This window comes from Salvia miltiorrhiza, chromosome 7 (assembly GCF_028751815.1).
Source record: "Salvia miltiorrhiza cultivar Shanhuang (shh) chromosome 7, IMPLAD_Smil_shh, whole genome shotgun sequence".
Taxonomy (NCBI): Eukaryota; Viridiplantae; Streptophyta; class Magnoliopsida; order Lamiales; family Lamiaceae; genus Salvia; species Salvia miltiorrhiza.
In genome coordinates, this window is record NC_080393.1 from 3,947,502 (window position 1) to 4,444,903 (window position 497,402).

The 497,402-nt window shown below is 35.3% G+C and overlaps 68 protein-coding genes, 6 long non-coding RNA genes and 3 other non-coding genes across 100 annotated transcripts; 38 read left to right on the forward strand and 39 right to left on the reverse strand.

Annotated features, from left to right (window-relative positions):
- Positions 1 to 29,395: 29,395 nt before the first annotated feature.
- On the forward strand, positions 29,396 to 30,297 carry LOC130991925 (FCS-Like Zinc finger 15). Its single transcript, XM_057916379.1, has 2 exons — positions 29,396 to 29,758; positions 29,843 to 30,297. Exons 1-2 carry the CDS (start codon positions 29,562 to 29,564, stop codon positions 30,042 to 30,044), a joined length of 399 nt encoding a protein of 132 aa, XP_057772362.1. The 5' UTR covers positions 29,396 to 29,561; the 3' UTR covers positions 30,045 to 30,297.
- Positions 30,298 to 32,735: 2,438 nt separating this feature from the next.
- LOC130991931 (uncharacterized) lies at positions 32,736 to 35,636 on the reverse strand. Its single transcript, XM_057916387.1, has 3 exons — positions 35,269 to 35,636; positions 35,089 to 35,194; positions 32,736 to 33,086 (listed from the first exon to the last, which is right to left on the reverse strand). Exons 1-3 carry the CDS (start codon positions 35,434 to 35,436, stop codon positions 33,004 to 33,006), a joined length of 357 nt encoding a protein of 118 aa, XP_057772370.1. The 5' UTR covers positions 35,437 to 35,636; the 3' UTR covers positions 32,736 to 33,003.
- Positions 35,637 to 36,457: 821 nt separating this feature from the next.
- LOC130991756 (uncharacterized) lies at positions 36,458 to 43,641 on the reverse strand. The gene is made up of 13 exons (XM_057916137.1): positions 42,518 to 43,641; positions 42,100 to 42,181; positions 41,464 to 41,655; positions 41,159 to 41,223; positions 40,919 to 41,078; positions 40,415 to 40,660; positions 39,971 to 40,087; positions 39,630 to 39,818; positions 39,468 to 39,549; positions 38,240 to 39,180; positions 37,539 to 38,040; positions 37,260 to 37,450; positions 36,458 to 37,172 (listed from the first exon to the last, which is right to left on the reverse strand). The coding sequence occupies exons 1-13, from the start codon at positions 43,573 to 43,575 to the stop codon at positions 36,654 to 36,656; spliced, it is 4,344 nt and encodes a 1,447-aa protein (XP_057772120.1). The 5' UTR covers positions 43,576 to 43,641; the 3' UTR covers positions 36,458 to 36,653.
- Positions 43,642 to 52,669: 9,028 nt separating this feature from the next.
- On the forward strand, positions 52,670 to 54,712 carry LOC130991854 (uncharacterized). Its single transcript, XM_057916268.1, has one exon. It carries the CDS (start codon positions 53,223 to 53,225, stop codon positions 54,414 to 54,416), a length of 1,194 nt encoding a protein of 397 aa, XP_057772251.1. The 5' UTR covers positions 52,670 to 53,222; the 3' UTR covers positions 54,417 to 54,712.
- A 7,962-nt stretch (positions 54,713 to 62,674) lies between these two features.
- Positions 62,675 to 63,810, reverse strand: LOC130991905 (phylloplanin-like). Its single transcript, XM_057916357.1, has 2 exons — positions 63,557 to 63,810; positions 62,675 to 63,149 (listed from the first exon to the last, which is right to left on the reverse strand). The coding sequence occupies exons 1-2, from the start codon at positions 63,765 to 63,767 to the stop codon at positions 62,869 to 62,871; spliced, it is 492 nt and encodes a 163-aa protein (XP_057772340.1). The 5' UTR covers positions 63,768 to 63,810; the 3' UTR covers positions 62,675 to 62,868.
- A 1,886-nt stretch (positions 63,811 to 65,696) lies between these two features.
- LOC130991918 (phylloplanin-like) lies at positions 65,697 to 66,522 on the reverse strand. Its single transcript, XM_057916371.1, has 2 exons — positions 66,297 to 66,522; positions 65,697 to 66,086 (listed from the first exon to the last, which is right to left on the reverse strand). The coding sequence occupies exons 1-2, from the start codon at positions 66,472 to 66,474 to the stop codon at positions 65,809 to 65,811; spliced, it is 456 nt and encodes a 151-aa protein (XP_057772354.1). The 5' UTR covers positions 66,475 to 66,522; the 3' UTR covers positions 65,697 to 65,808.
- Positions 66,523 to 68,510: 1,988 nt separating this feature from the next.
- LOC130993079 (putative late blight resistance protein homolog R1B-8) lies at positions 68,511 to 69,737 on the forward strand. The gene has a single exon (XM_057917801.1). The coding sequence runs from the start codon at positions 68,511 to 68,513 to the stop codon at positions 69,735 to 69,737; it is 1,227 nt and encodes a 408-aa protein (XP_057773784.1).
- Positions 69,738 to 73,922: 4,185 nt separating this feature from the next.
- LOC130991846 (probable 3-ketoacyl-CoA synthase 21) lies at positions 73,923 to 75,385 on the forward strand. The gene has a single exon (XM_057916260.1). The coding sequence runs from the start codon at positions 73,980 to 73,982 to the stop codon at positions 75,312 to 75,314; it is 1,335 nt and encodes a 444-aa protein (XP_057772243.1). The 5' UTR covers positions 73,923 to 73,979; the 3' UTR covers positions 75,315 to 75,385.
- A 641-nt stretch (positions 75,386 to 76,026) lies between these two features.
- On the reverse strand, positions 76,027 to 79,499 carry LOC130991848 (UDP-glucuronic acid decarboxylase 2-like). Its single transcript, XM_057916263.1, has 8 exons — positions 78,907 to 79,499; positions 77,885 to 78,184; positions 77,327 to 77,473; positions 77,144 to 77,223; positions 76,971 to 77,054; positions 76,687 to 76,761; positions 76,486 to 76,578; positions 76,027 to 76,401 (listed from the first exon to the last, which is right to left on the reverse strand). The coding sequence occupies exons 1-8, from the start codon at positions 79,169 to 79,171 to the stop codon at positions 76,183 to 76,185; spliced, it is 1,263 nt and encodes a 420-aa protein (XP_057772246.1). The 5' UTR covers positions 79,172 to 79,499; the 3' UTR covers positions 76,027 to 76,182.
- Positions 79,500 to 81,987: 2,488 nt separating this feature from the next.
- LOC130991934 (uncharacterized) lies at positions 81,988 to 84,112 on the reverse strand. 2 transcript variants are annotated; one of them, XM_057916392.1, is made up of 4 exons: positions 83,841 to 84,112; positions 83,628 to 83,718; positions 82,298 to 82,448; positions 81,988 to 82,096 (listed from the first exon to the last, which is right to left on the reverse strand). In XM_057916392.1, the coding sequence occupies exons 1-3, from the start codon at positions 83,908 to 83,910 to the stop codon at positions 82,313 to 82,315; spliced, it is 297 nt and encodes a 98-aa protein (XP_057772375.1). In that variant the 5' UTR covers positions 83,911 to 84,112; the 3' UTR covers positions 81,988 to 82,096; positions 82,298 to 82,312. The 2 variants fall into 2 exon arrangements, with proteins under 2 accessions (XP_057772375.1, XP_057772374.1); XM_057916391.1 differs by having other exon boundaries at positions 81,988 to 82,099; positions 83,841 to 84,070.
- An 869-nt stretch (positions 84,113 to 84,981) lies between these two features.
- LOC130991758 (putative E3 ubiquitin-protein ligase LIN-1) lies at positions 84,982 to 91,004 on the reverse strand. Its single transcript, XM_057916139.1, has 16 exons — positions 90,078 to 91,004; positions 89,658 to 89,712; positions 89,378 to 89,569; positions 89,236 to 89,291; positions 87,982 to 89,016; positions 87,767 to 87,908; positions 87,276 to 87,521; positions 86,882 to 87,176; positions 86,687 to 86,808; positions 86,481 to 86,603; positions 86,270 to 86,401; positions 86,055 to 86,177; positions 85,721 to 85,975; positions 85,519 to 85,644; positions 85,304 to 85,420; positions 84,982 to 85,196 (listed from the first exon to the last, which is right to left on the reverse strand). The coding sequence occupies exons 1-16, from the start codon at positions 90,767 to 90,769 to the stop codon at positions 85,179 to 85,181; spliced, it is 3,729 nt and encodes a 1,242-aa protein (XP_057772122.1). The 5' UTR covers positions 90,770 to 91,004; the 3' UTR covers positions 84,982 to 85,178.
- Positions 91,005 to 106,421: 15,417 nt separating this feature from the next.
- LOC130991930 (uncharacterized) lies at positions 106,422 to 107,212 on the forward strand. Its single transcript, XM_057916386.1, has one exon. The coding sequence runs from the start codon at positions 106,612 to 106,614 to the stop codon at positions 106,969 to 106,971; it is 360 nt and encodes a 119-aa protein (XP_057772369.1). The 5' UTR covers positions 106,422 to 106,611; the 3' UTR covers positions 106,972 to 107,212.
- Positions 107,213 to 108,971: 1,759 nt separating this feature from the next.
- Positions 108,972 to 112,501, reverse strand: LOC130991867 (chaperone protein dnaJ 49). The gene is made up of 3 exons (XM_057916288.1): positions 112,326 to 112,501; positions 110,851 to 112,118; positions 108,972 to 109,313 (listed from the first exon to the last, which is right to left on the reverse strand). Exon 2 carries the CDS (start codon positions 111,912 to 111,914, stop codon positions 110,853 to 110,855), a length of 1,062 nt encoding a protein of 353 aa, XP_057772271.1. The 5' UTR covers positions 111,915 to 112,118; positions 112,326 to 112,501; the 3' UTR covers positions 108,972 to 109,313; positions 110,851 to 110,852.
- Positions 112,502 to 113,106: 605 nt separating this feature from the next.
- On the reverse strand, positions 113,107 to 118,741 carry LOC130991757 (uncharacterized). Its single transcript, XM_057916138.1, has 9 exons — positions 117,164 to 118,741; positions 116,182 to 116,889; positions 115,244 to 115,738; positions 115,028 to 115,119; positions 114,862 to 114,949; positions 114,668 to 114,782; positions 114,449 to 114,575; positions 114,188 to 114,362; positions 113,107 to 114,014 (listed from the first exon to the last, which is right to left on the reverse strand). Exons 1-9 carry the CDS (start codon positions 118,628 to 118,630, stop codon positions 113,292 to 113,294), a joined length of 3,990 nt encoding a protein of 1,329 aa, XP_057772121.1. The 5' UTR covers positions 118,631 to 118,741; the 3' UTR covers positions 113,107 to 113,291.
- A 1,133-nt stretch (positions 118,742 to 119,874) lies between these two features.
- LOC130991919 (uncharacterized) lies at positions 119,875 to 120,798 on the reverse strand. Its single transcript, XM_057916372.1, has 2 exons — positions 120,378 to 120,798; positions 119,875 to 120,291 (listed from the first exon to the last, which is right to left on the reverse strand). Exons 1-2 carry the CDS (start codon positions 120,575 to 120,577, stop codon positions 120,054 to 120,056), a joined length of 438 nt encoding a protein of 145 aa, XP_057772355.1. The 5' UTR covers positions 120,578 to 120,798; the 3' UTR covers positions 119,875 to 120,053.
- Positions 120,799 to 121,148: 350 nt separating this feature from the next.
- LOC130991956 (uncharacterized) lies at positions 121,149 to 122,783 on the reverse strand. Its single transcript, XR_009091210.1, has 3 exons — positions 122,618 to 122,783; positions 122,244 to 122,371; positions 121,149 to 122,045 (listed from the first exon to the last, which is right to left on the reverse strand). It is a non-coding gene; the product is annotated as an uncharacterized LOC130991956 (long non-coding RNA).
- A 4,195-nt stretch (positions 122,784 to 126,978) lies between these two features.
- Positions 126,979 to 128,963, forward strand: LOC130991903 (translationally-controlled tumor protein homolog). Its single transcript, XM_057916356.1, has 5 exons — positions 126,979 to 127,182; positions 127,897 to 127,970; positions 128,129 to 128,257; positions 128,338 to 128,495; positions 128,685 to 128,963. Exons 1-5 carry the CDS (start codon positions 127,155 to 127,157, stop codon positions 128,800 to 128,802), a joined length of 507 nt encoding a protein of 168 aa, XP_057772339.1. The 5' UTR covers positions 126,979 to 127,154; the 3' UTR covers positions 128,803 to 128,963.
- A 14,598-nt stretch (positions 128,964 to 143,561) lies between these two features.
- On the forward strand, positions 143,562 to 149,866 carry LOC130991780 (kinesin-like protein KIN-13A). Its single transcript, XM_057916175.1, has 14 exons — positions 143,562 to 143,809; positions 143,916 to 144,044; positions 144,165 to 144,415; positions 144,731 to 144,958; positions 145,057 to 145,245; positions 145,340 to 145,444; positions 145,596 to 145,673; positions 145,973 to 146,054; positions 147,172 to 147,334; positions 147,577 to 147,915; positions 148,223 to 148,441; positions 148,537 to 149,152; positions 149,253 to 149,318; positions 149,457 to 149,866. Exons 3-14 carry the CDS (start codon positions 144,209 to 144,211, stop codon positions 149,637 to 149,639), a joined length of 2,475 nt encoding a protein of 824 aa, XP_057772158.1. The 5' UTR covers positions 143,562 to 143,809; positions 143,916 to 144,044; positions 144,165 to 144,208; the 3' UTR covers positions 149,640 to 149,866.
- Positions 149,867 to 150,526: 660 nt separating this feature from the next.
- LOC130991825 (ubiquitin-like-specific protease ESD4) lies at positions 150,527 to 155,277 on the reverse strand. 2 transcript variants are annotated; one of them, XM_057916233.1, is made up of 9 exons: positions 154,137 to 155,277; positions 153,976 to 154,055; positions 153,801 to 153,894; positions 153,596 to 153,694; positions 153,379 to 153,471; positions 153,155 to 153,274; positions 152,040 to 152,143; positions 151,532 to 151,604; positions 150,527 to 150,844 (listed from the first exon to the last, which is right to left on the reverse strand). In XM_057916233.1, exons 1-9 carry the CDS (start codon positions 154,953 to 154,955, stop codon positions 150,773 to 150,775), a joined length of 1,554 nt encoding a protein of 517 aa, XP_057772216.1. In that variant the 5' UTR covers positions 154,956 to 155,277; the 3' UTR covers positions 150,527 to 150,772. The 2 variants fall into 2 exon arrangements, with proteins under 2 accessions (XP_057772216.1, XP_057772217.1); XM_057916234.1 differs by having other exon boundaries at positions 150,527 to 151,060.
- A 2,312-nt stretch (positions 155,278 to 157,589) lies between these two features.
- On the reverse strand, positions 157,590 to 164,174 carry LOC130991755 (ABC transporter C family member 4-like). The gene is made up of 12 exons (XM_057916135.1): positions 163,978 to 164,174; positions 161,493 to 163,619; positions 161,044 to 161,364; positions 160,850 to 160,936; positions 160,168 to 160,770; positions 159,922 to 160,086; positions 159,526 to 159,820; positions 159,232 to 159,446; positions 158,795 to 159,100; positions 158,369 to 158,432; positions 157,911 to 158,150; positions 157,590 to 157,808 (listed from the first exon to the last, which is right to left on the reverse strand). Exons 2-12 carry the CDS (start codon positions 163,593 to 163,595, stop codon positions 157,708 to 157,710), a joined length of 4,500 nt encoding a protein of 1,499 aa, XP_057772118.1. The 5' UTR covers positions 163,596 to 163,619; positions 163,978 to 164,174; the 3' UTR covers positions 157,590 to 157,707.
- Positions 164,175 to 168,035: 3,861 nt separating this feature from the next.
- Positions 168,036 to 173,983, reverse strand: LOC130991770 (uncharacterized). Of its 3 annotated transcripts, none has more exons than XM_057916161.1 (13): positions 173,510 to 173,983; positions 173,131 to 173,314; positions 172,387 to 172,455; positions 172,208 to 172,306; positions 171,991 to 172,070; positions 171,081 to 171,879; positions 170,065 to 170,759; positions 169,638 to 169,722; positions 169,468 to 169,519; positions 169,324 to 169,373; positions 168,626 to 168,673; positions 168,346 to 168,533; positions 168,036 to 168,268 (listed from the first exon to the last, which is right to left on the reverse strand). In XM_057916161.1, the coding sequence occupies exons 1-12, from the start codon at positions 173,842 to 173,844 to the stop codon at positions 168,357 to 168,359; spliced, it is 2,673 nt and encodes an 890-aa protein (XP_057772144.1). In that variant the 5' UTR covers positions 173,845 to 173,983; the 3' UTR covers positions 168,036 to 168,268; positions 168,346 to 168,356. The 3 variants fall into 3 exon arrangements, 2 of the variants coding, with proteins under 2 accessions (XP_057772144.1, XP_057772145.1); XM_057916162.1 differs by having other exon boundaries at positions 168,036 to 168,262; positions 173,510 to 173,971; XR_009091185.1 differs by lacking the exon at positions 168,036 to 168,268 and having other exon boundaries at positions 168,491 to 168,533; positions 169,468 to 169,514; positions 173,510 to 173,955.
- Positions 173,984 to 175,784: 1,801 nt separating this feature from the next.
- Positions 175,785 to 177,456, forward strand: LOC130991878 (uncharacterized). The gene is made up of 5 exons (XM_057916317.1): positions 175,785 to 176,267; positions 176,369 to 176,475; positions 176,557 to 176,701; positions 176,781 to 176,975; positions 177,067 to 177,456. The coding sequence occupies exons 1-5, from the start codon at positions 176,049 to 176,051 to the stop codon at positions 177,295 to 177,297; spliced, it is 897 nt and encodes a 298-aa protein (XP_057772300.1). The 5' UTR covers positions 175,785 to 176,048; the 3' UTR covers positions 177,298 to 177,456.
- A 61-nt stretch (positions 177,457 to 177,517) lies between these two features.
- On the reverse strand, positions 177,518 to 180,006 carry LOC130991800 (uncharacterized). 2 transcript variants are annotated; one of them, XM_057916205.1, is made up of 4 exons: positions 178,720 to 180,006; positions 178,213 to 178,364; positions 177,931 to 178,125; positions 177,518 to 177,850 (listed from the first exon to the last, which is right to left on the reverse strand). In XM_057916205.1, the coding sequence occupies exons 1-4, from the start codon at positions 179,945 to 179,947 to the stop codon at positions 177,719 to 177,721; spliced, it is 1,707 nt and encodes a 568-aa protein (XP_057772188.1). In that variant the 5' UTR covers positions 179,948 to 180,006; the 3' UTR covers positions 177,518 to 177,718. The 2 variants fall into 2 exon arrangements, with proteins under 2 accessions (XP_057772188.1, XP_057772187.1); XM_057916204.1 differs by having other exon boundaries at positions 178,213 to 178,376; positions 178,720 to 179,977.
- Positions 180,007 to 181,135: 1,129 nt separating this feature from the next.
- Positions 181,136 to 185,207, forward strand: LOC130991759 (translocase of chloroplast 159, chloroplastic). The gene has a single exon (XM_057916140.1). It carries the CDS (start codon positions 181,465 to 181,467, stop codon positions 185,038 to 185,040), a length of 3,576 nt encoding a protein of 1,191 aa, XP_057772123.1. The 5' UTR covers positions 181,136 to 181,464; the 3' UTR covers positions 185,041 to 185,207.
- Positions 185,208 to 185,406: 199 nt separating this feature from the next.
- LOC130991803 (delta(24)-sterol reductase-like) lies at positions 185,407 to 189,094 on the forward strand. 2 transcript variants are annotated; one of them, XM_057916207.1, is made up of 3 exons: positions 185,407 to 185,747; positions 187,109 to 188,373; positions 188,476 to 189,094. In XM_057916207.1, the coding sequence occupies exons 2-3, from the start codon at positions 187,126 to 187,128 to the stop codon at positions 188,917 to 188,919; spliced, it is 1,692 nt and encodes a 563-aa protein (XP_057772190.1). In that variant the 5' UTR covers positions 185,407 to 185,747; positions 187,109 to 187,125; the 3' UTR covers positions 188,920 to 189,094. The 2 variants fall into 2 exon arrangements, with proteins under 2 accessions (XP_057772190.1, XP_057772191.1); XM_057916208.1 differs by lacking the exon at positions 185,407 to 185,747 and adding an exon at positions 185,786 to 186,965.
- Positions 189,095 to 189,297: 203 nt separating this feature from the next.
- On the forward strand, positions 189,298 to 190,419 carry LOC130993080 (putative late blight resistance protein homolog R1A-10). Its single transcript, XM_057917803.1, has 2 exons — positions 189,298 to 190,003; positions 190,115 to 190,419. Exons 1-2 carry the CDS (start codon positions 189,298 to 189,300, stop codon positions 190,417 to 190,419), a joined length of 1,011 nt encoding a protein of 336 aa, XP_057773786.1.
- Positions 190,420 to 190,503: 84 nt separating this feature from the next.
- LOC130993081 (putative late blight resistance protein homolog R1A-3) lies at positions 190,504 to 191,862 on the forward strand. Its single transcript, XM_057917804.1, has one exon. It carries the CDS (start codon positions 190,504 to 190,506, stop codon positions 191,860 to 191,862), a length of 1,359 nt encoding a protein of 452 aa, XP_057773787.1.
- A 1,668-nt stretch (positions 191,863 to 193,530) lies between these two features.
- Positions 193,531 to 198,393, forward strand: LOC130991768 (putative late blight resistance protein homolog R1A-10). Of its 3 annotated transcripts, none has more exons than XM_057916153.1 (2): positions 193,531 to 196,666; positions 197,718 to 198,393. In XM_057916153.1, the coding sequence occupies exons 1-2, from the start codon at positions 194,118 to 194,120 to the stop codon at positions 197,827 to 197,829; spliced, it is 2,661 nt and encodes an 886-aa protein (XP_057772136.1). In that variant the 5' UTR covers positions 193,531 to 194,117; the 3' UTR covers positions 197,830 to 198,393. The 3 variants fall into 3 exon arrangements, with proteins under 3 accessions (XP_057772136.1, XP_057772137.1, XP_057772139.1); XM_057916154.1 differs by having other exon boundaries at positions 193,532 to 196,666; positions 197,725 to 198,393; XM_057916156.1 differs by lacking the exon at positions 197,718 to 198,393 and adding an exon at positions 197,378 to 197,604 and having other exon boundaries at positions 193,533 to 196,666.
- Positions 198,394 to 201,677: 3,284 nt separating this feature from the next.
- Positions 201,678 to 205,913, forward strand: LOC130991776 (putative late blight resistance protein homolog R1A-10). The gene is made up of 2 exons (XM_057916168.1): positions 201,678 to 204,336; positions 205,544 to 205,913. The coding sequence occupies exon 1, from the start codon at positions 201,754 to 201,756 to the stop codon at positions 204,331 to 204,333; it is 2,580 nt and encodes an 859-aa protein (XP_057772151.1). The 5' UTR covers positions 201,678 to 201,753; the 3' UTR covers positions 204,334 to 204,336; positions 205,544 to 205,913.
- Positions 205,914 to 207,820: 1,907 nt separating this feature from the next.
- On the forward strand, positions 207,821 to 211,075 carry LOC130991788 (putative late blight resistance protein homolog R1A-10). The gene is made up of 2 exons (XM_057916187.1): positions 207,821 to 210,533; positions 210,770 to 211,075. The coding sequence occupies exon 1, from the start codon at positions 207,967 to 207,969 to the stop codon at positions 209,926 to 209,928; it is 1,962 nt and encodes a 653-aa protein (XP_057772170.1). The 5' UTR covers positions 207,821 to 207,966; the 3' UTR covers positions 209,929 to 210,533; positions 210,770 to 211,075.
- LOC130993082 (putative late blight resistance protein homolog R1A-3) lies at positions 210,153 to 210,533 on the forward strand. The gene has a single exon (XM_057917805.1). The coding sequence runs from the start codon at positions 210,153 to 210,155 to the stop codon at positions 210,531 to 210,533; it is 381 nt and encodes a 126-aa protein (XP_057773788.1).
- A 936-nt stretch (positions 211,076 to 212,011) lies between the features above and the next one.
- LOC130991767 (isoleucine--tRNA ligase, chloroplastic/mitochondrial) lies at positions 212,012 to 220,317 on the forward strand. 2 transcript variants are annotated; one of them, XM_057916151.1, is made up of 21 exons: positions 212,012 to 212,265; positions 212,861 to 213,059; positions 213,132 to 213,286; positions 213,391 to 213,492; positions 213,694 to 213,763; positions 214,174 to 214,286; positions 214,722 to 214,790; positions 214,970 to 215,077; positions 215,205 to 215,352; positions 215,572 to 216,090; positions 216,207 to 216,343; positions 216,519 to 216,666; positions 216,851 to 216,982; positions 217,400 to 217,528; positions 217,853 to 217,980; positions 218,059 to 218,217; positions 218,439 to 218,564; positions 218,711 to 218,784; positions 219,070 to 219,319; positions 219,551 to 219,730; positions 219,837 to 220,317. In XM_057916151.1, the coding sequence occupies exons 1-21, from the start codon at positions 212,188 to 212,190 to the stop codon at positions 220,074 to 220,076; spliced, it is 3,264 nt and encodes a 1,087-aa protein (XP_057772134.1). In that variant the 5' UTR covers positions 212,012 to 212,187; the 3' UTR covers positions 220,077 to 220,317. The 2 variants fall into 2 exon arrangements, with proteins under 2 accessions (XP_057772134.1, XP_057772135.1); XM_057916152.1 differs by lacking the exons at positions 212,012 to 212,265; positions 212,861 to 213,059; positions 213,132 to 213,286; positions 213,391 to 213,492 and having other exon boundaries at positions 213,697 to 213,763; positions 214,182 to 214,286.
- A 98-nt stretch (positions 220,318 to 220,415) lies between these two features.
- Positions 220,416 to 226,722, reverse strand: LOC130991824 (probable histone-arginine methyltransferase 1.3). Its single transcript, XM_057916232.1, has 15 exons — positions 226,217 to 226,722; positions 225,432 to 225,494; positions 224,991 to 225,093; positions 224,388 to 224,531; positions 224,097 to 224,200; positions 223,916 to 224,014; positions 223,753 to 223,822; positions 223,508 to 223,604; positions 222,965 to 223,019; positions 222,658 to 222,741; positions 221,853 to 221,930; positions 221,586 to 221,689; positions 221,327 to 221,499; positions 221,086 to 221,237; positions 220,416 to 220,704 (listed from the first exon to the last, which is right to left on the reverse strand). The coding sequence occupies exons 1-15, from the start codon at positions 226,388 to 226,390 to the stop codon at positions 220,645 to 220,647; spliced, it is 1,560 nt and encodes a 519-aa protein (XP_057772215.1). The 5' UTR covers positions 226,391 to 226,722; the 3' UTR covers positions 220,416 to 220,644.
- A 2,146-nt stretch (positions 226,723 to 228,868) lies between these two features.
- LOC130991843 (xyloglucan 6-xylosyltransferase 2-like) lies at positions 228,869 to 230,840 on the reverse strand. Its single transcript, XM_057916256.1, has one exon. It carries the CDS (start codon positions 230,499 to 230,501, stop codon positions 229,119 to 229,121), a length of 1,383 nt encoding a protein of 460 aa, XP_057772239.1. The 5' UTR covers positions 230,502 to 230,840; the 3' UTR covers positions 228,869 to 229,118.
- Positions 230,841 to 234,832: 3,992 nt separating this feature from the next.
- Positions 234,833 to 236,846, forward strand: LOC130991936 (heat shock factor-binding protein). Its single transcript, XM_057916394.1, has 5 exons — positions 234,833 to 234,942; positions 235,783 to 235,830; positions 236,109 to 236,132; positions 236,221 to 236,263; positions 236,505 to 236,846. The coding sequence occupies exons 1-5, from the start codon at positions 234,940 to 234,942 to the stop codon at positions 236,642 to 236,644; spliced, it is 258 nt and encodes an 85-aa protein (XP_057772377.1). The 5' UTR covers positions 234,833 to 234,939; the 3' UTR covers positions 236,645 to 236,846.
- A 445-nt stretch (positions 236,847 to 237,291) lies between these two features.
- Positions 237,292 to 239,040, forward strand: LOC130991939 (40S ribosomal protein S21-2). The gene is made up of 4 exons (XM_057916395.1): positions 237,292 to 237,547; positions 237,850 to 237,929; positions 238,172 to 238,304; positions 238,810 to 239,040. Exons 2-4 carry the CDS (start codon positions 237,880 to 237,882, stop codon positions 238,873 to 238,875), a joined length of 249 nt encoding a protein of 82 aa, XP_057772378.1. The 5' UTR covers positions 237,292 to 237,547; positions 237,850 to 237,879; the 3' UTR covers positions 238,876 to 239,040.
- A 3,256-nt stretch (positions 239,041 to 242,296) lies between these two features.
- LOC130991836 (probable protein phosphatase 2C 40) lies at positions 242,297 to 246,261 on the forward strand. The gene is made up of 4 exons (XM_057916246.1): positions 242,297 to 243,051; positions 244,017 to 245,092; positions 245,177 to 245,441; positions 245,948 to 246,261. Exons 2-4 carry the CDS (start codon positions 244,019 to 244,021, stop codon positions 246,076 to 246,078), a joined length of 1,470 nt encoding a protein of 489 aa, XP_057772229.1. The 5' UTR covers positions 242,297 to 243,051; positions 244,017 to 244,018; the 3' UTR covers positions 246,079 to 246,261.
- A 2,510-nt stretch (positions 246,262 to 248,771) lies between these two features.
- Positions 248,772 to 250,341, reverse strand: LOC130991877 (heavy metal-associated isoprenylated plant protein 35-like). The gene is made up of 3 exons (XM_057916316.1): positions 250,072 to 250,341; positions 249,873 to 249,948; positions 248,772 to 249,766 (listed from the first exon to the last, which is right to left on the reverse strand). Exons 1-3 carry the CDS (start codon positions 250,123 to 250,125, stop codon positions 248,970 to 248,972), a joined length of 927 nt encoding a protein of 308 aa, XP_057772299.1. The 5' UTR covers positions 250,126 to 250,341; the 3' UTR covers positions 248,772 to 248,969.
- A 1,846-nt stretch (positions 250,342 to 252,187) lies between these two features.
- LOC130991920 (uncharacterized) lies at positions 252,188 to 254,832 on the reverse strand. 2 transcript variants are annotated; one of them, XM_057916374.1, is made up of 7 exons: positions 254,385 to 254,832; positions 254,233 to 254,271; positions 254,095 to 254,148; positions 253,782 to 253,835; positions 252,710 to 252,763; positions 252,551 to 252,622; positions 252,188 to 252,451 (listed from the first exon to the last, which is right to left on the reverse strand). In XM_057916374.1, the coding sequence occupies exons 1-7, from the start codon at positions 254,427 to 254,429 to the stop codon at positions 252,341 to 252,343; spliced, it is 429 nt and encodes a 142-aa protein (XP_057772357.1). In that variant the 5' UTR covers positions 254,430 to 254,832; the 3' UTR covers positions 252,188 to 252,340. The 2 variants fall into 2 exon arrangements, with proteins under 2 accessions (XP_057772357.1, XP_057772356.1); XM_057916373.1 differs by having other exon boundaries at positions 252,188 to 252,457.
- Positions 254,833 to 257,881: 3,049 nt separating this feature from the next.
- Positions 257,882 to 261,178, forward strand: LOC130991894 (vesicle-associated membrane protein 724). Its single transcript, XM_057916343.1, has 5 exons — positions 257,882 to 258,442; positions 259,798 to 259,939; positions 260,039 to 260,159; positions 260,651 to 260,713; positions 260,834 to 261,178. Exons 1-5 carry the CDS (start codon positions 258,253 to 258,255, stop codon positions 260,975 to 260,977), a joined length of 660 nt encoding a protein of 219 aa, XP_057772326.1. The 5' UTR covers positions 257,882 to 258,252; the 3' UTR covers positions 260,978 to 261,178.
- A 753-nt stretch (positions 261,179 to 261,931) lies between these two features.
- Positions 261,932 to 262,127, forward strand: LOC130996328 (U2 spliceosomal RNA). The gene has a single exon (XR_009092512.1). It is a non-coding gene; the product is annotated as a U2 spliceosomal RNA (small nuclear RNA).
- A 4,885-nt stretch (positions 262,128 to 267,012) lies between these two features.
- Positions 267,013 to 267,798, reverse strand: LOC130991932 (flowering-promoting factor 1-like protein 3). The gene has a single exon (XM_057916388.1). It carries the CDS (start codon positions 267,644 to 267,646, stop codon positions 267,338 to 267,340), a length of 309 nt encoding a protein of 102 aa, XP_057772371.1. The 5' UTR covers positions 267,647 to 267,798; the 3' UTR covers positions 267,013 to 267,337.
- Positions 267,799 to 270,661: 2,863 nt separating this feature from the next.
- On the reverse strand, positions 270,662 to 271,383 carry LOC130991933 (flowering-promoting factor 1-like protein 3). Its single transcript, XM_057916390.1, has one exon. The coding sequence runs from the start codon at positions 271,191 to 271,193 to the stop codon at positions 270,888 to 270,890; it is 306 nt and encodes a 101-aa protein (XP_057772373.1). The 5' UTR covers positions 271,194 to 271,383; the 3' UTR covers positions 270,662 to 270,887.
- An 8,651-nt stretch (positions 271,384 to 280,034) lies between these two features.
- TRNAG-CCC (transfer RNA glycine (anticodon CCC)) lies at positions 280,035 to 280,105 on the forward strand. Its single transcript has one exon. It is a non-coding gene; the product is annotated as a tRNA-Gly (tRNA).
- Positions 280,106 to 281,734: 1,629 nt separating this feature from the next.
- LOC130991900 (uncharacterized) lies at positions 281,735 to 282,728 on the reverse strand. The gene has a single exon (XM_057916353.1). The coding sequence runs from the start codon at positions 282,552 to 282,554 to the stop codon at positions 281,988 to 281,990; it is 567 nt and encodes a 188-aa protein (XP_057772336.1). The 5' UTR covers positions 282,555 to 282,728; the 3' UTR covers positions 281,735 to 281,987.
- Positions 282,729 to 284,860: 2,132 nt separating this feature from the next.
- On the reverse strand, positions 284,861 to 286,454 carry LOC130991863 (protein SRC2-like). Its single transcript, XM_057916281.1, has one exon. It carries the CDS (start codon positions 286,204 to 286,206, stop codon positions 285,073 to 285,075), a length of 1,134 nt encoding a protein of 377 aa, XP_057772264.1. The 5' UTR covers positions 286,207 to 286,454; the 3' UTR covers positions 284,861 to 285,072.
- Positions 286,455 to 290,182: 3,728 nt separating this feature from the next.
- Positions 290,183 to 290,950, reverse strand: LOC130993083 (protein SRC2-like). Its single transcript, XM_057917806.1, has one exon. It carries the CDS (start codon positions 290,948 to 290,950, stop codon positions 290,183 to 290,185), a length of 768 nt encoding a protein of 255 aa, XP_057773789.1.
- Positions 290,951 to 299,181: 8,231 nt separating this feature from the next.
- Positions 299,182 to 303,347, forward strand: LOC130991875 (mitochondrial thiamine diphosphate carrier 2-like). 5 transcript variants are annotated; one of them, XM_057916311.1, is made up of 8 exons: positions 299,182 to 299,415; positions 299,796 to 299,944; positions 300,142 to 300,258; positions 301,322 to 301,433; positions 301,643 to 301,770; positions 302,032 to 302,184; positions 302,268 to 302,411; positions 302,778 to 303,347. In XM_057916311.1, exons 2-8 carry the CDS (start codon positions 299,828 to 299,830, stop codon positions 302,994 to 302,996), a joined length of 990 nt encoding a protein of 329 aa, XP_057772294.1. In that variant the 5' UTR covers positions 299,182 to 299,415; positions 299,796 to 299,827; the 3' UTR covers positions 302,997 to 303,347. The 5 variants fall into 5 exon arrangements, with proteins under 5 accessions (XP_057772294.1, XP_057772295.1, XP_057772297.1 ...); XM_057916314.1 differs by having other exon boundaries at positions 299,253 to 299,415; positions 302,670 to 303,347; XM_057916313.1 differs by having other exon boundaries at positions 299,414 to 299,562.
- Positions 303,348 to 304,454: 1,107 nt separating this feature from the next.
- Positions 304,455 to 307,257, reverse strand: LOC130991947 (uncharacterized). The gene is made up of 3 exons (XR_009091202.1): positions 307,118 to 307,257; positions 305,300 to 305,380; positions 304,455 to 304,700 (listed from the first exon to the last, which is right to left on the reverse strand). It is a non-coding gene; the product is annotated as an uncharacterized LOC130991947 (long non-coding RNA).
- On the forward strand, positions 306,002 to 307,630 carry LOC130991954 (uncharacterized). The gene is made up of 2 exons (XR_009091208.1): positions 306,002 to 307,094; positions 307,129 to 307,630. It is a non-coding gene; the product is annotated as an uncharacterized LOC130991954 (long non-coding RNA).
- Positions 307,631 to 308,911: 1,281 nt separating this feature from the next.
- On the reverse strand, positions 308,912 to 311,776 carry LOC130991946 (uncharacterized). The gene is made up of 3 exons (XR_009091201.1): positions 311,541 to 311,776; positions 309,757 to 309,837; positions 308,912 to 309,157 (listed from the first exon to the last, which is right to left on the reverse strand). It is a non-coding gene; the product is annotated as an uncharacterized LOC130991946 (long non-coding RNA).
- Positions 311,777 to 321,234: 9,458 nt separating this feature from the next.
- On the forward strand, positions 321,235 to 321,827 carry LOC130991916 (nuclear transcription factor Y subunit B-1-like). The gene has a single exon (XM_057916368.1). The coding sequence runs from the start codon at positions 321,253 to 321,255 to the stop codon at positions 321,727 to 321,729; it is 477 nt and encodes a 158-aa protein (XP_057772351.1). The 5' UTR covers positions 321,235 to 321,252; the 3' UTR covers positions 321,730 to 321,827.
- Positions 321,828 to 332,084: 10,257 nt separating this feature from the next.
- Positions 332,085 to 334,613, reverse strand: LOC130993084 (putative late blight resistance protein homolog R1A-10). Its single transcript, XM_057917807.1, has one exon. The coding sequence runs from the start codon at positions 334,611 to 334,613 to the stop codon at positions 332,085 to 332,087; it is 2,529 nt and encodes an 842-aa protein (XP_057773790.1).
- A 1,401-nt stretch (positions 334,614 to 336,014) lies between these two features.
- Positions 336,015 to 339,112, reverse strand: LOC130991774 (putative late blight resistance protein homolog R1A-10). The gene has a single exon (XM_057916165.1). The coding sequence runs from the start codon at positions 338,913 to 338,915 to the stop codon at positions 336,300 to 336,302; it is 2,616 nt and encodes an 871-aa protein (XP_057772148.1). The 5' UTR covers positions 338,916 to 339,112; the 3' UTR covers positions 336,015 to 336,299.
- Positions 339,113 to 343,172: 4,060 nt separating this feature from the next.
- Positions 343,173 to 345,740, reverse strand: LOC130993085 (putative late blight resistance protein homolog R1B-8). The gene has a single exon (XM_057917809.1). The coding sequence runs from the start codon at positions 345,738 to 345,740 to the stop codon at positions 343,467 to 343,469; it is 2,274 nt and encodes a 757-aa protein (XP_057773792.1). The 3' UTR covers positions 343,173 to 343,466.
- A 4,164-nt stretch (positions 345,741 to 349,904) lies between these two features.
- On the forward strand, positions 349,905 to 352,451 carry LOC130993086 (putative late blight resistance protein homolog R1A-10). Its single transcript, XM_057917810.1, has one exon. The coding sequence runs from the start codon at positions 349,905 to 349,907 to the stop codon at positions 352,449 to 352,451; it is 2,547 nt and encodes an 848-aa protein (XP_057773793.1).
- Positions 352,452 to 353,291: 840 nt separating this feature from the next.
- LOC130991839 (F-box/LRR-repeat protein At3g26922-like) lies at positions 353,292 to 355,336 on the forward strand. Its single transcript, XM_057916252.1, has 3 exons — positions 353,292 to 354,389; positions 354,597 to 354,818; positions 355,045 to 355,336. The coding sequence occupies exons 1-3, from the start codon at positions 353,487 to 353,489 to the stop codon at positions 355,327 to 355,329; spliced, it is 1,410 nt and encodes a 469-aa protein (XP_057772235.1). The 5' UTR covers positions 353,292 to 353,486; the 3' UTR covers positions 355,330 to 355,336.
- Positions 355,337 to 355,769: 433 nt separating this feature from the next.
- On the reverse strand, positions 355,770 to 359,964 carry LOC130991779 (putative late blight resistance protein homolog R1A-10). Of its 3 annotated transcripts, none has more exons than XM_057916174.1 (2): positions 357,246 to 359,964; positions 355,770 to 355,993 (listed from the first exon to the last, which is right to left on the reverse strand). In XM_057916174.1, exon 1 carries the CDS (start codon positions 359,766 to 359,768, stop codon positions 357,249 to 357,251), a length of 2,520 nt encoding a protein of 839 aa, XP_057772157.1. In that variant the 5' UTR covers positions 359,769 to 359,964; the 3' UTR covers positions 355,770 to 355,993; positions 357,246 to 357,248. The 3 variants fall into 3 exon arrangements, with proteins under 3 accessions (XP_057772157.1, XP_057772155.1, XP_057772156.1); XM_057916172.1 differs by lacking the exon at positions 355,770 to 355,993 and adding an exon at positions 356,384 to 356,750 and having other exon boundaries at positions 357,246 to 359,925; XM_057916173.1 differs by lacking the exon at positions 355,770 to 355,993 and adding an exon at positions 356,763 to 356,961 and having other exon boundaries at positions 357,246 to 359,925.
- A 4,628-nt stretch (positions 359,965 to 364,592) lies between these two features.
- On the reverse strand, positions 364,593 to 368,418 carry LOC130991778 (putative late blight resistance protein homolog R1A-10). Its single transcript, XM_057916171.1, has 2 exons — positions 365,371 to 368,418; positions 364,593 to 364,800 (listed from the first exon to the last, which is right to left on the reverse strand). Exon 1 carries the CDS (start codon positions 367,909 to 367,911, stop codon positions 365,374 to 365,376), a length of 2,538 nt encoding a protein of 845 aa, XP_057772154.1. The 5' UTR covers positions 367,912 to 368,418; the 3' UTR covers positions 364,593 to 364,800; positions 365,371 to 365,373.
- A 430-nt stretch (positions 368,419 to 368,848) lies between these two features.
- Positions 368,849 to 371,416, reverse strand: LOC130993087 (putative late blight resistance protein homolog R1A-10). Its single transcript, XM_057917811.1, has one exon. It carries the CDS (start codon positions 371,414 to 371,416, stop codon positions 368,849 to 368,851), a length of 2,568 nt encoding a protein of 855 aa, XP_057773794.1.
- Positions 371,417 to 374,094: 2,678 nt separating this feature from the next.
- LOC130991879 (RING-H2 finger protein ATL2-like) lies at positions 374,095 to 375,443 on the forward strand. Its single transcript, XM_057916320.1, has one exon. It carries the CDS (start codon positions 374,272 to 374,274, stop codon positions 375,163 to 375,165), a length of 894 nt encoding a protein of 297 aa, XP_057772303.1. The 5' UTR covers positions 374,095 to 374,271; the 3' UTR covers positions 375,166 to 375,443.
- Positions 375,444 to 376,892: 1,449 nt separating this feature from the next.
- LOC130991821 (pectinesterase-like) lies at positions 376,893 to 379,254 on the reverse strand. The gene is made up of 3 exons (XM_057916225.1): positions 378,672 to 379,254; positions 378,112 to 378,576; positions 376,893 to 377,805 (listed from the first exon to the last, which is right to left on the reverse strand). The coding sequence occupies exons 1-3, from the start codon at positions 379,132 to 379,134 to the stop codon at positions 377,102 to 377,104; spliced, it is 1,632 nt and encodes a 543-aa protein (XP_057772208.1). The 5' UTR covers positions 379,135 to 379,254; the 3' UTR covers positions 376,893 to 377,101.
- An 8,445-nt stretch (positions 379,255 to 387,699) lies between these two features.
- LOC130991813 (pectinesterase-like) lies at positions 387,700 to 389,835 on the reverse strand. Its single transcript, XM_057916218.1, has 3 exons — positions 389,316 to 389,835; positions 388,759 to 389,235; positions 387,700 to 388,660 (listed from the first exon to the last, which is right to left on the reverse strand). Exons 1-3 carry the CDS (start codon positions 389,776 to 389,778, stop codon positions 387,957 to 387,959), a joined length of 1,644 nt encoding a protein of 547 aa, XP_057772201.1. The 5' UTR covers positions 389,779 to 389,835; the 3' UTR covers positions 387,700 to 387,956.
- A 2,604-nt stretch (positions 389,836 to 392,439) lies between these two features.
- LOC130991806 (pectinesterase-like) lies at positions 392,440 to 395,350 on the reverse strand. The gene is made up of 3 exons (XM_057916212.1): positions 394,793 to 395,350; positions 393,796 to 394,284; positions 392,440 to 393,340 (listed from the first exon to the last, which is right to left on the reverse strand). The coding sequence occupies exons 1-3, from the start codon at positions 395,253 to 395,255 to the stop codon at positions 392,637 to 392,639; spliced, it is 1,656 nt and encodes a 551-aa protein (XP_057772195.1). The 5' UTR covers positions 395,256 to 395,350; the 3' UTR covers positions 392,440 to 392,636.
- A 3,370-nt stretch (positions 395,351 to 398,720) lies between these two features.
- Positions 398,721 to 401,592, reverse strand: LOC130991807 (pectinesterase-like). The gene is made up of 3 exons (XM_057916213.1): positions 401,089 to 401,592; positions 400,150 to 400,629; positions 398,721 to 399,628 (listed from the first exon to the last, which is right to left on the reverse strand). Exons 1-3 carry the CDS (start codon positions 401,555 to 401,557, stop codon positions 398,925 to 398,927), a joined length of 1,653 nt encoding a protein of 550 aa, XP_057772196.1. The 5' UTR covers positions 401,558 to 401,592; the 3' UTR covers positions 398,721 to 398,924.
- Positions 401,593 to 407,149: 5,557 nt separating this feature from the next.
- Positions 407,150 to 412,744, forward strand: LOC130991952 (uncharacterized). Its single transcript, XR_009091206.1, has 2 exons — positions 407,150 to 408,055; positions 412,690 to 412,744. It is a non-coding gene; the product is annotated as an uncharacterized LOC130991952 (long non-coding RNA).
- LOC130991941 (uncharacterized) lies at positions 408,064 to 412,130 on the forward strand. 6 transcript variants are annotated; one of them, XR_009091190.1, is made up of 10 exons: positions 408,064 to 408,807; positions 408,881 to 409,021; positions 409,672 to 409,724; positions 409,996 to 410,041; positions 410,217 to 410,338; positions 410,412 to 410,484; positions 410,638 to 410,677; positions 410,861 to 410,966; positions 411,084 to 411,643; positions 411,806 to 412,130. It is a non-coding gene; the product is annotated as an uncharacterized LOC130991941 (long non-coding RNA). The 6 variants fall into 6 exon arrangements; XR_009091189.1 differs by lacking the exon at positions 408,881 to 409,021 and having other exon boundaries at positions 410,638 to 410,966; XR_009091192.1 differs by lacking the exons at positions 408,881 to 409,021; positions 410,412 to 410,484 and having other exon boundaries at positions 410,217 to 410,322.
- Positions 412,745 to 432,489: 19,745 nt separating the features above from the next.
- On the forward strand, positions 432,490 to 434,258 carry LOC130991892 (ethylene-responsive transcription factor RAP2-3-like). The gene is made up of 2 exons (XM_057916341.1): positions 432,490 to 432,812; positions 433,576 to 434,258. Exons 1-2 carry the CDS (start codon positions 432,650 to 432,652, stop codon positions 434,109 to 434,111), a joined length of 699 nt encoding a protein of 232 aa, XP_057772324.1. The 5' UTR covers positions 432,490 to 432,649; the 3' UTR covers positions 434,112 to 434,258.
- A 3,771-nt stretch (positions 434,259 to 438,029) lies between these two features.
- Positions 438,030 to 438,894, reverse strand: LOC130991901 (uncharacterized). The gene has a single exon (XM_057916354.1). It carries the CDS (start codon positions 438,750 to 438,752, stop codon positions 438,186 to 438,188), a length of 567 nt encoding a protein of 188 aa, XP_057772337.1. The 5' UTR covers positions 438,753 to 438,894; the 3' UTR covers positions 438,030 to 438,185.
- Positions 438,895 to 440,764: 1,870 nt separating this feature from the next.
- Positions 440,765 to 442,806, forward strand: LOC130991928 (CST complex subunit TEN1). The gene is made up of 3 exons (XM_057916385.1): positions 440,765 to 441,028; positions 441,956 to 442,106; positions 442,277 to 442,806. The coding sequence occupies exons 1-3, from the start codon at positions 440,925 to 440,927 to the stop codon at positions 442,394 to 442,396; spliced, it is 375 nt and encodes a 124-aa protein (XP_057772368.1). The 5' UTR covers positions 440,765 to 440,924; the 3' UTR covers positions 442,397 to 442,806.
- A 1,514-nt stretch (positions 442,807 to 444,320) lies between these two features.
- LOC130991864 (probable protein phosphatase 2C 34) lies at positions 444,321 to 447,439 on the forward strand. 2 transcript variants are annotated; one of them, XM_057916284.1, is made up of 6 exons: positions 444,321 to 444,635; positions 444,963 to 445,231; positions 445,342 to 445,650; positions 446,033 to 446,150; positions 446,228 to 446,460; positions 447,010 to 447,439. In XM_057916284.1, exons 2-6 carry the CDS (start codon positions 444,989 to 444,991, stop codon positions 447,223 to 447,225), a joined length of 1,119 nt encoding a protein of 372 aa, XP_057772267.1. In that variant the 5' UTR covers positions 444,321 to 444,635; positions 444,963 to 444,988; the 3' UTR covers positions 447,226 to 447,439. The 2 variants fall into 2 exon arrangements, with proteins under 2 accessions (XP_057772267.1, XP_057772266.1); XM_057916283.1 differs by lacking the exon at positions 444,321 to 444,635 and having other exon boundaries at positions 444,649 to 445,231.
- Positions 447,440 to 447,651: 212 nt separating this feature from the next.
- LOC130991791 (uncharacterized) lies at positions 447,652 to 450,926 on the reverse strand. The gene is made up of 7 exons (XM_057916192.1): positions 450,373 to 450,926; positions 449,729 to 449,926; positions 449,377 to 449,649; positions 449,167 to 449,269; positions 448,950 to 449,068; positions 448,661 to 448,837; positions 447,652 to 448,566 (listed from the first exon to the last, which is right to left on the reverse strand). The coding sequence occupies exons 1-7, from the start codon at positions 450,667 to 450,669 to the stop codon at positions 447,814 to 447,816; spliced, it is 1,920 nt and encodes a 639-aa protein (XP_057772175.1). The 5' UTR covers positions 450,670 to 450,926; the 3' UTR covers positions 447,652 to 447,813.
- Positions 450,927 to 452,449: 1,523 nt separating this feature from the next.
- On the forward strand, positions 452,450 to 457,465 carry LOC130991796 (uncharacterized). Of its 2 annotated transcripts, none has more exons than XM_057916200.1 (12): positions 452,450 to 452,750; positions 453,498 to 453,641; positions 453,752 to 453,867; positions 454,247 to 454,401; positions 454,626 to 454,714; positions 454,864 to 455,410; positions 455,622 to 455,726; positions 456,348 to 456,499; positions 456,579 to 456,658; positions 456,806 to 456,911; positions 457,070 to 457,144; positions 457,223 to 457,465. In XM_057916200.1, exons 1-12 carry the CDS (start codon positions 452,661 to 452,663, stop codon positions 457,364 to 457,366), a joined length of 1,803 nt encoding a protein of 600 aa, XP_057772183.1. In that variant the 5' UTR covers positions 452,450 to 452,660; the 3' UTR covers positions 457,367 to 457,465. The 2 variants fall into 2 exon arrangements, with proteins under 2 accessions (XP_057772183.1, XP_057772182.1); XM_057916199.1 differs by having other exon boundaries at positions 452,459 to 452,750; positions 456,791 to 456,911.
- A 183-nt stretch (positions 457,466 to 457,648) lies between these two features.
- LOC130991826 (extensin-2-like) lies at positions 457,649 to 459,585 on the reverse strand. Its single transcript, XM_057916235.1, has 3 exons — positions 459,460 to 459,585; positions 459,282 to 459,366; positions 457,649 to 459,160 (listed from the first exon to the last, which is right to left on the reverse strand). Exons 1-3 carry the CDS (start codon positions 459,574 to 459,576, stop codon positions 457,812 to 457,814), a joined length of 1,551 nt encoding a protein of 516 aa, XP_057772218.1. The 5' UTR covers positions 459,577 to 459,585; the 3' UTR covers positions 457,649 to 457,811.
- An 18,603-nt stretch (positions 459,586 to 478,188) lies between these two features.
- On the forward strand, positions 478,189 to 478,272 carry LOC130996367 (small nucleolar RNA Z161/Z228). The gene has a single exon (XR_009092549.1). It is a non-coding gene; the product is annotated as a small nucleolar RNA Z161/Z228 (small nucleolar RNA).
- Positions 478,273 to 486,405: 8,133 nt separating this feature from the next.
- Positions 486,406 to 486,858, forward strand: LOC130993088 (uncharacterized). Its single transcript, XM_057917812.1, has one exon. It carries the CDS (start codon positions 486,406 to 486,408, stop codon positions 486,856 to 486,858), a length of 453 nt encoding a protein of 150 aa, XP_057773795.1.
- Positions 486,859 to 491,600: 4,742 nt separating this feature from the next.
- Positions 491,601 to 496,511, forward strand: LOC130991805 (fatty acyl-CoA reductase 2, chloroplastic-like). Its single transcript, XM_057916211.1, has 9 exons — positions 491,601 to 491,898; positions 493,355 to 493,455; positions 493,580 to 493,779; positions 493,893 to 493,993; positions 494,174 to 494,378; positions 494,494 to 494,655; positions 494,769 to 494,850; positions 495,550 to 495,941; positions 496,135 to 496,511. Exons 1-9 carry the CDS (start codon positions 491,625 to 491,627, stop codon positions 496,301 to 496,303), a joined length of 1,686 nt encoding a protein of 561 aa, XP_057772194.1. The 5' UTR covers positions 491,601 to 491,624; the 3' UTR covers positions 496,304 to 496,511.
- The last annotated feature ends 891 nt before the right edge of the window (positions 496,512 to 497,402 follow it).

Sequence of the window (497,402 nt, forward strand, 5' to 3'; positions counted from 1 at the left end):
GATGCAGATTCCCCTTTGTGTAGAAACTGAAGCAGTACAAAAGAACATATTCCTTGGAAAATTGAGCAACCGAAAGCTCTTTATATCTTATTCAATGCACATGAGCTACAACATTTTGTGTAAATATCCACTTAATTAACAAGCTCCACATTGTTGAATGAAACAGGTGTCCTCTGAGACTCAAGTCGGGAAAATTAGACCTTTATATACACTCTCATCCGAGAAAGAAAATTCACAATCTAATTACTAAACACAGAACAAGAGAGAGAGAGAGTCTTTCCGTGTTCCTAACTTTCCACATTATGATCCTCCATTGCTTGCTTGTAAAGCGAGTGGTTTCTCTTCTTTGCTTTTAAAATCTCCCCAAAAAAGCCTAGGCTCATGGATATTACCTTAGCAAGTTTATACTTGTAATTCGGAATCCATATCTCTTCTTTACTTTTCAAATCTCCCCCTGACTCTCAAATTTCAATGCTCTAACTAATAAGGGAAATCTAAAACTTCCCCATTTCTGATTCCCCAATCCCACGTATCAACCAAATTTATCCATTGCAGGTTTATCGACTCACAGTGAATCAGAACTCTTTCCTCTTGATTGTCTTTAATAACAGAAATGCATGCTATATCAAACGCTAAAACCAGCAATCATACCACAAATCTCCCCCAAATACTCTGTAACAACACTTAAAATTCAAATTCAGCAACTAAAAAAACACAGACCATAAAGAAGCTGCAATGAATTAGCAAGAACACAGCGACATCAATCGGAATACAGAATTTTAATGCCCAAAATCATCCAAACAGGGATGAAATCATGAAAACTGGAAACAACAAAATTTCAGCTCGCAGTTAAAGATGACGGTTTCCTTTGTAGAAAAATCAAGCTCTCAATTACATTTCATGTTTGAAAAATAAATATGACAATTGCTACCTGAAGAAGAAGAAGAAGAAGACCAGAATTCATCGCATTCGACCGCAGCAAAATTCATGCAGATAAATACAATAACTGGAAATAGAAATTTATGAAATTAAATTGTGCAACTTAATTATGGGCTTATTATTATGTAAAAACTTAAAATGGCCCAAAATTCAAGGCCTAATAGTAAATGCGTTTATACTTTATAGCCCACACGATAATTGTAGCCCAATTGTTTCCCTACCTAAAACTTCTCAGCATTATTACTCCATTCCTCCCACTCCACTTAACCTATTTCCTTTTGACATAATTATTTAAGAAGATAAAATTATAATGTAAAGATATATTGATTCATACTTAATGTTAATATAAACTAATTATCCAAAAAAAATATGCCAAATTAAATGGAACAACTTCAAAATGAATACAAATCAAGTCAAATAAGATGGATAGAGTATATATTATTTTAGTTATTGGGTTCTTTTTTAGTGATTAGAGAAAAGTTGTACATCTTTAAGAACAAAGCTCACGTAGGGACGAATGTACAGTGGGAACGGATAAAACATGATAATACATTTATTTATTTTTTCCGAATAGTTAACATACCAATTATTCTTTAAAAAAGTAAGGACTATTTTGAAAAGAAAAAGTAATAATTTCTCTTCTAAAAAAATTAATATTTTTTTAATTATCAGTAGGGCATGGATCGAGCCGCGTCGGATCCCTAAAAGTAAATGCCTTTTAAAAGTGTACTTTGTAGGATTAGTCTTGATAGATAAAAATAATAAGGTTAATCTCTGGTTTACTTTGATGGATTGAAACTTTGGGATTTTTCAATGCCATTGATTATGTTTATCATTTGAGTCAATTTTGCTTGATTCATATCCCATTGAAACGGTGAATTGAAGAAATCCTACTTTTAATGATAAAAATATTCAATCATATATTTTATCAATTATAAAAAGTAAACGCCCCCTAAAAGTCTTTTGTTAGGAGTAAAATAGCCATGCACATAGATAGGAGTATAGATTAACATAAAAAATGACATGAGTTGTTCCTTAATACTTCCTCCGTCCACCGTCCACAAAAAATAGTTCATTTTTTTGTCATTTTGGGATGTCCACAAAAATTAGTTCCTTTCTACTTTTGAAAACTTTCTATTATATGGTGGACTCATTTCTCCACTCACAATATAATTAATTATTACTATTAACATTATCTTTTAAGTGGGACCCACTTACAATAAACTAAACTATTTTCATAAAATCCGTATCATCCCCTTCTAAGACTATTTTTGGTGAACGGAGGGAGTATCAGATCATAGTAATAATTACTAGTCTCTTCGTCCCACCTCACTTAAACCTAATTCTTTTCGGCACAGTTATTTAGAAAAGTAAGATTGTAGTATAAAGTACGCGGCCCATATTTACTATAGTAAAAATTTATTACTCAAAAAAGAAACGGATCAAGTCGAATGTTTTTGGAATTAAGTCAAGTACTATGAAACGGATGAAGTAAACTTTAATTAGCTAATATTGTGTCGATATTGAGTGCTTGAATTAGGTAAGAGAGTAAAGTCTTTATCGCTGTGAGGGCTAAGTTAACAAGTATATATTAATAGTTCTTTATAATTCAATGTTCATCATGCATCGAAAATTCTATGCACCTAACATTGGTTTTCAATAAAACTTGGATGTGCCAATGAGCCCTTGCTTTAGTGGCAAAGTCAAGGCACTCAAAGACTCTCATTTGTGAGAGGTTTTGGGTTCAATCTCGTCTGCGTGTCGTGATGTTTTTCTATTTTAGGTGGTGTTACGATGTTTTCCCATTTTAAGTGGTGTTGCGGTGATATTTTCCATCGTTTGAATGATGTTGAGGTCTCACCTGCGTACGAATTGCATAATTGATTATATTCAAATACCTCTTGTACTTTCCAAAAAAAAAAAACTTGAATATTATAATAATCTCTTTTCAGATTCTCAAGAATGATTTTAAGATCAAAATTTAAAAAGTCGATTTTCATTTGATTCGATTAAATGACAAAACGATTTCACACACAAAATGCCAACAATTTTACAGATTTATAAGAATGAAAAAGCAAACATAAAATAAAAATGATCGGCACTTAGTAAGAGGTTTAAATTTCTTTGTAATTTTATGTGCATTCGCTACTAACATGCTGAATAATATTATTAATATGAATGTAATTTACTTAATATTACATACAATTTTTAGTATTACTGTTCAAAATACACTGACATTGTTGGAGATTTAGAATCAAATAAAATAACATAAAAGAACACAAACGATATTGCTTCCAATCCCCAACCTACTAGTAGTACTTTTCCTATCATGAAATAATATCCCAAAACTTCATTTTCTCCAACCAAACACGCCCTTTCTGTCATGTCACCCATTAAATGGGCCATTCTAGTAGAGGTCCCCTTCACCATAAACGTGGCCCAAAACATCGCAACACTCCAAAAAGCGGTGAAAGTAGCTGTCACTTTAGCCTTTCAATATTTGGGTCTCGAAAGTGGGCCCCATATTCGAATCAAACAGAAAAGGCCCGAATACATCTGTTTTTTACATTTAGATGAATTTGGGCCGACATTCGGACCCATCTCATCACGCATCCAAATCAAATTTGAAATATTTCGTATTTGCTCCTCATTTCATGCTGCTCTTCTAAATGCTGCCCTTTTCCCCTCTTGTTTGTACAATTGTACTATTCCCTAAAATATTTGGATTCAAAATATTTTTTACATATACAGGGGCCAATATAGAAAAAATTCTTGATATATTCAAGATTTTTGAGCAGACAATTTTCATGCGATTCAATTTGATGAAAGAGACTTTTATATACAATTCGCACAAAATATTGATAATTTTATAAGACCTAATTTTTTTTAGCAGAGGTTAAAGGCTAAAGCCCTATGCCTTCATATGTCGTCTGACACTGCATGTATGAAGTGGTCTCATGAGTCTACGATTGATATAACTATAAAGTTATGTATTGAATCTACATAGATTACTATGTAAAAGAATATATGAATCATACGATATATAATACTTCCTCCGTCTTATTAGAGAGTATCACATATAAGATGACACGAGTTTTAAGAAATAGTTAATAGATAATGTGGGTTGTGGTTGAATTGACTGTGGGGTTATGTAGAAATGAGTGGTTGTGATTAAAAAGAGAAAATTGAGCCATATCCCAAAATGGAACGAAAATGAAAACATGATATTTTATTATGAGACAGAGAGAGTAGATTTTAACCTCACAGATGTAGATGATTTTATTATTTATACTCTATGAGCTCCATTAGGGTTGAAGATTCAACATATTGCAAAGTTGGTTTAAGCTGCTATAGTAGTACCAAATTTTTTATTATTATGTTGCTGAATTTATTATTTATACTCTGCTCAATTAGGGTTGAAGATTCAACATATTGCAAAATTGGTTTAAACTGCTATAATAGTACCAATTTATTATTATATTTATTATTATTATGTTGAATTAGAAAATCAAAACTATTGGATATATTTTTCTTACAAGATATTCTAACTGAGATTTCAAAATTCATTATACTCTCTTCGTCCCGTGAAGCTTGAGCAGTTTCCTTATATGGAAATTTTTTTTCTCTTTATTCATCTTTTCACTTTTTTCATCTATCACAGTCCATATTTAACTCACAAAATACTAACTCCTTGAAACTCGTGCCGAAAAGAAATTGCTCAAGTTTCGCAAGACAGAGGAAGTAACATTGGGAAGCATTTTACCCAACAAACTATTAACTCCCCTGTATATATTAGTATAGGCACAAATTGCAAACTCAAATTAGTTGGCTAGTATATTAGAAAGATATTTATGTGACATTTTATATTATAAGGTAGCTAAAATAATGTCGCGTATATTGTGCTTGCTTCTCAACATTGTACATTTAGAAAAACACAAAATAGTATGATTCTAGAATATAATTGAAAAAAATACAAATGATCAGTAATCATACCTTGATGTGCTTGTGACACTAAACATTGCACACGCTCTATATGAACTTTGTTTCTATACAATATTTAGTGGTCCATACTGGAGAAATAAATTAAACTAGATATATAAGTACTCCTTATTAACATATTTGATTCAAAATATATTTGTAGAGATTTTGAAATCAGCAACTTCATTAATTAGGCGATCCACCTAAAAGAGATATTATATGTTGAAGTGAAAGGGGCGATTGACTATAAATGAGTGTTTGTAGCCATACGAAATGATGGGCACCAAATTATGAATATTAATTATCAAGCATCACATATGCAAAGTTTGTAAGAGGTGCAAAAAAGATAAAACAAAACAAAAAAAAAAAGGAATCTTAATAGGCCCAAAAACGCATTACCATGTCAGCCACTTCAAAAACAAGATAAAAAAGTACATTTCCATTAATTCAATTTGATATAACGTGTTTTTTCATATACTAGTTGAATAGTAGTACTGCCGTGCACGTACAAAATATAAATTTTAATAATAAGTACTTCAATGAAATAAATATTATCATAATTTTTACAAAATTAGATTAAAAAAAATACTTATCTTATCAAAATAAATTAAAATTATGTAAATCCCTTAGGAGGAAATATATCACGTCTAGAACAACCAAAACAATAAATTAAACAATATTTTGTAAGAGAAATCGCAAGAGCTATAATAAGACATAAATTTGGGTACATCATATGCTCATGGCCTACCGAACCCATTCAGACATATTGGGCCAGGTTCTTCTATCCATTTGCATGGGTTACCGGGTCATTTTGTTCGGGATTCGAAACCCGCCTTGATCCGGTTGAGGAGAGCGTCGACTCAAATGTTCGGCCATAGCTTTCAAGTTGGTTCTATGATGGATTGGTCCCCAAACTAGTAGACGGGCCTAAAGCCAAGTGACGAGGTCGGATGGTGATTCGCCCATCTACCGGACCACTTTCCCTTCATGCGACAGGCCCTGAAGCAAAGGACGGGAACGAGCGGTATGATACTCTATTACTCCCCCTCTCTCTGTGTCCGGTAAAATAATCCTAGAAGGGAGCGATATAAAATTTAATAATTATAATTGAGTGTATTTTGAGTAAAGAAATGTACTCATATTAATTGAGCGTATTGTGATTGAATTGATGGATACATAGTAGAATATATAAATATTTTAATATATTAAGAATGACGATAGCGTCTATAAATGGAATATGACTATTTTATGTGGACATCCCAAAATTATTAACTATGATTAGTTTTACAGGATGGATGGAGTATAAGTTATACTCAATTTAACTAACACAAAGTCTCCTAGCGAACGTCCGTATGGTGCAGACCACTCACATATTTTACTCTTTTTTTTGGTAGTAACTCACATGTTCTACTTATAAGTGTTATGTTAGAGTATGTGAGTAGTCTGCGTTGTGTGAACCATGCACAATAGACATCCTCTCTAGGGGTGGATCAGTACGGTATGCCGAAAATTTTCCGGCATACCGTATACCATACCGTAAATTGCGGTATGAGAATTTCCATACCGTTGTCGTACCGTACTTTTCGGTATACCGAAGATCGGCATATCGAAAATTTCGGTATGAGAATTTCCATACCGTTGTCGTACCGATAATGCGGTATACCATACCGAAAGTCGGTATACCGTACCTTACGGTATATCGAAATTATTGGTGTATTAATATCAATATATGTAATATATAATACGTATATAATTTTTTTATTATATATAACATAATATATACGTAACCCTATAACTTTTAAAAATATTTTTAGTACACTATAATTAAGTTAAATTATAAACTTAGATAACAATGAAATTATATATATTATGTATCTAATACTTAATAAATAGTTATATTATTATTTATCTTTTTATGAGATATATTGTTAAATAATGCATTATATTGTTTTTATTTATAATCAAGGATTTAATGAGTATTGAATAATAATTTAATGAAAATATAGCAAGTATTTCATTGTTTGATATTAATTGCTTTTATTTATATTAGAAAAATGACATAATTATATTTTTTCCTTAATTAAATGAATCAAATATTTTTGGTTCAGTTTGGTATTCAATTCAAATTTTTGATATTCAAATACGAAATTTTGTTATTAACTCGAATACAAATATGAATATTTTGTTTGATTTAATTAGTTATCAAATATGATTCAAAAATCATAATGCTCGATTAAGTATTTAAAAATAAAGAATAAAATAGATATAAAGTAAAATAAAGAAAAAAATAATGTTTACTTAAATAAAAATTAATATTAATCAAAGCATTAAAAACATTGATTTCAAATTCAATTCATATGAATGTATTTCATATTTTGAATTAAATAGTAAGAAGTAAAATGAAATAGTAGGAAGTACTATTTCGATTTATAATGTTTAAAATATACTTGTAAACAATTGAAACGGATATTTGATTCGATTCGAATATTCGCGAATCAGTGTACGAATAGAATATGAATAGCAAATAAAATTTGAAAGATATTCGAGTAACCATTGGAATATGAAATTATTTTTACGAATGTGAATCAAATTCAATAATATTCGCTTCAATTCGATTTGTTTACTTTACATCCATAAAATTAACTTATTCTAAAATTATAGTTATAGTCTACATATATAATATAACTATATAGCTCACACTTATATAGTTATATATTATAATTGACTATATATTGATATTCTAGTTTAATCAATAACCTAGTAGATCTTGTAATTATTGCTTGAGTTTTATATTTACTTAATTTATTTACTTTTCAAAATTTACTTATGACTTATTATTATCTATTAGTTAATTTAATATATAACATGAATGTAACTTATTCTAGAGATATAGTTATTCTAGAATTAGAATTATAGTATGTAGACATATAAATATAGATATATATGTAGCTCATACTTGTATAGTTATATAATATACTTGTATATTTTTCAAAGTCCTTTAGTTAAATAACATAGATTCAATTTATTTTATATTTATTCAATTTATTTACATGTTTGTAATTATTAATAAATATATATTTTATAAGTTGTCATTAATTTTTTAGTAATTATGAAAAAACTTTTTAATAATTTACCACTAATTATATATATATATAGATATATATATAATTTATTCTGACGGTAAACGGGTTTTTTCGGTATATACCGATATCACGGTATATATCGTAGCATGGTATATACCGAAACAACGGTATATACCGATTTTTCGGCATATACCGCGGTATCGGTATATATCGGTATACCGCGGTATGGGGAAAATGATACCATTGTCATACCGAAAATTTTCGGTACGGTACAATACCGTACCGAAATTTTCGGTATACCGAAATTTCGGTATTTTCGGTATTTTTTCGGTACGGTAAGTGCGGTATACCGATTTTTCGGTATTTTGCTCCACCCCTAATCCTCTCTAATTAAATATGTATATTTCGCGTGCGAATAGATGATTAAATCTCGAATTCACATAAAAGAAATTAAGATTCTCATCTTAAGAACAGAAAGTTAGACTTAATTATCTCCAAGAATTATGGTTACCCTCCTTCATTTATTTCATCTCACAAAATTTTGTTTCGACAATAAATGACTTCAATAAATAGCAAACTTTGACCTCAAAATTTATATTCATAGGATCCACCATTAACTAACATCTACATCTACTTTTCATGTAGCTGGAGTGAGTAGCAAAAATAACTTCTGCCCCAACTTTTGAACACCGAGTTTCAAAATTTCGAAATTAAATTGCATATTCAATTGTACTAAACTAAAACTATATTAGATGCCAAAGGCTGTTGGAAGTGATTTATTCATGAAGGCATGTATCCTAGTAGCCATTTTGAGGTGGTACCATAAAAGTGTCACATTCTTCTTGTGATTTTTGACTATACCATTTCCAAATTATAGTAAAATATATAATCACAACTTGCCCAATTCCCACATAGATAAAACAAATTAAAATTATTAAACAAGATAAGCCTAGACATGCTTATATATATGCAACTCATTTCAACCTCGTAAATGATATATCAAGCCAAGTCTAGTCGAGATCGAATATCAGAAATGATAGGCACCCCACACCTAAAACTAAATCAAAGAAATATTTCAAAGCAATTAATTAATGATACTATTGATATGTGTGATGGAGATTAATTAGAGCATTGATTAGAAGTACTTCGTCTATTGATTTAGTAAATGCAAAGTAGCACTGCAACCGCCGGCTTTCTTTAGTATTCTTGTACGATCCAATGTTAAAACTGCAAAACAATTGATGAATATTAATTAATTAATTACCTCATTTCGAACCAACATGCTTTTTTTTTCTTCTAATAGTATCTTGTTGAGATTTTAATTTTTGGAAATTAAGAAAAAAGGTTTTAATTTTACATCTAGGGTTTCAGTTAGTGTGGCCCTAGCTGCTCGAAATTTATTAGATGGGACGATGTAAAGTTACTAGAGTTAAATTGGTATAAGATTCAATTCATTAAATATGATTTGTAATAGGTTAGATATTTTGTTGGTTCGAAAAAGATGGTGATAAAATTCGAACACTACGTATTTCGATCATGATTTATGAAGTCTTATCCTAAAATTAGGAGATGGAAAGATTTGGACGTTACAATAATTATATTTTATTCAACTTCATCATGAACATAAACTAGTATAATGTCAATTGTCATCATGTTGTATTTTTAATGTTTGTTTTGCTTTTATAGCACCACCGAAACTCTACCCATATCTAAGAAAAAAAAATTATTATATACTCAATTCGTCCCACGAATCTTAACACGTATTTCCTTTTGGGCCGTCCCACGAATCTTGGCATATTTCCAAATAAGGTAATAATTATTATTTTCTCTTTCTTACTTTATCACTTTTATTACCTTCTCTATCATCCTTTATCATTTTTAATACTTTATTAACTACACACTTAAAACACTAATCTATAACTCCTTAATTCTCGTGCCGAAACTAAACGTGTCAAGATTCGTGGGACGGAGGGAGTATATGTGAGTGAGATTTACTTTTTAAATTTTAACAGATTATGATTTATGTCTATAAATGTATTTTTCATAAAAAAGAAGAGAAAACTCGCACGAATAATATGATATGTGAATTTTATTTTATTTGTAGAAAAAGACAACGAGAACAATAACAACGTGTGATTCCTCTTCCATGAAGTGTCACATTTCTATCTATATGTATATATGACTCCAAAACCTCTGAACCAAAAATTCTCACATTTCAATCCGTCGCCAGAATACCATAAGGTTAGATAAGCCATTTTAACTTTAATTTCGGCATGTAACTAATTTGATCGAACTCTTACTGCGATAACACGTGTAATTTTAATTAGAGGCATTCTCCCGTGCAATTGGTTTTTGAATGATATTATTTCAATATATAAATGACTAGTGTCATTCGAAAATTTCCAAGTGTCATTTTCTGAATTAAGTAGTGTCATTCTGGAAACTAGTTGCACGGTGCAACCGGTTGCACAAGAGTATTTGTGTTTTAATTAGCATTGGCGATACCAACTCAATTATATGTAATTTTAATTAGCATTTGTGATAAAACACGAAAAATATTATTATATTTATATAAAATTGATACCAACTCAATTATTATATATATATATATATATATATAATAAAAAGTTAATTTTAATTGAATATATTTGAGCTGAATATTGAAGAAGAAAAAAAGAATTCACAATAATAAAATATTATATTATGAAAAGGTAAAAACAAAAAGTTCAAAATGAAAATGAAATAGAAATAAAAAAATAATTAAAAAGTAGATTTATTCAAAAAAAAAGATGAGAGAGGAGAAATAATTTTTAAAATTTTAATCTTTAAATAAATATGAATTTTACATTTTAATCAAATATTTACATAAAATATATTAAATTAAAGCTCTTATTGTGATCTTTAAATATTTTAGAAAAAAATAAAATAAAAAATAAGAAGATCAATAAAAAGGAAATATTAATGGCGAAATTGCCACTCAATTTTGAAATCAAATTGAAATTAATTTTAAATTTTTGACTTTTTAATATAGTATATATTTCTTCTAAATGGATTATTTTTAATAGAAATATTAATGGCGAAATTTTTGGCTCAAAACTGTGCGTCTGAATATATATACAAGCAAAAATAATTTATTAAACTTTAAAAAATTGGTACAAAGATCAATCAAAGCAAAACATGAAAACTAAGGATAGATAGGTTCTATCTTCCTTTTTTTTAATGATAAATTTACATTATTAATTAATTAATTAATTAATTAAAAGCCACGTCACAGGGGACTCGAACCCAAGACCTTTGACCTTAGGTATTAACCCTTTACCGCTTAACCAACACACGCACACAAGTTCTATCTTCCTTATGTTCTACTCGGTGCGTCCTATTTAACATGATCCTTTTATTAGTTTTAGTTGTTCCATTACAAATGGTTCATTTCAAAAAAAGAAATTCATTTATCTTACAAAAAATTGTGAGTTTCACTACTTTCTATCGTTTTATCCTTTAAATCGTGCCCGAAAGTAAGGAGTTCTACCTAATGGGATGAAGCGGGTATATTTTTACCCTTTAAAAAGAATATTGTTATGTATTTTTTTCTTTCTTAAATTGCACTTCAAGTCCAGCATCGTAACATTAATCTTGTGACGATATAAAAATGGCATTTTATTCCAAATTTGAAGAAAAGTATCAAATCCTTTAATATTGTTTATTTTTTTTAACCAGGCTTACGAATTTTACTTTTAAATTATATTTTCTTTGATATATTTGCATAACGAAAGAGAACAAAGATCACTATAAAAAAAAAGAAGGAATTCTGAAGTTTTAATTTCCACCGGGAGCTTCTACAATTTTCTTAATAAATTTTTAGGGTTTAGATTTTTGCTTTTTCTTTTCTCTTTTCTCTTTTATAAAATCGTAATTTAATAATTTATGATTGTCAATGATATAAAAAAAATACAGAAATAAAATTATCTATGATTTCTATTATGTAAGTGTGGTTATATAATGAAAATTATATTTTTTGTGAGAACAATGTAACCAATCTTAAAATTATTGCCCTCGAAAAAGAAAAAAAATCGTTTCATCTAGAATTCGAAATTAGATAATACATTTATCGAGCAAGATAATACATTTATTATAAATTTTGATGATGGAATAACTAAAAATAATTTTTTATTTTTATTTTGTATAATAATTTTCTTTTGAACTTCTCCCCTGTATGTATATGCGCATAATGAAACATTGATTTCGGTGAAAATAAACCATATCCATATAAAATTAATACGTATGTTATATACATTGAATGAACTGGGAGCTAACTCAGCAACATAAAGCTAATCTTGATTTTGATAATATAAAATTAATTAGAGATGCCCTACAATCTTTGTTTTATATTATATGTATCATGTATGGATACAAATTGATTAAAAAAAGAAAAATGGAATAGAATTATTGTAATATTAACCATTTAAACGAGAAAGGGAAATGACATATGATTATCTAGTGTATAGCTTTTATTTTATTTGCATTAATCTCATTATTTGATTGTTTTCTAGGCCTAAGTGGCAAAGATGTGTACCAATTTGATGTTACTTGTTAAGGTCACATAATGATGACTTTATTGACTTTTAACAACCTTTTTAATAAGTGAGGTTGAGTTTATCATGTGTTCTTGTATACTTGATTTGAAATTGCATGATGATTAGAACCTTTAATTGATTGTTCAATATATATAAAGAGAATAAATCCAATAAAATTTGAGTATATTTCGTGATAAATGTAAATATATAAATAAATTAATAAAATTATAAATCTAACATGAATAATTTAGTGTAACATGTACACAATGCATTCAACTAATGTGGTTGTTTATATGTTGCATTAATTTATTTATATAGGATTCATAGATTTTACGAATTTGTTTGTGCATAATTTTCATTGAATTACAACTATATATATCAAAAATTACATTGAATTACAACTATATACATCAAATAAAGCATGCCAAGGATGTCTAAGTCATATCAATCAGGTTAATATAGATATTAAAATTGACATAAATAAACATTATATATTTAGATAATTGCTAATTATTTTTTTATTTGTTGCAGGTTAGATTCAATTTTTAAAACGATTAATTTATTTATATTCCTATTTTTTTGCTCTAATTTGAAGTTGGGATTGGCTTCCATCAATCTGAAATCCTAATTCAAAACTAATTGAGGGATTTTGAAGCGACATGTTGTCGTTTTTTTTTTTTTTTTAGGGAAGTCTCTTCTATTGTTGTTTTACTCAATCGCTGGACATTTGATCTCTGAATAAAAAGTGGATATTTTGTCTGTTTAAACTTGATTCAGACGATGAACAATAAAATGTAATTCCTCCGTCCATAAAAAATAATCAATTTTTGCCATTTTGGAATATCCACAAAAATTAGTTATTTTCCATTTTTAGAAATTTTCTATCACATGGTAATAAATTAATTAATATTATTAACACTACATTTTAAACGAGACTATTTCTCCACTTATAATAAATTAAAATATTTTTATTAAAATCCGTGCCATACCCTGATAGGATTATTTTTAATGGACGGAGAGAGTATTATAAAGGAGGACAATTCAGATAAATAAGCTCCGAATTCCTCAATCAGTTTTGAGTTTCGATATTGAGTGGGCATCTAAATTTTACCTCCAAACTCATATAAAAATTAGAAAACGGGGTTGATACAATCGAAATGTTTGAACCTTATTGAAATATTTTTAAATTAGATTTAGTTTACAATAAAATCGAAAGATTTGAGTATTATCGATTATCTCATAACTATTATATACACATTAGAATTTAATTAATATTAGAAGTGTAGAAGATGCGCTATAAAAGAGTAAACTACAAATATAAATTTTTTTTGTGTCCTATTAAAAATTTTCGCAGACTGAAAATCGACGTGAGCTACTTGAGAGCCTACATAAATTTATTAATCTACATGAAAATATGATTGTATTATGACGTGAGGAACGGATGGAACTCGACGTCCACGTAGGATGGGAAATCGAGAGAGGGGTTTTGAGGGGGAAAATAAGAGGGGATCCGAGTCGACGGGAGTGGTGGCAGCTGATGGCGGAGGGAAAAAGGGTTGCTCGATAGAGAAGGAAAGAGTGTTCATGGTACTGCGGTCTGTGGTAATGCGATAGGACTTGGAGGTGGAAACTTTAAAAAAAAAAACAAAAAAAAAAACACACCGGAATAGGTGAGGGGTGAGAGGGATCGATAGGCAGACCCCCAACCAATAGATAAATCATCAACCAGTGTCTCATACAAGACGCTGTCCAAAAGTGACAACGCCCAACAGAATCAATAAGGAGAAACCGAAATCAGACCGAACAAAAACATAAAGAGATGTAACCTAACAATGGCTACATCCAGAAGACAAAAGAAACGAAATCAGAAAGGAAACAAACCAAAGCAAACTAGCTATCAACATGAACACTGAATCTAAAATTAGGATACCCAGGCTGATCCATCCTAACCAGAGCAAGAAACTGCCGAGGAGTAGAAGAGCAGTCAAAAGTAGTCAATGTCCGAACCTGATGCCATCTCCTCGCCATAAAATCCGCAGGCCGGTTTCCCTCACGGGGTTGTGAGTGAAACGGACTCGTCGAATTTGAGTAAGCAGTCGAATCCAAGTAACTGTATGACGAATACTAGCGTGACCATGGCTTGGAGGTGGAGACTTCTCCATTAAAGGTTTCTTCCTCGTCGCTATTGAGGGTTAAGGTTTGCAATCTATCGCCTGCAGGGTGAAGAAATTCTTCTCGTTTTTCTTATTTTTCTGCATTATTTGCTTTAGGATTCTTCTCTATGTCCATTTTTCCTTGTGTGAATGCAATTTATGGATTTGGATCAGATTGCAGAAGAATTCGAATTAAATAGGGAAAAGTTGATAGAAGAGTTGATGAACTTCCTTTCACTTCATCTTTGTCCACTAGCAAAACCTTAAATCAAATAGGGGAAAGCCGATAGAAGAGCTGATGAACTTCCTTTCACTTCATCTTCGTCCACTAGCAAAACCTTGTTAGGGTTCGAAATTTTAGCCGTCGCTGCGTTTTCTACCTTTGTCAAAATTGGGAACTGCCGCCACATCGAAATTGGGGATACTGACACGAGTTCTAAGTGTTGTCAGATTTGGCTTCACTTTTTCTCCAGACTATTCGTGAATTCAATTGAACATGGTGAGTTCTAAGTGTTCTTCGTTAGTTCTGAATCTTCTCTCTAGATTCTTGCTTTGTTTTTTTTTTGGGAACAAGGGTCGGACGATGTCATTTATGATATTTGATCTATTTATTTCAATTTTCTTTTTTTGCATAATATACAATCATTTTTTATGTAGGTCCACGTAGGCAAGCCATGTATGCTCTCCGGTAGTTCAGGTCAATTTTCGGTATCCAAAAATTTTTAATATGACAAACAATATTTTTTTGATAAGCTGAGTATCATTTTGTTAATATCATTAAGTTGAGATATTTTTGAGAATTCACTAAAATGATTAGACATAAAGTGACATTTTTCCTATTATAAATCTATAGGCTCAATTCGTAAAATATAAACAAATACTCCCTTCATCCTTATAAAAAGTATCCATTTAAATGGCACGAGTTAATAAAGTAGTTGAATGTGTTGTAAGTGGAGTAATTAGGGCCCTACTATATTATGAGTGAAAAATTTACAAAAAATAGACTGAATATATTTTATGAGGACAACCGAAATTAACAAATTGATTACTTTTTATGAATACGGATGAAGTAAGAGCTAGACAACAGTCACGATTCGCGAAACCATATCTTTTAATTATTTTCCAAGTTGCACCATTTCAATTTTTAAATTTATTTTCCAAACTGAATCAAACTATAGTTCAAAGAAAATATGGTTGTTTTGCTCTTGGCTCACAATATTTGAATTAGTCAAAACTCTTAGAGCATCTACAACGGTTACACGATAGCAGCCTACACGTGTAAGGTTGCTATCGTGTAACCAATGCAGCCCACATTTACACGAGGGCTACACGTTCTATCGTGTAGCCCTCACAACCTTCGAAAAAAAAAGAAAAATTTGAATATAATGAATTTTAATTAAAACTATCATGTAAGCTATCATATAACCCCAATGCAGCCTCTTTACACTATGTGGTTCCCCCTCATAAAGTAAGCTATCATGTAACACCAATGCGGATGCTCTTAGCTCAAATATTTCGTAGCAAACTATTAGAAATGATGATTAATTAAACTCCTAATCTAGTTATTTGGTCCTGAGCTAGTCTTGTTAAGTGCTTTGATCGTAAATACATTAAATCACTCCCTTTAAAACCTAATATTAGATCACTTTTGGTCAACAAGTCACAAGTCAACACTCTAAAATCACATAATTTAGCTCAAGTCAAAGGCATGTTTAAGTGTTCTATTATATTATTTTGTTATTTTGTTATATGTTGGGTAATTGGGTTTATAGATTTTGAGGCAAAAAAAAAAAAACTGGAATACAATATCTATGCAGTAAAATGCGCGCGCACACACAATCACACATACATGTATGCCAGCAAAATTCAACGTAATAATCATTTAGCTAAAAAGTTGCGGATCTCTCGTATATATTTTCTTAAATCGAATTGTTGATAGCTAGTATATTGTTAAATAATGGCCGTTGATGGATAATAGAAACCTTTTTCAAACAAAAGGATGAGAAAAATCAAAATGAAATCATACCATCAAAATGATCACTTTCATTATTTTAGTCCCAAACCTCATGATAGAAAGTACGAACCCCATAATTAAGGAATTCTTTTATCAATTGGACTAATCAAATCTGCATGACCCCCCACTCCAAAGAGTTTGCAACTGTCAAAATATTAAATTCACAAATGTAAAAAGCCACACACGAAATTCTAATTTCTATATATAAAATTAAATAATCTCCAAATTCTTACATTATGATATTATTATATTGTGCCGTATTATATATTCAACGGCCACGAATATTTTGTGTATATGTAGAACTCTCATACTATATATGTGGATAAATCAAATCACAAAGGGAAAATGCAATTCAAATTGGTACTATAAATTAAATGTCTGGCTTCAAGACAAACCAATCGATCTCACACTATAGAGTGCACTAACCCTGTAACTCTTATATATCATTGTGGTATTTTTTTTGGAAATTGTTATCATTGTGGTATTATTCATGTGATAATTTTTTTTGAAAGTACACATCGATAATACACACAAACCTGAAGTATAATAGACCATAGACAATTGAAACCCAACATAAATAACACTATAATATTTATATCGGACATTAATGAAATTATTCGCCATTAATCCCAAAAGTTCGATCCGTCAATATATATATGGATATCGATGGATTGCCAATGAAAAAATATAGTCAATATTCGTTCGTAGCTATTAAATTTATCAACGATCAGGATGTTTCACTGACGCTTTATTCCAACGTCGTTGGTCGATGATTATATTTCCAACGGTGGCCGAATTCATCGGAATTATTTCTATTCGGTAACATATTTATTATTTCAATAATACTTAAATCATATTTAAGTTCATATCTTGATCAATTTCTTACTTCGACCCATGAGAACGTTCTTTTAAAAAAATTAGACCCACGAGGTTATTTTGACATAAAAAGTACTCCATTTGCTCAATAAAAATAATCATAATTTTAAATAGTTCTATTATATTGATCGATACAATCCCACAATGCATTACTCTTTATATGGAGTATTAACTTATTTATTTATTACTATATCAAATGGTGAGACTCTCTCTCACACTATTTCTCCACTTATCATATACTATTAATTATTTTTATTGAAACTCGAATTATTTTCTCCTATGATTATTTGTATAGGATGCATAGGGTGTTTTTGATTTTTTAATTTTTTTTTTTTCTGCCGAACACTCAATTTTTCCACCGCCTGCTGCCAGCTAGTTGGTTCATTTTCTGACTCTGGCATCTCTATGAGAATTGTGAAGCTCTCGTAAAAGGCTCCAAAATAAAATATCTTTTCATAACTCTCGTAAATGGCAATAATATTTGTGAAGTCTTGAAAAACAAATATTCGTTAAAATGTAGATGTTGGTGCAACAGTTGAGTCGCGAATGAGGATGTAAAGTAGGGTTAATTAATGCGTTACATTTTGTGCAAATTGTGGAGATAATCTTTATTTTTAACCAATAATAACTGATATTTTGATTTGTAGCAAATGAACGCATTCAAATTTTTCCCATGCTTATTTTACTACAAATCAAGATATTATGCTATTCATAAAATATTGTTAATTATCTTGTAAATTTTAAAAATTGTGTCTAAAATTGAAATATAATTTTTCTGAGAGAAAAAATAAAATTTATTAAAAAAATAAGTAAATTGTTTAAAATGTACACCATGCATGAGGTAGGATTACGTTACAAACTATTTTGAAATAGGAACTAATAAAGATAAAAAATACGATGAATTCTTTATAAAATGATGAATTTGATATGAAAAATAATGAATTAAAAAAAATTGCACGCCATGAAATGCGAACAGCGAACCCAAAGCTACAAATTCCTTAATTAATGCGATGAATTTATTATAGATTTTCACAATTTAATAGTTAAAAATAACTTTTAATTTATATTTTAAATTAATTTTTCTTCTTTGCAATCCCTTAGAGCATCCGCATTGGGACCTCCTTGATAGCCTACTTGATAGTGTTTGTGTTATTGAGTAGGTAGTGCTGCATTGGGGTTCCTTGATAGCCTATTTGATAATATTAGTTTTGATTTTATGTTTTTCATTTAAATTTTATTGCATAATTTAAATTGCATATTTAAATACTGGATTAAACATAAAATTTAAAATTACTTAAAACATAAAAAAAAATACATAAAAATTTAAAAACACCAAAAAAAAAACATAAAAATTTAAAAAACCTAAAACATCATTAAAATCACATAATTAAAAGCCTAGGATAGACCACGACGCCTGAGCACGTCGGCGACCATGGACGCGTGCAATGCACGTTGTGCGTCCGTCATGTGCGTCGTATCCGTGTTCAGGAGCTGCATATCGAGCTCCCTCTCCCGGATATCGTTCCTCCGCTGGTACTGGGCGGTGAATACCCTCATCTGCGCGTCGTTCCTATCCAACCTCTCCACAATTTCTGGTGGAGGATCCGAGCTCGTATGCGACGCTGCTGCCTTCCCTTTCGCCGCCGCCTTGGCCGCCGCCTTCGCCGCCTTGTTGCCAATGGGCCGAGCAGAAGAGATCTCCTCGCCCGACGCCGAGGTGGTGAAGCCGCCCTCTTCCGTAGTCTTTGTCCTCTTGGAGGCATGCACGTCTCCAAGGAGGTACATCGACTTGAACTTGGGATTGTTCCTGAGAACTCTCCACGCGTTCCAGAAATTGAAGGAGGCCCTGTGTGGGCTTCGAGCCTTGAAGATGGTTTGAGCCTTTTCACGAATCATATCATCCGAATGACCGGACGGCCAATTGTTGCGCGTCTCCACCCAAACAGCTTCCCAGAGACGCACATCCGCGCTCACCCGGGACCAGTGGCCTTGAAGTTGCTTGATGCCGAGGTCGACGCCGAGGATGGGGTTCACACGTTTGCGGATCCGGCCCCAATATGACTCTCCCTTCTGATCCGTCCCACGGATCGAGTCGTTGGTCTCCTCCGCCCAAATTTGGACGATGAGATCCGTATGCTCTGGAAGGTAAGTATGACGGTAAACTTTTTGTTTGTCGTGCTTCATTTTGGTGGCCTTTTCCTTCCTCCGGCCGCCTTTTCTTTGGTGGGAAGACACTCTGCTGAGCACTGACTTGTTCCTCCTCGGGCGGGCTCTCCTCCAAGTTGATTCCTCCCATATCGGGATGATAATCGGAGGAGAGATCGGGGCACCAATTTGGATTGTAGAAAGGGTTGTGTGGATCCACGACGGAGAAAATTGTAGGAGGAGAAGAGGTGTGAAGAGAAGAAGGAAGAAGGAGAAGAGGTGTGAAGAGAAGAAGGGAGAAGGTGGGGATGTTTTAAAGAAGAGAAGAAGGAGAAAAAAAAAATTAAAACGGTCGGTCAAAGGTGCGGAAACCGAGGAACTGCAGTCAAAATTCGAATATAATTCGAATTTTTGAATTTTTCCTTTTTTTTTTAAAATTGGGCGCGTGCATTGCACGCGCCATCTCCTCCGCCCATTCGAGGATACTCGATAACTCGAGGAGTCCTCGAGGAGCTCCACGCTGCATCGCCCTCCTCGACGCACTCCCTCTCCTCGAGGAGCTCCTCGAGTACCCGCGATGCGGGTGCTCTTACACCGAATTGGTAAGGACTTCTGAAGTCTTTAACTAGAAATCATACGATTTACTCACAAGTAGACCAAATCCTCCGGTAATTAAATTTAATATTCAGATATCAAATTATAGGGATAACTGTTTCAATTACACAAACTTTTACATATTTTAGATTTTGTACATGAACTTAAAATTATGTCTCCAAATACACAATTTTTTTTTTCATTTTTTTTTTGCACATAATGAACATTTTTAACTAATACTCCCTCCGTCCACGAAATGAGTACCCATTTGTGTACGGCACGAGTTTTAAGAAATGTATTGAGTGTAGTGTGAATAGAATAGAGGTCCCACCTTTTTTAGTGTATTAATTAAAGTGTTGTGTGGGGTACACTTACCAAAAAGGGAAATGGGTACTCATTTCGTGGACGGACGAAAATGGAAATATGAGTACTCATTTCGTGGACGGATGGAGTAATTTGTTCATATATTTATTGTTATTGTTGTAATGTTACCTAATGTTCAACTACGTTATATAGGAAGAATACCGTTGAAGCCAAATAAACAATTCGAACTTTTACCTCAACTTTTATTCGTAAAAAAAAATTCATCGTAGGAAATGTACATTTATAAGACCAAATTTTAAATGGGCAAATGGTTTTTAATACCCACTTTTATAATACATCTATCAAATCTACCCACCTATATAAAACATCTATGAAAAATACCCACTTTATTGTGAAATACCATTTCTACCCTTATACTTAAATTCTTTTTATCTCCCATCTTTTGCCTAATTAAGCTTGACTGGTATATCGGCTGGAAACTTTCCTCGTGCCCGATAGGTTACTTCGGTAAACTGGGTCTGGACTGTGAGACAACGCCACGTACTGTTAAGCAAAAATGATTAAAATTGGTTATTGTTCAAATTGATCCCGCGCTTCTCAAAATGGTATCAGAGCTTATAAATAACCCTGATCCTCTACCGCGTGATCTGTCACGAAGCGTAGCTCTCCGTAAGGGTAAACCCCACTCTGATACATGGGTTGCGCCGTAAAAAGTCTAATGACTAAACGAGTCGGGGCTCCCCCCCTGGGGGGTTGGAAGTGCGGCATGTATCGGGTAGGGTTAGCAAGCTGATAGGTATCTTTTGATGTGGCACCCATTCCTGGGCACTGAGTCAAAATGGTATCAGAGCCAGGTTTTTATAGAGGAATTTTATAATTTTTAATTTATTTTATTATTAACCCATGTGGGAGGAGACTCCATTTAAAGTTTATGGATCCGGACGAGTGTCCGAGATGTGTACCATACAGGAATTCTCTACAATATGTGGAGAGTGAAACTACCCGTCTACTTGACGGACTCAACTGGAACAATCGAGCCCTCGTTACCAACCTACGACGAGGAGAAGATGTCGAGAATATTCGTGATATTATCACGAGTATCCAATTCTACCATGAGAATCTCATGGGACTCGCCGCAACCAGAACGGCGATTGAACGAACCATGGAGGAGGCCCATCAGTCCCACGATTGATGGAATCCAAAGACAAGGCGGGAGTAGCTTTTCCAGGCTACCAAAAGATCGAGCCAAGTTCTTCCGACAACGTCAACTTGCGGGAGATCCAAAAGACGGTGAAATATTATGGCGTTAAGCTGTACGATCTACCGATGGAGCTGAGCAGAATATCACTCAAACAAGAGGAAATACTATCTCTCTTGCGTGATATCCAGAAGAGAATGGAGGAGATCGAAAGGCGAAAACCATGTTCCGGAAAAATCCGGAATCAATGGTCCAAAGACCCGACGTCTACATCTCTATTCGATGCAGCACCCAAGGAGTTGCAACCGGAGGACATAATCCGAATCATGAAAGGCAAATATCATGGATAGCCTTGACAGAATCGGATTAGAAGATCTACAAGAGTTAGCAGAATCTTTTGCTAACCTCAATATGGTGGATCTTAAGATGAACCAAGGAGATGAGGTTCCCAAAACAGAGCCTCAAGAAGAATCGTCAAAAAAGGGATCAGCTCAAGACGATGCAAGCCAGTTCCAACGAACCAAGCGACGGAGGCCTCAGATGCAGGATACTCCTGTTGGAAAGGTCACACTAGAACCAATCCATCCATACGGATTGATTCTCAACCTCGACGAAGCCAGTTTCAAAGAATGGGAGGGTCTCATCGACGAATGGGCTTCATCATTGAAAGTCGTGATTGCTACAATTGATTACGACAAAAAAGAATTTGCCAGAGTCTTCGAAGCAAGCTTAGCAGGCATGGCAAAACTATACTGGGAAGGTCTTAAAGTTCCAACCCGGGAAGAGATGTTTAGTAGCACATCCTTATATGACGTCATTAAGGAGATTACTAAACAGATTAAAATCCATTTCTTGGGAATGGGTTTTTTCGAAGGATCCGCAGAGGAGAAGCGCAAGAAATATCAACAGGCACTTTACAATCTAAGATTGATGGTGCTAGAGCCCAAAGCTCTCAATGAATTTCTGCGACTGTACACCCTATATGTCCATATGGGGGAAGTGGAAGATCAAACGGCCATGGACCTTTTCTTTCCAAAGCTTCCAAGTCCATGGAGGGAAATGCTCATCAATGAGTATGTTTCACCAGGAGGATATCCACTTGACAGTGCTTCAAGAAGGATGTCTTATGTTCACAAGAAGCTGTCCGAATGGTGCCAGAAGGCGGCGGACCAGAGGAATCTCAAGAGATTGAGAAGACTCAACAAGAAATCTCCATTGATGTGCGACAACATTGATCTTCCAACAGAGATTGGTGCGGAGTTGCTGTATCAAAGGAAAAGCCGAAAGAAACATAGGTATCAACCCTATGAAAGAAAGTCCAGAAGGAGTTCTTGGAAGCCAAGAACTATGTGGACCCGACAGAAGGCACGCTCCTACAAGTCAGGCCAACGGAGCGGACCATCAAGAAACCGATTCTCAAATCAAAAGAGAATCCCGGCGAGAAAAACTTTCAGGCGCACTCAAGCCAAAGCCAATGAAAGTTTTAAGGATTGCAATTGCTGGTCGTGCGGTGCAAAGGGGCATATTTCAACCAATTGCCCAGACAACGAGAAAAGGCAGATAAGGAGATTCGAATCTACACCGGATATCGAAGACGCTATCTACCACCAGAAATTGATACCCGTGTATCAATTTGAAGATGTATCCTCGGATGAGAGTATATATGAGCAAGAAGAAGTCTTTAGTTCTGAAGATTCGGAGATGTCCAATGGATCAACCGGAGACGAGTCAGACTAAAGAAGAACACGAGGTCCACCACATCCAGAAGGAAGATCAGAATGGATTCACAAGCCATTTTCTGATTCCACAGGAAGAAGTGGTGAAAAAGCTCGTGAAGAAACTCAATAGGGAAACCGGAGAGGTACAGACATACCAAGGGTTTTCCAATGGGAGATTGAATCGAGTTTTTAATAGCTTGATACCATCAAAGAGGAAGCATCATGTCTATTTTGGTGTCACAAACCGAGAAATGGCGCTTCCAATGGAGATTACAAGTAATCAGGTGGAGATCCAGCTGGTTCCTGCTGAAGATATTAGGCAGGATCTTAAGAAAATGAAGCCAGAAGTCGCGAGTACGATGAAATGGATTCATATTGGAGCAATTCAGTTGGTGATCAAATCATCCCTATCCCCAGGGACAGACCAACCAATTGATGTTGCACTATGCGACAAAAGAATCAGAGATACTAGAGCATCAGTTCTGGGAGCCTTTTCAGGCAATCTCTATGCCAAGACGATTATAACCGAGTTCTATCCACAGATCGCTTATAATCTACAGGATTCATCCTTCAGCAGAGCCCTGACCCTCTATCAGGACTACAAAAAGAAGGAGCTGTTAACAGATGGGAATAGGCCATATTCACTGACTTATCAAGTCTCGTATGCCCTATCAAATTCTCATCATACGGAATTATTTCTGGGAAAAGAATTTATTGAGATTCCAGAAATATTCAAGGAGGTAGCCAAGGCAGTCAAACCAAACCGAGTGGAGATTCCTCAGATCGGAGAAATCGACATCGATATTGGAGACAAGACGGTGCTAAGCCATACTCAAAGTCTCAGACTGGGAGCACCGAGGCTATCATTCCAGGGAAATAGACTGACTTCAGGGTCTATTACAAGAAGTTTCTCTCAATCATATGAGAGAATGGCGATCCAGGAAAAACCAGCTCCAGACATGAGGGTTAAACTCAAATGTCCCGAAGGATGGAGACAAGTTTCCACAAAGTTTGATACAACAAGCAGGGAAAATCAGTTTCCTTGTAGTTCGTTGTATTATTTGGCAAATCCAGGTGACAACCGATACATCGGAACTCTGGAGGTTGGAGGTTTTGAAATCCAGACCGAAGGCCAAGCCGGACAAGAAGCAGATGTCCTGATCTTAGGACGAGATTTCCTTGACAAATATAAACCATGGTCATGGAAATCAGGAAGAATGGAGATCACAATCGGGCGTCAAAGGTTGATGATCTAATGACAAGTCCATTCTCAATATACATCTCTGTTGGGATGTTATACGAGAAATTCAAAGCAGAATATTTTGCTGCTTATGTGGATTCGGGAGCAGGAATCTGTACAGCAAAACGAGGAGTCTTTCCAGCAGAAGTGGAAGAAGATCTACCTCGAATTGCAGGAAGGGATTTCTCCAAAAAGATTTTGCTTCTATCAAAGGGAGTAAAGCAAACGGAAATATTGATCGGCGGAGCAGGACAGACACCTTGGTACAAGGTCAAGACTCCACCAATTTATTTCCATGATACCGGAGCAGATATATTATTCGGCAATAATTTTCTGCAAAGCTTCAAGAGGTACATACAGGACAATGAAGCCAGGAGGCTAGTGTTCACAACCAATTGTGATCACAAAATCATTGTGCAAAGGCTCAATGGAGCTTTTCATCGTTCAATGCCAATCAAATTCCGCAGCAAGCGTGGTGATGATGGCAGACTCCGGCGACCCCAAATGAAGGATCAACGGAGATTCGGAGAAGTTTTGCTCAAATGCAGAACTGAGGGATTCCCAAATCTCTCTGAGGAAGAAACTCAAATCCTCAAAGTGTCCCTGATATCACACAAAGATATCAAGGAAGAAGAACAGGTGTCCATTGCCGACGTCAAAAGGAGGATTCAGAAGAGTTACCATGAAAATCCTTTGGCATGGTGGGACAAGAACCAGCTCAGAGCAACCTTGAAAGTTAAAACTGGAAAGGAGCATGAGTTCGTTAGGTTCAGACCTATCCTGATGAACCCTCAAGATCAACAGGATATGAGGAGCATAATCAAGGAACACCTTGATTTGAAGCTAATCGAACCAGGAAGATCACCCTACAGCAGTCCTGGATTTCTGGTAAGAAATCATGGGGAGATCAAGCGAGGAAAACCAAGATTGGTCATTAATTACAAAGGAATTAATGATATTCTTGAGTTTGACGGATATTTCATCCCAAGTAGAGAACACCTTATCAACTGCATCAGAAGTGCAAGGGTATTCTCAAAGTTCGATTGCAAATCAGGATTCTACCAGATTCGCATGGAGGAAGGAAGTAAGAAGTTCACAGCCTTCTCAACTCCTCAGGGACATTACGTCTGGAATGTCATGCCAATGGGGCTAGCCAACGCGCCTCAGATATTCCAAAGAAAGATGGATAATCTCTTCAAAGATTATTCTATGTTTATGTTTGTTTACATTGATGACATTCTTATCGCATCAAAAAACATTCATGAACATGTCAGGCATCTGGAGATCTTTGCGGATGTTTGTCAAAAAGAAGGATTAGTGCTGTCAGAAAAGAAGGCAGTCATAGCCACCCAGAAGATGGAGTTTCTGGGGATCGAGATCGATGAATCAGGGATTATTCTACAAGATCATATTGTGGAAAAGGTCCAGGGTTTCCCGGAGGATCTCAAGGAGAAAAAACAGCTCCAAAGCTTTCTCGGAGTTGTCAACTTCGCAGGGATGTTCATCAAAAACCTTGCGGAACACAGAAAGGTCTTCAGTCCATTACTGAAGAAAGACGTTCCATTCATATGGAAGGAAGAACATCGTGAGGGTATGAAAAAGTTGAAAGAGATTTGTAAAAATCTCCCGAAACTTTCAATACCACAAGACGAGGATGACTTGGTCCTCTACACCGACGCGAGTGATTTTTGGTGGGCAGCTGTGCTTACAAAGATCACCCCTTATGGAGAAGAACCTTGCAGATACTGTAGCGGTCTTTTCTCCGACGACGAGGCTGTGCGATGGCACATCAACGAGAAAGAATTCTTTGCAGTGCGGAAGGCGTTTAAAAAATGGCCGCTTTTCTTACTTGCTAAAAAATTCGTTTTGAAAGTTGATAACACTAACGTTAAAGCTTTCTTAACAAAAAAGTTTGAATCTAAACCTGAAAAGGCTAGATTGATTAGGTGGCAAGCAGAATGCCAATATTATGATTATGATATTGTCGTTTTGAAATCTGATCAGAATGTTCTTGCAGATTTCCTTACAAGGGATGGAGCTCCCTGAAGCGGAGGCCATCGAGGCAATACAGGGGCAGCTCTTTGAAAGTCTAGAGCTGCTACAACAAGAGTGGCACAGATGTGTGCTGCATACTAAACAAGCAGGAAAGATACAAGCGGCTGACGAAGCCAAAGTATCTAGCCAAATTGATGTCTGTTTCATGAAGATGTTCAATCTTCAGGAAGCAACTGAAAAGCCGCTCTTGCGCGCAGTCCGTGAAAATCGGGCTAAAGCAATGCTTTCCGTACAGGGCGGATTACCTGTAGCAGGGGATTCAAGTACCCCTAGCCCAAGTCCTGAGAGAATGGCTTCACAGCCGGACGCTCGAGGAAAAGATGTTGTTAAGGGGTCACTCCCTGAATCAACATGTCAACCCTCCACCTCTGGGGTAAAAGAGGGAGAGATCAGCCTTAGGCCCATGACAGGCCAAGTTAAGGTTGATACTAATCTTATTATTTCTTCTCCTTCTTGGCAAAATTATCAAAACAGGTGGGAGAAACTTCTTACGAGAAGGGGCATTAATCCGGGAAATTGCCGGGTTGATGTTGCAGGAAAATATCCAAGGGTTTGGTTCACGCCAGGAGCCAATCCAAACGATGTTAAAGAATGGTATGAATTTGGGGCATTAGCTTCAGTTTATACCACTTCTCCGGCATTCACCGAAATCAAGGGTCTACCCAAATGGATCCAGAAAACGGTGTTCGACGCATGGGAGAACAACGAGTCCCTCAAAAGGGGAGACGTTCTGGAATTGTACTTCTTCAGTGCAGCTCCAGAGCCAGTTGGCAAAGGAGTCTACGAAGCCTTCCATTTCATCAAGCTTCGGAGACCAGATACAGGAGCCTTGAACCGGATCAAAGTTCCTGAGTTTAATGCCGCAATCGTCTCAACATTTACGGAGGATCAAATCTCCACGAGGCGAGCATGGGGTCTATGGGTCTGTCTTACAGAGATGGACAAAATGAAGTCCAGATTTAAGTTCTTTCAAAGCTCAGATCTGGGAACGTTCCTGGTTAACACAATGACAGGAACAACAACTCAGTTTGCTGAAAATTCTTTCGAGAATAAGAGGCAAACTATTTGGGGAAACAAGATCGCGGGGAGCAAAGAGACTCGTCGCAAATTCTGCAATATGGCTCATGTGAGCCATTGGATCGAGAGAATCTGCGACCAATGTTCGTCGCAGAAGGAGCCAGAATTCGGCAAAGGTTTCCTCCCGAAACCTGATAGAAGAAGGTTCCGGTCTGATGAACATGACGAACGTCAGACACCAAAGGGAAGAACACCTCGGGCACCAAAAAAGTAAGGTGGCCGACAAAGCAGAGTGAATCATGTGATTCACAGCAAGAATCGCACCCACAAAAGAAACGACAAAAGTGGGTGGAAGAACAGGAGGACCACTCACCAAAAGCTTCAGGACAAAAGTGAGTGGAAGGAAAAGTAGCCGGCCCCTACCAGCATTATCACAAGACGATAAGGCGAGGGTCCAGCACCATGTGATGCCACTAACAAGTGTCGGCAATCAAGGCCGACAAAAGAAGGTGGAGGTCATATTCAAGCAAGCTGGCCACGAAGAAGGAATCCGAGGCCAACAACCAAGCAATAATAGAGGGGTTCAAACCTCTATATAAACACAAGTGCTGAAGAGAAGAGATCATCGAAAAATTTCCACAACTTTCTCACACTACACACTCTCTCTTCAGAATCTATCTTTGTAATTTTTTTAAATTCTTGTTTTCAAAGTTTTTCATTTTAGTTTAGTTTCTTTTTTTTATTTTTATGTACACAAGTATTAGCTACTATGAGTAGCTAGACAAGTTAGTCTCCTCCCTTGGGGAGTTTTTTATGAAATAAATTAAATTTTATATAATTCCTCTATAAACACTTTGTTTTTGTCCAACTATTCCGGGTTGAGTAAAAATATTTTCTTTATTTTTCCAACATATTATTTAGTCGGCACTTAGTGAAGGAGAAGGGTTGCAACCATCTCTTGCGAGTGTGTGGTTGGTGCGTGCCGGGTGGGCAGACGAGCCGTAAAACGCAACAAGACCGACTCCTGAAGAAGACCAGTCGACGAAGGTATAATGTTGGTTAAATTTAAGAATTATTTTGAAGTGTTACGGAAGCATGTTGGGCCTGATTAGGTCTGTTTAAGACTTTGTTTAATTTGAACATGAAATGGTTTAATGATGGATTCGTTGAGGATTGGTTGAGGGGTAGTTTTGGCATTAATGATGAGTTGGATATGGTTGATATGTGTTTTGTGGAAATGGGTATTTTTGATAGATAAGTTATGAAGGTGGGTATTTTAAATTTTGACCCATTTTAAATTTATATATAAAATTAAAATATTTAAAATTTCATATATTGAAGCCAATAAAAATTCGTACGACTCAAATTAGTGCAGTAAAGTTGTCACAAACGACAGTAAAAAAAAAACTCGCATCGGACACAAAACGACAAAAAACCAAAATTACAGAACAAAAAATAAACCAAAAGAAAAACAAAAAACTGGAAATGTGCAAGCAGATTGATAGCTATAAGAAGGGTACGTGGCAGTTATCAAGCACTACAAGTTACTGCGCTCTCTCTCTCTCTCTTCAAAACCCCCATCTCCTATTTATTTCCACCATCTTTCCGCCACCTCTCCTCCGCCGCCCTCCGCCGCAGCAACGGGAACATGAGATGGTAGGCCTAAGCGTAATCCTCGAAAACTACAGAGATCTCTCCGAAAAACGAAGCCCCCAAATCCTCAGCAAAGGCGCCATGATCAAACCTTCCTCTCCTTCTCTCTCTAACTACTCTCCTGCTTCTGGATTTCTCGAGAATTGTTTCCTCTGCCGGCACAAACTATTGCCAGGCAAAGACATCTTCATGTACAAGTAGGTTTCTTCTCTCTCTTAATTTTCCTCCTATTATAATCCATGCTACACTACTGATTTATTTTTTTATGTACATATTTGTAGAGGAGATAGGGCATTTTGCAGTGTGGAGTGCAGGTGCAAGCAGATTTTCATGGATGAGGAGGAGAGCTGCGAAAACAGTGGTTGTACGTTGGATTACACCTGTTCAGCGGCTGCCACGTCATCTCCGTCTTCTTCGTCGCCGTCGTCTTCCCGCAGCGGTAAGGGGGCGAGAGCTCGGGCAACAAACGCGTTTGCGTATTGAAGTGTGTTTTTCCGTTTCTGCCCTCGGTGGATAGCGTTTATGGCGTCTGTGCCCCTCCCTTTTTGAGCTCTATCTCGACGCTGCCGAGTGCGGTGCCAGGGACTGGTTTGTCATCTCATGTTAGCCCATGGGTTTTTGGTTTTCCACTGGTTTTTTCGCTGGCGGAGAAATTGGGGTTTTGGAATTTCTCAACTTCAAGGATGTTTTTGGAAGTTCACTTCTTATATATTTGAAAAACATTTTGGTTTGTTTATTTTTTTTTAGACCTAATTAATCCTTTAATTCTTTTACGTGATTGGCTTAATTTTAGTATTTATTTTATCCGTGCACGTTCGAAATTCCACCCCCGCTATGCATACTCTCTCGTGAGTGAAATGAAATACGAAATTGAGAATTGATTTGGTGAATAATTTGATTTAAGAAATTAACACAATGTTGTAATACGATATGGTGAAACTGCAGTCTGATTAGTGAGTTTCTTCCCTATTTTCTTGATTTAGGCGCATACTAGATAAAATTTTACTCCCTCCGTCCCATCACGACACAGTTTCCTTTTTGGTCTGTCCCACGAAGCATGCCACGATTTTAAAAATAGTAGTAAAAAATTTACCATTTATTCATATTTTAACTTTTTCACCTACCACACTTAACACATAAAATATCAATTTCTTAATTTCCGTACCGAAAAGAATTGTGTCATGCTTCATGGGACGTGGGACGGAGAGAGTAATATATGAATGTGTATATATTCGAATGCAAATAGTTATATTTATATTTATTATAATTAATCAAAAAAAATTAGTACTATTATGGAGTTTGCGACATGTGTGTATAAGGACACGTTTGTCGTCATCGTAAAATTGTGTGCTTCCTATTTTGCTTATGTTGTTATTTGTTATTTATTTCAAATTTTAATTCGTAGTATGTTTTGGTTGCCAGGTAATACTTGGTCTTGATGTACGGAGTAACTTATAGTGAAATTTATTGTTACGTTTAATAATTTGTCGAGTATACAATATTCATGCATATCTTATCTAATACTTACAAATGTATGATTCCCCCATAATAAATTGCTGCCATACTATGTTTGTATTATTGTATAAGTCGTGTGTATTTGATATCTTTATATATTATATTTTACTGAATTTGAGATAGCTAGGTTATATATTTTGATTTCTATATTGTTTTTATTTTTTATATTAAGAAATATATGTTCGAAACAGCTCCAAAAATTAATTTTTTATTAGTATTGCCTCAAGGAGTTCACTTTTTGTTATTGGAAAATATCCTTCAAGATGCAACATATATATGACTATTTGTTATTCAATCTTACGCACCTAGATAGAAAAATATAAAATCCGAAATGTAGCTATTGGAAAATATAAACAAAATTCAAATTAATCCACGGTGATCAAATAAACACCACAACAAAATCATTAAAATAAGAGTAATTTAATCATTAAACCACAAAAGTGGCCGTAGGTACTGTCTTGAAAAGAATGAAAGAGTAATATTTTATTACTCAAAGTGGCAATTATTAGCCATTTCCAAATGTTTATACTAGCTTAAACTGACACTTCTGGCTTCAACTCACCATAAATAAAACTCAGACAGACATGATAAGAACTTAATGCGTATCTTTTATTTTATTTAAACTCACGCTTGTGATCAAGGTTGATGTAGATAAAGATCCAATTAGTTTAATTCAAATCGACACTTATTAGTTATTAAGATATAACTAGTGGTTGAGGCACAATCCAATCAACACTGTAGAATTTTGAAGTATTCATAAATATCGCAAAAAAAATCAATTTAAACTCGAAATTTATTTGAATTATACTATTCAAGTTCGAACCCAATTAGATAAAGATAATAGTTTTAGATAAACATAGACCAATTAGAAAACAGAAAAATGAAGCCAAATAGCCAATAAGATGATTGTGAGCAGATGAGGAATTTCACTGGTCAGAAATTTAGAACTTCAAAGCACTATATGACTGTAACTTGGGACCAACTGTGAGATTTCTGTTACCAGAAAAACTTCTACTTTTCTCATACAGTCAAAAAAAATGGTGGAATAAGATTCGATTCTAACCAAAGTTAACCAATCAAAAATTGAAAGAAAAAAAAGTAAAAGAATATGTAAGATTGTCGACTTGAATTTTCCACCAAATTTCAATTCTTAGAATCGATCTAATTTTTATTGTCAATTCAAGAAGTTTTTTATTTTTTTTTTTTGAAATGAAACAAACAAATAAATTTAAAGTTCACACGATAGAAACTCAAATCTAAAAATGTTTGAGAGAAAACACCATTTTCAATTCTTTAAAGAAATGTTGAGAAAAAATGGGAAAGAAAAGAAGTTTAATTTGGTCGAAACCAATAACCACTTCAGTCCAAGCACACACATTCGGTCGTCGGTTCAGTTGAAATTTTCATGAAAAAAAAATGTTACTCTAAAAAAAAAGCTATTCTTGATCAACCCTAAAATGTTAGGTAGCAAACATATATTCTTGAAAACAGAATTTAATTCAAAAACAAGAGATCAATCGGATCGTAGAAGAAACACACAACAGAAAGACAGATCAAGCACACCCCTAGCCATTGCTCAAACCGATCAAACCAAGAATATACGAAGATAAGAAGAGCGCGTAGCATGAACTCTTGCCTGCTACTATACAGAAGCAGAGATTTCTTGTAAATTACTTTTCCCATTCTCATCTTCAAGAACAACGAGCAAACATTGCAAGACGGACAAGAAACCAGTGGGAATGAACGACACCTTAGTGTCAATGCAGTAAGTTCACACAAAATATACAAGAGTTGAGGGAGTTTTCCATGGATAAAGATATGTGAATGATGATACATACAAAAAGCAAGGCGACGGCTATGACATAATCATCTTATGTTCTTCATCATTCGTCATTGTCCGTCTCCATTCAAGTCACTATTGCACGGCTCAGCCAGATTTGAAGAGGAGTACAGCTTTGGAGTCCAAATAGAAGTAGACAAAGTGATTCGTTTCGTGAGTTACATAAGAACCTAAATGGACAAATAGGTGAAGACAAATTAGAGTGCATTTGTCTAAAGATAATACCTAATCCAAAATCATTGTTTCTGTAATATTTTATATGTAAACATATGAGGTGGAAAGATAATACTAGATGCGTAGCAGGTGTAATGACGTAAGAAATGCTGGTAGGTGATCAGGATTTCATCCTATGACATATGGAAAACATCCTGCTGTAACAAACTATACCAGCTTGTTCCATCTGATCTCGATTTTTCTCAGTACCAATGATACAGAAGTAAAATAATTGAGAAATAAAATGAAAGAAATCAAGATACTCATTTTTTCTCGGATCGCTTTCTAGGTAAAAGAGATTCAGAAACCAAGGATGTCTTATTAAAGTTCTGACGAACGATATTCTGACAAGACGAATAACTTGTATGAAAGGACGGTCATGTTATTTACTACTACAGAAAAAAAAAAAAAAAAAAAAAAGTTCCTGTATAACTAAATTATGGATGACTCAATGAAAATTATGGGCACAATTATGCATCTATGGAACCGGTAAAGAAAATGTAAGATATCGTTCTCTGAGGAGTGATGCAAGAAACAAACTCGTACATAATGGTAAGAACTTCAAATATCAAAAACAGCCTTACTCAAGAAACACAAGATGAAGCAAAAGGTCCCATAGTCAATGTGTTAAAGCTATAAGATCAAAAGCAAAAACAAAGACAAAAACGCAGTGCAATTTACAGTTGCTAGGAAGTCTATTCCAATATACAAAAGTGCGGCAGTCTATCTTCTACTTTATTCATACCAATTCAACATATGTTCTAAAGTAACCATGTAATCGATCAATTCCAAAGCTTCCAATTGATATTTCTACACAACATGCTTTCTTGTAAGCAATAGTGCTTTTACGTAAATTAACTAGGGAAATCATCAATTTACTAGTACTATATCCTATACAAGGGGTAATAAGAAATATATAGAGAAGTGAAACCCAAAATTATCTAAGAGGGGTGTTTATGTTGAGTTGGATTTACAAGGATTGAGTAGTTGAATGATTACACAGTCCAACTTGCACAAAATTGTTTGATCAATCAAAGTATGTGATGGAGTAGCCTATATTACTTTTATCTATCCTAACGATCACACAACTACTCCAGCTAGAAAGTGGAATTTGAAGACTTGAGATACACATGCCACAAAATGAAAATAGTACGAAGATCAATAAAATTCCCGAAAGAGGAAGATCAATTCTTCGTCATTTTGATACATGCTTCTTAAGACTCTAGACGATGCTCAAAATGCATTTTTACTAGTCCACTCCTCCAATATAAACAAAGATCTTCGTCAATACACACAAGTCCCATCCATCTACCTCACACGATATCAACTATAAAGTAAAAGAAAGTTTCTTTCCACCACAATTTTCCTTCCGGAAAACAACTGAATCAAGCTTCTTAATGCAAGAAGAATATTGACCGAAATTAGAATACCTAATCAAATTTTCTCCTGCTCGTTGCCAATCACAAACACCTTAACCAAGCTGTCGTTCTTGCATACATCAAATCAACAGATCCAACTCACAAACACCAACATCGAGCTCTAAGACTCTAGCTCAAAAATTAGGCGCAAATGAACATATAACGAAACAGCTTAACAAGTCCCCTTTCCTAAATCAGACTAGTCATAAGATTACAAGAAAAGGGAGCAACTAAAATGCAAAATTTCAACTTTTATCATCTACTCAACGCGATGACTACAGAGGAAATTGTAATCTCGACCTAATTAAACTTTCAAATGTGTAACCGGGGCCCTATGTGAGCCTATACTAGATCCAAAATAAGGTGAAAACACAACCGAAATCAAACAACTCATCAAACCATAGCTGAGCTGAAACAAGCAAATGGAGTATAACAAACAATCAAGCCATTAACAGAAACACTCACGATCATTCTAGAATCTTAATCATTATTCAATGCAATTAAGCAATAAACGAGAGGATAGACAGGCAATTTTGATTACCGAAATTCTTGCCAACGATGCAATGCCAAGTTGGGCCGTATTTTTTGTCGAACATCTTCTTTATGTGCTCCGCCACATCCTTCTCTACACTAAACTTCTCAAACGCCTATGAAAAATTCACCAAAGTTTTACAAGTATGAAAAAAGCACATAGAAGAAGACTAGAGAGAGGAGGGATTACGCCAATGGCAATGTCAACAGCTTCTTTCTGCACGTCCTCCTTCATGTCTGCACTCTTAATGATGACTTTCTTGCTGGGATTCGATCCGGAGGAAGACTTCCGATCCTCGGCGGAGGAGATGAGCGGCGCCGCCGCCCCACCGCCGTTCCTCTTCGTCTCTTCACTCATTTTTTCTTTGGTGGGACTTGACTCCCTCTCCTCAATTGAAGATGAAAAAATCGATCTTCTCCTCAAATTGAAATCTTCAGCAAGAGAGAGAAAGGGTGTGGGTGTGTGGTGTCTGATTTGTATAAAGCTGGTTTTCTTAATCGGCTGACGGGGGTTTTGGTTTTGGAATTTCTGCTTTTTCACTCTTTTTAAGAAATTCAATTTTATTTTATTTTATTTTTCTATTCTTCTTCAATCACGCACTATACGTTTGACTCTCCCTTTGACTCTTGAGCTGACCCTGTTATCCACTTTGACAGTCAAAATGGTCAAACTCTTAGTAAAGGGTCCAAAAAAAAAAAACAAATTCAAACTGAGTTGAAACGAACCATATCATATTGAAATTAGTTCGGGTTTGAAACTTAAAACCGAACTTGAAAAAGAATCAAATCGAAATATATAGGTAAAATAATATTTGAGCATTTTCATATGTACTTAACTATTTATAGGTAAATGGAATATTATTTACATATTTTTCTATTTGAACACTTCTATTTACAAAATAGCCTACACCTACTACATGTTTTTGCCATAAAATCTATTCTTGGGGATACTTTCCCAAGTGGAAGCAACAATTTTACCTAATGCAAAGTAAATTCCACATAAACACATCACTTAAAAGCAAAATAGAACCAGGCGGTGGGCCACATAAGATCCAGAGTGTTGAAAAATATGGAAACGTTGCGTGCTAAGAGCATCCGCAATGGGGTTCCTTGATAGCCTACTTGATAGTGGTTGTGTTATTGAGTATGTAGTGCTGCATTGGAGTTCCTTGATAGCCTACTTGATTTTTTTAGTTTTTAAAAAGGAGAGAGAAATTTTTAAAGAGAAGAAGAGAATTAAAAAAAAAAAAAAAAATTGCACTCGGGCATACTTGATAACTCGAGTAGCACTCACTTGCAACGGCTACTCGAGTGCAATACTCGAGTTTGAGTAAGCTATCGAGGATAGCGTTACTCATGCTCTAATGTACCAAAAATTAAGAAAACGTGACATTATTAGAGAGAGAGAGAAAAATTGAGTATTATAACAAAATAGGTGTTTTTTTCAATATAATAGTATCAATTGTTCTTTACACAGTAGCTCGAGCAGCAACGTTCCTGTTAGTAACTTAGTACAAGAACCTGAAGCATTCCTGCAGCATATACATAATCAGCATTCAAGAAATCTGCATTTTGCTACACTTCTTCATCAGAGTCTTGCACTACTCGGCTCGTCTTCGCCCTCTTTACTTGATGGAGCGCTGCTTCCTCCTCGTCCTTGTCCTCAGAGTCTTGCATTACTGGGCTAGTCTGCGCCCTCTCTACTTGATGGAGCGCTGTTTCCTCCTCGTCCTCGTCCTCACCCTCCGTGTCATCCGCAGCCAAAGGGCTGCCACATTTAGGCGAACCACCATCTCCTTCGTTGCCGCTCCCAGGCTCTTCAGATGATTTGTGTGCAGCAGAATGATCGCGGTCTGCTTCTTCCTGGTTCAGGTTTTGTTCCTCAGGTTCATCATCACGTGGCTCGAGAATCTTGAAGTCCCTAGACGTGCTCCGTTTGGCATGTCTCAACAGATTGACTTTGGTGATTTTGCTAAGCTGGATGAGATACTTCTCGTAGTCTTCGATCTGGAAAATCAAGTCGGGGATGCATCTGTTTTCCCTCTTGATTTTGTTGACTATTCCTTTACTAATGTTGCTGCTCTCTTGTTGATTCTGCAAACAAGAAAGCAACGCACCAAACCATTTGAAAATGTAATTCCCACTAATATTTGCAGACAATTCTGTAATTAATGCACATACCTGCTGCATTTTAGCAACAAAACCATAAATAGGTGCTGTTAATTTCCTACAAGTTGTTTCCACCAGCCTTTGGTACTTGGGACTGGGTAACAGTTGCTTGCACCCCTTGGGAGCAATTCGGAGCTTCGAGATTCGTGCTAGATTCTTGTAAAATTTTGCAGCCAGTTTCAGTAAATATTCTGCTTGAGGGTCTGCAGTTTTTACAGGGAGTTAGAGAAGAAGACAGATCTACAGACAAAACAATTGAGAGTTCGATATCATGAATAGCATTCCACGTACCCTTTAGGTTCATGGCAACGAAATGTGATAGCACTTGCACGACAGCTTCTGCTCTCGAATATAATACCTCTTCCGCTGCTACTTCTGGAGCCTCTTTTCCAGTTTGATATGAAGAAATACCTTTCTGAGTAGCCGTATTGCATGTCTTCAGCCTTATCATAATCCAGTCCATGTCAGCAATGGATGATTCAACAGACTGCAGTATAGTTGTAGAAATTGCAGCACTGGTTGATTTTCTTATGATAGGGAAGGTTTCAGATTTATCTACAGGATCAGTACCCTGAGAGCCTACAACTCGTACGAGCTCTGCAGCCATATTCTCGGCAATAACCAAGTCCGCCGGAGGTGAGGTTAAAGTGAAAGCAATGAAGACCAAAGATTTTGCAACCTTTGAGTTCGATACATCACTTCTCCTGCAGAGTTGTATCGCCAAGGATCCGACAAGGTTCCTCCTTTCTTCGGGCAACTTCTTGCCAATCATCAGCACCATGTCACATAAAATCTGAGAATACAGGCATCTGTTTAATGGTATATAACAAACGTAACAAAGTACTAGAAACACAAACAAATAGCATCTCTTTGAGGAGATGAGCAATTTCATATAATATAGGCTTTTAACCTAGCATCACTCGGGAGTTTCATATAATTAATCTCTTCAACATGGACGGCATAATAAGATAAATAAAGCACAGTGCATTTACCTCAGCTTCACGGGAGAAAGAGAAGTCAAGGAACTCAATAAGTAGTGGCTTTATGCTCTTGAGGAATAACTCTTTGCTTTTTGTGTTCTGGTCATCAATTCCTTCAGCTAGCTTGCATTCATCAGTGCAACAGGCACCCGCAGCAACATTTTCCTCACGCTGAAATGTTGATACCAAGTAATCAATCAAACCTGAATACTTTGTGCTGGACAAACTAACCTCGATTATGTTTTTCAAACAGAGCAAGGCCAAATGAATATTTTCCTTTCTACATTCAACATCTTTTTGTCCCTTTGCTTCTTTCTTGCTAAGATCCATCTCAGACTTTGGCACTGACTTGAGAGAGAAAATTATGTCCAGCAGTGGAGGCCCAAGAAGCTTAATTTCACCATAAATCAACGTCTTGAATGGATCATCTTTTCCCGTGAGAGAGAAGAATTTGAGTTGACGAAAGCACATATGTAATACTCTAGAAAGAATTTTTGAACCAAGAACCCGTGCGTTTCCAGAGGAAGGTTGGCTGTTTCTCTGTGAGGCTGCACCATTCTTAGAATTTTCAAGTTTCCATGACTCTAGTGAAAGTTGCAAGAGAAGATGGATGCTTGAAGTTGCCAAAAGAGGAGTTCGATCTGGAGAATGCTTTGCGCAGCCTAAAGCAAGTTTATCAGCAGCATCACTGGCACTAGGTCGTATCATTGGTTTTTTAGCTCCGCTGCCATGCCTAGAATTAGATGTATATTTATCCACAAACTCATGAATCTCAACAAACTGAGAAAGCTCCGTTTCCAGTTCCACTTTTTGTACATTAACAGCTTTGACCAACTCAGTAACAATATTATTCATCACAACCTCAATAATCCCTAATAAAAGTTTAGCAGAACACTTCCTTTTTTCTTCTTCTATTGGGGTAGAGCCTGAATCTTGTTTCTTGCCCAGCAGACCTAACTAATACAAATTGAAGCGACTTACATAATGAAGAACATTAGCATGGGAGCAAGTCAGGACGTAGAAAACAATTAGAAGCCAGTAAGCAAATAGAACTAGAGAAAAACACCTGCAATTCCAACAATAAAGAATGAAACGACTCGATATTTTCCTTGCAAAAAAGACATGCGCGCTCTTACGGGCATTGGACCAATACAAACCACAAGAAATACACAATTTATTTGATAGCAATAACAACAGACTCATTGACTTGATTACTTGTGATATTGCACCAAAAGAATACCTTCCAAATTCCCATTTCTCAGAAACTTCCGGATCTGTGCTAAAGCATTTGAGAATGACTCTCCAGAAAAATTTCTCCCCGCCTGATAATTGTTGTGCCAATGAATGTCAATTACAAGAAAGAGAACTAGTAATTTAAACCAGTTGAAAGATATTCACTCACCTCATTGTCCTGAGAGATGGAGAAGCCAAAACAAGGGAGTGATTCTGAAGGTTGATCAGATCTATTTTGTGGTTGAAGAAGAAGAATCCAAGAGACACAAAAGAGAAGGCAGTCCAGTGGCTCTTCAATACAAAATTTCCCGTTTTCTAGTTTGACACATTGATCAATGTTCAACTGAAGCTCGTCATTCTAGACAGATATATGTTAACAAATAAAGTCAACTCATGGGACAAGAAAAAGCGATTTTGCCTGAAATCTTGTAGGAAAGTACAAATGGATATTACTCTCAAGAAGGTTTACCAGGATAGCAAGATTACTAGCTATTTCCTGTAGATGAATACCTCTTTGTAAAACCGCTGGAAGTGGGAGAGTAAAAGGTCAAAAATGGTGCCTGCACTTAGAGGATCCACCACAACAAGCTTCATCATACCATGGTAAACATTTTCCCGGACATTTGCCTGGTTACAGGATTAAACAATAATTTAAACTTGGAGGATATGGTGACCCTTTACTTTAGACCGAGATTGGTCATTTTGACAAAACTAAAAAAGGCATGTTGCATCAAACTACACAAATTTAGATGCAAATAGACTGCTAAAAAATCTCAAACAGTTGAATAAATTCACTTGGGAAAAGTACAAAAATTGAAGCTACTTAACATGCCTTCACTTTGGTGGTTGAAGTAATACTACCACTTACATTAGAACACAGAATTGGTTCAGAGTATCTGAAAGAAGGAAAAATAAAGTATCTGAATCAAAACTCAATGAACCATTGAAATGAACCTGCTGATAAAGGCATCGTTGCAGCAAACCACTGAGCTCTTGGAAAAGGTTTGCTCTAGTTGCATGAGGTTTTTCAGCTTGCTGGCTGCAACTGGCCTGGCTGCTTGATTCTTGAAAAGAAAAAAGTCCATCTGGCTTTGATTGTTTCTCTGCTGAAAGAAGGTCAAAAATGGCACTACATGCTGCAAGACGAACTGAATTTTCTCGTCTAAACATAGCCTTCCTTAGAACCAATATAGTGTAATCCTGCATGGTTAGATTACAGATGGAAATTAAATTAGCATTTGTAACATCGATATAAAATTATCAAAGAAAATACATAGGCTTCACTAATCACTAACCCATAATTTTCTAAAAAGCTTATTGAATATGCTAATCTCTACAAATATCTTGTTTCACGATCCACTTAGCAGTTAGCTTTTAGTTACAAGAGTTGAAAATGTGTCTATGTAACATGATAGATGCTGCAGTTTTTGGCTGAACCACATGTTGCAAAATAAGTACCTGAAGATCACGACTAAACTTCATAAGAGGGAGTAGAACAGTAACAAGATTATAGGAAGTCCCGCCATCCATAAATGTGAAATAATCCAGCATTTCTTTCAAATGAGACATGTGTTCCAACATTGGGTGTGGATGAACCTGGACCAAGTATACAAGCAATCTAGAAGTAGTAAAAAGAAAATGAGCTTAAGAGCAAGCAACACAAACCAAAAGGCTGAATATAAAGCTAAGAAGTTTCACCTTGTTATGGGGAAGCATTTTTCAGGTTTCATAGACAGGACATGGTATTTGCATTGCTCAATTATCTGCAAATGTAATTAGCTCAGTATAATGTTCTACTGTGCCGTGCTTATATTAACTTAAAAGTAAATGAATACCATGAATGAATATAGAAAATATTAGCTTGTATATCTCAGAAATCACATTTTCAAAATTTGGTGTTCTGTGAAGATGCTTCGAATCCAGAAAAGCTCCCTATTTAAGAACCAAAAGCAGAAACGGCAGCACCTCATGTCATTGCAGCAATATTACACTAAAACACTAACCTCATTCCTTGACATATCATGCACTTCGAACAAACATTTCAGTACTTGTGTACCTAGCTCCTCTGTACCCAAAAGACCATCAGATTTTGATATTTCTTTCTGGGTTCCCTCTTCTACTCCATGAAGCAATCCAAACCCCAATTGAACTATACTGGGTACGATATGCTCTCTTCCATAGTGGCTTCCATTCACCTACAAAAAGAGGGCATAAAATTGTTAGAAAAGAAGAAATGATTTATACAATATATAGACATCCAGACAAAAAAAAGTCAAAATCATTGCTAAAAAGTAAGAAAATAAAAAGATCATGAGCCTGGTGTCTAGTCCAAAATAATTACTGTTTCAGACAAATATTCTTATTATTTTAGGCATTTAGGCGAGGACCATTCTTCTTACGAAGTCAAAAAAGAAAAGGTGTGCCAAGAACAAATCAGGAATGCACATGAAAGCATGAAGAAGATCTCCAGTAGCTGGATACATATCACAAGAAACTGCTCAAAATATGATTATTTTGTTCATTAAATGGTTCCCCGCATTCATAAGGTTGATTAGACACCAAGTCCAGAAACTTACTCTATGTACAATTGAGGTATTATTTCCCAAAATTAGCATAATATAAAGGCAAAAGTAGCTCACAGCTTTCAGGATAGCCTTTTCTATTGCTCGAGCATTCTCCAGATACTCCTCCTTCAATTCATCTGATAGCCATCTGCAGACTCTGAAGCAAAAAAAAATGGGGCATAGAAATAATTATACAATAATGAGAATCAATCGAAGTTCATCAATCTTGAAAACAATCTACGCATAATATTGATCAGCATTGTTCTGAAGCTGATATGTTCAAACTTGACAGATCCTATCATAATTCTGATAAAATCTTGTATACATCTTACGTCGTTAATGTGTTGATCTACAAGTCTATCTACACTTGGTATTTAAGGTGATACATGAGTGCAAAGATATCAGCATGAAAATATCTATACACTAGAGCAACATCAGAAGCAGAGAGCATATGTAAAGATCATAGAAAGAATAGCAAGAGCTAAACACTCACTTGGCAAACTTATAATCTTTGTAAGCATTAAACAATGCCGTTTTTAGAATGCCAATTGCACTATCGCTGAACCTCCTGATTCTGGCAACAGACAACAAAACTGTAACAGTAAAATGATTGAAAGCCCTAGAATCCGACCTCACCAGCCCCAAAACCTCCAGCCCCAAAGATGGATCCTGCTTAACTGCGAAATTTACATGAAGCAAGACTGTGCCTTCTACTTGCTTCATCACCGAACCGGCCTTATTCGCACCCCCAAAATACAATACAATCCCTTCAATCACCTCCCTCTTCCCAAACCCTTTAGCAGCCAGCACCAGCAACTGATAAACCAGCCCAGGCAAATCCTGCATTTCGACGTCTTCCCTCATTTTCCCAAATATCTTTTGCAGGAAATCTCTCTTCCTAACTTTATCAATAGACGAAGCGAAATCCCGTACAATCTCCACCATTTTGATCAACAAAACATTACTCCAATCACACTCAATCACAGCATCTATAACTGAGCTCACGTACTCTACAGGCTTATCGATTTCACTCGAGATCCTAACCAATTCGATGCACTTCGGCAGGAGAATCAACACCTGTGCATCGTCCAAATCGCTAATTTGGGGGAAATACGATATAACTACATCAACGACTTCGGGAATTTTCTTAACTTCAATGGTGTCGAGGTGCCCCACGAATTGCTGGATAATTGATAAGGAGTTGCGGTCGTGTGGAATTTTGTTAGAAGTGAAGAGAGAGAGATAGGCGTGGAGGACCGCGGGGAGGAGGGAAGATAGTGCGGCGCAGGGGTGGTGTGAGATGAGGGAAATGAGGGAGGAGACGTAGTCGGAGACTGCGGCGGAGGAGTCGCCGGCCACGGCCGCGCGTGAGTGGAGAAAGGAGAGGAGAATTGGGTGTGATGACTCGGCGAGAAGGAAAGGCGGGAGCTGGGAGGAAACGGGATTGAGGTGGTGGTGGTGTTGAGCGAGTGAGATGATTTCGGTGTCTGTCAGTGGTGGCGGTTGCGGCGGAGAGTGGAGAGCGCCGGTGGAGCTTTCCGGCGAGCGCATGGCGACGCGCGGCGTTAGATTTGAGCGGGAAGAGTTGGGGGGGAAATGTGTGAAAATCAGTAGTACTAGTATTTCTTTTTGTTTTTGTGAAATACGTAGTAAATTCAATTAATGAAATTTAACGATAAACTATTGTTAATTAATTGTCGCAATAAAAATAACTGTGAATAGGAGAATCTACCCACTTTTATAACATGTCTTACAAAACTACCCACCCAAACCCAAAGTCAAAAAGTCAAAGCCTGACATGCTTGGTTTTTTGTAATGCGTCCAACTCACGTCACTTTCACAATGGATTTAGTTAAATATGACTCTAAATCTGAGGACACGTTAAAATAATAGCAATTGTTGGATAAAAAATTTATAAAATCATATATTATGAATCAAGAAAACATAATAGAGCTTAAAAATTCACTATTATGTATATTATGCAACAAAAAAATATTATGAAACAAATGGCGTAATTACCCGCCACAAATTCATAGCCGTGAACAGTAGCCGCGCATATTTGGTACCGGCGGCTACTGTTCACGGCTATGAATTTGTGGCGGCTAATCTACCCATTTGCAACAAAAAAATATTATGAAACAAATGGGTAGATTAGCCGCCACAAATTCATAGCCGTGAACAGTAGCCGCCGGTACCAAATATGCGCGGCTACTGTTCACGGCTATGAATTTGTGGCGGGTAATTACGCCATTTGTTTCATAATATTTTTTGTTGCATAATATACATAATAGTGAATTTTTAAGCTCTATTATGTTTTCTTGATTCATAATATATGATTTTATAAATTTTTTATCCAACAATTGCTATTATTTTAACGTGTCCTCAGATTTAGAGTCATAATTAACTAAATCCATTGTGAAAGTGACGTGAGTTGGACGTATTACAAAAAACCAAGCATGTCAGGCTTTGACCTTTTGACTTTGGGTTTGGGTGGGTAGTTTTGTAAGACATGTTATAAAAGTGGGTACTTTAAATTCCGACCCATAAAATAAAATGTTTACAAATTGTCAAATTGATTTCAATAAAAGCTACTCCATAAACAAGCCAAATTTGTTCAGCAGTATTCGAATCGTTAATTCGTTAACAAATTCATAAGTGATTTAATTCCCTAGCTAAACTAGTTTCTTGCAAAGAAAGTTAAGAAACTAACGATTGCGATTGCGACTATATTAATTTTTAATAAAATTATCATTTTTAAAATAATTAATATTTAAAATAAAAATCTGATCTAAAAAAATTGTGTAACTTCAATTAAGTTCGAACAACCTCACAAATTTCAAGATATATTAAGGATATAAAGGTGGCTTTACTATGCTTGAATGCCCGACAATCTTTCTAGGAGGGAAGGGTACAACAAAATTGTTGATTGTATTAAAAATGGTGAATAAAATATTAGTATTAGTTGTGGAGAAATGACCCAAAATAAAAACTAAAATTATTTGAAAGACGGTCCAAAGATAAAAATTAAAAAAATATTTGTGGACGGAGAAAGTATTTTTTATTTAGATGCAATTAAATGCTATAAAAATGAGCTAACTTATTTATGATATGATATCTAAATACTTCCCATTTTTAATTTATAGTATTCATTTAAAAATGGCACACGAGTTTTAAATAAAGGTTTTACCTATAAATTAATGTTAAAATGATTAATTGAATGAATATATATCTTTAATTCTTGATTAATAAATTAGGATATAAATTTTAAAATTAAAATAATTATTTTATTTTAAAACTGATAATAATTTAATTTAAATTTATCATTAAAGTGAATCCCCAAAAAAGCAAACAATCCGATTCCAATTGCCTAAACTCTAATAATGCGAAGGAAGAAATAAAAAATTACATTAAAAATAGCCGCGAGTTTCAAATAATATAGCCTGGGCCTATATTTTGTTCGCAGGCAGGCCTGGGTCTATATTTTGTAATTGGACATTTTGATGTGATAGGTCCGATAATGTGGATATTTTTATTTATTTGTAAATGTGGAAATATATTTTTCATATTAGTATATTACTAACATTTTAGAAGACTGAATAATGAATATAAACGTCAGATTTCATGTTAAAAATTTCAATTCGAGTATAATGACTCCTTAAATTTCAATTCGAAAACAAAAATGGGAATCATATTCGCAACTCACTCAAAATTCATGCTATTTTTGCAATATTTCGAAACTCGGGCTATTTTTATAATTGGATCTAAAGTAAAACTATAAATAATCTAATAAAGAATAGTGAGCAACTCATCATAAAATAAGAGGAAAATAGCACCGTTAGTAGTGATCCATTGAAGTAGGCGTGTGAGCAGGAAACAGTGACAGACAGAATACGCTGCAGCGTCTGCGCAACATATAATCCAAACTCCATTTATTAAGTTATTTTACTGCTATAATTTATTTACGCACACTCTCCCTCCTCAAGGGATTGCTCCAAAGTGAACAACATAAACTGTAATATGCAAAATAAAATGAGTACTCATATTTTTTTTTTTATCGGTGTATCATTTTTTTTGTAAGTGTACCCCACACTATTCAATATTCACTTATAATAAAAGTTAGCTCTTATTGCACTCACACACTTTATCAAATTCTTAAAATTCGTGTCATCATCAAATGAATACCCATTTCATAGACCGATGAAATAATAAAAAATTACACTCTCTATTCCATTACACCTATCTCATTTTTTTTGGACAAAGATTAAAAAATGTGTAAAAAATAGATAAAGTGGGATGGTGATTTTGTTTTTATGAAAATTATTTAAATTTTAGGTATAGAGAAATAATATATTCAAAAATGAAATGAGACATCTCATTATAAGAAGTGAGATATTTGTAATGGAACGAAGAGAGTATTTAATGATGAAATCATGTATAAAAATAATACTTAAAATATTTTAACTATAAAATTGATAGTTGGATCATATACAAAAATAAAAAAAATAAGTAAATTGAGACAAATTTTTAAGAACTCTTCAAACGAGATTGGGGCAATTTTTAGGACGGAGGGAAAACTGTGTTTAAATAGTTGTAAATTAATGTGTGTGTATTCACACAGAATTAGAGAAGGACAAAATTGAGTTTGTCGATCACCAGCTAGCTTATAATTTTTTTTCTTTTTTTCTTTTTTTCTTTTGAGAGAAAGCTTATAAATAATTAAGGTGTCAAGGGGCATATTAGCTCAAGGTTCAAGCCATAAAATTAAGACATCAAATACTCTTTTTTCAAAAGGTCATTGATTTAAATAAAATAAACAATTTGATGATATAATATAGTATATCTTATATATATAAACCCCAAGATCCTTTTGATTTTCCTTTTTATAATTATCTTTTTTTTTTCCTTTTCTTTTGTTGGTGTTATTATGTGGGAGTGTTATTGTATATTAAATCATGAAGAGTAGTGGCAATAAATGTGCACGTCATTAATTTCATTATTCTAATAACATAAATTTCCGTGGGGGTCTGCATATAAATTTCTGTGGGGGTCTGGCCCTTTTTATCGTAAGTTTATATTAATATCTAAAAATTTGAAAGGATTCAAAAAACATAAATCTAAAACGATTTGAGAATGTTGGACTAGACCAATTATGATTATATTCTCTTTCTAAGACAAAACAGAATAAAATTTAACAATTTTTTATGACCTATGTTTGGACTTTAAGGAGTCATTATACTCGTTTTCAAAATAAATGAACTATAAGGCGTCGATCAAATAATAATGTTGGAAGTTTAGGTAAATTATCTAATACTAAAAAAATACTATTCCAAAAATAGCAATGTTCTATTAAAATCTTAAAATAACTTAAATTTCTCTAATTTCGCACAAGACTAGATGTAGAGAACTAGAGATTTATAAAAGTTTTAACCAACTTAGCCAAACGTACTCTATGAGTTACTCTTTCACTTTCAGAGTTGATGGTTAAAATTAAAATAAAAAAAGATAAATGATGCTTATTTTAGCCCACCCCAGAAGTTTTAACAAACTTAGCCAAAAATACTATATATACTATAATTGATAATTTGCTCACTTTTAGAGTTAATAACTAAGAAAAAAAACGATGCTCGTTTTAGCTTAATTACTAAACTATTTGCTAATTTTAGTTGATGTTTGATTTTGATATAGGTTATCAAATATCGAGGTAAAAACTATGTTTTGGATGTTGTGAACTCGTTGAGACAATCTATCGCTAAATTACTAACCTTCCAATGTTTGATTATAATTAATTTCATTAAGTAATTGTATGTCAAACATTTCATTTTATTTTCATTGGAGAAATATGTTACGATAATTACATACTCATCAAATTTACTTTGTTTTCAAATTTAAGAATGACCTCATGGGTCTAGGTTTTTTGTTTTTTAATAAAATTTCTATTTTAGCAAATTTAAGAATGACTTTTAATTTAAGACAGAAAAGTCGTGATGGCAACCCAAAATTTATTCGAACATCATATCTCAAGAAAAGCAATTGTCTTACATATTTCCAATTGCCCAAATGACTTTTCAAACCCCCCCCCCCCCAAAAAAAAAATATCGTCTTAAAACGAAGTCTATTTTTTGTGTATTAATGTCATTATTTAGAGTTTGAGATATTTCTATAATATTGAACACGCTTTTAAGCTAGATATTTATGTTTATACTAACGTGACATTCATTTTTCGTGAAATTTAAATTTATAATTTTTTTTTTGAAGTTACAAAAGGTATCTAAATACAATCACGCTCTGCGTGTGAAACCATAGTACCAAACAATATAATTCAACAACAATTCATCACTACATAAAGTGAGAAAATTGAATCCAAAATCTCTCACAAAATCAAGATCTCTCACAAAGAAGAATTTTTTAATCCTAAATTTATTTACTCATGTTTGGTATGGATTATGTGATAAGGCATGATGTTCCGGTATCTTCGCCTAGCCAGGGTTCACCACTTGGTTTTCGAACCTCCTGTCTTCCCCACTCGTGCTCAAGCACTTAAATCTTCGTCTTATTCTTCTTCTTTAGATCACTGTTCCTCTTCTCCTTCAGTTCAGCTTCACCTTCTTCTTCTTCACCTCAGATCTCTTCTGCTCTTCTCCTTCACTTTATCTGCTCTGCACAAGGAAGGGAGAAAGAAGGCAAGTAAAATGTGATAAAAGAAAGAAAAGGAGGAATGCAGAGTAAAAGAGAAATCAGAGAAGGGGAAAAGGTGTCCTCGGGACACGATGGGGCGCCCCACCGTATTTTTCCCTAGAACTCAGCAACCCTTCCGGCAGCAGTTCGATCAAGACCAATGTGATGGATAATGGAGCAGCTTCTCAGATCTCAGCCCAACAGAGCCACCAACAGCAGGAGCCAAGTACATAACTCCGATGTCTCAGAAAGCTTCTCAGGTAACCACCAAACAGGGCTCTGGTGTACTGGAAGGCCCGGTGATACCACCACTCACACAGGGAATCCCGTACTATCAAAGAAACAACCACAAACTTGAAAGGAATAGCAGAGCCTTTCTCACTTTGATAATACCGGTCATCCCCATTTGAGAGAGCACCAGGGATATAAAGGAGAGCAGCAGGCTAACGGGAGAGAGAATCGCCATTGAAGGCGATGGAGAAACCAAGGAAAATGGCGGTGGGAAGGTGGAGAAGTTGAGGAGTGAGAGAGAGAGGATTAGGGTAAGGGGGAGCGGCGCTGAGTGAAGTGAGAGAGAGTGGGGCTCGGGGTATATCAGATGGGGTAGTGGGCTAAGGTTTTGGGCCTTAAAGTTGGCCCAGACAAAAGAATAAATGAGAAATGGGCCAACCTCACACCTACCAACTGTTCTTTTCTTTTTTCTCTCGTTTGTTTTACGATTTTTTTTCCTTTTACTTTTTCCATATTTTTCTCAAAATCCATTTTTCGTCATTTTTGTACTATTTTTTATTTCTTACTCAAAGTTTCTTATTATATTGTTAGTTTTTCAACACCGTTTGTTTTATAGATCTTTAATTATAGCATATTTAAATGATAAAATTAATGTATTAATTAAAATAAATGTTAAATAAATAAAATATATCATAAATATTAAGTGTGATTTGCCGTTGAGGAAATTTGAGTTTCGAAAAATTATTAATGTAGCGAAAAAATGACAATGATGATGCATACATATTATTATTAATAGACAAAAATGCCTTAAATCTTTAAATTATCAATAATGCTATTTGAACAAAATTTGTTCGGACAAAATATGATTAAATACTTTATAAAATAAATTTCTTTAAAAAATTTGGTTCAAAATAAAATAGGATTTAACTAGTTTTATTGTTTTCTTCATATTGTAATTTTTTTGTAATTTTTTAATAACCTTTTTAATGTACACAAACTACAAATAAAATAATAAAAAATAATAAAAATTGTTAAAAAATTACGAAAAAACAACAATATGAAAAAAAACTAACTAATTCTTTTAAAACTTAAATCAAAATTTATAAATTAATTAATTTTTAAAAGTTTTTAACTTAATTTTTGTCCGGACAAATTTTGTTCAAATAACACTACTCTTAAATTATACGCTCTCCATCCCATAAAAAATGATTCACTTCTTCAACCCCAAAAGATGTTCACACATTTTTAAGAGTTAGATATTGACCTTTGTGAAAATGAGTTATCTTGAATGAGATTATCCTAAATAAAAAAAATACCCCCTCCATCTTGCAAAGCAGAACAATTTAGTATTTTGTGTGTTAAGTGTTGTAGGTGAAAAAGTGAAAATGTTAATAAGAGAAAAAAAATTTAACATATAAGAAAATTGCTTAAATTTTGCGAGACAACTCGAAAAAAATATTGCTCAAATTTCAGAGAACGAAGATAATAAATTGTTTTTAATAGTACGAATGAAGCATACGAAAAATGTCATATATAAACACAGATATATTAATCACCATTGTTGACTCTCTCAACCTAAGTTAATTCAAGGGCCCTCTCGTTGATATCCATTGTGCATTTCTTGTGTGAAGTGGGCAAGGACAGATGAATGAGCAGACATTTATGAATGATGATTCTTATTTAATCAGAACAACCAAACAGAGGACAGTAAAATTCACATTTGCTGCAGCTTTTTCTTTTCCAAAAATCAATAAAACAATCAAATATAAGTTGCTAAATAACTATTGCCTTTCCTTGTCCTACACCTGTCGCCCACAGATTCTTTTTTGTGCAACTCCTTCTCTATCTGTGTTAAAATGGAAAAAGGAAAAGAAAATTAATTATGTGGTGTGTTTGTGTTGCTAAGAGATTCCAAAGATGATGTACCAAAAAGAAAGAACTCGATTAAATCACACCTCGAGGCTCAGCGGGGCTACTTTTGATTGAATAGTAACACACATACTCATATATTCTTGAATAACATAGTACAAGAATATTAAGATTCTTGAACAATAAAAGCATACTTATATGATGTGATGACCAATTTAACTTTGTGATATTCTATATATTCACCAATACAAAAAAATTGATACATATATATATATATATATATGGCAATATCGTATATGAACCATACATGTATGATAATGTCTTGTACAAAATCTTTAGCTTATACATATTCATTATTAATATTATACACACGAATTTGAAATTCTATTTATTGAAATAAAATGAAAAATTGAAAATTATCATCTTATTGGTAGCGGTTACTATATAGATACGGACATTCTGTCGTAACTTTAAAATCCTTCTCATTGATACAAATGAACGTTTTAGAATTCTTATCTTAAATACCAATACCTGTTACTACATAGATGCGTACTTTTTCAATCCAAATTTGAAATCCTACTCACTAAAATGAAGGAAACGTTCAACATTCTTATCTTGAATATTACTAGTCATTGCTCCCCCAATGCATGCTTTTTATCACAATTTTGAAATCCTACTTATCGAAATAAATGAGACTTTCACAAATCTGATCTCGAATAGTAGTAGCCGTTACTCCTAGACGTGCACTTCTTATCGCAACCTTAAAGTCCTACTCATTGAAATGAAAGACAAAATCAAAATTCTTTATCTGCAATATCAGCAGCCGTTATTATACATTTTTTTTAATTCATGGATTTTGTGTGACTTGGAGCGCAAATTTTTTTTTTGAGGAGAAAACCCAGAATTTTATTAACGTAAATCCCGTTGAATCAAGTCTAGGAGCCAAGTCGGGAAAACCGACTCCCAGATCACAACATCATTACACGAAAGAGCATAATGAGCTAAAGAGTGAGCTACAGAATTAGCTCACTCATTGAAATAACAAGTAATTATACAGTTATACTTGGAGCGCAAATTCAAAATACACTCATTAAAATAACAAGTAATTAACAATTTTTATCTTTTAGCATACTCGTAAATTTGTAACAGTTACTCATTCTTAAAATGGTAATTTTATCTTTTAGCATACTCATAACCGTTGCTTATCCCTAAATTTTGTATGAATAGGATTATAAGAGCAAAAATACAGAATCCTACATATTAAAATAAAATAAAAAATCAAATTTTATCTTCTTCTTTTTTTTTGATAAATTTACAATATTAAATAAAAAAATTAAATGACTGCACCACAGGAAACTCGAACCCAAGACCTTTGACCTTAGGCATTAACCCCATTAGAGCATCCGCAATGAGCTTACTTGATAGCCTACTTGATAGTGAGTTGTGTTATTGTGTAAGTAGTGCTGCATTAGAGTTACTTGATAGCCTACTTGATTGTTTTAGTTTTTAAATAGGAGAAAAAGATTTTTAAAGAGGAGAAGAGAATTAAAAAAAAAAGGAAAATTACTCGTGCATACTCGAAGACTCGAGTAACCCACCCCTGCAACGTCCTACTCGAGTGCAACACTCTACTCGAGTAGGCACTCGAGTAGGTGCGTTACTGATGCTCTTACCACTTGACCAACACAAGTACACAAATTTTATCCTTCGCAATCGTAATAGTTGCTAGTTAATCGGGTACATATAACCCAACCTAAAATGTATTGGTAGCTACTAGCATCCAAGACTACAAGAACTTATTACTCCCCCAAATTCACTGCCCCTTTCCCCCTCCATCTCCCATCCCTAATAATGCAGTTGAATTCCAATTTCCAAATTCTGATTTGAAGCGATTTATCTCTCTCTCTTGGTTAAATCTATTAATCTAGATTCTGGAGAGCCCCAAACAAGGCCCAAGAGAGTGGCGCTAAGAACAATTAGGGTTTCGGTTGTCTTGTTCGGTTGTCAGAAGTTAATTGCATAAACAAGTCTGCTTTCCACGTGCTTCTGGGGACTCTCTCCTTCACTCTCCATCCCCCACTTACTTCAATGCCATTCCTTTCATTTCTCTCTCTCTCTACACCTCATCTCCTTTGACCCCTCTCTCTCTCTCTCTCTCCCCATCCATTTCTGTAGTTTCCGAGAGCTCTGAGTAACGTTCAAGCCCAAAGATCAACATCCCAGATAGCAAGATTCGATCTTTCTTCTCTTTCCGTAACAAAGTTTCAAGAATCATATGCAACATCCGATAGAAAAATCAACAACACCCCACGTCGTAAGATTGGATTTTTTTCATCCGGGCTACAAATTCCTGCTGTAAAAACTTCAAAAAAAAAAAAAAAAAAAAAAACACTGCTTTCCCAAGATTCCCTCGAGCTCCAACAATGGTGATGGAGGTGGTGCATGAAGATATGGGGGAAGGCAGCATGCAATGCACGAACCACCCATACAAAAACAGCACTCCAGGTGGGATCTGCGCCTTCTGCCTTCAAGAAAAGCTCGGGAAACTCGTCTCCTCGTCCTTCCCCGTTGCCATCTTCCCTTCCTCCTCGTCTTCCTCCTCCTCTAGATCTGATTTCGGCGCCGCCGCCGTCGGCGACGCTGCCCTCCAGCCCCGCCCCCTGGCCGCCGTCTCCGCCAACGCGTCTGAGAATGCGAGCAGCGGCGAGTGCAACTATTACTCGAGGAGGTCAAGATTGCCCTTTGTCTTGACGCAGAAGAAGAAGAAAAAGAAAGATGGAGGAGGAGTGGCGGTGGGGAGCTCGGATTCCGGCAGCATTGTTTTCAAGAGAAGCAAATCCACCGCAACTCCGAGGAGAGGTATGCATTTCTTGGATGAAAATTTCTCTGACGATTATAGCCCTCATAGGAGGGGTTTTTGGTCATTTCTCTACATGTCAAAGCCTTCTAGTGTTAAAAAGAGTGAGAAAAGCTTGAAAGATTTGAACTTTACAACGCCCACATCTAGTAGCACTGTTGGATCATCTTCTGTTAATGGTGGTGGTGGTGGGAGTGGTGGGATTAGGGCAAGGGAGAAGAAAAGGGAGGATTTTGTGGTGGTGGATGAGAATGGGAGCCCTGATCAAGCTGCATTTGATAGAAAAGTGTCAAGATCCAGATCTGTTGGCTGTGGGAGCAGGAGTTTTTCCGGTGATTTCTTTGAGAGGATTTCAACCGGCTTTGGCGATTGTACCCTCCGCCGTGTTGAGTCACAGAGGGAAGGGAAGCCCAAGGTACAAGCTGGGCATAGGAACAGTGGGATCAATGGCCAAGATTGCATCAAGGAGAGGGTTAGGTGTGGAGGGATCTTTGGTGGATTCATGATCACCTCATCCTCCTCCTCATCCTCGTCTTCCTCGTATTGGATTTCGTCCTCTGCAGAGGATAATGGTGGGAATTCGAAGGCGATTTTGCCGGCAAGGCAGCTCTCCCATGGGAGGAGCAAGAGCTGGGGTTGGGCTCTTGCAAGTCCAATGAGGGCTTTTAGTAAGCCTTCCTCTGTGAAGAGGGATAATGCTAGTAAAAATGTGACTCCTAATTTGACTGCAATTCCTTCTTTACTGGCTGTGAGTGGCTGAGGATAAAGAGAGATGAAAAGGGTTGGATTTACTGAGATAATTAGCTGATATGTTACTATACATTTTCACATTTCAAGATTGGTGTTTCATGTGGTTGCTGCTCTACTCTGTTCATCATGTTGCTGCTGTTTTATTTTTGCCAGTTGTGATATGTTAAATCTTAGTTTATTTTTGTTGTAGTTTTCAGTCATGGAGTGTATTGAATTCTTCTTTGTATATCTAATATGATATTGGTATGATGAGATTTGATGTAAGGTTGGGAAATAAATGGAACCATGTGGAGAGTTTTCTTGATCTTTTTGGGGGGAATTGTCATTCAATATCTTCTTTATTTCCAAGAATTGGTGTACCATGTATTAGATCATGATAAAAAGATGTATGGTGCAATTGGTAGATTGGAATTGTAGTACTAGAAGATTGGTTGACATGATTGGTGACTTTTATGCATGGGATGGCTAAGCAACTTTACATGCAAAAAGATTTGGAAAATGGATTTGGGATTTAGATCTAGTTGTGCTTGTCTCCATCAAGGAGGCTTTCTAGTTAATGTGTTGCCATTTAAGATGTCCAACAAAAAAAATTAAAATAAAAAAAGGTTGGATCACATGTCACTAGCTGAGCATGTGCAAGGCCCCATTTCCTTTGTCTAATCATTGATCAAAACAAACAAACACAAAAGAAAAGAATCATATAGTTGGTTTAGTCAAAGTGTTGCACATGTTTTGGTGAAGATAAAGACACATTTGAAAGGTCTTAATCTACTCCCATGTCCACTCTTAGCTCATCTAATCTACACACACACACAGAATGCAGCTGGTGTACACTTTGTTATATAATGGAAAGCTATTCAAGGCCGCAAAAATTTGGTATTTTGCAACAATAATTTTCGAACACTTTCAATAATGTAATGAAGAGCTATGTCGACTAGAATCACTCACACTTGTCTTTTATTTCTTGTCCCATCCTACTTAAACTAGGAAGGGTTCACACCAATAGAGAGGTAGAAAGAGCAAAAAGACCCTTTTGCCCTTGAGGATCCATGTTTTTTTGGATAGGGTCGGACCCTATCCCCGACCCGATGATAGACGAAGTTCAGTGTTCCATGAATTTGATTGAAAGACAGAGAGAAATAAAAAAAGACCCTTTTGATTCGGAAGATATGTTTTTTAGATATCGGGTCATGCCTGACCTGATGATAGAGGTTGGTTCAATCAAAAATATTAGTGTAAAACTTGATTTAGAAGATATTTATAAGAATTTGAATTAAAAACATTTATTTATAAGACTATGAAGTGACCTTTCCAAGAAATTACTATATATTGAGCATGGTGACGAGTTCTTTGCAAATGAGTAATGTTTCACTTTTGAAAAGATACAAATACATAAATCTCTATGATTTTACAAGACTCTCAACATGTGTAGGATCTTCTTTGTCCGTTGCCTTGAATTCTTGCAATTTGTCCATTCTCATACGGCCGGACCACACCATCTTATTCATCAATATAGTATTTTTATTTACCTAAGTGGGGTAACCATATTTTTATTTGCAAAACTTGTGTTCTTATAATTTTGATTGCACACAAAGTAGGTATCGTAATTACACAAAAATGGTATATGGTAAGTACGTCCACATAATCTGAAAACACATAAAAATATATAAACTTAATTATAATGAAAATAAAAGTAGGGGAGTAATAGTGTGAGACGGTCTCACTGTGAGACATGTCAAGATTCGAATCTAAACTCATATTTGATGACATATTTATAATTAATCTAGATACCATTAAAAATGTAAATTCTTGATCCGTCTCATAGTGAGATATTTCATATAAGTTTTTGTGATGAAAGTGTAAGAACTCAATGAAAAGTATGAAAATTGAAGTCTTACAAAAATATACTCCTAACTTGCGATATTTCAATTTCACAATTGGTTAGACGAGGAGCATAAAACACGATCATGGTTTTCCTCAGAAAAAGATCTATTACTATTTTATAAGTGTACATTCTTACAAATTTTAATTATACTTATAATATACTTAATTTAGTTTTTAAGGATTATTTAATAATTTAATAATCTCGTTCGAAAATCAATTTTGATCATCTATCAATCAAAATCTAAAGACTATATTGGTTTCTAGTTAATTAAAAGGATCGTAACAATTTTGTTTTAATCCTTCTATGGATGAGTTTTGAACTTTTGATAGAACCTTCACTCTAGTACCGTAGAAAATTAGAAAAATCATAATTTTATTGACGATCGATCAATGATCATACAAAGATAGCGGTAAAAATTTAATTATGCATACTATAGGAGATATATGATACTCTTTTATGTATATACCCTACATATATATTTGTACGATTAAGAGATTTATAAGAGAAAATGGAGATGTGGACTTATGAGGGATGGGAATAAGACATAATATGCAAAAAGACATGAAAGAAAAGAGTCAAAAGACTGTTGTGTGATAAAAATCCATTTAGGTGGAGCAGAAGATTATTACACAACGGATCGAAATTTCGAAAAGGACACACACTTTTTGGAACCCACAAAACAGAGATAATATTCATTTTAAGTGAGCATTTTGTGTTTATATATTTCATGTCTAGGCCCCCCTCAATTTTGGGATATTTTTCCTTGTTGGAAGAGATTAGAGAGATTGATAATTGGGTGAAATGTGGTAAATTTTTGGTTGGATTTGGGTGACATTCATTCCATTAAGTGTGACGAAATTTACTCCTACAATTAGGGGTGGAGCAAAATACCGAAAAATCGGTATACCGCACTTACCGTATCGAAAAAATACCGAAAATACCGAAATTTCGGTATACCGAAAATTTCGGTACGGTATTGTGCCGTACCGAAAATTTTCGGTACGGCAACGGTATCAATTTTCCTCATACCGCGGTATACCGATATATACCGATACCGCGGTATATGCCGAAAAATCGGTATATACCGTTGTTCCGGTATATACCGAAAAAACTCGTATACCGTCAAAATAAATTATATATGTATTTAATTAGTGGTAAATTATTAAAAAGTTTTTTTTCATAATTACTAAAAAATTAATGACAACTTATAAAATATATATTTATTAATAATTAAAAACATGTAAATAAATTGAATAAATATAAAATAAATTGCATCTATGTTATTTAACTAAAGGACTTTGAAAAGTACAAGTATATTACATAACTATACAATTATGAGCTACATATATATCTATATTTATATGTCTACATACTATAATTCTAATTCTAGAATAACTATATCTCTAGAATAAGTTACATTCATGTTATAAAAAAATAACTAATAGATAATAATAAGTCATAAGTAAAATTTGAAAAGTAAATAAATTGAGTAAATATAAAACTCAAACAATAATTACAAGCTTTACTAGGTTATTGATGAAACTAGAATATCAATATATAGTCAATTATAATATATAACTATATAAGTGTGAGCTATATAGTTATATTATATATGTAGACTATAAAATATATAACTATATAAGTGTCAATTATTCGAGTTAATCACAAAATTTCGTATTCGAATATCAAAAATTTGAATTTAATACCAAACTAAACCAAAAATATTTGATTCATTTAATTAAGGGAAAAAATATAATTATGTTATTTTTCAAATATAAATAAAAGCAATTAATATCAAACAATGAAATACTTACTATATTTTCATTAAATTATTATTCAATACTCATTAAATCCTTGAATATAAATAAAAACAATATAATGTATTATTTAACAATATATCTCATAAAAAGATAAATAATAATATAACTATTTATTAAGTATTTGATACATAATATATATAATTTCATTGTTATCTAAGTTGATAATTTAACTTAATTATAGTGTACTAAAATATTTTAAAAGTTATAGGGTTACGTATATATTATGTTATATATAATAAAAAACTATATACGTATTATATATTATATATTATATATATTAATATTAATATACCAATAATTTCGATATACCGTATGGTATGGTATACCGACTTTCGGTATGGTATACCGCATTATCGGTACGACAACGGTATGGAAATTGTCATACCGAAATTTTCGGTATGCCGAGCTTCGGTATACCGAAAAGTACGGTACGGTAACGGTATGAAAATTCTCATACCGCAATTTACGGTATGGTATACGGTATGACGAAAAATTTTCGGCATACCGTACCGATCCACCCCTACCTACAATAGAATTACTATAGTGGGTAATATAAAAACGAATTTACATGTTTGGACTTGGACTATTTTGCTCTCTAAATATTAATATATGGTTGAGATATAAACATGCACGATCGAGGGCACATGGTATTCAACCATGTGGATGACACATGAAACAAAATATTGGTAATCTCTTCAATCGAATAACAAATAATGGTCACAATGTGTGCGTATGTTGGTATAGTGATAGTGTGATTAATGTCTAAGGTCGGTGATTTTGGGTTCGAATCCACCATGATGTGGTCCTTATTATTTCTTATTCACTTGTTAATTTATCAAAAAAAAAAAAAAAATCACATTTCTTCCGCCTATACTCACATATCATTCAACTTTATTTTATTAGCTACATAAAATTAATCATACCACAATTTTCCACAAACTTGGCACTTCGGATCAATTTGATCCGAAAAAATTCAGGTCTAGCTTAGAACCCAACTAATTCGTCGGGTCGGGTCGGGTCGGGCTAGGCTACTTCCGAAAAATTTGAGGTCTAAAAATGTCTAGCTCAGAACCCGGCCCGGCTAGTTCGTCGGGCCGGGTCGGGCTACTTCTAAGGACTCTATGCAATCACAATGAATGGTCATATATTTGTGGTTTATTATTTGACATGGATATTTTCATGATAATTTACTCATCACATCAAAATATAAAGATCCATAACCTCATATTCAGCTCTAAGCAACTCAAATCCCAACCGATTTGGGTCCCAAAAAAAATTGTTTAATTTATAGTCATGATATATAGCTGCAAAAGAGAAAAAATTAACACTACCTACAATTTTCATTCATGTTGGTTGAGAGATGGATTGTTTTGGAAGAGCAATATTAACTATTGCATCTGACCTTGTTTGTCTTGAGATATTAAAACTCACAACATTTGCACATGTCATTTCTGAGAGTTGTGTCCGAATGTTTTTCCCTATTATTTTCTTTTCCGATATGTATAACATTATATATGTATTCTTCACAAATGTTGGAAGAAAAAAAAGAAAGTTTAGATTCTTTTTTCCCCCAAATGCAATTTTACATGCCATGTCCCACGTGAGCTGTGGCTTCCACCATTTTATTCTATTTCGATCAACACTATATATGAATCAAGTTTGGACCAAGTGTGATTTACTGTCCTTAAATTTATATACTATTACTTGCAAATTAATGTATATTGGATTTAGCTCAACTTGTTGAAGAGCCATGTAATGTAACTATGGGAGCTTTTGAAAAGGTACCACTGTTACATGAAGGATCAAATTGAAATATCCTACTATTTGTAGAGGCGGAAATGCAAATTACAAAGAGAGCTCAAGATGTCTCATTGATATTTAATAATGATCTGAGTTGGGCCTTTTGGGCCGTTTTGATGTTCAATCTTTCCGAAGCTAGTTTGGGCTAAAGAGAGAGAGTAAGATTGTATTAAGTTTAATTTATAGAGTTTATAAGCCCAACAATTTATTTTTAAAAAAACTTATACTAAAATATACTCCCTCCGTTCCACGAATCTTGACGAATATTTATTACCTTCTCTTTTCTACTTTATCACTTTTATTGCATTCTCTCTCCTACTTTATCACTTTTATATTATATTAACTACACACTTGAAATACTATTATCTACAATTCCTTAATTCTCGTGCCGAAACCAAACGTGTCAAGATTCGTGGAATGGAGGGGTAGTAATCTTTTCAAAGCTTATAGGTTGTTAAACTTATAATAAGTTAGGGAGAATTGTGAGTTCAAGAGCAGCACATGCCACAGCTCATACCAATAAAATGAGAGAGAGGAGAGAGAGTTGGGAGTTAAATAATGTGTTAATGTGTAAAGAATATTATGTCTCAACAAGATGGTTGAGATTAGAGCTATATTAATTCAGATATATAGTTTTTCCAGCAACAATTAAACAATGATGATGCTTCATAAAAATTGGAGATCGGTGATAATTAAAAAGTAACTAGTATGTCCATCCGTACGATGCACGGCGAACATCAAAACTAAACAAAATGTTTAAATAAATAAATGTAGATATTAAATAAAATTAAAATATAAATAAATACAAAATATATTTTAAAAATAAAATAATACCCACATCAATTACTCAATAAAATCGATTTAAAAACGTAAATTTTCAACTTTGTATAAAATGTAATTGAAATTTTAGTTATTAAATAATTTTAAATCATTTGATAAAGGTATTACACGTCATAATATATATATATTAATATATTCATACATAAACATAAATAAAAAGGAGAGAAAATTAAATATATTAATTTTTTTTATAATTTATTCGTTTTAAATTTATTTTTTTATGATTTGATGTCATATTACAAATCTTATCACGAATTTAAATTTAAGATGCATTATAAATCAAATTTGACAATATTTAGAAAAAAATTAAAATAAAAAAATAATGAAAATTTGATGAAAGAAGAGAGAAAAAAAGAGGGAAAAAGTGGAGGGAAGAAACTCCTCTTTTTATGTAGTGTATAGATTATATGACTTATTTTATACTAGATCTCTTTTCTTTTCCATTGTTCGTCAAATTATATTGATCTTAAGATTCTCCTATGATTTTCTAAAATTCATTTTCGTTCCTATATTTGATCTCATAATCTATATATTTTAATTTAATTTTGCCCGCTGTTTTGATGCATATATTATTTTCATACTCAAGAAAAATGACTAGATATATTGAAATCACTATAAATTAAATTGTTGCGTCATATTTTCAATACTATGTTGATTTAACTTTAGTTTTAGTTTTGGTCCTATTCCCTCTTACAATAGGTCAAATTAAATTTATGATTTATACCTGAAATGATGATCACATAATTAAGCTAGTTGCTTGTGGTCTCATCCCTATAAACCAACTAACCCCGCTACATTTCCATGATTTGAGGCAAAACTTTTTCTAAATTATACCCACGTTTGATAGTTACTTACTGGCCCACTAATTCCGGATGGGATCATCTGTCCTATTATTTTGTGTGTACCTGTCTACCACTCTTAATTTATTTGTTTTGTAATTATTTTTTATAAAAATAAAAAATGTTATTATATTATGAACTCTAATTAATATTTATAACTAAAAATTGAAATTTTAAAAAATTATATACCCCCTAACTTTGAATTAATGAACCCAAATAATCAATTATTAATTCAAATAAATATAAAAAAAATAATTATAAACCCTAATTGAATGAGTGAACCCTTGTTAATTAGCCTTTTATAATATTAAAGCATAATAAATTAAAATTGAAGAAACTATAATTAAATATTATAATAAATTAAGATTGGTACACGGTGGTACACACAAAATAGTTGGACAGATGATCTCATGTGCACTAATTTGGTTTCTAAGTCCATCGAAGTGAATGTCACAATTAAAGTACATGAAATTCTTTGTCCCATTTTTAATGTTTTATTTTTATTTTTTTGAAGTTTTATTTATGTTTTAGTATAATTTTAATCTAAGATTTACTAATTCAATTAGAATTTATAATTATTTTCAGTTTTAATAATTGATCATTATGGTTGATTGACCTAAAGATAGAGTATATACTCCATCCGTCCCCCATAAATGTGCATAAGTGTTTCTGACATCGGTTTTAATGAAAAATTGTTTACGGTACTGATAGTAGAGAAAATAATCTCACATTAAAGATATTGTTAAATATATTATGGGTAAATAGTATAAGTTACAAGAATAAAATTATGAAAATTATGTGTGGGACAATGTAAAAAAAAATAGAGTATGCATACATTTAAGAAACAAATCAAAAACAAAAGATATGCATAAATATGGGGGACGAAGAAAGCATAATTTTTTAAAATTTTTATCTTTTAATAAAAAATAATACGAGTTTATTATATAATAAAATTAATAGTGAGAATCAGACACAATAAACTGTGTGACATATAAGATCTCATGCATCCGCAATAAAAAAGCCAATAAAATCAGACACAACAAACTGTGTGACATATGAGGATCTCGTGTGAGAATTATTGGTATAGTGGAACATAACATTACTATATATGTATAGTATAACATGAATACACTTGCATAGCTCAAAAGCCAATAAAATCATAGAAACAAACTTATCACCGATCTAGAATAGAGGATCTCGTGTGAGAATTATTGATATAGTGGAACACAACATTACTATATATGTATAGTGTAACATGGCATGCACCACTAGGGCACATTAATTAGCACTGAACCGGAAACCGGTTGGCCCCATATTGCCTATGTTCAAGAGTCCGGCCACAGTGCTGCCGATGAACTGCAGGTCGGAGACGAGGCCGCCGAGCGAGGGCAAGGTGGCGTTGCACGAGGCGAGGGGCGTGTTCACGGCGAGCTTGCAGCCGGAGAGGAGCGTCGAGAGGAGAAAGTTGATGGGGTCCAACAGCATGGAAAATACACCCGAATTATCTGTTGTAGCAGAAGACACCACGTTTCCACCACACTGCAGCTGCACCAAAGCATCTACAACACAAACCATAATTTAATTAAATATTTGGAATAATTCATTTCAATATAAAATATCATGTGCATGCTATGGTTTGTTTATCAAATATATTTAAATTTAATATATATGTACATATATAGCGATTTTCAGTTTCTTGGAGGTTTTGAGATAAATACATATATTAGGTTTATCATTTATCGTTGGTTATTAATTTTTTGATGAGTGCAATATTGCAATATTACAAATGTCCAAAATAAACCTCGTTACTACATGATCCGTCATCCGTGTTATGCTCTTGTAGTACCACTACACGAAAGATGAAACTTTTCGTGTAATGGCGTTAGATAAAATTTAAAGGGTACGTTCGCCCACTAACACACGTCAGATAAAAAATATTATAATGCATAAACAAATACGAACGTACTAGGGAAAACCGGGGTGGCGGTGGCGTTGGCGCCGGCGTTTCCATTAGGAGTGCAGTAGAGAATGCCTTGGATTCGAAGTAGGCTGAAAAGAGGGCCAAGAAGCCCTCCAAGCCCACCAAGCCCTCCAAGCCCACCAAGCTGCGCTTGAGCGCATGGCAATGCGATGCAGCCAATCAAGAGCCCTAACACAAGAAGAGATTTTAATGCCATTTTTCGATTTGGTTAATTTGGTATTGCAAATGGAGCCCTTTTTGTAGGGGAAAAACAAACGAGGGTCTATTCATCTTGATCACCAAATTCTTGCACGCGTGCATGCACAAGTTGTATCATTATCGTATCGTAACGTATCGAGTTGGGAGATTAGTTGATGCTCATGCAGTTTTGTGACGTGCTAAGTGGGGAAAACATTCTTTTATTTGAAAATTTAGCCACATTTGAGAGCTGCTTGTTGTATTTATTCTACTATATTAGCTTTGCAAAATGGTCCATGTAGCTAGCCATGAATGAATCGTTACCACAATTTTTTTATTTATTAGTCTGCAGAGTTGAATTTTGACATTGGTGTTTGTTCATATATTAGAATATGGTTAAAATTAATTAATTTAGATGTTTTTTTAAGCAGTCTGCATAGTTGAATACATTTGGTTTGAATGAGGAGCTGCAACTATAAGAAAGAAGGAATTAGGCAGTTGCCAAGAATGGGAAAACAAGGCAAGAGAAAACTTTTAGAAATTTTCATTAATTAATTAAGAGTGGCTATAATTCGAATTTCATATATAGATATAGGAAAAAAATTGTTTAAGTACGAAGAAAAAAGAAAACTTGGTTGAAACTCACCCCAACAACCCCTGGCTCCGCTAATAAGACACGATGGTACACACTAAATTGCGAGACAAAGGATCCTATCAGCCGCTACTGACCACGTATACATGCATGGGCGGATTCAGGATTTGCCGATAGGGAGCCAAATTTTTCGGACAGTCCGTACAGTTCAAGTATAATCTTAATGGACTTAGAATTATAGTTTGATCACTAATTATAATGAATATTTGTTTTCTTTTTATTGATTCAATAACAAATATATTGAAAGCATATAAAAAACTATCTCTCTATGTTTTTTTTAAAAATAATCTATCAAGAATAAATTATTTTTTTATTATTATTTTGAATTTTTTTTATCTTTCTCTGAAAATTGGACTGGACTATGAATTGAGCTACATAGATATTAAGCTAAATATATATTAATACATATAAAATAAAATTTTGGGGTTGCACTGAGCTCCCAGTGCAGCCCCAACTAAGATCCGTCCATGCATACATGCAGCTAATTGTGGTATATATGATTTTGTCTTATTGAAATATGAACATGAAATAATGAATGAAAACATAATTAAGCAGGCTTTAAAAAATTAAAACACAATTAAGCTCAGAGAATATTGGCTTCCAAAAACCTATAACTATAATTACGTGAGCTTCATTTTGCGTTTAACACATGTTAACATTATCTTTTTTTGTTTTATACATTTATTTTGATTTTAATACCTTATATATATATATATATAAATTGTTATTGAAATCATTAAATTTATAAATTACATATAAATTAAATCTCAATTTGTTCATTCTTCCTTTAACTTCAAATAATTAAAGATTCTTTATCGAATTTGATTAATATTAGTATAAATTAAGGTATCAAAGAGATAATTTTGTACGTAAGCAATTATAACGACATTATTTTTTTTTTTAAGCAAAGTTAGTTCGATGTGGACTCTAAGATGAAGTCATGTATCTGATGAAACAATGTAATTAACTACACTACTGAAAAGATGATGTTGTAACGGTAAAATTAAGAGACAAGTACGGTTAATTTGTGTCATTCATTGCGATATCTTCAACTTATATTTAATTATCAAAATCCCCTAACTTTCTTAATATTTTGAAAAATATTTCGAAATCGAGAATATTTTGTCGTTGAATTCGCAAAACTTACGTACGGACACAAACGTTTGTGCTACAAAAACTTGTGTGAAAATTACAATTTGAGTAAACGTTATGTTATATTTTCAACAAGTAACCTCTTTTTTTTTTTTGGAGGAATGAACCAATTGAACGTTAATTTGGATATTAGTCGAGATCAAATTAAAGATACTTCAGTTTCATTTCATGTATATGTATTTTAGAAATACAAAATTGAAATTATCAACGCTCCATTTATTTATACGGTGACATTATATATGGATTGCTACGACTACTAATTGACGATCCGGAATCCCGACGGAATGAGATTTTGGATGTTGAGGAAGCCAAGAAGCGTGTTTCCTATAAACTGCAACTCCGAGACGAGGCCGCCTACCGACGGCAAAGTCGCGTTACATGAAGCAAGAGGCGTGTTCACGACAAGCTTGCATCCCGAAATTAGCGTCGACAGAAGAAAATTGACCGGGTTCAGCAGTATCGAGAATAGACCCGACCCGTTTGTCACGGCGGTAGATACTACAGTCCCACCACACTGCAGCTGCACCAGTGCATCTACACCAACAAAAATGAAAATACATTGAGACTAGCACCATGCAAAACCTCAAATTTTCATTTTGTTTTGCTCTTTGCTACCTTATAAATTATAATCATGAAAATTTTCATTTATGTAACTTGCAAATCAGATTATATATTATGGTCAGTGTGCAACATATTGATTCCTATAAACAATGAAGAATTTATTGATGGTGCTAATTAACTTACTAGGAAAAACAGGAGTGGAAGTGCCATTGACACCAATGTTGCCATTAGGAGTGCAATAAAGAATCCCTTGGATTTTAAGTAGGCCCAAAAGAGGGCCTAGAATCCCACCAAGCAATTGTGGTTGAGCAAATGGCAATGCAACTAAGAGGCTAATCAAAACTAGATATTTGAAGCCCATTTTGGTATATTAATTGTAGTTGGTGTGTTGATTTCTTTTACAAACTTGCCTATTTTATAGAGAAATACAAACCAACTTGATCATGCGCGTGCTCACTTGCCCCTTGTGATATAGCTACCCATATAAGCAAAGTCAATGTGATACAAGTTGTGACTTCATTTTCATCCATCATTCTACACTAGAGAGCATCATCAAATATTGCATACATAATATCTCTATTCGTGAAATTTGAGATGTAATATAAAAATATAGACTACATGCAATTGTTTTATGTTTTATCCACCCCTACTAAATATACGAGTAGTAAGATTGGATTCTCTTTTGTTATATTTTAATTGTGTTTTAATTCATCAATATTATAGTATATATTTGTACATTTACTATTATAGTTAGATATAAGACTAATTAGTGACATGCATGTAAGCATGTACGAGAAAATCTCCAAGCGGTCGTTGTAAGCCGTTTTGTTGGATTTCAGCCTATAGCATGTCCATGCTAAGAGGGAAAGCCTTTTGAAAAATTTGCCACATTTGAGAGCAACTTCTTGTATTTATCATAATAAAGAGAAATGGCTACCACAATTCTTTACTTTCTTTTATACATATTACTAGCAGAGATGACGTGCATTCGCACATAAAAAAAAAGAATTATTTTAATAAATAGTTTTTTTATGAATGTAAATTTATAGTATTTCATTTCATTTTATAGTAATATTTATTTTCTTTTAATATATTTTTTTGAACCAATTATTGGGTGAATTTTGAAAAATATAATGTCATAAAACTGAAAATATATATTTGAATTTAGTATAAAAATAATTTTAATTAATTAACCACGCCTAATTTTATCATCATTAGAAAAAACAGACCAAAAAGAAAAGAAGATTATTTTCTAGGTTTCATCTTTACATAATTAATTTTGATTCCAAGGATTCTAATTAGCAAAATTAAACTTCTAATTAAACTATTAAGTATTTTTTTGTATTGTAATTCTAAATTTACACAATAAAGAATAATAACCTATGTGGATGAAGAGTTCTAATTAATACTATACTATTTAAATAAATATTAAAATATTAAACATAAATCATACTCTTTCCATTCTATTACAAATGTCTCAGTACCATTACAAATGTCTCATTTTTTTTCGTCAAATAATTAAGGAATTAATTAACTTAATTAACTAAGGGGCCCACCCACCCTACTCTCTCTACACCTAATTTTACGTACCCTAGTTAATTTCCCCCGAGGTCACATTGATCTCTAACGTACGCCGCATGAGTTTTCACACAAAATATGGTGTGCAAGATGATGAGTATGCTTCCTCAGATATGTCACATGCTCGATCATTTCTACTCTGTATCAAGTTGGATTGGAATTTATGTCTCATGTTATCCACATTAAGCTTGCTTAGGGTGTTGGATTTATTGGAAATGTATATGAAAGAGTTCCCAAGAGAAGTATTACAACTTGTGAACCTACGCTACTTAGCTGTCTGCTGCGATTCATTACCTAGTAATGCAATATCAAGATTGCGTAATTTGCAAACGTTGATTGCTAAGCTACACGATGGCTCTTGCCCAGCTGACTTGTGGGAGATGTCCGAGTTGAGACATCTCATCATGTTGGGTGCATATCTCTGGATAAAAGATGATTACATGAAAAAAAAATTGTTGTGAAGAAGCTGCAGACTATATTGTACGGAGTTTAAAATTATTTAAGGCCATTATCATAGGGCTATTTGCAAAAATAGGCCATTATTTTTCGGACTTGCAAAAATAGACCAATTATTTTAGTTTTTGGCATTTTTAGGCCACATTTGAGCTCAATTCAGCATTTATAGGCCATTTTTTGGGGTCAAAATGTGGCCTAAAATAGCCTGATTGGCCTAAAAATACCAAAAACTAAAATAATTGGCCTATTTTTGCAAGTCCGAAAAATAGTGTCCTATAATGGAAGGATCTTTATGAAGATCCTTCCATTGTTTCTCACTTTGAATATGCTCGTGCTTGGACCACAATCTCACAAGATTACAATATGAAGGCAATTTTATTAGGCCTTATTCGTTGCATAATTGGAAAAGAATGTGACCAACATAATGAAAAGGGAGATGGCGAGTTAAAAGATATCTTGTATAGGCGGTTGTACGGTAGAAGATACATGATTGTATTAGATGATATTTGGAGCACAAGATTCTGGGATGAGATAAGGATGTACTTCCCAGACAACAACAATAGGTGTCGCATTGTGATCACCACCAGGGAATCCAACATGGCCAAATATGCGGACTCGAAGAGTTTGCAACATCAGGTGCAGTTGCTAAACAAGTCTGAGGGTTGGAATCTATTCCGCCGAATTGTGTTTGGAGAAGAGGATGGGCCTCTTCTTGCCATCAGTGTGATTGGAGGGCTGTTGTCAAAGGTGGGAAGATCAAAAGATGTTTGGGAGAATATTGGGAACAACGTAAGAGCTGCGATTGGTGAATCAGACAAGCAGTTCTCAAATATACTATCCTTAAGTTATAACCATTTGCCGCTTCACTTGAAACCATGTTTCGTCTATATGGCAGCATTCCCTGAAGATTATGAGATTAAGCCCTCAAGACTCATTTGTATATGGATAGCTGAAGGATTTGCGAAATTGAATGAAGATAAAAGTTTGGAAGAAGAGGCAGAGGATTATCTCAAGTCACTTATGGAGAGGAATCTAGTTTCGGTTAGAAGTTATCATTGGTATGGAAAAGCAAAGAGGTACAACATGCATGATCTTTTGAGAGATTTATGCATGAAGAAAGTTGTTGATGAGAAGTTTCTACATGTCAAAAATTCCCCCGAGGTCACATTGATCTCTAACGTACGCCGCGTGAGTTTTCACACAAAATATGGTGTGCAAGATGATGAGTATGCTTCCTCAGATATGTCACATGCTAGATCATTTCTACTCTGTATCAAGTTGGATTGGAATTTATGTCTCATGTTATCCACATTAAGCTTGCTTAGGGTGTTGGATTTATTGGAAATGTATATGAAAGAGTTCCCAAGAGAAGTATTACAACTTGTGAACCTACGCTACTTAGCTGTCTGCTGCGATTCATTACCTAGTAATGCAATATCAAGATTGCGTAATTTGCAAACGTTGATTGCTAAGCTACACGATGGCTCTTGCCCAGCTGACTTGTGGGAGATGTCCGAGTTGAGACATCTCATCATGTTGGATGCATATCTCTGGATAAAAGATGATTACATGAAAAAAAAATTGTTGTGAAGAAGCTGCAGACTATATTGTACGGAGTTTAAAATTATTTAAGGCCATTATCTTAGGGCTATTTGCAAAAATAGGCCACTATTTTTCGGACTTGCAAAAACATGACCAATTATTTTAGTTTTTGGCATTTTTAGGCCACATTTGAGCTCAATTCAGCATTTATAGGCCATTTTTTGGGGTCAAAATGTGGCCCAAAATAGTCTGATTGGCCTAAAAATACCAAAAACTAAAATAATTGGCCTATTTTTGCAAGTCCGAAAAATAGTGGCCTATTTTTGCAAATAGCCCTAAGCTAATGGCCTTAAATAAATTTAAACTCATATTGTACGTGAGGCTAAGTCCGTCAGTGATTAGGGGGTGTTTCTTGGAAAGGACTCCAAACATAAAAAGCTTGGGAATCCATTATGAGACTGAATTGAGTGAAGTGGTTGATCTCACACCCATCTTCACAAACTCCAAACACTAAAATGCGATCTTAGACACACATATCTGCGCAGACTCAAATTTCCATCTACTCTCAGAAAATGAAGTCTGGTGTGTTGTCTAGTAACTCTGGCCGCGATGACGGCTCTATGCGCACTACCGAATCTGGAAGTGCTCAAGATACAGGTATGTACATTGGGAAGCAAAAACACATATGATCAAGAGTGGGAAGCAGCAGAAGGAGATGAATTCAAATCGTTGTTGTTTCTACAACTCGATCGTTTACAAGTGGTGCGTTGGAGAGCCGATGAAACCATCTTCCCTAGACTCCGGCATCTCAGTATACAATATGGTTTGGATCTTGAGGAAATCCCCGCCGGCATTGGAGAAATCCCAACGCTCCAATTAATCCAGTTGGTAGTGCGGTGATTCTGTTGTGGCCTCAGCGAAACATATTCAGGAGGAGCAACAAACTGAATACGGAAACTACGATCTCCAAATTCGCATCGAATATTATTAATAGGTCAGGTCAGTCTTATTATCCTACTAAACTCCTAACTATCCAAAACAAAACAAAAGAAAAAAGCTTTTGCCATTCTCTCAAAATATCACGAAACTCTTGATAATGAGGATAAAAATAATCCAAGATTTCAGAAAAATTCCTACTTAATTAGTGCACATGTTGTTGAGTTTCATTAGCATGCCGAATTTTCGTGTGTCGCATAGCTATAGAGAAGGGAACTAAAGTGGCGGCGTCTCCCTCTACTCCAAGTGGCTGGTGGGAGTATAACCATCCTTCCCAACATTCTTGAAATTGATTTGTTTTCTCCTTTCTTTACTCTGTGTTGCTTAACTGTTTGTTTTGGTTTAGACGAGTACTCTTTTCCCCTTTAGTATTTTTTAAACTAGGTTTTCGTTATAAGGGTTTTGATGAAGCTCGGCCCTTGAGTCTTCGGTTTGTACGTATCCAAGGGTTTTGATTGTTTTTTTTTTCTTTCATGTATAATATAATACTGTTATTTTATTCATATATATTTTAACAAAGTTAATTAATTTGGAGCTTCGGGTGAATTATGATCTTAAACATTTTTAATTCTAGTATACTTGGCTAGATTTAAGTTGGTCTTCAACATAAATTTATAAAGTTGGGAACCTTGTTATGTTGAAGTTAGTCGAGAAGTTGAATAGATCTTAATTATATTGATGAACCCACCCATATGCGCCTTGTAGTATCAAGCAGCATCTTTCTTGGGTGATGGATTGTTTCAACGTTTCCTTGCAAACGTTGATCAGGTTTTGAAGCACAGCTTGAAAGTTTGTATGTGTGGACTATACTCCACCACTCTCAATACTAATTAAAACAACTTTTCACCATTTTCTATACATTCAACAATTTTTTTCCACTTTCAATACACTAAACAACTTTTTTTCTTAAAATCCGTGTCACTCCTTCCTAGGAAGTTCTTTCTTGAACGGATGGAGTATTAGTTATGAGAGTGATCATCTTATAGTATTCATGTTGAACACCAATTCTCAAGAAAGCTATAAAATGTTTGCATTTGATATGAGAAAGTGGAGTGCAAGGCATAAAAATAAGAATACTCACTTGTATATATTCGAGTTCTAGCTAGCTCGATCTAAAAAATGTAATATGAATTGAAAACTAAGTACTAATTATTTTTAATTTATGTCAGTACTGACCAACTGACTAACTATTAGGGTAGAGCAAAACCGAATTGGAACCGCCAAACCGAATCAAATCGGGCGGTTTGATTTGGTTTTTATAGATAAAACGGTGCGGTTCGATTTAAAAATTGGGTTAAGTATTAATTTCACCCCTAACGTGGAGGCCCCTAGAACGTTTAGCACCCTATGGCAGGGGTGTGTCAACTAAGCCCCTGAAGTATCTAATTTCCTCCAATTAAGCCCTCCGACTTAACGGAGAGTTAACACCGTTAACTTTTTAATTTTTTTATTTTGTTGGTGGTGGGACCCACACCTTCTACCTCACCAAATTTGCCGGAAACACCCCAGAAACCTAATCATATCCTTGTTAGCCCACTTCTCCTTCTGCCTCTGCCTCTACCAGTCCATCTCCCAACTACTCCTCTCTCTAAATTTCCATGAAATTGATGCTCGTCGCTGAAACAATTCACTATCCAAATCCACCGAGCTCACCGTGATGACCAATGATTCGGCAGAATTAAACGCCATCAACTCGCACACCATCGAAATCTGGCAAGTCGACAAGGACCGATAACCTCTCCATTTGTCTCATTCTCAGGCACCACGGGGCTCAGCTGCTTTAACTTCTCCTGCTTAATTTTCTCAAATTTTTCCAGCCTTATTTGTTCAATTTTATCTTGCCTCGTTTTTTCAAATCCCTCTGAATTCAGAGGCATCAGAGCCTGCCTCCGCTTCTCCACCCGCGTGCCGTACTCCAATTCCTGCGCCATCTTCCACCGTTCCTTCTTCTTGATGTTCAATTCCTTTTGGACATCCAGCCACTCATCCGAAATTAGGTTTTCCGACGAGACATCGGCGTCTTTATTGGTGGTGATGTAAGCGCCGGAGCGCATGAAATTTCTGGTGTTTTCAATAAATGGGTCGTTGAAAATGCCCTCTTCGTAGATGAGGCAGTCACTAATGGCGGGCTCTTCATCGTCTTCGTCCTCGTCTTGTGGTTGAGTTGGTGAAATAGAGCCATAGAGAGGTTGAGAAGAGGAGTTGGGGGGCTTGATGGTGAGATTGTGGTCGAGTCTATGAAATTGGACGGCTGCTTCGTGAACGAATTGTTTAGGAAATCATATCCTTGTTGGTGGTCTGGTATATCTCGCTGCGCTCGAAGCCGTATTTGGCGTCGTCATCCGTGATAAATTTTAAGTTTTCGGTGAGTTTGGTGAAGAAGAAGGTGTGGGTCCCACCACCAACAAATTAAAAAAATTAAAAAGTTAACGCTGTTAACTCTCCGTTAAGTCGGAGGGCTTAATTGGAGGAAATTAGATGTTTCAGGGGTAGTTGACACACCCATGTCCATAGGGTGCTAAACGTTCTAGGGGCATCCACGTTAGGGGTGAAATTGATACTTAACCCTTAAAAATTTTCAAACCGTTCAAGTATGAATTTGAAGTTCTAAATGTTAACAGATCTTGTGGTTGAATTTGTAAATCGATTTCCATAAGTATGAATTTGTTGTTTTGAAGTTCTAAATGTTAACAGATCTTGTGGCTGAATTTGTAAATCGATTTCCATAAGTATGAATTTGTTGTTTCTGGAAATGTTAAGCTTGCTGCCAATAATTACTAACAGATTTTTGATTTAAAAACAAAAAAACAAAAAAATGAAACGGTTTAAGTCAAACTGAACTGAAAATTTACGGTTTGGTTTGGTTCGATTTTGGCAACTGAAACAATTTGAGTTGGTTTGAATTTTTTAAGGCAATTTGAATTCGAGTTTTTTCAGTACGGTTCGGTTTCAACCCGAACCGCCCGAATGCTCTCCCCCTACTAACTAGTATTTATTAAGACTTCGGACTTGTTATAATGCTATTTATTCGTGTTGAAAATTTTGAATTGAACGCTAGTTCCCAAGAAATCTAAAAAATGTTTGCATAATTAAAGAGGAGTTGAGTGCAAGGCATAAAAACCCCTTTCTTGCACAATACCTCCTACAAACAAGCACAAAACGGGTGTCTACTCTCACCATTTTCATGACTTGTAATTCCCCACACCACCCCACCACCCCATAACAATATAAACTCACAAACCACACTTCCACAAAAAATCAATAAATCAAACATTCAACAACTCAAAAGGCAAAATGGCCATATCTCTACTACATAGCCTATATTATCTCACCACCTTCACCAACAACTTGCTAGGGTTGGCCTCAATCCTAGTAGCATCCATGATCTACCTCACACGAAGGAAAAACACGACGGTGCGCCTCCTCGACTACGCGTGCTACAAGCCCCCGCCCTCCTACCGCGCCCCCACGTCCATGTTCGTGGAGCACCTAGAGCACGAGCACGAGCTCGACCAACAAAGCGTTGACTTTCAGGTCAAGATCCTCGAGAAGTCCGGGTTCGGGGAGGAGACTAGCGTCCCCCCGGCCCTCGCCCGCCTCCCCATCGACAAGTCCATCCCCTTCTCCATCGACGAGACCCAGACGGTCGTCTTCACCGCGGTCGAAACCCTACTCCACAAATCGAACACAAACCCTAGAAACATCGACATCCTCATCACAAACTCGAGCATGTTTTGCCCCACACCCTCACTCAGTGCCCTAATCGTCAACAAATTCAAGATGAGGAGCAACATCATGAGCTTCAACCTCTCAGGAATGGGATGCAGTGCAGGAATTGTATCACTAGGTCTAGCCAAAGACCTACTCAAAGTCCACCGGAATTCCCTAGCCCTAATTGTCAGCAGTGAGGCCATGAACCTCAACTGGTACACCGGCAAAAACCGGTCGATGCTGCTCACCAACTGCCTCTTCCGGCTAGGCGGCGCCGCCATACTCATGTCTAGCAGGGACCAAGACAAGGAAAGAGCCAAATACTCATTACAACACTTGGAGAGAACTCACAAAGGGCAAGACAACAAATCATATTCTTGCATCATTCAAGAAGTCGATCAAGACAACAAAGTCGGCGTCTCCATCTCCAAGAACACGGTCAGCGTGGCCGGAGAAGCTCTGAGGGCGAACATGGCGGTGTTGGGACCTAGGGTTTTGCCACTAAAGGAGCAACTAACCTACGCCCTTTTCTTGATGATGAAGAAAACTTACATACCTAAGTTTAGGAACGCATTTGAGCATTTCTGCATTCACCCCGGCGGGAGGGCTGTGATATCGGCGATCCAGAAGAGCCTCGGCATGGAGGAAGGCGACGTGGAAGCTTCTAGAATGACGCTGCACAGATTTGGGAACACTTCGTCGTCGTCGATATGGTATGAGCTGAGCTACATTGAGGCGAAGGGGAAGATGAGGAAAGGTGATAGAGTGTGGCAGCTTGCAGTTGGGAGTGGATTCAAGTGCAACAGCGCGGTGTGGAAGTGTCTCTGCGACGTTCAACGCGGCGACGAGACTAATGTGTGGAGTGATAGGATTCATTCGTATCCAGTGGAAATAGCTGAAACCATCAACATACTTTGATCGATGCAGATATTCATGCATGATGATGATGTGGACAAAAACATTATACTAAATGAAAATATGGGAGTTTTTTCATTGGGATTATTTCTATATAGCCATTGGTCTTGAAGCAAAAATTGATCGATCTCATGTAATCAAATCATTGAGATGAAATGATTCACTGCATTGGAGAATTGTTTTAGAAATATATTGTTTTACTTAGTAACTGGACATTTAATTTTAATTCTTTTTCAGGGGAACATTTAATTTTAAATTAATTGCATGATTAACAAAATATGAACTGAGCTTAAAATTTTAAATTTAAATATATATCTAATATATATATACTGAGCTTAGATTTTTACAGATATCATAGATTAGCATTTGTGATTATAATATATTATGAAAGCTTGAGTTTACACTTGGAAAAAACACTTGAAAAAGTATTTCGATGCATATATAATACTCCCTCCGTCCACTAATTCATGACCTAAGGAGCAAAACACGGGTTTTAAGAAAAAATGTATTTTTATTAGTTGAGTGGAGAAAGGGACCCACAATTAATGTATTGTTTATTAGTTGAGTGGAGAAAAAATGTATTGTTTTGGGACCCACCAATTAAATATAAATAAAAACTTACTAAAAATGGATAGGCCTTGAGTTGGTGGACGTCCCAAAAATGAAAGAAGGCCTTGAATTAGTGGACGGAGGGAGTATGAACAAGAGTAGAAGATGAAATTAACACCATTTTCATATATAGTATAGTTGAAACTATATCCCTCATTCTCACAATTTTTTGTGTGTTCTTTCCCTCCCTTCTGTTTCTGCATAAGATATATTATTGTTGAGCAAGCTAGTACATAACATGAGTTTGGCTTACAAACAGTTTTTAAGCACTAGAGGCGCCTAGGATCTCCTTGTCATCGCCATAGATGCGTTGTCTGAAGTCACTGACCATACGAGGAAGCCCGTCTCTCAGTGACACAGTCGGCTCCCATCCGAGGAGCTCCTTCGCCCTCGAGATGTCCGGTTTCCTCTTGTGTGGATCATCCTCAGTGTTTGGTCTGAACTCTATCTTTGCATTTGGATCTATTGTGTCTTGCACTACCTATTTACATGCACAATCCTTTCCAAATTAGGACATCTTTTCAATCAGCTGTCAAAACAAGCAGATTAATTGTTCTGTTTTTACCTTAGCTAGTTCAAGCATGGTGAATTCACCGGGGTTCCCCAGATTGAAGGGCCCCACGTGGTCGCCTTCCATTAGCCTCATCAACCCTTCCACCTGTCCACATCACAACAAGAGTTCATGTTCTTGCCAGAACTAGTTCAAAAACATATGACAGAATCCAAAGATTCATGTTTGATTTTTTTTTTTATGCTTTGGTTTTACCAGATCAGAAACATATTGGAAGCTCCTAGTTTGCTTTCCATCTCCATATACTGTCAAAGACTCCTTCCTCAAAGCCTGTAAAAACAAAATTCATAAGAATGTAACAAAGAGTAATCTCTCTGATGCTTGAAAACGAGCATTTGATCGATCTTTTTATGCTTTTTCAGGCAAACAACAGCAGCAACAAACTTGTTTTGTGTCTGAACTTCAATTATAGTACCTAGTTTGCCTCAATAAAGATTTTGGAGGAAAAATTGGATGGAAAATGGAGTGTTTGGAGTTACCTGAGCTACAAAGTTGCTAACAACACGACCATCATCAATGCACATACGCGGTCCATAAGTATTGAAAATTCGAGCAATTCTTACCTGAAAAACAATGAGAGATATACTATGTGTGACTTGCTGCATAAACTGCTAATATTGAAGTATGATTTTTTTGTGATAAATCATATAACCTCAAGATTAAGTCCCCTGTGATAATCCATGGTCAAGGTCTCAGCCGTTCTCTTTCCCTCATCGTAACAACTCCTAACACCTAATTATAAAAATCCAAACTTGTTCAAACAAGATTCTTGTAATCTAACATCTCAGATGAGTTTTTTTTTTGCTGTAATATTCTGGAGTTGAAACAAACTTACCAATGGGATTGACGTTGCCCCAATAGGCCTCGGACTGTGGATGCTCCAACGGGTCACCATAGACTTCACTTGTGCTCGTCAGCAGAAAACGCGCTCCAACCCTCTTAGCCAGCCCGAGCATGTTCAACGTTCCCATCACATTCGTCTTGTGAAGAGAGTAAAGTCAAGGATGCTTCCAACATAACAAAACTTTTTAGTGCTCATGGAGTTTAATTCCACATTCTCCTTTTTGCATAAGCAAGAAACAAAATGGGACAATGTTCATTTATTTAGACAACTTATTTCAAGATGTAGCTTGCAAAAAAACCATCATCTCCTTTTTTGCATAAGCAAGAAACCAATGAGACAAATTTCCTTAATTTTAGACAACCTAATTCAGATTCTGCACATAAATTTCCTGCAAAATCCGAAGTGGATGTAGATTCCCCTCAAAAAATCAAGAAATGAAGGCCAACTAGGATAATGCAGCATGTGAGATCACAAACTCATGCAAGAATTCAAGAAACTACAACAAAAATGCAACAAAAACAAAGGATCTAAACAAAGATTGCAAGGATATGATTGTCTTGACAGGGTTGTACTTGTAATGTACAGGAGATGCAGGGCAGGCCAAGTGGTAGATCTGATCCACCTCGAGCAAGATAGGCTCGACTACATCATGCCGGATGAGCTCCATCCTCGGATTTCTGAAATGGTGCAGGAGGTTCTCCTTTCGCCCCGTGAAGAAGTTATCAACGACGATCACACTATCACCACGAGCAACCAAACGGTCCACCAAATGGCTCCCTACGAAACCGGCCCCACCCGTCACCAATACCCTCAAACGTTTCCCTCTCAACCCCAAAGGAACTCTTCCACCTGCATCCATGTATTCGTCAAAAATAGAATGCCATTTCATCATGAAACCAAGGAAGCTCAAACCATCACTTCTTTTTATCAGTGAACTAGTGCACATTTTATCTATGCATTAATCTGTTATTTAGTTCACAAACGTAATTAAAATTATCAACTATCAACAACTCCAAATCTTGGACAATTGCATTGTACCAAAAAAAAAAAAAACTTGCTCTAAAAATATGAGAATTTCTTAAAGATTTTGGGAAGAAATGATGCAATTATAACAAATCTAAAGAGAGTAGTAAATGAGAAAAGAATAACTACGATCCTGATATACTATGCCTTAAAACAGAACAAGAAACAGAGGAAAATGGCTACAACACCAGCCTATAAATCTTGGAAAATTACATTGTACAAAAAACAACTTCCTCTTAAAATGTGAGAAATTCTCAAAGATTATGAGAAAAAATGATGCAATCCGTCATGCTTTAGGCCATAGTATAACAAAACTAAAGAAAGTAAAAAATAAAACATATATATATATATATATATATATATATACATACATATATATAACTAAGATCTTGAATCACTATGGCCTTAAAACAGAACAAGAAACAGAGGAAAATGGCTAAATTACCAACCTATATGTATATACAGAATCAAACACTAAAAAAAATCACAATCTCCATAAAATGAAAAAAGAAGCAAAAACATCAAAACAATTGTGCCTAGAAAAATACCTGCTCTAAAATGACTAATTTGATCATCGTAAGTATACGAAAATTGGCTGAGAATCCGCGTAGACTCATCGGAGATAGAGATCGGCCCCTTCCGCGGCCGTGAAGATGAAGATATAACGGAGAAAACGAGACAGGGGATCGCGATTCCGATCAACAAACACACAAATCTTTGTTCTTGAAGAATATATCGAAAAGGGTAAGCTACAGAAATCTTTCTTTGATGTTTGATGTTGCTCCTTCGCAGCAACTGCTCATCACTTCCCATTTTTCTCCTCTGTTTCCTATGTTTTCCTCTTCTTCTTTTTTTATTTCTTTTAATTTCTTCGTTTATGTCTGAAGATGGTAGGATGGCTGTAATAAAAAGAGCACAAGGAAAACACAGATTTTCGGATTGTGAAAAGATGATTTTTTGAAGGCGGAATAAATGAAGATTTTGGTAAATGGAGAAACAAGAGAAATTCAGGTGGAAAAATCAGATACTAGCGATAAATGCATTTGCATTGCATGCAATATGATATAGATACATTTAAAAAAAAAAAAAAAAAAATTCGGTTTGCTTTTTTGCGTGAGATTGTTTTGTTTGCATGGGAGTGTGTGTTGTGTGTGAAAAACTCAAAGTGAATAGGGAGTGGTGAGATGAGATCTAAAGCTTTTGCATGAAATTTCGGCGTAAGATCGCTGTCCATGGCGTGACTCTTGCTATTTTCTGTTTGCTTTTCTTTTCTTTTTTCTTCTTTTTCTAACAGTAATTTTTTTTAATAATTATTACATTTAATTTTTAATGCATAGTAAATGTAAGAAAATACTTAGCTTCGGTTCGATTTTATTAATCCGATGAAATATTAATGACCAGTAAATTGGAGTGATTGATTGTAGATCAAAGAAAACATAGATAGGTTATAAAGAAAAAAGAAAAAAAAGAAACATAGATAGATATCAACGATGGAAAAGGTAAGAAATCGAAAAGTGATGTATATTTTTATTTATATAGTAAAATCTGATTTCCTACCACCTCCTTAAGAAGTTGATGAAAATGATACCACTTTCCTTTGTGAATTCAAAAAATAATAAGGGTCAATCATGCTTTATGTTCCCATTTTTTAGAATTTTCTCAAAAATATATTCCTTAATTTTCATTTTTTTATTACAAACTCTCAATTTTGTGTCTTTTTCAAAAAATAAAAAATAATGAGTCATTTCGTCGAATTCTTAAAAGTCTTAGGTATTCCTCTTAAGAATCCAGCAAATAACGAGGTATTTGAAAATTGCTGAAATTGAAAATTTTTTAATAGATTATAATAGTTGTGGACATTAATTTTTTAAATTCGCTAAAAATTAAGGATATAAAATATGATTAATCTTAACAACACTAACAACAACAGAAATATATGTAATAAAAGATATATTTGACATCTCTAATCTCCTTGCTGACCGACCATTGAAATTGATCTTGTAGATGTTACATTAGAAAAAGTATATATATATTACATTAATTGCGGTGTGATTATATTGTTATTATAGATATTTGTAAAGTTAGATAGTAAATATCTCAATAAAGAGAATTGAAAATGTAGATCTGTCCAAATGTCATAATTTTGCAATCCGATTATGGGGACATCCGACATAGTAAATCTATAGATATTCCTAAGTTATCGGTTACAACTTCACTTAACTAATGAAGACACTAGAGTTTATATTTTTTTGGGACTATTTTAATTTCCTTATGGCATGGGGTGTGTGCAAACAAAGAAAGTGCTATTTAGCTGTGGGAAATTAATGCTAAAAAAATTGTACAATTATTAAATCATCAAAATTCACAAACATTACACATGCAGCTACATTTACCCTGACAACCTAACTTATAGGCGTAGAAAAGTTTGTCCTAGTACATTTGATTTGTCCCATGCAAATTAAAATTGAATCAATGTTCATTGTGCCGTACAATTTGGTTAATAATTTTCTTTATGATCTCTAGTGTTCAACATAGAGTGATGGGATCCCCAAAATAAATAAATAAAAAATTGGAGTGATAGAAACTAGAAAGCTCTAAAATCAAACATTCCAAGATATTTACTCTGTCCAGACAAGTATTTCATTCTTCATGACACGTACACTAAGAAAATGGATAATTGTATTCCTTTTATACTTAATTATTGTATGGAAAATAAAAAATAGAATAATGTGTTTTGATGATAAGGTACAATAAGAAGTTTTGCATCATTTATTAAGAAATTCTTAAATATGGTACTTATTTGGAAAATAAATCCATCGCCAATCAGAACACATTTATTCGGGGATAGAAGGCAGCATATATAGATATATAGAAGGTTGAATATCGTGAGAATTATATTTTTTACGAGAATGTAAGAATACTGCATCGAACTTATAAAATTACAACATTCGTTGTGAAATTAATTCTATTTGAGAATAATTAGAATTTTTCCTACTCATAGGATTTAAACTCAAATGTTACATCCCTCCATTAAGGTGAAACATTTATCTTTCTCCTTGTCGTCTCAAAAATCGCCATCCAGAAAAAGATATTATCTGATCTTGAAATTTGAATGATTATACAAATAAATCAATTCAAATGTTTTAGGTGAAATAAAATACCAAACCAAATTCAAATTATTTTTCAATTGATTCTATGGATAAATTTTAGTTTTAAATTTCTTGAACTGAACCGAACCTATCGGGCCTCAAAATCTCTTGGCCCGACCCAACCTAAAACAGGGTCGGCCCATCGTGAGTTGCTGGCATTAAATTAAACTGAACCGAACCTAACCTTTTTCGTTAAGACAGAGAGAGAGGTTTTGGATTTCTTTAGCTTCAAAAAAAAAAAAAAAAAAAAAAAAAAAACTCAAAGAACCTAACTTTTTCCAAGAGCTGAGCTGAGGAATAAATTTGAAGAGCATTGATATATCAAAGAGCTAAATTGAGGAATAAATTGAACCAAGAGCATTGATATTTTAAAAAGCTAAATTGTTTCCACCATTACTTCTTCCAACATAAAGTCCTCACATAATCATGGAACTATGTAAGAAGATCTCACACAAAATAGCATATGAAAAAAAAATGTAATAAACCAAGAACAAGGAAGGTTATGCATTATTCCACTACTGTTGAAACTGCAAAGAATATCAGCAGAAGCTCAAAATCCAGCACTAGTTCCCAACCTCAAGCATATCCCCTACTACAACACATCCAAAACTTCGTTAGATGAAGGCGAAAAACAAAAACAAAAACAAAAACACAGTTTCAACTCGGTATTCGAATCCCCTAATGAAAGCAATAATCTTTTCGAGAAAAACTATACACTGGAGCTATGCGCGTCTGCACCAAGTGCTACGACTATCTACTTTGGCATCGGGGTTTATTATAGAATTCTTACTCATCAGCTTCCGATTCAATTCTTGTGTCGGTTTTCATTCAGGTCAAGGAACTTTGCAACTCGTTCTGTTTTTGCTCCTGACTTGTGGTCGTAGTACTCGACAACCGCAGCCCCAGCCAATGCAGCGAGTGTGAGTGCTTGAGCGTGCAACCTGATTGGCAAGTGTTAGTGTTTTAATAGAAACCGGAGATGAAGGACTCTATTCTAATTGTCTATAGACGTTGCAGAGGGAAATACACGACTCAGCAATATGGATCTTTAAGATGCTATGTTACTAAAAATGGACTAGAATGACAGTAAAGCTGATGGCATAGGCATGCCTAACACACCCTATCCCTTTTACCCTCCCCTCTAAAAACGATTAGGGAAGTTAAGAACCCAAAATCGACTTCAGTTTTTGCCCATTGTGAAAGAACCAGATATAAGCATGCTAAGGCATCCCACCCCTTTTACCCTCCCCTCTAAAAACGATAAGGGAAATCAAAAACTCAAAATCGCCTTGAGTTTGCCAATGTGGAAGAAACCGGATATAACCATGCTCCAGATCCCAAAATCGACCCCAGTTTGCCCGGTTTGGAAACAACCAAATACCACCATGCACAGGCACAACAGGGATATATTTCTTGTTATAGAACGGGAATGGATACAACAAAATATTTTACTAAATTGCAAACTGTGTATCTACAAATCAATCTCAATGATCAACCTCCAATATCAAGCAATTGCATTCCTTACAAGTTTTCAATCCTAAATCCACTTTAAAAGCCAAAATCATGTGCCCTGTTGGCATGGCAAGAACCAATGCTAACAATCTAGAAGCAAATTACACGAATGCATCAACATATATTTATACCACACTTCATATTCATGCACTTCAGCCAACAACAAGCAAGAACCATAACTTCAAGTTTTCAATCATCAATCCAACTTTAGAAACCAAAATTACGAACACTATCACCATGGCAAGAACCTCAACAAATTTATACCCCCAATGCTAATAATGGAGGAGCAAATTTACACGAATGCATCTACTGTATACTTCCGAATCACAACAACCACATCAGAAAAAGCAGCAAGCACATGATTCATATACTTATGCCAACAACATTCAAAAACCATAATCCACAACTCATTATAAATCTCCCAGAAACAACCTAATTGCAATTGTAATCATCACAATAACAGCAAAAAACATATACACAAATTGAGCAACGAAAGTCAAAAGGAAAGCAAAAGAAAAAACCCTTTTAGCTACAACTTTCAAACAAGACACTACAATTCCTCAGCTAAATATGAATCCAAGAAAATAAAAATTAAAAGAAAGCAGTACCTAGCATGAATGATCTTGACGCTTGTCTTCATATTAGGCTGAGACCAATTGTATGCCATTGAACCCACAATCCCACTCGCCCACAGAGTCCCTAAAAACAAAATCCAATGAATTGAGAAGCGGCGAAAACACCAATAAAAATCCAATCTTAATAACTAAATAAAAAAAAACCCCATAAAAACAGAAGAAAAACAAGTATGTATTAATCGTTACCAACAGTACGAAGCTTGTGCTCCACAACCCATTCCCTCAAAGCTTGAATCTTGCCTTTTTCTTCTCCCATTTTCTTGATTTTCTCTCAACCTTTTTCTCTTTTCCGCTTCTAAGTTTTTAAATAATGTGTATTAATAAAAAAAGGGTTTTTTTATCAGAAGAGAATTGCAATTTGTAAAGCGCTGCTGCAAAACAGGAATTCCACCAGCACAAGTTATTGCAACGTGTTGGGCCCAATTTTAAGCCCAATATTGGAATTTCAAAAATTGTAAATTCCATCAGAATTAAAACCAAGAACTTAGACTTAATTCCGGTTATAACATGAACTTTTTAATGTTTTCAAATATTTTGGTTAAATGTTATTATTGACCATTATTGATATTTAGAAATATCCAACCATCTTTTCCGATATTTCTGGTCAATAAAGCTAATAATATCTCAAGCTGGTGTTATTTACGTGTCATAATAACTTTTTTAAATTATGTTAGATATAGTGTGACAATTTTTAGGGTGTGTTTATTTTGATAGAAAAAGTTAGAAAAAATATATTTTCTATCATTTTCACATGTTTCTTGTGATGGATAATTTTCTTCGGTCAGGCCCAGGCAGCCCTTTTTCACTCATTTTCTCACAAATGTTGGATAATATTATCCTATTGGGAGGGTGTGAAAATATTTTCCAACATTTCAATTTGTTTATCCATCTATTTCTAACAAAGTAAAAACATGATAAAAAAAAGGAGAAAAAAATAATATTATCTCACATTTTCTTATCCATCATTTTCAAATGAAAATTTTACTACCAAAGTAAACACACCCAATATATCATCGTATCCTCAAATTTCAGAAAGCAAAATTCCAATAGAAAGAAAATTGACTGAGCCCTCAAAAAAAAAAAAAAATTGACTGACCTATTGAATTTTAAGAAATAAAAGAATCTTGAATAATATTGAAAATTCTACAAGTTCTTTGTTGTGACATTTGAATTTTAAATTTAATTATTCTGAATAATATCTCAAAATCATTATCTTTCATGTCAATGTTAGTGTGTTTGATAGAAGAGATTTAGGGAGCTAAATATGTAAAACTCACAACAAAATAAACAAATTTTCTCAAGAAAAAAAAAACTTGAAAAAAATATATATACTCAAGCTTAAAAATATATTGCATATTCTTAAGGTATCCAAACAATTTACGCGGCCAACACCTTACACTACAATCAATTTACATGGACTTCATCTCTATATTAATTTACACCAAAAATTGGATTCTTGGCCAAAATCCAAAAGAATTAGCAAAAAATTATGCAGCTGTCAGCCTGTCACTTGTTCATCTTCCTCTAAAGAGGGATCCATCCCTGTCATTTTAGCATAAAATTCAAGAATTAGTCGAGTGAAACTTGGACATGTGAATTACTTAGAAAAGAAAAATACTAGATAAAAATAATGAACATGAAAAATATACCTTGATTACTCCTTTCTCAGTTCCACAAAGAATCATGTCATTGGCTGAAAGTAGGCTTGTTATCTTGCTCCCTGCTGATAACCTCCCAACTTTTTGCTGTGTCCCTCTCAACCATATCTGTTTTTTTCAGTCAAATTTATCACTACAAGTTTATGCAAATGTATAACAATTGAAAAATCTTGATGAAAATTCAAGAAATCTGTGTGGTTACTTACTTGCAGGCTGCTCATTGATGTGCTGCAGTTTAAGTAGATGAAATCCTCAACAACTTCCATTGCTAGAATGCTTGCTCCTTTCTCCGGCACCAATGACATTTGAGGCCGGCTGCTTCGTCTCCATTCCTACATTACTCATCTCATTAGCTCAATGCAGCTTACATTGATGTTAGTGTGATTCTGCATAATCTTGTTCTTTTACCTTCATCTTTGCGCCCTCAACGGCTAAACTTGCACCATACAACCAATCTTTATACAAAGAAATCGACCTAATGGGCTTGTTCTGCATCCAGCTCTTCGATGGCTCTTTCATCTCTTGCTGCCTGTTGTTGATGATCACCACCTCCACGATGCTTGAATCCATGCACCCCGTGTAGACCTTCCCCTGCGCCACTCTCATGCATTTCACGCGCTTGTTCTTCAACACGTCTCTTGGTTTTCTTGATGCATCAATCACCTGAAAAAGAGCACATCATAAGTTTTGCCACACCTTTTTTTGGCTATTTGTTAACTTGTTATGTTTCTTAACTACTTACCTTCAATTTATGGCTTTGAGTAGTAACAAACATCAATTCCCCTAAAGAATCTATGCTTCTCAGAGATTCCTTTGTAGGTATCACTTCGATGCACTCAAGATTCCTCTGCTGCATATGCCACATCTGCCCAAGAAACACAGATCACGCAACATGAAGTAAAAGAACGCGTCTTTTTCTCACCATCCAAAACAATCTTGATGAGAGGAGATCACTACCTTGATAGTTTTGTCAGCAGAGCAACTTAAGAGGCAGTTCCCCAAATCATAGAGAGCCAAGCACGTCACGGCCTTTCTGTGCTCCTTTCTCTCAACAACAAGCGTCGCTGTTTGCCCCCTCACTTCCCACGCCTGCCATTAGGCCACACACATTATGAACCAAACAAAAATGTAGTAACATAGTATGCAAGAAAAAAGCAAATCAAGAAACCTTAATAGATCCATCAGCATATCCACTGCATAAATAGCCCTTGTAGTAAATGAGGGCAGTCACAGCTGCACTACATTTAGTAGTCCCTGCCTCCAATATCTGGCTATGAACACACGATATTCGCTGCATTCACGGTTTTCCAAAGCTCAGCATCACCACCAGAACATGCAATATCATACAATGCACCAAAAAATAAGGCAACTCACCCACTTATTTGGCTGGAAATAATCAGCCACTTTGAGCAATTCCTCAGCCATCCAAGTCACATTCGACAAACGTCTAAGTGACTCTCTCACACCTTCTGATAGATTGATTATCCTCTTCATCCCTGCAAGATGATCAAATTCAAGCTCACAACAATGAAACGAAACAACACATTTTTGGCAACTTTATTGCTTTACCTCTGCCTGAAGTGTAGTTGTAAATGCACAAGCAGGCCACAAGGCGTTCCTCAAGCTCGAAACCAGGATGCACGAACTGCTCGACGCTATGCAGTAGGATCTCACAAGCAGCATGCCTCAGCTCATCCTGACCTTTCATGAGCTCAAGTCCTAACCAAGCAGTAGCCACCAAACTATCTCTTGAAACTCTCCTTGTCTTGCTCCTCATTCCCTTGTCCAATGCCTCAAAGACACGTGTTCCTAGCTGCAGTATCCGCTGCGCGATCTTGCTGCACCATGAGTCCACTCCACTATCCTTCAAGCACAAAAAAGATCCAATTTTGATGCTGTTATAAACCAGGGGTCTCGACTTTCTTGAATTTCTTGAAATTTAGACATCAGTTTGTGAAGTTACTTGCAAACTTTCATCAAGAAAGTCATAGGTTTTGATCAGATTCCTATGTTGTGATAAGTTTAGGCCAGTTTTCTTCACCAGCCATGCCATTGTGTAGGCTTCTCCTGTCCAAGAGAAAGTCCCACCGAGATTTGCTAGTATGAATGATGAAAGAGCTTGTGTTTGTGGGGATTCTTCGCGTTGCAACGCGTTGAAGAGGGCCTCTGCTGCTTCTTCTCTATACATGGACTTTGTAGATGCATCTTCCTAAAAGAGTGAGGATGAATGCAGTTTGTGAGAAGGGTGATGTGCTAATGGGTAAAACTACTCACACTTGATAGATACCTACTTCTATTAAAACATGTTAAAACTACCTAATTTTAAGTGAACGGACAAAATAGCCTTTGAATTTGACAAAATCTGCGAAGATTTCAGGGACACTCTTACATTGGCTGCTTGAAATATTTTAATCGGACGACAGATCGAGTATTTTATCAAAAAAATTGACTTACAAGAACTTCTAGCTGTAGTAGTAAATTTGCTGCTAGTATTCTGTATTCAGGAGTAGAATTCTGTGTGAGTAGGAAAAGAGCACACAAATTGTTGCTGCTTCCTTGTTCCTGCATCTCTTCCAATAAGGCAATGGCAGATGATCTGGCAAAAAGTGTGACAAATTCGTGAGATCAAGATGAGAAAAAGGTGATGAGTTTTGTGTGATTTTATGTACCGTGGCGTTTTGAGCAGCTCGTTGAAAAACTCGAGAGCAGCAGAGGCAGCTTGTTCTTGGTTGCTCCAAAGGAGGGAAACGAATGGCGCCGTGTCGTGGGAGATTTGGGATATGTATTTCCTGCATTTATCATCGATGCACATACTCTTTGCTAGTACACATGCCAACGAAGCCACCTCGTCGAGGTGGCCCCGCCTCGGGGCCCGGAGGAGGGCAGAGATCACCCTGGGCGGGGTGATCGCAGCCAGGTGGGCGCTGTTCGTCTCAAGGTCGAACGCGGTCACCAGCATCTCTATGATCATCAAGGAGGCAGCTGGAGGGGTGATCACCCCCTCCTCAGCCTCCTCCTTGTGGCTCGTGGAGGTAGTCTGCGTGCAGACTACCTCCACGAGGCAGGGCAGGAGCTCGAGCTCCCTCACCTCCGCGGGTGCCGGATTGATCAGGTGGATCAGGACGGCCGCCTCATGCACGTGGCGTTTGAGGGCCGCGGCCAGGTCGTGTAGCCGCAGCCCTCTCCGTTGCACGTCAACAGCGACGGATCTGTTCGAAGTGATAATGGTGGAGAGTATGCCTAGTGATGTCCTCACTACTATCTCCTCTTCGGAGGTGGAGATCGCTATGAGTAGCTCGTCTAAGATCATGTCTTTTAAAAGAGAGTATTTAAGCCCCGTCTTCGTGCTTAGCACGTCGTAGATCGTGTTCATATCTACCGTGTAGTTCACCTCGGTTTTCTCGAGGTCTTCTGCAAAGCAGAGCTTTAAGATTATTCTCTCAATTACTCCATTTTGTTCGATCAACGAGGTTTCCTCTTGTTGTTGTGTTGCTCTAGAGCTTAGGCTCTTTGCTCGTCTCGAGAAATCGTGAGCATAGTGACATCTTGATCTGAGGCCTAATGCAGTCCTCAGATCTGTGTCGCAAAAGGAAGTGGAGAAACTCCGGTATATGGATTCCGCGGTGGATCCATCGTTTTGCCGTTGTGTTTGAAGTGATTGGGTCCTCTCTAGCCACGTCTGGCCAGAGGGCCTTCGTGCATTCCTGCATTAGATCAAAATTAAGTTAGCTACGCGAATTCTAGTGCTAATTTAAAGTGGCACTCTCTCGTGCAATTGATTTCTGAATTACACTATTTCAACATGTCATTCGAAAATGTTCTAGTGTCATTTTCCAAATGAAGTAGTGGCATTCTGGAAAACAAGTTGCACGGTGCAACTGATTGCACAGGAGTATTTATGTTTAGAGTGTTATAAAAGTTACCAAGATAGTGAAGCAATGGGATTGAAATCTTCTCCTTCTTGATCTTCAATACAACTCTAGTTGAAAAGGATGCAAGAAAATTGATTGATTTTCAGTTATAAAATTGATTGATTTAAGTGATTTATTTATATGTAGAAAATACCTCAACGGATGTATCCTCGTTAGAGGAAATATTGTCTGAAATATCGTCCAAACACGAGGATTTTGGTGTGTCTGGTTGGGATTCTGTTAGAATGTCTTTGAGGCATTTGATGTTTGACGTCGGGGCGCGGCTGACGACGGGCAGTTCGTCCACATCGTCGGCGACGATGCTTTCTTGACGAGTGATAGGTCGCTGCAGCCCGAAAATTAAAACATCACTGTTCAAAACAGATCTATGAAACGACGATCGGGTTCGACGAGAACTCAACACGATCACTTACATTTGGATTAGTCCTCACTCCATTTCTTTGCTCGTACAAGTTTTGAACTCCGCTCCTGAAATAACTCATCTATCAAGCTTTACACCCATTCGTCTTGAAAAAAAAAAACAAAATCTTGAAATCAAAAGTAAATTTAGCCATTTTGCAAATTTGACGGTTTCTAAAAGGGTTGATTGCATCTATTAATATGATTTTCTGCACGTTTTTTGATTTGGAACATAATTTTTAAGTTGTTGCATTAAAAATATACTCTTATAATTTATGCAATTTTCAACAACGATTCATTTTTTTATCGATCGAATCAAACTGATATGGCATAAATTAACATCGACTATCATACCTTAATTTCCAAAATCATGCCATAATAATCTACGAACAAATCTTTTTTGATAGAAGAAGAAAGAAAAAAAAAACACTCACAAAGGTGTAGAAACGGCGTCGCTGCGGCAGGAATCCCCTGCGGACATGATCTGGTAGTACATCAGCCAGGGCTTATATCTTCCCGCCATCCATCTCATCGCATCATCGATCATGCCATCGTCAAACTCATCCAACGGCGCAGACAAGCCGAGGGACTCCCGAACCCCGCGCCTCACAAACAGGGGAGCAACCTCCCGCCAGATTCCCGGCGCGAAATCGCGGCGCACGATCCCCGGACAGATCGAGACCGCCTGAAGAAAATGCGCGGCGGCGCGCCACTCGTTCCCGCGCAGGAACTCGACGGCGGCGAGGCAGAGGTAGGAGGAGCAGACGAGCCGGTCGTTGGGGATTCCCAAGGTGGCGCCGCCGCCGTCCAGGGAGGCGGGAATCTGCAGCATTTTCTCGGAGGCGTCGAGCCTGCTTTCTCTCTCGTCGGCGGAGAGAGAGCCGAGCAGCGCGGCGGCCTCGGCGGCGTTCTCGACGCCCCAGTAGAGGTTCGAGAGGACGGAGTGGTCGGAGAATTCGAAGAATTGCTGGGATTGAATCTTGAGCTTGGAGAGGCATTTCCGTTTTAGGGATTTCTCGGCGAGGATGGCGTGCATGTGGCGGTGGATTACGGCGGCGATGTCGCGCGCGGCGGCGATGTCGGGGTTTTGGGCGGCTGAGGAGGAGGAGGTCGGGTTTGATGGCATTTTGAGGTCATGAAGGTGGAGATATGGTGAAGATAATCAAGAGAGAGAGAGAGAGAGGTATTTATATGTGTGTTTGTGAGTGATAATTTTGCAGCAGCTCGTGACGAATATAGACAACTCCAAACTCCATTTTAGGTGGTCTTTTACGAACATTCATAGAGATTGCTACTGACAAAGTTACGGTTGTTGCTTCCATTAAAGGAAGGGGAGGGGGAGAGAGAGAGAGAGAGAGTGTTTAACTAACACATTCAGGTGAGAGTTATTAAAATAAGAGAATTTTGAAGTGATAATTACGTAATTTAAATACTCCACTATCTATGAAGTGAAAGCAAATAGTCATGAGCTATTAACTAGTTATTAATTTTCGTAATAGAAGATTAATTATGAGTAAAATTTTGAAGAAGCCAAAATGAAGCATAAAACACAATTTATGGCCACACATTGAAAAAACACAAATTTTGGCCATTTTTATTGATTTTGACGTTTTTACCCTTAATGAGGCGGACCGGGTAGGATCAGGCACGCGGGTCGCGTGTCGAGTCGGTGGTTGAAATCGAAGGAGGCGGAGATCAGATCAGATCAGATCTGTCGATGGTTGAAATCGAAGGAGGCGGAGATCAGATCTACCGATGGAGGAGGCGGCGCAACGGTCAGATCAGATCCACCGCCGCCGCCTCATGAGATCAGATCCATCGCCGCCTCATCAGATCAAATCTGCCGCCGCCGCTGCCTCATCCTCATCAGATCAGATCTCCTCCACCGCCGCCGCCTCATCCTCTACTCCGACGAAGTCTGCCCAAGCCGCGAGAGCTCCGACGAATTCTCCAAGCTTGGCGCCGCTGGAGAGAGGGAGGGAGATGAGAAAGAGAGATGAGAGAGAGAGAGAGAGAAGGGTAGAATAGTCATGACATACAAAAAATGGCCAAATTTTATGTTTTTTCAAATGGTGGACAAAATTTGATGTTGTATGTTGAATAGGGCCATTCGGCCCTATTGTTTCATTAATTATTGTATTGGAAATCGATTATTTGTAAACGAGGCTTTATTCATCGAGGCACTCAAAGTCTCTCTTTTGTGAGAGGTCTTGGGTTCATTTTCGCATGTGTGCGGTGTAGTTTTTCACCTTTGTGTGGATAGTAGTTCCGCGCGCATATGGTATATTTTTCCATCTTTGTGTGATGTAGAGGTCTCGCACGGTTTCCCACCTTTGTGTGGATAGTGGTTCTGCACGCAGACGGTTATTTTTCCACCTTTATGTGGTGTAGAGTTTTCGTCTGCATGCGAATTGCTTATTTAATTAGATAATAGATACCTTTTGTAATTCTAAAAAAAAATCATTATCTAATTGACGACGGTAGATTTGTCTCATCAAAAAGTTAGTTAATCAAGATTAATTATCATTAATAAAAGTAGAATAATGTTTTGTAATTTCTTTACAACTTTTAAGATGTTGCAATTATAATAACAAAATCTGTCATTACTATTTCAAAAAACGGGTTAGTTTTATTATTGAAATAATTAATTACAAAAAAAAAAGATGCGTGGTAATTATAAAATTTTAAAAATCGTATGAAAACTTTAGACTAGGATAAACATTGTGATGTTCCTAGCATATACAATGATCAACTCTAATAATAATTGATATTGTCACCCCCTTAGTACTAGATTTTTTTTAAGGGTCACTATATATATAATCTTAGTTAATCTTAGTTAATTAGAAGAACATATATAGTTGGCCCTAATTAGTAGGTTGAATAACAAAGTTCACTTAATGCACACTTTGGTAATAATACCTTAAAAATATATGAAAAATATTGCAAACCCATCTTGTAAAAAGTAAAATATTAGTGAATTAAGCCATCGATCACGTCTAAATGATGTTACTTCATAAATGATTAGGCAATTATTGATGCAATGTACTATGCTTAATTTGTTCTTTATGTCTACACCTTGTTATATAGGACAATTTTTTTAGTATAGATTCCTTATAGTTTGTTAAATAACTAAGCTAAATATATACTGTAAAGTAGAGCGTAATAATTTGAAAGGTGTTTTGCTGTAAATGGCATGTATGGGCAAAATAATTGTATATTTATATTTAATTTGTCTTTGTCAGTCATATTCATAGTGGTGGCAAACAAAAAAATTATTATCCTGGATGAAGCAACTATATGCAGTACTAGGATGTATACAAATAATTTTTTATTCGTAAATAACAATTTCTTAAGAAGATCAATTCAAACTATATTCCATTTAAAAGATTTATATATATTATTGTTACCAAAGATTATTATCTTTTGTCCACTTTACTTTAGGGCAACCATTACCTACGTATCAATCGACACCTATACTGCTTTGCGATTTTGTTGTTTTATAATTTTATCAAATGAGTATATTATCTTTTGATGATTTTTTTTTTCTCGTGTGATTTTAAATGAATTGTCTCAACTAGCTTACATCTCAACATGGTATCAATATTTTCATATAAAATTACACATGCATATTAATATTAATATTACCACACATGCTGCCCTATTGCAGCTTGACCTGTCAGTAAAGAATTATTCAGTTCCGATTAGCTGGCCCCATTTTCAATAGTAAAATTTAAGGCTGATCAAATTTTTCATATTTCAAGAATTTTCTCAAACATGTGATTAATTGCTAAATCAACCCCTCAACCCCAAAACTTCTAACAATATCCAGGAAAAAACAAGAAAAAAAAAATTCCCAGCCACGTTGAAGTAAATTTTTCTGAAAAACCCCCCATCAAAACGTGGCCAAGTATCATCTAGGTACAATATGTGAGGGTTTTCAATGAAAACATGTATGTTTCTGACCCAAATTTAATTGTTTTTTGTTTGGTTTGATGAAATACAGTTCTTGAAATACAAAATGAGGCTGTAATGAAAGTGACTTGACCCCAAACAGAGGCAGAACCCAATGCAGCTGATTGATTTAATCAAGCCCAACTCTTGGACCATTGGTTGAGGGCAAATGAGTAATTTTACAATCTATTACTAGACATTTTTTAGTGGAATAACTATTGAAATAGTAACAAGTAAATTGCTGTGTGTGAGTAGATGAAACGAACCATAAATATAGTATTGGCTATATTCGATGTGAACTTGTCAATATAACCCTATACATAACAAATAGAAACCCTACTATATACTATCATCCATAAAGTCACTTGCTTGCTTTTATTCTATTCTTTGGTTGAAATAATTGATTGAAACTTCAATAGCAACCACTGTATTTATAATGGCAATGGTATGGGCTTGAAGTTAGGCTTGAAATTAATTCGTCTCAAAAAGTGGGGGATCTCTACTTGATTGAACAAGTTTTGTAGAATTCTAGGATAGGACCATATGTTAAACGAATTAATGATATTTACAGATATATTATTATTTAAATAAAGAAAATCATTTCACACAGAGATAACTTTAAGAGAAATATTAAGTCCACCTTGATCCTCAATATTCTCATGTTAAAGGATGAAGCTAGATATATAATTCTCTTAAATAAGTACTCCATATAATTGAAAAATGGAAGAGTACTGAAAGTGATTTCAATTCAAGAATATAGTACAACAATAAATTCAAAAAGAAAGAAAGAAAGAATATACAATAAATCAATTTGAATTCAAATTATTACGAAAGTAAAATGAGAGATAATCGCACGCAATTTACCACTTTTAATTTTTAGCGAATTATATACAAAATGAAATTAATATATAATACATACACATGTAACAAAAAGATATCGAAGGATTGATATGCAAAATCAAATTAAGGTCAATAATAGAATCAAATGTGGGTCTTAAAACACAATGGATTTTGCACAGAAGCAAAATCTTGTCTGTCACGGGCAGAAATCAAATCAATAATGAAAAGAAAACATTTGGTTCTTTATTAAAAGATACCTCAAATAATTTCTAGACTTTGGCCCAAACTCACATGTAAAAATACAAAAATTGATGTGAAAAAGAGAACAAGACAATTTTTCTTTTACATGTTCCATCTCATACAAGTCTATAACTAACTAGAGTTCAAACCGATTTTGTCCAAATATAATCAGAGGCCATTTTTTTTTTATAAATAAAAAGATGCCAAATTAATTATTGCCAATCATAGGGCCAGGATGACAACATGGTTCTTAATTTCATGAACAAAAAGTATTTAGGTTTGGTATTCTATTAGGCAAAACTTAACATTGTATATAAAAAAAAAAAAAAAAAAAAAGTCTACAAGATTACTCTTTTTACTCCTAATATATTATTATGTCACAAAAAATTGAAAAAAGTAAAGAATTTGTATTGAAGACATTGGTATGATGAAAATTTTATCATCATTCTACCGTATAATTCTGAAATGTGACATTTATTCAGAAACAATATTTATCTTTAAATAGAACAATTATTTGAAGACTATTTCATTTTATGAATGTAGTCTTTGAACTGATCTAGTTGTTGAGTTTCACAATGTTATGATTAAAACATCACAAGTTCGAATTATGTGTGCAATGACCGTACACTAATATAATGAAAGAAATTATTATCGATTACCGAAACAAAATGGAACGCAAAATTTGATTATTTTTTCATTTACTAATTACTAGTTAAATTTGAGTCCGTGTACTTTGATTAATACTAAAATTTGGCACTTGTGTATAAAATTGGAGTTTATATATTTGTTATTTATGCTAAAATTAGTTCCTTGTATTGTAACAATGTAGAAGCCCGATTTTAACATAAACGAACGATATATATGTACTTAATTTTTACAGCCGACTAAACTAATTAAACTAAAGATTAACCTAAATGTGCTTCTTCTTCTTTTCCATTTGTTGGATTGTCGAGTTTTTGGCTTTTTGGTGAATGACTATTATCTTGTGAGTTATTGCATCATAAACTCATTTACGTCGTTTGACAGTGTTTTATCAATTTTATATTTATAGAAAGTAATCAATCAACTTTACGTGACGTCCATTAGTAAAAAAGGATGTGTTCTTGAACTATTTTTGGAAGCTTACTACCTAATAATAATTCCCCTATCTCATTATTCATTAATTAGACCAAGACCCCATACTCACAAGACTATACTAAATTTTTTTGATATTTAAACAAAAATTAATTACAATTAGAAAGTGAACTTTCAAATATTGCATTAGTTGGGGTGTTAATTCATATTAAAACAGCAATAATTTTAAAAATAATTCAACAAAATAACAATGTTAATTATGCACTACAAGAAAAATGCAAAAACACTACACCTAAAAGACAAGTGTTTTAACAAAAAACCGTGGTCATAGACTCTAAAAGCGTGGTTGTAGATAAAACCGTGGTCTTTTAGTATTTTTTCATGCTAAAAGACCACGATTTTTTAGTAGCCTAGTCGTTTCAGTGTGGTGGTATTTAATGTATGACATCGGTTTTAAAAAACACATGTTAAAGAGGTCAAATAGTGTAGTCTTATTGAATTAATTTAATTAATAATTAAAAAATACTTCAAATCCCTAATTAATCCTAACACACAAATTAACCGCGCGCGTCTACTCTTCAATCACACTCTCGTCGCTGCGCTCTGCCGCGCCTCCGCGTGCTGCCTGCTCAGCCATCTCCCTCCGCCGCCTGCCTGCGCGCCGCCTGCTTCGCCTGCTCCGCCGTCTGCTTCGCCTGATCCGCCGCCGCCTAATTCGCCTGCTTCCCCTGCTCCGCCGCGCCCTAATTCGCCTGCTCCGCCGCCGCCTGTTTCACCTGCTCCGCCGCCGCCTGCTCCGCCCCCTACCTACCTGCTCCCATAAGCTCAGCCCCTAATTCGAAACCCTAGCCTAAAATCAGGTAATAGCTGAATGCAGGGGCTATCTGTAATCAATTTAAGGAAATTCATATAGTCATTTAACGTATTCGATTAAGGAATAGGAATTCATGGTTGTCTGTAATCAATTTGAATCGATTAAGGAATTCATGGTTGTCTGTAATCAATTTGAAGGTTTAATTATTTGTTAGTACATTTGATTGAGGCACTCTCTCACACAGATTTACTTTTCTACTTCCAGATTTGATCGTGACTGGAAGAAAATTGAGGCTTTTGTTGGCTCAAAGACAGTAATCCAGGTAACAAGTTGATTCTCATCTTTGTTCATGTGCGTATCAAATAATTACTGGAAACTATCAACAAAGCCGAATCTTAGTTTCAAGTAATAGCTCATTGTTTCCTTAGTAAGAGTAATGTACATATGTGATTGCTCTGTGCTTAAATTATCCTAACTTTTAGACATAGGTTCAGCTGAACATATCGTTTGAACAAGTTTTACTTCAGCATATCCTTAGTTTCGGCTTCCTTAGTAAGAGTAATGTACATATGTGATTGCTCTATGTATTGCCTTATGAGTTATGACATGTATTTGTTGCAAAGAGATTTCTTTTGCTTCATTTATATCTCAAACTTTTGTCTGACCAGTAACATTCTTTGTGCTTCTTGTGGGACTTAAGGATTGCATTGCCCATTTGCTTAACTATTTATGCTTAAATTGTCTGATTTTTGTTGATTTTGATTGCAATTAAGTTTAAAAGCCAAATTCTGTCAACTTCGGATTTGGAGTCTATTGCTTTTGTTTTTGATACTGATTAGTATGGAGCTGTTCTTGTCCAAGAAATTATTGAATTTGGCTCAGAACATAGAATGCCTAATGTAACCGTCGTTTTTCCTGAAGAGCAAGTATGTCAAACACCTACTGGCAATCTGTGTAGAATTTACTGATGATCATGGTTGTCTTGTATTGTTGTGCAGCCGGATGTTACTCAACATAGCATGGCATCTTCCGACTTGGTACCGCTTGTTTCTGTTCACTATGGCATCCCATCAACTGCATCAACTCTTGCTTTTGATCCCATACAAGGCCTGTTGGCAGTAGGGACTCTGTAAGTTCGATGTCCGAGTAGATGTTTGATGCATTGGTTTTTCTGTTTTGCGGTGTAGCTAGTGTTCATTTTATGAGGCATACAAACTGGTGTGCAGTGGTTTACGGTTAGCAGTTATTTACTTTCAATAATTTACCTATTTTGTAAGTTCAGTTGTAACGTGCATTTAGTTTCAGTAGTTAATAAGCTACATTCTTTTGCTGTTACCTCATTCCTTCAAGTTTAGCATCATTTTGCTATTCCCACTGCAGTAACTCATCATCTTAAGCTTGCGGGCATTGTTGTTGGCTATTAATTAACTATCATAGCTTTCATTGATCACTCCTTTTTATGTCATGTGATATGGAGTGCAATAGCTGTTTACATGATTGAATGATAGAACATCTGATCACAGTGGGATGCTCTAGCCCTTAAAAATAGTATATCCCGTAGTATTACTAATCATTTATTTTTTTGCATGAGCTGCAGGGATGGCAGGATTAAAGTGGTCGGTGGAGACAACATTGAAGCTCTTCTTATCTCTCCTACAGCTTTACCCTTTAAGTACCTAGAGGTTTGTTACTATAGTCATAAGAAGAATTTTCTCTCAGCCATCTCCCCCTCCATCTATGCATGGACTTAGTTCATCTCTCTTCTTTTACTTCTTTACTATTTCTATTTTATGAGAAAATAGTTGAGTGTGATGGTTCTCAGACGATTGGCTCGTTGCATTCATTGGTATTTGTTTTCAATAAAATTTATTAAGTATTTGGTGGTTGACTATCTCATTGTAATACATATTTTTTACTCACAGTTCGATAAACCAAGTTACTCCAAAGAGGACATTGATGACGTGCGTAAAGAATGGGCGGACTGTGTACAAGATCATATACTTGAGTAAAGAGGTAATGAATGATCTTTATAATTTTGCAATACGTCGTGCATGTGTAGCTATATATTTTTTTGCTACGTGAAGTAATGCATTTTTTCTTTATTTTTGTCCATTTATTTTATGCAGGTATGACGTTGCTAGTTTGGATGCAAAGTGGAAAAATGTCATATACACTTGAAAGTTTTAGTTGACGCTTAGTGAAGAACATTGCTTAGTTGCATATTTTGGTTGGTAGAATTATGTTTAAAGTACAATGCAAAAAATTCTAGTCCGTTGAACTAATTCCCGTTTCTAGATTATTGTACTCTTGAATATTAAACTTTATTTAAATTTATGTGTTTTGATTTGTGTTTATTATTTATGAAATTAGTTGGATATTAATTAATTAGATAATTATTGAAACATGGGAAAAAATGCTAATAGACCACAATTTTAAATCGTGCTAAAAGACCACGGTTTTTAAACTGTATTCTATTTTGCTTGTGTTACGTTAAAAGACCACGGTTTTAAAAGTGTGGTCTGTTAGCGCATGTGATATGATAAAAGACAACAATTTAAAAACCGTAGTGTATTAGGTTGTGCGATATATATACGACCACAGTTTGAAAACCGTGGTCTATTAGCGCCCATCTACCACTACACAACCTACAACAACACTCTTTTTACCCCTACGACTACGGTTTTTAACACTAGTCTATCAGCATTTTTCTTGTAGTGATGGAACAATCCATTCAGATGTATATTGTGAGTTGATATTCAGCTAGTTCAATAATTTTATTTTACATTGTGTTTACAATATTTGACTTGGTGGATGTAAATTACGTTAATTAAATGATCAATTATATATATATGTGTACACTTAAACGTATTAGATAATTACCTAAGGTTGGCCCAAAAATTGTATTTATATGAGCGAATTACGAATAGGCAAGATGATAACCTGCCTATTTGATATGTTCTTTTAAATAATGTAGGCAACCCAAATTTTAATTAATAAACTTTTAAGATAATGCAACTCAAAAATAGTTATGAAAAATCATATATACTGTAAACTTTTTTGTACATTAAGTACTTGATAGATTAATAAACTCTCCCAAATAATTTTTTTTTCTAGTCCCGATTTTGATTAGTTCAAAAAGTATCAATTTAACAAGATAATAAAAGAATTATTTTTTGAATAATCCCTACATACAGGTTCTATCAATATTATAAATTAATAATACTTAAATTTTACAAGTATGAAAATTGTGGTAAATTCTAAAAATGGGAATCTAGTTTTGCCTAATTTCATTTTTCTAGTTGCAATCAGAAGTTGGAATGTAAATTTTTAAAAATTACTATAGTTTGAAAATTTCTCCAACTATGATAAAAGGTTCTTGAATTAAACACTTCTTAGTGGTTAGTACTCTTGATATTGGGCCTTGATGTCCCTATCCGTATTGGGCCTTCATCAAACCCATTAAACTTTAATTGGGTTGAAAATCTTTTCACCGTCTTACATTGTAAGCAAAATTTAATACAGAAAATTTTAATAAAATTTAAGAAATTTAAAGAAGTGGAACACTGAGGAATGTAAAATATTTTGATTTAAATTTTAAATTTAAAATATGTGTGACATTTCTAGTTTAGATTTAAGCGTGAATTTAAAAAATTAAACAAATTCAAACCGTAGTTTTGAAAGCCCTTTTTTTTTTTTCAAATTCTGCCTTGATTGGTTTTTTTATAAATAGTGGCATGATACATGGCTTATTATTCTGATTAATAGTAAAATATAAGTATATAGAATAACTATAATGATTGTTAACTAGAATTTTAGCGATAACCACACTATTTCATGAATCAACGTAAAGATTGATAGTAAAAGAACCATTCGTCACTCTTCCGGTTATAATATATGGTGGATTCTATTATTCTCTCATCCACTTTTATATGCAAATAATCTAAATATTAAAAACATTATTAGAAGAGACTAGAGAGGTGAAGTTAAAATGATGAATGATGTATCGTTGAAATGAATTTGAAATTGATTAAAAGTTGTAATTTACTAATTTTCAATGAGACAAGACTGCTCAAGATGATCTCATGAAAAACTACTACTAGCTTAGAAAATTTGAGTAGTTAAGAGATGCTCTGAGCTCTCTGACTTTATAGTGTTTATAATAGTATTATTTTCCTTCATGCACGCAAAGTTGTTAGATATCCCAAGTCATCACTCATCATCATCACTTGAGATGCTCTCTCAAACAATACATTTGAAATCTGATCATCACCTAATTTGGTGAACGCTATACCATGTTTCAAACTAAATTAGTATAGATTATTAGTAGCATGCACGATATTTTTTTAGTTGTATTACTGTCTGAAGCATATTAATATACAAAAAGGCTTATGTCGGCTCATGTGATGGATCAAGATTCATTGTAAGTACTAAAATTTCATTTTTTTTTTCTTTAATTCATCATTTTCTACTGCGAATTCATCATATGCTAATACTTCATGATTTATATTTTAAAATAAGTTTTTAGTACACTACGAATTTTTTTATTTTTTCGATTGCAGTTAATTTCACGGAGAAAGCAATAATTTTTTTATATTTCAGTGCGTGCTCTCAATTTTTATAATAAAATAATTTTTTAAGTTAACCAACCAAATATATATGTATTGTGTATACATATAAAAAGAGAGAGGAGGAGAGAAGAGCCCTTCTTGATCCCTTCATTGTAATAATATCATCTTCGTGTCCAATGCCACTCCATTAATCATCTCCTTCTCCATGCTTGGAGCAAACCAATTCTTGAAAAAAACCATTCCAATTTCCGTGCAACATCATCACCATTTCTTGCACTGCACATTCATCCTTGTAATAATACTAATATCCCATGTTTCTGCCCAAAAAAGCATCAAAAGGGATTTCCCCACACACTTGAATTTCTTGAGAGGGAGGAAAAAAGTAGTGTGGTGTGCAAATGACCCGGCTGTATGTTCGGATCCGAATACCAACCCGTGGGGCGGACCCACTTGCTGTTTCCAGAGGTATTGCAAGGACATATTGAACGACCCGAACCACTGCGGGTCGTGCGGGCGGGCTTGCGGGTTCGGGTTCGCTTGCTGTGGGGGAGATTGCGTCGATACGAGAAATAATCCTCTGCATTGCGGGGCTTGTTTTGAGGAGTGCCCTGGGCGAAATAGCTGCGCCTATTCGATGTGTGACTATGGAGGGTAAAATGGTAATTCCGCATTTCTTTGTAATATGATTTGTATAAATAAGAAATTTAAAACATAAAAAGTTCATTTTGTTTTTTCATGTTGATTTTATTTGATCTTTTGGAACCAAAGAGTGAATTGTAATGGTTTTGGATAATAATTTTGTGAATTAAAATTTGACAGAGTCGTCTCATCGTGAAATTGATTGTAATTCAAAAGCAGTAAACATATAAGTTTAAATCCATATTTTGACTAATTTTCATGGTGAGATGGTCTCACATAAAGTATTGTATCGAAATATTAGACTTGCGACCATTAATAGCCCAAATTCCATGGCTTATTAATAAGGAATTATTTTTGGATGAAATAATCAAGTATTTAAATCAGTGCAAAAAACATAATCAATATTAATTTAGGCTAGGAGGTCTAGCAAAATTGAGACACCAAAATATTTTCTACTTTAACAATACATAAGTCATTGGTTCAAGTCCCACCGAAAACGTGTGAATTATATTTTTTCAATCAATATCTAGAATTAAGCTGCAGTTCAACACCCTCAATGGTAAGGGGTTAATGCCTAAGGTCAAAGGTTTTAAGTTCGAATCCCCTATAACGCGACCATTTAATTTCTTTATCTAATATTGTAAATTTATCAAAAAAAAAGTTAGATTGAATTCAAAATAATAAAAAAGGCAAGCATTTGGTTTCACGGCCTAATTTTTTTTGGAGCTAATTGTAAAAATAAGACCGTAACTTTTACTATTTTTAAAAAATAGAACTATATGTTACGAAATTTGCAAATGAGAATTTTCACTTTTACATTTACACTCTTATTTAACACATCAAAATATTCTTTTGAAGCTAAAAACAAATTGGGTTCAGATTTGTTAGGAATTGTAAACTTCCCATCTTTTGATTAATTCTAACATGCATGTGAACTATGCTATAATTCAATCATTAATTAGAAAAACTTGGGCATGTCTCATTTTATTTGCATCGAATGCAGTAATGTCGAATGTACAACTAAACCAGACAAATAAAGCTAAAAAAGAACGTATAATCACAAGCTAGGATGAGATATTTATCAAGCACGTTTTTCAATCGGTTAGAAACTAATGCAATATACTCTCTCGAAAAAATAGTCTCTTAGGCGGGTTACACGAATTTTAATAAATAATATTATTTAATATTATATACTGACTTATTCATTAATCTAATATCTCACGTAAAATAGTATTTTCATTAGAATCCAATCATATATATATATATATATATATATATACATCTTCATCTCATTTTTATTTTGGTCCATCCCTAAAATATCTTCATAATTTACTTTTGAAAATAATTACACTCACTATTATTTTTACAATCTTTATTTTTTATCTGATCAATTCTCCACTTATTAAATACACAATTAATTTTTATTAAAATTCATATATCATTTATTTTTAAAAAGATATTTAAAAAATGAAAGATTAAATTTGATTAAAGCTCGTCACCCTCCGACCTCCGTTAATAAGATGCTTACGAGAGGAGAGAGTGACTAAAACAAATATACGGTCCCAACTCCCAATTCCAAATTTCAATAGCATAGAGATCCCAAAGTTGTTTCTTTTTGCCTAAGAAGTGCCATCTGTCCTTAAAAATATTAATTCAGCCCTAAAGAAATATGGACCCCCTAATTTTATGCTACGAATAGGTTCGAGTAATTACTTTTCAGTTTATGTTTATTTAATTTAATTTGTTTATTGATTCCACAATGGGCAGTGAGAGCTTGGAAACTTCCCCTCACCGCGTTGCATCCAACGGAATCGAGAAAGAGGCTTTTTATTTCAAGAAGAGAAATTTCTATGCTAGATCCACTATATCATTCTTTGCATAATACAAATAACATCGACACAAATGCCATATTATATAGTACGATTATAAATAAATTATTTTCTCCACTAAATTGCAAATTCGACACGATATAGTATTCCGATTCACCTTTACACCGATAAATAGTCATGCCCAATAAATTACACAAATAAAACATTCAAATTAAAATTTGGGAAATATACTCATTTAACGTGATAATGATATGGTCAACTCATCGTGTCGACACCAAAAATTTGAGCTTGGATTAAATCTACTTTTTTTCAACTTAGTTTTGGTTGGGTTAAAGATTAAACTACGAGCTTTTATCATGTTAAATGAGTAGATTTTCCCTTGAAACAATACTATAATTAAGACTGTAAATCAGATTGTTGTCACATGTATTCCAAAATTTTCTTAATTTTTAATAATAATTTTTAATAGACAATTATGTTATTTTCCAAAAAAAGAAAAGAAAAAAAGAAGATACTACTCCCTCCGTCCACGAATTAAAGCCCTACTTGCACTTAAATTTTTGTCCACCAATTAAAGCCCTATTGTGCTTTATGTACCTTTTTACTCTTCTTCTTTTCCTATATTTACTACCCTTTGCCACTAATGGACCCACCTTACAACAACTTTATCATTTTTATATTCTATATTTATTACACTTTATCACTAGTGGACCCACCACACAACACCTTTAACACTTTAGTCAACTACTTTATCACTTTAGTCAACTACCCTTATATTTCATCTACAACACCTTTTTAAGCTTTCTTAGTCTCCGTGCCCACCCTCAAACGGGGCTTTAATTCGTGGACGGAGGGAGTACTAGTTTTCTTGTTAATTAAAAAATAATACTCCCTCCGTCCACCAATTAAAGCCCTACTTGCCCTTAAATTTTTGTCCACCAATTAAAGCCCTATTGTGCTTTTTGTACCCTTTTACCCTCTCTCTTTACTTTAAATTACTACCCTTTGTCTAAAAAATTTATTTTCCAGTTTTAAGTTTATTTATTTATTTTCTAAAAAATTTAATTCCAGTTTATTTATTTTCTGAATTTTTAGTTTATTTATTCTCGAATTTTCAGTTTATTTATTTTTCAATTTTCAGTTTATTTATTTATTTATTTTCTGAAAATTTTAATTCCAGTTTATTTATTCATTTATTTATTTTCAGTTTATTTATTTTCTGAATTTTCAGTTTATTTATTTATTTAATTCCATTTTATTTATTTTCTGAATTTTTAGTTTATTTATTTATTTATTTCCTGTTTATTTATTTTCCAAATTTTCAGTTTGTTTATTCATTTATTTTCGAATTTTCAGTTTATTTATTTATTTATTTCCAGTTTATTTATTTTCTAAAAATAATAATTTTCCATATTTTAATTTATTTATTTATTTATTTTCGAATTTTCAGTTTATTTATTTATTTAATTCCAGTTTATTTATTTTCTAAAAATAATAATTTTCCAGATTTTAATTAATTTATTTATTTATTTTCGAATTTTCAGTTTATTTATTTATTTAATTCCAGTTTATTTGTTTTCTAAAAAAAATAATTTTCCAGATTTTAATTAATTAATTTAATTATTTTCGAATTTTCAGTTTATTTATTTATTTAATTCCAGTTTATTTATTTATTTATTTTCAAATTTTCAGTTTATTTATTTATTTATTTATTTATTTCCAGTTTATTTATTTTCTGAATTTTCAGTTTATTTATTTATTTTCGAACTTTAAGTTTATTTATTTTCTAAAAAAATTATTTTCCAGTTTTTAATTTATTTATTTATTTATTTTCGAATTTCAGTTTATTTATTTATTTATTTCCAGTTTATTTATTTTCTGAATTTTCAGTTTGTTTATTCATTTATTTTCGAATTTTCAGTTTATTTATTTATTTAATTCCAGTTTATTTATTTTCTAAAAATAATAATTTTCCAGATTTTAATTAATTTATTTATTTATTTTCGAATTTTCAGTTTATTTATTTATTTAATTCCACTTTATTTATTTTCTAAAAAAAATAATTTTCCAGATTTTAATTAATTAATTTATTTATTTTCGAATTTTCAGTTTATTTATTTATTTAATTCCAGTTTATTTATTTATTTATTTTCAAATTTTCAGTTTATTTATTTATTTATATATTTATTTCCAGTTTATTTATTTTCTTAATTTTCAGTTTATTTATTTATTTTCGAACTTTAAGTTTATTTATTTTCTAAAAAAAATTATTTTCCAGTTTTTAATTTATTTATTTATTTATTTTCGAATTTCAGTTTATTTATTTATTTATTTCCAGTTTATTTATTTTCTGAATTTTCAGTTTGTTTATTCATTTAGTTTAGAATTTTCAGTTTATTTATTTATTTATTTATTTCCAGTTTATTTATTTTCTAAAAATAATAATTTTCCAGATTTTAATTTATTTATTTATTTATTTTCGAATTTTCAGTTTATTTATTTATTTAATTCCAGTTTATTTATTTTTTTAAAAAAATAATTTTCCAGATTTTAATTTATTTATTTATTTATTTTCGAATTTTCAGTTTATTTATTTATTTAATTCCAGTTTATTTATTTTCTGAATTTCAGTTTATTTATTTATTTATTTCCAGTTTTCAGTTTATTTAATTAAAGAGTAAAAAAAGAAAGAAGGAAATAGCTTATAAAATAACCCTACCCTTTTAGTCATTTACACCACTTTTACACCACCTTTTTCAGCTTTCTTAGTTTCCGCGCCGACACTCAAATGGGGCTTTAATTGGTGGACGGAGGGAGTAGTAATACATCGATTTGTTCGCCAATAAAAATTCCGAAGACTAATGAATAATTTCAAAAAGAAGCGCGTACGTCCAAATCCCATATTTCAAAACCCTTTTATTTTCTTTCACCCTTCCAAAAAGAAGCAAACACACAAAAAAGCGAAACACACACACACACACACTACCAAGCAGAGCATAAGCAGAAATCCGATATGATAGAAGAGCGCCGCGCCGGCCCTCCGCACGCCGCCATCCTGGCAGTGGTGGTGGTTCTGGTGATGGTGGTGCCGACATTGCTCGGCGACCAGGGCGAGGCGCTGACGGAGTTCATCGCGGAGCTGCTCAGCCCCGTGGGGCTGCTCCTCCTCCCCATCGTCCTCCTCCTCACCATCCAATTCCTCTCCTCCGACACCGGATCATTCGTCGCCGCCGTCTTCTCCACCGGCGAGCCGAATTCCATCCACCGCGCCAGCGGATCGCCGGTGGGCGTCGCGCTCGTCCTCATCCTCGTCCTCTTCCTGCTCTACAACAGAGTCTCGATCTTCGGCGGCGACGACGATGGCGGCGACTGATGTTCTCCGATCTGAAAACCGCCGCGGGAATGGATATTATTTTCGGTTGATTTTGGGATCTAAATTTTAGTTCTTTTTTTTATTATTATCGCTTTTCTTATTTTTTTGGTGATTTCATAATTTCATTTTTCTTTATGAGTAATATACGTAGTGCTGCTGTACTAACGCAAAGCTAGCTAGCTCGTGTATGATATGAACATGTGCAGTGTTTATGAAATTACGATATTAGCCCTTTTGTTGACTTCTTGATTGCTTGCGGTCGAATGCTTCTATTATCAAAATATTGTATTAAATGGGTTCTTGGGTGATTCTTTATTTGGGATCTCTAATTTTATTTTTATTATAAATATATTTTTATATTAAATTAAATATCTAATTTTATTAAAATTAAATATTATAATATTAATTAGAAAAATGTGTCATTATAATATTTCCAATTTTTTTTATCAAACTTTGTTTATTTTATGTACCATTAAAATAATGTCATTTTACTATTAAAAATTAAAAGATTGTGTTGTGATATGTTTTAAAATTATGTGAAATATATACTTCAATTGCATTCGTCCCATTTTTTTAATAAAATGAATAGTGATTTTTATGTAGTAAATAAAGAGCCCCATCAAAATTTGAAATAAGTTATTGAGATTGATTTAAAGATGAATTTTTTTGGAAATAAAGGGTATTTGAAAAGATAAAAGGTAAGGAAAAAAAATGTAAGGTCGTGTCTTAAAATGGAAAATACTATTTTTGTGAACACTAAAAATAACAAAAATGTCATATTTTTCATGAACGAACGAATATTAAATATGAATTCACATAGCTTTGCACTATAATCTAATGGAGAATAATTTATATATATATAGAGAGAGAGAGATTTTTGTTATGTCGAGTGTCATGCTCGGCAACCCCTCTTGTGAGGATGTGGGCTTGGAATCTATATCGACAGTTTTTATTTTCAATTTCTATTTTTTGTTGCATCTTTCTTTGATCTTCTTCATTGTTACACTCTAGATACCCCTGAACTTCCTCTCATAATATTGAAAACATTGATTTTTAGATCTTGTCCGTGTCTTCATCTCCACGACTCCATCATGAGACAAAAAGAGATTATCTTGATTTTTAATTGTCCTTTTAACTATAGAGTTTGAGTTTGAACTCGAGCTGAGTTTAATTTTAATTAGATATAAAAATACGCTTATCTGATTTAATAGCAATACCTACTTTTTATGTTGTACTAACTAGCTTGCAAATTTGTAATTACATTCATAGCTCAAAATTTGAAAATACACACCGAGGCGAGGACTATCCTGAAATTTGTGTTGCTTGAGAAGGGTATTATCGTCCTTCCATATCCCTGTTAGCGAGTCAACTATTGGTGGCTGAAGCTTCCCTTTCAGATAACACATGCTCCCTCCTCCGTCCCACTACCATTTTCTTGAGCACGAGAATTAAAAAAGATAGAATTTTTTTGTGTAGAAGAAAAAGTGAAAAAAGTGTTTAAAGGATAAAAGTTTTACCCAAAAAAGAAAAAGTCTCACTTATGGTGAGTCATCTAAAATAGAAAGAGTCTCACTTATAGTTGAACGGAGGGAATACAACCTAAACCAGGCTCTTTTTAATTTCCATTTCTGTCCTTCACTATCAACTATACGGAGTATTTTTCTTGTATTATTATACGGAGTATACGTAAATGTATATAATTATACTCCCTCCGTCCCATGAAACAAGACTAAGTTCTTTTCGACACGAAAATTAAGAAATTGGTATTTTGTATGTTAGGTAGGTGAAAAAGTGAAAATGTGAATAAAGAGTAAAATTTTTGCTACTTTTAAAGACTGGTCTTGCTTCGTAAAACAAACCAAAAAGAAAACTTGGTCTTGCTTCATGGGACGGAGGGAGTAGATCACTATCAACTAAAATAAAATTCAGATACTACACGCGATCAAGCTATATCTATAGATATACCGTTATCAATAAACCAAATCCCAAATGAAATGAAATACGAATCAAAAAAGCTCGGAAGCCTCACCTTATTATTGGCTAAAATCGCAGACATCATCAAATAATTTTTCCATCTATCTGAAACGCTAACATTCAGTGTGTGGCAATATTGATAGCAGCAATATAATATACATAAATGAAACGATAACTTTCGCATGGTTCCTTTGCCAAAAAAACCTCCCTCAGACAAGACCCTCGAACGAGCTCATGGCTACGAGGTCGGATTAGAAACGGGAGGAAGCCAGCCTCTGCCGAGTTCTACTGCCAGCGAGGGATTTCCATGGTGGATATGCAACTGATAGTGCCTGAATCTCCGACTGGAGGTCATCAACTTGGATGATCTGCTCAAGCACAGCAAACTATATGGTTAGAACGCATAATGAACAGTCTTCAGTCTTTAACATAAACGTAAGCATAGACGCAATAATTTGCTTGTTGTGGTTTTCTCAGAAGAATCTGGACACCATTTAGGATTAAAAAGAAAGCCAATCAAAACTACAATTATTACACTAAATGTTATATCGTCTTTACAATGTTATTCTTGACCTAATTAATCCAATACCTAATTAAAGCAATTTATAATGTCCTAAAAAAGCAAGAGGAAAAGTAGTTAGGCCTCCATAAACTCCGAAGGAGCTTGCAAAGTCATACCATCATGTTTTCGAGTTTCTTCAAGTCTTTGTTAACAGTTCACGCCTTATGAAATCTGGAAACATTTTGTAAACAATAATCTACAGTACGGAACAAAAGAGAGCAACTAGATGCCCTCTCAGCAATAAAGAAAACAACTTCAATTGATCTTAATGCTGGTTGAAAGTATCAGCCAGAAATGCATCAACTATGTTATTTCCAGGTAAATCTCAATTTCAAATTCATGCACGTGTAAAATACGAACTATTAAAGCATGGTGAATTTGTTGTGTAAAATGTGCTTGTGCTGGACAAGATTTATAAATAGACAATCAACAGATTTTATTTTCTATCATCACCCATAAGCTATCCAGATAAACATGGAAGTTCTTGCTTGCATCGCTGCTTGATTCTATCATTTCCATCTGAACAATAGGGTCAAATGAAGACTAACTAAACACAGGTCAAATCCTTGAGCTTACACATTTTATACAAAGCAGTAACTACATAAATTAACATGCTGACGGACTAATTCCAATCCTCAACTTCTCTTATACAGGGTTCAATCTAATTACAGGAGTAGCTGGATCAATACACTTTATTGCAGCAGTGGTTCACTATAATCAAGTTAATCCACTAGCTATTTAGTAATTAGTTCGTGAATTAATTGAAAGCATGGTGCACTAGCCTCGATGTGTACACCCTTGTGTTCTACTCCCTCTTACAGCCGAGATTAAAGGCTTAACTTACAAGTTACCTTATCCATGCATGTTCAGACAGATGGAGAATTTTGGTCGGGCCCAACCAATCTCTCTCCCTCCAAGCCCCTCGACCCTCTTCCCACGGCTCAATTTGTCATTTAAAAAAGGATAAACGAAAAGGCCTACTAAGGCATTTCTGTTTTTTCTGCTCTAGTAAACATAGTAAATTACAAGTTTACTAAGATACATGAGTTGAAAACCTTTCCATCGAACTCGAAACTACTTTCAAAGTTTAACTATGATTTTAACTTGCACCTACAAACATCAAATGCTCAATCTTTAAACCTCACTTGTTTTGCAATAACAACCTAATCACAATATAAGCATAATCACGTGATACGCACTTTTCATATAATTGGTGCAACATAAGTGATATTCCCACAGTATTGAATCAAACCAGTTCTCTAGTAAAACACACCATTTGAGATTTTGAACCATCATAACACAAAGTGAAGGAACAGCAACATCATGCAAAAACTCGAACTCACCTTCATGCGGCAAAACTTTGAAGCCTATCGCAATGAGGAGTCGGGAAGTGCCTATTCCAGTGACGCCTCTGCATTTCCATGTGACAGTAACGTCCAAGCATATGCTTGTAATCCTTTATCACGTTATTCTCAATTTCATGCCGGCCAGCGGTTCCAGCCGGATAGGTCCTATCAAATTCAGGCGACTTAACAAAGTACTCTACTCCATGTTTCTCTGTCATTTTCTTAAACTGGTAAGAATAGTTCTTCTGCAACGAGTACTCAGGCTCCGAAAATGGAAGATAAGCAAGCAGAATGATTATCAAAAACGGCAGCAGCTGAAGAAGCAGCATAAGACTAGGGCCCGTGTTACCCAAATCTTCCCTTTGATGTGCAGCAGCAGTATGCGTTCTAGTCCTGTAAACATGAGCATTCCTGAAGGCGTCACGTTGGCCAAAAAACGCTCTGAATATCTCATCAGGATCAAATTCATCGTCAAAGAAGTCATTCCCTGTTCTCCTCCGCCTCCTCCTAGTCTGATACTGCTGGTTATGCTCGAACTCGTCCACCAAACCCGTCTGATCATACTGCCTCCTCGACTCATCCTCACTCAAGCACTTGAACGCCTTGCTAACTTTCTTGAAAGCCTCCTCAGAGCCTGGTGCCTTATTCTTATCAGGATGGACTTTCAGCGAAAGCTTCCTATACGCCTTCCTAATCTCCTCTACCGAACAACTCTTCTCCACCCCAAGAATGGCATAGTAATCCTTCTTCGTCTTGATCTGCCTCACCAAGAGCACGTGCTCGTCCGTGTAATTCCTCTCCCCGTTTGAAATCCCATCAGAATTTGCGGCAGCACCCTGATCGGTCTTCACCGTGGAAGCCTTCTTCACATTACTAGATGGGCCGGCAGAAGACGAGGAATCGAGATTCTCACAAGCGGCCAAGAGATCATCCACGGATAAACTCTGGTTAAGGCGGCGAGCAATGCCAATAAATTTCACGGCTCTTTGCTTATTACCTGCTGCAATTGCCTCTTTCGCAATGTTTATACATCTCAACGCCTCATCTTTGTTGCTATCCATCACGAATTTCAGTTGCCCCCAAAAAAAAAACCCTACTCAAACATATAAACAGCCCAGCTCAAGAAAAAAAATCCCAAAATTCAACTTTGGGAGCCAAAACCTAGAAAATCCACAGGCCCACAAAATCATCAATTCAGAAATTCATCCACACCCTACTGCATCAAGTTCACCGTCGATCACCCAAAATACCACAATTTCCCCTAACTGAAACACGCAAACACAAAATCCCAAATCATGATCTTAATCAAATTCAACAATGAAGCACCCTAACTAGTATAATTCAATAAGCACAAACCACAATCAGGGTTCATCAAAATGAAAAACCCATGCGCACGCCAAAATTTTGTTAAGAACTGAGCATCAACCATCCAAAATGCCATAAAAAATTTAAAGAAAGCCATATATTTTTACCTATAAGTATTAGATCCGTAATCCCATGACCGACTGGTCCGACTCGTAGAGAGAGAAAGAGCAAGAGTGAGATGACACGAGAGGAATATGTATAGGTGCAAATATATAGTGCCCTAATTGTCAACCAATTGAAATGTGACAAGTCAATTTGCACACATTGATTTTCCATTTGTCTTACTTTTTTTTTTTAACTTTTCTCGCACTCAAGATATTTATCGCTAATTTTCCACTTTGATATCACCAACGACCAACCCACTGAATGTTATTTTATCATCCATTTATCTCATTATTTTTTTTGAAAAACATATATTTATCTAATTATTTATTTTTTCGAAAATGTAAGGATTATCGGACTTTCATTTCTGAATAAGTGCTATATTTAAAAATAAATATAGTCTTTTAATACAAAAAATATTTTAGAATTTTATAAGAAAAATTATGCGAATTTTTTTAGTTTATTCTTACTTCTTCGTTTAAACATGTAATTTTTCAGGATGAAAAATAAATTATCCATTTTTTTGGAATGTGATATTGGCAAAAGTCACTTTCGAGGAGGGAAGAAATAGTTTAAGAAATATGTATGCTGGAGTATTTTAATATTTTCTCCAAAATACCGTAATTATCCAAAACCGCGTAATTATTAATACGAATTGCACATTTAATCATTTATACCATTATTATAGCCTCTTCAAATTGAATATTAGTGCATGTATTTGGTGACAGAGGAGAAGTCATACAAGTTGAATCAGATCAAAAGAAAAAGAAAACACACACACACACAAAAGGTGCAATTATAGGATCTTGAATCCCTTATAGAGGGGTATAAGATTGTTTAATAAGAATGGACAAAAAATTAAATCTTGATACCCAAAAATCTTGTAATTCAAAACTTCACTACTACATATGTTAAAGAATCAATTTTTTACACTATGTTAGTCTAGTCTACATTAAGAGCAAGAGCAATAATCAATTCTCATCATCAGAATCAAAGAATTGCCTTCTCCTCAGGGACTCGATCACCTCAGCTGGCTTCTCCCCTCCATGGCTAGGCGCCTCCCCTCTCCACGACTTCAGCTTGGGCACGCTCATCGAGCCGAGAGGCGTGGAGGCGCCCGCATGCACCTCCCTGAGCACGGACCGCGCTGTGGCGGCCGCTGCAGCATCAGCCACGGCCGAGGCAACTTTGGAGTTGCTCTGTAGGTTCCGTGGCAGCTTGCTCCTTATCGTGTTGGGATTCGTCGTCTCCTTTGCCTTTGCCACACCGTTGGGGGACTGGAACGCCTCCGACCTCCTCACCGTGGCAACTGCATCAGCGGCCGTGTTCTTGGCCTTCATGGACTCGTACCTCTGCATGTCGTAGACGAGTTCCTTCTGCAGCTGCCGGTCAGCGACCAAGATGTCATCGATCTCGTTCTTGTAGTCCTTCAGCAGGATCCGGAGGCAGTCCATGAGGGCGCCGAGGAGGGGGCTGTTCTTGCTCTCGAGGAGGCGTTTGAGCTCGATGAAGATGGGGATCGCGTTCTGGATTAGGCCTTTCCTCACTGCTTGTGTTATGGCCCTCCCTTTCGAGGCAGAAGTGGATGTTCCTCCTCCATCTCCGCCTTCTTCTTCGATCTCTGCTGCCTCCGATGATGCCCCATGGCTCGACTGGATCCGGATCTCCTTGCTCGAGAGGACTAGGAACGCATCCTAAAGCCATAACAAACCGAATCAAACCAAAAAAGGCTAAAAACAAAACCGAACCGAAGTGACCAAAATTCAACGGTATGGATTCCGTTGTACTCCCCTCTAGCCTATCATAAATTCATAATCATTCATAAAAAGCCTCAATTTTTCAACAGAAATGGAGTAGTGAATGTTACCTGTATAACAGACTGGGCTGTTGTATCCTCTAGAGAAAGCATGCCATCAGACGCAGCAGCAAGAATCTCAGCGCATACTTTGGCGAAGGTGGCCAAGAGGTGCTCCGGAGCCATTTGCTTCAGGAGAGTCGAGTAGATGTGCATCCGTTGAGACCTCGACTGCTCGTCGTTTCCCCTGTGATAGAAACAGTGGTATCGTATTAGCATCCGAAATCATCAATGCCAGCATGAGTTCAGCCAGTTGATCAAAACACGAAATACCTTATAGTGAAGAGACGGTTCTCATTGCGCGAGCTGGTGGAGTTGCTACGCCCGGTGTGAGCGTTGCAGTCGTTCAACACGAAGATGGACTCCACAAAGCTGTTGTAGGCTAAAAGAGGGGCCTTTGCTGGAGAACAAAAGGAAAGATCAGCACGCGAAGGTAAAGAAACAAGATGCGGTTTCTCAAACTGCTGTGCATGATAGTAGTAAATCAGTAACCTTTCAAGATGTTCCCAAAGAGGAAAGCTGCTAGTTGTCGGATTTTCTCCGATTCATCAACTAAACACAACAAAAATCTGAGGAAGAGCAGCCCTCTCCACTTCACATAGTCGCGCTGTATAGAAGAAAAATGTTGCATGAGACAATTCTCGAAAACTGATCCTCTATAACTTGTTCTTGCAATCAACATGTACCTGTAATAGCCTTCCTAGTAGGATAAATGTCTGCCTTCTTACTAGCTCACAAGGATCGCGTAGGCACTTTGTGATCTTTGACATATAACTGTAAGGTTTCGACTCAGATATTAAGAGTCGAATAAGTTCAAGTTTCACAAAGTTTTGAAGGTAGAGTGGAACTCACCAGTCCACCATAGCAGTGTATCGCACACAGAAATCCGCCATCGTCACAACAATGTTGTTGCGAACTGTAGCAGATTCGCTCTTTTCAAGCTCCTGATAAACATAGTTTATGCAGAAGATATTATAAATCGACAGACATAATCCAATCTATACATTAGGTTTTAAGCTGATTTTGATGTTACTTGTTAAGGACCCCAAGCATGAGTTCCAAATGTACCTGCACGAAAAGAGGAATGTAGCGCTTTGCAAGTTTCCCATCGGCTAGACAGATCTTGCCCATAGCCAGCCATGCATGTACATATAAGGAGGGGGCGAGCTGCTTAACAGAAACTGCAAGAGTAGGTAGTTTGCTAGATTTTGGATCAGAATTCCCCGACGTTATGATGGAGTGTACGGTTGGAACGAGATCTTTTAAGCTGGCTGAGGGGCAGATGATAACTAATGATCCAATTGTATAAATGGCAATTATCGCTTGTGCTAATGACTTCGAGTCAGCTGTTTTTGATCCTCTCTGACTTACAGAGGCCTGTGGAGGAGTAAGAAGATTACTTTCTTTATCAGAATTGGAGATTTTCGACATGTACGATTCTAGGACTTGGGAGGCTTTGTATTGGAGTTGATCCACCCATCTCATTACAAGGGTCTCGGCCTCTTCCTGATTTAAGGCCTTCCTTCTGCACAAGGTTCTGAGTGCTTTTATATGAGCATCAACCTGTTACAAGACATTTGAAAAAAAATGAAATTCAAGAATCATAAAAGCACATAAATATAAAAAAAATGAAATAAGATTCTCATTCTAAGAGATGCAATGCAAGGAAAAGCCTTGTTTTGTAGAAAGTTTATCCTTTATAGTTTATTGTTGAGTATGAAAAGGAAATCCTCATATTTCTGTAACTATCATGTACATACATGAACTGTAAATAGCAAGAAACATCGAACATTATTAAATAAAACATTTGGAGGGCATACAAGATGGTATTATCATGATCAAGGGCCATAAGAAATGCATAAAATGCATGCTGCCTTGAGTTTATGAAGCAAGGTTAAACTTTTTTACAAGTTATCTTTAAGACTTCGATGATTGTTAAGCAAAACTATTTTCAGCTGGAATGGCCCGCTTAAGAAGCCAAAACCAGCATATCAAGCTTTATGTACCTCGGTTGGATGCATGTTGAACCTTTCGAGTCTTTTGAGGAAGTTCTGCGCTAGGTCTGCAGCAGGTTCGGGAGGTAGGTCCATGGAGACATTAGAAATTGTCTGCAAAAGATATACTCGATCTCCCATCCAAGTAATTGAATGAGATTCTACATCAACCATTTCTTCATCCATAAATCCACTCCCAATAGGGCTTTGGAGTTCACTAACTGGCTTATTATTGTCAAGAAGCTGCCAATGATGATGAAGGAACTCCCAGTCGACTGCTTTTGGAACGAATGCAGATACCTCGGACAACAAAAACCAGGCACCCTGGGGTGCTGTCCAATTCCCCATTGGCATGGAATCGTGCACCCACTGAGCTTCAGAATCCCTAATGATGTTTTGAAGTGATGTAGCTGTTTGCCGTTGGAGCTTCTTCTTTTTCCCTAGGCTCAAGCAGATCTTTTTTACCCATGGTGAAACTTCTCCATCGCAAAGCTCCTTTAGCAGGCCAAGAACTCTTTCCGTATACACTGACTCAGCATCGATGTTCAAGCTACTATTCTTGCCTTTCTTGTCACAAGCCCTTGATACGCGATCAAGAACCAGTTCAGAGAAAAGGCTCTCACATTCCTCCTGGATGCTGGTTTCATTATCACCTATCAAACGTGTAACAGAATGCATCCACTCTTTGGTCACGAGACGAGTTGAGTATTTCCTAAAGGCCTAAATCAAGAGGGGATAGTAATATAAGAACGAGATTGTAAAAGAACTCATCACAATAAACACAGACAAGAAAAGGAAACTAAACAATAACTAGCGGCAAAAAAACTATGCAGTGTTCATAAGTTTCAATAGAATTGAAGGGACTAAGCAAAGCAAGAACAAAGATCAAAGCACAAGCATGCAAATGGTGCTAACTACAAGCACTCAACCACAACCATATCATTCAAAGTAATGAAGATCATATCGGAAATCACACATAAGCAAGGAAATTCACCTCAGATAGAGCAGATATTGCCACTTTTCTAATACTAACAAGTGGATCGGAGCAAGCCATGCCTACTGTCTTCAGCAGTTCTTCATCAAGTTCGTCTCCCAACAACGACATTGATTTTGATATTAGCAGAAGTGCTGCTTTTCGGACAGCAGCCTTCTCATCTACACAACGTAGCTTGAGAATCTTGCTCATCCCATCGATCCCCTCACCCCCGTGTCCCATCACCTCCTTCAACACTGCCCTACTTCCATCATTTCCAGACAAGGACACCACAACCTGAGCTAGGTTTGTCAAAGCTCTAGCTCTAACCACAGCTGTCGAATCAGAGCAGCGCTGAATCAATGCTTGCAACAGCTTCAAACCCCAAGAATCGTCAACCCTCTCAACCACATCAAATTCAAAAGCACCTTTCAAAGACATCAACAAAACAGGTATCAAATCCACTGACAGAACACGAAACTGCGTCTTCCCCTGGCTCATCCTCACCACATAATCAGCAAACTCAACCTGATGATCACAATCCAAAGCCTTCACAATCTCCATTATCGACTCAACTGCTGAAGCCCTCGGCTCAGTCTTCTCTGGTGCCCTCTGCAGCAAGAACTTAGGCATGTTAGCAACGGCCTTCTTAATCTCATCCGAATCCTCACCCATCTCCACCATCCTATTCACCACAAATCCCAAGCCAAAGCTCCTCACTTGACACTTAGGCAGCAAAATCAACGGCCTCAACGCCTTCAACACCTCCGCCGCAGTACCCCCCAAATCCCCATGCTCACCTCTCAATGCCTCACTCAAAATCCTCGAACACAGCTCACAAAGCCGCCTAAAACTCCCCAAATCCCAAGAATCAGCAGCCGTCATCGGAATCTCAGTCACTGTCTGAACCAAAGCCTTCAAGCAATCGGGAAATCGGTCCAAATGAATCAAGCCCATCACCATTTCGAGCTTCTCAATCAGAAAAAACAAGTCTTTCACATCATAACTCCTCTCTTCCCCTTCATTCTCCACAAAATCCCTAATTTCAACCCTAGCCTGATTCCCTCCATTTTTTCTCTTCCCCTTTTTCTTCGCGCCTGCGCTTCGAGACGCGGAGCCTTCCCTTGGGGCCGAGGAAGGGTTCTTGACGGCCAATCGTATTACGCGGAGAAGAGAGAGGAAAGCCATGGGAGTAAACAGAGTGAAAACAGGGGAATTTGGGGATAACAACAGCGAGAGATACACCTTTGATGCCAGAACTGAATTGCTGGAGCTAACGCCTGAATCCATGGCTGTGGAAATGGCATTTGTGAGTGAATTGAGGGAGAGGTTTCTTGAAGAAAGTTCATTGTAGAAATTCTCGATGTCGATTGTGTCGTTGGTCTTGAGAGTGAAATCCAAGAGGGTGTCTAAATCTCTGAGAAAGGATTGTGAAATTGGTGATTGAGCTTCGAGATCTGCAACTACTCGAGCTATCACTTCATCCATGGCGAAATGTTGAACGATTCTTCACCGCCGTGGGCGTTAATGCAGAAGGCTTTGAATTTTCACATTTCCCGCTTCAAAATTGAGAGGTTTGTGAATATTTGTTGAAGATGGTTTTTTTTTTTTAGGACAAACTAATTGTAGTCAACAGGTTTTATTTATTTGTATTTGTATTTGTATTTTTTTGAGCTAGCGCAACTGTGCAAGTGGTTGGGCATTGTATGCCCAAACTCAATGGTACAGGTTTTATTTATTGTTCCTAAAAAAACAGGCTTTATTTATTTGCCTCAAAAAAAAAAAAAAAAAACAGGTTTTATTTAGTAGTTTTTAGATTCAACCGTTTATGATTACCACCTTAAAAATGGAGTATTATATGATAGAGAAATATAACTACGAGTTTGGTGAATATGAAAAATTCTTCGCTGTCTGTCCTTAACTTTTAGGTATGATATATATGAAATTTTAAGAGATTATAACTTGAATTAAACATTCATATTTTCAAACCTTAATATATAGATTTTAAATTCGGAAAAAAGATTTTCCTCCAAATTCCAATTAAAACCCTAGTTTAAATTCAATTTTTGGTTTTATAATTAATAGTCTTCCTTCGTATAAAAGATCCAGAACTCATTATCCCTTGTAAAAAGTCAATGGATTGGAGTTTATGATTCCATACAATTTCATTCCAGTAGCTATGCAAATCTTAAATTCTTTATATGGAGAGCTGAAATTGAAATCATCTTGGGCTTCAAATGGGTGTTTGCGAAGTTGTGTCCACTTAATAAAGAAGAAGAAGAAAATGTATGTTCTAAATATAAAATAATTTCAATATTTAGCATACTACTATGAAAATCATCGACAAACATAGTGTGCTAAGGTAATAGACAACAAACAAAGCCATTGATTTAGGAATAAATAAGGCAGCTCATGAACTTGATAGTTTTTCTTTACTTTCTGAGGATGTAATGATCTGGAAGTCGGATTTTCCGTCCTGACTTCTTGATATTGTACATTCAGACTTGATTTAATATATATCGTCCTTCCTGTTTCAAAAGAAAAAGTTTAGGAGATGAAAGTTGGATTATTTAGGAATAGTTCTTGTATTTAATTTACATATAATTATTTAGAATTTTGAATGTTTTAAAAATCATAGTTGAACATAACTTAAAAGGGTTTATTAAAGTTTCGCCAAAATTGGTGTGTTATGAACAAAGAAACAAAATATTTTATGAGGCTAAAAATAGTCATGATAAACAAGACCTAAATTTACGGGAAAACTAAGTAAAAAAAATCAAATCAAATGTAACATTACATACTAAGCACAAAATTCATTTTCTTTTTTCATGGTACAAACCCATTGTTACCTAACAACTATTCTAGCACCTGAAAGGATGAAACCTAAATTTGTTTCATGAGTCGAGCGACTCTAATGTTGCTCCTCTTGAGATCGATCCTCACTCGAATTTGTCGTCAGCGAAAGCTCTAAAGACGGATCGCCGTATGACTCGTAAGACAAGAGCGACTCGTATGCCGTCGTATTGGTGTGCACGCTATTTTCTTCTCGTCTTTGGTGGATTAGCTCGCTATCAACTATCGTTGAAGATGGCAAATTGTTACGGAAACGAGTACGATGATAAACTGCTCTAACTTCTCCAGCATTTGGCCTAACAAAAACTCATATGAATCAATACTTCAGCCTACAAGTTTAAATTATATTGTATACAAAAAATAATTACAAAATTTGAAATACCTTGAAATAGATGTGTCTTGCATTACTACGCGATCGACCCTAGTTTGTCGGATGGAGTTGGAACCTTGTGGGCTACCATAAGTCCTTAGCAGTGCATCGGCATTCAAGGAATCGTTGCCATAAACGGCTGAAGTGTTGCCTTCATAATTTGAAGGGAACACTACAGTGTTATGGTGATAGTGCACTGTAGGGGCTATCATTGGTAACCTAAGATCTTGACTACCGATTTGATCCCTATATTATATTTGAAATAATATCTTATTATAATTTGCCATCATATTAGTCTGCACATTTAACCATGGCTTGTTAGTTGCTGCCCTGAAAAAATTAACTATGACTTGTACAATAAATATTTACATTATGATTGCTACATAAAGTTAGAGGGATTTAAAGTGTATCATCTATTATAGCATTTGTGTCAAAATTAGAGCACTCCCATCAGATCACCTAAATGCATCACTAACTCTAAATTTAGGCTAAAACAATTGAAAATGAGATAAAAAAAATGCATCCAGCAGATCCCCTAAATTGGATGAGGCCCACAAAAATTTTTACACCTACCTAAATTCAATCTTAAATTTACACCCACCCAAAATTTATTTTAAGCTTATAATTAGTAGGGCCCACACATAATTATTGTTTTTACGTAGAAATAGGAGATCTGGTGTATGCATTTATAAAATCGAGATCCTAAAATTAAATAGGAAAGCTTTAGGAAGAAATATAGAAACATAATTTTGGGAATTCTGTTGGGAGTGCTCTTACATCCTCATACTAGTTGACAAAAATGCTTTCAAACAAGCTCCTATTTCTTCCCTTTACCAAAAAGAGGTATTGTTAGTACTACATTCGACTAAGAATAAATAAAAGAAAAATACACTAGTTTTGCGCCATAATTTGATTTAGTGAAAGTTTTTAACCTGATTTTTAACTCATTTTTTTAGAATTAACCTGATTTTTTTTATAAATTAACAGTATTAAATAAAAAAAATTAACCTAATTTTGATAAATTAACCTGATTTTTAACTCATTAATACATTATACAAGTCTTTTTTTTGAGGGTTCATTATACAAGTCTTACAAATTGATTTAGTTACAATTTAGCCCATAAGTATTTTTTCGCACCGAAATTCGAAAAATCCAATTTGCCAGATGGATATGCGATATGTTCACCCACATAAATTCAATGATCTGAAAATTTGAGATATTTCATATTATCAAAACGACATCTTTTTACTTATGGAAGAAAAAGAAAAAGGAAAAAAGCGTTATATTAATAACGTGAAACATGTCAATTTTCACACCTAACTATATTTATATGAGTTAAAATGTCACCGGTAAAATTCGGTCACCAATTAAATTTCCAACGCTATAAATTAGTAACAAACCTAAATTGTCACTAAATTACTCCTTAAGACTTAAATAATGCACTATTAATTAAAAAATTAATTAATATTGTCGCTAAATTAATTTATGGAGCTACTATATTAGTATATTTTCTTTAAATAAAACTATGAAATTAAAATCTATATAAAAAAAATCAATATTAAACGGGAAAATGTCAATTTCATCTTAAAGTGAGCTCAGAAGTTTCTATTATGTTACTTGCCTGGAAGTCGAAGAATCACCCCTTCCACCGTGTGAATATATGTGAATTTCAAGACGACGCTGCAATAAAAATAGTTTTTTTTTAAAAAGTAATTAATTAATTAGTCTATTATGCAAATAGAAACACACAGTGTGTCCACCATAATTAAATTCAATCCATAGTTTTTTTATTTAATTTTAATTAGGATATATCCATCTTAATTCAAATTAATTAATTCAATTATAAAGAACACACTGTGCATCTTTACATTGATTTACCTCGCCTACTGAATAGTCTTCGTCATCGTCAAGTTCCACTTCAGGAAAAAGCCATTCACCACTTTCCACCACCCTACAATTTGGGCATTTCATTTCGCTTCTGTAGTTGAATTCTGAACCAATACAATCTATATAAACACAGAAAAATGTATTCATATAATCATATGTGGTAGCAACATTATTTCTTTAAAATTGAATAATTTCATTTTTTTTTTCTAAGAAAACTATAAGTGAAGAAAATATAAGAATTAAGACACAAATATAAGCAAATTTAAATAACAGAAAAATCAAGAAATAGTAAACAATATACAATAAAAAAGAGTGAATAATAATTTTTTGATATAAAAAAAAATCAGATAATAATATATATATACCCAAGTGAAAGAGATGGCCACAAACGAGCTCTGCTTTTCCTCTACTATTATCATCTACAACTGAGTTTAAACATATGGTGCATAACCGCGAACTCATCTCTCTCTATCTCTCTCTCTCTAAAACAATGAGAAATAAAAATAGTGTGGATTAGTATGTATATATAGCCAAAAAATAGCATAAAAAATATTTGAATTAATTCAAATGGTAGGCTAAGCATCTGTGAAACACTGTTTCTGTCCACCACTGCATTAATGATAAATTTGCAGTGTCTCTCGCCATAAATTTACAACAGAGAACCAGCCAAGTAACAGCCAAAAATCCACAATAAATATTATTTTCCTGCAATAGATTTCGAGATTATGTGATGCAATTTGACAACAATAATAAATCTGATTATATATCCACAGTAAATAATATTTTCCACCTATAGGAATTTGAGTGCGTTCACATTGACCAAATATGTCTTTGAATGTGAAATTATAGTAATATGTCTCAATGAATTGATTAGTTTATAAGTTTTTTTTTTGGCAAATCAACAATTAAATTTATAGACCATTCCAACGGTGTACTCAAATTTGAGATAAATCCCCTTCAAAAAAATTTTTTGAGATAAATTAAAAACTATATTAACAAATTAATAATAAACTAATAAAATTTGGACTTGAATTGGAAATTTCTCTGTCACCAGGTCAATATATACGCACAAAATTTAAACTATCCGTATTAATGATTCTTTTAAAGGATCATATTCACGATTTCTGTTGAGGGGATCGTATTAATGATTTAGTGCTCGTTTGGTTCAAGTAGATGAATGTAAAGAGAATGGAATCAAATAAAGGAGTGAAATGGTAACAATAATAATTAATTTTATTGAGCGTTTGGTTTAACAACGAAAATGAATCATTAGTAATAGATTCCATTTTTTCTTGTTTCTCCTCTATTTTGAGGAGTAACAAATTGGATGATTGAATTATCCTCACATAAGGGTAATGGTTAACTCATTATCTAAACAAAACAATAAGTAATTGATTCAATTAATTGAATTCATTTTCAACATCTAAAAATACTCAATCAAACGTAGGTTTAATGGCACGTAGTTGGGGAGTCGAGGTTTTATTTCTTATAACCAATTGATTGCGTGTACGAATTCTACAAATACCTTTTGGGTCATAAATTTTGAAGTGTTGCATTTTAAATAAATTTTGATTTGATTTGTTCGTTTTTTTAAAAAATAATAATAATTAGAAGTTTGAAGCGTTGCATTTTAAATAAATTTTGATTTGTTTGTTCGTTTTTTTTAAAAAACAATTAGGGATGGCATGATTGACTCGTTGGTCCATTTTGCAGCCTTATAAGAAGATGAATATTACTAAATTACAATACTTTGCTATCTGAATACTTATTGTTGGTGTAACTTTTAATCAATATCAATATATATATATATATATATATATATATATATAAATATATAAAAGCACGACCACTTTTAGAAATAGTAAATTATATTTTTCTATTAAAAATTATCTTACTATTTTTGAAAATATTCTTTTAAATTTTATTTATTAGTAGTTTATTTCGTCTATTTTAAATGATACAAATATCTTTTTGTTATCATTTTTTCTACTCATACAATTTATTACATTTTCATGATTTGTAGTTTTTATTTTAAAATGAGTTTGTAGCCTAACTTTACCTTCTATGACCATATTAAATACGTTTTAATTAAATATGTAATAATATATTTTTATCTAATCATAAAATGTTCGGTGTATATATATATATATATATATATATATATATATATAGCGCGCTCCAGTGAGACCCCATAATTTTCGTGAAACACTAGGACAATGAATAAGACATATAATACTAATGAACAAAACGTATATCTAATGAACAAGATGTATATACTGATGAAAAATGAAATTTAAAAAATTCGTAATGAATAAGACATATATACTGATGAACAAGGCCGTATATACTGATGAACAATGCATTATATGCTGATGAATAACAAAATTTAAAATATTCTGCTCCCTCCAGGATTCGAACCTTGTGAAAAAAAATCACCCTCCATACACATTATCAGTCATAGGATTGATAAAATAAACGCACCAGATCGTGCCCTAGATCTCACTAAAATTAGGGGGTCTCATTGGAGCGACCCCCTATATATATATATATATATATATATATATATGTTACTATATAATATAAATAAAATTATCAAAATATTAATATATATAAAATTTATGATTATATATTGATTTTTAACATATGTATTTACTTATCTTTCTTTCATGAATATTTAGTCAACAAGTATAAAAGAAATTTTGAATATTTTAGATTAATCAAGCCACTATAATAACGACAACATATTGTCGTAATTAGTAACTTTTATTTTTAATTATATTTCATACAATATATGTATATATATATATATATATATTAATTTTAATCTACAATAGATAAGATCTTATAGTTTATGAATGTTCATTAATTTAATCTAATACATATCTATATAATAATAGTATAGCAGGTGCAAAAACATCCAAACATTCAAAATTATAATTATTTAAACAAAATAACTAATAATATGAATATTATATGTAATCAAAGTAGTCAACTAAAAGTAATTTGTCACTCGCATATACAAACGTAACAGATTAAATTTTCACCTTTAAAAAATTTGAGGACATTATAGAGCAGCAACTCTCAATCAAGACAAGTGATTTACTACATTTGATACAAATTTTATAATTTTTCAGTAAAATATACGAACTAAGAGGTGATCGGGATTAAAAATTTAGAATAAATCAAATTCGTTATTACAATTTGAACTTATGAAGATGATCATTTTTTTTTTCATGAAGAGTCTATTTCGATATAAAAAGAAAGCAAGAATGTGAAAATGTCAGTTCAAAATAATTTCACCTCATTGAATTTTTTTTAAAAATAATTTACTTTCTTCAAAAATATCTTAAACTTTTATATTATCTTATGTCATTTTCCTCATTCAATTTATTCCATTAAAAAAAATAATTCATATTAGTTTCAAATTTATCTAACAAAAATAATAAATTCCATTGAAATAGAGTATAAATTTTAGTGTGCTCAAAACAATCATTCAACTTTTTCTCATCTCTATTGTCCTGATCCGCATTGATAAAATATAATCTATTATTTTCAATTAAATAGGCTTATTTTTCTTTTCCAAATATCCTAAAATATAGGTTGATTTTCATAAAAGGTAATGCATTTTTAAATTATTTATAAATATATATCTATTTAATTCTTTAATTAACTATTGCATTAATTTATTGTCAAATAATACATATGGGCATATTAGGAAGTTACTTGTATTTTTCTTTTCCAATGATTTTCTTAATCCTTGTGCAAAATTCAATCAGCCTATATATAATTGGAACGAATTAAGTATTTTGAAAATTCAATCAACATATATAATTGGACGAATTAAGTATTTTGAAAAAAGTCTGAGTTGTATAATATGCATCAAAGAATAAAACTTATAGAAAATATTTTTTGCTAATATGCATAAACAAAAAATTTAGAAAATCTTTCTTACTTGGTAGAATATATGAATATTTTGATGGACATTTTAACTAGCTAATAATGATCGTTGATAAAAATATATTGTTAATTAAGATATTAGTCATTGATTTTACTCACATACAACTATAAAAAAGTCACATTTATTTGAACAATTATAGTATTAGTTAGATCTATCTTATATAAACAAAAAAAATTATGAATGTTATCTTTTAAATAATGAAAATATTACTAATTTTATTATAGTTGTATAATATAAAAAAACATTAAACTTAAAAAAATATAAATTATTTATATTTTTTTAATAATTTAATTAAATAACTATTATCGTGGATCGCACGGGAACAAAACTAGTTAGTGAATAAAAATTAGGGGTAAGTGCCTGTAAATCCATAACGTTTACACGGAATTGGTTTTTGCTCCTATGTTGAAAGGTGTGGCCCCTAAATACATAACCTTTTATTTTATCCTGTTTTTATCCCGTCATCGATTTTTTCTTACGCCGACGCCGGAAATTACACGGTGGGCCAACGCATCAATTTCGGCTGCCCACCGTGTAATTTCTGGCGCCGGCGTAAGAAAAAATTGGTGATGGAATAAAAATCAGACAAAATAAAAGGTTATGTATTTAGGTTGTTATGAATTTACAGACAATTATCCCTAAAAATTATTGCTTTGGGCCAGAAGCTAGTAATGATTTTTGGTAATTTTTTTTTTATCAATATTATTGAGACTTCTAGTGCAATCCATTATATAAAGAGGCCCAAGCCCAATGGTAAAGTTAGAAAATGAGATAGAATTGTAAATAAAAGAGAATTCGTGTCTTGTATATTAATTTGAGATTGTCAAAAACCCTCGGCCTCATGTATATATATACGAACTCAGCCTCCATTATTAATTCTCTCATTTCAGTCTCTCTCTAGACTACATTGATTGAGAGCTGAAAATCGTGAAAATTGTGCAATCATGTTGGTTTATCAAGATTTGCTCACCGGTAAATTTTCTTTCTTGTTTTTAATGTATATTTAGTTTTTTATTTGGATTTGAATTTATGTTTCTTTTTATGGTGTTAAGGTTTTCAATGGTTATTGTCGTGTCTAGATCTATTTGTCAGCTGTAATCTTTTTTTTCCTAGTGGGTTTTGGTTACTGCTTAAAACTGATTTTGTTGTTAGGGTGATAGATCTGTTTCTGATTTAATTGAATTTTGCTGTTCGATGTCTTTTGTTGGCTGGTTGGTGGTTTAGGATTAAGGATTGATAAAAAAGATTAGATCTTTCTGTTACATATTAGCTTTGAGATTTGTTTTTATCTGAAGATATAGTATTTCATTATTTTGGCCTTTTCATTATTCGAATTGGGCTTAACTGTTGAAATATGAATTTCGTTGTTACTTTTTAGCTTGGTAAATGCATAATCATTTATAATTGAATGTTTACTGCAGTGTGATGATTCAAAAGCATGAAAGATTGACTTTTGAGTATCGAGATTGTTACTAGTAGGAATTTGTGAACTTCATACATATTTTCTTTATCTCATGCTTCTTTAAGTGTTTGATGAATTTGTTGAGGATATCTTGTTGCTCTATTATATATGGTTGTTACATATGCTATGTAATTTTGTAGGTGATGCTTTGTTTCATGAATTTATAGAGGATATTCTGTTGCTCTATTATATCTGGTTTCTTAAATAGACTATGATATTTGTAGGTGATGAACTCCTCTCCGACTCTTTTCCCTATAAGGAAATCGAGAATGGAGCTCTATGGGAAGTCGAGGGAAAGGTTAGATTTTTTAGTTTGCAACGTGATTTATATGTTTGTAGTTTTTTTTTTTGAGGCGATATACGTTTGTGGTTTTAATCACATTATTATTTTAGTTTCCCTTTATAAGACTGTTGGAGATTTGATTCTTGTGTTGTAAACTTTCTTATGCATCACAGTGGGTAGTTACTGGATCAGTTGATGTCGACATTGGTGCAAATCCTTCTGCCGAAGGTGGTGGGGAGGATGAAGGTGTTGATGACCAAGCAGTCAAAGTTGTTGACATTGTCGACACATTCAGGCTGCAGGTTTGCTTTCTATAATTCTTGTGATATTTATGTTTGACAATGATATTTTTGATTTTGTGGTCTGACCAAATTTTCTTTAGGAGCAACCTCCCTTTGACAAGAAGCAATTCATTGGTTATATCAAGAAGTACATTAAGACGTTGACCCCTAAGCTCGATGCTGAGAAGCAAGACGAGTTTAAGAAGTCCATTGAGGGAGCAACCAAGTATCTGGTCTCTAAAATCAAAGATCTTCAATTGTATGAATTCTCTCCCTATCTTCCGTATAACATTGGAATTGTTGGCTTGATCTCCAATTTATGAAGCAATTATTTCTTTGGTTTTACCTCTTATGTATAGATTCATGCTAAGATTGCAATGTTTGTGCATGTCTTTTCTCGAGTATATTGGCTAGAATGATGAATGTGTACTTTTTTCTCTGGTTTTAGTTTTGTCGGAGAGAGCATGCACGATGATAGCTCCTTGGTGTTTGCCTACTACAAGGAAGGTGCGACCGATCCAACATTTTTGTACTTCGCCCATGGTTTGAAGGAAATCAAGTGTTGAGTGTTTCTTACAGCCACATATTTTTATGTTGTTGTCCTTTGTTATCTCTACTCGTTGAGACATCCTAATTCGTGTGGATTTTAAGTTAAGATTATTTCTAAGGTATTGCAGTTTTGACCTTGAGACATAATGATTTATTGCTTATTTTGGGTTTAAGGTTACTTTGTTGTGAGTTGCAATTTGACCATATCAATTACTTTTGAAATATTTTGTTTTAGAATATGAGCATCTTTGCAGCATATGCTTGTGATCCTCTTTATAGTCTGTAGGCATCGTTCTTTTTCTTTTGCATAAAGGCTCTGCACCAACCTGTTATTATGGCATAAAGTTAGCTTTTTCCCCTTTTTTTTGTTGGCAATGGTTGCTTGGTTTGAAAAGATTTTTGTAATTCTAGATCGTGTGTTACTTTAAAAATTTGTAATTTGTAATTTTTTATTTGGTGGGTTGTTTTCTTTTATATGGAATATTGTGGTATGATGGATCAAATATTTTATTTCATACATACTTCAAAAGCATATTGAGGCAACCAAGATTTTATTGGGCCTCGAATAATCATGAGAAGTCTAAAGCATACTGAATTGCAGTATTATATAGTTCGAGTTAAAGGTATTTAGTGAGATTTAATCTTACTAGTTTTTTCTTTTTTCTTTTTTGAGGAAACTTTTTCTTTTTTTTTTTTTTTGGTCAGAAAAAATTTATTGAAGAACCAAAAGGTACCAGAGGTACCAAAACAAGGTCAACAAAACAAGGGAAAGGAAGAACAGTCGTCGCCAGACGAAAGAGAAAACAACCAAAAACAGGACAAAAATCAGTCCACAAGACTAACTGCATCAAACCAAGATCTGAAATCAGGAGAAGGTGAGCCCAAGTGAAAAGCCTTCTGCCATCCCCACAGGCGAGTTTTGATTTCTGCAACAATTTTTTCTTTGGCCCAACACCCATGGTCAAAAGTGCATCTATTTCTTTGTTTCCAAATGCACCAGATAACACAAATCCAAACACCGGAAAGGAATCTGATATCCTTCTTACGCCCGAGATTAATGAAAGCAAGGAAGTGGTCATTTCTAGTAGAAGGAAGAGTCGACTGAACACCGAGCCAAGAAAGGAGCACATACCAGATTTCAGTGGACTTGGGACAAGAGAAAAAGAGATGCTCCATGTCTTCATCATCAAGGTTGCACAGTTTGCAAACGATCTCCGAGTTCGGGATAGGAACCTGCCTCTTCAGGAGGTTGTCGGTCGTCGCCATTCTTCCACATAACGTCCTCCAAGCAGTAACTTTAGCCTTGTGAGTGGCTGGGGCTTTCCAGATGAAAGAGAAGGCAGGGTTCTTCTGTTGGGGGTTGCTAACCCCATCGCGTATTGCCTTGAGAGCCGACTTAACAGAGAAACAACCATCCGGCGATAGTTTCCATCTCCAGGTATCGGTTTTCCCCATCACCAGCTTAACATTCTTGATAAAAGACAGAAGGATAGAGACTTGGTCTTTCTCTCTATCTAGAAGGGTTCTTCTCCACTGCAAATCCCATTCCCAGGCTCCTTCGTGCCAACTTCCCATACTTTTAATGCTGCCCCCTGGTTGTTACTGAGGCGAAAGAGTCTAGGGAAGCGGTCGCATAGTCTCGTTCTCCCTGTCCAGTGATGATTCCAAAAAGAAGTTGACTCACCATCTCCTAACTGAAAATCCAAATTGTCCATAAACCATCTACCACTTTCCCCCTTGCTCAAACTCAGCACTTTATTCCACCAACAGGAAGGCGAAACCCTTCCCCCTTTCAAGGTGATCCCATCTGTATCCCAAACGATATCTCCCTTAACTGCCCTGACCGCCCGAGCCCATAAGGTCTCTTTTCCGGTGAGAAAACGCCACATCCACTTAGCCATTAAGGCCAAGTTAAATTTCTCCAGGTCAATGATTCCCAGCCCGCCTTTTTCCTTCTCAGCACAGAGATTCTCCCATTTAAACCAATGGATCTTTCTCTGATCCATACCACCTCCCCAAAGAAAATTACCCACCAAAGCTCGGATTTCAGACAGAACACTCTTGGGGAGTAAAAGAAATGAGAGCTGATAGATAGGGATCGAAGAGAGGACTGAGCGAATCAGAGTAATCCTGCCGGCCAGAGAGATCTTACGGTTCTTCCATTTTGTAATTCTGTTTTTGATTTTGTCGACAATATACTTAGAATCTGCTACCCTTGACAGTCGGGTTCCAATCTGAATCCCCAGATAATTAGTCGGGAGGACCCCTGCAGAACAGTTTAATTGATCCGCCATTTCTTTGACAACAGAAATATCAGTCCGTACTCCAAAAATGGTACTTTTATCAAAGTTTACCTTGAGGCCAGAGATCAAAGCGAAGAGTTTGAGGATACATTTAAACGCCCAAGTATTTTCTTTCTTTGCCGGGGCCACAAACATCGTGTCGTCGGCATATTGCAGATGGGAGATATGGCATCCTGAATTTCCTAGCTTAACAGGCTCCAAAAGATTCAAGTGGACTGCTCTTTCGATAAGGAAATTCAGGCCTTCTGCGACGATAAGAAAGAGGAAGGGTGAAATGGGGTCGCCTTGTCTGAGACCGCGCTGAAGAGGAAACTCGCCCGAAGGACTGCCGTTAACCAGAACATTGGCAGTGGCTGAAGTCAGGCATCCCGAAATCCATTGTCGCCATTTAGGACTAAAATTCATCTTCTCCAACATAAGATCGAGGAAGGACCAATCGACAGTGTCATAAGCCTTGGCGAAGTCCACTTTGAACAAAGAAACTCCAATATTCCTTTTCCTAGCATCCTCGATGATTTCGTTCAGCACAATAACGCCATCAAGGATGAACCTTCCTTCCACAAAAGCACTCTGGCAATCAGAAATGATAAAATGCATAACCTGTTTAATTCTTGAAGCCAACACTTTAGCGATCACCTTGTAGAGGCAATTGATAAGAGAAATGGGTCTGTAATCTTTCATCTCAGAAGCCGCCTCTTTCTTTGGGATTAACACGATGAAAGAAGGATTACAACCTCTCGCCAGTTTGCCATTGGAATGGAAATCCTTCAAGACCTCGCACAAATCACGTTTGATGATGCTCCAACACTTCTTCATGAAGAGAAAATTAAAACCGTCGGGCCCCGGGCTTTTGTCCCCTGCACATCCCCAGACAGCTTCCTTGATCTCTATCTCTGAAAAAGGAGAATCAAGCCATTCTCGCGTTTCTTGGGGAATTTTGTTCTTGAAAAGATCATCCGGAATTTTGTTCTTGAAAAGAAACTTTTTCTTTTCATTTACTCTTTAACTTACTAAACTATTTTCAGGGTCATTTCTTTGTATTCTTGTTTGAATCTGAAGTATTTCTGTATAAAGATTTCAAACTAGTAATTGACAAGAAAATTTGACTGAACTTAGATTGTGATTTTATATACTCTTGATTTACATCTAAAAGCAAACATAATACTACTTGATTTAACTTTTATAGTGTGAAGAAAAAAGAAATACTCCATATTGATTTAACTTTTATAGTGACAAGAAAAGGAAAAAGCAAAAAGGCAAAAGTGTAGCCGTCCCCTGCCGACTGCCCGTATCACCGCTCCACCTTAACACCATCTACCGATTTATTTTTTATATTTATAAAATTAAGATTTTTTAATTATTTATCGATTCAATTTTTCGGTTGATGTATTTATAATATCCCGTTAAACTATAGATACATTGAATAAATACTGATTTAGCAGGTACCAACAATCAAGTATTCTCAAAAAAAAAAAAAAAAAATCAAGTTTGAATTTTATTCTATTTGAATTAGATTTAGATATGTGGACAATATAATGATTCTTCTGATATGTTAGTGCTTAATTTAATACTGTGGATTGTGTTATTTCATTTGTGTAGAATTAGCCCGAGAAATCTGTGTAGAGTATTCAAATTATTATGAGATTTGAATAAATTTTTTAATCACAAGGTCATTATTGTACGAAAATAATTATGGGACTTGAATAAATTTTTTAATCACAAGGTCATTATTGTACGATGCAAACATGGATTTAGGTCATTGAAATTGGAGATCTCATGTGTGTCAAATTAGTGTATCGTGTGTAGTATTAGTATGAGTATAAATACGTGTAGAATATTGGGATTTTTATGAAATTCGAATAAGATGCAATTGTAATTATATCGATGCAAATATGAATTTCGGTCATTACACTTGGGAATTGGGATCATGTTATATCCATTTGAGATTTATTTTATGCCTCTCGTGGACTAATTTCATTTTCGACATTAGGTTTGACTTCGACTTTTTCTATTTTGGGATGTTTTGAATGTTTTTATTATTTTGTTAAATTTTACAAAGATATAGGTTTGCTTCTGAAATTATGAAGTACAATATCTGCAGTATATATGATACACCTCCACGTTATAAAAGGTTAAATCAAGAGAGTCACTAGCTAAGAAAATTAAAACATTATATAATCACTCTCAATTATTTGAATATCAGCTGATAAGGATAAAAAACAAATATGTCTACCCATATTATTGGTCCCAAAATTATAATTTAGAGTTATCAGTATGATTATTATTTAAGGATAAAAATAAGAGTTTAGCATCTCACAAATGTACAAACATTTTACAACGAAAAATTACTATGCAAGCTTTTTATACAAATAAAACACACAATTATTTGAGAAATACAATTTACAGAATTGCAATGTCTCTTGGTGGAAACCGACAATTGACATGTCACTCGAAGTATTACTTCAGAAATAGCATCTACAAAATCTCATCATGCCAAACATATCCTACACAAATTAAGCAAAATAATCCTTGAAATTCGAAAGCGAAATGGAAATCAATAAACTCAAATTAAACACTAATAACCTACAACTTCATGGTAATTACAATCCACATTGTTTGTTTAGGCTTGCAAGTCCAATTAAAAGGATGAATTAAAAGGATGAATCAAGAAATAGTTCAGAATCTTTTTGAGGAATTGGCTCCAAAATATATTTTACAGATGATAATACAATATAAAATAAAAAAATATATTATTATCGGGATTGATAGCCATAATTTCATCCGAACTATCCTAGAAAAAATTCAACCACTTCACATGAGGATCTCTTTGTGGAAGACAATTGAGGATTAGCTTTAATAGATTTTTTGATTAAATTATATTATTTTATCAATCATGCACGATAGATTAACATACAAGACTGCATACGCATATGTTACAAAATATTAAATTGAAACGAAATATGAAATTAAGGATGGGATTGCAAATTAATCAAAGGGTTAACCAAGTCATGCAATGTTGGGGACTTGTAGATTGTAGTAATATTTAATAATTAGATACTTTAAGTTAAAGCAAGATTTTAATTAATTAAAAAAAGAAGTGTACTGCAAGGCATGACAAGGTAGGCTGCATCTGACGTGGGCATAACTACTTGATTTTTCTATAATTCAAAATCAATTTCTATTATTTTTAACGTGTTTCCCTTTTTTCTATAGAAGAATAAAGTTTCTTTCAAAGATGATTTGTTATTACTAAATAAATCAATCACTCTTTTAAAGATGATTTGTCATTAAACATAACCATTGGAAGAGGTTTCCTAATCCCAAAGACCGTGTAGATGGATGGGACTAAGAGTTGGCTTTCAAGTGGAATTAAAATTTTAAAACAACTTTCCAAAAATTAAAATGAATATTATATTTGCTGAAGAAAACGACATCAACTTACTAAAATTATTAATTAATATTGGCCAAAAACCTAAGTCCTATTATTAAAATCCATCTAGCAAATTCATGCACATTCCACATGGACAATCCTGATTCCAAAGAAATGGTCTTATCTAATTTCATGATTTTCTTTGCATGTAATTTTCTTTATATTTGGCATATTATGAAAGATTAACAAACGATAGTAAAGTCTGGTAGGGTGAATTTTCGACTTTTTTTACACAATTAAAAGAAATAAAAAAATTATTTTTATTCATTGATCGAATTGCAATCGTATTAAATTTCCAATATAAATACTTCAATCGTTACTTTTTAATTTGTACTATTAGTGATACTCTTATATAGTTGTAGACATGTAGTGCATGAAGAGTTAGGGGATAAACACTTATTAACATATAAAATACGAACTAGATAAAATGTATTAATTTTATGTAGAACACATATGAATTTGTTGTGTAAATATATGAATTACGAAAAATAAATTTTTTGCTATCTATTGGATTCGAAATTGAGACCATGAATTCATCAAATAAGGTGGTGAATCAACAGTAGATCTCTTGATGATTTAAAGGTTGAAAATGATTTTTATTTCACAAAAATTTGGGTGCAACCTGTTGCACCGTATTCAGTTATACAAATGACACTGCCTATAATTGACACCATTCGGTTATACAAATGACACTGTATATATATAATTGACATTATTCGGTTATACAAATGACACTATGACATTTTAAAATGTTATAATATCATTTGTATAATCGAATAGTGTCATTTATATACTCAAATAATGTCATTTACACGGTTAGTATCATTTGTATAACTGAATAGTGTTAATTATACACAATGTCATTTACAATGTTATACTTCCATTTATACGCAATGTCATTTGTATAATTGAATTGTGTCATTTACACGATTTTGGTCAAGATGCAGATCAGGGTGCAACATAATTGTATGGTGCAATCGGTTGCACCCATGACCACCTCTTTTATTTTAATCCACCCCCATAGTGTATATTAGTATATACATACTTGTATATGATTACTTCCAACCATTGAGTTGATCACTAGCTATTTCTTATTTTCTTCATTAACGATGTTTAGAAGTGGATCAAAATAGATCAAGAAGTGTACATACAAATGTATCTTAGAATCTATCAGATTGTGAAATTTAGGTAATTAGTCAAAATCCTATAGAGATCGATGCTTTTGTGAGAAATTGCTGATACCAACTCATGCAGATGTGTTTTTAGTCAGTAGAATAGTAATCGGTACGTAATGCTTACACAATTGTAATTTATTAGGTATCTAATTAACTTATATTATAATTTATTTATTTTATATTTGAGATACTTGCTGCTTATGAATAGGGATGGGAAATTAATGACAATGAATTGAATTTGGACATTCAATTTTTTTTTTGGCTTAGGTCCAGATTCGTCAAATCATAAAAATGAGATCCGGGTTTCGAATTCATAAGATCTACGAATATATGTCCCTAAGAGGACACCAAGCGGTGCAATCTCCTGTTTGTGAACAGTGAGGTCCTGGGTTCAAACCTCACTGCTCCCCCTCCCCAACTCCCCTAAGTCAAGTTTAAAAAAAAAAAATCTACGAATATATAGTTATAGATTCAAATTTATATACGAGTATTTTTTTGAATTTTAAAATTAATCATTAAATGAACTAAAAACATAATAACACTATAATACAATCATTTAAAGGCAAGTCATTACGCAAAAAGAGAAAGCATTATAATCATCCAAAATAAGTCATAAAACCACATACGAAAATATTACAATCATCAAGTGCCAACACGACACAAACATAAGAAATAAGGAAATTGTTGTAAATATATCTAAAATATATATTTCCCTATTAAATGACTTAACCTAAACCCTAACCCTAGCTTTGTATCTCCTATAAATAGAGGCATTTAGTCCTCATAATATGCAGTTCCTACAGATTTATTCTCTCTATGCTCTCTACGCAATTATCTCTTCTACTCCTCTTTTCTCTAGTTTATAACACGTTATCAGCACGAGTCTCTAATCAATTGAGTGAATATTGAAAGTATGCATTTCAAATCAATTGATTTAGATTAGAGGTATGCTCTTGAAAAGAATCGAATCTCTAATCCTGAGTATGGAGATATGCCCTAGGAAAGAATCGTGTCTTTCCATCGAGGTACTATTCGATATTCTAATAAATTTATGTTCTTTGATTTATGAAATTGTTAGAATTGTAAGATTTAATTACTTCTATGTTCGTATGACATTCCATCGAGGAAATCATTTTTTTATCACGACGGCTGCATTTAGATTAAACATTCGATTTTGTAATGGTGTCTCTAATTCACGAGTATTCATGAATTGTGCCTTGTATTTGATAATCGCAAATCATATATCAGAGTGAAACATGATACTTGGAGTAATTGTCAATTAGTAATCCCTAGTTTTGTCTTATACTTAATAGAATTGAAGGCAAATTGTGCATAAGGGATTATTGGGTGCAGACTGTGCAGTAGTGGCAATTATATCTATTTGAATTCACTATTTTAGTCAAATCATATTCTTTTGTCACTCTAATTCCCCTTTTTCCTTTAAATTTTTGCTTGAATATGTATAGATCAGTTTGAATATTATTAAATGTCACGATTATGAAGATCAAGTTCTAAGAGTTCTCTTGTTGATATTGATTATACATTTTGTTAATATAGTGTTTATAACTATTAATATATTTTCATAGTTTCCTGAAGAAACATGAATTTATAATTCTTAATAATCTATGAGATTATTAAAAATAAATCGTTGAAGTCTTTGATGAAAATACAACGATATAGCTTCATATTAAATATGAAATATAATGTGTTCCTGATGAACATGTGAGATAAAATTAATATTCTGAAAGAATATTAAAGTATTGAGATTGAATTTTTATTTTAAGCTTTATTTTGGCATTTCCTTATTATTTAGTATTTAATTTATTATTAAATTGCTTTACTTTATATTGAATTAATATTGATGCTCCCGAAGTAGCACAATTAATATTCCTGAAGAATATTACATGTTCTTGAAGAACAATTTATATTTTAGGTGATATATGTTTATTCTTGATGAAAAATAACATATACACATAATTTAAATATTACAAGCTCTTGAAGAGCAATTGATCTTCTCAATTCAATTGTTTTTGAACTATTATTGAGAATATGAGTTATACAATTAAAAATTGATAATATTTTTGTGTGGGCTCCGGAAGAGCTTCATTGATTTTCCCATGAGAATTGAATAATTATACAAGATCAATTATTTTATCATATAGTCATATCGAGATGAATATCAAATTCATACACCCAAATGATTTTAAAATAACTCAAGACTTGAGTATTTGGGTTGTCTACATTACAATTAGTGCGTGATTAAAATACCTCCTGAAGAGGATTTCTCATCTACTAAACTATTTTATCATCATTCAAATGCACTCATAGCTCTATGAAAATTATATGTATACATTATGAAAAATACATATATAGAGCCAATAATTGAGGATCAATTCATATGTTGTTACTTTGATTTATCCAACTTAAAACTTTTTTCGGCATTAGGGGAAGATATGAATGATGAATTACACAATGCCGTAAATTTCTCGTTGGATTAATTATGTTATATTCACGCATTATGAACTAGAAGTTCAACAAATTATAATTGACTGCCAAATGAGTGAAATCTTATATATATATATATATATATATATATATATATATATATGTCATATTGCACCACAAATAATTTAAGTCCACGAAGGACGAAATTGATTTAATTCTTATTGACGCCAGAAGCGTAAACGACCTATTGGTGCCTAAGATAAAATATCCGCGGATTACAAAATCAAATAAAGAACTCAAATAATTCCGAAACCTCATGAAGAGGATCGTCCTGAAGACGACAATCCCAATACATTTTGCACGTGCACTAAATTATCGTAATATTGGGATTACGAAACAACTAGACCAAATATTATGAAAAATGGTGAAAGTTTGGTTTTACTAAAGTTCCCATGAACTTTGTGAATACGTGAGAATCGTATAATAGAAAAAATTATAGTTGTCGACAACAACTTTTGCCTCAACAAACTGTTAGTTCAACTTGAAGATTATTTGGATCCAAAACAAATTATATTATTGTGCCAGAAGCACTTAAAAATATAGAAGTAATCAATGAGGTAGAGCCGAACTCACTAAATGAAAATAATTAAGCGAGGTTAGTAGCTCAAGGGATTGAGATTCCCAAATATATTCTCATGTTATGAATGACATTATGTTTCGTTATTTATATAACATTTTATGGCAGTACTCATTGATATAAATAACAAATTTATGGACGTTATGGTGTATTATTATATAGGCCATTAAACATAAATATATATGTGAAAGTCCATAATCAACTAAGGAAGTTCTTCCCGAAGAAAGAACATATATGAATACTCAAAACATGAGGAAGTTAACTTATGTCTAAAGATGAGTTTTGAAAAACTTAGTTTAAAACTAAGTATTGTCTTGACTTGTAGATCGAGCATCTTTTCAATAAAGTATTTCAAACTAATTGATTTAATCGACCTACCCGAAGAAGGTTTTTGATGAATATGAATATATCACATTCATTCACCTAGACCAAAAGAAAACAACGAAATTACTTAGGACTCGAAGTTCCTTACTTGTGTGCTATTGAAGCACTACTTTTATCATGCATGATATACAATTCGAAGTTGACTTGCTAGCAAGATTTAATGTTTCTCTAAGAAGGAGAATTTTAAATGATATTAACCATGTTATTGATTATATTCAAAGCAAATTACAATTGGTCTATGTTATGAAAGAAATAGAAATTTAAAGTTGGTGGATGATGTTGATAATTTATTTAATTTCGAAAACTATATTGAACACATTCAAGATTGTTATCTTGAGGGGGAGCAGGGTCTTTTAAATAGTTTTGAAAATTAGACTTTGAAGGTCAATGGCCCTGAAGGCCAAATGGTTGTACTCTTTTTCCTTTACTAAGTTTTTTTCCTACAAGGTTTTCTTAGTTAAGGTTTTTAACGAGGCAACTAGTGTAATATATGAGTAAATATACGTCTTGTACTTTTTTCCTCTACCGAATTTTTCCCATAGGGTTTTTACGGAGAGGTTTTTAACAAGGCATGAACATCTAGACTCTAACATCAAATGAGGAGTTTATTTGAAGTCAAATTGCACGCAACTCAAAGGATACATGAAGATTCGATCAAGCGATAAATTGGTGGACTTATGCACAAAGACATTACCAACATCGACTTTGAAAAAGCTAATACACAAGATCGGCATGCATCGACTCAAAGATATACAATGATCATTTTCAGGGGGAGCAGTTGTACTCTTTTTCCTTAGACTAGGTTTTTGTCACATTGAATTTTTCCTAGCAAGGTTTTAATGAGGCAGCATATTTTTAGGGTTAGTCATTTAAGGGGGAGTGTTGTAAATATATATAAAATATATATTTCCCTATTAAATGACTTAACCTAAACCCTAACCCTAGCTTTGTATCTCCTATAAATAGAGGCATTTAGTCCTCATAATATGCAGCTCCTACAGATTTATTCTCTCTATGCTCTCTACGCAATTATCTCTTCTACTCCTCTTTTCTCTAGTTTATAACAGAAATAGCTATTTCGCAGAATAAATTTCCATAAGAAGGAAATAGGGGGTTAGGATTAGTGTTAAAAATAGCTTTAAGAATTAAATTGAAATAGTTAAAACTAAAAATAATACATATAACAATAAAATAAATAGTTCCACAGGTTGGATATAAATCTTAATCAGAACTCAATTCTGAATTCAAAGTTTTGAAGATCCAAATCCTAAAAAAATATAAATCTACGAATTTGGACTAAGTGTAATTAAGCTCCACTAATACTTCTATTTGTGGGTGGGTACCAAATATATATACCTACATAAAAAAATATTCATAAATATCATATTCATAAGTCATACTTATTAACTATCATATCAATATATCATCACTCTTATCAACTATATACCACTTCATAAGTAAATTCTTATATACTTTAACTACACATATTTGTATAATATCGAACACATTAACAACATACATCTTTCATTAAAATGTATAATAAACTTCTCATTAAATTAATACCATGATAATCCTATCCCCATCGTATATATAGGAGGAAAAATACAAACACACTAAAATCCAGAACATGGGTTCACAAGCCAGAAAAAAATAAATAAGAAAATATACAACTCATACACTTCAGAAAATCAGACAAATCATATCGTTGGCTGTAAAAATTCATCCAAAAAATTGATGATTGAAAAATAAAATAAAAAAAATTAATGATACGAAATTGTGTCCCAATCAGCAGCAGAATCCAATGCGAAAATGTGTTGGGCAAGTGAGAGTAATTATCCCATGCAACTTGGAAAAGGCAGCATTGTCTGCTCACACAACTCCAACTTCTTGGGCTCCGTGCTGAGATTACCATTAAATTCAGGGACCCAACATTAAATATACTCCGTATAATTCAATTACCCAGGGGTGTATTTGTAATTTCGACTTAGGTAAAATAAATAAATACGCTATAAAGTTCCTGGACAATAAGCTTGTGCCTAATTCAGACATGGTCGGCTCCCACGAATTGTTTAAAAGGAATAAATCATTTTTGTCGTTTTATTTTCTTATTTTCACCTTAGTTGCCGCCTCAGCACTATGCAGAAGAAGCACTTAGCCTCTTCAATAATTTATTGGGTAATGTTGGGTATCAATACTTTATGGTAAATATTGTGACATTTTTGAAAACAAACTCACTTCGTCCCAACTTAAATGGTGTGTATTCTTTTTTAAGCCGTCTCAATTAAAATAATGCATTTTTATTTTTTATAATAATTGTACACTATAAATAATGTGGCTCACACTCCTTTATACATTTTTACGCTATAATTTTATTTTTTCTTAAATCTCGTGCCAAAAAGAAGTGCACCATTTAAATTGGAACGGAGGGAGTATTAAACGTTTGGTGAATATAGTATATTTTCCTCAAATATAACATGAACTTGAATAGCACCCATCCTATACACTAATAACTGATAAATATAGTATACTTGTAAATTAAAATTATGTAATCCTATTTATTACATTCAAACAAGTCATCCGATATATCTCATTGTTCTCAAAAAGAAAAAAGAAAATGCATCCTATCTCAATGCATGGTGAAATGATCAATATATTATTAAACTATTAAATATTTTTTTTATTTACAAGTGGCACATAATTATACTATATACTATATTTAGCATTCTTTTGTCGAATACTTGATAGTATTAACACCGCATAACACTCATCAACAAACTATAAATGATTTAACTTCGCATTTTGTTTAAGTATTTTATTTAGATAGTCTAGGACTAAATTGAATTTCCGAAGTATATAAACACAACCAAACTTCTAGAGGTGTAGACCCTTATAATGGTTTTAAATATTATTCCCTCCATCTCGTTTCAAATGACCTTATTTCTATTTTGAGTTGTCCCATTTCAAATGACTCAACCCAAATTTAGAAATACTTAACACTACTTTTTGGATGGTTCCATCACCACTTTACACCTTTATCACACATTTCTTAATCTCCGTGACGAAAAATTTAGGACATGTAACAGAGTAGGATGGAAAAGTTGCCAAAATCAAAAAAATTACAAAGGGAAAGTGAAGTTTGGTGGTGCTAATTATGAAAGAAATGCTAATGTAGTTTGGTTCAAGTAGCTCGAAATGATTGAATATTGCTATTCAATATGATTAGTACCTCTAAATTTTAATCCTACACAACAATTTAAAACCATAAAGTTACAATTAGTATCTACATGTCTAAAAGTCTTATATTGAATGCTGCATGTGACATATATATGATAATACACAAATCTTAATATACAATAGTAATTAGGCCATCCATCTATAAGCTTGTGTTTGGTCTATGTAGTGATACAGGATTAAAAGTCATTGAAGAGTCTATTTAGATCTACAAAATTTAAACTTCACATTTTTCTAAAAATAATACTCCACATATATTATCTTTTCTTTCTTCTTGTTTTTGGATGGAATACAAGGATTTCTTTAGATTTAAAGTTATTGGATTTAAAGAACAAAGGGTGTACACATTTATGATTTTTTAAACATAATATATACTGTGTAAGCAAATTAGGTTATCATAATAAATAGATCTACGTATCATGATTCATTTTCGTTTTTAAAGGTTTAAATTTGACCTATATGCATATTAAAATTTATTTGGCAAACACATTAGATAGTTCGTATACTAGTAGTTTTGTCGAGTAGCTTGCCTATTTCAACCCTAGATAACAATTCAACGATAATTTATCGATAATAGTATTTTTATTGTGGTATATATACACAAACGTATCATACCCCAAAAAGATACCCATTTACAAGTAACAATATAATTTATCTAAAATAAATAAAATGGTGTAGAATAGTTTTTTTTTTTTTTTTATATAAACCAGTTAGTTTGGGCGCTAAATAAAATCTGAATTAATGTATAGTTTTCTTTTTGGTAATCATCCAATTAATTATGATTATTTATTTAATTTGAAGAGAATAGGCAATACGCTTTAAATACTTACCATAAATTTGTTATTATTATTATTATTATTATTATTATTTTGGAGAGGTCGAGATCATTTGGGTGTCTAAAATAAGCTCAAAATAAATGTGATAATTAATGAAGCTTAATCACCTAGTTATTACATACTACATATTACATATTATAATATAAAATGATTTATCCATTGCTTAAAATCGACAGTAATCTATCAAAGGGCATAAATGTCCGATAATTAATTCCCAAAATGAGCCGTTTATTAATCGTTTATTTCAAAAAAATTCACCACCCATTTTTGTGAGATACACTTTTAGCAGGTATAATTGTATACATACAAACTCATATACGTATATCTGTGTATATAATATCCATAAAATGCAATGATGAATAATTTCTCCGCCAACAAAGTAAAAGCAAAACTTGGAAATACACATCAATGTAGATATACATATATACATATAAATAATCATCATATATCTGACGCTCCGTTCCACTCCCTCAAGCAATCTCAGAAATCTGCGGAAAATTTCGCCCAAAATTATTTGTTTTTCTGTTTTTTAATAGAACTCTCAGATCTGCCTGCATTTCATGTTCTATTGATTTTGTTTCAGGTAGGATGCTACGGATTTGTTTATGCCATCGCATTGCTTGAATTTTATGTAATTCTGATTGAAATGCACTTTTGCTCTGGTTTTGTTTCGGTGATGATCTGTGTAGGATATCAATATAGACGTTGGGAATTCAGGAATTTTTGTGCCCGAATTAAGGGGATTGGAATTGGATTGCGGTTTTGCTGGTGCGGAGCGCGTTGATGTGTTGCCTTTTGTTCCGATTTCCCCCCTCTTCGTATGATTTCTGAATTTTGTGTCGTTTTGTTGTTAAATTCGTTTTCTTGGTAATGATTTTGTGGTTGGATCATCGATTGTTATTGATTTCTGAAATTTTGTTGTGTTTGTTTGCTTGAAGTGTGGAAAATTAGATCTTGAAAATTGGCTCCGCAAAAGAGATCGATGCGCCACGTTGCTGGCCAGATGCAGCAGAGCAGCGCGGCGGCGGCCACCGCTCTCTATGATAATGCCGGACCAGGGGTGTCCGGCGGAGATGCGGGGGATGCGGTGATGGCGCGGTGGCTGCAGTCTGCTGGATTGCAGCATCTGGCCTCTCCAATGTCGTCCAATGCAGTCGATCACCGCCTGCTCCCTAACCTCCTGATGCAGGTGAAGATTATTTCCTTGAAAATGTTTGCCTATCTTTGATTGAGCTATGGTTTTCCCCCCATAAGTGCGTGGATATGGATTTAGGAGCTTAGGCATCAGTTGCTTAAAACATGTTTCTGGGATTACTGGCACCATGTGCTTAAGTTGCTTTATAGAATTTTGGATGAATTTCAGTGTCGATTAAAACCATACGATACCACCATCACTCCTTATTGTTAAGGATGCTTCTGGGATTGTGTTAATAATTTATTTATAACATTTGTGTACATTGGGCTTGTGTTTATGATTAATTGGGAGGTCTGGTGGTGTATGAAGGGCTACGGACCGCAATCTGCAGAAGAGAGACAGAGGCTCTCCAAATTAATGAGGAATCTCAACTTCAATGGTGAAACTGTTTCGGAGCCTTATACCCCAACCCCAACTGCCCAGGGCTCAGGTGCATTTACTCCAACAGAGGGTTATTACTCTCCTGAGTTCAGGGGGGATTTTGGAGCTGGACTTTTGGACTTACATTCTATGGACGACACAGAGCTCTTATCTGATGTATGCTACACCTACTATTGACTTTGAAAATTTTATTCTTCCAGTTGTAACTAGAAATATCTACTTAATAGTGAACAATTTCATTTATTTATTTTCAGCATGTTATCTCAGAGCCATTTGAGCCATCTCCTTTCATGCCTGCTGTGACCAAAGCCTTTGAAACTGATATTGTTGGGGTAGCCAACAGGCAGCAAAGGGGACCAATGGATGCAGAAGCCCCTGTTGGGCCTTTTAATGAAAAAGAATTGAGCACAAGGGAAAATAATGTGGCTAAGATTAAAGTTGTGGTATGCTGAGTCTCCCTGGTTATTTTGAATTACCTGCAATTGTGCTATTTGGTGCAATAACTGCACTAACAATCAAGTCAACTTTTATTTTTAGGTTCGTAAGAGGCCATTAAACAAGAAGGAACTTGCTCGCAAAGAGGATGATGTTGTGGCTGTTTATGATGATGCCTATTTAACAGTCCATGAACCCAAGTTGAAGGTTTGGAAATGTTTTTGGCATCTCATTACATTATTATAGTTTTCTTGATGTGTTGATGCTGGTTAGTTAGTGTCCTGGGTTTATTGTTTTTTTCTTTTCTTAATTCTACTTTTTTGACATTGTCAACTCATTTTTGAGAGTTATGATGAAGGTTGACCTGACTGCATATGTAGAGAAGCACGAGTTTTGTTTTGATGCTGTCCTGGATGAGCAAGTGTCAAATGATGAGGTAATAATACATTCTTGGATGAAAACTCTTGCTGGGAGTTGGGATGAAAATTGGTTACATCCACTATATGTGATGTTAGTTTTAATTGTTGCTCTGATATTTTGCCTTCAGTCAGAGGTAAGAAGTAAAATGGCTTTTGTGGTTTTCCACACCCTTCTTCATTACGCATAATTTTCCCTCATTATCTCGGGGTGCTGTCACAGAGATGGGATAGGAGGCAAAGGACTGGGTGGGGATTGGTTAAAAAATATTGTTCTTGTATATGTTCTCACTAAGATTCTTCTTATATGTCTGAGCAGGTATACCGTAAGACTGTCGAGCCAATAATTCCTATCATTTTTCAACGTACCAAAGCAACATGTTTTGCATATGGTCAGACAGGTGTGTGTATTCTCACAGACCTAGGAATGCATCTATACAACTTGGTGATACCTTTTGTGTGATTGTCTAGCCATTTTATCCATTTGCACACTGTTTAGACATTCATCTGGTTGCAGTCTAGCTTAATCACATTTTTTTTTTATGCAAGTCATACTGTATTTTTTTACTGCTGTTCATAAGACCATCTCAAATCATATTGAGCTCTATAATCTCAAGCAGATAATGTAATAATGCTTTTCATAATATTGCATCATTATTGATGCATCTGAATAATAATTGATCGTAGGAAAATGGTTTTAGTGTGAAATCCATTGCCATTGATAATTGGTGCATGTGGAGGATTCAGAATGTAATTGGACATGTTTCACTTAAAGGTCATCTAGTATTGTCTTTGTTTCAACTACATGCCAACAAAGCTGCTAAAGGTTTCAAAATTATGAAACTGGCGAAGGTCCAACAGGCTCCAGCTGTTACTTTTATTGTTTTGGATGAAACATTAGGAAATGCTCTTTTAGTGGGCTAGGGGGAAGGAAGATTTGTTTGGTTGAGTTAGGAAAGAATGCTTTGATGTATAATCATAATTCATAAGAAATATGTTTGGATGAACCAATTACAGACTACTATATTGTCCTAAGATGTCTTATTCACGGAGGGTCCATTTTGCGTCAAGCTCTTGCAGCAATTTTATACTCTGTGACATCAAGATAATTATTAGAAAAGATCTATATGTGTGTATTAAGAAAAGTAGAAAATGAATGAAATATTAACTATATATTATTTCTGCTAGTAATGATTCGTGTATGCAATCATTTATATATATTTGAATCTATATGATGATTGGACAGTAAGATGACAAAAGAGATTTGAGAATGTGCTCGCCAAATGAAACCAAGCATAGAAACAGGTTTTAGATCTATATAGTCATGAAATCTTTTCGTGATAGAGGGAGACAGTAAGAGGATCTTTTCGTGACAAAATCATTGATGGCTTTCTAATTGTGGACAAACTGAACTCTCCGAATATCTTTATGTCTGCTCTGTTGTATGTTTATCTGTTTCTGTAAGTTAGATCCTTTAAATACTGGTAGATAACAAATCTTTGTCCCCCTTTTTACCAGGAAGTGGCAAGACATACACCATGCAGCCATTACCTCTTAGAGCAGCAGAAGACCTTGTGAGATTGCTGCATCAGCCAGTTTATCGTAATCAAAGATTCAAGCTCTGGCTGAGCTATTTTGAGATATATGGAGGAAAACTTTACGATCTTCTGAGCGATAGGAAGTTAATATTCTTACTTGGTATCCCTTGTATTGAAGTAGTGAATCTTTTTAAATTAATATCTGAGAATCTCATTCCTAAATTAACTGTAGTTGAGAAATGAACCTTGGTGAAGTTAGCTTTTTAGCCTCTTAATATCCAAAAAAATGAATTAAGAAAATGATCACCAAGTATGCAAAATCTATCATCATTAGTTGACTTTCTTAAAATAAAATTTTGATTAAATTTGAATTCTTCTTATGTAGGAAACTCTGCATGAGAGAAGATGGCAGACAACAAGTCTGCATTGTTGGACTGCAGGAGTTTGAAGTCTCTGATGTGGCTATTGTAAAAGAATATATTGAGAGGGGAAATTCCTCGAGAAGCACCGGCTCTACGGGTGCTAATGAGGAGTCCTCGAGATCCCATGCTATTCTGCAACTGGTTGTGAAGAAGCACCCTGAGGTGAAAGAATCTAGGAGGAATAATTACAATAATGATGCAAATGAATCCAGGGTTGGGAAGGTTGTTGGCAAGATTTCTTTTATTGATCTTGCTGGTAGTGAAAGGGGTGCTGATACTACGGATAACGATCGACAAACACGGTATTAATTTCTTCTGTTATTGGCAGGTGCTTCTGTGCTTTCTTACATGCACTTGTTTATGTCTGCAAAGTGAATATTTTTCCATTTTCACCGTTGGATTACTCATTTTACATTATCTCTGATGTTCCTTTGGTGAGTGTTTTTGACTTGTTGCATGTCTAGTTAATTTGATAGCCCTACATTTTCACTGACATTTGTTTCGTAGGAAATTTCTTTTTAAGATGATCATCTGGTAATTTTTGGATTCGGTAATAAATCTTTATTCAGATCAGATGGCCAGATGCTATATATCATTGTTTCTGTACAGGATTGAAGGTGCAGAAATCAACAAAAGTTTACTGGCACTCAAGGAATGCATTCGTGCTCTTGACAATGACCAGATTCACATCCCATTCCGAGGAAGCAAGCTTACCGAGGTTCTTCGTGATTCCTTTGTGGGCAACTCAAGGACTGTTATGATCTCTTGCATTTCTCCAAATGCTGGTTCATGCGAGCATACTCTCAATACTTTGAGATATGCCGATAGGTGAGATTTTTTAACCCCGGTCATTTATCTTTTTTTCAGTGTGACCCTGATGTGCTTTTTACATGGTAAGCTAACAAATAGTTGTCATCCGACAGGGTTAAAAGTCTTTCAAAAAGTGGGAACCCGAGGAAGGATCAATCTAGTTCATTGCCATCAAGCGCCAAGGAACCTTCATCAGCTACAACTTCATCTGCCGCTGCTGCTGCTGCTGAGGCAGAGGATTTTTATGAGCAGCATCAAGAATCTAAAGCAATGGATACAAGTAGAAGAGTTTCGGAGAAGGAAACTTCATCTTTCAATTTTTCTACTGAGGAAGAGAAACCGCCTTCTAGTTTCTCTTCCAATTTCAACTTAAATGGCCGTGATGAGAGCGGAATGGCTGCTGTTGGTATGGAAAAGGAACGGTTTGATGTTAAAAATTCTTTGAGGGCCTCTACAAGTCAGAAGACATCTTCTGCTGGATACACTCAGAGTTCGACTGATGTAGAAGAGAAGGTGCAGAAAGTATCTCCACCTCGGCAAAAAGCTTACAGGGAGGATAGGCTCGAAAAGCAGGGGCATGGACTAAGAAGGGATTATGACAATATGGATATAATGTCGCCCACTAGTTATAAGCAACAAAATGCGAACACCTCTAATGCAAATGCCCCTGTTGCTAAGCAGAGCGAACCTGAGCAGCCCCGTGATGGCAGTATCAATGAGATACTTGAGGTCGGTTCTAAACCCTCTTCTCAATACACGAGGAGGATCTTACCTGAAACATCTATAAACTCATCTTTTGATCACGTTGCTAAATATTTTGTGAATGTAGGAAGAAGAGGCCCTCATTGCAGCCCACCGCAAGGAGATTGAAGATACTATGGAGATAGTTCGTGAAGTAATAGCCGTTCTTTATATTTTCTTGTTTACTTGATATCAACCTTCATTCTTTTGAGTTTCAAATTTCTATTAGAAAAATTTCTGTTTTTAAGCAGTGATATCAAGATAGTGAGACTTTGTTTGCTTTCTGTGGCAGGAAATGAAACTATTAGCGGAAGTGGATCAGCCAGGCTCCCATATCGACAACTATGTGACACAACTGAGTTTCGTGCTATCACGCAAAGCAGCTAGCCTCGTCAGCCTTCAAGCTCGCCTCGCCAGGTTCCAGCACCGGCTAAGGGAGCAGGAAATACTGAGTCGAAAAAGGGTACCCCGCTGAAGCAACACTTACCGGAGAGTGACCCGTGAAACTTACGTTACGTTCGTTCTTGTTTATTGTACCGATTATAGCCTACTTTTACTGTCAATTATACATACGAATCGCCCGAGTTGAAGTTTGTATTTGTGAAGCAGAAGAAAGCGACTTAGATAAATATGCTAAGAAATTGTTGAAAGAGAATATTGTGAAACCTGGGAAACTAACGATACTTCGGCATTTTGTCATCACATCTCAGTTTGAAATGTATTTGCTGCAATCGCACATCTAATGCGAAGCAAATTTGCTGCGTCGACAAAATTGGGGAAGCCTTTTCTTTCTCTTTGGGGATTTGTACATTTTCTGATTTCTTGAGGTTTCGACATCTCTAGTCTGAATGTTGTGATTTTGTGGACATCGCACTTTCGCATTTTTTCTGAGCTTCAACAGATGAGTGTCTGAACTTGCTGTGATGTAAGCTTGGCTTAGATCATTAATGAATTCAATGTGTATAATGAAATTCTTTCGGAAATGTATCCTCCTTTTCTTATAATGTATGTGTTTTGCTCTGTGTTTCGTTGTTTCTTTTCAATCCATCTGTTGTAATTTGATGTTTCATCAGCAATCTTCAAAATTTCAATTATTGGATTTTCCACAATGGTGCATTTTTACGTTGCACAGTACTCGGTTCATTGGAATTTATCCACCGCAAAAATAGTACTCCCTCCGTCCCTCCGTCACATTATTCGCGACTTACTTTCCACTTTGGACCATTCCATTGCAAGCAGCTCAGTTTCATAAATAACAAAAATTAGCCCTTGAAAAAATATAAATCTTACCACAGTTTAATCAATTTACACATTTTTCTTAACAATACAGAATTAAAAATTCAAAACTCAAGAGGCAAGTCATGCAAATAGTAAACCAAAAATCTCTATTAACCGCATCAGTTTCAAATAGTCACATTTTGAGTAAACAAAAACACCTGACAAACACATTTTAGAGACTTTACCCCCAAAAAAATTTGAAAAAAAATTCTGATAGCTAGACTGCAAAATTACTATGAACACATCACAGGATATATAAAAACCGTGTCGAATCATATCTTTTCATAATCAACCAGGTGACCATCAGCCGGTGTTGCTCAGCACTCGTATTCATGTACAGTTTCTGTGCTTCTGCTGAATCTTACAAGCAAGAGTGAGGAACAAGGCTGGCAACTCCAGTAACTGCAGAGTTGAACTTGCAATGGATCACCGCGATACAAAACCCATCTTTGTATTATACTGAAAGCACGTCTTATAATATGACATCCAATCTCTTAACATTTTTCATCAACCGATGATTAGTATAGGCAAAAAAAAATCAGATCTCTCTGTTAATCAGTCTGCTTTCAATCTCAAAATCTCCTTGGCTGTCCTCTGCCTAAAATAAGGCATATCATCCTATTGTAAAAAAAAAACTGAATTAAGCTTAAAAATGGAAAAATGATAGAATAATTGTTTTCGAAGTATAGAAGACATCAGTTATTCTTTAATGCCAAATGTTCCCACTCCCATCCAAGAAGGGACATGCCATAATGAGGCGAGCAAGCACTCTACTCATTCCTCGAGGAAGTTCAATCATAGAGGACACTATGCTTAGTAAACCAAGTACGTTTCCACACAAAAATCAAGGTGAACTACTACTACACAGTGGCCGAGCAAATGAAGGAAATATAATGAATTTTATGTTGTTTATCTATAATGGGACGAGAAAACACTTTTTAAAACAAGGGTAAACAATACTAAGCTTACTTCTAGAAAATGGATCTCATGAAAGTCCAATTTGAAGATGCTAGGCGGATGTCAGACACGAATAAGATGAATAGCAAACAAGTACAGAGCCTTTTTGACAAGCTACACTGAAAGTTTTACCTGGCTAAAGCAGAGTCCAATATCCCTGCTATAGAAGTCAGCATACTTAATCATGAACATGCCACAATCAAACCTGTCCAAGGGGTAATTTATCATAATTAAAAGAAGAAATAACTTTTACATGATTCATCAACTAAGAAAAAATTAATCTTTTTTCGTTATCTGTGCATCCACAAAGTTCCAGAATTTTATAAAGCAAAGCTTTTACCCCTTGCCATTTCTACTGCACATTCACCAATCAAATATCTTAGCAGTCTCACTACACCATGCAAAATATAGTCAAAATATTGATAATGAAAAAAACAGAATAACAGATATCTGAGCATATTAATTGATACGGGGACAAGGGAGGACTACGTTTCAGACAGATGAACTCAACAGCTAGTTCAACTCACATTAATTCAGTAAAATCATCTCGTTCTTTCATTTATCAATATAACATTCAACTCTTCACATTCACAAGCACAAAAACTAAGATACTTGGAACTTGGAAGGTTTCACAAGTTACCCATTTAACTGCTCCGGAAGTTCTGTGACAAATTCTTTCTCCCATGAGTTCAGATTGATATCCTTTCCACACTTGTCCTTCACCTCATCCACAAAATACTTGGCCTACATTTAGAACCTCAAAGGGTCATGCAATAGCAAACAACTACAGAAACCAGCAACAATTATGGACAAATCGCATTATGTAACTCTAAATGTCACGTAAACATGGGATGCAATCTTCAGAGATCAACTGAACCTTATTACTCCAAAATAATGATGAAAATGAATAGATGATTTTTTCAGCAAATTTGATTGATAGTTGGATCTTACAAGTACTACCGGAAAAAAAAAGAAAAAAAAAAGGAGATGATTCCTGACTAAATAAAACAATGGGGGAGAGCGACGAGTGAAATTAAGATTGCAAGATTTCTTAATAATTGATACAGTGAATAAATTTATACAGAATATCTGATTTTGTTAATAAGAATTCCCTCCGTCCCATTTATAATGTCGCAATTTCCTTTCTGGGACATCCCATTTATAATGTCTCGACCCAAAAAGGAAATAAATTACTTTATCTACTCTCTCTATTTCTCTCCTCATTTATTTTATCTCTCTTACTTTTTCACTACTCTCTTAATCTCTCTCATAATTTACTTTATCTACATTTTCTTAATTTGCGTGCCCCCAATATTTTTTTTGGGACGTTATAACTGGGACAGAGGGAGTAACATATAAATAATGAGAAAACACAAATATGCATAATAGCTTTCATGAAACATAATCAAGAAATGCAACAACCAAACTTCAATTTTGCAACTCCCATATTTTTGCCAATTGCCACCTTTCATGCATCAATTAATTCATTTGCCCATTCTGCCTCCTTCCTACTTTCTCTTCTTATTTTTCCCAAATTACTACTTACAAAATGTCAAAGCTATTTTGACAGTGATAGCACAGAGATTATTATTAGATACAACTCATACAAGAGAGCAAACAATATCCTTTGTATGCATGGATAATAGATCTAGCACAAAGTGCACAGTACTGAACTTAAGTAGATAAGCTGAAATACACTAAACTAAAATAAAGAAATCACGAAGTTCGGCCAGATTAACAAGGAATTAAGCATACCAGTGCATTCAGAACTTGATTATCACGACCTCCGAGTGAATCAAGATACTGAAATTTTTCATCCTTTTTGTTGATAACTGCCAGACACCAATGGATTTCTTTGTGGATAGGCACAAAAATCTAAGAAAATCAAGCACATCATCAGAATGACTAAATTCAAAGGGATAACTGGAGACTTTGACAAAGAAAAGCTTATAATGAAATTTAAATTCCCAGAAACATACTTTGTCACACTCTAAAAGACTATATCCGAGCTTTTTCTGTGTAGTCCATCTTCGAACTGATTGAAAATTGTAGCCAGCCCGACTACTAATAAGCTGAGAAAGCACCAAGTGACAATACAAAGCTTTAGACAATTAGACTTAGAAGTGCACTTCTAAATGTTAGGGGCAGTAAGTGTTTTATGGTGACAAAGAATGGATCTTTGAGCAATGAAAACACCTTCTTGTAGAAGAAGGTATTAAAGAAATGGCACTTGAGAAACTTCTCTGGCACCCTTTTTTCCCTTTCTTTCAACAATTCAAGATACACATTAATGACCTGCAAAACAAGAATATCTTTATTCACAACCTCCCCACGAAAGATTCAGTATCTCCACCAAATCTTATGAAATTAATGCAAAACAAATACAGAAAAAAAAAATCACCTCATCATTAAGCCATGCTCCAGGCCTCAAACACTGTAATTTTTCTCCAGTAACATCAATGCCAGAATTCGCATGGGCGGCCAAAACTTTTCTCCTGCAAATGTTGAACATAGATAAGATGCAAGCAAAAAAAGTACATCACAGACATCCAGTTCAATCGAAGAGGATTAACAACCTGTGAGAATTAGACAAGGCACGAGAAACCTCAGTCTTTTCCTCATCAGTAAGAGGCACAAAGCATTCCTCAGCCACATCCTACAAAAAATGCAACCAAATTAAAAACACGTGACTAAAAATGCAAATGCACAAAGGATAGAACAGTGAAACCAAAGCCACCTTCTTAATAGGCTCTTCTTTCTTTGGAGGCCGCAATAACTGCAGCCTTTGAACCCGCTTTTCCTGTAAATCTATATCAAAATTTATGTTGGCAATAATAAAATCTCTTTTCTTTGTACTATCATACAAGCTCTTATACGGTGGTCTCCCCGAATCATCAGCCATCGGGTCCGATAACGATAGTCCATTCTTCTCCATATCATGAACCCTTGCAACCGCATTGCTAACATCTGTAACCACCGAAGAATCTAAAGATCGCACTTCTTTCTCCACAGCTCCTTCTCCCCCCTTCCTCCTTCTCCCCACGGAATCCACAATCTCCACTTCTTCTATGCTAGAATCATTAGAGATGGCATCACGATCCTGTTCCTCGCTGTCGCTGCTATCAAGCTCAATCACCTCCTTCTCCTTCTCCTTCTGTTTCCACGGAACGTACCTCAAAGATCTGAATGCTGAATCCTTAAGTCTTTCTAATTGCCGCGAAAAAAAATTATATTTCCCCATTGTATTAGGTGGGGATTCCCTAGAACTAGCAGAAGAAACAGTATTCTTAGCAGAAGAAAAACTTCCCAATCTATGCCTAACTGGGGCGTGAACTACTCTCGGAAGCCCCAATTTCCTATCTGGATACTGAGCAATTCTGGCAACAACCGAATTCGACGCCGCCGCACGATTAGTCTCCGCCGTAGTTTGACTCATAGAAGCTGAAAGCTTCGGTTTTTTCGAAATGTGGCCGTACGATTGGTCAAACGGGGTCGGAGACGTAAGGTTTTTGAAGTAATCGTCTCCTCGCTTCCTGTTGCTGGTTAGAGCCCCCATTATCCAAGCAACTACTCAGGCGAAAACCCTAACCATTGAATTTTCGACATGTTCGGAATTTTGCAGTAAAACTGGCGTGGGGTTTCTCAATTTGGGCAAAAGGGTATGCAGGAGATGAAATTGATCGGAAAATCAAGGCGAATTGGGGTTTCCGACGGAGAGTTGGTTGGCGAGCAACTATTTTTCGAGAATTTGAAAGCAATCGACGAAGGATTGTGCTATGGAAATAGCTGCCAAAGGCGAATTGGAATTATAAACGTGACTGATAATTTCTTTTGAGATTGAAGTCTTTCCTAATATTTGTAGAAAATATATAGTCATTTTTTTTTTTTTAAGAAAATAGAAACATATAGAGTTTTAGAGTAGTGTTTTAGAACTTTTTCCCCTTTTCTTTGGGAAGAAACAATTATTTGTGCGTAAATATATGTATTTTCAGTATTTTTAATTTTATCTTAATTTTTCTTTTGAGTTTAAATATACAAATTTTATTTTATTTAATTTTTTCACGGCGAACAATTTCAATCAAATTGAAATTGACCTGACTTATACATTACATATTAGTATTACTTATATGATGTACGTGTGTCAATACAATTGCTAAGGATGAAACGACGTCCTATTCTTAAGCAGAAAACAATGTCATTTTTTTATGAAATTAAAATAATTCCAAATATATTTTTCATTTAACACGATGATATTTAGATTAAGTAATCGATGTGTCATTTTGAGAATAGGTCGATTCACTTATGTTGGCATATTTGGCAGATACATTAATTTCAATTTGATCAGAATTGTTTGCCATGAGAAAAATCAAATAAACACTAAGTTCTTGTATTTAAATTTAAAAAGAAAAATTCATTAAAAAATATTTAAAAATTATGCAATCACACACAAATTTCAAATTGCTTATTAGTGAATCAAACGTAAATACATAATGGACCACGTTATGGTAATTCGATATGACTTGTTCGATTCATGAAGTGTTTGATGCCATACAAGTTTGAAATCTAAATTTATAATTTTGTTAATAGTTACTTCCTTCGTCCCACGAATCTTGACACATATTTTTTTTTGGACCGTGCCACGAACCTTGACACATTTCTAAATAAGGTAATATCTATATCTTACTTTATCACTTTTATTATCTTCTCTCTCATACTTTATCATTTTTATTATTTTCTCTCTCTTACTTTATCACTTTTATACTTTATTAACTACACACTTAAAATACTAATTTACAACTCTTTAATTCTCGTGCCGAAACTAAACGTGTCAAGATTCGTGGGACGGAGGGAGTAGAAGTTTGCAAGAATTGTTGGTGGTGAAATTTCGTTTTATTTGTTATAGATTGTAAATTTGTAATAGTGGTCATCAGGAAGCCATGCATGAGCTTTTTTGTTTATTCTTTTCCATATTTTCTTCAAGAAAACCCATTGTTTTCGAAATATATAGGCGTGTGACCATTATGAAAGATGCATATATTCGAAGAACTATATATCTATAAAATCTAAATATAATATACTATTAAAAAGTCACATTGTGGATAATCTATTTGTAAAGTCAATATACTTACTTGTAACCAAAAGTATGACCATTTTTATACTTGATTTTCGAGAGGCCACATGTATTTAGCAGCTAAAAAACAAAAGCTATTAAAAAAGCATGTGTATAAAAAACCTCTAGTTGTCGGCTGAGTATGGACTATAGACATCTAAATATTTTGCATCGAGCCGAACCGAATAGTGGTGTGGTCAAGTTTGATTTGTTTAGTATCGAAACGAATCCCAAACTTTACGTACCGAATACTTTGAAGTTCACGAGCGGCTCATGAGTCTAATCGAGTCTATACGAACTTTCTAAATTTATATTCAAAATATTGATTATTTTATTTTAAAAATAAATTATTTTATTCAAAATAATAAATATATTAATTATTTTTTTATAAGAAACAAAATTAATTAGAGATTTAATACAATTATTATTAATTTTAGTGGATAAATATACTAAGTTGTATCTACTAATAATTTATATTTTTCAAGCTGAATCACTTGACGAACATGTTCACGAACTAACGAGCCAAATACTATTAAGCTCAAGTTTGATTTGTTTATTTATCGAGCTTCTCTAAATGAACTTGAACGAGCTTTTTTCGATCCGAGCTCCGAATAGTTCGCGAGCGGCTTGATTTGTTTACAGCCCTGTGCATCTCATTGTGTACCATTTTTCAATCTTTTGTATAATATTTTTATCATTTTTTCATTCCATTTCAATTATTGTGTTTTTGTTTAATTTTGCACTTGTTGATTAGAATTTGTTATACTCAATTGGCATATATAATTATTTTTTAATATTAACTTAAAGTATATTAATTAATAATTAACAATTCAGGTTGATAAATCCATAATTATGTTATATTGTATATGATTTTTTTTAACTTCAGCTTTCTACAAATAAATGTTAATTATGATTCATTATAAGTATTATAATAATTTTTTCGATAATAAATAGTATCAAAACAATAATTTAACCCCGAATCTTCTAATTCTTTTAGAAACAGAAATCTACGTCTATCATCAATGACTATGGTGTATGACACAGAATCGATCTTCAAATTTTTCTAGAAACAAAAAGAAAGAGAAAAATAATATACACTTTCTATTATTTTATTTTTTTATAAATTAACAATATTAACAAAAGAAATTTAAAGGTCGCACCACACCACGGTAGACTTGAATCCAAAAATGACAAACTCTCACAATCCAGATGATCTGTTAGCATACTCTTGAACCAAAGCACCAAACAATGAAGGCCTTTCTAGAAGCTTCGATGGACTGTCGAATTCTTTGGTCAGTCCTGTTAAAACACCAAAAACAAATGCATGTGTAAATTAAGAAACACTAGTCGTTGTCATTTTGGAACTGAGGATCTCATCCGCTTATTATAACGAAAACTAACCGTCGTCTATGACCAAAACACGATCGCTGTCTATGACGGTCGGGATCCTGTGCGCGATGGTGATGACGGTGCATGCGGAGAAGTCTTGGCGAATGATCCGCTGGATGACGGCGTCTGTCTGAGAATCAACGGACGCCGTTGCTTCGTCCATGAAGAGAATCCGGCTGCGTTTCAGCATAACTCTCCCCAAGCATAGGAGTTGCCGTTGTCCCACGCTCCAGTTGTCGCCGGAGTCCGTCACTAAATAGAGAACGACAATGCATTGTTAGCCTCAAAACACACGCGCAAATAACAGGGATGGGTTATAGTGAGAATTACACATGAATAAACACTTAAAATTCATGAATCTGATACGAGCAAATCAATATAACACATGGACAACCGTATTCAATTGTGTTATATACTTACATTCTCGTTTTTCACGAAAAATAGTCATATACTAATTTGATCTGTATTACCTGAAGAGTCTAGCTTTTCAGGTTTTGCTGAGACGACATCTTTCAGTTGGCAGCGTTCAAGGCTCTACAGCAATCAAATATACAAATCACTACAAAATATTCAACTTTCAAGTTGATAGATGAAAAATGGGAATAGTCAATAACTATAAAAATTACTCCACATAATAAATCTGAATTAACATTTTATAATTGAAAATCCAAACTTAAAAAAAATGTACTACCATAATTATAGAATAGTCAATCCTAATAATAAATCATGCACAAACAAATTGAAAATGAAATCCTAAAACATGATTATAAATCCTATTTGGAGATAACAAATACTTATAAAATGAAATTTAAACACACGAAAATGAATTTTAGAAAGAAAAAAAAAACTGAAATAATAGTTGAAGATTTCAACAAGGATGGATCATGGATGCATACCTTCCATATTTCGTCGTCCGAGTGCAACCCAAGAGGGTCAATGTTGCTCCTAATGGTTCCTTCGAACAAGACCGGTTCTTGAGGGATGATTCCGAAACGAGACCTAAGTTGATGCAGTCCGAGGTTGCATATGTTTACTCCATCAATTATTATTTTCCCAGAACAAGGCTCCACAAGCCTAAAGAAGACTTGGATCAAAGTAGACTTGCCACTTCCAGTTCGACCAACTACGCCGATTTTCTCACCTCCGTTGATGCTCAGAGATACTCCCTTCAGCACCAACGGAGTGTTGTCCCGATACCTAACCTGCACGCATCAACATGCCACGCCTCGTTAAAACCTACCTCATGGTCCGTTAATCCAGTTGCAAATAAGGCAGAACTCCTAAAAGTTTGAAAGGTGGTGCTGTAGTTGCGTATTGGGAGAATGGGAAGTACCTGCAAGTCTTTGATGTCAATCTGACCGCGGTCAGGCCAATCGGGAGAGGCCAGAGAGTCGAGCTTCGTCCAAGCTGCTTCGGATGGAATGTTTATGAATTGCTTTATCCTCTCCACAGAGACCATTTTGTTCTCAAGAAGTGACCCGAGGTAGACAGTGTAGTATAGTATAGCATTGAGTGGAAGGCCGTACGAGAGAGCCATTCCAACGTATTCTGTTGGGGGAAAAAATGGAAATCAGAGGTGAGATATCTCTTGCAAAAGTTATTGAAGACTAATGAAGAAGTACAATACCGGGTTGGATGATGCTGCTTGGCAACAAGATCATGAAAACGGTGGAGATGCAAAGGAGAAGGCTTCCGATCATCTCCAAACGGAAACCCAACCACTCGTTCGATGCATTGTTGTGGAAATTCATCCTCAGATTGGAGTTCACTCTATCTAGATTCCCTTGAAGGAACTCATCCTGCTTTGCGAAGCAACGGATGGTTGTGGCGCCCGAGAGTGTCTCCGAGAAATGATGGATGATCGGAGCTTTGGTGATCTGCTCGAGCCTCGTCAGCTCACGAGACGATGTGATGTAATAGCCCTGCAAACCATACAGACGATGTTGTGGAAATTCATCCTCAAATTGGAGTTCACACTACACCAACATATGCACACATAGTTGATGTGTTTTGTTGTGCATACCTGATACCATATGTTGAGCCAAACAAGTGGGATTATCAGGAAAATTGTAGGCCAAGTGTATTGACACATTACCACCAACGAGCCGATCAATGCGATGAGTATAAACAAGGTGATGCTCATGAAGAACGGGATCAGAACATCAACATTCGTCTGATCAGACGACGCCTGCAAGTTCAAAACGGAGGGCGCCATCGTTTAGAAGGCCTTGCAGTTACGATACATGCATCACACGAGAGGAAAACTTACACGGCTCAGCACTCTGCCAGACGGCGTTGTGTCAAAGAACGACATTGGAGCGTGCAGAATGCTGTCCAGTATCTGGTGGAAGAAGCTCTGAGCTGTTTCGAGCCCCAAGAACGCGACGAGCAGTGATCTCACTGCCACGACAATGCACGAAACAACAGCTATGCCTGAGTAGACGCCAACAAACAGAGACGCCACGAAACTACGCCCCTCCGAAGTTTCGTATGTGAGCCAGTAATCACTCGACATCTGAGACAGCTGCCATAATAAAGTGGTGATCACAACACCCGACACTCCCAACCATCCGTATGCCTCCGTGCAGTACTGCTTGTACACACGGAGACTCACTCGGCCAGTTTCTCGCTCTTCATCTTTAATGAGCTTGTTGCCGGCCTTGGATTTCCCCGGCTCAGTTCTAGGCGACGTAGGCGCTTCTCCAAGGGGTGATTCCGGTGTGTGTGCGTCGTCTGCACAAGAGGCAGTTGAGCTGCTTCCGACTAGCTCCATGGAGGTGTCGTGAGCTTCTGCAAGTGTGGTGAAATCAAGTTTGGATTGCCGGAGTTCTTCATACTTTCCGGATTGAACAATCTTTCCATCTCGCATTACCTTAACATAAAATCATCACAGATATATATAAGAGTAAATGAATCAAACAAGGAAAATGGAAATGAAGAATCATAGTTACCAATATCAGATCAGCATTGTGAAGGAAATCGATTTGATGTGTGACGAGTAGAACTGTTTTTCCCTTCAAAGCTCCTCCCACACATTCCTGCAAAAAATCGAGCATTGAGGCGTGCTAGAAACCAACAAATCGTGTGATTGAATCAAGTTTTAAGGCCAAGTTTCAAGAATTTCAATCAAGATTTTTGTATAAACCTTATATATTTCAGCACCAGTGTGAGCATCAACTGCACTGAATATATCATCAAGTAGATAGATGTCACAATCTTGATACACCGCTCTAGCAAGCTGTATACGTTGCTTCTGGCCGCCGCTGAGGTTGATTCCACGCTCTCCAATCTCCGTCTGATCACCATGATCCAAGATCTCCAAATCCTTCTCCAGAGAGCAGACCTTTATCACATTCTTGTATCTCTCACTGTCCATTGGTGATCCGAACAAGATGTTTTCTTGAATCGTCGCGTTCTGTATCCATGCTGTCTGTGCGACATAAGCAGTTGTCCCACGAACTGTCACCTGCATAGAGGCCAAAACTATGTGCATTAGGATCACATAGAATTCGAGAAACAGTTTATAATCATAATCTTGATAAGAAAGGCTATAGATTAGAGCTACGCGATTTCAGAGAGGCGAAAAGCTCGGACCTTTCCTGAGATTTTACGAAGCTCGCCAAGAACAGAAGCCAACAAGGAAGATTTTCCAGATCCAACAGTTCCAACAATGGCAGCAAGCTCTCCTTTCCTGACCTCAAAGCTCAAACCTTCAAGAACTGCTTCATTCCCTTCATCATCCCAAGAAAATGTGCCTTCTCTCACCTCGACTGCAACCTCACCACCACACCCTTCTCCCTTCTCGACACAACCCTCCAGTTCACGGCTAGTCAGGTAGCCGTCAAGCCTCCCCAAAGACACAACAGCTTGAGAAACCGAGATGAGCGTCTGTGGGAAGCTCTGAATCGGCTCCTGCAAGATCTTGAAGACTGAAGTCGCGGTGAAAACTGTTGCAGCATCAAGAGGCACGCGGAGCAATGTGGCAGCTCCGAACGTGATGGCAGTCACACAAAGTGGCACGCTCCACAGCAAGATCAAGTTGCCGGAAATGGTATACATGAATTTAGCGAGCCAACCGTACTCTTTGTCCCTAGCAGATCGAATCTTGTTGTAGAAGTGTTCCTCCCAAGCTTGGAACTTGATCACGCGCATGTTGTTGAGCAGCTCGGTCGTGGCCTTCATCCTCACATCGCGGCTCATCATCAGGTTGAACTGGAACGCATTGGTTCTGTGAGTGATTGAAAGAGTTACGAGCATCACTGCCACGACTGCAACCAACGAGACCACCACGGATACTCCTAAATAGATGTACAGCAGCACCAGCGCGACTCCAACTTGAAACGGCATAAGCCACAACGTGTGCAGCTGATACACTAAATCAGAGAGCTGCTGGCAATCAACAGCCATGTAGTTCACAATCTGGCCTACTCCATGAGCCTGCCTCGAGGAGCTCGACAGCTTGAGCCCTTTCTGATACAGAGCAGTGATCAGAGTCGAGCGGATCAGCATCCCTAGCTTCTGGGACAGGAAATTGAACTGATGGGAACTCAACACTTCGACCGACTTTGCAACAAGTAGTACAAATACTAATAGGAAAGCTTGATCCAAGTTGCTTCTATCTCCGGACGTGAAACTGATGAAACCTTGGATCAAGACTGGCCCAATGTACATGACAGCCAAACGCACAACGCAGAGGAAGCCCGTGAAGGCGAGATCCTTCCAGAAACATCTAAGAAGCATCGTCCTTACAGGATTCTTGGAGCTCTCACTAGGCTTAGGCCAATGCTGTTCGAAGAGCTCAGCCATTTTTTCAGCTTGATGATCAGGTGGGAGCAAAGGTACATCATCCATCTGCAGTGGAGAGATGTACCCTTTCTTCAAGATAGGATTCATCCAGTTCCACATTGCTCGAGAGATCAAGGAAGCCGTAGCATAGCCACTCAAATTATCAGATAAAGAGGATTCTTGTAGTTCTTGTCTCGAGTTTCCATCAACATCTTCTCCATCATCCGTCCTAATCCCGGTTGATCCCTTGATGGCAACGATAAACAAGAAACTGTATAAAGGGAAGCTAACTAAGGAGAGCATGTCATCCACTTCCATATCTTGACCAACATCCTTATTCGAGACTACACGAATGAGAGCCGTGGCAAATATCAAAACAACAAACACAAAGCTGCAGCCCCAATACATCCTAAGGGGCAATGGATGTGAAACAGCTCCAAATTTTCTCTCATGTGCAATGACAACCAAAAGCACTACATTAGCCATTGCTTGAAATAAGTCGAATAAAACCTCTACGCCATTCCATTCGGATCTCACCCCTCGACTTAAGGCCAAAACGCAGACAGCAGCATGGGATAAAGCCAAGAGAGTTATCACAACAATTGTAACTTTAAACCAAAGAGTGACTCTCAATCTCAAACTACAACTATCAGCTCCAAGAAGAGGTTTTTCAAGAAAGTTGGAGCTCGAATCTCGGCCTACTAGGAATCTACGGTACACCCTCTTGAATGCTAGTACTAAAAGGGCTAATACAAGAACAAGATCAATGGCCAAAAACAGAATCCTCTGCGTACACGGTGACAGAAATAGGAACTCTAACCACCTCAGTATCATCGAAAACGAGCTCGAATCAGAAGATTGAGCAGTGGAGATGGAACAATCGGTGGATGTTAGCCATGACAGAGATGACATGATTTTTTGCAAGAAAACTCCTGACTGCATATCAAGAACAATCAAACAGAATTGTCAAGAGACATAATAATCACACAAACACTTACTACTACTACTACAACTTAGTTGAACAATCATTGCAACATTATCCATTGAAATGATGAAGAATTCGGTTTGATGTCATCCCAGAAAAAATAGAATACCAAAGATTGAATCTTGCTCATAAAATAACCGAATAGATTGGGCGGACGGATTTTCTAATACAAAAGGGACAAATGAATCTGCTTAAAATATAATTTTTCTAACTGCTTGTGTGTGAAGTTTAGTAGTGTAGAGAGTTTTGAGGTCGGCATTTGCATTTTCTCTGAAAGAATATTATCCAAGAAAGAATCGGAAAACTTACTTGCAGTATCCCTTTCTGCCGCCTCCTTGTCTGTTTTTCTTCTTGAACAAAACTTTCGTGTTCCAAAATAGATCAGAGAGAGAGAGAGACACTAGAATCTTTTATAATGTAACTTAATCATTAACGAGGCGAAAAGATAATAGATATGATCAGCACTCACATGGGAAAATCTATTATAAATATAGAAAAAATGATAACAGTCAACTCCACATGAAGCATGAATGCACGATGATGAAGCAAGAAAAGGATGGTGTTATTTATTACTCCGCATTAAATATCATTTAAATTTCGAATTATAATGGCATTATAAAATATAGTATTTCGATTTATAAAAAATATTTATTTAAATCTTAAATTATCATCTCTTAAGGTTGCCTCCAACAATGAAGCTAGTTTCTAGTTTTTAAATTGTCACATGCCACATCAGCATTAGAAACTCACCTACATTTTTTTCTAACATCTCCTCCGGCTCCAACAATAAATCAATTTCAAATTTCTTATTTTTTTTAGGGTCCCACCACAATACACATTCTCTTTATATATTTATATATATGTTTCCTTATTAATTTTATTTGCATTATTAATAATATAATATTTATATATTTTGGTTTTATTTAGAATTTAAAATTTTGTATTTTAATTATAATAAATTAAATCGACTTTATAATTATAAATAATTAAAATTACATTGCTAAAATTTAGCCGTTTAACATATTGCAATTGAATCAATTAATCCAATTGAAATTAGCTATTTATTCTTTAATTACAAAGCAAAACAATAAATGAAAAAAAGAAAAAGAAAAAGAAAAAAAAACAAAACAAAACAATTAGGCGAAAGCATTAAACAAATGAAAAGGAAAAACAATTAAATGGTGAAAAGCTATCATTTCGCCGGAAAAAAAGAAAAGGAAAAAGAAAATAAAATGGAAAAAGGTTAAAGAGGGGCCCGCATGTGTCAGTTTGAAGTAGTTCCAAGTTTAAAGAAACTAGAAAAAGGCACGTTGGAGTCACCCTAACTAAAATTTTCTCGTGTTTATTTTTCGACTCCTAAAATACTAAAATAAAGTATTTATTAAAATCTTAAAATATCATTTATTTTCTCGATGTTATCCTATGAACTCTTATCCTATTGTAACTCTTTGATCCACATCCAAAGATAATAGACGAGAATAATATATTTCTAAATCTGTGTTCATCAAGCGGCTGTTTTAACTCAATTATATATATTTCTTTGTAGTAAAAGACCGAAATCTATCGATTTATATAACACAAATTCTCCTCTGCACCTGAGTGCACGGTGCATCCGATTGTACAGTGTCATTTCAATAACATGATAGTGTTATTTAATGTTAGTGTCATTTTAATATAGTGTTAGTATCATTTTGTGACAGTGTTATTTATATAACATGATAGTGTCATTTGTAAAATAAAATAATAGTAGTGTCATTTTCAAAATAGTGTTAGTGTCATTTAATATAAGTATTAGTGGCATTTTGCACCCGGATGCACGGTATACCCGGGTGCACAAGAGACCACCTCTTTATATAATGATGTAACTATTTCAGATTAAAATTGTTATTGGAAGATGTGAGAGCAATAGACTTCTCACATTATTTTATTGCAACTATGAAGTTGGATTAATTTCAACAAAATAATATAAGTTCTTCTACTCCATCTACTAGAAAAATTATATTTGGCGAGCTGGTAGTTCTTTTAAGCTAGAAACCCGTTTCAAATTGTAATCGATTTTATGTGCTGTTAATTATGTTAAATGGTTACTTCTTTCGCTCATAATTTTTTTATTATTATTATTTTGGGATGTCCACAAAAATTGATCAATTTTTATTTTTAAAAACTTTCTATCACATGGTGGATCATTCTCTTCACTCCTAATATAATTAATTGTTATTATTAAACCATTTTTAAATAGAATCCTTTCTATAATTACTATACATTAATTATTTTTATTAAAATTTGCATCCATTTCTTCTAGAACTAATTTTTATTGATGGAGATAATATTATTTTAATGTGACACTGAGTCAACAATGGCAACTACTAAAAAGAAGTGAAGACATCACCCTTCGTCCAAATAAAATAAAAAATAAAAAAAATGGTGTCGCCAAAATAACTAAACCACATCTACTCATATCTCAAATTGTTACTTTAATTTTATTTATTTATTTTTTAATGAGAATTAATAATAGTTTTTTATTTTCATTCTTAATCGCATATTTTAAGTCCATGTTTGATTGGATAATAAGTTAAATCATTATTCTTTTTTTTTTTTAAACGAAAAGTATACTTGATATTAAACCAAATCAGCAACAGCAATATCCGAGAGCCAGTCGGGAAAACCGAACTTCCAGATCATTACATCAGAGACAAAAACAGAATGACGAGCAAGCTCATGAGCTGCTCGATTAGCTTCACGACGAGCATGAAGAAAATCCACAACAACAAAAGTTTGAGCATGAGAAAAAACTTCCCAAAGATCATCACAGAGCGAATCCGAACCATGGTGAGAGTCTTGAAGAACGTGAATGGCGAGCAAGGAATCCGTATAAACAACCACAGGACCTGTATCATTTTCCAAACAAAACCCAATGGCAAGCAGAAGGGCGTGAAGTTCACCAAGCAGGACCGTAGCTGTATGGCCAAATCTCTGACATCCAGCTGCAACAATTTTCCCAAGCGCATCACGAAGAATAAAGCCCATCCCCACTCGTCTACCCGCATCGTGATAGGAGACATCCACATCAAGCCGCAACAATCCTTGAGGGGGAGGCTGCCAAAGGCGGGAACCTTCCCTCGGCAAAAGGTGCTGCTCAATTAAAACTTGTTGACAAGCTTTCTGGAACGTGCTTAACATGCGATCCCCCACCATTAGATCCAGTTCAGAATCGCCAGATTTGTTCTCATGTTTGATTTTTTTTTTTGATCGGGCAAAGTCATGTTAGATGTTAGTAGTTAGTTCCCCATCCACTCCAAGAATCACCTTATCTCTCCATTCACCAAACTCCACCTTATATCTCCAATCACCAATTCGTTCCCAAGAGGGATCGAACCCGGATCACTTCACTTTAGTGAGGACCCGGTGGCCAGTGGGCTAAGCCCCCTGGTTTGTTCTCATGTTTGAGAGATAATCAAAGTGTAATTTCTTTCTTTTGGCGAGGGACAAATGTAGGCAATCCCAAATACATAGCATGGTCGACAGTTTCACTGATCCCAAGAATCTCCATCACCAAATCAATATCTGGGGGCCGCATATTGGGACTGAAAGATATAGTAGACTTCTCATAATTAATGATTTGTTGAGAAGCCTTTGCATTATTCTTACTTGATGCTAATCCAAATATCCAATAACTCAATTTATTATCTCTCAAAATAGAGGAGAAACAAAGAAAAGATAATTCTTTACTAGTGATTCATTTTCATTATTAAACGAAAAAACTCAAAAAAAGTAACAGTTTATTTGATTTCATTCGTCCGTTTTCAATTGTTATTTTAATTATTCTCGCAAACTTCTTCAGGTCGTCGGTCGATATCATTCTTGGTCCTAGCCTGCCACTTATTCTAGTATCTATCAACTTTTACAACATTATTCATAATATTGTCACCTTAATTTCACAATTTCTACGATTCAACTAGGTCTATGGGTCGTAGTCGTGTTCGAGAAATCGTGGTGCCAATGAACGCTTTGTGTGGAAAATAGGAAATAAGACAAAAAGTAAAGACTTTTTTTTTTTTCCCTTTTCTCTAATGTCGCAATCGTGCCACATTTAAAAAGAATAGAATACGAACCACATAAGATTTCGATGATTAAATTTCTTGGGAGTCTTTCGTAAGATTGTATCCCAAACCCAAATCCAAACACCAAGACACTTGACTCGTGACACAATTTCACACAAGTTCTCGTGTTTAACTTTTACAATTTGACCTCTTCTGGCAACTAAGGGCAATACACTAGAATACAAACACAATAAATTACCATACCTCGTACCACAATGAACAACGAATACGACTTTGGAGGATTCACTGTGACTATTCACACCTTAATGGCACCAAGCCAACAACCTTATTTTTTAATTGAATGATATAAGGTGTCCCATCATATATATATACACATAATCCCTCTAACCTCAACAATGTAACTGCACAAGATGTAAGAAAAAATAAAAACTGGCTTACATAAGTCCTCGAGATAATGTCAGGTACTGTATGTGCTCAGCTATAGATGCAACTCTAAGGACAAAAACGAAACTGAACTCGCTCCAGCACTCCACCTGAAACTAGAGACGGAAGATATGTAGTAGCATCCTTAGTGTGGTGAAAATTTCAAGCAATACCATGAGGAGCTAGTAATAACCTTAAGAAGAATCAGATAAGCTGCACTACAGCTGCAACTCGTAGGGTTCCATTCTGGAGTAGATCGCCGAGCTCATCGAATAACAATGCTGTACGCCAGCCCCATCCCTTTGGAGCTTTTGGCAGAAGCGTGCCCGTTTGTTTATAACTCCCAAAAACCATCACCTCTCTCTTCGACGGACATATCAACTGAAAGTTCAAAAAGATAGAAGCAACTAGTAAACAACACGAGCCAGTTAACTAATGGTACAATATCCTTGAAAACAGTCTTGTGACTTCACCTGATATCTAGCAGTAACTTTTTCCCTAGAATCAACGTACATATGAACCTGATATCACAAGACAGATAATACAGTATGAATTACATTGCAAAGACATGTATGGTCAATTTAAGTTACTTAGAGAAGAGAAAAGGAAATTTAAAATGCAATTATGCAAGACGGGTGATATAAAGGTTCAAGGTTATCCAACAATTTTTGCTTGACATTATAATCGGAAAGAGGCATATAAGCTGACACGGTTAAAAAAGTTGGTGGTGACAAAATTTTAAGACGATAAAATATCTGTCTTTTACCGTATCATAAGATTGCATTTATCATAATTGTGATCAGCAGTGACAATGAATTTACTCAATCATGAAATAAGTAAGATACTGGGAAGTGGGAACTCATAAGAATACAACAACAAAGTGTTTATTCAACTTTTCTAAACAGCACATAAGGGAGGATATGGAAGCTCTGAACAATAAGACGCATCTGTCCATGAACATCATTGGTAATTTTTGTTATTGGTGTTTCACGGAATTTAAGGGGATTCCATTTTAGATGTTATTGCCTAAGTTCTTATTAGAACAAGCTTCTCCAAAAATGTTAAAATCACATTTCAGCCAATGACATGGTCCCAGTAATAGAGCACCAAAATGTGTTTTAGTCTTGTGTTTGCAGCCCAAAATGTATCATACAAACATGACTTTGAGTACCTTTCTGAGGGGATCATTGATTTCTGCCTTGCGCCGATGAAGAAACAGGCCTGAGTAACATACAATACAAGAGAGACAGCATTGGAACAAGGCATTCCTTCAAAGATATAATTTAGTCTGATACAAAAGGTCTAAGAAAGGTACCAAGTGTACGACGTCCTTGTGGATCTTCATCACTGAAAGCCTGGACACTAACCTTTGAGATCAAAATGATAACAAAATAAATAAATAAGCAAAAAAATTAAGCATACTAATCGATGAATAATTACAAAGCAATTTTAACAGAATTGAATGAGAAAATGTGTTTGCCATACCTTCCACAGGGAACCTGCATAAAATGCTTCAGGGGAGTGCTTGACTTGGCCATCACAGAGTCTATGCACATCCTGAAATTCGACCCTGAAAAACCGGCAGGCGATGATAAGAAAATATACAATTACTCTATTCCATCAACTATGAAGTATCAGTCATTTAGATATTTCCAAAGTTATACATAAATAAAATAAGTCAAACATGGAAGAAATTTCTTCTACTGTAATGCATAGGTTCATCTTCATTCGAGAAGAAAATTGAAGAGGAATGTATGTCTTCATTTTTCTACAAAGTAAAATTGACACAAAGTAGATAGGGCCAGTGAACCATCATCGACTGTTGAAACATCGGTCAGATTGTATTACCATGAGATGGCAGGGACATTCTTAAAAAAGCAAAATGGATGTGGCAGAACAAGGTATGACTTACGCAAAACGAAGCGGCGGAAAGTGATTCAAAGGTGTCTTCAGGTCCAATGATATAGAACTATCTGCATTCTCCCACTCAATCCCCATGGCATGCTCTGGTGAGTCTATCATTTGCATGGGAATACCACTAGTAGTTGACCCAGGGGTTAAAGATCCCACCTGCCTGCTCTGCTGACCTGTCTCAAATTCTCTTCCTAGTTGCACCTCATGCACGTTATTGACGTCATTTGATCCCATACTGAGCCCAACCAAAACAGTTAACCCATCCCCAGCAAGGTCTACATTGCTGTCAGGTCTGTTATCTGGTCCATCATTGGCAGGAGCTTGCTGACTGTTTCGGTTGCCAATGCCAAATGGAACACGAGAGAAGACATAACGAGTTGGTGGCCAAGTAGCTACAGGCGCAAACGTAGTTCCACGGCCAATGCCTGCCAGCCCATCAATAGGGCCCCTGTCATGTACACGAACTGGCCTAAAGAGGCCGTTTCTTTCCCCTTGAGCAGAACTGTTGAGATAGACATGCCCAATTTCATTTGGGGGAAGATTATTGTGCTCATGGTCTTGCATGTAGTATCCGGGTGCAGTAACTCCAGTTGCGTATCCATATGGCTGTCTGCACATACATGCAATACTCACGCGACAGCAATTTCTGCAGGTATCAGCACCAACTTCTTGCACTCTTTGGCTTAAGAGCATCTACAAAATGCAGACAATAATGAAAAGCAGTTCCTGAATAAATGAAATTGCTTCTAAGAAATTATAAAAAAAATTCAGTACACTGGGAACACAAATAAAATTACCAAAAGTGGGTACCTTAGCAAATTTAAGTTCCAAGGATGCAAAAAGTGTAATAAATGTAGTAAATGTTAAATACTAGCTTAAATAACTGAACAGAATGAGCTGAAGCCAGCTTAGACGGTAAGAGAAACAAGTAAGCCAGAAGTATGGACAGTTCACATTGTCAACTGAGTATAGACTTTATTAAACGACGGTATATGCAGGAAATCAGTAATATACCTGCAGCCATAAACCATCATTGACTGCTTTGCAAGGGAAGCCCATTTCTTCAAGATGTTTTCTTGCATTTAAGAGGGCCTCAAAAGACATGTTACAGTATAAAAGAGAGCCACCTTCAAAAATGTTAACAAAAGAATCATAGTCTTCTCTGCTCATCCCACAGTGTCGTTTTAGGCAACGCTTTACCTCTCTTCTTCCCACAGTCCTACCACCCCATGTCAAAGGTGACATGTTACATCTTTCCCATTCATTAGGCATCAGCATATTACAGGAAGAGTTCAGTGACATGCAGTGTATTTGATTTCCTGGTGGCCAGCTCCTGTTAATTTGGTAGCATGGATCACCATCCGAAGGCCCTTCAGACGCCAAACCACTGCTTGCTAATTCACTCTGTCCAATAGTCGAATAAGAACATGAAGCACTAATGTCATCTGCATAAAGTGTATTGCTTGATGAAGGTTGTTGACTGCTGCAATCATAAGTCGACTCCAAATTAGATTCACCATATAATGTTCGGGCTTCACCAAAGTTGTCGACATTAGAATGAGAATCCACTATGGAGTCAGCAAGCTCCACCAAAATTTTACGAGCAGTGTACTGGCCTTCAACTTCATCTTTTGATTTTCTGCGCCCTTTTTCATTTTCCAGCAAACCATTAGTGCTTTCATCACCCACATATTTTCTGCTTACTCTTGAAGAATCAACACTAGCTATGACCTCAACACCTACACTGTCCTGCTCATGATGTTCTTTGCAAATTGTACCTTTTGCAAGAAGAGTGTGTAGTGCCAGTTCAAACCTTCCCGAATTTTGGAAAAAGGAAAAAGAAAGAAGGAAAGAAAGAAAGAGAAAATTAGAAGATATTCAGCCTTCCTAATAACTTCTAAATTACTTCTGCAGTTCTCCTTACCGTTTCTCTTCATTGGGCACCCATAACTCATCTGAGGTGAGTAAAGCAAGCAATGTTTGAGAAGAAAGTTTTGGGAGGACCTGACACAGATAGGAGAATCTTAGAAGAAGAAAAAAAAGGAAGACAAACTACTACATTCTGACACCACTCATAAGGTAAAAGAAAATAAATCTCTAAAGCTAACAGCATTACAGAATCAGAAGATTGGCACATTTACCTCTTTCAATTCCTGAGCACCACTTTGACAAAGGTAGCCCCAACAAGCATTTCTAACACGTTCCCCATGTGAGCCATAATCTTGGCTCTCGGCAAACACCTACATAACAAAGAATGTGATTCCATTCTAAATGCTTATATCAAAGAGCTGAATGCTATCATAACCAAAAGGATTCAAACCTGATAAGTTAAGAAGTTGGTAGACCACAATTCAGCAATAATGAAGTCTGTGCAAATAGCACATAAATCCTGCACATAAAATGTATTATAAGAAACTATCAAGGCACTGCACATTGTGGTTCTTGATCCAAAATTTACAACCGAACAATGTCAGATCGGCAATCAATATGAGGCTTGCACCAACAATTTATCAGTTACGAATGTGTTTTTCATGATTGTGGTGTAAAATTCTAAAAAATATTAAATCCTTATCTGTTGATTGTTTTCTCTTTTTAAAAGGCATAGGAAGTTCATGTGTACACTTTGGGATGAGTACGTGGGCGAAATAGAAACAACATTATGTTATCGAAATGAGAAATCAAATATCATGAATATTCAAATGTGTTGGGCCAATATGTACAAATCTGAGATTCAAGTTTGCAACTAATGTAAAGTCTCCAAATTTTGGTTGAACAAGGACTTGGCATAAATGAACACTTCTAAACAAAATGAATGAAGCAACATTCCTGTAGAACTAAGCACAAAATTTTACCCAGCTACACAAAGAACAGGACGTATTTGGTTATACAAAGTCAGTCCAACAAAAGAGGTAGATATCCACAGGGGGCAACCATAAATGTTTATCACTCTAAATTCAGCAAGATCATTTGGCATGATCAATGATGAGAGCGATAGTTAGTTGATACCACTCACAGGTCGTAGCCAAATCCTAATTGATTTACACATTTGGTTTCCATTAGTTACCTGAAGGTCAAGAAAAGAAGCAGCAGCTAGAACGCGAAATGCGTTATTGTCATTAAGCTTGGGATAATGACCATACAGGTAGGCCAAAGCTATCTCCATTGCTTCACCATTTACATTGCTATCATCCACATTCAGGGTTAAAACTGGAGCATTGGCCTCTTTCCAAGGGCCCTGGAGCATGTTCCTAAGCGATCAAGTTGAGGTTATTGACAATTAAGGAGAAAACTTGCTAGTGAGCTGAGGAATAATTCACTCTAACAAAACGGGAAAGCAATAAACACAGAACAACTGCAACTTTAATCCGAACCTCAATAATTAATTCAGCTCCGGAATGAAGACATGCTTCAACAGATTACACTTTTCTGGAATGAAGACGTACCGAAAGTAAGAACTCCGGGAGAGTATGAGGCGATGGAGGTGATAGGTGGATCCCATGGCGTTCAGAACGACGTCGGAGAACACGCCGTTATTAAACCCTTCCAATTGGATGTGATCGCAGAGCGACGCCAGGTTACAATCCAGCGCGGCGCGGCGCATCTCGCCTCCGCCGCGCCTCTCCCCGGCGCTGCTGCTCTCGCTAATCTCCGAGTGGGAGTGCTCCTTCGTCATCTCCACCGGCCCGCCGCCCTCGCCGCGGTGGCTGCGGTGGTTGTATCGCCTGACGGAGAAATGCTGCGGTTGCGATGCCAACAATTGAGGTGGCGGAGGCTCCATAACATATGCATACGATGATTTGTATGTACAGATGCAATTTCGGTGGAGAAATTTGGACAGTGAGGATGCATGCGATGCAGAATTGGTTTGCAGATTTTATGCAGTGGGGCATTTGATAGTGTAGACGAAAGCAATTGAGGAAAAGTTGGAATTTGCGGGAAAAGGCTTGAACTTTTGATGTCTTCATGAATGAGCCCATAATTCTTGTTTTGTTACTCATTCAACCCTGCATTTAATTGGCATGAAGGTCATGGTCCATGGAGGTAGGAATTATGGCTTGATTATTAGAGTTGTCAAATATGGTTCGATCCGACGTCACAATTTATATCAATGTGTTAAGCGTATTAAAAAATAACACATTACAAGTGATCAAAAAATATGATAATAACATAAAAGGCAAATAAAATACTACTATGTAATTAATGTTATTATAAATAAGAATATAAAACTTAATTGTTGTTATAATTATCTCGTGTTGTGTCGGGTCTATTTGTAAAAAGTTCGTGTTCTTAATTAAATTATTATGTTTGTCGCGTTAACGTGAAAAAGTTGCATTCGGGTAAGAACACATGATCATCATGTGTGTTAGCACAAAAATTTAATTGAAAACGATAATAAGGATTTTTTTTTTTTTTGAAAATTTGCTATATCGATATAAAATGCGAGACGATTACACAAGTTGCCAACGCTATACAAAATACATTTATTTTCAACATATGTGCAAGTGTGGCTATGTGCAATATAAAGCGCTAGGCTATTATGTACTTCTATTATTCACCAAAAAAATAATTATCTAATCAAGCATAAGTTAATTTGTTTACTAAATAAGATAGAGAATTACATTTATATAGTATTAGTTTTCTAGATGACTTGAAATATCATCTTACTAATTAAAGGATAAACATCTTACTAACATATTGCGCTCTCGTGAATAAAACGCAAATTACATAGCATTGTTAAATAAAGGGGTTTTGGCAAATAAAATCACGAACTATTTCGAATTTGCAATTTTAACGTGACTATTGAAGTGTGGCGAATTAAATCACTACATTTTCAATTTTTGCAATATCCAGCAATTTTATAGAAAATAACATCGTAACATGAATATTGAATTGGAGCTTACGTGAATTAGTAAAGACGACGTCATTTTTGTTAGGCATAAACGATGTCACGATGTCGTTTCGTACAATTTCAATTAAAAATTTCTCCAAATTATAAAGGCATTGTATCCTATATTTGCACCATAATTTTCAATATCCAGCAATTTTATAGAAAATAACATCGTAACATGAATATTATGTGGCAAACTAATCCACGTAAACTCTAACTCAACAATCCGACGACCAAAAAGAAATGAGGGGATGAAATTGCAAAAATTAAAAAGGTAGTGATTTAATTTGCTACACTTCAAAAATCACGTTAAAATCACAAATTCGAAATAGTTCATGATTTTATTTGCCAAAACCCCTTAAATAAAAGCTAATTATTAAGGCCCAAAAATAATCAAAGACAATACCACATTTTTGTAGGACACCATTAAAGGACCTTAACAAAAAGTTTTATTATTAAGTCAACACGTGCATAAAGTATTGAAACTTTAAATCAAATTTGAAAGTTTACGAGACAAATAATAATTCATTCACTTAAAACTTTGGATCATTTTTTAAATTGAATGGCATATAAAAAAAAGACACATAATAGATGGCCTGATCACTGATGTCCTTTGACTGAAATGAAGTAATTTACTGTATAGAATTTAAATTGGAATGTATATGAAATAGTCGCACCCTAAAATTCAATATTTTTCTCCACATTTGCAAAAAGTTTCATTTTTTGAAGAAGGCAATTTGTTTAATTATTTTTTGTTAGACCTTTCTCCTTTCACACAACAAAAACAGTAGATAAATTTGCAATCCTCTTCTCGCTTGTGCGACTTCAATGTTAAAAGACCCAACCGGAGTAAAAGGCACCGCAGAGAACTGGGTATTCTAGAAATGACCGTTGTTTGAAAGCCAAAAATTCAAATTCACAAACGACCGTTACCCAAATCTTTTCACTTTCCTTTTTATTCTTGAAAAGCATTTTCACCTCCAATTTCATCATCTTATATCAGTCATCTCATCCAATCCTTCTCTTCCTCTCACTTCAAAAACTCTCTCTAAAAGGTCGAAACTTTCGAATCATCGAAGAAAATTTCAGAAAAAATGGCACTGAGGCCTCTTGATAACACGCTGCCAATCACTGCCGAAAGGCCTAAAAAGCAAGCGAAGATCGCAATCTCAGCTCAGAAGGAGAAGCAGCAGCCCGATCATGGCGTCAACGATGAAAATATGGTTCCGCTGCCGGTGTCGACGGATGTATCCATCGACTACATTTCCTCTGAAAATCTCAAGCCCTTTCAAGACCCTAATTCCAAAATTGAGGTATTTTCCTGAAAAAATCTCAATTCTTGTGTCGATGAATCCGTGATTTTCTGCAACGGAGCAATGTGATATAGATTTTGAATTTTTGAAACTTTTATTAGGGTTTGATTGGAGGGTTGGAGTCAAAAGATTGGTTGAAGGTGTGTGAGTCACTCAATGATGTTAGGCGATTCGCGCTTTATCACTCTGCTCTTCTGCAGCCAATTCTGTAAGTCTCTCTCTCTCTCTCTCTCTCTCAATCTAACTCTCTCTAGATTGTGCGGTTTGATGAATTGTGTGGTGAATGCAGGGAAAAAGTGGTGCTAGTGATGGTGAAAGCAATCAAGAATCCAAGAAGTGCACTGTGCAAGACTTCAATCATGGCTGCTGCTGATATTTTCAATGCCTTTGGTGAAACCCTACTTGAATCTGCTCCTGATGCTTTTAGCCAATTGGTACAAAATTATACCTTAAGTTAACTCCTTTAACCTTAAAATCTCAATGACTCAACTCTCTCTCTCTCTCTCTCTACAGTTGTTGCAGCTGCTACTGAAAGCTTCACAAGACAAGAAATTTGTGTGTGAAGAAGCAGACAAGGCACTATTGGCTATGGCAAAGTCCATGGCTCCTCTCTCTCTCCTCCATAAGCTCGGTGCATACGTCGGGCACATGAACCTCAGAGTCAGGGCAAAGGCCGCGATTTCTATCTCCAACTGCGTCTCAAACATGGTATGCCACAGAGCAGCAACTTCACCATTTCTTGCATGCACTACAACTGGATAATGTATAGCTAACTTCGTATGAAATGCTCATTAATTAGGATCTGAAAAGCATGGAGGGGTTTGGCTTAGCGGCATTGATTCAGATCGCATCGAAGCTGTTGAATGACAAGCTCCCTGAGGCAAGAGAAGCAGCTAGAGGAATTGTGGTCTCACTGTATGGAGCAATGACAGAAGGTGAAGAAGAGAAGCAGGAGTTTTGGCAAAGCTTTTGCCACTCTAATCTGCCTGCTATTCATGCACAAGCTATGGTCAAACTTGTTTCTTCTTAGTATAGTGATTATGAATTATGATCAAGTAGATTCAGGTCTTTAGTTTCAAGAGTTTTCTTTTAGCTGTGACAGGATAAGATTTGCTTCATGTAAAGATCATTTTTACATGAATGTTAGGATGTTATATAATTTTTATATAATGCTATTATTTGATTCCAATTACTTGCCATCTTTATTTCATTTCTGTTTCATTCACAGAAAAACAGAACATTCAAAGTAGTAAAGAATTCAAAGATTTTGTTATCATTCACAAAAAACTTCTAACACAGTTGTGAATTTGAATCAAATCAAAAATGGAAATAAGCTAGTACAATAATGCTCTTCAAAATCCAAAAACTACTTTCCCAACTCTCAAGAAAACATACAAAAACTACAAAACTCCTTCCGCCATCGTAACATAGTGGGAGGTGCATAGAGCTGTTCAGCCTTGCTCAATCATGGCTCGTAATGCCATCTCAGCATCGGCGAGTGGTTGTCCTGCATAGAGCTGAAGTTTCCCTCTCTTCACGACAAGCGCCCTAAAGGAATGTGATTTCACTGCATCTTTTAGTTCCTGGAAATCGAGCTATATATCTCAGTAATGTGCGACTCATCAAGAAAGTTGAACCACGGGGTGAGATCCAGTTCACTTACTTTGACAGTTAATGGAGCAACATCAGCTTTGAAATCTCCCAAATCCTCAAAGAACGATTCCAGAAGATAACAGAAGTTGGTTGCATCAACCCGATCCTCAAAAGCTACAATGTAAGATACCTGCTCGTCTGTGCTTGAAATGCTTTTCAACGTGTAAAGCCCTTTACCACTGGTGCGTCTTTGCATGAAAATAACCTGAATCGCAAAAGTGGCATTATATACTGTGATGCGAAGTAAGAAAAAATGCAAGAAACTAGCACAGGAAGGTTTCTCAGGACATACTAGAACGAAAGGAAGATTCAACCACCAGAGGCCAGTATCGCTTTTGCTTTTAATTGCTGATTTAGTATTTCCAAATCCTTTGCCTCTAAAAGAACCATTTCCAGTAGACAGCTTATCGGATACCTCTGCAGCGTCGAGATCACTAGCTTTTCCTGATTTCACAGCTTCAATGAGAACACTTTGGTATTTAGATACATGCATATTTTGACTACTATCAAATATCCAGCACATACAGATCACTCATGAAGTAGACTGGGTGTTTAAATAGCATAACCAATTGATTTTTGGGTCCCAATTAGAATAGGTATTCAATACAATCTTTTTAAAGAACTGAAAGCATCCAATGGCTACAATATACTCACATATATAAGCTTCATAACTTTGAAAACAAATGTAGTGTATCCAAAACATCAGAAACAACAGAAACAATATAATTCAAACATCTAACTATAAAACTATAAAAAGCCATCAAAATTCAGATAACATGAGAGTTTCTAAGGGCACTACCATCTACCACCTTGGCTTTTGCGACACCCTTTCTCTTTCCTTGCCTGCTCGTCCCTCTCTCTTTTGTCACCTTACTCCTCGTATTCCTAGTGGATTCGGTTGCTCCTGAAATCCCTTTCTTGTTATCCTCTTCCACTACAAGAACTGCATCAGATCCCTTCGGATCATCATTAGACAGTTCAGCCTGCCTCTCTCCATCATCATCACCATTCCCACTTGTAAATAACTCACTCCTTTCCTTTACATCTCCATTAACTCTACTATCATCTAAACCTACAAAACCTTTAGGTTTCTCCATTGTATCACCAGAAAAATCTTTGTATTTATATTTCTTTTTATATAATAAAGCACCCTTCTCAACCTCATCACCGCCTCTCTTCGTCTCCTCATTTGAATGCACAACCAATGGTGTTTTGAAGCGCGTTTTCCCTAGCTTCTTCTTCAACCTCACCATTGTACAATCTACCTCCTCTGCTATCCCACTCTTGACAATTTTCCCCCCATCAGACCCCTCATCATCCTCACCATCCTCACCATCATTACCATTCCTATTCGACTGCAATCTTTCCTTTTCCCTCGCCTCCCTTGCCATTATCCGAATTTCCTCAATTTTCCTCTCCATCTCCAATTTCTCCACATTAACATTTCCATCTCCAATAACACTATCTCTCAACCCCGTTTTCACACTCGCAGTTTCATCCAAAACAGCCCTCAATTCACCACTTCCATTCACAATTTCCCTTTTATTGTCAGTATCATCCAAACCAACAAACAGAACAGCACAAACTGTCTGGAACACGAAAGCTCCAACAAACCACCACCCATATTTCAAGATTGAATCTTTACCGGCTAGACCAATTCCTCCATCAATCCCAACTCCGGCGGGCGGTGAAACCTCCGCCTCCTTCAGTTCTTGCAATTCTCGAGCTTCTTCGTTTTCAGACTTCTCAAATTCTTTAATTTCCTGATTCAAATCGATCTCTTGAGGTGGGGGTTCAACGGGGACTATCGGGTTTGCAGGCGGTAATTTGGGGATAATGGGATTTTTAAGGGTTTTGAGGATTTTTTGGCGGAGATGGTTTCTTCTTCGGGCTTGTTTAGATGGGAACGAAGCGGAAGAGCTGTAAACGAAGAAAACTGGTTTCACGAGACTGATATTCTCGTGCGTGAATCGACGGCGGTGGAGGGCGGTGGCGGCGGCGGTGGCACCATGGTGCATAGCCGCCATTTTGCCATGGGAATACCGACAGTAACCATTATTTAGATGGAAATATTTGTGTAAAGCGTAAACTGTGGAGTAATTTTTATTTTACTTTCTTTTACCTTTTTACTAATTAATCTCGATATTGATTCAAGCAAAGAATTATGTATTTAATTTTGAAAACCAATAAGTTGTGTGGGTTGGTTTGCATTATCACTAGAATTGAATTTGAAGGAGTAAATTCAAACATCCCTCTAATATATTATAGCACTACCTTTTTGAATTTGAAATCACATTGGAATCATATGGTATTAAACACAAATCCACTACATTTATTAAATAAGACTTAAATATAAAAATTAATGTGCCGAGCCACTATATTGCGCTAGTTTGACTTATTTTGGCACCGTTTTCATGTTGTTCTTAATTTAATTCTACTAGTTGATGTTATGTAATATATTTAGGGCATGTTTGATATTGGCTAATACATTGTATTAGCTAATTTAGTACAGATCAATCTAGTGCTTGGTATTATTTAATAATAATGCGGATGACCCGGTTTAATTCCACGACCCAGTATTATTAATCCAAATTTCTTAGGATTAATAATACCACCTCCCCCAAGGATTAACTTAAACCAAGATATTCTGTATTTAGCCATGATAGCAAACACCAACTCAGTATTAATAATCTGTGATTATCCACGCTAAATATCCTGGTTACAAATTATCCTACATAATCCTTTACTGAAAACCAAACGAGCCCTTATGATAGTGAAAATTAAAATATAATCCAAAAAGATAATTTCATCATATTACCCCGCCCTATTAGGTTAATACTGATTACTGACCCTTATTTATAATTTTAAAATAGTTTTCCATTATATTTCTTGAACTAGGTTTATATTTCCATTATTCCATATATGTTTATTATTGTTCATTGATTGTTTTTTTTCTTCTTGTTCACATTTGTTTTTTACTAAAGTAAAAAAAAAAAAAAGATACTATCTGACCTTATGTAACATATTCTATTTTAAAATTATGTTTCATCTTCTCATTTTAATAATTGATTGCTACATGCGCATTCGATGTTCCTTAATTATCACAGTCCATTTTAAATGAATCATTACTATTTTCCCATTTTCAAAATACAGATAAACAGCAACCAATGTTAATTTAGCTGCAAAAAAACACAAACCTTAATAATAATATCGAAATGATTGAATTGTATGCCGCAAATAAAAACAAGGCGAAAAGGCATCCACGAAGTTCTATCTCCCAAGAGAAAAAAACCAAGAACCTATGCCATGTCCAATCTTTCATGTCGCCACCACAACCACAACCTAAATCAAAACAAAACCCAAATCCTACAAAAACCCTTAAACAAAAGACAAAAACTCCTCCAACAAGAAACACAAACGCAAAAACACCCCACAACACTGACCTACCTAGTTTTCTTCAATATTTCAAAACAAGCCCACATACAAAACAGTTCCAAAACATGCATACAAAACCAGCAAGAGCCTAAAGATTGAAGTTTTCTTAATGGGCTCAAGCATCCATGGCGTCCCTCTTCCGGGAGCACAGATGGGCCGCTCAGACAGCAGCGTTTCAGGTATTAGAGCTCCTCTAACTGTGGATGATTCCGACTTTGAATCTTCTGTTTCGTCCAAGAGTCGTAGTTATTACAGTGGTAGCGAGCTTGAGGATTTTGAGGGCGGTGAGGATATGTTAGAAGTTTCTGGTGTTGTTGAGGAAGATGAGGGGATTGTTGAAGAAACTGATATTGTTAATGAGTTTGTTGTTTCTGGTGATGCGGTGGTTGGATTGAGTGGAGAAGTTGTTGAGGGTAGTAGTAGCAACGAGCGTAAATTTGTTCAAGAAAGTGGTAGTGTAGGTGGGATGGGTGTTTTTAGGCCTCTTTCTAGATACCCAAGTGGGAAAATTTATAAGGGAGTTGGTGATTTTGATGATGACTCTGATGATTCAGGGTCGTTGTTGAGTGAGTCAAGTGATGATGAGCTAGTCGAAAAAGAGAAGAATGGTGCTAAGTTAGGCAGTTCTAGGCCTATTGTGGCTGTAGTGGATGAGGAAGCTGAGGAGGTTGAGGAGGGAGAGTTTACACCAGTTATGGGCACAAGAGTTCTGTCAGCAAGAAAGTTAGCTATTCCGGTTGCCAAGATATCCGGTGACAGCGATGATGACTCTTATGGCAGCGGGGTTTCGGAGGAAGAAGGTTTCTCTGGTGTTGCAAGGGTTCCTGGCATTAAGGTGTTGCATAGGATTGTTAGTGCACCAAAAGTTAGAATGGTGGAGAGTGATGATGAAGGGGATGAGAATGAGTCACAAGGTGAATATGTTGTGGAAATGGAGCTTGTTGGGGACTTGCTAGATGAGAAGGAGCCTATTGTTGTGGAGAACTCTCTTGTTCAATATAATGGTCTTGATTTCAATGAACAAACTATGGCTCACTCGTTGGCTGTGGACAAAGAGTTTAATCCCACATCAGAATCAAGACATAATGGAGGGCTTATTCATATGGATGAGGATATCAAAGAGGTTGATGTTGTTGAGGATAGGAAGGAGTGTTTGGAATTGGTTGGTTTTAGAGAGGCTGCTGACTTTGCTGAGAGCATAGTTTTGCCCGAAATATCTTGTGTTGCTTCGGTTGCAGAAGCTGCAGCTTCCCCAGGCGACATGGATTGCAAGAGCAGTAATAATGGTTTAGAGGATGATTGTATCTTCAATCAAATTTATGAGAGTGAGAATGTGGAAAAAATGAAGCAAGGGATTGAGCAGACAGTTGAGTCCTTTCGCTCTAATGCTGACCACGAAATTAGCTCTGCTCATCAATGCGTTGACATCAATGAAGATGCTAGCTCGATTAGTGCAGTTGCTGCCAGTCAATTTGTGTTTGAAGATTCAAAATTGGAAGAAGAAACTGGGAAAGAAGTTGAAGCCAGTGAACTCTTGCCTAGTGATGTAGAAGAATCGAGCTTCTACTCAGACAATAAGGCTGAAATGGATGTGGTACAAGACTCTACTACTCCTCACACAATAGGGGTTTTACTTGATCATTCAGAAGAGATTGATAGCGAGGTTCTTGAAGATTTTCATGACGAGGTGGATGCAGATGGAGGGATGAGTAATGGGACACGTATGATTGATCCCGCTGTTCTAGCTGCTCTTTTTGAGGCCGTAAGAAGTGCTGCCTCAGATGATGATGTTATCAAAGTTGTATCTATCGATGGTGTGGAGAATTTGTCTCCAGGCATTGCAGCTAGAACACATGGTGTGAATCCTTCCTCGACCAATGTTGAAGCTTTAAGTGAAAGGGAGAAGGTGAGTATCAAGAAAATACAGAACATACGAGTGAAATATCTGCGCCTTCTAGAGAGACTGGGTCGCTCCCCTGAGGATTCTGTAGCTGCGAAGGTTTTACACCAGCTAACACTTGCTGCTGGAAGTTCCCATTCGCTAGAATTCCATCTCGATTCCATCAAGAGTGCAGCCATGGAACTCGAAGCACAAACAAAGGACAATTCGGATTTCCCATTGAGTGTCTTGATTATAGGAAAGACTGGAGTTGGCAAGAGTGCTACTGTGAATTCCATTGTGGGGGAGAGCAGTGCTGTAGTTGACGCGTTTGAGCCTGCAACGGCTTGTGTGAGGGAAATCACTGGCTTGATCAACGGAGTGAAGCTAAAGATCTTTGACACCCCTGGTCTTAGAGCTTCTTTGATAGACCAGTCCATCAACAGGAAGATTTTGTCATCCATCAAGAAAGTGATGAAGAAATCTCCACCTGATGTTGTCCTATACGTAGACCGCCTAGACACCCGAAGAGGGGACCTTGATGATTTACCTCTTCTGAGGTTGGTCACTTCTTGTCTTGGTTCATCAATATGGAGAAAATCCATTGTTACTTTCACACATGGAGCTGCAGTACCTCCGGATGGACCCGATGGATATCCTATAAGCCATGAGGCGTTCGTTGCTCAGCAGTCGCAGGTTGTTCAACGCCTCATTTGCCACTCAGCTGGGGAGGCAGAGCCACTGGTGATGAATTCTGACTCAGTGCTTCCAGTCTGTGTTATTGAAAACGCGGAAAGGAATGGACACGGAGAAACGGTGTTGCACAATGGAGAGAGATGGAGATCTCAGCTGCTGCTATTGTGTTGCTCGATGAAGATTCTATCAGAAGTGAGCTCCGTGGTGGCAACTCGGAGCCCGTTGGACTGTGGGGAGCCATTTGGATTACTGAGCCGTTCGCCTCCTCTATCTCACTACTTGTCTTCATTCTTGAAATCCAATGTTCATCCAGAGCTATCAAGTGATCAAAGTGGTGACATTGTTGGATCAGATGTTGAGCACGATAATCTTGCCCCGTTCAAGCCACTCAACGCCTCACGGATTGCTAAACTCAGCCGGGACCAAAGGGAGGCGTATAGGGAGGGGGAAGATTTAGAATCAGGGGTAGTTCCCTTAGCAGACATGGCACTCCCACCTTCCTTTGATGGAGACGAACCTTCTTTCAGATACCGCGTCTCAGAACCCTCCTCCCGTCTCCTCACAAGGCCGGTTCTCACCCCCCACGGATGGGACCATGACTGCAGCTACAATGGCCTGCTCATTGAAGACAGAATCAACATTGCTAATGGCCTTCCAGCCATTATCTCAGCTCAGCTCACAAGCGACAAGAATGAATTCAAAATCCAGCTGCATTCATCAAAGCATGGAGGTAAAGGATCAATCAAAGGCGAAGCCAAGATCAAGAACTTCAGAAAGCACAGAGCAGCAACCATCAAAGTTGAGGACCGCGTTGCAGTTGGGGAACGAGCATACTGTGTAAACTTGTTCTTCAATCAAGACGAGAGCTCAATGGGAATATCTGCAATGAGATGCGGAGATGAAGTTGTTTATGGCTGCAATGTGAATTCTTGCATCTCTATCAACAGGGGATCCAAGCTAGGCATCACAGCTGCTCTGGACAACAGGCTGAGGGGCAAGATTTGTATCAAGACGAGCTGCTCGGATCAGCTTCAGATCGCGGCTCTGGCTCTCGTTCCAATCGCCAGAGCTGTGATCAAGAGGTTTCTTCGACAGCCCGGTGAGGATTGATGCAGATGTGAAGGTAGTTGAAGTTAGAGAGAGAAGGTGCCACCGGTTCTTGGAAAGAAAAACTAGTGTTTGTTGCAAGTTATTTTTTGCATTTTGATGATATGTGTATATAGTGAAGAGATAAATGTGGCTTAGCTCAATGGGGTGGAAGAAAGCGTTGATGTTCATTTCTGAGTTAACACAGAGTTAGTTTCATATCCTTAATACTCTCTAACAAATAGTATTCATTTTTTCACGTACATTCTCACAAAAATAGTTAGGTTATTGAACTTTTGTTTGATTTAATTGGATCTTTGAACTTTGAATTATGTTGTAATTTGGTTCTTTAACTTATATTCCATTGAGCTCAGCCACATTCATCTCTTCACTGTATACACATATCATCAATTTACGATAACTTAAATTACAATAATTATAACTCTACTCATATAATTTAATTCACATAATTACATCTACATAATTAGACATGTTTATTCACAATAATTCAAGAAATAAAATCAATAGCCCAAAACGGCAAAACGTATAGGTCAGATTTAAGTAAAGATCAATTAAGTCCAAAGAAGTAAAAATAAAATTATAAAATAGTAGTACAACACTAAAAATAAAGAAACCCTGAAATTTAGCCGCTCTTCTTCTTCACGAGATTTCCGCCGCGCCGCTCTTCTTCTTCACGAGATTTATCCTCCAGGCTTTTCTTCTTCATTACGGTATTTCTCTTCCCTTCTCCATTTTTCTAATGCACAAAGATTTGGGACTTGAATGCAATATTTCAGAAATTGAAAAATGTGTTTGCGTTTGGAACAGTAGAATCGCATACTGTTCAAAACCTTATCAGAAACGCAAAATGGGATGTGATTTGCTGTACTGCTTACTGCATTTTGGGATTTGCAGTACAGTTGGAGATGGTCTAATAATTGTGTGATTGTTTGTCATAATTTTTAGAAATTGCACCAGACTTCATTTCTTCTGCCGCAGTTGCTACTGCTGCTGGATGCAATGTGGTCAAATTTATGGCTTCTGATGTTGATTTGGTGTGTTCCTTGTGTTTATGCTCTTGTCTGTGAATAATGAGCTACATCTGTACTTCATTTTGCAGATGTAGTTAGTTCTTCAAGTCACTTGGCTGCTGAATTTCGAAATTCTTCTTTTTGCTAAAGAGCTGAAGCTTTCTGCAAACAACCTGACTGATTAGTGCATCTTTTGTTGTTACTCCTAAGCAATTTTTTTTTACTAAGACACGAAACCAATACAACTTTGTAAAGATTGCTTCTGGGAGTACACACACAAACATGTTACGTACAAAATCGAGTTGCTGTATATTTAATTACCACCGAAGTTTTTGTTGTTCAGTTTGAGGAGATATCATCAGAGTTTTTGTTGGTTGCAAGTTGAGTGTAACTACTATTTGTAGCTCTTGTTTTTGGTAGCTAGGCTAGAGTATCGTCATTTCATGATGTTTGTTGGATTCTAAAAATTGTAGATGATTAGAGGGGCATGTAAATATATATCTCTCTTTGACGTGCACCTTTGCACCAAGATCTAGTCACGTTTGTTGCTGCACATCATGATTGAATTGCTTTCTTGATTTTTAGTGAAAATGTTCTTTTGGCATTTACTTTTTCTAACCGAAACAATGCAAAATAAACTTTGGATGCTTTGATTTTAGTTGAATGGACTCACTATTTACAAAATTTTTGTGGCTTTGGACTGACGTAAGTTGGATCCGATATCCTTTGTTTAATTGTGTATATCCAGTCCCACATAAAATACCTAGTTTCTTTTCTGTTACTCCTCAAAGTTTTTTGTTGGTATACCGTATACAATCTACTGTATTATTGAAGGGACAAACTTGTGAGATCTAGGTGCAGGCTTATAGTAATATTTGGAAAAGGCATTTGCTGCATTCTTCCATTGGAATTGATGCGGTGATTGTGATTGCTGCACCTCATGAAATCTTTATTTGATAAAATTGGTTTCTAAATGCTGCATGGGAACTTACGCTTTTTCATTTCCTGTACAGCATTGTTTCCTATTTTTCTCACTTAAATACTTTTTGCAATATGTGTAGGCCTCTACTTTATCACAATGGCAGATCTAGAGGCCCCCCTACGTCCCAAGAGAAAGAAGATTTGGGTGGACTACTTTGTCCAGTTCCGATGGATAATTGTTATCTTTGTTGTCCTTCCAATTTCATTCACGCTATACTTCCTCACATATCTTGGGGATGTGTGGTCCGAGTCTAAATCATTCAAGAAGCGTCAAAAGGAACATGACGAAAATGTCGAGAAAGTTGTGAAGCGACTCAAGGAGAGGAACCCAAAGAAGGATGGTTTAGTCTGCACAGCCCGTAAGCCATGGATTGCTGTTGGAATGCGCAATGTTGACTACAAGCGTGCTCGCCATTTTGAGGTTGACCTTTCTGCCTTCAGAAATGTTCTGGAGATTGACCAGGAGAGAATGGTAGCTAGAGTTGAACCTTTGGTCAATATGGGTCAGATTTCCAGGGTCACTGTCCCGATGAATCTGTCTCTTGCAGTTGTTGCAGAGCTTGATGATCTTACTGTTGGAGGTCTGATCAATGGCTACGGTATTGAAGGAAGCTCCCATATTTATGGCCTGTTCTCCGATACTGTTGTGGCTTATGAAATTGTTTTGGCAGATGGTCGGTTGGTTAGAGCCACAAAAGACAATGAATACTCCGACCTTTTCTATGCTATCCCATGGTCTCAGGGTACACTTGGACTCCTTGTTGCAGCTGAGATTAAGCTCATCCCTATCAAAGAATATATGAAGGTAACATACAAGCCTTTAGTGGGTAATCTTAAGGAGCTCGCCCAAGGTTATATTGATTCATTCGCACCAAGGGACGGGGATCAGGACAATCCTGACAAGGTACCAGACTTTGTTGAGACGATGATCTACTCTCCAACTGAAGCTGTCTTCATGACAGGTTGGTATGCTTCAAAGGAAGAAGCCAAAAAGAAGGGGAACAAGATCAACAGTGTTGGCTGGTGGTTCAAACCCTGGTTCTACCAGCATGCTCAGTCTGCATTGAAGAAAGGGGAATTTGTCGAGTATATCCCAACGAGAGAATACTACCACAGGCATACTAGGTGCTTGTACTGGGAGGGGAAACTCATTCTTCCCTTTGCTGACCAGTGGTGGTTCAGGTTTCTCTTTGGTTGGTTGATGCCCCCTAAGGTTTCTCTCCTCAAGGCAACTCAAGGCGACGCTATTAGAAACTATTACCATGAGATGCACGTCATTCAGGATATGCTCGTCCCGCTGTACAAGGTGGGAGATGCTCTGGAATGGGTCCACAGAGAGATGGAGGTATATATTCCTATCTTAATATCTATGACAACCATAATAATATGTCTTAGAATTGATGTTCTTAGCTTTTTCAGTTATAGTAACAAGTGAATGTTGTATTAGGTATATCCCATCTGGCTCTGCCCACACAGGCTGTACAAACTCCCAGTGAAAACCATGGTGTATCCTGAGCCAGGATTCGAGCTGCAGCGCAGACAGGGTGATACCCACTATGCTCAAATGTACACTGATGTAGGAGTCTATTACGCCCCCGGACCAGTCTTGAGAGGTGAGGAATTCGACGGATCTGAGGCAGTCCGTAGGATGGAGAGCTGGTTGATTGAGAACCACGGATACCAGCCGCAGTATGCTGTGTCCGAGCTCAGTGAGAAGAACTTCTGGAGAATGTTTGATGCTGGCCTCTACGAGCACGCCAGGAGGAAGTACGGAGCTGTGGGTACCTTCATGAGCTTGTACTATAAATCGAAGAAAGGCAGGAAGACAGAGAAGGAGGTTCAGGAAGCTGAGCAGGCAATCTGCGAAGCGCCTGATACTGAGGCCGACTAGAATGGCAGATGCTGAGGCTGACTAGAACGGTGAATGCCGGTTGTTGTTGTTTACAAACTTTTTCTCAGTTCTGTATTTTCTTTACTTTTTTGCTTATTTATGCATTTATTGAAACATGTAGTTTGCTCAATTTGACTCTGTAGACTTTGATTTGGAGGAAGTGATGTTGAGTCTCGCCTAATTGTTATTAATTTATTATTGTCTGTTTGTTTAGGGCAAAAAAGCTCTATTATAAAAATATGCAAATCCAGGACCGATTCAAGGCATATCATGCAGTCACTACAACCACTTTAATAAAAACATAAACAACTACTCAACCACTCATCACCATCCTACAACAAATCTTGAATCCTTTGTGAGTGAGAAGTGATCAGAAAAATGGCTTACAATCTTCAACCACTCATCACCATCCTACAACAAATCTTGAATCCTGAACAAACACGTTGGGTTGTTGATCACAACAAACCACAACTCGAATCCCTCCTCAAAAAAGCTGTTTCTCTGCAGCAGATTCTTGAAAATTCTTTACTCCCCCAAAACATAGAAAGTTTGGAAAGTCAAATTAGAGAAGCAGCACATAGAGCAGAAGATATCATTGAAGCTCACATGGTTGCTCAAATGCTTTCCATCCAAATGCTTTCCATCCCCGAAGGTGTGAGCTTTACTTTTTCAACGCCAGATCTACAAAAAGTAATGCAACAACTTGATTTCATAATGGAACAAGTGGTGGAGCTTGTGCAGGAGAAGATGATGCCGGGTGGCAGTTCATCGAGTGGCCCTTTTTTGTTGCCAGATCTGAATTTGAAGAGCGTCGAGGTGGGAGTTGATGAAGATCTGATGCAGTTGAAGGATCGACTGATCGGGATGCAGAGCAAGCTGGAGATCCTGCCCATCGTGGGTATGGGTGGTATAGGTAAAACCACTCTTGCTCGAAAACTTTATCAACATCCTTCCATTGTTGATCACTTTAGCTATCTTGCTTGGACCACAATTTCACAAGATTACAACATGCGAGCAATTGTTCTAGGCCTTATTCGTTGCATAGTTGGAAAAGAATGTGACCAACATACGGAAAAGGGAGATAGTGAGTTAAAAGATATTTTGTATCAGAGCTTATACGGTAGAAGATACATGATTGTATTAGATGATATTTGGAGCACCAAATTCTGAGATGAGATACGGATGTACTTCCCAGACAACAACAACTGGAGTCGCATTGTGATTACCACTAGGGAATCAAATGTCGCCAAATATGTAGACTCGAAGAGTGTGCAGCATCAGGTGCAATTGCTAAGCGAGTCTCAAAGTTGGGATCTACTTCGCCAAATTGTGTTTGGAGAGGAGGATTGTCCTCTTGAATTACAAGGGATAGGAGAGAAGATTGCGAGTGACTGTGGTGGGCTTCCTCTTGCCATCAGCGTGATTGGAGGGCTGTTGTTAAAGGTGGAAAGATCAAAAGATGTTTGGGAGAATATTGGGAACAACGTAAGAGCTGCTTAGAATATTGGGAACAAGCAGTTCTCCAATATACTATCCTTAAGTTATAACCATTTGCCGGTTCACCTGAAACCATGTTTCCTGTATATGGGAGCATTTCCGGAAGATTATGAGATTAAGGCCTCCAGACTCATACGTATGTGGGTAGCAGAAGGATTTGTGAAAGTAAATAGAGATAAAAGTTTAAAAGAAGAGGCAGAGGATTACTTAAAGTCACTCGTAGAAAGGAATCTAGTTTCGGTTAGAAGTTATCATTGGCGTGGAAAACCAAAGAGCTACAGCATGCATGACCTTTTGAGAGATTTATGCATCAGGAAAGCTTTTGATGACAAGTTTCTATGTGTGAAGGATGCCCCGGAGGTGACATTCTCTAACATGCGTCGTGTGAGGATTCACACATCATATGGAATGAAAGATGATGATTATGCTTCATCAGGCATGTCACTTGCTCGATCATTTCTACTCTTCATCAAGTTGGATAGTTTTCTATCTCCCATTCTATCTCCCATGTTTTTCACATTAAGCTTGCTTAGGGTGTTGGATTTATTGGAAACATATATCGGCCAGTTTCCAAAAGGAATATTACAACTTGTGAACCTACGCTACTTAGCTATTGACTGCTATTCATTACCAAGTGGAATATCAAGATTGTGTAATTTGCAAACATTGATTGCTAGGCTAGGCGGTGGCCATGCCCCACCTGACTTGTGGGAGATGTCTGAGTTAAGACATCTCATCTCGTTGGGTGCATGTCTCGTTATAAGAGATTATTACCTTAAAAAACCTGTTCTGATGAAGCTGCAGACTATGTGGTATGTGACGCTATGTGCGTCAGAGATTGGGGATTTCTTGGAAAGAATTCCAAATATAGAAAAGTTGCTTTTCTCTGCTGATGGGCCTGAATTGAGTGAAGTAGTTGATTTCACCCATCTTCACAAACTCCAAACATTAAGTTGGAGATCATTCAACAAATTTCTGTGCAGATTCAAATTTCCATCTACTCTTAGAAAATTAAGTCTGATGAGTTGTGTAATAACTCCGGTAGCGATGACGGCTCTATGTGCACTACCCAATCTGGAAGTGTTTAACATATACTATTGTACCTTCAAAAGCAATGAGACAAATGAAGAAGAAGAAGAAGAGTGGGAAATAGCAGAAGGAGATGAATTCAGCTCATTGCAGTTTCTACAACTCTACTGTTTACAATTGGTGCATTGGAGAGCTGATGAAACCAACTTCCCTAGACTCCGCCATCTCCTTATAGAAGATTGTAAAAAGCTAGAGGAAATCCCCGCAGGCATTGGAGAAATCCCAACCCTCCAATTAATCCACTTAGAAGCTTGCAGTGATTCTGCTGTGGCCTCAGCAAAACAGATTCAGGAGGAACAACAATCTGAATACGGGAACTACGACCTCCAACTTCGTATCGTTTCATATGATGATTAGGTCAGTCTTATTATCGCTCTCTGCTACCAACTTATCCAAAAATATAAAAAGATAGATCAGATGCTTTTGAAAAGAAAAAAAACACACACACACACACACCTTTAAAATTGGTTAATTTTGTGTCATTTGGCTTCGAAAATGGTTTGAATTTAATTATAACTTCATTTTCTTCTTCTTCTTCTTCCTTATGTTGTTCCCTTCGAAAATGTGTTTTCTTTGCTTTTTTGCTTATTTGTGTATTTATTGAGACCTGTAGTTTGGCCAATTTGACTATGTAGACTTTGATGGATGGAGTGATGTTGACTCTCACCTAATTGTTGTTATTTCTTTCGAGGCCTCGATTTCATTATGAGTCGAGGTGATTTTGTTTTCTATTTTTAACCTGTTTGTTGAGGGCCAAAAAAGCTCTATTATAAAAATATGCGAATCCTGGATCAATTCAATGCATATCATGCAAACTACAACCACCCTAATAAAAACAGAGCCAACTCCTCAAGACTACTACAGCTGCCTAGTTACAGATTGGATCATTATTGTGATACCTACAAATTTTCCTATCCTTTGTGAGTGAGAAGAGATCAGAAAAATGGCTTACAGTCTTCAACCTCTCATCACCATCCTACAACAAATTTTGAACCCTCAACAATCACGCTGGATTGTTGATCACAACAAACCACAACTCGAATCCCTCCTCCAAAAAGCTGCTTCTCTGCAGCAGATTCTTGAACAATCTTTACTCCCGTAACTCCCCAAACACATAGAAAGTTTGGAAAGTCTAATCCAAGAAGCAGCACATAAAGCAGAAGATATCATTGATTCTCAGATGGTTGCTCAACTGCTTTCCAGTCCCGAAGGCGTGAGATTTACTTTTTCCACGCCAGATCTTCAACAAGTAATACAACAACTTGATTTTGTAATGGAACAATTGGTGAAGCTTGTGCAGGAGAAGATGATGCCGAGTGGCAGTTCATCGAGTGGCGCTTCTTTGTTGCAAGATCCAAGTTCAAAGAGTGTTGTGGTGGGAGTTGATGAAGATATGATGCAGTTGAAGGATCGGCTAACTGGGATGCAGAGCAAGCTGGAGATCGTGCCCATCGTTGGTATAGGTAATACCACTCTTGCTCGAAAACTTTGTGAAGATCCTTGCATTGTTTCTATCTCGGAGCATTCCCCGAAGATTGCGAGATTAAGGCCTCAAGACTCATATGGATGTGGGTGGCAGAAGGATTTGTGAAATCAAATGGAGATAAAAGTTTGGAGGAAGAGGCAGAGGATTATTTAAAGTCACTCGTGGAAAGAAATCTACTTTCGGTTAGACATTACAGAAAAGCAAAGAGGTACAGCATGCATGATCTTTTGAGAGATGTATGCATGAGGAAAGCTGATGATGAGAAGTTTCTACATGTCAAGAAATTAGGACACGAATTGGTGGACGGATGGAGTAATTTTTAAAGTTTTAAATCGATAATTTCAATATTTTATTTTTAAATGGGTAACTTTTATGTTAGATTTCAAGAAACGAACTTTACAACAACTCAATTCACCAAATCAGTTGTGTTTAAATGGCTGATACTAATTATCTCAACAGGGAAGCTTTGTGCTCCATGACGAGCCTCATGCAAATGGTGATTGCCTTGAATAAGATTTTCAAGGATATTATCAACCACTATAAGGTAATTCTGGACTACTCTTTTTCATTGAACCGCCAAGCCAACTATGGAAAATTTGAAAACTAAAATAAACAATAATAAAATTTGGGAGGTGATCAATTAATTGAAAGCTAATAGTTGGGGGTCAAAATTGAAAGATATCATCACCTGAATAAAATAATAAATCCCTAAACCCCCATTTCTCTTGGGCAGTGCATCAATTGTACGCTATGGATAAATCAATAAACCTCCAACACTTGTTTCAAGACCTTAATGGTTGCTTCATATAAAATACTGCAAATCCTGCAAGAGAATATTCAAGTAGAGGACAATCTTTCTTCATTATATATTGTATCCGATTATCAATGCATGAGTAATATATTAGCAAGTTGCATTTTTTCACTATCTGTTCAAACTTGTGCTAATTAAATATCATATCCGATTATCAGTGCATAAAGAATATACTAGCCAGTACAAGTTACATTGTTTCTTTCACTATCCTTTTCAAATTATACATCTTTTGGTAAGTGTTAGTGGAGATTGTATTGTTCTTGTGAGTGCTGCAAGTTTTCGTGTGTTTTGCGAGAGAGAGGGAAGATCAGGAAAATGGCCTACAATCTTCAACCCCTCATCACCATCCTACAACAAATCTTGAATCCTGAACAATCACACTGGATTGTTGATCACAACAAACCACAACTCCAATCCCTCCTCCAAAAAGCTGCTTCTCTGCAGCAGATTCTTGAAAATTCTTCACTCCCCAAAAACATAGAAAGTTTGGAGAACCAAATCCGAGATGCAGCACATCAAGCAGAAGACATCATTGAATCTCAGATGGTTGATCAAATCCTTTCCAGTCCAGAAGGCGAGAGATTTACTTTTTCCACACCAGATCTACAACAAGTAATTCAACAACTTGATTCCGCAATGGAACAAGTGGTGAAGCTCGCGAAGGGGAAGACGATGCCGAGTGGCAGTTCATCGAGTGGCGCTACTCTGTTGCAAGATCCGAGTTCGAAGAGTGTCGTTGTGGGAGTTGATGACGCTTTGTTCCAGTTGAAGGATAGGCTGACCGGGATGCAGAGCAAGCTGGAGATCCTGCCCATAGTAGGTATGGGTGGTATAGGTAAAACCACTCTTGCTCGAAAACTTTATCAAGATCCACTAATTGTTGAGCACTTTAGCTATATTGCTTGGGTTACAATCTCACAAGATTACAACATGAGAGCAATCCTATTAGGCCTTATTCGTTGCATAATTGGAAAAGAATGTGACCAACATAAGGAAAAGGGAGATGGTGAGTTAAAAGATATTTTATATCAGAGCTTGTATGGTAGAAGATACATGATTGTATTAGATGATATTTGGAGCACCAAATTCTGGGATGAGATAAGGATGTACTTCCCAGACAATAATAACAAGAGTCGGATAGTGATCACCACTAGGGAATCAGATGTCGCCAAATATGTTGATTCCAAGAGTCTGCAACATCAGGTGCAATTGCTATGTGAGTCTGAGAGTTGGAATCTATTTCGCCAAATCGTGTTTGGAGAAGAGGATTTCCCTCATGAATTACAAGGGATAGGAGAGAAGATTTCGAGTGACTGTGGTGGGCTTCCTCTTGCCATCAGTGTGATTGGAGGGCTGTTGTCAAAGGTGGAAAGATCAAAAGAAGCTTGGGAGAATATTGGAAATGACGTAGGAGCTGCAATTGGAGAATCTGACCAGCAGTTCTCCAATATACTAACCTTAAGTTACAACCATTTGCCGATTCACTTGAAACCATGTTTTCTGTATGTGGGAGCATTTCCAGAAGATTATGAGATTAAGGCCTCGAGACTCATAAAGATGTGGATAGGGGAAGGATTTGTGAAAACAAATGGAGAAAAAAGTTTGGAAGAAGAGGCAGAAGATTATTTAAAGTCACTCGTCGAGAGGAATGTAGTTTCAGTTAGAAGTTATCATTGGTATAGAAAACCAAAGAGCTACAACATGCATGATCTTTTGAGAGATTTATGCATCAGGAAAGCTGATGATGACAAGTTTCTATGTGTCAAGAATTCCCCTGAGACTAAAGTCAGATTCTCTAACATGCGTCGTGTGAGTATTCAGACATCATATGGAATGGAAGATGTTGATGAGTCTGCTTCATCAGGGATGTCATTTGCTCGATCATTTCTACACTTTATCTACTTTGATAGGAATTTATGTCCCATATTTTTCACATTAAGCCTGCTTAGGGTGTTGGATTTATTGGAAATGCATATCCCTGTTGAGTTCGGAAGAGAAATATTACAACTTGTGAACCTACGCTACTTAGCTATCAACTGCCATTCATTACCTAGAAGTGGAATATCAAGATTGTGTAATTTGCAAACCTTGATTGCTAGGATATGGGATAGCTATTGCCCAACTGAGTTGTGGGAGATGTATGAGTTAAGACATCTCATCACGTTGAGAACATGTCTCATGATGAAAGAAGATTACGTGACAAAAACTGTTCTGAAGAAGCTGCAGACGATACAGACTGTGCATCTAACTCCGTCGATGATTAGTGGGGGTTTCTTGGAAAGCATTCCAAATATAGAAAAGTTGGGAATCTTTTATTATGGGAGTGAAGTAGTTGATCTCACCCATCTTCACAAACTCAAAGCATTAATGTGGTGTTCTGACTACGGTACACTTATTCGCAGATTAAAATATCCATCTACTCTTAGAAAATTAACTCTGAACTGTGGTCTAATGAGTCCGGTGGCGATGACGGCTCTATGTGCACTACCGAATCTGGAAGTGCTTAGGATATTTGGTTGTAGCTTCAAAAGCAATGAGACGGAGGAAGAAGAAGCAAATAAAGAGTGGGAAATGGCAGAAGGAGATGAATTCAGCTCATTGCAGTCTCTACAACTCGATTATTTAAAACTGGTGCGTTGGAGAGCTGATGAAACCAACTTCCCCATACTCCGACATCTCTCTATACGACGTTGTTATGATCTAGAGAAAATCCCCGCCGACATTGGAGAAATCCCAACCCTTCAATTAATCCACTTAGAAGGTTGCAGGGAGTCTGCAGAGGCCTCAGCGAAACAGATTCAGGAGGAGCAGCAATCCGAATGCGGAAACTACGACCTCCAACTTCGTATCGAACAATATGAGAGGTCAGTCTTATTGTCACTACTTTCCGGTACTAAACTCCTACCTATCCTAATATATATATATATATATATATATATATATATATATATATATATCTTTCGCCTTCATTCGTTATCTACACAACTCATTTTCTATCATATATTTTTACTATTTTTCTATTAAAATAAAACAATTATCATGATGTATTGGTATGATATACTCCCTCCATCCCATTAAAAGTGATTTGTATTCTATTTTGGGTCGTCCCGCTATAAGTGGGCTATTTCCCTAAATGGAAAAATTTAACCCTTAAAATGTATAGGTATTACTTTTAACCAATTTACACGTTCTCCTTAATTCCCGTGCTCAAAAGTTTTGGGCCACTTCTAATGGGACGGAGGGAATAATATTTTTTCACCTTATAATGGGACGGAGGGAGAAATATTTTTTCACCTAATGAGGAAAAAAAGGCGGGGTGAACTTTTTTATCTATATGTCTTTAAAGACCTTGGGATATAAAAGATAAAGACCACTCATATGTGATAAAAAAAATTCGTCTTTAATTTTCTTATCTTCGAAAATGTTTTGAATTCATAATTTAATTTTCTTCTTTGTCTTTATGTTGTTTCCTTGGCATGCTGTGAAATCGTATTTTCGTGAACTAGTTGAACCCCGATTTGATTTGTCTATCAAATGCCTCTTAATACTTGTTATGGATTTGAGTCTGATTGCAGAAGGTATTGAGGAATTAGGGCCAGAATGTGAAGTTGGGGATTTGAGCTGAGATGTTTCTAAGAGAAGAGAAGGATCGCGTTTCCTATATAAAAACGTTTTATCATTTATTTGTTATTTTAATTACTTTCTCATGCAACTCCTTTTATTTTGGGACCACATCCCCATATATAGTCCCGCTTGGTTGTATTGGAAGTCAAGAAATGAGAAATGTGTTTTCCTCTCTAAATTTCTCTGTCTATACTTCTCCCCTTTCTAAACAAACTGATTTCACTGTTTCATTAGCAAGTTCACCAAAATTCATAATTTACATAGCTGGCTCCATTACAATTGATATCTCAGAGCACAGGTTTTTGCTTATTTGAGCGAAATTCTGGGCGATCATGGCAGAGGCTACTCGTTTCAAGGATCTGCAAGATACACAGAAGAAATTAGAGCAAATTTTTCAAGCTGAGACGTTAAAGAGGGTTGCTTCTGAGGAAAGAATGAAGGAACAAATCTCTTCAGTTGATTCGAAGATGGTAAACATAGATAAAAAGTGTGAAAACTTAACTGCATTCGAAGCGGGTTGTGGTTATGCGAGGTGTCTTGAAGAAGGAAAGAATGCAGCTGCATTGTTGTGTGATCAAGGGAGGATTGGTCGATTCAAATTTGTTCGTGGCCAATGCTTTGGTAGACTCTACTCTGCCTGCGGGAGTTTGGCAGAAACCGGGAAGTCGTTCGAATTTGGGGCTATACACATCTTATTGAATTTTGAGGTGGTCTCATATGAAATCGGTTTTATGGTGAAATCAACTTCACAATGATACTACTTGTCGACTTCAACATATAAATGATATTTTAACATTTTAAAGTATCATTTCTATATTGAAATAGTGTCATTGTGAAGCCAGTTTCACAATAAAACCGGTTTCACATGAGTTTTTGTGTTGAATTTTAGTGTATTTTTATTTGTCTAGATTTTTACTTATTAAAGTTTTAATTTTGGGAGCTACAAGGGTAAAATAGTACATTCATTAATATTGTTTTATTTTTTAAAAATTAAAGGCTATAGTGAGTAAAATGGATGTTATGTATAAAATCAAAACCAAAATTTAAGTATACTTAATCTATTCATAGCCAATTAGCCCTAAGAGCATCCGCATTGGGACCTCCTTGATAGCCTCCTTGATAGTGTTTGTGTTATTGAGTAGGTAGTGCTGCATTGGGGTTCCTTGATAGCCTCCTTGATAATATTAGTTTTGATTTTATGTTTTTCATTTAAATTTTATTGCATAATTTAAATTGCATATTTAAATACTGGATTAAACATAAAATTTAAAATTACTTAAAACATAAAAAAAATTTAAAATTACTTAAATCATAAAAAAAATACATAAAAATTTAAAAAACCTAAAACATCATTAAAATCACATAATTAAAAGCCTAGGATAGACCACGACGCCTGAGCACGTCGGCGACCATGGACGCGTGCAATGCACGTTGTGCGTCCGTCATGTTCGTCGTATCCGTGTTCAGGAGCTGCATATCGAGCTCCCTCTCCCGGAGATCGTTCCTCCGCTGGTACTGGGCGGTGAATGCCCTCATCTGCGCGTCGTTCCTATCCAACCTCTCCACAATTTCTGGTGGAGGATCCGAGCTCGTATGCGACGCTGCAGCCTTCCCTTTCCCTTTCGCCGCCGCCGTCGCCGCCTTGGCCGCCGCCTTCGCCGCCTTGTTGCCAATGGGCCGAGCAGAAGAGATCTCCTCGCCCGACGCCGAGCTGGTGAAGCCGCCCTCTTCCGTAGTCTTTGTCCTCTTGGAGGCATGCACGTCTCCAAGGAGGTACATCGACTTGAACTTGGGATTGTGCCGGAGAGTTCTCCACGCGTTCCAGAAATTGAAGGAGGCATTGGTTGGGCTTCTAGCCTTGAAGATGGTTTGGGCCTTTTCACGAATCATATCATCCGAATGACCGGACGGCCAATTGTTGCTCGTCTCCACCCAAACAGCTTCCCAGAGACGCACATCCGCGCTCACCCGGGACCAGTGGCCCTGAAGTTGCTTAATGCCGAGGTCGACGCCGATGATGGGGCACACACGTTCGCGGATCCGGCCCCAATATGACTCGCCCTTCTGATCCGTCCCACGGATCGAGTCGTTGGTCTCCTCCGCCCAAACTTGGACGATGAGATCTGTATGATGTGGAAGGTAAGTATGACGGTAAACTTTTGGTTTGTCGTGCTTCATTTTGGTGGCCTTTTCCTTCCTCCGGCCGCCTTTTTTTGGTGGGGAGACACTCTGCTGAGCACTCACCGGTTCCTCCTCGGGCGGGCTCTCCTCCAAGTTGATTCCTCCCATATCGGGATGATAATCGGAGGAGAGATCAGGGCACCAATTTGGATCGTAGAAAGGGTTGTGTGGATCCATGACGGAGAAAATTGTAGGACAAGAACAAGTGTGAAGAGAAGAAGGAAGAAGGATGAAGGAAGAAGGAGAAGAGGTGTGGAGAAGAGAAGAAGAAGATGGGTGTTTTAAAGAAGAAGAAGAAGGGAAAATTAAAAAAAAAAAAAAATAATAATAATAATAAATTCGTCGGTCAAAGGTGCGGAGACCGAGGAGCTGCAGTCAAAAAGTGTATAAAAATTCGAATTTTCGATTTTTTCATTTTTTTTTTTAATTGGGCGCGTGCATTGCACGCGCCATCACCATTTCCTATCGAGGATACTCGATAACTCGAGGAGGCCTCGAGGAGCTCCTCGCCGCATCGCCCTCCTCGAGTGGGATGGTCTCCTCGAGGACCTCCTCGAGTACCCGCGATGCGGGTGCTCTAAATAAATGGAAATCCTAATAAGATAATACCTATCTAATTAATTATTAATTCACAAACAAATAATTAACTACTCCTTCTGTCCCACAAAGCTTGAGCAATATCTTTTCGACACGAGTTTTAAAGAGTTTTTTTTTTTTAGATTCGAGTTTTAAAGAGTTGGTATTTTGTGTGTTAGAGCATCCACTATGGTACTACCCATAGTAATCAACTACCTTATTTTTCAACTACCCCATATTTTCTCCATTATAATACTACTTCATTTTATTTTATATTATATTTTACTTCAATAAAATCACTATAATCATATGAATAAATTGATTTATTTAAATAATAAATTATAATTTTAAAATTATAATTATGCTAAAAAAATGAAAAGGAAAATAAAACAGAATCTTAATTGTAAATAAAAGTAACAAAAAGAGAGGAAATAAAAAATAAAAAAAGGTGACGAGAAATAGAACATAAACTCAAGAAAAAAAACAAAAGGAAAATAGAACAAATTTTGAATTTAAAAACAAAGGTAAAAAAGATAAAATAAAAAATAAAATAAAAACTAACGAAAAAAAATCTGAAAATCAAAACAAAATAAAAAAAACAAACTCAAATACCTGGACAAAAAGAAAGAAGCAAAAAAAGAAAGCAAAAATTTAAAATAAGATACAAAATTATACTACTACTAAAATTACCGTGGGCCCCATTTCTGAGAGAAGGAATCGGGTAGCAAAATCAATTTTTTACCCACCCCCATTTTTCAAGACCTCCACCATGGTACTATCCTCTAAGTATCCAATTACAGTAGTGTGGTAGGTTAATAAATGATTTTTTAAAATAAATTAATAGTATTAAATAAATAAATCAAAGGTCGCGTTACACGGGACTCGAACTCAAGATCTTTGACTTTACGCATTTTCCGTATAAGAAAAGTGCTCAAGCTTTACGGAATGATCCGAAAAAATAATACTGCTCAAACTTCATGTAACAGGAGAAATATTTTGTATCATGCATATATAGGAGCAGATTGTGTGAGAATCTTCGCCAAGCCAACTATGGAAAATTTGAAAACTAAAATGAACAATAATAATTTCAGAGGAGATCAATTAAGTGAAAGCTAATATAAATTGGGAGTCAAAATTCAATTTCCATAAAATTAAAAGGTAAGATCACCTTAATAAAATAATAAATCCCTAAACCCCCATTTCTCTTGGGCAGTGGCCCGCGTACGTAATGAATAAATCAATAAACATCCAACATTAGCTTGTTTTAATATGATGATGGTTGCTTCATGTAAAATAATGCAAATCCTGCAAGAATATTCAAGCAGACGACAATCCTTCTTCATTAGACACATGATTAATATATTAGCAAGTTGCATATTTTCACTATCTGTTCAAACTTGTCCTAATTAAATATATTATCAATGCATGAATTATTATTAGTATGTTACATTGTTTATTTCCCTATCCTTTTCAAATTATACTTCCTTTGGTAAGTATTAGTGGAAATTGTATTATTCTTGTGAGTGCTGCAAGTTTTCGTGTGTTTTGCGAGTGAGGAAAGTTAAGAAAAATGGCTTACAATCTTCAACCACTCATCACCATCTTACAACAAATCTTGAATCCTGAAGAAACACGTTGGGTTGTTGATCACAACAAACCACAACTCCAATCCCTCCTCCAAAAAGCTGCTTCTATGGAGCAGATTCTTGAAAAATCTTCACTCCCCCAAAACATAGAAAGTTTGGAAAGTCAAATTAGAGAGGCAGCACATCAAGCAGAAGATATCATCGAATCTCAGATGGTTGATCAAATGCTTTCCAGCCTTGGAGGCGTGAGATTTACTTTTTCAACGCCTGATCTACAACAAGTAAAGCAACAACTTGATTCTGCAATGGAACAAGTGCTTAAGCTCGCGGAGGGGAAGACGATGCCGAGTGGCATTTCATCCAGCGGCGCTTCTCAGTTGCCAAATCTGAGTTCGAAGAGAGTCGTGGTGGGAGTTGATGAAGCTTTGTTCCAGTTGATGGATCGGCTGACCGGGATGCAGAGCAAGCTGGAGATCGTGCCCATCGTGGGTATGGGTGGTATAGGTAAAACCACTCTTGCTCGTAAACTTTATAAACATCCTTCCATTGTTGATCACTTTAGCTATCTTGCTTGGACCACAATTTCACAACTCTACAATATGCGAGCAATTCTATTCGGCCTTCTATGTTGCATAATTGGAAAAGAATGTGAGCAACATAATGAAAAGGGAGATGGTGAGTTAAAAGATATTTTGTATAAGAGCTTGTATGGTAGAAGATACATGATTGTATTAGATGATATTTGGAGCACCACATTTTGGGATGAGATAAGAATGTACTTTCCAGACAACAATAACAGGAGTCGGATTGTGATCACCACTAGGGAATCAGCTGTTGCGAAATATGCAGACTCGAAGAGTCTGCAGCATCAGGTGCAGCTCCTAAACAAGTCTGACAGTTGGGATCTACTTCGCCAAATTGTGTTTGGAGAAGAGGATTGCCCTCATGAATTACAGAGGATAGGAGAGAAGATTTCAAGTGATTGCGGTGGGCTTCCTCTTGCCATCAGCGTGATTGGAGGGTTGTTGTCAAAAGTGGAAAGATCAAAGGATGTTTGGAAGAATATTGGGAACAATGTAAGAGCTGCAATTGGTGAATTAGACAAGCAGTTCTCCAATATACTATCCTTAAGTTATAACCATTTGCCGGTTCACTTGAAACCATGTTTCCTCTATCTGGGAGCATTCCCCGAAGATTACGAGATTAAGGCCTCGAGACTCGTACGTATGTGGGTAGCTGAAGGATTTTTGAAAACAAATGGAGAAAAAAGTTTGGAGGAAGAGGCAGAGGATTATCTAAAGTCACTCGTAGAAAGGAATCTACTTTTGGTTAGACGTTATAAGTATGGAAGAGCAAAGAGCTACAACATTCATGATCTTTTGAGAGATTTATGCATCAGGAAAGGTGATGATGAGAAGTTTCTATGGGTCAAGAATGCCCCAGAGGCCACATTCTCTAACCTGAGGCGTGTGAGTATTCATACACCATATGGAATGGAAGATGATGAGTATGCTTCATCTGAGATGTCACTTGCTCGATCATTTCTACACTTTGTCGAGTTGGATTGGCATATATCTCCGATGGATAGGAATCTATCTCCCTTTGTTATCACATCAAACTTGCTTAGGGTGTTGGATTTATTGGAAATTTATATGAATGTGTTTCCAAGAGAGATATTACAACTTGTGAACCTACGCTACTTAGCTGTCTATTGTTATTCATTACCTAGAAGCGGAATATCAAGATTGTGTAATTTACAGACGTTGATCGCTATGCTACTCAACGATTACGACCCACCTCATGAGTTTTGGGAGATGTCTGAGTTGAGACATCTCATCGTCTTGTGTGCAAAGCTCGGGATTAAAGATGATTACACGAAAAGAATCGTTCTGCAGAAGATGCAGACGATAAGGTGTGTGAACCTAAGTGACCTAAGTCCTTCAGCTATTAGAGGTTTCTTGGAAAGCATTCCAAATATAAAAAGCTTGGGAATCATTTATGAGCAAGAAGAGTCATGGTTGAGTGAAGTAGCTAATCTCACCCATCTCCGGAAACTCGAAACGTTTAGATGGTGGTCAGATGATGCTGCACTGCCAGCATTCAAATTTCCATCTACTCTTAGAAAATTAAGTCTGGTAGACTGTCTTATAAATCCGGCAGTCTTGAGGACTCTATGTGCAGCACCGAATCTGGAAGTGCTCAAGATACGCAGATGTACCTTCGAAAGCAAAGAGACAAATGAAGAGTGGGAAAAAGCAGCAAATGAAGAGTGGGAAATAGCAGAAGGATATGAATTCAGGTCATTGCAGTTTCTACAACTCAAATATTTAGAACTGGTGCGTTGGAGAGCTGATGAAACCAACTTCCCTCAACTCCGCCATCTCTTTATACGACGTTGTTATGATCTAGAGGAAATCCCTGCCGCCATTGGAGAAATCCCAACCCTCCAATTAATCGAGTTACAATGGTGCAGTGATTCCGTTGTGGCCTCAGCAAAACAGATTCTGGAGCAGCAACAATCTGAATATGAAAACTACGACCTCCAACTTCGTATCGTCTCATAATAGGTCAGTCTTACCTATCCAAAATATACGCTTCCTCCATCCGGCAAAAGTATGTCATTTATCCTTATAAGTACCCATTATTTACAAAAGAACGACCTCTTATTCAATTTCAAATACTCATTTACCACCTCTTATTCAATTTCAACTACTCATTTCAAATAATGATGGGACCCTTTTTCCACTACATAAAAATCACCAACAATTTTATTAATTTCCGTGCCCAGCCAAAGTGACATACTTTTGGCGTCCGGAGGGAGTATATAAAAAATAAATCTTTCGCATTCATTTGTTATCTAGGCAACTCTATTTCTATCACATATTTTTACCATTTTTCTATTAAATTTTCTATTAAGATAAAACGAGTATCATATGATATATTGGTACGATAATATTTTTTTCACTTAGGGTGATTTATTTTGATTGTAAAATTTTTATTAAAAAATGATGGATAAGAAAAGATGAGAAAACATTATATTTTTCTCCTTTTTTTATCATATGTTTATTAGAGATGAATAGATGAGAAAATGTGGAAAATATTTTCACGCCCCTATCTTAGAATAATATTATCCAACATTGAAGAGAAAATGAGTGAAAAGGAACAACCCGAAAAAGTATGCCATCCTGTTTATAGAAAATTAAAATGGGTAAAAATATATTTTTTCTCTTCTTTTCCATCAAAGTAAACACACCCTTAATGTGAAAAAATAAATGGGATAAACTTTTTTTCTCTACCTTAGAGAACTTGGAATATAAAAGGTAGTTATCACTAAAATGTGATGGGATTTTTCCATCTTTAATTTTCTTATTATAAATTTACAATAAACAATAATACATCCTTGAAGTTATTTTTTGTGTCATTTATCTCCGAAAATGCTTTGAATTAATAATTTAATTTTCTTCTTCGTTCTTATGTCATTCCCTTGGCATGCTGTGAAATCAATTATCTTTGCGTGAATTAATTAGTTGATCCCGAATTGATTTGTCTATCAAATGCCTATTAATACTCACTTCTGTATCATAGGTTAATCCAACGTTATAAGTATAAGATGAATTGCAATTATGGAATATATAATACTCTTTCTTATCAATTATGAAATGTAAAATCCATTTAAGTATTAGTACTTCGGTTTTAAGATTTCAGCAAAAATCCTACATAATTATGTTGTTGGGTTATTAACCCGATGAATTTCCTTGTGTTGCATATCTCCAGGAAATAGAAAGTGGAATAGGAAGAGGAGGAAGAGGACTAAAGTGGCGGACTCCCTCTACTCAAAGTGGCCGGCCGGCCGGTGGGAGTATGGCCATCCTTCTCTATGCTGTTCAAAGTTGTAATCTTTCTTGGACCACAATTTCACAAGATTACAATATGCGGGCAATTCTATTAAGCCTTCTTCGCTGCATAAGAATCTGAGGATATATTGAAAAGGGAAATGGTGAGTTAAAAGATGGAGTATCTTGTATAGGAGCTTCTAGTGTAGAAAATACATGATTGTATTAGATGATATTTGGAGCACCACATTCTCGGACGAGATAAGGATGTACTTCTCAGACAATAACAAATAGGAGTCGGATTGTGATCACCACTAGGGAATCAGATGTCGCCAAATATGCAAACTCCAAGAGTCTCAAAGTTGGGATCTTCTTAGCCAAATTGTGTTTGGAGAAGAGGATTGGCCTCATGAATTACAAGGGATAGAAGAGAAAATTGCGAGTAATTGTGGTGGGCTTCCTCTTGCCATCAGCGTGATTGAATTTGATGATATTTTTTCATAAATTAAATTTGATGATATTTAGAAAAGAATTAAAATTATAAGAAATGGAGATATAAAAAATAGTGAAAAAAAGTTCATAAAGGGACACTAAGCCGTGTGAACTCCTTATCTACAAACAGTGAGGTTTAGGGATCAAACCTACCACTCCCCCTCCCCCAAAGTCAGTGGCGGATCTACTGTATGGCTGCACTGGGCTGGAGCCCAATGCAAGCCCAATATTTTCTCTTTATATATTCATAGTATCTACTTAACTAAACCCATATCCCAACCCCCAGCCCAGCCCAACCCAAAAAAGAAGAAGATTTCTTAACATATGTTGCGTGCAGTCAAGTCTTAATTAAAATAAATAGTGCACTATGTTTTAAATAAAATAATCAACAACAATTCTCGTCTCTTTCAATTTTTTGAATTTGACAATTTTTTGTCGTCTCAGCAAGGTATGTAGTTTAAAATTCTAACTTAGAATTAATATTATTATTGAGTTTATTTTTGTTGAATTTAATTTCATGATACTAAACATTGAAATAGAGTAGAATAATTTTTAATTATTTATTCGAAACACTCTTATTTAAATCGACTTCTTGTTGAATTGCAAAAAGATATTTATTATATCAAGTGATTATTAAAAAAATACATAAAAACGTACTGTACGAAATGTCCAAAAAAATTTGGTTCGGGGGCGGGATATGTTCAGAAGTCATAGTTCAACAAGTTCAGCCCCCTAAACATAAATCCTGAATCCACCCCTGCCCAAAGTCCAAAAAAAAAATAGTGAGAAAAATGATAGTAGAAGAAAGAGATAAAAAGAGAGAGAGAGAATAAATAGAGGGAAAAAACTCATATTTATACTCGTTCCGTCGGCAATATCGTTTCCATATTTGTCATTTGGGTTCGTCCGCTTTTCTACTTTTATTTATAGTTATAGGGTCTATATAACACTTTATTCTCTTAATCTTATATTTTCATCAAACAGTGTCTTTGTCATGGGACTCAAATTCCACTTACTACAATATCTACTACCATCCACTATTTTTCTTAAGAGCGGCGTCGTTTATAATGTGGAAACAATATCGCGGATCGAGAGATTATATTATAGATTTAAGAAGGGAACTAGTTATTTTAAAATTTTTATAGTAGTTATTTCTTAAAATTAAATTTTGGGCAAAAAATTCGACATTGGCAAAGCCAAGGGTCCAAAGTGGAAGGTCACTCTCCTCCAGTCGCCATCAATACTTCATTTTATCCTAAAAATGATTTCAAGAAACGAACTTTACAATGACTTAATTCACTAAATCAGTTGTCTATATTCGTGCTTCGTCTCTGTGTTTTTTGCTGAATGAAAGATAAACCAAAGCAGCTGCAGAAATGAAACTCCACCTCTTCACTAAACCCACAACTTTTTCTCCCTCACAAAAATGGCTGCGCAAAATTTTTTTTACATGCTAGGAATATTTAGATTTTTCCAATTAACATGCTTAAATTAATGTGCTCTTTAATCCGACTTGGAGCTTTACTTATCTCTTTATTCTTGCTGTAAAAGTATAACTTGAAGAAAGATATAAAAAAAAAAAAAAAAAAAATGAGCTCTGTTTCCAAGATCGTATATAAAATTGATGCACCAATTTAAAATATGCAAATCCAGGACAGCTTCAAGGCATATCATGCAAACTACAACCACCCTAATAAAAATATAGCCAATTACTCAATATTTTATACTCCTCATTGTTGTGATAGCTACAAATAACAATTTTATTTTATTTGATCAAGGTCAATACTACACCTGCCTAGCTATACAGATTGGATCATTGTTGTGATAGCTACTAATTTTCCCATCCTTTGTGAGTGAAAAGAGATCAGAAAAATGGCTTACAATCTTCAACCCCTCATCACCATCCTACAACAAATCTTGAATCCTGAACAATCATGCTGGATTGTTGATCACAACAAACCACAACTCGAATCCCTCCTCCAAAAAGCTGCTTATCTGCAGCAGATCCTTGAAAAATCTTCACTCCCCAAAAACATAGAAAACTTGGAAAGTCAAATCAGAGATGCAGCACATAGAGCAGAAGATATCATTGAATCTCAGATGGTTGATCAAATTCTTTCCAGCCCCGAAGGCGAGAGGTTCACTTTTTCCACACCAGATCTACAACAAGTAATGCAACTACTTGATTCCGCAATGGAACAAGTGGTGAAACTTGCAGAGGAGAAGACAATGCCGAGTGGTAGTTCATCGAGTGGTGCTTCTCTGTTGCAAGATCCGAGTTTGAAGAGCGTCGTGGTGGGAGTTGATGAAGATCTGATGCAGTTGAAGGATCGGCTGACTGGGATGCAGAGCAAGCTGGAGATAGTGCCCATCGTTGGTATGGGTGGTATAGGTAAAACAACTCTTGCTCGAAAACTTTATGATGATCCTTCCATTGTTATGCACTTTGAATATGCTCGTGCTTGGGCCACAATTTCACAAGATTATAATATGAAGGCAATTCTATTAAGCCTTCTTCGCTGCATAATTGGAAAAGAATGTGACCAACATAATGAAAAGGGAGATGGTGAGTTAAAAGATATCTTGTATAGGAGCTTGTATGGTAGAAGATACATGATTGTATTAGATGATATTTGGAGCACCAAGTTCTGGGATGAGATAAGAATGTACTTCCCAGATAACAATAACAGGAGTCGGATCGTGATCACCACTAGGGAATCAGATGTCGCCAAATATGCTGACTCTAAGAGCGTGCAGCATCAGGTGCAGCTACTAAGCGAGTCTCAAAGTTGGGATCTACTTCGCCAAATTGTGTTTGGAGAAGAGGATTGGCCTCGTGAATTACAAGGGATAGGAGAGAAGATTTCAAGTGATTGTGGTGGGCTTCCTCTTGCCATCAGTGTGATTGGAGGGCTCTTGTCCAAGTTGGAAAGATCAAAAGATGTTTGGGAGAATATTGGGAACAACGTGAGAGCTGCGATTGGTGAATCAGACAAGCAGTTCTCGAATATACTATCCTTAAGCTATAACCATTTGCCGCTTCACTTGAAACCATGTTTCCTATATATGGGAGCTTTCCCTGAAGATTACGAAATTAAGGCCTCGAGACTCATAAAGATGTGGATAGGGGAAGGATTTGTGAAAACAAATGGAGAAAAAAGTTTGGATGAAGAGGCAGAGGATTATCTAAAGTCACTCGTGGAAAGGAATCTACTTTCGGTTAAACGTTGTAATTGGTATGGAAAACCAAAGAGCTACAACATCCATGATCTTTTGAGAGACGTATGCATGAGAAAAGCTGATGATGAGAAGTTTCTATGCGTCAAGAATGCCCCTGAGGTCACGTTCTCTAACCTGCGTCGTATGAGTTTTCACACATCAGATGGAGTGGAAGTTGATGAGTATGCTTCATCCGAGATGTCGCTTGCTCGATCATGTGTGGTCTATGATGCCGCACTGGACTTATCTCCCATGTTTGGCATACTAAGCTTGCTTAGGGTGTTGGATTTGTTGGCAATGGTTTTCAGTGAGTTCCCGGAAGAAATATTACGACTTGTGAACCTACGCTACTTGGCTATCGACTGCTATTCATTACCTAGCAGTGGAATATCAAGATTGTGTAATTTGCAAACTTTGATTGCTACTAATCTATCCGACGACTTGGTCCCAGCTGAGCTGTGGGAGATGTCTGAGTTAAGACATCTCATATTGGATATAGAAGGTGATGATGATCACGTGAAAATAATAGTTCTGAAGAAGCTGCAGACTCTACGGTGTGTGAAGCTAAGTAGTTCAGATATTTGGGTGGTTTCTTGGAAAGAATTCCAAATATAAAAAACTTGGGAATCTTTTTGTGTGATGATGATCCATCGTTGAGTGCAGTTGATCTCACTCATCTTCACAAACTCGAAACATTAAGATTTTGGTCAACAAAAGATACATATTTTGTGAGACTCAACTTTCCTTCAACACTCAGAAAATTAACTCTTAGCTGGTGTCTAATAAATCCGAGAGTCTTGAGGGTTCTATGTGCACTACCAAATCTGGAGGTGCTCAAGATGGGACGCTGTACCTTCAAAACCAAGGAGACGAGTCAAGAGTTAGAAGAAGAAGAAGAAGAAGAAGACGAAGAAGAAGAAGAGTGGGAAATAGAAGAAGGAGATGAGTTCAGCTCATTGCAGTTTCTACAACTCAATTATTTAGATGTGGTGCGTTGGAGAGCTGATGAAACTAACTTCCCTAGACTCCGACATCTCATTTTACGAGGTTGTTATCATCTTGAGGAAATCCCCGCCGGCATTGGAGAAATCCCAACCCTCCAATTAATCGAGTTAGAAGAGTGCAGCGATTCTGCAGTGGCCTCAGCCAAACAGATTCAGGAAGAGCAGCAATCTGAATACGGAAACTACGACCTCCAACTTCGTATCGTCTCATATTAGGTCAGCTTATTATATAGCACTCTTTGCTACTAAACTCTTAACTATCCAAAACAAAAACAAAAAAAAAAATCTTTCGCACTTCTCTCAAAACACACACATCTTCTCTTCAGTTGATTTGAATCGAACATCAATGTTGCATTCAGCGTTTCTAGATTTGAGCAGAAGTTTTAGTTAATTAGTATATACTATGTTGGTTTCGTTTGCCTGATGGATTTCCTTGTGCCGCATATCTACAGAGATCGGAGCAACCAAAGTGACTGTTTCGGATGGATTCATCCTCAAAAGTCAGGCTATATATCGAGGAGAGGGTACTTAACGTGTTATAAACCACATGTCTCAGCCTATACTTAACCGATGTGGAATGGATCATGACACATTCCTCACGTTCGAGGCCAAGATCTGCAGTCATGCAAAGACATATTTTGAATTCATTTACTTGTATTATTTACGAATTTTCATCTCTATGCCATTTTTAATTAAAACCTTATTGTAGTTTTTTAACAATGATTTTATATTGTGTGGTGTATACTTTTTATTTTTTTCATATATATGTTCTTAATTTAGTAATTTATGCTAAGTAAATCAAATTAAAATTTTAAAATGATGAAATTATTTGCATGCATCTTAATAATAGTGACCATATTTATATTTGAAAAATAGTGTCGATGGGATCCTCTGTCTCACTATTTTGTGTGTACCACTCTTAATTAATTAATTAATTTTATAATTGTATTTTATAAAAATAAAAATTATTATTATATTATGAACTCTAATTAATATTTATCACTAAAAATTGAAATTATAAAAAATTATATACCATAACTTTGAATTAATGAACTCAAATATTCAATTATTAATCCAAATAAATATAAAAAAATAATTATAAACTCTAATTGGATGAGTGAACCCTTGTTAATTATCTTTTTATAATATTAAAGCATAATAAATTAAAATTAAGGGTGGTACACACAAAATAATGGAACAGAAGATCTCATATGAAAATAGTGAATCCTAAGAATAATTTTCCCGTAAATAATTTTCCTCGTAAAATTAATTTATATATTTATAATAAAAATTAATTTTAACTTAATATATTTGAGCTGAATATTAAAAAAATGGCTTACAATAATAAAAATTTATATTATGAAAGGAAAAAAAGTTTTAAAAAATGAAAATAAAAAAATAAATTTATTCAAAAAAAGATGAGAGAAGAGAGATTTTTTTTAAAAATTTAATTTTTAAACAAATATAATTTTTATATTTTAAATCAAATATTTACATAAAATATATCAAATTAAAGTCCTTATCGTGATCTTTAATTTGATATGTATATTAAATATTTTATAATTAGTCGAATTTCATAATTTTTAGAAAAAAATATAACAAAAAAAATATTTAAGAAGGTGACTAGTTATTTTTAAATTTTTTTTAGAGTGGTTATTTTTTAAAATTAAATTTTGGGCATTGACAGTGCCAAGGGTCAATCTCCTCCAGTCGCTAACCATCATTTATCCTAAAAAAGATTTCAAGAAACGAACTTTACAAGAACCCAATTCACCAAATCAGTTGTAGATATATTCGTGTTTGTCTCTGTGTTTTTTTTTGCTGAATGGAAGATAAATCAACGTAACTGCAGAAATGAGAGCGAGTAGAAATGGACTCCACCCTCTTCACTAAACCCACAACAATTTACTCCCTCACCAAAATGGCTGTGCAGAATTTTTCTTACAGGGTAGGAATATTTGGATTTTCCAATTAACATGCTTAAATCAATGTGTTCTTTAATCCCATTTGGAGCTTTTGGTATCTATTTATTCATGCTGTAGTTTGGAGTGTAGCGTGTAGTGTGTGTTGTTAATTAAATTTGTTTTAAGGCAGCATGTTTTTGGGGAATAAGCTGTGCAATTTGATTGTAAACGGTTTCCTGAAGAGTAGAAATGGATTGTGCAGAAAAAGGGGATTGATAGAGTTATAGGATTGTATTGGAAATGGAGGAAACGTTGTGTAATGTGTTTTCCTTAGATAGTTGTTGCTGAATTTCTTTTGTAGGTGTAGCTAGGGAAATAGAGTTTTAGCCTTTTAGGTGAAAATCTATTACGTCTTACGTTCTTTCTTTTCAAAATTAATCGCATGCCTAACATTTGATGAAATGCTTCTATGCTTTGGCTTTCTGACTATTTTAGGTGAAATGCTTCTTATAAGTTTTGGTCTGATTGCAAAGTTGATTTTAGATGCATACAAACAGCTTGGCTTTCACTGTGAAATATCAACTGTCAACGCAGTCTTCATAGTTTGATCATCTAATATGGATTCTCTAATTTGCTCAGGCTCCGTTGCTGAAAAATTACTCATATTTTAGTCATACAACTGCTACCAGCAGCCTATTACATTTGCGAAGAAGCTCTTCAGCGAGAATCTTATCCCTCTTAAATGTGACCCGCTATTCTACTTGCTCTGGTCAAGACTACGGCTCGTCCTCAAGGCGAAGATCACGTGGACCTGTCATGGCAGCAAAAAAATCTGAAGGTTGTCTAGAATATATAGGTCATGATTTTCAGGCTAACGTATTGTATTAATATCACAGTTGTTGATGTCCAGGGGAAAAACAGGGAGATGGCAAATACAAGCACACAATCGATCTTCCTAGAACTGCATTTGGTTTAAGAGCGAATTCTGTTGTAAGGGAGCCTGAAATACAAAAATTGTGGGACGAAAATCAGGTGTTTGAGAGGGTTTCCAGCAGGAATACTGGGGTAACTTCCCCTGCATCTTTCTTTATTGCATCTTACTCTTGCCCATTGGATGATCTGGATCTCTAGTAAGTAAAAGCTCTGGCTGATACTAATTATCTCAACAGGGAAGCTTTGTGCTCCATGACGGGCCTCCTTATGCAAATGGGGATTTACATATGGGACATGCCTTGAATAAGATTTTGAAGGATATTATCAACCGCTATAAGGTAATTCTGGATACTCTTTTTCTTTTTAAGTTGAGGCTCATGAACAAAACAGCGAGAGTTTTTTGGGATTTTCTTGAACACTGTATACTTTCGTTTCATGAATGCTTGTAGGCATTTATATGACTGTGTGTACCACTTGTGCTTGAAATTTATGTGCCTAACAAACTTACTCCTCTTTTATTCCTTTTGTTAATTTTCCAGCTTCTTCAGAATTTCCAAGTCAGTTATGTGCCTGGTTGGGATTGCCATGGCTTGCCAATTGAACTGAAAGGCAAGTGTTAGCACTTAGCACCAGTCCTGCTTTTTGAAACCCTTGAATTCTTTTCTGGATGATTCTACTAAAAATGAGTAACCTGAAAATTTTCTAATCCTGAGGTTTGCAGAAATAAAGCCCAAAAAGTTCGCTTTTAAAATCTTAAAGTGTAGAACTGTATGTATAAATTGTTTGTGTGTATATCTAGACAAAGTTTAGAGGCTGATCTCAGATTGCAAGGCATAAGTAGGAATTTAGGTAATTTATGATATGCATGAAACTGACGGCGTTTGCTAGATGCAAATGGGGGCTGAATCTATTCTTTAATTACCAATGTGATTTGCTCATGCACTCATGCTTTAGGTTTGTTTGCTAATAGTAGCTAGGAGTTTTTATCCTGTATGACAAAGCTTGTTGATTTGTTTCAGTTTTGCAGTCTATGGATCAGGATGCTAGAAAGGAGCTCACACCACTAAAATTGAGAGCAAAGGCAGCAAAATTTGCCAAATCAACTGTCAAGAATCAGCTGGCAGCATTTAAGGTTGTATTAGATCAGCAGATGGAAAAGAAAAGTTTCTGCTTCAGTGTTGTGCTTCTTAGCAGGAAATCATACAATTTGCCCATCGAAGCTCAACTATATTCAGTTGGCTGAATTTCATTTGTTGCTCGCACCATTTGCTTACAGGATGTTTATGTCCTGTTTCTTATCCATATATCATGAGTTTCGTTTTAAAGCTATTTATTTTATTCATGCATCTCTATCATAGTTCGTAGATAGAATTACATGGCTAACTGTGGCGGCTAAGCTCTTGGTTTCTATCTAAGTCGAAATGTTCCTGTCTAGCCATCTAGGTCTAAATCCACTTTTGTTATATGTTGGGTAATTTTGGAAGAAATGTGTAGAATACATAATATGGCCCTCCACTTATAGACATAACTTCAATGAGCTGACGGATGTTTATTCCATTGCTTACAGCGGTATGGCATATGGGCAGATTGGGATAATCCATATCTCACTCTTGATCCAGAGTATGAAGCTGCTCAGGTATTTTATGTCCCTATATGAAGTGTCTCATTCATGGATTTTGACGAGTTATGACTATTATTAATGAATCTATATCTGTATTATAAAGCTTAAGTTTCTCTGTGATCTTGAATTCATATTCCTATTGTTTCCAGAGTGGTCTTATCATCTTTCCTTTTTGTCTACACAAATTATACTAGATTGAAGTGTTCGGGAAAATGGCGTTGCAAGGGTATATCTATAGAGGAAGGAAACCAGTACATTGGAGTCCTTCATCTCGAACTGCTCTTGCAGAGGCTGAATTGGAGGTACCGAATCTTTTGTTTTCACTTATATCCCTTATTTTGGTATCTAGCACCGACTAAGTAGAAAAAATTTAGAATTGAGCGAAACTTTCGGCTTTTAAGCTGAAGATTGACTATTTATGGTTTTCAGTATCCTGAGGGGCATGTTTCAAAGAGCATATATGCAATTTTCAAATTAGTCTCTGGCACAACTTCATGTAAACTGCTAGAGGATTTCTTACCCAATTTGGGCTTGGCCATATGGACTACAACTCCGTGGACTATTCCTGCTAATGCTGGTAAGCTTTTATTTCAGCCAGATAATTTCTTCATCTCTCCCACACCCCTCCAAATTGTCATTGTTTTTGTTGCTGTTATTGAAAATGAAAAGTTTGTGTGCATTGTTTTGCAATACCTAAAAAGCTTGTACATGATATATTCTTCTTCACTTGCTTCTTTTTGTATACACTTTATATAGCTAGTAGCTACTGTATAAATGATGTTTTTTCTCCCTTCAGCTGTTGCTGTCAATTCAAAGCTTCAATACGCTGTTGTTGAAGTTCATTCCAATTCTGTGGACCCTACTGCGTCTTCAGCCAGTAAAGAGAAAAAACTTGGAAGAATCTTGAAGGAAAACAACAACCTGCACTTAATTGTTGGATTAGACCTTGTGCCAACTCTAGAAGCAAAATGGGGTGTGAAGCTTACCGTGAAGGCAACAGTGACAGGCACAGATCTAGAGAATTGCAGGTATGTTCATCCTGTAGAGAGCAGAGAATGCCCAGTCGTCATTGGTGGGGATTACATCACGACTGAGTCAGGAACAGGACTTGTTCATACTGCTCCTGGCCATGGACAGGAAGATTATGTGACTGGCCTTAAATATGGTTTGCCTGTCCTCTCCCCGGTGGATGACGAAGGGAAATTTACTGAAGAAGCTGGACAATTTGATGGTCTTGACGTACTTGGTAACGGCAATATTGCTGTTATTAAGTGCTTGGACGAAAACTTATTAATGATTATGGTTGAGCCATATAGTAAGTTTATTCTTGCCTTGGTGATCTGCCTAGTCATTCCTTTCTTCTCCGATCGTATCACAATAATTGAAATTGTAGTTATACGGTCTTCTTCTCCTAACACTTAAAAAATGCAGATCACAAGTACCCATACGATTGGCGAACAAAGAAGCCTACGATTTTCAGGGCAACTGAACAATGGTTTGCTTCAGTGGAAGGATTCCGTAAGGCTGCAATGGATTCGATTAACCAAGTAACTTGGATTCCTCCGCAGGTAATTAATCAGCCTTCATCTATAGTTTCTAGTAGATGACAATGAGTTTCCACTATTTTCCTGTGTTACTTTCTGTTTGTCTCTCGCCACTAAAGGGGGATAATAAGTCTGGGTTGGATTTTTTTTTTTAATCTTGTTGAGTTTCACTGTCATTAAGCTCATATTGTATTAATAGGCAGAAAATCGAATTTCGGCCATGACTTCAAGTCGTTCTGATTGGTGCATCTCCCGGCAAAGAACTTGGGGTGTTCCAATCCCAGTTTTTTATCACGTGGAGTCGAAGGAACCATTGATGAACGAAGAAACTATTGATCATATCAAGTGTAAGGGCTATCAAATGTTTACTTTCTTACATTTATGTGTGTAATTTGGTTATTGCTCGTAACGTTTTTTTGGAATTTAATTATACAACTGCAATTTATATAAAATTTCGGACTCTACTCTCTTCATCAGCACACTGTAAAATATTCTTTTCGCGTACTTATCTACCACTTATTTATTTGGCAGCTATAATATCTCAGAAAGGGAGCGATGCATGGTGGTACATGAAGGTGGAGGAATTGCTTCCAGAAAAGTATCGCGACCAAGCATCAAGCTATGTAAAAGGAACAGATACAATGGATGTCTGGTTTGACTCGGGTATACAACCATTCTGGTGTTTATTTTATTTTTATTTATATATTTATAAATCTTTGACCATTTCTGATGTGCACACTGCAAACTAGACATAGTCCCAGTTAAAGATAGATAAAAAAAAGTAAGATAGTGCTGAACTGCCGACTGGTTTTTAAAGGGTGCATCTTCCTTTTATTCCAGCATTTGAGCAGGATGTCTGCTGAGGCAGATGCACTAGGGACGTTTTTTTAAATGATGATATCTGAATCTAGTATATACTATATTTTTTGCGTGCTATATATTGTTGCTTGAGAGCGTTCAATCATGGATATTTGTGTGCACACAACATTATTGAATCAGCTCAAAAACTACATTTAATTAGTGTAAAGAGTGGTCACCATTCTTTGAAGATTAAATATTAACTACATCGGTTTGTTTTAGGTTCTTCATGGGCTGCAGTACTGGGGAAGAGAAATGGTCTTAGTTATCCTGCAGATTTGTATCTCGAGGGTACAGATCAGCATCGTGGCTGGTTCCAAAGTTCGTTGCTGACAAGTATTGCTACAAATGGTAAGAGATGCACATTTATCTTCAACAATTTTATCTAGTGTGACAAGTTCAATTCGTTGCTAGTTGACTATCTGCCAGTGGTTATAATCTAGTATACCCCTTGTTTAGTCGTACAAAAATGTGATTTTGTAAGTTGAAAGAGTTTGGTGAACCACCATGATCCCCTGCAAGAAGAAAATGAAATTTTAGGTTAAGCAGTTAATTGAAGTGATTTTTATGACAAGGATACTAAATCTAGTCTCTCCGAGGATGTAAGATATGCTTGTTACTTTGTGACACGTTGGAGGCTTATATTCCTAAGAAATGTTATTTTTGATATTGCAGGAAAAGCTCCATATCTTGGTGTCATAACGCATGGATTTGTACTTGACGAAAAGGGCTTCAAGATGAGCAAATCTGTTGGAAATGTTGTTGACCCAAGAACTGTGATTGAAGGAGGGAAAGACCAGAAGGTAGGAATGACCATATGCTGCTCGAGAGTTTTTTTTTTTTTTTCAAACGCTGAAGTTTGCCTTGATCATCTTCCACAGGAGGCTTTCGGTGCAGATGTACTTAGGTTATGGGTCTCCAGTGTAGATTATTCCGGTGATGTCATGATCGGAAATACAGTCCTCCGTCAAATGTCAGACATATACAGGAAACTAAGAGGAACCTTGCGATTTCTTCTGGGCAACTTGCACGATTGGAAAGTATGCCGTCTCTTGAAGCTCGTGTCGTTTGCTTTTAAATGTCTGGCTACTGTCGGTTTAGGTTGTAAACTTTGCAATAGAGTCTCTCTTGCACTTGTCACACACACTACACCCACAATGTTGCCTGGTTGTTTTTTTGGGTGCACAAATACCAATTAGAGATATGTAGTTTCTCATCGACCCTTTCTGATTGCCCTTGTGAATTTTATTGATTTTTGCAGGCTGATTATGCTGTTCCGTATAGTGAGCTCCCGATGATAGATCAATACGCTCTGTTTCAACTTGAAAATGTCGTAAGGAACATCAAAGAGAGCTATGACAATTACCAGTTCTTCAAGATTTTTCAGGTATATTCCGTCATTGCAACTAATAAAAGCCCATGTTGTAAAATTACATCTCTACAAAATATATGTATCACAGTTATATTCAAATTTGAATGATGTAATCCTCAGTTTTTCTTCTTATGTTTCTATTTTATTTTCATCCTTAACAGATCATTCAGCGGTTTGTTGTTGTTGATCTCTCAAGTTTCTACTTGGATGTTGCCAAAGATCGACTTTATGTCGGGTGAGCAGTTATTTCATTTCGGCCATCACCAATATTGATGCCTAGGATGAGATTCATTACAAAATAGTTTCTTGATTTATTCATCAAGACATATTGATGCCTAGGAGGCTAGGGGAAATCATCCATCTAAATTCAAATCGAAAGCGCTCTATTGAGGCTAATCAACTCTTTGTTGGAAAATATATGAAGTAAAATTTGAGTTCTTGAAAAGTTATCTTGATATTCATGAGAATCCTCGAAGGCGTAGTAATTGCCTTTCACTTGATATCTTGTCGATTCTTTCAGGGGAACCACAAGCTGTACAAGGAGGAGTTGTCAAACAGTCCTTGCTGCACAACTGCTTTCTATTTCAAGGGTGCTTTCTCCTATTTTGCCACATTTAGCCGAGGACGTATGGCAGAATCTTCCTTTCCCATTCACTACAGCTGAAGGTCATGTCGCAAATTTCGTCTTCGAGTCAGGATGGCCCGTCTCAAATGAAAGACATCTTGCGTTCCCCGAAGACGATGTCTTCTTTTGGGGGAAGATTCTTGAGGTGGGTTTTTTTAGCGTAAATTTTGACAAGAAAATTACTCCCTTATCCACAAAAAATTTACCAAAAAAACTTTCTGATCCGTCCACGAAAAAATTGTCACTTTCATATATAATAGTAGGGTGCACACAACTCTTACTTCACTAACAACTCCACTCACATTTTATCAATTTTTTTGTGGACGGAGGGAGTATATGATATCGCATTTATCTAAATGCAAGCTGCTTTTCCCAGCTGAGAAATGAGGTGAACAAAGTGCTTGAGGTAGCTCGTACGCAGAAGTTGATCGGTTCTAGTTTAGAGGCGAAGGCCTACCTCTATGCATCCGACGACGGCCTGGTTTCCAAACTGGTTAGCTTGTGCTCGTCAGAGAATGAGGCTGACACGTTGCATCGGATCTTCTTGACATCCCAGGTACGCGATATGTTGCCACAGTTGAACGAGGCCATACCCAATGACAGTAGGGTTCTGTATTCCTGTCCGAGTCCGATAAGAAAATTTAAATGTGCTGAATATGCAGGTTGAAATTCTTCCTACCATAGACAGCGTGAAAGAGGATGATGTATCTTGCACCGGAGAGTACCTTATCGATGACACGAGCAAGGTGTGGATCGGTGTGTCTCGTGCAGACGGTTTGAAATGTGAGAGATGCTGGAATTTCTCACCTCAAGTTGGTAGTTATGACGACCACCCGTCACTTTGTAGCCGGTGTCATGGCGTAGTCTGCCACCCAATTCCTGCTCTTGCTGCAGCTAGTTAGACATTTTGGATAGACGACACAACAACCTTCGGGTCGTGGCAGCGAGCTCTATAGGTAGGCGGGGGAATAATGAGTCGATGGAAGGGTACGCTCATTTTCTGCAACAGATTTATCAGTTTGCTTCAAATTGAAGCTTAATTTTGTCAAATTCTCGATTCTATAGGTTGAGTTTTTCTCATTTGAGAAGTGGAACCTGATATGCCCATGAATATAGCCTATCTGGAACAAAATCTTTTTTTTATTGCACATGTGTTGATGAAATTGCACGAGAATTAGGGAAACTCGTATAAATTCCATCGAGCACACGACGTCAAATCTGATTCCAAATTAAACCGTTACTAAAGTGCTAAAAATACAAATACTCAAAATTTGCCAACTCGATACAAGCCATTATTTCTCAAGTTGATGGGGGATACAAACTAGTAATCCATGTCGAACTATTGAATAGAGCAGCATGCTGAAACAATTACAAGAGACATTATCGGGTACTTGTACGTGCTAAGGCTACCGTGGGCTTACAATAATACGAAACGATCTTTGCATCAGACTGATTATGGATGCAACAAGATCACACAGATTGTTGCAATAGATCCGAGCCCTCCTCATCATGTGATTGTATTTGTAGATCCTGGAACAAGCAAAAGCAAATGCAAATGTTACAGTGATTGAGTTTTAGGCATAATCAAATATAAGTGAAATATATGATGGAATCTGTAACTGTGGGTACAACGTGCTTTCCTTAAACTATGTTACAGTTGATGTTGCGTATTAAAAAACGGTAAGAAAAACCGGACTTATGAAAAGCATTTGTGGAGTAGATTTTACGTCATGTTGTTTATCAGAGTGCAAAACTCTAACAGTGTGTTGCATTTCATTCATACCAACATTCATGTCAGATAGATAATAGATTAAACAACTGAAATAGATTTTGATATATACAAGATTATTATTCATCAAGTGAAAAGTATATTCAAAAACTAAAAATCATAGTATATCATAAGTTGCAAACCTGCGTTTGTAGTAATTGATTTGGTTGTTGATCTTGGGACATAGGATATGCCTGAGGTTGAGACATCCGATAATAAGGCTCTTTAAGATCAAGTTTTCCGGATGACGTCTGGAGTATTCCTCCTTGTTCAGCACCAGGGCCCCACATTTTAGCTATTTAAACAAAAACTAGATAGTTAGTGAAGGAAACTAAACAAGTAGAAAAACTGTGGTAAAGCTGAGAATGAAGTTTTAGAACCCACCAGATAATGTTAGGTTAAGGGTATAACTCTGAGCTTTATGGGCTACCATATGAAGTCGACCTGTTATCTCTTGGCCAGGCATCACATATATAGGTTGGGCCAGAACACAACGGAGCTGGTACCAGTGCGTTGTAGGGGCACCTGGAGCAGTGGTTAGCCACCTTTGTACAGTGCTGCCAATGAAATAAACTGACAAAGTAAGAACACGAGACAGACTCATGACACTGATGTGCACACAAATGCTGCGGCGAACTATTACCTCCCGTCAAATAATACGTCAAACCAACAGGCCAATCCATGCACTCTGGTGCCGGTTGAAGATACAAACCTCAATGGAATGTCAAATTCGTACAAATCTTCCTCCTGTTAATTGGCATTTCAAACATCAGCTTAAATTTTTTTGGCCACGGGAGTACTTCTTTTTCTTTTGTTCGTGGAGGGGTTGTTTCTAGAGAAGATTGCAGGAATGCAGGATTACGTATGCAAAATATGAAGTATAAAAGCAGGTAGAGCCAGTGGCAGTTACCTTAGCAGAAGTGAAATCTATCACATGGGAGATTGCAGGAGCCACCAATAGCCTAGGATCAAAAGCATCCACAACTGGCTGCAATGATCAGAGGAGGCAAAGTAGAATACTATCAGACATATACATATTACATGGATCGATGATGCCTAACTGTTGTGACTCCAAATAGGTGAAAGTACATTGGATGAATGGTAGAAAAGAACAGCAGCATGATTATAATAAGGAAGATACTTTTGCTGTATCACACAGGGAAAGGACGGTTGGTTTTAATAAATTAGTTTTAATAAGTAAAGGAAGCAAGTTGCTTATCTAGCATAACCCTTCCCAGCAGGAACACCCACAAAACCACCACAAATGATTATATCTAGAACATATCAGAAAGTTAATTCTTTCCTTTTTAGTACTTATATTCCTGTGTATCTTTTTAAAAGAAAAATTTGTTATTACTAAAGAAATAAAAGCACACTCACACACTAGCCCTCTAGGTGACTTGAACCCCCAACCTATTGGTTGGAGGGAAGCGTCTTACGACTCTTACCAACAGGTTGCGCTTCATCGTCAATTAGAAACGGAGATTTTATTGATGTAAGAAACAATTCTAGAGAAACAATTCTAGAGAAGAATACCACTTAAGAAATGATATAGAAGCAAAATAGTTCATATTTGAAACATCACAACCTATAGAGAGAATGTCAAGTGGTAGTATTAACATGTCATAAGACACGTGGTTGAACAGACATTAGAAGCTTACATCACTATAAGTAGATGCAGAGAAAAGAAGCAGACAAATGGAATGAGAATGAACCTGTGAGAAGTATCCTTGAAAGGCAGTTCCATGTAAAGGTGTCAAGTTAACACCATAATAATTTTGTTGCTGCCAGAACAAGGCCTGGATTGGGAACAGAAACAATAAATTTGTATCTTATCTGAATATTAAAAAACAATATAGATACAGAAATGATAAACAATTTAGCTTTCATAACATATTCAACCTTCATATATAATAAAAAGTTGTTCAAGATATTTCTTGTTGATCACTATGAAAGGTCAGCATGCCAATCAACCATTTAGGCAGAGAAATATAGACAACCATAGCAGTAAGAAATGCTTACCTTATTTGCAATTTCTATGTATAAATACTCATCGCTAAAAGGTGCCATATGTATTCTACAAGAGCAAATAGTAACAAATATCAGCATAAGAAGGTAATGAAAATATAAATTCAAGGGATTATAAATTTACCCAAATGGTGGTTTAAAGTTAAAACTAAATTGATATTGATCTAGTAGTACTGCAGACACTTGACAAAGTTGCATAGGAGATGAAAATGCAGGCAGGGAGAACCATCTATATTTTGAAATCAGGTCCTCTTCAAATAGAAAGAAAGAAAGAAAGGAAAAAATTTGGTCTAATAGCCAGTCAAACACATCTGAGAACTCTGGAAAGAAGCATCTAAAGTGTAGGTAATATATCTAGGAAACAAGTACATAAGAATAGTTTTCAATGATTTATAAACTAAAGAAATGCATAATGAGGAAGAAGATGGGAAACTTCTGCAGTACAAAATCTCTTCTCTTGAGAAAATGCATGATTATGGAAAACAAAACCCGTAACAACAAAAATTAGCACAAGAAGGTAGGATCTTGGGCAACTACCTTCCTATTGTTGGAAACATTTTCCCTTTCGGAACAAGGAACCTATCTCTTGCAATTATGTATGATTCTAGCATCCTCTCATTTACTAGCAATGTGCCTGCAGAACAGAATCAGTTTTCAGTAAATGTGTTTGGATCACATTCCGAGTAAAGAAAATGCTCCACTAGTGTTTCTAGGTAGCTACATCTCCAATCATCAAGGTGTTATCATAAGATGGATGACAGAAGAACAAGAAATAAGTATACCCATCGGTTCAGATATCAAGATATCTGCTTTCTCAGGTAATTCAACCTCTTCAACTTTACCCTTAATTACCTATCAACAAAAATATGTCGCAGGGAATTGATAAGAGAAGAGGAAAATGGTAGATCTCACAAACAAGTAAAAGCATGACAAAACAACACTTACTGTTATTCTTTCACTGAGTGAAGGGTTTCCAGATATGAGTTTGCGTGCATAATCTGCCATATCTGATGCTTCTACAGCATAAACATGCTTTGCACCAGCCTGAGAAAAGCATATTAAGAGTTATATATTTATGATATTTATGATGCTAAGGTATTCATAAGCATCACGTGTATCACAGAACCTGAGCAGCAAATAAACTCAAGATGCCACTACCAGCCCCGACGTCAACTACTACACGATCGGCGAAATCGTTGCGGTTTTCAAGGACTGCAGCATAATAAGATCCTGGAATAGAAATTTCGACCATGTAACCAAAGGGAGGGTTTCAAATTTACTACAGCTACAAGAAAATGCAACAAGCACTTATATGATATTTTCTTGACAGAAAACGAATAGGCCACAGTTCCCAAAATCTTGGATGTAAAAGACAAATTAAAAAGGTATTGCAGAACAGGTCAAACGAGAGTGTAACCTGTCCTCACATAGTCCTGCAACATATTTTGTTGATGAAGAAGCTGTCCGTAGTAATGGAAGTACATTTTGGCAGAAGATGCCTCTATTTTGTCATCAAACTTGCTTGCAGATGATGACACAATTCCATTTGGCAAAGATGACCCTGCAATAAAGGAATTTACATATGAGCCAGTGCGCTGCAGCTTAATTTTCTACTTCCTCTGCCCCAGTATATAGTCCATTTTGATCTACGTACAATTTATAACTATTTAGGGAAAACAAGCTATTTGACTGAACTTTCTATGTCATCTTATGATACTTGGGGCTTACCATAATTTAATGTACTATGTAAGTTTCATCATGGATAGTCTTACTGTATTATAGTCAAGACATGCAAGATGACCCAGGTGTGAACTATTTTTCTAGGAAATAGCATTGATCACATCTTTACATGAAAAAAACAAACCAGTACATATCAACAGTAGCATAGTGTTTCAATCATGAAATACCAAACAGATAGTGCTGATATTCATCTCAAGCAAACAAGGTAGCAAAATACTTAGAAAATAAATTAAGAGGTGGCATCTGCGATAGCAAACCAACAAAGATATCATATACCAACCTTGAACAACCATTTCCTTCTTCCATTGCTCAAATGCACAATGGAAGGCCTTACTTTCCTCCTCATTTCTAAACTCTATGGTGATTCCCCTGGAATAGCTTTTCTGATTCACAGGACAAAAGCCAACAGCAAACATCTCATTTATATATGATGCAGAAACGGGGAGAAAAAGTTCTCATAATTTAGCAAGTACCAGCAAATATACTGTGATATGTTATTCACTTAGAGGCAAAAAATATTAGAGCAAGCTCCATGCCTCCACATATATAATTGCATCATCTTGGAAAATACTTCATAATTATTTACGTTGATAAAAAAGTTGGAAGTTCAAAGCAGGCATAAGTTTTGACCCTCGAAAGAGAAAAAAACTAGTTCCACCTCCATTTGTAGATAAAGCAGAGACTACTAAATATGATAAACAGACAACGATATATCTCATACCTCCTTATTTGTATCAGAAGCTTCAGACATACACAATGATTGAGCTGGACCAAGCTTGAAAAGCTGGAATAAAAACCAAAACATAATAAAACGGACCATCACAACACATAAAGCAGAAGAAACAGAGATAGCTCGATAACTTCATATGAACTGAACTACTAGTGACTTCAATACGTATAAGTGCAATATTTATCATTTGTAATTAAAGAAAAGGTTTTCCACTACATAAAACCCCCAAAAAAAGGCTCAATAGTGAAGTCCACTCACCATTTTATATAGAAATTTGCCAACATTTTCAAGCACCGTACAAATATCACTTATGCTATATTTTTCTAATAAGTACCACCAAACATGTTCCAGATTCCATTCCCGTACTTAACATGGAGTTCATTTTTTTTCGTTTAATTTTAATCATCTCCCACGAGCTTATGCACTAAACACAACGTAGACAAGGAAAACAACAAACTTTACTTCCATTTTTCCTACACTCTGAAGTCTTGAAAAACTCTAACTTCATTTAAATGTCGAAAATTCTAGTATTTCAATAAAAATCCGTTCAAATACAGATTAAAAAAGAAAACGAAAAATAATCACCATATCATCGACGAAACACACAATGCAATTCAGATAACCGTTAAAACCACCAAACTCAACATAACTACACGCACAAAATACATCCTTCATTTCAGCAGGCTTAGTTTCCACCACCTCGAAATCAAACCAACCAGAAAGCGAACACCTCCGGCCACAAAATTCAATCGCCATAATACAGAAAACAATCGAACCTGGCAGTTGCTGAGATTGAACTGAACCGCGTCGTCCGAATCGGACTCGGAGCCGAATAAAAGCGAGTCGGAGCGGAAGCGCGCCACCACCGGCGCCGAGGCGCTGCCGGAAATCGACAGCTGCGAGATTGAGGCTACCAAAAAGTCCTGCTCCCTCAGCTTATTGTTCTCCATTGCAGCAAGAATAATTCAGCTGATTCTACCTAAAAAAGAATAAAAATCGGAAACAGGAAGCAAGAAATCTACCCGCGTCCAGAAAGAGAAACAGTTAGGGTTTTCACTGAGAGAGTGGGGGGGAGGTTTTAGTGCGCAATGGCTTTTTGCTGCACTGGTTTTTGTTTGGAGGCGTTGATGATGAGGGGTCCCCGTGATCCCCTGCTGCAGGGGAGAGTGCGCCGCGGTGCAACCGGTGACGTGTCGACCTGGGATTGGTGGGAGTGGTTGTACTTGTTTGGTTGCTTAGTTTCTTTTGGATTCGAGAGTGAGAGATGACACAAGTACGAAAGCACACACTCGTGAATTTGACGATTTTCTTTTTTTTTAATTAAAAAAAGAAAAAAAAAAGATTATTCTTTTCTTGTTGAGATAGGTTTTACTATAAATTGAGTTCACTTTGCAAATTCAATTGTTTACAAGATCAAGCGACGGGTAACTTACTGAAAGTAAATTAACAACTGAATTTAGAGTTATTAGAAAATGATTAATTAAAATTCCTTTGCCGTATTAATTAAAATAGTACTCCACTATATAATTTTATTTTATTTTATAAATAATATTGGGGCTTTCGGTTGCTCGAGATTGAATTGTCCGGAGATTACTTGAGATTGAATTGATCCGATATTACACAAGATTATTTTTATCATATGAGTTAGTCCAAAATTCATAAATCATGACTACTCCTACGTGACACTCTTTCAATATTAAGTGGCGAGCTCTATTTATCAAACCATACAAGATATAATATTACTAATCTTATTAACCGAACACCCCTTATAAATTTTAAAGATTAGTCTTTCAATGATCCGCAGTCATACGTGTTTTAGGATTCAGACTCACATAATTTTTGCCACAATCTGGGTCGCTCCACTAAAATAAATTAGCTTATTAATTTATTTGAAATTCTAACTTATTTAATAAATTAAAGAACTTGGTTTATTTGTGTATCGAATCATTTTAATTCTCTATAGGACTCGAACTCAATCCTATTTGTGGAAGGATAAGCATCCAATCAATAAATTGTGCTTTGTCATCTTTGTTTATCGAAACATTAAATTTTATGGTTGTGCTAGTCACTTGTAATAGTATTTATTATTCCATCATAATTCGATGTAATCTCAAACAAATAATTAAAAAAAATAATCGGTATAAAAATCAACGAAGTCGAAGAATAGTTTTAAACGCTTGACAAAAATATAATCAAGTTTAGTGTTTTATTTAGCTCGATTTATTTATTTACGATTCTGTTCCATTTGCCATTTCTTGTGAATTCAACCCTCTGAAACTTGAGATTCAGCTTGCACAATTTTAGGTGGTATTCCACAATGATTGAAACTCACTCATTTCAGTGTTATCACTCTAAATTAGTATCAAATATATATAGTAATGTGACACTACCATATTTATGCGATTATTTATGAACAAGCGTTCAATATTAGGAATCATAGTATAAAGCCATATGATGCCAAAAGCAGCAGCAATTTAAGATTCCAAGTTGAAATGTCAAGTTTGCCCTACTGAAAGAATAGTTCATGTTTGAAGCTATGCTAAAGCAAAAGCATGTGCTTCCCATCTTTTGCCTTTCCCCCTATAAAGTGCCAAAAATAAGATGCTTCATTCAAACTTCCCCATTGCCAACTCGACTCAACCAGAGAGAGAGAGAGATTTTTATGGCTGTGCAAAATGTGCAAAAGCTTCTCTTCCTGTTTGAAGTAGATAAACATATGCAAGTGTGCGATTACTACAAAGTTTAAACAAGAGCAGCAGCCTCTTTAAGTTTATGGGTTAATTGCTAAAAATAGTATAGACATTATTCATCGTATCAAGAACATTTACTTATGAAGATTAACCTATATAAACAAAAATAGTATAAACTAATTCATTATTTACTAAAATAGATTAGGACTTTGGAATAAGACTCTTGATAAAATCTATCATTTGAGATAATTTTACTTGATTCATATCTCATTTAAACAAATAGGATTGAAGAAATACTAATAACAAAAATAAAAATACTCGAGCATTAAAGTAGACACGCCTCCCCTCAGAGTTCAACAAAACAAAAACGAGAGAACCTAAGCACCATTAACAACTAAGGATAGGCAAAGACTTTCTATGTTTACCTCTAATGCAGTGTAAAATGGCTCCACAAACGCAAGCTGCAAAACAACCAAGATTAAACACTCAGCAACTGCAATACATGAAATAGAGAGTTCCACTGCAACAACAAAAGTGTTCTTGTGCAGTAATTTTACTAACTGCCTTAACTGACCTACCAAAGTTCAAGATTCAAATTAAGCAAGCTACCTCAAAGCTAACAACATCAAATGATACACAAAAGATCCAAAACTAGCTAACAACATCAAATGATACACAAAAGATCCAAAACTGCAGAAGTTCATATGCAGTGAAATGTTGAAATGGAGAACACGTGTAGTATAAAGGTCAAGAATTTGATTTGGTCCCTGTCCTTTTCAATCAAGATACACAAAACCTACAAAAGGCAATGTGGAGAAGAACAATCATCACCACGAACGTAAAATTACACTATGTCACAGCACAAATCGCCATAAATGAAGGAATACATCAACGGTAACTCTAAAGATCATGTGATATATAAGTAAAAATGACATGTATCATAACTTAAAAATACAATCCCAGCATCCACTCCCTTCGTATGCACACCTCAAGAAGAGCCCCCGGTCTTCACGGCCTTAAACGAGGGGTGAAGCAAGCCGAGCTCATCCCTCACTTCAAGAGGATTGCTTGTCTCGTTCCTAATCCTCACCACCCTCCTACTCCCAAGTGACTTATGGGTGAAGCCATACATCTGAAGGATCTGGTTATCCCCAAAGTTGAACGCACGGTCCATCTGCTTCAAGCACCTCTCAACGGGGTAATCCCCGAACTTCCCACAAGGCTTGCAACCCACAAAGTGAGTCACAAGAGGCCACCTATGATCACCGAACCCCGGATGGTAGCTCTCAATCATCTCCTCGTATCTATCCACCAAAATCCCCCAATAACCGTGGAGATAGTAGTGATTCTCGAGATACACCTTATCCGCCCACTTCTCCTTCTGCGTCGCCAAGATATACACCATTGCAGACTGATCATCTGCCTCAAACACCGGCCTGCCCTTGAGCGCACTTGTCAGAACCTTCCCTGCATCCTCCCTAACCTTCCCCTTCGGCCCCATTGGCGCCCACGTATCAAGAATGTCCAAAGACCACTGGCAATTCCTCAACAAGAAACTTCCAGTATTCAATCCAATCCAATTCTTTTCATCATAAATCATCTCATTCCACCCGTGCATCACAAAGTTATGATCTTTATACCTCTCCCACGGCACTTCATACGCCATATCGGTGAACATGGCATCACTATCCATCCACCATAGAAACTCCACCTCAGGATGGGAAAGCAGAAGCTTCCTAATCAAGGGCAATTTCGCCCAAAATCCAGCCATTTCAGCATCCAGCAATGCCATATTGTAGAAGATCTCAATCCCATGAACCCTGCAGTAATCAATCTTATTTTTAATCGATTTCAGCAAGTAATGATCCCCCACCGGATTCTCACACGGCTTCGGCGACGAACCCGTCACCAGCAAAACCCTAGGCTTATTATCACCGATGAAATTGGGGTAATCCGGATTGTTTTTCAGCCATTCGGACCTCTGCTCATCCCAATCCGATATTTTCGGGCCGAGAGAGTAAGGCTGCGACAGATCACGCTGGAATTCGGGGACGCCGTCGTCCTCATCCTTCAGGATCTTCTTTATATCGAACTCGGCGTAGTTGTTGCTCCCGCTCTCCGCATTTCCGCTAGATTTCAGCTCGTCGGCGGCCTCCACCAGCACGCGGCGCGGCTCGGCGCGCTTGCGGATGTGGGAGAAGGTCTCGCGGATCTCGTCGAGATCCTTCTCCGGCGTGCCGAACTTCCCGGCGCCGATGTTGGCGCGCAGGACGATCAGCGTGAGGAAGAGGCAGAGCACCGTCAGCTTCGCCTTGCGGAAGACGCGGTGGAGCCGCCGCGCGTTGAGCGGGCCGAGAACCCGATCCAGCATCGCGATTCGGGCTCGTCGATGAGCTGGAAGCGTAGATTCGGACAGTAGAAAGCAGAATTCGCAAAACCCAGAATCCTGAAAATAGGGGTTTTTTTTTCAGTTTGTGCTCTCAGATTTATTGATGAAAAGAGGAGATCGGAATCTGGGAGTTTAGATGGAGGAGAATGAGGATCTCAGATTGGGATGCGGAGGTATATTATTGAATTTAAAAGGGCTTTTGAAGGGGAGGAGGTGTCGGTGGAGAGTGATGAAGTGGTGGAAGGCAAAATGGAGGAGACGAGAAGATGCTTTCAGACAGGATTTTTTTTAATTATTGATTAGAGTTGTTAATTGTGCGTTTAATCAGTTTGTTAAGATGCAATTGCGCGTGGAGATAGCGACTTGTCCGAAGTGGGACCCGCTTTCCGGCTGTCTTTAGTTGTGCTGTTCTTTTTTTCTTTGGGTCGGGTCAAAGGTTTGGACAAGTTTGTAGGATTTTAGGGTTTTTCGGAGGTATGTATTATCTAAAAATAGGATATTATTTGAAATATAAAAAAATTTCACCGGCGGTTTTTTTTTTTTTTTTCTCGAAAAAGTATATATGTTGACGATTATAGTAATATGAATTATGAAATCTTGTGGTTTATATAGTTTAGAGATTGTGGTTGAAATATACTCAATTTATATAGTTTTTTTTTATGTTCCAAGCTAAAAAGTTATTTCGATATTATTAAGAGTTTTTCTTAATTACAAATAGAGATGTCAATTACATTAAGTTATTGAAGTATTAGTATTAGGTTAGATATTCTCAAGCTCGAACTTGTTTAACGAGTATCTAAGTTTATGCAACAAATTTAAGTTTATGCAACATCACCTCCAATTAGTTTAACAAATTGTGTAAATTATACGATTATGTTCAATGTCTTTCAATTAACCTATTTAAAATATTCTTTTGTTCAATATTTATCCAAAATCCAAAAGGAAAAGATAAACACGCGGAAATGTTTTAGGTAATTGTCTGCATCTAGCAATTAGCATCTACTACTTAAGTTGACTTTGTCAACCTTTTATAGGAAAAGATGGTACTTATTATTATGACAAAAAATACATAGAATATTAAATAAATAGGGGAAGAATTAACATCAAATTAATACATTTGCATCATGCATGGCTACAGGGCCGGTCCTGAGAAGAATGAGGCCCCGAGCGAAATTATAAAAATTAGCCCTCAATATATTAGCGCATCAATATATTGAAAAATAAAAAATTTCAATTACTTATAAAAAAATGACTTCATCTAGTATTACTCCCGTGCGATGCACGGTAAAAAAAATTATATTTTTTATAATATTATATTTAGAAAATAAAATTCTATAAGTTAGTCATATTATTATACTCTAATAAAGATAATAGCATTAAAATGAAGATAAAATCATCTTATAATTGGAGGATGTAAAAATGAATGACCAAGATCTTGACAAAACCTTTTTAACTAACGATTATTATTATCTATTTAAAAATTTTCCACCAAAATATCTAGATATTTTTCTTTCAAATTTTCTATTAGTTTTGAAAGGGTTTTTGGAACTTTTAATTACTTCTTACTGATTTGCATTTCATTATATATTTTTTTGAGATGTTAATTGAATGTAAATCCACAAACTATTAGTGAATTTTGCTATTTTTTCAACTATATAAATTTGCAATATAAATACATAAACTTTAGCTCATTCCGGAATTTGCCCTGAATTTTAATTTCGTTCGTACATGACAAAATTAAAGATGATATAATATATACACATTATATTAAAATAACTTATACAAAATTTCTACTGAAATATACATAGTACTAATATTTATATTTAATGAATATATAGTTTAATTTTAAAAATTTTATTTTGATAAAATTAACAAATTCAACCTAGCAAAGATGAAATTTAAAATTTGTCATGATCAAGAATCATAACATTTTAAAATTATTTTATTTTATTTTATTTTTTATATTTTTTCTATATAGTATTATTTTTATATTTATATTTTTTATTATAACAATTTAATGCAGTTACAAAGATTAAACTTATATTTTTTCATTTTAGAACTCTTTAGCTTAAAATATAAATTTGTAGATAAATAATTGTATATATATATATATATTAAAAATAGAATTTCTAATATGATTTACATTTATTAAATTGTTAGTGCGTTTTTGTATGAATTTTATATTATTATTATTATTATTATTATTATTATTATTATTATTATTATTATTATTATTATTATTATTATCTAGAGTAGACGAAATTGATAAAAAAAAATTAGAAAGAAAAATTATTTTCAAAATTAGTAAGGTGATTTTTGGCAGGAAAACATAATTTACTATTTTTGAAAGTGGTTGAGCTTTTATATATGTATATAGATATTGTCAAATCATTCAATCTCTCTAGGGACATTGACGATCTCAAATACGTTTTCAACAATTTTAAATTTGAGAAGCTCCTTTTAGAACAGTAAGTCAGTGACTGACATTGTCAGCATAATTTTATATTTCGATTTGAACTTTAAAGTTTTAATATAATATAAATTTGACAATAAGTTATATTGCCTAATATTTTTTAGTATATATAAAGTCTATAATTAATGAGATATATTTAAATTTTTGGGCCCTCAAAATTATGTTACAGAATTATGATCAAATTAATTTGAAATTGATTTTAAATTGAACTTTGAATTTTTGACAATAAATTATATTATCTAATATTTTTTAGTATACATAAAGCTTATAATTAATGGGATATATTAAAAAATTGGGCCCTCAATTTTTTGGGGCCCTGGACCATCGCCCATGCCCGCCCGCCCTCAGGGCCGGCCCTGCATGGCGACATGTTTTCTTCTTCGGGTTAGAGAAGAGTGGGTGTATACGTTGGAAATATTTGTTTTAAGCCAATCTGGAAATTAATTATTTAATTAAATATTTATTATTTAATTGAAATAATTATTGGATGTTAATCTATGTCTTGAGTAGATGAACATTGTATACTTGATGTCTCAAAATCGATTTTCGGTGAGTGAGATATTGTATGTTAAATATTTGGATGTTGTGTAGGGAAAATAATACTTGAGAAGTGTTATTTGTTATTTCTAATTTGCTTATTTTCTTAATTCTGTTTTAGCTTCATTTGTTTAGTTTGAGTTGTAAAAAGTTCTAGAACGTATACCCGGTTGTAACAGTATAGTGTATTATACATCCAAATACACAATTTTAAATTTGCCAATACTCAAAACATATTTTTCTTCTATTAGCAATATTTGAAGCTCAAAATTTGACTCCATGAATAACTTCATCTTCGCATTATTCATCATCTATTAAAATAAATAGTAAAATTATTAGGTTTTAGTAGAACAACTTATGTATTCGTACAAAACATAAACTCCAACACAAAATGTTAGATTGATATATAGAAATTTACGTATTGTAAGAGGAAATCCGTTTGCATCCAAATGAAAACATTATTTTTAGCTTAATAGAAATTTAAATATTTTTCTTCATAATTTTCCAATTTTATTTGCTTCTAAAAAATACTCATGAGCTATTTGGATCTCATCTCAATAAAAATCCCTTCAAATCCATTTAGCGAAACGCATTAATCAAACAAGTGAAGCTCTAACTTTATAGTTATGGCTTGTTGGCTTGTGAGCAAACTCATTATATGATTTTGCTTTAAAATATAAAATTTTAATTACATACAATGCAACTCACGTTTTATACTGCAAATAGTAATAACTGTATTGACTCTATAATTAACTTATTTGTCATAAGAAACTAATATTTTATGATATTGTGAATAATATAACCATTTTCAAATGAAAGTAACTATCTAAATACATACATATATATAATATAAATTTAGAAAGATCATTTAAGCTGAATTAAATTCATGAACCTTAAAGTATTTAGTAAATAGAACTAGAGACTCGAATCAATAGAAAACAAACTAATTTTAAACAAAATAGGTGTGCATATGTTACTTAGTGGTAGGAGATTAATATCCAAAACTTGAAATTCTGAGTTCGAGTCCTCTGTTTTGTGGTCTTTAAAATTTCTTTATTTACTTATGTAATTTTATATAAAAAAATTAAGCAAAATACTAGTATTTGACTAGGCTCGAGGCGGCTACACCTATACATGCATCCATATTTCAAATATTTCTCTTTGTTTTGATTTGTTTATATCTATGGTTGTTTGGGCTAATTGGACCCAAATAGAGAATTAACCCACACCCATATCGAGGATGACGCCCCAATTTATGGAAAACCGGCCCGGTCCAATAAAGATTAGCTGCTTCAGATTTCAAATTAAAGCTCAGTCACATACTCACATCTCACAATTCAAAATCTCACAAAATTTTCATCTCAATTTCTCTCTCTAGGGCATTTCCAGCGAAGATTTCACTCCCAAAAGATGGTAAATTACTCTACAATCATTCTCTCTTAGATTTTCATCTCGAGTTGTCGATCGTGCGTTTGGTTTCTTGTTTTCGTTTGGTTTTCTCCCCGTGTAGCTTATACATTTTGGATTTCACCGGTTGCTTTGGATGTGATTTATATAGAATTTCTCGATTCAATGAATGATCAAAATGCTATCTCATTTTTACTTTCCAAAATTCGGCTCTTAGATTCGATAATGTGACTTTTGTGGCCATTTTATATTGAAATTTCCGCGGTTGCATGGAGGCAATATGATTTAGCAACTCTAATTTGAATCATCGAATGTTTAAGACCTATTTTTTTGATTGTGGATCTACCTACACTACAGTAGATTGGTGTAATGCAGAAGTGATTATTCATGTTGTTAGAGGATAAGGGTACCTCACAAAATACGCTGATATTCTTATTTTGCAGCTAATGATTCGTATTATTATGTATACTGTTAGGATTTTTTTTGGGGGCGTACCATATAACACTTCTGTGTGATACTGTAAAAGTTGTCTGAGCTTTCTCTTATTTAGTGACTTAGGAATTATGAAAGCCATGATTCATATTATGTGATGCTGATAAATTGTTTCACATAGACATAGTGTGTTATCTAACTTATAGCTTTATAAGATGTTCATAAATTACTCTTGTTCTACCCGTGGATGTTTTGATGTCCGGTTGATAGTTTATTTGAAAGTTTCTTGTTCAAAACCTTTCTGTTCAACATATATGCTTGTTTTTAATTGTTCTACCGCATGAACTTTTCTTTTACTTACTATTTCCGTTTGGGTATTTCTTATTCCTTATAATATTTATACTTTAATTGCAGGATGGTCAAGATGATGCTAAACAAAGCACCGCTGACATGACTGCGTTTGTAAGTTCCCTCACACGAACTAAAATTGATGATTTGTTTTGTCTGTAATTTTCATTCACTTAAGAAAGTAATCAGCTGGGTTTATAATTCTGTTAGTGGTTCCTGTTTTGTTGCCGGTATGAGCCACATTATGTTCTTTGCATATTTTCTTCTATTCTCTTTAACTTTATGCTGAGGAAGAGTGGGTATTTGTTCGTTCTGTTTTACATGTATGTGATTAGATTAATGTCCACTTGCCAATGTTACTTGTGCTAATATTGCATCTTTTGACTGTTTAGGTGCAAAATCTTCTTCAGCAAATGGTGAGTAACTATTGTTATGAAGCTAAGTTTCCATTCATGTATTTTGCTCCTGGATCCTTCATATTCTATTTCGTTTCTTCTTGTGCAGCAATCAAGGTTTCAGACAATGTCAGAATCTATCATCTCTAAAAATATCCTTCAGTACTATACATAATTGCTTTGTTTTATGGATGCTACCTGGTTTTCTTTATGAACATAGAGTAAATAATCAATTGAGTTGGAAATGGGTAATCATAGATCTACACTAATGATATCTCAAACAATTCACTACATCAAACAATGCAACTCGTAAGGTGATTGAACAGTGTATCGTTGTTTTTTCATTCATATTCAATTGATTTGTATTGCTTGAATTCCTTAACAATACTATACTTGATGAGATGGGTAACCGGATTGATGAGTTGGAGCAGAGCATCAACGATCTTAGAGCTGAGATGGGTCAAGAAGGCACTCCATCGCCTTCAGATCCAGTGAAGACTGGAGAAGAACCCAAGTCTGGTGGAGATAGTTAAAGAAATGAGCGTACATATTTCCTGGAGTGTTGCTGATGCTGTTTCTTGCATATTTAGGATTGTTATGACGAGTAATTGTATCATTTTCTATCGTGTCTCAATTACTATTGAGGAGACACAATACAAGTATCACTAGGAGCACAACTTTTTATGGATATTCAATTGTGTTTTCTAATCAGAAATCGTTTTTCATCATGATGCAGATTTGGTCTGCTTTTGATGTTTAAGATTGTTCTTCATTCGCTGTTCATTAAAATGAGCTTTCATTTGGTAAATTTGATGCTTACTGGTGCTTAGACTTGTGATTGTTCAAGTCAGCTTTAGCTTCTTGAGTAGCTTTCAAGCAAGCTCGAGTTCGATCTTGAGAATTATCATAATATGTTGATATGCTAAATTATCATAATATATGCTGAATTATCATCATATGTTTATCGTTTACGTAAAACTATGCAATGACATGTTTTATATGTTTGAAAGAAATTCCATCATTTATAATTCATGTGCAATGGTTGCTCATGACCCTACTCATCTTACAAAATATTAATTGGATTCAAATCATAATCTTTCAGTTGAGAAACTCTCAAGCATTTTTACGAGATATTTAGAATATAGAATTATTTTACTGAATAGAATACAAAATGGTTTTGTTTGTTACGTGCTCTCTCTACACTTTGGGGCCTGGGGCTATTTTTTTGTTGGTAAGTTATAAGTAGATTTAATATTGTAAAATTGGTAATAAAAATCATGATGGGCTCAATTCATAATGCCGAGATCCGGGCCTAAACACTCGGCCCAATCAGTATTCGGGCCTATAAATTGCAGGATTCAAGAAATTAGGTTTTACTCGTCGTTCACCATCCGTTGACTGCTCTGCTCTTCTTCTCCAGCTGAGATATTAATCAGGTAAAGTTCTCGCCCTTGAATTTTAGCAAGTGAGATGCGATGATTGTTGAATGTATTGTTTAGCCATCGGATTCCCCAGGGAATTTATCCATTTGCACTGGCCTTGTTTCTGTTCATATAGAAGTTGAAAATAAGCAAATTAGATTTTAGGTCGATTTTATTGCGTTTAGTTGAAGTTCAATTTCTCGTGGAATAAATTAGAGTATACGTATTTAGAACGACATTGTTTGGAATTTCTCATAATCTGCAAATTTTTCAATTATTCATACGTGTTTATTTTTTAAAATTGTCTGTTTTGATAGTCGACGTAGTGTCCGAAGAGACCTGCCAAAATGCAGAATGAAGAGGGGCAAAATATGGATCTTTACATCCCGCGGAAATGGTATAATGCATGCTTTCACGAAGTACATTGATAGTTTTTTTGTTACAATTGAAATTCTTCATTTCATGTTGTTTGTCTTTTTTGTGGCACACTAATATTATTCCGGTCTGCTCCATAATCTGATGATGCAGTGAATTTATTTGCTTTTTCCTGTCTCATTTTGGAGTGCCAGAAGCAATTTTAGAGTGCCAGTATTGTATGTATTATGACGTGGAGTTGATATTTGTTTGTTATGTTTGTAGTTCTGCTACCAACCGTCTGATTACGTCCAAGGATCATGCTTCGGTGCAGCTTAACATCGGACATGTGGATGAGAAGGGCGTTTACACGGGCCAATTCTCTACGTTTGCCCTATGTGGTTTCATCCGTGCCCAGGTACTTAGTTGAATTATGTGATGTAAATGGCATTGATTTGTAGTCTGACTTGTTCACTGTTGCTACTAGTTGAATAAAATGCTTTTAAATCTTGCTAGTTGTAAGCTCTTGCTCTGCCAAGCATGATTATACTATCTTTTTCTTCTGTATTAGTTCTCTTGCAAGTCCTTTCATCTGTGTCTTGTTATCCTATAGTTCCTGTTATGATTAAGTATAAATTAGCTCGTTAAATCTTCAGTTTAAGTGACTTTTTGAGATGAGTGCTTTATGGATTTGGGTGAATGCTTGTCTTGAGTTCAATATGTCGACTGAACTGGTCTTATATATGTAGCGAAACTAAATTAAGAACTCGGTTTCTGCACAATTTTATGTAATATGCACTCTACCCGTCTCACTTTACTGATTACATTGGCGATGCGATGTCTTCATCTTTCATGCTACGTTTCCAAGATTAAAATTTCAGCACTTTTGGAACTAAACTTGTTCTTGATCACTCTCACCCCAGGGTGATGCTGACAGTGCTTTGGATCGCCTCTGGCAGAAGAAGAAAGTCGAGGCCCGACAACAGTAGACCGTTGTGTCGTTGTGATTCAGTTTTTAATCTAGTTCTGGGTTCAAATACTTATTCTTGGATGTTTCTCTTTTTGCATATTGTGTGTTAGTGACTTTGATGTGGATGCAATTTTGTGCCATTACTCATTGAGGAGTTCTAATATTACAGTCATTTTGGGCCCAACTTATATTGCACAGGTGTTGCCTTTAAATAAACAAATTTTTAATTGTTTTTATTTTTCACATGGTTGTTAATTTCCCTCAAATTAATATTGTTGTGAATGTTTGAACTTTTAAATGTCTATGTAGTTTAAATTACCAATGTGTTAAATGAAGTAGTTGGATTCTACGTCACTTTAGCTAGGCATGAGTTTTATGTTGACATTAATTTATTGAAAATTGTAATTATGTGAAAAATTAGAGTGTTAAGTTCGAGTATACCCACTGTGTTTAAAATATTTGTTAATCGTAGAAAAAGAAGAAAAAATAGTATTGCAACTACAAAAAACTAATTGGTGGTGTTGTAATACCCAATACTCTCAAAGTTGTATGAAAATAAAAATTCAGTATACTATTAGTACGTTCTTTCTGACAATTAGCTTTTTTTTAACAGTTAGTATATTAAAAATTAAAAAATACTCTCTCCGTCCCACTTCAATTGGCATACTTGTTTTTTTTGTTTGTCACACTTCAATTGACACTTTCTTAAAATAGTACGTGGTCTTTACTTTCTATACTCACATAAAATAAATAGATCCTACCTATTTTACATTCTTAACCCTTTATTTTTAATCTTCGTGTTCAACTCAAAAGTGTCAAATTTTATATTCTTGACCCTTTATTTTTAATCTCCGTATCCAACTCAAAAGTGTCAATTAAAGTGGGACGGATAGAGTAATTTTGATGATTTTCTAAGCATCAATTCACATGGGACCTCCTTCATTTACCAGTTGTGAATGGACTTATTGCTAGTTTTGCTATTTGTGTGATGTAATGAGTAGTGGCATCTTACAAATATGCTTATGGCACGTTACATTCTGGCATCATATTGGAAGATTTAAAAATAGTATCATTCTATTAGTGGAGAAAATAGTGAAAAATCAAGTTGATTGGGCGTTGAAAAGTCGGATGTCTTTACTTACAATGGGGCTAAATACATTGTTTTATGAGATGGACAACTCAAACCACACAAAATTCAGGGTGCATCAACGTAATACATTATCTATACAATCATCATTGATGGACACAATCCTACACATTCATACAAATTTATATCAATTTAAGGCACTGCACGTCCCCTATATTCTGTTGTCATTTCTTTGTCGACAAAAAGTTGAATTATTAGTGGACAAAAATCGATTTGGGAGCATTTATTTTGAGTGAGATGATAAATTGATAAAATAATTCAAGTTAATTTATCATTTATTTTGATTATATGATTAAATTTACACTTATTTTATTTAGTCATCTTATTTTCTAAATATTTAATCTTATATTTTATCGATTTATCTAGGTTTTCGTTGATTTTCTTATCCTAACTCAAAGTCCATATTTGTGATAGTTACTTGAAGGTTGATTAAACATGGGCCACAAATAAATGGTATGGACATGCGTTATAGATCTAATTTGGGGCCTCATTTTCTTGGAATATCTTCATTTTTGGTGCCTGGCCCTACTACTTCTATTAGGACTCAAAAAAAAAAGGACTCACTCAAGTTTAAGAAACGGATAAAAAGTACTACTCCCTCCGTCTCACTCTAATATGCTCATTTCTTTTGAGCACGAAGATTAAAAAATTTACTTTTTAGTAGTAAAGTGGTGTGGACCACACCAATTAGGTACAACTTTTTTACCCAAAAAAAAAATGAGTCTATTGGAGTGAGATATCCCAAAAGGGAAAATGAGCCTATTGGAATGGGACAAAGGGAGTACTCGATTTGAGATTATTCGCTAAAATGTTTTTTTAACGGATTTGATGAAATTAAAGTGAATATCGCTTATGTAGTATTGTTAGGCAAGGTGTTTTTAACTCGATTAATTTTATACTCTTTGTAAATTTTGATTTTTTATCAAATAATGAAATAATGTCACTGAAACTATAATCATCGGTAAATAACTTGGGTGGATTTACTAAAGTGTTACAAATGGGATCGAGTCTCAGTCCACTGCAAGTTCAAAACTTTTTCTTATATCCATGTATTATATATTTATATTAAATTAATTTAAAATCACTCCAACTTAGAATGATTAAAACATTTAAATAAATATATTGCAGTTCCACTTTCCGGCTCCTTCAGTCACCACCGTGGATTCTTATTTTTCAAATGACTTTATTATCAAATTTGAGATTCTCCCCTAGTCATGTCTAAGTAGTGTTTTTTTTTTTTTTTCTTTCTTCCAATTACTATGTTACTTAGAGCACTCCCAGTAGATCACCTAAATGCATCACCAACTCTAAATTTAGGCTAAAACAATTGAAAATGAGATAAAAAAATGCATCCAACAGATCCCCTAAATTGGATAGGACCCACAAAAAATTTTACACCCACCTAAATTCAATCTTAAATTTACACCCACCCTAAATTTATTTTAAGCTTATAATTAGTAGGGCCCACACATAATTATTATTTTTATGTAGAAAATAGGAGATCTGGTGTATGCATTTATAAAATCGAGATCTTAAAATTAAATAGGGAAGCTTTAGGGAGGATTATAGGAGCATAATTTTAGGATTTCTGCTGGGAGTGCTCTTAGATGCTTGTTTTAATTTTTTCTTAGACCATTTCGTTTTGAATGATCTTAAGTTATTTTCCTTCTGAACAAATAAACAATCTGATAGTATTCATTACTATTATTACATTAACTGTGTGAAAATAAAATTATTACTTTAAGAAATTAATTAAATATTCCTTCTCTAATTTATTAATTTATTTCATGAACATTACGGCTGTGCGTCCAAAATATATTATACAGTGTTATAAAAAATCCAATAATATTCCATTTCAAAATTAAATACATATTATCCAGACTTTCTTGTTACGAATAAATAATAATGCTAATTTATGACAAATATCGTCTGTCTTTAAACTTCATATTCGTCTTTATCGAATCAAATCCAAAATCCTAAATTCCGAAGAGTCCCTTCATAGCTTGAAAAGCTAGTTATAAACAAACTTGCGAAGTGGAAAATGACTTTCTTTGTATAATTTGTTGAAACAAAAAGTTTCAACACGTTGCTGTTTCTACAATCCAGATGTTTTCATCGAGACAATAGGGCTAAGAACAAAAATGGAATATTTATGGTGGTGCGTAAATTAAATCAAACAAGAAAGATATTTGTCTTTTACCTACGTAGCAATAAATTGTTTACTCCACTTGCACACATTCAAACGTAAGTATACAATTTTTTAATGCATATCCAGCTCCTCATAAATCAGATTAACGCTAATGATTGTCTTAGATGTTAATGGTTACTTAAAGCCCAATAAGAAATTAAAGCTGACTTTTTATTTTGATTTTTTGATATCAAGACTTAAGTTTTATGTTACATTAAACAAAAAAAAAGATTTGATTTTTATAGCCTGTGTTGAACGGACGCCGCTGAAAATAAATTAGCCTCAACAAAAGGAGAGAGGTGAGAGAAAGTGGAGAGAGAGAGAGCGGGGGGAAAAAAGAGTGGAGAGAGTTGATGAGCATCTGGAAAAGAGGGGGAGTTTAACTGAGTCCAAAGAAGAGGAGAAGAAAGAGAGGAGAAAAAAAATTCTTTTGCAAAGAAAAAGGAGGAAATATTTTTCCTAAGGGATTCAGCAAAATTCCCTAATACCCACAAAAGACTGATTCTTGATACCGGTATTGGTGAATCATAGCACATTTTGACCTCTCTCTCCAGCCAGAAACACCACCCTTCAAATTTCCACTATATTTAGCACGCTCCCTCCTCTCCGTCCACCCCTCTCTCTCCCTTTCTCTCTCTTCTTGTGTAGTGCTAATACTTCTAAAAAAGATTTACCTTTGTGCTTTATTGCACTTTCCCACAGTGTGTGTGTGTGCGTGTTGGGGCTACTCACAGTTTTACATATTCATCAACCGCATCCCTTTTCATTTATTGGGAATTCTCGAGAGTGAGAGAGAGAGTTGGCATTCTGAGGTTTGAAGGTTTTTGTGTGGATTCTTGATTGCAAATACAATCAAGAAGGTGAGTTGTGTATTATTTATAAAATTTGAGTTATTTTTGTGGTATGGAGTGATGGGATTGTGTTTATTTATTTTTGTTGAATTTGCTGTTTTTAGTGTTTTGTGTTTAGCCGTTTTGATCTTCTCCTTTAGAGAGTAGTTTGGATTGCGTGAATTTTCATTTGATTGGTTGATTGATTTCAATAGAGAAATTTTATGTTATCAAAGACGTATTCTGTATACGGCTATAAATTGAACATCGTGTGATTTCAGCTGTATATCTGAAAAAATTAGATCTTGTTTTCTCTGGAGAATTTTCAATAAATTTAGAGAAAATATTAGCACAAATTCATGTTTCTTGAGGGTATGTTCCAATTTAGCAATAAGATTCTGATGACCTATACTTATGTAATTCCCAAGATAGTGATAAAGTTGTTATTTTTCGACAATCTTGTTTGCATTTTAATCAGCCTCGTGTACATAATCATGTTTTAGGACTTAATTTAGAGAAATAACAAGATTTGATCTCTATAGTTTCTGGCTTGATTCTCCATTGAATGTTCAGTTGTTCTCGAGAAGATAATTTTCTTTCGGTTATAGTAATAATGAACTCGTTGCTCGTGAAAGTTCCTTGATCTGCTGAAGATCCTATCTTCACTATGTTAAGTGAATATATTCTGCTCAAGTCTTCAAGAAGTGTATTATTTGCCATGTATTTCCATATAGTGCCAATTCGGGCTGCAGGTATTTCGTCAGCATTTTGTTGTCTGAGAAAACCGATTATGAAAAAGTAGATGTCGCTTCTCTATTGAGCGATCAATCACGAAAAAGTAGACATGGCTTCTCTGTAACATCTCCTTAGTATATTTATACAATAAATTCCATCTTTTAAGTGACCTATGGTATAGTTGTGGCATATTTCCCTGCACTTGTATGTTTAAGTTTGAATGCACCGGATAAAGATCTTTGCGTTTTTTTGCTTATTAGCTATGATGATGCATGGTGAAACCATAAGCAATTCTGAAGGAGAGATTAAAGTCAGTTTTGGCTATCATTGCAATGGTGAGAATGATAGTTCTTGGGATAGGCCTAATTATATTGATATCCCGTCTTCTGGTGGACTCCGGAGAGCCAGTAGTTCTTTCTCTTGCCTCTCCGGTGCTGCATTGAGTGCTAATGCTACATTAGCTAACACAAATATCTGCAACGGGCTGATTGCCTCCGAGATACTCCCGACTCTGGACTCTCCCAATTCATTCCGGAGGATACCATCTCTAACGAAGATGGACCTACTGTCGTCTTCTCTCCAGAGCAGCATGTCGATCTTGAGTTTTAGCCCATCCTCACCAAGTGAGACACTTGATTATGATTCCTTTTCACTCAAGTCCATGAGCGCTCCATCTAGAAGCGAAAGCTTTCTCAATGCTATGGAATTGCAAATAGCTGGAGGCGCAGCTGGCGAAGACAGAGTTCAAGCTGTTTGCTCCGAAGAGAATGGTTGGCTCTTTTGCGGTATCTACGACGGCTTTAATGGAAGGGACGCAGCTGATTTTCTGGCAGGGACGTTGTATGAGACAATCACTGCTCACCTTAACTTGCTAGACTGGGATCTGGATCAGGATTTGTCGAAGGGCACTGATTGTTTGTACACGCAAAATGGGGACAGATTGTTCAAGCAGAGCGTGCTTAGCAGCCTTCAACACGCCCTCAATCAAGCGGAAAGTGAGTTTCTGCACATGGTCGAACAGGAAATGGATGACCGTCCCGATTTAGTATCTATAGGATCTTGCGTGTTGCTCGCTCTACTCCACGGGAAAAACTTGTACTTGCTCAATCTTGGTGATAGTCGAGCAGTCTTGGCTACCTATGATAAAGGGAATGACACAAGGGGCAGTGAGGGGCTGCGAGCTGTCCAGCTCACCGATAGCCATACTGTCGACAACGAAGATGAAAGAATCCGACTTCTGAATGAACATCCCGACGACCCTTCTACACTTGTGGCTGGAAAAGTGAAAGGAAAGCTAAAGGTGACAAGGGCCTTTGGGGTTGGTTACTTGAAAAAGGTACGACTTTGGACAACCTAGTTCATTCGTTTAATCGCTTATACTCTTCGTTATATCTTATCATTCGACTCTTGTTTTCTGCAGAAAGACATGAACGATGCTTTGATGGGTATTCTTAGAGTCCGTAATCTCATAAGTCCTCCTTATGTATCTCTCGAACCATCTCTTATCGCACACGAAGTATCGGACTCTGATCACTTCGTTGTGCTGGGGAGTGATGGCTTGTTTGACTTCTTCAGCAATGATGAAGTCGTGAATCTCGTGCATTTGTATATGCTAAAGAACCCCTCTGGTGATCCAGCAAAGTTCCTTGTCGAGCAGCTCGCTGCAAGAGCAGCAGATTCAGCAGGTATGTGATCATCACCTCTATTTTGTTTAATATTTCATTTTGATGTGATTTAGGTTGATGACTCTTGCTTGTAGGTTATTATATTTTTTCATCAAAATGCGGTATGTAATAATTCAAATAATTCGCTGCTTGCAATCATCGCAAAAAATATACTATTCTGCTAATATTTCTTAAGTCGAACTACTCGATTCGCTTATGTCACCTAGACTATTCAATAGTTGTTGCCTCCTGAAAAACGACATCGTCACTTCCTTTTTCGAGTATTGACTTCCTGCTTCAAAATTATATTGTAATGGTTCTACGACAGCAGTATTGTAGGGTAGGCCAGATTAAATTATCATCTTTTCAACTTGCATAATTTATTAGATTTGTTGTCTAGTTTGATATTACATCATCTGCACCAAACAATAATTGAACTAAGCAAAAATCTTGAATAAGTCTCACTTTTCAGTTGCATGACTTTGCTGAAAATATTAAATCTATTATATTATATTATTACACTACAGGTTTTAGCATGGAGGAGCTGATGAGCATCCCTGCTGGCCGAAGGCGGAAATATCATGACGACGTCACAGTCATCGTCATCGTCTTGGGGACGAACAAACGCACCTCGAAGGCGTCAACGCTGTGTCTTTGAAACAGACCAGGTCAAACTTTTTGCAGCTTCTTAGCTTTAGATTCCTTCCTCCTTAGATAAAAGGTTTGCAATAAACTCGGGACGTACATATCTTCTTATAACGTGTTGTTGTTAGTTGCAAAAATCGTTTGTTTGCACGATGATTTTTTTTGTATGTGGAATGAATATGTCTTCATCTGCAAACTGGCCATTCCTTTTTGCTTCTTTTTTTATGCACAGTCAAGAAGCTTGACGATGAAGATGATTGGATTTGTGGAATAATTTTTATGGATATAAATCGCATTTGTAGAAAGGTGGTTCTGTTTCTAGTAATGTGAAGAATCTCTTTGGTTTCTGATATCTCTTATGTACAAGCATAAAACGAGATGCTTTTCGTTTTATGCTCGATTCCTTGTGCCGGTGCGACTTCTCGACCTATTAAGGCTTTGGTGAGAGTGGAATAGAGATTAGAGACCACTCTTTTATATATGCTTTTTATGCCCTTTGTGTTTCATTGGATCATTTAAGATTAGTTTTTTGGGCCCAATTTGAGATATCACCACCTTTTTGTACGGCAAAATGGTTCATGATCTCATTGTAATTGACTTTGTAATGTTCTAAAGTCACTTAGTTCTGAACAATCGAGCGGGAAAACCACGTCGTACGCCACGGGCCCATAGGATGTGTAAGCTTGTGCTCGTATCGTGCAATACTCTAGGGTTGTTCGTGACCCGGTTGCATTCTAGGTTGGCTCTAATATAGTGCAGTTAATTTCATGACGAATACATCAATTTTATACGTTCAGTGCAGTATTTTCACGGAAGCTTTAAGTGGGGCCAACTCTATGGATGTTTGATATATATTTTGTGGGAAATCATAGGTCAAAAAAGAGAAGAGGGTTTTGTTGGAATTTGAGCATTTGCCAACCAGTTGTCATGTTAATGATGTTTATTTTAAGGTTGTTCCAAAAACAAGTTGTGTATAATATGTTGGGTAAAATATAGGGTAGATTGTGAATATTCTGTATTGATTGGCGATGCAGAATTGTTCGTCGCCCATCATCAAGTGCCTGCAAAAGTTTCCCTCACTTTCAATGGAGATATGATTCCTGGGCATAATGTTCCATCTCCTATTTATTTGGTGCATTGCATATCATAACTGATAAGTGACCCGATGCTTTGTTACGGATATTTCAGAGGTCCTAGGCGAAAATGAAAAAAAAAAAAAAAGGCTTTTTGAGAAATAAAACTTCAAATTTTTTATTACTATCATTTAGAAATTGTACATATTGGTCTTACATGCTTGTGTGACTATATAATTTTAATATTAATCAAAAGTGCAAAAAAATTAAAAATATGTGGTCAAATATTATTGAGTTAATTTAGATCGCTTAGTATTTTGAGAAGCAAAATTATCACTAACATCTTCAAGATCACATTTTTCTAATATCTCATTGAAAAAAATTGCCAGCTCATTTAATCTTTTTTGGGATATTGTTGAAAATAAATACTCCGTGATTTTGTCAATTTTAGTGGATTTTTTTGTTGTTGAAGTCACTTAACTATATTCTACTAATAGAAATATTATGTAAAGTACCAAACTAAAAAAAATAACCTATGGATTTTATATCTGATAGTAAATACATTTGTAACACTTACAATAATACATTATAATTAATAAATGAGTTAATTGCTTGTAAAATACTGGACTTTTATCAAATTCTAATTTTGCATACAAACTTTAAAAGGAATCATGGTAATTACTGAACTTACGTCACATCAAACTTTAAAATGTAACATGATAATTAATGATCTATTGATTTAATTTTATTTTACTATCAATCAAGATTTTGAACAAATTTAATGCTAACATGGCATGTTACTTTTTAAAGTTTATATTAATGAAAGTTCAACACTTACCACGATACCCATTATAATTTATTTGAAAAATTAGAATTTGTTAAGAGTTTAGTATTTTATAGACAACTAATCCTTAATAAATTTATTTTTCAAATTTGGAGCCCCGCAAATTTTGGGGGGCCTAGGCTTTTGCCCTATCCTTTTCAATTTTCATGGAAAGGACAACCCTGTATGATATAATGAAGTACGAGATGTCAAAAATTATTTTATCATAAATAATTAATACTCCCTCCGTCCCAAACGAAATGGCCTATTTCTTTTCGGCACGGAGATTAAGAAATGTGTATAAAGTAGATAAAGTGGGTTGGTGGAAATTATTTAAATATTAAGTATAGAGAGAGAGAGTGTATTGCCAAAAAAGGAAATAAGACATTTCGTTTGGGACAGCCCAAAAAAGAAAACAGGACATTTCGTTTGGGACGAAGAGAGTAATTAATTGTGATACAAGAATACAAGAACAAATATTATTCTAGTTGAAAACTTATTAATAGTTTATGTCCATTAAAAAGATAGTAAATGTTGAAGACAACAATAAAGGAAGAAATTTCAAAATGTGAAAATAAAATTTTTATTTTTATATTTATTTTTATTTTTTTGTCATATCATGAAATGAGTTGTTTGTTGTCTGAATTAGAGCTAACCAAAAATAGTCCAGAGTCCAATTAGATTTAGCACGAAGCTGAATGGCAAAAATAACTCTAGTACAATTAAATCAAAAAAAAAAAAAAAAACCAAAACTAAATGGGATGGTCCAATTAGTATATCTACATATAACAATTCAAAATAAAAATATGATTTGTAATAAAAGACTATACCATATATATTGATATATTTCCATATTACATCTAGATAATTTTTAAACTCAAACTCCACTACAAAATGAGCATTAAAATATTTTAATGCAACCTTAGACACTACATATCATTTCAACCACCACATCAAAATTCTCTATATACATTCCAACAAAAGGCAAAAAAAACACATGAAATTTGATCACACGATGCAACATCCATTAGGGTTCTCGTCGCTCAACATCTCGAACGAATCCAACGGCTGCGATTGCGCCGCGTAATCCTCCATCTGCCCATACACGTAGGCGTACGGGGAAGGAGGCACGTAGTACCCCGGCGCACCCGCTACGGTGGGATACGCCGCATTGTAGCTCACCACGTACGCTTGCTGCGGCGCAGCATAAACCGGGTGCGGATAATGATACGCACTCTGTGTTGGAGGGCTGAGATTGATCTGATCAACGGCCTGCGTGAATCCCACCCTCGGAATCTCCAATCCCGTGCCCGACGCCGCACCATTACACGATGGTCCCGCATTGTTCCCACCACTAATGTTATTGTTATTATTACTGTTATTCCCTTTTCGCCCTCGCTTTTTCTTCTTTTTACCGCCGCCGCCTTTGTTCTCCGGCGGCGGGGGTTTCTCCCCGGCGGAGGAATTTCCCGGCGGCTGCTCGACCATGAACTTGACCGTAGCTCCGCCGTTTCCGCCGGCGAGCCTCGGGGAGCTGATCTTGACGTGAAGATTACCGCCGTTAACGTTGCCGTTATCCGGCGTTTGCTCCTCCTCTTCCTCTTCGCTGTTTTCGCCGCTCTTTGGCTCGGTGTCTTTCTCGTTTCCTTTTTCTTTCTTCTTCTCCTTGCCGGCGGCGGGCTTCTCCGGCCAGAGCTCTGCATGCTTGCCGGTTTTCACCAGCTTCTTGATCAGGGTCTGCGCGTCGACGTTGCCGGTCACCGTAACTTTTTGCTGCTGGGATTCAATATTTATTGTATAAACACCTAACAAAACAAAGATTTTTTTTTTTAAGTACCAATTTCCTCAAATCTTTCAAACATGCAAATATTAGGGGAACAAAAAAAGATTAGTAATCACAAACGTTGTAACCTTCGATGCTTTGAAGCACTTTCTTGACTTTCCTTTTGCAGCCTTGACAGTGGATGGAAACTTTCAGAACCCATGTCTGAAAATCGAGAGAGAGAGAGAGAGAGCTTAGAACACATGCTATAACACAAAAAGGTGGCAAGAAAGAAGTGATTATTATTTTATTTTTTTAAATAAAAAAAATCTAGCATGTTGATTTCACCTGGTATTGAAGAGGGGGTTGTGAGGGTTCCTGATCTGCTTGCCCAGACGCCATGAGAGGGGGGAGAGGGGTTGCAGAGAAGTGTTGGATTTTGGAGTGTGATGAATGAAGAAGCGAGTGAGGAATGAGAGTGTAAGAACCAAGGAGAGAGTAGAGAGAGTTACTACTTAATTTGTGTCAATAGATGGAAGTCAAGTGCACTCTAATTTTTGAAAATGACGATACTACCCACGCACCGCCAAAGTCCAAAGACGAGATTTCTATTTAAGAATATTAAGCGATGCTCTTCATCATTCATGTATATCAAATGTTGATAACTATATTACGAGAGAAGGTATATTTGAGTTGAGTATTTGTATATCAAATGTTCCTTCATTTTATGAGTCTTTTATTACGTACTTTAAATATACTTGCATATAATAATATCATAATCTTTTACTCCCTCCGTCCCACTGTAAGTGAGACTCTTTCTATTTTGGGTGTCCCACCATAAGTGAGACTCTTTCCCTTTTTGGTAAAAGTTTTACTCTTTAAACACCTTTTCACTTTTTCACCTACACACAAAATACACTTTTCTTAATTTCCGTGCCCAAAAAAAAGGTCTCACTTACCTTGGGACGGAGGGAGTACCATATTTGTGTTACATCTTAGGCTGCGTTTACTTTGATGGATAAATTTATCCATAAAAAATGATGGATAACAAAAATTTATGCCTTAAAATGTCTCCTTTCTTTTCCAACATTTGACACAAGAGCATTTTTTCTTCCTTATTTTCACTTCAAAGGTAAATAATATTATCACACCAAAAATGGAGGGATAATATTATCCACCTTTGAAGTGAAAATAAGGAAGGAAAAATGTTTTTGTGTCAAATATTGGAAAAGAAAAGAGACATTTAAAGGCATAAATTTTTGTTATCCATCATTTTCCATAGATAAATTTATCCATCAAAGTAAACGCAGCCTTATATTTTACTACTATGTGTGCGGAGTATCATACTCTTATACGCCTATTTAGTAAAATCATGCATATATACATGCTATATATTGGTGAAGTGGAATATGATAATATAATAAGATAAACGTTATAGAATAGCCGAAGCACAATAAAAAGTTAATTACTTATAATTTATTTATTTTTCAAACATAAATCTATCCCACATGCAAAATAAAAGTGGACTATGTGAATATTGAGACGATTTTCACCTCTCTCTTTCTTTTTTTTTGGGGGGGGGGGGGAGGAATTCCTAACCATCTGTATTTAAGTTTGTAGGTGCACTTGTTCAACCCATTTAAGATTTTATCATATCAATACGTAATTCCAAGCTTTCATTCGCATTTCATGATCATAAATAAATGGTGTTATTCACTCAATTATTCAATTTCAATTGGTATTCAAATCGCACAGTACCATGGCCGTGGCAAACGGCGCCACCTATTAACTTAAAAGGCTATTATTACATGGTAAAAATATTGAAGATAAATAGGTTGCTTCTCTATCATTCTTTGGTGACTATTCACTGTTGAGTCACTTGCACCAAGTAAGCCATCGTACACACAATGACACAACCTTTGTACAATTAGATATTGCTGATGAATATAATATCTATAATAAGCTTGCTTTATAAATCAAATTTCTATATATTCAAATTCTCTCAACTTTGGAAATAACTTCTGCCTCTTATTCCAACGCCACCTACTAAATCATCAAAGGCAGGTCAACACACAGCCCCTCCCCTTCTTTAATGTGCTTGTATGTGTGTGTGTGTGTGTGTGTGTGTGTGAGAGAGAGAGAGAGAGAGAGAGGGGTGGGGGCTGGGGGGGTATATCTTATCGTTGTCTCCATCAAAATTTGAATATTGCTTGCCTTTGAAATGTGTGAAAGGGGTCTAGAGCTAATAAATGAATGATTTGTTTACAACTCACAATGCAAAAACAAATGAATTCCGAATAGCAGTAAATGAGGATATTGCCAAACAGAAGCCAATCCATTTTTCCACGCATTGACAACTGTGAGAATTAATCAGCAGAGAAAGGCCAAGAAGAAACAAATTTGCTTGAAAGATACTCCCACCACAATTTCAAATGACTAGAGAAAATGGAAAAAAGAATTCAAATTTAGAAGGATGAAAATATACTAGCATATCACTATTAGTGATAAAGGACTAATGTCACATGATGAAAATTGAGATGAGAGTTCAGAGACATAAAAATCTGGGGTGGCATCCCAATAGTAGTACACAGAAACAATGAAGAAATATTCAATCTGTTCATGAATCATGAGTTGCTTTACCCTCATCTTTTGGTGAACCTTGATCTATAATCTTGCTGATTTCTACGTCACTCGTGCCTCCGACCTCCTTTGCTTCTCCTACATCGTCCTGCAGCTAAGAAAAATTCGAATGAATGGAGTTGAGCGTTTGCAAAAATCTCATAATAAACTAAATAAAGAATCCATGACATGTTGGCATCATACTGACCCCTAGATTTTTTAGGCTGGTTGCGACGTCTTCCTGCTGCTGTTGGAGAGTAGTCCTCAGTTCTTGAAATTCCTTTGTTCATCAAACAAACAAACATGTGATAAGTGCATGTAATTTTACATGTAAGGCACAAGTATGAAGAATAGGAGGGCCACTGACTGTTCGGAGCTGATCAACTTCAGTATTTAGCGACTTCTTGAGCTCTGAGAGCTCCTGCAGGAATAAAGGAAGCAGATTACTGGATCGCATGGAAAATTCAAGTATCAAATTCATCTACCATTAGATGCAAAGAAAGATTCTTATTGCTATGACCAGACAATTTTGTGATTTCTAGGCTGAGACATACAAGCACAACAGCGTAGGAGTTCCAGATCCTCACACCTTTGAACACTTCAAGAACAGCGTAGGAGTCTTTTTTTTTATAAACTAACAATTAAATTAGTAAATTTAAAGACCGAGTCATGGTGGACTCAAACCCAAGACCTTTAGTTTAGGCATTAACCACTCTACTCCTGGGCCAACACACGTAAACACGACGATGAGCACACTAGTGTGCGTGTGTTGGCCTAGCAGTAAGGTGATTAATGCCCAAGGTCTTGGGTTCGAGTCCACCGTTTTACTTTTTTATTTCCTTGTGTAATTTATCCAAAAAAAAAAGATGAGCACACCAATAAAAAATTGGAGTTTTTTCCGGAGGTGGTTATTGCCTTAATGGTACTCAAACACTAATATTTATCACAGGTGGCACAACAACAACATCCACCTTCTTTTGCCTGTTGAGCCATTCACAGAGTTCCACATCACTCTCACGGTCTCCAATCACCCAACACTTATTCTATTGTTTGGACTAACATGTATCTGATTTAAGCTCACCTTCATTGATTGATCATGTAGGTTTCATGTCTTAACATGTACATCACACTTGAGCAAGAGTTAGTCTAATTACATCCTAAGCACTAAAAGGTAGAATCTTTTGTAGTTAGACAATAAGATAAAAACTCATTCTTGACATCATCAAAATGCATGTAGCATAATGTTGCCAGTAACTTCATTCAAACTACCAAATTCTGTTTCATTTTACAACCCCACAAGGAATAGAAACAGCATATGCAATCTTTAAGACTAAGACCATAAGGTCCATAACTAAACTAGAAGGATAGACTACAAACTACAAAGACATAGCAACTCATCAAGATCATGCATTATCTCCAAAAGAACTACTAATACTTACATCACGGTAAACCTTAACTTGAGTGTCCAGCTTCATTCTCCAGTTTTGGAGGTCCTAATTTTTGCAAGAAAAGGAACAAGTTAAGAAATTACTGAACCCAAAATCAAGAAACAGAGCACAACTCGATCACATGTTAATACAAATACCATATCAAACAATTAGTATTAATTCAGTTAACCAGTCCCAAATACTTCATTTACATAAAGTAGGCTTGTTAATTTCTTCACTATGATCCCCAAAACTAAACGAATAATTAAATTAAACTGGAAAGCTAAAAAACGCATCAACGAGCGAAAAATGGTGTGTAGAAAACCTGTTTAAGATTATGTATTCTGCTGACAAGCTCCTGCCGCGATTCAGCCAGTTCCTGCAATTCCCAAATTCAAAAATAATATTCCAACTCAAACACTATCTAAAACCCGAAATAAAAACATAGATTTGCAATCGTTACCGCAATCTTAGGATTCATCGGCGTTACATTCTCCTTTTTCTGAAAAATTAAGGGCACAATGACTAACTAATACAAGCAATTAAGCAAACAAACAAATGGAAAAGAAAAAAAAAAAAAAAAAAAAAGAAGAAGATAGAAATATTGCTTCATACCTCGGAGAGAGGAGCTAGAGGAGGAACGGATTCCGGCTGTTCCATCCGAAAATCTGCTGCTAATCGGAGAAAAATTGAATGGATTTGGATCTGAGGTTTTATGTGGAGGTGATTTTTGTGGTTTAAAGCTGATGTATTCAAAAAGGCTGTAGCAACAATTATTGAAGCAATAGAAAAACCCACTGCCTTAAAAAAATTGAATTTCGAGTTCAAACTTAGGGCGGGCAAATTTATATTCCATTAGCATCAACTATAAATATATAATGAGATTGAATAAAAAATATAAATATATATAATTAGATATAAATTAAATTTACTGTAAACATATCACTGAATGTGAATTATGTTATCATCGAAAATACATAAAATGTCTTGAGCGCTGTTTTATTTAGGTAGTAAATGTAAATATATTAATTTAATGATCTTTTTATCGAATGAGTATGTTGGCATTCTAGCCGTTGAAGTACATGATTTCATTAAATAAGATCTTCAAAGGTACTCCACAAAATAATGATGAGGCGTTTTCAGTGGGCATTGGCCATTTAACTTATTCCATAGCCATTTCACAAAATTGCCTAAGAATAATTATTCTGCCAACTATCTTCTATTAAATGAAAAAAAAAAAAAATCAAGCAAACAAACTAGTAGTAACTTTATTTTAATTATCGTTACTAATTGTTCGCGGGCATATACTTTGAAGGATTAATCTTAATAGATAAAAATTGTAAAGCTAATCAATTATTTACTTTGATGAATTGGAACATTGAGATTATCTCAAAGTTTTTTATTATTTTTATTATTTAAGCTAATTTTATTTTATTTTTATCCTATTGAAAGGGTGAAATTGGATAAATCTTACTCTTGAGGATAAAAATACTTAATCACGCATTTTATCAATCATGCAAAGTAAATATCTCCTTAGAAGTCTAACTTCTAACTTTATTTTTTATGGAAAGGTTTTCTTATTTGGTATAATTAGATTTTGTTTGTGGATTTAATGGTAGTTATGACTTATGAGATACTTCATTCATTCTAAAAAAGTTTGCCCCAATTTTTTTTTTTATGTGTTCCTAAATTTTTTGTCATAATCTACTTATTTATGCCTGCGTGCGGTGATATTTTCCCACTTTATGTGGTGTTGTATTTCAGCCTGCGTACGGTGATATTTTCCCACTTTATATTCAGATTCCTCTTGAAATTATAATTTTAAAAAATACTATTATTTATTTATACTCTTAAATAATTATTTTTAAATTTGAATTGAGTCATTTAAAGTGAGATAACTCAAAATCATAGAAATTTGATCATTTGAAGTGGGATGGAGGGGGGTAGGAAGTAAGAAAATTCTTGTTTCGTGTCTAAACAATACCAATATATCTTGCACCTTCTATTGAGTTGTTGGCCCAATATAATCTGCTTTGATGTTGGACTAACATTTGGGCCTGTTTTGAGTCCTAGCCCAAGAGAAACAATTTTGAGAGAGATTGTGTTGTGGATGTGGCATAGTGGTCATGTGGGGCAAAATCAGTTTATTGTCTCACAATTTTAAGTTTATTTTGTTCCGAAGATAAACAAACAAAAAGTAGTTTTTTGTATTTATTGTTCGTCTTATCAAACCTTCTAAAATTTCAAGATAGAATCCTTCTATTTTATGTTTTACATATATTTGTACTCGATTAATAACTCACAGCATACTTCACTTGGAAGACTTTATCAGACAAAACCTCAATTTTTATCGGTCTTTAGTAAAATAATAAATTATAAAAAAAGTGAAATAAAAACTTGATGAGAAGAGACGTCCTTTTTTTGATAAAATTAAATAAAAATTTAAAAATCGTGCTATACTAGAATTCAAATTTAAGACCTTTGATCTTAGGCATGAATCATTTATCCTTTGGCCAACAGGCCCAAAACGTCCCGAATTTTGATACATCGAGAAAACGTCTATATTATTATTTTATCAACAATCTCAATTCAATTAATTAGTAATATGACATTAGGAGAGCAGATAAAATCGTAATTAAATACTAGTATTAAGTTTGTCGTGTAAAACCTGTTTATAAAGATTGTGCATCATCGTCACATATGATTTTGTAAATTATTGTACAAAAGTAAAATTCTCTATAATGAATTCACCAATAGCGCCAATGGGCTCTAGTGGCAAAACTGATGCACTCAAAAATTCTCATTTGTGATAGGTCTTGGCGTTCTCACCTTTGTGCAGCTCGCCTGCATGCGGTGATGTTTTCCCACCGTTGAGTGGTATTGAGGTCCCGCTTGCGTGCGGGTTGCATAATAAAAATAAAAAAAATCACCAATAGCACACACATATATGATATAACTATTTTATTTTGTTAACATAGTTCGCACATTGGTCAAGGGAGCAACAATATCTCATTTCCTTCACGGTACCCCAAGCTTGAAAAAAAAAAAACTGTTACTTCAGCCGTGTAATAAAATAAAACAAATGAAAAAATATTCTAGATGCAAAAGCAGGCTATAGTCCATTATATTATATTCACATATTTTTACATATAGTGATGTCTCCATCCTCCATAAAATAATGGTCAAAGTTAGGATTCATGGTCAGGAGAAAACACAATTTAATTATTGTAGACAAATCTGTGTCTCAAAATCCAGTCAACAAAATCTTGCTGCAATTATATTAAACAAAAATCTCATGATAGCATATTCAACAGAACGACGCCGTACCGCGTATTTTGAATTGATTCTTTCCCTACTCTACTTTGTCCAATTAAAGAATCGATTTTAAATTTTTAATAAGCTACCTTAATTGCAAAGCAAAAGAATTCTATGTTTCCTACATTACATTACATAAACTATAACATAACACCCGTGCAATATTATTTAAATTAATCATAATTTAAAGTGAAACCAAAATTTTATGCACGAGTGGATAGTATATTATCAATAAACATTGAGAAAAAATGAAATGAGAAAAATAGATAGAAACTAGAAAAAGAATCGAGAGAGAAAGAGGTAAATGACGTGGAAATTAAGAAGATGGGGAAATTGTAAAAAAGGACAGAGAATTTTTTAGCATATAATTGTGCTTGTTAATATAATAATAGAGTATATAATACCTTAAAAAAACTATTGACTACTGAAACTTTATTGTAAAGTGATCAGATTCATATATGAAATTAAATTGATATAATTATCAAAATCTTGCAGCAATCAAGAAATAGTTTATGATTTTGCTGCCCAATAAATATCGAAAAATCGTTTAATTTCGAACCTAAAGTTTATAAATAAAGTACAAAATAGTACTAGATCTTAACTTATAATAAACAAACAATACAAATAAAAGAAATTGTCCTTGATAAATATACTAACACGTTTTCTTCAATCTCGAAGCAATCTTAAATAAAAAGAAAATTAAAGGGAAATGTTATTGAAATACTCCATGTATTTATGGATTCTAGAAATTAGACTCGGACTTCCATTTTTCATCAACTTTTCAAACGTAATCACTCGGCGATTCAAAAAAAGAAATTAAAAACAATTATTTCACTCGGTATTAATGTATTATAATGTGGAAATCATAATTAATATAAACGACATTATAATTATAAAATACCACACCCGTCACCCGTGGTTCATTGATTCTATATAACAAAGTTTACAGCATAGAAAAATAAATAAATACAACAACAAATTTAAAATACATTAAAACGAAAGCAAGAAAGTAATCGAAAAAAACCAGCAGCTGCCAATCAGAAGCAGCCCACCACCGAAAAGCGGCGGTTCAACGTTAAAGAAAGCAACTTTCGACTGCTGCGGCGGTGGGTTTCGTAAAATCGTTGATCAAAATTAGCGCTGCAGGAATCGGTGAGTCGACTCAGCCATGGGCCAGGAATCGTTCATATACAGCTTCGTGGCGCGTGGCACGATGGTGCTGGCGGAGTACACCGAGTTCACCGGCAATTTTCCGGCGATCGCAGCTCAGTGCTTGCAGCGGCTGCCGTCGACCAACAACAAGTTCACATACAACTGTGATCACCACATTTTTAACTTTTTAGTTGAAGATGGATACGGTAAAAATCCTCTCTTTTTTTTTTGTTTTTTTTGCGTAGCATGATTTGGGCTGTCTGAATTTTTTTCTGTTATTGGCTTTGTTGATTGGGGTTGGAATTTAGGGGTATTGGAGATGAACTTGAATTGGGTTTTTCTTGGATCTGAGGCAGGAAGCTGGAATCTTGAGATTTTACTGCTTTCTTTAGCTGGAAGTTACAGTTTCAAGAAAATTCGGTAGTTTGCCAATTTTGGAAATTTCTTGTACCCTTTCTTGGTTTTCGAGATTTGGGTTTTGGATCCGTTAAGGTCTTGACTTTAGACAGGTGAAAATTGTTGACAAATTATAGAGCTAAGATTGATGTTTCTTGATTTTTCATTTGCTATCTTTTGCGTTACCGGAGCTGCTTAAGTTTGATTCTATAGATGCGCAATTGTTTCGGTGTCGAGTTATATGAAAGTTTAAATTGTGGTAAGAAAAACTAGAGCAATACTACATAGGTTGATTTTGCAGATTTCTTGCCAAAAAGGTAAAAGCTTAAGCTTTTTAGAACTGAAAAATCTGTGGTTTGAAGTTTGATAATTTTGGAGTCTGATTTTGTATAGCTAAGGAGGAAAGCGACCGGTATGTATGCCATGGCTGCAGATGTTTCTATGAATAAATTGATAATTGGGAATTAAGTGATTGTTGATTATGTTTCAGCCATTAATGACTGATTGTAGAGGTAATTCAAGATGCCATTTAGGAGTTGGGATGATCTTGAACTGCTCGTAGTGTTGTTGTGATGGTTCAACCGAGACTCGTGTTTGTTAAATCTTGGAAAATTCTAACATCATTAGCTTCTGAATAACTTGCTTTCTGTTCTATCTGAATCACATCAAAGTTATAAATCTTTATTGAGGGATAATACTATAGAGCTGTTGAATGTAAATAAGAAGTTTGATATATATAAGTTGATAAATTACGAGATTTTGCAGTACACTGATGTCTGTTGTTATTAAGTTTTTGTTGGTTTTCATGATTGATGCCTGATTTTGGCCTAAAACATCAGCCTATTTTCTCCAGCATTTAAACGATCTCATGGCGTTTCCCTGCATCATTGCTAATATGCTATGTGTTGAAAAGCTATTTGCTGGTTTTCATTCCTTTTATTCAAATGGTATAAATGTTGAAAAAGAGGCAAATAATATAATGCTATCAAATTCAAGAAACAGATATTAAAGAATTTTGTATTGAGCTCTGAAAATTGACATTTCTCTTACCTCGGCTGGGTGTTTTCTGATGTTTTCTTTAGTTAAAACCTTATTTCTGTTCCATGTCTCTTGCTTGCTTTGTTTATTTTAAGAGTGCTTGACACCATGCCTACCTGTCATGCAGCTTACTGCGTCGTTGCCAAAGAATCCGTAGGGAAACAGATCTCAATCGCACTTTTGGAACGCATTAAAGCCGATTTCAGGAAAAGATATGGCGGTGGTAAGGCCGATACAGCAGTTGCAAAAAGTCTCAACAAAGAATTCGGGTAAAATTCTCACTCCCAAAAGACAAAATATTGATCTTATTTTTTAGTATTTTTCATGAGCATTGGACAAATATATATGTAACTCGAAATGTCATGCAGGCCTCTGATGAAAGAACACATGCAATATATCATCGATCACGCTGATGAGATTGAGAAACTATTGAAAGTTAAAGCTCAAGTTTCCGAAGTCAAAAGTATTATGTTGGAGAATATAGACAAGGTAATCAAAACGAACTGCACTCGACAAATATACGACGTCTCTTCTTTGCTGCTTGTTATGTTACTGCTTTTGCTAAATACAGGCTTAATTCTTCTACCTTTTTCTTTTTAGTGCGGTTCTAAATAGGCTAAATATCTCGCTTCGATCATAATTTGATAACTTGTTTGATTTTCGAGTTTTGTGGCTCCTGTAGTTCACTCACATGCAAACCTTAAACTAACCAAAAATGAGGTGATACTAATTACTATGTTGAATTTCGAACATTTATTCTATCTTCTTATGAATACATTGTGGAATATATTGAGACTTAGAGAGAGTTGGAGTTCTTGTAACACATAATTTATCCCTCCATCTTGATATGATTCTGCATATTGAGTGCTTTTAAGCCGTTCTTCGTTTCAAGTAATAACACACGACACGCTTCATATCTATGTGATCTTGACACGTGCATTTGAGATTTTTCGTGTTCTTACCCTTCATGCATCTTGCAGACAATAGAAAGAGGCCAAAACCTAACTGATCTCAACGACAAGGCTCAAGACCTGCGTGAATCGGTGAGTTGAGCTATTATTCTTCCTTTTTCTTCTTCGCCACACCTTTCTTGAATTCAAGTGCATGAAAAAGGCTCTGTATGGATTGAAACAAGCTCTGAGCCCGTTTCCTCGTCTCTGCAGGCTCAAGTGTTCAAGAAGCAAGGGACGCAAATCCGACGAAAGATGTGGTACCAAAACATGAAAATAAAGTTGGTTGTGCTCGGAATCCTCCTCCTCCTAATCCTCATCATCGTCCTCTCTATTTGCCGGGGTTTTAACTGTTAGTATTCTCAGCTCAGCTCGCCTCGGCTCGGCTGGCTCGATCATATTGGAACTCTTCTTCCCCTTTCTCTTCTTGGGGCCATGTTTTATTCCCATGTAATTGATTCAGCTGTTTTTCCATGTAAAATAGACAGAATATATATATTTTTTTTCTTTTCAGCTTTACTTACATAAGGAATGATAGAGAAGATTTGATAGATACAATTTTGATCTCAAGAACTTATTTGATCCCTTCGGCTAAACCTCAAAGACACCCTCACTCTCACCCTAAAGAAAGCCTTAAAATACATCAAATTTCTTTTGAGTGGACGTGTTTCAATACTCAATTCCTCATTTTCTACTAAAAAACTGAAGGAGTTATGACAAAAAATACATGGATTTACCTAAGTTTGATTTCCGGTGAAATTAAAACTTAATTTATAAGTCGTAAGTTCATACGGAGTATATTTAATTTAATTGTTGAACATGATAAGTTCCTTCCACCTAGCATTGATCAAGATCATGCTTCTGAATATGATAAATAAGTTTTAACTTCGTCAGAAGTCAAATTCGGGTGAAAATTACAATTAAAATATAAATTCATTTATTTTTTGGCTTAGTTGAAAATTTAAGTAAAAATTGCACTTTTCAACAAAATTCGTTTTATAAATACGTTGAAAATCCAACCTTAGCTGTCTCATATATAGCAGGATCGAACTTTATTTTGGTGAATGAACATATAAGATTTTAAAAATCGCATGAATTTTACTATAATTTAGGAACGTGTTTTTAGTAAGCTCCGCTCATATATTCATATGTCGAAAAGATGAATCGAAAAGTTATATAGCGAAAGGTAAATCGTACTAGAATAGTTGCAAGGAGAAGTCTACTTCTTATTGCATCCCACATCGATTAAACGTTGATAGATTGGAAGGGAGAATGAGTATAAATATGTTGGGCCCCTGATGGTAGAAGCTCATACCTTTCTCGGCCTTTTGGCTAAGATCAAGTGTAGTATCTGTTCTTATCAGTTTAATATCTGATATGTGGGCCAATGGCCCACACGATATTAAATTAATTTTTTGAGGGGGAAGGCCCGTTAAGGTAGCTTGCTGCCTGGGCCTTCGCGCGTCGCCCATGCGTTGCACTATTGCACGGGCCTGGCGCACCCCACCAAAACTAGTCTCTAAGTTCTTAGTTGGGAATATTATTATATACTGGTCGCGGGGTGGTTTATTGAAACTTTTACAATTTGACTTGAAAATGTTTATACATGAAATCTCACGATAAGAATTTATGCGGTAACAGTTCGAATGAAGGGTAGAATTTTGTACTTCTTCACCGTTAAAAATGTCTCTTTATCTGTTATTTTAAAAGTGGCTCGTTTATTGTTTTAGCTTGAAAATATGTGGATTTTGTCAATTTTACATCATGTTTATTTAATTTACACCTTAATATTTGATAACATATTCAATTTAACATCTTTTTTTAATATTCGTATCACATCTTCCACTTCTCTTTTTAACCTTATAAGGTAAAAATAAAATATTTTTATCTTTTACAAAGTATTGATAAAATTATACCTATCCTAACACACTATTTAGTAAAATCATCATTCGCCTATATCTTTCCTAAGATAGAAATTAAGCGTACGCGATATAAAGTTTGTATCATAATTAATTTTAGTTTTGTTATGCTATTTTTTTTTCATCCAAAGCAAATACTCCCTCCGTCCACAAAGATTGGGTGCTTATTACTATTTTCGTCCGTCCTAAAAAATGGTGTGCTTATTACTATTTTCGTCCATCCAAAAAGATTATGTATTTTCATTTTTTAGATAATTTAAACCTCATTCACACTCAATATTTACAAAATACCCACTATTTACTTTTATAATTTGGTGGGTTCAATACTACCCTTTAACATTAAAATCATATCTTTCAATTTTTTTTTATTAAACTCGCACCCTCCACTCCACCATACTCTTTGTGGACGGATGGAGTAATATTTATTACTGTCTCCGTCTCAATATTAATGACCTATATATTTTTAAATGTCCCACATATAATAGCATGTTTCCCTTTTGAACTATAATTAGCACTTAATTAAAATTTTTAACTCATTCGACAAATACTATTTCTTTCCACCCTCCTATTTTTTCTGCATCCCGTCCCATTTCTCTCTCTACTCCTCCACCCTCCACCGCCTTCACCACCCTCAACCCTGCGGGCTGCGGCTCCTCCACCATCTTCGTGCCTCCACCACATCCACCCTTAACTTTGCGCATGTCTGAGTGAAACCGTATCTCTCTCTACTTTTCTTCTCGACGACGATGCAAAGGTCCGATGACATGGCAGAATGGAGGTGAAACCCTCTCTCTCTACTCTGCCCTTCTCCGCCTCCCATCATTTCAACATTTCCACCCAGACGAATTTTTGATTTTTGATTTTCGAGCTTCATTCTAACAGTTTTGATTTTTCAAATGTTACTATGAATAAAATTATACGCTATAGAACCAGAGAGTTGGAGGGAAAGGAAATGGTTATACTAATAATAATTTAAGATCAATTAAAAATAATACTCCCTCCGTCCACGAAATGAGTACCCATTTGTGGACGGCACAGGTTTTAAGAAATGTATGGAGTGTAGTATGAATAGTTTAAGGGTCCCACTTTTTGAGTGTATTAATTAAAGAGATGTGTGGGGCACACTTGCCAAAAAGGGAAATGGGTACTCATTTCGTGGACGGACGAAAAAGGAAATATGGGTACTCATTTCGTGGACGGAGGGAGTATTAAATATGTGAATTACACATTTTACCCTTTAATTTTAATCTCTAAATATCCGTGTTAAAAAAAACTGAGTCGTGACTATAGGGACGGAGGATTTACAACGATGAGATTCTAAAATTCTTACAAAATATATAGCTAGAACTTCAAAAAAAGACTAATCATATACTAGTGGAGTAAATAATCTTCTCCCTCCCTCGGCGACCAATAGCAAGGCAGTAGCCAATCATCCACGTCAATAGAAGATGTTTTTCAATACATGGGACTTTTTTCTAAACAGATAAAAGAGTATTTTAGAATTTAGCCGCTTTTTGCCGCGTCGTCCACCGTCGGTAGATTTTTTTATTTTTATTTTTATTTTCAATGTTTGTTGAATGGATTTTTCCCTTTCTAAATGATAAGATTATTTTGGAATTTAGCCACCTAAACTAGGCGATTAGAAAAGTTTTTCTTTTTATTATTCATGTTATACTATGTAATTGTATATATTTTTAATAGTAATAAAAAAAATAACTCTAAAATAGCTCGCAATTCAAGGATAGAGTTTCTATTAACTCATACCTTCTTTTGAGAAGGGTAGACAATTCATTTTTATTTTTGAGTGACAAAAAAAGTCACAGTTTGCCTAACTTATGGAACTTGTAAAATTCCCTTTTTGTAGGAGTAGGACGACTTTGGGGTCTGAAAAATTAGTCCTAATTCCATGAAACATGGTGGGCTGCAAAACCACTTCAAACATTATAGAAATATTAAAGACCATTCTTTATATATAAACATATTCTCAGAGATAGAATAAAAAAAGTTTTTTTTTTTAAAAAAAAAAAAAAAAAGTATTGTAGCTTAATATGTATGGCAAAATATGGTTGCCTGTCTCACTATATTCTGAATCATGCGCTAGGGTTAGGGGGAATTTGTTTCCCTTTCTTTAATTTTAGAATTTTGGTTGGAGAAGAGTATTAAAATTTTCTTTGGGGTGGGAAATCGATCAACAACCTTTTTTTGAAGCATCTTTGTCAAAAAGGAGGGTTTTAAAGTAAGAATCTTCCCATACAAGTTATTACAATAAGCAGCAATGTCCCAATATCAATGAGCATCAATAAAATTAATTAAGTATCGTAGTTGAGCTTTGATTAATAAATGTAAATAAATTTCTATTAATTTTACAAATTACACAAATCGCGCCTTGATTTTTTTATTTATTTATAAAATTGATGAATGATATCAATAATAATTCTTAAGATATTAAAATAAATATATATAATAAAAGAGAATAATGTTAACATGAACTACAATATCTAGTGGTCTAATTAAAACTAGACCGTACCATTATATCTAGTGCTAGAATTTTAAAAAGAGAAAGATGCAAGGCCAAAATATGCATAATATTAGGCCCGACCAATAGTAGATACTCCCACGATGAAATTGCCCTAATTGTCACGCGGAGCCCTACATCAGTCTTGTCACGCGGAGCCTTCTGCACCCCTGCGATGCTACTTTCAATTTTAATGCAGAGTTAATTGCTCTGCTCAAGGGTATTAGATTGACTATCACATTCTCTACTCATATGGGTTGAGATGGATGCGGCGGCGATAGTGTTGCTCATGTCTGTTGGACGTCACGATCACGCTAGAATTCGTCATACTGTTGTTTGGATCCGACTGCTTACTCATCTTCGACGAGTCTGTTTCACTCATATCCCTCGTGAGGGAAATCGGCCTGCGAATTTTATGGCGAGGAGAGGGCATCAGGTTCCGACGTTGACTACTTTTGACTGCTCTTCTGCTCCTAGCTAGGCAGTTTCTTGTTCTAGTAAGGATAAATCAGCTTGGCTATCCTAACTTTAGATTCAGTTTTCATGTTGATAGTTAGTTTGTTTTGGTGTTTTTCCTTTCTGATTTCGTTTCTTTTGTCTTCTGAATGTAGCCATCTTTGGGTTACATCTCTTTATGTTTTTGTTTGGTCTGTTTTCGATTTCTCCTTGTTGATTATGTTGGACATTGTCACTTTTGGCCAGCGTCTTGTATGAGACACTGAATGATTATTTATCTATAGGTTGGGGGTCTGCCTAACCCGGCCCCTTACCTATTTGGGTGTATTTTTTTTTAAAAAATACACACACGAAAATGATCACACAACACGCATCAATTGATTTTGGTAGATGTACTGTGCCAAAAATTTATAAGTTGTCGATATATTTAAATAATTGAACTTATAAGTTAAATAGAGGATATATTGTGAATTAGAGATAATTAAAATAAAAATAATATTTATTGAAAATGATAAATCATAATTAGATTATTTTTTAATTAAAAAAATTATTTTAAGCTAATAAACTGTACTAGTACAATTTATAAGCTCTTTAATTAAACAATTTATAAATTATTTTAAGTAGTCAAACATCCTCTTCCTCTTTCACACACACAATATATGTAATCGATCATCTATCCACTAGTGACACTTTACTATTTCAATCCAATGACAAGAGTTAACGTCCTCGATCACTTAGAATTAATTAATATTGTATGATTTTCATATGAAATTATTGATATACATGTTGTATAATACCCATGTGCACTACCGCACCACGTACCGTTGAGTTTAATGTGCCCACAAATACAGATATAATCATTATTTGGTTTGGTGGATATATGATTGATAAGATTTATATGGTTTGAAGATGAAATTGATAAGATTGGAGAGTGATAAAATACTAATTCATAACTTTGAGACTATAAATAATTATTTAATTGAATGATTAGAGTGTGAGTCAAATTATCTATCATAACTGAATCATGTAAACTAAATTAAACACTTAATCGACTAAGTTAAATTATTTTATCAATCATATTTATCACTTAAACCAAAATTCTCGTGTAAATATATATAGATATATATAGACGTATTTCCGAAAACCTAACTAATTAATTTGTGTTCAATATATATTCCAAACACATGGATTATTTCTTCATTAATGATTCGTCATGACGTATGAAGTTTTATAATTAGGATGAACACATATGTATGATGTATATATTTCTTCCAATTTAAAATTAATTCCCTATGGGCTTATAATTAACGATTGACAAATGCTATAATTAAAAGAAGAATAATATATCTCTTCCATTTTGTTCGTTCAAACGGCATATCACCTCAACATGTATAAATGGTATAAATAAGCATAAAATCGACAATCCAAAGATATAACTTGAATCAAACCGATCACGTTCACTTTAATTCAATCACCATACAGAATATATGATGAATATGGCATAAAAAATCACTCTCTTTAATATAGCTTGAAAAATCCAAACTAGACAACCTTGTACATTACACTACTTTTTAAATTCCTACAATATATCCAAACCACTTATTCCATTTCTCTTGCAACACATCACCCCAAATCAAGAAGACATAATACAAATACTACATTTGCATCCATTTTCACACCAAAACAAAGAGAGGGAAAAATTAAAACCCTAAAAACTTAATTAGTTATATCCAATAGAGCATCATCCCCTAACACACACACACGCACACACACACACACACAAAGTTTAATTAAACAAAAACACACACAAAATCAAACCCTAGAAACTTAGATGTCTCTAACTTCGAACTCGTTTCGATTCTTGACGACGATGTCGTACATGTGCATGGATTTGAACCTGTTGAAATCTTTTGGGAGAGAGATGAGATGAACCGTTGATCTCTTGTGATACTGCAGCAGATCAGGATCATCATAGTACCTCTCCCAACCAAGCTGCAATAGCTTCCTCTCCAACACTGCATATGATGCAATCACCTCATTTGAGGTCACATGGACTAGCATTTTCTTGCTGTGGCACTCTCCCGCGTTCTCCACGAGTCGAACCACGCCGTTCTTGAACACCCAAACGCCAGACATTGAAGAAGATGTAATTGAGAAAAAGTTATAGAATTTGTTGAGGAGGAAGTGGTGAATGTGGAGATATATATATAGGGGTTTATATTGTGAAACCCTTTTTTCTTTTTCCCTTTCCTTATGGGAAAAAGATGGGGGCAAACAGGTGGAGAAGGTTTGTGTATATTTAAGCTAGGGAATAAGCTACATATGGAATTGAATTGTTGCTTTTTCCTTTTTATAAATATGGTGTAGAACTAGGTTCTTTCTTGTATTAAATAAAAAATTACGGGGTTTTTAAAAAAGAAAATTTAGATTGCAAGCTTTATTGGTATTTTATTTGGGCATTGTACCTTGCCATTGTGAATAAAGCCTACACAATTATAATATACTTGATTTTTTTGTCTTAATGGGTTCTCAAGAACCTTCCCTCATATCATATTCTTCCAAGAAAGTGTTCACACACACACATGTGTATGTGTGTGTGTTATATAATATGAAAATTCTACATTAGGATCTATATATCATTTCTTTCAAGCATTTGCCAAAAGATTGAATTTTTTAGCAAAGTAGAGCCCATTATATACTTTAACTGGGAATCAGAGCATCTAGGACTAGTAGGATAGGGAAAACCAAGAATGACAATATTTCCAGCAATGTAAAGACAATAAATTTTGCAGTAGGACTGATTAAAGAAAAGGAAAAAAAGGAAAGAAGTTTCATGCAAATGGAAAAATGCATGCATGGCATGAGTGTGACAAAAGATGTTAAGCAGTCAAAATCAAACTCAAATGGAGAACTCTCTTACCCCATACTTTATGGATAGGATAAGAGAGAAATATCAGAAAACAAATACTATTACTTTCTAATATATATATAATTTCATATATATCACTATTATTTAATTTTTCTTCTATCTACAAATGATTACTGAGAAGGAGAGTGAAATGTCACAGAAGCCCATTCAAGAAAGGAGTGGGCTTTTGGAAAAGGGTTTGCTGTTAAAGGAATTGTACATTTTTTGATAAGCCTCTTATCTTCATAATTCTCAGTGGCTCAATCTATATCTATATCTATATCTATATCTATATCTATATCTATCTATCTATATATATATATATTATATTGTTTGAATTTAGGATATTTTTTAGAATTTGGAATATTTTATTTGGAAAAATTGAAAACAGCTGAAATTTGGGAGATATACATTGCAGCCTCTGAATATTCATTTTATTTATATTTGGTTTCATGGTTAGTATATTGGTTATAATGCAAAGGTTTTTCTAGGGTTAATTAACTATAGTAGAAACAACTTGGATTCTGAATTTGTATCTTGTTTCAATTTCGTAAGTATCTTTTTATAAGTCTATGCATTTGGTATGTACGTATTCTGTACACATTTAGGCACTGATTAGATATATATTGACATTAATACCTCATATATAGAAGATCACTTCATTAGGACATCCATAAAATAGAGCAATTTTAGTTGTTTTCTTGAATGCCACAAAATTTTCAAACTATACATTTGGATTCTGCACCTTTATTTCCTTTGTAAATGAAGCATGTATGTAGAAAATAATATATTGATCAATATACATGGAGGTGAAGGTATAACATATCTAGAGCTGAGATTGCAATACAAGTAGGAATATATATAGATAGATATATATTTGAGTCCTATATATATATATATAGGGTTAGCTTATATTGAGATTTTAAATATTTTGAGATTTTGAGATAAATGAACATATCAATAAATTCTTTGAACATAACCAATATAACTGATGAACATATGAATCTATTTAATTTATTTAAAAAACACGCCACTTGTAGGGATTGAACCCTAGACCAACCCGCGTTCATAAAAATTAATTGACAAGTTCATCAAAATGTACTTATATGTTCATTTATCTCAAAATCTCAAAATATATATAAATCTCAATTGAACCAATTCCTATATATATATATATATATATATAATATTTCAAGAGTTTAGATAATTTGAATCTTCTACCCATGATGGATTTGGATTTGTATTATGAATTGGAACTATATAAAAAAAAATCAGTTAGAAAGCAAAAACATAAACAGACTTTCTGGCCTTTGCTGATGATCTCTCTCTCTCTCTCTCCAATAATGCTTATGCAACTTGAAGAGTCATGTGTTTCAGTAATAACAAAAGACTAGATGTTGAGATTTTAGAGGCTAAGATAATTGTTGTACCTAAATGTACCCTCAATTAGTTGGAATCTTTACTTCTAATTAAGGACAAGCTAGTTTCTATTTCTGGCATATAATTAATCACCTAGCTCCAACGAGAAACCACCCTTAAATCACAGATTTCTTGATATTGGCTTTACAGTCAATTTTCTCCACTTCTAATTTTTTTTTTTTTTTTTTGGATTCGTAGGGAGAAAAGAACAACGAGATTGAACCTAGACCTCTCTCTTTTACAAAAAAAATAATAATAAAAAAGGGGTCTAATTATATACACAAGTTTAATTTAGTTGTGCAACAAAATAAACCATTAATAATAATATTATTCTTGACATACATGCCACATGTATCCACTATTCATCCTCTTGAATGCCATCATCACCTTATCTATCGACACTTGGAGTTAATTTTGTGAATTGCTAATGCAATCTCAAAACTAACGAGACAATTTTAAGCTAGCTCTACGTGATATATTCGTATCGAATATATAAGTAATAACTTAATGGACTCTTTTAGCAACTTGTACATGTTGGCATTGCGAAGATAGATGGTAAGTACGTATAGTTGCTAGTGGGGACGTACGGATTCAGAATTTTTTTGTTATGGGAGCACAAAATATAAAGCACACGATAAATTTAAATTACTTAAAAAAAATTACTACTACATAATAATTTAAATCTATTAGAATTGAAATCTACGAATTTTCATTTAGCCCTATGAACCCTAATTCGGGCAAGATTGGGGGTTTAATTTACACTTGGTGGAATAATTATTTTTATTAGATAAATACAATTTTAAGATCGCACGACGATTGATAGATTTCAACCTGAAATTTTTAGTTCAGACATTAATAATTAATCAACGATGCTCACGTACATAATGGTTGAGCTCCCTTTTTTTCCAATTGCGTACCATACATAAATCTCACACAACTAATTCACAACAAAGAAGAATCAAGCAACAACCCATCTTTACAAACTATACACTAAATTAAAAGCGATGGACATAAAAGAAATTGATTAATTAGTTATAAATTGAGACAAGGCTACATGTCTCTAACTTCGAACTCGTTTCGATTCTTGACAACGATGTCGTACATGTGAATGGATTTGAACTTGTTGAAGTCTGTTGGGAGAGAGATGAGGTGCACCGTAGATCTCTTGTGGAACTGCAGCAGCTCAGGATCATCGTAGTACCTCTCCCAACCTAGTGAAAACAAGATCCTCTCCAGAACCTCGTACGAGGTAATGGCCTCGCCGGATGCCACGTGGACCATCACTTTCCGCCGGGGGCCCTCGCCGCCGTTCTCCAGCCGGACCACGCCGTTCTTGAACACCCAAACGCCGGACATTGTCGATCGGATAGAATATATATGTATATGTATGGTCGGATTTAATTATGTGAGAAATTTTGTTTTTTTTGTTTTTCGATGTGGGAATAGATGTGGTATGCGTGAATTTATATAGGGAGTAGATGTGGGATGCTTCGTGATGTAAAATTACAAAAGGCATATGTGTCTATTTCAAAATCGTATTTTTATTTTATTGTATTTTTGTTTGAACGATATCATAGATATATATGGAGTTAATTTGTTTGTCGAATATTATATTACTACTTAATTAGTTATACGTGTGAGTCGTCATTCTTTTTTTTTTTTTTTTCACACATGGGGAAAGTGGTGAGATTATAGGAGTAAATAACAGCTGTCTTAAGACAATTCTAGTATACGTGAATAGTTGAAAGACTTGATTAATTAGTTTGAGACACGTAGAATATTAGATTTGTAAGAATAATATTAAGCTTTAGCAAAGCATAATATCGTAGATCAAATGTTTCATGCGCGTATATATATATCGGGGTGGACTACCATGAGAGCACATCTTAAAATAAGAAATAAGAGCAATTTTTAATGTATGAATTTTATGTAGAACACGTATGAATTCGCTGTATAAATGTATGAATTGTGAAAAATAAATTTTTGCTATCTTTGAGATTCGAACTCAGGACCATAAATCCATCTAGGGATGGCAACAGGTCGGATCTGGACCGGGTCTGGCCAATACCAGATCCAGATCCGTTTTCATATACTAGATCCAGATCCAGATCCAGATCCGTGGATCTGAAAATTTTGGATCCAGATCCAGATCCGTCAGATCCGCGGGTCCACGGGTCCAGATCCATGGATCTTCTATTTTCAAATTAAATTAAAAAAATTTCACAAAATCAACAACATCTAATTTCCATCATGAAAAATATAACACAAAATACTTTTATCTAATTACTTTTAGTTTTTATTCTTTTGAATATAATTTATTTATTATTTTTAATTTAGTTAATACTCCCTCCGTCCCGCGAGTCTTGACACGTTTGGATTCGGCACGGGAATTAAGGAGTTGTAGATTAGTGTTTTAAGTGTGTAATTAATAAAGTATAAAATTGATAAAGTATGAGAGAGAATGTAGTAAAAGTGATAAAGTATGAGAGAGAATATAATAAAGGTGATAAGGTAGGAGAGAGAAGGTAATAATTATTACTCAAAAAGGAAACGTGTCAAGATTCGTGGGACGGCCCAAAAAGGAAAACGTGTCAAGATTCGTGGGACGGAGGGAGTATTATTAGTAAACTAAATATAAAATATAAAATATATATATAAAATAAAACGGATCCACGGGTCGGATCTGGGCCGGATCCAGATCTAAAATTTCAAGATCCAGATCCAGATCCGTTTTCAAAATTGAGATCCAGATCCAGATCCAGATCCGTCGGGTCCAAAAAAATGAGATCCAGATCCGTAAAAACGGATCTGGATCCACGGATCTGGACCGGGTCCAAGATCCACTGCCATCCCTAAATCCATCCAACGGGATTAACCGTAGATCTTGATGATCTAAGGGCTGAAAATGATTCTTATTTTATATCTTAATAAATGTTCTTATTTTAGCCCTTCTGTATATATATGTATGTTGTTCACGTGGGTGTAGAGTTTTTTTTTTTTTTTAGAACAATTATGGGACGGTGGCAAGTCGATAGATACCATGTGGATCCCATTGATCATTGATCTAAAATAAGATAAATAATTTTTTTTTATAAAGAAATAAGATAAATATTATGGGACGGAGTAGTATTTATATTGGAATTAGATATGTACACTTTATGAGTCGACCTCAGGCCGAGTTGTAAAATACTAGCATCTCTTTTATTTTTTATTTTTTTTATTTTTTTAAAAAATTTGTTACCATCAAAGAAATGAAAAAACTCATTCACACTCTAGCTCCTAGGGTGACTTGAATCCCCGATCTATTAATTGGAGGAAAAACGTCTTACCAACAGACCGCGTTTCATTGTCACTAGAATCTCTTTTAAATCTGAAAAGAGAATCCTAATATTTTTAGAAAGTTGCAATTATAACACATGATATTAATTTTGAAAATACTATGAAGTTTTTTGACTTAGGGGAGTTGGGGAGGGGAGCAGTGGGGTTTGAACCCGAGACTTCACTGTTCACACATAGGAGGTCACACCGCTTCGTTAACCACCGAAAATTGTGTCGAGTGCCATATATATTTACAACTTTTAGATAAAATAATCTCACTCATTTTTTTGTAATTTTTTCTTCATATTTTATAGGCCATATCATACTTACAATCCAATCCAAAGATTGGCCTATAATTAACCCATTATATTGTGCGATATATGGGCTTATATCGATAAATGCAATATGTACATATCTAATTACGATTCTTATATCTACACTAATATTACATAATTTCTTTAAAATTTTGTATTTATTTGCATAAATTAAGAAAGGGCACGGATTGAGAAGAATCCAACTTTATGCGATTCTATATACAACCCCACCCCATATGATAGAATATTTTGCAAATTCTTGAAATCCTCATCATGAGCCCTCTCCAAAAAATAATTATATATAGTTTTATGTTAAAGAAAAAAGCTAAAGGAAAGTGACTTCTATTACATAGCAAGAAGAGTTGTGTTTCAAAGTGGTACCTTAACAAATTAAAGGGATTTTGTCAAAACGACATCCACATTTATATATCTTAGGCTGCCATCACAAAATCTTGCAAGAAAACAATTTATCATAGTATTGCTTTCAAGAGATCATGGACTAGAGAGAATCAAACAATATTAATTAACGGATGGCATCAAAGTTTGGTTGCATTCGTATTTATAGAAAATATTGACATATGACATATATGAATAGTATACATGCGATGTAATGTCCGAATTAAATCATACTTCAAGTAAGTAATTACTATAACGTATGCATATATATCCTTCATATATTAAGGGCAATGAAAAATTAACGACATTATCATACTACCAATTTAATTAGAACTCTTGAAACAAAAGTGTGATCACATATTCAATCATAGAATATATTATATTTATTTACCCTAGTAGGTTAATCATGACAATTAGCACATGATAAATTTCTATCTTTTTATTTCCTATGTGAATAAATATATATATATTTTTCTGTTTTTGATACATATATATCTAGAAGAACCATTGAACCAAGAATTGCATAAAATTATCGAGAATCTTGTTTGCTGTCTAAAAGTTTTTTTAGAAAAATAGGATACCTTTTCAGACAAGTCTGTGAATGGGGTGGATTCAAATTTTAAAAACTTTTGCCCATTAAAATTATTAAAAAAAAAACTAAAAACTTTAGGAGGCATGGCATGGTTCTTTTGGACCAGAAACAAAGGAGATTCTTGATTCTGATTGTGAAACCACATTCACTTGCCTTTATACTAGATTTGACCCCAGCCTTTCATTATTGACTATTCCACCTCCATCAGAGACAGAGAGAGAGAGAACATGATTTTAATTTGTTTCTAAAAAATTATGATAAATGAAAATGCACTCTGGGAATTGAAGATGAAATTATGATCAATGGCATTTGCACAATATTGAGAAATCGAAAAGAGAATACTCACAAATACCTTTATGATTCATGGACATAAGACTCACATTCAGATAGAGAGATATAACTAAAAATTAAAGACAATATTTAATTTTAGTTCATTCTCGCGAGGGGTCAAGAAGATATATAAGTACTTATATTTGATTAAACTAACAGCGTAGAAATATACATAGCTATATAATTTAATTAGTCAGTTATCTATTTGACTATATCCATATTCAATGATATATATTTAATTATAATTCATTAATTAATTTGTGAGTGATTCTGGACAGATTTGGATTCGTCTCATGAGATTGAGATGACCTGCAACAAATATCGCAATTAGATTGAAACTTGAGGCAATTAAAACAAATTAAACTAATTTTGACTATTGTTTAAACTCAACGATAACAAGGGTTTTAATTATCTTTTATATAGTATCATTTTTCCAATAAAAAGTAAAAGAAAGAGAAAAGTGCCCTTTTTTTCTTTAAATAATAATTTAAATTATTGAATTAGTACGTAAGAACCATATATATATATAGATATTTTAGTTCTGTGAAGTCAACAATTTCTGCAGTTTTAATCCCACGGGCTAGCTAGCTGAATAGTGTTTGGCGTGCCAAACAAAGTTTTGAATTTTATATGAAAAAGCAAATTTGGATGACTATTCCCATATACTTGGCCTTTTTTTTCAGCCGATAATTTTTAAAAAAAAATGATGAAAAAAGTTTTGAGGGTATTTTATTGTCGTAGGGGTTTATGACATAGAGCAAATTGGGTAGCCCTAGTAAACCTTTACTTGCATGTCTCAAGTGAAGAAATGGTCCAATGACTCGAACTTACCCGACCAACACCAAACACTGCCCTTTTCAACATAAAGATTTTGGTTTTTATCCATCTATCCGAATCCCATGCATCCACCACTCTCTATCTCTCTCTCACACACACACACAATATACTCTGTATTAAATTTTTGTGATGACTTATACGCACACAAATATTTATTTATTGGAGTTTCATCAATTTAGGGTCCGGTTAGCTAAATATTAATATGAATATGCATACATGAAAGATGAAGATTTCAATAATAAAGATTAAAAAAATTAAGACTACTTTTATTTTGCATTTTTAAACATACGCTATTGAATTTAAGAATTTAATTAAAAATAAAAAATGTATTAAAATATTACATGAATTTTGGAGACGTGTATTAAAATGTCGCAAAAAATATGCATATTTTTCAACAAGTCCAAGAATGTAGAGAGAAACATAAACAGTATATAAGGAGTCATTTACTATTCGATGCTGTTCTAGTAAGGTCCAAAAATATTTTATGCACAAGAAAAAAGAATGACAAGAATATTTTTTTTTTCCTTCTTTTTTGGAAATCTTATTGTTATTATGTTAGTTTTAGTGAGAAAGAAGTAATAAGGTATGTATATAAATTTTTGACGTATTTTCGTAGCATATATGACATTTGAACGCTATATATAATATTTAATGAATGAAACCATATATAGTTAATGAATGAGAAAAGACAAATCATATAGTGAAACATATATGTTTCTTGAGATTGTTATGATAAAGTCTGAACTTTTTCTAGAGAAAATCATTAATATGTCTCAATCAAATTTATTGAAGAATATTAATAGAAATGATTAATTTTTTTTTCCTTAGTAAATGATGTAACGAGGTACGTCTAACGTGTCGTACACTGTATATATATAGATTCTAAAATATATGTCATTAATTGTGACAAAAACAGATGAAGCGTGGAGAAATATATATTCAGTCAAGAAATGAAACAAGAGGAAATTATCGATGGGGATTGAAAAGTGAGAGATAGATTACCATTACGTTTGTACGTGTCGCTACGCTATGTTTAGATTCTGAGCATTAAAAATGATTGATCTAAACATGTCTGGGAATTAAGAATATTTATTAATTAAGAGACAAAAGACGATTTTGTAACTCAAGAAAAAGAGAATATATATATTGAAAGGTTCCATGGAGTTGTTTGAAATAAAAAATAATCTCAACCTAAAAAATAGCTCAATCAAACAGCCAATAATTAAGAATAAATTCAGTGTCGAAATTTTATGCACATCTCAATAATGGTAATGAACATGTCAATAATTTTGATGAACGGACGTAATTTGTTGAAAATCTCGCACTTCAGGATTTGAACCCCAAACCAAAATAGTTGTTCAATAAAATTATTGATATGTTCATCAAATTAAAATTATCGATTTGTTCAACGTTTCTAAATTTCGCAAAAAAAATAATTTTTCCATAAAACCTAACCTTATATTTGCAAAATCGTTGTATTTCAAATATTTTCCTTTCATAATTAAATACGTATATTAGACTTATTAGTATATAATGATGATATTTCCATGTCAGATCATCATTTTCAACTACCAATCTAGAACGAAGAATATTAATTCTTTCAAATTAGGAGACGAGGGGATTAAGATTCGTATCCTAATATTTCATCCCTACAAAAAGGAGAAATCGTCTAATTAAGTTATAAGTAGAAAAAAAAGAATATTAATCTTTCTTCATCAAGATATTAAAGGTATTAACTATAACGTACTGCTCGATTATCACAACAACATTTTTTAACTAATCGAATCGAACTTCTCTCACAAAGTTGAATTAAAGAATAAAGATCATTAAAATGAGAATTGCATCTCCTTTCTTACTTTAAAAATTCTTACTTGAATTGATTCTCCAATACTTGCAAGAAATTAATGCACCCTCCCAAAATCTAATTGTAATTGGGATGCAAAAAGTGAGCACCTTCTAAAACGTATTAATTTATAGTGATTGAACAGATCTCTTCATCATAAAAAATAAAAAAAAAAAGGGGGAAGGAATTATTTATTTGCATAAACGGAATATCAAAGGCAAAAAGTAGTTATTAAGTATTTCTATCATTAGGGTTGTGCCAATACTTTAGAATATAAATTATGGGATTAGATCAATATAGTAGAATAAGAGAATAAAGGTAAACCTTTGGAATTAAGGACTTATTCCATTTTTTTCTCCCTATGCATGTATATAAGTAAAGGATTAAGTAAGAACTTTAGTGAGAACTCAGACTCATGAACAAATATATATATATATATATATATATATATATATATATATATATATAAAATACATGAACAAGAGATGGTCAAATCGTAAACAATTAAATATAAAACATATATATAGGATCCGACCATCTCTAGTTCATGTATTTTATGCATTATAATTGCTCATGATCTGACTATCTCGTATTCATGTATTTGTGCATGGTTATTAGTTCTCACGGAAATCTAACCCTATACATTTGGGTACATAATTCTAGAAATTTCTTGAAATCATCCCCAAATCCATAGATAATGACTTTCATTGATGTATTGTTATTTGTATCAAAATATTACAGATAAGAATTTGATTACGCAAATTTTAAGAATCGTAACTTTATTCCTTGTCTTAATGTGAAGTTTAGCATCATCGTTTACGTATAATTTGCAGTGATGCATTATAATGAGAACTTACTGGAAATTTTAATATAAATATATTAAAATTGTTAACATATTACGACAAGGAATAAAGTTACGATTTCAAGAAATTGCGTACGTATTCAAATTCTTATTCGTATATTAATGTGAAGTTTAGCATCATCATTATTATTTTAATAGACTATATGTTAATAATTTTAATATATTTATGTTGGGGAATGTCTTATTATTAATTTTGTCTACCAGAAATTTGTGATGCGAAGATGACGACTCGTGATGTATTTTGAGTAGGGATAGCAATCGGGTATGACGACGGGTATGAATAGTGACTATCCATATTCATATCCACGAACTAAATGGATAATGGTTTTTAACCACGAAACTATTCATGGATATCAAATGGTATCCAAATCCGCCACCCACGGATACCCGTTATCCGTCGGGTATCCGCGAACCCGCTACCCATAGGGTATCCACCACCCACTATCCGTCGAATACCTGCCACCCACTATCCATCGGATACTATTCGCCGGATACCCACCACCCACTATCCATTGAATACCAACAAAATAAAATTTAATTATAAATTTATAACAAATTTAACGGGTAATTGACGGGTATTTCACTAGTAATTGATGGGTATTTTCGCGGATATTTTTTGCGGGTAAACGGGTTTCGCGGGTATGAATAGCAAGTATCCAAACCCATACCTACGAACTAAATGGATAGTGAATTGTAATCACGACACTATCCATAGATATCAAATGCCTCTCAATCCCATCCTAATAGATTCGAATTTTCGCGGGTATCCATTACCCGTGGGTAAATTGTCATCCCTAATTTTGAGCTGTTAACGTTAAAGTTTAGTTTTCTGGGCAATAAGCTTATCAAGAAGGACAACTAGATGGATCATATCAAGAAAATACATTTTAAATTCAACTAAATAAATTCAAGGATCACAAAATCTTGGGTACACCTGTGTGTACCGTACAACCGGATTGACCCGTACTCAAAATAGTGTTATTTATATGAGTTGGGTCAGGATATGGGTTCAAATCAGAGTGCGGATCAAAGTTTAAATGAAGGTGTGACCCGGTTGTACGGTACACCCGGGTGTACCCAAGACCACCTCATCAAGGATTGAAAATAATTTTGATAATGATTTTGGGGTGTGTTCAAATCATATTAAATTCTCCTCGGGCTTATCATCTACTATATTTTTATTTTTCTAGCTCATAAACATATAAAATATTAAAATATAATCAATATTAGGATAAACATTTTCCATTATACAAAAGGGCGTATTTTGCTATTTGATGGATGAATAAGCCTTCATCTTCATAAATATAAAAGATGTGATCGTGTCCCCAAAAGAACATTCAAATAGTGCGAGCTTTTGTCGAGGTCTAGAGTTTAAATTTCACCGTCTTCCCTTCCTAAATCCTTAGCTTTTATAGGTTCAAAACCCGCAGCACTTTTTAAGTTACTATAACTTCTAATAAAAATTCGAACTTACAGGACTTGAATTTGGTAGGTCCGACACCCAATTCTTCGTATCATAGTAACAAGTAGTAGTTATGATTTTAATTGTTATAGTTTTGAATCTTGCCAATATTTTGGTTTAGTCCTGAAGCCAATTAGTTCAAAATCAATTAAGACATTCATTTAACTATGTTTGGCATGCGAATTGGATTGACGCGTTGGACTAATAATTTATCATATATAATACTTAGAAGATAAATATGAAGCGCATCTGGTGTAGTGGTATCATAGTACCCTCCCACGGTACTGACCAGGGTTCGATTCCCTGGATGCGCAATATATATTTTTTTGAATTTTTATTCAAGTAAATGAATAAAGGAACAAAGTAAACTTTAATTTATATGTTATTTATAAAATTAATCACTCTAATAATAATTTTTAATATATTGAAATCAAAATAAGGTCCAGCTCCATAAGGTCTACAACATAGCATTCCTCAATAAAGTAAAGCAAATGAGTTCTCATATGCAAATAACTTTATTGATTTATTCAGGATGTACTTATGCTTATGAATAAAGTAATTGATGCCTCCAAGAGGACACCAAGCGGTGCGACATCATGTGTGTGAACAATGAGGTTTCGAGTTCAAATCCCACTGCTTCCTCTCCCCAACTCCCCCAAGTCAAAAAAATAAATAAAGTAATTGATGAGCCCCAAAGAAGTCGTGATAGTATAGATGCTTTGCATTGAATTTTTACTTTGAAATATTTCGCACCGAAGTGCATAAAATGTAAATTTGGCCCAAGATATGCGGCAATCCAGCCCAAAATATTTATGCATAAAAGTATTGTGTGTAGCGACTTGCAAGGAAAATGACGACCCAAAATCTATCCAAGCATGAAGCGTGTTTGGTTGTACCCAGAACATGGTAGCCCACTCAGGCCTGGCCGGTCCGTTGACAGGGGTATTTATGATCCATTTTTCTTGTTTATTATTAATCCATATATGCTCACTTCGTCCTAATGAAATTAAGTCGTATTCTTTTCAAACCATTTCAATAAAGTTGAGTCATTTCTCATTTTTGGAATAAATTAAAATTACTTTTTCATTCACTTTCTTTTTTATTTTGTTTTTTCATTTCACTGTTTCACTAAATACTAGTAATTCCTTAAATCTCTACCCCAAAAATCTCTTTTTTCATTTCACTTTTTCACTACTACATTTCTAAACAATATATGCAAGGTTAGAGAGGAAGTTCAAACCATATTCAAATTATTTGATCAATAATCAAATTTGATGATAGATTCAAGGATTTGTGAAGCCAAAATTTGACTAATTCATTATTGAGCCAATCTCAATACACCACAAAAATTTAAAAATTGATTAATTAATAAGTCTACAAGAACTTTTTTTTTTTAAGTCTACAGGAACTTAACCACCGTTTAATAAGCAGGGTCAGACAGTGGTGAATCCAACCAACAGATAGGACACCCAAATAAAGCAAATGACGTAAATCTACCTCACTCTCCCTCACCATTCTTGAACAGATAAATGGCATTATAAGATCCGGTGCAAGAACAATCTCAAGTTGTTCACAGACACTAGCAAGTAACAAGACAGGCAATCACGATGCCGAAGTTGTCGTCTAGACATCGGGGGGAAACACAAAAGCTAAAGACTAAAGAGGAGTATGTAGAAACGTGCGAATGATTTTTAAACAACATTTTGGGCAATCTTCAGTTGCACACAATGGCCACAACTAATAGGACTGCTACAATTGCAGAAGAACTACTAATCAAGAAACTGCAGTTATCAATAACTTAAGATAGCAATATCCAAAATAAGCATTAAACAGAAAAATCCCAACTTTGAACAACGATGATATCTGGAATATCAATGACAGAGTTCATTCGTAAATGGATTCAGTTTCAAATCTTGAAGTGGCATCCATTAGGGTCGAACAAATGAATCACAAGTATATCACAAAATCATTATAATGAAGTTATAATATCACATACAAAGTGAAAGCAATCACCCAAATTAGCACTAAGCAGTAGTAACGGAACAAAAACAGATATCAAACACTTTCATCAATATCAACCAACACAAAATAGATTGCCCCAAAATGATATCATGAATATCACAAACATTGACCAACCAAAATCAAGGTTACCCACCATACCATATAATTGACCACAAAGTAGCCCTCAATTCCCAGCTAGAGCTCATCCTCCATCCTCAAATACTCCCCAATATCGGCGTGGCGATGCACCACGATTCCGTTGGGGTCCATCTTCCGGCAATCCACCGTGCTCTTCGCCGCATCCCCAAACCCAAGCGGCACATCCGACATCGAGAAGACCACCACGCCGTCATTCACCTGGATGCTCTCCGTGATTCTCCCAACCCCGCCCTTCAACACGCTGTTCCCGTACAGGAAGCTCATCTCCGCCGTCGGCTTCAGCCACACCTTGTGCTTGGCGTTCGCCGCCAGCAGGTTCAGGCACTGCACCGTGAGGTGGAACTTGCCGCCCTTGGTGAATTTACCGATCTGCGTTCCCAGCGCAACGAGCTTGTCGCGCTTGATGTTGGTGGCGCGCTTGACGAGCGACTCGGAGACGTAGTAGACGCGATTCTTCTGCATGCGGAAGCAGTAGCGGCCAGGGTTCGGCTCGGGCCCCTCGTGGGCCTGCGCTTCGAGGACGATGTTCTTGAGGTTGTTGCCGACGAATTTGTGGAGCTTGTTGAAGACGAGGGTCGTCTCGTTCTCGTCGAGAGGTCTCATGGCGATTGGCGATTGTTCAATTAGGGTTTGGGAAATGGGGATTTTTTTAGGCAGGGTTTATGTTTGCAGCAGTCCTTTGGTTAAGGTTTTAGGGAGAAGAGGTCGTTTTGGGCCACTATGGGCTTGTGATTTATATTGGGCCTTAATGGACTTATAATTTGTATTGGGCCTTTCCTTTTGAAAGGTACAATTGGATCTAAGTGAGGCTACTTGAAATCGAAAGTCTCGTGACGCATGCTTACGTTAGGAATATATAAGTATGATTTTAGTTGTTAAAAACCTCGTCATTATTTCTTTTCTTCATTTGTGTTTTATCTCCTTGAATAATTTTCTTGTGTTCGTGATTTCGTTTTCAACTATTCAGACGAACTTATCAAGGATCAAGTCACGTCAAATTTCAACATTTTTAACCTAAAAGCTAAAAGCATAAAAAACCCAAATTTTCCAACTTGATTAGGTTATTTTGGTGTGAAGTTCAATAAGAAGCATCTAGATCAATGGTCAGTTAACTTTTAATTATTGCTGAAGTAGACCATTGTTCTTCAATAATACATGTATTTTTTATTGCTAAATCTGGTGGTAGTGCATTTATTAGAATTAATGTTTATGTGGACCAACAAGTGCAAGAAGAATATCTATAAAGTTATTGTTGAACTGTACATATTAAACTCTTCAAAAACAAAAAAAAAAACAAAAAAAAAATTGTAGATATTACATGTATCATATATGGCCACTAAATAACTATTTGAACACGTCAATAGTCTACTGATAAGAGTTTCTAAATTACACAACCTGAGATAAAGGATTATAAATAAAATTTAGATAAATAATATAGATTAGGTGAGATTGTTAATATTTTATAGGTGTTTGATAAATAAGATATAAATACTAAGATAACTAATATTATTGTTTGATATAAAAGATACAACTATAGATAAAAGAGTAAATTACAATTTTAACCTTATATTTAAATAAATAAACTAAACAAATAAAAAATATAAAAATAATTATCCCAACCCCAACACCAGTACCCCCAACCCACGCCCCTTTCTTCTTATCTAGGTAGAGAGATAAGTTATCCCACCACTTTGGTGTAATTAGTAATCTCATAGTAACAGTGAAAAACATGTGAGCCTGACCTTTATTGCGGGCTTGGAGTACTATATAAAATGCCTATCAAACGGAAGGAAAAGGTAAGAAATACAATTTATCTAATCTAATAGCCCCTATCATACAAGTACTATACTTCAAACAATTTACATCACACCACTATTTAAATAACGAGTATTTTTAATTATATTTAGAATTTTTATATAATAATCAAATTAATATCAATTTTATATATAATAAAATATAAAAATATTTTTCGTGCGTTGCGCGAGTGCAAATGATAATTAAAAATGTAAAAATGATTTGATCTTGCCCGATTCGAATTTCTAGGGGAGTAGGTTATGTTTCGAGATGCTTGAATAAAATCCAAATCAAATTAAATCGGTTCAAAAACTTCATAATAATTGGAAAATTGCCTAACTCTTGAAAAGCATGCACCCACAAAATCGACACAATCAACTCTCAATCCGAGCCAACTCCATATGTCTTTTTTATTAGGTTAAACATAGATCGAGCAACTCTGCCTCTAGATTCAGCATCATATACACACATAGAAGGATTAAAGAATAAACACTTTTTATAAATTATGAATTTATGTAAAATATGTAGTATATATTTGATGTGAAAATATATAAATTCCAAACTGAATTTTATTTATTTATTACTCCCTCCGTCCCGGCTTTTGGTATCCAGTTGAGAACGGCACGGGTTTTAATAAAGTGATTGATGTGTTGTGAGTGGAATAATGGTCCCACATTTTATGTGAGAGTTAAAATAATTAAAGTGGAGTAAGGGTCCCACCTACTTTTACCAAAAATAGAAATGGATACTAAAATGTGGGACGGCCAAAAAAGGAAAGTTGGATACTAAAAGCTGGGACAGAGGGAGTATTATTGAATTCAAACTTGATATCATCAATTTCTTCTAATAAGGTGATGAGGTGATATTAGGTACAATCGGATTGAGTCATTTACATAATTTGAGTCAGGTTGCTGAATGTAGGTTCGGGTTAGAGTCTGAGTATAAGTGTAACCCGGTTGTTCAGTACATCCGATTGTACTCAAGTTTTTGTGTAAAGTATAAATCAATTAAATTTTTTTATTGAAATAAAATAATAAATGAAATGAACCTTTAAACTATTTTCCAATTCGTTGAATATAACCTAAAGGCCTATAGATCCCTTGAATCCAAGGCAATAATTAAAATCTTGGGAAGTGTTCCCAACCTCCAATCCCACAAGATAAGATGATTACATCAAAAGGTTCATACATAAATCAAACGTGGCGTTATGAATATTACCCGAATCAAAAGTAAATATTGCTTCGTCACAAATTCACAATATACATCACTTAAAAACTAAAAAACAAAATTTGACAAGCAACATAAAATTCCACGTTATTAATTAAGATCAGAAATCAAACCCGCCATCAAATCCACCGTCGAAATCAGCCCCGTCGGAAATCATATCACCGATCAACAATCCGCCGAGAGCGCCGCCGAGCAGTCCCGCCCCCATTCCTAACCCAAACTTATTTTTCTTCTTTGGCTGCTGAACCGGCGGTGGCGGATACCCGTAACCCTGCTGCGGCGGGTACCCGTACCCGGGCGGGGGCGGTGCCGGATACCCGTAACCCGGAGGAGGCGGCGCCGGATATCCGTACCCCGCCGGAGGTTGAGGAGGATATCCTTCTGCTGGCTTATGAGTATCGCCAACCGGAGGATACCCTGCCGGCGGCGGATAGCTTCCGCTTCCATTCGCAGCCGCGGGATACACCGGCGGATAATGTCCACCTCCCTCAACCACGGGGTAACCCGCCGGCGGCGGATACTGGCCACTCCCCTCCTTTACCGGATATCCCGCCGGCGGCGGGTAAGATCCGGCAGGCGGATAATTGGAGCTAGTTCCGGCAGGATTCGCCGGCGGCGGGTAAGATCCGACCGGCGGATAATGGCCATTCCCCTCCGTTTTTGGGTACCCCGCCGGCGGCGGGTAAGATCCAACCGGCGGATAACCGGAGCTAGTTCCGGCAGGATTCGCTGTATAAGTCCCAAAATCACCCTTCCCCGCCGGTGCCGCCGCCGGGGGGTACGGCGGAGCTGAGGAGGCGGCGGCGGTTTTCTCGCTGAATTTGCAGGAGAAAGTGAGCTGGCCCTTGGGCTTTCCGCTGGGTTTCCGGACTTGGTAGCTGACGAATTTCTTGCCGTCGGCGGCTGCCGTCGCCGGAGAATCGAGAAGCTCCTTGATCGGGACGTTGACCTCGCCGACGTCCTTGTCGCCCAACGCCCGCTCGCAGACGAGCTTGAAGTCGAGGGTGAGGCGATTCATCTGCAGCGCCGCCTCCTCCACGGTGAACTTCATCGTGAAGTTCCAAGTGGGGTTGGCGTCGCCGTCGTGGTCCACCGGTGTCCTGGTCTTCTGCTTGGAGCTCTTGTCGCCGCCGGAGATCGAAACGACGGCGTAGACGTCCATTTTCGTGATGAGATTGACTTTGTTCAAATCTCTCCCGGATTGAAGCGTGATTTCCAGAGTTCGAGTCTCCATTTTTGTGATCTGATCTCGGATGAGTTGCGAAGAAACGGTTTTAGAGAGAGAAGAGAGAGAGAGCGGAGATTGCAAGAGAGAGAAAGAGATAAATTTTTGTTTTTCTTTTTTTTAATTGAAAGCGAGTATAAAACTATATAAAATATGAGATGGCGTAACGTGTTAACAATTCTTGAGGTCAACGTTGACACGGTGTATAAGATTACTTGGCGGCTTCCAAGGAATAGCGATAATTACAATTTACAATTACTTTTCTTCTCTTTCTTTTTTAAATGGATTTTCTTTTTCCTTGTTTTTATGTTTTTCATTCAATGCTAGCTGTGTTATTTAGGTTTGTATTTTGCTAGATTCTAACTGAAAAGTGATGCAAGTTAATTTTAGGACAAAATAATACTCCCTCCGTCCCAAACGAAATGTCCTACACCCTCCGTCCACGAAATGAGTACCCATTTGTGGACGGCACGAGTTTTAAGAAATGTATGGAGTGTAGTGTGAATAGTTTAAGGGTCCCACTCTTTTGAGTGTATTAATTAAAGAGATGTGTGAGGTACACTTGCCAAAAAGGGAAATGGGTACTCATTTCGTGGACGGACGAAAAAGGAAATATGGGTACTCATTTCGTGGACGGAGGGAGTATTTCTTTTCGGCACGAAGATCAAAAAATGTGTATAAAATAGATAAAGTGGGTTGATGGGAATTATTTAAATATTAAGTATAGAGAAAGTGTGTATTGCCAAAAAAGGAAACATGACATTTCGTTTAGGATAGCCCAAAAAGAAAAACAGGACATTTCGTTTGGGACGGAGGGAGTAATATTTGAAGTAAAGTAGTTAATTATTCATTCATTTTGTGGATAAAAATAGTTAACATTGCAAAAGCACCTAAAAAGAAAAGGGTTAATGCCGTGAAAAACCATGAACTTTGGTGCGATTTCAAAACTTTCCATGAACTATTTTTTTTATCAAATTTTCTATGAACTTAAATGCCTGAACAATTTTTCCACGATTTTTATCTCCGGTGATTTCCGGTCTTAGGGTAGCGCCTACGTGGCATTACCAAGCTGACATGGCGCCTACGTGGTAATACTGAGCTGATGTGGCGCCTACTTGGAAAAAAAATAGAAAATCGATTATTTTTCTTTGCTCTGCTCTGCTCTGCTTGCCTCGCTGCTCTGCTCTGGCCGCCGCCTCCCTAACCAACCCTGCAGATCCGCCGCCGCGCCAGTCGCCGCCCTTTCCGCTACTCCAATTCGCGGCCTTTACCACCACCACACCAGATCCGTCCACCGCAGACCTCCACCGCCGCCGTCCACTGCAGACCTCACATCATTCCAGAAATTCTTCTTCTCTCCAGACCTCCACCGCCGCTGTCCACCACAAACCAGATCCGCTGCCCCTACGCTGCCTTTACCACCACCACCCTGCAGATCCGCTGCCTCCCTCACCACCGCCTCCGGCACCCGCACCAGATCCGGCGCCCCTGCCGCCGCCGCGCCAGTCACCTCTGTCCCTCGTTCTTCTTCTTCTCCAAACATCCATCGCCGCCATCAACTTCTTCTCCCTCAAAAAATCGTCTTCTTCCCCAGATCTCGCGCCGCCGACCTCACACCACCCCTCTCTCCATCGCCCTCCCCCACCACCTCGCAGATCCGCCGCCCCCCTCCGCATTACCAGGTGGTTAGAAGAGCTCTGCCCACGGAGACAGAAAACCTTCTTTCCGGCGAGCTCGACCACTAACACACAGAGAGAGAAAGTTTTGGGCTCAAAATGATGACGTTTTGATTCACCGCCGGTGACGCCATGTCACTTTTCAGGTCACTTAAAAATGCCATGTGAGCACTGGGGATTTTTGAAAATCATGGCAAAATTGATCAGCCCCTTAAGTTCATGGAAAATTTGATAAAAAAAATAGTTCATTGAAAGTTTTGAAATCGCACCAAAGTTCATGATTTTTCACGGCATTAACCCAAAAGAAAAGGATGCACGTATTTGAAAATAGAAAAAAACATAATGATTTAGTTTACATGCAACACCATGTGAGTACAAAGTACAATAATACGGATTAATTCATCACTATACAATAAGAATATATATATATAATACTCCATCCGTCCACGAAATGAGTACTCATTTGTGGACGGCACGGGTTTTAAGAAATGTATGGAGTGTAGTGTGAATAGTTTAAGGGTCCCACTTTTTTAGTGTATTAATTAAAGAGATGTGTTGGGTACACTTGCCAAAAAAGGAAATGAGTACTCATTTCGTGGACGGACGAAAAAGAAAATATGAGTACTTATTTTGTGGACGGAGGGAGTATATTGCTATAATTGAATCACCAGACCAGATAGTATACTTGTTCAAAGGTTCTGAATAATATATACCTTATAAATTTAATATTCTATCATCAACGTTAAGATAAATAAAAAGAGATAAATCTACCATTATTTTAATTGCAACGCAATTTGATATTTGCAAGTGTTAACAAGTCAACTTCTCTCTCTCCAAGTTGTGAAAACGAAGCTTTGTGAATCGTGAGTTGGTGCCCAAGTCCTTTCTGGCTCCTTGAATTTTATAGACCACTTAAAATATTAGAGAGGAAAACTTCCAAAAAATTTATTTTCTAATTTCACTTTTTAACGTGATCGGGGATCAAGTCGTTCAGTATTAATCTTTTTTACGAGTCAATAATCACTATATAGGTTTAGTATTATCGCATTCATGCACGATGAAAATATGTTTTTAGTGTGATAAGAGGAAGGAATGTGTACCTTTGCCGCTAAAACAGAGGATCCCATTTGATTTTATAGATTTTATAGACTGCTGCCATATATGCAACGAACATCAATTTGTGTTTTAATTTGTCATTTTGGTTCGTCCATCAATTTATATCATACTTATTTTTAATAACTATTTTCTTAACAAATAAATCATTTTTTCTTAAAACTTAACACGAATAGGTGATGGAATGAGTATTTTAATTACCTTTGGAGGTCTACTGTCGCTGGGCCGAAATTCCACGGCCCATCATGAATTTGGGCACCAGCCTAATTAATATGGGTTATGTGTTAAGAATCTTCTTCGCATCAAATGGTTCATTATTTGTTTTTTTTCAAATTAAATTAAAATTCTCTTTGCAATAGTATATGTATCTAAGTATCTTCTACTCGGATCTCAACAAAAATAACATTGTATTGAATTCGTCCGATGATTTAAGAAAAAGAATTTCAACCCATCGCAAATCTTTTTTTTTTTTTTTCATATTTACAAAATCTTCTCGAATTTGGTATTAGGCTCACGTAGAATTTTAAAGTTTTAAAATGCAAGTTATTTTTTCATACAGATTTATTGTGAACGGGACCGGTCTTGTATTTCGCAGGACCGGTTTAAAAAATGAATCCCCATAATTTTTTTTATATATTGATAACACAACAACAATATTTTAATATAATCTCTTTCAATTAATTATTTAAAAGAGTTATTAATCAAGAAAAATCATTTTAATATAATCTCTTTCAGTTAATTATTTAAAAGAGTTTTCAATCAAAAGAAAATAGAAGGCACTAAAAAATCAACACAAATATGATAATTTATATATATACTTTAAAAAAATAAAAAAAAATAGGCCCCTAGGGGTCCTAAAGAGCAACATGTTGAGTATAATCAGGTACGAGCCTGATTGTGAATAAGTTGAATAGGTTGTGTGGATACACTTACAGAAAAGGAAATGAGTACTCATTTGATCGATAAACCAAAAAAATAAATAAAAAAAAATACACACTCATTTGATGAATGAATAGAATATTATAAAAACAAAAAACAAACGTTCAACATTTTTCAAAAAAAAAAAAAAAACAACGTTCAACGTAAAATACAAAAGATATAAATTACAAACAATTATAAGTATTTAGTTTGAGTAGGGTTTGGAACGATGAGCTGATCAGGTGTGAGAGGCCTGAGACATGTCTGTGGCGTGGTCGTTATAGACCGCGCTTAGCGAGGATCCTGGAGAAGCCGGATGTGGCCCATTTCGTATCTGGTGTCTGGGTCTGGGTCGGGTTGGGGCGGACCGGTTGGTAGTCTTCCTCCTTGTTCTGCCCCACTCCGTCCGTGAACTTATGCCATGCGCGCCCAAACTCCCTCTTCTTCTTCCCCAGACCCGATCCCAACCGGGCCAACCCATACTTCATCAACTTGCTCGCCCCCGATTTTCCAATGCCAATCGCATTCTTCCCCAATTCTAACGCAGAATCAATCTTCTTCTTCAGCTCCACCGCCAACACATACTCGTTCATCTCCTCAGCTGACGCGTCGGCCATTTTCTCGCTGAATTTGCAGGTGAAATTCAGCTCGCCCTTGGGCCTTCCGCTGGGTTTCCGGACTTGGTAGGTGAAGAATTTGTTGCCGTCGGCGTCGGGCGTCGCCGGAGAATCGAGGAGCTCCTTGATGGGGACGCTGAGCTCGCCGACGACTTTGTCATCGCGGGACGACGACTGCTCGCAGACGAGCTTGAACTTGAGGGTGAGGCGGTTCAGCTGCAGCGCCGCCTCGTCCACCTTGAACTCCATCGGGAAGTTCCAGGTGGGGTTGGTGCCGCCGTGGTCGGTCGGCGTCCTGGTCTTCTGCTTGGGGATCCTGTCGCCGCCGGAGATCCAAACGACGGCGTAGACGGCCATCTTTCTGAAGAGGTTGACATCGTTCAGATTTTTCCCGGAACGGAGCGTGATATCCATAGTTCGGAACTCCATTGTTGTGATCCCAAACTGAGTTGCTGCGGAAGAGTGAGGTTTGAGAGAGAGAGCAGGCGGGACTGGAGTTTGTTTTATTGAGCACAAAAATGAGAACAACAAATTAACAAAGGGGTTATTTATACTAACTTCGTGGCCCGTAACTAACACTATCACTAATCGATGAATTTGAAACTAAACTACGAGTGTGGAAGTTGGTGATAATAATTAATTAAAATTAATTTCAAGGTAATTCACGACTCACGAGGAAGACAGAATTAATAAATTAAGAAGATATCGAACTAAAATGAAATTAAAGAAAAATGTCTTGAGCTAGGGAGAGACGGTTGACGAGTTTACATTTCTTGAAGTCAACGTGTGTGGACGTGCGGCGGCTTCCAAGATTAGGGATGATTAGGGATTCATGTCATAATCTAAGAAATAGCACTTCAACAGTTCAACCCATAGAAAATCGACATCTTTTAGTATTTTTCATCTTTACAAATCCGTCTCGAATTTGGTATTAGGCTTACGAAAAATCTCGGGGATTAAAAACCTAACCAAACATGGAATAAATCCTAGTTATTTTTTATTCAAATAATAATTCCTATAAAATACTACTTGATATAACTGATACTACTTGATGGAATAAACCCTATTCTGATCATGTAGTATCAGTTATATGAAGCAATTACAACTAAATATATTCTTAGTCAATAAATATTTCTATTCAAATAATAATTCCTAACCAAACAAGTTTGTACTCGGGGATTAAGAGATAAAAAATAATTAATTTCTATCTTTTTATAATCTTTATTATTTTGAAGTGACTATTTTATTTGTTAGTGCGACGCGTGACGCGTTACAATTCTTAAATAACTAATTTCTATTGTCTTAGTAGATGTTTTTTCATCCTTTCCAAGAGACACAAGTTACTTTTGTAAAGGCTACATTTTTAATGTTTGAAATAAGTAATAAACCATTCATGCAGTTTTGTCAAGAAAGTTGGTTAGCAAAACTATTATTAAAGCACCTGAAAAAGAAAAGAAAAGAAAAACATAAATATAATGTATTTGAAAAAAGATAGAAAGACGACGAGAAGTACCACTAGTGATGTATACAAGTACATTAATATGGATTACTTTATTAAATTTTTTATGTATATCAGTACATAATAAGAAAAATAATTAGCATATTGTAGGGTTTAATCACTTTTCGGAGGTTCTGATTCTGAATATAACTTTGTAAATTAAGTACTTTAATCTATCATTATTTAACATTCGAAAAGAAAAATAATTAATTAATTATCTTTGAATAAAGTATTACTGTATAACTACTTTTTTTTAAACGAGTTGTAACTACTTTTTTTAGTTATCAAGTTCACATTAACATACAGCTCATTACTCACTAGGGTATAATCATTTTAATATTACATGTACACACACGTACTTTGAAATTATTGTATATGTATACGTTTTTCACTTCTATTTTATTTGGCGAATGCGTACAAAGCATAACGAACAAGTTGATATAAAGTACTATCAATCTATGTACGTAGACGGTCTAACATGGCGTAATATATACACTTTCGATCGTACACTAAAAAATTATGATATTTTTATCATTTATAGAAAATATATCACTTTTTTTTGGGATATGATCATATATCTTTTTTTTTTTTTTTACGTTACTCATATATATATCCCACACTTAATTAATTCAACTTCAACAAATATTGCATTAAAATATGTGCCGAACTAATTGCCATAATTTTTATAGACAAAGTGAATATAATTTGTACTAATGACCCAAATTATAGTCTTATTTAATTAGTAACGTTCGATGCCAAATTAACATATAAATTAAAGTGCGCCGTTCCCGGTCCATCCATACTATGGAAATGTCCTTTCAAATACTCTAACATCTACTCCATGAATTAATTTATAAAAGTATATTTTTCATTCGATTGAACAGCTTTATTGATCATTTATAAGGTTTATTTACATCTAAATATACGAATTTTATAGTATTTACATACAAATAATCTAAATTTAAAATTGATACGTATAAGCTACACGTAAACAATAATATGCCACGTAGAAAAGGCAATTAAGTTATAATTTGATCAGAATTGCTCGTTGTAGGAAAAATTCGTATATTTTGTTTAAAAAATTCATTAAAAAAATAATCAATAAATATTGAAAGTTTGTTTGTTTACACGCAAATTAAATAACCCTAATTTCGAATTTCATTAAATTAAACCGCGTTTTGGGTGAAGAAACCACGTTGATTTCGTAGCTCAATTTGTTTTGAGATATTGTTAGTTAAACAATGTTGGCCGTGAAATTCACGAAGCATTAGATTATTTTCTTTAGTTTGGTATTAGGCTCACTTTCAAAGTGCTGGTTATTTTTTCATATATAACTAGATTACTTTCTTAAATTTACCAATTATAAATTTGATTAGTACTCCATAAAACATAGAACACGGTTTAACATAAAATACATAAATATAAATTGCTCCAAAATAATAATTAAACATAATCATTTAGCAGCTGCGCTTGGGCTTAGGGCCTTAGGCTGACCTAGGCCTTGGATTGGCGTGAGCTGCTTTGAGAGGAGCTTGCCTGAGACATGTCTGTGGTCTGGCCGGGGACAAGACCGGTCTGACTCATGAGCGTGGTTAGGCCGGTCTGAGTTGTCGAATAAAGCCCAGATGTGAATTTCGTATACAACGACTCGGTCTGGTTCTGGGTCTGGGTCGAGTTCTTACGTAAATCCTCCCTCTTCTTCGCTAACTCTTCCTCCTTCTTCTTCTTCGCTAACTCTTCCTTCTTCTTCTTTGCTACCTCTTCCTCCTTCTTCTTCTTCGCTAACTCTTCCTTCCTCTGCTTTGCTAACTCTTCTTCCTTCCTCTTCTTTGCTGCTAACTCCTCCTCCCTCTTCTTACGTAACTCTTCCACCTCCTTCTTATGTATATCCTTCCTCTTCTTTGCAAACTCTTCCCGCCTTTTCTTCTCCCCATACTCCTCCCACTTCTTCTTCGCCCCCCATCCAACCGCCTTCGCCATTTCTAACCCAGACGACGCAGCCGCGCTCCCCAATGTCACCGCAGACGACGCCAATTTTACCCCAGACGACGCAGCCGCACTCCCCAATTCTACCCCAGACGAAACTAACGCATTCCCCATTTCTACCCCATAATAAATCTTCTCCATCAGCCCAGACGCATTCTCGTCGCTGAATTTGCAGGTGAAATTGAGCTCGCCCTTTGGCTCTCCACTGGGTGTGCGGACAGGGTAAGTGAGGAATTTCTCGCCGTCGGAGACGACCATCGCCGGAGAATCAAGAAGCTCCTTGATCCAGACGCTTAGCTTGCCGATATCTTTGTCGTCGCCGGACGCCAGCTCGCAGACGAGCTTGAAGTCGAGGGTGAGGCGTGTCAGCTGCGGCGCCGCCTCGTCCACCTTGAACTTCATCGGGAAGTTCCACGTGGGGTTGGCGTCGCCGCCGTGGTCCACCGGCGTCCTGATCTCCTGCTTGGAGCTCTTGTCGCCGCCGGAGATCGAAACGACGGCGTAGACGTCAATTTTCGTGACCAGATTGTCTTTGTTCAAATCTCTCCCGGATTGAAGCGTGATTTCCATAGTTCGGAACTCCATTGTCGTGATCACAGACTGAGTTGGTGTAGAAGAGCGAGGTTTTAGACTTTAGAGAGAGTGAGAGAAAGAGAGAGCAGCGGGAGATATATATATATAAACTATGAAAGAGTTAGTAAGAATTGTTAATAAGATAGTGTTTTTTTTGTTAATAAGAATAGTCTTTTATAAACCGAGTCAATGAAAGAGTTAGAAAGAATAATTAACTATTACGAACATGCAAAAACAAAAATAAATAATTAATTATCTTTGGGGTATTAGTTGTTGTAACTACTTTTATTATAACCGAGTTGTAACTACTTTTTTTTTGTTATTATCACATTCACATTGAGTAAATCAGCCCAGTATTAGGAGAGCATTTCGCGGTTACTATAGTCATTTGACTATTAGATATTTACACACGTGCACTACTACGATTTCCTCTCAAATTATTATACATGTAAAGTTTTTTACTTCTATTTTCTTTGGCGAATAAAGTATAGTCTTTATTTATTGTCTCAATTATTGAATAATGAACAAGTTTATTTTAGAGGGGAATCAAATTAAATCATGAAGCACAATATCACAAAGCTAAACTATTAAAATCTAACTTCAAACTCGTAATCTGATGAGAAATCAAAGCAAAAAACGCTAGTTAATGAGTCGCTCGATTAGCCTTTCTCCGAAGTTCGAACATAGCAAAAATCCACTACTACATACTTACGAGCATGTTTCAAACTTTTTTTTATCGGACAAAGTAATGTTAAGTGAGGATCCAGGTGGCCAGGTGAGCTAAGCCTCTGGTTACGAGCATGTTTCAAACTAAAATCAATTCTCAATAACATGGCATGCAATTCACCAGAAGAACATATATCGGCAGTATATACTCATGAATCGATTGTGTTAATCAAAGACCCAAAATTAATTATATTTATTAAAGTTCGATGCTGAATCAACCGACAAAAATGCGTTCTTCACGAACCCATTCATGCCAGGGAAATGTCCTTTCAATACTCTAACACCCACCGTCCCACACCATGAATTAATTTATTACTAAATTATAGTATTAATTTTTCATTCATTTCAAACACCTCTACTGATATAATTTCAAACTTCATGAAATTAAACCGCGTTTGGAAAAAGAAACCACGTTGATTTTCTAGCTCAACCAGTTTCGAAATATTGGTTTGTTGATTTTTCCTGCATATTGCTTGAATTAGAAATTTTAGCTCAATTTATTTCGAAATGTTTCGTGTTTGATGCGGTGGAGCCGTGGAGATACTCATCTTTATATTTTGGCTCAATACTTGATTTCTCGAATTAAAGGTTCGAGTATCAAGAATTTGTTTGAATCCAAAATTTAACTAGCAGGTCAAAATTGTGGCTGATTCTAATTGCCACGAATCAAAAGATCAAAAAGAAAGTGAGTTGGAATCAAAATGCTATTTACTCATTGCATAGTGAAAACTAGTAGGGATGTTGTTGCACTATATGTCTGAAATAAACCATGTCTTTTGTGGAGGGTCATCTACATGTTTCATGTTCGTGTCATTAATAATTGATCTCTCTTTTATATAAAAAAAAGTACTTCCTCCATCCGTGATATTGTTTCCATATTTATCATTTCGATCTGTCCGCGATATCGTTTTCACTTCTATTTATAGAAGTAGAGTTTACAAACTTCCATTCACAACAATAGTGCCCAAACTTCACTCACTACAATCTATTACCACTACAAAAAAACACGCGTTTAACGACCGAAATTTTCGGTCGTTAATTTTGCGGCCTTAACAACCGATTTACGACCGTTTCACGACCGATTTGATTTTTTATTTTTTTTATTTTTTTAATATTTTAATATTTTTTTATTAACGACCGAAAATTCGGTCGTAAAAATTATTTTTTTTATATTTTTTTTTAATTTTAACGACCGAAAATTCGGTCGTTAATATATATTTTTTATTTTTTTAAAAAAAAAATTTTAAAAATTATTTTTTTAACGACCAATTATTCGGTCGTTAATATTATTATTTTTAATTATTTTAATTTTTTTAAATTTTTTTAAAATAAAAAAATATTTTTTTAATTATTTTTTTTAAAGACCGAATTTTTCGGTCGTTAAAATTATTTTTATTTATTTTTTATTTTTTTATTTATTATTTATTTATTTAATTTTTTTATTATTTATTTTATTTATTAACGACCGAATAATCGGTCGTCAACATTATTTTTTCAATTTTTAAAATTTTTAAATTTCGTTTTTATTTTTATTTTTTGATTATTAATTAATATTTTTGATTATTTTTCTTTTTAAATTTCGTTTTTATTTAAATATTATTAATATAAATATTTAATTATTTTTTATTAATTTTCTATTTAATTATTATTTTCAAATTATAGAGAATATTTTAAAAATGATTGTTATTTTCATAATATTATTCTAAAAAAATAGATAATATTTATTATTAATAAAAATGTGATATTATTTACAAATAATAATAAATTATTAGATTTATTGGATTTATTATAATAAATTATTAGACTTATTAGATTTTCTAAATTATTAGATTCATTATTTTCAAAATATTAATAATTTTATTATTTTAAAATAATAAAATTATTTTTGAAATATTAATTTTATTAATATTGATTATTTGATTTAATATTGATTTTGTTGTATATTTGTTTGTTATTTTTCATACTCATATTTTCTTTTCTTTTTTTAATTACGATAATATTAATTTTTTATTATTTTAAATTCGATCGTATATTTACCGTCAATGTTTCGCCGGCACCACAAATCTTAGTTATTATCTCGACATATTATAAGATTATGAATGATTAATGATATTTTATATTGAATTAGAGTTTAAATGAATTAATAGGTACTATATATATCAATAATACGAGTGTTCTGTACTGGTGACTACTCGAAAGAAACTTCAAGGTTAAGCGTGCTTGACTTAGAGCACAAGTAAGATGAGTGACCTACTGGGAAGTTCGTCAAATGGTATGCAATTAAGGTCAAAATACATTAGAAATACACTAAAAATACTTGTGGGATACAAAGATTTAAAAAAAAAAAAAATTTTTCGAAAAAAAAAATTATTTTTTTTATTAATTTTTAACGACCGAATTTTCGGTCGTTAAAAATAAAATTTCGGTCATTATTTAAAAAAAATTATAAAAAAATAATTTTTTTATTTTTATTTTTTATTTTTTCCCTCTTTTTAACGACCGAAATTTCGGTCGTTAAAAATAAAAAATCGGTCGTTAAATTTAACGACCGAAAAAACGGTCGTTAAATTTAACGACCGAAAAAACGGTCGTTAAAATTCGGGCGACGATGCAAACAACGACCGAAAAAAACGGTCGTTAAATCGGTCGTTAAAAATATTAACGACCGAAATTTCGGTCGTTAGAGCCGCATTTTCTTGTAGTGTACTATTCGTCACTGTTCTTAAAACCTGCGTCGTCCATAATATGGAAATGATATCGCGGACTGAGTGAGTATTATTTAGTAAAGTTGAAAATGGTGTTGCAGTTACAATTTTACTTAAAATTATAACTTTAATTAGGGGTGAACCGAACCAAAAATCCAAAACCGAAAACCGAACCGATGGTTAAAATTAGAACCAAACCGCACCAATTGGAGATGCGAAACCGAACCAATGCAAAAAAAAAAACTTTTTTTTCGAAAAAAACAATTAAAAACCTGTAAAATAATGTAAAAATATAAATATATAATTTATGAAAAAACCAATTAAGAGTATATTATAAAATATATAAAATATAAATATATAATAAAATATAAATATATAAACCAATTAAAAATTAGAAAATTGAATATATATTATAAAATATAAATATATAATAAAATATTAATATTTATCGATTCGGTTCGGTTTAAAACCGAACCAAAAACCGAAACCGAACCGAAACTTATCGATTTTTAATTTTTGGAACCGAACCGAACACCGAACCAATAGATTCAGGACCGAACCGCACCAAAACGGTTCGGTTCGGTTTCTGCTCACCCCTAACTTTAATGCAATTAATATTTCAACAAATTTTAATTTAAAAATTATTTAATTGAACATATTTATAATTAATTGATAGCATGAACCCTCTACTATTAGGAAAAAGGTTATCTAAATACTAGCGTGAGCATTCGGATTACGGATCGAATTTTTGTTTGATCCGATTCGATTCGAAAATTCAAAATTTGAAGAAAATAAAATCCAATCTGAACCATATAATTCGTTGATCCGAATCTAAAAATCGAAGTTTTCGGATAAAATCCAATTTGAACCGAAAAAATTCAAAATACAAACAAAATTTGAAAATTCAAAAAGACAAAAAAAATCCGAAATACATACACCTAACAAATTAGACAATTTACAAAGAAATAAATATATATATAATAATATATATATTATAAATACAATTCAAATTTCGAATTAGTTCGAATTTTAAAAGTATCAATTCGATCCTATCCGAAAATCCAAAAATTACTTAAAATTCGATCCAAAAATCCGATTAATCCGAATCAAAGTTTAAATTTCGAATTGAATCGGATTAGATGTTGGGATATTTTGGTGACCCCTACTCAATGCGGCCCAAAATCAGAATTTGACAGCTCCATCAGACCATCACTAACTAAATTTTTTGTCAAAAGAATATTCTTGAAAATTTCACGCTTCCGTTCTATGTCGACAGTGTTTCCAAGCGCCTAAACGCGGCACAAAAACCTTTATATTGGTATTATTAATCATAAATTTGGAAATTCTTTTGACTATCTTTGGAAATTGTTCAATGTTTTCTTTCACCCCTCCTCCAATCTTTGCAGGTCGGTTTCTTTTATTCTTTCTTATATTGAATCTATGTTGATCTTTTTTATGCTGTTGCTTTTTTCCGCTGTGTGGATGCTTTGATTAGTCAGAAACCCATTTTGATTCCATCAAATTCCTACCATTTCAGAATCCTTATCTTCAAAGTAAAAACCCTACAATTTTCGGTGAACATTTTCATTTCCATTTCCAATTTTTCTTGGGTTGTATTTGGTAATTATCACGTGAAAGTGGACAGCTTGCAGCATATTAATGTCTTTTGTACTTGTTATTGGTTGTGGTGCATTAGTTCTGGCTTATGGTGACTCCGACGGGGCCAAAGTAAGGGTTTATAGAAAATTGTGGAGTTTATTTTGGGAATTGGGGTTTTCTTCTGCAGATTTTTGAAGTGTGATTGCTGAAGGAGGGGGAATGGAGGAACATGCGCAGCTGAAAAGGGCTTTGATTGATGCATCTGCTGGCGCCATTTCCGGTGGGATTTCAAGAACCGTGACCTCACCGCTCGACGTGATTAAAATCAGATTTCAGGTTGATTTTCTAGCTCAATTTGTTTCGAAATGATGGTTTCTTGAAGAATTATGGTCTGAGTTCTTGCAGATTCCTTGAATTATATTCTTAATTACCTTATTTAGTTATGTTTCTACTTGGATTTAGCTTTTCTTATGATGAGTTTGGAGTGTGATTCGGTGGAGGTCCTCATTTACTGCATTTGTTGTATGGTGCAGGTTCAATTGGAACCCACTACACAATGGGCTTTGCTTCGGAGAGATCCATATAGTCGATCAAAATATACTGGTATGCTGCAAGCAACAAAGGACATTTTTAGGGAGGAAGGCTTGCCGGTATTTGTTACCTAGAAGTAGTATCTATAGACCTTGTTTTCATTTGATACGAGTATGTGGATCCACATACCTTATTTGCTCTGTTATTCTTGTTTCCTGTCATTCTTTCTCTTTCTTTTCATTTCTTGACATACCTTATTTGCGAGTGGTTGAGTTTGATATGTCATCCTCATTATTATGCTTGGTATTAGATGCTCATTCGGTATAATTTGGTTTCTTTGTAAGATTAAGTCATTCTGTTCATGGTTGGTGAATATTTATCTATTGGGGGTTGAGACTAGGAATGGACTGCAAGATGAGGATATAGCATCAACATTATGCATGCTTGTTCAATTAAAAACTTGTATGGGCATATGGGGACTAAATCGAATAAAATTTGTTAGTTAAGAGAGTAAAACTTACCATCATTGTTGCAGGCTGTTTTATGTACTTGGAATGTTACTCAAGGACCATAGAACTCTGCTAATTATTCAAATGAAGAACTAGGAGTAGATAAAAGGAAACAAGTCATATTTCTTGTTGTATCGGCATATCTGGTGAGAATCAAGATTAAAAGAAAAGAGGCAAATGACAAAGAATTAATAACAATAAGAATGTAGAAGAAAACATAAAGAAGTCTTGCAAAAGAAAATTAGGGATGCCAAGAAACGAAAAGAAAGAGAAAGAATGACATAAATCAAGAATGACAGAGCGGATAGGCTGTTTCTGGGTTCCATTTTCGTCAGTGATATCATGGTAATATTAGCAGGAATTGCATGCCTAATGGAGGGGACTTGCACACCTTTTCTTGTATTAAAGAGAAAGAGGCATAGAAAGAAAAGCTGGCAGTGTTGTTGATGTTACCATAATTTAGTAGGAGAGAGGGAGAAAGAAGTTTATGCTGCCTGTTACTGTAATGAGTAAAGGACTTAGTAGTGCATATCGACCAACTTTTATCTTTCTTCATGAGTGATGGATTTAATGGTAGATGTGTCATTTCATGGCATTTTGCAACTCCGTAACTGCTTTCCAATTCCTCGTTTGCTTGCATTGTTCATTTTGTTTTATCTCATGATTCTAACAGGGTTTCTGGAGGGGGAATGTCCCGGCCTTGCTTATGGTGATGCCGTACACAGCAATACAATTTACAGTTCTGCACAAATTGAAGTCGCTTGTTTCTGGTTCATCCAAGTCAGGTTTGAATATTTCTGCTCTTACTCAGTAATTTTTGGTGCATATCAGATAGTTATTACTAGTAAATTATGCTTTCGGCATTCTTCATGATAACAAGGTCGAGATATACTGTAGTAGCTTTGAAGAACTGTTATCATGATAAACATCTTGAGCAATGTAGACCCAGTTCTTTTTTTAAATGACATTCTGTTCACTTGTTTTCTTTATGCAGAAGACCATATGAATATAAGTCCGTATCTTTCGTATGTTAGTGGGGCATTAGCAGGATGTGCAGCCACTGTTGGATCCTATCCGTTTGATCTTATAAGAACCCTTTTAGCTTCACAAGGGGAGCCAAAGGTATTGTCCAATACCCTTGCAAGTAATGACCATTACCCTCGATATTGTATCGTTTTGGTGGACAAGCATTACTTTATGTAGGAACAAACTTTGGAGCACAGGTTTGAAAATTCTCGGTCATGTTTGAACCTACTAAGCTAGTGCCCTAGATGATTTTGCTAATTGTATCGAGAACTTAAGATACATTTACCTATGGATTGCTGTTTCATCTGCTACATAGAAAAAAAGGAGTTTTCTGAATGGTGCTATATTCTCAATCAGGTTTATCCTAATATGAGGGCCGCATTCTCTGATATACTTGCAAAGCGTAGCTTTCGAGGGCTTTACGCTGGACTGACACCTACACTGATCGAGATAGTTCCTTACGCTGGATTGCAGTTTGGAACATACGATACATTCAAACGTTGGACCATGGTGATCTTCTACTTTGATCTCCCTCGGAAAGTTAAATATCTTGTTATGTTTCTAATTTGGTTTAGTTTTGCTTGCTTGTCTAGGGTTGGAATCAGTACAGATCTGGTTATGATACGGAAGCAGATGATTCTCTCTCAAGCTTCCAGCTTTTTCTATGTGGATTGGCTGCTGGCACTTGTGCTAAAGCTGTATGTCATCCACTTGATGTGGTGAAGAAGAGGTTTCAGGTATATTTCCTTCTTCGACTGTTTATTATTCATTTTAATCTTTCAATCTCAGCTACTGTATGATTAAATTCCTACAAAGAAACACCTCTGTCCGGACTATAGATTTCCCAAAATATTTTGGACGCGCAAAGGTAAAGTAAATCATAAGGCATAAAAACATGTGTAAGACTGTCAGAAGGGTCAAGATCCATCAAACGGGTCAAACATCTTCATGCCCATATCCAATATTATGTAGTAATTTTGACTGTTTGTGTCCAGGTCTTGACCCGTCACGGATTTTGACCTGTCAAACAATCTTGAAGGGGAGTTCTATTGAGCATATATTGCGTTCCAATCTTTATGTTAATGAAGTAATTGCGCTTGTAGGTTGAAGGGCTGCAACGGGATCCAAGATATGGAGCTCGAGTGGAGCACCGTGCTTACAGAAACATGTACGATGCCCTACGCCAAATTTTGCATAAAGAGGGCTGGGCAGGTCTTTACAAGGGCATCACCCCTTCAATCGTCAAAGCTGCACCCGCGGGTGCTGTGACCTTTGTTGCTTACGAATTCACGTCAGACTGGTTAGAGTCCCTCTTGACTTGATTTTGTTTCTCTTTTACACCTTTCTCAATCTACCTCTTCAACCATTCATTCTTTTGCATTAGAGCAATTTTGATTACAGTTTATCTTGAGATGTTCCCTCAAAGATGAGGGGTACCGCCTGCATATTGTTTTGTACGAGGAATAATTCATAGGCATATAGTGATAGCCAATATAGCAGAAAGTCAGTGAGATTATAGGCTTTAATGAGACAACATTTGATTCTATTACTCTTGTATTTTTGTAGCATAGTTTAATAGTAATGTTCATTTTACTGCTGCTGATTTTAGAATTCTCTTCACATTGAGCAATGGTTTTGATTGCATGATTAAGCAATTTATTTTTGTACTGTCATCAATATATTGCTGCAGTTTTTTTTTTTTTTTTTCTTTCCTTACTAGATTTGTGATGTATTATTATCCGATATGGTGTAGGCTAAGGGCTGTCATATCAGTTATTGATTTGACTTCAATTTTTTTGTTACTTGTTCGTGTAAACACAATAAAACTAATAGTAATAGGTTAGGTTAACTTGGTAATCTAGTAACAAGCTGATATCGTACATATCTAATAATTCTGCTATTGTTACAAAAAACGTGTGTATATTTCTTAGAATAAATATATGGATTTTCATTATTAATTTATAATTTTGGTTAATTATTTCATATTATGTAAATTTGCACTAATTATAAAATAAAAAATTCGAAAAATTAAAACAAAAGAAAACCCACCATTTCATATTTCTATATATTGATTAACTAACATTTGCATCCCTTGCAATGCGCAGAAAAATATTTTTATTTTTTATACTTGCGTAAAAATTAATATTAATTTAAGAGTAAAATTTGGAAGTAGCTAAAATAAAGCATAAAACACAATTTATGGTCACACATTGAAAAAACATAAAATTTGGGCATTTTTATTGATTTGAACGTTTTTACCCTTAATGAAGCGGACCGGGTAGAATCAGGCACGCGGGTCGCGTGCCGGGTCGGGTTAGGCACTTATGGCACTATTAGTGCCATAAGTGCCATACGTGCAATAGAAACAACAGTAATAGAATCAAAAAAATCATAAATGGATCATCTAAACCCTAAATGGATAATCTAAACCATAAATGGAACATTTAAACCCTACGGGAAAGTGTTTAAAATGGTTCTTTTGGCATTAGTGTCATAAGTGCCAACGGAAATCAAAAATAAAATCAAGTAATAAAATGATGCGTTAGTGCCATACGCGTAGCGGGCGCTAGCTTTTTCCCGCGAGCGCGCAACTCACCCATAAGCTTCCAGCGGCCCCGCAATCATCCAGCGGTCGCGCAATCACCCCAGCAGCCGAGTAAAAAGGGGCCAAAAATTGATTTTCAATCTTCATTATGGCCATTTGACTATGTCACACCCCAATTCTTGAATGAATAAATATAATCGAGGTGCAACTAATTCATAGAAATAAACAAGGAACAACCTTGTAAAAACCCGAAATAGGATAGAAAGTCGGGCTATGCCCCTTTGGATCACAAGTTTTGTTTCATGCTTCTGACAACCGACGTTCATTAACATAAAACTATAAATTTTAAATTGAAGCTCAAATGAAGTCATCTTAAGTTGAGAAAACAAAAGATGTATAAGAGTAATTGCTACAGCGGAAGTCTAACATATGAATTTTAACTCTAGCCTCAGCTCCGTCCCGTCAGCACCAGCCAGCCAACCTGAAAACATTTGAAAGTATTTTTGGGCTAAGTACTAATGTACTTAGTGGGCATGCATTTTCATAAACATTTCATATTTTCGTAAGAGCAGTTTATCCAATTATACTTGACATGACTTAGAAGGTTTTAAAATGAAAGAAGTACTTCTAAGCATGTTAAAACATTTTTCATTTGTGCGCACATGTCACACTCCCTTTCTGTTACTCGCTGTGATCCCGGACCTTTTAGCCACCGACGGATCCATTACTCCTGCTTTACTTGGACTGAGGGCGTAACCCAGCCAAGCTCCCATTTGGGACCCAATGCTCCGGAACACATCCCGTCGAGCACCCTTATAACGCCTCATACATGATTAGTGCCCGAATGGAGATCAACCCACCGAGTCAGCTAATAGGTGTACACAATTCTCAAACAACGTGTTAGGTCATAAGAGAACCTCGATCGATTAACTTATGCGAGCCTTAAACAGAGCAGAGTGCACAAAATATTTTATTGGATAAACAGTTTTCATTACATTAAATAAACAATTTGCATTTCATTGAAAACATTTAGAGCTTAATAACTCAATCATACTTTGTATATTTGGAAAGTAAGCCCACCTGGTTAGGCAAAGCCTGAAGATCATAATCACTTATAAACCTGTCTTGGGAAAGCAGCGCTAATCCCCCTGGTCACAAAGCCTACAAGAAATTCTATTCTTAATAGGTCTCGTGAAGCTAATCTTAATTCATGGTGAAGTGCTTAATATTCTATGATTCACTTAGCCGGGTTTTCAAAAATTTAATGAATATATAATTGAAAACTAAATTTCTTGAGTTAAGGACACCAAAAATATCCTTACTCGATTTTCTTTAAAAATTGGAATTATAATTAAAACCAATTAAATCATAAATACTGTTATTGCAAAATATAATGCAAATCATGTCATGTAATAAGTAATTTACTCAAAATATGCACATAATAATAATTTAATATTATTATGAAAACTAGTCTTTGAAAATAATTAATTAAACTAATTAATAGTTCAATTAATAAAACATAAGACAACCCAATTAAATTAATTGAAGGTAGTCCAAAGTCCTTAAATAAAATAAGGGCCCAAAACATTTATTAAAACAATGGCCCAACTGAAAAATAATTAAACAAACTCGGCCCAATAGACTCGGCCCAACACTCATGCCCTAGCCCAACACCCATCTCCTTCTTCTCCCCACCATCAGTCACGCCTCCCTTCAGTCCCTCACTCCTCCTCACTGCTCGTCTCCCTCTCTCAATACTCAACTGTTCGAAATACGCCCCCCTTCTCTCTCTCAGCCATCAGTCAGCCAACTCCCGCCGCCGCAGCTCCCTCCGGCGAGGCAGCCGTCGACCGGCCTCCTTCCTTGGCAACGACGATAGGTACCGCCGCCGCCTCCCTCCGTTCTCACTCAGTCCGCTCCCGGCGGCTGCAGCAGCAAGGCCGCCGCCGACCGCGACTCCCTCACTCTCTGCTCACTCCGACCGACAGCAGTAGAAGAACCACCGCCGTCGCCGTCCTTCCCTCGACAAAATCCAGCCCAGACCCGGCTCAGAGCGGCAACAAGGCCCTTGCCTCGCCGCCTCTCCCTCAAATCTCCGGCGACAGCAGGCTTTGCCGCCGTCGACTCTCCTTTTCCCTCCACTGACTCAACCCATCTCTCTCTCTCTTCTGTGACAGTGGCGAATCACCACCGCCACCTCTCTCTCTCGCTCAACTCTCTCTCATTGAATCAGACCGGCGAGCAACCATGAAGGCCGCTGCCGTTGTCGACTCTTTCTCTTCGGCTGGTAACAGCCGCCCACCGTGTAGCTCGCCGGAGGAGCAGCAGCGACAAGCCGCGCCACCCTCGGCTTTCTACACACACCAGGACACATAGACGGAGGTAGCACGCAGCCGCCGTCCACCGACTCTCTCTCTCAAGCCGTGGCCGGGCAGCAGCGGCACCACCGCCGTGCTCTGCCTCCCTCCGCTGAACTTTGGCCGACGGCAGCAGCTTCATGCCGCCACCATCGCCGCCCTCTTATCTCCCTCGGAACTCTCTCCCGGCTCTCTTTCTCTATGTGAGAACAGAGCACCACAGACAAGCCTCAATTTCCGACAACCGCAACGAAGTCACGGCCGTGGTCCTTCCCGACTCGACACAGCAAGCAAAAACAAGCTTAAAACTCATTTCATTTTTTTTCTTCATTCGTTTCTTATTCAAACATGTATGCAGATGTATATGAATGCTTTGTTCAAAAGTCTTCGTTCAATTTATAAGTGAGAGTAAGTGACGTGCATACACAAAAACATGAATTGTTGTCTGTTGTACATTAGAGGTTTGAGTACTGGAGGAAATCACTGAAACTGAATTTGGGTGCTAACCGTGAATGGAGGTAAACTGAATTTGGGTGCTAACCGTGAATGGAGGTAAAATGGACAGAGTGATTTGTAGATGAAATCTTTAGAGCTTTCAGCTGAGTTTGTGGAGTCCGTGTGGTATAGCTGAACTTCTGTGGGTGTAGCTCCGCACTTAGTTCCTTGGTATGTAGGAGAAATGGTAAGTGGAAGGAAATGGGTATTTTGTTGGAGAAATAGGCATGGCTAAAGCTTATTTTGGTGGGGGCAAAGGATCGTGTGTAGTGTGGGTGGAAAGTGGGGAAAGTGGAAATTGGTGGGGAAAAAGTATCGTGTGGTGTAGTGTAGTGTAGTGTGGGTGGAAAGTGGGGAAAGTGGAAATTGGTGGGGAAAAAGTATCGTGTGGTGTAGTGTAGTGTAGTGTGAGTGTAAAGTGTGAGTGTAGAGTGTGAGTGGAAAGAGTGAGTGTAAAAAAAATAAATAAAATATAATGAAAACTGTAATAATCGTTCAGTGTGCGCTTAAATAAATAACTCGTGTAGATACTAAATGTTAAATTAAATAAATATGCAATGCATATAAATTTAATAACTAAATTTATAAATGTTTTTTTTTTTAAACACTTTTGTTGGAATTAAAATAAATTCATTTTCTTTATATCCGGCGTGAATCATCCTGACTTCTAAGTTCAAAATAATTCTAAATTTAGCTAAGAAATAACGGGGTGTTACATCCCTCACTCCTTATAAAAATTTCGTCCTCGAAATTGCATACTTGGGAAATCTAGTTTGGAGTACTAGACATTCACTATCAGTGCACCTACATAGCTTGATGCTTATCATATTTTCTAATCGTGAGAATGCTACGTCTCATGTCTCGAGAACTGTTGACAAACAAACTCATTCTAATCATACTATGCTTATCGTGATCAAAGAAGATCTTATTGGGACAACTATATAGTACGAGTTTATACATTGGGATGACTAAATTGACAATCACCGAGATCATAGTCATGTGGGCTGGCCAGACCCAGCACAACGAATCACTCAGTCAAATGGGAGCTTCGCCCCCAATCATGTCAACTTCTTATCTCTTATAAAGCTCTAAGTCAACTTCTAACTTAAATCACTTACTTCTAAGTACTTCAATCATAAATCTTTGGTATCATATAGGTCCATTCTATGTCGTTCTAGCGGTGCTATCACGACTAACATTCGTAAGGCATTATTGGGTGGTTCTCAAACGATTTGTAAAAGAACTCATCATTCTAATCATATAGGCAGTGAACCTAAAATGATAACATAAAGCTTTCTCATCATTCATTCATACATACATACATACATATATTTGCTTTTTTTTAAATTTTGAGTCATATGGACATTAAATGTCCCTTTCATGAAAAACTTTGCTTATGCCGGAAAGATTCAAGGAATCTAACTCGACCATACATACATACATACATTGATTCGTTAAGGGCTCGGGTTGTCCCAAACACGAAATACATTCATTGAGTCGTTATGGGTTCGGGTAGTCCCAAACACGACAAAAAGCATTCACATAGCATCGTAAACATAAGGCGCACATTTTCTTGAAAACTTTCATAACATCTGAAATACATATATGTATATTTTTGAAACTATTATCGTACCTTGGTTGCGGCAGTGTGACGGTGAGCTGAGGGCTACTGACATTCTTAGAAGTCTAGAGATACTATTCTAGACTCAACATCAAAAGCTTATGGTTATCAGAGTCATGAAAGAAAACTCAGGCTCTGATACCATTCTGTCACACCCCAATTCTTGAATGAATAAATATAATCGAGGTGCAACTAATTCATAGAAATAAACAAGGAACAACCTTGTAAAAACCCGAAATAGGATAGAAAGTCGGGCTATGCCCCTTTGGATCACAAGTTTTGTTTCATGCTTCTGACAACCGACGTTCATTAACATAAAACTATAAATTTTAAATTGAAGCTCAAATGAAGTCATCTTAAGTTGAGAAAACAAAAGATGTATAAGAGTAATTGCTACAGCGGAAGTCTAACATATGAATTTTAACTCTAGCCTCAGCTCCGTCCCGTCAGCACCAGCCAGCCAACCTGAAAACATTTGAAAGTATTTTTGGGCTAAGTACTAATGTACTTAGTGGGCATGCATTTTCATAAACATTTCATATTTTCGTAAGAGCAGTTTATCCAATTATACTTGACATGACTTAGAAGGTTTTAAAATGAAAGAAGTACTTCTAAGCATGTTAAAACATTTTTCATTTGTGCGCACATGTCACACTCCCTTTCTGTTACTCGCTGTGATCCCGGACCTTTTAGCCACCGACGGATCCATTACTCCTGCTTTACTTGGACTGAGGGCGTAACCCAGCCAAGCTCCCATTTGGGACCCAATGCTCCGGAACACATCCCGTCGAGCACCCTTATAACGCCTCATACATGATTAGTGCCCGAATGGAGATCAACCCACCGAGTCAGCTAATAGGTGTACACAATTCTCAAACAACGTGTTAGGTCATAAGAGAACCTCGATCGATTAACTTATGCGAGCCTTAAACAGAGCAGAGTGCACAAAATATTTTATTGGATAAACAGTTTTCATTACATTAAATAAACAATTTGCATTTCATTGAAAACATTTAGAGCTTAATAACTCAATCATACTTTGTATATTTGGAAAGTAAGCCCACCTGGTTAGGCAAAGCCTGAAGATCATAATCACTTATAAACCTGTCTTGGGAAAGCAGCGCTAATCCCCCTGGTCACAAAGCCTACAAGAAATTCTATTCTTAATAGGTCTCGTGAAGCTAATCTTAATTCATGGTGAAGTGCTTAATATTCTATGATTCACTTAGCCGGGTTTTCAAAAATTTAATGAATATATAATTGAAAACTAAATTTCTTGAGTTAAGGACACCAAAAATATCCTTACTCGATTTTCTTTAAAAATTGGAATTATAATTAAAACCAATTAAATCATAAATACTGTTATTGCAAAATATAATGCAAATCATGTCATGTAATAAGTAATTTACTCAAAATATGCACATAATAATAATTTAATATTATTATGAAAACTAGTCTTTGAAAATAATTAATTAAACTAATTAGTAGTTCAATTAATAAAACATAAGACAACCCAATTAAATTAATTGAAGGTAGTCCAAAGTCCTTAAATAAAATAAGGGCCCAAAACATTTATTAAAACAATGGCCCAACTGAAAAATAATTAAACAAACTCGGCCCAATAGACTCGGCCCAACACTCATGCCCTAGCCCAACACCCATCTCCTTCTTCTCCCCACCATCAGTCACGCCTCCCTTCAGTCCCTCACTCCTCCTCACTGCTCGTCTCCCTCTCTCAATACTCAACTGTTCGAAATACGCCCCCCCTTCTCTCTCTCAGCCATCAGTCAGCCAACTCCCGCCGCCGCAGCTCCCTCCGGCGAGGCAGCCGTCGATCGGCCTCCTTCCTTGGCAACGACGATAGGTACCGCCGCCGCCTCCCTCCGTTCTCACTCAGTCCGCTCCCGGCAGCTGCAGCAGCAAGGCCGCCGCCGACCGCGACTCCCTCACTCTCTGCTCACTCCGACCGACAGCAGTAGAAGAACCACCGCCGTCGCCGTCCTTCCCTCGACAAAATCCAGCCCAGACCCGGCTCAGAGCGGCAACAAGGCCCTTGCCTCGCCGCCTCTCCCTCAAATCTCCGGCGACAGCAGGCTTTGCCGCCGTCGACTCTCCTTTTCCCTCCACTGACTCAACCCATCTCTCTCTCTCTTCTGTGACAGTGGCGAATCACCACCGCCACCTCTCTCTCTCGCTCAACTCTCTCTCATTGAATCAGACCGGCGAGCAACCATGAAGGCCGCTGCCGTTGTCGACTCTTTCTCTTCGGCTGGTAACAGCCGCCCACCGTGTAGCTCGCCGGAGGAGCAGCAGCGACAAGCCGCGCCACCCTCGGCTTTCTACACACACCAGGACACATAGACAGAGGTAGCACGCAGCCGCCGTCCACCGACTCTCTCTCTCAAGCCGTGGCCGGGCAGCAGCGGCACCACCGCCGTGCTCTGCCTCCCTCCGCTGAACTTTGGCCGACGGCAGCAGCTTCATGCCGCCACCATCGCCGCCCTCTTATCTCCCTCGGAACTCTCTCCCGGCTCTCTTTCTCTATGTGAGAACAGAGCACCACAGACAAGCCTCAATTTCCGGCAACCGCAACGAAGTCACGGCCGTGGTCCTTCCCGACTCGACACAGCAAGCAAAAACAAGCTTAAAACTCATTTCATTTTTTTCTTCATTCGTTTCTTATTCAAACATGTATGCAGATGTATATGAATGCTTTGTTCAAAAGTCTTCGTTCAATTTATAAGTGAGAGTAAGTGACGTGCATACACAAAAACATGAATTGTTGTCTGTTGTACATTAGAGGTTTGAGTACTGGAGGAAATCACTGAAACTGAATTTGGGTGCTAACCGTGAATGGAGGTAAAATGGACAGAGTGATTTGTAGATGAAATCTTTAGAGCTTTCAGCTGAGTTTGTGGAGTCCGTGTGGTATAGCTGAACTTCTGTGGGTGTAGCTCCGCACTTAGTTCCTTGGTATGTAGGAGAAATGGTAAGTGGAAGGAAATGGGTATTTTGTTGGAGAAATAGGCATGGCTAAAGCTTATTTTGGTGGGGGCAAAGGATCGTGTGTAGTGTGGGTGGAAAGTGGGGAAAGTGGAAATTGGTGGGGAAAAAGTATCGTGGTGTAGTGTAGTGTAGTGTGGGTGGAAAGTGGGGAAAGTGGAAATTGGTGGGGAAAAAGTATCGTGTGGTGTAGTGTAGTGTAGTGTGAGTGTAAAGTGTGAGTGTAGAGTGTGAGTGGAAAGAGTGAGTGTAAAAAAAATAAATAAAATATAATGAAAACTGTAATAATCGTTCAGTGTGCGCTTAAATAAATAACTCGTGTAGATACTAAATGTTAAATTAAATAAATATGCAATGCATATAAATTTAATAACTAAATTTATAAATGTTTTTTTTTTTAAACACTTTTGTTGGAATTAAAATAAATTCATTTTCTTTATATCCGGCGTGAATCATCCTGACTTCTAAGTTCAAAATAATTCTAAATTTAGCTAAGAAATAACGGGGTGTTACAGACTACATTGTTTCTTAATTTAATTAGCATACTCATAAATATAATGAAAATTAATTTTAAATAAATAAATTTAAACTGAATATTAAAAAATTTTAAAATAATAAGAATTTGCAATTATAAAATTTGATATTATGAAAAGTAAAAAAAAAAATAAGTTATAAAAAAATACTAATAAAAAAGAATTAATTTTTTTTTCAACACTATGAGAGAGGAGAGAGAAATTTATAAAAATTTAATATTAAAAAAAAATTAATTTGTACATTTTAAATTAAATATTTATATAAAATATATCAAATTAAAGCTCTTGTCGTGATCTTTAATTTGATATGCATATTAAATATTTTATAATTAATCGAATTTCACAATTTTGGAAAGAAATAAAACAACAAATAAGAAGTTAAAGAAATGAAAAATAAAAATAAAAATATAGTTTAAATATAAACCTTCAATTTTATTATAACTTCAAAATTGCCACTCAATTTTGAAATTGATTTCAAATTGGAAATTGTCTTTTTAATATAGTAGAGATTTTCAACTGTGCATAAATTGTAATGATAATTATAGTTATTAAGTAATTTTAAATTATTTGATAATGAAAATTAGTACACATATTATTATTATAGAGTATTCCACGTAATAATAAATAAATAAATAAATATTTTCCTGCACAAATTTAAATAAAAAACTTATAAAATTTTAACAAAGAGAAAGAAAATAAAATCTTTTTAAATTATAACCTATTCGTTTAAAATTTATTTTTGATTATTTTATATCATATTAAAAATCTTGTTATGACTTAAACTTAATATGCATATTGAATATTTCTTCATAAATCAAATTTGATGATGTTTAAAAAAAAATTAAAATTATATATAAAAAAATGAAAAATTATTGATGGGAGACGAGAGAAATAATGGAGGGAAAAATTGAAGTGAGAAAACTCCTTTTTTATATATTATATAGATTCTTCATAACAAACCTTTTGTGTATGCATATTAAACTCGTGTGGGAAAAATAAAAGGCTTGAATTGATATCTATAAGTAGGCGAAACTTGACTTACAAAAGAATGGTTGCAATTTTTTTTTTTTGAAAGGAGAATGGTTGCAAATTAACAAATAAATCACTAAAATTCTATGTGAATGCTACAAGGAACCATTATTTTTCACATGGCAACAACCAAAACACAGAGGCTTCTCCAAATAGACCTCCCCTTTCGACTCCTAGCTCAAGATTGCTTGCTCATTGCTCGTTGAGAAGAAGCTCAATCCTCGTCTTCCTTCCTCTTCTGCCTCCTGTTCACACTCAAGTAACCGCGTGCAAAAGCTTCAAGAACTCTCATTGTTGGAGGCCTACGCCTCGTGCTATACCTCGTTCGATTCGAGCTGGATCCTATATCTGGTTCGTGCCCCGACTGAGCAGCAGCAATGGAGCCATCCTCGTTGTCTAGAGGCAAGTTGAGGTCGATCAACAACTGAGCTCGTGGATGTTCATTGCTGCTGCTGGTTGATGATGGCAGCATATCAAGATTCTTGCTTACTTCATCTTCATCTTCATCTTGATTAAAATCATGCCCAACAAAACTAAAAATCATACGAGAAAATTCTACGACGACTGAAAGTTCAATGTGATCCAACCAAATAGAAAGCTGTCATGCTCCAAGACTAGAGTCGTGCAATCTTTAGGGAGAAATGATTTTTCACTAGTAAATGAGCAGCCCATTGGGTTTATACACTAATATAAAGAAAAAAAGCCCATTAACTTAATATAAAGAGTGGAATTGCAAAAATTTTGTTATGGAGATCAAGATTAGGCTTTGGTCTTGGAATAGGATTTTCCAGATTGTTGATGATAGGATGGACTTGGAAGAGTGGTGTTCCAATGACCTAATTTGTAAACTCCTTTAAGGCTTCTGCCTTGGTACTTCTGGTACCACTTTATTTATTTAATTCTACTTTTTCTGATCAAAAAAAAAAAATATCCATCCCATCGGGTCCACGGGGATAAATATAGCCCATCTCTTCCACCCTCTGCTTCCACGGGGATAAATATAGCCCATCTCTCCCACCCTCTGCTCCCCCTCTCTAAGTTTGAAAAGAGATAATTACAATTTAAATGTCAATCTTCAAATCGTTTTAATTAAGAATTAACCTTACAATTTGTGGCAGATTAAATTCTTTAACACACGAATACACAAAATTGTATGTATATTTGTGTGATAGTTTCAAAATAAATTGTTACACGAATATATATTTTTTGCGTATTCGTATTAATTATTCACGTATCAAAGTAATATTTTAGGAACAATAACTACTTCTAACATATTATATTATGTAATAGATAAAATGACTATTTTTAAAATTATTTCTATATTGTGGTTATTCTTTTTTAATTTTTACTATATCAAATGACTATTTTTAAAATTGTTTCTATATTTATCATCCCACAAACACCCATATGAATGTAGTATAAAATAAACAGTCGCCTCTTTAGGGGTGATTGAGAGCTTATGAATCAAAATTAATCTTCCCTTCGAATCCTAATAACATTTTCTTCACCAAATATATTGTACACTAACATTTTGTAGCTATTAAAAAAATTAAGAAGGGAAGAAAAAGATAGACACTGTTTCCAACAATATTAACCAAAAATATCGTTAAATTAGTACACAGCTAGAGTAACCACATGCTAATGAAGTCATTGATTGATTGGAATGGCAAAATTTATTTTATATTAAAGCAAACTTCACCAAGATTGGTCAAGCCCTAGTTGAACAGTTCCAAGATCCAATCATAATTAAACAAAATTAAAATAATCAAGAATAATACAAAGAAGGGCGTTGAAATGGAATCTTCTCAAAATAAGGGCTGTGCGTGGGCCATAGAATATTCCTGTGATTCTCGAGCATTGGCTGTTAATTAAATAATTTTGAAACAATTGTTTCCCCTTCAAGCCCCTGTTTGTTTTCTTCTCATATCTCGAAAACCTATTTTATACTATAATTGTTTTTTTTTTCCTTTCTTTTTAATTTAGAAATGAAGTGATGAATCAGACAAAAGAGGAATCACCAACATGAGCTAAAACTTAATGTAGGTGCACATAAACAGAGGAACTACAACTCCTACTTTTCTTTTCTCTTCTTTTTTTAGCGTAACAACTTTACTTTCTTATCAACATGACATCTGTTAAATATCATGTTGTGATTTTTTCTATCTTTTTTTTCTTTAAAGGTAAAAAATTAAAATCCCTTAAATGATGAATATTTGTGATGAATTTATTGCTGGATAAATTCGTATTTCTAAGTTCGAATCTCATAAAAAAAAATATTTTTTAAATTAATTAATTTATTGCACAACACAATTAATTTACTTTATTGTAAACATGACATCTGTAATTGATCAAGTTGTAGATATATATTATTTTTAATTAGGACCTTGCTATTTGGATCAATTTGATCCGGATCAAATCAAAAAATTAATTAATGTTCAACATAAAAAGACATTTTTATCCTTTATGTATTTTTCATTTTATAATTTTAATATATTAATTAAATATGTATATATATTTAATTGGGAACATTAATTTCATTAAATAAATTTGTAGTTTCAATGAGAAGTTTGACTAAGCTATGTATTTTGTAAATACACATGAATCTATTTATTTCATGACATGTATGAATGTTTTTTTTTTAATTAACATACTTTAGTTTAATTTATTTTAAAGCCAAAAATTAACTTACATATTCCATTCATATATGTTTGCACAAACCCAAATTATATATGAAGGTAATTAAATAATGTCACCACTCTTTAATGTCACTAAAAACATAAATGAAGCTATGATGGTCAACATTTTCAAAGTTTTAATGAGACTATATATTGAAACTGCTTACCAAAAGAATTGTAGAATTTCATTGAATCAATAATCTAACTTAAATATTAATCTCTTTAATTTGTTGAATTTCATTTTGAATCTCAAAATATCACAACCACTCCCTTTGTGACTTACTGACTTGTGTTAACATGGGTGACATGGATAATAAATTATAGCGTATTAAATATCATCAATTCATAATTTTTTATATTAACTTTTTTAGGAAAAAATTTAAAATAAATTTATATTAATTAAAAATAGAGTAAAAAATTTTAAAATACGTTACGTATATTAAATAAAAATAAATTCATGTAAATCAAATTGTCACCTCTTGTACAATTGCTACAATTGAAGTATATATTTTTATTGCTCACTAATATATATGAATAACGACTTACCTTTAGTGATCGCCAACAAGGAAATTCATATAATAATAATATATAAGTATTTTGATTTTTAAATTGAAATATGTTTTATAGTGATTGGGGGTGTTTAAATAAAAAAAATGTTACAAAATAATATTACTATTATACCTAATGATTAGCTCGTTAATCTTCATATTTCACACCTCATGACGAGCATCAAAATTCCTATGTTTTTTATTCTTAAAAATAAATCCCCAACACTAAAAGAAGGAATCACATAAATTATAAAGTGAACAAGCTGACAAAGCAACGAATTATGTACGGCTTCCTAGCTATCTTGAATGAATTCATTTAAGTGCATAGATTTAAGGAGATTAAACATTTAATTTTATGTTCATGAATTTAATTTATTGCCTAGAAAAATAACAAGAATATATTAAATTTAGTATTTTAAAATAATAAACTTATATTAGGGGCATTTAAGGCAAAACATATTTTCAATAAAAAAAATTATAGTAACTTTTTTACCCCTACTGATCCGGATCAATTTGATCCGTAAGGATTTATCCTTTTAATTAATTGATTAATTATATGTAAATTTGGAGACAAGAAGTCATCATTGAGATGCATGAGTGAGTATGTCTTTTCTTTTGATCTGGTTTGGTTGAATATCCATAAACCCCACGACCTTGGAACATGCGAATGCATTCATTCAAATCAAATTAAACTAATCATTCTTTAATTCATTAATTTGTCCACTTGCAAACTAAGAGACACGCCAATTAATGGAATTCTTAATCAACATCACTATGACTTACATAGAATAATCATCATATACAATAATTTTGATTCCATCTATGTGATTGAGATACGTCAGCAAAAATTCAAATTTATTCAAATATCTCCGGGCTTCATTTAATTTTAATTTTTTGAAGAATAATTTAACTTAATTTTTTTTAGAGTTTTACAATAAAAAAGTTTAGTTGAACGTCCATGAATTAACTTTCTCTTTGACCTAAACATGATCCAAACATATATGAAAAAGTGTATAAATTTCCTTACAATTCAATACGTAAATAGATATATGCTAAAATTGTTTTCATTAAAATAAATTTGGACCATTTGATCTTTGTATGATCTATGACTATATATCATTTAATTAATAAAATATTCGCTCCCTCCAGAATTCGAACCCAGGTAAAATTTCGCCGCCTTCAATTTAATATCAGCTATAGAATTTGAAAATCTAACATTCCAAATGTATTCCATTCTTATATACTAATGCATCTTTTAATGACAATAGTAAATCATACAAAGGTCCATATTGGTGCAGATTAAGAGGGAAAATTTCTACCTAATGGTATACCTTTATAGATACTTAATTTGTTGATTTAGAATCAATTCATCGACACATTCTTCAATTTTGAACTCTTGGATCTTTGTATAGATTTTTAAAAAGTTGACCAATGTGATATCAAAATAATGTCCAGATACAATCACCATTTATAAATTACTGATGATATGAATAGCTAGACAAATACATATAACTGTGGAAGCATGCCTCACAAATAACACTATGTTTATCTTAATATATTTTTGTGAGGAAGTGGGCGATTAGGGCAAACAGTCAAAATCCAATTTTCTGCGGTTTTGAAGATGACAGAATAATTACCAAAAGCAAGTGGGATTAATTTGACCTCAAAAGATTGCATCAAGAAAAGCAAGAAAATACCTCTAAAAACAAATAAATAAAAAAGAAAAGCAAGAAAAATCATACGTACGGTATTAAATTCGTATACTATACGAAACAAAAACATATTGACACAATATTTGTTATTTAATTTAAACGGTCTAAAAACTAAAAAAAAAAAAATACTCCAACTATTACTAATTAAATATTTGTGAGGCATGCTTCCACAGTTATATTTTAACTCAACACTTCGTAGTAGTTAATTTTATTCAGATACAATTTAAGAAAATGCCGAAGTACAGTCGTAGTTCGATTTCCAGTGAGTTATTCCAAGTTGCCCAAAAACTCAACACTTCATTTATTTTTTACTCTCTCCGTCCCATGAAGCATGACACACTTCTTTTTGACACGAGAATTAAGAAATTACGTATTTTATGTATTAAGTGTGGTAGGTGAAAAAGTGAAAATGTGAATAAAGGATAATTTTTTTGCCATTTTTAAAAACGTGTCATGCTTCGTGGGACAAACCAAAAAGAAAATTGTGTCATGCTTCGTGGGACGGAGAGAGTAATAAATATAATGTGATGTAAAAGAAATAAAATTAAAATTCCATGTTAGGGGCCAATGAGACGCGCGCGTCAAAAATTCGTCTGCCAAAATTGAATGACATGATATTTTGTTAGTTTTCAGATAACCCATGTACTTGATTCGTAAATGTTAGTAGCTCATCAGAGTTTTTATGTTAAATGACCAATAGTTTAATTTATAGTATAAACTATATATTTTATCTTATGGAGCTAATGGAAATAGAAGTCGGCAAAATAAAAATAAAAATTGTTACACGACTTAGAGCAGTTCACTGAACGTTGACTTCTTAGAGTACAGTAAATATGGTTACTATTGATCAGATTTGCAAGTCGTATTAATTAATTCCTACGAGAAAATAATAATGCTATTTAGACAAAATATGTCCGAATAAAATATGGTCAAAGTATTTTATAAAATAAATTTATTAAAAATTTTGGTTTAAAATAAAGAAGAATTTAGCTAGTTTTATTGTTTTCTCAATATTGTAATTTTTTAATAACTTTTTTAATTTCTACTATTTTCAAAGTACAAAAACTAAAATAATAATAATAAAAAAAATTGTTAAAAAATTATAAAAAAAACTACAATATGGAAAAACAATAAAATTAACTAAATCCTTTTTAACCCTGAACCAAAACTTTTAAATAAATTGATTTTTAAAATTTTTTAACCTTTTTTTGTCTGGATAAATTTTGTCCAAATGACACTACTCACGAGAAAATTGTATTTTTGGATAGAGTAGTGCTATCTGGATAAAATTTGTTCGGACAAAAAAAAATTAAATATTTTAAAAAATCGATTGATTTAAATGATTTGGTTTAAATTTAGAAGGGATTTAGTTAATTTTATTATTTTCTTCACATTGTATATAATTCTTTAGCATTTTCTTAATTTTTTATATTTTTTTTTGTAGTTTTTGCACTTTGAAAATAATAAAAATAGAAAACATTATTAAAATATTATAAAAAAAAAACTACAATGTGGAGAAAATAATAAAATTAACTAAATTATTTTTTTATTTTGAATAAATTTTTTTAAATATAATTTTTTTTCAAAGTATTTAACCATATTTTGTGCGGACAAATTTTGTCCAAATAGCATTATCATTTTGGATATATACATGTATTCTAAATTCTGAATATATATAAGTATGATGACAAGAATGTCGTCGTAAAAAATGGTTTCATCGCTTTGAATTTACGATTTTAATATTTTTATATATTTGGCATATATGTATATATAGTCGGACAATACTCAATATATATAGTGAGTCTATTTAAATCTCATCCATCTCTTGAAGGTGTTCGATTTTCTTTTTCATAATTATTTATATATACACAACTTCATTTGACAATTTTAATATTTTTTAATTACATGATATAAAGCCTATAAATGATTTTTGGAAAACACTAACAAACATGCATAATGGCCCTTCTGTCATGTTATATACTATATTATCCAAAATCCAATTCTTTTTAATAAATAAATACAACCATGTACGGACGTACTTAATGAAAATCATAACTTTTCCTAGAAATGAATCTGATTAAATACCAACTAAAGCATACTCTTTGGCTATATATGTCAAATACTTTCTTTGGGAGGATGGATTCTTACCTGGCCAAATTTGCTAGCACTAAAAATACTTTTAGCTCTTTAGATAATCAAATTAAGTAAATAAAGTTGTAGAAAAAGAGAAGTTTGATATAGAGTATAGAATATTAATGTCACACTTTAATTTGATCAAAGTCGATTGGAGAAATCCTAAAGATTCAATACAAGAGATATGTCTTATAAAAATGATGAATTATATATTCTGATTAGTTATTGCATGTCAGCTTCCATTTGCACCCAAAAAGTGCCCAGAATTTATGGCTTCCAGATTTAGCAAATGTCACATTTTATATAGGGCTCGTTTATCCGGTCACATAATCTGAATCTAATTATTAAATTGTTTTATACACATATACTTTTTACTTTGTAAGACTTAATTGTCAAACAAAGTCGCCAATTTTTCTTGATTTTGGTTGTAGGTGTTATGCCACAAAATTTCTGACGACTACTGAATAACTATTTTTACATTTTTTTTAGAACCAACAATTTATTTCCTTTTCTGCCAAATGTGGATGAATTTCATCACCATATTTTTCCGATCGTAGAATTATTTTGGCGGTGCCTATTTTGCAATAGATAAATTAAAACTATGGTCATTATTGAGAAATTTTATAATTAAAGCACGTCTAAAATTAAAATCAGGTCAAAATCGATAATTTTTTTGTTAGCTAACCCTATTTTTAATTACACAAAATATTTTATGTTGCTGGCAAATTAAATATCATCATACGCCACAGTACCATTATTATTAAGGACACATGAAATATGACATAGAATATCCACACACATATACATACAAACACACACATAACTCACAACACATAATATAAAGTTATAAACACACACAACACACACTATATATCTATAGTTTGACCAAGAGATTAAACACACTTTTTTTTTATTTCCTCCCTCAAGATGTCTACCTCAAACAACAACAACAACGACAACAACAACAGTTTCGACTCGTCAAAGGCCGTGTTCTCGATAAGCATGGCGGAGAGCGGGTCGTCGTTGGCCGGGGAGCAGGAGCGGCTGGTGCCGATCGCGAACGTGGGGCGGATCATGAAGCAGATCTTGCCGCCCAACGCCAAGGTCTCCAAGGAGGCCAAGGAGACGATGCAGGAATGCGTGTCGGAGTTCATCGGCTTCGTCACCGGCGAAGCGTCCGAGAAGTGCCGGAAGGAGAGGCGGAAGACGGTGAACGGGGACGACGTCTGCTGGGCGATGGCGACGCTCGGCTTCGACGACTACGCGCCGCCGCTGAGGAGGTATTTGGAGAGGTATAGAGAGATTGAAGTTGATAGGGTCAATCAGAATAAGGCTGGTAATAGTGGAGAATTTGATGATAATTTGTTGTATACACAAAATAAACCACAGAGGGATTCTGGTTGAGAGCAAATTTTTGTTTTTATTTTTTCAATTGTGAGAAATGAGGAATTTTGGAGTTTGATTTGATGGTTTTTTAGTTAGGGCCGTTTATTTTTCATGATCGATAAGATGCATGATTATTTGAGTATTTTTTCTCCTTATTATTAGAATATCGTCGATTTCATGAATCAAGTAAAATTAGTTCAAATGATAGAAATTATACATCAAGGGCTTTAATATATCCTAAAGTTCCAATTCATTATAGTAAATTAGGGATTAACCTTATTATATTCATCTATATATCAAAATTAATAATCAAAAGTAATTGGGGTTCTTGTTTTGGTGAAGCTGCTATTTTTTTTATCAGCTGTGAGCTTTGTTGCCTTAGGTTTTGAATGTAGTTCTTGAACATAAATGCCAAAAGGAGAATGATTTTTTTGGGGGGATGGGGGTTAACGAAAGTAATCTTATTTAGGAAAAAAAAAAAGTAGTGATATATGTGTAGAATCTGGGCTAGCTTATTGGTTAAGGCTGCTGTTCCATTTCTTCTTCTTCTTCTTCTTCTTCTTGATCTTCTTCAATTAATAGATTGTAAGGATTAACTGAAACTTATTGCAAACTGACCATTAAGATAAAACGTGGTGGAAAGTTTGAACATTTAGATTTTTTTAGGGCAAAAAAATCCCTTAATCTGGTTGCAGTATATAAATTATGTATATACTTAATTTCATAGTCCATAGTTGGATAATGATCTATTGAGTAGTTATTTAAAAATTTGGTGTGGTTACTGGTTAGCACAAATTCAAAATTTCTTAATCTGCTTTTTCAATTCCTCCAACTATGCATTCATGTATTAGTCAAAGGATAGATTAGTGGTTAGAAATTACGTACCATGCTTTTTTTTTTTTTTACATTCCAATTTTCAGGAACACTCTTATTTTTTTAGTTATTCTATGCAATAGTATACAGTCAAGCTCTCACTCACTATCTTGTAATTGAAGATTAATTTTTATTTGAATCTCTAGCTATACTTATAGGAACTTCATTTGTATATTTTACCAATCGACGATATCCAGATACAAGATCCATTGATCCTGCAAAACCTCCATCTTATCCTACATTTTGATGTATAGAGATCTGCAGAGCGTGTCTTTTTTCTTTTCTTTTTTTTATGAAAAAGATCTGTATATATACGTAGAGCCTTCTGTATATAGAATTAGATTAGATATGGAGAAGGCGATGGATTCCAAGGATATATTTTTGTCTTAATTAATTCATGATACAGTATATCCTATGCTATATCTAGGGATTCTGATTGATGTCAATGATGTGTCATGCTTCATCAGAGAAGAAGACGAAGTTGCTTTTATCCACTAAACTTTGGTATTTTTATCTCATTTTTCATTTTAGGGGTGTTTAGATAAAATTAATAAGATTAATTCTTTATTTATTTAGATGTATTAAAACTTTAGGATATTTTAAAGTTTTTGATTATTTTTATTATTAAGTTAGTTTTGCTTAATTCATATATATCCTATATAAAAGGATGAGATTGGATAAAGTCTACCCTTGAGGATGAAAATATATACTCAATCATGCAAAATAAGCGCCCTGACCTTCAGTAGAATTAACTAGCATTTTGTTTAAGTTTTAAACATTTTCCTTCTTCAATTTCAAAACCATAGGTTTAAGTTTAATTTTAAAATTATTAATTAAAATTTTGAATTAGTTTTTCGATTATTGGCTAATAAATACACGAATTATATAGATCATTTCAGGAATCACACATTAAATCACTTATTAATATATGAACTTTTGTCAAATTAGAAATCCAATGAGAATGTTAATTTTTTCATGAGAATGAGAATTGATAATGAATAAATAAATAAATAAAAATATGAACGAGCTTTTTGTAATGTACGAATAGTCATTCAAATTTGGGTTCAAATCTTAGAGAGGGCGAAAATTTCGCCACATTAATTAAATTATTCATGCATTACTAGCTAGCAGCTTATTCATAGATTTATATGGACTTAATTATTCGTTATTTTAATTTATCACAAAAGATAACATTCTAACGGGATCCCAACCTAGATCAAATTTTACTGGCAGAAATTATTATAAATAAAGATAATATAGGCATATCAAATTTTATAAGATTACATGCTTTAATAATACTAGTAAATAAATAACACACACACTAGCATAGCATAGAGAGAGAGAGACAGAGAGATCTAGTAGAAAAATGATCCCGTAAAATGATTAAATGTGATGAAATTAAAAATGAAAATGAATTTGGAACGAGAAATATTAAAATTTTATGAGATATATATGAATAATTAATCTAAGTTATGGTATGTATAAGATAAGCATATTCCTCGATCAAAACCTTCGGTCGTCCATACAAACATGATGTTGATCTATGGGCGTTTAATTAAGCTTATTTTAGAGAGCAAGCAATGCTTAAAAAGCTTATAAGTTGTAAAGCTAGAGAAATAATTGTGAGCTAGAAAAAGAAGAGAAATTAAAGAAATATAAACTTGGAAGGATATATGATGAAAATATATAGTATTATAAAATGAATGTTGATAATAAAAATGTTAATTGCATATAAATGCACGGGTTGTTATTTAAATCTATTCTTTTGGCCAGTAAACTTTAATTTGGATCCATGTCAAATTTTAAAAAATTTAAAGTTTATTTATTTTTATAAAACAAAAATTTGAGTATAATTCATGTATTTATAAAAAATTAATTAACCCATTATAAAACTATGAAAAACTAGTTGGAGATGATGAACTTATTATTTGAAGAGGTTATAAATTATTAAAACTTATTTTTATATCTTATAAGTTGTTTATGAATTTATGATCAATCAAACAATCTCTTAGTACATTTTTCAATGGAATTTATATATCTTTTCAAGTTAAAATTGGATAACTTTCGTTATTGCCACTTGAAACTTATGAGTATTCCAACTTGTCTGACTTACGTACTTACGTATATACGTATGTTTTTTTTTTTTTTTTGAGGGACGTATATACGTATGTTATGGATACAAAACCAAAATGCCATTATTCGCCTCATGACAAACAAAAGAGAATATTGAGAAATTAATTTGTCCACATCTTATTATTTGAATCTCGGCCCAATTCAAAATAGCTAGGAGCTATTTGAATCACCATGACTATTATAATTTGAACCGTTGACAAACCAAAATTTTGATTTCATCAATGCGACGATGAAATTGACATAACAAAATATAAATATATACAGATTATTAGGGTGAATTTACTTTTGAGCTATAAAAAGGGACAAAATTTATTTATAATCTTACTTTTGACGTGATAAAAAGTTTAGAGAGATTGTACACAATTTTGGGCAAGCACCTTTTCCCTTATGCAAGATTTAATTTTATACTTAAGAGAAAATATTAATTCTATACCACCTTATAAAGAACAAAATAAATATATTATCATTGATATAAAAAATAGTACCATCTTTACTTTAAGTAATAAATTTATATTTTATGATATTATCCCTTGATTAGATAGATAAAAAATAAATACATTTTCTTTTTGGATAAGTTTTGAATTTTAAATCCAGAGGATTTCACCATTCGGAATTTAAACATGAATATATTTAGCAATTAAATTGCTTCTCGACAACCGAAAATTTGAAGAAAAAAAAAAGGAAACAAAAATATATATATCTTGACAATGTTAGACATGTTTAATTCTAGAAATAATATTGTGAAGAAAAATTGATATTTACATTAACATTATGGTTCGACGATCTCAAACTCCACACATATTCCTTATGTCCCCCAATTTAATATCCATTTGAGAAAGACATTGATTTTAGTAAATATGGGTAAATGCCTGTAAATCTATAACGTTTATATGGAATTGGTTTTTGCTCATATTTTAAAAAATCAGCCTCTAAATACATAATCTTTCATTTTTATCTTATTTTTATCCGGGATCGATTTTTTCTTACGCGGACGCCGAAAATGACATAGTGGCAGCCGAAATTATCCACTTGACACATTTTATGACATGTGAAAAAATAATAATAATAATAATAATAATAATAAAATTAAAACATTCCACATCATCATCTCCCCAACCTCCCCCACTCTCAAACCTTAATTCCCCTCCCCCCACCTGCCGTCGCCCCCCTCCCCCTCCCCACCTTGGCTCCGCCACCAAATTCCGTCAGCCCTTCCCACCACCGCCACGGCGGGCAGACCCCCGGTCAGCCATAAATCGAAATAGAAACCATAACATTGAGGAGAAATCCAAGCGATTCCCCCAAAGAAACAGTCACATTACAGAACCTTGAGAAAGAAAGAGAGAGCACCTCTGCGAGGGAGAAGCTTCGAGTTCAGAGCAAAATTGATGGACAGATTCCGACGAGGCGATATCATAATCCTTTAGAGCGGATTGTTTTTGGACAGCGCGACGTATCCGCTGCTGGTGATGATGTCTTTGTTCCTCCGTTTGATTTCGACGGGAAGATCGAGAAGAGCTCTCACCGCAGCCTTCATCTCCGCCATAAAGGGATCTAGGGCATGGCTTGGCGGCGAGAATTTCAGGCGGTGGGAAGTGGCGGCACCGAGGTGGGGAGGGGGAGGGGGCTGACGGAGCTCTGTTGTGAATCCGAAATCTGGCTATTTCGCCGTTGAAAGGGGGCGGCTGGCGCCGGGATCTGGGGATGAGGAAGGGGCAAACAGGATCTGGGGATGGGGGAAGGGCAGACGGGGTCTGGGGAGAGAGAGGGCCGAAGAGTCTGGGGAGGGGGCGGCTGGCGCCGACGTGTGGTGGCGGCAGGCGGCGCCGGCGGGTGGAGGGAGAGAAAGTTAGGGTTTGAGAGTTGGGGGAGATTAGGGAAGACGATGATGTGGATGTTTTTTTTATTTTAAAAAAAAAAAATTCAAATGTTCTGAATGTGTCACCGTGACAATTTCCGCGGCCACCGTGTCATTTCCGATCACCAGATAAAAATGGGACAAAAATGAAAGGTTATGTATTTAGAGGCAAATTTTTTAAAATAGGAGCAAAAATCAATTTCCTGTAAACATAATGAATTTACAAGTAATTACCCCAATAAAATATTAAATGCATTGTGAGTGGAATAATAGTTTTATGTTTATGAAAATGTTGAAGTAATTAAAGTGGAGTAAGATGTCTATATTTTGTAGAATTGTGTGGAATACTTTTATTAAAAGTAAAAAGAATGCTAAATTGGGGGACAAAATAAAATGAAGACATACAATACAATGAAGATATACAGAGCGAATATTTATCAAGAAAATGCATAATGGAATCTTCCTATTACTATGCCCTCTTCCAAAATAAAATATTCTTATTAAAGAATATGAAGCAGGAATATATTGAGGGAATTGTCTATGCTGAACAGTGTTCACGTGAACACTGCCGTTAGGATCATGACACGTGTTATTCACAATAAACCAGCCAAATAGTGTTTTTATTGAGCCAGACCGGTTCTTCACGCCTAAACCACCGGTTCAATGGAGCAAATGGTTTCCGCTTTACTGCCCTTGTTTACTGCCGTTAGGATCATGACACGTGTTATTCACAATAAACCAGCCAAATAGTATTTTTATTGAGCCAGACCGGTTCTTCACGCCTAAACCACCGGTTCAATGGAGCAAATGGTTTCCGCTTTACTGCCCTTGTTTACTGTGCAAATGTCAGATCTGATTTTTCTTAACCAATGAGCATTTTATTTCATAGCAGATATCATGGTAGATATGATGTTTCCTTAACCAATGAATGAGCATTTTATTTCTTTGACTTGTCTATGAAAAAAAGTAGAAAACAATTTTCGACTTCTGGTTAGGATTTTGCGGGGCAAGATATCCAAAATTCCAAATGTCAAAAATTTGAATCGTTTTTTCATTCGCAGATGGAAAGTGGAGAATCTAAAACACCGGGTGTGTATATATTTCGTCGTTGTTGTTTTTTCTTTGTCTTTTTCCTTTTTTTTTTGGTGCGTTTGAATTTCTAATATGATCTTGTTAGTAAATTAATATTATCTCATACAAATTCGATGGGTTCAGATTTACATGATGTTGTGGTGTTTATTTTTGTTTGAGAAGAAGAGTCACCAGTTCAACCAAAGTTCCTTGAAATTTTTGGTTGTTCTGGGTTAAGCCGTCTTCTGTGTTCTTCCATACACGGTACACGGTACATGGTACACGGTACACGGTACACGGTACAATAATTATTGTAGGATTTTACCCGATATATCTTCCATACACGGTAAACGTTCCACGGTTACATGATACACAATTTATTGTAGGATTTTACGCGGTACCGTGTAGGATTTTACACGGTACACGGTACACGTATCGTTCGAATCTCGTTCCACGTGTTCTTATTTTTCTGGTTTTTGTAATATATGTTCCATGTAATAAAAACATAATTTTAGAAAGGAATGTAACGACAAATAAAAAAGTTAAAGAAAACGAATATATATAGTTAAAATTATTATAGTTCCACGGTTACACGGTACAATATATGTTCCATGTATGAATTATTATAGTTAAAATTAATCAATTAATTTTGATATGATTTTCTCAACTTAAAATTAAAATTAATTCAAGTAAAAGAAAATGTGAAATTAATTAAATGACTTTATTTATTTTCTATAATTAATTAAGTATTTTTTGTATAATTAATTGAGTGAAAGTTTAATACAAATTTCGTTCACCCTTTTTAACAAACAATTGGCGTGCGTGAAGAAAAAAAAAAAATAGAGGGGACGAGATTTCATTACTCTTTGGTGAAGATTTAAGTTTGGATTTTATTCATGGCAACTAAATCATAGGTCTAAGATTTTTTTAATATATCATCAATGAATATAATAACTACAAACCATAAATCAATTTTTATTATATATCATCACACCCAACACGTTCATCCGAACACGATTGCACGGCCCTCTTCACGTTCATCCGAACACGGCCCACGATCGCCTGTAGCGTGTAGCGTGCTTGAATTACGTACTTAGCCAATTTATATATATGGAATTCCATTTAGCCAAATATTATGAGAATAGATAGTAGATTGTTTTGCATATGAATAATAATTTAATAGTAATTCTTTTGAGGAGTCGCTACATAATCTGTTGTTCTCAAATCCCCTAACTTTGATTAATAGAACTGTTACGTAATTAGTCATTACTAGTAAATACATCGAAATTAATTTACACATTTAAATAAAAAGTATTAATATTAAATAGAACCAAAATGTAAATAAATGCAAAATATATTTCAATAAATAAATAAAAATTTCATATACTTAACATAAACAAAAAGTTGTAAAAAAACTATACAGAAAACATAATATATTTTAAATTTTGAAATTTATTTGTTTTAATTTCATTTTTGATGATTTTTTATACCATATAAAGATCTTTTCACACGAACTTAAATTTAAGATGAGTATTAGATATTTTATCGTGAATAAAATCTAAGTATATTTAGAAAAAAATTAATAAAAGAGAAGCGATAAAATTTATAGAGAACGGAGAAAAAATTGGTGGTAGAAAAGAGAGAGAAAAAAAGAAAAATGAAAGAAATAGAGGGAAAACTCCTCTCTTTCATATATATATATATATATATATATATATATATATATATAGGGTTGGGTTCCGGTGGATCCCTATGCTTATAATAGATCCGTAGATCCAAATCTAGACCACACATTTATGACATGTGGCGCATCAAGATGGTGACACGTGGCAAGGCATTTCAAGGCAAAATCTGGAGAGGGGTAAAATTGGAATGTAATTTTCGAAATTAAAAAAAAAATTTATATTTTCTCAAAATATGTATATTTTAGATGCATAAAGTTTCATACGAGAATGCATGAACTTTCATATAAAAATGCATAAAGTTTCATATAAATATGCATAAGATTTCACCCCACCCCAACCCCACCCCCCACACCCCAGAACCCTACCCCACCCCCACCCACCCCCTACCCCCCCACCCACCCCCCACCCCCCCCCAAAAAAAATTTTTATTTTTTATTTTTTTAAAAACTGATTTTCTGACCACTGACCCACCCCCACCCACCCACCCACCCCCCCCCCACCAAATTTTTTTTTTATTTTTTTATTTTCTCAAAAACTGATTTTCTGACCACTGACCCCCTCACCCCCCACCCCCCCATTTTTTTTTTTTTGAAAATCAGTTTTTAAAAAAATAAAAAAAAAAAAAAAAAATTTTGGGGATGGGGTGGGGGTGGGGGTGGGGGGTGGGTCGGTGGGGGTGGGGGTGGGGGTGGGCCAGCAATTAGAAAATCAGTTTTTGAAAAAAAAAAAAAAATTTGGGGGGGGGGTGGGGGTGGGTGGGGTGGGTGGGGTGGGGGGCAGGGGGCAGGGGCAGGGGTGGGGTGGCGAAACTACCAGATTTATTAAAATGAAATGCATTTTTTGTATAATTTAATGCATTTTTATGTGAAAACTTTATGCATTTTTGTTTGATTTTATATGCATGTGAAACATGCATATTTTTGGGGGGTGGTAATGGGGAGGGTTGGGGGGTGGTGTGGGCTGGATTGGGGGGTGATATGGGGTGGGGTGGTGAAAATACCAAAACTGGAAAAATTAAATGCATTTTTCTGTTCAAAGTTATGCATTTCATGTGAAAACTTTATGCATCTTTGTGTGAAACTATATGCATCTAAAATATATCTATTTTGAGAAAATCTAAAAAAAAAATATATTTTTTTAATTATTAAATCCGAAAATTACATTCCAATTTTACCCCTCCAGATTTTGCCTTGGAATCCTTGCCACGTGTCACCATCTTGATGCGCCACATGTCATAAATGTGTGGTCAAGATTTGGATCTAGGGATCTATTATAAGCATTGGGATCTATATGATCCATTCCTATATATATATATATATATATATATATATATATATATATATATATATATAGGGTAGGGTTAACATAGAAACCCCTCTTAAGATGAAAACTAGGAACCAATTTAAAGCCATTGATTTAAATAAAATAGAGGACTGAGATTAAACTACAGATGCACAATTTCGATTGCATAGATGCACAATTTCAATTGCATAGATGCACAATTTCAATTTGCTCGAGTATTTTGCATCGTTGGTTTCAATTGCATAAATTGCATATTTTTTAAGTGCACAGTAAAATATAATAGATGCACATTTTCTTTTGTTGACTAAATCCTAACCATTAGATCTAATATTTAAAAGGCCAAGATTAGGTTCCTAGTTCTCATTTTAACAGAGGTTTTTATTAGAACCCCTTCCTATATATATATATATATATATATATATATATTCATATATTATATATAGATTAAACAAACAAAAAAAAAAAAACAAAACCAATGCATTTAATGCACAAAAAAATGAAAAATAGAAAAAGTTAAATCAGAAAACCATGTACCCGAGAACCGGCGGTATTGGACATGGGTAATCGGTCTGGGTTACTAAAAGCCGAACCGAACTAAAGGGACACGTGTCATGATCCTAAGAACAGTGTTCACGTGAACACTGTTCAGCATAGACGCTTCCTATATTGAGAAGGAAAATTCTCAATGCACGACTAATAAGAAAATCCACCATATATAATATGGGTAAAACTTAAGCTGACAGTGAGAAATAAGTAGGTGAATTAAAAGGTTTACCAAAATTCAAAACTCATCAAAAACGTACACTAGCATTAGGCATTATTTCTGCAACTGCGTCTGTTTTTTCTCTTGAAATTTGAAATTAAGCACAAGATATTTGAGTTGACGTTTACTTCTTAGATTGATATGATGAGGATATATATATACAGGGAAGGATTAATTAGAGTTTTGAAGGTGTTTCCCACATTGAATGCTTGATTCATTAGCTAGAAACTGCGAGGCCATAGGTTCATGAATATTTGAAGTACTCTTGAATAACTTCAACATAATAAGCTAGCTAGCCCCGTTCAGAAAATTAAATATATTTATGTTAATGATTAGTATAATGCATGCAAGATAACTTAACATCTCTAGCTAAGTACTAGAATTAGAATCGTTTGAAGGTCATAATCCAACCGAAATTCCAACTTAAATAACTTGGCCTCAATTGAGAAAACATATATGGTGAAACAACGACAAGAGAAAAAACCAACCAAAATCCTTGGACAATACAAACCAAAGATTGAAAAGCTGAGCCTCATCAAAACCCCTATAACAAAAACCCAGTTTTGAAAAATATTAAAGGGGAAAAAGAGTACTCGTCTAAATTAAAATAGATACATAGTCAAGCAACAGTATGCAAGGAGAAAACAAAATGAGTTTAGTATCATAAAGTGATAATAAGACTGACCTATTATGAGATACGAACTTGGAGGTCGTCATTTCCATATTCAGATTGCTGCTCCTCCTGAATCTGTTTTGCTGAGGCCACAGCAGAATCGCTGCAATAATCTAACTCGATTAATTCGAGGGTTGTGATTTCTCCAATGCCGGCGGGGATTTCCTCTAGATCCCAACAACGTCGTAAAAAGAGATGGCGGAGTTTAGGGAAGTTGGTTTCATCAGCTCTCCAACGCACCATATTCAATCTTTTGAGTTGTAGAAACTGTAATGAGTTGAATACATCTCCTTCTGCTATTTCCCATTCTTCTTCTTCTTCTTCTTCTGTCTCATTGCTTATGAAGGTACAATTGCATAACCTCAACACTTCCAGATTCGGGAGTGCACATAGAATCCTCCAGACTCCCGATTCTATTAGACAATCTTTCAGAGTTAATTTTCTAAGAGTAGAAGGAAATTTGAGCCCGAGCAGAGATGTAATTGACCGCCATTTTAATGTTTCGAGTTTGAGAAGATGGGTCAGATCAACTACTTCCCTCAACGATTCGTCTTCTTGGTCATAAACGATTCCCAATCTTTTTATATTGGGAATGCTTTTCAAGAAACCCCCACTAATTTCTGAAGCACTTAGGTTCACGTGCCATATAGTTTGCAGCTTCTTAAGAACTATTCTTTTCATGTAATCATCTTCTACACATAGTCCTTTCTTGGAGAAGAAGAGATGTCTTAACTCAGACATCTCCCACAACTCATGAGGTGCTGTACAGTAACGGACTAGCCTAACAATCAATGTTTGCAAATTACACAATCTTGATATTCCACTTGGCAATGAATGGCAGTGGATAGCTAAGTAGCGTAGGTTGACAAGTTGTAATATTTCACTTGAGAACTCATCCAAGTCCGTTTTGTATAAATCCAACACCCTAAGCAAGATCAATCTGGAAAATACGACCTCATCCAAGCACAACCTGCCGGCACACACTACAAATGATCGAAGTGACATCTCTGATGAAGCATACTCGCCATCTTCCATTCCATATTCTGAGTGAAAACTCACACGGCGTACATTAGAGAATGTGACCTCGGGGGAATTCTTGACATGTAGAAACTTCTCATCATCAGCTTTCCTCATACATAAATCTCTCAGAAGATCATGGATGCTAAATCTCTTTGGTTTTCCATACTTATAACATCTAACCGAAACTAGATTCCTTTCCACGAGTGACTTTACATAATCCTCTGCCTCTTCTTCCAAACTTTTTTCTTCATTTGTTTTCACAAATCCTTCAGCTACCCACATCCGTATGAGTATCGAGGCCTTAATCTCGTGATCTTCAGGGAAAGCTCCCATATATAGGAAACATGGTTTCAAGTGAACCGGCAAATGGTTATAACTTAAAGATAGAATATTTGAGAACTGCTGGTCTGATTCAGCAATTGCAGCTCTTATGTTGTTCCCAATATTCTCCCAAACATCTTTTAAACTTTCCACCTTTGACAACAGCCCTCCAATCACATTGATAGCTAGAGGAAGCCCACCGCAATCACTCGCAATCCTCTCTCCTATCCCTTGTAATTCATGAGGGCAGTCCTCTTCTCCAAACACAATTTGGCGAAGTAGATCCCAACTTTGAGAGTCGCTTAGCAACTGCACCCGATGCGGCAGACTCTTGGAGTCTGCATATTTGGCAACATCTGATTCCCTAGTAGTGATAACAATCCGACTCCTGTTGTTGTTGTCTGGGAAGTACATCCTTATCTCGTCCCAGAATTTGTTGCTCCAAATATCATCTAATACAATCATGTATCTTCTACCATACAAGCTCCTATACAAGATATCTTTTAACTCACCATCTCCTTTTCCATTATGTTGGTCACATTGTTTTCCAATTATGCAACGAATAAGGGTTAATAGGATTGCTCGCATATCATAGTCTTGTGAGATTGTGACCCAAGCAATATAGCTAAAGTGAGAAACAATGGATGGATCTTCATAAAGGTTTTGAGCAAGAGTGGTTTTACCTATACCACCCATACCAACGATGGGCACGATCTCCAGCTTGCTCTGCATCCTTGTCAGCCGATCCTTCAACTGCATCATATCTTTATCAACTCCCACCACAACACTCTTTGAACTTGAATCTTGCAACGAAGAAGCATCACTCGATGAACTGCCACTCGGCATCATCTTCTCCTGCACAAGCTTTACGATTTGTTCCATTACAGAATCAAGTTGTTGCATTACTTGTTGTAGATCTGGTGTTGAAAAAGTAAAGCTCACGCCTTGAGGACTGGAAAGGATTTGATCAACCATGCGCGATTCAATGATATCTTCTGCTTTATGTGCTGCTTCTCTAATTTGACTCTCTAAACCTTCTATTTTGGGGTGCAAGGTTTTTTCAAGAATATGCTGCAGAGAAGCAGCTTTTTCAAGGAGGGATTCAAGTTGTGGTTTGTTGTGATCAAGAACCCAGCATGATTGTTGATCAGGGTTCAAGATTTGTTGTAGGATGGTGATGAGGGGTTGAAGATTGTAGGCCATTTTTCTGATCTCTTCTCACTCACAAAGGATAGGAAAATTTGTAGGTATCACAATAATGATCCAATCTGTAACAAGGCAGCTGTAGTATTGACTTCTGAGCAAATAAAACAAAATTGTTATTTGATATAAAATATTGAGTAGTTGGATATATTTCTAATAGGGCGGCTGTAGTTTGCATGACATGCCTTGCATCTGTCCTGGATTTGCATATTTTGAATTGGTCCATCAATCTTTGGAAAGAGAGTTCAATTTTTCATATTTTTATTCAAGTTATAATAAGGAGGAAAAATATTCTACAATAGGCAGATGAATTGAGATTCCATGTGCATGTTTATATTATGGATTTGAATTGTCCATTATATCTTATTCTATGTTTATATATGATGAAGGACCATAGCATTATATGATGTACGACAAGCCTTGTAGCTTACTATGTATTCTTATCTTCAGGGGCGGATCCGTGGGGGGAAGTTGGTCTCATCGGCTCTCCACAAGATGCAGCCGGCTGAGATGTAGAAACTGCAGTGACCGGAACTCATCTCCCTCCGCTGCCTCCCACTCTTGATTACATGCCCCCCCCCCCGCTTTCGAACTTGCATATGCTTATCTTGAGCACTTCCAGATGAAAGTAGTGCACAGAATTTCGTCAAGAATCCCAGATGTATTACACAGTCATCAAGAAATAGTTTTATGATGTTACAAGGAAATCTAACTCTGCCCAGAAAGCCGGAATGGTATTCAGGTCTTGGATCTGCGGGTACTTAAGGCGTCCAGATTTGCAACTAAAATGAAGATATACGGCGCGAATATTTATCAAGAAAATGCATGATGGAATCTTCCTATTATTATGCCCTCTTTCATAATAAAATATTCTTATTAAAGAATATGAAGCAGGAGTATATTGAGAAGGAAAATTCTCAATGCACGACTAATAAGAAAATCCACCATGTATATGCGTATAACTTAAGCTGGCAGTGAGAAATAAGTAGGTGAATTAAAAGGTTTACAAAAATTCAAAACTTATCAAAAACGTACATTAGCATTAGGCATTATTTCTGCAACTGCGTCTGTTTTTTCTCGAGTCTTGATAATTGAAATTAAGCACAAGTTATTTGAGTTGACGTTTACTTCTTAGATTGATATGATGAGGATATATATATATACAGGGAAGGATTAATTAGAGTTTTGAAGGTGTTTCCCACATTGAATGCTTGATTCATTAGCTAGAAACTGCGAGGCCATAGGTTAATGAATATTTGAAGTAGAAATTGATTAAATTCAACATAATAAGCTAGCTAGCCCCGTTCAGAAAATTAAATATATTCATGTTCATGATTATAATACATGGAAGATAACTTAACATCTCTAGCTAAGTACTAGAATTAGAAACGTTGAAGATCATAATCCAACCGAAATTCCAACTTAAATAACTTGGCCTCAATTGAGAAAACATATATGGTGAAACAACGACAAGAGAAAAAACCAACCAAAATCCTTGGACAATACAAACCAAAGATTGAAAAGTCGAGCCTCATCAAAACCCCTATAACAAAAACCCAGTTTGGAAAAATACCGAAGGGGAAAAAGAGTACTCATCTAGACCAAAATAGATAGTCAAGCAACAGTAATTAAGAAAGGAGAATAAAATGAGTTTAAACATGAAGAGAAAGTGATAATAAGAGTGACCTATGAGATTCGAAGTTGGAGGTCGTAGTTTCCATATTCAGATTGCTGCTCTTCCTGAATCTGTTTCGCCGAGGCCACTGCAGAATCGCTGCACCTTTCTAACTCGATTGATTGGAGGGTTGGGATTTCTCCGATGCCACTGGGGATCTCCTCTAGCTCCCTACAATGTTGTAGAGTGAGATGCCGAAGTCTAGGGAAGTTGGTTTCATCAGCTCTCCAACGCATCAGATCTGAATTATAGAGTCGTAGAAACCGCAGTGATCGGAACTCATCTCCCTCCGCTGCCTCCCACTCGTCACTTTCAAACTTGCATAAGCTTATCTTGAGCACTTCAAGATGATGCAGTGCACACACAGTCGTCAAGAATCCCAGCTGTATTACACAGCTATCAAGAAATAGTTTTCTGATATTACCAGGAAATCTAACTCTGCCCAGAAAGCCGAAATGGTATTTAGGGTCTCGGATATAGGATCTAAGGCGTCCAGATTTGCATCTCAATGTTTCCAGTTTGTGAAGATGGCTGAGATCAAATTGAAGAGATGTTTCGATGCTATCATATATTCCCAACTTTTTGATATTCGGAATGCTTTCGAAGAAACCCCTCCTAATCACCCGATCTGTTACAACCACGCATGGAATCGTCTGCAGCTTCTTCTGAACAATCTTTTTCGTGTACGAATCATCGAAAATCTCGAATCCATTCATCTTGAGATGTGTTAACTCAGGCATCTCCCATATCTCAGACGGCACATCAAAATCGTAGGAGCTAGCAATCAAGGTCTGCAAATTCCACAACCTTGATATCCCACTAGGTATTTTCGAATCGCAGGAGAAAGCTAAGAAGCGTAGGTTGAAGAGTTGAAATATTTGTGTTGGGAAATCTTCTGCGAACATCATATCGAATACATCCAACACCCTTAGCAATCGCAACGCGAAAAAATCACCAGACGGGATCCAATACGTACGACCAATGCCTATGAAAGATCGAGCACGCGACATGGACTCTGCTGAAGCGTTAACATCTTCCATTCCATGTGCCGTGTGAACACTCACACGGCGCGGATTGGAGAAGGTGAGCTTGGAGCCATTCTTGACATGTAGAAACTTCTCCTCCTCAGATTTCCTAATGCATACATCCCTCAACAGATCATGCATGATGTAACTCTCTGCTTTTCCATACTTGTAATTTCTAACCATAATTACATTCCTCTCCACCAGAGACTTTAGATAATCCTCTGCCTCTTCCTCCGAACTTTTATCTCCATTTGATTTCACAAACCCTTCAGCCACCCACATCCATATGAGTCTCGAGGCCTCAATCTTGTAATCTTCAGGGAATGCTCCCATATACAGAAAACACGGTTTCAAATGATTCGGCAAGTGGTTATAACTCAAAGACAGTATATTAGAGAACTGCTCGTCTGATTCAGCAATTGCAGCACTCACGTCGCTCCCAATTCTCTCCCAAACATTTTCAGATCTTTCCATCTTAGACAATAGCCCTCCGACCACATGGATGGCCAGGGGAAGCCCACCACAATCACTTGCAATCTTTTCTCCTATAGCTTGTAATGCATGATGGCAATCCTCCTCTTCACCAAACACAATTTTGTGGAGTAGATTCCAACTTTCTGACGTGCTCAGCAGCTGCACCTGATGCTGCAGACTCTTCGAGTCTGCAGATCTGGCCACATCGGATTCCCTGGTGGTGATCACAATCCGACTCCTGTTGTTGTTGTCTGGGAAGTACCTCCTTATCTCATCCCAGAATGTGGTGCTCCAAATATCATCTAATACAATCATGTATCTTCTACCATACAAGCTCCTATACAAGATATCTTTTAACTCACCATCTCCCTTCTCCTTATGTTTGTCACATTCTTCTTTTCCAATTATGCAACGAATAAGGCCCAATAGGATTGCTCGCATCTCGTAATCTTGTGAGATTGTGACCCAAGCAATATAGCTAAAGTGCTCAAGAATGGAAGGATCTTGATAAAGTTTTCGAGCAAGAGTGGTTTTACCTATACCACCCATACCAACAATAGGCAGGATCTCCAGCTTGGTCTGCATCCCGGTCAGCCGATCCTTCAACTGCATCAGATCTTCATCAACTCCCACCAAGACGCTCTTCGAACTCGGATCTTGCAACTGAGAAGCACCGCTCAATGAACTGCCACTCGGCATCGTCTTCCCCTCCACGATGCTTTTTGAACTCGAGAAAGAAGCACCACTCCGTGAGCTGCCAGTGGGTTTCTTGTTTCTCTCCACCTCCTCGAGCTTCACAACTTGTTCGATTACAGAATCAAGTTTTTGTGTCACTAGCAGCACATCTGGTGTCAGCAGATTGAAGTTCACTCTTTTAGAAATCGAAAGCATTCGTTCAACCATGTGAGATTCAATGATATCCTCTGCTTCATTTGCTGCATCTCTGATTTGACACTCCAAACTTGGTATTTTGGTGAGTGGAGTTTTTTCGAGAATCTGCTGCAGGGAAGAAGCTTTTTCGAGGAGGGATTGGAGTTGTGGTTTCTTACGTCCAAGAATCCAGCGTGTTTGTTTGGGATCCAGAATTCCTTCAAGGATGGTGATGAGGGATTGAAGATTGTAAGCCATTTTTTCTGATCTCTTCTCACTTGCAAAATAAACAAAACAAAACAAAAGGAAAGCTTCTAATTAACAATCACAAGACCGAATAATTAGACAGCTTATGTAGTGTTGACTTCGAGCAAATAATACTAAATTGTTAGTAGTATTTGATAATAAATCGACGAGGTGGCTATAATTTTATTGAGGTGGTTTTAGTTTCGAGGTTGAATAATATGCCTTGAATCTATACTGGATTTATAATATTTTACATGAGGCCTCAATTATGATCCCGAAAAGAAGCATTCAATGTTTTTTTATTTTAATTCAATTTGTAGAGATTAATTTATTGCTGTAAATTAATACTCTGTACTGACAGCAAAAATTTTAAAATTTGCCTTGGGTCTCTCAAAATGCCAGGACTTAATTGCCTTGCTACTACAAGTCTACAAGTCAAATAATAGTAACCACTTGGAGTGGAAAAAAAATTGAATATACAGTAGGTTTAGAAGACGGCATTTTTACATCAATAAAAAAAGTTGATTTAGAAAATATGGGAATTAACTTGAATTTACAATTGGCAATTCATTTTTTAAAAACACAAAACTTCCATTTCAATCACAGGCCATTATTTTAAAAGAAAAATAAAAAATCACCATTGAAATTGATTTCAAATTGGTTATTATTTTCTTAACATAGTATAGTTGTGGATAAAAAACGAATATGCCATCATTGGCCTCATGACAAACAAAAGAGAATATTGAGCGATAGGATAAATAATGTCTAAGGTGAAAGGTATTGAGTTTGAGCCACATGTGATGCGGTCTTTAATTTTATTTATTTAATTATTAATGATTTATAAAAAAAATATTGATACTTTTGTCAAGAAACCCACAAACATAAAAGAGTAAAATTTTGAAATAGTCACAATTTATGGCAACTCATTGAAAAACATAAAATTTGATCATTTTTATTGATTTCGGACGTTTTTACCCTTAATGAGACGGACCGGGTAGGATTAGGCACGCAGGTCGCGTGCCGAGTCGGGTTAGGCACTTATGGCACTAATAGTGCCATAATTGCCAATATTTTAATTGATAAATGATGACATGACTGCAAAGCTTATTAACTTTGAGGACTTGCTAGCAACTTCAGAGAGGGACTTGAGCAGCAAAATTAATTAACAGACTCACAGCAGTCAGTTATACACTGTTTTGCTGCGGATTAAGAGCTGGTTTTGCTCTGATCTTTTCTGCCAGAATGAAGGGCTGTGATCTAGTCTTTTGGTTGATATATAAGATGTTAATTTGTAGTTAGTTGAGACTTGAGAGAGTTAGTTTTTCTCATCTTTGGCAGAACACGACACGAGAGAGAGATACGATTTGGAGAGGTGAATGAGATAGTGCTATGCTTTGCTTCTATGATTTCTGCTCAAGAATTCTCATTGGGTTGTAGCTGTATGATTGATCTGTGAAATAGAACTTCCGTTGATCCTCCGTTAATGTATTTAATTTTAAAAATATGAGTACTTAATTTCTTTGATTTGGTAAGAATCTTTATATATATAAAAAGCAAAGTAAATGTAATTTAATTCAATTAGAAGGGTGTAATTGGAATTGAAAAAAAATATATACTGGTGCAAACCGTCAACGGCAACAAATATTTACCCCACTAACTAACAAATTATTACTCATTTTCATGCGTGCTTATTTGTTAAGGGATTCTTTTGTTTACTAATTTATCTTTTATTTATTTTCACTTTTGATAAGTTTGTTTTCTTCTTTCAGATTATGTTCATATTTATTTTATGCTACATGTTTATTCATGATTTTTTAAAGTTTTTTTTATTTACTATTTCTTTTTCTTTTTTTTATATATACTTTTGATACGTTTTTTTTTTTTTTTTTTTTTTTTTTTTAATGTTACAAAATAAGGTGTTCGATACATGTGTAATGAAATGGGGTGTTCGATAAGACGATAACACTATTATAAACAAAATAGCAAATTATATGTTACAATCTAATTTAAGAAAAAAATTGTAAAGATAACACATAAAAGTAGGGTGTTCGATACATGTGTAATGAAATATATGAAATTTTCATAATTTCAAATTTAATATCTAAAATATGAGTCAATAAAATTAATACTCCCTATTTTTAACTTTTTCTTTAAATTTTTTTCTTCTTATTTTCTCCTATTATTCCCTGGCATTTTGATTTATTGTATAGTATAGTTTATTTTATGAAGGAAAAATTATAAAATAAATCATGAATTTATACCCATCGTTGTAATTTCGATCTTACTTTTTAAAGTTTTTAAATATATATCGTATTTTTCTAAATTTGCATTTGAGGCTTCTCTAATTTTTTTGACGATCGAAAACATGACGCAACAACGTCGTTTAGTGTGCTTTGATAATATTAGAGTATTATATATTTAAATTTTGCAGCTGTTTAAAATTATAAGAATTTGATTTTTAATTGCAAATGTTTAAAATTAAGCCCAAATTTACAAAATAAGTATAAGTTAATGATTTATTTTACAATTAACTAATTCTAATGCACTATTAATTTGTTCAAAATTATTTTTGTTAAATAAAATATTTTTATTTTTTAATGCATATATTTTTTTCAGAACAATTATCTTAACAGGTATTAAAACAAGTTTCTATAACTTGCGATTATTGATATTTTAAAACTTTCTAGATTTATCTCACTAAATTTTTTGGATCTATATATATTAGTATTTTATCTAAATTTTTAATTCATAAATATTAAATTTAAATTTTAATATTTTTATAATAATTATAAAGTGTTTCATATAAATATATTGCTTGAGGTGTCATAATCCATGTACGATTTTTAATCTCAATTTAATAATAAATAATTATTTGTGAGCCATAAGACATTTGATATAAATGATGAGTTGAGTGAGAATGTTTGTTGTGTATTGATTTTCATTTTACAAAGTGACTTATTGAATTGGAATGTCCAAATAAGAAAAATGTGGCATATTAAATTGATATGAAAGTCCATAATCATAATCACCACGCATAGCGCGGGAGATACACTAGTAATTAATGAAACACTAATATAAAATTGGGATACATCCATTGCTATACCTGATTGGTCCATAAGAATTATTTTATTTTTGTGTCTATAATCAGAGTAATGACTACTGCGGAGTATCTTATTAATTTGCTATATTAGTTGATTTTGTTTTCTTGGTTAATAATCAATTTCTTTGATTTTAAGGTTTGGCTACACCGAAACTTGATATTTAGGAAATTAAGTGCAATAATTTGTTATATGTGGTTCGATGCATGCTCATTACTATGATTTTGACAGTAAAGGACGACCACCAATGTGTGTGTGTTATTTTTTAATAGAACTGTTTAATTTGTTCAACTAAATGATAGACTCAAATTCAACATTGAAAATAATTAAGTGAGATACATGAGACAAATTAAAAATAATAAAAATTTAATAAATTTATATAATAAATCATTGCAAAATATTGAGCAATTAGTATGGATACTATGAATGAACTCATAAAATAATAGCAAAATTTTCTATTAAAAAAGAATATGTATTTTGAAAAGTAGAAATTGACTTTCCTACTATCATTTTACAAATTTTATTAAATCATGGTTTGTTATTTCTATTATGTTTCCTTTCAAGTTCATCGTTATTCAATTTTCTCTTTTTAACAAATATTTTTTCTTTCTAACATAAAATTCCTTTTAAGTTGGATTGGAACTGAGGGAGGACAAAAATGCACTTGAATGTATATGATGAGAATCTTCTTATTATGAGAAGTGCTTATGTTGAATGCAGTAAATTGTACGTATTGTGCAATAAATTCAAAACTTAAGCTGACAGTGAGAGATAAGTAGGTGAATTAAAAGGTTTACAAAAATTCAAAACTTATCAAAAACGTACACTAGCATTAGGCATTATCTCCGCAACTGCGTCTGTTTTTTCTCTTGATAATTGAAATTAAGCACAAGTTATTTGAGTTGACGTTTACTTCTTAGAGTGATAGGATGAAGATATATATATACAGGGAAGGATTAATTAGAGTTTTGAAGGTGTTTCCCACATTGAATGCTTGATTCATTAGTTAGAAACTAAGAGGCCATAGAGGTTCATGAATATTTGAACTTCTTGAATAAACTTCAACATAATAAGCTAGCTAGCCCTTCAGAAAATTAAATCTATTCATGCATGTTCATGATTATAATACATGCAAGATAACATCTCTAGCTAAGTGCTAGAATTAGAAACGTTTAAAATCATAATCCAACCGAAACTCCAAATTAAATAACTTGGCCTCAGTTAACAAAACATATATGGTGAAACATCGACAAGAGGAAAAACCAACCAAAATCCTTGGACAATACAAACCAAAGATTGAAAGGGCCGAGCCTCATCAAAACCCCCATAACAAAAACCCAGTTTGGAAAAATATCAAAGGGGAAAAAGAGTGCTCGTCTAGACCAAAATAGATAGTCAAGCAACAATAGGAAAGGAGAAATCAAAATGAGTTTAAACACGAAGAGTAAGTGAAAATAAGAGTGACCTATGAGATTCGAAGTTGGAGGTCGTAGTTTCCGTATTCAGATTGCTGCTCTTCCTGAATCTGTTTCGCCGAGGTCACTGCAGAATCGTTGCACCTTTCTAACTCGATTAATTGGAGGGTTGGGATTTCTCCAATACCGGCGGGGATTTCCTCTAGCTCCCTACAATGTTGTATAATGAGATGCCGAAGTCTAGGGAAGTTGGTTTCATCAGCTCTCCAACGCACCACATCTGAATGATTGAGTAGTAGAAACTGCAGTGACCGGAACTCATCTCCCTCCGCTGCCTCCCACTCCTCGCTTTCGAACTTGCATAAGCTTATCTTGAGCACTTCCAGATGATGCAGTGCACACACAGTCGTCAAGAATCCCATCTGTATTACACAGCTATCAAGAAATAGTTTTCTGATATTACCAGGAAATCTAAATCTGCCCAGAAAGCCGAAATGGTATTTAGGATCTCGGATATAGGATCCAAGGCGTCCAGATTTGCACCTCAATGTTTCCAGTTTGTGAAGATGGCTGAGATCAAATTGAAGAGATGTTTGTATGCGATCACATATTCCCAACTTTTTGATATTTGGAATGCTTTCGAAGAAACCCCTCCTAATCACCCGATCTGTTACAACCACGCATGGAATCGTCTGCAGCTTCTTCTGAACAATCTTTTTCGTGTACGAATCATCGAAATACACGAATCCATTCATCTTGAGATGTGTTAACTCAGGCATCTCCCATATCTCAGACGGCACATCAAAATCGCGGGAGCTAGCAATCAAGGTCTGCAAATTCCACAACCTTGATATCCCACTAGGTACTTTCGAATCGCAGGAGAAAGCTAAGAAGCGTAGGTTGAAGAGTTGAAATATTTGTGTTGGGAAATCTTCTTCGAACTTCATATCGAATACATCCAGCACCCTTAGCAATCTCAAGGCGAAAAAATCATCGGACGGGGTCCAATACGTACCACCAATGCCTATAAAAGATCGAGCACGCGACATGGACTCTGCTGAGGCGTTAACATCTTCCATTCCCTGTGATGTGTGAAAACTCACACGGCGAGGGTTGGAGAAGGCCACATTGGAGCTATTCTTGACATGTAGAAATTTCTCCTCCTCAGATTTCCTAATGCATACATCCCTCAACAGATCATGCATGCTGTAACTCTCTGCTTTTCCATACTTGTAATTTCTAACCATAATTACATTCCTCTCCACCAGAGACTTTAGATAATCCTCTGCCTCTTCCTCCGAACTTTTATCTCCATTTGATTTCACAAACCCTTCAGCCACCCACATCCATATGAGTCTCGAGGCCTCAATCTTGTAATCTTCAGGGAATGCTCCCATATACAGAAAACACGGTTTCAAATGATTCGGCAAGTGGTTATAACTCAAAGACAGTATATTAGAGAACTGCTCGTCTGATTCAGAAATTGCAGCACTAACGTCGCTCTCAATTCTCTCCCAAACATTTTCAGATCTTTCCATCTTAGACAATAGCCCTCCGACCACATGGATGGCCAGGGGAAGCCCACCACAATCACCTGCAATTATGCAACGAATAAGGCCCAATAGGATTGCTCGCATCTCGTAATCTTGTGAGATTGTGACCCAAGCAATATAGCTAAAGTGCTCAAGAATGGAAGGATCTTGATAAAGTTTTCGAGCAAGAGTGGTTTTACCTATACCACCCATACCAACAATAGGCAGGATCTCCAGCTTGCTCTGCATCCCGGTCAGCCGATCCTTCAACTGCATCAGATCTTCATCAACTCCCACCAAGACGCTCTTCGAACTCGGGTCTTGCAACTGAGAAGCTCCGCTCAATGAACTGCCACTCGGCATCGTCTTCCCCTCCACGATGCTCTTTGAACTCGAGAAAGAAGCACCACTCCGTGAGCTGCCAGTGGGTTTCTTGTTTGTCTCCACCTCCACGAGCTTCACAACTTGTTCGATAACAGAATCAAGTTTTTGTGTCACTAGCAGCACATCTGGTGTCAGCAGATTGAAGCTCACGCTTTCATAAATCGAAAGCATTCGTTCAACCATGTGAGATTCAATGATATCTTCTGCTTCATTTGCTACATCTCTGATTCGGCTCTCCAGGCTTGGTATTTTGGTGAGTGGAGTTTTTTCGAGAATCTGCTGCAGGGAAGAAGCTTTTTCGAGGAGGGATTGGAGTTGTGGTTTCTTACGTCCAAGAATCCAGCGTGTTTGTTTGGGATCCAGAATGCCTTCAAGGATGGTGATGAGGGATTGAAGATTGTAAGCCATTTTTCTGATCTCTTCTCAATCGCAAAATAAACTAAACAAAACAAAAGGAAAGCTTGTAATTAACAATCACAAGATCGAATAATTAGCCAGCTCTTGCAGTGTTGACTTTGAGCAAATAATACAAAATTGTTATTTGATAATGAATCGACGAGTTGGCTATAATTTTATTGTGGTGGTTTTAGTTTCGAGGTTGAATAATGTGCCTTGAAACTTATCCAGGATTTATAATATTTTACATGAGGCCTCAATTATGATCCTCAATTATGATCCTGTAAAGAAGCATTCAATGTTTTTATTTTAATTCAACTTGTAGAGATTAATTTATTGCTCTAAATACTCTGTACTGACAACAATTTTTTTCAAATTTGCCTTAGGACTCTCAAAATGCCAGGACTTGCCGTGGTGGAGTCAGGAATTTATATTAGGGGGGCTGAATTTCTACGGGGTTCGGGTCAAAATGCCAGGACTTGCCGTGCTATCAGCGGTGGAGTCAGGAATTTATATTAGGGGGGCTGAATTTCTACGGGGGTTCGGGGTAGCTCCCGAGAAATTTTTTTGTGGGTATTTCGTACATTTTAAACATTTTAGGGGTAATTTCGTACATTTTAGACATTTTTCTTTTGAGAAAACAATGATAATTGACTTAATTCGACACGTATTCATTGATTGAAAACGTTACAATATCTTCTCAATATACACGATCAAATTGTTATTTAAAATTAAATAAAATGCACAAAATACCAACAAATAGAAGAATTGATACAAAATTAACTATCATAACTTTTATTTAACCACCCTTTAATCATAAGCATAATTTGCAACACAAAATTATTAGAACCAAGAATAGCCGATAAGAATAATGCAATAAAAACATATACTCCGCCACTATTAGGGATGGGTTGAATTATTATTATTTATAAATAATAAAAAAATATTTTTAAAATAAATTTGGGGGTGGGCTGAAGCCCTTGAGTGGCTCCGCCACTACGTGCTACTACAAGCCAAATAATAGTAACCATTGAAATGGAAAGGAAAAAAAATGAATTTGCAGTAGGTTTAGATAAGAAGACGGCATTTTTACATCAATAAAAAAAAAATGATTTAGAAAATATGGGAATTAGCTTGAATTTACAATTGGCAATTCATTTTTTAAAAACACAAAACTTCCATTTCAATCACAGGCCATTAATTTAAAAGAAAAATAAAAAATCACCATTGAAATTGATTTCAAATTGGTTATTAATTTGTTAACATAGTATAGTTATATGTTGTGGATAAAAAAGGAATATGCCATCGTTAGCCTCATGAGTCATGACAAACAAAAGAGAATATTGAGCTATAGGATAGTTTATGTCTAAGGTGAAAAGCCCAATCTATACGAAAAACTATGGTCCAATCTATACGAAAAGAAGCCTAAGCCCATTCCTCTTCGTCTTGCGGCACTCAACAGAAATCGACATCTCGCGCCATCTCGTTCAGCAACACGTGCGGAAAGCCATGCGTGCATATGAACAAGATTACTTCAACTTCTTGATGACAATAACAATTTAACATCTAATTATTGATAGATATGATAAATATCATAAAATACAAGGGAGAATTTCTGTAAGTGTAGAGAATTTTATTGATCAACACCCCTATTTATAGGCAACAAAGCAAATAACAGTAAATCTTAATCAACAGCTAATGACTAAGAATAAGAAACAAACTCAAACTCCTCTATACTAGGAGTCAGGGGATAAGCATAAAGAACTAACAAACACCCATTGGACTTGATCAAGTATTAGACAAGTCAGATTATTCAACAAACCCTCCTTTAAACTGATATGTTAAAGACAGTAGAGAGGAAAGTTTTTTTTTAAAAAATATTTCATAATTTTAAATTACCATAATTTATTTATTTTAAATTTATTTTTTATGATTTTAAAATTTTAAAAGTTCTTAAAATTCCTATGAAATCGTAGCAAAAAAAGTTACAGATATATCTATGAAATCATACTTAAACATGTTGTGCACAAAAAAGAAGATAAAATTGAAGAACAAAAGATAATAAAAAATATTTAAATGAAAAAAATAAGTAAATGATATAACGAAAAATAAAACAAAATCATTCAAATGAAAATAGATCATTCAATAAAAAGAACTAAAATAAGAGAGATGAGAGAGAAGACAATTTAATTTGAAATTTGAAATTTCAATATCTTTATTATTTTAAATCAATATTATATTTATTATATATCAAATTAAAGCTAATATCATGATCTTTAATTTGATATGCATATTGAATATTTATTGTTATTTAAATTGCACGATTTTTAAAAAGAAAGAAAAAAAAAGTGAAAAACAATAAAAGAATTAAAGAAGTTTAACTTGGAAACACAAAACTGCTCCTCCACGTTTTGGTAGAATTGAATTACTACTTTAATAACTAAAATTTAAAAAATAACTAAATTTAAAAAATAACTAAAATTTTAAATTATGGCGGAAAAAATAGCTGTTAAACTGCTCTTTTATATAATATTGTAATTTTTTGTATATTTTTTAATAAATTCAGATATTTAGCAGATGTAGTTATATAAGTTTGAGACGAGAATACATTATAAAATCACACTTTTAATTGGGTTTGTAACCGATATGAGTATATAAATAAGTTCCAAAAAAGAAAAACACGCTCTTTAACATATTTTTATATTATAATTTTATTTGACTTCTAATACTTGTTTTAATGAATTATCAAATACTATCACATTGAAATAAAATATTACTAATTCATACTCATAATTAATTTACACTGACGAATTACTTAGTTAGTTATATATGAGTATATATGAATAGACAACAATTTAAACAACCCATATGAATTACGGATATTTTTATTTATTTATTTTTGGTTTCTGAGAATTAAGGATGATAGAATTGCATATAATATGACCTGAAAAAGCGATGGACTCTTTACTTATAGAAAGAAGATGCCTTTTATTAATTTATAGCAGATTCTTCAGCATCAACTTGCCAAAATCAAAAAGAAATCATGACCTGGCGTACATGTTAATTAAATGCCTTTGTAGCATAAAATATACTCCCTCCGTCCACGAAATGAGTACTCATATTTCATTTTTCATCCGTCCATGAAATGAGTACCCATTTCCCTTTTTGGCAAGTGTACCACACACATCTCTTTAATTAATACACTAAAAAAGTGGGACCCTTAAACTATTCACACTACACTCCACACATTTCTTAAAACCCGTGCCGTCCACAAACGGGTACTCATTTCGTGGACGGAGGGAGTATAAATAAACGGAATCAGACATTTTTATTAAGGCGCTAACAAGAACTAAATACTAGTACTATAAAATTAAGAAGGGGAAAAAAATGGTAATGGAGCAAAAAGTAGAACTTGGGAATTGGACTTGGGCCTATATATATATACTTCATTGTTATTTAAGAAAGACTCGGTGCGATGTACAGAATAATATTGTACTATAATTCATCATATTCAATAAAATTAATAGGCAAGATATAAATTAAACAATATTAAAATTTATGAGTTTTGATTAAATAATACAGGAAAGTTATGTTTATGACGATGAAGCGCAGTCTGTTGGTAAGACGTTTTACATCCAATCAATAAATCGAGGATTCGAGTGCTAGACGCTTCACCTCCAACCAATAGGTCGGAGGTTCGAGTCACTTAGAAGGCTAGAGTGTGAGTGTAACAAATTTAAAAAAAAAAAGTTACGTTTATGAGTAAAGCTCTACATAAAAATATAATCTCGTTATGACATTACAAACACCCATCACACGTACAATAGTATTTCGTACTATGAACTATAGTGTATAATATATTGAATAGTACATGATAATTATTTAAGTGATTTTCATACTCCTTTGTAACGTTTTACGTGAAGGTAGCCGTTGTTACTTTCTTCTTGTATTTCTTTTAATTATTTAAAAAAAGAATAAAGATTTTCTCAAAAAAAAAAAAAAAAAAAAAGAATAAAGATACTATATTCTTTTCTTTTTCAAAAACCCAATAGGCCCCACCCAGCCCAGTGCCCATCTTCTTCTTCTTCAGAAGATAATGGCCTAGAATGAGAAGTATAGAGAAAATTCTCAGCTGCTGCTACTACATTTTAAATAAAATCCATAAATTAGAAGAAAATGGCTTACAATCTAAAATCTCTCATAAAGATTCTACAAGAAACCCTGAACCCTGATGTAGAGCGCTGGAATTTTGACCATGTCAAACCACAGCTAATATCCCTCCTTGAAATAGCAGCTTCTCTGAAGCAGATTCTTGAAACCCCTATTATGGAAAGCAGCCCCGAAACGGAAAGATTAGAGAGTGAAATCCGAGATGCAACACATGAAGCAGAGGACATCATCGAATCCCATATGGTCGATCAGATCATCCCTGAAGGCTCTAGCTCCAAAATCCACCCACCACAAATTCTGGAGCAACTCATCCAAAAACTTCATTCTGTAAAGGAGTTGGTGATGAAGATCATGGATGGAAACCAAATATCAACATCTGCTTCTGCTTCTGCTGTTGCTTCGTCTTCGCCTGCCAAGAACACTGTGGTGGGGCTTGATCAAGATTTGATGCAGTTGATGGATCGCCTCACGGGGCACGGGAGAAAGCTGGAGATCATCCCCATTGTCGGAATGGGCGGGATTGGTAAGACCACTCTTGCTCGAACTCTCTACGATGATCAAGCCATTGTCTCTCACTTCGATATATGTGGTTGGACCACAATTTCACAAGATCGCAACGTGCGGTCAATTCTGTTATCGCTTTTGAGCTGCATATATAAAGACCGAATCACTCCTGATCTCCTCCAAGAGGAAGATTACGAGTTGGAAGATGATATTTACAAGATCTTGTACGGCAGAAGATACCTGATTGTATTAGATGACATGTGGGGTGCCCACTCTTGGGACTCTATAAGAAAGTGCTTTCCCAGCAACGATAATCGCAGTCGAATCGTGATAACAAGTAGGGATTCAAACGTGGGTAAATATGTAGTCGGCTCGGGGAGTTTCCAGCATGAGATGAATCTACTAACCAAGTCTCAGAGCTGGAGTCTACTTGCTGAGAAGGTGTTTGGGAAAACCGAATGCCCTGTTGAGTTACAAGGCGTCGGGAGAAAGATCGCGAGTGATTGCAGAGGGCTTCCTCTCGCGATCCATGTGATCGGAGGGCTCCTGTCCGAGGCCGGGAGATCAACAGATGTTTGGGAGAGGATTGCCAAAGATGTAAGAGCTGCCATTGCTGAATCAGACGATGAATTCTCTAACATACTATCTTTGAGTTATAACCACTTGCCGAATCACTTGAAGCCATGTTTTCTGTACATGGGAGCCTTTCCAGAGGATTCTAAGGTGGGTGCCTCTAGGCTCATAGGTTTGTGGGTAGCTGAGGGATTTGCAGAAGAAGCAGATGAAGCAGAGGGCTACTTGACTGCTCTGGTGGAGAGGAATCTGCTCACGGTTAGACAAAACAAATATAATGGAAAACCGAAGAGCTACGGCATTCATGATCTTTTGAGAGACCTATCCATAAGGAAAGCTAAGCAGGAGAAGTTCCTACATGTCACAGCTCCGGTTCCAACGAGGGCCACATTACACGGCCCACGCCGCCTAAGCGCTCACCTACATCTTCGATTTAGGCATTTATCCGACTTCTCCTTCTCCACCACCCGCTCTTTCATATGGCATGATAGTAACTCGTTTGAGTTTCTGAGTGGCTTCTTCCGAGGGTCAAGATTGGTGAGGGTGTTGGATGTGGTGGGCGTGAGTGAATCGCTCAAGTTCGTACCTAAGATATTACAACTTGTCAACCTACGCTACTTAGCTCTGTCCTCGTCTCGCTCACAGATTCTACCCACTTGTGAAGTATCAAGATTCCGGAATCTGCAGACGTTGATAGTCGTGGGCGATATGGGCGTTGTGGATATTCCGTCGGAGATATGGGAGATGCCTGAGTTGAGATGCCTCAAGTTGAAGGGATCAACCATGCGCTATTCTGGTGGAAGAATAAGCTCTGTTCGAGGCAAGATGCAGACGATCTCTACTTTACAATTACACATGCTGTTAGAAATCGATTTCTTCACGAGCTTCCCCAACATGAGAAGCTTGGAGCTTGATTCCGTCGGCTATGATTCTGAATCAGCTCTAGACCTTCGCCATCTCCACAAACTTGAGAAACTCGTATGCTCATCTCGGTTTCCTTCAACTGGTCACCTGTTGCACAATCTCCGGCTCCCTCTAACTATGAGGAAATTGACTCTCAACAAATGTGCGATACCTCCGGAGTTCATGTCGACTCTAGCTCATCAACTGCTGCATCTTCAAGTACTCAGAATACTCGGGTGTGTCTTCATGAGTGAGGAAGTAGAAGAGTGGGAGGCAACGGAAGAAGATGTGTTCGGATCACTGCAGTTTCTGAGCCTCGAGGATTTGGATGTGGCGCGTTGGAGAGCTGACGAGACCAACTTCCCTGTGCTCCGGAACTTGGTTATAAGGAGATGTTGGGAGCTTGAGGAAATCCCCAGCGGCATTGGAGAAATCCAAACGCTGCAATTGATGGAGCTGACGCATTGCTCACCTTGTATTGTGGCCTCAGCGAAACAGATTCAAGAGGTGCAGCAATCTGACTACGACAACTACGACCTCCAACTTAGAATTTTCCCCTCCGGTTTTAATTAGGTGCATGCCAATCATCTTCATCATGATTCTTTTCTATATGGTTGTGACAATTAGAACCTGTTTTTATTTGTTCATCTTGAATTTGATCATCTATCAGTGGCATATGTATTGTTCCGGTCAATTTCAATTTTTTAAGGCATAACTAATTAACAACCTATCTTAATCAGAATTTCATATATAAATTTTCTGAAATGTCAAAATTCTTTTTTCATTTATTTTTTAAAAATCCATGTTTTCATCTTGATCTAAAATTCGAACCATAAAAGTGGAAAAAGGGTGAAAAAAAATATACGTTAATTGTCCATCTTTTCCATCAAAGAACGCTCTTACTAGTTATAGCAAGATACACGTCTTATAAACTACAAAGATTATTTGGACGAGAGGAAATGAGAGAAAGATAAGAGAGAAACGACGGGGTTAGAGAAAAGAGAGAGAGAAATAGAAATTGGATAATTTTTATATATACTGCAGCCCAATAGTGGCTGAAACGCTAATAACAAAATAATATTTCCTCTGTTGCATTACAAATGTTTCATTCGTTTTTTGAAAATATATTCTCTCTATATATCTAATATTTAAATAATTTCTATCAACTCATTTTATTTATTTTTTACACATTTCTTAATCTTTCGTGCCCAAAAATAATAAGACATTTGTAATGAGACAAAGTCACAAAGGAAATAGATAAAAACGTTACACCTCAACAACTAAATGAAATAACAACATAAGATAAGCCAATCACTAAAGTCCACGTGAATGGTTGAAGCAAGCCGGCTGATACTCTAAGATGAAGACACGTGCCCCCTTTTTTGTTAGCCAATGGAGTACGATAAATTGAATTCTTTTTCTGCCCTTTCAGCAAATTCAAAGATAACATTTTTACCCCCATCGCAAGAACCCTAGCTCCTCCCCCGACTATCTTCTTAACTTCTTCTCCAATTAGACAAGAGTTCATTACAGATTTTAGAAAAAAAAATTTACTTCATTTCCCTGTTCCTTTGGAGAGTGAAGTCCTTTTCTCTTTCCTTCCTCACAATGGCTTCCTCGCACTTTCCTCGGATTTGTCTTTTCGAACATAACGATGTTTCCGACAGCTATGCTCCCGACAGCTGCGATCGGCTGAGTGAGTTACCCGATTCCTTATTACTTTTGATTCTTTCGTTTTTGCGTTCGACGAGAGATGCTGTTAGGACAACGATTCTGTCCAAACGCTGGAAAGATCTGTGGACCACCGTCCCCTGCCTTGAGTTCAGAGACGAAAACCCAGAGTTTATTTATAGGGTTCTTGCACAATGGCGAGGTGCCAAGCTCCTGAGGTTTCGTCTTAGCCTTTATTGGGGGGTTTCTTCACCTACAAGAGGCGATCTTGAATCGTGGCTGCTTTTTGCGGTGGAGAAACAAGTGGAAGAGCTCCATGTGGATTTGGGATCTGATATGCCTTACTACTGCCCACCTCAGAGTTTGTATTCATGCTCCTCCGTTACAGCACTACACCTTCAAAATTGTTCCTTGGAAATCGAGGGGAGCGTGCAGTTGAATCAACTCGAGACTTTATCAATTGACGCTCCGGCTTCCCCGTGGGCTGACGCCATAAACAAAATTCTCTTGCGCGCCCCTCGCTTGGAAAATATGAGTTTGAGTTCCGTTGAAATAATTGATGGAAACTTCAATATCACATCTCGCAGTTTGAAGACGCTCATAATCCGCCATGCTAAAATAAAGGGAGTGATCACGATTTCGGCTCCTAATCTTTTGACTTTACAAATTCACGTAGACATTTATTATGGTGCTAGTTTTTTGTGCCATGTCCCTTCTTTGACTGAAGCTTGTTTTGAAGAATATTATGGTGCGATAGATCTGCCTCTTGAACCGTTCCATCAACTTTTTAGAAGCATCTGCCATGTTAAGAAGGTCACATTAACGGTGTTGACCATTAAGGTTTGATTTCTTGTTCACATTAATATAATGAAAGAGTCGAATTGGACAAATTATGCTTATTCATGTCTTTATATATAAATTCCGCTTCTCTTTTCATAGTATTTGATGTAATTAAGCTTATTTTACCTAATGTATTAGTTAGCTATATTGTTGTGTTGTCTTAGTAACTTGAGTTGGTGATCTCCTCATGCTGTATTGTATCTGTAGTTGCTTCTCTCCCTGAAGAAGAAGCAAGAAGAAGAAGAAAGATATGGTTGCTTCTTTCAGAAGAAGAAGAAGAAGAAGAAGAAAGATATGGTTGTTCAGTTTCCAAATGCTGAGGTTCTAAAACACTCAAGCGTACGCAAATATGTTGGTCTTCTTGATGTCCTTGATCTTCTCCAGTTGTTCCCAAAGTTGAAGATGTTATGTTTTCATCGACTAAACCAGGTTTCTCTTTTATTCACTTTTAAGAACAAAGTCATATCCTAAAAGGGAAATTGATTCACCCTGTGTCGACGTGGAATAAGCCAATATTATGTTTACCATATTAATTTCTTTTTCTTTTTTTGAGGTAAACCATACTATATTTTTCTAAGCTTCCTCTTTTGCTTTTCTTAGTCATTTTATTAATTCAGTTTGGATTGACATCTTTTGAGTACTAAATTTTTGATAGGGGTTAGAGTTTTTTGATCCCATCAACGCTGAGACGGCATTCCCCAGTTCCTCACTGATCCATCTAAAGAGAGTTGATATGAGTTGGGCTGCTCACGACCCCTCAATAATTCCATTTATAGGGAGTCTCCTGCAAAACGCTCCCTCGCTCGACGAGATGGTGTTTCGTCTTAAAAAGCGTAGAGATAATCATGAGGTGTTGTTGATGGTCGAAGAGAAGGTGCGAAGCATGCCAAGATCCTCCCCAACTGCAAAGGTTATTATAAATCGAAGGTTGATCAATTGATTAAAGCGAGGTTATTAGGATATGTGAGCCCATGTTTTTATGTTGACTATTAATGTTATTTTATTTGATAATCTATTATTTTAAAAAATCTATTAATTCATTACTTTTATTAGATAATCTATTGAATGGATATATTTATCCATAAGCTTTATCAATAACTATAGATATATATCACATAGATTCAGTGTAATATCTAATGAATTAAATATAATTAGATATAGTGAAAGGATTAGAGTTTTGAAGGTGTTTCCTAACAAACATAGACTCTACATTCCTAGAGATGTTGTTTCCTAACAAATATAGACTCTCTACACGCCTTATAAACTATGTTGAATTCAATTGAGCAAATGATGATGTTTGCAACGAGTTTAGGCTTATTTTTGCATATATTTTGAGAATTGATATTTATTTGCATGTTTTGATAAAATTTCAGAAAAATGTGATCAAGGTAAATGAGATTGAGCTTCACAAGGTCAAAGTAGAACTCCATATGAGTTTATGGGAGAAAACAATGAGCTAATAGGAGTCAAACAAGATGGAACGAAGCAAAACAAATTAGGCGCGCAATAGAAAAAAAGGAGAAAACAGATGAGTTTAAACAATGTCCTCGATAGAGCCAGCCACTCGGAGTAGAGGGAGTCTGCTACTTTGGTTGTTGCGATCTCTGTAGATATGCAACACACAAAAATTCATCAATCTAAAGAAATCCAATACTAAGGTTTTTGCTGAAATCTTGAAACATCAAGTACTAATAATTGCACACAACATTGAGTATTCGAAATAGACAACAAATAATATTTGCGCCCCAAAATAGACAACAACAAACGCTTTCCACATAGACAACAATAAATATTTGTTGTGTAAGAGTTGAATTCTCGTAGTGGTATTAAAAGACATTAACTGATGGCACATATTAAACTTAAGGCTGTATTTCCAATTCCACATAGCTTCTGGTTTCTGGCTTGCCCAAACTCTGTTCATCTTGAATTTGATGAGCTATCATGAATATTTGTAATTCTTGAATAACTTCAACATAATAAGCTTGCTAGCACCGTTCAGAAAATTAAGTATATTTAAGTTCATGACTATAGTAATACATGCTGCAAGTTAACATCTCTAGCTAAGTACTAGAATTAGAAATGATGATATTACAAAAATGACAGAGAATAAACCAACCAAAACCTTTGAACAACACAAACCGAAGACTCAAGGTCGAGCCTCATCAAAACACCTATGGCAAAAACTCAGTTTGAAATTACACTAAAGGAGAAAAGGAGTATTCGTCAATCGTCATAGATAGTCAAGCAACACGGTACGAAAGGAGAAAACAAATTGAGTTTAAACAATGTCCTCAATAGAAGGATGGCCATACTCCCAGCGAGCCACACACCACTTTGGTCGTTCCACTCTGGGTAGAATATCTACAACACACAGAAATTCATCAGCCTAACAAAACCCAACATATATACTAAGTAATATTTTTGCTGAAATCTTGAAACGTGAAGTGCTAATACTTGAACATAACATTGAGTAATAAGAGAAATTGACGTCACAAATTAAATTTAAAGCTGTCGTTCCAATTCCACGTAGCTTCATCTGCATCCGGTTCTAGCTTGCCCAAACCACAGTATACTACAAGAAACTGGGCGAATGAATGAATGGTATATATGCATATGGATGGGATCTAATGAGAATCATCCCTTTCGTGAGAACGAAGAATACATACACAAACACATAAAATCTATGGACAAAAGATGACCAGATTAAAAATAAATGCAACATAGCCACAAGACTGACAATCAACTCTTTGTGATTGTGCATGTGTGCCCTTGCAGGAGTGTTTCGAGAGAAGAGGGAAAGATTTATTGTTATGGACAGTTAAGAGTTTAGTAGCAGAGAGTGATAATAATACTGACCTATTATGAGATACGAAGTTGGAGGTCGTAGTTTCCATATTCAGATTGCTGCTCCTCCTGAATCTGTTTTGCTGAGGCGACAGCGGATGCGCTGCAATCTTCTAAGTGGATTAACTGGAGGGTTGGGATTTCTCCAATGCCGGCGGGGATTTCCTCTAGATAATAACAACGTCGTATAATGAGATGCCGAAGTCTAGGGAAGTTGGTTTCATCAGCTCTCCAACGCACCAATTGTAAACAGTAGAGTTGTAGAAACTGCAATGAGCTGAATTCATCTTCTTCTGCTATTTCCCACTCGTCATTTGTCTCCTCGCTTTTGAAGGTACAAAAGTTTATCTTGAGCACTTCCAGATTCGGTAGTGCACATAGAATCGTCAAGGCTCCTGGATTTATTAGACAGTCTATCAGACTTAATTTTCTAAGAGTAGAAGGAAATTTGAGTCTGCGCAGAAATGTAGCATCTTCTGACCACCATCTTAATGTTTCGAGTTTGTGAAGATGGCTCAGATCAACCACTTCAATCAAAAATGAGTCTTCTTTGTCATGTAATCCCAAGCTTTTTATACTTGGAATGCTTTCCAAGAAACCCCCCCTAATCATTGAAGGACTTAGCTTCACGCACCATAGCGTCTGCAGCTTCTTCAGAACAATTTTTTTCGTGTAATCCTCTTTAACGATTCCGATAAACTGGAGATGTCTTATCTCAGACATCTCCCACAAGTCAGATGGGACAGAGAAATCGAGTAGCATAGCAATCAATGTTTGCAAATTACACAATCTTGATATTCCACTACTCGGTAATGAATAGCAGTCAATAGCTAAGTAGCGTAGGTTCACAAGTTGCAATATTTCTCTTGGGAACTCGGAGGTTTCCATTTCCATTAAATCCAACACCCTAAGCAAGCTTAATGTGAAAACCACAGGAGATAGAATCTGATTGGACTCGCCAATGATTACAAATGATCGAGCAAGTGACATCTCTGATGAAGCATGCTCATCATGTAAATATTCCATTCCATACGATGTGTGAAAACTCACACGGCGCAGGTTAGAGAATGTGACTTCAGGGGCATTCTTGACACATAGGAACTTCTCATCATCGGCTTTCCTTATGCATAAATCTCTCAAAAGATCATGGATGCTCAATCTCTTTGGTTTTCCATACTTATCACGTCTAACCGAAAGTAGATTCCTCTGCATGAGTGACTTTAGATAATCCTCTGCCTCTTCTTCCAAACTTTTTTCTCCATTTGTTTTCACAAATCCTTCGGCTACCCACATCTGTATGAGTCTCAAAGTCTTAATCTCGTAATCTTCAGGGAAAGCTCCCAGATATAGGAAACATGGTTTCAAGTGCAACGGCAAATGGTTATAACTTAAAGACAAAATATTAGAGAACTGCTGGTCTGATTCAGCAATTGCAGCTCTTACGTCGTTCCCAATATTCTCCCAAACATCTTTTAATCTTTGAACCTTAGACAAGAGCCCTCCAATCACATTGATAGCTAGAGGAAGCCCACCACAATCACTCGCAATCTTCTCTCCTATCCCTTGAAAATCATGGGGGCAATCCTCTTCTCCAAACACAATTTGGCGAAGAAGATTCCAACCCTCAGACTTGTTCAGGAGCTGCACCTGATGCTGCAGACTCTTCGAGTCTACATATTTCGCAACATCTGATTCCCTGGTGGTGATCACAATCCGACTCCTATTATTGTTATCTGGGAAGTACATCCTTATCTCATCCCAGAATGCGGTGCTCCAAATATCATCTAATACAATCATGCATTTTCTACCGTACAAGCTCCTATACAAAATATCTTTTAACTCACCACTTCCCTTTTCATTATGTTGGTCACATTCTTTTCCAATTATGCAACGAATAAGGCCTAATAGTATTGCTCGCATATCGTAATCTTGTGAGATTGTGACCCAAGCAATATAGCTAAAGTGCTCAACAATGGAAGGATCTTCATAAAGTTTTCGAGCGAGAGTGGTTTTACCTATACCACCCATACCAACGATGGGCACTATCTCCAGTTTGCTCTGCGTCCCGGTCAGCCGATCCTTCAACTGCATCAGATCTTCATCAACTCCCACCACAATGCTCTTCCAGCTTGGATCTTGCAACTGAGAAGTATTGCTCGATGTACTGCCACTCGCCATCGTCTTCTCCTCCGCGAGCTTCACCACTTGTTCCATTACAGAGTCAAGTTGTTGCATTACTTGCTGTAGATCTGGTGCGGAAAAAGTGAAGCTCACGCCTTCGGGGCTGGAAAGGATTTGATGAACCATCTGAGATTCAATGATATCTTCTGCTTGATGTGCTGCATCTCTGATTTGTTTCTCCAAACTTTCTATGTTTTTGGGGAGTGAAGATTTTTCAAGAATCTGCTGCAGAGAAGCAGCTTTTTTGAGGAGGGATTGGAGTTGTGGTTGGTTGTGATCAACAACCCAACGAGTTTGTTCAGGATTCAAGATTTGTTGAAGGATGGTGATAAGTGGTTGAAGATTGTAAGCCATTTAGCTGATCGATCTTACCTAGCTCGCAAAACACATGAAAACTTGCAGCACTCACAAGAATAATACAATCTCCACTAAACACTTCACAAAGTATGTATAATTTGAAAAGGATAGGGAAAGAGACAAAGGAACTTGCTAATAGATTATTCATCTATTGGTAATTGGATATGATAGTTAATTAGCACAAGTTTGAAATAGTGAAAAAATGCAACTTGCTAAGAGCATCCACAATGCTTGCACCCATAGTGGGTGCAATACCATGGGTCCCACTTCTATTGCACCCACTCCCACAATGGTATTGCACTCACTATGGGTGCAATAGATTTTATTTTATTTTTGAATTAGTTTTATTCTAGTTTCCATTTTACAATAATTAAGAAATTAAAATTTCATTGAATTAAAATTCAAATCCTACATTGTTAGAAATAAAAGAAATACAAGAAATTAAAATCCTAAATTACTTAAATTAAAACAAACATAAAATAAAAAATCCTAAAAATCTACGGGATGTTGTGTCGTTTTTTTATCTCCGCCACCTTGCACATGTGAAACGCCAATTCGTCGGGATTCATTTGAGAGGTGTCCCGGCTCATCAACATGCTATCGGCGAGGTCACGTTGAACTTGGGAGAATGTTTCCATTGCATTCACCATATTCGCCATGTACCCGAGAGCTTTTTGGTTATCCTCCGACGTCTCTTCGGCCTTTTTCTTGCCTTTGCGCTTGTCTCGCTTGGCCGCCTTTTGGCCTTGGGGCCGGGTGGAGATAGAGGCGTCACTAGAAGTCGTTGTTGGAAGACCGTCGGACCCCTTTGATCGTTTGTCCGAATGGACATCGGAGTGAACATCCCCGCCGAGACTTGAAAATTTCTTCGACTCGCGCAAAATCTTCCATGCATGCGAATACCGGAACGGAACACGGTACTCGGCTAGCCACATTGCCTCTGCTTGCTCCAGGATTTGAATATCACTCATGCCTGATTTCCATTGATCATGGCATTTTTTGTGCATGGCCTCAAACGGCAAATTAGCACCGTTTCTGCCGGATAATAGTTGCTACGTTTGGATGCCGCCGGCGCCGGCATAGAAGCAATCTCCTCCACGTCGGGCTCGGGCTCGGCAACGGCGGCAAAACGGGGGTTCAAATTGGTGCCCGCCGCTTGAAAGGCATTGGATTCTTGCGTGAACGGCGAGAATCCTTGCCTGGAAGCATTTGATTCGCCGGGGGATGGATTTTGAGGATGTTCACGCCAATAGTTGCTCCAATCGCCTTCCATTGCTATTTGTTGAAATAATTTAGAAGATGAGGGGAATGGATGAATGAGGAGAATGGATGAATGATAGATGATGAAGAAGAGAATGAGGTTGTATATGTATATATAGAGGGAGTATAGAAATTACAAAAAAAAAAAAAAATATCAGCAACGGAAAAAAAAAAACGGTCGAAAAACGGCTAGTTTTTAAATTTTTTTTTTTTTTTTTTTTTCGGCCGAAAAGGGGCGCGTGTTTTACACGCCCCCTCCATCGCACCCGAAATACACGAGTGCGTAGCTTCGCCTCCCTCCTTCGCCCCCTCCTTCGCACCCGGGTGCGGCATCGCTGGTGGGTGCGATAGGCCGGGTTCGATCCGGCCATCGCACCCACCATTGTGGATGCTCTAATATATTAATCATGTATACAATGAAAAAGTATTGTCGTCTGCTCGAATATTCTTGCAGGATTTGCATTATTTTAAATGAAGCAACCATTATCATATTAAAACAAGTGTTGGCCTGAGGTTTATTGAAATATTCATAATCTACGATTGATTCAGTGGCCAAGCGAAATGGGGGGTTTATTATTTTATTCAGGTGATGATATATCTATATACCTATTATAAAAGAGCTTTCTTTTACAAAATTTGATTTGCCTATTATATCCCTCATATATACTTAATTTAAGGTCAATTATGTAATTTAATATATTATATATATAATATATTTATAAATATATTATGGTTTATCTTTTATATTTTAATAGTTATTTAAATAGTAGTATCCATTAGGACTCTTCATCGTATAAGTTATTATTTTTTATTAGTAGTAGTTCTTTTAGAAGTTTAATTTTAATTACTAGAATTTTTGGAATTAAAATTAATTATGTAATTCCCTCAAAAAAATTATGTAAAGATGAAACCTATAAAATAAATATGACGACAAAATTAGGTGATGTTTAATTAATTAAAATTAAGTTTTTATACTAAATTTAATTTTTTATTTTAATTTTATGAGTTCTATAACATCATACTTTTAAGAATTAACCAATTATTGGGTTCAAATACATTAAAATGATAGATATTGCTACAAAATAAAATAAAATAAAATATAAATTTACACTCATAAAAATTTATTAAAATAATAATTTATTTTTACGTGCGAACGCACGTCATCTTTGCTAGTAAAATGCCTTGAATCTATCCAGGATATAATAGTTTACATGAGGCCTCAATTATGATCCTGAAAAGAAGCATTCAATGTTTATATTTTTATTCAACTTGTAGAAATTAATTTATTGCTCTAATGTATAAGTCAAATAATAGCAAGCACAAAGGAATTAATGAATATATCTATCTATCTATCTATATATATATATCTATCTATAATACTACCAAAATACAGTACACACGCCATTTTATCCTAATTAATGTGGCATTTTTTTCATAATTTTTCCCTTATATGAATTGAAATATGTGAGTTGAAATTTGATTTTTCAAGATGTTGAGGATATATCATACATTTATAGTGAAGGATTAGAGTCTTGCTTGTGCCATCCCACTCTTCTACTTTGAAGTAGAAGAGGGAGGCAATGGAAGAAGATGTGTTCGGACGACCACTGCAGTTTCTAAGCCTCGAGGATTTGGATGTGGTGCGTTGGAGAGCTGACGAGACCAACTTCCCTGTGCTCCGGAACTTGGTTATAAGGAGATGTTGGGAGCTTGAGGAAATCCCCAGCGGCATTGGAGAAATCTCAACGCTGCAATTGATGGAGCTGACATATTGCTCACCTTGTATTGTGGCCTCAGCGAAACAGATTCAAGAGGTGCAGCAATCTGACTACGACAACTACGACCTCCAACTTCGTATATTCCCCTCCGGTTTTAATTAGGTGCATGCCAATCATCTTCATCATGCTTCTTTTCTATTTGGTTGTGACAATTAGAACCTGTTTTTAGTTTGTTCATCTTGAATTTAATAATCTATCAGTGACATATATATGTATTGTTCCGGTCAATTTCAAATTTTTAAGGCGTAACTAAGGACCTATCTTAATCAGGATTTCACATATAAATTTTCTGAAACGTCAAAATTCCTTTTTCATATAAGTTCCAAAAATCCATGTTTTCACGGTGGCCTAAAATTCCAGATGGGATTCTCTATCTCATTATTTAGTGTGCACCCACCGTGTACCACTCTTAATTTATCTATTTTATAATTATTTTTTATAAAAATAAAATATATTGAGTTAATGGGCTCAATTAGCCCTTCTTGGATAAGAAAAGGAAAAAATATCCACCCAAATAAAAATATGGAAAAATAAGCATTTTTAATGTAAATGTACAATAATTATACCTTTAATACTATTACACACTTTTTCGTAAATGTGTATAATAACGTAAAAGTGCATAATTGCGAAAAAGTGTGTAACAGTGTAAAATACACTATTACACAAGTTTTGAAAAAGTGTGTAACAATGTATTTTACAGTGTTACACACTTTTTCGCAAAAGTGCGTAATAACAAATGTGATAACGTAAAAGTGTGTGATTGCGAAAAAGTGCGTAACAATGTAAAATACATTATTACACACTTTTTTCAATGGTATTTTAGTCAAAAATGCTATTATTTCCATATTTTTATTTGTATGGCTAGAATTTCCTATAACTAAAAGATTTTGGCTACAGTAGGGTATTGCCTCAAATATATTATTATATTATGAACTCTAATTAATATTTATCACTAAAACTTATATACCCTAACTTTGAATTAATGAACCCAAATAATCAATTATTAATTCAAATAAATGTAAAAAAATAATTATAAACCCTAATTGGATGAGTGAACATTTGCTAATTATCTTTTTATAATATTAAAGCATAATAAATTAAAATTGAAGAAAATATAATCGGAAATTAAGATTGATAGACGGTTGTACTCACAAAATAGTGGGACAAAGTATCCAATCTGCTAAAATTCGAACTTTAAAAAGTGAAAAAATGGTGAAAATATATGTTCACCTTTAATTTCCATCAAAGGACACCCTTACTAATTATAACAAGATACACCTTATAAACTACAAAGATTATTTGGAAATATATAGTGAAAGGATATTAGAGTTTTGAGAAGGTGTTTCCTAACAAATTAAATATAGGTTCTCTACATTACTAGAAATGTAATTATGTCGAATTTAATTGAGCAAATGATGTTTGCAGCGAGTTTAGGCTTATGTTTGCAATGAAGAGATCAAATAGAGAATGCTAAATATAGAGAGAAAGAGAAAAACAGTCTGAATAAGTCAATAAATTTAATGAATACGTCAACAATTTTACTGAACAGACATTTCGCATGGGTTCATATGTTGAAGGTGGCGTGTTTTATAAATATATGTCTATTCGTGAGGTCTCTTGATTTATTCGATGAAGTTATTGACTTATTTAGAACGAATAATATAGAATTCTCCATTGATCCTAACCCTATGTTTGCATATCTTTTGAGAATTGATATTTATCTGCAATTTTTGATAAAATCTCAAAAAATTGTGATCAAGATAGAGGAGATTGAACTTTATAAGGTCAAAATACAACTCAATAGTCATGAGAGAAAACAATGAACTGATAGGATCATAGGAGCCGAACGAGATGGGGCGAACCAAAACAAAATAGGCGTTCAAAGGGGAAAAGAACAGAGTTAACTTTAAACAATGTCCTCAATAGAAGGATGGCCACACTCACAAGCCACTCGGAGTAGAGGGAGTCTGCCAGTTTGGTTGTTGCGATCTCTGTAGATATGCAACACACGAAAATTCATCAGTCTAACAAAATCCAGTATACTCCTTTCATCCATAAAAAATTTCAACATTGTCGACGATACAAATTTTAGTAAAATATGAGCGGAGTTGTTGGTGGAGTAAGGGTCCCACTTTAAATGTGAGTGGAGTTGTGTGGACTCTAATACTATAAATAGAAGTGGCAAATTTTTTGTAGACAGACCAAAAATAAAATTGTGACAAATTGTTCCCGGACGGATGAAGTATATACTAAGTAAGATTTTTGCTGAAATCGTGCAACATGAAGACTAATACTTGAACACAACAGTATTATTAATTAAGAATATGAGTGAATGAACAATATGTATATATGGATGGGATCTAGTCAGAATCATCGCTTTTGGTGAGAACTAAGAACACATGAACAAACACATAAAATTCATGTACAAGAGACTAAATGAATAAATGCAACACGCACAAAATTAGCAATCAACTACTATATATGATTGTGCATGTACAAAGCCTTTTTGTTGTGTTTGGATAGTTAGGAGTTTACTAGCAGAAAGTGATGATAAAACTGACCTATTATAAGATATGAAGTTGGAGGTGGTAGTTTCCGTAATCAGATTGCTGCTCCTCTTGAATCAGTTTTGCTGAGGCCACTGCAGAATCGCTGCAATATTCTAACTCTATTAATTGGAGGGTTGGGATTTCTCCAATGCCGCTGGGGATTTCCTGTAGCTCCTCACAATGTCGTAGAACGAGATGTCGGAGTCTAGGGAAGTTGGTTTCGTCAGCTCGCCAATGCACCACATCCAAATGTTCGAGTAGTAGAAACTGCAATGAGCTGAATTCGTCTTCTTCTGCGGCTTCCCACTCATTATTTGCTGCTTCCCACTCTTCATTTGTCTCCGTGCTTTCCAAGCTGCATCTGCATATCTTGAGCACTTCCAGATTCGGTAGTGCACATAGAATCCTCAAGACTCCCGGATTTATTAGACACTCTATCAGACTTAATTTTCTAAGAGTAGAAGGAAATTTGAGTCTGCGCAGAGATGTACCATATCTAAAATAGCATCTTAATGTTTCGAGTTTGTGAAGATGGCTCAGATCAATTGCACTCAACGATCGATCAACTGCATACAAAAAGATTCCCAAGCTTTTTATATTAGGAATGCTTTCCAAGAAATCCCCTCTAATGTCTGAAGGACTTAGCCTCACATAAGATATCTTCTGCAGCTTCTTCAAAACAACTTTTCTGATGTAATCATCTTCTATCCAGATTCCTGAATTCACCATGATGAGATGTCTTAACTCAGACATCTCCCACAAGTCAGGTGGGAAATAGTCATCGCCTAGCTTAGCAATCAAAGTTTGCAAATTACACAATCTTGATATTCCACTACTAGGTAATGAATTGCAGTCGATAGCTAAGTAGCGTAGGTTCACAAGTTGCAATATTTCTATTGGGAACTCTTTCATATGCATTTCCCATAAATCCAACACCCTAAGCAAGCTTAATGTGAAAAAAAAGGGAGATAAGTCCAATGTGGCATAGAGTAGACATGATCGAGCAAATGACATCCCTGATGAAGCATACTCATCATCTTCCATTCCGTATGATGTGTGAATACTCACACGACGCGGGTTAGAGAACGTGACCTCAGTGGAATTCTTGACGTGTAGAAACTTCTCATCGTCAGCTTTCCTCATGCATAAATCTCTCAAAAGATCATGGATGCTCAATCTTTTTGGTTTTCCATACTTATAATGTCTAACCGAAAGTAGATTCCTCTCCACAAGTGACTTCAGATAATCCTCTGCCTCCTCTTCCAAACTTTTTTCTCCATTTGTTTTCACAAAACCTTCAGCTACCCACATCCATATGAGTCTCGAGGCCTTAATCTCATAATCTTCAGGGAAAACTCCCATATAGAGGAAACACGGCTTCAAGTGAACCGGCAAATGGTTATAACTTAAAGATAGAATATTAGAGAACTGCTTGTCTGATTCAACAATTGCAGCTCTTACGTCGTTACCAATATTCTCCCAAACGTCTTTTAATCTTTCCACCTTAGACAAGAGCCCTCCAATCACATTGATAGCTAGAGGAAGTCCACTGCAATCACTCGCAATCTTCTCTCCTATCCCTTGTAATACATGAGGGCAATCCTCTTCTCCAAACACAATTTGGCAAAGTAGATCCCAACTTTGAGACTCGCTTAGCAACTGCACATGATGTTGCAGACTCTTCGAGTCTGCATATTTGGCAACATCTGATTCCCTAGTGGTGATCACAATCCGACTCCTGTTATTGTTGTCTGGGAAGTACATTCTTATCTCATCCCAGAATTTGGTGCTCCAAATATCATCTAATACAACCATGTATCTTCTACCATACAAGCTCCTATACAAGATATCTTTTAACTCACCATCTCCCTTTTCATTATGTTGGTCACATTCTTTTCCAATTATGCAACGAAGAAGGCCTAATAGGATTGCTCGCATATTGTAATCTTGTGAAATTGTGGTCCAAGCACGAGCATATTCAAAGTGAGAAACAATGTCAGTATTCTCATAAAGTTTTCTAGCAAGAGTGGTTTTACCTATACCACCCATACCAACGATGGGCAGGATCTCCAGCTTGGTCTGCATCCCGGTCAGCCGATCCTTCAACTGCATCAGATCTTCATCAACTCCCACCACGACGCTCTTCGAACTTGGATCTTGAGACAAAGAAGCTCCACTTGATGAACTGCCACCCGACATCGTGTTCCCCTCCGCGAGCTTCTCCACTTGTTCCATTATAGAATCAAGTTGTTGACTTACTTGCTGTAGATCTGGTGTGGAAAATGTAAAGCTCACGCCTTCGGGGCTGGAAAGCATTTGATCAACCATTTGAGATTCAATGATATCTTCTGCTTTATGTGTTGCATCTCTGATTTGGTTCTCCAAACTTTTTATGCTGGTGAGTGAAGATTTTTCAAGAATCGGTTGAAGAGAAGCAGCTTTTTGAAGAAGGGATTCTAGACTTGGTTTGTTGTGATCAAGAAGCCAGTGTGATTGTTCAGGGTTTAAGATTTGTTGTAGGATGGTGATGAGAGGTTGAAGATTGTAAGCCATTTTTTTGATTTCTTCTCATGCGCAAAACACACGAAAACTTGCAGCACTCATAAGAATAATACAATCCCCACTAACAGTACTTTCCAAAGGATGTATGTTTGAAATGGATAGTGAAAGAAAAAATGTTACTCACTTGCTAATATATTATTCATGCATTGATAATCAGACACGATATTTGATTAGGACAAGTTTGAAAAGATATTCAAAAAATGGAACTTTCTAATATATTAATCATGTATTGGTAATCGGATACACTATATAATGAAGAAGGATTGTGGTCTGCTTGAATATTCTTGCAGGATTTGCATTATTTTACATGAAGCAACCATTACGATTTTGAAACAAGTGTTCGAGGTCTATTGAAATTTGAAATATTAATAATGTACAATTGATGCACTGCCCAAGAGAAATGGGGGTTTATTATTTTATTTAGGTGATGATACCTTGCAATTTTTCGGATTCCATTAATTTTATCGATCTCCTCCAAAATTTATTATTGTTTAATTTAGTTTTCCAAATTTCCATTAATTGGTTGTTTGGCGACACATTCTCACACCATGTGCTTCGATAAAACGTATATATAAAGTAAACTGATCTGGTCTGTGGAGGCAGGTTGCCAAAATTCATGGATAAGAGATGGTCAGATTAAACAAATATATGTAACACTAGCATAAAATTAACAAGCAACTAATGTGGTTGTACATGTGTGCGCGCGGGGGCGTATTTTGAAAGAAAAGCAAAAACTCCGTCCCAGTTATCTTGATACCTTTTTTTGGCACATGAATTAATAAAATAGTGTTTTGCGTGGAGGTGAAAAAAGTGAAAAAATGAATAAAGGATAAAATTTTGCCAAATAAGGGAATGTCTCAAGATAGGTGAAACGCTCAAATAGAAAAGTGTCTCAAAATAGGATAAAATTTTGCCAAATAAGACTAACCTATGAGATGCGAAGTTGAAGGTCGTAGTTTTCGTAGTCAGATTGCTGCTCCTCCAGAATCTGTTTGGCTGAAGCCATAGTAGAATCGTTGCAATCTTCCAACTCGATTAATTGGAGGGTTGGGATTTCTCCAATGCGGCCTGGGATTTCCTCTAGCTCCCAACAGTTTCGTATCATGAGATGTCGGAGTATAGGAAAGTTGGTTTCATCAGCTCTCCAACGCACCAGATTCAATTGTTCGAGTAGTAGAAACTGCAATGAGCTGAATTCATCTCCTTCCACTGCTTCCCACTCTTCATCTGCTTCTTCGCATTCTTCATTTGTGTCCTTGCTTTTGAAGGCACAGTTGCGTATCTTGAGCACTTCCAGATTCGGTAGTGCACATAGAATCCTCAAGACTCCTGGATTTATTAGACAGGTTATCAGAGTTAATTTTCTGAGAGTGGATGGAAATTTCAGCCTGGGCAGATAGCAAGGAAGAGATCTACTGTATCGAGAAATGCATCTAAATGTTTCGAGTTTATGAAGATGGGTCAGATCAACTACTTCACTCAACAATGCATCTTCTTGAACATAAAACATTCGGATTCCCAGGCTTTTTATATTTGGAATTCTTTCCAAGAAACCCCTAATCACCGAAGGAGTTAGCCTCACAAACCATATCGTCTGCAACTTCTCCATAACAATGTTTTTCATGTAATCATCTTGAATAAAGATTAAGCCACCAGTTATGATATGTCTTAACTCAGACATCTCCCACAAGTCAGATGGGGCATAGTCACCGGATGGTCCGGATAGATTAGTAATCAACGTCTGCAAATTACACAATCTTGATATTCCACTACGTAATGAATGGCAGTCGACAGCTAAGTACCGTAGGTTGACAAGTTGTAATATTTCTCTTGGGAACTCATAGAATTCCATTTCCATTACATTCAACACCCTAAGCAACCTTAATCTGAAAAACAGGGGAATTAGAACCTCATCCATGTACAAGCTGACACCGACTAGAAATGATCGAGCAAGTGACATCTCTGATGAAGCATACTGATAATCTTCCATTCCATATGATGTGTGAAAACTCACACGGCGCAGGTCAGAGAATGTGACCTCCGAGGCATTCTTGACGCATAGAAACTTCTCATCATCTGCTTTCCTCATGCATACCTCTCTCAAAAGATCATGCATGCTGTACCTGTTTACTTTTCCATACTTACAACGTCCAACAGAAAGTAGATTCCTCTCCACGAGAGACTTTAGGTAACCCTCTGCCTCTTCCTCCAAACTTTTATCTCCATTTGATTTCACAAATCCTTCAGCTACCCACATACATATGAGTCTTGAGGCCTTGATCTCATAATCTTCAGGGAATGCACCCATATACAGGAAACATGGTTTCAAGTGAACTGGCAAATGGTTATAACTTAAGGAAAATATACTCGAGAACTGTTTGTCTGATTGATCAGCAATTGCAGCTCTTACGTTGTTCCCAATATTCTCCCAAACATCTTTTGATCTTTCCACTCTAGACAAGAGCCCTCCAATCACATTGATGGCAAGAGGAAGCCCACCGCAATCACTTGCAATCTTCTCTCCTATCCCTTGTAATTCTTGAGGCCAATCCTCTTCTCCAAAGACAATTTGGCGAAGTAGATCCCAACTTTGAGACTCGCTTAGCAACTGCACCTGATGCTGGAAACTCTTGGAGTCTGCATATTTGGCGACATCTGATTCCCTAGTGGTGATCACAATTCGACTCCCGTTACTATTGTCTGGGAAGTACATCCTTATCTCATCCCAAAAACCGGTGCTCCACATATCATCTAGTACAATCAAGTATCTTCTACCGTACAAGCACTTATATAGCACATCTTTCAGTTTTTTTTCCTTTTCCTTTCCAAAATCTTTTTCAATTATGCAACGTAGAAGGCCTAATAGAATTGCTCGCATATCGTAATCTTGTGAGATTGTGACGTAAGCAAGATAGTTAAAGTGCTCAACAATTAGTGAATCTTGACAAAGTTTTCGAGCGAGAGTGGTTTTACCTATGCCACCCATCCCAAGAATGGGGACAATCTCCAGCTTCCTCCGCATCCCGAGCAGCCGATCCTTCAACCGCATCAGATCTTCATCAACTCCCACCAAAATGCTCTTCGAATTGATCAGATCATGCGACAAAGAAGCACCACTCGATGAACTGCCACGCGACATCCTCTTCTCCTCCGCGAGCTTCACCACTTGTTCCATTACAGAATCAAGTTGTTGGATTACTTGTTGTAAATCTGGTGTGGAAAAAATAAAGCTCACGCCTTGAGGGCTGGAAAGGATTTGATCAACCATGCGTGATTCAATCATATCTTCTGCTTTATGTGCTGCTTCTCTAATTTGACTCTCTAAACCTTCTATTTTGGGGTGCAAGGTTTTTTCAAGAATCTGCTGCAGAGAAGCAGCTTTTTCGAGGAGGGATTGAAGTTGTGGTTTGTTGTGATCAAGAATCCAGCATGATTGTTGATCAGGATTCAAGATTTGTTGAAGGATGGTGATGAGTGGTTGAAGATTGTAAGCCATTTTTTATTGTGTATCGTATCCTCTTCTTACTCGCAAGAACAGGATGAGTTGCAACTGTGGCTGTTAAAGTTGAAAAGTTAATAGAACACGATAATGTATTTAGTTAGGCACATGGGTTTGTCGGGTGCTTGATTTTTTCAATCTTTTAGTCTCTTCTCTATCATTTGTCCTGTGCTTGATTATCCTAACACTACTTTACATGGATCAATAATCACGATCTTGAAGGTTTCAATGACCCATAAAATTATACTCTCTCCCTCTCTTTAAATGACACAAATTTTAATAAAATAATTAAATATATTGTGACTGGAGTAAATGTCTCACTTATTATAAATAGAAAACTAACCAAAATTAGAATAGATATATTTTATGAGCACAGACGAAAATGATAAATTGAATATATTTTATTTGGACGGAATGAGTACTATTCAATTTAAAACTCGATTTAGAATTATCATAACCAGCCAATTTGGTTTGGAATATCGGTTCGGATGCTCTGTCCATAGCTATTATTATTAGTATTAAACAAACATTTTTTCGTGTTTTGTCGTATTATATTTTTAATTTTACTCTTGAAAATCTATGAAAGTTACTGGTGTGACGAGGGCAGAGGAAGGTGAATTGATGTGTATTAAGGAGGCTCTCTCTTAGATCAATGATATGGGTTTAAATAATACATGGTTGGGTGAATTCGGACAGTAGGGTGACGTGTGACGTGATCAGTTCCCGTGATAGGAACATCACATAAATGGGTGTCCTCGCCTCCTACTGCCGGTCTGAACTGATAACTTTTACAGCTTCAAAATCAAGAAAGTGAGTAGGAATCAAAATGCTATCGCTCGTTGTTTAGCAAGAGCCGTGAGAGATGTTGTTGCACTTCATGGTTGGAATGAACCTCCGCCCTTTGTGAAGGGTCATCTCCATGTTCTATGTTCATGTCGTTAATAAATGATCTCCCTATTGTCCAAAAAAAAAAAAAAAAAACTTTACTCTTGAAAAGATATTTGTTATAAAAATAAAAATTACTATTATTATTATGAACTCAAAGTAACATTTATTATTAAAATAAATTTTAATTTTAAAAATGATAGTATATAGTATAAAAATAAATCATACATTACAAATAATATTTTTTAAAAATACTAATAATATTTTTAATAAAAGAAAAAGGTGATACTTTGTCGAATTAACTGAGATGGATCGAGGTGGAGCAGGTATGGACTTCCTTAGGGGTGAATTTGCATAAAGTTGATTAAGTCTACCAAAATAAAGAAGCCCACTTACAAGTCAACTCATTTAGACCCATACCACTTTCCAAAATATTAATGAAACACAAAGATTAGGGGCAAATGGCTTACAATCTAAAATTTCTCAATCACTCGTAATCTCTGTTCCTTTATATCCCTTGTAATTTCAAATTGAGAAATTATAAATTAAAAATTCACTTACATATTTTTTTAGATTTTGTCCTTGTGGTCAAAATTTATCTATATATTGCATATAAATAAATGGGTTATTTATATTTAATGTCTCGTCATTAGTTGAGTAGGAAAAATAATTTCACCTTCAAAATATACTTAAAAAAAATCACGATCTTTAAAAAACAATTGCAAATATTACAAATAATTTCACTTTCAAAATATACTTAAAAAAAATCATGATCTTTAAAAAAAATTGCAAATATTACAAGGGCCAAAAATTTCCAGTATCGAAAAGATCAGAAATTTTGTCTCACAACAAACTTTTTGACAGAATAGTTACAGTTCCAAATCATCTTTTAGAAATCGAATTTTTCACTATGTATCATATAGTATAAAATTTTGTTGAAGTTTTAAAATTCATTTTTCACATATTTTGAAAACGATGTTTACATTATGATCTAAAATTCGGACCACAAACCGTAAGTAATCATAAATAAACTTTACCTAAGTTACACAATTTTCTACTTAAGGTGTGTTTGATATGATGAAAAATGAGAGAAAAAAATATATTTTGAATCATTTTTTATTATTTTTATATATTTATTATGATGGAAAATTTTCATCAGGCATAGTGAAATATTCTTCGGGCAGCTCATTTTCATTATTTTTCTCTTTAATGTTAGATAATATTATTCTAAAGTAGGGATGTGAAAATATTTTTCAATATTTCGCATCTTTTCATATCTAGTAAACATATAGTAATAAAAAAAGAGGAGAAAAAAAATACTAATATTTTTGATTTTTTTTATTTATCCTTTTCTAATAAAATTTTTACAATAAAAATAAATGCACCCTTATTAAAAAAAAAAAGGAGAAGACGAGGACCATAAACTGTAAATAACCATAAATTAACTTTACCTATACACACTTTTCTACTTAATTAGAAAGGGAGAAGAAAAAGAAAAGAAGGCAGAGAGATGAGGACTTTGAAGCAGATCTCATTTAATAATTCATTCATTTCACTGAAACAGGGCAACAAATAAAAGGAAAGTTGACTTGTCATTTCCACGCAATTGACCTCTGTAATAAAATCACATTAATCAGCAGCCCTAAAATCCCTAATATGCCCTTAACTGAATCCCACCCACTCCACTCCGAACCCCTCCACCTCCAGACCCTTTTTCGTCATTCCTCAGTCCCCGCGTCAACCATGGCGTCTTCTATCAGTTATACTATTTGGACCTAAATTCTTGACTAACTGAAACCATTGCGAAATTTCCTCATCAACTCTTATTCTTTAATTTTATTTTAATTTTGTCGCGTGTATAAATCCACAAGTCATCAGTCGTTGCTTTCTCGCTTATCCTATAATTTAACTCTCTCTCTTTCTCTCTAAAAAATTCTCTGAAATTTCTTCGATTTTTGGGGATTTGCATGGCGACTGAGGACGAAAATCAGCTGATGGCGGCAGAGCCGGGGCAGGGCTACGCATTGAGCGGGAAGATAATGCTCAGCGCCATCGTCATACTCTTCGCCGTCGTCGTTTTCATGGTGGGCCTCCACCTCTACGCGCGGTGGTACCTCGTGCGGCTGCGCCGCCGCCAGATCGAGCGCCGCCGCCTCCGACGCGGCGCCCGAGCTCACGTCGTGTTTTACGCCGACAGCGTAATCCCAGCCGGCGCCGACCGGGGGCTAGAGCCGGCGGTTCTGAGCTCGCTGCCGGTGTTCCTCCACTCCGCCGCCGGGGCGGCGGAGGTGCCGCCGCTGGAGTGCGCCGTCTGCCTGTCGGAGTTCGAGGAGAAGGAAATCGTGCGGCTGCTGCCCAAGTGCAACCACTCTTTTCATATAGAGTGCATAGATATGTGGTTCCGGTCACATTCCACCTGCCCGCTCTGCCGATCGCCGGTGGAGAAGGTGGCCGGCCGGTCGGAAGCGGCAGTGGAGCCTCTCGAACCGATTGGGGAGTTGAATTCGTCCGAACCGGGTTCGAGCTCGGGGGCCGATTTAAATTTGTGCGACACGTGTCAGGAGACGACGGCGTCGTCGCTGGGGGCGAGAAAGGGGGCGGATTTGGTAGGGGTGAGGATTGAGGTGCCGCTGAGGCGGGCGGAGGCGGCGCTCGAGTTGACTCAGAGTTCTCCGGCGAGTCGGCTGGCTTATTTCAAGAGAATCCTGAGCATGGGGAGGAGGTCCCCCGCGGCGGGGGCCGGCGCCTCTTCCAGCGGCGGAGGGGGACCGACGACACCGCGTGGGGCGGACGAGTTGGATTTGGAGAGTGGGATCGGTGAGTCGAATCAGGGAAGCAGTGGGGTAGAGGCGCCGAGGTGAGGAAACCGCGCCGTATTTTCGCGGAAAACGACAGCGTATTAGTGTCCAAATTTTATGTTTGCTGCAAAACGAAGCGTTTTGGACGCGTGGCGTGCGAGAGGGAGGGATGAGTTTCCCTCGCGGAGCCGCCGTTGGGAGTGGATTGTAGATTTTATGTATAGGAAAACGTGGATGGAATTATCACATAGTGAGAGATTTTTTATATTGTTTTTTTTTTGTATAATGTAAAAGATACATGTCATATGTTTATTGATTTCTAAAAAGAAGTAAATTCTGGACATCGACTTGTATAGTGTTCTATTCTATCGGTAGAAGTAAATATTGATCCGTAAATATTGTATAGTACGCTTGAGTTGGTCTAGCGTTAAGAAAAATTGTAATTCGTATATTCATCACTTATTCTTATAAAAGGAAAATATCATTAAATTATAGTATTCGAGTTATATCATTATTGTCAAATTAGTATTTATATTCTTATATCTTAACTAATTTGATTAATATTTATTTTGAGTCCTTTGAATTAAGTTGATAATTTTTTTTATCTAAAATAAATATAAGTAAAAAATATTAATTAATTATTTATTTTATTACTAAATACTCCCTCCGTTCACAATTCAGTGCCCCATTTGGGTGTGGGCACGGAGCTTAAGAAAGCTGAAAAAGGTGTTGTGGTGAAATATAAGGGTAGTTGACTAAAGTGATAAAGGTAGTTGACTAAAGTGATAAAGTGATAAAGTGTAGTAAATATAGAATATAAAAGTGAAAAAGGTGTTTGAAGGTGGGTCCATTAGTGGCAAAGGGTAGTAAATATAGAAAAAGTAGGAGAGTAAAATGGTACAAAAAGCAAAACAGGGCATTCAATTGTGGACACTTTTTAAAGGCCAAACAGGGCACTGAATCATGGACGGAGGGAGTACATTTAAAATATTAATTTTTTTTTAATTTCGTATAAAAATGATGATGGAGCACCATAATTTTATATTATTTTGTTGATCCTAAACCTAAAGCACTTTAATGTTACATTATTTTGATTAGTTGGTTTTGGTACGTAGTAGTAATAAACGTGTCGGCGCGCCAAACTCCACAAAATATATTTAAGTGAGAAAACAAAATAAAATTGTTGACATATTATGAGTCTGACGCGACATGATTGAGATTCGAGAATCTAATAATATAATGCGGGCCCTAGCTATACGCGTTATAAAATGAACCATATCTGTTTGGTGTTAGACATTTTCTTATTATAAATTTATTATAGTATAAGAAAATTAAATGAAAAATGTACTAGCACATTTTTTTTAATTTTATGTTTTTAAGGATAAAAAAATATGAAAAAGTATTACATTAATAATTTATATTTTCTAAGATAAAAAATATATAAAAATACTATCACATCAATATTCCGTGATAATATTATCATAAATTTAGTGAAAATGAGAAAAATTAAATTGCCAGATTTTTTTTTTTCGTGGGGCACAAGAAAACATATTAACCATACAAAATATAACATATAATAGAAACATGATTGAAAATATATATTTCGAATATTTTCCATTCAAGAGAACGCACCTCTAGAAATAAAGGAGAGATGAGTGTGAACATTACATTATTAAAACCTTTTATTTACATAGAGACTCTTCAATTCTTCATCGTGTTGACGTCTCTTAAGAAATTAAAATTAACCATATCTAAAAGTCATAGAATCTATAGTCTTCATTTTAGAGTAATTTATATAAAAAGAATTATTCAAAATTGTATTAATTCAAAGAGAGTAAAATAAAATAGATTCATTTTGGTAATGAAATCACCAATCGATCGGTATAATTTTCAATTTTTATGCAGAGACATAAGAATAATACATGCAATTTCTATTCCTGAAAATTAAGCATCATCTTTCTCACCATCGATTTTCGACGTATAAAGATCTAGCTTCTACTCATTTAGGGTTGACCATCCCTCCGACATAAGGAATTGCGGTGTTCTTCACCCAGCTGTCATCGCCGGCGTACACCTTCGTCGGAGTGAAGCTATCGGCAAGCTCCGGCGTCATCTTCTGGATACCCTTCCACGTCACCCGTTTTGCGGTATTCGCCCCCGGCCCACGGTTCTTGTACTCGCCGTAGTAGAGCGTGTCGAGGGCGAATGTCCCCATCCACGGCGTCCACCCCTCCGGCGCGATGAAGCCCTCGATGTTCGACTCCATCACGATCGTCCTCGAGAACGGCTTCATCGGCCGGCCGAGGTACGCCTTCGCCGGGGGCTTGGCGGCGAAGAATTCCTTCTCCGCCGTGATGGTGCAGTTCTGGACTACGGTCACGCCCACGCCACGGCTGTCGTTACGGGCCTGGGAGGTCAGCGAGCAGATCTGGTTGGGCAGCGGCTGCCTGACGGCGATGACGCAGTTCTGGAAGACGGCGGCGGCATCGCCCCAGATGATGTCCATGGTGCCGGAGATGCGGCAGTCGCGGTAGAACTGGCGGTAGATGTGGGCGTAGAGGGTGCTCTGGTAGCTGCTCATGTGCACGTTGTAGAACACCGCCTTGTCGCCTGAGACGCGCACTGCTATCGCCTGGCGGCCGGAGGCTCCGGCCGTGTTCTCGATCCCGATGTCCTTAGCCATGAAGTCATCACCATCAACAGCTGTAACGCGACACGAACATGCACATATTAGTTACTTCCTCAGTCAATGAAATAAATATCCATTTAAGGACGGCACACGTTTTAAAAAATATGTATTGAGTGTGGTGTGAGTGGAATAAACGTCCCATTTTTTGAGAGTATTAATTAAAAAATTATGTGAGGTACACTTGCCAAAAAGGAAAATGGTACTTATTTTGTGGACGGACCAGAAAAGAAATAAGTGTACTTATATTGTGGACGGACGGATTATAATAATATTTTTTAAGAAAATACGTATAAGAATAGGATTTTGTAGCCAGAGCTTACAAAGGGTTGCAGTCTGGAAGGTGGGAATGCCCCCTGCGAAGCTCTGGCTACCGGAGATTATAGTCTTTGTGGGCCCTTCTCCGATGAAAACGACGTTGTTAGCGCCGCCGGGAACCTTGAGAACCTCCTTGTAAACACCGGCCTTGATTTGGATAATGAACAACTTAGTACTATTAATGGGCGCCGCTGCGATGGCTGCTGCGATGGTCTTATATTTTCCGCTGCCGTCTAGCGCCACCACTGCATTCGGCGTAAACTTCCCCGGAGCAGCTCCGAGGAGGCTCCTCTGATGCCGCTCGACGAAGCCGGGGATCGTTTGTTCGAGGACCCTTTTCGAGCCGCTGAGAAGTTTTCCGAGATCAAGCGACTCGAAAAGCTTTGCCACGCCGTCGACTATGGCGAGGCCGTTGCTGAGCAGCTCGCCAGAAGTTTTGAGCAGTTGCTTCACCTTCTCGCCTGTCTCCCCTGCCAATCAAAAACATACATATATTTTTATGGTTTTCTCCGCATAAAAAAAAAAAGTAATAATAAAAATTAGTGATAATATTATGATAATCCACCGGTAGTATTCTCGAAGGCGTCGACGCAGGTGTCCTTGCAGGTGACGCCGGCGCTGAGCCAGACCTTGACGTCGTCGATGTAGTCGTCGACGTCACTGACCTCGAATTTGTCGATCTTGGCGATCGATCTTTTGATATTATCGACGGTGGTGTTGAGCACCTGCTCGCAGACGGCCAATGCCCCCTTTGTCCGCTTGTCGGCCGCCGCGTCTTTGTACGTCTGCGACTTGGTGATGGCGGTTCGGAGGTTTTCGATGGTGGAGTTGAACGACGAGAGCAGAAGCCCCTTGGGTTCGCTGTTGTTGGAGTTGGCGAGGGTCTTCTTGCAGGTGTCTTTGTACTCGGCGTTCGCGCACATGGCCTCGATCTCGGCGGCCTCGCCGGCGCCGGCCGCGGCGGAGGAGATCATGCACGCCACCACGACGAAGGTGGCGAGGATCGCCTTATTCTGGGTATCGCCCATCTTGGCAAATTATTTCTATACACTTTATTTATTATTTTGTTATTTACGATCTTTAATTTGGTATTATTGAGTGGATTGGTATTGGGAATGTGGAGATTGGGGTTTATATAGTTCCTGAGATGACAGCGTTTGTAGGTGGTGATTTGTGTCTAAAAATGGAAGGAGAGAGAGCTGGAAATTGTGCGGGTGAGATTTGGTCTAGTGCATGCAAATTTGGCGGACGTAGTCACGATGTTATTCATCCAATGATGAAAACATTTTTGTGTCACGTTATATGGATAGATGATAGCTAGGTAATACTCCATGTTAGTTTTGTGGTAATTCATGTTATAAGTATAGGGGCGCGCTCCAGTGAGACCCCCTATTTTTCGTGTAACATGAGTACAATGAATAAGACATATAATACTAATGAATAAGACGTATATCTAACGAACAAGATGTATATACTGATAAAAAATAAAATTTAAAAAATTGGTAATGAATAAGACATATATACTGATGAACAAGGTAGTATATACTGATGAACAATGCAGTATATACTGATGAATAACAAAATTTAAAATATTGTGCTCCCTCCAGGATTCGAACCCTGCAAAAAAAAAATCATCCTCCAAATACAATATCAGCCATAGGATTGCTGAAATAAACGCACCAGATCGTGCCCTAGATCTCACTAAAATTAGGGGGTCTCATTGGAGCGGCCCCCTATAAGTATATATGTTTATACAGTCACATATACAGTTTCACTCATTTTCTATTTTTTTCACATGTGTTCCTCGAGCATGATGAAACTTAACAATAGTCAATTTTTAATTTCTTTATTTTCACTCTAAATTTATAATTAATAGTATATTATTATGAGGTAGTGACGTAATAGTATTTTTTATTTTACCCTATTTTTTATGATATATTTACGAGAAAAAAGAAATACATACATCCTTATAATTTCTTGTATTTGTGGCGTGGAGCCGTGAACTTTCTAATAAACTTCTATGAAGCTTTTCGCAAATTATAATTTGACTACAATTAGATCTACAGATTGATATTTTACTATGATATGCTTATGCAATAATAGTAATTGCTAGGCCTGAGTTCGATTTTTCCCAAAATAAACCTAAGAAGCAATTTATCCATTTAACGATACTGATCAACCTTATTATTTTAAATTTTAATACAACATAATTTTATTTTAACAAAATATTGATTTTTTTAAAATAATAATAATAATTAATATATATATATATATATTAAATTATTAATGAAATAAAAATCGATTATCTGGGTAATCGATACCCGAATTTTTTGAAAATCTAATAACCGAAACCGATCCAATAACCGAAAAAATTGATTATTGGATAACCAAACCCGAATGATTCGGTTCAGTTACCGAATTATCCAATTACCTAATATCTGTTTAGACAGTCCTAATAGTGGCATTATGACATTTAATTTGATTGACGGGTGTTCAACAACATGGCAATAGCGGAGGTAGTTTTTTTTGTCATTTCCATTCGTCCACAATAAGTTTGGTATTTCCATTTTAAGACATATATGTTTATATTTTTATCCTATTCACACACAATATTTACAAAAAGTTCATCTCACATACCATTTATTAATTAAGAGCATCTCCAGTGGGAGGCGCTATAAGGTGGTCCCCACCTTAGCGTCTCCCCTCCACTGTGCATTGACGTTATAAGAGGCGTTAAAATCTCTATTTCCATTTAATCATATTTCTACTCTTCTATTTTAAAATTTAAAATTTTCATTGAAATTAAAATTCAACATTACATTAAAAATAAAAATTACATAATTTAAATAATTAAAATAAAATTTACATAATTTAAATAACTAAAAAAATTACGATAAATTAAAAATCCTAAGCTATATGCATCCTCTACGCTTGAGCACCTCTTGGATCATGTTGTGTACCATGTCAATTGAGCGTCCGTCGTCCTCGAAGTGTCCATGTTGAGGATCTTCATATCGAACTCCTCCATTTTCACCTCGGTCGCCATTTTTTTGGCTTCTGCGATGCTACTGGTTTGGATGGCACGTTTCTTCATGCTATTGGCAACTTTTTAAGCACGTCAAAGTACGACCACTTTGTCGAAGAGGATTCTCCCTTCTTCCACTTGCCTTTATCTCGTGGCCTTGGGGCCTAGTCGTGATACTTGGCTTCGAAGAAGTTGTTGTTGTCCGCCTTCGGAACCCTTCAATTTTTTTGCGAAGTGTACATCACCGGCCTGCGACACGAACCTCTAACAGTCACGCAAGAAAATCCAAACTTTGACATGCTTGAATCTTTTCCCTTGGTTCGCCTCGTACATCTTTTGGGCTTCTTCGATGATTTGATCGTCGCTCATCCCGCTGCCCCAAATCACCTTGCATTTTTCGTAAAAAGACTCTCACACTTTAACGCCCTTTTGAACGCGTTGGAACGCGTTGGAAGTGGGATTTGATGTGCCTACTCTCACTACCAGGAGCTCCCCCTGGTTTGAGAACATTGAATTTTTCGGCGATATATAGCTTCCCAATATTGAATCATCCTTTGGGACGTTCCCAAAATAGGGTTGTGGGTAGCCTCTGCCCACAACATGCAGATGAGCTCTATCTTGGCGCTCGTGTAGAAGGCGCGGGGCTTTGAAGACTTAGGCTTCGCCTCTTCTTCTTCATTGACGGGTGGTAGCGTTGCCGGCGTTGGAAGATTTCCCGAAGTCAAAATATTGGAGGTTTGATAAAAAAGAGCGAACCTCATCATTAGGTGGGAAGTAAGGTAGCCGAGCATCCGGCGTGTTTATCTAAATAATCATTAAATTCGCGATCCATTGCAAGAAAATAATTTTGAGAAACAAAAATTTGAAGTAAGAAATTTCAGGATTGCAGGAGTGTAAATTTGAGGATGAAAATAGTAGTATATATAAAGGTATGAAAGGAAATAAAAAAAGAAAAAAAAACCTAATCTAGCCGTTGCCCCCAAACGGTCCATTTTTTTTTTAAATATGAAAGATTTTTTTTAAAAAAAGAAGATTTTTCATTTTTTTAAAATCGCGCGTCCGAGAGACGCGCTAACCATTTTCGCCCCAAACACCCGGTTCTCCAGAAATGCTCGAGCACGCATCGCCGTGGCACTCTAACGCACGGTGTGTCGTGCTGGGCGACCCAATGTAGCTCTCCAGTGCTTGCACTAGAGATGCTCTTAACTAATTATTCAACTTTGATGGGACTATTTCTCTACTTCATACACATCTTTCAATATTTTCTTAAACTTCATTTCCTCCCATCCATACTACACTTATCGTGGACGGAGTGTGGGATAACTCGTGCGGGACTTCACCACCATACGACGGTGGAAAAATTACACCGCACGCAGACATGAATACAACACCTGTGTGCGAGACCTCAACACCACACAACGCTAGAAAAAATTAAACCGTGCATGCAAGCGGGAATACAATATACCTGCATGCGGGACCTCAACATCATACAACGGTGGAAAAACTACACCGTATACTGGTGAAAATAAAACGCCATCCCAAAATGAGAAAACATCACCGCAAGCAGACGAGATTGAATCCAAAACTATCATAAATGAAAGTCTTTGAGTGCTTCAACTTTGTCACTTGAGCAATGCCTCACGGGCTTTGATATGCTTTAATCTCTGAACATTATTTGACAAACGCGTCATAAAAGAAAGTTTTTGAGTGTCTCAACTTTATCACTGGAGCAATGCCTCAGCGGCTTTGATATGCTTTAATCTTTGAACATTATTTTGCAATTCTTTTACGAATACTTTTGCATTCTCTTTCGTGTTCCAATTTCTTTCTCTAACTACGCCAACGACGTCGTATTATATTCTCCTTTTTTTTTTTAAAAAAAAAAAAGAGAGACCATTTTTTTGAACTTGAACAGGCAGAGAGAGAGAGAGAGAGGTATGGCGCTTGGAAAAATGGGGATGAGGGAAGCAACTGCAGTGGCAGTAGCAGCTCGGATACCGAACCTAGCAGCAGCAGCGTTGGGACCTTTCCGATGGCGGTGCCGCCGAAAATAATGAGAGCAGCTGAGAAGGACGAAGAGTACACTTCGTCTACGACGCCTTCCGCCACCTCTTTGGTACCCTAATCAATCTTCCTATTATTTTTTTCTAAATTATCGAGCTAAATTATAATTATCCGGCGTTTAGATTCCCTATAAGCTAGAAATACTTGCGTTTTATCTTGATACACAATTTACCTAATTTCCAATTCCGTTTGCTCAATTCTATTGAATTATCAATTGTTGTATTGGGGTGCGTTTGCTTTGAGGTATAAAAAATGGATAAACTACCTTTGTCATCTTATACCTCGTCTGCTTTAACTTAAGAAAAAATTAGAGTAGGACTTATAAAATGTAGGGTAGCACCTTAAATATATTATCATTCAAAACAAACAAAATGTAAAAATATGATGCCCACTTTAATTGATAAATTTATACCTCATTATATTATCCCTCTGTTTAGACGAATAAAAAGTAGACACACACCCTTAGAGAGATTTGAAATCATGTATGCTTATATTGAATAAAATCTGTAATGCTTACAGATTAATCAGAGTGAGGTTTTCTCTTCAAGTTTGTTGTTTAGCATTTAGAGTTGAATGATGTTTGTATGATATATCATGAATATTCTTATAATTCCATGAGACCTTTGTGTTTTAGAAGAGTGTTTATTTTTCATGATTGATAACATATATGATGAAGTATTTTTATTCTTGTCATTAAGACTTCTTTAATGGAACATGAATCAAGCAAGTTAGCTCAAATTATAGAAATTATTAAGGGTCTTGAGGTATCCCAATGTTCTAATCCATCTTAGTAAACGATAGATTAACATATACTATTTGTATTTATCTAGACTAGTCCTCAATAGTAAATGCCCCTTAGAGAGTAGAGATAAATCTGTCTTTTTCAAACATTTAATATTGGATACCATATTTAATTCTATAAATTGGTCGAGAAGCTGCTTACAATTTTGATGATGGAATTGCGGATGTTGTGGGATTTCTGTTCTAAGGGGCTGGGTTACTTCGTTGTGCAGACAAAGCTTTTGGGACAGATGCTCTATTATGTATTAACCACCGGTGCTGGAAGACAGAGCATTAGTTCACCTAGGCAAGATACAAAAATAGTGCTCCGGAGCTTAAATGGAGTATAAGATTCTTCATGACGTTGATTTGTGCTAAGTGGATATGTTTTCTATATAAAGTCTTTTAAAGAAATGTTACACTAGGATACTTACTAATAGATACAGTTGGAATATTCATCAGTTTTAAGTCTCTGAGATTGTGCTGCAAACTTTATTATTCCATCAGTCTCAAAATTTTCAGCATTGCCTGCACATAGACACTTAAAATTTTAGTGTTTACACGATGAAGAAAATGATTGAATAATTATTATAGGAAATTCAATCAACTAATAGTTTCATTTACAGGTTGTGGGACCATTTGGACTTCCTTCAACCCGAGCTAGGCTCTCCCTTTTTATCATAGTGTTCCGTATATTGCTGAAAGGATCAGGTTCCAAAAGTTCCATACATTGCTCGACTCTCTTGTCCTTGCTTATCATTTTCGGATTCTTTGAACCTCAAGGCGCATTAATGACGGAGAAATATGTGTAATGTTAAGTTTCCGAGAGAGATGGCCTTGAGGAAGTTTTGACCCGGGATATGCCTGCCTGGCTGATTCAAGACCCTGTCTTGGTTTTTCAAGGTATGAACTGAAAACTTCGTATCAAATTTCCAAGGTTACTTATCAACTTCATGAAAACTGAAAATGTCAATATTGGCTTTATTTGGACTATGGAGGAGTCTTCCCCTGATCTTGTATTTGCACCACTATCTTTTGTTGCCTAATTCTTTCTAATGAGCATGATATCGTAAAATACCCTTTATTTTTTTGCCTAGGTCTAGCATTCTTTTTATTTAAATAATTTAGATTTATGTAAATGATGTTGCTGTCTTGTTTTCTGGTTTTGAAAATGAAGTTATCAACACATGCATCAACTAATTAGTTTACATTTTGTGAAGACAATCATTATCTATTTTGAGTTTTGATTCTTTTATGGCCTTCCTAATTTTCTTTTCCATTTCATTCCTTTCTCTATTTCTTATGATCACAATTTAATATTAAAAGCTTTAGGACATGCTTGGTATGATGCGAATGAAATGGGGAGGGGGGATGAAATTAGGGGGCAATGGAATGGAGGGCGGAAGGAATGACAAATCTTGAGAATGGTAGGCATCATCATTCCACTCCCTCCATTCCATCATACTAAGCATGTCCTTATGGCTCGTTTGGTAGATATGTTAGGGTCTGACTAGATAGTTTAAGTCAAGATATATATATATATATATCTATGGGTTAGGTTCTATGGAGACCCAACAAATAAGTAGAGAATGGAGAACTATTGAACATGTCAGTGACTCAGTAATTCCCATTGAACATTAAACGAACGTTCAAATAATTTTATTGAATGTTTTGGGTTTTTGGGTTCTAACCCTGCATAACACAAAATCTCGTTGAACGTTGAACGAACAAACGCTGATTGTTAGATTAGATAAGATCAATGTATGAGATGTGGTCTCTGTTCTTTGCATATATATTGGTCTTTATTGAACTTCTTCTTATATATAATATATATTTGTGTATATATATATATATTTGTGTTTGATAGTTAAAATATGAAATGTAGATAACATGAATTAGTTGTTTGATACCCTATATTAAAGTCTAGATTAAAGTAAATAAATTGCAATTCTAATCTTATATAAAATTAAGTAGTTAAACTCAAATATATAAATATAGGGAGTGGTTTCATTACGATTTTTATTTTTCGTAAGAAATGAGAATAACGAATAAATCAATAAAATCTAAAAGTAAATCAATATAACTCACAAATAGCAATATCCACTTAATATGATGAAAATCTCGCCCCTCTTTAGAATTCGAATTAGATGAGAATGTCTATTCATGCGTTACATTGATTTATTAGTAGAAATGATTGATTTATTCGCGTGTGTTCGCACGCATTCTCAATTCTCAATACATTTAGCATTTTTATCGAAATCTTTCTCTCTCTATATATAGAAACCAAATTACATCTGCCGCACACCCCCTCGGCCTCCTTCTCTCACTTCAACACGCTGCCCGCGGCCCACCCTACTCCACTCCCCACATTGAATAAAATTCAGTCATTATAGCTGCTGCACATCTCTTCTTTCTCTCGGTTGAACGCAACTCCCTCCTCCCTCCAAATCAATTTGCCATCGTTTCAATGATGGAATCCATTTACATCCTTTAGGGCTTCATCCTCTGTCCTTTGCATTGGATTAGGAATTAGTTTTGGTATCAACCAAGAAAGAAAACATTGAGCTGCTCAATAACCATCGTCTTCTCCACCAAAATTTCTGACACATAAAACTGCCAGCACTGCCGTCGCTACCAGCTTGCCGCCACTCAACAACCACCGCCTTCTTCACCAAATTTCTGGCCAAAAAATTTCTGATGCCCAACACCGTAAGCACTTCCGCCACAACCACTTCCTCCAACATCGACTCTGTCGCCTAACACCATCAAAGAGATTTGAGTATGTATATTGGATAGATAGAGATTTTAAAAATTTCTTCAGGTAATTCTGTCTTTCGAAAACATAGCCGGCAGCCACCATAATAAAAGCAGTCGAAGCAACATAGCTGAATCTAGTGAACTGTTGAAGTCTAGAGTTGGTATCTGAAGGTTGAGGTGAGATGTATCACCTGAAGAGGAACATTAATTTAAAAATTTGTGTGTGCGTGTGTTTGCCTAGCGGTAAGAGGTTAAAGCCTAAGACCTAAGGTCATGGGTTCGAGTCTTCCGTCGCGCATTCTTTAATTTTTTTTTTATTTACTTATGTGATTTATCAAAAAAAAAAAAAACGGACTTTGCTTAATACTGGCCTGACATGATAGCTATCTAATCTACCAAACAATTAGTTAATGGGCGTTTACTTTGCATGGTTGAGTATTTTTATCCTCAAAAGTAGGATTTCTCTAATTTCACCATGTCAATCAGAGAAGAATCAAGCAAAATTGACTTCAATGATAAAAATAATTAAAGGATCACAAAGTTCCAATCCATCAAAATAAACAGAGATTAGCCTTATTGTTTTAATCTATTAAGACTAATCCTTCAAAATAAACGCCCTTTAAATGGACATACCTCTCCCATCTAGGCCCTTATCTCTTTACCCAAACGAACCCGCACTTTCAACAAAAAATTAGCTCAATCTATGATTGCATTCTGTTACGGGATTTAACTTGTTTTGTAACAATGATCTCATTCAACTAATATCAAACGTAGCATTTAACATATGCATTTGTAATTTCAATTTATATGTAGAGGCATAAGAAAAATACATCAAATTAAGCATCATCTTTCTTAGTATCATAGCTAATTTACATATAACATCGAATTATTACAAAAATTATTTCGAATTATTGATCTAATGTGTGAGCTAACTCTGGATCAGAATGTATAAATTGAAAAGGGAAACTTAACAAATTGAAAAAGACAACATGAGATATCACAAAAGTACATTTTATGATAACACTAATAAATTTCGACCATTTGTTTCTCAGTCGATTCAACTTCAAAAACATCAAAACCTGAACATTGTACAGGTGACACTAATTCCTAATAATGAGAGAAAAAAAAAAAAAAACTCTCCTACTTGATTATCATTAGACTAAATTCGCGAAGAGGATAATATTATATCCTACTTTTGATGTCTCAGCTTATTTACCATCCTACTTATTTAGGGTTGACCATTCCTCCAACATAAGGAATTGCGGTGTTCTTCACCCAGCTGTCATCGCCAGCGTACACCTTCGTCGGAGTGAAGCTATCAGCTAGCTCCGGAGTCATCTTCTGGATACCCTTCCACGTCACCCGCTTCGCAGTGTTTGCTCCGGGCCCACGGTTCTTATACTCACCGTAATAGAGCGTGTCGAGGGCGAATGTCCCCATCCATGGTGTCCACCCCTCTGGCGCGATGAAGCCCTCGATATTCGATTCCATCACGATCGTCCTCGAAAACGGCTTCATCGGACGGCCGAGGTACGCCTTGGATGCCGGCTTCACGTTGAAGAATTCTTTCTCTGCCATGATGGTGCAGTTCTGGATGACGGTGACGCCAACAGCTCGGCTGTCGTTGCGGGCCTGGGAGGTCAGAGAGCAGATCTGGTTGGGCAGTGGCTGCCTGACGGCGATGATGCAGTTCTGGAAGACTGCGGCTGCGTCGCCCCAGATGATGTCCATGGTGCCGGAGATGCGGCAGTCGCGGTAGAACTGGCGGTAGATGTGGGCGTAGAGGGTGCTCTGGTAGCTGCTCATGTGCACGTTGTAGAACACGGCCTTGTCGCCGGAGACTCGCACTGCGATTGCCTGGCGGCCGGCGGCTCCAGCAGTGTTCTCGATCCCAATGTCCTTGGCCATGAAGTCATCACCATCAACAGCTGTAACACGACACGAACAAACATATGAATACTTTGATAATACTAATATTTATTACGAATAAGAGAATAGAAGATGAAACAGAATAGTGAGAGCTTACAAAGGGTTGCAGTCTGGAAGGTCGGAATGCCCCCTGCAAAGCTCTGGCTACCGGAGATTATAGTTTTCGTGGGCCCTTCTCCGATGAAGACGACGTTGTTGGCACCGCCAGGAACCTTGAGAACCTCCTTGTAAACACCGGCCTTGATTTGGATAATGAACAACTTAGTACTATTAATGGGCGCTGCCGCGATGGCTGCTGCAATGGTCTTGTATTTTCCGCTGCCGTCTAGCGCCACCACTGCATTCGGCGTAAATTTCCCTGGAGCAGCTCCGAGGAGGCTCCTCTGATGCGGCTCTACGAAGCCGGGTACTCCACCTTGGAAGGTTTGTTCAAGGACCCTTTTCGAGCCACTGAGCAGTTTTCCGAGATCAAGCGTCTCGAAAAGCTTTGCCACGCCATCTACTATCGCGAGGCCGTTGCTGAGCAGCTCGCCGGAAGTCTTGAGCAGTTGCTTCACCTTCTCGCCGGTCTCCCCTACCATTCAAAAACACATACCTTTAGCTTTTCTCCACACCAAAAAAATAGTAATAATAGTTATACTAGTGATAATTCACCGGTAGTATTCTCGAAGGCATCAACACAGGTGTCCTTGCAGGTGACGCCTGCACTGAGCCAGACCTTGACATCGTCGATGTAGTCGTCGACATCGCTGACCTCGAATTTGTCGATCTTAGCCATTGATCTTTTGATATTATCGACGGTGGTGTTGAGCACCTGCTCGCAGACAACCAGCGCCCCCTGTGTCCGCTTGTCGGCCGCCGCGTCTTTGTATGTCTTAGACTTGGTGATGGCGGTTCGGAGGTTTTCGACGGTGGAGTTGAACGACGAGAGCAGAAGCCCCTTGGGTTCGCCATTGTTGGAGTTGGCGAGGGTCTTCTTACAGGTGTCTTTGTACTCGGCGTTCGCGCACATTGCCTCGATCTCAGCGGCCTCGCCGGCGCCGGCTGCGGCAGCGGAGATCATGCATGCCACCAGGAGGAAGGTGGCGAGGATTGCCTTATTCTTACTAACGCCCATCTTGGCGAATTATTTTCTATACACCTTATTGATTTTGTTATTTACTTTATTGAATGGATTGATTTTGGGAATGTGGAGATTGGGGTTTATATAGTTTGGGAGATGACAGTGTATGTGGTGGTGATTTGAGCGAGTCTAAAATGGAAGGAGAGAGACTTGGAAATTGTGGGGTAGAGATTTTGTCGTGCATGCAAATTGGTGGACGCATGAAATTTCTGTAATATTTTTGTAGTATTTCATTAATATGGATTTTCTGTGATATATTTTGTAGTATTTCATTTATAGGGATGTATGTTACGTAATAAATTATTTTAATGCATAATTGATATACTTTTAAATATGATTATTTTTGTGACTTTTTTGGTAATCCATGTTAGTATTAGTAATATATGTTTACATGGTCATCTATTCACTATAATTTGAAGCTTATATGGTTAATTATTTTCTCAAATTGTCATTTGTTCATTTTCTAATAGTAGATAGCTTTTGTAGCTATATCGATCTCACGACTCGTACAATATTATCACTTATATAGTGTTTAGCTATTCGAGATTAAATTGATCAAAGGTTATTCGAGAATGAATTAGCTAGTCTCAGATTATCATGATTTTAGTTTTGTTTGTCGCAGAGAGGTCAAGACTTATAAGACAAGATTAATCTTACGTGGCATCATCCCAAAATTAAGTATCACACTACCAAACATCATATTATGAGACCAATTCATGTTTAATCCACCAAACCTAACACCTCATAGTTTCTTTCATTTGTGGTATATATATATGAACTATCTAATCTTCCATGAAGGTTTTGGCGAACTAGAAGATGATAGCAGATTAAATCTACAAGATCGATCTTTTATTATCATATGCTTGTCTAATAGTGGCATTATGACATTTACTTTGAGAGGTGTTTAGCAACTTGTTGGTAGTATACATTGAAAAATTCTAGGTGATCACAACTTGATTACTCATGGATGAGCCTCATTAAAACCTCACGAGGAAAAAATCAGTAAAAAAAAAACACGAATATAGAAACAAGAGTACTCGTCTTAATATAAACACTGTAAGAAAAAGAGAAAAACAAACAAATCCTAAGCAATAGGAGCAGCTTTGATAGTGTGGGCTGGCCATCTTCGGTGACTGACTTGAGTCATTGCATAAGGAGATCTTCTTTGGAGAGACCAGCCGAAATCATGACATGATCAAGAGTCTAAAAGATCATATCTAACTTCTAAACATCATTGTCTGTAGCTTAAATATCATATATTTACTTCTGAATATTAAATTTTTTTAACATGTGACTTCTAAGCATCTTACTTCTGATCATCATTATGAAGAGCTGTAAAACAAATTTGCCTAAATTTTATCCTTCGACACATGCAGATATCAAATATTGAGGGTTTTCCTTCTAATTCAGCCTGTATATTCGCTGCTGAAGGATTGAGGAGAAGAAGTTTATGGTCTCTTGCAACATCAATTCAGCCAACATCTCTTGCCGCTTATTAAACTTCAGCAGGTTATTTTCTGATTGATCCGTCGTTCATTCAACTTCAACATGTAATATTTTGTTTTCAATAACAGAATAAATTAAAACTATTTCAGTAAAGTTCTGCTGATTTCATGCTATGGTGTCTATATAATGTAAAATGATTTATCTTCATATTTATCTTTTACGCTATGACAACATGTTCCCAATATGTGCTGCTTGGTCTATGAAGTTTACTGAGTTCTAATTGACTTAAAAACTTGTGAAGTTTTTCTCTGCTTGAGCGATCGCCTATCCCCAACGGCCACACCTTGCTGCCATTGTGTAATGTTTGTGACAAAAGGGGGCTTTTGTAGTATTAGGGTGCGTTCTCTTTGGTTGTAAAGTTCTCTTTAGTTGTAAATTTATCATGGGAAAAGGAAGAATAAACAAAATTTCACCCTTTAAATTCTTCCTTTCTTTTCTCACATTTCCTTTTTTTTTTTTTTTTTTTTTTTTTTTTTTTTTTGATCGGGCAAAGTCATGTTAGATGTTAGTAGTTAGTTCTCCATCCACTCCAAGAACCACCTTATCTCTCCATTCACCAAATCCACCTTATATCTCCAATCTCCAATTCGCTCCCAAGAGGGATCGAACCCGGGTCACTTCACTTAAGTGAGGACCTGGGTTAACCCTTACATTTCCTACTTAACCCTTACTCATTCCTTATTTACACTACAAAGAAGGGATAAAATAGGCAATCCACAAGTTGTGTCTTAGGCTATTTTATATTTGCACTCAAGTTTTCGTCAATTTTTGCACAGTGGGTAAGGTATGGGGAAAAAGTGAAAGGGATGGAACAATGTCACGAGGAAGAGATGTTAAGTAGGGAAAAAAGTGCGAGTGGGAGAAAGGATGTGAAAAATGGCATTTAATATCAAATTTATTTGTCTACACGATTCAATTAGGTTGATTTTATCTGAATCTATACATAAATAAACAAGGAAAACATTGAACCAAAATAAATTTGGTTTTCGATATTAGAAATTGAACATAATCGAATAGAACTGATTTATGTCAAAACTTTGGATTAACTCTCATGCATACGATCGTCTCTTCAGTTTGGTTTACTTTCTCAATTCCAGTTTGATTAAATTCGTTACTAATTACAAAAGAAAATTAATTTTGAGACAAGCCTTACTTTCAAGATACGAAAATTCGTATATGTCATAGGTGGCATACTAATTTCTAATGAATAAAAGACACCCTTCGATACAAATTGAGACAAAATTCGCAAGAGAAGAGATTGTATATATCCTACTTTTGCGAGCATGCATGTCTCACTTATTCTCAATAATATCATACTATACTATATTATAACTCAAAAAGAAAATCTATTTAGGGTTGACCATTCCTCCGGTATAAGGAATTGCGGTGTTCTTCACCCAGCTGTCATCGCCGGCGTACACCTTCGTCGGAGTGAAGCTATCGGCAAGCTCCGGCGTCATCTTCTGGATACCCTTCCACGTCACCCGCTTCGACGTGTCCGCCCCGGCCCCGCGGTTCTTGTACTCGCCGTAGTAGAGCGTGTCGAGGCCGTAGGTCCCCATCCACTGGGTCCACCCCTCCGGCGCGATGAACCCGTCGATGCTCGACTCCATCACGATCGTCCTCGAGTACTCCTTCATCGGCCGGCCGAGGTACGCCTTCGCCGGGGGCTTGGCGGCCGAGAACTCCTTCTCCGCCGTGATGGTGCAGTTCTGGACCACGGTGACGCCCACGCCGCGGGTGTCGTTGCGGGCCTGGGCGGTCAGCGAGCAGATCTGGTTGGGCAGCGGCTGCCTGACGGCGATGTTGCAGTTCTGGAAGACGGCCACGGCGTCGCCCCAGATGATGTCCATGGTGCCGGTGATGCGGCAGTCGCGGTAGAACTGGCGGTAGATGTGGGCGTAGAGGGTGCTCTGGTAGCTGCTCATGTGCACGTTGTAAAACACGGCCTTGTCGCCCGAGACGCGCACCGCTATCGCCTGCCGGCCGGAGGCTCCGGCCGTGTTCTCGATTCCGATGTCCTTCGCCATGAAGTCATCACCATCAATGGCTGCAACATGACACAGACAAATGTGTGTTAGTTATTTTATATCCCATTTTTCATCTTTTAATTAAAATTTCTAAACTTTTGGTGTTTTGAAAAAAATGTCTGGCTATATAAAATTTGACGACAAAATGATAAGTCACTTGGTCGTATTTTTAAAATGTTTAGATGATTTTTTTTAATCTCATCTAATAAAACGATCTTGTTCCACCTAAAATTCATGTAATTAAGATGATTCATCATATATAATATATTCTGTAATCGAATTTTATATAATAGGAGATTTTGTAAAATACTGAAAAATTAAAAGGTTTAATTTTTTAATGTAAAACGGAAAATGAAAATATATTTTGAAATTCGCTGAAAGTTTGGAATATAAAATAGGATGATTTTATAACGAATACGAGAATAGAAAATGAAGCAAAATTTTATTATAAAAAATTCTATGCAAGAGAACTCACAGAGGATTGCAGTCTGGAAGGCTGGAATTCCCCCTGCGAAGCTCTGGCTGCCGGAGATGACAGTCTTCGTGGGCCCTTCTCCGACGAAGACGACGTTGTTGGCACCGCCGGGGACCTTGAGAACCTCCTTGTAAACGCCAGCCTTAATTTGGATAATGAACAACTTATCACTATTCAAGGGAGCGGCGGCGATGGCTTCCTTGATGGTCTTGTACTTCCCACTGCCGTCTTGCGCCACCACCGCATTCGGCGTGAACGACCCCGGCGCTGCGCCGAGGAGGCTCCTGGCATGGTGGCCGACGAAACCGGGGGCTCCACCGTGGACGGAGTCCTTCACCGTTTGTTCGAGTACCCTTTTCGAGCCGCTGAGCAGTTTTCCGATATCAAGTGACTCGAAAAGCTTCGACACGCCGGAGACTATCGCGAGGCCGTTGCTGAGCAGCTCGCCGGAAGTCTTGAGCAAGTCCTTTATCTTGTCGCCGGTTTCCCCTACCAACATAAATACATTTAATTAATATTAAAAAAAAAGGTTAATTGTTTATAAATAGTATATCAAATAACTTAAGTTTTAGTTTTTCATCAATATTATTTCATTAGTAAAAAAACACAAACTTTTAACTTTGGAATTCGTCTCCAATTAAAATTCGGGTCACACTTAATCTTACACAAAAATTAGAAATTAATTATGCGACAATTTAAAAGTGAGAACTTTTTTTGAATCTGCATATCGGAATTGGTCTATTCAACAAGATTGATTAATTTCGAGCTTCCACCATTTAAATCTGCATACCATAATTGCCATAATTGATCTGTTCGATAAAACTGATTAATTTTTTATTTCCACATAAAATTAAATGTGGTCAATAGTAGATACGGGCTTTCAAATAGGATTAAATGTGATCGAAATTCTAATTCACATGAAATTAATTTCAAAAATTAAAAATTCGTGTATTTTTTTTAGGAAGAAAATAATGTTGGCAAAGTGATGATAATTTACCGGTAGTATTCTCGAAGGCGTCGACGCAGGTGTCCTTGCAGGTGAGGCCGGCGCTGAGCCAGACCTTGACGTCGTCGACGTAGTCGTCGATTTGGTTAACGTCGATTTTGTCGACTTGTCTGAAAGATCTTCTCATGTTCTCGACGGTGGTGTTGAGCACTTGTTCGCAGACGGCCAAGGCCCCCTTCGTGCGCGGATCCGCCGCCGCGTCGTTGTAGAGTTTCGATTTTCTGATGGCGGTTTTGAGGTTTCTAATGGTGGAGTTGAAGGCCGAGAGCAGAAGCTCCTTGGGCTCGGTGTTGTTCGCGCTGGCGAGGGTTTTCTGGCAGGTCTCCTTGTATTCGGCGTTGGAGCACATGGCGTCGATCTGGGGGGAGTCGCCGTATGCCGCCGCCGCGGAGACCAGGCACGCCACCACGAGGAAGGTGGCGGCCACCGTTATTTTGTTATTGCTATCGCCCATTTTCGGCAGTTATTTTCTGTACGCTTTATTTATTTACTTATTTTTCGAGTGAAGATCTCTCTTTATTGAGTGGGATTGCCTTTGGAAGTTATGAGATTGGGGCTTTTTATAGTTTGGGAGATGAAAACGTTTGTGGTGGTGATTGTGATGTCTAAAACTAGGAGGAACTAAACGGGAGGAGATATGTCGGAAATTGTGGGGTAGAGATTTACATGCCAATTTTGACCGCGGCGGCAGTTGTGGACATGAATCATAATTAGGAGTGAAGAGATTCAGCGTCTCATAATTTTACCTCTTACATTTATTATTTTAATAATATAAAATTTATTAGTATAATATTATAAATTATATTTAATTTTTATTTTAAAAAATAAATTTTTTTAACAAGTATATATCATAATTTTTAAATTTATCAACTTATTATAAATTAATAAAATTAAAATTAAAGAAGGAAAAACTATTATATACCTAATTAAATAGGATAAATATTAGTTAATAATCATATAATTAAACTAAAGCATACAAAGTTAAAATTGAAGAAAAAATATAAGAGAAAGTATTATAGGCTTCGAGTTTATATAATTTGCAAATTATATGATCCATCATGTCATAATTTCTAAGGTAAAAGAGAAAAAATAAAATAGAGAAAATTGAAAAAAAATAACAACATTATCTACGCGATAGTGATACAAATAATAGGTACTCACAAATAGAGAATGAGATTCTCTATCCCACAATTTAATGTGTCTTAGCGTATCTCACTATTCATTTATTATATTTTTTAATTATCTCTTCTTTAAGTTTAATTTATTATTTTTAATATAATAAAAAATAATTAACAAGAGTTTACTCATCTTCGGTTAGGATTTATAAATATTTTTTTAGATTTATTTGAATTAATAATTGATTATTTGGGTTAATTATTCAAAGTTAGTATATATAATTTTTTTTAAATTTCAATATTTAGTGAAAAATATTAATTAGAGATCACTATATAATAATATCTTTTATTTTATAACAAATAATTATAAAATAGGAAAATTAAAAGTGAGACACAACCAAACATATTAAATTATGGGATAATGATCTCATCCGCACAAATAGCATGTACTTTCTTAGATTTCACTTTTGTTGTCTCTCCACCTTTCGATTTGATTAGTAAAATTGAATATTTGTATGTTTATTTTATTGTTGTAGTGCGAAGCCGATAAATTTGGATTCTTTATTGCCTTATATTATGATATCTTCTATTGTATGATTGACATATGATACAATACTAAAAATTTAAGGTTTAAAATCTATATAATTAAAAACATAAATCCTAACATTAATTTGCTGTTGTGCCTCTCTTGGCCTTGTTTCATTTTCGGTTCCTAATGGTACTTCTGGTGCCAGTTTTTCTCAATAAAATGATGCCTTTTTCTTATAAAAAAAAACATTAATTTGATAATCTTAAATTTTAAGTTCAAAAGATAATAATCTTAAATTTTTAGAATTACTATCACATATCCTTTGAACTTAAATTCATTCATAAATACAATAGAGGATCTTAAATGGAAACCTACTGCATGTTCGCTCAGCTTTAATCATTTCCAAATTTCCAATGTCATATTTTCCAATCCTTTGAACTTTTTCTTTTGCATCCATTTCCAATGTCTATTTCACTCTTTCAATATTGCCAACGAAGCGGGCCAAGACGAGTGTCAACGACAGCTCCCATGGCTTGTTTGCCAATTAATTCTATTTCACAATTCCAATATTAGACAAGCATATATACATCTTGTAGATTTTTGGCAATGAAAATCTAGTTTGTCAAAAAAGGAAAAATAAAAAGAAAGGTGTTGGAAGATAAGATGGTCGCGCCACATCTCGACGCAAGCCCAATTGTTGCAGGATTGTGTAGTAATAGTAACATCTTCTAATGAAATCTAACATCAAAATATAAACACATTCATACAATTATTCTACTTTTTGATATCGTCTCCGTCTATATAGGTGACCTCGTGAGATACTTGGGCTGGTAGGTGGGCTAAGCCCATTTAAGCATAAGATTAAAAAAAATGTTTAACATCCCTAATTTTTGCCTAATTTTTTATATATAAGGAAATTGATTAAGTTAGTTGGGATGACTGAAAGATAAATATTGATAAAATTAATTGGAACGAAAGGAGTACTAACTAATTCTTATAGGACAATAATAGAAACAAGTTAAGCTATAACTTGAAGATCTAATCTACCAAAACCTTCAATTTCCATTTTTAACAAGTTTGGTTTTCATTGTTGTTGGTTGGTTGGTCCTGGTTCGAAACCGTTGAGAACTAAATATATATGCTCTCTTCATTCCTTAAGGGCCTGTTTGATATGGGTTTAAAAGCAGGATAAGTTAAATTAATATGGATTTATGTAGTGTTTGATATTATGTGTTATTAATATGGTCAACTCCAGGTTTATCCCAAGACCCTAGCTTATTTTGTGGGATTAACCCACACTAATTATCCCACCTCCCCCATGGGATTAACCCACACTAATTATTTCACCCCCTCCATAGGCTACTAATTTAGGTATTTTTAGGTATTTGATATATTAATCCAACCTATTTCAATGGATATCAAACACTTTTTGGGATTAATTACCAATGATATCAAACACCCATCTGAGATTAGAAATCATGACTAATCCACACTAAATTATCAGGATAATTTATATCCTGATTAATCCAATACTGAAAATCAAACGGGCCCTAAATATTTTCTTTTCTTTCTATTTTAGTTTGTTCCCAAAATATTTTTCTACCCTATTTTTGAAAACAATGTCACTAATTATTACTCTTACAATCTTCACTTTTTGTGTGATCCATCTCTACTCATTAACTACACAATTAATTTTTATTAAATCTCGTGTCATTCTCCTTTAGGAAGATGTTTGAGGGGTGGAGGAAGTATATGTTTTTTACTTGGAAAAATTAATCGTGAAAATTAAAAACCGAAAACATATGAAAAATTTATAACGGCTGTGTGTGGATCCGAGGAGTTTAATATTGCATCAATTAAAATTATCACATGAGTGATATACTACATAATTTGGAAATATATCAAAACAAAGGTTAATTTTCAAGAGGAGTAGAGTTTTTTTTGTTGTATTAGAAGAGAAAATGGCACATAAGATGTCCATTGTGATGAAAAACAGATAGAATTAATGCTTAATTGTTGGGCCAGAACTGAGCCTCGAGGTAGTCAATGATGTTCTTCTCAACCTGAAAAGCCTTGACCAGCACATCAGGGTTGATTTTGGGGTCCGACCCGAACACAACATTGGCAATGGTTATGACCCCCGAATTTTTTTAATAATGTACATCAACTTTGGTGGATTCATTTTTTCACTAAATTCTAATGGGTCCAAATCTACACTTTATAAACATTTGTCAACCATTTATTAAAACTATTAGAGATGACATGCATTTGCACATAAAATTAATAATTGAGCAATTTTAATAAAGATTTTAAAATTCATGTACAAAATAAAAATTTGTTGAAAATTCAATAATTTATATTCAATTAATCCTTTCAAAAAAATATATTCTCATTTCAACGTCCTATTAACGTCCTATTTATTTTTGGGATGACAAATTTAACTTTAAAATAACATAAATTACACTGATTAATCAACTGATCATTTCGAAATCTGCATCATTCCACCAACGTACGGAACTCCAGTGTTCTTGACCCACTCATCGCCGGCGAAGAGCTTCTCCGCCGTGAAGCCCCGCGCCAGCTCCGGCGTCATCTTCTGGATCCCCTTCCACGCGACCCGCTTGGAGAGGTCGGAGCCGGGCCCGCGGTTGTCGTACTCGCCGTAGTAGAGCGTGTCGAGGCCGAAGTCGCCCATCCACGGCGACCACCCCTCGGGCGCGATGAAGCCGTCGATGAAGGACTGCATGATGATCGTCCTCGAGTACGCCTTCCACGGGCGGCCGAGGTACGCCGTGAACGGCGGGTTGGCGTCGAGGAAGTCCTTCTCGGCCGTGAAGCTGCAGTTCTGGATGACGGTGACGCCGACGCTGCTGCTCTCGTTGCGGCCCTGCGCCGTCACCATGCACGCCTGGTTCTCCATGGGCCTCCGCACCACCAGGGCGCAGTTCTGGAACACGGCGATGGAGTTCCCGAAGATGAAGTCGATGGTGCCGCTGATGCGGCAGTCGCGGTAGAACTGCCGGTACGTGTGGGCGTAGAGGGTGTCCTGGTACCCGTCCATGTTCACGTTGTGGAAGACGGCCTTGTCGCCGGAGACACGCACCGCCACCGCCTGGTGCCCGATGGCGCCGGCGGTGTTCTCGATCCCGATGTCCTTCGCCATGAAGCCTTCACCGTTGATGGCTGAAACGAGGACAAGAATATGCATTCATTTTCTTGTAAATATTAAATGTCACGTAAAACTTGTAAATATTTTAATAATGTATATGTCTATTTATAATTTAATCCAAAATTCTTGTTGTAATTTAATTTAATTTAATAGACCTATCCAAGGAAAATAAAATAAAAGGGAAAATAGACGGTAATTAATTTATTGAATTTTGATTAAATTTTAATTTTACACATCACTTTAAATAATTATTGATAATTAGTATTAAACTTTTATTTTAATCTGATTTTACTAAAAATGTCAGATTCTAACGCAATGTACTTATCAAAACGTTTTGTTTTCTATTGAAATCAAATATAAATAATTGAAATTTATGTGAATATGAGGGCAATTTTTTGAGCTTAAAGCCAACTTGTTAAATTGACTGTAATCTAAGTCGTTAGTAAAATTAAACTAATTGTAAAAAAATAAAATTGGATCAAAATTCAATACTATTTATAAGCTATTATTCTGAAATAAAACAAGATAAACTCACTGAGAGTAGAAGTGTGGTAGGTCGTAAAACCGCCGGCAAAGCTCTTGTCGCCGCTGATAACGGTCTTGGTGGGGCCCTCTCCCATCAAAACGACGTTATTACACTTCTTCGGAATCATCGCAATCTCCTTGTATTTGCCGGCCTTAACCAGGATCACAAACGTGGCGTTGCTCTTCAGCGGCGCGGCGTTGATGGCCTCGCCGATGGTCTTGAAATTGCCGCTCCCGTCCAGCGCCACCGTGACGTTGGGCGTGAGAGTCCCCGCCGTCTGGTTCAGTAGCATCCTCGCCGCGTGGCTGACAAAGCTGGGGATCATGTCTTCGTTGCTGTTTTCGTCTCTGAGCAGCCGCCGCTGGCTGAAGAACGACCCGAGGTTTAACGAGCCGAAGAGCTTCGACACTTTCTCGGTGATCGAGAGGCCGTTGCAGAGCAGCTCGCCGGTGCTCTCCAGCATCTTCTTCACCTTCTCACCGGTGTCCCCTGTCAGCCACAGTTATTAACCGTTATCCATGTGCATTTTCTTAGTAAATGCTTTCTCTTTCTTGAAAAATAGTGGAAAATCTATATATATTTATAGTTCTTTCACTCCCGTGATTGATTACTTGGCTCGCATTTAATAGTTTCAATGAGTAATTATTCATTACCGTAAAATTAGATGGATTATTTAATCATCCTTCCAATCATATCAATTTTATCTATCTCATTCACTAAATCAAACGCCAATCTCCAGTAACTCCTAATTTATCAAAAAAAATCATCCCCCACCCAAAATAAATCCTTTCGATTCGACCTCATCTACTCATTATTCAACATGGTGAGACTCTTTCTCAACTACAAAAATATACTTGTCAAGGACAAAGGTAGTAGTATCATATACTTGAGTGCTAAAACCGTTATCTACGTGCGCACTCCTCATAGTGAAATTGAATATAGCGATACCAGTAGTGTTCTCGAAGGCGTCGAGGCAGGTGTCCTTGCAGGTGAGGCCGGCGCTGAGCCAGACCCTGACGTCGTCGATGTAGTCGCCGATCTTGCTGATATCGAAGGAGTCGACCTTGTTGGTGGACCGCCGGAGATCATCGATAGTGGAGTTGAGCACCTCTTCGCACACCGTCAAGGCATCTTTCGTGCGTTCGTCCGTCGCCGCCTTCTCGTATAGCTCCGACTGCTTGACAGCGCCCTCGATGTTGTCGATGGCGGCGTGGAATGCGGCCTTCAGCAGGTCCTTAGGGTTGGCGGTGTTCACGCTGGAAAGGCTCGCTTTGCAGGTGGTTTGGTATTCGGTGGAGGAGCAGACTGCCTCCACCCCGACGGAGATGGTGGCCGTCGCCACGGAGGCCATGCACGCCGCCACAAGGACTGCGGCGAGCATGGCCGCCGTGGCATTATTCTTGTAACTACCGGCCATTTTTTTATTTTTTTTTAATATATATTTTAAAATGCAGATCTGTTTATTCCATAGTTATATAGATTTGGAGATGACAACGTTTGAGGTGGTGCTTGTTTATGTCTAAAACTAGAAGGAACTAAAGTGAAGGGAAGGTATTGGAAATTGTGGGGTAGAGAGATGTTCATGCATGCATATATATAGTGAATTCTAATTAAATTTAGGATTGATTGTTTACTATCCTAACAGTTGAGAGATGTTCATGCATGCATATATATATAGGTGAACACAAACGATCATGTATGGAATGAGATTCAGTGTATACCACACTTTATGTCCCACTTTCAATTTTGTTTAATTTCTTATGTATATTTTTAAATTTCAACTTTATATGATTTAGTTTAATTTTATGACTATTGTAATTAGAGTAATTAAGATTATCTTAAGAGTAAATGGGCTCACTTAGCCCTTCCAACTTAATAAAAGGAAAAAATGTCCACTCAAATTAAAACATGGAAATAGTAGCCTTTAAGACTTTTTTACCCTTATTTGAATTTTTAATAATTTATAAAAACTGAAAAATTAAATCCTATTTTGTTCAATTAAAAATATAATTAAATCAAATAAAATTACGTCACAAAATTACCATATCAAATTTACCACACCCAAAATTCACACTCAAACCCTAACATCTCCCCATCGCCTTTGAGTTCTCACGCCGCCGCCGTGACGTCGACGTCGACGTCCGACGCCGGCCGCCCGCTCTGCCGCCGTTCCGTCATTCCAGCAGCCGTAAAACCCCACGGCTGCCGCCTCTCCTCTCTTCTCCCGCTGGGACGTCCGAACCGGCGCCGTCTCTCAACGGCTGCTGCCTCTCATCTCCTCTCCCACTGCGTCTCCTTTCCTCTCCTGCTGCAACGTCCGAACCGGCCTTGTGTTCATGGTTACACGAAAATATACTTGTTTACACACAAAAAACGATAGTTACACACATTATCAATAGTTACACACATTATCAGCCGAAATTGTGTGTAAACGGGAAGTTTGAACCATTACACACATTTGTGGTCGATAATGTGTGTAATGAAGCATTTTGAACGGTTACACACAATTTGGGAAGATAATGTGTGTAACGGTGCAAATTTTGCACCGTTACACACATTATCTTCCGAAATTATGTGTAACACTCGAATAAAGTGTGTAACTATTGATAATGTGTGTAACTATCTTTTTTTGTGTGTAAACAAGTATATTTTCGTGTAACCATGAACACAATGCGAAAATCACAAATCAAGAACCAACAACAACAAGAATATTCACTAATACTAAACCAAATCTCGTTGTTTGAACATCATTACAAAGGAGATTAACACATCCCTCTATTATCAAGATTTACCCAACAAAATTTCAAAACACCATTTTTTCAAAAACCTCTCGACAAATTCCGTGTTATGATGTGACTTACCGGAAACGAGAGGAATAGAAGCAACACGGCCTTGGAGACCGCCTCACGAGACCGCCGAAAAGAGGTCGCCGGAAAAAAAGCCGTCGGAGACGGTGGTAACTTGGGGAAGAAGACGGTAACTTTTTTGTTTACCCAAATATGAAATATGATTTAACCCAAAATCTTGGTTTTGTTTTTTGTTTAGTTTTTTTTTTATTTTACTATTTTGTGAAATTTTTGAAAATTAGTAAAAAAACTAATTAATCAATATATATTATTAAGGGTAACTTTGTCAATTCAACACTAAAAAGGCTACATTTTCCATATATTTATCTTCATGGACATATTTTTCTACAACTAAAAGGTTTTGGCTAGAGTAGGGGTTTCACTCTTATTTTAATTAGAATAAGATTTCTTAATTCTATGTTTGTTCACGATGGGTAGGTGATCTAATTAAACTTATGATTCATTGTCAATTAATGCACGAACTTCAAACTGTGGTGATATTTCGACACAACCTTACAAAAATATTATTATCGTTCAATTTATTGTAAAATTACACTTCGAATTTTATTTGATCACATCAGAATTAGCATGGCATGCATGCCTGACGTTGCTAAAGTGCAGCTATATATATAACGAGTTGGAACTTGGCTCGAATTGAAGTACTACCATTTTTTATTGGAGTTCAATGTTCTTAAATCGAATTGAAAGTTGGCTCGACCATTTTTTATTAGAATTCAATATTCTTAAATTGAACCAAAATCCGAGTAGTTGGCTCGACCATCTTTTATTAGAACCAATATTCTTAATTAATTTTCAATATTGAATTTGAGTCAATTCTCAAATTAAGTAATTTATAAATTATTAATAATGAAAATTGGTTTATTTCTTTTTTAAAAAATGAATCATTTAAAAAAAAACACATAGTGATATGTCTTTACATGCTTTCAATGTACTTGTGGTTGAATTAATGGAACACATTTTATACTAAGCGATTGAGTTCTAATTCTAAGTCCATTAAAATTCTACTAAGATATAAAAATGAATTGTACGAAGTACTAAAAAAAAATTGACTCTGGGGCTCCCGCCCCCGAACCCCGTGCAAATACTTAACGATGAAAATTAATGAATCCTAGATCCGCCCATAGTAGTTCAAATATATATAGATCGGCTCGTGAAGTAGTGTCATCAAGATTCAAGAATTCCCCTTGATATATAGTGCACAAATAAACCAGGGGGCTTAGCTCACTGGCCACCGGAGTGACCCGGGTTCGATCCCTCTTGGGAGCGAATTGGAGATTGGAGATACAAGGTGGATTTTGGTGAATGGGAGAGATAAGGTGGTTCTTGGAGTGGATGGGGAACTAATTACTAACATTTAACATGACTTTGCCCGATCAAAAATATATATATATATATATATATATATATATATATAGTGCACAAATAAATAATTAAGCATATTTGGAAAAATAGTCATAGGCTTATCCAGTCATTTTTTTGGATGGATGTGAATGAAATCTTAATTGTTATTGACCACTGCAAGATTTAATGTGTGTGTGTGGGTGTTTCCTCAAACAGTATGTAAGATTTAATAGCATGTCTGTGCATGTTTCATGCAGTGTGCAAAGGTGCAGCATAACTAAGAAAATCAGATTCTGTTCAAACATGTGTTCCAACATTAAAGCTACCTTCTTGCTGCCTACCTCTTTTTGACTCAAATTTACTAGGAAAATGCTTTCTAGAAAACAGAATCTATTGTGTGAAAAATCACCAAGTCGAATTCTCACTGCATTTTCCTACTAGATCGATCAAGCAATTCCACAATACCTATCTAAAACGAATCACCACTTGCAGCCAAGCTAGGTCACATTTTTAGCTAGATTATTATTGTTGTTATAGTTTTATTTAACTTTTGGCTCAACAAATTTTGGCAACTTTTACTATACAAAGATGTGTTCTAAAATGTAAAGCTAGTGTTGCTGCCTACCTCTTCTTGAGTCAATAGACTAGGAAAATGCTTTTCCACAAAACAGAATCTACTGTGTGGAAAATCACTAAAAGTCATTATATCTTTGGAGACGATAATTAATTTCATACCTGCATTTTCCTACTAGAACAAGCTACACAATACCTATCCAAAAGGAATCACCACTTGTAGCCAAGCTAGAGGTCACACTTAGATTTTTTTTCTTTTTTTCTTTTTGGCTCAACAAACATTTGGCAATTTCTCCCCCTCAACTAGAGCTTGATTGTTTTCCCTATAAAAGGGTCCTCCCTCATTCAAATTTCAATCAACAAGCACCACTCCTTCTTATTAGCATTTTCTTGCACACATATACAGATATATAAAAATGGCATCTCGGGAAGATCTTGTTAGAATAGGCAAGGAAGGGTTTGATATGATTGATCAACTGTACGACAAAAAGGGGAAGAACGGCGCTGCCACTGCTGCTGCTGCAAGAAAACCTCATGCTGCTCCAAAAGGTAGGCAAGTTTGTCTGTATCAGTACCAGCCTCAGCAGAGCCATGTTTACATGGTGAATCCGAACGAGAAGATGAAGACGTACGAGGTGGTGCAGTTTCATGATGGAGTGACAGTTATGGACTATACTAAGAGGAATTCTGCACCTATGTTTTATTAAGTAGCTCATATATGAAAATTAAAGTGTGTGTGTGCTTAGATGAACTAGGCATGTCCTTTTGTATTAGTTAAGGATGTTGGTCTTAGTTTATCACAATATTATCATAGTAACTTGTACATGTAATTACCTATAGCAGAATGTCTGTATCATAATACATATGTAACATATCAATAAAAGCAGCTTCTTGCTTGTAAGATGATAGCAGAAGAGTTAGTTATTTTGATGTGAAACTGACATAAAGCACCAAAACTATCATGAAAACTTTGAAGAAATATATATGATGATCTGCTTAGAAAGAAAAAAAAAAAAAGAACATGAGGAGCTATTAATTAAATTCAGTAATGAAATGCAAGTAAAAAGTGGTTAATTGTCGAAAATAACGTAACGTTTGCTTGAATTTTCCGAAGAAATATGTTGTAATTGAATTGTTTAAAAAAGTAGTGTTAAGATTACAAATTCAGATGAATATCCGGCATCTATAGCCTTTAGAGTTTAGATCACTAATGCTTAAAACATTAATTCTAAGAAAAGAAATATCTCAACATTTATTCGACGCGTGTCATTTAAAAAATAAAAGAAAAAAGAAAGAGATATCTGCTCGGAATCCCAATTATTTGGGGATCGATCAATAATTGCCATTTTTCTGGCCGGATAGAAATGAATCCTAGTATCTTGATTGCTAGATTATGTCTTTTTGAGTTGGTTAATAAAGAACATGAGTTTTTGCCTAGATTTTTATATGTACTTTAGTTAAAGACTGATACTATTTATTTTATAATGAGATTTGTATTGGCAAGTGGCCATCATATAAGCAACCTTTGATCGAATCTGATGCGTATTTGAATTAAAGGAAGCCTTCTGAGATACTCAATAAATCCTATGTAAGATTTTTTTTTTATATAAAAAAAATGTATCTATTAATATTGTAAGTGTGAATTTTGACAAAAATAATCATATAAATAATTCCGATATTTATTTCAATTACAAACGATAATATAGAAATTTAATACTATGTACATGTCTTCTCTATTACGAATCCTTTTCTATCCAAAATTATGATAAAAGTAGTCATTTATGCAACTAATTTTCATTTATCTATTGCGGGGAGTTTGGTTTGGTGGATGAAATAGATATATAGGATTGATAAAATTGGTAGGATTTGAGGAGTGATTAAATGATCCACTTAACTTTGAGGTGATAAATAATCACTCAATTGGATGATTAGATGCGGGCCGAATTATCTATCACTAGCCCAATCTTACAAACCAAACATTTAATTAAGGTGAATTACTTTATCAATCATGCCTTATCACTCAAACCAAATACGTACCTAAGTATTACTTTGATTTAAAGGCGCAATAACGATGTCACTCTAAGATATATATAGGAGTAATTTAGTTTAATTTATATTCGTATTATTTCCTTAATAATGATCTCCATAGTATAATAATCATTATATAGATCGACTCTACACTTGATATATGTATATATAGCCTATATATATATAAAAATCAAATATTAATCGATGAAGATTTTTTGCAATAGTATATAGTACTGTAACATGATTCCACCTTTCTTAAACCCATAAACTGTGATTATTTTTTTTCAATTTCTTGTAAAAAAAATCTATCACATGATTGAACAAAACATAAGATAACTTCTCAGTACGTAACATCAACTAGTATATATGCAAAGGCATGTCCAAGAATCTTGATTTTTCCATGTTGAAAAAGCATTCAAAACTTATCTAAATAGAATCGACACACATGCAAGTTGAGAAAAACCCTAACACCCCCCCCCCCCAAAAAAAAAAATAATAAACAAAATAAAAAAAATAATCCATAGGTATCTCATCATTCATAATTCCTATATGTTGTAAGAATCTTATCTACCACTATATAAAGAGGCTCCATAACTGCTACACATGCAACAACACAAAACCTTCTCCACATTGTTTAATTTTCTTGCAGAAGCAAAATAAAAATGGCATCATGGGCAGAACTCAAAAGAGCAGGTGCAGATGGGTTTGCGATACTGGAAGAGTACATGGTGAGGCCAGCGGCGGCAACAAGGCGGCGCCCCGTTGCTCAGCATGTCCACAGCCACGGCTGCTTGTACCAGCCAAACCAGAGCGTTGAGCATCATGTTAAGCCGCTGTCTGCGGTTGATTATGAGGTGGTGCAGCTCCGAGACACGCCGGCAGTGTCAATTTTGGACTACTCAAAGAGGAAGTCTAGAGGTGTGGGCTATTAGAGAGCTTGTCTTAGACAAATTAAGCATGTTTCATTGTAATAATTAACTTGAGCATGCTAGCTAGGGTTCCTAGGTACTGTAACGAGGTTTATCCACAACGCACCTAGATGTGGCGGCTGTGAGTTTCTACTCCTCACTTAAAAACAATCTGAAGAAGTTGTAATACTTTTTCTTGTGTCACTACAACAAAAAATGGATATTGGGACACTTTAATAGGGACATTTTTTATTTAGTGCCTCCAAAATTTAGTATTGAGGCACTTAGTCAATTTCATAATAGGACACGACACTTCAAAAAATCAAACCCAAACCCACCGCCCAAATATTCATTTCAATTTTCATTTTTAAGGGTATTTGCTACTCCACCACTCAAACCCACGACCCCAACCTTCAAATATCAATTCCTAGTTCAGTTTGGTCCTTTGTCCTGAACCCGCCGGGCCGCTGCTCTCTCGGTCGGAGTCGCCGAGTCGGAACCCTTCGATTGACGCCTCCCCTCGCGCCGTGCCGCCAGCAACTGCCTCCCCGTCACGCCGGCAGCAGTCTCCAATCTCCAGTAAGATACTAATATTCTAGATAGAGAAAGAGAAATCGGAAAGAAGAGAGAGATGAGCTGTAAATGTAATTGGCGTATGTCTGTATGTAGAATTCGTCTCCTACTTCTCGTTCCCTCTTCCAATTTTCACGGTACCCACCAATTTCACAACCATTCACTCTTCTCTCCTTTTATCTCACAATTTTCGATTTTTATTTTATTTTTCATCACTAATTTTCCAACCCTTCACGCATTACTTATTGCTGCGCCGTCGACATCCTCCTGCTGCGGCGTCGTGGTTGGTGAGCCGCTGATTTCTGCTGTTCGTTCGGCTGCAACATCTTGCCTCTACTTTCTGCTACCTTCTATGGTGAAGAGCGCAATCAATCACGGTTAGTATTTTAGCCCTTTTTTCTATTTTTAAAGTATTGATCTAGAATTTAATTGAGGACTATAGAATTGTAGATGGAATTTCCTTCATATCAAATTAATGTTTACATAAACCGGTACCTCTTCGAAGTGAGTCCATAGGGAAAGGCCAGAATCGGTATGTGCTTCTTGGTATAGCAATGTGATAGAGTGCAAAAAGACTAGAAGAGCTTCTTGGTATAGCAATGTTCTTTCTCATTAAATTTGTTTGTACTCCATGTTACAGTTTCTTGGCATTAAGATAAATGTTTTGCATTTCTGTAGTGTTCATGCCTGTGCCTTGACTTATAAATGTATTTAAAAGTCTAGATGCTATTAGATTTACCATGCAGATTAATACAACTAAGAACTCATGCTAAATCCTAGTGCTTAAAGATCAAAAGTATCCATAATGAGTGTGCATTTTTGTTGCCTTATCGCAGGAGTAGGATGGATAATATACTTGGAATAAAAAATAATTTGGTGTTGATATTTTTCGAGGATTTGAGATAAGAACATAATCATGCATCCATGTTATGTGTGAAACAAAATGCTGATGGAAACTTAAAGAAAAATTTTCCTCTAGGATTGTTTCATTTCAGTAGTTAAAGTCTTTGGAAAAGAACATCATGTTCTTTCCTTCATCACAGATGTACCATGATCAAGTATCTGTTTACTGGCGCACACTAATGTGTCTGATGTGTTACCTTTGTTGGTTTGTTCAGAAATGAAACCTACTGCATTAAAAGGAACTTTTTGTGTTCTTAATACTTTATGAAATGAGTTCAATTTTAAAATAATATGATGTTTTGAACTGCCAAATTTATGAATTTGTGAATCTTTGTTAGGTAACTGGATCCAAGTTATGAAGGCAGGTAGGAGAGTCATTCCATCCACCAAAGTAAGGCATTTTTTTTTTCTCTTTAGAACTCCTTTTGGCTTTGTAAGTTGCACATCAAATGATTTTGTCCCATCGGATAAGTGATCTTTGTAGCGCCTAACATTTATTTTACTGAAAATTAACTTGTCATTCTACTTGGCCTGTGTAATACTTATGGATATTTTGGTTTAAATGAATATGACTTCTATTATTATATGGACTTCTTCATTGATTTAAATAAAATAATGTTGGGAGTTTTTCAATCCTATCCTATCTTTTTTTATTGTTGCAGGACTTGTACAGTAGTTTCTTGGACCTTTCGGATCTTCTATGAGAAGGTGATGATTTTCTTTTAACTTTTTTCAGTAACAGTCATTTATTTATTAATCCCCCACCCGCAAAGAAAAAGAAACCCCCAAAAATGTCAGTTGGGTTCTATCCATCTGCTACACAAGACCAACTGATCGATTCATTTTACTACAAATTGTATTCATTTCTCCAATGTTGATGCAGTGGTTTTGTTGCTGGGATGAGAAAAAAGGATTGGATGACATGTTTTCCATTTGCACCTCAAGACAATGATGTTGATCCAGTGAATTATCTGCCTCCTCTATAGAAGGTAAAACAGATATCAGGTAAGCTCTCTAAGTAGAATGTTAATCTACAGCCCTTAGCTAAACTCTTCTCGCCCTAATCGAAGAATCCTAGATTTTTATTGAAGTAGGTGAACAAGGGAATCAAAATTCTAAACAAGATTCATCTCGTTGCTATGCAATTCTAGGTATATATCCATATAAATTATTTCTTAATTTTCGATTTTCAGTAGCTTATTATGTTTTTGGTATTTTAAATTACTTGTGGCAGTGTTTTCTTGTTTGTATTATTGTTTAGCAGCTCCTTGATTTGATATCTTTATTTGTTGAATACTTTTCAGGGGAGATCGGGTCAATTTGGTTAGAGCTGGTAAACACCAGGTTAATGTCTCCCTTAGAAGAGGACTTCATGAAGTTGCATTGATTTATTTATTGTGTCTTCCAAGAAACATTTTAGAAACGCAGTTTGATAGCTTATCTGAACTAGAGGAATAAGCTGGTAATGTAGATTGAATCTCTTCTTTCATAAATTCATATCAACTGATGGGAGATTTTATATATCAGGTTGTTTTTCTTGTGAAATGACCAAATTTACTTGGTCTGCATAAGTTGTTGCACAGAAGAACCTTATGAATCATTGAAGGGTCAGCTGGAGTTACTGTATGGTCAGGTACCTTGCCCCATATACACAGAAACTCTTGATGTTTCTTGAACGAAATGGATTTCCAATGTTAGTCAATTACTTCTATGAGGGTCCCTTTTCTCATATATTAATTTGTGCATGCAGATGATACTAATTCTGCCACTTTTCATGCCTACTCGTGTCTTTCCCTTGCTTATGCTACTTGTCAAGCTGTGGCTTCCATCTTACAAGATGTTGCTGGCTCAGGAGTCTTATTTGCACTATTGAATCATTGATGTGCAAACACAAGGTAACTGTTATATCTTTGCCTTTCTTTAGGGTGGTCTTGTTGCACAAAATAGGGCAACTGCATATGGGATATTTTAGATGATGGTGTTGATGATTTGTTTCCCTGAACCTCACTTGCATATTACCTAACAGATATCAGGCTTCAATATGTTGCCTCTATTTGTTCAATTACTTGTCCTAAGACAAGACTTCTGGCATAACTTCGTAGTCTTTTATAAGTAGTGTTTTTTTTCCCTAGGCAGTGAAGACGTGCAATATAAGTTGTGTATTCTTTTGGCTGTAACGTTACAGAAATACTGCCATCACAGATTGAAATGCAATGCATGTCATTAGTCTTGTTAACGCCCAAAAAGCATCTCTTCATCCTGAAGATATACTGTTGCTCTCAACTTTATCATGTCCTCTGAATCTTTCAGGTATGTTTGCTTCTGTAATCCATGAATCTAGATGTAGAAATGTGATTGATTAGGTTTATTTAATTATATCACAAGTACACACATGTGCACTTGGGAAACTGTTTATTGAGTCTGCATGAAAGGCATGGGCTTTAATGGTTGAAAGTCTGCTTGTGTTTACAGACTCAACGTGATGAGTTGGAGGCAAAAATTTTTGAGGAGAGAGCAGCACTTGAAGACAAATACCAGAAGGCAAATTTTTTTTAGGAGAAAGCAGCACTTGAAGCCAAATACCAGAAATTGTATCAGCCTCTCGTAGAGTGACATTATTTCTCTTATATGTTGGTTGGTTGATTTATTCACTTGTTGGAATAGAGGAGTGGTTTTGTATGCGACATATTCTTCGTTTCTGGATGCTTTGTTTTCTCGTTACATCAACTGTGTACTTGTTTCAGTATTTTCATTGTAACCTTTAATTTATTTTGAATGTTAGAATAAGTGTTCCATATGTTCATTTTAAGACACACATAAGTGTCCCATAATATTAATCTCGAGACATAAAATGAATTTTGAGCGTACATGTTTTATGTCCCGATATTTAAGCAAAAGACACAAATAAGTGTCCCATAATATTAATTTGGGGACATAAAATAAATTTTGAAGGCACAAATAAGTGCCCTATAACATTAATTTGGGGACATAAAATGAACTTTAAGATACACATTTTTTGTCCCAATATTTAAGTAAAGGACACAAATAAGTGCCCCAATATACAAATAAGTGCCCCAATAATTCTTTTGAAGGCACAAATAAATATCCCTATAAACTTAACAATAGGATTCGAAATATTTTATAGGGCACTTTTATGTGCCTCTAGATATCAATTTCGGGGCATAAAAAATTGTCTTGTAATCTATTGATATCGAGGCACATAAAAAGTGTCCCCAACCCTATTGGGACACGATACCTGGAGGCACATGTACTAAGTGCCCCGAAAATAAAAAGTGCCCCAATAAAGCATATATTGGGGCACTTTTTGGTGTCTGGAAATCCATTTTTTGTTGTAGTGTGTAAATAAGTATGGAAGTGCTTTTGGCATTAATTAAGCTACTAATTATGGGACTCGCATGATATCAAGTGCATAAAATATGCAGTACTATATGTTTACAGGAAAAGTTAACCGAACCATGATTTGGAAGTCAAGAAGTGATGGCATGCATGCAAAGATTAATAGAGGAATACCAGTTCTTGATATTTTGTATTGTGTTTCTCAAATGATGAATTTTGTAAATACTAAATATTTAACACTTTAGCAAAGCCAATCTATTGCTATTGTACACGTACGTGTTTAATTATTGTTACAGATTTTGATATATTTATAATATCGTCTGCAATTATTTTAATTTCTAATGATGATTTAGTGATTTAGGGGTTGGTCAATGGTTATCGTGAGAACTGAAACGTTGTACTGGATGTATAAAATTACTATATTCGTCCTGAAATTAACTGCAGTACTCGAGAAAATGAGAAAAAGAAGAAGAAATTTTAATTTGCCTTTCAAGGGATTCGAATCTAGAAGTGGTCTTCCGTGAAACCAATTTTTCGAATGACACTAATTCAACATACAAATGACACTTTAAAATGTTACAGTATCATTTGTATGTTGAAGTAGTGTCATTGTGAAACCGGTTTCACACAAGTTTTTGTGTTCGAACCTATGTGTTCATCCATCCATAGATCTTAAGGATTGATTATTGAAAATAATTCTCACGTTTAATTACAATTTAAATATATTACTATAAAAGTTCTCATTTGAAGTTTTGAATCTCAGTATATATATGTAAATTTTATTTATTTTGGTATAAGATAAGAGTCTTTTTGTACATTAAATTTACTCTTTAACATTAGTACGTCGCACACGTACTACTAATTAGCAGTCCTCGGAAATAGGAAGATCAGTTATTTAAAAAAAATAAAAATAAATAAATAAATAAAATTGCTGCATCTAGCACATATAAAGCCCTGCAGTTACACTCTTGAAATTCTGTTCTGCCAAAAATATAAAAGTTGACAATAAACTCAAGATTAAGCAGAATCTTACACACTGTGACTGAGAATAAATTAATATACTGCAATATGTTGCATGAAACAATATCTGCATCAAATCTTGATAACCCTTATTATAGAAATAATTGTTTACCGACTTTTCCGTCCAATTCAATCAAACAGAAATACAAAGAACATATTCTGAATTGATTAATCATGGTATGCATGTTTATGCTTCCATTCACTGACTCAATTAATCATGGATTATCCGAAGATTTGATAATATTAATTACTTTCTCACATATCAATTAATCAAAGATATACATTTTCCAATTAGAATATGCGAAGAAACAAGCCTTTAATTCAACAACTTATCAAAAAGGAATCTCTACTTCCTCCACCTCCTCAATCCCTCCACATTTTTCTCAATACAATTTTTTTTTTCTTCTTGATACATAAAAAAAAAAGATTGTAAATTCATAAAAAATTAATGTGAAAAAAGATCATCCTTATGATAGATCTTTCTTTCTATTTCCTTTCTTTAATCTGCTTCTTGCAAAAGCAGTGGTTACATATATATGTATGAAGAATTCTTGGCCTAAGAGCATCAGCAGTGGCGATCCGATAGGGGGTTAGATCGGGTCTCCCACTGCAGGCGAAGGGGACTAGCTCGATGGGGTCCCGAAAGAACAGGACAGCTTCGATAGTCATTTTGTGAAGACGCGTGTTTTACACGCGCCAATTTTTTTTATAAAAAATTTAAAAAAATCAAATTTTGAATAATTGTGCCGTTGCCATTCGACCGTTGCTGCCTATTTTGTTTCATTTTCACGGTCATTCGACCGTTTTTTTTTTTTATATATATATTCATGAAGACCGACAGCATAAATCTAGAAACTCTCGCCCTCAACAAGCAGCGTTGCGCGAAGATCATCGCTAGGATGAGAGAAGCTGGAGATCTTTAGGATTTTATGTTTTTAGTTTTTAATTAAGTAATTTTAAATTATGTCTTTAGATTTTTTTTTAATGTAATCCTTAGGATTTATAAAATTAATGAAGTTTAATTTGAAGTAAATTGTGTTATTTAAATTTATGCAATTAAAATTAAATGAAAAATACAATAATCAAAACTAAAAAGATCAGGTCGGCTATCATGTCATTCCACTGCAGCCTCACTGACCCAATGTGGTCCCCCCTCTATCAGGTCAGCTATCAGGTCACCCCCATTGCTGATGCTCTAATTAACTTGGTGGAGTACTTTGCATGACTTGAAAAATAAAGGGGTATTGGCCTATAAATACCCAAACTTTTTGCATTTTCTGATTTTGCACCTCAACTTTAAAATCAGCCTATAAATACTCGAACTTTGTATTCTTTCTGATTTTGCACTCGACGAATTTTTACCCTCAAATCGTTGGTGAGATGACAGCCAGGTTGAGAGGGAAGTTTGAAGTTCATAACGAAATAGATAAGTTTGTTGTTAATGTGGAATTTAGAACATGTAATTGTAGATTTGGGATGTCAATCCGGTTGCCATGTTAGCAACGATATGGGGATTAAAATTCATTGAGTACATAATGAAAAAGAGGGTTAATTGCCTATAAATACACGAACTATACTTAAATTTTGGTTTTTGACCAGATCTATTTTTTTGGTCAAAAAATACATAAACTTTTATATTTTTGGAATTTGACCGGAGCCGAAAGTTCGACGGCTAATAAATTGATTGTCTTAATTCTGATGGGCAATCCGAAGGTACCGTTAGAAAGCTCTTAATGTTATCTTTCCTATGATACTTATATGAGTCAGAAGATTTTTTAGGACAATAACTTATGTTGATTTGGAAATTAAGACAAAAACTTTCGGACTTGTAAAAATAGGACACTAATTTTTTTTTAAAGTAAAATAGGACACTAATTAATAAGCATCGTAAAAATAGGACAGTTTCTCGGTGAGAATTGGCCGAGAAATGTCTTGCGGGTGCAACACTAATTAATTAGTGTCCTATTTTTACCAAGTCCGAAAGTTTTTGTCCTAATTTCCAAATCAACCTAAGTTACTGTCCTAAAAAACCTTCGAACTCATACTTATATTGTTGAGTTTTGATAATCGAAAGTGGTAAAAAAATGGCATGAAAGTCTAGGTCATGAAACTCTATATTTTTTCTTTTTTTCGACCACTTTCGGTTACCAAAACCCAACAATATAAGTATCATTAGAAAGACAACGTCAATATCTTTCCAACTGTACCTTCAGATTGGCCATCAGAATTCAGTCAATCAAATTATTGACCAACGAACTTTTGGGGTCATGTCAAATTCCAAAAAATTAAAAGTTTATGTATTTTTTGACCAAAAAAATAGATTTGGTTAAAAACCAAAATTTGGGTACAGTTTGTGTATTTATAGGCAATTTATAACCCTAAAAAAGAATACAAAGTTCGAGTATTTATAGGCTGATTTTAAAGTTACGGTGCAAAACCAAAAAATAGTAAAAGTTCGAGTATTTACAGGCCAATACCCCAAAAATAAAACAATGTCATTGCATAAAACAAAACTACGCCGTTTTGTATGTGTGGGGGCGTGTCCATGCTGGTGGCAATTTCGACAGACTTGGCAGCTTCAATTTCATATGAACAGGACAAGATAAATTTGAACATGAAAATATTCTTAATTATGAAAAAAAATCTACTACATTTTCTTGTTAGGTACTTTGATTGTTGGTATGTTGGAAATCAGAACAGAGTTTGGACAAAAAGTCTCTACTTAATTGGAAAAATAGAATCAATTCTAAGTAAATCCTGCATCTGAATCTTATGTATTACAGTTAACTGAATTATTTGCAACTTTGTTTCAATAATTAATCAATGAATTGTATCTAACTTTTTGGTTCTAGTAGTGAACAAATCTCCAATCAATTTGAACAAATAAATTTATAAAATACGAAAAACTAATCTCTAAATACATGTCCAAAATTAGGGGTGCCCAGTGCCCTGCTGAAAAAATAAAATAAAATTAAAAAAGGATATCACAATCAAGCAAAAAGTTGAAGAAATGAATGAACAGTGAGAAAGGATACTTGCTTTTTTCTGAGACACAAGTCACAACTATAACCGAAAGCAGAAACTTTTTTTTGTTCATCAAGATGAAGCAGAATCTACCATTCAATTATAAGTATATTTCAAGAAAATTCTCATTTTGAAAAAAAGTTGCATGAAATGAAATCTGCACCAAATCTTGATCAACTCGATCTCCAAATTCGAATAATATAATGGTTTTTCTTCACCGACTTTTCCTGCAGCTTTAAGCAAAGCAAGAATAAATTCTGAGTTGATCAGTCATATTATTGAGCTTATAAATTTATATGCTTCTAATTTTATACAGCATGCTATATATATATATGTGACAGGCATGTATATATTACCCTGACGTCAGCATTAATTGCGTCATATGAAGAAGAATTTTATCCCTCACAAGATTCTTTAAATCTTTATAATGCTTTCCCATTCACATACATTGTATCAAAGATTATATTTCACCTTTCATTGATTTTAATTTAATTTTTTAAACTTAGGTATGGACGTGGAACTTTGGACTATTGCTCGATATCATTCATATCAACGATCTAAAATGTTTCTTTCTTTCTTTTTCTTTTTAATTTAAGTCGATGCTGGATTAGAAATTGGTGTGAGGGTTTTTGTAGTTTGGATCATAGGAATTTCGATCGTGGTCTCAATTCCAGCGACTGAAGACTGAATCATTTGCCACTGGCTGTATTAGAAAATAAAGTCGACTCTTTCTAATAGTAAAGTAATTAATATAGTATAGATATTATCAATTTGTAATATTGTCGCATGTACATAATTTGTAAATATTATAAACTTGGTAAATCCGCCGTAAGTAAAAATCCGACGATGTCGTCCGCAGACAGTCATCGACGGCCATTGCGTCACTAAGTCTGTCGGTAATTACCGACGGACACTTTTTTCCATCGGTGCACTGTTTAGCAACGTGGCCTTTAACGTCGGGTTTCGGCCGACGTTTATTCGTCGGTATCCTCTTTTACCGACGGAATTTTCCGTCGGTGATCGCCTGTTCTGTTGTTGTGGTATATGTTGGGATTCGATTGCAATATAATTCAAACTTTGGAGTATAAAATGGAATATAACATGTTGTATTCGCTGCATGCATAGTCAAATGAACCTTGACCTTGAGACTAATCTTATATAGGAATCTTTACTCCATCTCCCCTCTCTCTCTCTCATCTAAATATATAAGTCCATCATCCCTCCCACATTTCCACAACAAAAAATCAAACCTACAAGGCTACAACCAGTCTTCTTCTTACATATCCAAACAAAAATGGCTCATCGTCAAGCTGATCTTCACGACATTGGCCGTGACGGCTTTGCGATAATCGAGCAACACTTGTTGAGATCAAAGGCTGCGAAGCCTTATCATCCTCAACAAAAAAAACGAGCTCCTCAACATCATCCTCATCAAATAGTTATACACAGAAAGCTTAAACCAATGTGCCATTATGTTCATCAGCCTCAAGAATCCCTGGCTTATCAGCTTCTTCCTTCATCAGAGGTTAATGCTGTAATGACAGCGCATGAAGCATCTGATGCTGCAGTTTTCATGGATTTCCAGAGGCGAAGGCCTACGCGCATGGCTGCTTAAAAACGCGCTTAATTAACTAGTAATGTATGATACTAATAGTATGTAAAACCTCGCTTATATATGTGTAATAGCACTGCTATCTCCGCCCTTTAATAAACATATTGGGCTTGGATTAATGTAACTTAATTCGATGCTCTTGATGCAGTTGTTGTGATATATATATAACTAGTTTGTCTATAATTTCTTGTTGCTGCAGTGTGAGTTGGTATGTGTTTTTTTTCTTTATTAGCGTATATATTTCACTTCACAACAACAACAATTAAAAATTCGAATCCCAAATCATAAATTCATTCAATAAATTAAACCATGAATCTACAGTAGATTAGAGATGGATTCATGGCGAATCGACCATGAGTTACGTACATTAGATCTAGCAATATTGGACAATACAAGAAAACGCGCAATTTGCCACAGATATATTAACGAATACTTAGGTGGAAATTGAACTAATAATTGAGACCTTTTTATAAGAATATCAGCAACTCGGAAATTTTTTAAACAATCTACAATGTCAAAATTATTAATTAGTTAAAGAAAAATGTGCATTCTTAATTAACTAATAATTTGCATGCTTTTTTATGGGAATAATTTACATGCTTTGTTTGTTTTCTTGGTGGTAAACATATAATATACGCGTGTATGAATTCGTGAAATTCTGTTCAAACGATTCTCTTATATAGTCAAGAAATATTTTTGACTAGATGGAATCTTCCAACAAAATTGATTCTTTCAGACCGTCCATGTCTGAAATCAAAATTTCTCTGCATGGTATTCCTACCTCTTTCCCATGTTCTCTTTGATTCCCCTCTTATATAAAGGATTTTACCCTAAAATTAGTTCTCATAAACAACCACACCACACACTTAGATTAAAAACCACAAAAAAAAAAAAAATGGCATGTCACAAAGAAATTATGGTGATCTTTGGCAACGAAGGCCGGCCCCTTCCCGATCAAACTTCACCTGCAACTCAAGAAAAGCTCGTGATCAGACAAGAATCTCAAGTCATCTGCCGCTATCCTTACACACCACAGCAGTCTCTTACATGTTTTGTTGCTCCACCTTCCTCCAAACAAGTGTCTATCATGAGTTATCGACTTTTCAATGAAACAGAAAACGCGTAAATCTTGTTGCACTGCGTTTTCTATGCTGTAAAAATAACCTTCTGGTTATGTAGAATGGCTATGTGTGTCAGTGTGTGTGTACATAAATGAGTGGTTCATGGAAATATATATGTCTAGCTAGCTCCATGCAAAAAAAGAAAAGAATATATTAATTGTGTTACTATGTGCAATTCAAGTACTCAAATATACGACCATGAATTCTAAGAAGTCCACTACATTCTATTCTCTAAGTTCTGAATGAGTTAATTAAGGGTGTGGTACTACTAATTCACAACTTGTAAAGAAAGAAATTTTAGTAATCGGTACTACAATAAAGGAAAATTAGAATACCGTTTTATATGTTAGTGTTTGAGCTTAGATTTTCACAATTGTATCATAATGTATGCAAAATTAAAAATTAGTAATATTTATAAATTCAATATAGTTAATAATTTTACTCTATCATTTGGTTTCCGGTAGTTGACGTTTTCATTAAGCTCTTTCAACTATTACTTCCTCCGTCCCATTCCAATGGGTCATGCACGTTCCCTTATTTGGATGTCATATTTCAATAGGCCACTTCATAAAATGGAAACTCAATACATAACAAATATTCTCACATAATTTTTTGTTTATTAACATTCGTGCCCAATCGCCCTGTGACCTATTGAATTGGAACGGATGAAGTAAATTTCTAGCCACTTTTTTTTATCGCGTGGCGTGGCCAACCACATTTACTTATTTTGCATGTGTGATGAATGAGCACTCAGTGGTGAAAATCGACTCATAGGGCAACGACATTGATTATGTAGATATTATTTTCTAATTTTGCAGACATTGAAGTACAATTAATAAATAGTTCAAAAATGGGGCATAACGTAGTATATATATATATATATATATATATATTCTATGAAATTAATAGCTCCGAAAGTTAATTACAAATACTCAAATGTACGTAATGTCTTATAATTAATTATTATCTATGCTTATATATATCAACCCACTGCTGGGAGCCTGATTGAAAAGCCCACAAAACTTATACAATAAATTTGTCAAAATATGATATCTATGCATGCCCCATTATGCAACTTAACAAGATGTGTTGTGTTAAAATTAATACACTCATACGATATATACTTGTCATAATACTTGTCTTGATAGACACTAATAACCTTACTTTTTAATTAATAAGTAACATTCATATAGACGCAGTTAAAATCTATTCAAGACTGAAATAATATCGTGACATGCTTTTGCACGTGAACTTGGGAAACAAATCGTTGGATATATCATGAAAAGAATCATATATATGCAACGTCGTCATTTCTCTAGTCGCTAGAAAGATTAATTTACGTATGCCTATTTTTCCGTTAAATGAAAATATTAATTGTGAGATCATTAATCATCAAAACATATTGTAAATCAGTGTGTATGTGTTGGTCCAACGGGAGAATAGTATATTATGCTTGAGTATCAGATTAATAATTTTGGTTCGAATTCTTTGTAATGCGGCCTTTAAATACAATTTACAAGGTCGAAATTAGTGAGCTTTTTTTTTGGCAAGCTTTACATGGGACTGATCATGAACATATAATAATTAAGATTTGCGTTTAAACTTCCCTCAGAAAAAAAAAAAAAAAAAAAAAAAAAAAACATTTGTGTCTAAACTTAAAATATTTGAACTTTTTTTTTTTGAAAGGTTAAAATATTTGAATTTAATTGGTCTCACAATATTCCAATTCTAGCTGCTAAGAAATTCTACAAAGATGATGAGGTCTCCTACAAAAATATTTCCAAGAAGAAGTGTGAATAAGAAGAATGTTCATTTTCATATATATTCTTAATTCTAGAAAAGCTGGTTCACATCCTTTTTTCTAGTACCTAATTGTTGGTCTGTTGGATTGAACAGAATCGTGTTGCAATCTCTATAATTAATTAGAAAATGGAATCAGTTCCAAGTCAATGAGTCAATCCAGCATCTGAATCTTTTTTACCAGAGTTAACCTAATTATTTTTGACTAATTTCAGCAATTAAGGAATTGTATAATTAGTTATTTTTTAAAAGTCTATTTAACTAAATAAGGATAATTGCACAACTTTTTTAATTTCCTCCAAATTTTACAAAATCAAATAAAGTTAATTTCACAAAAACTCACAATGCAAATTCAAATCGACTTTTAATTTTTAAACATTGCTACCAATCTACTGTTTCTCGTTGTCGAATTTTGAGATGGCTGATCTTATTTTTCATATCGACACGCATTTAATGTGGAATACATGTTTACAAATAACAAAAATTTAAAAATGTTCAGCGTGTTAGAATTTTAGGTCCGTTATATATGCTTAATTTGCACCGAAATTGTGTTAAAGTTTTTATACAAGCGGCGGAAAATTTGCAACTTGGTGTAAAGACCATGGATGGATTGAGTGTTCCATAATTTTATGTATATTCAACTCTAATAATTATTATTTTAATAATAATTTTTATAAAGATAAAATTTGTTACTAATACTATGGATTATATTTAATTTTTTATTTCAAAAAATTAAAATTTAAAAAAATTATATACCATAACTTTTAATTTATCAACCTATTAATTATTAGCTAATAAAAGTGAAATTAAATGATAAAAAAATAATTATATATCCTAATTAGATGGAATAAACCCTAGTTAATAATCACAAAATTAAATTAAAGCATAAAGTTGAAATTGGAGAAAAAATATATAAGAAAATAAACAAAATTGAAAATGTGACACAAAGTGGAACATCAAGAAATTGCTAAAATACACAGCATAACGTAACTCAGTTAATAAATCGTTTTCCCTCCAATTATTAAATTGAGAATTTTAGTTATATGAAGGAAAAATAAAAAATCACTATTGACTCTCCTTGTAGATAAAGAAAAAAAATAAGCTTCTAGAATGCATGGCTCAACTATCCCAATCCCAAATTAATTTAATCTCTTTTATTTCAATGATCAACTTGTTCACAATATTTACCAATAAAAGAAAAGGAAAAAAGACATATATATTAATTTCTACAAATAAAATCTACACATTCTCAGCTCTATAAGAAAATTTTATTGTATTAATTAATTAAATGTATCTGGTCCAGCATGAGGAATTCTGTGGGCTTAACACTGTATACAACTAGTTAGTGAATTTTCCTATAAAAGTCATTCAAAATTAGCCTGGAACAAAAGAATAACACTCCCAAAAATACATAGAGATCAACAAAAGCCTTGCTTTTTTCTCTATGCAAGTCAACAATATTCTTCTTTTTTTTCTTGAATACATTTGATACATATTCTTCAAATCTCGACTGATCATTCTCCAAAGAAAATTTCCATTTATATCATTAATGCATAAATATATTGTGTTAGAGAGTTTGATTTTAGTCTAAATTACAAGAACCTGCAGTCGAAGCTAAGCAGCTAGTAATCTGAGTGAATGCTCCGATCCAATTAGTTTTACCCTTTCATCAAAGTATGTTGATTTCGAATTAATTGGAAAATGGAATCAATTCTAACTTCTAAGACAAGTTGAGCCCGATCTTTATTTAAGTCCAGCTAATTATTTTATTTATTTATTTATTGGATTGTTTTTGGATTCTAGCTTGAAGAATCAAATGCTAATTAAGACACGAAATCTACATATAATATAAAAGATAAGTTTTTTACCACCAAATTTTTCTCTCTTTTCTCATCAAATTTTATATCTCTTTTATTATTATTATTATTTAAAATTGTTAATTTAGATTCATGAAAAAATATTCAATATGGATATTAATTAGATCTTAATTCAATGTAAAATTTATAAAAAATGAGTTTGAAAAGAATAAATTATGATTATTTAAAGTGTCAAACTAAATTTTTGTTATTTCTTATTTATCTATGATATTATACATCATACATTTTTTTTTTCGTTTGTTGGTGAAAAATAAGGAGATGCCATTTTTTATTCCAAAAAGTTTACATGATTGTTTAATTATAATTAATTGAAATTTAAATATTTTTAAATTATAGTAATTTCTAATGAAATAAGGAGAAGGAAATATGTATTAATTTTAATTTGAATTATCGAATAAAAAATTAGTTATATATCTAAAAGTTAGAATTTAAAATACCATCTAGATTTATATAATTATGTATACAAATTATTTATTTATTTAAATAAATATATTTATTTTTATATTTTTCTTTTTATATTATTTATATTTTTCTGATTTTTTTAATTAGTTTTTGGGCTATTTAAATATGAACTTTTAATAATAATAATAATAATAATAATAATAATAATAATAATAATAATAATAATAACTTTTAAGAACCCAAAATTGTTATAATCCCTCAGTCCCACAAGAGTGTGCATCACTTTTGGTGGCACAGGTTTATAAAATATTAGATGGGTGTATTGAGAGTTGAAAAAGTGATTCACTTTATTGTAAATAAGAGTAAAAAATAAGGAGTTAGTGGTTGGGTAGTATCCAAAAATGATAAATGCACACTCTTGTGGGACGTTTCAAAATAGAAATAAAGGCACACTCTTGTGAGACGGAGGAATTATTAAATAACGGCTATTAATTTTGTTATGCTGATGGTTTAGTGTTATTTGCTCAAAATGAATTTGACTTAATTATTTTGCTTTACGTTATATAAACTTAATTATTATTATTATTATTATTATTATTATTATTATTATTATTATTATTATTATTATTATTATTATTATTATTTAATTGTTATCAATACTTATTAATTTTAATATTATACTCATTAAGTTAATAAATTTTTTATTATACACTATCTTTAATCAAATATTAATATTTAAATTAACATAAATTTTTTGTTACCAATTAACCTTACTCATAAATAGTGACATTTTTACATAATTTAAAATTTTATATATAATAAAAATATATTGTGGTTCGTGTATCACACGGGAGGATGTAGCTAGTATAATTTTAATTTTCACTTTTTAATAATTTCGCTTTTGTCTAATTCTTCAACTTTGATTTATTGTGAGATTTTGCAACTAAGAACAAAAATGAAATTTTTAGTAATATATTTTGTTTAGTTAAGGTGCTGCTACGTTAAGATATGGATTACTTCTTATACTCCCTCCGTCCCACTGTATCTGAGACTCTTTCTATTTTGGGCGTCCCACTGTAAGTGAGACTCTTTCTTTTTTGGGTAAAAGCTTTTCCCTTTAAACATTTTTTCACTTTTCCACCTACACATAAAATACACCTTTCTTAATTCTCGTGCCCAAAAAAAAGGTCTCACTTACAGTGAGACGGAGGGAGTATTATTTTCTAAGTTTTTTTCATCTTTATGTTAATTCCCCGCTATATCGTATAAGGGGCGGTCTCTGGTCATAAGATTTGATGAATCTTAACACGTCAAATCAAAGACAAAGGAAATAGCTACCGTCCTAGCAAAATAATATTTATAATTATTTTTACTATATTTAAGTTACATGAGTATATTTTACTTCTCACTTTTTTAATTATAGAATAATTTGCAATTTAGTGATTCCGACTTCTCTATTCTCTACGGGGATTGGTTGGTGGTGTGGCCCCACTGCTCCATTTATCATATTCTAATTAGAGTGAATTAAAACACAATTACTTTTAGTTGGTCCTTGTGTACCTATTTGTGTGTATATAGAAATTGATTTTTCACTTTCCACCTTAGAATAAAAGAAACCGTGTTCCTCTCTCTTCTTCTTTTTTTTTTTTTTTTTTTAATTTACAATATTAAATAAAAAAATTTAAAAACCGCGTCACATGAAATTCGAACTCAAGATCTTTGGCCTTAAGCATTAACCCCTTACCGCTTGACCAGCATACGCACACTCTTCTCTCTTCTTTTGTTAAAAGGTGCAGTGGCTCGAAAAGAAATTGAAAACATATATAGTAAATACTCCTTCCGTTCTGCGAAGTTTGAGCAATTTTGTTGGCACGTATTTTAAGAAATTAATATTTTGTGTGTTAATTGTAGTATGTGAAAAAGTGAAAAGGTGAATAAAGGAAAAAACTTATGCTATATAAGTAAAGTGCTCAGGTTTCATGGGACAATCCAAAAAAAGAATACTGCTCAAGCTTTGCAGGATCGAGGGAGTATAATAATTAGTGCAATCGACCATATGAATATAATCTCGCATGTTCGTTCTAACAATTCAAACTCTACTCCTACTTCAAACGGTTCATAAATAAACTCTACTCATCATAACATTTATCATAAAAAGTACTCCATGCGTCCACCAAAAATAATCCTAAAAGGAGACGACACCGATTTTAATGAAAATGATTTAGTTTATTGTAAGTGGAGAACTGGTCCCACTTAAAAGATAATAATAATAATAATAAATCGTATTGTGAATGGAGAAATAGGCCCACCATGTGATAGACTGTTTCCAAAAGTAGAAAGAGACTAATTTTTGTGGACATCCCAAAATGAAAAAAAAAAAAAGAATTATTTTTTGTGGACACAGTGAGTATAATTAAGACCCATCAACCTGAACAAATATTCCCTTCGTCCCATTAGGCTTGTCCCATTTATTTTGGGCACGATTATTAAGGAGAGTATAATTAATGTAGTAAAAGTGTGTAAAGGTGAGATGCCATATTATTTATAATGTAAAATCATTATTAAATATAGAAACATAATAAGATCAATAAGACAATTAAAAAAAGAAAACATGACAAGATTAATGGATCAATGGGAGGAATAATTTCTTGATGCGAAAAATAAAGGCAATGAGAAAGAGCGAAGAATTTGTAGAGTCTAGCTAAAAACGCCACAATTTTATATTTTACTATATTCTATTTAATAGTAAAGGACACTTTTTAATTATAATTTGAACCATAAATCTTAAGATTTGGGCCTAGCTTTATTAAAGAAAATGCATGCAGTATAGGTAAGTTCTTTTTTATCTTTCAAAATCTTTTCTGCATGATTTTCATCTACAATGCTTTTCCACGTAAGCAGATTTCTTCTTCAATCGGCCAACCTAGCTACGAGTCGCGATTATTTGAAACTTCTTTTTGGATTCTTCTTTAGCTTCGTCTATTATTTAATACTTACAAGATAAAAAATTATAAAAATGAATCACTTTCAAACTTTAAAACAGCCTAAGAGTATTATTGATCAAGATATATAGCAATCGTGGCGTTAATTTATAGTATATGTTTCTCCAAATCTTTGTTTATATGTTGCAGAAGTATATATATATATATATATATAGATTTATCTCAGTTGGAATCAAATAAGTATATTTGAATTAATTAATCTAAATGAAAGGTGACAAGAATAACAATCATTACGCTAATGCTATAGGCAGGTTAATCTTAAAAAAATAAAAAGATCTGCAGCATCGCAACACGATTTACTTTGACACTAATTAATCTATATCTCCAGCCACTAATATTTTATTGTTATCAAATTGTGTTTATATTTTTACGTACGGAGTCTGATATACCTATATATAATATCCTTATTTATTTTAATTTTTAGAAAAACTCACTATAATTTTATTAGTTGCACAACTTCGTCACACACACACACACACACACACACACACATATATATATATATATATATATTCATTTATTAATCTAATGTAAGATAAGAAATCATTTTATATCTTTTTTTTCTCAAAGTTATTCTAATATTTATCTATTTCTAACACACGCCCGCAAAAACACGTAAACACACACACACACACATATTTCTACTAGTCCGTAGTTTTTTTTTGTAAAAAAATCTTACAATTTTTTTAAAAATTTGGTATTACCTAAAAAAGAAAAAATGCATTCACGCTCTAGCTATTTAGATTACTCGACCCCATACCTATTAATTGGAGAAGAATCGTCTCATGCACCAACATACTGCGCTTCATCATCTTTTACAAATTTTATTATATCTATTAATTATATCGGGGTTAAGTTTTTTTTTTCAAAAATAATTTACAAATTTAATTTATATTTATAGATTTTCTTTATTTACTTATTTATATATCTTTTAATAAAGTATATATATATATATATATATATATATATTCCAATGAGATCCCATATATACGGTGAGATCTTAATTTGATTTGTAAGTGTTGATTTAATGTATTTTATAACTGATATTTATTTGGCGGTGGAAAAATTTTACCTGGATTTGAATACTGAAGGGAGGAAAAATTGTACTAATTTTTTGAATATCATATCGTTATGCAACACTATATATTCTCTTATTCATTAGTCTCACGAAGATCACGAAAAATAGTTATCTCAATGGAACATACCCCCATATATATATATATATATATATATATATATATATATATATATATATTAAAAGGTGGGACAAATGAAATATTTATTAAGACTTGTGTCACCAATAATCATATAGACTCTTATAGGACGGATAGAGAAATATTTAATTTCATTACGTGCAGTGCATCGCACGTCCCGTTGTGCTTCTTTAGGTGAAATAATTCGACTTTTGTTGTGTGCGAGGCCTAAAAGGTTGGATTCCAAAGAGCTCCCCCATCCCTATATATAGCTCTCTCATTTCCTCTTCATTTTCATCTAGACCAAACACACACACAAATACAATTGTATCTCAAGATCTAGCTAGTTATAACATGGCTCATCAAGACAACCTCAAGAAGATCGCTCAAGAGTTCGTTATGATCGAGGAGATGTACAACCGGATGAGGCGAATGGAACGGCAGCCACACGATTCTGCGCAGAATTCATACCAAATCAGGAGAAATTTCCCTGCTGCTCCAAAGACTATTGACAGCAACCAGGCTGCCAAGCAATATGGAGGGGTGCTGCTCATGGAGACCAGAAGAAAATATCGCCTTTAGACTTCATGAGGTTGCAACTCATATATATCTATCTATGCTTTGTAGGTTTTTGTATGTGGAAACTAGCTATAATGTATTTGTGTTCATCATATGCATGATCAAAGTGCCTAAGGCTTTGTTCTTACCATAATTTAATTAGCAAGTTGTTGTTTTTTGTTGAATATGAATATGGTTTGTGTTTTGTAGGAAATATATCTTGCCATTCAATTAAGATCTATGATATTTCTCATATTTAATTAATTAACCTCCAAGAGTGTAGCTAGCTAGCTAGTGACTAATATCAAATTTTTGTTTACTTTCTTTAGAGAGTGAAATTTCGTAATTAGGAGAAATGTCACTTTACGACTTTCCTTTCAATCTTGAACATGCTACTTTTCCGGCGCCGAGTAGTTTTGTTGGCAATCGGAACTAATTAATTAATTATCCAATTAATACCTATATATAAAATCGATTTTCTTTTCAAATCTTGGACAATATTCCACTTTTCGGGTGCCGAATAGTGTTGTTGGCAATCAGATTTCCACATTACAATTATGTTTGAATAAAATAATGATGTGGAATAACAAATCACATGTCCAATTAATACCTATTAAATCGACTTTCTTATTAAATCTTGGACATGCCACTTTTTCAGTGCCGAATAGTTTTGTTTCGCAACCAGATTTATTTCTACATGAAAATTCTGTTCGAATAAAATAATAATGTGGAGTAGTTAATTAAAACTAAAAGAAAAGGTTTGGGAATTTGTTGATCAAATGTTGATATTTAATTATTCTGCATTTCTACATAAAAATTTTGTTGGAGTAATGGTTAATTAATTAGTTTTGGTCCGAAAACTAAAGTAAAAAGTTGATCGAAACCCCTTTTTAGAAGTTCGCTGCAAAATTCATTGATCAAATCTTGATCTTTTTTCTGCATTTAAAAAAAAAAAAAAAACCTTTGTCTACTGCAACTTTTTGCAGCAAAATTCATTGATCCTTTTTCTTCATCAAATCGCCAGCAACATGTGCCATTTATTTTCTTGGAGAACTGGAATTTCTTATGCGAATGAAATGAGATAAGAGATTCAGACATAAAATTACAGCTGTTTCAAATATGGATATTAGTAAAATATATTAATTGTACCTTAATTCTTTAATTTAAAGAAGAGAAATGCAATCTAGTAGCTTTAATTTCTTGATCACAATCAAGATATAATCTTTTCAACATCACACCAATTAATAGTGTGTAATTAGTGGGGTGATGACTCTCAAGTCTCAACTATGCTTAATTTAAATCTGATTCTTATCACTAAGAAAAGATTATAACATATTTTATAACTACTAGCAGACAGTGTATGAGATTGCGATTGAATAAGATTAATATTAATTTTGTAATTTTGCTAGCTAGATTCATCAAAAGATACTAGAATTTCTATGTATACAAATTTTCTAGCACACGTGTTGGGTTTTGATCCTGTAAATAATGAAGCTAAAAATAGTACTCCCTCCGTCTCACTGTAAGTGAGACATTTTTTTTTGGCACGAGAATTAAGAAAGATGTATTTTGTGTGTAGGTGAAAAAGTGTTTAAAAGAGAAAAAATTTACCCAAAAAGGAAAGAGTCTCACATACAGTAGGACGCCTAAAATAGAAAGACTAAAATAGAAAGAGTCTCAGATACAGTAGGACGGAGGGAGTAGATCATGATCAACAAATTGAACAATTTCTCGATTTGTTAAAGCCCATTTGGGAAGAGAGTTTGAAATTGAATTCTTTTTAATTGCACAATATTATCTTTGTGCAAGTTGGAGAAGTCCCATATCTTTCGATTCTGATCCTCGACCTTCTAGAGAATGATTGGATGATGACCGACTAGTTAAGGAATGTTCGATACGCCGCCTCTTAAGTAAGATGGGCCGAATTATGTAAGAAGCTGGCTAACTTGGGTCGGCCCAAAATCGGGTCACTTTGGAGGAATAGGTCCGACCAAATATTGAACATTTTTCTCAAGTTTCTTGAAACATATTTTTTAAAAAAAGAATAGCCTGAAATTGACGGATCGCTTCGAATAAATAAAAAATGAGGATTATGATAAAAAATTTGTATCCTCAAAAATATTATTTTGATTAATCCAAATCAAAAACAACCTGTTAATCCTAAAACCGTTTAAATTGTCTCGATTAACTAGTTTTTTTTTATTACTCTCTTCGTCCAGCGAAGCTTGATCAATATTCTTTTTCAAGTTGTTCCATGTAACTTGATCACTTTCTTTATATGAATTTTTTTTTTCATTTATTCATATTTTCACCTATCACATTCAACACACTAAATACTAGCTCCTTAAAACTCGTGCCGAAAAAAAGGTGATCAACCTTCGTGAGACGGAGGGAGTATTATTTAATTGTCAGACTTCATTAATTTACTTTTAAATTTAAGAATTAGGTTTTGATGCTGGTAGAGTGTGTTTTGACTTTCACCGATGCTTAATAAAAAAAATATTCTAGCATTAAAATTAAAGAAAAATAAGTTAAAATATGCGTCTAATTAATAATTATCTCTCACGAAGATTTAATTAGTTACTCCTTATTTAAGTTGGTGTTAAAATAATACTTATTTTTATATTCAATTACACGAAAATCTATGAGAGAGGTATTGCAAATCACATTTTCGTATATGTTTCTTGTACGCAACAAATACATAAGTTAAGTACATTCGAGTAGTGGACTTTATACATATTATTATACATCAAGTCAAGCATAGTAAGTGTATAATAGTAATTAGTAAGTGCACCATGTTATACATATGTATCAAGTAGAGTACAGTAAGTGTACATTATAGTAATTTCAAGAAAATGAGAAATGAATTTAAATGATATAATAAAAAATAAAATCGCACGTACGTATGTACTATATATTTCATAAAATAAAATATCGTATGTACGACATGGAGTTGCTCTAAATTAAGGCTCACATTAATTTTGTGAGAGGGATAAAGTAAGCTGACCTCGAAATTTTTGTATGGACTCTAAACAAGAAGCACAGTGTGCTAGAAAACAACAACTAAAAGCAGTTTTCCTCTCAAACTTTTGCATCATTTTTAGGCTTTTTGGCTCATGTTTGATGCCACAATGCATCATCAAAATGGCTTTTGTGGCACTCAATAACTCTCTTTCTTATGCCATTAATTGGTGTTTGTTTTTATTTTATGAATAAACTATATATGCTGAGAGAAATATATTACAACATAATACAGATAAAGAGTATTATCAGCAAATGTAGTATTTTGTAAATTAAAAAATCATAGAAATTATATCTGTAAATAGGTTAAGTTATTGCAGAGTTTTGGTTTCGAAAACATGATAGAATGTTTCGTGTCAAATTTGAAAATTTTTAAACTTTTGAGGTGATATGATTAGTAAAGTAATTAAAAAATTAATTCGAAGAATCTCAAGAACTAGATTTTATCATGAAAACCCAAAAAGTTAATAATCTGAAAATGCATTCCAGAAGAACACCGAATTTAAGTCTTTTACCTTGATGATTTTTTTTTTTTTTTTTGGTCAGTAAAGTAAAATTTATTGAAAGGCAAAAATAAGGCACCAGAGATGCCAATCAAAACAAGAAAGAAAGATTGAATCCCTTTGAACACCACAAGGTGAAAGGAATTCCCAACTCCAAAACTTTGTAGACTTCATTCCAACTCCAAAGTCTACCCTGAAATCGACTCTCGTTTTACCTTGATGAATTATTTTTCATGTCATTATACTTGTCTAATTTATAATAGTAAAACTTCAACAAAAGTAAATAAGAAAGTCTAGAGCAAAGTTTAATTTATAATATTATTAAAATTATATATAAGACCACCAAAAGGAGCTTTTTTTAAAAAAAACTTTAATTCGATCGGTTGATTCAATCAATACATGATTCAACAAAACACAAAAAAGAAAAAATCGAAACTAGATTCCAAGAAAACTTTTTTACTTTAGGCCTTCCTAGTACCAACTTGCAACGATTAATAAAATAAAAATAAAAATTCCCAAATGCACGGCCGATATCAGGCAAGGTCCCACCATTCACCTAAGATCCAACCATCAAATCTGGCCTGCCCGATCTCCGCCGTCCGATCACAAACGTACAAAAACAAATTGCAATATGATATTAATAAATGTCGTTTACTCATTAATATTAGTTGTAACCGTAGGCAACCCAGCCCTGAACCCTCTATAAATCTAGATAATTCATTCCCCCTCTCCCATTATATATCATCTCTCTCTCTCTTGCTCTCTCCATATATGTATAAGCATTTGTGTCTCTCTCTTTGTTGCTGAAGGAAGTTCACATGAAAAGATGTGTGGTGGTTCAATAATTTCAGATGAGCCCATCATCAAGAAAAGAGGCAAATTAAGTCCACAGGAACTCTGGGCTCAGCTTGATACCATTTCTGAGTTTTGGGGCTTCGATTCTTCAAATGATGTCCCAAATCAACCCAAACACTCTTCTATCAAGAAAGGTTACAACTTTTAATCCTCTTTAATTAATTTCTTTCTACATATTTATAAATGCGTTTCTCATAGATGTTATATTCACCACATTTTGGGGAAATATTTTTGTAGTTTCTTCGTGTAGAGAACAATATTGAGTGAAAAATTGTGTGACTTAACAAACGTAGCCTAGCTCGTATTAATCTTTTTTAAAATTTCTTTAGCAAAAACCAGTTTTGAATGTGCAACTTTTGTTATGTTATTATTATTTTCAATCTCGTCAACTTGTGCTAACTAATTATATCATGCGCAATTAATGTAAACCTTCATAACCATTAAATGCTGAATATTAGTCGGTGGTGCTCTCATGTACAAAAAAAAACATTTTTCTATATATTACAGACACATTAATTTGTTAATTAAATTGAACCAATAAAATAAGTACTGTATATATTGGTAGGTGAATCCAAGGAGAAAAGCCAAATTGGTAAGAGAAAATTACTACGACTTTATACCGGCTACGTGCCCGTTATAATTAAAATTTAAAGACATATTATAATTATATACGAAGCTTTTTACCGTTAAACTATTTCTATTTTCTTTGAGTTGGGATAAGAGAGAGAATGTACTTAAAGATTGAATTCGAGACCTCCTTTAATTATTCAAAAGAAAAAAAGTTTATTATTTGGATGTTTTTGAATAAATTTTAGCATAATCAATAGCATCATTTAAGATTTTGAAAGCTTCAATTTCACTAATAGCTTATTTTTTTTAAAAAAATTGTTTATATAGAGAAGTATAAAAAGATTGAGAAAGGCAATGAGAAGCCTAGAAAGAGCAAGTACAGAGGCATAAGGCAAAGGCCATGGGGAAAATGGGCAGCAGAAATCCGTGACCCGAACAAGGGCGTGAGAGTGTGGCTCGGAACCTTTAACACGCCGGAGGAGGCCGCCCGAGCCTACGACGGGGCGGCCAGGCGCATCCGCGGTGACAAGGCCAAGCTCAACTTTCCCAACCATCATCAGCCGCGAACGCCACCGGAGCAACCACCGCCCAAGCGGCTATGCGTTACCCCGAAGCCGCCGGTTGAGCCGAGCCCGGATATGGCCTACAGCTTCGAGAGTCTAGAGGAATATTATCCTACACATTCTCAGGCGATCAAGGATGGATTATCAAGCTTGGAGAGTTTCTTAGGATTGGAACCGACTCAGGAGCCTCAGACCCCCGAGTTGGCCCGATTTGGATTGGATGAGCCGGTTGGCTCCGTTGATCTATGGTTCATGGATGAATTTGTTTCACTAGGGCAAAACAATAGTGTGTTCTTCTAGAAAGATCCAAAGTAATAAACAACATGTGAGTGTGAAATATGTTGTGTTTGTGCAATGCTTGCGTGGGATTTGACACTTTTATGCTTGCTTGAATGTACAAATTAAACCTTTTTAATTATTATGTAAGTCTTATATGTTTGTGCTTCATAATAGTTTGATTTAACAATAATTTATTATGATTCAAATTATTATGAGGCAAATTGGATTTATGATATTTTTGTCACGAGATCTTTCACTTCACTACCATTACCAATCGTGAATATTTAAATGAATTTCATTAGTTTCGACAAACAATTTTATATATTAACATCAAACATTTTATATATCTGGAGAATCTAGGGAACCACCTTAATATCTTAAAATACAGCATGATGACGGTTGATAAAAGACAAAATGTGTACTTAATAATTCGAATAATGTTAACACAGTCATGCAATGTACAGTCAAATTAATATTAATGTTTATAATATAGGAAGTATAAAAAAATAATTAAAATGGTGCAAATCCTATATAGCAGATAGATGTACCATACCCTTAATTAATGGTAGGCTCCAATTATTCACAATGTCGATGTGCACATATTTCGTTTCGATTAATTGTACAAACTAACTTAAAGCAACGTGACAAGCACTTCTCTATTTGAATTTTATAAATAACAACGCTCGACATCATCACTATTTATATGTTACTTATACCGATATATCCGAATTTAAACTCAAATCGAATTTGGTCTTGTAAATATCAAATTTTGTACTTAAGGTAGCACTTCCTGTATTCCTTGTCCCTCAAACATCTTTCTTTCTTTTTATTTTGGTCCATCTTCAAAATATTTTCCTCACATATTTTTAGAAACAATTTCAAAAACAATTACTCTTACAATCTTCATTTTTTGTGAAACACATTTTCTGATTCATCAAATACACAACTAACTTTTATTAAAATTTGTATCACCCTCCCTTAAGAAAATGTTCGGGAGATGAAAGGAATATTAGTTTTTTCTCTAATACTTACATTTTTATATAGAATAGTATCTTTAGTAGCAATTGAATTTTGAGTAAATTATAATTATGCCACTATTTATTTATTTTGAACTTGGACCCCAACAATGCATCGTCTTACAAGCTATATACTTTTCTATATAAGGTAGTACCAAGTGGTAAAAAAAAAAAAACTTTTAAGCACGTAATATACATTTTTAGCCTCTAAATTGTCTGATAATTTTCCTGTGAAAACTCGTTTGAAATAAAAAACCAAATATAATACAACACATTGTATCTAAATCTCGAGTTAGAGTACGTGTCAAATATACAAAGAACTACTAGAAGTTTATGGTTAAATCATACATATTAGCTTCTACAAGAAGCAGCACTGCTTATTTGAAGAGACAATTATGCCTACGCAAAACAACAAAATTTCAAGGAAAAAAACTTCCAATCATAACAAAAAAATTATTCCAATCTCACTTTTAGACTTTTTGGTGGGGGCAAAATAAAATTCACATCTTTGTAAGGATAGTGACACCAGCAAGCATAGAAATGCACTCGATACATGCACCAACGGAACAACTTGGCAATAAATAAGAGAGCATATATCAACACAAAATTTGAAAAAAGATACCAAGAATTCCTGCATAGTGTTACATGAGATAAGAATAAGCACAGATGCACAGAAAATTCTAAGTTTCCTCATTTCCACAACTTGGACCTTCGACTTCATCAATCACATCCAATATGATATGCAACGAACCCAACAACATTTTAACGAGAAATTCGAATAAAATTACCAGATTTCAAAGCTGATACCAAATTTTGCCTTCTTCACCTGTCAAAATAGTCCAATCTGCCACAGCCAACTTCAACACCTTTCTGGAAAATGGTAGCATGATTTATTCATATACCAAAAACAGGGCTATTACTCTAAGCCTCAAATTTTATACAAGAGTTATCTCCTAAGCTGCTAAAACTGAGTAATGGTGAAAAAAGACAACAGATATATTGACAGTTACATCATCCGTTCAAAGTTTCAGGAAAGCAGATGTATGTTCTTTACTAAATCAAGTATGAGTCATATGCAGGGCTTAACAAATTCAACAATCACTAAAATATGAAGATGGTAATGGGCACTCTTTTTCATAGAAGAGTAGCACAAGATAAAGGACAATTGTCACACTATCATAATTTATAAAGGAAAAATGCTTAATAAATGAATAAATGGTCCTGATGTACGTAAGGGATGGGGGAAGACAAATAGGGATTAATAATTCCTAGTTGACAAACCTTGCTACAACATGGAATTATTAATATTAGAATAAACTAAGGTGACAAATAAAGGGAAGATACATGAACCTTGAGATGGTGCATCAAATGAAAAATCTAAGTGGGGCCAAATATAGGTCCAACCATATGCAAGCAAGATCCAATATGCCAAACTTCTTCCGGAAATTTAATGTCACTAATCAAAAGATATTCCCAAATGCTGGAAGCTTAATCTGCATAATTATTTCCTAAGACAGCGGGTCATCAATCAAAATTATTTCTAACTATGGAGAAAACTAGTTATAAAATATCAAATACTTCATATTCCTATCAATCAACTAATCTGATCATCTCCAGTAGCTACTGAAGACATGGTTAGGAATTCCTTCAATACCACATAGTTCAAGCATTTTTTTTCTTGCCCCTCCAAAACTCAACGTTGTGCAACCCATTTCCATGAATGCGCATTCATGTTTATAGTCAACAAGGACTAAACCAGTCATCAAAATTATCATTAAAATTGATGACGTTTTTCCATTTCTACAGCAAGTTCTATCACGAAGTGTCAACTCACTAAAAAATAATACTATGTAAATCCAGACTATAAGATATTTGACCACTAATCACAACTAATGCAAACAAATAAAGTAGCAAAAACAGACGAGTGACGAAAAGGATAGCATACTCTTCTTCTTGGCAAAAGTCAAGTCAGTCATGTGATAGGAAGAATAGTTTCTTCTGACTCATCTTTCTCAAAATGTGTATAGTCATTTACTAGCCTAGTTAGTCTACAAACAATATCAATAGACACCATCTTACAGAAGATCAACAAATCATAAAGAAATTAATCAAATCATGGAGTTGGCTAACAATCCACAAAAAAGCCTTAAGCCTGAAGATAGAACTCGATGAATCTCCCAGTACACAAATGACAAAGGAATTCAAACCACATACAGTATCATTGTATCAAGGCGCACGTGACATACATGAAATACACCATGAAAAAATAATGTAAACAGATATCAAGACTTCCAGTCTAATCTGTGAGCAATTGCCAGTAGCATAATACTGTGTCGTTAATTGATGTATAACTCTACCAGTAAATAATCCATCCTCTTTAAACTTCAACTGCAGCTAGATACCAAATATACATACCGCAGCATTTGCGAGGACATGCAATATCCAGGGAGAGGACTACAAATGATAACATTTTGTCACAAAATCTAACGACATCTTTACCACAATTTACAAATAATCCCAAGAATCTGTAACACCAACTAAATTCTCAAGCTTTATTCATTCCCACCAAATTATAGTTCCATTTAAAAAATTCAGTTGTAGCTAGATCAACAAATAGAATATCCTCAATCCTACAATGGGAATCACCTATTCATGAATCCTAAACTAATCAGCAGCCCACGTCCAAGCAAAACTCAGTAGAAAGAAATCATCACCACTAAGTTCAACAACAAACTTGAATCTTTTCAAAATTATAGTATGATCTAACTTCTAAGCACTGAGCCAGTTCCTAAAAATGCTATATTCAAACAATAAAGTCGAGCTCATCCAGAATGGCTCCATTTAGTGGATTCATTTCCCACAAAAGTCTCCAACAGGTCAGTTGATAATCTTATTAATCCAAATAAACTGACAGTACAATATCTAAATCAATGTACGAATTGCATATATAGCAAATTATGATTCAGCAACCGTTCACGATAGATGAATATATATACACCATTATTTACATCAATTACCAAGCTAACGGAAACTAAACCACCTAAACTTATGTAATGCAATGCAGATCCATCTCAATCATCTAGCAGACCGGAGTCAATCGCATTGGTATCTTTTCCTGATCACCAAACCCATCGGCAACAAACTTCACCACCTTCTTCAATGCGAAATGCAAGCAATTCGACATCGCGATCCAACACAAAACCTCGTAAACAACATCAAACGCCGGATCATGTATCGAATTATTCGAAAAATCTTCCCAGTTAGCCCCTCCATAGCCACCAAAATTCCACCCCTTGCCCCCACCACCACCTCTCCCAAAATATCCATCACCACCATTATTGAAATTCCCTCCGTCACCGCCAAAAACAAAATATACATCCCCGTCGCTGAAATCACCGCCATCATCAGTGGCGATTTTCCGCTTCACGCGACGGGATCTCCGGAGCCGCCGCCTCGTCAGCGTTCGCGTGGGCGGCGGAGAAGCAGCCGATATATGGAACGGCGGCGCCGATTGCGATGCTTGATCCGGTGACGTGTCGGGGAGGGAAAGAACGTTGTACGGGCGATTGAGGAGATTCGAAAAGCCTAGTGACTGCGTCGAGTGGGCGATCGATGATATCGCGTCGGAAAGTACGGCGATCTCCATTAATTTCACGGTCAATTTGAGAATTAGGGTTAGGGGTTGGGGAGGTTTGGGGGAAACAATAGGAGATTTTTCTTGAAGACGACGAAAGAGAAGGAAGCTTGAAATTGTGGAAGGAAATATTTTGTTCTTATTCAAATTTTCCCGGTAAAATGGGCCAATTACCTACCAATTTGGGCTAAATCATAGGAGATGGTCTCGAGGTTTGGGCCCACTTTTTTGTTTGGAAAAAACAGCGAAATAGTCATACACTCATATTTTAAATAATTATAACATTTTCATTATTTTTGATCAATTTATATATTGAGTAACAACGTGAAATTCCTGATAATTCTACTCAATTTTCAAGTATTGAAAAAGTGTATTCGGCGATAGATTTGCATTTTTCATAGTTAGGGATATAATTGGTCAAAACTTAAAAAAAAAAGGAGTGATAATTTGAGATATATTTGGCTATTTAGCTTTTTCTATCTATATAAGTTTATTTTGGGTACAAAAATGTTCATAAGAATCTAGAGCTGTTACTTTTTGTGCACATTGCTAAACTTACGTTCACACGCCTTAGAGCATCCACAATGGTGGGTGCGATGGCCGGATCGAACCCGGCCTATCGCACCCACCACCATTGCCGCTCCCGGGTGCGATGGAGGGGAGGCGTGCGTTCGCACTCGACGAATGTGGGAGCGAAGGAGGGGGCGTGTAAACACGCGCCCCTTTCCGAAATTTAAAAAAAAAAATTAATTTTAACGGTCAAATGACCGTTGCCTTCAACGGTCTTCGGCCTATTTTTTTTGTTTTTTTTTTTCTTTTTCACCTATATATATCCCCTTCAATCACAAACACAATTCATCCAACAATTCTCTTCAACTCCTAAAAAATGTCTTCATCCACCAATTCTTCCAACAATAATTCTTCCTCAAATTCGAAAATTGGTTGAGCATATATGGGCACGCTTTGGTCCGGTTGACCCGTAGTTCGACGGCTTTAAATTATTCGAAAATTGGATGTTTTAAATATTTGTTGTTTTTTTTTTTAATTTTATTTGTAATGTTTGGATTTTTAATTGAATGAATTTTATGTTGTTAAAATTGAAGTTGTTTAATTTAAATTGAAAAATGAATAAAAGTAAAGAGAAAATGAAATTAAAATCTATTGCACCCGGGTGGGTGCAATACCATTGTGGGAGTGGGTGCAATAGAAGTGGGACCCATGGTATTGCACCCACTATGGGTGCAAGCATTGTGGATGCTCTTATGACCGGCAAGCCACGCAAGTTTTGTTTGTTTGTTTGTTTTTTTTTTTTTAAAGTAAGCCACGCAAAATTGATAAATCATAATTAAAAAAATAAGTGACAAGTTCAAACCTATAGAACTATAAACTATTAGGGAAATACGAAATTTGAGATCTTTAGCCCTTTATTGCAGTGACCCTGTATTTGAAGAACTTGCTGATACATGTAAACTAATGTCAAAAAATGGGAAGTTTTTCTTTCATTTTCGTAATTGAACAGTCGGCTCGAAAAGTTTAACAATGTTTGAATTTGTTTGGTTTAGTATCAATTTTTTTTTTTTTTAGTATCAATTTTATAAAGACAAAATAGTAAATTCATTAATTTTTTAACTGAAAGGCCATAGTAAAAAAAAAAGGAGATATGGCCAATGAGGTCTAACTCAAGTAGCAAAGCTGAGGCATCCAAAAACTCTCATTTGTGAGAGGTCTTTGGTTCAATCTCGTCTACATGCGGATAATTTTCTCATCTTTATGTGATGTAGAAGTCCTATCTGCGTGTGAATTGCTTATTTGATTATATAATAGATACCTCTTGTAATTCCAAAGAAAAAAATAATGAATAAATAAACTTCATCTCTTTAGTAAAATAATTAATGCAAAAAAAAAGATTAATAAATATATTAAATATAAGGACTTAAACCAAGTAGTAATTAGTTATTTATTTTTTACAGTCATAGATAACCAGAGGCCCAATAAGTTTAGGTCCCATCTTTAAAATTAAACATGGCCCAACCCTTTTCTTCGTTTCTCTCTCTCTCCCTCTCCCTCTCTCTCTCTCTCGCGCGCGCTGTCTGTAATTGAAAAATAGATATAGAATTTGTTTTTTAAAGAGATTTTGGTTTTTGAGATCATTTCTGTGTTCAGCTTTTGTAGAAGCGATTGAACATGGCTACATCTACAATTAGTGCAGGTGTATTGGTTAGTTTACAAGAATTGAACCCGTCTTCACCAAATTTCAAGCAAGGAGCCTCATTTAGGGTTACTGGAAAGTGAGTATTCAGTCAAGCTTACTTTCTGTTAATTTATTTGTTCGTTGATTGGGTGTGATTTGATCACCTTTTCGAATGATCTGATTCTATTTTATTTTGATGGTAATTGTTTATATGGAGGTTCTGGATTTGGAATCATAAAAATGTCTTTCTAAGTAAAAGATGCTTTCTTGATTGGTAAATTGAAGGAATTTGAGATTTATAAAATTCTTTTCCGCTGCACTTTTCAATGCGATTATTTCTGAGCATTTTATCCAACACCTCCCTACATGTGAAAAACTTTGTTGCAAAACCCAGTTTTGAAGAGCTTATTTAGTTACTGTCTTTGGTATTCCAGAATTGAAGACAGTTGGAACTGTCTGGTAATTTCTTTGCCATATTTTGATCTATAGTTTTTCAGGGAAAGAGTGAAATAATACATTGTTTTAATAGTATTTAGGTTAATCAGCTTGCATCAAGAACTTCCACTGTGTGAGTCTGACTGCGATAACATCCAAGGTGTGTTGGCGCCATTGCCGAAGTGAAATTATTTGGATAAGTCTAGCTAGCTTCTATCTTGTGTAAGTTAAAATTGAATTTTTGTATGATTCAATCTTGAATGAAAACGTCTTGTATTTCACTTAGGACTTTCTTGTTATACCTGTTGTTGTTCGTTTTTTAGGATATGAGAGTATGATTAGACGGTAGTAGCTGTTATTGTTGATGGAGATGCTAGTTTAAGTCTAGCTAGCTTTCTATCTTGTGAAAATTAGAATTGAATATTTGTATGATTCGGTCATGAATGAAGAGGTCATGGATTCTGCTGAGGGCTTCCTTGGTATATGTTTTGCAGTTCATGTAGCCATATATCTATCTGTTTGAGCAAATTGCATACATAATCATGTTAAAAAAATTCGGAAAGATAATATCTTTCTTTGTCATTTATAGGATACAAAAGTATGATTTGGAGACGGCAGTGGCTGTAATTGTCGATGGAGATGCTAGCTTAAAGGTCGACACACAGTTCCTGAAACTCAATCTGCGCCCAGGCTCTCTCTACCAGTTCATTGGGGAACTGCAGATTGAACCAAATAATGAGGTAAGGCGACTTATTTTCCATTTACACGAAAACTTTCTTAGCTTACGAGTCTATGACCATCCACTTGTACTCTGTTGTGAAATTGAGGATTTATACATTGGTGGATATGAAGGCAGCAATACGTTTGCTGCTTGATCGTATAGATTTACTATATGGCTTCTTCTTCTCAGGCAATTTTGGAGGCTCGAGTTGGAAGAAATGTTGATGGACTGGACACTAACCTCTACCATCAGACAGTGCAGCTCCTGAGGCAGTTTCAAGCCGAACAAGCAAACAGTCGAACATCTTAAAGCACAATAATAACTGCCATCAAGCAAGATATGTAGTCATCTAGGAATGTTGGTGCCATGGAAATGGATTCTTCACCGCTGAGAACCTTTTGAGCGCGATTCTTGGTAAGCCTATGGTTCGGATTTACTACTACATGCGTCTTAGTTTGTTCTCTCTCTGGTGTTGATGCATCACGACAACGTTAGAAAATGACTCGTGTAGAGGTGAGAAAAGGAATGGTCTTGAGAAGAAGGGTCTCTTCCAACTGTGCTTATATAGGATCTCATGATTCATGAAATTCTTACATGATTTTTGGTTTTATGGTTGGTTGTTTTTTTTTTTTTTTTTTTTTTTTTTTGATGAAATTACATTATAAATGTTTGGTTTTATGGTTGGTTGTTGTTCTATGATATTGTGTCCCTTCCTATTATTTGTTACGAGATCTTTTTTTTATTTTTCCAACGGGTTGTTTCGATATTACCAACAACTCTAGTTATGTGACATTATAAATATACACGTGACATGTATTCATGTATTTGCAATGGCAATCGAAACATGATAAGAGTTTTAGGGTTCAAACTTTATTTTCTCTTTTCTTAAATGAATAATTTAAGAAAAAAAATACCTACTTTACATATATGGTTCAAAAGTCCAATCAATGACTAGTATCGTAAATAAATTGAACACTTTGTATGGAACCGATTAAAATTGTGAATTCTCACAGAAAGCTTAATTTTTCTTGATATAAAACCTAAAGAGATATACATAAAAACTCTCCACTTGCAAATTAATATGGTTTAATTAATACAGCTATAGATCCCTTTTAGACCCACTGACATTGTTAAAATTAATTAATCCACCATTAGTCACTAAGAAAATCTAACACAAAAAATGAACACCTTTCTTAAATTCTATGGTCCATCATTAATGACAAGACGACTTCAAATCTTTGCTTTGTGCATGGATTAGGTACCATGACGTCACTGTTCATTAGAAACAATAACCCTATATAATGATAATTAATGTGCATTTCTTAGTGTGATTAATCACGATTAATTTAAGTATAACCACCCAACTAATTGTATACTCTACTAAGAAAAAGTCGTAACATCTGTTTGTTTGCTTGTTAGCTTCTATGGTGTCAAGACAAACTTTTATATACTAAATTATTGTTTTTTCTTGTGATAAGATTAACAACTGCAAAACGCATAATTTATTACCGACTTTTCATTGCGAGCCACCAAATTTATTTATTTTATTACCGCCGTATTATAATATTCATCATACAGGTGCTATCATTTGATAAATAATTTTGTATGAGTCTCTAATGATGTGTTTGTACAAATGCTTGGCCATAATTAACTTGGTATCTTAATCTATTCCCCCCTTCAATCCTTACCTGCAGTTTTACATTATTTTAATCACTGTAATTATTAATTTTTAATTAGTCAATTATCAACCAGGCGAATTTAATAAATTTCTATGTCGATCTAGCCTAGTTACACCATATAAACACATTACTTTATGAGTCTTCAATAGTTTTCTCACATCTATTGACACAGCATTATTGAGAAAATTCATAGATACGATCAAAATAATATTCTTCTTGTTATTGATGTTATAATCTCGTCGGCAGTCGCATTAAATTTTATTTTTGACCATCACTTATCATTGATCAAACATAATGGATGCATATACATATATAGCTCAAATGAATGCATACATGTATGATTTTAATTATTATAAATTAGTCGACATAATTTTTATAAAATATAAATGATTAATTAATTAAATATGATTTGATATTTCCTTTTCTTTTCGTTTTGTGAGGTGTTGTTCATCTCTTTTCCAATTCGGCTAAAATAGAGATGGTGAAAGATTCAATTTTTATGCCTCCGTTTCAAGAAAGAAATTTAAATATATTACCGTGATATCATCATATGGCAAATGAAATGGTGAAGTTGGAATATCATATTATATATACTTGTACTAAAAAAAAAAAGAAAAAACATCATATTGTGCATATGTATATAATACAAAAAAATTATCTGAATTATATTTATTTATTTTCGGATAATTAAATTAATCAGTCGACGCCGAGCTTGGATTTGTGGGGTTTAACGTGCGCATGCATATAACCATGTATATGTTTTTATATACTCGCACACAAGACTTAATGAACTTTATTTAAGCCTTCTGAATTATCAACTCTCCTCACCAAGTTGTACGAACCAATATCCAACAAAAGAAGTCGAAAAGGTAATTCTAATATTGTTTTTCTATCTCATTTGTGAATGAAAACTTGCTTCTTTAATCTGTCATAAAATATATAATTATATTTTGCTTCAAATATTTGTTATGACAAATGGATCTCAAGATTTTTCATAGGATTCAAGAATTTTGAATATTGCAAGAATTGAGCCTGCCATGAATGCTTTCAATCCCTGCAGATTCCTTTTGCTTAAAGATTCAATTTTTATATGTGTGTTTGTGTGTGTGTGAGAGCGAGAGAGAGAGAGAGAGAGAGAGAGAGAGAGAGCCCAAATATATGTGTTGTACTCATATTTCAAGTAATGAAATTTTCAGATTGAAGCTGTTTTGGTGCTAAAAAGATGGTGCAGCTATCCAACATATTCAACACACTATCAAAAAACATATCAAATAAAACTGCAAAGAAGAGCAGGCTTAGCACTGGAGGGGAGGCTGCAGTTGTTCTAGCAAAGGAAGCAAAGAGGAATGAGCTGCTGCTAACCTCTTCTGGTTTCATCAATGGCAGAAACAACGAAACCTTAGCTTCTAGCCACACGAAACGAGGCAAAAAGGGACTCAATCAGGATTGCTTCCTTGTGTGGGAGGTTGGAAAATGATCAATCAACACATTTAATATAATTAGTACTATAAAAAAAATTCCGAAATTCCTTGAAATGGATTTGATTTTCTGATTAGTACTAATGTGTGTTTTTAGGAGTTTGGATGCCAAGAAGACATGGATTTCTGTGGAGTTTTTGATGGACATGGAGCATGGGGCCATTTTGTGTCGAAAACTGTTAGGGAGCTGTTGCCATCGTTGTTGCTCTGTAGTTGGCAAGAGGCCGTTGAGCTCAATGCATGCGATTTGGATTGCAGCTTGGAATCAAAGAAGAAACAGATCCAGTTTGATGTGTGGGAGCAATCTTTCTATAAGGCTTGTGCTGCAGTTGATCAAGAACTCGAGCAGTGTCCTGCTATCGACTCTTTTTACAGTGGATGCACTTCCTTGGCACTTGTTAGACAGGTAACCGCGATTTCCCATCAATATTAGGGAGATATTGATCCATTGTTTGGCTGTGTTTAGGCCTTTTTCATAGAGTAATGTTAAGTAGATTATTATCATGAAAGTTACAATCTTGGCTTCACAATTGGGTTATTAGAAGATATTGATCTTTGTCACATTTAGATTTTCTTGAAATTCAATGCCAATTAGCAAGTTTGTTGTGCATATGCATTTCTTTTGCAAGATTATCATGAAATAGTATTGGTTTTCATGGTTGAAAATGTATGGATTTGTGGTTACTGGATGATATAGATGGTTCTAGAAAATCAGTGATAATTAGCAAATTTCTCCAAACCTAAGGAAAATGTGATCTAAGGCTATTGCTGTTGGCCTTCTTTTGTAGGGTGATCTCATGATAGTTGCAAATGTGGGCGACTCACGGGCCGTGCTAGCAACTACTTCAGACGAAGGGAATTTGGTCGCGACTCAGCTTACAACTGACCACAAACCAAATTTACCATGTTTGCCCTCAATCTCTACCTCTTACCTCAACAATGATGCAATTTCAAGGTTTTGATGTGTGTGTTCATGGCCACAGATGAGCGCAAACGAATAGAGAAGTCAGGAGGGACGACTTACTCCTGCCCGGATGAGCCAGGTGTGCATAGGGTCTGGCTGCCAAATGGGCAGGCGGTCAGAGGCCCGGGCTTGGCTGTGTCGAGAGCATTTGGTGACTACTACATCAAAGACTTTGGCCTAATCTCTGAGCCACAGATAACACAAAGGAGCATAAGCAGCATGGATCAGTTTGCTATATTGGCAACAGATGGGGTATGTATATAGATGCTATTAGTAATCGTTCCATGCTCCAAATCATATGATATTTGCACGTTTGAGACTTAAGATTTAGACGTTTACATTGGCAAAGATCAATGTTCTTGAACAATGCCTTTGAGTTCAAGAATTGGCTTTCTGTTGCTGATAAATGGATGTTACTATCAATGTCATGCAATATTTTGAATCTATGGCTTTTTCTCATTTAAAACGTTTGGAATTTAGACGTCTGCATCAACAAAGATCGATGTTCTTGAAATAAATGGATCGATTGCTTCAATCCTATGTTAAGTAGGGACATGGAATTTGGACATTAACTTTAGAAATGATCAATGTTCTTGAACAACGCTGCAAATTCAAGATTTTGAGATATATTGATCAATTGCTTCTGTTTTATGTTACTAATAATTATGAGGGCATGGTCTAGATCTATGACATTGATCATTGGAAAATGAAATTTGGACTTCTACATTAAAAACATCAATGTTTTTCCTTGTTACTAGTAGATTGATAAATTTGTTTTGCATACTATGTTTTTGTGATTAGGTGTGGGATGTGATTTCCAATGAAGAAGCAGTGGAGATTGTTGCTTCTTCAAAAAGGGATGAATCTGCAAAAAGGCTGGTTGAATATGCAGCTTGTGCATGGAAACGCAGGGGAAGATGTGCTGTAATGGATGACATTTCAGCTGTCTGTCTCTTCTTTCATCGTTCCGATCAAGCAGACGACGACGTGAAGGCGAACAACGGGCGAATGTACTAGATAGCCGTGTAGCGATTGCAGATTTCTCTCGATCATGTGTACATATATGTCTTGAGATCAAGGACACTCGTTGATCTAACATGTAGCTAATGAAAGAGTTATTTGTGCAGGCGAAATATCTATATGGGCATGTGTCACATATCTAATAGATTTTGTTTAATCGGATGAGGGTAGTTAGTGAAAATGAAATAATATTTGGACTTTTTCCCTTCAACCCTACTTACCAAACCTCACATGATAGATGGTGTGAGTAGTTTTCCTCTCAAATCATGTTGATTGTTATGAAACCATAATCCTTACAAATACAAATTATTGATGGATTTCAAATGCGACATCTTTGAACGCAACATCTCTCAGTTACGAATTGCTCGACGCAACCAACTAGGTCAGTACTTAGTAATATCAACAATCTAAAAAAAATTATCATACAGAAAAATGTTGAATATATCCTATTGAATTTTGATGGTTGAATAAAATGTAAAAAATCAGCTATATGCTCACTCTCGTCTGGGATTATATACTGGAAAACTGGAATATATCACATTTTCTACACCCAATCAATCAATATATCCTTCATTTTTCATCTATTCATGAAACATAACCAGAATCCAACTCCTCTTCTAGCTGTTTAATCAATAGTTCCATCATTTTCTTGTACATAGGCATATAATGATCATTTATCATAGTCCTCGACAATCGGAGCTTACTGTACAATTCCCTCTGCGTCTCGTACATCCCGACTTTCTCCTCGGCAACGACGTCGTGCTCTTGACTGCTCGACTCCGCGGAGGGCGTACAGATGATGTGCATGATCCGCCCCGGAGGGTAGAAATGGATATTGTCGGAGACATCAGAAGCCGAAATGGCTGCATGGCTTTCGACTGCACTAGAGAATGCCTTCTCCTCTTCAGCTATTTCCTCTGCCACAACCTCTTCTTCTTCTTCTTCTTCCTGTATCTCAGCATGGATCTCGCTCTCCTGCCTCTGGAGCTCCTTCTCCAGCTCGTACCACAGTTCACCTTCCGTGATCTCCTCAATGGTAGGCGCGTCAACAACTTTCTCCTCCTCTTCATCAGTCTCGTCGGGCCCAGTGGTCCCATTGTCGCTTGAGGAACAATATTCCGCCTTTGTCATGTCAGAAGTGCTGCTTATTATCACTTCAGATATAACAGTTTCGGATGTTGTCTCGGCTATAAGAGGAGCCTCGGGCAGATCATCCGCTTTAGCATCCGAGTGAGACGAGACAGCACGTCGCCTGGGTCCCATACATGCCCATAATGATATCGAAGAACGGGTCTTAACAACTGCCTCGGCTACAACTTGTGCACGCTTCATCACAACCTATAATAATGAGTCAAATGGCAGATTTCTTAACAAATTTTCTTTTTCTTGTCATTTTATGAATGAGGCAAGGGTTCAAGATTTTGCAGCAGACCTTTGTGCCACTTGAGACTGGTCGTAAAAGAGCACCAGCGCCAACAACTCTTGCTCTGGCATTTGATATTGAAGGCAGTCGAGACCCAAGAGCAGTGGCAGACCGATAGATGACATTCAAGACTCTATTGCGCTCAACTTGGTCACGAAGATCATTTAACCAAGATGAAGCAGTCACCTGACAAAGAAAGGACGGGGAATTCTTAAAGCAAAGGACCAAATGAAATAGAGGTAAAATGAGACAATAATATGTTCATATTTCCTCGGGTAAAGATGATAATCAGTAGCACCTCTGAACGAAGATCATCAACAGACGCGGCTGAAAATGTGGGCACCAGATCAGAACCGTTTACTATTGTGGTAATGAAGTGTTTTCCCGACTCTGCCAGCTCCCACGTCATGCAGGCAGCTGAAAGAAAGACAATGTGCAAATAAGGAATTGTATATAACATGATCAATCTATTAATAAAGACCCCGAGCAAATGAGACAAGTAAACAAGTACATGCCTGGAGCAAAGGTAAAACAAGTAGTTGCTGAAAATTCTTTTTGTTCCCGGAGAATGTATGTTAACAATGCAGCTGTACCACCACCAAGTGAATGACCAACAATCTGAAATCAAGTAAAGACTTTGTAGAACACAGAGAAAATGCACACTTGAACACAGACTACTGCACGAGAGAGAGAGAGAGAGAGAGAGAGAGAGAGAGTGTTCCTACCTTGACCTCATAGTCAGGATTTTGATCAACAGCCTTGAGCAAAGTAGGAGTACTCAGCTTTGCTATCCATCGAGCTGCAGCAACCATTCCACAATGCGCATATCCCAAAACCAGATTGCTCACACCACCATCATCCAAAACTGAATGGTGAAAAGGGACCACTGCACCTGTTGCTGCAGTCAACGTATCTTTAATGCTGTGAGTACCCCGAATAAGGAGAAGGAAGCACTTTGAGTTTTCATCACGTAAAATTGTGAAGGCAGGTTTCAGAATCTGCAACGAGAAAAACACATCAAAGGTTTGAACTTGTCTGACATACAGACACATCAACAGATGAAGTGATATCACATACCCCTGCTTTGGGCTTCTGAAGAAGGACATTTGCTTCGGTGAATCCAGCAGATTCCAAAAACACTGGAAATGGCTTCTTTGAGAAAAGCATACAAAGAGTTAGCAATCTTAAGTAGTAATACAACTGATCAATAATATCGACACCCTTCAGCTGCACAGCATTTTCGCCTGCATACACACTTGCAACCTGCAAATTACCCTGCCAGATCACCCAATATATCAATAACTGCCAAAAGAAAATCTTGATAATGAAAGATCCTCAAAATTTCCGACTAGTAAAGTTCGATTAATTTTGCTTTACACACCATGAAATCAATACCACATATCTCAAGAGAAAGTTATAATCGCCAAAAAGAACTGAATTTGCAACATTAATAAGATCAATGCATAACAAATCAAACACCTTTCTAGGTCATTACTGCAAAAACAACGTCATTCAAAAAAATTAGCAACGCTAAATTGATTATGCACAGCTTTTCGCAAACATCTATATCACACATAGTTTGGCATATTATCTAGAACATAGCAGTTTAAAATAACTAAGTTCAGCAAAACCGGAACTTAATATCAATAATCGAGCTGAAAGCCTTCGATTTTCACAAATTTCAACCAACAAATATTCACCATTTACACACGAGCACTCACCTGCCTCCGAATAAGATAGTTAATCCCGAAAGCCAAGTCAGCGATCGGCCATTTCCCCAACGTCTCGGCGTACGTGAACCTCAAAGTCTCCGACAGCGTATAAATCGTCTCCAGCCAAGTCGCCGGCGCTTGAGCCGGCCGCCGCGACAGCCGTCTCTTCACCGATCTGCTCTTCGATTTCGAGCAATCGCCGCCGGATGAATCCTCCCCTTCCGCCGCCGACGCAATACGCCGGCTCACCACGTAGTACAGCAGCACCACCGCCCCCGCCGCTGTCGCCATTGTCGTGGCTGCCATCGGAGCTCCGCTCCGACCAAATCAACAATAAAAGAACTTCTTTCCCCTAAATCACGCGTTTTATACAAAACATGTAAATCAAAGGGAGCTACTATTACAGAGATTCGGAAGTTATGCTAGAATTCCATTTGCATAATCTGTTGATTGATTATTTTTATTAATTTCTAATTGTTTTGTGCAGAGTGAGAAGGATTGGGAAAAAGGGGGGTTCAACAGTCACTCGCTGAAGCTTTAACGCAACTGCGTAATGACGTAATTAGCCTTTCATGAAACTTTAATTATTTTTAGCGTGTTTTTGATTTGACCCCGCATAATAAAGCTTAATATTTAATTGCATTCAATTGCAGCGTGAAATGAAATAAATAAAACTCTACAAAAAAAAAATAAAAATAAAAAATCTTCATTTTGCATTTCATAAAATATATTGGGGTTTTATAGGGAGTTTAGAGAAGATGATTTTAGTGTAAGAATTAAGAATTTACTTACAACCAAACTTCCTCCTTTCCTCGTTTCATTGATGCATTAGAAATTAAACAAACGTATGTACATATTTAATAATTCATGTGTTATTTACTTTAATTTTCATACGTATCATTTCGCATTTAATTGTCTCTTAATAACTTCATAATTTACGTTAAATAATTTGGATGATAATAAATGGTGAACTTCTTACACATAATGACACGACCTTACATCTAAATAAAACAAAACTTACATAGTATTAAAAAAACATTATTTGGTGGATGGCAATATTGAGGGCAGAAGTGTGATTTGAGGGTAAGTGCGGTTTGCATTGGGTAAAGGGAGGCAAAGTGCGTACGTTAAGCGGGATGTGGTGGTGGAGTTATCCGCTGCGGATGGGTCCTATCCGATGTGTCATTTCTCACTCTTACAAATTTTAAATTTTTATTTATTTTGTTTTATCACTCAATGTAGATGTCTTTCAAAAATATTTAGATCCAAAATTAAACATGTTTGACGAATTTTAACTAGTGATATGATTTTCCTCGTTGTGAAAGAACTATTAGGATCCCTATAAATAAAAATATCAAATTTTGTGCCCAAAAAATGCATATCATATTATGAAAAGTGAAATTACTTAAAATTACTTAACAAAATAAATTAATTCAGATTATATTAAACAGAGAGATTCAAGGTACGTATAATAAGGAATTGGAGATTGACCATCGTTTTGAGATTTACCGAAGTAAAAGGAATGACAACCAATTATTATGTAACATGGGACCTCATTTTTTTTATTTTTTTTAATCAAATCACTATTTGAAAATGGTCCATCACATTAAAGAAATTTATAGCTATATATCTATATTTATATAATTTATATAATATATATAAAAACAGAGTTACAACTTGCAACAATTATATTTTCCAGTCACATTTTCTATCTCATCTTTTTTTTTCAATAATTTTCTCTTTCTTCTCTTCTCTTTTTTCTATTTTGTTTATTTAAAAAATTGTAAAATTTAATTCACAAAAAATATTCATTAAATATAATGAAAAAAATTTAAAATGGTATAAAAATTATATATAAAAAATAAAATAAATAAATTATGATAATTTAAAGTTTTAAAATATTCTTTTTCTCTCTACTCTCTTTAATGCTTTTAAAAATATGAGTATATATATATATATATATATTCTCTGCTTTTAATGTAAACAAAGGCTTACCTTTTTTTCCCGCATGAAATTAAGGCCCACAATAAAAGCCCATTATGTCCTATCATTGGGCTTATCGGCCCATTAATAGCATCTAATCTAACACTACTTCAAAGTTTATTCACTCATACCAGCAAACGTTCTGCAGCTCACGCCGCCATCTCCACCACCGTCTGCGGCGGCGCATCATTCAACTTCTATTGCAGTATCTCATCTTACTAACACAAACCCACGAAGAAAACAGCTCGTTAATTTTCTTTTTCTTTTCTTCCGGCAACTTTTTTTCGGATTTTGAGACTTCTAGAAAAAGAAAAATGGGGTCGTCAAATATAAGAGATGTTTTAACTTCGTTTAGTCCGAATTTGGACTTGTTTGCCATCACTCTCGGTGATGGTCGAATAAAGGTGCGCAATCCTCTCCTGCTCCGCTCGATTTTTTATTGCGAAAAATGGTTGAAAAATGTACTCCTGTTTGCAGTGTTCCTTAGTTTGCTCGAGTTTTAGGTTATGATGTTTAGCTCAACACGCTTTTAGCTCAGATTAAAAACTTTGGTGGCCTCACTTTTTGAGCTTCTGCAGTGGAGTAATGCTTCTTATTGTTGAGTCGTTAAAGTTTCTAGTAATCGTTGTATCCATATTGGGGCACTAATCTAATCGTGCGCTATTCGGAGCTTTAGTGAAGCTTGTTAGCTAAATGAACCTAGTTTGAGCATGGTTTGGCTCGTTAGCGTGTGAACAAGTTCATTAAGTGATTTAGCTTGAAAACATAAAATTATTAACCAGAACAATTTGTATTTTACTATAATTAGTAATAATTGTCTTAGGTCTCTAACCTTTGTTGTAAAAAATAATGAATATATTGTGGATAAAATAATCTATTCGTAAGAGAAAGTAATTAATATTTGAAACATATATCTAAATGCTCGAGTAAGCTTGTGAGCCTCGAAGTGTTCGGTTAACAGAGCTCTCAAGTCTTAGCTCAATACTAAATGCGCCAAACTTAATAATGATAGTATTCGGCTCGATTGCACCCTATAATGATGATGCTTATACATAGTTCTACATGCATTCATTTGTTGGGAAAGTAGTTTGAAAGATAGGACATTATTAGGTTTGGATTTGGATAATGATTTAGTTTGGCAAACTCAACAGATATGGGACACCGGGAAGGGTCAGGTGCAGACTGAATTTGCTGATCTTGCTTCAACAGAGACGATGAGTGTGTTTGGGAACCAGGAGGGAGGGCATCTTTCTATGGATTATACATGTATGAAGTGGTTTTCTCTGGAGAAAAAGGTCTGGTTTTTAGCATATACTTGTTAGGATCACTTTTGTTGTATTGTTCTTTTTATCAAAGCATACTAGCTTGTATATAATATGGGACATTGTTGAACTTCTTTGTTCAGAAGAAAAGGAAGCTCGGGAGTTCCCTGTTGTTGTTGGGGACTGGCGGTGGGGATGTCCTCGCATTGGATGTTTCTGCTGGCCAGTTGAAATGGAGGGTTAACAATTGTCATCCAGGGTGAGTTTCAATGTGCGAGCTTCTTTAATCTTTGATATATTTGAGTTTCATGGGATACTAAATCTGGATAAATATGATATGAAATTGTTAATTTCGTCTTGGAATAAGATGGTTCGTCATTTGTGATTTTGTATCCACATATTGTTAATAGTGTGTTCACATTTAGCATTTGCACAACATGGCTGGAATTTTTTTTTTTTTGTATATCAATGAGGGTTGAAGTAGACAAATAAAGTAACGGTTGCAAAATAATAATTGAAATTACATCCTTCAGGGGACTTTTTGTCGTGCTTCTGTCTACAGCATCTGTGGATTGTGAAGCATAAATATATGTCTCTGTGCTAATCATTTATTTTCTCTTCTCTGTTATAATGTGTAGGGGTGTCAGTGCTATTTCATTTCCTGCACATGGCTCACACATCTACACAGCGGGTGCAGATGGAATGGTTTGTGAGATCGAAGCAATGTCAGGGAACTTGTTAAATAAGTTTAGCGCTGCTTCAAGGGCGATATCTTCTTTAGCTATCTCCCCAGGTACTTCCCAAATTCTTTATTTAGTATTGAAAAGTTTCAATGCTCGTAAACTGGTTTATAAGTGCCAAAAAAAAATGACTGATAAATCGCTGCATCTCAAACCCTGCAAGCTGGTTTACATTTTTCCTTTCTCTAAGGTTTTTGTAGTGTTCGTATTAGTTATTGTGAGAATTTTTTTATTCTCCCTACTTATTGATTCCTGGTTGGCCATTGCATTAAATCAGATGGGAGAATGGTAGCAACTGCGGCATCTCAGTTAAAGATTTTCAATTCCTCAAACCACAAGAAGTTGCACAAATTTTCTGGCCATCCTGTGAGTTAATTGTTTCATTTCTTTTCTTTATTTCCTACAAAAGCTATCTTTATTTAAATTATTGCGTCCTTACGAATTGCTATTTATACCTTTTACTTTCTCTGAGCCCTAAGTTTTATTGGTTATTTGTAATTTTCTATTTGTAATAGGGAGCTGTGAGATGCATGATTTTCTCAGAAGATGGTAAGTATGTGCTTTCTTCAGCTCAAGGAGAGCGGTATATTGCAGTTTGGGCAGTCGATGGTAGCAAAAAGAAATCTGTCTCCGTTGTCCTCGCGATGGACCACCCTGCTGTATTCTTGGATAGCAAGTTTATCAACACTGATGATGCGGATAATGCAAGTCTATGTGTTTTGGCTATATCGGAAATTGGTGTTTGCTATTTTTGGCATGGGAAGACTATTGATGAGCTGCAGAATTCTAAACCAACGAAGATATCCGTACCTTCTGATGATGAAGTTCTACAGAAACATAAGGGAGCAATTCCTCATGTATTTGCTGGAAAGCTACAAAATGTTTCTAAGTCTGCATCTGGTCATGTGTTCATTGCTTACGGTTTGCTTATGAAACCAACATTCGAAAAAGTTATGGTTCAGTCCGGGATGGATTTAAATTTAAGTGTTTCACAAGATGGTATCCTGTTACCAATCAGCAAATCCCAAAAATCTAGAAAAACATCGCACATCCATAGTGAAGGCAAGTCAGATGCTCTCTCTCTCTCTCTCTACATACACAATAGGATGCATCCTTGGTTGTTAAAAATCCTATAAGCATCACCTTTAGCTTGATTCAAATGTGCATCTGCTTGCTTGTTATGTTCAAACTTGGTGCTATTAAATGTTGTATCTATCTTATCCATAATGTGGTATTAACTTTTATATATTTGTGTGTGTGTGTGTATGAACAGTTACTGCTCTGGATCGCTCAAACATAGAGGGCGCATTGGGTCCCGTGCCTAAGATGCTTGATCTGGTTGATGGAAAAAGTGAAACTAAGCCAGTAGGAGACAAAGGTATGCATGGGAATTCCTCCCCTTCTCTTATTAGTAACATATATACTTCATATTATTTGTTCTTTGCTTCATAATAAACCTTGTCATTAGTTTGCAAAAGTTCTGTGTGTTCTCTACTCAAAAAGAAAATCTTCCATTGCAAATTATAATAGAATCAAGAAAATGAAATTAATAAAGTGGCTTCAGCAATTCGGCATTGTGTCATTGAGTCTATTGCGAGAGTCTGTACCATATACACAAGTTAGTGGACACACCCTCTATATGTATAATTAATTGATCATAATTAGTCGAATAATGTGGATCCATTGTCTGAAATCTTGTGCTATTTGTACATAGTACATTTATCTCTTTAACTAACTAATAATTTTCTTCGACTGGATTGCCCAATACTGGGCATTGGGATTACTAAACTCGAGTCTCTTGACAGTACAAGGGGCCTCATTTCTCACAAGGATTACATATTGATTATGAAGTTTTAAGAATAACCGACTGCTTCTCTTGTTTCAATTGTTGTAATCTTGCAATATATTATGTGCCATTGCATGATGCCTGTCTCTTCGTAAATAATTTGAGAGGAATGGATGCACAATGGCCATCTGACTGATGTTATGTATGGTGAAGAAAAAGATGAGTTAGACTCTGTCACACTGTGCATGGAGGATCAGCTGAGATCTTTAGGGATACTCGGCAGTACAGATGATACATTAAGCTTGAAATTGTTCTCTAAAAACTTGAAGGGCATCAATCTTGATGCAAGTACACCACAGAAAAAGGTATTCTTTACGACTATGTTTTATGCTTGTTTTTGTTCCCGGTATTGGGATAGTAATAAATTTGTCCCTGACTGTATAGATGAAGGCTACTGTTTCGTCCTTGGAACCTAATGATGCATTTGACTTTTTAAAGGGATTGGTTGATGTTTGGCAATCCAGGTATGATCTCTGAAAATCTGGGAACTAGGATGTGATGTTTGACAATCCAAGTATTTACATTTGGTTCCTGCACTTGCGAACTATTACCCAGACTGCATACATATTTCATGTTTCGTCTTCACCTTGATACAGCTATTCTTTTGCCAGATCACACAGCAGCCAGCATGTTCTCCCTTGGATATGTTGTATATTGGTCTATCACAGTGGTTACATCAAATCTAAGGAACCAAAATTTCTTGATTCCTTGTACAAGGTACCCTGATGAATATTCTCTCAAAATATCCAAGAACTTTTCGTCCCTCTCTCTCTCACACACACACCCGTCACACACATAGAGAATTAATAAAATAGGATTACTAAATATTGTCCTTTACTGGCTTATGGCTCACTTTATGCATATTTTGCCTTCAGCTTGCCAAAGCCAAAGCACCAGCAATGAACTCGTTACTCCAGTTATCTGGTCGTTTGCAACTTGTGTCAGCTCAGGTTAATATTTCAGATTCATTTAAACTGAATTTCCCTATGATGTTCTCTGTATGTTAATGAGCTTTGCATTGTCAACAGATTGACAAGGCTGTAAACAACAAGAGTCTTGTACGTGATGATGAGCAAGAGGATGAAAGTGATGAAGATGTTGATGAAGATGTTGATGAAGTTGTTTATGGAGTTGATGATGATTCTCAGACAGGCAGTGATAGTGATGATTAGACGTGTTTGTAATAGAAAGTGTAAGCACTCCACCTCAAATTTTGTCACCATTGTATTACGGAATTCGACCATTCATATTAAACAGTTTTGTTTTCTCAATATTGACAACGTTTCTGCTATAACAGCATTTTTTACTTGATTGAGAGAAACAAGTTCTTCAAATATAAGTGTATATTTGTTATACTGGTAGACATGATTTTCTGTTGTAGTAAGTAGATAAACTGGTTGCCATTTTGTGATGGTGATTCTCCGGTTTGATTGTGCCTTCTATCTCCTTACGTATTGGAATGAGAATTTGCTTGTTTATTACTTAAATGTTTGAAAATATAAAGACTAAAACATGGAAGGATAAATGTTTTTTACTCATACAAGCTCGGAACATATTTGCTCAAAATGTAGCAGTTTATCTATAAGAAAATTCTGGTGTTTTCTTGTTTTTGAGCTATTACACTATTCTGCATGCATTAGGGTTTTCCTCGCTGAACATTGATGTTAAATTCCCATTTCCATGGCTCCCACTGTAGTAATCCCGGTTATAGTTGTCGGGCATGCTGTAAGAAGAGTATCTAGGCGGTGACTCAGGATATGCATATTCAGTAACATATGGAGATGGCCTGTATATGTTGTGGCCATGTGTTGCGTAAACAGGTTGAGGTAGTTGAGACGGCTGAGATTGCTCACCCTCACATCTTAATCTCGGGCCACTGCTGTTGTCAGGTCTGGTATAAGTCGAGTAGCTTGGTGGTGGCCTGTATATGTTGTGACCATGTGTTGCATAAGCAGGTTGAGGTGGTTGAGACAGCTGAGATTGCTCATGCTCGCCTCTTAATCCTGGGCTACTGCAGTTGTCAGGTCTGGTATAAGTTGAGTTTGGTGGTGGCCTGTATATGTTGTGGCCTTGTGTTGCATAAACAGGTTGAGGTGGTTGAGACAGTTGAGATTGCTCGCCCTCGCCTCTTAATCCCGGGCCACTTCTGCTGTCAGGTCTGGTATAAGTTGAGTTTGGTGGTGGCCTGTACATGTTGTGGGCGTGTGTTGCATAAACAGGTTGAGGTGGTTGTGACGGATGAGATTGCTCGCCCTCACCTCTTAATCCCGGGCCATTGCTGTTGTCAGGTCTGGTATAAGTCGAGCATCTTGGTGGTGACCGGGGATATGCATATCCAGTTACATAAGGTGATGGCTTGTATGTGTTGTAGCTGTGTGTTGCATAAACGGGTTGTGGTGGCTCGCCTCTCAATTCTGGACCACTATAGTGGTCGGGTCTCGTGTCATACGAGTATCTGGGAGGTTGTGGCCGGAGATGTGCATAGTCGGTTAGATGTGGAGATGGTTTATATGTGTTGTAGCTCTGCACGTAAGCAGGTGGAGGTGGCTGATGCTGCTCGTCTCTGAACCCCGTTCCCCCATGGTACGCGTTCCACCGTCCACCGTACCCGTTGTCGGGCGGATGATGGTAAACTACATGAACTCCTTCGACATCGTTTGGTCTGGTAGGCTGATGAGGTTGTCTTGTTGCAGGTGGTGGATTCTCCGGCGGTGTTGGTGGTGGCGGTTCGTCCGGTGCCTCTGCTTCCGTCTGTGGTGGATTCGTGGGCCCCGGTGGCGTTTCTGGTGGTGGCACGTCTTCCTCAGGTGCGCCCTCACCTTCTGGTGGATCGGATTGCTCTGTATGTACGCAAATCACTGCACTTTTTCTCGTTTTTTGGATTGCTTTCACTAGTCTTTCCGGCTCAGCCCAGCCGGTAACGGTTAGCTTCTGCTCCGGAAAATCGACACAGATGTCGTGTATGCCTTTGAGATATAAGCAAACCGCATTAGAGAGGAGTCTGTCCGAGATCCGAGATTCATGAATCGAAATACATGATTTATTTAGTTTTCGGAGATATATATTTCTTCGAGTAAAATTGCTTACCGTTGATTCCCTGCAGGGCTTTCTTGATTTTCTGCACACAGCCATTGCAATCCATTCTGACCTTTATCTCTGTGACTTGAGGTTTCTGCATTTTTTGTTTGATAGAATGTTAGAATCCTACTTAATTCTTACATATACATATGTGTGTGTGTGTGTGTGTGTGTGTTTTAAGACATACCTCCATTTCAGGGACCATTAATGGAGAGAGAGAGAGAGAGAGAGAGAGGTGATGGTATGGGAATGGACACAGTGTTGAGGGAATGAGAATCAATATATGGCATGCATTTTCTTGCATGGAATTGGAATATTTTGAAAGTTTTTGAATTGTGGGACATGCAAGGAATCTCTACTTTCCACTGTGTGTTGTGTGTGTTTTTGGCTGTTTGATGATAATAACTGCAACACGAAATCTATTGCTCCATCTACTGTGTTTCTTTCCGTAGTTTAATAGGTAAATTAAGCAGCTTTCGGGAGTAGCCTAAGAATAAGTTTTACATTTAGAAATAGAATTTCTCCACTAATAAGTGTCCTATTTTAATAATTTTATAGAAAAATGAATTAAACTTCTTATGATACTTTTGTCCTCAATGCAAATTCGTTACTTGCTCGATCTTTATTCAATTATAAAGGATAATAGTAGTTAATTTACTCACTTCTTGATATTTGATTTTCTATGGATGGATGAAGTAAGAAAAAGTTGTTACTAGATGGTTTTGGCAAATAAAAGCATGAATTGTTTTGAATTTCTAATTTTTTGAAGTGTATCAAAGTAAATCACCATCTTTTCAATTTTTACAATTTCGTCCCCCTAATTATTTTCGGTCATCAAATTGTTGAGTTTAAATTTACATGGATTAGTTCGTCACGTATTCATGTTATGGCGTCATTTTCTATAAAATTAGGTGCAAATACAAGATACAGACTCCTTATAATTTGGAGAAAATTTTAATTGAAATTGTATGAAATGCCGTATTTAAGCCTAAAAAAACGACGCCGTCTTTATTAATTCACGAAGTTCCAATTCAACACTCTGGAGATTGAAAAAAAAAAAATATATATATATATATATATATATAGCCGATCATAATTGCAAAAATTAAAAAGATGATGATTTAATTGGTGATACTTTAAAAATCACATTAAAATTATAAATTCAAAATAATTCGTGATTTTATTTGTCACAATTCCTTACCAAAATAACAAAGTTGTTACCAACCCATTATGTGACGGTGTCACCAAAAATGTGTCATGTAATTAAAATTTAGGATAAATTGTGTACACGCACATAAAATAAGAATTCCCATGCAACAAGTTGATGTACTGATTTAACTTTTTTCTTCTTTTTTTCTATGTATTATTCATCGGTGGCAAATCGTTGTTATAAAGTTCTTGTATAAAGGTGGGTTCTTTCTAAAACTAGTTAACTTATGTAGGCTCTTTAAGTATTCGGCAGAAGGGAATTTGCTTTATTTTTGGAGATGCTCTTTTTGCGTAATTTAGGATATCAAAAACCGGCCTTGGAAAAATCTAATTACTGGGTGTCACAACTTGGACTAAATAATGTTTGGATAAAACTTCCTTAATGACTTGTATTTATTATGGTATTTAGAATAACATTTCTACTATTCACTAAATCTGAGTGCAACTGTGCAACATATTTAACATCTTTTTGTTTAAGGACATTCAAACTATATATATACATGTTACATGTATGTATGCATATGTATATATTCATTAAAATAATATTTAGAGGAACTAATATTGATTATTTTTTTTTTACCATAGCCCTAATACGTGACGTGCATATGTACATATATATCTTTATAAACTCAGTTCGACATGTATTGAAAGATTGTGCACTATAATAATGATAGCTCAATCAACTAATAATTATATTATTAATAATAATCAATTTATTTGAACTGCTGATCATGTTGCTCATGCACTTAATTGCTAATTTTTCGATAACAATTTTTGAAACAAATTTATGGATATAAGTTTTCCGAAAAGCTTTTGTAGCTTCTATTGTTTGAGGTAGAATTTCTTTTTTTTTTTTTCTTTTTTCTTTTTAAGTAGTATCTCATACTTAATCTTATTAACTTTGTCGTTTGTACATGTGATCAATACTCGTGCAAAAAATATTATCTTGTAGTAAAGAGTACTAATTGTCGATTACAATTTAAGAGTAGCTTTTGAGAGGAATTCACACACCACAGAACTTTCTTACAAAAGAGAATTTTTGAGTTTTTAATGTTAACGAATTCGTTGTTTGTTTGTATTTAATTTACTATTGGACGTTAAAGAGGAAATCGTGTTCATATTAGGGCATAAAGAAAGGTGGAGATTAAAGATTCTCTTATGATTAAGAAAGAAAACATTGATATTTGCTGCATGTTCGTTTTTTTCTTTATGAAATGGAATTTTTTTAGATTGAGAATATTCGTATTACTCTTGCATTTTGTTTTACACGTAAGTTAAAGATGTATTATATGGGTATAATACAACTCACAATGGTACAATAAAACAATATTACGTGATTCTTTCAGTAAATTAAAATTGAAAAGATAGAAGACTACATGAAATTTTATCTTGTAATGGAAGTTCAAATCAACGAAATTCTTGCCTTGAAACTAATCTTTGTGTTGGGTTTACTTGTAATACATGGAAAGAAATGGATAGATTATACACTAACACGTGTTGTCACAATGTCACCTTTGACTTTGAAGACAAGAAAAGTTGTTTAAAGGCTTAAAGCATCTAATATGAGCAAATGGATTAAAAATCTAGCCTTCATATCCAAATTGGGTAAACTCTTGTTCCATAAATATCCTTTTTTGTAATTAGCAATAGCAGATACTCCCCGTATCAATTTAATAGGCCACAAGACTTGAAAAAAATGATATGTTATAAAAAAAATATGGGTAATTGCCTGTAAATTCCTAACGTTTACACGGAATTGGTTTTTGCACCTTTTTTTATTTTTCTACTTTTAAATACCTAACCTTTCATTTTTGTCTCAAATTTGTCCGGTGACCGGTTTTTACTTACACCGACGCCGGAAATGCCACTGTGGCAGCCGGAATTGATGAGGTGGCAGCCGGAAATTAACATGGTGACACTTTTGTGACATATGGAAAAAAATTAAAAAGAAAAAGGAAAGGAAAATCCTCCCCCATCGTGTTTTCCCCCTTACGCCCACCCCAAACCCTAACTCCCCCTTCCCCCACCCGGCGCCGCTCCCTGCCACCTCCACCGCCGCCACCTCCCCTTCCCCCACCCTGTTGCCCGTCTGTTGAGGTTTGAGGGAGAGGCGATGGCGGCGGCTTCGCCGCTGCTGTCGCCGAAATTTCAGAGAGAGGAGGTCGACGAGATTTGGGGAGGGGGAGGAGAAGGCGGCCGACGGAGAGAGAGTTGTGCTGGTGTGGAGGGAGAGAGGCGGAGGCGGAGGTGCCTCTGTTGACTGTTGCCCGTCTGTTGAGGTTTGAGGGAGAGACGATGGCGGCGGCTTCGCCGCTGCTGTCGCCGAAATTTCAGAGGGAAGGTCGACGAGATTTGGGGAGGAGAAGACGGCCGACGGAGAGGGAGTTGTGCTGGTGTGGAGGGAGAGAGGCGGAGGTGCCTCTGTTGACCGTTGCCCGTCTGTTGAGGTTTGAGGGGGAGACGATGGCGGCGGCTTCGCCGCTGTTGTCGCCGAAATTTCAGAGGGGAGGTCGACGAGATTTGGGGAGGGGGAGGAGAAGGCGGCCGACGGAGAGGGAGTTGTGCTGGTGTGGAGGGAGAGAGGCGGAGGTGCCTCTGTTGACTGTTGCCCGTCTGTTGAGGTTTGAGGGGGAGGAGAATACCGGCGAGATCTGGGGAGGGGGAGGGGGCGGCTGGAGCGAGATCCAGTGGAGCGGGTGGTGGTCACGACCTGGGGTTTTTGGTCGTCTGCAAAGTCTACACCGGTGGAGTGATATCCGGCCGGTGTCGAGAGGCAGGGGGCGGTGAATGGCGGTGGCGACGGCGGCAGCGGGTGGGGGGAAGGGGGAAGAAGGGGGAGAGGTGAATTAGGTTGGGGAAGATGATGATTTGGAATTTTTTTGTTTTTTTTTTTAATTTTTTTATGTCACATGTAAAAAATATATTTAAGTGTCAATTCCGGCTGCCACATCATCAATTCCGGCTGCCACAGTGTCAATTCCGGCGCCGGCATGAGAAAAAACCGATCACCGGATAAATTCGAGACAAAAACGAAAGGTTAGGTATTTAAAAGTAGAAAAATAAAAAAAAAGGTGCAAAAACCAATTACGTGTAAACGTTAGGAATTTACAGGCAATTACCCCAAAAAAATATATATCGTTACAATTATCGACTAAAATGCCACGTAAGATTAATTGTTTCTGAAACTTTAATTCCGGCCAAATTCAAAAATATTAAAAATTATGTATTAATTGACAAAAAATTATTGTTGATTAAAAATTAAAATTTAAATATAGTTTGTGTATTTACACAATTAACCCATATATATTATATTGATATTGCAACATTAAATTTGAAAACCGTACTCCTCTCCTCTAACCTTGAACATATTTATCAATCTATCCTATCAGATATTACTAAACCCCGACTACTAATATGCTTCAACAAGTTAAATGTATAAATTTAAAGTCAACCCAATAATAATTACTATCATAGTCTGAATTTAAGAAAAGAAGCCCAAATGGAAATATTTAGGCCCACTAACGTAATTCTTTCGGAGAATTTTAAACACAGCTCCCAATTTTTTCACCATAGCCCTTAATTTTAAAAAATAATAAAAATAATTAAAATTTTACAATTATACCCTTATAGCCCCATTTAAAATTTAGGGTAAATTTGGTTTAAAACCATAATAAATTTTTAAATTTTGGTTTTTCCCACAAACTTTCATTCTTGTTTCAAAATACATAATGAATCTCTTTTTTGGAATTTCCCATAGTGTGACTTTCCGGCGAATTTTTTTAATGACGTGGCTCCGAATTTGAATGATGTGGCATATTTAAGGGTTAAGTACCACTTTTTCCCTCAACGTTGACACCGATATCGCCTTTAACACCCTAACGTCAGAGTTGACACTGTTTACTACCTCAACGTTTCAAAATTGAAGCAAAATGCCCCCATGTTTTAACGGCTGCTCCAAGCGCAACTCTAACAGGATCAAGCACCGTTAAAACGCAGGAGACAATTAAATTGTCATGTCACATAATTTCTATATAATTACATTGTATTGCCACGTCATATAAATTTTTGATCGAAATCTGTAATCGTGGGAAATTCCAAAAAAAAAAAGATTTATTATGAATTTTGAAACAAAAATGAAAGATTGTGGAAAAAATCAAAATTTAAAAATTTATTATGATTTTATACCAAATTTACCCTAAAATTTATGATAAATTAAGGTTTACAAAAATTGGATTAGTTCCAATTTAAATCTCTCCAGTTTCCACGACACAAGAACAAGGAATTGCACATGAGCCCCCAAAATTCAACCTACTCCAACTAGGCAGCCAGGAATCAAAGTTTAGACACCAGCAGCAGCAATCCATGAATGCGTGAATAGCTTCGCTAGCAGGTACCAGAAGATGACCCCCAACAACACTGATTGAAACTCTGCCGCCATCAATTCCCAATCAACCGCCCAAATGAAGTGAAAAATATCAAATTAAAACAGTGACAAATCGCCTAAGGGATGGATATAGCTTTCATAAATGGAGGATTTGTGAAAAAACTAAGGAGATGATTGGTATGATGGAATGGAATGAGGGTGGAATGGAATGAGGTTAGGAATGGAATGAAGGGGGGAAAGGAATGACAAACCTTGATGATTCATTTGCTTGGTATGCATAAGGAATACAAGAGGAATGAAATTGTAATTCCTTATTTGATTCCATTCCTATGATTGGTATCTAAAAATAAATTCTAGGAATGGAATGAAATTATTTTGTTTTACTAAATTAACATTTACATCATAACTATTAACTAGCATTTGCACTCGTGCAACGCACGATTTTTTTATATATTTTATTATATATAAAATTTATATTAATTTGATTTTTATATAAAAAATTCTAAATATAATAAAAAATATTGTAATTTAAGATAAATATTTTAGTTTAATATGAAAAAATAAAGAATAATTCACATTAATAATTTTATTATAATCACAAATTTGCCGCTCAATTTTGTTTGAAATCAATTTGAAATTGAGAACTCCATTTTTAATATAGTATAGATTTATCAAATTGGCATTATTTTGCATCTCTCATCTCTATTTTGTGTTATATTTGTAGGGACAAACCAAAATTTGCAATGGGGTAAAATCGGAAAGAAAAAAAATTGAATATTAATAAAATTATATTTTAAAAAAATTGACGTATTTTCCATGCATATTACACAAAAACATGCACCCCCCAAAAAATTAAGTTTTTCTTGCCACCCACAACCCCCCCTATCTTTTTATTAAATTTTTCTTGCCACCCCCAACTCCCTTCCCCCAAATTTTTGTATATTTTACTCGCCACCCCCACACCTCCTCCCCCCTTCCCAATTTTTTTAGGGTAAATTTGGTTTAAAACAATAATAAATTTTCAAATTTTGGTTTTTCCCACAAATATGGCTGAACATCGGTTCAAAACCGAACCGAACCGACCCGATTTATAAAAACTGAATTTTCTATTTTTCAAATCATAAAACACATGCTACTGTCATTTGACTCATTTCAAATAATTACAAAAAAAGCGAAAATAACAAGAAAAACATGTTGCTGCCTCACATCTCGAAATCTGAAGAGAAAAAAATCCATAAACATCAGCGATTCAATTTCACACATATCAGTCAATTCATAAAACAAGAAAAACATATATTAACAATTCATTCTTAAAACAAGAATGCTACTGCGTGGACGTGACGACGCAGATCGCGGGCTGCTGCTGTTGCGGAGGAGAGGCCGGGGAGCAGTCATCGTCGCCGACTCGCCGATAGGGTGCTGCTTGCTGCTGCTGGCAAATGACGGGAGGACGCAGGTCGTGGGCTGGGCTACTGCTGTTGCGTGGACCTGGCGAGATGGCGCTGGTCTTCTGGCGTGGCGACGGAGGGGAGGCCGGAGCGGAGAAGGAGTAGTTCTCTAGGGTTTCACTTTGAAAGTTCAGATTCTAGAATATGGGTGTGCGGCACAGCGGTAGTTCACTTTGAAATTGAGAACTCCATTTTTTTTTATTGCATGTTCAGGTTCACCAGCAAACTTTTCCCTAAGAACTGGATCTTGAGTTGCAATACCAATGAGACATGTGTCTTCGTGTCATTTCTGCATTATGATGGATGGGTGTGGGTGTGGGTGTGTGTGTGGGTGGCGAGTAAAATTTTAAAAAAAAAAATTGTGGGGGTGGGGAGAAATTTAAAAAAATAAAATAAAATAAAAATAAAAAATAAAAATTGGAGGGTGGGGGTGGGTGGGTTGGGGTGGGGAGAAAAAAAAAAAAAAATTGGGGGGGAAAGGGAAAGGTGGGTGAGGTGTGGGGGTGACGAGAAAACTTTAAAAAAAAAATTGGAGGGTTGAATGGCGAGAAATATTTTTTAAAAAATAAAAATATTTTTTTTTGGGTAGAGGGGGTGGGGTGGGGTGGGGTGGGGGTGCAAAATATATAAGGATAATTTTGTCAAAACCTAAATTTAGGTGAATTAGAAATGGAATGGAATGGGTAATACCATGTGGGAGGGAAGGAATGGTGATTCCTAAATCCTATATGTAAAGGAATGGTGATTCCCTTAAGAATGGTGATTCCTAAAATAAAACTATACCAAACATAGGAATGGAATGGAGGTAGGAATCACCATTCCATTTCCACCTCCATTCCATCATACCAATCACCTCCTAAATCCTAGAAACAGGGGAATTGAAATTTCTGAGATTTGTGCTTTATTTCCCACGGCTTAAACTGCGCAATAACCTCTGCAAGACCCGAGAAACACAAAGCAGTTACCTCATTCGAGAAGCTGCTGGTGCTGGGAAATGGACATGCCTCCCGTAGTTATAAAGAAGGGCTGGTCTTGGGTGCGACCGTCGCACAGTGTGCGACGGGTCCGCCCCGGCCCGCGCCCGACCCGGCCCGCAATCAAGACCCGAAATCCTAAATCCTAAATCATTACATTTGTTTATAATAATTATTATTTTTAATAAGCATGAAATATACATTTGTTCGCACAAATGTATACTTATATAAATATAGGTATTTTTCTTCATTTAATATACAGTATTATATTTTCTAAACCCTAAATTCTATAAACTAAACCCTAAACCTTGTAAACTAAACCCTAAGCGTGAACACTAAACCCTAATAGGTGAAGACTAAACCCTAAGTCTGAACATTAAACCCTAATAGGAGTATTTACTTTTAATAAGCATAAGATATATATTTGGTCGCACAAATGTATACTTATATTAATATAAATATTTACCTTCATTCAATATAAAATATTATACATATCAATATACATTTATATGAACAAATGTATATATTATGTTTATTAAAAGTAACCATTATTATAAACAAATGTAATAATTATGAGTATGGGTCAAACTCACGCGGGTCAGGGTTTCGGGTCAGGAGTGCGGGTTTGGGCCGGGTCGACCCGTCCTGTGCGACGGTCGCACAGGAGAATTAGCGTATAAAGAATTGGGATGGACAATATTGAGGATTTTCATAATTTCAAAGTTGTAGATATTGCATCCTCATGACATGATGAGAAAACAGGAGAATTTCAAAAACAAAAATTCAGATATGCTAAATAAAGAGAAAGAAGAAAAGAGAATTTGTGGGTTGTAACTAGGGCTGTAAACAAGCCGAGCCGAGCCGAGCCGAATACTAGTAGGTTCGAGCTCGGCTCGTTTAAATATTCGGGTGTTCGAGCTCGGCTCGAGCTCGATTCGAGCTTTTATCTTGATGATCGAGCTCGGCTCGTCATCCACTTACTAAGCTCAGGCTCGGTACGAGTTCGGCTCGGGTGATGCTCGATAATATAGAATTCGAGCTTGAGCTCGAGATCGGCTCGTTAAATGTTCGTATATATGGTGTTCAAGCTCGAATTTGTTATAAATTTAATAAAATCTTCTTAATTAATATGTTACACGAGTTTGAGTTCGACTCGTTTAAGACTCGTGTACTAACTCGATTGAAGGCTCGACTGAAGGCTCGTGAACAGGCTCGCGAACAATCGAATTCGAACATGTTCGCGAGCTCAACGAGCCGAGCACTGTCAGGCTCGAGCTCGGCTCGATAAAAATTTCGAGCTCGAAATTGGGCTCGAGCTCGGCTCGTTTATTATCGAATCGAGCTCCGAACGAACTTTTTTCGAGCCGAATCTCGAATAGCTTGCAAGTAGCTCTGTTCATTTACAGCCCTAGTTGTAACGGAAGGAGGAGAAAAAATTAAATTCTTGCTCGTGAAATGAAGACTGTTCGGTTAGTACTTAGGAAAAAAAATATATTCATGTTCTTCACGCTTGATGTTCTTAATTTTTGAGTTAGGGCAATATAAATGAATTATTTACAAGTATTTTAGCTGAGGCTATATAAATAATGAGATTATACATGTTCTTTGAAATTATTTTTTTATAAATTTATTAATTTATTATAAATTTTAAATGGAAGATTATAAGAATATAATAATATAATTATAATTAATTTTTATTATTTTTTTAAATAAGAAGCTACAATGAAAAAAGTGGGGGCTTTGTTTAAAACTACCCTTCTTTCCCTGAAACTAAAACTTAGTGCCCATTAACTATGTTTGTGGCTCATTAACATTTTTTAAGGCCCATAAACTCATTTATAAACATACTCTAACTGCGGACTGCCATAAGTCCTAAATCAAGAAAATAAATTTTAGTTGACAATACTTTGGTGAAATCTATATATATTAAAGCAAAATAATTTTATTCTACGTGTCCATTCTAATTTTCTTCAATTCTCATTTATTCTTATTTTTTTTTAATTTTAATCAATTTCTATATCTAAAAACCATTAAAAATCTAAAAGTCATGATATATTTAAAAACTAAATATCTAAAAAATCATTATATAAATATTTCAACAAAATAAATTCTATCCTATGTGGCGTCGTATAATCACTTCATTCTAATTTTTGTCAATTCTCATTCATTCTTATTTTTTCTAAATTTTTAATCAATTTTCATCTCTAAAAACCATTAATATCTAAAATTACAAGATAAATTCCAATGATTCATGTATCTAATGTTGCCAACCCTTAAAATTTGATTCATTGTATTTTTTAATAATTAATTTGGAATTATATATCTAAAAATGATTGAATTTCTAAAAAAACATTATACTAATATTCCACTGATCAATAAAATTTTATTTATATCCTTACACGAAAAATAGAAAATTTATATATATATATATATATATATATATATATAATAGCAAAATAAATCATATCCTACGTGGCGTTGTATAATCACTCCATTATAATTTTCCTCAATTCTCATTCATTCTTATTTTTTTCTAAAATTTTAACTAATTCTATATCTAAAAATCATTAAATATCTAAAACTTATTATATTAATATTTCACAGATCTTGCCCAAGTAAATATTAAATATCTAAAATTATATATTAATATTCCACAGATCTTGCACGAGTAGATATTGGAGTTATGGAACATGATGAGAGTTTGATTTATCAGTGGATAAACATTGCTTAGGTAAATGCTTATCAAGCTATTCTTTTTTTGAGAACAGGCGAGCTAATATTAATCAAGATCAGAAGATAAAGATACAATATCTAAAAGCCAATTAGGAAAAATCGGCCTTCCAAATAACAACATCAGGAACAGGAAAGGAAAACTTAGCAAGCTCATGAGCTGCTTTATTTGCATCACGACGCATATGCAAAAAAATCAACCACCGCGCGTTGTTTGGCGTGTGAGAAGGCCTCCCATAAATCATCACATAACAATTCCGAACCATGGTGAGTATCCTGAAGCACGTGCACGGCAAGAAGCGAGTCCGTATAAACCACCACCGGACCCACATCATTTTCCAAACAAAAACTCACCCCAATAAGAATAGCATGAAGCTCACCGAGGACAGTAGCCGTATACCCAATCGTCTCGCACCCAGCCGCCACAAGCACACCAGACGAGTATCGGAGAACAAAACCCACCCCACTCCGGCAGCCTTCCTCCCTACAGGCCACATCCAAACGCAGCATACCTGTCGGGGGAGGAAACTAATGAGCAGCTCCTCCGTGCGGGAGCAATTGTTGTTCAAGCAACACACAATGTCGTGCCTTCTGATAAGACTCCACCATGCGTTCACCCATAGTTAAGTCTAAGGTCTTGTCTGCCAAACAATTCCCTTCCCCAACATAAAGACCTCCACATGAAAGAGCAATTAGACGACACCCCAACTTGCATGATATCACCCTCCTAAAAATAGCGATGCTTCAGAGTCCGAGCAACATGAGAATCCGGATGCTTGAGAATTCGTCAAAATTGCTTAGCAAGAAGAGCTTGATTGAAAGGAACAAGCTTTCGAAAACCCAGGCCACCACAAGATTTTGGTTTGCAAAGTGAATCCCACTTCGCCCAATGTAATTTACGGCTAGATTCGTTGTCGCCCCACCAAAATTTACCACAAGCTGACTCAATATATTATTAAAACAAAGCTGAAGATCCAAACTTGATACTTTTAAGTAGACTTGATACTTTTATCTTTTATAATTTATATATTTATTCGAAATGTATACTTTGTAATGTCCAGAAACGACCATATTGATTGTAGCTTTTATTGAGTTAGATAATCAATAATTATAACAATTTATATTGTTTATTGAGATATTTTATAAATTTTGAATATTTTCGGATAATTAACTGATATTATTATATAGGTTTGAAAAGAGAGTTACTCTCTTTTCATATGTTTGTTAGTTTGGACGAGAACGAATAATAAGAATTACTACTTTTTAATCGGATTTGCCACAGATAAAAATATAGAAATTTTAAATATCTATTATATCTATCTATCTATCTATCTATTCTATCCTATTCTATCTATCTATTCTATTCTATCTATCTATCTATCTATTCTATCCTATTCTATCTATTCTATTCTATCTATCTATCTTTATTATTATTATTATTATTATTATTATTATTATTATTATTATTATTATTATTATTATTATTATTATTATTATTATTATTATTATTATTATTATTATTAAGTCGCACCACAAGGGGACTCGAATCCAAGACCTTTGGCCTTAAGCATTAACCTCTTACCGCTCGGCCAACACATGCACACCGTACTATCTATTATTAACACACACATATAGATGTTCATAAATCCACTTTTTTTTTTTGGGAGACTTCACTAATTGTAGAATCTAAATAAAAGATTATATACATGCTTATGTGAAATTTTTTCTATTAATTAATATTTACTATTTACTATTATTAATGTTTATTTTGAAATATTCAAAGTTTTTATTGAGATGGATAACTAATTATTGTAACAATTAATATTTAATTATTTAAATATTTAATAAATTTAAATATAGTCAAATAAATAGCGAATATTACTATTATGAATTTGAAATATGAACGAATAGTAAAATCATTTTTAATTGGGTTTGAGACGAGTACTAGTACATAAATGAATTTCATAATTCACGGATTGTATAATTATCAAATTTATTTTTAAAAGTTTAAATTGTTAACAAAATTTATACTCTCTCCGTCCCACTAAAAGTGGCATGTATTTCATTTTAACCAAGGTGTAGGCCCTATTACTTTTAATCAATTTACATTTTCTCCTTAATTCATGTGCCGAAAGGTTTTGAGCCATTTATAATGGGACGGATGGAGTATATAATAATTAATTCCCGTCGAATTTCGTCGGGCAACAAACTAGTAATTTAATTACCTAAAGAGGGAAATTGCATAGCGCGCCTAAGAAAGTTTTTAGAGTTTTCAGCCCTTTTTGGCTATTTTAGCTTCATCAACTGCGTGGCACGTTCTACCTTAGCAGTGCAATTATATTCTAGTATATTTTTTTTAATTAGACAATAATTTTTTTTGGAATAATTAGACAATAATTTTAAGAAAAATATAATTTAAACACAAAGAGTGGATAATTAGAGGGCGTAAGAAATCTGTAAGTATATATACTTTTACTTTCTCATATGTTCTTTCACACACACACTATACATTATACAGGTATATGGAATTTATATACTCCCTCCGTCCTAACTTTTAGTATCCAACTTTTTTTTTGTCGTCCCATATTTTAGTATCCATTTCTATTTTTGGTAAAAGTAGGTGGGGCCCTTACTCCACTTTAATTATTTTAACTCTCACATAAAATGTGGGACCCTTATTCCACTCACAACACATCAATCACTTTATTAAAACTCATGCCGTTCTCAACTGGATACCAAAAGCCGAGAAGGATGGAGTATGTTATATATATATATATATATATATATATATATATATATATATATATATATATATAGGGAGTGGTTCAATTGAGAAACTCAAATGTGTTGAGAAGTTGAGAAGCAATCTAATAGATGAACGTGTCACTACATTTTGATGAACATATATATATATATATATATATATATATATATAGGGTAGGGTTAATATAAAAACCCCTCTTAAGATGAAAACTAGGAACTAATTTAAAGCCATTGATTTAAATAAAATAGAGGGTTGAGATTAAACTACAGATGCACAATTTCGATTGCATAGATGCACAATTTCAATTGCATAGATGCACAATTTCGATTTGCTTGAGTATTTTGCATTGTTGGTTTCAATTGCATAAATTGCATATTTTTTAAGTGCACAGTAAAATAAAATAGATGCACAGTTTCTTTTGTTGACTAAATCATAACCATTAGATCTAATATTTAAAAGGTCAAGATTAGGTTCCTAGTTCTCATTTTAACAGAGGTTTTTATTATAACCTCTTCATATATATATATATATATATATATATATATATATATATATATATATATATGGGCGCGCTCCAGTGAGACCCCCTATTTTTCGTGTAACATGAGTACAATGAATAAGACATATAATACTAATGAACAAAACGTATATCTAATGAACAAGATGTATATACTGATGAAAAATAAAATTTAAAAAATTCGTAATGAATAAGACATATATACTGATGAACAGAGCCGTATATACTGATGAATAATGCAGTATATACTGATGAATAACAAAATTTAAAATATTCTGCTCCCTCCAGGATTCGAACCCTGAGAAAAAAAATCACCCTCCAGATACAATATCAACCATAGGATTGATAAAATAAACGCACCAGATCGTGCCCTAGATCTCACTAAAATTAGGAGGTCTCATTGGAGCGGCCCCTATATATATATATAGGGAAGGGCTAAAATAAGAGCATTTCTTAAGATATAAAATAAGAATAATTTTCAGCCTTTAGATCATCAAGATCTACGGTTGATTCGTAATCCTATTGGATGGATTTATGGTCCTGAGTTCGAATCCCAAAGGTAGCAAAAATTTATTTTTCACAATTCATACATTTATACAGCGAATTCATACGTGTTCTACATCAAATTCATACATTAAAAATTGCTCTTATTTCTTATTTTAAGATGTGCTCTCACGGTAGCTCACCCCTATATATATATATATATATATATATATATATATATATATAGGGAGAGGTTCAGGAAAGAACCATAAATAAAAGAAGACCGGAGAACCATTTTCAGCCATTCGATCATGCATCATCTTGTTGGATGAATGCAGATCCTGGGTTCGAATCCTGAAGGGAGCATTTTTTTTATATTTTTTTTAGTGCATTAATTTTAACAGCGGATGCATTAATTGTTACAGAGAATGCATTAGATTTGATGGTTCTCCCGTTATCACAAATAATGTAGTTCTCTCTAGAACCACACCCTATATATATATATATATATATATATATATATAGGGGAAGGCTAAAATAAGAACGCTTCTTAAAATATAAATTAGGAACCATTTTTAGCCCTTGGATCATAAAGATCTACGATTGATTCATCACCTTGTTGGATAAATTCATGGTCCTGAGTTCGAATCCCAAAGGTAGCAAAAAATTATTTTTCGCAATTCATGCCTTTATACAGTTTATTCATGCGTGCTATACATAAAATTCATGCATTTTTGCTGGTTCGTAATTCTTAAAATAAGGGTGGTTTATTGAATAATCGCCCCCTATATATATATATATATATACTCTTAAAGAAATGGACCTTAAACAAGCAGCTGGCTCTCCTTTGATGTGGACCTGACAACTGCCATCAATGCTTTGTTGCATCCATTGATATTTAGGAACTTACCTTCATGTTGATACATGACAATAATGATGCAATAACAACTCGATACGATTAAAGCTTGATATATAAATTCAATCTCTAAATATGAGTAAACTCAAAGTTCTAATAATGGTAATAACCACCACTTGGTTTTCATTTGAAATTATTAATCTGAATGGAAGAATAAATTAATGTAGATGAATAATTCATGCTATAATCTTATCCAATAATGCTGGAACCAATACTACGCGTCGGGTCATTGTCGGATCTACACGACATTTATTTTGTGTTTTTTTGGCGGTGGAACCAATGATGGGATTACAAAAAAAAGACAAAAATTCTATAACCAAGTACTCCGTCCGTCCAATAAAATTGGCCCCTTTCTTTTGGGCACGGAGATTAAGAAGAAGATAGTTATGTTTAATTAATTGTGGTGCATCAAAATTAAGGAGTTAATTAAGACATCCTCAGTCTAACTTCTCCTTCCTCCTCTCCCTGCACTTGGGCACCGGCGACGGTGGCACCGGCGCCGGCGGTCGCCGTCCTGCCAGCCGCCTGAAATCCTCCCCAAATCAAACTTTATCGACGATGGCAGAAATCATCCACAAAAATGAGGGGGTTTTTTAGCCAAATCAATTCGACAAAAAATAAGCACAAATCATCCCCAATCGACAAAAAAATCAGCACAAATCATCCCAAAAAATGAGGGGTTTTTTGAGCAAAATCAATTCGACAAAAAATCAGCACAAATCATACCCAATCGACAAAAAAATCAACACAAATCATCCCCAAATATGAGGGGTTTTTTTAGCAAAATCAATTCGACGACAAAGAGCCAGATCTTCATCGCTTACTTTGACGACGGCGGCGGATTCAAACTGGGAAGAAGAAGACCGGCGCGACTCGCCGGATTTTCAGAGTTTGAGGCAGCGGCGCAAATGGCCCCACAGACCACCCTGAGACCCCCAAATCACGAACCCCAAACCAGACCCCCAAATCACGACCACCAAATCACCTCCACCACCGCCGACCGCCCTCAGATCTAGGCGACCACGCCGCCGGCCACCCTCAGATTTGTGCGTCTGTGTGCGTGAAACGACGCTTTCAGGGTGTGTGTGAACGCAACGAGAGAGAGGGATAGAGCAGAGACGAGTGAGAAGGAGATCGGGGATGGGGCGGCGGCCGGCGCCGCTGTTGTTCGCTGGAGTAGAAGTAAGACAGAGAAGAAGAAAGCGGGATGGGGGCAGCGGCCGAGTGTGCGTGTGTTTGTGTGTATTGTGTGTGTGTGTGTTTATTTGAGTAGTGTTTAGGTTTAGTTAGAATCTTTAATTAAATTAATTAATATGATTTAATTAAAGTAAATATTTCTATTTTAGGAAAGTGGCCACTTTTAGTGGGACAAACCAAAATAGAAAGGTGGCCACTTTTATTGGGACGGAGGGAGTACAAAATTAGTAACTTCAAGTCTTCAAGTACACTAAATATCCCGGATGAGATCCTCGTCCCATAATTTAGTGTGTATCATTGTATACCATTTTATAATTATTTGTTGACTAATATTTATCATTAAAAATTACTCTCTCCGTCCCAGCTTTTAGTATCCAACTTTCATTTTTTGACCGTCCCACATTTTAGTATCATTTCTATTTTTGGTCAAAGTAGGTGGGGCCCTTACTCCACTTTAATTATTTTAACTCTTACATAAAATGTGGGATCCTTATTCCACTCACAACACATCAATCACTTTATTAAAACCCGTGTCGTTCTCAACTGGATACCAAAAGCCGGGACGGAGGAAGTAAAATTTTAAAAAAATTATATACCTTAACTTTGAATTAATTAACCCAAATAATCAATTATTAATTCAAATAAATATAAAAAAATAATTATAAACCCTAATTGGACGAGTGAATCCTTGTTAATTATTCTCAGGCTGACTTACGGAGGAGATTGGTACTACCGCCAACAGCGCTATTCGTCGGGCCATTTATCTTTTTTCATTAAATTCAATAAAAAAATGAAAGTCTCTTTCTTTCTAAGAGATAAGATTCAATAGAAAAAGAAAAATATTCGAAGCGTCTTTTTGACTTTGACTCGTGGGAAGATGAAGATAACGTTGGATTGGCTTCCCTCTTTAGCCTTGTTATCTTGAGCTAGGCAGCTCTTTCAAGATCTACTTCTGAGTCTACTTTCCTTTGCTAAGTAGCTGGTTTTACCAGAATCCAAATATTTCTAACTGTATCCTTGCCTTGTTTTTAGAGGAACTCAAAGAATGAACTTCTTCAGATGATCGCTTGAAATGGGCTCTTCAGAATGAACCTTATTAAAGAGGGTTTATAAACCCTAATTGGACAAGTGAACCCTTGTTAATTATCTTTTTATTATATTAAAGCATATTAAATTAAAATTAAAAATATATATAATTAAAAATTATCATAAATTAAGAATGGTACACGACTAAATTGTAGGACAGAAAATCTCATCTGCTGAATATCCACCTTCTACAATATGTGCAAAAAAACTACTCAATTTTAAAAGTGGCCCACTAATCAACTTTAAATTTCATGTTTTCAATTCAATTGCATAATAAAAATTGTTTTTCTTATTAGCTTTCATTTTTTCTTTTTTCTTTTCCTTCTTGAGTTCATTTATTCCTTTTTTCTTTTTACTTCTTTTTGTCTTCCAAGTTCTAACACATGCAATTGATTGCACTGAATGATATTTCTCTTATCTTACGTCAATTGTGCTGTCAATTTCCTTTGACTTTAATTGATCAATTATTTTACTTTATACAGATAGTGTGGTGTAGTAATAATTTGACATGGATAATTAATAATTAAACCAAGCATATTTCTATATAACAAAACAAAAAAATATCATTTGAAATAGTATTCACTCTCAATAGTCAATATTATCAAGTTCACTAAAATACACAAATTTCTCAATATTTTTTGGCTGATGAATTGAGTTGTGATAATTTAATCGAATTGTCAAGATTGTGAAGAAAGAGGTAAATTATTTACTATTTTTAATTATATAGTTAATTGTCCTTTCATACTACTACTTTTTGACTATTTTAGCTTTATATATTTATAGGTAGGTGAAATTATATATCAATATAGCTTATCCTGAACTTTGAACTTGGTTTGGATGTTCGTAACCTAGATTTTATATCATTAATTATGTTTTATTAGGAGTTTGCTAACTTAGTTATAATTAAAGGTTATACCTTGATGGTGTCTTAATTTTAGAGTTTGGCCACTTGTAGTTATAAGGGTCTCTTGCAGTAATTAGTTACTTGAATATATTAAAAGTTTATTAATTATGCTTTAATTATAGTTATGATTTAATTACACTTATGATGATGACGACGACTAACTAATGGAACAGAAAATGGATTCCACTGTTTCTTGAGTTACTCTAGCGCCACTCCACATCTCTATTCTTTCGGTACATGAATCTCATAAAATGAATACTCATATTTTCCTTATTTTATTTTTGTTTGCTTAATCAATTCTTGGGAGCCAAATGATGTAGTTGGATTATAATATCTCACGACGATCGTCTGATACTTTGATGTAATCATATCCAATTTTCTGATGGATTTCTATATCCTCACCCTACTTGAATATTTCCTTATTATTCTATAGATTTCTTATTTTATTCAAAAAAAAAAAAAAAGAAGAGGTCTCTAGCTAATTTTAACTAACGGAACGGAAATTGGTCACCGTGTTTTAATTTAACTAACGGAAATTGCACTTATGTAAGGTCTCTTGCTAATTTTATATATTAAGAATTCATTAATTATGTTTAAATTGTAGTTAATTAGTCATAACTCATAAGTTCTCTTGTAATTATTGGAAGCAAATTAATATAGATTTGAAATAATTGTAAGTACTACTTCACGACTCTAATAATTTAGGTATATATGAAGCATTCAATTGGATGATTGGATGCGAGTCGGATTATTAATCATGAACTCAATCATACAAATCAAACACTTAATTAAAATGAATTATTTTATTAATCATTGTCACTCAAACCAAACACCTCCTATAAAATTTATCAAATACAACCTAAACGTGTATAAGTGGACACTTGCATGGACATGATAATATTCGGCTATAAAAATTCGAAGTGGTTGTAATTGCAAAATCGCTTGAGGTAGTGTTGCAATTGAAATGGTTAATAAGCCCATATTGTAATCGCAAAATCATCGTAATGTTATGATTATTGAGATAATTAGCCAATATATAATAATATAATTAAAGCTCCCTTTGATAGTGAAGTTGGGCCATTGCAGATAAATGTAGGTGAATAATCTAAAGTTCCGTTTGATCGATTAAAACAGTTCGGTGTTTGATACAAACTTTTATCTTCTAGATTAATTCACAAATATTTACGTTTATATCCTCTATTAATTCAATAATGGCCATCGTGCCCTTCCTGATGGGTCTTCGAAATATTGAAATTCAGCGGCCACCACTTCAACGGATTAACCTCAAAACAAAACCAAAAACATTATGTCTCACATACAGCAGCTTCGGCAAAACATCAAAGTATTAAACATAAGAAAGAAAAGAGAAAGAGAATAGCTCGTTTGAAGTAAGCTATAAAGAAAAGGAATCCAAATGGTCTTGATGGTATCTACTTTGGCGAGGATGTGAGACCTTCAGCCTTCTAATGGGCAAACTACCATCTCCAAATTATGGCAGATAAAATTAAGCTCTATATCTTCAAAGTCATGTTCGTAAAATCTTAATAAACCATCAAAAGAATCAATTTAATTTTACGCACTAATAAATCTTTACGTCATATATAAGAACATACGAACAGACCAGTGGTTGAGCCAGAAATTTATATTAGGGGGCTAAGCTTCTACAGAGGTTCGGGGGCGGTAGGTACCCTTTTTTTCGGGTATTTCGTGCGTTTTAGACATTTTTACTTAAAAAACAAGCACAATAATAATAAATGATATTTTCATAAATTATATAGTTTCAATACATTACAAATAACTTAAGACTAAATACTTAGTGAGCTATCTGCTAAAAAATAAATAAATTACTTAGTGAGTTGTTTTCGTTTGAGAAAACAATGATAATTGGCTTCGATCGACGTGTATTCATTGATTGAAAACGTTGCAATATCTTCTCAATATATACAACCAAATTGTCTTTTATCCACTCATTAATCAATTATCTACATTTACAAAATTAAATAAAATGCACATAATACCAACAAATAGAAGAATTGATATAAAATTAATTGTCATAGCTTCTGTTTAACCACCCTTTAATCATAATCATAATTTACAATACAAAATAGTATCAGAACCAAAAATAGCTGACACGAATAATGCAATGAAATTAATAAAAGAATATATTTTTTTCAATTAACGGGTGGGGTTAATTATTAATTATTTATGAATAATAATAGAAAATATTTTTTAAAATAAAGTTGGGAGTGGGCTTCAGCCCACCATAGCCCTTACATAACTCCGCCAGTGGAACAGACGAAATCTTTGTGATAACCGGAAGTTCTCAAAAATAAAAATAAAAATAAAAACAGTCGAAAATCACCGCGTTATTGTTTGGCACAAATATATATCTGAAATCGATTCTGAACTGATAAAGTGATAAGAACATACGAAACTTTGGGTGTGTAGGCAATTAAATTTGTCGTCAAATTAAATCGTGCCACGTGTAAATTCATGAATTAAATATTCAATTATATTTTCTATTTTATTAAATGGGATTTTATTCCTAATTAAATAGATATATATGATTAATATTTAATATAATGAATTAATGGGCTTATTGGCCACTTAAGGCCCATGCATGGAGGCCCAAAGCCTATAAAGCCCACGAAGCCCATCTCTAAAATCTATAAATAGAGGTGTTGGGGTGCTCATTATAACAACTCGAAGGAGCGGAAGATCGAAGAGCATAAAGAATTCTCTCTAGTATCACAAGTTGAAGTGGAAGATTGAGGAGTTCAAAGAATTCTATCAAGTATCAAGTATTCATCAAGTATCCTTCAAATCTTCAAGATCTTCAAGGCAACATTCAAGTATCCTTCGAATCTTCAAGTATTTGAGCGTTCAAATCTTCAAGTGTCTTCAAGAATTCTATCAAGTCTTCAAGTATTCTTCAAGTATCTTCAAGTGATCAAACCTTCAAATCTTCAAGTGATCAAGGCGTTCTTACAAATTCCAAGAACGATCTTCCTCAAATCAAATCAACCAAGTCCCAAAGCTTCAAGGCGTTCTTACAAATTCTAAGGACGTTCTTCAAATCAAATCAAATCAAGTTCGAAAGCTTCAAGGCGTTCTTACAAAATTCTAAGGACGTTCTTCTCAAATCAAATCAAGTTCAACGTTCAATCCAAAATCATGACTTAAGTCCTTTGGATTGGCGTCATCAAAACAAGTATTTCAAGAACCTTTGAGTTTGTTCAAGAATCAAATGGAAGAGAAAAATCAGAGGATTAACTAGAGATTACAACCCGCATAAACTCTATCAAATTCTATCAAATTATCCTTGTAACGCATTTTGTATTTTATCAAATTGAAATACAAAAATTTGTGTTTACAAATTTTGGCACGCCCAGTGGGACATCTCTACCTCTCATCTCTACTCTTCACCAAAAATCTTGAACAATGTCCAATCAACCAAATACAACTGCTTCAACTTCATCTAAAAGTTCTTCGGAAAGCATCGGTATGATCACGCGGAGCAAAGCAAAATTGATGCAAGAGGTGTCCAAGTCAACCTCCCGCCTTCCATCTATACATGAAGAAGATGACAACTCTGAGAGAAGCTTCATGTTTCCCACTGAAAATTATCAACTCCATGCAAGTGTCATGATGACAAACACTTCCACCATGGAGGAACAACTCTTGAACTTGACAAAGATGGTTGAATCTCTAACCAAGCACATCCAAGAGCAAGATGCCCAGATTGCAAAGCTCAAAGGAGAAAAAGGAGATTCAAGCCACGCCAACAACGATAGGGAAGGCAAAGAAAGCGAAGAAGATGGAAAGAATAACGATGAAGAAATCTCCAAAGACAAATCAAAGAGTGATGGAAAAAGGCCTTCAGGAAAAGACATTCTCTTCTCGTCTGGTGGCCTCATTCCCATTGACCAACTCAAAGAGTTCATCGAAGCAACAATGAAGAATAACTCCGGTGGAAGCTCCAAATCATCGTTGACTTACTCCAAGCCATATACTCGGCGAATTGACAGTATGAGGATGCCTCTTGGCTATCAACCACCAAAATTTCAACAGTTTGATGGCAAAGGAAATCCAAGACAACATGTGGCTCACTTCATTGAGACGTGCAACAATGCTGGTACTTATGGAGATCACCTAACTAAGCAGTTCGTTCGCTCATTGAAGGGAAATGCTTTTGATTGGTACACCGACTTGGAGCCAAACTCAATTGACAGCTGGGAGCAATTGGAGCATGAATTTCTCAACCGTTTCTACAGTACTAGAAGAACTGTCAGCATGGTGGAGCTCACAAGTTCGCGTCAATTCAAAGAAGAGCCAGTCATTGACTACATCAACCGATGGAGAAACCTTTGTCTCAACTGCAAGGACCGATTGTCTGAATCATCTGCCATCGAAATGTGTATTCAAGGGATGCATTGGGGTTTGCAATACATCTTGCGAGGAATCCAGCCTAGAACATTCGAAGAACTTGCTACAAGAGCGCATGATATGGAGTTGAGCATGATGGCAAGCGGGATCGAAGGACCACCCATCCGAGAACCTCGCAAATTCAAGCCAGAATTCAAGAAAGGAAGCAAATCATCTGATGAAGCACCAAATAAGGAATCCATGGCGATTAAGGCAACTTCGGTGAAATTCTTAAAGAGAGAAGCTGGACAAGAAGGCAACCAGAACACTCTACGAGACAATCAGAACTCTTCCCGGGACTTGGGGCAAAGAAGATCTACCTTGAAAGAAATGCAACAAAAGCAATACCCTTTCTTAGACTCTGATGTTTCAGGAATTTTTGATGACCTGCTCAAAGAAAAGCTTATCGAGTTGCCAGAAATGAAGCGACCAAATGAAGCAGGGAGGACAGATGATCCAAGTTACTGCAAATACCATCGTCTGGTTGGGCACCCCATACATGATTGCTTCATCTTCAAAGACAGGGTCATGCGGTTAGCTCGAGAAGGGAAAATATCTCTTGAAGAAGATGATACTGCTGTAAATATGGTCTCCACCGACTTGAATGACATAATAGAAGGTATTGGAGCTCTGTATGATACATCCAATCAAGTAAATGAAGAACCTGAGCTAAATACGGATGAAGACGATGATGCATTGGCAATCACATTCTCCAATGAAGACTTGCAGCTTGGATCTGAACCTCATAACAAGTCATTGTTCGTGAGTTGTTATACACAGGAGCAGAAGGTCAATCGAATTCTCATCGATGGAGGCTCGGCGGTCAATATTTTGCCACTAAGGACTTTGAAGCAATTGGGAATCCAAGTAGATGAGCTGTCAAACAGTCGATTAATGATCCAAGGTTTCAATCATGAAGGGCAAAGAGCTCTTGGAACTATAAGGTTGCGATTGCTGATGCAGGACATGGATTCGACAGCGTTGCTTCATGTTATCGATGCCAAGACATCCTATAATATGCTTCTGGGTCGACCATGGCTTCATGAAAATGGTGTTGTTCCTTCTACATTGCACCAATGCTTCAAGTACTATCAAAATGGTGCCATAAGAAAAGTGGTTGGTGATCAAAAGCCGTTTACGGAAGCAGAATCACATTTTGCTGATGCTAAGTTCTATTTGGAAAGAACCAAAGTCTCAATGGTGAAAGATGATACATCACATGACGAGTTGAGATCTTGCCAGGAGAAAAAGAAGGAAGAATCTTTTCTAAAGATGGAAGGATTCACCATGCCTTTAACGAAGATTGATGCCAAGAAGCCAATTCTCCAACCATTTGAAGGGTTTGTCCGACCAAAGCAAAGTGGCGTCACAGAGCATGAAGATCTCTCAAACAAAGAACTCTCAAAGCACTTTGGTCCGAAGGCATATAAACTCCTCGTGAATGCTGGATACAATCCTCAAGAAAGCTCTATGTCAAGGTCTCATTTGGAAAAGACTGATAACGCAGGCCAAAACTCCAAAGCAGGTTTGGGATATACAGTGCAAAGCCCCATTCGAATTGCCATCAAGAGAGCCACTGCTAACTATGCTTGCACCAAGCAAATCCTGGAATCTACAAGCAATCGGAGAACCCAAAGGGTTTCTATTTTCAATAGGATGGGTAGAAGAGAAGCTCAACAAGTATCTGTCTTTAAAAGACTTGGCAAAGGCAAATCATGGAAACGAAGCAAAACAAAAGGGAGTGATGAACTGCACATAACAAAGAAATGGAGAAGTTTGATCCCTCCTCGAATGAAAAGATACACCACTTTGATTATGTCATGTGGGAAAAAATGAAAGCTCAAATGAAGACCACCATCTTCACACGAGATGCCATAGATCAAGAAGATAGAGAAAGTGTGGCTTCCTCTTACTACACTACTAATAGTGCTAGTAATCCAGTTCCTCTTCCTCATACTACTCAAAGTCAAGTGCGTCGTGAAATTGCAAGTCTCGTTAGAAGTGGCGTTATCACAACAAGCGTTGCAGAGAATATAGCCTTCATACGCCAGAGAAATGAAAGCATAATGACGTGTTTTGATTGCAAAGATCCTCGCCAAAAAGATGAAGACGTTGTCACAGCAAACCATATCACCTCCTGCGAGAAAATGGTCGTTGGAGAAGAGAATTCGCACTTAAGCCCCAAAGAACTGGAAACTCTGGATGAAGAGAGACTAGAAGTCCAGCAAAAATTGGAATACTATCAAGCTCTTCCTTCAAGATCCTTCAACAAAGCAGTGCGAGCGCCCTCTTTTCAAATTGGAGACATGACCCTCGCTGCAAGGAGGCCAATTGTTATCACTCTCAACGGAAAGTTCTTGAAGTACTACTATCCTTGAAGGGTGGTAGAAGTTGAAGCATGTGCATATGTATATAGTTCAAAAAAAAAAAAAATAGAAAAGCCAAAAAAAAAAAATGGAAAGCATAAAAAGCCAAAAAAAAAATAGAAAAGCAGAAAAGCCAAAAAATGAGTCAGATGAAGAAAAGCAACAAAATGGAGCATATGAAGACAGCTCCTTGACGCACGAGCCTAAACTGCATGTTACTCCTGGCCCGCATGAGTATAAACTGTGCACGGCACCCAATCTCAAACACATGTTGATCATATGAACTACGTTTTGACTTGATCCCTTTCAAAAGGGTACGTAGGCAGCTTAGATAATTTCTAAGTTCAGTCATAAGTTGTGTTTGGCTCTTTTCAATTTATATCATCAAAGTTATGATTTAAGTTGATTATGTGAAGCCGAATATGTCTCAAATTGGGAAGAAAATCAAGCCATCAAAAGAAGCACAAGCATTTGGAGAAGATGTCAAAATATCCATCACAAACCAAATAAGAATCATCAAGAGAGAAATGATAGAAACTGCGGTTTGCACCAATACTAAGCAAATGGGTCTTGATCCTCCAAAGTTCTCTGAGCAGAGATCAAAAGTGACTCTGAAGTCTTCAAAATTCCGCAGCATTTCCTCATCAACATGTGCAACTTTATGTTTGTCAAAATCTCTTTTGAATTCTGGGATTGCACCTCGGACAATATGAAAGGAGGCACTATCTTGCTTGAAGGACAACGTCATCTCTGTCTTCCACCTCTCTATCATAGCAAGCACTTCCTTGATCAAAGCAATTCGGACGATGGCTTCATTCTCCTTGGCTTAAGCATCAAGAAGAAAATACTCAATCTTCTCGAGCCGTTGTGCAGAATTCTCCCAACTTCGTGAGATGCCAAAACATAACAACAACCTCACTCAAACCAGATTCAAACAATCCCAGGCCTGAGCGCACCCAAGACCTGTCAAAGAATTGAGTCATCTGGCATTGAGGTCGGCTATGCATCGACAAATTCACTTCTCTCCAAGCTAAAGTTGAATGCGCTCGTGGAGTTGAAACACATGTTCACCAGACATAATAGAATACCATTGAGTCATCGAGCCTGCTCAGATGCACGCAGATAGAAGATGTAACCATCAATCTTCAAATGGTGGACTCACAATGGCCCAGATCCGAGCGCACCCGAAATCTGATTAAAAGCCAATTGAGCCACCTGAAGTGCAAAGTAAACATCACTCAAATAAGGTCTTAGATGTGTTGCTGCCAGATTTTTTAGATGAACTCTCTGAGGATGGTCTTTAGACGGGCTGATGGAGATGTCAAGACTGAAAAAAAAAAAAAAAAAAAATGACAGTAGATTCCGAACTTTGCAAATACTCAAAGCATCTCGTTTGGGGCAAAATCTTCCATGAAGTTGGTTAAGGAGACTACGCCAGTCTTGAACATGACCCCCCAAGATTGTTATCGCCAAACTCTCATCGCTATTAACTGCAAGGAAAACATAAGCAATATTCAAAAACTTGGGAATTTACTTGTAAAAAAAAAAAAAAAAAAAAAAAAAGGAAAAGAAAAACGAAAATTGGGCTTGACTTATGTTGGACCTAATTATAAGGAAAATGGGCCAAATAATAAAGGCCCATCAGTCATCTCTCTCTCTAAAACTACTCTTTTCTCTCTCTCACCAAAGTCTTCGTGGGCGGCCTCGCTTGGGAGACCCCCAAGGAAGCCATGAAAGACCACTTCGAAAAATACGGCGACATTCTCGAAGCCATCATCTCCGACAAGCTCACCGGCCGATCCAAGGGCTACGGCTTCATCACTTTCAAGGACGCCGATGCGGCCAAGAAAGCGTGCGAGGACCCCACTCCGATCATCAACGGCCGCCGCGCCAACTGCAACCTCGCCGGCCACGGCGGCTGTCACCACGACCAAGCCCGACCCCAACAAACTCCAATCCCTTCGCCAGCAACTGCTACCGCCGCACAGACGCCTTGGTTCACTGTTGGTGCTGGAGTATTCATGTCGCCTCTGCCCAAACCCGCCGCTGACCACCTTTGTCGACAGCAAGAGTTTCAGCAGCAGCGCTGCTCTCTTCCGCTCAACAACCTCTCCAAAACGAAATCGCCAACTCTGAAAATGGTGAGGCGAACACCGTCATCGGCTCCGGAGTCTCCACGTTAAACCGTCGCCATCAACTGCAAGACCTTACGTTGCCGCAGCTGCTGCCTCGGTTAAACGCCGCATCGACCCTTGGCTCACCATCATTACTCGATGCTGCTGCTTTGAAATCAATAAGGACTACCGTTTAAACACCATCTCTTTCTCTCTCTGGAAGTCGCCGCTTCGTGTAGCCATCGCCACCGAACTTTGCCACGTCTCGCCGGAGAATATGTCGCAAAAAAGGGCAGCAATAAGGAGCCACTCTCACTGCCGCTTCTCTCCACGCTCGATGCGATCAAAGCAACTAACTCCACCATGTTAGTCACCCAAACCACGAGCTTGTGCTTTGTTGTATCCGCCATGTTCTGCGTTTTTCTCGTAGAAGACAATAGCTGTGGAGTTAAGAAAGTAGCCACTGAGTTTGGGAAGAACAATACAAGAAATGGAGCTGCTAAAATCGGCTCTGGGCATTTGAACTAAAATTTGGAACTAAATATACTCAGCAAAAGAAGGGATACACGAAAGAGATTGAGGCAGCTACTCCAAAGTGCAGCTCAAATGGGCAATGCGAAGACAAAATGAAGGCATGCGAAGCAGTTGAAAGGAGCACGCTATACACATTCAAAGGCTCAAAACAATAAAAGAGAGGCTGCAAAGAAACTTACCTCGGCAAGACACGGTCTCTTCGCTGCGGATGCTGCCAAGCTCTTTGCCGCACCTCCGGCTGCCCTCGACTCCCTTCGGCATTCCAAAAACACTCTTCTAAACATTTGAAATCGAAGAGAATAGGGAGCAAAACTTCAAGTCAGGCTCAACCCGACTCCATGACAGATGCCATACGCAGAAGTCCAAATTCTTTGATTAAAGAAAGAAAGAGATGGAGACAAGAAAGATGAAAGAATGAGAAGAAACGAGGCTTGTTAAGTTCAGACTTTGTGAAATTGTGAGTAAAAAAACGGCTACTGGGTAACTCTATTTATAGACAAGAATTCTCACCAAAACTCTAATCCTAGCCGCTAGCCTACAAGAAAGAAAAAGGTGACTTAGCAGCAAAAAATGATGAGGCTCCAGCTGTGCCACCAACGGCTCTTGCAACAGCTTGCAGACAGCTGGGATGTGGTCCCAATATTCCTTCAATACGTTTGGAGGTACACAGCAAAATTGAGCACTGTTATTCGAAAAAGGGAGTCCTCATGTGCTGCTGTTTTCGATACAGGCTATACCAACTTTAAAGTTCCTTCTTAGTCTTGATTGAGTTGGCTCCATGCAAAAGAAAGGAAGAAAATCACGTGAGCCTAAATAAATTAAGAGTATTGGGCTTGAAGTTATATCTAATCCCATTCATTTGAGGAAGTGGGCTGAAGAATACCTATTTGGTTAAATTAAGAAAAACGTGTGGAGTTGGGCTTGTAATTAATTGCTTTGACTATTTAAAGTTGAAGAATAATTAAGCCCAGACTTCTCTTGATCGGCCCATAAAATGAAGTTCGTTTAAATGGGCACAAATTAAGAGTATTGGATCACCTTTGATAGTTAAAAAAAAAAAAAAAAAAAATCAAATTCAAATTGAAGAACTCCTAAATACGAGTATAAACTATTTAAAATTCCAAAATCAAATGAAGAACTCCTAAATACGAGTATAAACTATTTATAAATCCAAAGAAAATGAAGAACTCCTAAATACGAGTATAAACTGTTTATAAATTCAAAGAAATTGAAAAACTCCTAAATACGAGTATAAACTATTTAAATTTTCAAAATCAAATGAAGAACTCCTAAATACGAGTATAAACTGTTTATAAATTCAAAGAAATTGAAAAACTCCTAAATACGAGTATAAACTATTTAAAATTTCAAAATCAAATGAAGAACTCCTAAATACGAGTATAAACTATTTACAAATTCAAGTTCAAAATGAAGAACTCCTAAATACGAGTATAAACTATTTACAAATTCAAGTTCAAAATGAAGAACTCCTAAATACGAGTATAAACTATTTAAAATTCCAAAGTCAAATGAAGAACTCCTAAATACGAGTATAAACTATTTACAAAGTTCAAGAAATTCAAGAACTCCTAAATACGAGTATAAACTATTTATAAATTCAAAGAAAATGAAGAACTCCTAAATACGAGTATAAACTATTTACAAAATTCAAATCAAGAACTCCTCGATAAGAGTTTAAACTATCAAAATAAATTTCGAGACTCGTCTATTACCAAAGGCATTTCGTCCATAAACAAGTCTCGATGGGGCAATTTGTAGGCAATTAAATTTGTCGTCAAATTAAATCGTGCCACGTGTAAATTCATGAATTAAATATTCAATTATATTTTCTATTTTATTAAATGGGATTTTATTCCTAATTAAATAGATATATATGATTAATATTTAATATAATGAATTAATGGGCTTATTGGCCACTTAAGGCCCATGCATGGAGGCCCAAAGCCTATAAAGCCCACGAAGCCCATCTCTAAAATCTATAAATAGAGGTGTTGGGGTGCTCATTATAACAACTCGAAGGAGCGGAAGATCGAAGAGCATAAAGAATTCTCTCTAGTATCACAAGTTGAAGTGGAAGATTGAGGAGTTCAAAGAATTCTATCAAGTATCAAGTATTCATCAAGTATCCTTCAAATCTTCAAGATCTTCAAGGCAACATTCAAGTATCCTTCGAATCTTCAAGTATTTGAGCGTTCAAATCTTCAAGTGTCTTCAAGAATTCTATCAAGTCTTCAAGTATTCTTCAAGTATCTTCAAGTGATCAAACCTTCAAATCTTCAAGTGATCAAGGCGTTCTTACAAATTCCAAGAACGATCTTCCTCAAATCAAATCAACCAAGTCCCAAAGCTTCAAGGCGTTCTTACAAATTCTAAGGACGTTCTTCAAATCAAATCAAATCAAGTTCGAAAGCTTCAAGGCGTTCTTACAAAATTCTAAGGACGTTCTTCTCAAATCAAATCAAGTTCAACGTTCAATCCAAAATCATGACTTAAGTCCTTTGGATTGGCGTCATCAAAACAAGTATTTCAAGAACCTTTGAGTTTGTTCAAGAATCAAATGGAAGAGAAAAATCAGAGGATTAACTAGAGATTACAACCCGCATAAACTCTATCAAATTCTATCAAATTATCCTTGTAACGCATTTTGTATTTTATCAAATTGAAATACAAAAATTTGTGTTTACAGGGTGATGGAAGGGTAAACGTAAAAGAAAGAAATTTGTTGCAATCTTGTGCGGAAGTCGCGATATCGTGGAGGATTAGGTAGAAAAGTGAAGATGGAGGACCTACCTTCAAATAATCAACGAGATTTTGCTCCTCCACCATGGTGCATCGTTTGTTCTTCAAGGAACAAAAGAAGGAATTTTCCTTTTCTAATTTTTTTTAAAAAAAAAAATTGAAAAAGGTATAATTGAAAAAATCAAACTTAAAATCGATACTGTAGCACCAAGATAAAATTATATTCACCAATTTGGAGAGTTTAATAACACAATGTAAACTGAGATATAACAACGGGCCAATGCTTAACCTCGGGACCCAAAATCAAATAATCTCTAGCTATTAAACACGCGATAGACGCCAGATAAATAAACAAACAAGCCTTAACTAACCTATCAAACGGAAGCGTATTGAGATATATTTTTAATTCAAATTTCAATATAAGCGTTTTGAGATAAAATTATGGAGTATTGTTTTTTTATTAAATTGCATTTTATATAAAAAAGGAAAGAAAAAAAAATTAAACGAAGTACAAAATGCAGACTAAGAGTCGAGGCTCGTTAAAAGATAAAACTAGATTGTTGGAAAGGTGAAATTTGATTTGTCTATTATAAAAAGATTGAAAGAGTATTGATTTATTATATCCTTAATTATTATTTCCATATCTGAGTATACCCCTCTTATATATAGGGTTGCATTCTACAGAAACAGAGTTGCTGAACGCAAAACAAAAACATTGAACATGGTAGTTAATACCATTGAACGTACAAATGATTTGTTGAACTTTTGGGGGCTGGGGGTTCGATGATTGTTCATGTTCAACACAAATCCGCGTTGAATGTTGAACGAACAAACGCTACCCGTTAGATTAAATAAGATTAACGGCTGAGATTATGTCTCATTTCTTTGCCTATATTTGCGTTTCTATATATATATATATATATATATATATATATATATATATATATATATAAAAGGAAGGAATCAATAGAGAAGCTAAATATTCCAGAAAAGCAGAGAAACTGAATAAGTCAATAATTTTACTGAATAAATCAAGATACCGCATGAATAGATATTCAGTGAATAACACGTGTACATTTATTCCGTTCAGTAAAATGTTGACGCATTCAGTAAAATTATTGACTTATTTAACTTCTCTGCTTCTCTTGAATATTTAGCTTCTCTATTGATCCATTCTCTCTCTATATTTATGATATATTCAATTATAAATTTATCATGTTAAATCAAAAGTTACATGTGTGGGCCCTTCGGAGAAAAAATTTACATGCGTGGGACGCATAGTATTGATTAAAAGGCGGCTCAATTTTACTCCTATAAAATGTGCATGTACTTGATGTCTCTATATTTATGATATATTCAATTATAAATTTATCATGTTAAATCAAAAGTTACATGTGTGGGCCCTTCGGAGAAAAAATTTACATGCGTGGGACGCATAGTATTGATTAAAAGGCGGCTCAATTTTACTCCTATAAAATGTGCATGTACTTGATGAGAAGATTGCACCTCTCTCTCTCTTTCTCTTTCTCATCGAGTAAGCCATGTTGCTAAAAAGTAGCCCGTTTTTATGTCCAGCATCTTGTGACAAATCCATGATTTCATTGTTATGTAATGATGTAAGGAATGTCCAGCTCAAAAGTAGAATAGATTGCCAAAATAGTAAGATTAGTGCAGCAGGTATTAATAGTTTTGAAGGTATTGATAAAGAATTAGAGATGCCATTGACAGTGGAATCTGGCATGGGAATTGGAATAACCAATTATTTTCAAGGAAAGAATATTTTTCTTACCGGTGCAACTGGCCTTCTAGGAAAAGGTTTGTGTATACATTTCTTTTACCTAAATATTTACTATTTTATTAATGCGATTATATAATATATAATCGCATTAATAATGGACCAGCAGTCTTTCAAGGCTTGCTAGGGCAAAAAACACGGAGGGGTAAAATGATCATTTCGGTAAAAAAAAATTGTTTAAAAAAAAAATTATTATTATTATTATTATTATTATTATTATTATTATTATTATTATTATTATTATTATTATTATTATTATTATCTTTTTTACTGAAAATTCATTTTTTTCCGGGACTGTCGTCAAAATTATGCATATGATTGTACATCTATATGCATAAAGATGAACACAAATATGCATGACGCTGGATAGAAATATGCATGAGAAAGTATCAGTATGTAAACCCTCTGGCGTCTCTCGCTGTCGAATAATGTTATGCATATTTGTGTGTAACGTTATACATATTTATGTTTTTCTTTATGCATATTCGTGTTGAATTATATGCATAGTACTACATGACACTGTCAGGTAGCTCTCGTCGCTGGTCAAAATTATGCATATATGTTTTTCGCTGTCGAATAATTAATGCTATGCATATTTGTGTGTAACGTTATGCATATCTCTGTTTTTCTTTATGCATATTCATTTTGAACTATATGCATAGTACTATGCGACACCGTCAGTTAGCTCTCGTCGCTGGTCAAAATTATATGCATATACCCTCTTGTGTTTTTCGCTGTCGAATAATGCTATGCATATGCGTGTGTAATATTATGAATTTCTTTATGCATATTCGTGTTGAACTATATGCATAGTACTATGCGACACTGCTCGTTACTTAACGACTCATATGCGGATACTTTCTCGTGCATATTTCTATCCAGCATCATGCATATTTGGGTTTATCTTTATACGTATTGGTGTACAATCATATGCATAATTTCGACGACGGTCCCGAGAATAAAAAATGGATTTTTGGTATAAAAATAAATAAATAAATAATTTTTTTTAAATAGTTAAAATAGTATTTTATATCTCGAATTTTTAGGGTTTTTCATAAAATATATCAAATTTTCATTATTTCCTAAAAATCTCGAATGTTAAGTTGTTTTCACAAAATGTCCCGCTATACAAAATTCAATGATGAAAAGATAAAAAATTCCAAATTTTCAATGTTTTCTAACAATGGTGCATGGTTCTTAATAGTTAATATGGTTTTCCAACCATGACGGTTCCCAAAATATTTCATCCGACCATCTTTCCATCATCGGATTTTGCAATTTAATTTGTATAGCGGAAAGTTCGGATTTTTAGTAGAAAATGAAAATTCGAGACTATATAGAAAACAACTCGGGACAATATAAAATATTACTATTAATTAGCCCTTATTTTCACAAATCTATTCTACCAAGATAAAATGGCTTGCATGGTCATTTTTTTTTTTTTTTAAATTTCGATCCGTCCCTTAAATTTTGCAGTCCTTGTGGAGAAGATGCTGAGGTCAACTCCAATAGGCAAAATCTACGTTCTAGTAAAAGCGGATGATCCTGAAGCAGCAATAGATAGAGTGCAGAAAGAAGTATATATATATATATATATTTTACGACGAAATTAAGATTTTTTTTCATTAATTATATATAAATTAGTATGCATGCCAACCAACTAACATCCCCCCCCCCCCCCTTTTATCCCTTTCGGCTTAGCTTATAAACTCGGATCTATTTGAAAGTATTCAAGAAATACATGGAAAAGATTACCAAGAATTTATGAAGGAGAAGCTTGTAGCAGTTGTTGGTAATATATATGAGCCAAACTTAGGCATGGATTCTGATTCAGCTCGAGCAATTATGGAAGACGTAAACGTGATTATTCAATCTGCAGCAGTTACAACCGTGAATGAAAGGCTAGTTTTATTTCCCCTTTTTAGTTTCCAAACAATATGAAACATCTAAATTACATGGATTGATTTAGATATTAATTGCATGCTGACAAAACCAAGAATACATATATGATCAGGTACGATGTGTTGCTTGATGCTAATGTGAATGGACCTCAAATACTAATGAGGTTCGCTAAGACATGCAAGAACCTTGAGCTCCTCGTCCATGTTTCCACGGGTACGTACCTACAAATAGCTTAATGATTTTCGGGGATAAATATCAGTTTTTAGATTTGAAAATAAAATCAATTTAGTGATCATTAATTATTCAAAGTATATATATATAGGATGCATAGAAAGTGATATGTAGACTGTAGTTACATATATATATGTTTATCTGATAAAATGTTTTCTCTAGTGTATGTGAATGGTGAGAAAGAAGGGTTAGTCTTAGAGAAGCCACTAATTATTGGAGAGAATCGAAGAAATGACAATGGAGAAATTGGCCCAACTTCATTTCCACCACTTGATATCGGTGATGAATTAAATTTGGTATTGAGATCACGCACAGCTGCATCAAACTTTGATACGACCAAAGATATGAAAAGGCTGGGAATGGAAAGGTGAGGTTCCTTTTTATTTGATTGTAGCTAGTTACGAAAATAACAAAAAGACCACACTTATCCTAGACGGAAGGGAAGGAGTATACTAATTAAAATTATCCATTTTATGAAACAGAGCAAGATTGTATGGATGGTACAATGCTTATCACTTGACCAAAGCAATGGCAGAAATGGTAATTCATGAAACAAGAGGAGATATACCAGTGCTCATCATTAGGCCATCTCTTATAGAAAGTTGCTATAGAGAACCTTATCCTGGTTGGATACAAGGGAATAGGTGACAATTAATTAATTGTTTAATTTGTTTTTAATTTTTCAATACTTTAACTAATATTTTCCTTTTTCATATATATAATATATATTTATATATGCTTTCCTATGAAATTATAGGATGCTTGATCCGTTGATTATTTCATATGGGAAAGGACAGCTTCCTGCGTTTCTATGCAAACCTGATACACCCTTGGATGTTGTAAGTACCACTACCTTTTATTCTATCATATTTTTGTAATCAATAGACAATTATTAGATCAATGAACTCAAATTCAGTTTGTTTCCACATTAATTTTTATTTTTTTTAAGGATGTGGCAAACCACTAGAGAGGAATTAATACTCTTCCGTCTCACTAAAAGTGGCTTGTATTCTATTTTAGACCGTCCCATTATAAGTGGCTTATTTTCACAAATGAAAATTTTTAACCCTTTAAAAAGTGTGGATCTTACCATTTTTAACACATTTACATCTTCTACTTAATTTCCATACCGAAAAATTTTGAATCATGTGTAGTGGGACGGAGGGAGTAAAAACTAATTACTGGGCTTAATTAATCAAGATTTTAATGTTATATTATATATATATTTGTGTGTGTGTACTGTGTTGAATTTCAAATAATTTATGTCTAAGAATATGTCCTGGTTCGAACCATGTGGAGTGGAACCATTCAAATTTGAGGAATTAGAAATCAATATGTCCCATAGATCTTAATTAGTAATAAAATAGAAGGATTAATTGTATATAAATTATTGAATTTTCAATGAATTCTCATTTTGCATATAACTTGTGTATGTGTGTGTATATATATTTGTTGTCATTTGTACGTGTGTGTATATATATATTTCTGAAGGCGTGTGTACTGTATATAACTTGTGTTTTGTTTATGTTTATGATCAGATTCCATTAGACTTGGTGGTGAACACAATGATTGCAGCTATCGCTAAGCATGGATATACGAGAAAATCAGAATTGAACGTCTACCAATTGGCTTCTAGTTTGGTCAACCCGTTGCGATTCTCAGATTTTTTTGAATATATTGGTGATTATTTCAGCTCAGATCCTCTAATAGAGTCTGAAAGTTTTATTCGAATGAATTACTACGATAATGTTACCAATATCAAATATGTCGACAATGTCGATGATTTTTCCAAGTATACAAGAGAGGAAATATTTGCACGCTTTGGGAGTAGTGGTGATGACCTCAGACTACACAAGCAATGTAAAGCAAAAGTTGCATATGCTGACCACTTATGCAAGGTATATGGATTTTTGGGATTCTTCAACGCAAGGTACGTACGTATAAATTAATTGCATATTAATTTTAGTTAATTAGAGGTAACGTGACTCTAAAGTTTATGGATTGTACGTGATGCATGAATTTCAAGTTTATTTTCAACAGAAATTTGAATTGTTGTTATATGTATTTAATTTTTTTATATGTGTTTATATTTTATGGGAATTGTGTGTGATTGTGCTACGCAGGTTCCATGTTGGCAACACGCACAATTTATTGTCTGAAATGTCGGAAGAGGAGAAGATGAGCTTTCCAATTGATGTAAGAGAAATAAATTGGAGGAAATATTTTCAAGAAATCCATATCCCCGGTTTGAGAAAACACGTGCTCAACGACAAAAGAATACCATCTCTCTAAGCAAAAAAGTCCTTACTTATTATTATTATTATTATTATTTGAAACAATGCTTTTATTAATGAAGTTGTAATGTTGAATTTCTTTTTATTTTTACTTTTTGAATCATTAGTTAGGGGATGTTGCATTGCTTTCCTTGTGTGATTAATTTCCTGTATTAGTTGAGGACATTTATTGTATTTGTTTTAATTTATGTTTTAATTAAACTAAATGTGCAACATTAATTAACCATGTGATTTATATATATATACTAGCATTTGCACTCGTACAACGCACGAAAAATATTTTTTTATTTTATTATATATAAAATTGATATTAATTTGATTATTATATAAAAGTTCTAAATATAATTAAAAAGATAATTTAAGATAAATATATTTTAGTTTAATATAAAAATAATAAAGAATAATTCATATTAATAAAAATTGATATTGTAAAAAAAGAAAACAATATAAGTTAAAAGATAATTGAAAAAAATAGATTTATTAAAAAAAAAGAGGATAAATGAGAGAGAATTTTCTTAAGTTTTAATCTTTAAATAAATATAATTTTTATATTTTAAATTCGATATTTACATAACATATATCAAATTAAAGCTCTTGTCATGATCTTTAATTTGATATGCATATCTAATATTTTATAATTAGTTGAATTTCACAATTTTTAAAAAGAAAAAAAAATAAAAAAATAAGAAGTTAAAGAAAAAGGGAAAAAAAATATGTATAGCTTATAAATAAACCTTCAATTTTATTCTAACTACAAAATTGCCACTCAATTTTAAAATTGATTTGAAATTGAAAACTTCCTTTTTAATATATTATAGATTATAGATTATAGATTATAGATAGATATATATGATGTTGTTATCTTGAGCCCAAAGTTCTTTCTATTTTGATCGTTTTATAAATGTATGGTAGATTTTTTCGGACTTGTATTTACAACACAAATTTTTTAAAATTCAGCATACATAGAACAAATTGAGTCCAAAAAAAAAGTACTAATTATCTGGTAATTAGGAGCTCGACTAAATTAATATTAATTCCATTTTTTATATAGAATATTTGGAGCGCATCAGAAGCTTCTAATCAGCTGAGCGCACACA

Bases quoted from the DNA above. Each gene is read 5' to 3' on its own strand.
- LOC130991936 (XM_057916394.1), top strand. The intron at 236,133-236,220 runs GTGAGTAACTAT...CTTCTTGTGCAG, and splicing joins AAAATCTTCTTCAGCAAATG to CAATCAAGGTTTCAGACAAT. The intron at 236,264-236,504 runs ATATCCTTCAGT...ACAATACTATAC, and splicing joins AGAATCTATCATCTCTAAAA to TTGATGAGATGGGTAACCGG.
- LOC130993084 (XM_057917807.1), bottom strand. From the start codon at position 334,613: ATGGCCTACAATCTTCAACCCCTCATCACCATCCTACAACAAATCTTG.
- LOC130991756 (XM_057916137.1), bottom strand. From the start codon at position 43,575: ATGCGCTCGCCGGAAAGCTCCACCGGCGCTCTCCACTCTCCGCCGCAA. The intron at 38,041-38,239 runs GTAAATGCACTG...CTGTATTCTCAG, and splicing joins CTTTCTCCCGTGAAGCTGAG to ATTTTATGTGACATGGTGCT. The intron at 37,451-37,538 runs GTACGTGGAATG...TAAAAACTGCAG, and splicing joins CGTTGCCATGAACCTAAAGG to ACCCTCAAGCAGAATATTTA.
- LOC130991836 (XM_057916246.1), top strand. From the start codon at position 244,019: ATGATGATGCATGGTGAAACCATAAGCAATTCTGAAGGAGAGATTAAA. The intron at 245,093-245,176 runs GTACGACTTTGG...TGTTTTCTGCAG, and splicing joins GGGTTGGTTACTTGAAAAAG to AAAGACATGAACGATGCTTT. The intron at 245,442-245,947 runs GTATGTGATCAT...ATTACACTACAG, and splicing joins AAGAGCAGCAGATTCAGCAG to GTTTTAGCATGGAGGAGCTG.
- LOC130991925 (XM_057916379.1), top strand. From the start codon at position 29,562: ATGGTAGGCCTAAGCGTAATCCTCGAAAACTACAGAGATCTCTCCGAA. The intron at 29,759-29,842 runs GTAGGTTTCTTC...ACATATTTGTAG, and splicing joins AAAGACATCTTCATGTACAA to AGGAGATAGGGCATTTTGCA.
- LOC130991918 (XM_057916371.1), bottom strand. From the start codon at position 66,474: ATGGGCTTCAAATATCTAGTTTTGATTAGCCTCTTAGTTGCATTGCCA. The intron at 66,087-66,296 runs GTAAGTTAATTA...TTGTTGGTGTAG, and splicing joins TTCCACTCCTGTTTTTCCTA to ATGCACTGGTGCAGCTGCAG.
- LOC130991878 (XM_057916317.1), top strand. From the start codon at position 176,049: ATGGCACTGAGGCCTCTTGATAACACGCTGCCAATCACTGCCGAAAGG. The intron at 176,476-176,556 runs GTAAGTCTCTCT...TGGTGAATGCAG, and splicing joins GCTCTTCTGCAGCCAATTCT to GGAAAAAGTGGTGCTAGTGA. The intron at 176,702-176,780 runs GTACAAAATTAT...CTCTCTCTACAG, and splicing joins CTGATGCTTTTAGCCAATTG to TTGTTGCAGCTGCTACTGAA.
- LOC130991932 (XM_057916388.1), bottom strand. From the start codon at position 267,646: ATGTCTGGCGTTTGGGTGTTCAAGAACGGCGTGGTTCGACTCGTGGAG.
- LOC130991900 (XM_057916353.1), bottom strand. From the start codon at position 282,554: ATGAGACCTCTCGACGAGAACGAGACGACCCTCGTCTTCAACAAGCTC.
- LOC130993080 (XM_057917803.1), top strand. From the start codon at position 189,298: ATGGCTTACAATCTTCAACCACTCATCACCATCCTACAACAAATCTTG. The intron at 190,004-190,114 runs GTGAGTTAAAAG...TGTACTTCCCAG, and splicing joins ACATACGGAAAAGGGAGATA to ACAACAACAACTGGAGTCGC.
- LOC130991905 (XM_057916357.1), bottom strand. From the start codon at position 63,767: ATGGCATTAAAATCTCTTCTTGTGTTAGGGCTCTTGATTGGCTGCATC. The intron at 63,150-63,556 runs GTACGTTCGTAT...TTTGTGTTGTAG, and splicing joins CGCCACCCCGGTTTTCCCTA to ATGCTTTGGTGCAGCTGCAG.
- LOC130993087 (XM_057917811.1), bottom strand. From the start codon at position 371,416: ATGGCTTACAATCTTCAACCACTCATCACCATCCTTCAACAAATCTTG.
- LOC130991826 (XM_057916235.1), bottom strand. From the start codon at position 459,576: ATGCAAGAAAATGCATGCCATATATTGATTCTCATTCCCTCAACACTG. The intron at 459,367-459,459 runs GTATGTCTTAAA...CAAAAAATGCAG, and splicing joins TAATGGTCCCTGAAATGGAG to AAACCTCAAGTCACAGAGAT. The intron at 459,161-459,281 runs GTAAGCAATTTT...TATATCTCAAAG, and splicing joins AGCCCTGCAGGGAATCAACG to GCATACACGACATCTGTGTC.
- LOC130991875 (XM_057916312.1), top strand. From the start codon at position 299,828: ATGGAGGAACATGCGCAGCTGAAAAGGGCTTTGATTGATGCATCTGCT. The intron at 299,945-300,141 runs GTTGATTTTCTA...TGTATGGTGCAG, and splicing joins TGATTAAAATCAGATTTCAG to GTTCAATTGGAACCCACTAC. The intron at 300,259-301,321 runs GTATTTGTTACC...TGATTCTAACAG, and splicing joins TTAGGGAGGAAGGCTTGCCG to GGTTTCTGGAGGGGGAATGT.
- LOC130991768 (XM_057916153.1), top strand. From the start codon at position 194,118: ATGGCCTACAATCTTCAACCCCTCATCACCATCCTACAACAAATCTTG. The intron at 196,667-197,717 runs GTCAGTCTTATT...TTGATATCTCAG, and splicing joins CGTATCGAACAATATGAGAG to AGCACAGGTTTTTGCTTATT.
- LOC130991854 (XM_057916268.1), top strand. From the start codon at position 53,223: ATGGTGATGGAGGTGGTGCATGAAGATATGGGGGAAGGCAGCATGCAA.
- LOC130991892 (XM_057916341.1), top strand. From the start codon at position 432,650: ATGTGTGGTGGTTCAATAATTTCAGATGAGCCCATCATCAAGAAAAGA. The intron at 432,813-433,575 runs GTTACAACTTTT...TTGTTTATATAG, and splicing joins ACACTCTTCTATCAAGAAAG to AGAAGTATAAAAAGATTGAG.
- LOC130991843 (XM_057916256.1), bottom strand. From the start codon at position 230,501: ATGCTGGATCGGGTTCTCGGCCCGCTCAACGCGCGGCGGCTCCACCGC.
- LOC130991939 (XM_057916395.1), top strand. From the start codon at position 237,880: ATGCAGAATGAAGAGGGGCAAAATATGGATCTTTACATCCCGCGGAAA. The intron at 237,930-238,171 runs GTATAATGCATG...TTATGTTTGTAG, and splicing joins CTTTACATCCCGCGGAAATG to TTCTGCTACCAACCGTCTGA. The intron at 238,305-238,809 runs GTACTTAGTTGA...CTCTCACCCCAG, and splicing joins GTGGTTTCATCCGTGCCCAG to GGTGATGCTGACAGTGCTTT.
- LOC130991879 (XM_057916320.1), top strand. From the start codon at position 374,272: ATGGCGACTGAGGACGAAAATCAGCTGATGGCGGCAGAGCCGGGGCAG.
- LOC130991901 (XM_057916354.1), bottom strand. From the start codon at position 438,752: ATGGAGATCGCCGTACTTTCCGACGCGATATCATCGATCGCCCACTCG.
- LOC130993082 (XM_057917805.1), top strand. From the start codon at position 210,153: ATGGGACGCTGTACCTTCAAAACCAAGGAGACGAGTCAAGAGTTAGAA.
- LOC130991796 (XM_057916199.1), top strand. From the start codon at position 452,661: ATGGGGTCGTCAAATATAAGAGATGTTTTAACTTCGTTTAGTCCGAAT. The intron at 454,402-454,625 runs GTACTTCCCAAA...GCATTAAATCAG, and splicing joins TTCTTTAGCTATCTCCCCAG to ATGGGAGAATGGTAGCAACT. The intron at 457,145-457,222 runs GTTAATATTTCA...CATTGTCAACAG, and splicing joins TGCAACTTGTGTCAGCTCAG to ATTGACAAGGCTGTAAACAA.
- LOC130991848 (XM_057916263.1), bottom strand. From the start codon at position 79,171: ATGGGAAGTGATGAGCAGTTGCTGCGAAGGAGCAACATCAAACATCAA. The intron at 78,185-78,906 runs GTATTTTTCTAG...ACATGGATGCAG, and splicing joins AATTAGTCATTTTAGAGCAG to GTGGAAGAGTTCCTTTGGGG. The intron at 77,055-77,143 runs GTTATATGATTT...ATTGTTTTTCAG, and splicing joins ACAGGGGACTTAATCTTGAG to GTAAGAATTGCTCGAATTTT.
- LOC130991919 (XM_057916372.1), bottom strand. From the start codon at position 120,577: ATGATAGCCCCTACAGTGCACTATCACCATAACACTGTAGTGTTCCCT. The intron at 120,292-120,377 runs GTATTTCAAATT...AGTTTTTGTTAG, and splicing joins CAAGACACATCTATTTCAAG to GCCAAATGCTGGAGAAGTTA.
- LOC130993085 (XM_057917809.1), bottom strand. From the start codon at position 345,740: ATGGCTTACAATCTTCAATCCCTCATCACCATCCTTGAAGGCATTCTG.
- LOC130991807 (XM_057916213.1), bottom strand. From the start codon at position 401,557: ATGGCCGGTAGTTACAAGAATAATGCCACGGCGGCCATGCTCGCCGCA. The intron at 400,630-401,088 runs GTATCGCTATAT...TGTGGCTGACAG, and splicing joins CGCCTTCGAGAACACTACTG to GGGACACCGGTGAGAAGGTG. The intron at 399,629-400,149 runs GTGAGTTTATCT...TCCTCGTTTCAG, and splicing joins CTACCACACTTCTACTCTCA to CCATCAACGGTGAAGGCTTC.
- LOC130991788 (XM_057916187.1), top strand. From the start codon at position 207,967: ATGGCTTACAATCTTCAACCCCTCATCACCATCCTACAACAAATCTTG.
- LOC130991770 (XM_057916161.1), bottom strand. From the start codon at position 173,844: ATGGAGCCTCCGCCACCTCAATTGTTGGCATCGCAACCGCAGCATTTC. The intron at 173,315-173,509 runs GTACGTCTTCAT...TTGATCGCTTAG, and splicing joins TCCCGGAGTTCTTACTTTCG to GAACATGCTCCAGGGCCCTT. The intron at 171,880-171,990 runs GTAAGGAGAACT...AAATTCGGGAAG, and splicing joins GTGCCCAATGAAGAGAAACG to GTTTGAACTGGCACTACACA.
- LOC130991774 (XM_057916165.1), bottom strand. From the start codon at position 338,915: ATGGCTTACAATCTTCAATCCCTCATCACCATCCTTGAAGGAATTCTG.
- LOC130991805 (XM_057916211.1), top strand. From the start codon at position 491,625: ATGTTGCTAAAAAGTAGCCCGTTTTTATGTCCAGCATCTTGTGACAAA. The intron at 494,379-494,493 runs GTGAGGTTCCTT...TTTATGAAACAG, and splicing joins AAAAGGCTGGGAATGGAAAG to AGCAAGATTGTATGGATGGT. The intron at 494,656-494,768 runs GTGACAATTAAT...ATGAAATTATAG, and splicing joins GGTTGGATACAAGGGAATAG to GATGCTTGATCCGTTGATTA.
- LOC130991920 (XM_057916373.1), bottom strand. From the start codon at position 254,429: ATGGAACAGCCGGAATCCGTTCCTCCTCTAGCTCCTCTCTCCGAG. The intron at 253,836-254,094 runs GTTTTCTACACA...TGCAAAAATTAG, and splicing joins GAATACATAATCTTAAACAG to GACCTCCAAAACTGGAGAAT. The intron at 252,623-252,709 runs GTCAGTGGCCCT...TGATGAACAAAG, and splicing joins AAGTTGATCAGCTCCGAACA to GAATTTCAAGAACTGAGGAC.
- LOC130991825 (XM_057916233.1), bottom strand. From the start codon at position 154,955: ATGGGGGCTCTAACCAGCAACAGGAAGCGAGGAGACGATTACTTCAAA. The intron at 153,275-153,378 runs GTATGTTTCTGG...TGATTTTCTTAG, and splicing joins GTCTTTTAGAGTGTGACAAA to ATTTTTGTGCCTATCCACAA. The intron at 150,845-151,531 runs GTAAAACTTTCA...TCAACTCTGCAG, and splicing joins TTGGACTCTGCTTTAGCCAG to TTACTGGAGTTGCCAGCCTT.
- LOC130991894 (XM_057916343.1), top strand. From the start codon at position 258,253: ATGGGCCAGGAATCGTTCATATACAGCTTCGTGGCGCGTGGCACGATG. The intron at 259,940-260,038 runs GTAAAATTCTCA...AATGTCATGCAG, and splicing joins AGTCTCAACAAAGAATTCGG to GCCTCTGATGAAAGAACACA. The intron at 260,160-260,650 runs GTAATCAAAACG...TGCATCTTGCAG, and splicing joins TGTTGGAGAATATAGACAAG to ACAATAGAAAGAGGCCAAAA.
- LOC130991934 (XM_057916392.1), bottom strand. From the start codon at position 83,910: ATGGGAGAAGAAAAAGGCAAGATTCAAGCTTTGAGGGAATGGGTTGTG. The intron at 83,719-83,840 runs GTAACGATTAAT...TTTTGTTTTTAG, and splicing joins GCACAAGCTTCGTACTGTTG to GGACTCTGTGGGCGAGTGGG. The intron at 82,449-83,627 runs GTACTGCTTTCT...CTTGCCAATCAG, and splicing joins GTCAAGATCATTCATGCTAG to GTTGCACGCTCAAGCACTCA.
- LOC130991916 (XM_057916368.1), top strand. From the start codon at position 321,253: ATGTCTACCTCAAACAACAACAACAACGACAACAACAACAGTTTCGAC.
- LOC130991776 (XM_057916168.1), top strand. From the start codon at position 201,754: ATGGCTTACAATCTTCAACCACTCATCACCATCTTACAACAAATCTTG.
- LOC130991778 (XM_057916171.1), bottom strand. From the start codon at position 367,911: ATGGCTTACAATCTTCAACCTCTCATCACCATCCTACAACAAATCTTA.
- LOC130991933 (XM_057916390.1), bottom strand. From the start codon at position 271,193: ATGTCCGGCGTTTGGGTGTTCAAGAACGGCGTGGTCCGGCTGGAGAAC.
- LOC130991813 (XM_057916218.1), bottom strand. From the start codon at position 389,778: ATGGGCGTTAGTAAGAATAAGGCAATCCTCGCCACCTTCCTCCTGGTG. The intron at 389,236-389,315 runs GTGAATTATCAC...TTTGAATGGTAG, and splicing joins TGCCTTCGAGAATACTACCG to GGGAGACCGGCGAGAAGGTG. The intron at 388,661-388,758 runs GTAAGCTCTCAC...GTCGTGTTACAG, and splicing joins CTTCCAGACTGCAACCCTTT to CTGTTGATGGTGATGACTTC.
- LOC130991779 (XM_057916174.1), bottom strand. From the start codon at position 359,768: ATGGCTTACAATCTTCAACCACTTATCACCATCCTTCAACAAATCTTG.
- LOC130993081 (XM_057917804.1), top strand. From the start codon at position 190,504: ATGGGAGCATTTCCGGAAGATTATGAGATTAAGGCCTCCAGACTCATA.
- LOC130991931 (XM_057916387.1), bottom strand. From the start codon at position 35,436: ATGAGTGAAGAGACGAAGAGGAACGGCGGTGGGGCGGCGGCGCCGCTC. The intron at 35,195-35,268 runs GTAATCCCTCCT...AATTTTTCATAG, and splicing joins CTGTTGACATTGCCATTGGC to GCGTTTGAGAAGTTTAGTGT. The intron at 33,087-35,088 runs GTAATCAAAATT...TTGTCCATTTAG, and splicing joins CATCGTTGGCAAGAATTTCG to GTTCTTATGTAACTCACGAA.
- LOC130991821 (XM_057916225.1), bottom strand. From the start codon at position 379,134: ATGGGCGATACCCAGAATAAGGCGATCCTCGCCACCTTCGTCGTGGTG. The intron at 378,577-378,671 runs GTGGATTATCAT...TTTGATTGGCAG, and splicing joins CGCCTTCGAGAATACTACCG to GGGAGACAGGCGAGAAGGTG. The intron at 377,806-378,111 runs GTAAGCTCTGGC...GTCGCGTTACAG, and splicing joins CTTCCAGACTGCAACCCTTT to CTGTTGATGGTGATGACTTC.
- LOC130991803 (XM_057916207.1), top strand. From the start codon at position 187,126: ATGGCAGATCTAGAGGCCCCCCTACGTCCCAAGAGAAAGAAGATTTGG. The intron at 188,374-188,475 runs GTATATATTCCT...ATGTTGTATTAG, and splicing joins GGGTCCACAGAGAGATGGAG to GTATATCCCATCTGGCTCTG.
- LOC130991839 (XM_057916252.1), top strand. From the start codon at position 353,487: ATGGCTTCCTCGCACTTTCCTCGGATTTGTCTTTTCGAACATAACGAT. The intron at 354,390-354,596 runs GTTTGATTTCTT...TTGTATCTGTAG, and splicing joins TAACGGTGTTGACCATTAAG to TTGCTTCTCTCCCTGAAGAA. The intron at 354,819-355,044 runs GTTTCTCTTTTA...AATTTTTGATAG, and splicing joins GTTTTCATCGACTAAACCAG to GGGTTAGAGTTTTTTGATCC.
- LOC130991780 (XM_057916175.1), top strand. From the start codon at position 144,209: ATGCGCCACGTTGCTGGCCAGATGCAGCAGAGCAGCGCGGCGGCGGCC. The intron at 144,416-144,730 runs GTGAAGATTATT...TGGTGTATGAAG, and splicing joins TCCCTAACCTCCTGATGCAG to GGCTACGGACCGCAATCTGC. The intron at 149,153-149,252 runs GTCGGTTCTAAA...TTGTGAATGTAG, and splicing joins GTATCAATGAGATACTTGAG to GAAGAAGAGGCCCTCATTGC.
- LOC130991758 (XM_057916139.1), bottom strand. From the start codon at position 90,769: ATGCCATCAAACCCGACCTCCTCCTCCTCAGCCGCCCAAAACCCCGAC. The intron at 86,809-86,881 runs GTAAAGCAATAA...ATCATCTTGCAG, and splicing joins CAACTACACTTCAGGCAGAG to GGATGAAGAGGATAATCAAT. The intron at 85,976-86,054 runs GTAAGTAGTTAA...GCTCTTTTTCAG, and splicing joins CTCAAAGCCATAAATTGAAG to GTGATTGATGCATCAAGAAA.
- LOC130993088 (XM_057917812.1), top strand. From the start codon at position 486,406: ATGAAAGACCACTTCGAAAAATACGGCGACATTCTCGAAGCCATCATC.
- LOC130991928 (XM_057916385.1), top strand. From the start codon at position 440,925: ATGGCTACATCTACAATTAGTGCAGGTGTATTGGTTAGTTTACAAGAA. The intron at 441,029-441,955 runs GTGAGTATTCAG...TGTCATTTATAG, and splicing joins TCATTTAGGGTTACTGGAAA to GATACAAAAGTATGATTTGG. The intron at 442,107-442,276 runs GTAAGGCGACTT...TCTTCTTCTCAG, and splicing joins AGATTGAACCAAATAATGAG to GCAATTTTGGAGGCTCGAGT.
- LOC130993086 (XM_057917810.1), top strand. From the start codon at position 349,905: ATGGCTTACAATCTAAAATCTCTCATAAAGATTCTACAAGAAACCCTG.
- LOC130991846 (XM_057916260.1), top strand. From the start codon at position 73,980: ATGGCCATATCTCTACTACATAGCCTATATTATCTCACCACCTTCACC.
- LOC130991867 (XM_057916288.1), bottom strand. From the start codon at position 111,914: ATGGATAGCAACAAAGATGAGGCGTTGAGATGTATAAACATTGCGAAA.
- LOC130993083 (XM_057917806.1), bottom strand. From the start codon at position 290,950: ATGGAGTTCCGAACTATGGATATCACGCTCCGTTCCGGGAAAAATCTG.
- LOC130993079 (XM_057917801.1), top strand. From the start codon at position 68,511: ATGAAGGCAATTTTATTAGGCCTTATTCGTTGCATAATTGGAAAAGAA.
- LOC130991863 (XM_057916281.1), bottom strand. From the start codon at position 286,206: ATGGAGACTCGAACTCTGGAAATCACGCTTCAATCCGGGAGAGATTTG.
- LOC130991930 (XM_057916386.1), top strand. From the start codon at position 106,612: ATGATAGAAGAGCGCCGCGCCGGCCCTCCGCACGCCGCCATCCTGGCA.
- LOC130991791 (XM_057916192.1), bottom strand. From the start codon at position 450,669: ATGGCAGCCACGACAATGGCGACAGCGGCGGGGGCGGTGGTGCTGCTG. The intron at 449,069-449,166 runs GCATGTACTTGT...TCTTTCTTTCAG, and splicing joins TTGTTTTACCTTTGCTCCAG to CTGCCTGCATGACGTGGGAG. The intron at 448,838-448,949 runs GTGCTACTGATT...TTTCTTTGTCAG, and splicing joins TTGATGATCTTCGTTCAGAG to GTGACTGCTTCATCTTGGTT.
- LOC130991864 (XM_057916284.1), top strand. From the start codon at position 444,989: ATGGTGCAGCTATCCAACATATTCAACACACTATCAAAAAACATATCA. The intron at 446,151-446,227 runs GTTTGCCCTCAA...TCATGGCCACAG, and splicing joins CCACAAACCAAATTTACCAT to ATGAGCGCAAACGAATAGAG. The intron at 446,461-447,009 runs GTATGTATATAG...TTTTGTGATTAG, and splicing joins CTATATTGGCAACAGATGGG to GTGTGGGATGTGATTTCCAA.
- LOC130991800 (XM_057916204.1), bottom strand. From the start codon at position 179,947: ATGGCGGCTATGCACCATGGTGCCACCGCCGCCGCCACCGCCCTCCAC. The intron at 178,126-178,212 runs GTATGTCCTGAG...TTTGCGATTCAG, and splicing joins TGAATCTTCCTTTCGTTCTA to GTTATTTTCATGCAAAGACG. The intron at 177,851-177,930 runs GTAAGTGAACTG...CTCGATTTCCAG, and splicing joins TTGCTCCATTAACTGTCAAA to GAACTAAAAGATGCAGTGAA.
- LOC130991806 (XM_057916212.1), bottom strand. From the start codon at position 395,255: ATGGGCGATAGCAATAACAAAATAACGGTGGCCGCCACCTTCCTCGTG. The intron at 394,285-394,792 runs GTAAATTATCAT...TTATGTTGGTAG, and splicing joins CGCCTTCGAGAATACTACCG to GGGAAACCGGCGACAAGATA. The intron at 393,341-393,795 runs GTGAGTTCTCTT...GTCATGTTGCAG, and splicing joins CTTCCAGACTGCAATCCTCT to CCATTGATGGTGATGACTTC.
- LOC130991755 (XM_057916135.1), bottom strand. From the start codon at position 163,595: ATGTCATCTCTGTCATGGCTAACATCCACCGATTGTTCCATCTCCACT. The intron at 160,087-160,167 runs GTAAGTTTTCCT...TTGAACTTGCAG, and splicing joins CTGGCAGAGTGCTGAGCCGT to GCGTCGTCTGATCAGACGAA. The intron at 159,821-159,921 runs GTATGCACAACA...TATGGTTTGCAG, and splicing joins GGCTCAACATATGGTATCAG to GGCTATTACATCACATCGTC.
- LOC130991824 (XM_057916232.1), bottom strand. From the start codon at position 226,390: ATGGAGAACAATAAGCTGAGGGAGCAGGACTTTTTGGTAGCCTCAATC. The intron at 221,500-221,585 runs GTAATAGTTCGC...TTTCATTGGCAG, and splicing joins GACGTATTATTTGACGGGAG to CACTGTACAAAGGTGGCTAA. The intron at 221,238-221,326 runs GTGGGTTCTAAA...TTGTTTAAATAG, and splicing joins CCTTAACCTAACATTATCTG to CTAAAATGTGGGGCCCTGGT.
- LOC130991759 (XM_057916140.1), top strand. From the start codon at position 181,465: ATGGGCTCAAGCATCCATGGCGTCCCTCTTCCGGGAGCACAGATGGGC.
- LOC130991877 (XM_057916316.1), bottom strand. From the start codon at position 250,125: ATGGCGTCTGGGCAAGCAGATCAGGAACCCTCACAACCCCCTCTTCAA. The intron at 249,949-250,071 runs GTGAAATCAACA...CTCGATTTTCAG, and splicing joins AACCCCCTCTTCAATACCAG to ACATGGGTTCTGAAAGTTTC. The intron at 249,767-249,872 runs GTTACAACGTTT...TTGTTTTGTTAG, and splicing joins AGTGCTTCAAAGCATCGAAG to GTGTTTATACAATAAATATT.
- LOC130991767 (XM_057916151.1), top strand. From the start codon at position 212,188: ATGGACTCCACCCTCTTCACTAAACCCACAACAATTTACTCCCTCACC. The intron at 218,565-218,710 runs GTATATTCCGTC...CATCCTTAACAG, and splicing joins AGTTCTTCAAGATTTTTCAG to ATCATTCAGCGGTTTGTTGT. The intron at 219,320-219,550 runs GTGGGTTTTTTT...TGCTTTTCCCAG, and splicing joins TTTGGGGGAAGATTCTTGAG to CTGAGAAATGAGGTGAACAA.
- LOC130991757 (XM_057916138.1), bottom strand. From the start codon at position 118,630: ATGGATGAAGTGATAGCTCGAGTAGTTGCAGATCTCGAAGCTCAATCA. The intron at 115,120-115,243 runs GTACATTTGGAA...TATGTTTATCAG, and splicing joins ACATTCCTCTTTTCGTGCAG to GAGCTTGAAAAGAGCGAATC. The intron at 114,950-115,027 runs GTGAGTTCCACT...GAAACCTTACAG, and splicing joins TACACTGCTATGGTGGACTG to TTATATGTCAAAGATCACAA.
- LOC130991903 (XM_057916356.1), top strand. From the start codon at position 127,155: ATGTTGGTTTATCAAGATTTGCTCACCG. The intron at 127,183-127,896 runs GTAAATTTTCTT...TGATATTTGTAG, and splicing joins TTATCAAGATTTGCTCACCG to GTGATGAACTCCTCTCCGAC. The intron at 127,971-128,128 runs GTTAGATTTTTT...TATGCATCACAG, and splicing joins TATGGGAAGTCGAGGGAAAG to TGGGTAGTTACTGGATCAGT.